Raw genomic sequence first — 576,716 nt, 5'->3', positions numbered from 1 at the left:
CTTTGGGTTACGTAGGAGAATGTACTCCCTTTTAAAAATCTATAAAGTAGAGACTTCCGCCAAGATGGAGGTATAGGTGGATGTGCCGTGCCTTCTCACACAACCAAGTTTAGGGACAACTAAATATTAGCATCAGACAACACAACCAGAACACGGAAAACTGAACTTTTCGGAAGTCCGCTAACAACAAATTCTTCAGCCCGACCGGTAAGGGGCGAAACCGGTGTCTGGTGAGGAGTTGCAAAGGAGGGCTCGGTCGGACCCGGGCGCGGAATCCAGACGCGCGAATCCGGACGCGCAGGTACCAGACGCAGGATTGGACCTGGTGAGCGACCGAGCGACCCACCGGGTGAGCGACTGCGGAGGAGACAGTGGGGAGGCGGTGCAGCGTGTTGACTGCGGTTGCCTGATTGCGCCGAGCGAGGGAGTGGGCGGTTGGACCTGCCGTGGTGGCGATAGAGGGCGCCGCCATTTCCCCGCTCTGACCACGCCCCCACATACAGCGTCACAACCCAGTGACCTGGGAGTCCAAAGGCGCCGCTTCTCACATTTAAAGGGCCAGAACAGACCAAAAATGTCGCAGGAAGACCTCAAAGCCCCAGAGATAAATCTAAGCGACGAAGAAATAGCAAAACTCTCAGACGCACAGTTTAAAACACTGGTCATCAGCTTCCTCACAGATCTGGTTGATTATAGCCACAAATTAGAGAAACATATGAAGGCTAAATTAAGGGAAATGAATGGAATTCCACAGGAAACCCATAGAGATGAAAAGGAAACTGGGACTCAAATCAATGGAGTGGACCAGAAGAAAGCAAATAATGGCCAAACAGAAAAGAGTCAAGGAGCAAGAATTCAAAGAAATGAGGAGAGTCTTAGGAACCTCCAGGACATCTTTAAACGCTCCAATATCCGAATTATAGGGGTACCAGAAGGGGGAAAGACACAACCACCAGTGGAAAAATTATTTGAACAAATAATAAAAGAAAATTTCCCCAATCTGGCAAAGGAAATAGACTTCCAAGAAATCCAAGAAGCTCAGAGAGTACCAAAAAAGTTGGACTCAAGAAGAAACACACCAAGGCATATCATAATTACATTAGCCAAAATTAAAATGAAGGAGAGAATCCTAGAAGCAGCAAGAGCTAAGGGGACAATCACCTACAAAGGAGTCCCCATCAGACTGTCAGCAGATTTCTCAAAAGAGACCTTACAGGCAAGAAGGGGCTGGAAAGAAATATTCCAAGTCATGAAATCTAAAGACCTACAACCAAGATTGCTCTATCCAGCAAAACTTTCATTTAGAATGGAAGGACAGATAAGGTGCTTCTCAGATAAGACCAAATTCAAGGAGTTCATCATCACCAAGCCCTTATTATATGAAATGTTAAAGGGACTTATCTAAGAAAAAGAAGTTAAAGAAACATGAACAGTGAAAGAACAACAAGCTCACAGTTATTAACAACCACACCTAAAACGAAAGCAAACTAAAAGAACAGCTAGATCAGGAGTGGAAATATAGAAATGAAGATCTCAAGGAGGGTTAGCAACAGGGGAGTGGGAGGAGGAGATGGGGGGAGAAGGTACAGAAAATAAGTAGCATAGACAGTAGATAGAAAATAGATGGGGGGGCAAGAATAGCATGGGAAATATAGAACCTAAAGGACTTGAGACACATGGACATAAACTAAAGGGGGGTAATGGTGGGGATGGGGGGGGCAGGGTGGAGGGGAATGAAGGGGGGAATAGAACAACTGTAACAGCATAATCAATTTTAAATAAATAAATAAATAAATAAAAGAAAAAAATCTATAAAGTAGAATTTTGAGGGAGGATGGAGCATTATATTAACTACTTTCTCTCAAGTCTTTTAAAAGAAAAAAATTCCTTGCTATACTTGCCATTTTCCATGAGTCTGAAATTGTTTCAAAATGAAAATTATTTAAAAATATATGAATTAGGCCATAGAGTGGCTCCATTGGTTGAGCATCAGCCCACAAAGCAAAAGGTCGCTGGTTCAATTCCTGGTCAGGGCACATGCCCGTGACATTTCTCTTTCACACCAATGTTTCTCTCCCTCTCTTCTCCCTTCCTTCCCTTCTCTTAAAATAAATAAAATCTTTTTCTAAAAAAAGAGACTGTCAGAGTGGACAAAAAACCAAAACCTAATAATATGTTATCTATAAGAAATACACTTTAAATATGAAGGTATGATAAAGAAAAGTGATGGAGAAGAAAAAAAAAGAACAAGATCTCAAATTAACAACCTAATTTTACAACTTAAATAAGGAACTAGAAAAAGAACCACCAACGCAAGCCTACAGTGAGTTTCCACCTCAAACCCATTAAGATAGCTACTATAAAACATAACATAACATAACAAAACAAAACAGGCCCTGACCGGCGTGGCTGTTGGTGAACACGGTCCCACAAGTCGAAAGGCCACCAGTTTGATTCCCGGTCAGAGCACACGCCTCGGCTGTGGTTTTGGTCCCAAGCTGGGAAGTGTATGAAAGGCAGCTGATCAGTGTTTCTCTTTCACAATGTTTCTCTCCCTCTTTTTCTCCCTGCTTTCCCCTCTCTCTAAAAATAAATAAATAAAATCTTTAAACAAAAACAGAAAATGGGGTTGGAAGGGATGTAATCGGAACCCTTGTGCTCTGCCGGTCGACCACTAAGGTCCTCTCAAAATGTAAAACCCTGATTTTGTTTGAGGAGTCACACGAATATTACGGCAGAGTCCTAGCGCCAAACTTACGCATTTTCCAGAGATTGGTAAAAATAGGAAACTCTGGTAAAGAAGTCTTTCCTATTTCCCCTCACCCCACCCCTTTGGATTCCACCAAAATCAGTGAAATGAAAACAGAAGCCGTAGATTAACTATGATGTGACCAAATCTCTACTTCCTTTGGCGAGCAGGAGTTCACCCTGAAGCGCTCCTGAATACCCTGGGATGAATTTAGGAAATCATAGAGGATGCCCAGTAAGAAATGGCCAGGTGGTGGTTTTAAAATACCACAGACAAGCTTTTCAATGTTTCTTCAAGAAATGACTCCTTGGCTCCAGGAAATAAAATGCTACATAACAAGCACCCAGCGAATGCCTACAGTGCAGCAAGCCCTCCACAGCCTGACCGTAAAGAACCAGAACAAACCGTCACAGATGGACAGAGAGAAATGTATGGAACCCTCTCATGGGCCCTACTCTCTTGACCCACCCAGAAACACAACAAGGATGTTGGCTGGAAGTTGGCACTGGATTCGATTGCTTGGGTTAGAGTTTCCCAGAGGTCAGGGGTTGAGCAGGAATAGGCTCCTCCCCTGTGGGTAATGGTGGGGGAGAAGGGCCAGCGCAGAGATCAGACTGGAGTGAGCCTGGCATTTCTGACCAACACAAACGACTGCTGTGGCTACTCTTTTGCAATGGCAGGGACAATGGAGGTGACAGACAGGTGTGTGCCTAGAACGAATGAACAAACCAGCGGCCCGCCAGCTGCCCACCACCAAGCTTATTTGATGGAGGGCTGTAGACAAAGCTTACTCAACAGAGAGAGAGAGAGATACAATGAAAGGGAATGGATGGATCAGCGAATTTACATTCATAAACACAAACAACATGGACTGGGGGGAGATGGGGTGGGGGGAGCAGCAGTGTTCCTGGGTTACAGACGGGGATGGGGGCAGGAGGAGGGCATAAACAGAGAGCAGCAACTTCATCCAAATCCCAGAAGACAAGGGCAGACTTTTGAAAAGGACACAGCTGCTGTGAGCAGGAGGAAACTGCACACACGGGGACTGTAAGGAAGAGATGACAGTGGAACGCATCTGGCTCTTCTCACTGCACCTGAACTTTGGTTTACTTTGGTTTCCCATTCCCCATCTTCTGGGTCAACCCAGCAGATCTTCTTGAAGGTGGACACCCTTCGAATACCTCCAGGTAGTTCTCATACCCACCCTGACTCCCACCCCTTCGTCACTGTGGAACAAATATCACAGAGAGTCCTTTTAATTAGTCACTGTGTTGCAATCACTTCTCACTATTAAATCACTCTGCTGGGAATGAAAATTCCTTCCTGCTCCAGAGTATCTTTTCCTCCTTCTGCCATCTACTGGTAGAAATGGAAATACAGTCTCTCACCTGGCTATTCCTGATTTGCAAACAGGCTGGAGTCTGAAAGTGCATTTGGGTACTACTTACTTATTAGGTGGAAGACATTTTTGGAAAGGAAAAAAATATATATATATGTATATATCATAAAGGATGGTCCAGTCTCTCATTCAATAAGCATGTGTGGAATGGATAACATGAGATTACGTGCACCTAAACACAGTGGATATGCAGACTAGAGGCTTCCAATTTGTACTTATCCCCTATCACCTGTGTACAGGGCAAGCTACCTTAGCCACTCTTCATCTGTGATCCTAGTGACAACAGTGATCGTGATGATGGCTAACATGCATTTGTCACGATGACGAGCCACAGTAAACCACACAACCCTGTGAGGTAGGCACGTTACAATCTGTGGCTCTTCAAATACAGAGACCGAGACGTGAAAAGGTTGAATGACTGGCCCCAGGTCTCCCTGCTAGTAAGGAGCAAATCTGACAGTCTGACTCCATAGTTCGTAAGTGGAAGGATGATACCCACCTTCTGGGATTGTCCAAGAAGTGAGACTCAGTGCAGGTAAAGCTGCTGACACACAGTATGTTTTAGAAATGACAGACACTGAACACTCACTGTGTGCTGGGCCTGCAAGGTCACAAAGGCACGTCCGTGAATAAGCCATGGTCCCTGCCCGCTGGGTGCCGATCGCAATCACAACTGAGTGCATAGGCTGAGTTCCGCTAAGACAGTTCTACAAAGGCGGCAGCATCTGACCTTCCCCTGGATAGTCTTCCTACTACCTGGCATGGTGGCTAGGACACAGCCGACACTGGACGGGAGGAAAGGAACAGAATTTAATGACCAAATAAAACTAAGTTCAAGACACTGAGTCAGACAGGATACATGCTCTTAATGTCCAGATTAGCAAATGAGAAAAATCGAGGTTCAGTAACCCACAAGATTATACCACAAGAGTGAACAGGTCTCAAATAACACTTGCCCTACACTTCCTGGTGTTCCCCCACCCCTCTGGTTTCTTCCAGCCCCTAGATGGCGCCCAGAGGTTAATGAAGGGCAGTAGGTTTCTGCTGGAATCAGGTGGATGGATGGCTATGAGCAGAAAAACACTTCACTCTGAGCCGACATCAGGGCCCGCATCACAGAGACTACATGGTCTCCAATGAGCCCCCTTTCTTCTGTCTCTCTTCCACTTGGCGCAAATCAGCTCTCTACTCTAGGTGAGACTGTTCAATGCTATTTTCTGGAGTTCAAGTTTCTAGTTATTTTTAGCTGGAGTTTTACTACATACCTGGGCCAGGTGAGGCAGGAAAAGGAATGTGGGTGTGGGTAACCCTTGAATCTCCAGTGCCAGGGTCTGAGTCTCTTATCATTCCAGCCAAAGAGGGGTGACTCACACCCTGGCCCTCTATCGTCCTAAGGCTACATTTCACCTTAAGAACTATGTGGATTAAAACTTCTTATACATTCCATAGCTCTGTATCCAAGCCTCTGGAACATACTTTCTTGATGATATTTTGTTACCTGCTTTTACTTGGATGCCTTCGTTTTCTGTAACCAATACCACACCCTGTGGTTCTTTCTGGTCCCATTTCCCAGGCCTTTGAAGGACCTGGGGAAAAGAGTATCTTGATTTAGATTATCTGATTTAGACTTTGGTTTTCTGTTTTTGTTTTTTTTTTACATATCTGCAGGTGAGAAGCTACCTGGAAAACACTCTGGACGTAAGCTGTCTACAGAGTCAGCCAAGTTCTTAGATATCTCTTGCATTGTTTAGGGACTGAGAAAGAATCATGATTTGGTGAGTCTCGGCCCCTTCTGGCAACTACTACCATCCCCTCCGAGTGCCCTTAAATTCAAGAGGGACTGGCATTTGGGACCCGCTGTGAGCCTGGAAGAGCCTGTCCAACCGAAACCCCAGGGCTGGGACCCTAGCTCTCCGTCGTAAGGCCGGGTGTTCTCATCTCACTTGAGCCCTGTACGGAAGAGGCAGAACCAGGCCAGCTGGAATCACAAAGCCATGACACAATGAATACTACATAACGTGGCTTTATGATTCAGATGGGGAACAGATCAATTTTTTTCTGGACCAGCATTACGTGACTATTCAGATACACCCTTTATTAAGTCTTAAAAGGTAAGGCGTGGGTTTTTTGCAATTGGGAGAGGGGGAGAGGTCAATTGTTTGAAGCTGCTTCTTAACAGAACAAAGGCCAGAGAACTTCTTCCCCATTCCTAAACTAGTCATTTGTAGGTTCCTTGACTGCAAGACAATTTACTTTTCATTTAAAACAAAGTCATTTTAGCCCTGGCTGGTGTTCAGTGGATTGAGTGCCAGCCTGTGAATCAAAGGTTCACTGGTTCGATTCCCAGTCAGGGCACAGGTCTGGGTTGCAGGCCAGGTCCCCAGTAGGGGGCACTCAAGAGGGAACCACACATTGATGTTTCTGTCCCTCCCTTCCCCTCTGTCTAAAAATAAATAAATAAAACAAAGTCATTTTAAACTCCTATACTTCTACCCATCCCACCATTTGGTCTGGAGACCTATTTCCTGTCTCCACTTTCTTTCTAATTAACTGTACCACTTCTATTTCACAATGCAAGCTTAAACCCTAAAGAACATAATTCAGAGAGCATTTGTAATGGGTCGAATAGTGTACCCCCAAGTTCATGTTTACCCGGAACCCCAGATTCTGTGAGCTTCTTTGGAAACAGGGCCTTTGCAGGTAGGTGCACAGCTGGTCCTTCAACACAGAAGCTAGTGGTGCGACACCCCCTCCACCGCCCCGTGCAGCTGAAAATCTGCATATAACTTTTGACTCCCCCCAAAATTAACTGGAGCTGTCCCTTGGTATTTAAGATGGATTGACTCCAGAACCCACTGAGGATACCAACACCAGCACTCTCAAATCCCTTACATAAAATGGTGTAGAACAAGGCATGTAGTTGGCCTTCCACACCGACAGATTCCCAACCATGGAATCCAGGGATAAGGAGTTATTGAACAAAATCTGAGTATATACATGTACCTGTGGTGTTCAAGGGTCAACTGTCATTGGTTAAGATGAGGTCCTACTGGGTTAGTGTGTGCCCCAAACCCAGTGACTGGTCTCCTTACGAGGCCAGGTGAAGACACACACACGAAGAGTGTTATGTGAAGACAGAGGCAGAGACTGGACTTGTGCTGCCAGAAGCCAAGGTGCACCAACCAGTGCCAGCAACTACCATAGTAGGAAGAGGAAAGGATTCTTCTGTTGAGGTTTCAGAAGCATGGCCCTGCCATACTTCGATCTCAGACTTTTAGCCTCCATGACAATGAGGCAATGTATTTTGGTGTCTTAAGGCACCCGGTTTGTGGTGCTTTGTTACAGCAGCCCCAGGAAACTCATACACACCTCAGTAAGGGTTTCAGCAGCAAGACTCAGCAACCTTCTTACAAGAGACCATGGCGCTGAACAATGACACAAACCCACGGCCGTGTCCTTACTTACTAATGCATCATACTTGTTTGTGACTCCTGCTCTTCACAATGACATTTTTATTTGTTACATTTGGGACTCTAACTTACGGTCTGGACCACTGCTATGCCTGAAGGCACACCATCCACATTTTTTTCTTCCCTTAGTGTCCCATTTTCCCATCCTAGCAAAGCACAATTAAGTATATATTGGGTTGGCCAAAAAGTCCATATGGCTTTTCCTGTAAAGCAAAAGACACATCATTCATTTTCACCAACAACTTTATTGATTTCGATATTTTGAGTATATCAGCTGACTCCCATGTGGTATAACATCAATTGTTCTCAATTAATGTCTCAATTTGATGGCCATCAACTTCAACAAATGTGCCCAACCATAAAGAATTGTCCAGCAAGAAATCTCCAGCACGAAACTTCGCAAACTTCTTTTGACACGTTCAGTCACAGCACCTTCTCCATTCACTGCACAACTCTTTTTTGCATTTCAGTTGTGCTTTTACCTTCCTTGAAATAATAAAGCATAACATGCCAAAAATGTCGCCTATTTCCCTTCGTGTTCAATATTAAAATGGCTACACAAAAATTCACCAACTTTGATAAGTTTTATTTATTTATTTTTGACCAAGAGAAAAAGTTTAATGAATAAAAAGCAAAAAAATAAAAAGAAAAGCAAACTAGTGGAAAGAATAGAACTATCACTGAGTCCCTGGATAATTTGGCCCAGTGTCAAAACTGGACAAAAAAATATTTATATTATTTAAATCTCTGTAATACTTTAATTAAGAAAACAGAAAAAGAAAGATGAAAGAAAGTGTGAAAGGAAGTGGAAGGAAGGAGATAAGTTTTTTTAAATGCACGCTGATATGACAGCTGTCACAATGCAATCTAACAAAATTGTTTCGAATGAAGTTAAAGGCAACTAAGGGCTGCTAGCCATCTCACAGAAAAAAAAAACAAACTTTTTGGCCACCCCAACATTTTAGAAATAACAGCTAAGCTTTAGTGGTAGTGCATATACGAGGTCTGTGGACCTCGGTGGTCCACAGACCCTTGGTAGAGACCCCTGTCTGTTGAAAAGTTCAGACTCCTTCAGGAGAATTCCAATCTCTCCTCCTTACCCACCACCCGTACCCCAATTTCAGCTTGCTTCTGCCATCACGCGCTGAGCTGAAGCAGCAACCGTCAATCTGCTTTTATCCACTGGCTGAGAGAGAAAGGGTCACCATTATCCTAAGCCATCCTGGAGATTCCCATCTGGAAAATACATTTAATGGAGAACTAGCCTCCAGTGGTAGCCACAATTCGTAACACACAGTCCCAAATACAGTCCCACCCACCTGTCTGCCTCTTCCTTTCCTTCCACCCTTTTTCTCCTTTCCTTTTTCATTGCCTCCTGAATCCTCTAACTTGGCCTTCACATAAACGCACCACGAGCAGCAATGAAATTTGAGGCAAACTTAACAAAATAAGCCATGAGTTAGATTCCAATTAACTTTACATGTTTCATCCACAGGCACCATCTTAGGATATATTTGTGGTAGAAAGCACCCTACTACCTGTATTTACAAAAAACCTTCCTGTAATCAACAGTTCACATCTGGCCACCATGGAGAATTTCACTTACATCTACTTTTCACTTCTCACCACTTTGACTCCAAGAAACACAATTTTGACCCATTCACTTTCATTTAGATGAATATGGAAGGTTTCTCTCCTGCCAAAACTTATTCTTGATCTGAAGCTATTGGAATTGCTTCATCCTGGTTCTGCCACTCAACACTCCCTTCTAATAAAAATGCTACATTCGACAAAACTGATCAGGCACCTTCTATGTATAAAAGCCCTCAGAGCACGACAGTGCACGACTGGAAGCACAAAGACATTTCTGATCTCCCCCGCCCCACCCACTCCCTACAGTGCCAATGTCTACTTCCTCCCAGCAGCCAATGCCCCAGCTTTTTACATCTCCTGAATTAAACTAACCAATAGATGAGGCCAAAAGAAAAGAAAGAGTGTCCAATGGCCACCAATAAAAAGTGCATGAAATTGGGCTTGGAATTCCCCTATAATAATGGTGTTTCCTGATTTTAATTGCGTCACCTGGGGATAAGAATCTATATAAAAAATCAGTCTTCCCAACCACCTGCTTAATCCAAGAGGCCAAGGAAGTGAATCTATTTAGGGATCTAAGGAATGCTTCTCTTACTTATGGACTTTGCTCCACCCGCAAGAAAAACATAACCAACCTCCTTTTAGCTGGAATTTCTTTCAAAGCTATCCATCATCTTGTTCCTTTGTTGACTGACTTTCAAAGTCATAAATAATGTTTAAATTAAGGACAACCAATGAATCTGGCATGTATCCACCACTGTTAGTTTCCTACCCATGAGCAAGATCTTATTTAAATACATTAAGTCCTTCAACCTATAAATGTCTTCAATAAGTTTGAATATTTTAAAAGTAATATTTAAATTTATTATTTCACATTATGTCTAACAAAGCATAAGCTGAAACTGCTTACATATCACCATTTCATAAACGTAAGAGCTTCTTTACAATTACAGGTCAAGCACTTCATCAACTTGGTCCGTGACTTGAAGCTGAAGAAAGCAAAAGGTCTGTGTGAAGTGACAGGACAACACGTCCTCCTCATGTCACAAGAACCAGAGCTGAAAAACAGGAACGACCCGCCATCGGCACTGTGAACGACGTCCGGCGGTACCAGCACTCCAGCGCGTAGAAAGGGGAGTAACTACTGAATCGGCTGGCAGATTCTGGACATAATTCGGACAGATTTCAGTCTGAAGAACTCTGCTGGAGGCTTCTTTCTTTTCTTCAGCCCCCTTTTTACAAAATGGAGCAGAAATCAAGTCTTGGTGAAAGAGGTTAACGGCCTTTCCGTTTCTTCATTTTGCCTCCGGCCACCTTGTTCCGGACACCAACGGCGCCCTCCCTGTCATCGTTGTCCCCCGCATCCTCCCGCGTACGTTTCTTCTTTTCTCCATGCTCCCTTAACTCCTGCGAGAAAGCAGAAGGATGGCACTGACAATGAATTACTCTCACTGATGGTTAACACTTCCTGCTCTCCCTCCCTAAAACCTCACATTAGCGAGGGCTAAGACCAAAATCCCAATGCACAAAAATGTTAACCTTACTAGTATCAAACATAAAAAAGTTAAAACCATAAGATATTATTTTCACATGGCAGACTAGCAAAAATTTAAGAGAATAGTAATACCTAGTATTGGTCAAAATGTGAGGACATTCACATCTACTTTCGCTGGTGGAGTGAACTACTATAGCTTTTCTACAGGGCGACACGGCATTCGAGGTCAATTCAAACGTTAACTGGACAGTTCTTAGCCCAACAGTTCTACTTCTACGAACTATCCGAAGGAAACAGACAAGTGTGCAAAGCTGTACATGCTACGGTGTTCAACCTAGTGCTAGCTAAAATGCAAAAAAAATTAGAGAAAACATAAATACACATCAATGTAAATCATGTTACATATCAGTAACAGAATTCCTTGTAGCCATGAAGAAATGATCACATGGATCTATATTTGTTGAGATCAAAAAATGTTAATCATATGTGATTAGATAAAGTCTAATTATGGCTAAAGAAAGAAAAATAGTCAAAGGTTACCAATGGTTCTCTGAAGGGGATAGCTTATGTTTCATTTACTCCTGGGAGCAGGTAACGCTAGCAAGGCTTCTCCTTTAGGATCTTCTCATCTCCACTACTACTGTTATTGTTAGTAACTGTGCCGTTTATATTAGTGTATCTGGTGCTCATAAAACCATGTGAGGTGTTCAATGTAAGTATAGTGCCCTAAATCGGGCTAGGAACTGCTCGGTAAGGAACTGCTTTTGAGAACTCAGACACACTGTCCAAGCTCACAGCTAGGCCTTCTGATCATAAGTCCACACGTGAAATATGAACAGTGGCTGAGAACATGGTCACTGTGTCGGACTGAGTCTGAACCGATTCGACCACTTGGTTGTATGGTCTAATGATGGACCGACTATCGCTAAGCTTTAGCATGCTCATCTTAAATTTGGAATAAAATATTATCCAGCTCCTGCAGTTTCTTATGAGGACTAACACAATACAGTATCTAGCAGAGTAACATTCAGTTGCAAAGAAGTTGGTAAAAAGTAAGTTGCATACCATTCGGGCAAATCTTTGGGCTTCAGTCACACGTTCTGTCAGCATCATAACCTCGTCATCCTGTGTTGGAAAGACAGGAAGTTTCTTCCCAATCAGGTGCTCTATGCGCTGGAAGAGCTCCACGTCATACCTGAGGAAGGGAAATTGGCATGCTTTGGGGGAATGACCATGCAAATGTCGGCCCATTCCAAAACTGTACGATACATGATACCATGCGACAGTGTTCAAGCCATACTGAATCTAATGTTCCTAAAAGCAACCTTCTGTGCACAGCACACTAGAAAACCACCCAACGGCCTTTACTCCCAGAAAAGCACTGGGTATGTAAAATCTGTTCCCCTAAAAATAGTATCAGAAATAGTTATTCCAATTCTATGAGTTGAGGGAAAGGTACTGCTCTTTGGCTCTAGCAGTTAAAGAAATAAAAGGGCTTTGTTTTTTCCCTTCTGGGTGTCAAACACTATACTAGACCTTGTCCAAGTACATCTCCAATCTTCACTAACATTTGCCGCAGTGAGTTCTTTGTTGTGGGGCTGTCCTCTGTACTGTGGGGTGCTCAGCAGTGTTCCTGGCCTCCACCCACAGGAGGCACAGTGACAAAGTCATGATTTCAGGCTTTTCCAAAGGTAGGTGTTACCATCTCCATTTTACAATGAAGAAAATAGGATTAAGGGAGGTTAAGTAACTACTGTAGTAACTGGTGGAGGGAGGTTCCCAGTCAGTCTACTCCGAAGTTCTGCTCTTTGCTCTACACCGCTTTGCCCCTAAAGCCATTCACTTACTGGGTGACAAACGTAATAGCCTTTCCAGAGCGCCCAGCTCGAGCTGTTCGACCTACTCGATGGATGTAATCCTGAAACAAAAAGGGTAAATTTGAGTCACGTGAACTATAAATAACACCAATTAGCTGCCCTCCACACATGGCCCAACTGGGGATCAAATCCACAACCTTTCAGCGTACAGGACGATGCTCTAACCAAATGAGCCACACCGGCCAGGGCTTTTCCTTTCTTTTACGGTACATCTACAAGGCATATCCACCTGGTCCCAAAGCATATTAACATGGCGTGGGAAAAAACAGCATTAGATCTAGAGGCAGAGCTAGGTCACCGCTCTGGTTTTACCACCTACCAGCCATACAACTATCTGCAAGTCACATAATCTCTCTGAACCTTGGTTTCTTATCTACAAAACAGGACAGGAAGGCATTCCCAAACTCACAGTTACTGTGAGAATCAAATGAAGCAGACAGCACCTTGTATACAGCAGTTAAATATACGGCCAAGAGAGGCCAGCTGTTCTCAGCCAGGGGCGATTTTGCCTTCCCCGGGGGGTATTTGGAAAAGTCTGAAAACATATTTGTTTGTCACAATGTCACCTGCGGTTGGAGGCCAGGAATGCTGCTAAGCTTCCTACAATACAAGGGCCAGCCCCACAACAAGGAACTCACTAGCCCCAGATGTGAACAGTGCCAAGGCTGAGAAACCCTAAGAACCACAAGCTGTCACTTGTAAAGAAACGAGACTGACGGAGCTCAGCACGTGTTGCATCTGCTCTCTGACCGTGAGCATCTAACCCTCTCTTTAGCTGCCTTCATTCACATGTATTGACATCCTATCTGCGGGTGTACGCAAAATGGTGAGTGAACAAACCAGGAGGGTTCCCAGTTTCTGATACTTAACTAATCATAGACAAAAAAAAAAAAAGATATTGTAACTAAGGAAAAACAGAAAACATTTCCTTGAGAAATAGACTCTGGATACAATGGAATAATACTCAGCCATTAAAAAAAAAGAATTAAATCTTGTCATTAGTGATAACATGAATGGATCCTGAGGGCATTATGCTAAGTGAAATAAGTCAAAGAAAAACAAATACCGTATGACCTTAACCTATATGCCAAATCTAAAACAAAAACCAAAAAACTGAGCTCAGGCTGCCAGAGGTCAGGGTTGGGGGTGGGGGAGTGAGACAGGTGAAGGTGGTGTAAAAGGTACAAATTTCTAGTCATAAAATTAAAAAGCCATCAGAATATAATATACAGCATGATGACCATCATTATTAATACTGCATTGTATATTTGAAAGTTGCTAAGAGAGTAGATCTTGTAAGTTCTTATTGCACACCCAGAAAATCTGTTATTATATGTGGTTACGGATGTTAACTTGACTTACCATAGTGATCATTTTATACAAATGATCAAATCTTACAAATACATACATACCAATACCAATATCTTATGATGTACAGCTTAAACTAATATACTGTTATATGTGAATTATACCTCAACTGAAAAAGAAAATATACTTTGGCACTAGAAAGTCAGATCAGCGACAGGACTTACCTTGGAATGAGTAGGGATGTCAAAGTTGACCACTACATCCACATGAGGTATGTCCAAACCTCGGCTTGCAACATCAGTGGCTAGAAGAATGGAACGAGCCTTTGCCTTAAACTTATTGAGGGATCCAAGACGCTTGCTCTGAAATGATGAAAAAAAAAAATGAAAATAATTTAAGGACTCTTGGAATCTAAGACATACCACCTAGACATGCTAATACAAGAGACAGAAACTTTTTAAACTATACTTCCCCTTAAGTCCAGATTGGATTCACAAGTCAAAAGGAAACACAGAAGCAACAAAAAAATATTTAAGAATAAGGCTAGAAAATACTAACATGCAATAAGAATTTTTTAACATGATGGGTAATTGGAAAATAATCTATTAAAAATCCTTAGAGACCAGAGAATCACTGTTACAACTAAAAAGATCAACTCAATAGCTTCCATTCCAGACAACCACCTAGGAATACTCTAATCAAGCTTCCCACTATCCTGAGAGGAGGAAGTAAACATCCAGAACACTTCAAAGCCCATGATTAAACAATTACTAGAAAATGCATTAATGTCATGTGTTGCTGTTGTACAAATCTATCACTATACGGTTTATCTTTCTTATGCCACCAGTTCACTGATGACACCAAGGAATCTTTACCTGACTCATCTGTCCGTGGAGGGGGATGGCAGTAAATCCAAGATTTCGGAGTAGCAAGGCTGTTCTCTGAGTATTGTTACAGGTGCTGCAGAATATCATAAAGGAGTTTCCAGCCAATTCATTTAGAATATAAACCAGGTAGGTATCCTAAGTTACAAACCCAAAACAATATATATGTAATTGAACCTGGAAGAAAAGGTTGGAGCCCTAAGCAAACACTGAGGTAAATGACATAAAGGACTAAGTTTACAGCTGCTGCTCAATTGTGCAGACTCCCAGCTGCCAGCTTTGCACTCCTCAACCAGCATTATCACCTCTGTGAGCCAGGCACCTCACATACAGCCTGGAGCTGAGCACCAAGAGACCTGCACTCAGCAACCAGAAGTCCTCACATTAAGGTCCAGCACAAGGGTCCCTCAACTATAAAAAAGCCACATAATAAGCACATAAAACAAAAACTACCTCAAGGATGGGGTTGGGAAGGAATTATATCACGACTTCATTACTGTGGTTTATTTAGTATGTTGTGAATTCCTGGAATGTTTGGCTCTACCAGAGATAAACACATCATAGCATACTCTCTAAAGCAAACAGAAAGGACTCCAATCTTCGGCACAGCTCTTAGCTAATCAAGAGCTGATACATTTTCAGATACTTTAGTGAGGAAAGAGAGGGAGAGGCAGAAATGACCAAAGTAAACACTTTACCTTGAATTTAGAGGGAATAAAAATATAATATTGCTGTAACTTCTCAACTGTCTGGTATTTAGAGGAAACAGCACATTTCACAGGATTTTTCAGTGCTGCTCGCTGAAGTTTTTGCACCTAGAGAAAAAAAAACCTGGAATAGTACAGATTCCCACAGGCTCTTTCTATTTTTACTATTACGATTGCTGTTTTCATTTATCAATTCTTTAAGAAAGAAATAAGAAGTCCTAGAAACTGCACCTTCTTGGTCATGGTAGCAGAGAAGAGAAATGTTTTCCGATCTCGGGGAATCACTTTGAGAATCTTGTCGACCTAAGGCCAAAAGGAAAGGCTATCAATTAACATTTCAAGTGGACACCTGCAATCACTCCTTCCTCGTGAAGGAGACAGAGACTAGAGCAGCAAACTGAATACAGCACTGCGGGGGGGGGGGGGGGGGGGGGGGCCTCAAAAATTCAGTTCAGTCCAGCAACCATTTATGAAATATTTACTATTTGACACCATGCCAGAAGCTATCAAAAAATGTGATTCAGAGAAAATGAACAATTTAAATTAGTAGATTAGAACTGATCTAAGAGAAAAGTCAAGAATGGGTATTAATCAACCAAATAAACTATGATGAGATCATCAAAAGACAACAACAGATAGTTCAAGGTACATGGAAGAGGCCTAAATCCAATGAAATGGAAGATAACACCTGGTTTTGATATATTCCTCATCTCTGAAATCAGTCAGACTACATTCTAAAGAAGAGGCTAAGACACTAAGGACGGGAGAACACCAAGAATGAACAAGGCAGCAGAGATGTTTAAATCAGCTGATGACGATGCAGCACTCCACACACAACAGCGAGAAATGAACCGAATTTTGAAACAGGGAATGTGAAATGCTCTAAGAGGAAACAAACTGAGAGCTCACCTCTGTCTCAAAATCCATATTCAATATTCTGTCTGCTTCATCCATGACCAAGTATTTGAGAGCTCTTAAGTTGAAACCTTTTGTATTTTCCAAGTGGTCAATCAGTCGACCAGGAGTTGCTGCCAAGAAAGGTTGAGGAGAAAGATCATGGTCAAGAACAAAGACAACAAAAAAGGAAGAAAGTTACCAAGTCCCTCCTCTTCCCCACAATTTCAGAAATTAAAAAACTAAAGAGGATCACAAAAATCTGTTCTTCAGCCCTAACCAGTGTGGCTCAGTGGGTTAGGTGTCATCCTGCAAAGCAAAAAGTTCACCAGTTCAATTCATGGTCAGGGCACATGCCCAGGTCATGGATTCAGTCCCCAGTTGGGGCATGTGCAGAAGATAACCAACCGATGGATGTTTCTCTTCCTTTCTTTCTCCCTCCCTTCCCCTCTCTCTAAAAATAAATAAAATCTTTTTTAAAAAAAAATCTGTTCTTCAAAGACTTTCCGATGGAGTAGGCAGTTAGACATGAAGAGAGCAGCAATGTACAGAATGTCACCAGGGCAGAAAGTCCCGGGTACCTAGCAAGGGGCAAAACTAGAGAAACAACTATTACAGGCTAGGACCTTGTCCCCAGGGTGACCCTTCCTCCCCTAGCATGTTACCGGTCATGCAGTTTAGACCCCTGGAGGTCTAAAGGGGCTGGAGAATAGCCTCATCTGCCTCCCATACAAACACAGGCAACGACAACCAGACAAGCCCCAATAGGTCAGCTTACAGAAGAAGTGGTTAGACCCCCCTGGTTAAAAGGAGCCCTTTCCGACAGTCTGGGTCAGCTCGATTATTCCTTTCGAGTGTACTTCTGCTTGACTTGCTACATAAACTTACTCCTATGCTAGAGTTCTTGGCTCTGAATTCTTTCTTAGCCAAACTCAAAAACCCAGGTCCACATTCGCCACTAACATTTCCACACAAGTAAGTTGCACCCAACACTGGTAGATTTTCTCTAATTCATCACTGCCAATGCCTTTCACCTTTGGCAATTACTCACCTATTATTATATGTGGTTTTTTTGCCAGGGCCAGAGATTGGGACATTGAATCAATTCCACCTACAATCACAGCTACAGGGGGAAAAAAAAAAGACCATAGAAAAGAGATACTTCATATTTTCCATAGTTCACTGATCATCTCTTAAAGCCAATGCTATATTTCAACTTAAATTTGTTCTTCCCTTAAATTTACAACTTTCCCCAAAGCTAAAATACCAAATCGGCTTTTTGGTTAATAAACTTATGTTAATTATACCTCCTTCCATTCTCCTTTTACACTCACTCTCAACTAGTGAAGAAACCCTAAGACCCTTTTCCTCTTAGACACTTACCACTCTGCACTCCAATAGAAGACCCCAAGGCTTCAAACTGCTCAGAAATCTGAAAGGCCAGCTCTCGGGTGGGAGTGAGAACTAAAGCAAATAAACGCTGGGGCGTCTCCAGCAGCGCATTCAGTATGGGCAAAGCAAAGGCCCCTGTTTTTCCAGAGCCAGTTTCTGCCAGCCCAATGATATCACGACCTAGGAAAGAAAAAAAGAAAGAAAATATCTAACAGCAAAGAAATTGACTGCATGCTTCCACATTTTATGCAATGACACAACGCTGAGCACAACGCAGACGCTGAATAAGTATTTGAGGAACTGGGGGCAGAGGAAGACTGAACAGTCAGAAAACATGCTCTCTATTCTAGACAAGCTCAAAATCCAGAGATGAGACACACAAGTACATAATAATGTGATTAGGGCTTTAACGAGCCCCTTCAAAACACAGTGAGAACACTACACAAGGCATAACTTACTAACCCAAGGAGTCAGGAAAGGCTGAAAGAGGTGATGGATAAATTAAACCTAAACATAAGCACAGAAGGAAAGGAAGGACATCCTCAGATGATGTATGACGAGAGGATGAAAGCTTTAGAACAGCAGTCCCCAACCATTTTGGCACGAGGGACTGGCTTCACAGAAGACAATTTTTCCTCCAAACAGGGCAGGAGACGGAGGGGAAGAGCCAGGAGCTGAGCTCAGGCAGTGAGCGAAGCTTCACTGGCTCACCTGCCACTCACCTCCTGCGGTGTGGCCCAGTTCCTGACAGGCCACAGAGCAGTACCGGTCCTCAGCCTTGGGGTTGGGGACCCTCACTTTATAAGACACAGTACTCTCAGGGAGAGTGAAATGTGTAGTGTTGCTGGAACACGGAAGTCTTAGGGGAAAGGGCAGAAGAATGAGGCTAGAAAGGAAACTCATAAGCCACGTTAAAGAGTTTTGATGTCTTCTTATAAGTAAGAAGACCTGAGGAATTCAAAGCAGGGAGTATATCATGACTAATGTTTTTCGTTAGGAAGACAGAGCAGGCCTACTGGCACAGAGAGGCAACAAGGAGCCTAACAGGTCACTTCTGACGTAAACATGTCACAAGTAATTCCTTAAGAACAGGTCCCCGTGGGAAGCCCTCAGCTGATAAAGATTTGGAAATTACCTCCCAAGCCAAAACCCCTAGAACACTGCTCAACGGGAATGCTTCCCACTGAGCGATGATCTCCACAGATGTTCTGTATCAAATTCTAGCACGGCGGTAATTAGCCACGTGCCTCTAGCCTAGGTACTTAATCCTGTCGGCCTCCATCTCACCAATAAAATAATCATTCCTACCTTTCAAGATTGTTATAAGGTTTAAGAACAATGAATGTACTCAGGACTCAGTAACTACAGAAACTGACACCCTCATTAGTACTCAAATTAAAATTTTAAAGTTAATCTTGTAGGAGAAAAGAAAAAAACTTTGTTAGGCTATTTAAATCATCTGCTTCATCAGAATCTGTACGTTCAAATGAAGCCTTTATAAACTAGTCATTAAAGTGAGACAAGATCAACAATGGAAATAAACACATTTTCCATGGTGATCATGTCAATCACATTACTCAGTGCCCAGTAATCTTTCATTAACTCCTATTTTCTCTGCATTAAATGCAAACTTTTGACTGAAAATGTTAGAATTCTTACCACCACCTAATTCTGATTCCGAATCTTCCCACCTGAGTCATAGGAAGAGAAAGTCGGAATGTACCAACCCTCCTTTCTGTTATTTGAAAGCGACGCCGGCACTGCTGACAGCTGAGGCTTCTTCCCTATAATGGCCTTAGCACCGCCCTTATCCTCCTAGCTTCCCTAAACAAGTCGGAAGTGTTCGCTATCTCCTCCTTGAAACACCCTCCCTGACCTGATGTGGTGAAACTGTACTCGGGACTTTCAGCCCTCCGCCAAGCCTCCGTCTCTCCTCTCTACCATCTCTTGGCCTCATCCGGCAACCTCACCCATTTTTGGTTTCAGCTACAACCTCTTCGGACATGATGTCTACATCCAGTTCTAGCCTCTTAATCAAGCTCCAATCCCCATATTCCAACTGTGCATTAGTCAACTCAATCTCTTTGATACCTAAAATTATTTCCAACTGAATTCACTTTTCCTGAAATTATTTCTCCTCTTGTGTTTGCTTTTTATATAAGTGGTATAACGATAGTATGTCCTAAACACATAGGCTAGAAACCTTGTAATAATCTGAGATTTCCCCACACCTTGCCTTCCACTTCAACAAACTAGTTGTAAAATTATAATGATTTTTTCATCATTTCCTCTTTTTCATCCTCACTACCATTACCCTACCCATTATTTATTCCTAAACATATTGCAATGGCCTCCTAACTGATACCCCAGCCTCCGGCCTCTTGTCTCTAACATATCCAAGAATACAACTCCAAGGATTTCATTCTTCTGCTAAAAAATAATCTCCAAAGCAGCTCCACTGACTATGAAACAAAGACCAAATTCCTTAGCCCAGCACTCAAGTCCTTCAGGATCTGGCCCCAGTCACCCTACTAATCTTTCCCAGCACTCTCTGTTAAGTGCTTGCAGGCCTCCACACATGCCCACATTCTCCAGTCATCTTGGCTTTTTTTCATGCTCTCTCCCCTGTGGCTAGAAAAGTCCTCCCCTCCCATTACCTCTCAATGTCTAAATCCTATTCGGTCTTCGAGGTTCAACTCAAATGTCTTTCTAAACTCTCCAGCCAAAAAAATTAAACAAATGTTCTCTAATCCATTTCAATTACAAGTAATCTATTCTACTCCCTCAGTGCACTTTGAAATAACTTTCTTATGTCCCTGTTAACTTTGTAATAAATTTGTAAGTGTCTCCTGAAGAAGGCAGAATCTTAACTCTTGGTGCTTTATATTTGTATCACATACTTAGTAACTATTTATGGAATGAGCAAATGGAATTTCACAGAATAAGTCTAATTCTTTTTCTGCACAACAGCACTTCAAAGCATTAAAGCCAATTATCATACCTCTCCCCCTAACTAAATTAGTCTCCTCCAGACCACATGCACTCAGTTCCTTGAACTATCTGTGGCTATGCTTGATACTGTACCACATTCATGGCCACTCAGCTGGTCCCTGAACAATGATCCCCAGAACTGAGCATAGTATTCTAGGTGTGTTCTAAACAGCACAAAGCACTATTCTCCCTCCAGAGCTAGTTCAGTTCTTAACCTGGTACTTGTGAGAGAGGAAGTCAGGATACTGTGTAACTTTTATGTGTAGATATATTCATACATTTGTTTCTAGGGAGAAACTCTTTAATTTTTATTTGATTCTCAAAGGGATAGGAAACCCCCAAAATGTCACCCTTCTCCTACGGCAATGCACCTAAGGTTACATTCAACCTTCTCTGAGGGTCTCAATGACTTTCTGTTAACACTTCTTGGTCTCTTTTACCACCCACCCTAATCCTGTCAAGTTCAGCTTTGGGAATTTTCCCCTCTACTCCTATCAAAGTCATTCTGTTGGTTTCAGTCCCACTAGTCATCAGCCACTCTTCTGCAAATCTGATAAGCATGTTTAATTAATGGCAGGAGCTCTCAACACCTCTCTATATAACACAGATACCTGGCACCCTTATGTAAATCTGCCCTTATTTTTCATAATTTCTAACAAGTTTCTCGTTAATACATTTAAATCCAGTGCTTCCTTAAAGTCAGCATCTGCTGCAAACACTAAATCCCCTTTCAGAAAGTAAGCTCAGTAAAACCGGAGAACTTTTTGAAAACCCGATAAGCCACCTACTTTTATCTTTAGTGACCATAGTTTTATTTCACTTCCAGTATGCAAGCAATAGTTCTCAAAAGTGGTAAACATTTGAGTAGAACTCCATACTAAATCTATGCCAGGCCGTATGTTTAATTTCAACCTACCTTGTAATGCCAAAGGAATAGCTTCAATCTGGATTTTGGTGGGCTTTGTCCATCCCAACTGGTCACAAGCCTCGCACAACACATCTGTCACACCCTTCGAATTCAGAAGAACACACTTTAGCAAAGAACACACAGCCACCCCCCTCCTAATTAGAAGACTCTCAGAGCCACCTTGCTGCTGACACGTGCATGCATCCCTTACACTTTGACTCAAATGGCACCTATTGTTTGCCTGCTCGGTCGGCATCTTCATGAGTGTTATGAGACAGTAGCTGAAGACTTAACACTTTCTATTCACCAAGGACAAAGCCAAGTTCTGTACACATATTTCATTTAATCCTCATGAGTCTACGAGGTATTGCCCCAATTTACAGATGTGGAAAGTGAGGCGCAGAGAGCTAACAACTTGCCTCTGGTGGGAGACTGGGTCAGAATTCAAACTTGGCTCATCCTATTCCAAAGCCCAAGATATTACAGAATAAGTAAATGGAATAAGCCGATACGCCGCGTGTACAACCTCCCAGTCGGATACAAACATGGAGAGCTAGGCCCAGCTTTTATATACCACCAGCAGAGATCCAAGGTCTCTGCCTGCGCCTGGCGCCAGCAGTACAAACAGAAAGCAGTGTCATCCACCCTCACCAGGTCTTTAAATGTTTTAGCTTCTTCCTCCTCCAACCCCGGCTGGGGCGCTTCTGCTGAAGAACTGTGCTCCTCGGGCGCCGCCATGTTGTTCGACGGTTCCGGAAGTGGGTCGGTGACGCGCGGGACGCTGGTCAATGTAGTTGCAGTTCTCCCTAAATGGCGTGTTCTGAGCGCCCCCTTGCGGGATTGCCGGGCTTGGCAACAGCCGACCAGGAGGTGGGGCTTTGCGGAAATGCTGAAAAAGTTAGGAATGGATGTAAGCGTGTGACTTGTGGAATTGAGCCGAAGGCAGGGGGGACTGATGACCAGAGCCTCTGATGTGCCCTTTGGGTCCCTTTTAAAAAGCTTTCTCTATCCATTATGTTCCACTTTTTTTAACCACAAAGTTTTAAACAGGTTAATATCACAGAAGTATTTATTATCATTTCATTCCTTTATTCAGCTATTTGTTGAGTGCCTACTATGTGCTAGAGCTATGTTAGATGCTTAGCGACAGGGACGGCGACCCCTACCCGCGTGGAAAAGACAGTAAGTAAATAAGTGATCATAGATCCTTTCAAATTATGAAGAGTACTATGATTTAACAAATAGAAATAAAAATGATAGTGGAACTTAGGGAAGGCGGATTTGGGTCATTACTACAAGATTGGGGAAGGCCTCTCCAATATTTGAGCTGAGACCTCACTGATCAGCAGAACGAAGTCCCTTCAAGAGCCCAGGGGACCATTATTTCAGGCGGAGGGAACAGTAAATACAAAGACTCTAAGGGAGTATAGCTGGTGAGGCTGTTCTGAAATCTATCATCGCTGAGGCAAATTAAGTATATTGCATGCTCCGTGCCCAGCATGCAGGTTCTCACACAGTGCCAGGGTGTTCTGGAGGTGGACAGTGGAAGAAATCTGGTGTCTGTTACCGGGAGAGCAGACAGTGAAAACGTATACGTGGTGTGAGCGAACATGCCCATAACAATATGGCTGTATCTCAAGAACCTGTGTTGAGTGAGAAAAGTATAAAATATATTATATACATTTAAAATATATATTCACAAAAAAAGAAAAAGAAGCCCTGGCTGGTGTAGCTAAGTGGATTGAGCGTGGGCCTGTGAACCACATGATGGTGATTCGATTCCCAATCAGGGCACATGCCTAGGTTGCAGGCCAGTTCCCAGCAGGGGACTCATGAGAGGCAACCATACACCGATATTTCTCTCCTTCTCTCCTTCCCTTCCTCTGTAAAGATAAATAAATAAAATATTAAAAAAAGAAAAAGAAAACATATGTCCACAAGATACCACCTTCTTCTGGAACACATACAAACAGAAAAATACACTCTAGACATTTTAGAATTATTGCCTGTGGAAGGAGAGGAATGGAGATGAAACTGGGAACTGGGGGTTGAAGATGATACATATGCAAAGCAAGAGAGGAGACTTGTGATGATAATGATAATGCGCCTTGACCAGAGAACTATCAACGCAACTGGACTCAACTCAGTGTGCCTGAGGACCTTCCCAGCACCAGCGTGAAAAAAGCCTCTGGTTTAGGAATCAAGTGGTGTCCTCAACAACGGGGCCGGGTAGGGTGAGGTCGGAGAGGCGGACTCAGGCCAGACCCTGCGGTTTTCTCTTGCACAGTCACACTCAGAATTCCTCTGCCACGCAGATTTTTTTTCTATAAAAACAGAAAAGCAGCTGAAGTGTTGATTTTGCTTCCCTGAGACTCACTGTCTGATTTCATGTAGGAGAGAAGAATGGGAAATGGGAAGTGCTGAGAGAAAGTGAAAGGCTGCCTGGGGAGTGAGGGAAGCGGAGCTGAGGCCCGAGAAGGGGACCCAGGTGACATCAGCTGGAAAGGCTATAAAACGGTCTAAAGTTACCCACATTTTGTCTAAAATGTGTTACAGGAAAGAAAGAAAGAAAATCACACGCAGATTTCCGCAAATCTGGTGCTGCTCCAAAAGGATTTAACTCACCCAACTGCTATTACACTATAAAACTCTGTCCGTGTTAGCCAAGCGAAAATCTTTTCTGCTTGTTCTTGGATAATTCAGCTACAGCTATATTGAGCACTTCCTCTGGTGCTAGTGTCCCTGAGGAGTGTGATGACGAAGGCAGCAGCGTCACTCTATGCCTTGGTCCAGGGCACCGGCAAGGGTAGGACCTCAACCAACAACAGGCAGGTGGGCGACGGGGTTCACGTCAGACCAACAGGGGACTGCAGGTGGGTTCCAAAGAGGGAAGCCTGCATCAGCTGAGAGGAGGGCCTGCTTTTGACTATTCCTACCAGGTTTGGAGTCATTGGGACATTTACATTCTGGTCGTAAAAATACTAGAGGTTCCATTCTAGTAACGGACACGTGTCATATCCTGTGCTTCCAGAACAATGAGGAAGGTTACACAGGAAATCCTAGTGAACTACAAATGACGGCGGGGGTGGGGCGGGAAGCTTGAAACAACGTACAGGCTTCAGAGTGAAAGGTTAAAGGGACCGACCCCACCAGACTCTGAAAGTGTCTCTGCTTTCATGGGCCCCTTCCAACACACACATAAAAATTACACTTTATGGCTGCATCAGGAAAAAGACAAATATATTAATATTATAAATTAGCCCTGGCTGGTGTGGCTCAGTGGATTGAGCACTGGCCTGAGAAACAAAAGGTCGCCGGTTCAATTCCAGGTCAGGGTACGTGCCTGGGGTGTAGGCCAGGTCCCCAGGGGGGGTGTGTGAGAGGCAACTGATTGGTGTTTCTCTAATACATCAATGCTTCTCTACCTCCTTTTCTCCATCCCTTTCTCTCTCTTTCTCCTTTTCCCTCTCTCTAAAAATAAATATAATCTTTAAAAATACATATTAATATTATCAATTAGACTTTTTTTACTTAAAAGTTTGTTTTTGCTATTGGTTTTGAAAGACATTAAAACCACTTTGGTGGGCCTGTGAAAGTATGGTGAGTGCTAAACGCCGTCACTGGCCTGCCTGGTGGGATTAGGGAAGAGCACGAGGACCGTGGTGGAGTCTTCAGTGGGTCAGGAACGCTGGGCAGTGTGGGGTGCGAGCATCCTAGAACGGTGGTGGCTCCTGGACCAAAACTCGGAACAAGTGTGCTGCTGCGGAGGGATCACACAGGAATCAGTTATTCATCAGCTTCTGCTCAAAATCCTCCTAGAAACGGAATATCCTCTAGCCTGGGAGAAAGTTCACTTATAACAAAGTGTTCTATATTCATCAAGAGGGAGTGAATGCAAACTTTATCACTCACAAAATTATCTTGAACCATTATTTACCATTAGCTATGAATTATAATGTGTTATGAATATGTATGTTCTAGTGAAGAAAAGACATTGAAGAGTGCATGGAGGTGAGAGGTCAGGTTCAACATGTCAAATGACCTTTTCTCTCTGCTTCCGTTTTTCCCCAGTAAAGGTCCTGCAAAGAGTTTGCGTTCGTGGCGTGCAGTGGTCTGATCTTTCTCTCCAGGTCACGCAGGACCACGAGGCCTGCAGTTTCACACCCTCCCGCTGGGGGCCTGATTTCCCACTCTCCCTCTGCTTTGCACCTTCCTCCCCCTGCCTCCACCCTTGGTCCTTTTCTTCCTGACTCTGCTTTTTTTTTTGTAACGTCCCTAGACTACATCATTGTTGTTGTTGTTTTTATTAAAACCACAGAAGTTCACCTTAGTTCATCTTAGCCCTTCATAATATCACCCATCACAATACACTGTTAAAATAGCACAAACACCGTAGAAACTCAGCCCCTTCTGGGTGTGTACTCAAATTCAGAGTCCGGTTTTAGGCAAGGTTGCATTCCATGTGACTGGAATATGAGAAAATCCATGTTTGTGTACATGAATCAAAAACTGGAGTGTAGCATGAATTTGAGCAGAAAGAACCTGGAGTCGGGGAAACCAGCTCGATGGTCGTCTCAGAGGTCAGGGGGACCAATGCTTGCATGGGATATGGCAGCAGTGGAAGGGATCACGGTGCTTGGGAGAGACATTCACCCGGAAGGACAGACCTTGGCGAAGCTCTGTCAGAGAGGAAAGGCAGGGAGTGTTTGGAGATTTCAAGGGTGGTGAAACCAGGCCAGTTTTACAGATGAGGAGGTGTGTACAGCTGAGCTTCGGTTGTGCTCGGAAGCAATGCCAATACACCCGTGGGAGTGAAGAGTGCTTGTTCATTTGTTCATTCAGGCAATGCTCATGGAGCAGGTCCGACGGCAGAAGCTGGAGAGACGCCACGGGAAGGCCAAATGACAACTGAGATATTGCTTCTGTCCTTAAAAGCCTTGGGGGAGGCACAAACATCCGTAATAAAAGGCAGGGGGTGATAAGTTTGCATAAGAGACTCGAGCAGATTGCTGTTACATATCCAGATGAGAGCAAGCCCCCGTCTGGCTGAAATGAAAGTGGAGCACGCCAGTGGGGGGACTGGGGTGGAGGGAATACAGCCAGGACTTTCCTCTTTGTACTTGTTCCCTGCAACCTGCTTTCCTCAGTCAATGACCTTCACCTTTGCTTTCATCTCATCGAATACTCAACAAATTCAAATTCACCTAAGAGAATCCTTTCAGCACTGATTTCATGCACACCAGCCTCCAGCCCTGGACTGGTGAAAGCCAAGGGATGGACGTGAGGGGCTCACAGAGGGACTGCGCGCACAGGAGGGAGGAGGGAAAGCAGCCTGGGCCTGAGACTCGGGGACCGCCTGAAGGTCACCAATGGAGGAGAAAGAAAAGCTACAAAGAGAGGCCTATCAGAAGGGCCAATGTCACAGACCTCAGGAGAGCAAAGTGTTTTCAGAACCGGGTAGTCAACCATGTCAAATGCTACCGAGAAGTTAGAAAGAATGAAAGTCCAGCAATGCACAGTGTTCACTGTGCAGAAGGTTGGGGACCAGTGTTGAAAGCAAATCACCCACAGACACAGCATTGCTATTCTGAAGCTTTATGATACCTAAAGTCTTATTCCTACTCACACCTGCTTCCCCACCCACAAGTCCCCTGCAGTTCTAGGCCGTGGCTATCATGCTGAAATTGAGCACGCACTCCTAACAGGAAGAAAACCGACCGGCAGGTTCAGTGACAGTTTCAATGGAATGACCCCAAAGTTTCATTTTCAGAGGTTTTTATACAAGATCTGGACTGGCCTGCCGAACCAGTCATTCCTTCCTTTCTATGTGTGCCGTCTGTGGATGCCTTCCGCCCCAGCGCAGCAGCCAGCAGTTAGCAAAAAGTTGTTATTAATCACGTCCTCTCCTTGCAGGTGTTTCGTTCCCAAGAATCTTGGCGTGTTCAGAGCCTCTGAGGCAGTGTTACAAAATATCTGTGTACAGGCTTTTATGACCAAAGCTGAAGCCTGATCCTTTTCACATTGCTCCCACATTGCTTTTTTTTTTTCCCCAAATACTAGCCATTTGCAAAATGATATTTTAATTTCTTAGTGCTTCACCTATTGCCATAAAATTCCCTGCCTAGATTTCCAGATTGTTAGTGCCATGGATCTGTCTAGAAGCCTGTCTGCATTGCTCACAAGTGAGAGTAGGTAGCACAAGGTGAACACTCAATAAATGTTTTCTGGATGAAGAAATGAATCTGTCAGTTCATTATTAATGTTGCCACTATCATGAGCTATTAGTTTATCTTAGGAAAAAAGTTACTCTGAGAAGAGCTAAGAGAATAACGCCAAAGTCAGCCTGCCAGGATTCAAGTTCTGGGGCTGCTGTGTCCCCTCTCTGTTCTCTCACTTTCTTTATCTAACAATATGGGGTAACGACAGTCTCCTCCTCGTAAGATTTTTGTAAATGTGATAATACATGTCAAATTGTACTTAGAACAGTACCTAGTCAGTTTTCAATAAATGTTACCAATTATTACCATTAAATATCCACATTTATTTTCTATATTTATTACTTAAATGTCATTTTATTTTAGCACCGAGGAAAGTATTGTTCTTCAAGGGCATTTTGACGGTGCAATTTCAGCAACAAGGGGCGGGCTGAACAAATGTCTACATGTCGACCAGGGAGCCTAGAAATAGACATGTTTAGCCTAAAAGAAAGGTTTTAGACACCGCCCCTCCTCCCTAATTCCATCTACACAAAAAACTTCTTCCAATGACAACGATTTGGGTAAATTAGGCAACTGTATCCACACAAACCCCAGAACAAGCCTTGCTATGACTTCCGTGTGGTTGGGAGGCAGAGGCCTGGGCTGTGACTGGTTGTTAAAGTTCGGGGCAAGTCAGTTCGCAGGCCTGCCTGCACTCCCGCCCCTGGGGTTACATTGGAAATATGAGATGGTATTAAACATCATTCTCTGCAGATGTAGCTTCCTATAGACGAGCTTTCCCTGTCCTTTCGAGACCACATTGGAGCGTCCCTAAAGTTTCTTTCTGGTCCCTAGAAGGGTCTTGCTCCATCAGCACAATTTCCCCTCCCCTAACAACTCTACGGTTGCTGAGGGGTCATTTCCAGATGTTTTCTTTGTTTTATTCCAGACCACAGCAGGATTTACCCGAGTTTGCCAGGAGCAAAAATTTAACATCCACACCTCCTGTCAATTCAACAAGGAAAGATTTATTGCAATTAACTAAAAGAGCACTTGTTATGACAGGAATGCAGATGCTACAGCAAAAACAGGATTCCCGCTTGTGGCTGGCCTTTGCAAACACAGTCAGGGTCTTGCCAACACGGCTTTTTTTTTCTTGGTTGCACACTCACTAATGGTGCAACATCGGACCCAGGGATACTTCCAAGGTGGGGAGACTAGAGCCTGCCACTCTGGGAGATCATCTCCAGGGCAGTAGCTCTTAACCGAATGTAGCAACCACTACAGGCTCTTTGTTTGGATCCCTGGACACCCTACCCTGTGTCTACCTTCCTTTTCTTCCTTACAAACAGAAGTCTAGGTATATTGAGATTAGCCAATTCTCAGTTAAAAATTACTGCATTTCCCAGCCTATCTTACAGTCAAGGTCCGTGACTTGCATGGTGAAGTCTCCATTGTGGGATAATTTTGCCTCCTAATACAGATGCTACCCCTTGCCCTCCCTTTCTGCCTCTCTCCTGGTTTTCTGAAGACTAATTTAGCTAATCCTGAATTTCCTTTTGATTACTTCCCAGGTGGTAATTACATTCAATGATTTTGAAAGTGCCGGAAGTCTGATTTCTAGATTATGAGCGTATTCCTGTACATGAGTTGGTTACTTTTTAAAAACTGATTTACAGTTTGATACTGAATATTCTAAGTGAATTAATTATTAAATACCTGCTCTTGTCCAACGTTATCAATTCATACACAGGCAAACTTGAGATTAGGTGATTAATTACAGAGATCAAAAAGTTTGCCCTGACCGGTGTGGCTCAGTCAGTTGGGTGTTGTCCCACAAAGCGAAAGGTCCTCAGGGCACACGCCTGGGTTGTGGGTCCGGTCCCTGGTCAGGGTGTGTAAGAGAGGCAACCCTTTCTCACAATGACACTTCTCTCCTCTTTCTCCCTCATTTCCCCTCTCTCTAAAAGTAAATAAATAAAATCTTTTTCTAAAATGTTTGAGGCGTAGGCAATTCATTTCAATAAAGAGAAAACTAATTTTGCTGCAGTGAAAAAAACCATGCAACCCAAAGATTTCTGCATTTAACTACACCCCATTTGTCTCTGCATAGTGTCTTTATCCCAATTTCTCCATTCCCTCTTCCTGTTCACACCAAGGTATTGAATGCAAACTATTATCAAGTTGACTGTTGGACATATCTGGTCAAGAGTGGCTTCTACACCACTGTTCTCTTTTTTCTTTCCATACACACTCGTGACTTTGACATTTACCATGTTGGAAATGACAGGTGCCTGACAGTAAATGCACCAAAGCAGTTAGAATCAGAATGTTTGCTAAGAATTTTTTTTTACTAGAGCAGAATGCATTTTTATTGAGTCTCCTTTATTGGGAAACAAAATGACTGTAAAACCTAGAAACTACAAGAAGCACTTAAATCTTTAGTATAAACATATTTATTTTTCAAAATTGGGACCATTTTCCGAAGTACACTTCTGACCTAAATACCCTTCTCCCTTCTTCCCTTTACAACATACCATTTCAATCTGTTCATAGAATGTAGGCCTTAAGGAAAAGCCTTATTCACGTTTCCACAAAATAAATAAATAAATATTTGTCTCTAGGATTCATTGAACTGAACTTGACTAAATCCTGATAGAAGCTCCAATCTTTATAACAGACGTGTGGAGGACGGGTGGCCTTTCATTATCAACGAATTTCTGTTAACACAGCTAAGCAGCTTATTAAATTATTCCAATGCATTTATTGAGCTCCTGTTATGTGCACATCGTTGTTCCAAAGTAGACACTCTTCCTTAGATGTAAAGTGGGCCACTGAAAACTTCAGGAGGGCCAGGACTTGGACAGATTCCCGATACCCCAACGACAGGAAGTGTTCACTGCTGCTGCCGAAAGTGCCCAGTTCATTGCTAGGGAACAGCTCAGGCATTGGGAGAATAGAATTCAAACTTAAGCATTAATAGAAGATGGAGTTAGGGAGTGGTTGTACCTTTGAGACAGAACACAAATGACAATGTGAAGTACATTCTGGCAACCTAAAATGCTAGCGTCTATGCAAGATAGTCTAGGAAATGACACCAGTTGAAAAGAAACCAGGACCAAACTGAAAATAAACCTGGATACAGATCGATTGAAATTTATAGAACAAATTAACATGCAGAACCACTAACCAACTCCCCCCAACACTAAAATTATACTTCCTCAGGCATTCTGCCATCATTGGGAAGCCTGGGAGAAAATGGAATAAATTAAAAGTATATTAAATAATTAAGAAATACAGCTACGTATTGTGTGTGTGGTCCCAAAGACTTTTCAACATGCTTTTCAACACTGAAGTTGTAGAAATGGAAATTATAGAAAGTATATTTTTTCAGAAGAAGCTTACAGATTTCTCACAGCTCCCTACATAAAAATACGACACATCACCGCCATTGCACAAGCTATTCTGTCTCCCCTAAGACATAACTTCACAGGACATCAGGCTTCCAAGGTCTAAGTGCTTCCTTCCCATGCCTTTAATTTTTTTCCTGAAAAGTAGTTCAGAACCCTGAGCTCAGTAGGTTCTCTTTTCAGATCAAGTGTTATCTGCTGGCAAAGTACCTTCAGGTTAAATATGCCCGCACCACTTGTATATTCTGCAAGTCAAGCCCCCATTGGTAAGCTTACACTGAGCTCCGGTCTCTCTATTCACAACTTCTCACATTTCCTTCAGGTGGGAAGGAGGGAGACTTATCCATGGAGAGCTCATGGCCAGCCTCAGAAAGTCAAACTCAACCTCTTCTCCTGAAAAGAGCCTCAGTCGTCTCCCATTCAGGCACTTGCTATTCCTATTATCTTCTAAGTGTGATGATTAAATAAAATTAGAAGCAAATAATGAACAGTAATTAAATTAAAAAACTTAAAATAAATTAAAAAATACATGGTCTGGCAGTTTTCAGAGAAGGCAATCAAGGTCGATTTCCAATAAATTCACATTCCTTTCTGTACCAGTTTCTACAATGAGTGGACAACACTGCCCTCTATAGGGCTTGTGTTACATCCCTTAGTTAACATGGTGGGAAGCTGCCCCAGGTGCCTTGGCCAGTGCCCACACATTCTTTATTTCTGGGGCACAGTCCTTCCTTGACCTTCAGTGAATGATTCTGAAGACTATGGGGCCCCTAGAGAGAGGCCATAAGACTCTGTGAAAGCTCATCGAGGGGATCAGAAATTAACATCTGTTGCAGTGGTTTTCCTTCAAATCTTAGCAGGCATCAGCATCCCCCTGCGGGCTTGTTTAAATACAGGTTGCTGGGCCCCACCTCCAGAGTTTCTGATTCTGTAAGTCAGAGGTTGGATTCAAGAATCTGCCTTTCTAACCAGTTCCCTAGTGCTGCCGATGCTGCCAGACCAGGGGCTGCTCTTTGTGAGCCAGACATTTTGCTAGGCACTAGGCACTTTATCTCATTTAAGACTCAAAACAGAGTAAGGTTTTAGCATCTCTCTTTTACCCACCAGGAAGCCAAGAGTCAGAGAGACTAATTGGCCAAAGTCACACAGTAGTGACAGTCTGTAATAAACCCAGGACTGTCTAACTCAAAGCCATTGCTCTCGTCTCTACACTACGATGTCAGTAAATAAGGCTATAGTCACTTCATCTTCCTTGGCCTCAGTTTCTTCCTGCGAGAAGCAGTACTTAGATGAATGGTTGGTTTCCCCTCTCAGAGCCTGGATACGAAGCCACCCAGGAAGGTCCACTCCAGCCTCAGGCTGGATCTGTGAATGGATAGCTGAAGAGGGGTGGGGGGCAGGAGGGCATGTCAGAGGGCAGGGCCTCTCTTGGGCCCTGAACCCTCCTATACTGTTCAGAGATGGTCACTTTACTGGATTCTGGAGGTCTTTGTACTCAGAAACTCCGAAAGACAGATTTTAAAGCTTATGTTTCCTCCCACAGGCTTTCTGAGGAGGACCTCCAAGCCCAGTAAGGCTTGGAGAGGACCCAGAGGGTGATTAAGTCTGCTCCCTCTGCATCCTCAGCTCAAACCTCCAGGGCAGGCCCAGGGTCCACCCAACAATTGAAACTGGAGTGCCCAGTGACAGGAAGACTGAGCAGTTGTGTAGAGAAGAAATGGTTTTCAGGTCACATATTCTACTAGGATCAGGCAAGTAAACAGTTTCTAGCACTTATCCTTAGCAGGATGTCACAGTGATGGGAAAAGAAGGGCTGTGAGAACCCTCCGCTTCAAGAACAGTTTTTCTCATCCTTTGCACTCAGCTCCTAACACAGCTTAGTGTTTTCCTGAGGGAGCTACATATCTGGAGCATCCCACAGGAATGGTTTCTGGCCTCGGTCATTAGGAGAAAGGATGTTCTCAGGAAAACAGCGCTGAGGGCTGGTCAGCAGAGATCATGAGGTCGTGGCCACGTCTGGACTTCGTGCAGAGCTGGACTCTCGACTCCAGCTGCTCATCGAGTTCGTCCAGAGCCCCCGTGCAGGACTCCAGGCTCTCCGCCAGTTTCTGAATCTTGGCCTTCAGCACGGCCTGGCTAACTTTGGTGGCCCCCTCGGCCCTCCTGGGGATGAGGAAGCCGCGCGAGCCGAAGAAAACGATGAAGTAGACGGAGTTGTACAGGGCCATGCACGCGTTCCTCCCGCTCTGCAGCAGCTGGCGGTCCCCGCGGCCCTGCCAGCGGCAGAAGAACTCGAGGCAGCTCAGGATCTCGCGCATCTGGTCCTGGCAGGTGGCCGCGATCTCCTGCACCCTCCGCACCTCCCGGGAGTTGCAGAAGATCAGGGAGAGGTCGGACGTGATGGTGACGGCCCCGCCGGCGGTGGCCACCCCCAGCCCCACGGCCGACGCCAGGAGCGAGACCCCCAGGGTGACCGGGCTGAGCGAGAGCCCCACGATGGCGGCCACGGCGCCCGCGGCGCTCAGCGAGCTGCCCGCCACGCTGGCCGCCAGGGAGCGTCGGCGGAGGCGCTGGAGGCGCCGGGCCACCTCGCGCAGGCGCAGCAGCTGGCCGTGCAGGCGGCCGCGGCGGTCCATCAGCAGCCCCTGGAACCGCCGCAGCGCTTCGGCGCCCTGCGGCTCCCAGCCAGTCGGCCCTTCCATGTCCTGCGGGCACAGAGACATGCAGTTATTCCGGGGTTTGCGTGACTGACAGCCGCTCCCAGTCGCGGTTCCCGCAGGCAAATGGACATTCGGCAAAAGTTAAACACAGCAGCTTCTGCCACGCGAGGGGAAACGGGTCATTTTCCAATGAGTCATGTACGGAGTTCTCAAAGATCAGTTCTGTGATCTGGGACAGGACACACAAATTCTCAGAACCTTGAATCCGCATATGCTTTCTCTCCCAGGGAGCGCTAAGGATGGACTTTATTAACTATTCGTTATATAAGATGTAAATTCAGTGAGGCCAGAAGGAGGCTTCTAACACCTGCAATACTCAGGTCTCTGCTCCGTTTGGAAGATAATACTTTATAAGCGGGAGGTTGTACCTGTATACAAAATCCCTTTGTTCTATGACTTGGATCCTAAGAGTCTTGTAATACAGCCCCCTCCCCCCGTGAGTGAAAAAGGCAAGTCACCAAAAACTCAAAAATCATACTGTCTATCCAATGTAAGAAACGAATCTTTCTAAGTTAGATGCTTGCCTCCAGCAGTTCTTCTGCTTATTCCAGACTCTTGTCTTAGAGCGAAAACCACGTTTGAAAACCAGAATGAAGCCTAAGATATGGTTTCCACTGTTTATTCTAACTAGAGGTCATCAGTTCTCCCTCTTTGATGGGTACTTAATTAAAATTAAATTAAATTAATACCACTATATCTTTTTATTATAAAAGCTTCCTTTTCAAAATGAATAATGATGGAATTAAGATAAAGTCACACCAATGTTTTGTTTAACAACTCACTGAGGGCAAACCTTGTACCAAGTTGAATTAAAGCCAACTGCACATGACTGCAATCAAACAGAACTATACAGCCTGGGGTGAAAGCGTATCCTTCCTAGTTGCCAGAAATTCCCACCTTCATATCCACTGTGCTCATCATTATCAAGAACTCCTTAAAAGTGGCAAATAAGCCATAGAAATAGAGCATTTCAATCCTGTGAGATATCAGGGCAGAAATCATCATTCCCATCAGAACGATGAGGAAATTGACAGACAACTTTTAGATGCAGCCAATTCTTCACAGAGCCAAGTCTAGAATCTTGGTCTCCTGACTCCTCCTAAGTCTTAATTTTGCTTGCATGCCTCCATAATTCCACCCACCAGTGCTAAGTTTACAAGTAAGGACATCTCTTAGCAAACTGAGGAAAAGTCATTCAAAATATATAATGGACCAAGGATATAATCCCAGTGTTACAAGTCCAATGGCAAGTTTTCAGACTGCATCCCTCTAGGCTCCCCACTTACCATCCACCTCTGGCTACCTCCAGGAAAGAAAAATCTGAGGCCGTTTCTGGATGAGCATGCTTTATAGTTCCAGGGAACCAATGACTGCCCTGGGAAAGCCTTGTCTCATTCGGAGAATTTGCCCTTTCCTGTCCCGGCCCCTGCTGCCTTCATCCAGAAGGATGTGACATGGTGGAAAATGACCTTCCAGGCGCACAGCACATCCCGTATTTAGGAAATGAACATTGTGTGTTCGCTCTCACCCAAACGCAGGAAAAGAACAGCAGGCTGTTCCCCCAACTTGAAACAAGTGTTGTCATTCTCCCAGGAGGGTATACCCTGCCTTTCCTCTCCTGAGAATAGCCAGTGACGTTATCTGGGAAGACATCACACACATCCCAGGCCGACCAATTTTAGTGTTTCTTGTGAGGCAGCAATTATGAAATCGTTTTTTTTTTTAAAGAAAAGGGGAGGGGGAACTCATGTTTGATATAACCACTTATAGCCCACTCTTGTATTTGAAAAAGCATTGTGAATCTGTGAGTAGTTGAAACTCGTGATCCAATCAGCATGAAGCCTTAAAAAAAAAGCTACAAGGCCACACCCACAGGAAGTGCTGCGTGCAGTTTGGGGCTTCTCCAGCTGTGGAGAAGATACTGGAGGTCTCAGAAAGGGCACACTGCAGGCCAAGTGCGTCAGAAAAGTCTGTGGGGTCAGGCTGCAGAAGGAGCTAATTATATACTCTCAACAGCAGCAGGGATTCCACTTCCCGGATTTTCATTTGAAGTAGCGATTGTAGTCCGTGCAATAGTTAAATGAATGGATTCTATCCCCAGGTTAATGAAGCACAGCTTGAAGGGCAGTTGTATGAGTAACTCAGGAGGGAAAAAGCAAGTATAGCATCTATGGGTGCTTTCAGCCCTGACCACAGGGCCCCCAGTGCATCATCTTTCTCCTAACCCTCACCTTGGAATAAGAAAGGCCAAATTTGCTTCTCCGTTAAATAATTATCGTCTCAACTCTCTGGTTCACCTGGAAAGCCTTAACAGCCATATCTTTCTGGAACAAAATTAAATTTTTTTACCTTTACAACTATAGTTTGTATTTATCAACACAACACCATTTGCTACTACTCACAACCACAGTCCTTTTGAACTTGATTTTTCTAAATGTGGTCCATTGCCAAGTATTCTGGAGCTCCTCAAAGGATAAATATAACCTTCATCAAGATACCTTCAGTACACACCTGTACTATTGAGATAAGAGGTGGGAAAATATGTTCCCATAGACATTAACACTCTAAATGGAATGTAAGGGTGAACTGAGAGCAGGGATGCAATGGGCAAAAAGACACAGGACTCTGACTCTTCAATTCTCATATGCTCCTCCAACTTCCCTGGGCATTTGTGTGTGTGTGTGTGTGTGTGTGTGTGTGCGCACACGTGTTGGGTTTAGATGAACACAGTTAAATCTGTATTCCATGGAGGAGGAGTTATGATGGGATACACAGAGAGTCTTCATGTTCAGAGCATCAGTGGTCATAGCACAGAGCTAGTGCAGGAGGATGGACTGTATGTGCACCGACTTCAGCCCACATCGTGAGGAATTTGTTTCCTCTGTGTTGTAAACCCATTGCTCCATCTCCGCATCTCCATGCAGCAAACAGAATCCAGTCATTTGACGATGTGAGTTAGCTGAAGGTTTACTGCCTGCAAAAATCAGGTACTTGCCATTTTTCACAAGAACAGACACTTGAATTGTAACCTTTTCACTCTGCACTTACTTTCAGACATTTAAGCACTATAAGAAATTTAAGGAATAATGGTCATTTAATCAAAAGGTTTATGTGGGCAGTCACCTTGCCAAAAAAAAAACCAAACCTGTGGACTGCATCCTCAAATTTCTTTTTCTTTTAGGCTGAATTTATTGGGTGACATGTTAATAAAATTATATAGGTTTCAAGTATACAGGTCTACAGTGCATCGTCTGTGTATTGTATTGTATGTTTACCACCCCATCAAACTTCTTTTTAAATTGTTTTGGGGCCCTTAATAACACATCACCCCAGAGAGTCTACATTGAAAAAGGTGGTTGACTCTCAGATTATCCTTCAGGTCTATGAAATCCATGATGTACCTAATTTATATCTATAACGATACTAGCTGGAATTCTGAATCCTGGACCCCTAGGAAATACCTTGCAAGAAAGGAGAGAGGAAGAAAGATTTTTAAGCACAGGAATCCCCAAACGTCGTTCCTGGGGAGTCTAAATCAGGAGTTCTGGAGCGGCATCTGGGCAGGCGTACAGGACTCTGACCTGCAGACAGGGTTGTGAAGCTCTGCTCTAGAAGGTGTGGATCTTCTGACCACTAGCCACATGGCAACAAAAACATGGCTAGTAGAGAGCAGTTTATTAGTTAGGTGTTTATACAGTTAGGCTATTAACAACACATTTGCTTTGGGTCCCTTGTTAAAACTATCACATTTTTAAGATAAAGTGATCATTATAATCAGGGCCTCCCAGAGATCTAGAGAAGCCTAGGCCATGTCTATTTGTTGAGGCTGTGGGTAAATTTTCAAAAATAATAAAGAAATTATGAAACAAGATATAAAAATTGTGGTTTATTTTTTAATTACAATGTAATATATCTGGCAAAGTCAATATTTCACAATTCACAAGACGATCACAGGATTTATAAAATATGAATGCCAATAGCTTTAGATTTGTGCTAATGTGACATAGCTTTAGACTTACATAATGATGACCTTTCTATTTTAATTTTTATCAGTATATCTCAGTGACTATATATAAGACCCCTTTTGGAGACAACATCAAAAGTATAAAATCGAGACAATTTGTGAATGTGAGGTTTAGGGCAAAGATCTTTCAGATTTACCTTTGCAATAGGTCCTAATATGTACAGTCAACTCAAGTAAAAATAATTTAAAAATAGCACACATCCGCCTGAGGATTCTGCCCATAGTTTCTGTAAACTTCATGCGATTGTAAATGCTCTTGCACACTGTTAAGCTCTCAAAATTGCTCATTGAATAAAACTAAAGAAAGGTATGTTGTTCTCTTAAAGAAATGTCATTATTTTTGTAATAATTCAATGAGAATTTAGCATGAAATTATCTCTTGGAATATACACCAAGGAGGTTGAGTGAGAGCCCGTAATCTGCAGAGGACCCCCAGGTTGTCTATGTGGCAGGACATCTCAGCTAGGATTGTCATGAGCTCATGGCCTGTGCAGAAAAAAAAGACCCAGTGAACACTAAACTGCAGCTGCTTTCTTCTCTTCGAATCAGCCTATGATCTTTGTTAATGTACACACATATCCTTAACCACTAGTGTTTAAACACTGCTCTGTGTTCTTTTTCCCACTTAACGGTCCTGCAGATACATACTTCTTTGTGTTGACATAGTCCTCACCTCTTGTCATTATTAACAGCTATGTAATAATCCCATTGTTTGTTTAGTCACTTCCCTATTGGACACTTGGATTGCTTCCAGTTTTTTATAGCTATTATAACTACAGTTGCCATGGGAACATCTATGGGAACTTCTCCTCTTTGGGTTATTTCTTTAGGGAATACAAACAGGAAGAATACCAGGTGAAGGAGAACAAACATTTTCACGGTTTTTGTTCCACGTTGCTATATTGCTTTCGGAAGAACCGCTTTGTAATGCCATTAGCTTTGTAAGAATCCAAGCTGCAGGCTATGGGACTGCTCACAGTATCCTCATATTAACGGTTAATCTATTTGGTTTATTTTAGTTCCATGAGCATGTGTTGAATACCTACTGTGTGCCAGACTTCATGCTTTATTCTGAGGACACAAAGATGAGTAAGACACCATCCCTGTCCTCCAGGTGATGGCAATGCATTGGAGGGACTGATACCGGACAAATCGTTTCAGCTCAATGTGGAAAGTGTCAGAGGTGTGTGCACTAAAGAAGCTCAGGGCAAGTGCATGCCAGTGAAGTACTAGTAGAAAGACTTTCTGAAAGCACTGACATTGAGCTGAACCTGGAGAATCAAACAGAAATTACTTGGACAAAAATTAGGAGAGAGGGGAAGACAGGCTAAGGGGACAAAATGAAAAAAGGCATGGTGAAGTGTTCAGGATGTATCAGGTAATTTAGTGTTGCTGGCCATAAAGTGGGAAGCTGGGAGTGGCCAGGAATGAGGCTGGAGGAATATGTAGGAGGCAGGTCATCGTGGCGCTCAAATGCCATGTAGGGAAGAGGGAACCATCTGTGGCCTTAGACAAGATTAGGTTTGACATCACTGACAGTTGTGTGAAGGATGGATTTCAAGAGCGCACAGCTCAAAGCCAAATGAATTAGTAGGCTAAAGAAGCAAGTGAACATATCATAGGTTTGAACAGTGTTGGTGGAAGAATGCACTGGATAAAGTAAAATATACATATAAAGTTATATATATATATATATATATACACACATATATATGTGGCAAAATTGGCAAATTTTGGCAAATCCTATTTAAAGCTTCTGCTCAGACATGGTACTCATCAATTTCATTCTATTGGTCAGTCAAGCCACATGGCCAAGCCAATATCGATGGGATAAAGAAGTATACACCTTCCATAGTGAGAGGGAAGAAGTAGAAATGCAAACAGTCAGACCACCTACCAGTGCTTTCTTGTAAAGGAGATAGTCCAAGATTAACTGTAACTTTCCCAACTACCTCATGGACTCTCTTTCCCCACAGTTATTTCTTGGGAACTGCAATCTCCATAGGGATGTAGCAAGACTTCACTCTGGCTACTATAAGCAAACTATTGCTATGAGTCTGGGGAAACATGTTTGAGAAACATGTTTGAGAAGGGAGCAAGGAGCTCTGGAGAATGAAAGCTAGAAAGACAGCATCTGTTTTGTAGTTGGAAGAACTGGTTGGGATGGCACTGACCAGCCGCTGTTCTTTTGTGTCCTTGCAAGAGTTTAAGAATCAAAGTTCTAACCAGTGGGTTGGCTGAGTTTAGGACAAGCACACATCTCCTGGCTGTACTGGGTAGCAAGAGGAAGGGTGAATAACTTTCAGCTTCCAAATGAAAGATGGAAACAGAACTTAACCCTCCCACAACACTACATAGTCAGGGAGAAGAAATTTCACACTAGGAAATTAAGGTGGGGATAGTATATTATGGAGAGGAAAATTGATGCTTAGGGGAGAAAAAGAAAAAGAAAATATCCCCAATAAACTTTAAAATCTAATTTGACCCACCTGGAGTTTAGTATAGTGCATGGTGGTAGTTAAGCTAATTCTTCTTTAGATTGATCACTTTCATAAAATATGCTTTTTTAAGATGTGTGATTGCTGCCTTTGTCCTATCGACTTATTATTATCATTTACATCTACTTCTAGAAGCTCTATTTTATTTCACTGATCAATTTATCTGTTTTTATTCCGTATAATATAACTTTGAAAATCACTGCTTCATTATAGGATTTTTATTTTCAAAGGGTGAATCTATCATCATTGCCCTTTCCTGGGAAATAAATCATAATCTTATTTGCTTATTCTTTTGGACCAAGATGCTGCTGGGAACTCCTCAATTGCCCCAGTCTTCTTAATGTGATTAACAGAAGCCAATTTCAGTTTGTTTCACTTCCTCCTCCACAGGTGTGCACACCTGCACAGAACACCTGGCATCGTGTGGGTGAAACACATCATATCATTAATAGAGAAACGCTGCCCCATGGACCCTGTTACATCTTCTTTACCACATGCTTCTTCCTCTGGCGCCAAGAGCCTGCGGCTAGGTCCACACCCCTCCACTAGCCATAAAGATTCTGTAATCTACCAGGACACCAGGAAACTATTACCTTTGTCTCTCCCTTTCCCAGGCTTTAGTCATTCTCTCCCAAGTTCTCAGACATACAGAACACTCGCTGCAACCTAGATGATAACATCTGCTTGTTTTGTGTGTATGGGGCCATAATAAATCTTAAGCTCTCCCTCAACTTTTACACAACTTGGATAGTTTCATTTTTTAGTGTGTCTTTTATAGGCAAGAGAATATTGAATATTGGTTCTCTTGTATTTTAACTTTGCTTAATGTCCATTTTTAACAGACGAATTCAGTCATTTCACATTAAACAGTATAGTGAAGCAAGAATGTATCTTTTAACACCCTGAAAGGTGATTGTTATTGTTCTAATTATTTGCTTCTTTTTAAAATGTTTCTTCAGTGGGTTTTCAACTCGATTTGGTTTTAAATTAGGGGAGAGAATAACTCCTGTAATCCACTTTTTTCTCTAACTATTTAGCACTTTAAAATATTTCTGCCTCTGCTTTTTTAAAAAAGATTTTATTTATTTATCTTTAGAGGGAAAGGGAAGGAGAGAGGGACAGAAATATCAATGTATGGTTACCTCCTGTGCGCGCCCCCCCACCCCCCACTGGGAACTGGCCTGCAACCCAGGCATGTACCCTGACTGGGAATGGAACTGCGATCATTTGGTTTGCAAGCCCACACTCAATCCACTGAGCTACGCCAGCCAGGGCTGCCTCTGCTCTTTATGTTAAAAAAAAGTTTAATTAAACTTTGAAGAAGTGGGAAAGGAGAGTCTGTAAGGTAGACCTCTGTGCGCAGGATGAGAGCATGGGGCCGAGTCCTGATTCTGTGGTTCCTGCGTGACTTTGGGCCCATCACTTAACCTCCCTAAACCTCAATGGCCTGTACAGGGTTTTCTGGATTAAAGTATTAAATAAACATGGAATCCTTTTGAAACCTATAAAATGTGGTACAAATATAACTTATTAGGACCCTTTTATAAGCCAGTGACTATTTGCGATTTCTGACTATCTGTAGCCTTGTAAAATAGTTTCACATTGCCCTGGCTGGTGTGGCTCAGTGGACTGAAGGTGGCCTGCAAACCAAAGGGTCACCGGTTTGACTCCCAATCCGGGCACCTGCCTGGGTTGCAGGCCGGGTCCCTGACCGGGGGCTGTGGGAGGCATCTCTGCACATTAGTGTTTCTCTCCCTCTCTTTCTCCCTCCCTTCCCCTCTCTCTAAAAAGAAATAAACAATATCTTTAAAAATAAGAAAAATAGTTAACATTTGTATTTTCCTATTCTGATAGTGTATTATTTGATTTACTAGCTGATTTTATATCAGTGCGTACCATTGCCTCTCTGTGGCTCCCTCAGAAATATTTTTTACTTTCAACTTGGAGCAGTTCAAAAGTTTTTTTTTATTTTATCAATTTATAATGTTCTCTGCCCTTTTTCCTTTTTCCTTTTATTGTTAACACTATTACAGATGTCCCCCATTTCCCTCCCCCTTGTAGTCCCCTCCCCCCAACTGCCTGATTTTCAGCTGTAGAAAGTAACTTGGAAGCATACGCCCTACCTGGATCTAACAATGCCTCTTTAACTCTGTCCAGAGGATTCCAGGATCTGTGTCAGCACCACATTGCATGATCCCGCTCCACTGATGGTAGCCAATTGGACCAGAGGTAGACATCTGAACCAAACTTGGCCAATCAGATTCTTCTTTCTGAGATTTTTAAAATGTATTTATTTATTGGTTTGTTTGTTTTTAGAAAGAGGCAAAGAAAGGGAGAAAGAGAGGGAGAGAAGCATCAATGTGTTATTGCCACTGCCCTGGCCTGATTCCCCTACTGGGGACCTGGCCCTGAGTAGGAATCAAACTAGCAGCCCTTTGGTTTGCAGGCCACATTCAATGGCTGGAGCCACACCAGCTAGGGCAGATTCTTCCTTCTGAGATTTTGAAATATGGACCCAGAGAGAGCTGAGTTAGTCTTCTCAGTGGCTGGAACTCAAACATGGAACTAACAATCTGTAGACTTATAATTTGCTATAATACTGAAGTTTATAGTTAGCTATATGTTCTTACATAATGTTTATGATTATACATTTTGCCCATTGGGTGCCCCAAAGAGCAGAGAAAGTTTGTTTGCTAAGAAAAATAAAGAGAAAAGGATTTGAGAAGCAAAAAGAGTCTTAATTTTTGTATCTTGCCATCCTTCTATTCTAAAACACCCTTATTTCGTAACCCCCTTTTTATTCCTTGAGAGATCTTGATTTGACTTCTTATCTTTGCAACAAAGAGCCCTAACCAACACTGCAGTATATCAGATTTGCTCTGTGCCTCTAATCTTCAAAGAATTAGCACAGATATTTGGATGCGTTTATCCAGACCCTTAAATGAACCAACTGTTTAATAACCATTTAGGGGTCCCTCCTACCTTTGTCTTCACCTTAGGGGTAACAGTGCTTTCTTTCATGACAATTTTTCTAACACCAAAATGGATACTCCTTGTGTAAAACAAATTTATACAATATAAAAATGTAGAGTTAAAAATGAAAGTTTTCTCTCTCTGTTTTCACCCTCTAGAAGTAATACTCAGGTTTATGTTGTACTTTGGTATATGTTCTTACATAATGTTCATGATTATACAAATATGTGGTTGTGACTTTCTTTTCCAAAGATAGCATTTTGTTGCATATACAGCATCTAGCAGAAGTGAGGCCTGCTTGAGTGTGGTTGGTAGGGTAATAACATGGATGTAATAATTTATAGTTTTAGTTTGAACATTTCACCTAAAGTGTCATATGGTGTTCTTGAGTGTGATACTGTCATGTTACAGAATTACATGCTTATGATTTTGTAATAAAAGATCTTGTAATAAAAAGGGGGCGTTATTTGTGCCAGACCCTGTATTGCTATGCAACTTATCCATGTAAAAATATAATATAAACATTGTGATTCCTTATCCCCATAGATCATTTCTGCCCTTTCTCCCTGGCCTGCTCCGTGCCCCAGCAGGCTGCTTCTGATGGGGTTCAGCCACTGGGAGGAGCTCAGAGCAGAAGAGAAAAGAAGTCAGAGTATTCCTCCCCTGCTTTCCCACATTTCGGCTCTGTCTTTTGCAATAGTTCTACCCTCTTTGGCTATTGGTCCCCTGAGTGGCCCTGACGGTGTGGTTCTGGATTTCACACATGTCCTCTCCCTTGTGCCCTCAGCTTAGGAGTGGTAATAATTTCCCTCTGTTGCTGATCTGTAGGTACCTCCCCATCTCTTCTTTGTTGACTTGACACTGATCAACCTCTCGTAAGGAAACTTTTCCTTAAAATCTCTTCACTCAAAACATTTGGAATGAGTGCTTTTTCGTGCCAGGATGCTCTCTTATGCAGACATTGTTCCAAGGTGACACTTGTAGCTGTCACTCAATGGATAAACAATATATTTATCCATTATTTTATTGATGGACATTTATCATAATTCTACTGAACTGTGTATTACAACAGTGGTGTAGTGAACATCCTTGTTTGTGGTTATGTGTATGTGTGTGTATACTTTCGGTGAGTTTTTTCATAGAAGAGGGTCCTAATATTGGAATTGGTGGAACAAAAGGCATATATATTTTGAATTTGATTAATATTTTTTCCTCCCTCCTGGGCAGAGTCAACAATTTCCTTTCCCTGGAATATACTTGTATCTAACAAGCAACAAACAAGCTATACCTATGATAAATAAGAAAGGCTCTAGTAAAACATTCATGTTACACCATTAATTCAAAAGAAATCATGAAGTTTTTTAACCTAAAAATAAAGTCTTTATAAAAGAGCTTCTGAATCCTGCAACTATTCAGACAATGTAATCCTTCAATCAGCTTTACTGCAAAGAAAGAGAACAATTTCTGACTGTTTGAACTAATCCAACCAGGAAAAGTTCCAATAGTCTGTAAGTGTATTAGATTAAGCACATGATTAAGAATAAAATCCAAAGAATATTTTGATGGTCTGTTTCAGAGTACATTCACATAACACACAACTTCTCTTTAGGGTTCAGATACTAAGGTGTTTGCTACCACATTCTAGGTTTAAGTTTATAAGGTTTAAAAAACAAAAACAAACTAAGCGAACAACTGTAACAGGAACAGAATCACAGAAATGGAGATCACATAGAGGGTTATCAGCAGGGAGGGGAAGGGGGAAGAATGGGGGAAAAGGTACAGGGAATAAGAAGCATAAATGGTAGGTACAAAATAGACAGGGGAAGATTAAGAATAGTACAGGAAATAGAGAAGCCAAAGAACGTATATGTACAACCCATGGACATGAACCAAGGTGGGGGAATGCGGATGGGAGGGGGTGCAGGGCGGAGAGGAATAAAGGGGGGAAATGGGACAACTGTGATAGCATAATCAATAAAATACATATTTTAAAGTTTAAGGTTTAACTTAAGCCTTAAACTTAAAGATAAGGTTTAATATCACAAAAGCAGGGAAAGGTTCAAAGAGGAAAGAGAGAGATGTTCATTGAACGCTGAATGTAATAAATTTCCATCAGTAGGTAAATGGTTCAACTTTAGTATATCCATACTATAGAATCCTATAGTGTAGTCTTAAAATGAACTTCTTTGATTGTGAGTGAAGTCAAGCACTTTTCATATGCTTACAGTAGGTTTTTTTTGGGGGGGGGTACTTCTTTTCTGCCCATATCCTCCTATGAAGATTACTTTCTCATATCTTTTGCCCATATTTCTATTGTGTTGCCTTTTATCCTATCCACATATTGAAGGTTTACTATGATATGAATACCAATTCTTGTTATATATGTAGCATATTTCCTTCAATTCAGTTTGCTTTAATTTTACTCATGCTGTTTTGTAGTCCTAACATCATGTAGTCAAATTATCAATCAATATGGCTTTTTGCCTTTGTGTCTTCTAATGATGATGATAATAATAATAATAATAATAATAGACTCTTCTAGGTTCTTAATACCATTGCAATTAATATTTATGAAAGGTAAGAAGTAGACATTTAATATCTTCTTCCAAATGGAAGGCCACTGATCCCAACATCTTTCCCAAAAGACAAACCTGCTGGGCTTTCATTGACTGTGTTCACGCCCACCTCTAAACTAGTCACTGTGGACAGGGTGACTGGATATACTGATTGGCTCAAGTCAATCAAGGCGGCAACTGGAGCTGAAGACAGAGTTAGCCCCTCTCAACACATTTTAATAACACTGAATGAATCAGGAGTGACAGCCAAAATAAATTGAAAGTATTCGTAGTAGAAAGTACAACTAATTCTGGCTCATTGCATTTACCATTTCAAGAAGCTCTACCCATGGGTACTACCTCCTCTCTCAGGGAAAGCATTTGAGGGAGGCGATGCCTTCTTGCAAAGTTTAGAAATGCACAATGGCAACATCCTCAGTCATCGGACCTCGTCTGAGGGGCTGTTCTTTCCCCACCACATACCCAAGACCATTTCATCCCCACATCCCCTTAGAACTTCTGGTGCCCGCACTGCAGTGCTGCAAAGGTGAGCTCAGGCTAGCAACAGAGCTCTCACAGTCCCCGGGGAGCGTTTTCTCCCCTGAGCTGCAACAGATTTTCCACTGCCTCTTCCTTAGGCCAGAGAAAACCAACACCTGGGGGAGATTTCTCCACCATATTTAAATACCCAGTTTCTAGCAGCCGTAAGGACAAACAGAGGGAATGATTCTTGAGCCATCTGAATGCAAACTTGGTCCATCCTCCCTGCCTTCTTTTGCCCTTGAAGATAGTTCAAAATAACACAAAAGAGGAATTAAACTTCGGGTTGTCTGCTTACATTACCACCCGGACCTTGCACTACTACATTGAAAACTAATCTCTCACTAATGCTCTGTGGTCCGGAGAGAACTGAGCTGCCCCACAGTTTAAAAGCAGCAAATATTTTTGCACTCCTTTAATATCTGAAAGGACGGCATATGAAAAGACTGTTTCTTTCTCCCCGTAATAGAATCCTTGCCTCAGCTCTAACTATTTATTAAGTCCTCTTCGGCCTGCTGGCCCCTGCTAAGGCCCTCACATGGCCCCTGTGCCCACGCCAAGCCCCCCTTGCAGCCTCTGAGTGGCTTTTCCAAGGACTTTCCCCCCAGGCCACAGCTTTAAGAGCCAAGTGTGCCACCATAAAAACCTACCTGGCCCAATATAAGCCTTTAGGAAGTGCCAAGATCAAAATGTCCTGCACACAGAACAAGACCCGAGGGCCAAGGCCAGTCCCTTGCCACACCAGAAGCCTCAGTCACTCCATGTGTATTCATTGCTTCTCCCTAGCTGTGCTCCTTATTTCTTACATATCAATTTTCTGGCCAAATACATCAAATGTTTGAACGTCGAAGGGGCACCCAATAAATAGCACCCTTCCTCCTTTTCCTTTTCCGAGTCCAAAACAAATTAAGAAATAAGCTAAAGGAATGGAAGAGGGAGGCCAGATTATGAATGAATTCCTGATAAACCTGGGTTGCCAAATGCAGCTTAATAAGAGAGTCAGACGAGTTTCCCAACACTGAGCTGCAGAATAAGATGCCACAGTCCCGGTCCAAAGTCAGCTGGGTGGGAGAGGCAGTCTGCCCACAGAGCAGACCTCGTGCTGGCTGGATTCCAAAGAGGAAAGGGAACAGGAATGAGCTGAGCATGCCCACATTATTGTCCCCAAATTTGCCAATTGAATCATGCCCTCCTCAGCTCAGAGTTAAGAAAGGGCAGAGAAAAACCTAGTATTACACGAACGCAATCCCCTTTGCCTGAAAGGTCAGTATTTGTTTAAATTTTTATTAGTAAAATATATGTATTACTTGGGCAGTTACACAACTTGGTTTTTGTGAAACTAAGATGGTAGAAGCAGCTGTTCGGTGAGGCTGGGGCGCTTGTTTATCATTTGGGAGTCTAAAGATAAGACTTCTCAAACATGAGCATTAGTGCATGATTTCCCACGCTTTTAAATAGTTTTCCATATGTCTTTATGAGTTCACTTAAGTTCATGCCTTTATTAGCCATGCATTTAAAAGCACGATTCACAATTGGAAGCAAGGTTTAAATAAAAGTTTTTCTCAATCACAGAGACAAACGTTTGCAGACTTCCCAGATTCCTTCCATTGTTCCCTCTGCTCTTTCTTTCTGTCAGTGCCTCACCCACACCACGTCCCACCTCCAGACTTGAATGAAAGGGCCACACCACAGGGGGTGAAAGTAATTTCCTGGGTGATCACCAAGGGGCCAGATGACACTGCCTGGGAGTTCAGGGGATTTAGCTCTGTGTAGGGTAAACCTTGGCCAAGGGAAAGGAGATGGGAAGGAGCAGGTAGACAAAAGCCCTCTTCCTTCTTTCTTGAGCTGTTCTGGGGTATAGCTTCTTCCTGCAACCTTTCTGAAGAACTTCTCTGAGTACTGAGCAAACACGCCTGCTGAAAGATCTGCTATAGAAGAGACCACTTTGGAGCCTGCCTTCCCTTTCCCTTGTTATTACCGCCGGAACCATTTGGGCTGGGGTCATCGTACTCTCACCTGAAGGCGCCCACCTGGGCAGTGAACGCATCCAATGTCCCACAAACCTGACACTCATTGTTTCTGTAGGAAGCCCAAGAGAGAATTCTGTTGACACGCTATAGGAAACCTTCTTTTAAATATTATTTGACTTTCTCTTTCCTCAAAGGTTCTACAGCTTATAGCTCACCCATCTTCACTTCCTCTTTTTTTCAATCTTCTTATAAAATTTCCTTCCAAGTATCGCCCTCACCCTGTAGTGGGTAGAGCAATTTGGTCTCCTCTCGGCATTTTAATTCTCTGCACTGCCAATACCCTGCTTAATTCAACAAAGGTCCCCTGGTGAGCCGAGTACACAAAGCATTCATTCTTCCCTGTAGGCAAAAGGGAGGTACTGCCAGGACAGCGTTCTAATACATTTCCCCTGTGTCGCACAGGCATAAAACAAAATCAAGCAGACAAGCAGCAGAGGGAAGAAAAAGCTATGTCAGGGGGAAGCAAATATGGGATCTAGAAAGGCACAGTTTGCCAGGATATTTGGTGAAGGGAAAGCAGATGAGGAATGTGGTCTCGAGGGAGGGGCAGACACAACCTCAAACTGGGTTCAAATGAGGCCAAATCCCTGCGCAAGAGGAGACCAGGAGCTGCGGAAGGGTTTTCAGGAACAGTGGGCGTGGGCAACAGGAACGCAGTTTAATACTCAGTAAATATTACACTCAATAAACACCCCTGCACGTTTACTGCCAGAAACAGAACTGATCGCTCTGGCAATGACAGATTTTGAAAGTGGACAAACAGACCGCCTGCCTGCAGACCAGGGCTGAGGACCCAGGAAACCAAGAAGTTCCCTATTCCTAACACCATACTTTCCCCTCATGCTTAAGAATAATACCTTCAACTGATGTATTAGTTTTCTATTGCTGCTGTGTAACAAATTACCACAAACTTAGTGGTTTGAAACAATAAACGTAATATCCTGCAGTACTGTGGGCTGGAAGTCCCGCATGGGTCTGGCTGGACTGACAGTGGGGTGTTGGCAGGGCTGGTTCTTTCTGGAGGCTCTAGGGGAAAATCCCCCTCCTGGCCTTGTCCAGCTCCTAGAGGCCCTCTCCTCTCCTTGGCTCGTGGCCCCTTCCTTCCTCCGTCTTCACAGCCAGCAGGTCCAGTCCTCTCATCACTTCACTCTGACCTCTCCCACTTTTTAGGACCCTTGTGATTACCTTGAATCCACTGGGATAATCCAAAAATAGTCTCCCTATCTGAAGGCCAGCACATTAGCAAACTTAAATTCCATTGGCAACCTGAACTCCTTTTCGCCATGTAACATAACCTAGTCATGGCCTCAGGGGATTAGGGAGTGTGTATGCTTGAGGAGGCTGTACTCTGCGTGCCACACGGTGATGTGTTACAGAGGAAAAACAAAGCAGGGATTGGGGGAGGGAGTGACCATTCTTCCCTTGTCCTGTCTCCCTCTGTCCACAGTTGGAAAGGTTCTCTGTTTTTTGCTTTTAAGGATTCATTCTATTAGCTTGGGCCCACCTGGATAAACCAAAATATCCTCTCCCCCTCAAGGTTCAATAGTCACATATGTAATTCTCTTTTGCCATGTAAAGTAACAAATTAATACCTACAGGCATCGGTAGTTAGGATGTAGACATCTAGGAGGAGCCATTATTCTGCATGCTGAATCTTACCTGTGGTGGAATTTTCTAGACATCTAAGCTTGTCAGTGACTGAAATGGCCAGCTGGTGCTCTGTCAAAAGCCCTCACAGAGAATTCCACTTGTAGATGTCACTGTTCCAATTCAGTCAGAAAGCAGAAGTTGAGGTTTTTCACTGTTAGCTCCCTAGACTGGAAAAATGTGGGCACCTTTTTTTCTCTTCTCTTGACTGGGAAGTGAAGCAGCAGTACAGTAAGACTCAAAAGGGTGACATCTGCCCAGATAATTCCTTCTGTGTAATCAACACATTTCTCCCAAATCCCTGGCGACCACTGACTTTGCTCTCCATCCCTTCACTTCTGCCTTTCTGAGAACGCCACAGGTTTGTAGTCTTTGGGGCTTCTTTGACCAAAGTGCACTTGAGATTCACTCAAGGGTTGGGTATATCAATAGTTTTTCCCTTTAAAGTTTTGAGTAATATTCCATCATATGGATATACCCCAGTTTGTCATTCAGTTGCTGATGGGCATTTGGATTGCCAGTATTTGGTGATTATGAATAACACTGAAATAAACTTTCATGTGCATTCCATGTGGATTTAATTTTTCGTTTATCTTGGGTAAACATCTAGGATTACCGGGTCACATGATAAGGGCATGTTTATCTTTCAAATTGCCAAATCCTTTTCCAAAGTGGGGGTACCATTTTGCATTCCTACCAGCAATGTATGAGGAATTCCAGTTATTCTTGATCTTTGTCAATAGCATTTAATATTGTCAGTTTTATGTTTTGTTTTAGTTTGGTTTGATTTGGGTTGGGTTTTTAGGCATTCTAACAGGTCTGTGGCCTGGCTGGTGTGGCTCATTGGATTGAGCACCAGCCTGGGAACCAAAGGATCACCGATTTGACTCCTAGTCAGGGCAATGCCTGGACTGTGGGCCAGGTCCCCAAAGAGGGACATGTGAGAGGCAACTACACATCGATGTTTCTCTCCCTCTCTTTGTCCCTTCCTTCTCCTCTCTCTAAAAATAAATAAATACAATCTTTTAAAAAAATAATAGGCATGTGGTATCTCACTGGTTTGAATTTGCAAATCCCTAATTATTAATGATGTTAAACATATATTTTTGTGCTTATGTGCCACACATACAAGATCTTTGCGGAGAAATTCCAACCATTGTTAATATAATGAGAACAGTTTTCACGACATGGATGCAACCTGGCAGCCAAGAAGAGTGGACTGGAATACACACATGTGAGTGAGCATGTGTACTGTGTGGCCATTGCATTCAAAATGGCTGAGCCAGTAGAGCAACAAATCTGCACCAATATTTGCATGAAGCTTTAACAATCTTTTTCCTCCATGGAAACTATTCAAATGGTTCAGAAGACCACAGCCATGGGCAACTGGTGACTGGCAGCTTCATCACAACAATGCTCCCACTCATGGATCACATCTGGTGCAGAGCTTCTTGGCAAAACATCAAATCACCCAGGTGACTCAGACCCCTACAGCCCAGATTTGGTGCCCTGTGACTTCTGGCTTTTCCCCAAACTAAAATCACCTTTGAAAGGGAAGGAATTTCACCATTGATGAGATTCAGGAAATACAATGGGGCAGCTGATGGCAATTGGGAGAACCGTGTGAGGTCCCAAGCTGCCTACTTTGAAGGGGACTGAGGCATCATTGTCCTATGTATGATGTTTCTTGTATCTGGTATCTTCTCTAGTAAATGTCTCGACTTTTCATACTACATGGCTGGATACTTCTGGACAGACCTTGTATATTTTCTTTCATGAAGTATCTGTTCAAAATTTTTTGCTCATTGGGTTATTTTCTTACTAATAAGTTTTGAAAGTTCTTGTAAATTCTGCATATAAATCCTTTGTCAGATATATGGTTTGAAAACATTTACCCTAGTCTGTGGCTTGTTTTTTATTCTCTTAACAGCAAAATTTTAGATTTTTGATGAAGTACAATTTATGATTTTTTCTTTCATGGATGTAATGCTTTTCACTGTCCTAAGAGCTCCCTCACTCAAGGCCACAAAGATTTTTCCTATGTTTTCTTCTAGAAGTTTTATAGTTTTCCATTTCACACTTAGTTCTATTATCCATTTTGAGGTGATCTTTGCACAAGATGAAAGGTATAGGTTATGGTTCTTTTTCTTCTTTCACCAATTTTTTTTTTGCACAAGGTTGTTATTCCAACACCACTTATTAAAAGGACTCTCTCCTTCCTACATTGAATTGGTTTTGCACTTTTGTCAAAAAAAAATTGATTGATAATACATAAGTGGATCTATTTCTGGACTCTGTATTCTGTTCCATTGATCTTTGCATCTGTCCTCTCAATAACCACTACTCTCTTGATTACAGTAGCTTTGGTGAATTGAAACATCTATATCTTTAATCCAAAAATCTCAATCACTCAAGCTGGGCGGTGTTGCACAAGTTACATGACCTCTCTGGACCTCAGCTTCACGTAGCACCCATGTGAAAGAATGGTTTACAAGGATTGAGCAGACAGACACGGAGAGTGCTGGTAAAAACTGCTTGTTTTGTTTGTCCAGACTCTTTCTCCTTTCCAGAATCAGCACCTCTCTCTTTGGGGGAACAGCTCTTCTGACTCTTTTCAAGCGCGTGGTCCTATTGTAGTCGCCAGTGATACTGCCAAGTCCCCACCTTCTCTGCCCACAGGGGAAGGTCAAGTGACAAAGCCAGGAACCAAGCATAGCTAATTAGACTTTCTCCCTTGGGTCCTATGGAAGAGTGAATTACTGGCCCACATTTTTTCTCCTCCCTCTATTCATGCCCTTTACCATGTACCTTTGCAGATTTTTCTCACTCAAGAATAAGTCTATTTCCCTGAATTTTCACTTTGGAGTTGGCCATGTGACTTGCTTTGCCAAACAGAATAAAGCAAAAGTGACAGCGCACTTGTTCTGTCTAGAACTTCAGGGGCAGAGGGTGGTTCTTGCCCCTGCTGGTAGGTAAGAAGTGTTTCCCTTGAACGAAGATGGAGTTGGGGTAACCATCACTCTGGGTGATCTGAATTACTGAATTGACACTGTGAAAGAGGATTTATATCATGTAAGAGTGTGTGAGCAAGCAAGAGGGGTACCGGGACTGAGACTCAACCAGAGCCAAGGGAGGCCACTCCCACTCACTAGACCTTAGGGAGCCATGTGACACCACAAAGAACTGCATTTTTATTATTCCACAGCCCCCACACTTCAGATATGCATGTGAAAACTGTTACGTCTTCACTCCCTCTTGTCCCTATTCTATCTAACTTCAATATTGTTCAATGGCTTTCTCTTGGTGTATTTGCTTGGTACATTTTTGTTCCCTTTCTCTTCTTTTTAAAATTGTTCTTTTAATCCAAGTAATACATCTTCTGACTCTTAGTATTAAAATGCTGAGAACCAAAACAACATTCCTTTGCCCTTTTCACCCAATATTTTTTATTAAATGTAGTGAGGTGACATTGGCTTCAGGTGGACAATTCTATAACACACCATCCGTATATTGTACTGTGTGCTCACCACCCCAAGTCTCCATCCATCACCACTTACCCCCTCATACCCTCTCCTATCTCCCCCTACCACACCTTCTCTCTGGTAATCACCATGCTGTGGTCTGTGTTGATGACGTTTTTGGTTTTTTTCCCCTTAATCCCTTCACCTTTTTGACGCAGCCCCACAACACCCCTCCCCTGTGACAAGTGTCAGTCTATCAATGAGTCTGTTTCTATTAGTTAGTTTATTTTGTTTCACATATGAGTGGATTCCACATGACTAAAATCATATGGTATCCATCCAATATTATTCCAAGTCTCCCAAGAAACATCCACCACAATGGAACTGGACATAGAAGAAATTCATTAGAGAAAATGACAGCACAGAAAATGAGGAGAGGCTGGGAAAACCGTCAGATCACGATGCAGGTCTGCCTCTGAGTGAAAGAAGGAAGGAAGACAGGGTGAAAGTGTCTTAGACTGCGGTGCAGTTCTAAAGAAAATTCGGCAAGGCCACTGGGGAGTCCTCAAGTCAAAGTCCCCTGCAATGCATCACCAAGTTTGAGTTTTGGGTCAAGGCCACACTCCCCACGTCTGCTCCTTGCCAATGACTGAGTGCAGCGGTAACACCAAGGTGAGACTCCTCCGGCTGCTCTTTCCACGTGACTCACTCCACCATGGCTTTTCCTGACATAGACCTCCTATTTCTTGCATTTTCCTCCTGTGCATCCTTTTGAACCTGTAGTAAAATGGTCCAGGGACTGCTTTCCCTTATGGGGAGGGCTCTGTTCTAGGCAGTCAATAGGAAACAGACTGAGGTACAGGAGAAAAAAGAATGAGGTGATTCTTAGGCTTTTTTGCCTAGACCCTCGTCTAGGAATTGGTGTGACTCAAAATTCAACATTATTTACCAGAACAGGAAATTCAAATGATATACACGGTCTGTCCAGAAGGTATCCAGCTATGTACTATGAAAAATAGAGACATTTACTGAAGAAGATACACAATACAAGAAACATTGTACGCAGGACAACGATGCCTCAGTAAGCACCTTACGACCTCAAACAGTTCTCCCAATCACCATCACCTGCCCTGTTGTATTTTCCTGAATCTCATCGGCAATCTGAAATCTCTTTCCTTTCTATGGTAATTTTCGTTTTGGGAACAGCCAGGAGTCACAGGGCACCAAATCTGGGCTGTTAAGGGGGCTGAGTCACCTGGGTGATCTGATGTTTCATCAAAAAGCCCTGCACTAGACATGATGCATGAGCAGGTGCATTGTCGTGGTGAGGCTGCCAATCACCAGTTGCCCATAGTTCTGGTCTTCTGAATCATTCAAATAGTTTCCACAGAGGAATGTTCAGGCTTCACACAAATATTGATGCAGATTCATTGCTCTACTGGCTCAGTCATTTTGAATGTGACAGTCACACAGTACACAGGCTCACTCAACATTGTATACTGCTCCCACTGACCAGAACAATGAGCTGTTGTCCTTGTTCACACATGTGCGTTCCAGTCCACTCTCCTTGGCTGCCAGGTTACATCAACGTCTTGTAAACCATTCTCATTATATTAACAGTGGCTGGACTTTTTCCGGACAGACCTCGTACACAGAGCACAGTCTCTGCATACTTACCATTCAAGTGGCAGTAGACAACTGGTAGGGGATTCAAGGCTTCAGAGTGTAACTCCTCTCTGTCTCCAGGCAGAGAGTGACTCACGAGAGCCTTACTGATCCTTCCAAATTCCACACTGTAAAGTGGAGGAGAAATAACTTTGGCCCACAAAAAGCAGATTTCAGCATATGGTTACCAGAGCCATAGAGCAAACTCAGGAGTCCATCAGTAGAATGTCTAATTCTGTGAACCATGCATCCAGGCACTAGTAACACCAAACTCTACACCGTATTTCCCAATCATGTGCCTCCTGCATTCCCAGATTCTGTTCAGCCACATGGGAGGCCCACCTTCTACTCATTATTTGTTGGTTTGGGGCTGGGCAAATTCCCATTTATACTTCAAAACTTAAAATCACATCTCCCCAGCAAAGCCTTCCCAGAGTAGTCCCTTCCCATGTATACTCACAGAAGGTTGTTCAAAACTATTTCATCGTACTGTGAGCTCTCTCTTTCTCTTGAACACACACACACACACACACACACACACACACACTGCTAAGCTTCCCAAGGGCAGAAAAAATGTTTTCATCCCTGAAACTTAGCATACAGTAGATGCTTGATATGCTTTTATTGGAAGGAAGGAAAAAAGAAAAATGACTAATACAAAACTCCTTTCCAGATAGATATTTGCCTGAATTGTCTGCAAATGGGCATCCTCCAAGCTACATTAGACAATTCTCCCTCACACCATGTATGAGAGCCACAGTTCACAGTTACTTTAGCTATTTTAATGACTCGGCCAGAGGCCACAGAATTATGCCACGGATTGTGCCAAGCACTAATGCAGTTATGCCGTATACGCGTGGCCTGGTTCTCATTTGATTAATGAAGATATCCTGCTCAGGAAGGAGGCACTGGTCCTAGGAAGAAGGTCCAACACACCAGCCCCCAAGAAAACATACTTATTATTCCCAGCATGCGTCATGTTACATCAGATTATTAAGCAGTGTTACAATGCACCCTTGGCTTTGAATCATTGTGTTCCCCAAGTGAAGACTAATACATAGTCCGTGTTCACTTCATACACAACAACCAAGGAAAACAAATACAGTGCTCCTGCTGCTAAAATGGAATATAAACACATTCCGTTTTACATGAACACCCTATGTAAATTGAGGGAGAGCGGGGAGTGATGGGAATGGATGCTGAGAAATATCAGTGAACAGATAGGGAAAGAATGTATTTTGAAAAGTTTCTGTGCATGGATGAATCAGCATCTTCCAATTAGGCATAATACGGACTTGCACTCCTATTAATCACACCTAACACTGTGTAGCACTTCCATTAGCCACTATTTTCATACACTACAATAATATATTTATAAAGCACTTTCAGATACATTATTTCAGCTGCTCATGACAAAAACCTGAAGGAGGTTATTAGTTTTCTTCATAAACTTATAGATAAAGCGTCCTACACAAAAATAATGACCCAGCCTACAAGTTTGTTCTGGCCCAGCTGACGGAGACACTGGCATTGTCCCATTAAGGAAGATGGCCTTCGATTTCAAGGAGTCAGATCCACCTTCATCCCACGCCCACTCCCACCCCCAGTTATGGTTGTGTTCCCACCCAAAAAGCAACTGGCCTCTCTGGGGCCTAAATGATGGCTGCAAAAAAGACCTAGGACTCAACTGTTCTTTACAGAATTATCTCCAAAACAGCAAAACCGATCACTGAGAACACTCCCCTGGGGGCTCCTTAACTGCACAAAAGAGTCTCATTTTTAATGAGACTGCTCACTAAATAAACAGATTAGCAGACAGCACTTGGCTCTTCTCTACCTACAACCTTGCCCAAAGTAAGCTAGGCGCACCCTCCCAGGCAAATAACATAGGAGGTAGGGAACCAACACCAATTTAGCAAATACGAAGCTTTTGAGCAGGCCTTCTCAACCTAACTTCCTTGCAAGAAGGTGGCCTTTGAAAAACACCTTCATTTACATGGAGCCAAAAGCAAAAGGAGGTCCAGAGGCAAGCTCATATTTTTTAAGAATTCCTTCCTTGGGCCTTCCAAGATTCTTTTAACACAAAATGTCGTCCATCCCTTAAGAAGGTGTTCTCTAACCTTAAAATGTTATTTGTAGTCTGCCACAAAAAAGTCTGCAAATTGTAACCAAGTAGCATCCACTGTTTGTCTGCTTCCCAAAGCAACTTTGCAAGTGATGCTATCTTTTTGCATCTTGCCTGAGGAGAGACTGAGGTACAGAGAAGTAGAGAGACTTTCCTGGACTCATTCCAAAGTTAGCAGGGGCTTTTTTGTTGTTGTTGTTCTTGATGAAACAATTATTAAAGATTTTGGGGTATCACTTTCCCATAAATGGCAAGATATTGCTGGCCAGAAATATTTAATCACTATACGGTCTTCCAATCTGGCAGAAGGTGAAAGAACGATTTTGGATCAAGTGTCAAAATGAGCCAGTTGGCCTTGTTCTCATTGAGATTACTTACAGGAATAACAGGACAGCCTCTAAGCCTGGCTGAGAGTCAGCAGAACCTAAATTTGAGCCCTGGTTCAGCCTTGTAATGTGACCTTGAGCGATGGTTCTGAGACTCAGTTTTCTCATCAATGCAGCAGCTTCTCAGAGTTTTCATCAGGATTGAAAGAAATAACGAAGAAAGATAAGTGGCTTAGCACACATTGAGTGCTCCATAAATCCTGGTTATTGTTGTTATTTACTTAACTTCAGAGAGAACAGATGCTTATCAGACTAGTGGGTTGTTTGTTTTGTTTCCTATGTGCAACAGACACTTCGAGAAGATATAAATCAAAACCCTAATATTTTGAATCATCTTTTTATATTTCTTCCCAGTATAAACAAGGGACAATGAGTCATATGTGACTATTGAAATGGAGTTGATAGAAAAAGTATGGAAGTTTGCAACAGGCATCCAGATTATAAGATAACCTGCCGTCATTTGTCTCCTCCTGTATTTTTACCAAATGAGGAGAAGTGGAAGAGACATAATTCACGGACGAGAATTTTCAGGTCGCCCTGTGCACATCTGCCCTTCCCTGTGCAGGGGGAGAGAGGCTGAAGGCCACTGCCTTCAGAGACCCTGAACTTTGTAGTTATGCTAAGTTTTCCAACTACCTGTTTGAGCCAAATTTGGAAGGAACTTTGAAACTGCCAACCCATTTTTTAGGAAACGGAGTGGGATATGGAGTTAGCACATCTAGTTCGGAGGAAAGCTGTGTTATACTATCACGTTTTCACAATCCATGTAAATAATAATTAAACGTCTTATAATCTAAAAGGTGTGAAATTACCTCCCAACATCAAGAAGAAAAAGTCACTAGGAAGAGACAGCTAATACTCAATGTGATCACATGAAGTTTAGTGTAAACTAATAAAACAGCTTTTCCCCTTTAAAAAAATGTTTAGCATATGAAATTATTTTTACCCTGCAAGTTACTCCAAGGTACATTTTAAAAATATTATTTTCAGTTGCTATTCAGTAAAGGATACATTTCAAATGTATCTTGATTAGACAGTCACATGTAACAGAAGTTCCTTTCCTTGAAAATGTCTGCAGGAATTCACAACACATAATAACTTTGTTTTGCTGCTGTAACACTGATACTCTTTTCCTATTCCAGCTTTTGCCTGCTTCTTTTTAAGATACAAAAAGTATCCATCTTCTCAATCTCACTAGCTTTCAGGCCACCTGACAATAGCAGAATGCAAATTATTCAATAACTACATATTTAAATAACCACTGGAGAATAGGAGCTTAGCAGAGGTGTCCTGGGAAAAAAACCCAAATCAATGACCCTGTACAAGATGTGTATTCTCCTCATTGAAAGTCTCCCAGCACTATCAGTCCCCACCTGCCAAGCCAACTTTATCTCTTTGTATGTCCGGAACACCCCTGCACCCCCTCCAAATCTGTTTCTTGCAGACCTACCAATTAGAATCAGAGCCTCACTCAAAAATCCTCAAGGACTTCCATATCAGTTAAGATTTGCATTTGGCAGCTAGTAACAGAGCCCAGAAATAATAGTGGCTTGAACAAGATAAACGTTTATTTTTCTTTTCTGTAAAAGAATTCTGCAGATAAGCAACGCAGAGCTGGTGTGGCATCGCCTATGGTTCCTGTATCTTTCTGCTCCACAATGCGCCTTCTATTCTCAGGAACAAAGGATGCCTCCTCGAGTTGCATCCATCTCACCCACCTTCCAGACAGCTAGAAGGGGACACACAGGCCGATGTCAAACTTCTTTGCAAATGCTTCCAGCATCCTTCCAGAGCACTCCGCAAATAACTGCCATACCCACGAAAGAATCATTCTGAAGTAGGGAGATTTATCACTTACAAAACTTTACTAAATTTTAACTGTATGCCCAGGGTCTCGTGAGAAACTAGGGTATAATATGAAACTCTTAAAAGGACAACCTGTTTTAGAATATCTATATAACTGGCTTGCCACAGTGCCTAAAATCCCCAGAGTTAGAAATTTAGTCTTTTGGGTTAAGAAACTACTGTTTCCAGTAAAAGGCACTGTATTATGCTGAGAGATCAGGGAGAGTTCATTAAAGATAAGGCAACTTCTAACATATGCAAATGTGAGGCTTACACAAAAATAATACTATGGGCAGCATAGAAATGTCCAGATTAATAGGCATTTCAGAGGATAGAAGTCTGTGAACATCTTTTGGTAAATATGTGAGTCAGGTGACTTTTTAGTGCCCCAACAAGGCCCAAACAGAACCAGTAAGTTTAGGAGAGGAAGGAAAAGCAGCCTAGACTGGTGAGTGAAGCTGCCTGGTAGCTGCGCTAATGGGCCCGGCTTGCCTGTGTGCAGCAGGTTGGGGTGGGGGGCTTAGAAACGGAGTGACAGGCAATCTGAGAAGAGGAGCAGAAAGTGTAAGTAAAACCATGTGTTGCACAATGCAGGCCAAGGACAACGTGGGTGTCATACAGGAAGTGCCACATCAAGAATCCGGGAGCTCTGGGTTCCAGTGCTACCTCTGCTGCCCTCTAGGTGGGTGACCTTGGGCAATGACCACAACTCTGGGCCTCCGTTTTCTTAAAGGAGAGGTTGGTGATGCAAGGGCCCAGTACAGCATGAAAATGATCACCACTAATACTCACAGCTTCTGCTTTAGCCAATCCAGAAGAGGTCATTGGAAGGAGGAGAATGAGTATTTAAGGTATAAAGTGGTTAGACTTGGGAAGACAAGAGGTGGGAGCCATTCTTGGAAACAACCAGCCAAACCAAAGAGGCCTCTCTGCCGCTCTGTTCCAGAGGGCAGGGGTGTTACTTCAGAAGCGAATTTAGCACTTATCCTAGTGATCTTGGGGAAGGCCTCTTCTCACGGATAGGAGTTGCGGCATATCCCAGAGTAAAAAAAAATAATGAAGTAGCAAACATACACATAACTATGATTTTATGCAGGCTTTGTTCAAAGCTTTTCACATATATTAAATATTTTCTAGAGAAAGATGTTCTTAAGATTGTGAATTGGGAAGCAAAGCAAGAAACAGAATACAGGTACATAAAGTACTTGGCCTATGGCCTGCACCTAGTAGGCACTCATCATCATCATTAGCAAACAAGACCTCGAGGAAACCTTCCCTTCCTCCTACTGCAGAGCTGCCCCCTACACTCTCAAGTGTTGGCTCTCCCATTCACATTCACCCGATCTCCGTCATTTCGTGCACCCGCATTCCCACGGCTGAACAAAGCCATCAGAAGATATGAATGGGGTTTGTGGCTCCTCTCAGGTATGTGGCCCCAACCTCGAGTCCCAAGCCTGGCTATTCAGTTGGGGATAAACTAGAGATAAGGGGGTAAGTTTCCTCCTTCTCACTTTCCATCAGCAGCACTCTCATCTTGAGTGAAGGTTTGTTTTATTTGGTTTTACTGGTGGAGGGCAGGAGGGGAGGTAAAGGGCAGAAGCGAGAAAGGAAGCAAAGAAGATACAATTCAGGAGTTATTTCAGGTCTGGGTTTGGCTCAGGCCGACAGTTTAAGCTGTCATTGTTCAGAAATAGAAAAGGCGAAGGCTTTTCCTAAAGGCAGAAACAACTGTGGCTGGGGCTTGGAACTATAGGTCTCTTAAATTACCTGAAAGAACCTGAGTTGACAGCTGAGGAAATGAAGGGTGAGCAGTCAATGTGCTATCATCTACCTGTAAAAACTTGAAGAACAGCTCCTTGTCCAGTGACGACCGACTCTAGGTCTTATACCCTTTAGCCAGCAGAGGGCACTCTTTTACTAATCTTCAATTAAAAAAAAAAGTCCCTGTGGTTGTTCATTTTTATTATCCCTCTTTTGAAGTCTCTTTCCAAAATCAAGTAAATAGTTAATCCTTTGAGTTGCTCAATTAAAAAAAAATGAAGACTAAAATGCTGAGCTATTTGAAGAAAATGATTCTGTTCTCACCCCTAAGCTGTACACCTGCTGAAAAGATTCACACCAATTGTACTGGCAAAGGGCAAAACATGGACTGGCTCCTAACACAACATAAACAAGAGACCGCAAGCTAAACGGACGGACAGCGGGTGGAGCAGAAGTGGCGAGACTGGCTCACTCGGCTGTGGGTTCAGCAGACCCACACTCAGCCACTGGGCTTCTGTTGGTCCTTCCCAAAAAGCCTGAAATGTATCCGTTGTGACCAGTATCTGTTCTGATGGTCCAAGAACATCATGTCTCCTTCATTTACTGAAAATCCACATGCCCAACAGAACTTTTTAATATTTTTTTATATTGTGTATGTTCGTGGAGAAATGTAAAGGTGCAAGCCTAAACTTTCTTTCCTATGGGAATGGTCCCAATACAAAACTAAGGGTGTTGCCTAGAATAAAAGAAGGTAATAAGCAAGTTTAATTAAAGCTGCTCAAGTCACTCTCTTCAATTATCCAATGGCTTCCCACTGCTCTTGAACTAAAGTTCAAAATTCCTAATGTGGCTTCAAAGGCCCATCACCATCTGGACCTTCTTACCAAACCGATTCACACCACTGGTTCCTGCTGCCCTGGTTCGCGCCATCCCAGTCATAAGCACCTTCTCTGACTTCTTCAAAGTCCTTCCTGACCTAGGGCCTTGGACATGCTCTGCCTGGACTACTATTATTCCCCTCCTGCCTTCAACCGGCTAACCCCTGCTCAGCCTCCATGTCTCAGCTGGAAGGTCATTTTTTTAGGAATGACCTGCTAGCTTCCATCTCTAGACAAGGCCCCCTATTTCAAACTCGTATAACATCCGGCAGGGCGACCACTACAACACAAGAGACTTTCAGAAAACTGCAGAAGGCATTGCATGGGGGGTGGATTTTTAAAGGTTCATTTCTTTTGGGTAAACATGGGCTGGCCTAGGGAAAGATTTTGATTCCAGACCATGCTGACTCCCTCCGCTGGGTACCTTTGTAGGATCATAAGGCAGAAAACCTGAGCTTCCTTCATAGCACATATGAGGTCTGTCCAGAACGTGTTCGGCCATATACTATGAGAAACAGAGACATTTAATGAAGATACAAGAAACATTGTACATAGAACAATGACACCTCAGTCCCCTCCAAAGTGGATACCTTAGGACTTCACACAGTTCTCCCAATCACCATTAGCTGCCTCGTCATATTTTCATGAATCTCATCTATGGTCTGAAATCTCTTCCCTTTCAAAGGTGATTTTAGTTTTGGGAAAAGCCAGAAGTCACAGGGTGCCAAATCTGGGCTGAGCTGCCTGGGTGATTTGACGTTTCACCAAAGAACTGCATCAGATGTGATGCATGAGCGAGTGCATTGTCCTGATGAAGCTGCCAATCACCAGTTGCCCATAGCTGTGGTCTTTTGAATCATCTGAATAGTTTCCATGGAGGAATGTTTAAGTTTAATGCAAAATTTGATGCAGATTCATTGCTCTACCGCCTCAGTCATCTTGAATGCGACGACCACCCAGTACACATGCTCACTCAACAGCGTCTACCACCCTAACTCGAGCAGTCCAGTCCACTCTCCTTGGCTGCCAGGTTACACTGATGTTGTGCAAACGGTTCTCATCACATTAACAATGGCTGGACTTTTTTCTGGACAGACCTGCCACATATCCTTCAAAACACTCATTTAAATTCCATTAAATAATTGCAGCTGTGATTTTTCTGTCCATCTCCTCAAACAGCCTGTAGCTCCAAGAGGGCAGGGCTCTTGTTAGTCACATTGAAGAAACAGAGTCTGGCCCTTAGGAGGGTCTCCACGAGTATGCATGCAACAATGAAGCAGAGATTGTTACCACCAAGCAACCACTACGTTATACTTGCCCATGCTTTTTTCCAGCAAGACAATAAAAGTTCACTCTTCAGCCTACACTACTATACTATCTATAATCTTTCTTTGACTCTTGTGAATATGCAGTCTGCAGCCAAAAATCAGTAATCCAGCTCCCCTGGAAAGAAACCTGATCCACAGGGATGGACTGCGTGATCCTGACTAGGAAATGAATTATAGAATTGTAAGCCAAAAGGGACCTATAAATCGTCTTGTTTAACATCCCCACTTTCCAGGAAATAGAGGATTAGAATCTTCTCACTCGTAAATCGAAGACTGGATGCAGTGCTCACCCATTCTTGGTATTCTGAGGTTCTCAGATCTGACCCAGGTCCGTCCCTTGGCGAGTGACAGCTCAAGTCTGGTCTGCTAACCTGAAATTTAACACGCTCTCCCCGGCACTATGTCCTAAGTAACAAAACTGCAGGCAGAGAGTTGAGCTGTTGAATTCCAAGCAGAATCCTGGTGTGCCAAATGCCAAAGATCAAGGAGTGTGAGGTCTGGGATAATGTTACCACCACGATCCCATGTGGCAAAAAGATGGAATAGGCTCGATTCTCCATGGTTTGTTAAGATAGCCCTGAGTTAATGGGGTGATATTTATACCTTACTTATGTGCTCTGGAAGCCAAGCCGTATACCCAAACGCATATACTCCTCATAATTCACATAGGGATTTAACAATATTTGGAACAAAATACAGAAAAATGGGAGGAAAGTGAATTAGGGAAATGCCTAGTTCTGTTTTAACATCTGAGAAGAAAGACTGCATGAGACAGAGACACAAAAAGGAACTTATTCTCCATTCAAGCATTTCGAGGATAATTATTTTTAAACCTGAAATATCTTTATGGTTTTTTTCATGTTAAGATCCATCATTAAAATATACAACCAATACTTAAATGAACAAAATGAAAGTCTCTTCATAATTCTACTCTCAGGAATTGAAACCAGGTAACCTCCCAGGCCAGTTCTATGGAGAGAAATGTGAATTGTCTTTAATTTTTTAAAAATGGGTTTGTTTTTTTTTTACAAAAATGGAGTCATACTATAAATATTGTTCTGTGCCTGGTTTAATATCATGGACAACTTTTTATATTAGTACATATGAAGCTCCCTAGGTATTCTGATAGTTGCAATCTGTGTCCTTCTTGGATATACTACAATTGCTTCAAATAATCAATTCTTTGATCTTGTAACTAAGGGGATGTTGCTGGGTTGTTTACTTTTTTCTTTCTTTAAATCCTCACCCAAAGATATGTTTATTGATTTTTAATTTTTTTTAGAGAGAGAAAGGAAGGTGGGAGAGCGAGAAAGAGAGAGAGAAACATTAATATGAGAGAAACATCAATTGGTTGCCTCCTATCTCCCATATTCGCCCCACCCGGGGATCGAACTCACACCCTAGGTACGTGCCCTGACCTGGAATTGAACCTTCAATCTTTTGGTGCATGGTACGAGACTTCAATCAACTGAACCACCCAGCCAGGGCTTTTTTGTTTCTTTTTAAAATCTAATATGTAACTTCACAATTATCATGCTGGTATATGTATCTTCAGTCTCATATCTAACCATTTCCCAATTTGTGAGAAAAAAAGTAAAAAAAAAAAAAAAAGTAAATTTGTAGAAAAGGAACTACTGAATCAAAGACTAAACCCACAATATAGAATGTACAATGTATCATGTATGTGTAGATCTAATCTAACACCACCATTTACTCCATCATAGACTCTCCCTCTACTTATTTGACATTTCATATTAATCATAGAATAAATTCCACTTGAAGCTTTTAAGAGAATAGAGAACTTGAAGGGAAAGCCAGAATAAGGTCATGATTTTGGAGAATCAGACTATCGGTCAATATTCAGGCATTTAAAAACAGAACGGACAAGATGTGTGGAGAAAGCTCATTGCTTGCTTTCAGAGGCTGATTCGGGAGATTTCTAAGAGCAAAGTAAAGTGATGCCAGTAAGACAAAGATTAAACAGTTTGGGGAAGGGAGATTTGACCCTGAACTTGAAAGGTGGTCATGGCTTCCACATATGCAAACTCCTTGCTTCTCCGGTCACCAATGAAGCTGGGGAAAAAATCACTCAGCCTTGGATAGAAGGGAGGGAAGCAAAGGTTAAACTATCAGGAAAGGATAATGATCACCTTTGCATGAGTGGTGCTGACTGTAACTCTATTTCCTTAAATTTATGTATTCTGTGTATAATTTATATCCCAGCAGTCTCAAACTACAACTGAACATAATTCCACATGTGAGAAGCCTTTTGAATGTCCTTTTCTGAAAACTGTGTTCATAGCCCTTGTTACTTTTCTATTGTTTTGCTTGCTTTTTCTCTTTAATTTGTAGACTCTATTTATCAGGGAAATTAGCCTTTTGATAAATGGGTTGCAAACATTTTCCACAATTTCCCATTATCTGTATGGGTGTGAGCATTACTGATTTAGTAACACAAACAAATCTATACCAGGTCCTTTCTGACATAATTAGGGATGACCCTAAACTAAACCAAATGCCTTAATTTTTTTTAAGACTTTATTTATTTATCTTTAGAGGGGAAGGGGGGAAGGAGAGAGGGAGAGAAACCTCAATGTATGGTTGCCTTTCGTGCATCCCCTGCTGGGAACTGGCCTGCAGGGAACCAGCCTGCAACCCAGGCATGTGCCCTGACTGGGAATCGAACCACGATTGTCTGGTTCGCAGGCCCACGCTCAATCCACTGAGCTACACCAGCCAGGGTTACAAATGCCTTAATTTTTTAAGCGTTTTTGAAAATTGTAGTGAACTGTCATAAAATTTACCATTCTGACCATTTTTTTGCAATACATTAATTCTGTTCATTAAATGCCCAATAAAAATCGTTTGTTCTCCTTGAGGATAATTAAAAGCAGCATTTAAACATGAGGAAACTGTCCTGGCCAGGTAGTTCAGGGGCAGGAGGGCATTGTCCCAATATGCCAAGGTTGCCTGTTTGATCTCTGGCCAGGGTATGAGAATCAACCAATGAAAGCATAAATAAGTGGAACAACAAACTAATGTTTTTCTTTCTCTCTCTCAAATCAATAAATATAAAAAAATATTTTAAAAAATGAGAAAACATATTTACAAGGTTAATATTATGTTGGTTGTGGTTACCTGAGAATCCAAAATACAAACTGGATGTCTCTGTTAATTATACTGTTTGTAAATATATCATGGTTATTCATTATACAGAGGTGGACAAAAGATATACAGTTGTAACACGAATAAAAAACACGATCATCAATAAATAATCAAAGATGAAAACAGTGCTTCGTGTACTCACAACTGTAAGCCTACTTTTGCCTACCGCTGTACAGCAGGTCCTTTGCTAAGTACTGCACATACATCATCTCACCGAATAGTTTTAATAACCCCATGAAAGAACTGTAAACATCCTCTTTACACAGCCAAAGAAAGAGAAACTCTAAAAGGTGAAGTACCTTGCAACGCAGCAAGTCCCACAAGCACCAAGTTAGGTCACCTGGACTCAAATCCAAGCCGCGGGACTCCAGAGCCAAACCACTGTAGCGTGTCTGTCTCCTGGAGGATGGGACTCAGAATCCTTTGCGAGATTCTTGTAGCTAGAATGTGGGTGAACTTTAAGATGTTTCCAGTGGCTATGTATTTATTTACTTACTATTGTAGTTACACATAATGTAAAATTTACCGTTGGAAACATTGTAACTAGAGAGTTCAGCGGTACTAAGTATGCTCACATGACCCTGCGTCACTGTCTTCTCACTCTATGGCAGACTGGGTATGCGACACGGTTCTATTTTTACGTTATTGAACTTATATTCTATTTTATGGGTTCTATGTTTTGTGTCATACTTAGATCTCCCCCACTCTGAGATTATACTTTTTAAAATCCTCTGAGGTTTCTTCTGGTATGTCTATGGCTTCTTCTTTTTTTTTTTTTTACACTTTACTCATAAATCCTTCAGGAATTTATCCTGGTATAAATGTGAGATAGAAACTTAGATCTAGACATCAAAAGAGAGATCATGATTAACAGATTTAAAGTCATTCAACTTTTGGTGACAGCTGAAACCGAAGAGAAGGTATGGTGGCATTCAGCAGAGTTTGGACCTTGAGGGATTTGCTGGAACCAAGGGCAAGGTTGAAAGACAAAGAACCTGCGAATCTAGAAAAGGCATTAGTGTGGCAGGAGGAAAACCGAGATGGAGCAGTGCCTCGGACACCCAGGAAGTAAGGTAAGTGTCGTTATGCAGGAAAGGGGGAGAGAAGCCCTGCCCCCAAACAAAGCTTAGTAACCATTCTCATTTTTTTCACTAAGCATCAGGTTGAAACCAGCAGTTTCTGCTTCATCTTGGTGTTTTTTTCTTCCTTTTTTCTGTGTTATTACTACAATAGGAACCATAGAACATAAACTGTGAGAGCTCATGTCACTTTGAGAACAGTAGTTTGGTCAAGTACAACAGTGGAAGAGCATCTTGCGCTGTAACCCTGAAACGTTTCAATCCCTGGAGGCAACTCAGAAATGGGAAGCATTTTAGGGGCCCAAATGGACTGAGGGGCTGGGTTTTCAAAAGGCTGGCTTTATTCACTCTGTATTCTCACTTGTCCTGGCTTCTAGGAGCTTTCTGTTGCCAGGGCCTGCAGATGAGAACTAGCAGGAGAGCACATATTTGCCTAAGGCCCAAGTTTTTGAAACTATCTTAATTCTCACACAATCCCGCTAGAGACAAAACCTCCCTGAACAAAAAACTTCTGTTTTCATCCACATTCCCCCAGAAGATCCTAATCCTAGAATGCTACAGTAAATAAACATTTATCAAGAACATGTAAAAAAAGATGAGAGATAAAGGTTTCACTTTATTTTTTTAATGCCAATAGGAATTATATTTGCATCTAGACAAATTCATTTTAAATTCATACAAGGAAGAAAGGCAAGCAAAAGAAGCCAGAAAAATTCTGAAAAAGGGACCAGTCGGGGTGTGCAGGGTTAGTGCTACCAGCAATTAAAACATATTCTAAATTCACAGTAATTAAAATAATTTGGTCCCGAGTGCTGAAACTGATAGGACAGTGGAATAAAATAGGACAATCAGAACTTATCGGAATTTAGTGTAAAGGTATAAATTTAATGTTAAAGGTATACATTTACTTGCCATCTTTATCATGTTGAGCATTCCCATCCAAGAACATGACACACCTTTCGCTTTGTTCACGTCTTCTGTTAGAGATACAGTCTCAGAATGAGAACTCGGCTCCATCTCTCCACGGCCTTCCTGTCTGCTGAAGAGTGGTAGTGAGGGTTACCTGTGGAAGTTTTGTTTGGGGTCTACATTTTTTCCCAGAGTCATTCCTAACATACTAAACTTCCTAGTCTCTCTGTTTACAAAATGTGGAAAGTGGTGATCAAGCCTAACTTAATCAGACAGGTATTAGGTGTTGGCAGAATTACTTTGAAAGGTTCTAGTGTCTAAGATACGGCCTTGATTTAACTTAGGATGTTAGGATGGCAGCTGGACGTTACCACCTACTCAGCACTATTAGCCACCAGTCTCAAAGATGGAGCTTCAAGTCACCATGGGTGTCGGTCTTGAATAACAATGTCCAACAGAAAGAGAACGTAAGTCACATCTGTGAACTACAGTCTAGTAACCACTCTAAAAAAAGTAAAAAGAAACAGATGCAATTAAGTATTTTTAAACTAATATTTCAAAAGTATGCTCATTTCAACATCTAATCAGTATAGCGTTATTAATGAAGATATTTAACATGTTTTTAGACTAATCCTTGGGAACCTGGTATAAATTTCACATGGCACATCTCAGTTTGGACTTGCCACATTCAAGTGCTCAATAGCCACACATGGTTTTGGCTATTGGGCAGTACAACTCTAGAAAACAGTCATGAGCAAGGAAAATTGTTTAATTTAGTAGAAGTCCAGAAACTCCAAGGTTGGAAATATAGTATCTCAAGGGTCTGGAACAGACTTTAAAAATCAAAAGTCCTAATATCCATTTGATTGTTCGATCTTTTCTGTAGTAGATTGTTCAATCTACTACATCCTTATCAAGGGATCACCCAGACTAGTCCTTGACTAGAACTTTCAGGCATGACGAGCTCACTGCTTCCTGAAGCTGGCCAGTCCATTTGGGGACAATCTTAACGCAAAAAATTCCTTACTAAGAGCACAAGCAGGTTGGCTTGTGGCGGTCTGAGACGCTTAGTTGGGTTGTGCTAACCTTGAAGTGTTAGTTGGTTGGGCTAGGAAATATTGGGGGAATTAGAAACTTAAAAGTGGATGGGAAACTGAACAGTTTGGATAGGAACTGTGAGACGAAAGGCTGAGACTGGACATCTGGTTCAAATGCTCCGCTACACTGCAACAAGAGAAACAGGACGCCCCCTCCACACACACACACACACAACTCTGTAGATATGGTAACTTCGCTAATCTGGAGATAAATGGATTTGGAAAATAATTTAAAACATGACAAACTTAAAAAAGTTCATAAAGTAACACCTAATTGGTTTACAATTAGTGAAGGACATCACATGTACTAGACCTGTGTTATAAATAACATTTTTCCCTAAATCTTAAAGTACTTTATCAAAGGAATTTTCAGATGCAGAAGTCAAAGACACTTTCAGTCATTCTCTCTCTCGATTTTGTTTTAACCTTTTCTTCACACAAAAACACTCTGGAAATCAGAGACAGAAAACTTGTTTTAAAAAATTCAGTAAAAACGACACTGACTGCCTGAGTTATGATGAATTCTGACGGAGTGGCTCCTGTATTCCCCACCCCCCACCCCCCGTATTTGCATTTCTTCTGTTTCTTTCTTTCCTTCTTTTCCCCCGAGGTAGTGAGGTGCTCTTTTCCGGGACCCCTTCGCCCTCCCGCCTGCCCCAGGTCTACCTTTCCAAGGCAGGGGAAGGTGCATCCTCGCCTGAGCTCCTCCCGGCGCCTCCCTACCACCTCTGCCCAGCGGCCGGCGAAACGGCGCAGCCTGGACATCCATTAACGTTTATACTACATCTCTGGTTTCGCCAAAGCGTCCCCTGGTTGTTGACCATGGCCCCTCACTCCCCAGCCGCCTACACACTGGGAAACGCACTTGGGGGTAAAATTTTGGAACAGAAGCTCCGCCCACCCTCTTCCCTCCCACCTCCACAAAACCACTCAGTACCCCACTTCGGTCCGCCGAAGCGGGTCTCGTCACACGGTCTGGGGGTACCGTACTTTTCTGGAAAAAAAAAAAACAAGCATCCAAAAAAAATTCAAACTACACTCTTCGGCCAATGGGGAGGAAGCGGGCGGTGGGCGGAGGAAGCGCGCGGCGGGCGGGGCCGCGGGAGCAGTTACCGCCGGGGATTTGTAAAAAACGCGGCGGGCGCCGGGTTTGGGGCTTTTTTTTTTTTCCTCCAAAACCAGTTCAAGCGCGAGTCCCCGCCTTTAGCTGCAGCCGCTCGGATCCACCTTAAATCTTCAGTGGACTCAGCGCAGGGGTCAGTGGGCGCAGCCAATGCCAATCAAGTTTACAACCACCAGCACGAGAGGGGAAAAAAAAAAACGAGAGGAAAAAAACAATCTTCAAGTTCTCTAGTCCACACACACGCACAGTCACACGGGCGCACGCACACACTTACACAAGCACACAAAAGGAAGGAGGGGGGGGGGCAGGCGGGCGCGCGCGCGCGCGGGGGAGAGGAAATGTTTGCAAAACGCTGGCTGGAGGTTCGGTGCCCGTGGCTGGAGCGCTCGGGAAAAGCGCGCGGGAAGCGCGGCCCGGCCCGAACGCCATGATGGTGGCCGCGGTTTGGAGCCCATTTTCTGGCGGGGGAGCTGCACTGATGCAATCCCCCGGCCCCGGGCCTGGCTCCGTGCCTCCTCCCTGCTTTTTCTTCACGTTCCTGTCGAGGCGCCTCGACGTTTCGTGCCCAACACGCAGAGATTTCTTTTACTTTCCGATTCCTGCCTACTCTCTGCCCACGCGAGACCGGCCTGGTACGCGGTGGGGGAGACAGAGAGAGACGAATTTACGTGTTAACACTACACTTTCGGTTCTGCGGGGTCTGAGGTTGACCCCACCCCCCACCCCCACGCGAGCCCAGATCCCTGAGGTTCTTCCCCCCAGGGCAGTAGTTCTAGCACAACCCTGGTTCTTCCTCCCACCCCCACCTCCTCTTCGCTCCCAGGATTTTTACCTTCAATTTGCCCGGGAGGAAAGGGAGAAGGATTAGGGTGTGGCTCAGGTGAAAGAGATGGTAACTTATTTTTTTAAAAAATTAGTACTCTGGGAAACATCGGGAGATTCTAGACGAACTTTTAAAACACTCTTTTCAACGTAAAAAACTTAGGAAGAACAAGTGTCGACGCTAAGAATGATGAAATGGCGAAGACAGCGTTCCACGGCTGCCGGGAAAGGTCGCTCCGCGCGGCCGGGCGGTGGACGCACGGTGGCCACAAAGGCCGCCCCCGCCCTGCTCCCTTTTTGTTGATTTCCAGGGTCCCCTCCGTCCCCCAATCGTAACCCCTGGACCCACATTTTCCTAGTGCCTCCCTGGCTCACCCCCGCAATGGGCAGCTCGGGATGCGATTGGGGGGACCTCGCAAAGCGGGGAGAGGCGGGAAGCAACCCCCGCGAGCCGCAGTGGCGCTCGGCCCTGCTGCGCACCACTGAGGCCCTCCTTCCCTCCGGCGAGCCGGGAAGCCTTTCGAAATGCGCGGGGCTGCGGGTCATTGGAGCCCGGGGTGGGGTGGGAGCGGGCTGCTGCCCCGGAGGATCCACAAATTCTGAAACGTTCTCCGTTTCGCTCGTGTCCCCCCACCGCTCTGGAGTTGGCAGGGCACTGATGGGGAGCGTCTGTTTGTGGAGAGGAATGAGGGACTTTCGCTTCCTTCTTAGCCCAGAGGAGAGATGATGAGGGAGGCAAGTTTTTGAGAAACCGCCCAGCTCCGCTGAGCTAGCGGAGGCGCAGCCGACCCCCGCGGCCTGCGGGCACCCCGGCCGCGGGTACTGCGCGCAGCCACCCGGGCAGTGCGGGACCTAGGGAGCTGCAAGTTTCAAACCTGGAGCCAGACTTGGTCTTTCTGTCCCCGAGTGCCAGCCAGCCCGACACCGCAACTGCTGCAGCGGGCGAACGCGAGGCTGAAGTGTAGTTTGGAGAGACGGCGGCGCAGTGGCCAGGGTAGCCGGGCAGGGCGTGGCTGGCGCCGGTGGCCGAGTCCCCTCAGAGAGACGCTCGCAGCTGGCGACGCAGCCCTGGACCCCGGAGAGGACGCCCGGAAACGCGGGGACAAATTTGGAGACTTGACACAGAAGTGTAATGGATCCACTCGGCGACTTGGGGACAGCGTTCTTGTGAACGTGCCTAGCGCAGCGAGCATCCACTGCTTCCTGGCCCAGCACTCCTAAAACGCAATCTCTAAAAATTCACATTAAAGATACCCCTTTAGGAAAGAAAAAACGGGGTACAGGCAACAATTAAGGGGATTTTTTTCCTGTTGGAGGCACTTTTTAAACTACCCTTTTTGCTCAGAGAAACTTTAATTTCATTATTTCCTAACTCTCCCTGCACTCCTTCCTCCCCGTCCTGTTCTTTTTGCTTTCTCAATGTCTTCCTGAAAAACACTCTATGCGTCTTTTGAACAGAATCACAAAAACACCTTTCAGTCTCTAATTAAAATAATACCTGTTTGGAAAATGCAGCCTAGCCAGCAAAGGACCTACTTTTTACCTCTCCCCGGCAGTTGGAGAGAGTCAACCTTACTTTTTTTTTTAAAAAAGTCCACAACTTCGGGTCAAAAATTAGCTGAAAATACCTTGTTTAGAGCTCTTTTGGGGTGCAAGAATTTGAGGGAAACAGTTTAACTCAAATTCAGATCTTTGCGATTTAACCATTTTCAGTTTCCTAGAAAAAATATTTTACGTTTATGCATTAACCACACTTTTGAATGTGAAATTGCATGCATTATTTTAGTGACTTTCAAATCTTATTTTTCCCTTTACTTAACTAAAAAAATCTTTCTGCTATGTGAATATGGGGGCCCAACAACCCTTACTTTATGATTAGATTAACTAGTTTTTGGTTGTGCAAATTATTATTAACAGGAAATTGGGAAATTTAGGAATGTGTGATGACTAGTTTAATACCTGTTTTATCTAAATTAGTGTGGCATGCATATCAATTTCTTAAAAATCTATATATATTTTGCACGAGGTGTAGATGAAATGGTGTGAACAACTGCTCTAATTCTTCACACTCTGCATGTGTAAATAGAGAATTTAGAAAGTCACCAATGTTACTTTCATTTTCAATCCTGCAAATGTGTGATCAGTGTACACTTATGTAAGAATTTTTGGTTCTGACACACATTCATATCCTAGAAGACAAGAATATTTAACTAATGGAGATCTGACAAATCTTATTTATATGAAAATGTGGCTTTTCCACTTTATACTTCTAAAGCTTTGTCCACCCACACAGAACTAAGTGGAAAACAGTGACTGCTACATTAAGACCCACAGAAACATCTGAGTTGTGGGCCTGAATCATCTCAATTATTTACCACTTCACAGCCGATTTGTGTAAATATGACTAAAATGCCAGGTTGAATACCTCAAGTTTAGTAAAAGCACATTACATACAGTTCAACTCAATGAATAGCTATGGAAGTTTTCTTTATTGATTGTTTGATATGTAACAATAATTGGCATCCTTTTCACACATTACCAAAAATTATACTTGGCTCAGTATGCAACCTTTTAAGCACAGCCATATTATTTAAAGAAGGGGGAAAATCTACTCTACCCAATACAGCATTTACAAATGCACAAAACATGCCACTTTGGCTTGTATATTGTCTAGATTAAAAAAAAAATCTCTTTTTAACATAAATAAGTTAGTATAATTTTCAGTGTCTTTACAGAGTTATGTACACAGGTACACTTCAAATGGTTTTGTTGAATACACAGGCAATGTAAAAATACTGTTTAAAGATGTAGTATCCATTTCACTTATACCATACTGTCCTTTTTATACACATTTTCCTTTTAAAACACTGCTTTCCTTTGGGCAAATTAACAAATAGAGAATTTTTAAATTTAAAATTATTTCATTATTTTTTACGTGAAGTTACATACGGATCTTTTGGACTGTGTCTATACAGCCCAAAGCAAAAAGAAAATCGGAAATTTCCTCAATAAATCTAATAAAAATTAGATGGTCAATTCTGAGCATTCAGAACTCCCCCCATTTTTTTGCCCAGAATTATCTGCAGTGATAACCTCACTGATGAATAATTAACTGGTAAATTCCGATTTTAAGGGGGCCTAGAGGGGAGCAGTGAGAACGGTTTGTTGTTGTTTAAAGAAGAAAAAGCTATTTGTTGCTACATAATGGAATTATCAGAGCTCCCAAATGAGAAATAGCTTCCTGTAAAAATAAATAGGGATTATTTGTAGCCAGTGTTAAAATTTGAATGGTTTTTAAAATAAAGTATCAGTTTTCACTGAAAGGGACATTACATCTTTAAAGAAAACAATTCAAACCCTTTCCCTAAACTGCTTTCTCTTTATACAAGTCAAATATTTTTCTCCTTGCTCTAAATGGAGGCAAACTCTTCACATCCCCATGCCAATTCCTTAGCCCCACCCTCCCTTCCCGTCCCCAAAGTTTATGTGCTACATAAAAGGTAAAAACTATATACACAGGTAGTACAATGAAGCAAATAAGGAAAAACCTAATTGCCCAATGCTACATCCAATGCTTTTAGAGGCAGATCATTTAAGAACGCCTAAAATTTTAGTGTTATTGTGTTGTTCCTTTTCAGTGCTTATACAAGACGTCCAGCGATATGGAGTCAGTGATATGTATTTAAAATTTTTAATTCATATTTTCCTTGCTTCATCAAGCAGTGGGGTATCTGATACACAAGGAAACACATTCTCAATTCTGCAAGAGAAACAGAGGAAAGAATTAGGAGAAATGCACTAGAATATTACTGGTTAAAGTACAGTAATTATTTTGTCACTGTCTTAGTTGGGAAATACCTGAGTGATGGAAAAGAAAGTAGGTACTAAAGGCTGATGACAACAGTCATCTCTATCCAATGTTCCCTTCACTGGATTTTTACACTTCTCTGTGTTGTATACTTTCATCTACAGCACTGGGTCTCAACAGTGGGCAACCTTGTACCCCAGGGGACATTTGGCAATATTTAGAGACATTTTTGCTTAGCATACTAGGGGAAGGAGGTGCTAGTGGCATCTGTGGGAGAGGCCAAGGATGCTGCCAAACATACCATGCACAGGACAACCTCTCACAACAAAGAATTATTTGGCCCAAAATGTCAGTAGTGTAGAAGTTGAGAAATCCTGGTCTAGAGAATCAGGGTCAAAGATGGTGAGAAAGAACAGACAGGAAAATTAAGAAACTGATATCACTTAAGAGCAGCAAAGTTTTCTAAATTTGAAATACAATGTAGAATATAACTTATGGTTCTCCAAAAAGAAAATTCTGCTGACACTTTTTTTTTTCAAAATATTCTAGTTTATTAGTCATAAGAAGAATCTACACATGAATGCTTCTGCACAGGGCTTTACTACTATTTCTAGTATTCGGTGAACTGGTAATATTTACTAACAAATGCCTCTCTCACTGTCAGAATAAGACCAGGTCAACTGAGGAGTTAGGCCACAAGTCACAAACTAAAAATAGCTGCAGATGGTAAGGTTGTGTCAGAACAATTCTTCACTCAATTCTCCCACTTCATACACAGCTGTAATACAGAGGTGCTACACTGCTGCTTTGTATAAGGTCTAAAGAAGATCAGATGTACGTGAAGAAGTCACAGACGTGACGTTATGATGTAAAAATACAACACACTTGAATCCCACCTTAATCCTTGTGTTCCTTATTTTTTAATTTTATAAGTAAGAGTTTTAAAAGTTAGTATCACTTTAGTATCACTATCTATGGAGATGTCTTTACATTGTAGGCTGTGAGCCTGTAGAAAGGCGGGGGGGGGGGGGGGGTCACGGCCTTGTTCGGGGTAGAACTTACCCTGGCCAAGCCCTGATGTCTACTATCCATTTCCCCCACAAATATACAAGTCACCCTGTTGTAGCACGATTAGCATACACATGCTGACCTGTTTCTGGATTGCTGACTCTAGCAGTTAGTTTAACTTCTGCTTTGCGACTTCAGTGTTATTAGAACTTCTGAGGAACCTTAGGGTTTTGTTTGGTTGGTTGGTTTTTTGAGCTTTCTATTTTGTTGTTGTTGTTTTTTTAATATGCAGCTTCCTTCTCTGTCCCCCAAAGTTATCAGAAAACAAGGAAAATGAGAGTTTATGAAAATGAAAAAGATAAAGGAACACATCTCTTTTTGCATTTCTAACCATTTGATTAACAAAATACAAGCTAATTGCACCTAAAGTTTCCCACAAAATTTGAATGTAACCATTTATTTGCCATTTTTCCATGTATGGTCCAGAATATGCTGACTCAACTTGAACCTCTGGGAAATGAATTCTCATGAAGTGGGTCTGGGGCATACGCGGCGGTAGTGTTCAGAGGAGGAAAGAACCTATTGTTCCCAACATGTTTTGGTGGGACTCACAGGGAACTGACCTTCCTACCCACAGGGCCCTCCCTGGTTGGTTACACGTACTTGCCTGGGACACTTGCTCTAGTCATTTCATGTTCCAAGGGAAAATGACCTCAGGACATGGAAACTCTGAAGAAATACAGCACACTCACAGTGATTCCCAGCCTCCCCCTACTCTTCCTTTTTTGACTTCACAAAATATACACAAAAACCCACAAGCTGTAACCTGCCAGCAACCGCTAAGATCGGGTATCTTGGGGTCTGAAAGCTCACGAGTTCCTGCGGCCCAATTTGGGTGCCAGTTATTTGCTCCTGGTCATCAACCCACCGAGCAATTTACGTTTGACGTCTTCGGAGGCCCGGTTTCTTGGGCGTCTGCTCCACTGAACCCGCGTTCGGGGAACCGTCTGAAACATTCTCTTCTGTTCTGTTGGTTCTTTTGTTTTGAGAAGAGGCATCTAAGGACAAGAGGGCATTTTTAAAAAGAACACACACAAGCAATCTTTATTAGAAAAAACAATGGCTGGGAGCAGTTGGCTCAATAGTCAGGGGATGAAAAACCCACCACGTCCACCCACATTGGACCCGTCATTCCCAGTGGCCTTTAAGGTCACAAAATGAGGTTGTTTTCACATAACAAACGCTGTTTGCTACGCCCCAAAGCGCTCTCTCCAAAGCGTAGAGGGAGGCTGCTGATAAACATCCCGACGTTGTCACATACCTACCCCCGGCTAGACAGAAGGATCTGCTACGTTTTCGGTTAGTAAAATTATCAGATAATACAATCTCGGGCTTCCGACTTACAAATCATACACAGACAAGCGGTCAGGTAGCACTCACAACCTAGATTACGAAAGTTCACTCCCAAGAAGCTGTATCAGGATACGCTGGAAAGAAAGCTGATGGGTTAAGCCCTGCAAGCAGGCAAGGCGGTGCCCCAGACAAACAAACATTTTATGGTTTTCAGAGCGTCATTACCGTCTGTGGCAGGTCGCTTCCTTATCCCAGTGCACGGCTCCTCTAAGCCCGTCTGGCTGTCCGATGCATCAGTTTTTTGGTCTACCAAGTGTGTGTCCTCTGAATTTGCCTGAGATCCGATTAGAGGCCCCTCCTGGCGGTTCCCGCGGACATCCTGGCTCTCCTGCGCGGGCACCTTGCAGGCGCCTTTGGGTGGCCGCGGGGGTCTGTAGTAGAACTCGGGCAAGCTGCCCTTTTCCACCTCTTGCCATTCGTATTTGCCCTCTAGGGGCCTGTGATTCTGAAAATCAAAATTCCACTTGCGCTGGCTTGCCTCTTCCATGTCTCGGCAGTGCTTCTCCAAGTCCCGGGTTAACTCTTCGTGATTCACCGGGCCGAACAGGTTTCGGCAGGCGGAGGGCTTGGGGTACTCCGCCTGCCTGGCGTCCATCCGCTCCAAGCTCGGGCTCCCGTTAGACACTTGTACGTTTGACATCTTCCTCCCAGGTCTTTACGACCGCCTCTCGCGCGCTCTCAGAAAACAAAACCGAACAAAACAAAACGCCCCGACCCAGCCCGAACTCCACTTATAAAGCCTGCGACTGCCCTGGGAGCCAAGAGAAACAAACCCCAACAAGTTCCTGGCGCGTCAGGAGCGCGCTAGGTCTGGGGAGGGGGTGAGGGCCAAGCAGCCCCAAGTCTCCGCGGATCAAGTGTACCAGCGAGCGGGAGGGCGGGGAGGGGAGGGGAGAGGCGAGAGGCGGGGGTGGCAAAGGCGGTCCAAGTCCAGGCTGGTGCGAGCCCGCGCGTCCCGAGAGCCGAGCGGCTCTCCAAACCTTTCCGGCGTCAGAGTCCCGGAGGGGCGAAAAAGTGGGGAGAGGGGAAGGGAAGAAAAACACCCCGAAAAGACGAGCCCCCTTTTCTTAGTTGCCCAATATGGCGGTGGAAGGGAGGCTGACGAAGAAGAAAATGATTGACACTGCAAGTCTATTTAAACAGAGGTGGAGATCCATTGGTCGCGGCGCCGGGAGCCGCCCCGCCGAGGCTGGCGAGCGCGGCCTTAAGGTGGCCCCGGCGCGATCCCGCCGTCTCCCCGCCTCCCCGGGCGCGCCGACTCCGTGAGCGCCGCCGGGAGACTGGCTGGTCGCGTGATTGCTGTAGGTGCACTGCTGCCAACAAACCTGCTCCGGCTGGCCTCGGAGAAATTAAAAATAAGACAAACAAAATAGCCAAACGGCTGGAAAGGTGGGGAGGGGCCGGGGCGGCGGAGCCTTGGGTTCTGCTCCCGGAGCGGCGCTGACGGGCGCGTGGCCTTCCCGGAGCCTCACTCTCCCGCTCCTCCTGGGAAAACGGAGGGGCTGGACCAGATGACCTCGACGGTTGCTGCCAGCGCGTTGCGCGCCTCGGTGGCGGTCTCGTTTTCCCCGCACTGCGGGCAGCTGCGGAGCGGAGGCAGGCGTTGGGGGCTCTCAACCCCTAGCCCAACTTACAGCGCTGCGGGGGAGACAGGGAAATACAAGCTTGTGCGCCTGGGAGCCCCCCCTGCCTGAGTGCCTTAGCCGGGGTGTGCAGTGGTTAGCTCACCCTTAACCTAGAAGTCTGTTTTTCTAGGGGAGACAGTGGGTTTAGGGAATACGCCGAGGCGAACGTCTTTCTACAAATTAGTCTGGGGTAGGGGCAGCATTTATAATCATCTGAGTCCAAGCACTGCCTCAATAAAAATAAGATTTCAAGATGAAAAACTCGACTGGTCTCCCAAGTCCTTAATAAACTTTGTAGCTGTCTCAGACACATTTAGTTTTCAAAGGTGAGGTTACATCCCTGGCCCAGGTTCTTGCTGCCCAAGTACGGTTAAGGCAATGGACAGGAGCTGCGTGTGGGAACTCGTTTCCTCTTGGTATTTTTCAGTGCTTTCCCGGCTTGTAGCAGTATCCTCCACTGAAGTCCCACTGCTAACTACGACAGCTCCATCCTCCACCTTCCTCTCCAGATTCACCTCTCCCAACCACAACATTCAGGTGCGAGTGAATGCTTTTAGAGGGCAGTGGTTGACTGGTGAAAATAGTCTCAAAGTGCAGATTATGAAGTGATTTATAAAACCACCACAACTATGTCTTCATAACTGATTGTTCAGGCATTTCTCTGCTCCCCTTGGCGACCTGAAATTTACCTATGAATATCGTCCTCAGCACCGTGGTAGGAGTTAAAAAACAGTTTGGGTAAGGCTGTTACATTTCAAGTCTCCGGTGGGTCTTCAACTGCCTCACCCCACCCCACCCCCAGTATATATAATAATCTTGGCCTGGGCCAAGTTATTCCATTGTCCTGGAAACTAATCTCCTGCAATTCAATAGTCCACAGCAGCAATGCATCTTGCTACAGATGTTTGATTTTTCACTTCTCTTTACCACATACTGTTTGTCAACTCTGTGTGCCTGCTTCACCTGGTACACACTACAAGGTCCGAGTTAGGAGAGACCTCGGGCACCCTGTGGTTCATCTTTGTCTTGTTACCACGGAGGAAACAGACCTAGAGGATCCGTGTCCAGGGACACAGATCCAGCCTGCAGCAGAGCCGGGATTAGGCACAGGTCTCCTCTTTCAGGCTGGTTTCATTTTGTTTTTTTCCTACCTAAGGACCCCAGCTGCTTCGCGTTTTAGTCAGGATTCACCTGTGCTGTAACCTGCAGGTCCTTCTCTCCTACATGTGATTCAAAATGGCTCCTTCTCATGTCCTGGGCTGCCTGCAGATATTTCTGTGATGTGGCCTGGGTTCCCTGATACTTAAATGCAGCTGTCACTGGTCTTTGGGATCACTACCCACTAGTTCAAAACACAGGTTCCAAAAGAACAGGGGTGATGGCCAGGGTGCAGTGAGGGAGGCAGTGCCCAATCCTTGTTTGAAAGTCAGGGCTTCCTACCTGATGGAACATACTTCACCTGGAATCAGAGCAGGTGGTCTCATCTTTATTTTTCTACATTTAATGCCTCCCCTTAATTTATTAGATTGGAGAAGAGTGGGGAGGGACAGGACAGTTGGGGTAGGCCTAAGTAGCGTAATTTATACCCTACCCCTGAAATTAGATCATTGTGTCAAGATTTTAAAACAATTGCTAGACTACACATGAATTCTATGTTATACATAAGCATATAGTCACATGCATTAATACACAAACTTTTATGTAAATGGAATACTCCAGAGTATTACACCTAACCACAGAGTTTCATTTTCTTTGTGGACTGGATATACTATCTCGATATACTATCCAAAAATAGAACAGTAATACTTCTGTCCACTTTACACGCTGAATCTTTCTCCGGTTAATATGAAGGAGCACCATTTTGTTGTTTGGTTAATTTTGAAAAGAAATCGAGTCCCAGTTACGCCACCTTAGGGCATCTGGCTGCCAGCAGAAAAGCTGTCTGTGCTTACATCGACCTTGCTATGATCTAAAGTGTTTTATCTACAGACAAGGCACCGGAGAGCTCTACGGCAAATAAAGAGAAGGCAGACATCTGCTGTAGTAGCGGCGAAGCGTGAAAAAAGAAAAAAATGCTATGGGTCCTGGAGCGAAGAAGGAAGGAAGGTGGAGATCAGAGCGCCATCCTCCTGCGGAGAGTAGGTAACTGCAAGCGAGCAAGGTGGTGAGAAACATTTCAGATAAACAGCGCAAAGGCGGAGCCTGCGTAGAAGACAGAAAGTGCCCCTCTGCACTATTCTACGATGGATTCTGCTTCTCCCAGACCCGAGATCTAGTAGTGGATGATGTTTTTGTCATTTTTACTCCGGTAGGACCCTAGTAAGAGCTGAAATGTTACAAAAGCCACCCCAAATCTGTGTCCTTCACAAGCTGAGGAGAGAGGCAAGGACCAAAATAACTTAAAAGAAAAACACCTGTGTGGTAGACCGTGTCCAAAAGCGGTAGGGCCAGCGGTCTCCCAGCTGCAGCCCTCTCAGCCGGAGCTGTGGCGGTCCGGAAGCCTTGCCCAGGGGCCCCGCCCACCACAGGTACACAACTTTAATCCTTTCTCAAGGATGCTTATATGTGGGAGCTTTCACTCAGTTTCACTATTCTCCTAAGCCGACATATTTTTTTAGAATTTGGAAATTTCAGGCATCTGTTGCTGACCCTTTTCATTCAGTTTAACAAATATTTGTTGAACACCTCTATTTAATTATTCTTACTCTCTTTCAACAAATATTTACTGGTTGACTTCAATATGGCAGGCATTACCCTAGGCTCTGGGGACACAAGTAAACAAACCGAGTTAAACAAGGATGAAGCTTACATTCTAGTAGGCAGACAGAAACACACTAAATGAGGAAAGTACATGTTATGTAAGGAGGTGATGTGTGCTATGGAGAAACAATAAGCAGGGGAGAGGGAAAGAAAATGTTGCAAGGGTCCCAATGTGTATAAAGTGATTGGGGAAGGCCTCGTTGAGAAAGTGGCTTTGGAGAGAAGCCCTGAGGAGTTGAGAAAGCAAGCCATGCAGATATCTGGGGAAAGCGTGCCCCAATAAAGCCAACAGCAGATGCAAACGCTTTGAGGTGGGATCTTGTCTTTGAGGAAAAGCAAGGAGCAACAGAAGAGTGATCACATAAAACCATGTAGGCCTGTGCTGGGTGTCTGTCATTGACTGAGTGATATGGGAAGCCATGGAGCATTAGGAGATCTTACGCATTGGAATAATATGGTCTCACCATGTGTAAAGTATGCATTCCCCAAGGCTTTATTGCCAGCAGCTTGAGTGAAAGGATGACTAAGTCACAGTCCCTGTCTTTAGAGTGTATGTAGCCTAGATGAAGAGATCATTGTGCACACACAAACTGCAGAGGTAGAACACAATTCATGGAACATGGTACAACGATGGAGTACAAAGGAGGGGGAAAGAGGAAGACTTCATGAAGGAGGTCAGGTTTTTGAAGTTAGGTTTTGAGGAGTGAGAAAAATGTCAGGAAGATTATAAGGATGTATTGGTAGGGGTGGTCATTGTGGGATGGGCTCAGACAGAGGCAGGCCAAAGCTGGCATGCTCAAAAAAATCCTGTTTTATTCATAAGCAGTGGAAACTCGTGTTTCTTTGGTGGCAAGAATAACATGATTGCCGTCCAGATTTGTCTCCTGAACAAAGAGCAAGCTTGGGCCCTGAGGGACAGTCTCTTGGGACATAGCTAAATGAAAAACTAGTAAACAGCGCCATTATGGTGTTAATCGAAAGGGAGCTGAAAGTTGGGCAAAGTATTGGTGTTAGGCAAGAAGGTAGAAGCACTGGCCAAGAGACCACGAGATGGTTTGGAACAAAAAGTAGGAGGCAGTCCGGAGTGTCCCCTGAGCTACAAAGACATAGCTGCAGATGCTTTACATGTGGTGTTTGCAGTCTTGGCGGTGAGTGCAGAGAGGTGTGAAGGTGCTCCAGCTGCCTTGGACAGATCTTTGTGTTCAGAAGTGGCACCTGACACCATATGTGATCCCCATAGGACCACATTTGTGAGACAAATGCTATTATCCTCTCAGGCATAGGAAGCCCTGGGAGAGAGAAGGCCGAGTGTTCCAAAGCCACGAAAGAGAGTAGAAGTGACACTAGGATGCGCATGCCTGCTCTTCTGAAGCTGAGTCCCTAGTGCTGATCCTGGAGGATGCAATGACTTTGTGGGTTTGCAAGTGATTTGGAGGCTTCAATGGCAAAATTCACCTACTATTCATAAAGGGGATGTTCAGGGGAAAGTGAGATTCAAAATCATGGAAGAAAAACATCATCTTTGGAGGAAACTGGATTCAACAACAGTTTAAAATGGATCTTTCTACTGGAGTCAGACCTTTAAAAAATGCATTCGGCATTTTCACTTGGAGATAAGTCTTCATTTTCTAGTAAAATGTAGTGAGCAAATGCAGGTTTACCCGTATTGCTGGTTTCATAGGAAATACATAATAGGAAGTAAATAGCAAAACCTGGATTCATGACCATACACATGATTTAATTTCCACAATTAAAACATAAATGGACAGTTCCTGCGACTAAAATTTAGAATGTGAAATAATAAACATCTTTACCACCAAATTCATAATTTTAAACTACATCGTAAATGTAGTTTAAAGCACATTGAAAAAGCATGAAGGAGAAAAACTCCATCAGTTCTGATCTCACTCTTCAGTTTACACAAACTTACCCCTAAAAAAATACTGGAAACTGCCCATTTTCTGCTTCTAACTACTCTCTGAATAATAGTTCACATTGAATATTTGTTAATTCTTTCATTCATTAAATTTTTAATGAGCCCTTACCAGATGCCAAACTCTCTGGGGACACAGCAGAAAACAAAGATAGCCAAAGTCCCTGCTTTCATGGACTAGAGCTTACATTCAAGTGTGGAAAGCACACAATACACAAATAAATAAGCATAGTATGTCGTGTTGTTCTAAGTGCCAAAAAGGAAAACTAGCTGAGTGCACACAGAGTAATGAAGACAGATGCTATATGAACAGAAAAGGACTCTCTGATAAAGGACGTTTGAGTAGAGACCTGAATGAAATGAGGGCATGGACCATGTAATTTTCTGTGGTCCAGAAATAGAATGCCATTTTTTTTAACCATAAGAAGCACTTAGGTTTTAGAGGAGAAAAATAAGGGAAAAATTTTTGAAGCAAAAAATGTGGTAAAATATTTAATAACATAAGTAACACAATATTTCACCAATGTGAATGTAAACAGAACTCAACAGCAGCATTAACAACCATTATTCCTCCCAAATTTTGGGGGTTGGTAGGGGGGGCGTCTTATAGTCTGAAAATATGGTAAGTAGGGACTGAGAGATAGGAGATGAAATCAGAGTGAAGTAAGGCCCCAATCATGTGCATGTTATAAGCCACGGTAAAGACTTTGAATTTTATTCTGATCAAGGTAAGCCATCTTTGAGCAGAGTTTTTATCTGAGTTTTGCTAACTCTGATCACTTTGACTACTGAATGGAAAGTACTTCAAAGAGGCAAGAGTAGTAGGGACACCAGTTAGCAGACCACTGAAGTAATCCAAAAAGAGGTACTGCTGGCTCAAACCAGGGTGGTAGCAGTTCAGCTAGAAAGAAGGGTAGCATTGATAGATGAGTGTTTAAGGATACAGCCAAAAGGGTTGATTGGAAATGGAGTGTGTGTATGAGAGAGAGGAGTCTATCATGACTCCAAGGCTTGTTGGCCTACACCACTGAAGAAAGGTATGGCTATTTATTAAAATGGGATTGACAGGGAGATGTACAAATTTTGCTTTGAATGCATTAAGTTTGAGATATCCGTGGACATCTAGAAGGAGATGTTGAGGGAACAGTTGTACACATGAGTCTGGAATTCAGGGGAGAGAAGTTTGTGTTGGAGATACAAACTTGGAAACTTTCAGCATTTAGAGGATACTAATGCCATGGGACTGGGTAAGATCACCCAGGGGATGAGGCAGAGAAGTGAAGAGGCCTGAGCAGTAAGCCTTAGGGCACTATCACTTGTAGAAATAAAGAAGGTGGGAAGTATCTAGGCTAAGGAGACCGGAAAGGAGCCACTAATGGAATGGAGGAGAGCTGAGAGAGGTGGGTGACTGAGAAACCAAGTAAAATAAAAGTGCTTCAGGGAGGAGAGAGATCAGATGGTTTAAATGTTGCTGATAGGGTTAAGTAAGATGAAGACTGAGAAGTAAGCATTGGATTTGGCCACGGAGGTCGCTGATGATCTTGGTAAGAGTAGAGTGGAGGATATAAAAGGCCGACTGGGATGGACTAAAAAAGAGAGTTGTGTACATGCATGCTGTGTACCACAAGAATAAAATGTGCACACATAACTACTAGTCTAAACAGAAAGTATCTAGGTTCTAATATAGGAAACCAGTCTGGAAGCAGGCCAGGGGTGAGGTCTGGGCATTAGCTAGCTGATGGGGAAGTGAGCACATTGAAAAGGTAACTACCTTCTCTACTTGTTTCATTGTGTGTTTTCATATTGCTTCCTTAAGTATCTTTTCTTAACATTGTATTATATTTCATTCCTAATTTTATTAAACATAAATTTATACAATTGAATGATTGTATATACACAATAAATTTAAACTATTTATTAAATTTGTCTTAAAAATAAATTTCTAAAAATTGTCAAGAAATCTATTTGAAAGGAATCACTTGGAAAATGCACTGAGAATTGGCACAGAACTAGCTTTGCTTGTGAGTCTCAAATTTCCACTGGCTCATGTTCTGCTTTGAAAAATCACTGTACAACAGCATCTCTATTCCTGCCTTAATAGACTGTGTAAACCTTTATTATAAATCCCTGCATATTAAGAGGACAACAAGTTACATTTCCACTTATTTTTGACAAAAAGCCTTTCCTTATACTTTCATAAAGGTATTCTTCTCCAAACCTCAATAATCTGCTTAGGGTCTTCTGATATCAACGGGCCAATTATGTCTCCAGTGTCAATTGCAATTTACAGTTTTTTCCTTTTTCCTTAATTTGGGGTTATAATTCTGATCTGAGTGTTCCAGAATAGTTTTCCTTCTCTTCCTTTACTAAAGAAATAGAGACATCCAGAATATTTAGGCCCTCTGTGGCCACATGAGGATGGAAGATGGAATTCCCCCCAAAGAGCGTTGGTGAGACAGGAACGTAATTGTCCTGCTGCACTGTTTAAACAGCACAGGAGGGCAGCACAAGGCCGGAACTGTCAGCCCTAATCCTGCAATATTTCAAACTACAGCCATATTTATAATCTACTTTTATAAATGTATAGACAGTTTTAATCCCCACCAAATCTGAATTCCAAATTTGCATAGATCCTATCTAGTAAACATTTCAGATCATTTTCATACATCACTCACATAATAATCTGATTCTAACATTTATTTTATCATAGCAGAGTGTTTTAATGACTATCTCTGTACAGTCAAGGAACGTGAGGAAGGATAAATAGAGATAAAAGTTGACTTGTCTATTGCCACTCACAGTAGGTGAAAATTCAAGATAACAACCTAAATCAGGTCATAATCTACTAAACCTAGCTCTTTCAGAAATATACACTCCCACCAATGCATACACTGCCTCCATGACATATTTGCCTTGACTTCAGATATAAATCTATATAGTCTTTTAACATGTTTTTGTATTTTCCAATGAGGCCAATTTTAATTCTCTAAACAAAACTAATTCAAAATAGGCAGTGACCAATAGATATTGGCAAATACACACATTCCAGTGAAGATCAAAGAGATAGCCACTACTTCATTCTGTTGGGTTGGCCAGAAAATTCATTTGGTTTTTTCTGTAAGAGGGCTCTAGTAGTGCTTAGTTGTCTTTAACTTCATTTGAAACAACTTTGTTAGATTGTAGCGTGACAGCCCTCATCACGGAGCATTTAAAAAAACATCAAAATTGATAAATTTTCGTGTAGCCATTTTGGTATTGAAGATGGAAGAAAATATGCAACATTTTTGTCATATTATACTTTATTGTTTCAAGAAAGGTAAAAAACGCAATTGAAACACACAATAAAGGGTTTGTGCAATGTATAGAGAAGGTGCTGTGACTGATCGAATATGTCAAAAGTGGTTCCCAAAGTTTCATGCTGGAGATTCCTCACTGGACTGTGCTCCATGGTCAGGTAGACCAGCTGAAGTTAAGTGTGATCAAATCGATACATTAACTGAGAACAATGAACATTATACCACTCGGGAGATAGCTGACATACTAAAAATATCCAATTCAATAAAGTTATTGGTGAAATGGGAAACATGTTTTTTTATTTTTATGGGGAAAATACCCAAGTGGACTTTTTGGCCCACCCAATATTAGGCATCCTAGATATAACAGTCATGGAACCCAGTAAGTCTACAGCCCCTTTCAAGAGAAAGTGCCCCACCCCCTTACCACACCACAAGCTCTTGACCAGGAGCTGTGATTTCTGAGGGGCCTGGTACAGAAAACTCTGCCCAAAAGAAACAAGATGGTTATTAGACGATCCAATCTTACATTCTCAAGAATTAGAACTGGGAAGTATAGTAAGAACCAGAGGGTCACAGTGAAAGAGAATACACTGTGCAGAGAAAAGACATGTAGGGACCAGCAGAGTCACTGTGTGCTGGAATGGTAGGCAATGGACTTCCAGGCAAAGGTGTCTAGAACTCCCATCATGCCAAATGAACTTTTGATTCCTATTTACATGTGACTGGTTCAAGACCTTGTAGTTTGGCTTTCCATGGTCTAAGGACTTGGCAGTATGGCTAAGATTCCTGTCACACATGTGAACACACATATACACACATTTCACATCTAACTAAATTTTACTATCATATTTAACATAAAAAAATCCAGAGGCTGTTTTTTTTAGATGAAGGTTCTCTGTAAATGATGCAGCAAGCATCCAGGGCCTTCGAAATCTGGCCCTAACTCACACATCTATACATTTTCTCTACTTAATGTCATACTCCCTAAACATCTCACCTTCTGATACAAATCAAAGTCTTCACATTCATCATTTAAACCCTGACAAATAGAATCCAATAAAATTGCCAAATTGTTAACATCTTTGTTTTTAATCTAAGGCAGTGGCGTCAAACTCATTTTCACCAGGGGCCACATCAGCCTCGCAGCTGCCTTCAAAAGAGCTGAAATAATGTTAGGACTGTATAATTATAACTACTCCTTAACTATTAAGGAGTTGAAATTACATTTTGCCCTTTGAAGGTAACAGCAGGGCTGATGCTGCCCCTGATGAAAATGAGTTTGACACCCCACCCCTACTCTAAGGGAAACATTCAGGTTTAGCCAAATCCACCTGTTATTTAAGGTTCCTTTTGAACACATTTAAATGCATCATTAGAAAATTTTCCATAAAGATACTTTTTTAAAAATCACCTTGTCTGCCTTGTTTTCGAATGCATCCAGTCATATTTCTAAGTTTCAACCTCTCTTCATTCTGAAACTGTCTTTGAAGGGAACTTAAAACCATTTTTTTAAATTTGCTTGTTGGTTTGTGCTTTTTCTGGCTATTGCTTCTAGAGTCATCTCTCTTTTTAGTTTCAAAATTTGCATGGTTGCTTTTTTTTTTTTAACCTGGCTCCAAGAACCAGTCATAAACAGGCAGGTACTGCTCGAGGTTGGCTTCAGGTTTAGGCTTACTTGCATCTTTACCATGTGAGTCTGTGTTTAACCTAAGGCCCTAAATACGGCCTCCGCTTTTGGGTTTACTGTTGCTGCTTAACACTTCTTAGTCATGGTTAGAGTGGTACCATCCACTCCGTCAAGTTCGTTAGCTCTTGTAGGACAGGTCTGACATGGCAACAATTACTGCGAGTTCAGTGTTTTCACAACCGTTCCTGTTTCCACTGGTTTCAGACTTACACGGAAACCGTCCTGTTCTTTACCTCTCATCGGGGTCCTGGACGAAAACTTGATTTTCAATACAAGTTACACGTCAAGACAGCAAATGCTGGGGGCTCCGAGCGCCCGACCATCCTCCGGAGCCAGTAAACAAACTCCTGCGCAGGCGCACTGGCAGCCAGAGGTTAAACTACTTGGCTCGTAGCCAAGTGGGTTTTTAGTAAAGTGCAAAAACAAAATTTTGCACCCTAAGGTGATAACCCGGTTAGCTTTAAAAATATAGTTCTGGCTTTTGTCTCTGAAGAACTTACAAGGCCCCGAGGGGGCTCGCAAAGAAGCCCTTCGAAGAATTCCTCCGCCCCAAGGACTGCCGCTATAGCGGGGCGGCTGGTTGCTCTAACCTCTTTTGTTTTCGCTGCCGACTCTAGATCTTTATTTAACTGCAGCACTAATTCATCCGGGCTCTACTTAAAAACAAAACAAAACTAACAAAACGAGTCTCACAAACAACATTCCCACCCTCCGGGTTCCCCAAACATCGCGATATCTGCCTGCGCGGAACGCGGAGCGCCACGCCCCCGCGCCGCCCCGCCCCCCGGGGACCTGAGTACGTTTGCGCCTGCGCTGGGCTAATCGTTTTAGCGCGAAAAATTTCAAAAGGTTATGCTTGGTTATAGCCAACCAAATTTGGCCCTTGAAGAAGGTCGGTCACGTTGGTCTGATGGATGCAAGTGCACAGCACTACATCCTCCGAGATTTTGCAGTCGCGACTTGTCGTCCCTTCTTCCCGTTTGTATATATTCGGCTATGAACACAGCCAATCAAGCAAGGAAGGAGTGGGCAGAGCCGATCAAAGGTTTAAAATCGGGGTAATGAGTTCTATGTGTGGAAAGATAACTGGAAGCGACAAAGGAATAAGTGTGAGGGGTCAAGAATTTTTTACTTGACTTTATTATTTTACTGGAGGCCAAGAGAGGATGTGAGTATGAACTAAGGTAATGCAGTGGAAAGGAGATGGGAAATTTTCAGAGGTAAACTAAGGCAGTAACTATACAGCACAACCAAGAAATGAAACCAAGAAAATAAAACTGTTAGCCATGGAGGAATTTTCCTTAAACTGTGTAAACCTGTGCATGTTTATAAACAGGAAGGCAGTCTGTGATGTGTAAAGTGAAAACTGGGAAATCCATAAGTGTGGAACAAAGGGCATTCTAGAAGCTGTAGTCCTGGGCGAACTCAGTGGTTGGGATTAGGAAGAACAGTTACAGACTCGGAAATTTGGGAACCATTTTGAGAGAACTGATTAATCTGACCTTGGGACACCTGCACAATGCGTTGGATTTTGTTCTACAACATCTTACAGGTACCACCCAACACCTGAAGTGTTCCCTCCCAATGAGGCCCTTGGTCTCTACCACCTTCCACAAACCCCATACCTCAGCCAGAATGTAATGTGGAGTGTAATGTAATGTTAATGAAATGACGTGGTTGAACTTTAGCTACCAAGTTACTTAGCTATACCACTGGCACATTACAAAAGTACATACTTCTAGCCTCTAGCTAGAAGGTCACTAGCTAGAAGAGTCCATCTTGGTATTGGCAGCAGTCTTAGGCAGCTTAGCCAGTATATTTTGATTCTTTGTGTACTGTCTGGAGTACAAGGCAGAGGATGCTAATGGAGTACGTAATTTTACTAGACCAGCAAAAGAATGGCTTTTAAGTAAGCAATACAACCACGGAATTTAAGCTAGCCGATTCAGAATGGAAGTATTATACTTCAGTGAAGACCCAGACATGATAGTCCCCTATCAAGAAGTTCTCCACGGAGCACTTCGCTTCATTTTGACAGCCTAAAGTACAGCCTAGCATCTGGGCTATATGTGTGGAGTTCATGAGAAAATGCTGCAGGAAAAATCCATGGATTCAATAGGATAGGATTTCAGGAGTGAAGCCTGGGTTTCTTGTTTTAGGGTGTGGGATCATCCAGTTTAAGAGGCATGACATCTCAGTATGGTATCACAGAAACTGTGCAGAGTTGGGAATTAGACCTGGGGTTTGACTCTTAAGATCTTCCAATCACTCTGTGTGACCTCTCTGAAGTCTTAGTTTCTTTGTATAAGGATAACAGTGCCTACCTCACAGGAGAAAGTGAGGTACTATTAAAAAGGCAACACGAGTTAGTTGCATAGAAGTTGGTATGTAGTATATGATCAACAAATGAGATGGCATTTATGTATGCCATCTACACATCAAATCGGATGCTCTATGTAGCATAGGTCCATCTCTGTTTAGAGGGGCTTAAGACAGGTTGTCTGCCTTGACTACATGTTAGAATCACCTGGAGAACTTTTAAGAAGTCTAATGCCCAGGCTTCATCCTAGACCAATTAAAAAATAATTTCTGGGAGTGGAGCCCAGGGATCAGTATTTTTTAAAGCTCTTCATTTTGCTACTAAGGTTGAGAACCACTGCTTTAAGAGTTCCCTTTAAGAAGAAGGAGGAAAGAATTAGACCTGTGGTATGAGACCACCTGACCTGGACAGCTGTATATTTGAAAAATTTCTGAATGAACAAAGGCTAAGGTTTGAGATGGGCAGATAAGTGGCACATAGTGAGCTATATTCAGAAGATAGACCACTATAGGAGACCTTCCAGTCAGGATGGTATAGGCAGACATGACTCACCTCTTCACAAAACCACATCAAAATTGCAACTAAAATATAGAACAACAGTCACTCAGAACCATCAGAAATTGAGTTGAATGGAAGTCTGACAATTATAAAATTAAAGAAACCTCACCCATCCAGACTGATGGGAGGGGCACAGGCTGGAACAGGCTGGTCCCACACCCACTGTGTGGTGGATAAAAATTCAGGGGGTTATCTCAGTATTAAAGAGACCCAGTCCCACACCAGTCTCCCCAGCCCAGGATTCCAGTGCCAGGAAGTTAAGCTTCCATAACTTCTGTCTGCAAAATCCAGCAGGGATTGAGTTGGTAGAAGAAACTTCTGGAGCCCCAAGTAGTTCCTCTTAAAGAACCTACACCTGGACTCACCTATTGAGACTCACTCCCTCTGAGCTCTGGCACTAGGGTAGGAGCCTAAAAGGTACCAGTGGCATACAGGGAGAAACGAAAGTGTCTGGCATCAAGGTGAAAAGGACATTGTCCCTTTTCTGAGCCCTCCCCCCACAGAGCCACTGAGCTGGCAAGCTGGTGCCATCTCCAAGATTCCATCAACCTGGATAACACTATTTGACCCATCTTAGAGATACCCAGAGACTCTATCCCACCCAATTTATGGGCCCACCCAAACTGCTTTTCCATATGAATGGCTGGTCTTGGCTCTTGCTACACAACTACTTAAGTCTTCTCAAATAAGCAACAGCTGGCCTCAGCGAGGCCCAGGCCCAGCACTAGCAGCAGCCAGCCTAGATTCACAGCTTGACTTCACTGGGAATCTAACCAAGCCCAGCACAAGTAGCAGCCATCTCAGATTGCTTTACAGCTCAGGCAGGGTGGCCCGGGAAGGACACAGGTTGGGGCTGACCCTGGTCTGCACCATCCAGGAAACTCCTGGGCAAGTGTACCCAGTGGACAGAGACCATGTCAAAACACCACCACCTTGATTCTGCACAGCTGATCCTCCACAGATGGTGGAGGTTGGTGGTAAGTAGTCACAGCCAATTCTTGCAACTAACTGATTTGAGTAAATCCCTCCCATTGGTCTGCCAATAGCAATCAAAGCCAACTACAAGAGAAGAGTGTACTCATCCCACACAAAGGGCACACCTTGAGTACCCAGTTAGGGTAATAGGGGAGGTTGTGCCAGTGAACCCTACAGGACTCCTATTACATTAGGCCACACTATGAATATGTGGAGTCAAAGCAGCTCTATTTAATACACTGAAACAAACACGGGGAGGCTTCCAAAATGAGGGGACCAAGAAACATGGCCCAAATGAAAGACCAGATCAATACTCCTGAAAAAGAGGTAAACAAAATGGAAATAAGCAATCTATCAGATGCAGAGTTCAAAACATTGGTTATAAGGATGCTCAAGGAACTTAGTGAGAACTTCAATGAAATGAAGGAGATCCAGTCAGAAATGAAGGATACACTAATTGAAATAAAGAACAATTTATAGGGAAACAACAGTAGAGTGGATGAAGCTGAGAATCAAATCAATGATTTGGAACATAATGAAGTAAAAAAACAACCAATCAGAACAACAAGAAGACAAACAAATTAAAAAAAATAAGGTTAGTATAAGCAGCCTCTGGGGCAACTTCAGGAGGTCAAATATTCGCACCCCTTCAGGGGTGCCAGAAGGAGACAAGATAGAGCAAGATATTGGAAGTCTAGTTGAAAAAATAATGAAAGGAAACTTCCCTAATTTGGTAAAGAAAATAGACATGCAAGTCCAGGAAGCACAGAGAATCCCAAACAAGATGGATGCAAAGAGGCCCACTCCAAGACACATCTTAATTAGAATGCTAAAGGTTAAAGATGAAGAGAGAATGTTAAAAGCATCACGGGAAAAGAAGTCAGTTACCTACAGGGGAGTTCCCCTAAGACTGTCAGTTGATTTCTCAAAAGAAACTTTTCAGTCTAGAAGGGATTGGCAAGAAATGTTCAAAGTCATGAAAGCAGGGACATACAGCCAAGATTGCTTTACCCAGCAAAGCTATCATTTAGAATCAAAGGGCAGATAAAGAGATTCCCAGACAAGAAAAACACTAAAGGATTCATCACCACCAGACCATTATTATATAAAATGTTAAGGGGCTTACTTAAGTAAAGAAGATGAAAACTATGAACAATAAAATGGCAAAGAATATAAATCTATCAACAATTGAATCTAAGAAACAGACTAAGCAAATAAGAAGAACAGACACAGAATCATGGATATGGAGAGCCTCATGATGGTTGCCAAATGGGAGGGGGGCATAAGGGTGTGGGTGAGGAAGTGAGGGGATTAAGAAGTACCAATAGGTAGTTACAGAATAGTCATGGGGATATAAAGTGCAGTACAGGAAATGGAATAGCCAAAGAACTTATATGCATGACCTAGGGACATGGACATTGGCCTGAGGGAGTGGGAAGTGCTGGGTGGAGGGGGGCAAAAGGGGAAAGTTGGGATGATTGTAAAAGCATATTCTATAAAGTGTAAGCTTAAAAAAAGAAGGTAGACCAATATAATATGTGGTGAGTACCACATTTGGGAAAAGTCAGTGACAAAGTCATTAACATAGGTCCTGGGAATATATAGGATGTTCTGTAGAAATGAAAGATTTGAACCTCTCATGCTGATGATGCTTCGATCTAGCACAGGCAGCACTGATGATGATACTTTTATTGCTTTAGCATGTGGTGAATGTTGGTCTCTCGGCAGACCTAAAGGCAGTGGAGGGGTGGGATGAACTTTTACAACCTGCTATGCTCCATTGGTTGGGGAGAAGCATCAAGGCATCATTGAAGTGTATGCATGTGGATGTTCTTCTCCAGTGGGATGGTGCACATGGAAAAGCATGTACAGGAGGCCATTGATGATGAAGCCTTTTCTCAACCAATCAGGGTTGAGGTAGGTGCTCTAACTACCCAGAGGTGTTTTGGTACTAGCAGGTGAGAAAGGTGAGGTTCAAGTCTGTTTTCGTAGACTTCTAGTGAAAAATCCTTTGGAATAGAAGGGATGGTATAGAATTTGAGCTTCTAAGGACAAGCTTTCTGGTAGGTCAGCTCTGGTTTCCAGGAATATAAGTAATTCAGAAGTTAAAACAACTTCAGTGATTGAATGTCAAGACCCAAATGAGGCAGCAATGGCCAGGAAATCTGCCACACAGGGTAACCTGTCTCTAATTAGGTTTCTTTTCTTGAGAAGCACATTAGTTTGTTTAGGAAGTGAATTGGTGAAATGGCTAAACATTGTCTCCTGGGAGAGAAGACAGGAATTTAGAGACTATGCAGAAGTCAATAATTAGAAGTTATGAAATGGGTGAATAGCAGAAATGTGGAGTGGATTTGGGTAAAAGGATAGGAGACTCGGGCGAGGAAGGAAAATGCTGAGAGTTAGAAACAGAAAAACCCCAAGTGGTGACGCTTTAGTAAAGCTGTGATAAAAGCATGTTAAAATAGGAGTGCTGCCTGAGGTCCTATAACAAGAACTATCAGAGGCAGAACACCCTTACTTAACACACTACAGAAATGTACCCAGAAAAAGTAGGTTTCTTATTTTTTCTAGAGCTTCACCTATGCACTAGTTATCTTTTACTGCATAACAAAATATCCTGAAACTTAATCACTTCAAACAATAATAAAAGTTATCTCCTGATTTCTGTTGGTCAAGAATTTGGGAGCAGCTTGGCCGGGCAGTTCTGGTACTGTAGTCAGTCACTAGACTAGGGCTGAATGATCTGCTGTCAAGGTCACACTGCTTTATGTGAGGCATAAAATTTCAGGTTATCCCACTATTAGTGAGGTTAAATTTGGTTAGTTGGTTAATACCCCACCCAGACTCACCATTGAAAAAGCACACATTTCCCCTTGCAATATGTAAATAATCTATAAACAACCTGTTCCTGACAACTTGGGAGCTGATGATTTGAATACCTTTATAGTCTGCCTAAATCAGTTATTTCACTGGGGTTGGCAAAAAATGGCATTCTAGTTATTCTATTCTGCATTTATTAGCTGACATACTCCTGTAAAGGAGAGCTTTCTTCTAAAGAAATGATTTTAATGAATCTTTCAGTGAACAATTGGGCAATGGTTTTCTAGTTTTGTTTAAAGCAATTGGAAAGATCCTGACTTTTTAAAGTATTTGTTACCTGTTCTGGAGCTGTTCACCAATATCTTAATAGCATCTCCAATATTTTCAGTTGTTTCTTTGCTTGGTTCCTGGATTCTTAAACCCAGGCAATGCACCATTGTAGGATTTGAGGTTATGGTAGATGAGAGGTTCAGCATTTTGTGGCAGAACAGAAGAAAAAGTACTAGATGGGAATCAAGAAGCAGCACAAACACCTGGACTGCACCAGTTCTGGCAAAGATCAGTTTTGCAAAGCATGCTTGTGGAAGGTGAGGATTGAGAAATTAGTTCCCATAAAACTTGTCTGCATGCTCTGGGACCCCTTGGAAACTTTTTGCCTGCCCAGTTGTTGGGAACTGCCCTGTCTAGTTGTAGAAGCTATAACCTTCCCCTAAGGCTGAGTGAGCAACCTTTGGACCAAATGCCACTAAGGAGACAAAGCTTATCTCCTTGGCAGGAGTGCTGCTTCTGCTCCTTTTACTTCATTTATAACTGGCCCCCAAATGCTTGATCGGTTAGCCAATGATGGGTAAGATTCCCCAAGTAGGGAATGACCTAAGACAGGCACTATCACAGTGAGGCCCCAGGGAAGGACTTGGGGAGGGGCTATAGCAAAGGTGGGTAATGGACCCTCACACTTCAGCTTTTTACATAGCCTGAGTCCTCATTCTGTCTTGGAGAAGTCTCCTAATCTCTTGGCTGCCTTACTTCCGCTGCCCGCCTTAAGCCTGAAACAATACAGGTGGTGGCTGCAGCCCTGTGCTGCAAAGGGTGGGTTCCCTAGGGCGCGATCAGGCCTAAGAAAGAATATGTAAAATCCTGTGAAACCTGCTTAGTTTAGAATGCTCTCAATTAAATGATAAAGGTTCAAGCCAGAAGTGAGTTTGTTCCTCAAAGTTTTATGACCCTTTAGCTATCTGACCCTGACTCAAAATAGGCCCTCGGAATTCTTTGTTTGATCCTTACTTCCTGATAATGATTAATAAGCTTTACCTGTATTTATGTGCAAAACAAACCCAATAAAAGCCCATTGAGGAAAAGGCTCTTGGCCCTTCTCCTTTGAGAGATCCTCCACCTTTCCTCTCCAAGCAGGTCATGTCTTGGTACACTTATTCTCATCCAGGGTGGCCAGGGGGGCCATGCAGGCAGAGCCCCCCCCAACCCCCCAGTCTCAGGACCTGCTCTGCAGGGCCAAACACTCTGAACAACCTTTGGTTGATGACAAGGGAAGGCATAAATAAGGCAATTTCAAGAATGGCTTTCAAAACAGTAGCCTGGATTTGAGGCTTTATTGTCTTCATGTACACTCCTGTTTTGAATTTCAGAAGCTGGATGCTCCTTCTTTCCATTCCTTTGTAAGTTTTCAGTGGAGCCATACTTCCTATCCCTAAGGCAAATTTATTCAGTAGGCAGAGGAATAAAAATTACTCAAATCATTTTCAAAATATTTCTGTAGCTACCCAAGTATTGTAGGGTTTTATGGGTTTGAATGGAAGACAATTGGTCTCTTTATCTTCTTCCAAATGGCTAGGGATAAGTTTTGTGATTAGAAACAATATTTCTTAACAGAATCAGTATTTATATAGCATGCTTTGTAGCAGTTATTAATACTATTCTGATTCCTTGTAAAATTATGTTATTAATCCATGATGTACACATGCAATCATTCTAAAAGGAATGGATAATTCAGACTTCTTTTTGTTCTGAAATAATTTAAAGCAATCTTTTCTATTTCTTCTGTCAAAGGACCATAGAAATGAATCATATCACATTAAATTGACAAGTTATTTTAGCCTAGTCCATGATTCATGATGCTGAACAGTATAGTATGGTGTGCCTATTCTGGAGTCAAGATTAGTTTCAAATCCTACCTCTCACACAAACTAGCTGTGCAGGTTGGGGCATATTACTTATCCTCTCTATGCCTTAGTTTCCTCATGTGTAAAACAAGTATGTTAATAATAGCACTTGCCTTGTTATTTGATAGGAGGATTAAGTTACATCATGTGCTAAATACATGGCACATGATAAATGTGAGCTGTTTTGTCTTTGTTGTTGTTATTGACTAAGGAAAGATTGTATCTAAGTCACCTGCCCTTCTGGATTTCTGACAGTTTCTTCAAACACACGTCAGCCTTCCTGATAAAAGAATTTTCTGAAAGTGGCAAATATTAGAATTAATGGAGTTGAATTTCTCTGTGAGTTAGAAAAACTAGAAACTTTTCCTAGTTAGAAAGACTAGAATTAACCTGACTCTTCCCCTAAAATAGAAGGAGTAAGTATGTCTTAAGCTGTGAGTGTTGAGCCAGAAAGGAACTTCAGTTTCTTGAGAACATGTTCCAGCTCCCTTGTGCTACCTCCTCTCTTATAGTTTGCACTTCTGCACATTGCGAATCAAGAATTTCTTTCTCCAAACATAAATATTTAAAATTGCCATAGTTAGGGTTCTGAGTTAAAAATAATTATTTATATACCAGCCTTATAAGACAAATAGATACCTGGTTTAAATTTCTGATTTGGGATAGTCCAAATGTTATCCAAGGAATTAACCTTATTAATCAGATTTATTTTTACTGAAAATAATTTAGCAACTCGCATTAAATAATATTTTTCCATTCTATAAAATTGTAAAACATTTAAAAATTGTTCCTAATGTCACTATCAGGTGTGGAGGTAAAGCATTTCCCAGTGAAGTCTGTAGGACTTTGATAAATGGCTTCACAAAAGTCAGAAGTCCCAGCCTGAGCAGAAATCCATTTCTCGTGTTCCTCCCAACCCTCGGTGACAAAGTCCATGGTCATTCTATGAAGCCAGCATTTTCATTCGGTTGCACCTAAGCAGACTTTTAAGGAAAGAAGCTGTGGAGGATGGAGGGAGTTACCATTTGCGTTGTCCATACTAATTCCCAGAACCCTTTCAAGGTTTAGGGTCGGCAACAATTCAGTAAGGAAAGGGCCCGTTAAGTCAATTTGGCTCTGAAAATGCTAATTGAAAGTCCTCCTCAGCAATTCAGCCTTTTTCCCTTTGCCTTTCTGTAGCCAGCTGGGTCCCATGGTGACCGGTTCTGAAAGAAATCCTCCCCTTCAGCAGTTACCTAGCACCATGGCAACCGAGATGTCAGCAAAGCAGGATAGACCCCAGAACAAAACAGCTCCTACCCAGCTCCCTCCCTGCCATTCTATTTCCACCCTGCTGAAGCCTGGGGATGGGGCTACAACATGCAGACAGACACCTAGAAATCCTGTGTGTTCCCGTGGTTCTTCACTTGAACATACATGTATGGGCATATGGTAAATTATGTCATGAGAAACACAGAGCATATTCTTCCAAAACATACAACACATTTAAGGAGTGGGGATGGGTGATGGGATGAGGACAGGGAGGTAGACATGGGATGGCCTTTGGGTTTAGTGACACGTAAAAATTACATTTCTATTTATAGTGTAACAAACAATAAATTGATAGATGGGGAAATTGGGCCCCTAAGAATATGGCTGGCCTGATTTCTATTTAGACAAAAGAGCTCAGGGAAATATTTTTATTTACCTGAGAGTTAAATGGACCAGGGGGAAAAATGGCTTTAGTGAATACTGAAGTGGGTGTAATGCTGTCCGTGGTGCTGAATGCTCCCGCTGTCCCAGATGTGCCCGGGGGCTCCGGAGGCTGGTTAGGGAACACCTTGCCATGTTAGTGGTACTGATGGTGACAAAGAGAGAGGCTGGGGACAGAGTGTCATTTCTCTCCCTATGAAGCAACTCTGAGTGCCCAGGGTAGAACAGCCAGATGAAAAATAAAACAACAGATAAAGTGTAGAAGGCTGGAGGTTTCAGTAGTTGAATCTTCCCTTTTCATACGGAGATTTTTGGTTAGAGCCAATCAGATCGAAGATTTCTGCTGCTTTGCTCCTGAAAGGAAAAGTGGGGGAAGGGAGAGAGAAAATGGCCACATTCTCCCCTTGAGCCACATGATCCATTTCCCATGTGACACATTCCAGAGCCTTGGAAAAGAGAAGGGAGGGGCACCAAGAGAGTGGGGCTGGGGGTGGGAAGATGGTTTAACAGTCTACCCTGCACAGCGTCATTTCGTCTCCCTACCAGGAAGCGGGCTGTGAGCCAAGGACGAGGCAGAAGACAGGTATGAATGTGTTCCCAAGATTTCCTGGTGGTTTGGGGCATCCTCCAAACTCCCATGCAAGGTCTGTTCCTGACCAAGAAGATCCAAGGAGACCGGCTCTAAAATCAAGACCTGATGGAGGTATGTGCTAGTAGTGATCCTGCAGTGTTGTAGCTGAAATTTGGCTTAGAGGACAAAATACCATCTCTTTTTCCAGGCAATTTGGAGATTTTTGTCCTGGTTTATTTGCTGGCTAGGGGCTTTAGATTTGTTATAGGTCCAGAAAAGATGCCTAGGTAGTTCTTCAAAATGAACAATTCACCAGAGTAAGTGTCTGTTGAAGAAAAATTAGATAGAAATTCTGTATGGTGATAATTAATAAAACAAAGAATTGATGAAAAAATTTTTTTTCCTTGAATCCTGGAAAGAGGAAAAAATAGTTCTGAAACCAACTAGAATTCATTGCCACTTCCACAAAATCCTGTTTCATTCCTCTTCAGCTGCTTATTCTGTGCTCCTGTTCTCAGAGGTTATTGGCGGTGGCTTAGGGAGCCTGGGTGGGCAGGCGTGCTGTGTGTTTGTGCTGTGCAGTCGTCTTCCTTCGGATGTTCCTGCTACCAGGAGTGCCTGGGACTGTTTCCAGCGCTGGTGCTGGGCAGCAGACTGCCACGGGATTTCAGATCTTATAGAATCGCTCCCCAAAGGGCCCCTAGCAAGTTCTCAAAGGACTCATCCAAAGTTACAGACTAAAATAATCCGCCATGCCCTCAAATCTCGGGATCTTTGACCATTTCTACCCAGCAGAGAGATGGAAGGTAGCCAATTTATATTTTTTGTCTTTATGTAACAACACTTCCAAAGTTCTTGCTCTACAGGGTCTGGCAGAAGTAAGGCCTGCTTGAGTGTGGTTGGTAGGGTAATAATATGGCTGTAATCATTTATAGTTTTAATTTGAGCATTTCACCTAAAATGTCATGTGGTGTGCTTGAGTATGGTATTGATATGTTATAGAATTGCATGCTTATGATTTTGTCATAAAAGATTTTGTAATAAAAAAGGGGCATTATCTGTGCCAGACCCTGTATGTAAAGCATCAGTGTAAGCACAAGTAATCAGTCATTTAATTCTTATAATAACCCCCTGAAGGAGGCGTAATTAGTGCCCACATTTTGGTGATGAAGGAACTAAGGCACAGAGAGGTTAGGGAACTCTCCCAAGGTCACACAGATAGTAAATACTAGAAACAGGATTTGGACCCAAGAAACTTGATCCCAGACTTCATGATCTTAACCACCGAACTATACTGCTTCTCTGCTTGTGTTATTTTAAATGATGTCAGCAGTTGATTTGGTTACAAATGTTGATCAGCTGATGCTACTAGAAAATTGAGTCAGCTTGCCTGGCTAAAACAGAACCCCAGTGACATCTATATTTCATCTTGAATTTTCCCAATAGTCACATTCTGTACCCCCAAATAACCTATGAAGTAATAGCCTGTTCTTCTCCCCTTGTGCTGTATAGATATCTAGTAGTAAAACACTGTGTTGCTATGGTGAACAAATCATGTCTAAAGGAAAAAAAGAAATCTAGAATTACATCATGGTTAGGTTTGTTTGTTTGTTTGTTTATTTATTTATTTATTTATTTAATTGAACCTAGAAATCCTTCCAGCATTAGAACCTAGTAACAAGACCAGTCTAAGCATGTTCTCTTTACAAGCACTTACCTGGTTTTCAAAATAAAATAGATTAGAAACTTATAAATTTTTAAATATAAACTATGATATCAAACTGCCTAGATTTGGTGCTTTAAAATAATATTATCATACTTTAAAACAAGGGAATAGATCTCTTTGCAAATTATTTTAGGTTTTTAAGGGAGAAAGAGGAAAGTGTTTTTTATAACTTCTGGGAATTTCTGAGACGTAAGGATTTTCTTCCTTTGGTCTGTGTGGTTTCTTTCCCTCCTGGCGGTAGACAATGCAAGATGACTGATCTCATTCTTATATGCTGTGGGAAAACTAAGAATTTACTAGGTCAAAGATACGAAGAGGAAGATTAGGGATAGAAAGCTAAAATTTGTGAAATTCTTCACAAAATAAGGTGCTTCCCTTCAGCGAAGGGTTTCATCGAAGAACACTTTGAAGAGTAATTTTGCCCCTTGCAGTCTTGAACTTTAGTTAGTCCTTCAGATGAAGCCTTTCATCTCTGCTGAAGTCTACATTTCCCTGGGACAAGTAACACTTGCACACGAATACAGTCATGTGAAGGGAGCTGCTGGTGTCCTCCCGTCTTTGGATTGCTAGCACTTAGCACCAGGCCTGGTCTATGTAAGCTCTCATATATACTGGCAAATGAAGACTGGGAAGACTCAAGACTGACAGCATTGTGCTGGAGCCAGTTTGGGGGCCCATGCCTGTTTTGTTTTGCATGTGTTTGTAGGGAGGATAGTGAGGAGATAAATGTGCAGTAGAAGAAAACTTGGCATCAGTCAAAATTATGCCTAAAACTTAGGTATGCTAGTCAGACTGACCCTAGAACAATGGGAAGAGCTCACAATGGCAAGATGTAGCAATCAGTTCTTTCCCAGGGACTATCAGTACCCCTGGCATTCTATTTGTATTTAGAATAAAGTTCTTTTGATGTTTTATTATATTTTTTAAATTAAATTCATTGTAGTAACATTGGTCAATCAGATTTTATAGGTTTCAATTGTACATTACTATGACACATGGTCTGTATATTGCCTTGTGTGCCCGCCACTCAAAGTCAGATCACCTTCCATCACCAGCCATTTGGCCCCCTTCACCTTCTACTGCTCCCCAGTACCCCTGCCCTCTGGAAACCACCACACTGTCATCTGTGTCTGTGTCTTCTAAGATTTTTATTTACATCCAGATGGAGGCACCACTATCGGTCTCATTTTGCTCTGATGTTTTGCCTGGAACCATTTCCCAACACTGAAACAGTTAACTTCAAGTTGAAAGTTAATGTCTTGAGAAGGTCCGTTTCTTCCCTGGACCTCCCTGTCCTAATCAGCTGTGGACCCCAGCACCCAGAACATTGCACCAGGAACTCACAGAACTGCAGGATTCCTCCCGGGAGATCTCCGGGATCTTCAGTGTCAGAGTGGGTTGGAGCCGGGCGGCCTTTCCCAACCCGTTTGCAGTTAGGACCTGAATCAAAAGATCGTCTCCCAGCACTTGAAAGGTCATTTAGGATTTGAATTCAAGCTAAGAGGCTAATTAGCATTAAAATAATTACCCCTCTTGATAATGTACACAAATATAACTTTTTCCTATTATTTCTCTATCTAAGTTGCTAAGGAGAGGAAGAGTGGGGTTGTGAATAAGGTGTGCATCCTTGAATTCTATTCCCTCATCCTACCTCCAGTGTTTGTTACCTGCAGAGTGAGCTGTGCAAAAGCAACAGCCCTGCTGGGGCACCAGTGCTGCATGCCCACCACACTGAGGCAGGACTTCCCAGGTAAACAGGTAGGCTAGTGCACACAAGAGGTGTCCATCTGGAAGGCAAGCTGGGCTTCATACTTATCTCCTGAAATCTAAAAGGTGGCCTCTACTCCACCAGCTGAACAAGATAGGAGAGAGAAAGTGGAGAGGCTTTCCCCGGAGAGGGGGGTTTTGCCCAAGGAAGCTTTCAACTTGGAGTCTAGGAGTGAGAGAGGAAAGCAGAAAAGGGACAATGTACATGCGTGAAGGATACAAGAAAGTCATGCCTCTGCCCTGCCTTTCGGTCACAGTGACCTGCCCACTGCTAGTAAACCCTGCTGAATGAGTCGTGCCCTGCCAACATAATTAGCAAATCCTTCCTAGGGTGTGTGCGCAAGGAGGAAGGGCCAGAGTGGGTGCAGTTTCTCCTCTATGAACCAAAGCAAAAGATGAGATGTGAGGAGAGGTGGCGGATCCAAAAAGATAGTTTAAAAAGCAAAGAGGAATTACCACCATGAGTGTATTTCCCTGTCTGTGGATTACTTTTCCTTGGCTAAATTTTTAAAGCATTCATCTCCTGGAGCCTTTCATTCAGCAGACCTTCCTAGACTCTGGTGTCTGTCGTGTATAGTCCTGATGGAAGCCTTATGATATGCATTATTAGCCCTAATTTCTGATCAGGAAACTGAAGCTCAGATGATTAACTAGTCTAAAAATATATGGCATAAAAAAAAATATATATATATATACGCATTAACCGTGTGAAGGGTATGCAAATATACATTTAATCATAGTTTCAGTGATATATATGTGTGTATGTATATGTGCATAATTTGTCCATAAAAATATACATTAATGCAAATTCAAGTCTAACTTTTGCTCCATCAAGTTGAAGGTTGCTTTCTTGGAAAATCCTGATTGCAGACAATGATGCATATCAAAATTTGCCCGGAGCGTGGATATGAATTTGATGTGAGACAAATGTAAATGATTCTGAAAAATAAGAGTTCTTAGTAAGTCCCCAGTCAGTGCTTAGACTTGGTTCTTAATGAGTCTTTCACCTTCTTTTCAAATAGCTTTAAGTCCCATTTCTTTTACAGCTCTTCGCTTTGAGCATAGGATGTCTGCTCTCCGCTGCCCTGCCTCTTTCCTATTTAAGTCTCACTACGAGAGGTGTTGATACTGAAACCAGGAAATGAAACTGAACATTTACCTCCAAAGCAACTGTTTGCCTCTCCTTTAACTCAGTGAGCACACAGCAGGTATTCAAAAAATGTTTGTTGTAGTGAGTTAAATTGAGCATGGTCACGTAAAAATTTCTTGGCCAGATTGTTTTGTTCAGAATTCAAAAGACCCCCACACTGGGAAGAGAGGTATGGAGAACTGTTAGAGGACAGTCGGGGTTCTAGTAAGTGTTTCTTCCCTGTGGAAATGTAGGTGGTGGATAGGAGGAAAGCAAATGCAGGGGGCAAGTCTTTGACCAGACCACTTCTTACAAGGAATCTTCAATAAGGGGTTGTTGGCACACCCAGGATAATTATTGAGGAGCGGTTGGCTGCCCTCTAGGTAAAGTTTGGCCCCTAGGAATTTTTGGAGATACATCCTACTCTTCTTGGATGTCAAAGGCTCACAGTGCTGGCCTCCAGCAGCCCCCAACAACCCTCCTCTCTTTCCATCAAAATGCACTCTCAGCATGAGCTCTTGGCTAGGTGAAGGTGGTAGGTTATAAATTAAATGAATGTGTGTTGTTCATCCCAGTGTCTGCCTATCAGCTTTAGTTCCTAGAGTTAAAATGACCTTAGAAATCATCCAGACCAACTCATTCATATTGTAGACATGGAAACAGAGATTCAGAGAGATTGATTTACTTAAGGTCCTTACACTGATGATTTAAAAAAAAAGAAAAAAGAAAAAGAGCCGGGTCCCTTGACTTGCTCTTTTTTTAAATTTTAAATATATTTTATTAATTATGCCATTACAGTTGTTCTATTTCCCCCTTTCATTCCCCTCCACCCTGCACACTCCCTCCCCCACCACCCACCCCTTTAGTTTATGACCATGTGTCTCAAGTTCTTTAGATTCTATATTTCCCATACTATTCTTGCCCTCCCCCCTATCTATTTTCTACCTACCATCTATGCTACTTATTTTCTGTACCTTCTCCCCTTTTTTCCTTCTCCCACTCCACTGTTGCTAACCCTCCATGTGATCTTCATTTCTATGGTTCTGTTCCTGATGTAGCTGTCCTCTTAGTTTGCTTTTGTTTTAGGTGTGGTTCTTAATAACTGTGAGTTTGCTGTTCTTTCACTGTTCATCTTTTTTATCTTCTTTTTCTCAGGTAAGTCCCTTTAACATTTCATATAATAAGGGCTTGTTGATGATGAACTTCTTGAATTTGATCTTATCTGAGAAGCACTTTATCTGCCCTTCCATTCTAAATGAAAGCTTTGCTGGATAGAGCAATCTTGGATGTAGGTCTTTGGATTTCATGTCTTGAAATATTTCTTTCCAGCCCCTTCTTGCCTGTAAGGTCTCTTTTGAGAAATCAGCTGACAGTCTGATGGGAACTCTTCTGTAGGTGACTGTCCTCTTATCTCTTGCTGCTTCTAGGATTCTCTCCTTCATTTTAACCTTGGCTAATGTAATGATGATGTGCCTTGGTGTGTTCTTTCTTGGGTCCAGCTTCTTTGGGACTCTCTGAGCTTCCTGGATTTCCTGGAAGTCTATTTCCTTTGCCAGATTGGGGAAGTTCTCCTTTATTATTTGTTCAAATAAGTTTTCCACTTGTGGCTGTTCCTCTTCCCCTTCTGGTACCCCTATAATTCAGATGTTGGAACATTTAAAGATGTCCTGAAGGTTCCTAAGCCTCTCCTCAGTTTTTTTAATTCTTGTTCCTTCATCCTTTTCTGTTTGGTCATTTTTTTCCTCCTTCTGGTCCACTCCTTTGATTTGAGTCCCAGTTTCCTTTCCATTACTATTGGTTTCCTGTGCATTTCCCTTAGTTTCAATTAGTTTAGCCTCCATTTGTTCCTCTAATTTGTGACTAAAATCAACCAGTTCTGTGAGCATGCTGATCACCAGTGTTTTGAACTGTGCATCTGAAAGTTTGGCTATTTATTCATCACTTAGATTTATTGGCTCTGGGGCTCTGAGTTGTTCTTGAGCCATGTTTTGCTCTGTTTGTGCCTGTTATGTATGAGGAACAGTGCCTTATTTGTTCACCAGGGCAGGGTTACCCAGGTTGCTGGTTTGTGATGCTGTATGTGGGGGCAGGGTCAGAGAGGGACAATGGCGGTTCCCTCTGCCGCTTCCTGCCACTGGGCCCTGCGTGGTCACTCTTGCTGCTAGCTCCTTCACCGGTTCATCTGCACACTAATGTTTGACTGCGATCAGCTCTCAGTGGGTCCACCCGCTTCTCCACACCTGGGATCCACCCACGGCTGCTGGCGCACCTGGGTCGTGTGCCCAGGTCAGTCCAGTGGATCTTTCCTGCCCAACCCCGCTCTGCTGCTGGCTCTGTCCCTCTTACCGGTTTGGCTGAAGGGTTCGTTGTTGTCAGACTTCCGTGTAGTTCAATTTTCTGTGGTTTGGCTGTGTTTTTGTTGCTAAAACTTTGTTATTTTTAAGCTTAGTTGTGGGAGAAGGCGCAGTGCTTCCACCTACGCTTCCATCTTTGGCGGAAGTCCTCTGACTTGCTCTTTATTGCTTATAAACGCAGGTTTCTTGGCCCCCAGTTCAACACTTAAGATGAAGTAGAAAGCACCGTACTCTTTAAGCCATTCAGGATTTTTAATATTCTAGATGCTGGTGGGGTAGTGGAAAGTGGTATATAGGATGGCTGGTAGAAATTTTAATCTTCGTACTCAATTATATAAGAAATGGTATATTGGATTAGTTTCTATTGCTGCTATAACAGACTATCACAAAGTTAGTGGCTTAAGATAATGTTTATTATGTCACAGTTCTGCAGGTCTGAAGTCAGATTGTCCTTGGCTGGTTTCTTTGCCTAGTCTCGCAGGCTGACATCGAGGAGTTGGCAGGTCTGTGTTGCTTTGCAGAGGCTCCAGGGGTGGCTGCCCTCCCAAGCTCATTGGATGGTTGGCAGAAGGCAGCACCTTGTGTTAGTAACATTCAGGGCACATTTCCTTGATGGCCATCAGTTGGGGACCACCCATCACTCCTACAGGCTTCTCTGGTTCTTGCGTGTGGGCCTTACAAGGGAGAGCCAGCAACAGCCTGTCAGTTCCTTCTCACGCTTGGAATCTGCCTCTGACTTTTTCTGCTCATTTGACTGCTACCAACCAGAGAAAAGAGTTCATTAGTTTGGGCCCATCTGGATAATCTAAGATCAGCTTCCCATTTTAATTTCCATAACCTTAATTATATTTGCCCTTTTGCTGTATAATATAACTAATTATATCCCTGACAGGTTCCAGGGATAAGGGTGTGGACAGCTTTCGGGGCCCATTCTGCCTACTACACACATTCTTTCCTTAAATAATGGCAAGGCTCCTAAATAACAGTCAATAATATTGTAATGACTGAGTGTGGCGCCAAGTGGGCACCAGGCTTATGGGGGGGGGGGTCACTTCGTAGGGTAAAAAACCTCTAATCATTATGTTATACACATGAAACTAGTATGCTATTATATGTCAATGATCATGGAAAACTAAATTAAAAAAAGAAAAGATAAACTGCCAAGAAAAAAGGAAGGGGATAAGCCTTCATCCTGTCAGGCTAGTGGGAGACTCAGTAACAAACATGGCTGGGCTTCTCCTCCTCTTCCCAGGTCCTGGGGTTCTTCTACAGAGCAAAGTATGAGCATCGGTCCCTCTAACCGTGGATCCCCTCTGATTATAGCAGACACATAATTATGGTCTCATCTGGTGTGGGTCCTTGAGGGCTGGTGGATCTGCTGCTTTGGTACCATCCCTGGGGTTGTGGCCTCTTCCCAGCTGGGCAACACTATGCCTTGGGCCCACCTCCCCAGCCTCACTTCTGCATTACCACCTGCCACTTATCTGGAGCCTAGTGAGGAAATGAGGCAAACGTCCCAGAACTACCTTAAAAAATAGCTTTATTGAGTTATTATGTGCATACCATAGAAATACAGGTCACCATGTGTGGGATATTGCATGGCATTTACATATGCAAAAAATTTATTTATTTGAAATTCACATTTAACTGAGCAACCTACATTTTATCTGGCGATCTTATCTGGATGGCACATTGTGAGAATATGTCTTACCCTCTCGTTTTCCTGTCCTGCACCCCTACAGTCATGTGGTGGCTACCTGAGCCTCATGTAGCTCTATAAAGCTCTTAGCTCACTGTCCACACCAGGGCCATAGCTCAGGGCCAGAAGGTAAGACACCAGCCACTCAGAAAGCTTCAAAAGAGCCTATATGACCTCTTTAGCCATTTAGCATAAATTCAGGGATGTGTTTGTAAGTACAGGGCACCAGGATACATTGTCCAGTAAACCCTGTACTCCTGGAAGTGGTGGGCTGGGAAATGTTTAATGCCTCTACAGGAAGGAAAACCTGATTTGTAGTGTTTGTCAGTTTCTGTGGTGTAAATATCCATACCTTGCCTGATTGATGATACCAATGTGATGTCATTGAACTTGGGGTTGGGAAGAAATGTGCACAACTGTCTGTAGGGAGCCTGTGCAAGGCAGCCCTAGCCCACCAGTGCTCCAGGTGGTTCTCATTTTAATATATATGCGAATCAAGCCTATGTAACAACGAAATGCTTAAGAGAAAATATCTTACCACTATGGTATTTTTCTATAGTAAAACTATTAAAATTTTAAAAAGCACAGATACCTACTTGGGGTAATACCATTGATAAAACTATTTCCTCACTTCAATTCAGACTGAAGCATAGTTATGCTTTCATTCTGCATTTAAAGGCAACCATTAATCATCTTCCGTAATGAATTTTTAAAACCCTCATATTTTTTATTCTGAAGAGAGGCTGTATTTCCAGACCAGCATAGCTGCTGCACTTTTAATGCTAAGCCTCTATCCAATATGTGGTGGTGGTGATTTTTCCCCAAATGTTCACTATTTCACATATTCCTGAGCTAACATGTTGAACAGATGTATCTGTGGGTTAAGAGTCTGTGGGGGAATAACTTTGTGTTCCTACGTTTGGTTGGAGTCAAGAAAGACCTGTCTATGTATAGCTAATTCCACCTTCTGAATTCAGATGCAGCCCTTGTGGCCACTCTGGGAGAGAAGCCCCAGTGGTGGTGAGGAGCGTGGGCGTAGTTGGAGTGAGGCGGCCCTGGGGGGACCGCTTTCCGACTGCATGTCCTTTGGGAAGAGCTTCAGCTTCTACACTTGTAAAAAAGGCTAGTAATATTTCCTACCTCCAAGGGCGACACATATAAAATATCTGACATAAGAAGCACAAAATACGTATCAATTCTCAGTAGTACTGATGTTATAACTACTGTTGTCATTGTAATTAATCTTACTGCTCATTAGTAAACAGCCTTATGCATCTGTGTAGGTCCAACAGATGCTTCCCATTCTGCAGAAAATATCTGTGTTTTTCCCCAACCAAACCATGTAAAAACTCAATATTATACAAATTCTAGTTTGACATTAAATTTTTGAACAAATCTCAGAAATAAAAATGGTCTTTCGACATTGTGAGAGTGTCTGTAAATTTTTACAATTTTAAGGGGGTGGAGGGAATCATTCGTTAGGGTCTTTTGAGTTTGAAAGAAACCTAACCAGCAGTTGATGAGCTTGGCCAGGAACAGCCGCAGGCAGCACTGCCAGTGAGCAGTTGGCCCCTGGGCCCCTTGGTTCTCATTGCAGCCTCATTAGTTCACAGTCATCCATCCGTTCACCCGCCCATCCAAATGTGATCTTCAAAAAGCTCAAATCATGACTCTCACACAAATAGAGCATGAACATGCCAAAGATTTATGAACTTGTTACCGGAGGAATTGATGAGATAATAAGGTTGATTCCAACAGCATTCGAAGAAACAGGTGATTTATAGGGCTTTGTGCTTTTTTTTTTAAGAATGTCAGCATAAGATTGCTAGAGAGTCACAAAACTGGATAATGTTTTACAGGACAACAAAGTCTGTAACCTCAAGTTATTTTTCCTGCTAGACAGAAATCTGCATGTTACCATGGAACTTCACAACGTCTAGACCCTAGGCATATAGTGAATAGCAGAATCGGGCACAGACACATTCTCCCAGAGAATTACTTCTTGGAGCACCCCATCTAACAATGTCCTGGCGTGGCTTAAAAAAGATCTGTTCTCCTTATTTTCAAGCATTATATCATTTTTATTAACACATCTATCCATTTCTTTGTTCAATAAACCTTTATTAATATCTGTATGCTCCAGGAATTTACGGATAAAGACATAATCTCTGTCCTCAAGGAATTTGTGACATAATGGGGAAGACAAACATTCAAATGAAATTTGCAGCTAAGATGCTAGTCATGTCACTACAGAGGCCCACCCACTCCCTAGTGCTGTGCCATGTCAACCTACTCACCATTTTCCCCGGTTTTATATTAGAAAACACCTCTTAGAGCCCGACAGATGAATTGTTCCTCTCTTGGATACTATATAGAGACACATTTTTACCCAGTGGAGTGTGCCATGTGGTAGTATCAGAACTGGCCGGGAAGAGATAGGTTGAGCAGAAAGGGGGTAAAGAAGTCTTTCCTGTTGCTCCTAAAATTACTGCATATGAATGAGTTGGAAATAATTACTAATTAAGCAGTCCTTGTATTTCCCAAACACTCCCTTGAAGATGTATTTATTTCCAAATTAATGGAGCGGGGAAACCTTTCTGAAATTTGACTTTTGGACACTAGAATTTAGATATTACATGGCAGATGATTTTTTCCAGGAGAGCGGGGTCAAGGATCTGTCTGAGGACACCTGATCTACCTCCCCTCGCCCTTAAATAAGAGTTCTGTTTTGTGTGGCAGTTGACCTGGGTGACTTTAATTTCACTGGCTCTGCTCGTGTGTTTCCCTGTCTCCATGGTCACTGATGTGTCAGCCGAGGGAGGATACACAGTGATGCTCTGTGTGCTTGTAACTCCATGCAGAGCCACCTAGAGTAGGACTCCTGTACTTCAGTTCTCCATCCTTGGGGATTCGACTGAGTAAAATATTTACTAAGCAATTATTAATGTAAAGAACTTCAAGGGAGGCTATGGAGCATGGGAAGAGATAACCCCCTCCTTCCAGGAGCCATGGTGTGGTGGGGAAAACGGAGACATGGGAGTACTTCTCAAGCAGTGATGCTTAATCCTGGGTGCACAGTGGGGTCACCTGAGGGACTTTGAAAGGTCCGGTGCCCAGGCGGCACTTCAGACCAATTCCGTCGGAGTCCTGGGGCAGGACCCAGGCGTCAATATTTTTGTAAAGCTCTCTGGGAAAGTCCAGTGTGTTGCCGAGCTAGAGAACCGTGGGTCTAAAGCAAAAGAAGTGAAAACGCTGCGGTGAAGGACCGGCAGAGCACTGCGTGAACAAGGATACCACAGCCATTCTGGATATGCTAATACTGCTATCTGCTGTCGGACCACACGGCAGCCCACGGATGAGGGAAATGTAGCCTCTCACCGTAGCCATGGAAGAACTTTAGGTCAGTTGGATTGTAGCGCATGTGTTAACTGTCTACTGGGGAGGTACGGTCCGCAGGAAACTGTTTCCAAAGGGGGAAAAGGGCCCAGAAAAGATCAACGCATTAAGAGGACCTCCAAATTCACTCCACGTGAGCATGCGGTCTCTCTCTCTCTCTTTCTCTTTCTCTCTTTCCCTTGGAGTTTTCTTTCCTTATTTCTTACTCGTCTTTCTTCCTGAAAAAGGCCCATTCCTTCTCAGAGACTCCACTTCAAAACCTCACCTCCTTCATGAAACCTGTTCTTTTCTTCTTCCTCTCCCAAGCAAAACTGGGGTCCTATTTTTCTCTGGCTCTTAGGTCCTCATCTGGTTCTAGCAGTTAATTATAATTATTATAGGATTTAGTTATAATATGGCGGACAGTTTATTTACACATCTACCCGTTCGTGGGCCTTATCTTTGTCTCTTTAGTACCCAGCACAGTTTCTTGGTTTATTGACTGAGTAAAGAGAGGTGTAGCAACTTTAGGTCGAGTCGGAAAGTCATGCCATCGTCAGGGGAGACCTAGACTCAGGTACACCCCAGGCTGCCTTGTTCCATTTCTGAGCGTCAGGCTCCTTTGCTTCCAGATGGTGGGGCTGGAGAAATCGGCAGACAGGCTCACTGGTGTGAAGCCGCTGGAGGGAATATGGAAGAAGGCTCACGGAATTGGAACTGTAGGGTGAGCAAGTTCCTTCTCTCACAGCAGAGCTTGGCCTTAAGAGAACAAAAGGCAGTTCACAGGGTTTCAAGTGAGTGAATTACTGACTGTGGAAAAGTGCCCCTGCCACTGACTCCGGTTTCGTTTGGGCTGCAGGATCCCCGGGGCAGTTCGGAACGGTTCTTTCTGTCTGAAAAAAATTGCTCGTCTGTTTTATTTCTAAACTTTAAATATTTTTTAAAAATCGTGTTGCTTCTCTTTTTGGCATCTTATATGTTTTACCTAGGAAGGTGGAAAACTATTTCCATTTTACAAGAATAAGGGTCATGCATTCTAGATTTTCTAGGACAGTGCTAATATTAGAGTTTATGTCCTGTTTTTAAACTGCGTGTCCTGATTTTTGAATACGGAAAGTATGGTTGCTATTCTTACAGCTGGCTGTCAACTGGCCAGCCATGCTGAGAGGTCTTTTCGTAGCAAAATGTCTGATTACCTTACATTGCCCCTTTGAGAAATGAAGTAGGGCTGCCTCTTGGACCAAAAAAAAAGTATCACAGAGCTGGCATTTGGTACACATCGCTCCGAGCTCCAGACTTCTGCTGAATGTGGTTTCTTGGTGAAGACACTATATAGTAACCCTCCTCTCCCTACCCCAGATTAGTGCAAAAACCTTTCAAGGAAAAACAGGTCGTTAAGGACTGTTTTTTAATCCTACTTTTAAAACTCAGAAATGTTTCTTTGTGAGGCGGTCACAGGAGCCCAACGTGAGGGGCACTGGGCCCTTGGAGATCCCGTTGCTGGAACTGCACGTCCCCGCCCTCAGCCTCGTGCCGCGGGCCAGATGGAATTGCTCCGGTTGTTATGGATTCAATGGCTCTTTTGCTTAATAGATTCAGACCAACTTAAACAGTAATAATCCCACTGCGATCCAAGTCACCTCAATTTTAATCGAATGGTCCACAATTAAGTAATCTTTTCACCTGTTAAAAAGTGTAATTTTTCCCTCACTAAACAGTACAAAAAGGTAAATGATAAACTTTATAATATTCTTTTATATCTAAGGATCATAAGCTCTTAAAAAAGTGGCTGAGTAACTGTTATATTAGGTCACTTTTAATAATCTGAATGCATAAGGTTTCTAGTAACCTGGTTACATTCTTTAGAAGACATTTTGTATGTTCTTCAGTCAGTACGTCATTTTATGAAACAATGACTAGAGAATAGCATTAACAAATGTCATTGATTGGCAACAAGGTTTAGTACATGAGTCGCATGATCTTTTGCAAAAAGCAAGCTATTAGGAGCTACTTCTGGTTCACACAGAGGTGTTATTTACAGTTGCTCTGTGTGCTTCCATAATGCTTCTGTAATGGAAATTCTGCAATAAGAAAACGGAGGGTCCTTTCTAGGAGCCTGCCAGTCTGTATTCACAGGTTTCTGTCAGCTATTTCCATAGCTGACATCTGAGTGTTTGCCTCAGCCCGAGTTTTCCTCTCTTGTGGCTTCATCACTTTAGTGTTAAAACATTCAGGAACTTCTCACTCACCCAGAATTTCAACAGCTATTCAGTTGGGGGTAACACTCTTCTTGTGAGCTCTCTAACTCTCTGCTGTCCCCAGTGAGTGGAGGGAAAAGGACACATTTAGGAGTGGGGCTTGGTATGAGTTCTACCACATTTGACCAAGGGTCAAGAGGGTGAGGCCACAGGGAGCTATGCTGGGATCTGCTAAACAACTCCTGCAATGAGACAGAAATAGAGCCAGAGTTTTTTCTGGATAATAGTCATGTTTTCCTGCCGGGACACGAGGCCTACTCATTGACAAATGACAACCAATCTGAGTGTCAAATAAGATGGGAAATCGATCTCTATGACACCCTTTTAACAGGAGGCTTCATTCTTCTTTTCTTATCCAGGACTAAGAGGGAAAAAATGAATATGGTGTTTGCTCACAGAATGGATAACAGCAAGCCACCTTTGGTTACTCCGACACTTCTGGTGGTGCCCTTCCAAAACCACAGCCGCCCTGAAACAGCCGCACCTCCACCAAGCCATGACCTGCCGGAATTATATGAGGAGCAGGGCTGGATGAGCAACAAGACAGACCTGCAGTATGGACTGAGACCTGGGGAAGTGGCCACAGCCAGCATTTTCTTTGGGGCCCTGTGGTTGTTGTCTGTCTTTGGCAATTCCCTGGTTTGCTTGGTCATCCACAGGAGTAGGAGGACTCAGTCCACCACCAACTACTTTGTGGTCTCCCTGGCGTGTGCTGATCTTCTCATCAGCGTGGCCAGCTCACCTTTTGTCCTGCTGCAGTTCGCCACCGGCAGGTGGACACTGGGTAGCGCCATGTGCAAGGTCGTGCGGTACTTTCAGTATCTCACCCCTGGCGTGCAGATCTATGTTCTCCTCTCCATCTGCATCGACCGGTTCTATACCATCGTCTATCCTCTGAGCTTCAAGGTGTCCAGAGAAAAAGCCAAGAAAATGATTGCAGCGTCGTGGATCTTCGATGCAGCCTTCATGGCTCCTGTGTTCTTTTTCTACGGGTCCAGCTGGGACAACCATTGTAACTATTTTCTCCCTTCCTCTTGGGAAGGGACAGCCTATACTGTCATCCATTTCTTGGTGGGCTTTGTGATTCCATCTGTCCTCATAATCTTATTTTACCAGAAGGTCATAAAGTATATTTGGAGAATAGGCACTGATGGCCGAACTGTGAGGAGGACAATGAATATTGTCCCAAGGACAAAAGTGAAAACTATCAAGATGTTCCTCATTTTAAACCTATTGTTTTTGCTCTCCTGGCTGCCTTTTCATGTAGCTCAGCTGTGGCACCCCCATGAACAGGACTACAAGAAAAGTTCCCTTGTGTTCACAGCGATCACATGGATATCCTTTAGTTCTTCAGCCTCTAAACCTACTCTGTATTCGATTTATAATGCCAGTTTTAGGAGAGGAATGAAGGAGACTTTTTGCATGTCCTCAATGAAATGTTACCGGAGCAATGCCTATACTATAACAACCAGTTCACGGATGGCCAAAAAAAACTATGTTGGCATTTCAGAAATCCCTCCCACGGCCAAAACTATCACCAAAGACTCAATCTATGATTCATTTGACAGAGAAGCCAAGGAAAAAAAGGTGGCTTGGCCCATTAACTCAAACCCACCAAACACTTTTGTTTAATATCTCAGAATTCTTTCAGTTATTGTTATGCACTAGAAATTAAAAGTCTTTAACTATAAAAACAGAAGCTACTTATGTATTTTTTAATCAACTTTCTGAGGGAAATGTTTGCTTTTGTAAAATGCATTCATTTATCAATTATAGTTTTTATGGTTTTAACTTCAGTTACTTTTCATTTTAGAGGAAGCATTCGTATTGAGCTCCTTTTACTGTATTAGTTACAGACACAGAAAAGAGAATTCCTACTTTTTATTTACCATTAGGTTCAAAAAGCATAAACCATACACAGTCTGAGTGACGAGCCGAGCGAGTTGTGTTGTCTCCGTTTTCTCCTCCCTCCTGAAACGCTGTGACAGTGGGCTTCTGTTTTAAATGGAGTCCCCTCTGTCACACATTTCAGAGCCTTGTATTTCTTATACTAAGGAACAGGAGGAAGTGTTAGTATTGTACATATTTTTATATTACCTTCTTCTAAGTAATCGCTGTCCAGAGAGCATTCCATAGACAGGACTGAAAATACACTGGAATTGCTGGACAGCGTATTCTGTGGTTGAATTTTAATCAGGGCTTGTAGGGAAAGAAAACGCGCAATGTTGGAGAGAATGAGGAGATTACCCCAGGCTCCTTACAGGGTTCCCGGTGGTGTGCACCATGAGTCTGGATTCATGTGTCTCCCACAGGGGCGCTCAAGAAAGGTGATGGTTTGGGGGTGCACTTCGGAGTAGAGGCAGTTCTCCTATCTGGCTCCAGGTTCCCATAGACTCAGAGGAAGGGACAGGGATGCATCCTTTGAGGTGGAATTTGAATTTCTCCTTTGCTTCTAACCTTCAGTGAACGCATTATGATAATCAGCCTGCCCATCCTGCTCAGATGTACTTCCCTGCGGGCCTTCCATCAGAGGTTTACACTGGATGCCTGGAGCCGACTCCCTGGGTCACAGCTCTGGCTCGAGAAGAACAATATTACCTATCGAGCATTCGGGGGGCGCGGAGCGAGGAGTCACTTGCCAGATAAAATGAGCAGTTTGTCTCCTGGTGGGCACAATCCTTCCCTTTACCTCTCCAGCATTGTTGCTACCCACTCAAATTCACTATGTCAAAGAAACATAATCAAGATCTGTTGGAGTTACTGGACTACAATCAGTTTTGAGGCTCCACCCCTCTGTAAGAACCGCATGTAAAGGAAGCAAAGAATTAGAAATTTTTAGAGTAGAAGGGATGTTGGGAGACCCTAGCACAATCTCCTTACTGTTTAGAAGAGGAAATTAAGACCAAGAAAGGTCAAATTAAGGGTAAACTAAAATGCCTTCTACTGCCATTCCAACATCGTTTCACCCATCTCCTTGCCACGGCATGATTCATTTATTGAAGAGAAAACCCTCACTGTGTGTGGAAGAAAACAAAGAGCATACACAATTCCCCACTGTTTGGTTAACTCGCTAATTCACCTGGAACAGAGACGACTTCACGGTGCTGTAATTAGTGGAAATGCAAACCAACTGTCAAATCGTTCTGCAGAATGACCACTTGATGGCACTGTGGCTAGTAGGCAGAGCCTACCTCCTCTTCACGATGCTCGTCACGTTGGCGATTTCAGAGAAATCCTGTCTCATAGCAACAAGACAGTGGAAATTGCTGAGCACCCAGAAGCAGCTGTAGATTAACTAATCAATCAGTGTATTCAAACACACAAAGCATCTAAACATTGGAGGAAATTCCAAAATAATTAATACCTTTTACAGACGTGAAATTGCTAGTCAAAATATTATTTTAAACCCATTTTACAAAGGATATCATTTTCCAAAAAACCCTCAGACCACCAAGCTGGCGGTAGCTTTGCCCACACTTAGAAGGATCTCTCTCTTTTCTGCTCCTGTTATCATTCGACTGAGAATTCATGAATCTTTTCATAGCACAGTAATGGAGGCTTTCCCCTAAAAGTAAATGTTCCTATGCTCCTGGCAAGTAGGCATTTAAATTTATTTTATGTCCATTTCATTTCCTCAGACTCTTTAATTTTTTGAGCCCCTACTTGGGGCCATTCTGAACTTTTTGCTCAACTGAGCACTTCTGTTCAAACGCTCTGTGTCTTTCTCAAAAAAAAATCTCTTTAAAAGTATGTATTGCTTTAAAAACTCTCTTATCAGCCCTATACAATTAGGGTTCACCTATAATTTGTGGAATGTGTGATTTTAGTTCTGGGGAAAACAACGCTGAACAAATCTAGCTTAGTTCTGCTGGGCTCTGCAGTGAGCCCAGCAGAACTAAAACGTGTGTATCTGGTTTTAAGGTGATGAGGCCGGTCTGGAAGCCTGAAAACACAGTCTGGTTTTCAGCACGTAGACAGCCCATAAAGCAGTTTCAGCTGTTTGCTCACCAAAGCTAGGGCTGGGACATTAAACCTCCTTGCAGGGATTTCAAATGGGTCTTCTCTATTCTGTACTCTACTGTATCATCCAAAAGAACAATCTATTTAGGAAGACTGTGTTCTGCCTTGGCTGGGTGGCCCCACTGGTTGGAGCGTCGTCCCCATACACCAAAATGTTGTGGGTTCGACCCCTGGTCAGGGAGTGTGTGGAAGGCAGCCGATCCATATTTCTCTCTCGTGTTGATTTTCCCCCCTTTTTCTCCTTTCCTCTCTCCAAAAGCAATAAAAAATATCTTCAGGTGAGGATTAAAACAAATTTTAAAAGATTATTTTCTGTTAGATATGACCACGGCACAGATTTCTTGACGGCGTAAAAGGAGATGTGAGGGTCGTGTGGCCGAGGGGGTGGGCAGCACAGTGGTCGAAGAGGACAGATTGTACTCTGCTCCTCAGGCCAGATTCATTCAACTTCTGGGCTGTCTGATGGATGCTTTAAAAATTAGCACAAAATTCCAGCGACATACGCGGCCAGTAAAGTTTTTCTTTGTCCCAAATAGCATGATGGTCACTTTTAAGGGCTCTGGAACCAACTCAGGTGTTGAAGTTTAGGGTCTGCCTACCAACTGCTTAACCCAGCAAAGGGCTCTCAGACCCCAGCTTCTTCATTTCTAAAATAGGGAAAGTAACAGTGTCCACCTGTACTAGGGTTCGCCAGCCAAACAGTTGATAGACAGATGATAGTATTTTAAGAAATTGGCTCTTGCTATTGAGGAAGTTGGTTAGCTTGAAATCTGTAGGGCATGCCAGCAGGAGTGAGTTTGCCTTCTTTGAGAAACCCCATTTTTGCTCCTAATGCCTTTGATGAATTGGATAAGGGCCACTCATATTATCAAAAATAATCTTTTTATTAAAGTCAGCTGATTGTAGATGCTAACCATATATATAAAATAGCTTGATAGCAACACCTGTATTAGTGTTTGATTAAATGACTAGGTACTGTAGCCTAGCTGACTGTAAGACCAACCATCACACTACTTCACAGGACTGCTGTAGTAATAAAATGAGCCCAAACCCATATAAGTCATTGAGTGCATTAGCAAATACCTGCGAAGCCCTCAATAACAGGTATCTATTGTTATTGGTCATTGCTGACCCAATGAACTTTTCTATCTTCCAAATTACTCAGCACCTACTGCCATGTGCTAACTATAGTAGAAACAGGTTTTGACGACCACTCTCAAATGTGTCGTTGTTTTCCTTCTTTAGCTCACACTCTCGCTCCTTTTTTTTTTTTTTTAGTTCTGCTAAGAATTGGCAGACGCAAGGTAGAAGGAACAATTAGCAGCAGGAACTTGAATGGAAGGGATGGAGGTGGTAGAGCAACTTCTACTCACCATTCACCTCAAAGGGAATTTTGCCCCTTGAAATATTTATTAAAAAGGAATGGTCTAAAATCCGGATACACAAAATACTTGAGAATTTAGACTTTTATCATCACTTTTCTGTTGGAATCCCCACTTATGCAATAGAAAGAACTGATGGGGAAAACCAGTGTTGACTGTTAATTTAACTATTCATTTTGGTAGACTATAAAAACCAGTGATGTGGGACTTAAGTTGTTCTTGGTTATAATAAATTAGAGGCACCTATGTAGTTAAAACATGCAACAGTTGTGTATTTCCGTTAAACCGTAAGTGAGCTATACCAACTAGAAACAAATCTAAGTGAATTTTTAACAACTGAAGTCAAGTTGTTAAAAAAAAACTATTTGGTAATTGGAGTGGAAGGGGACAGAAACACAATGAAAACTCAAAGACTCAAACCATGAACACAAATATCGTAAGGAACTTTTTACATGTGTTTTGAAGAAATATTTAAACTAAGAATGGTTTATGGCTTTTTAAAAAAATGAAAGACATAGAGGTATGCTGTTTGAAGACTTTCTGAATCATCCAAATAGTTTCTACGGAGGACTATTCAAGGTTCATGCAAAATCTGATGCAGATTCGTTGGTCTACTCTTAATCATTTTTAATGCAATGGTCACACAGTACACATGCTCACTCAACAGTGTCTACTGTCCCCAGTTCCTAGTACAGTGAAGTCGTCATTGTTCATGCATGAGCATTCCAGGCCACTCTCCTTGGCCGCCTGGACACATGGACGTTGTGCAAACTGTTCTTGCTGTATTAACAAAGGCTCAACTTTTTCCAGACAGACCACGTCTTCTTTATCGAGTCATCCATTGATGGAAACTTGGGTTGTTTCCATATCTTGGCTATTGTAAATAATGCTGCAAATGAACATAGGGGTACATACGTATAGTCGAAGGCTCTTTCTAGCAATACAGTAATCTCCCCTCACCGGTGTTTTCACCTTCTGAGGTTTCGGTTCGGTTAGCCTCGGTCAAACACAACCTGAAAACATCAAATGGAAAACTGCAGAAATAAACAATCCGTACATTTTCAATTGCCTGCCAGTCTGAGTAGCTTGATGATTTCCATGTCACTGCTCCATCCCACCTGTTAGTCACTTAGTGAGTTGTCCCTTTATCAGCATTGCCACGCTGTGTACACTCCCAGTCTGTCCGTTATTTTAGCATCCATCCAAATTATCAGATAGACGCTTGCAGTATCACAGTACTTGTGTTCAAGCAATCCTTTTACTTAATATCGACCTCAAAGTGCAAGAGCAGTGATGGTGTCGATTCACATATGCCAAAGGGAAGCTGTTAAGTGCCTCCACTAAGTGGAAGATGAAAGTTCTGAACTCGATAAGGCAAGAAAATGTCCAAATGCTGAGTAAAAAACAAATCCATCCATGCAATTGTGAGAAAGGAAAAAAATATCATGCTAGGTTTGCTGTCCCACCTCATCAAAAGTTATGGCCATGGTGCGTGGTAAGTGCTTAGTGAAGATGGAAAAAGCATTTATTTGTGGGTGGAGGGTATGAACAGAAGAGGTATGCTGATTGACAGCAACGTGCTGGACCGGAAATCATGGAGCCTATACAAAGACTTCATTCAACAAGCAATCCCTGAAACAAGTGACCACATTCACATGTTTTATCACAGTGTACTGTTGTAATTGTTCTATTTTATCACTAGATACTGTTTTTAATCTTACTGTGCCTAATTTATAACTTAAAATGTATCATAAGTATCTCTGCATAGGAATAAACAGATTAGATAGGGTTCAGCACTATCATGATTTCAGACATCCACTGGGGGTCTGGGTAACCCTCTCTGATAAGGGGGGACTACTGTACAACTGCAGTAATGAAAGGACTTGGGTATTAGTCATCAACCTTAAACATGAGGTAACAAGGTCTTTAGCTAGCCCAAATGAGTTTACGAGGGAATGGCAGAGGAATTTCGATCTGGGAGAAGTAAATTAGAGCAAAGCACAGGCAAGCCGGAGGAGACGAGGGGATTCCAGCCAGCTTTTACTAGGTTTAGGAGGAAATTGGGAAGGGCTGTGGTAGTTCTTTATTGGTTACAAGTGGTGGGCAGCTTGTTGCCAGGTCAGAAGGAACTTTCTTCACAGGGGGCTCTGCAGCTGCAGCGAGGGGTGTGCTCACGCCGCTGCTCCCTACACGCCTTCCCAGCCCCGTCTTGACCTAGGTTTCCTCTGTTTGTTTGCACATGGTGCACAGACAGACAGATCAATGACAAAAATGGAGCCCACCAATGGTTTTAAATACACTTAGAACTTTAACCTGTGATTAAGGTTGCATTTTAAGCCAGTGAAGAAAAAAAAGCTGTATTTTAAAAACTGCTGTTGGGACAACTGGCTGGCCTTTTGGAAAGAATTGATTCTTCCATTAAAACAAAAAAGCCCAACTCTTTCATTTGACAAAATTCTGGATGAGCAAAGATTTAAACATTCTAGAAAGAAACTTTGAAATGCTAAAAGAAAATATGGTAAGTTAAATATATCAGCGTGGGGCTCTGACTGGTGTGGCTCAGTTGTCCAGGTGTCGTCTTACACAGGGAAAGGTCGCCACACCTATCAGAGTCAGGGCACAGGCCTGGGTTGCAGGTTTCGTCCCAGCCCAGGCACCACGAGAGGTAACCGCTCGATGTTTCTCTCTCTCTCATCCTCTCTCCCTTCTCCTCTCTCTAAAAACAAATAAATTTTTAAAAATAAACCAAAAAATAGGAGGTCTGTCTGAAAAAAGCCCAGCCGTTGTTAATATAATGAGAACAGTTTGCATGACATCCATATAACCTGGCAGCCAAGGAGAGTGGACTAGAATGCTCATGTGTGAATAATGCGGACTTCACTGTACTAGTCAGCGGGGGTGGTAGATGCCATTGAGTGGAATGTGTACTGTGTGGCCATCCACTCAAAATGACTGAGTGAATGAGCAACGAATCTGCATCAGATTTTATGTTAAGCTTCAACAGTCTTCCACGGATACTATTCGGACGACTCAGAAGGCCACAGCTACGGGCAACTGGTGGTTGATTGGCAGCTTCATCACAACAACATGCCCACTCATGCATCACACTTGGTGAAGAGCTTTTTGGCCAAACATCAGATCACTCAGGTGACTCAAGCCCCCTCATAGCCCTGTGATTTCTGGCTTTCCCCCTGACTGAGAGAACTGTGTGGGATCCCAAGGTGCCTACTTTGTAGGGGACTGAGGTGTCATTGTCCTATGTGCAATGTTTCCTGTATCATGTATCCTCTTCAATAAATATCTCTACTTTTCACATTACATAGCTGGATACCTTCTGGACAGACCTTGTATAGCATCCTAGGGGTAGACACGGTATAGCTACAAAGACTTTGGAAATATGATACCTACAACAGTACATATTTAAATTCCAGCTCATTAAATAAATGCTTATTTTTAGTGATTTAAAGTCTAACAATAGTGAAACCACTGTTAGAATCCATTCACATAGGAAGGCACATGTGGATATTTTAATGTATTTCTTCACTATGTAAGAAGCAGTTTCTCCTAACTCCAATTACTCTATGAAAGTTATCCACCGCTTTCTTTATAGATGAGGAAACAAGGTAAAAGGTTAAAATGATTCAAGGTGATTCAGAAAGTGGATCCAAGACCAGTTTTCTGCCTAAATCTCATACTCTTTGTAGTACTACATTCTTATACTTATTTCAGTAATGTGAAACAGACAATCTGAGATATCTCTGGTGAAGATATTTTATTTTTCATAAAAATATAATTGTACAATGCTCTTCAGAGAAAGAAAAAACCTTTCAATGCCCCCAAATACCATGTGGTTTAACAGTAATTTTCCACTCCCTTAAAACTAAATATATTAATTGATAATAAGCAACTGATTTCTTGGGAAAGGTAGCGTTTATATTTCCCTTTATTTTAACTAAAGGCAAGTCCAATTAGGCCTATACTTTTGTAATAAGCCAAATTAAATCTATTATAATTCAAAAATAATAAAAGAAAATGCTACATGGTAAAGCTGATAAATACTGCCAATTAGCTGGTAAACGGTGATATGAATTTGCTGCAATAAGATAGATTCAGACTGGAATACAACAGAAAGATTTTAGATAAAATAGAAAAAAATTTAAGAACTTCAACCATATCCTAAAACTTGACCTGGTCAAACTTATTCCGTATCATGTTCAGTTGCTCTAATATATGGCAGGTCTGTGCTACATTAATGACGGATTATGACTGGGCTAAATACACAGAGTTTCCCCTTGCCTTCCTCTCTTTAGGTTAAGAAGAAAACATTACTGTCACTCAGAGAGCAAGGAGAGCAGCACTGACCCAGGGAGACTGAGCTCACTGACTCTCACCCTCGGCCTGCCAGGACAGGTAAGTGAGAGATGCTGGGATTTCAGTACGCTGCTCCTGAACTGAAATGGGGAAAGAAACTGGCTGTTTTCATCAGTGACATTTATGGACATGCTTCAAGTGGCCAAAGCGTGCAGTGAGCACAACACTCAAAGCAATCACATTCCTTTTTAAAACCGAGGCGCTTTCTCTTGGTTTCGATCTACTGCAAAAACCAAATAGATAGGTTTTGAGCAGAGAACAAAGTCACTGCTCTTGTAAAGATGCTGGAGGTGGAGGATATAGCTCAGATAAATAACCCTGTAATTTAAAATTATAAAAAGAGAAGAAATACTTCAAGCACAATGGAGACATTACATTGAAGAGCCACATTCATTTTGGAATGTTTGCTTTGACAACAACTCTTCTGGGGAATTCAAAAGGTACTGAACATAGTAACATACAATACATCTTGGGCTGTTTTGCAAAATAAAAAATATACATTTGAGTAGACCAGAAGGCAAAACAGACCCATTACAATCTGAATGCTACATTTAAAAAGCTGAAATTCTAAAGGCCTAAATATTAACAATCCTTTATCTGTATTTGTTATCCTAAAAAGACATTAAATACTCTTATTCCCCCATCCACCAAAACACAGAGAGACCCAACAGTCTGGGCTAGTGGTACATCAGTAGTCATGCAGGACTGGACTAGAGATCCGCGTTTGCAACCTAAGCACGGGAGGCACTTCATTCAAATGCACAGCCTAAGAGAAAGGCTTGGGGAAGTACCTTGTAATCTGAAACTACGAGGCCCATCTCATGTTGCACCTCACGGACAATGTATCCTATGATGCCTCCTCAAACGCTACCATTTCATAGCAGAACATACTTTGTTTGGAAGTCGAATATTTGCTTCATGAGAGCCAAGGACCACTATAATTTAGCAGCAATAGGGAACATATCTCCTGATTTAACTATGGGAAAGAAAAGAGGGGGGTCTCAAAGGGGAAATCAAAAGGCTCCTGGGGTCTATTTTAGTGTTTCATACTATGAGCTGGATTCCTCAACCATCATGCCATCGGGAGGCCAGGAAGACAGTAAATGCAGCTGCAGCGAGAACTGGAAAAGACTACTCTGCCCTCTGCACCTCCCCGCTGTGGTGCTGTGCATAACTGTAGCTCCAGTGTTTCACTCCAGAGTGGAGGCATCGCCGGGGATGAACCAGACACACACCTACAGTGTGTTTCTTTCTGGCTCAGAACACATTCATAAGGAAACGTGGGTTAGGGAAGAAACTAAGTGTTCTGGTTACAGCTATAGCCATTAGATCTACCAGCAATTTGTTCATTTTAATCCAGGTCTCCTGAGGCAGAAACTCAATCTCAGCAGCTAAAGTTACTCTATTTTCTTCAGAAAAATTTTCCTAGTTGACTGCCCAAGGAAATGTGTGTGAAAACTCAATCCTGTCCTCCCCACATACACATATAGACATAGGATAGAAACACACAGACATACACACTTTAGGTTGTCAAGATGATGTACACTGCTGAAATGCCTAAATGATTATTTCTTGCTTAAAAATAAAATTTGACTGATAATTCTCCAAACATGAACTGGGCTGTAGCCAATTTTTATAAAGTACAGTTTGAGAGGACAGCAATAAAAATTCCAAATAGAGGCTGTCTTGAGGGCTTTCATGATAGATACTGTTAACATGTACATTATTTAAACAGGCATGTCATTATGGATTATAAAAATAGAAATGTATCTATTTGTTAATATATATTCACAGCTTATGCTGGAATGGCTCACAGGAGAAATCATGGTTCATGTAGAAAACAGACATTACTCAAGTAAATATAAAGAAAGAAGATTAGGTCCATAAAGGCCAAGAACTTAGTCAGTAATCAGCCCATTTGGTTTCTCTTTGTAGGGCAATCAAACACATGACAGGACATGACACCTAAACACACATACACATACAATTACATGGAAAGAATATAAATTAACCAATAAAGCAAGGTGGAGTTAAGGTGCAAAAATACAATCTTTACCCATTTTTCTCTAAGCCTGTGTTTTCAAGCATTGCAACATATTAAATGCCATGGGTGGCGATACCAACCAGGACAGGTCTTGAATGTTTGTAAATTTTCTAAGTGTTAAAAGTTAAAGCAAAATCCTTTGAGATCTATGATCATACATTTGGTAGAAATTGCAGATTTACAGAGATGACTATGGAGCAGTAGGTAGTAAATGGAACCAAGTAGTATAATCTTGTCCATTCATCCTTCATAGGAATCAGGATATTGACTTCAATTGCTGACTTATCATTTTATATGATCTTCACCCTAAAAAATAAATCAAAGTTACCAATGTAAGAATGTTTTTAAGATCAATGAAATCTAGTTACTGTGTTTTCAAATGCAGCTGACTGGTCCGGGTAAATCCCTCCCATTGATCTACCAACAGCAACCAACACTCAAAAATGAGAGGAGGGTGTACTCAGCCTACATTAAGGGCACAACCCAAGTACCCAGCTTCGGTGTTAGGGGAGACTATGCCACTGGACCCTACAAGATACCTACTACATTAGGCCACACTACCAATACAGGGAGTTATAGCAGCTCTACCTAATACACAGAAACAAACACAGGGAGGCTGCCAAAATGAAGAGACAAAGAAACATGGCTCAAATGAAAGAACAGAGCAAAACTCCAGAGAAAGAACTAAACAAAATGGAGATAAGCAATCTATCAGATGCAGAGTTCAAAACACTGGTTATAAGAATGCTCAAGGGAATTAGTGAGGACCTCAACAGGATAAAACAGATCCAGGGATACACTAATTGAAACAAAAAACAATTTATAGGGAAACAACAGCAGAGTGAATGAAGCCAAGAATCAAACCAATGACTTGGAACATAATAAAGCGAAAAATAACCAATCAGAACAACAAGACAAATGAATCCAAAAAAGTGAGGATAGTGTAAGCAGCCTCTGGAACAACTTCAAGTGTTCCAACATTCACATCATAGGGGTACCAAAAGGAAGAGAGAAAGATCAAGACACTGGAAATCTGTTTGAAAAAAAAAAAAAACAGTGAAAGAAAACTTCCTTAATTTGGTGAAGGAAATATACATACAAGTCCAGGAAGCAGAGAAAGTCCCAAACAAGATGGATGCAAAGAGGTCCACTCTAAGACACACCATAATTAAAATGCCAGAGGTTAAAGATGAAGAGAGAATCTTAAAAGCAGAAAGAGAAAAGTAGTTATCTACAGGGGAGCTCCCATAAGACTTTCAGCTGATTTCTCAAAAGAATCTTTGCGGGCTAGAAGGGATTGGCAAGAAATATTCAAAGCCATGAAAGCAGGGACCTACAGCCAAGACTGCTCTACCCAGCAAAGATATCGTTTAGAATCAAAGGACACATAAAAAGCTCCCCAGACAAGGAAAAAACAAAAGAAATTCATCATCACCAAACCATTACTATATGAAATGTTAGAGGGACTTATTTAAGAGAAAGAAGATCAAAACTATGAACAGTAAAATGGAAAAGAATACAAATCTATCAACAATTGAATCTGAAAAACAAACTAAGCAAACAAGAACAGAGAAAGAATCATGGATACGAAGAGCTTTTTTATGGTTGCCAGATGGGAGGGATGTATTTGGGAATGGGTGAAGAAGTGGAGGGATTAAGAAGTACAAATAGGTAGTTACAGGGACATAAAGTACAGTATAGGAAATGGAGTGGCCAAAACACTTATTTGTATGACACATGGACATGAGCAATGATGTGGGGATTGCCTGAGGAAGTGGGTTTGCTTGGTGGAACAGGGCAAAGGGGGAAAAGATCAGGATAACTGTAATAGCATAATCAATAAAATATAAATAAAAAATAAAGTTTGGTATCTACAGGAAGGCTATTTTAAAATACAGACTGAAAAAAAGACTGCGCTGATTTGCCTTTTTTCTCTAGTTCAATTTAGATTAAGCAAATGTTATCTCATCCTTTAATTTTATAATTTTTTTAAAAGATAAAAATTTATAACATTTCCTTATAACCATTTCAAGTGCTCCCAAATTAATCACAATGATGAAGAAATCAATGACATGACAACTTCATTCTACAATCTGTAGTCTCCTTAACAAATGGTGTTGGGACAACTGGATATTCACATGCAAAAGAATTTGGACTTCTACCTCATATCATATAGAAAAATCAACTCAAAATGGATCAGTGACCTGAATGTAAGAGTTAAAACTAAGATCTATTAGAAAAAAAATAAGGGTAAATAAATCTTCATGACCCTGTGTTTGGCAATGGGCTGTTCGATGTGACATGTAAGGCATGAATAACAACAACAAAAAATAGATAGCCCTGGCCAGGTGGCTCAGCCAGTTGGAGTGTCATCTCACACACTGAAGGGTTGAGGATTCAATTCTTGGTCAAGGCACATACCTAGGTTGCAGGTTTGATCCCTGGTCGGGGCACATGCAGGAGGCAACTGATCGATATTTCTGTCAATGTTTCTCTTTCACATCTATGTTTTCTCTGTCTCTCTCACTTACTTGCTCTCTAAAATCAATAATCATATTGATTTAATCCTCAGATGAGTATTAAAAGAGAAAGACAGGAAAATAGATAAACTGGACTTCCTTAAAATTAAAATCTCTTGTTCACCAAAGGATACTATCAAGAAACAGAGCCCTGGCTGGTGTGGCTCTGTGGATTGAGCATTGGCCTGCCGACTGAAAGAAACAGAAAGGGCAACCTACAGAATGGGAGAAATATCTGAAAGTCATATATTTGATAAAGGTCTAGAATCCTGATATATAAAGTACTCACACAACTCAACCACAAAATGAAAAATAACTCAGTTAAAACATGGGCAAGAGATTTAAGAGAGACATTTCTTCACAGAAGATATACACATGACAAACAAGCACATATATGAAAAGATGCTCAACATCATCAGTCATTAGGGAAATGCAAATGAAAACCATAACCAGCCCTGGCCAGATAGCTAAGTTCGTTAGAACATCATCCTGATAAAACAAAGGATGTTCACTCTCTAGTCAGGGCACATACAAGAATCAACCAATGAATGCATAAATAAGTGGAACAACAAATTGATGTTTCTCTTTCTCTCTCACTAAAGATCGATTAATTTTTTTTAAGTTTTTTTTTTTGGTGCTCCAGATAATGTGGCTCAGTGGATTGAGTACCTGCCTGGGAATCAAAGGGTCACCGGTTCAATTCCCAGTCAGGGTACATGTCTGGGTTGCAGGCCAGGTCCCCAGTGGGGGAGCGCAAGAAAGGCAACCACACACTGATGTTTCTCTCCCTTTCTTCCTCCCTCCCTTCTCCTCTGTACCTTTCCAATTTTTTTTTTTGTTTAAAAAAGCACGACCAGATACCATTTCGTCATCTACTAGGAAACCTACAGTCTTTAAAAACAGAAAATAAAAAGTGTTGACGAGATGTAGAGAAAAGGGAAGCTTCATATTTGCTGGTGGGAGTGTAAACTATTTCAGCCACTGTGGAAAACGGTTTGTGGTTTCCATAAAAGTTAAATATAGAATTACCAGATGACCCAGCAATTTCACTTCTAGGTATATACCCCAAAGAACTGAAACAGTTACTCTAACACACACTTGTACATGCATGTTCATAGCAGCACTGTTCACAACAGCCAATAGGCAGAAACAAAAATCCATCAATGGATGAATGGATAAACAAGTTGTGGTTCGATACACAATGGAATATTATGCAGCCACAAAATGGAATAAAGTACTAATACATGCTACAATGTAGATAAACCTTGAAAATATTATGCTAAGTGAAAGAAACCAGACACAAAAAGTCACACACTGTATGACCCATTCATGTGGAATACCCACGTTAGGAAAGCCATAGAGACACAAAGCAGATTCATAGGGCTGGAGGGAGGGGATAATAGCGAATGACTGCTTAATGAGTTTGGGGTTTTCTTTTGAGATAAAGGTGGTGACTTACAACATTTTAAATATAGGAAATGTCTCTGAATTGTTACTTTAAAATGGTTAATTTTATGTTATGTAGATTTCACCTTAATAAGAAAATTCTTCACAGTGATAGGCTATACAAGATGGATACAAGAGATTGTATACAATCTCTATACAAGACAGAGCCTGGGCTAGGTGAGGACCTTGCACAGCTTACCTCCCCTTCTGCTATTTCTTTGTCTATTAAAAAAAAGTGTAATTCCTGAACACAATTATTGGAGGAAATACTTAAATATTTAAGTGAAAATACTTTGTAAATTAGAAATAAAAATGCAAATAAAAGGTATTATTATTAATAATAACTAGACTGGTACACTTCCATTTATGGACTTGGACAACTTAATTAACAAATCTTCCATAAATTTATCAATTGCTCTTCACAGACCTCATATACAATGCATTTCAATATTTAGAATCTAACCATTTCACTTAGTATACTACAAACAGCATTGCCATTTTATTTATTGAAAGATATGCAGAGGGAGAAAAAGTCGCCCAGAAGAAAGTGGTGAGTAGCAACCCTACTTTAAGACACTCCTGTCTTGAACTGTGCACGCACTGTACTCACAGGAATTGCTGTTAGCGTCTGTTCTCCCAGCTTTCGTGTGCCTGTTTAAGTTCTGCTGAGATTTGCTCTGCTCTTCTCCAGTGAGTAGGGCCTTTATTTCAGAAGGGATTTTTCCTTGGTCCATTGCCATACACCACTGCTTGTACTGAAATATTTAAAATATATTTAAGTAATATTTTACTAGGCTGAGTTCAGAAACCACTGGCAGAAATGCTAGATATAAGAACTCCCATGCCCAGAGGTCAAATTGGCAGCTGGAAATCCCACCCTCCATTGTCTTCCCTATTGCTGACCCGGGACGGGGATGAGGCCTGCCTATTCCACAGGAGGGTGAAAACTGCTAGTCAATCTGATGCACTGCAGTATCGCTCAGATTAAAAAGGTCCCTCTGGTCGTAGGAATGTCTTTCCGTAGTGTGTCACTAACTAGAATTCATCTCTTTTGGCTAATGCTCACATTATTATTTCTATTCCTAAAATAAATATTTTTATAATTTCTTTTTCTCTTTCATTCATTCATTAAATATCTACTTTCTACCTGAGTGTGTACTATGGACTCTGGGGGTATACAAAGATTAATCAGTTGAAAGATTATGTCCTCAACTGCAGAAGGTGGAAATAATTTATATTGGGTTGGCCAAAAAGTTTGCTTGTTTTTTTTCCCATAAGATGGCTCTAGTAGTGCTTAGTTATCTTTAACTTCATTTAAAACAATTTTGTTAGATTGTATTGTAACAGATGTCGTATCAGTGTGCATTTAAAAAAAACTTATCAAAATTGGTGAATTTTTGTGTAGCCATTTAATATTGAAGATGGAAGATAACACACATTATTGGCATATTATGCGTTATTATTTCAAGAAAGATAAAAATGCTACTGACAGGCAAAAAAGCATTCGTACAGTGTTTATGGAGAAGCTGCTGTGACTGACTGAACACGTCAAAAGTGGTTTGTGAAGTTTCGTGCTGGAGAGTCCTCACTTGATGCTCCACGGTCAGGCAGACCAGGTGAAGCTGACAGGGATCAAACTGAGAACAATCAGTGCTATACCACGCGGGAAATAGCTTACATACGCAAACTATCCAAATCAATAAAGTTTTTGGTGAAAATGAAAAATCTGCCTTTCGGTTTACAGAAAAAGCTAAACAGACTTTTTTGCCAACCCAATTACATAAGTAAAATTTAATATACTAAAAAAAAATCTACTGAATAGTGTATTTCTGAACTCTCTTTATGCCCCAACCTTATTTTCTTACCTTCTAAAAAGCGGTGGTAGCCTGTTCTAGCTTTGTCATGATCATAGTATTATCTCTCTCTTCTCCAACCTGTCACCTCTTCCCCAAGCTCACAGTAATGGGACTTTAATTCTCTTTTACCTGTTCTGTTTTACATTTCTACAATCACTACCCAAAATCTGAATGAAGAGCCCTGGCTGGTGTGGCTCAGTGGATTGAGCACAGGCCTTTGAAACAAAGGGTTGCTGGTTCGATTCCCAGTCAGGGCACATGCCTGGGTTGTGTACTAGGTCCCCAGTAGGGAGCATATGAGAAGTAACCCCACACTGACACTTCTCTCCCTCTCTTTCTCCTTCCCTTCCCCTCTCTCTAAAAGTAAATAAATAAAATCTTAAAAAAAACCCAAATCTGAATGAATAAATGAAAGCATGAAAGCATGAAATAAATAAATGTTTAAACACAAACGATACCATAATACTCATATTGTTATATTGGTATTTCCACTTAGCAATATATTATGTTTTCCTACATCAATAAATATATAGGTGCTCTGTGATTTTTACTGGGTGCAAAGTGGTCCAATTTGGGTTATTTTCCATTTTTCTATGATAAACAACCCCTCAGTGAAATAGTCATGTACATTCCACTCCCACCAGCAGTCTGTGAAAAGGCCTATTTGCCCATATACTGGCTGACCAATTGGCCGATGAATATTCTTTCCCATGTTTGTCAACTGGATAGGTGAAAACTGGTTCCTCCACGTTTTAACGTACGTCTCTTGGACTGGGAAGCGGAGGTTGATTTTTTCATGCATTTATTGATAGACTTTCTTACCATTTCCAGTTCCTCTCTGAGGGCACATATGGCTCTTTCCCGACTGGACACCAATTCTTCCAAGTACTGATACCTCAGTTTCTTCCTGGCCCGGCATTCTCTTGCACTCTGCCGGCTCCTCTCGAGTTTTGCCTTCAAGTCAATTTTGGCGGGCTTTCGGCCACGTTTGCCGGGCTTCTTCACTTTACCTCCAACCACCTTCAGCAAGAGAGAGAAGACAAACTTTATTTTTCTCTTAGTTCCGTGTCTACAAAGGTGACTGTGGCTGCTTATTAGCAAGGAACACATTTACAAATAATAAATTAATAAGGCCTGTGGTACTCGAAACGCACAATCCCATCAAATGCCTCATGAGGCTTTGCTTCATAACTTTTTCTGGTACTTCTGATACCATGATTGTGAGAGAAGAAATAATGTAAGCTTTCATTATTTTTTCAATAATAAAAGTTAAATAGTTTAACAGTAAACTTTATAAACCATATGTAGCTGGATAACAAAAAACTAAATGATTACCAAATTTTTATTGACTGTGAAAATAATAAGTTAAAAAAATCAATATTCAAAATTGTAAGTTCAGTATGATCTCAACATTATAAAACAACACAAAGAAGAAAGGATGTTAACAGAAGTTCAATGAGGATTTCTCTGATAGATGTGACTATATGTATCTTCTTTCCACCTGTATTTATGATTTTTAAATTTTTATAACTAGAAAAATATAAAGTTTATATGTAAAATTATGTATACATAAAAACAAATATGTATCCTAAGCAATATGGCTATAAATTCCCTCTTCAAGTTTGTTGAGCTCAAAGAAACACATAAGAAGTCCCTGAAATTTTCAGGATAACTCTCTCCGGCCTTTAGAAGCCTATAATTATAACCCTAGACTGTCTCAGGAGATTCCCACCTGTTATTCATTTACCTGCACAGGCACAATGTTTTGGTGACTGGCAAAGTAATTTAATCTTCTTCACTGTTTAGCTTTGGAACCTCCCCAAGTTCTTATACAATATATAACTATAACATACAGCTGATGAATTTTTTTACATACATGAAACAGAACTTACATATCAAATAAGTTTTCTTCAAAGCAGTCACTGTTAAGGTGATACATTTATTTCAGTGAACAAGCACTTTTGGAAAGTGATTCAGGAGCCAATTTCTTACAAGCCGCAATACAATATGCCTCTAGAGCTACATTATTTTAGAGCAATACATATTTCTTTAAATTTCCAAACAACTGGAATATTCACTTGGTTTATCTGATGAGCTTCTGAATGATGTTCAGTTCTTTCTGAAAACTACCCTCAGAGAATAAAAATGTCAGTGTACTGAAAGGAACATTGCTTTGGCTTTAAAGGATGTTCTAAAAGAGAAACACGGGCATATCATTCGAGTAAGTGCAGAAACCTTTCCAGGTAACAAACCTGGAAGGTTTGTTATTCACAAAGGATCAATATTCACTTGGCTAGAAAAACACTCATTTGTTGGTTTTGTTTGAAATCACTATTAATATCACGTACTGACAATGCCCAGTAGTACCCTGTAAAGATCAGATCGTTACTAAGTATAATGGCTGGGTGAAGAAAACCACACTTAAATGTGGATCAGCCACATTTACCAGACCCCGTACCATACCATGATGGCCAACCACCACACCTAGCACTTTACAGGATGGCTCTGAAATGAAATTGAATACTCCAAGGGAAAAAAAGTCTTTCCTTTCCACCACCATCTTAAAAGCTGGCTGATTCAGTACTACTCCTAAATTAGTTTCAACCTTTCAAAACTGGTCTTTTAAAGCTTTTCTATTCTGCATCATTCCAATATAATAATGTACATCTCAGGAAATTTTCCTTCCATATCAGTATTTGACTAGCTATTCCAGGATGGCTAATTAATCCAAATAGTACTATGGGCTAAATTTTAAATTATGTTTACATCACATCAATTGCATAATTTTAATGTTTTGAAATCACCCTACATTAAAACAAAGTATATTTGCTTTGCTACAGTTTTTAAAAAGCAAATATATTTACAGCATAAATTCATGTCTATAGTGAAATAAATGGTAATCACATCTATTCTTTACATAGTAAAATGAGTCATCACACAACACTATAATCCAACACCTCATAGGTTGCTGTTTTTAATTAATACAGAAGTGGCTGCTTTTGAAAAGCACAATCATAAAAATCAAACAAAAGTTATAATCCTTTGTTTAGTTTACATGACAGCAAAATATTTAAATTGGAACTGTTTTATTCCCTTTTCACTAGAAAGGCATATACATGAACCCAGGGCTCCTATACTTTATGCCATCTCCTGTAACATCACATGTAAAGCCATGTAGTCACCACGTCTCGAGCTTAACTTTTCCTCGGGAAGTTCTGGCTTTCGGTCCCAGCTAACATCTGATTAGCCCACCAGTTTTCAAGGGTCAAGCACATCACAGGGTTATCATGCACTTTAAGTAAAATAAGGTGTGACAGAACTTTGTAAAAAAAGAAAAGGATTATACAAATGTAGAACCATACTAGTTGCTAACTACAGTGGTTAACTGAACTTTATATATTCCGTAAGCCATAAAGATTGGGATGGATAGGGGAAGTTCATTCGAAACTAGGAACCAGAAACTAAAACTGAAACCAACCGCACAAATTCCTTAAATATCTCTGGGCCAAAACTCATTCTTCCCTATGTTTCATAAAATTTCACAAACTCAATGATAACTACATCATCCCCTTGCTCTTTCCTACCTCCTCTGAGAGAAAGCTTTTTTTCTCATCTGTATTTTTTATGATTTTTAAATGGTTTCTAATTTATGTTTTGAAAAAGGCTGGGAATTAAAATGAAACCACTGGATTCAGCCGAGAGAGTTCCCGATCATTCTAAATGGAACCCTTATAGAGAAAGACAATAACCTGCAAAGGCCTGAGTGCAGGGAGCACAGGCTTCCCGGTGAACAGGTTTCCCCTCTGCAGGAGGAGGCATGACTGCAGTTGCGTGCTCTCCAGGGGCTTATTAGAATGAGGAAGCCTCCAGTGTCCAGGTTAAATACTATCCTGAAGGCTCTTGGACCATTTTATTCTAGCTTTTTAGGTACAAAGAACAACAATTTAAATTCCGAGCTAAATCAAGTCGTGCAGGGGGAACAAAGCCCTGAGTTAGGCCCTCTACACATGGTCTCATATTATTTCACACCACCTTAGGGGAAGTGAACTCTATTTTCCTCATCTTTTTCAGGCAAATGGGGAAAATTAACTCCTTTATTCAACAATCATTTACTGAACACCCACTATGCCCCAAACATTGTAAAACTCTGGGAATGTTAATACAGGACAGGGTCCTTGCTTTCAATGTCTTTAGACTCGTGAAGCACAGCAGACATGAAAGAAACAATAACATTATAAAGGGCAGGATAACTGTACATACAGGAGTGCTGGTGGTGGACACACACACACACACACACACACACACACACATAGGCACAGTGATCGCTTTATTTTATAGATGACAACATTTCAGTCCCGAGATTCTCAGTGTCAGAGAAGGGTCTGGATCCAAGTCCCCTATCTACACTGTAGCAACTTGTCACCAGGTAACTCACTCTCACCAAGCATGACTATTCCCCTCCAGGTTCTTAGGTAACGCTCATTCACTTGAACCTACGTATAATTCCCTGAAAAGGCTCTACCTACAACTGACGGGTGTTTTACGTGCACTGCTATATCAATGCTACATAGCCACTCATTTAATACAACTCACTGCGGCATTAGGCACCTAATGGAAGGCAACGATGGGGTTAAGTAACAACCTTTTTCATTTTACGTTTCCTTAAAATTTTCATCCACTGTTAGACTCTCTACTCCCACCCACTGCAGTCATACCAATTTATTCCTTTATAGAATCTCTGGTTTAGGTCTTCCTCTCTAGTCCTACTACCTACATTAGTCAGGGTCCTACTCACAGATTATTACAGTAAGTTCCCAGTGGGTCTCCCTACCATATCCCCTTTTCTACCCCCACTTCCCTAGTGAGCCTATCTTGCAAAGAGGTGCCAAAGTGAACCTTTCCTTTCAGCTTCTTTTTACTGTATTTGTACTTCAGGTTATCTTTCTCCACTGTAAAAAAGTAATTCCTGGTCATTACAGAAAGGATAAACTTCAATGGCCCTTTGGCCGAGTCACTCTCCAGCTCAAGGAAAGAGCTTTGTGGCTCAGCACTGCTTCCTACGTCACCATAACCAGTGTATTAATAGTTTCCTGTGGCTGCTGCAACAATGACCACAAGGTGGCTTACAACAACAGACATCTAGGAGGACAGAAGCTGGCACACAGCTGCTCTCCCTCTGGAGGCCTCGGGGAGGTTCCATCCTTCATCTTTTCCAGGTTCTGGGGCTGTCAGCATTCCTTAATTTGTGGCCACATTAATCCAATCTCTGCCTCTGTGGTCACGCTGCCTACACATCTGTCTGTCGAATCTCCCTCTGCCTCACTCTCACGAGGACACTTGTCATTGGACTTAGGGCCCACTCAGATAATCCAGGATAAATTCTTCCTCTCAAAACCCTTCACTTAATCACAGCACTTTGCCATACAAAGCAATGGTCACAGGTTCCAGGGGTCAGGACATGGATACAGGTTCTTAGGGGCCACCAGTCTGCCCGCAACATCCAGGTTCCCTCCCACCCAGCCCCTCTTCTCTTCCATCACTCCCAACAGGCAGCCTCCGTATCGAGTTAGGTCACCCAGGGACCCCGTCCTGTGCAGTCCTGCCTGTTTCTCAGCATTTCTTTAAATGTTCCTTCACATGCCTCCACCACTCAAAGGGCAGATATTATGCCTCCTTCGGTTAGGGTCAGCTCTAGCCCTCTTTCTTTGAAGCCATGCTGTGCCCTTTATTGCTTTTTTCCAGATTTTTGTAACATACAGTTAATACCATACTGGGTCTATATGTCCTATTTTTTTTCCAGTGGCCTCACAGATTTAGTTTCTAGCTCTTCCAGTGGTGAGAGTTCCTCAGACACAGAAGCTATGTTTTCTGCTCCTTCTGCAACCCTCACTGTATCCAGCCCAGGACCAGGCATTTATTAAAAGACTGATCATGAGGACTTCCGCCAAGATGGAGGTGTAGGTGGAAGAACTGTACCTTCTCGCACAACTAAGTTTAAAAACAACAAAGTTTTAGCAACAAAAACGCAGCCAAACCACAGAAAAATTGAACTACACGGAAGTCTGACAACAACGAACCCTTCAGCCAAACCGGTAAGAGGGGCAGAGCCAGCAGCAGAGCGGGGTCGGGCAGGAAAGATCCGCCAGACCTACCCGGGCACACGATCCAGGTGCGCCAGCAGCCATGGGCAGATCCCAGGTGTGGAGAAGCGGGCAGACCCACTGAGGGCAAAAGGCGTTGGACCCACTGAGGGCACAAGGCAGTGGACCCGCTGAAGGCTGATCGAGGTCACACATTCTCACGCAGATAAACCAGTGAAGGAGTGAGCAGTGAGATGGACTGAGAAGGTCCCACAGGCAAGAAGCGGCAGAGGGAACCGCCATTGCCCCTCTCTGACCCCGCCCCCACATACAGCATCAGAAACCAGTAACCTGGGTAACCCCGCCCTGGTGAACATTTGAGGCTCCGCTCCTCGTATGTAACAGGCACGAACAGAGCAAAACATGGCTCAAGAACAACACAGAGCCCCAGAGCCAATAAATCTAAGTGATGAAGAAATAGCCAAACTTTCAGATGCACAGTTCAAAACACTGGTGATCAGCATGCTCACAGAACTGGTTGATTTAAGTCACAAATTAGAGGAACACATGAAGGCTAAACTAATTGAAATGAATGGTAATGCACAGGAAACCAATAGTGATGAAGAAGAAACTGGGACTCAAATCAAGGGAGTGAACCAGAAGGAAGAAAATAATGGCCAAACAGGAAAATATGAAGAAACAAGAATTCAACAAAATGAGGAGAGGCTTAGGAACCTTCAGGACATCTTTAAACGCTCCAACATTCGAATTATAGGGGTACCAGAAGGGGAAGAGGAACAGTCACGAGTGGAAACCTTATTTGAACAAATAATAAAAGAGAACTTCCCCAATCTGGCAAAGGAAATAGACTTCCAGGAAATCCAGGAAACTCAGAGAGTCCCAAAGAAGTTGGATCCAAGAAGGAACACACCAAGGCACACCATCATTACATTAGCCAAGATTAAAATGAAGAAGAGAATCCTAGAAGCAGCAAGAGATAAGGGGATAGTCACCTACAAAGGAGTTCCCATCAGACTGTCAGCTGATTTCTCAAAAGAGACCATACAGGCAAGAAGGAGCTGGAAAAAAGTATTCCAAGTCATGAAAGACAAGGACCTACATTCAAGATTGCTCTAAATGAAAGTAAAGCTTTCATTTCGAATGGAAGGGCAGATAAAGTGCTTCTAAGATAAGATCAAATTCAAGGAATTCATCATCAGCAAGCCCTTATATGAAATGTTAAAGGGACTATCTAAGAAAAAAGATAAAATAGATGAACAGTGGAAGGACAGCAAACTCACAGTTATTAAGAACCACACCTAAAACAAAAGCAAACTAGAAGGACAGCTAGATCAGGAGTGAACCATAGAAATGAAGATCACGTGGAGGATTAGCAACAGGGGAGTGGGAGAAGGAGAAGGGGGGAGAAGGTACAGAAAATAAGTAGCATAGATGGTAGGTAGAAAATAGATGGGGGAGGGCAAGAATAGTAGGGGAAATATAGAATCTAAAGAACTTGAGATACGTGGTCATAAACTAAAGGGGGAGGGAATGGTGGGGGAGGGGGGTGCAGGGTGGAGGGGAATGAAGGGGGGAAATAGAACAACTGTAATGGCATAATTAATAAAATATATTAAAAAAACAAAGAACAAAAAAGACTGATCATTAAATCAATAAATACAAAGAAAATTAGCAATATTTTAAAACTGACTTGTTGATATCACTACCAACAACTTACAGAAATATGTTTTAAAAAGTCTCCCTATAAGGGATACAAAATCTGAAAAACCAATTAAGGACTCTTACTATGTTACCACTCTTTTTGTACTTATTTACATCCTAATGCTCTAATTCTTAAGACAACTCCTACAAGTTTCAATTTGCTAAGTATAAGAGAATTAGCACATTTACATGAAGGGGTAGCATCGACCCAGCTAAAAAGGAAAAGAGCAGGAAGGCTTGTTTCACTTTTCTTTTAAAAACATAAAGTGGAAAGTTATCTCCAGTTGACTAAAGAAAAATAAGGTAGATATGTGTGCAGCCCAGGCACTGCTCTTTACCACTTGAAAGAATCAAAACAAGTAGCCGCAGTTTCATTTGGTGTCAGGGCTCCCATAACTTCCTTCCCAGCTGTGGGTTAGACTTATTCTCCTAGTTATCAGATCTTCAGAAAGAGACAAAGTCTAACCATATCTTCCTGCAGCCAACCTTTCTGCCAGCTTTTCTGGTCAACAGGAGAAACAAGATGAAGTAGGCAGCTCTGAAGTGAGAGCTGACTTCTGCCTCTCCCGGTCCCTATGCCTCTCCCCCTCCTAGATGTTACTGTTGGAAACTAAGTGTAACACCACCTGTACGTGTGGCATTGCCTGAAACTCGTAAGAACTGTGTTAAGAGTGAGTGGTCTATACTTCAACTGTCTTTGCCTCCCTTCCCGTCTTTCTCAACTGCTACATTTTGGCTTCTGCCCTACCACTCCGCTGAAACTTTTCTTGCTAGGTTCAAAACTATTCTATTTTCCAAGTCCAATGGATACTTTTTCACTACTTACTTTACTTGATTTTTTTATAGCATTTCATATTATAGACTGAGTCCCCTCTTTAAAATTCTCTTCTCCCGTAGATGGCATAACAGCCTGTTTTGCTGGTTCTTCTGTATCACTAATCTTTCTTTTTCAGTTTATTTTGCTGAGTCCTATTCCTCAGCCTCTTCTGATCATCTCAGGGTTTTCCAGGATTCTGTCTCTTTAGCTACCTTCTGTCCACCTTCTTCACCCTTGAAGGATTTATGCATGCTGCATTAACCACAGCCTCCATCATAACAGGCTCTGAAATGGCCTTTGGTTCAGATCTTTCTTCTGAGCAAGCTAGCCAAGCTAGTGAGGAGTCAGAAAGGAGTAGCATTTACTGAGAATCCATTATGTACTAAAAGTTATTTTGATACAGAATCACATCTATAGTACATTTAATTTTCACAATAACTTTGGTTTTATTAACACACTCAATTTATAGGTGAAGAAATTCAGTTCTAAAGAGATGAAATAATGTCCAAAATCATAATAGCTTGAAAGGGGTAGAAATGAGATCTGAACTCTGGTTATATGCCCAAATCAATGTTCTTTCCTAACTAGACCATCTACCTCTAGCCTTAACCCAGTTCCTTCATCTTTACCCTCCTTAATCCATTCTCCATATAGCTATGAGTATTTCTGTATGAAAATACAAATCTGATGTTGTTGCCTCTGCTTTAAGATCCCTAAATGGCTCCCCAATATCTATGGCCTTCATTTCCAAACTTCACTCAACTGGGGAGCCTATTAAAATTAAAATTCCGAGGCCCCATTCCCAAAGAGTCTGATTCAGCAGGTGTCTTCTTTATTTCACACATTGAAAAATGCCAACCCAAATTTCTTAGCTAAACTTGCCAGGCCCTGATAACCTTTCAATCCATACCTCTGCCCACACTTGTGCCTTAGGCTCTAGCTCAGGAGTTAGCCAACTAGAGCCCTGCTGGCAAGCCAAAACCAGCCTGTTGCTTGTTCTGGTAAATAAAGTTTTATTGAAATGCAGCCACACCCACTTATTATATTCTCACTGTGGTTGCTTTTGCTCTACCATGGCACAGTTGAGTAACTACAACAGAGATCACATGGTCAATGAATACTTACTACCTGGACTTTGGCAGAAAATTTGCCAATTCCTGCTCTAGCTGGTACCAAAATACGTATTTTCCAATGCACTATGCTTTAGTACAGGTTATTCCCTCTTCCCCATTTTCTGGGGGACTCCTATTCTTCCTTATACAGATTCATTCCTACGGTGTGAACCCATGTCTGACATACCCAGACAGTTAGGTATCCATTCTAGTGCCCCTCAAACCACTTTGCCTCTATTGTCCTCATTTCTTACCTTGCTATACTGTACTATTTTTCTATGTGTCTGCCTAGCCCACTGAAATGTAAGCGCCTGAGAATACTTATAAAATCTTATTGATCTTTGTATCTCTACTATGTAGCACAATGCCTGGTACATATTAGGTGTCCAACAAATGTGTGATGACTGAATAAACTTTTCTGCAAACAAAGAGCAAAATATTATTTAAACTTGAATTTTAATTGGTTCATGTAGTATTAAAACTTGCACCTTTGGGTTAAACTATCTGTAAAGGCACCCAAGTTAAAATGAGCATGTAACCTAGATAGGAAAGGAAGGCACATTAAAACATTAACATCTACTGACAGACATTTATTTACTAGATGAGTTGGATCTCAGGCACTAGTCTTGTGGAAAGTAGGGATAAAGCAGGACGGAAAAAGCAGACAGCGTCTGGGCTTTGTGGTACCACCAAAGGCGGCAGCTCCACCTGCAGCGAAGGATGGCTAAGGGGCCAATAGGAGCAACGTTAGGGGCCAAAGGACAGCTCTGGGAAAGTCAAACAGATTTTTTTGGCCAACTTAAAATTTTTGTGAGGACCAGCACTACTCAGAACAAGTGAATAGAAGATAAGAACTGGCTGTCTTACCTAGCGAAGGTATAAGAAACCTCATTTTCAGATAACCAGGTAACGTATGGGTGGAAAGGAAGTATAGAACAGCTGCCCATATTAACATATAGTGACCAGCAGCTGGTCTCTCATCAGTCCCTCGGCTGGAACTTGATGGCCTGTCAGACTGGGCAATAACATATGGTGGTCTTTTACCAGCTCAGAGTCTGCAGCAGGAACACATCCATTCTAGGATATTTCAATTTATTTATTCAATAAACATGAAGGTCAAATATAAAATGAGAACCTCTGTCTATGATCGAAGCCTCTGAAAAATAACACTTCACAATTTTCTTTGTAACTGAATGCAGCAGGTCAGGGAGAAAAGGCTTTCATAAGAACAAGCACTTTTTCCTAGAGGTGGACATGTAGGTAAGCTCAGGAAACTGACTTTCTCACATAACCTAATGGTTTGGGGCCCAGCGTAAGTTCATTTCACATCCCATCCCACTTCCCCTGTCCCATTTGGGGGCACAGGTAGGAGCACAGGGAAGTAGTGTAGAAATAAACAGAATCACAAATATTATGCAATAGTATACACTTAAGAATTACTAAAATGTGCATGTCGGGTACCTCCTACAATGTGCAAAGGACCGAGGAAGTCACTGCTAGGAATATAATAATAATAACATTTCTGAGTGCCTACTATGTGTTAGAATCTGTACTTGATGCAGTATCTCCAGTCCTCAACAAAGCCTGTGAAGAAGATACTAACCTCTTAACAAATAGGATGGAAGGCCAGAAAGTTAAATAATTTAGCCAAGATTTGTTCCTTCCCAAGTAAGCCAGTGGAGATCTATTCAGTATTTGAACCCTGCTACTTAGCCCTTTCCCAAGAACGCACTTTTAGATATCCAATGTAGTTCTTGCTCCCCACCCCCTGCCCCCAAATGCTATTATTTGTATGCTCTGGCTAGTTGGCTCAAAGAAGCACAAAGATTAATAAAGCCCCAAATACTTTGTCCATAGCATCAGGGCTTTCTCTGTAACATCATTTTGTTCCAATTCAATTCAGTCACTATTAACAATTTAGTACTCTATGCTGTATCAGGCACAATCCTACACATTTAGGAGGCAAAGCTACATTCACATTCAAATCTGTCCTGCTCTTACTCTAGGAAGCTAGATGGCAGAATGCAGAGAGCCTTTGGCAAACTCATTCATTGCCACTGATGAAAACAATTCAGGATACAGAATCTTTATAAAGGGTGGTCCTTACATTATCATCATCATCTATTTTTCAACCGGCTCCTTCAAATACTCCTTCTCCTCTATCATTGCTGCTCCTGCTCACTTCCTGCTCTTCCTGCTGCCCTGGCCTTGCTGTCCCTGTCACTTTGTCATCCTTGGTGCTCTCACCAGTACAGCTGCTGTACTTCCAAGCCCCAACCCTCACCTTCCTTTATACAGGGGAAACTGGGACCCAAGACTCCATCACCCATAGATAATGTGGGGGAGAAGTATGTTTGTGTGTAGGTACGTGTGTAGGTATGTATGTACTACAACAGGGGTGTCAAACTCATTTTCACCAGGGGCCACATCAGCCCTGCAGGTGCCTTCAAAGGGCCAAATGTAATTTCAACTCCTTAACAGTTAAGGAGTAGTGACATTTATACAGTCCTAAAATTATTTCAGCCCTTTGAAGGCAACTGCAAGGCTGATGTGGCCCTGGGTGAAAATGAGTTCGCCACCCCTGTACTAGAATGACAGTACAATTTTGCTGGACTCTAACAACGGAGCACAGAAAAAGGCAGGACTGGGAGCTGCCAAAGCCTTACCTAAGGGCTGTTTCTCACTACCTGGCTGCTGAAAGCAATCCAGTCCTGCTGTGCCTGGCATTTAGATGTAACTCACCCAAAACTATGACAGGCGGACAAGGTGAAAGTAGTGTATTCACAGAGGCACTACTCACCCACAGACAACTAGACTTTATTTTCCACAATTATTAAAGATTTAAGAAACTGGTGGTTTCTAAAATCTTTCCTAAAACAAAGAATCAATGAAAAATGAAACTGAATTTATTTTGCATACCTGAGGACCCTATAGGAAGTAAGTTATGAACAATCTACCCCCCAAATTTAACTTCACCCTGTTAGGCAAAGCAATAAAATTTTATGCCCCCCCAATACAGTTTGCTAGTTTTAGAAATAACTTCTATGTGATTTTATAGGTAAGTAAAATAACCCCCAAATTTATGTCTTAGTCTTGGACTTACTTGAGATTATTGAAGAGTTTCTGAAAGTTATTAAGTATTTCAAAGATGTGAAAAAGGAAACAACTGAAAATAATGTAGAATATTCTGAGTCTCAAATTAAGAAAATGAAAAAAAAAACTATGTTATTTTGGCATTCTTAAACAGCCACAACATTATTTTCTGGATAAGATATAGTATGCAGATTTAATTTCAAAATGAACACTGAGAGGTCAAGCTAGCAAAGACTTTTTCAAAGTTACTTTCTGATTTTTCTGGAAAATTTTCAGGACTCCCCATTTCTGTCTTAGAAATACCACTTCCTACCCAGAGGGCTTTGCTACTTCACAAGCACTGTTTCTCTGGTGCGCAATTCCAAGAGCCTGTGTGAGGCTTTCCCTCCTATCGCTCCTCTCAGAGTCTTCTGCGGGGCCGGGAAGAGGAGACAATGCAGAATGACACAGGCAGTAGGGAGAAGCTGTAAATCTTCTCAACCACTCTGATGATGGGCAAAACAAAAACTTAAGGGCAGCAAAGTGGGACTGGTTATCTGGAGGGGAAAAGGGCACCCAAACAAATAAACAAACAAACAATAAAGCTATCTCCAGCAGCATGCCGAAGACTGTGGAAAGTAAAACCTCTAGAGAGCCTTGAGAAGGAGCAATTTCCACTTCAAAAGTTGGCAAATGCTTAAAGTCTGATGATCAATAAACTGACCGTCATTATCTTCACGAAGTAAAGCTAAACACTCATGTGGCTAGACATAAAGACAGAAATAGGTTGTACCAAGGAATTAAACAATGAACATTGCCTGCTACTTTATAATCACAGGGATAAGTGATTTAGATAAAGGGGGTGGTGATGGATCATTAAGGTAGATTAACAAGAAAGAATTCACTATTTTTCTTAGGGAAGTCTTTCCAGAGGAGGTTAGATTCCAGACTCTGGACGAATAGCAACAGGAGCTTAGCAGAGTGTTCCAACCAACCACAGGAAAATAGTTCAGAGGGGGAGTGAACTGATTATATGAATGGGGCATTGAGTAAGGGAACAGGAGAGAAGAAAGGGGAACAGTCAAGGAAAATAGGGCTGGTTCACGATGTCCTAGTTAAGGTCACCAAACTACAGAAAGGCTGGGAGGGGCGGGGGGAGGGCAAAAAGAAAAAGCAAAGTAATTTCTTCACTTATCTTGATACGCAAGTCAAGAACTAGGGTTTGCACTTCCTGGAAAAGCTGACACACAGGCTTGCCTTGGGAGTGAAAATTTCCCAGGGGAGAGGGCCCTTCTTGGAACAACGCAGCCCTGTGTTCTCCCTGCATTCCTGGCTAGGTGCCCTGGGGTAATAAGTGAAGACGCGGGGATGTCTAAGGCAGGTGTTTCCTGGGTGTCCGCGTGGACCACAGTGCTGAGGTTCAGTGGCGGGACCAGCACTTAGCGACAAGCAGGCGGCGGCAGCAGCTGCGCGTGCAAACCACAGGACTTACCTTACTGTCATCCATCTCCGCAGACAGGCCAGCCCGGCCGGGCGCTCCCTCCCCCAGCCCTCCCCGGCTCCGCCGGCCTGGCCCGGCCCGGCCCCCGCCCCGGGGGAAGAAGGGGATATGGTTCTGACTGCCTCTTCCTCTCGCCTAACAGTTCGCTTCCCTGATGCCACAGTCACGGGGACGAGGGACCAGTTCAGGAATGGCAGAGCGGACCCTGGAGGTGGCCCAAAACACCTCCCTTCCGCGCCACCGCCCCCTCCTCCCCCTCCATGACAGTCCGGGTGTGTTTACAGATGCCGAGGAGAGGAGCGGGGAGGGGAGGGTGGGCGGGACTGCTGCGCGCGGAATGGCCCCTCCGGCTTTCGTAGCACCGCTGTCTTCTGGGGATTGTAGTCTACATTACCGTAGTCTGTACGGGGCTGACCAGAAAGAAAACTACAATGCCCACAGAGCCTCAGCCCAGCGTCTGTTTTCCTCCAGTTCCGACTGTTACGGAGGCGGGACTAGGTGGGAAGACTAGACTATTCTTCCACTAGTTCGTTACCTTGGAGGTTTTGGCCAGTGGGTTCCAGTGCTTGGACCTGGGGAGGTGGGAGTTTGGGGCCCCGCGGAGGCAACCCTGAGGTGGGGGGCCTTGGGAGCAGGCCTTCTTCCAGGACACCGCGGATACCCTGAAAAGGTGCAGCTGCTTTGGGGAAACGAATTGGCGATTCCTCTCGATATTAGATACAGAGTTAGACCATATGGCCAATATTTCCACGAGAATATGTCCACATGGAAAACTTTCACAAGACGGTTCTGACCTAGAAGCTTTGTTCATAATAGAAACAACCCAAATGTCCATGGATATCACATGAATGAATAGGCCAATTGAGGTATATTATTAGGACTATTATTAGACCATAAAAAGGAAGGAAATACTGATACATGTTACAGTGTGGATGGATAAGCCTGGAAAACATGCTAAATGAAAAGCCAGACAGGAAAGGCACATATTGTAATATGTAATAATACGTGATAATATTACATAATATGTAGTACGTCCAGAAGAGGTAAATTTTTTAAAAGAAGTTGATGAGTGGTTTGCAGGGCAAGGGTTGGGGAACAACAGGGAGGGGAGCTGGGAATGGGGAGTGATTGTTAATGGGTGTACTAGGTTTCGTTTTGAGGTGATGCAGTGTTCTCACATTGATTTGGTGTTGGCTGCACAGCTCTGTGAATATACTAAAACCCATTTAATTGTACATCATAAATGAATAAATGTTATGATATGTGAATTATGTCTCAAAGAAGCTGTTAAAAAATAACTGAGTGTTCCCTGGGCTGATGTGGTTTAGTGGATTGAGCACTGGCCTGCAAACCAGAGAGTGGTCAGTTCAATTCCCAGTCAGGGCACAGGTCTGGGTTGTGAGCCGGGGTCTCCACTGGGTGAGAGAGACATACACTGATGATGTCTGTCTCCCTCTCCTTCTGCCTTCCTTCCCCTCTTTAAAAACAAGTCAATAAAAATCTTTGAAAAAATAACAGTGTCTTTGTGTCATCCTGATTTAATCAAGTTAGTGTGCTTGTTGTTTCAGCCTGTCAGGCCACTGAGAACTTGGTTGTGTGCCGTTTAACGTTATTCTGGGGAGCCCTGTGACACCTTTCGACACTTCCAAAATTCAGGTGAGGTAGAGTTCCCAGATTCAGCAATAAATGCACAGGACACATGCAATATTTGAGGCACATTTTTATTTTTAAAAAGTATTCATTTGTTATCTGAAAATGAAAAAATTAACTGGGTGTCTTCTATTTTCATCTGGCAACTCTATACTGAGGAGTATATAGACAAGTTGAATCATTTCTGTCTGATCTATTTAACCCTTCAGAGCACAGGTGGCAAACACAAGGCCCACGGGCCGAATCCGGCCCTCCACCTTGTTTCTACCTGGTGCCAGTGCCGAGCTCTCGCTTAACTGTTAAGGAGTAGTTTCATTTACACAGTCCTAAAATTACATTCGGCCTTTTGAAGGCAACTGCGAGGCTGATGTGGCCTCTGGTGAAAATGAGTTTGACACCCCTGCTTCATAGGCACTATAAAGAACATCACTTTTTCCAAGTAAAATGGAGCTTAGGACTTCTGGTCAAGATGGTAGCATAGGCAGACATGGCCCACCTCTTCGCACAACCACATCAAAATTACAAGTAAAATATAGAACAACCATCATTCAGACATACCAGAAATCAAGGTGAATGGAAGTCTGACAACTATGAAAATGAAGAAACCACATCCATGCAGACTGGTAGGAGGGGTGCAGACGCAGAACGGGTTGGCCCCATATCCACATGGATAAAAATTTGGGAGAGATGTCTCTGGAGTGAGGACTTCCAGACCCACACTAGGCCCCCTATTCCAGGATTCCAGTGCCAGGAAGATAAGTCCCCAGAATTTCTGGATACAAAAACAAGCTGGTATTGAGTTTGAGGAGGCTGCTGGAGTCCTAAGCAGTTCCTCTTGGAGAACCCACACACTGACTCACTCAGACTCACTCCCTCTGAACTCCAGCACCAGGGTGGCAGCTTGAAGGGCACCAGCGGTATACGGCAGGAGTGTCTCATTTTCACCAGGGGCCACATCAGCCTCACCATTGCCTTAAAAAAGCCGAATGTAATTTCAACTCCTTAACAGTAAGGAGTAGTTACATTTATACAGTCCTAAAATTATTTCAGCCCTTTGAAGGGAACCACAAAGCTGATGTGGCCCTGGGTGAAAATGAGTTTGACACTTCTGGTAAATAGGAAGAGGCTGAAGTATCTGGCATCAAGGTGAGCAGAGTACATTATCCCTATGCTGAGCCTTCTCCCCAAAGAGCCAGTAGGCTGGTGCTGTATCTGAGACTCCCATTCTTCTGGCTAACACTGTATGGCCCACTTTGGAGATCCCCAGAAGGTTTACCCCATCCAATTTACAAGCCCACCCAGTTACTTTTCCATAAGAATGGCTGGTCTTGTCTCCTAAATCCTATCCAATAAGCAACAGCTGTCTTCAATGAGCTCTAGCAGCAGCCAGATTAGATTCACAGCTTGGCTTCACCTGGGAATCTCCAAACCCAGCACAAGTAGCAGCCATCTCAGATTGCTCTAAAGCTCAGGCAGGGTGCCCCAGGCAGAACAGATTGGGGCTGACCTTGGTCTGAATCACCCAGGAAACCCCTTGGCAAGTGCATCCAGTGAACAGCTACAGACCACATCAGAGCACCACCACCCTACCCTCCATGGCTGATCCTCCATGGAGGGCAGAGATTGGAGGTCAGTGGTAACAGCCAGTCCTTGCAGCTGACTGGCCTGGATAAATCTCTCCCATTGACCTGCCAACAGCAGCCAAGTCTCAAGTACAAAAGGAGGTTGTACTCAGCCCACACAAAGGACACACCTTGAGTACCCAGCTTGGGTGATAGGGGAGGCTGTGTCACTGGACCCTACAGGACACCTACTACATTAAGCCACTCTATCAAGACATGGAGTCAAAGCAGCTCTACCTAATACACAGAAACAAACACAGGGAGGCTGCCAAAATGAGGAGCCAAAGAAACATGGCCCAAATGTAAGAACAGAGCAAAACTCCAGAAAAAGAGCTAAAGCTGCTAAACTAAATGGAGATAAGCAATCTATCAGATGCAGGGTTTGAAACACTTTATAAGGATGCTCAAGGAACTTAGTGAGGACCTCAGCAGCATAAAAAAGACCCAGTCAGAAATGAAGGATACACTAATTTAAGTAAAGAGCAATTTGCAGGGAAACAACAGTAGAATGGATGAAGCTGAGAATCAAATAAATGACTTGGAACATAAGGAACCAAAAACAACCAATCACAAAAACAAGAAAAAAGAATAAAAACAATGAGGATAGTACAAACAGCCTCTGAAACAACTTTAAGAGACCCAACATTTGCTTCATAGGGGTGCCAGAACGAGAAGAGAAAGAGCAAGAAGTTGGAAATCTATCTGGAAAAATATCGCAAGAAAACTTCTCTAATTCGGTGAAGAAAATAGACATGCAACTCTGGGAAGCACAGAGAGTCCCAGTTATGATAAATGCAAAGAGACCCACACCAAGACACATTATTACTAAAAGGCCAAAGTTTAAAGATAAAGAGAGGCTCTTAAAAGCCAGAGAAAAGAAGTTAGTTACCAGAAGGTTGCCAGATGGGAGGGGGAAAGAGGAGAATGTGTGAAGAGGTGAGGGGATTAAAAAGTACAAATAGGTAGTTACAGAATAGCCATGGGGACATAAAATATAGTATAGGAAATGGAGTGGCCAAAGAACTTAAACACATGACCTGTGCACATGAACAACGATGGAGGGATTGCCTGAGGGAGTAGGGGTGCTGGATGGAGGGGAACCAAGGGGGGAAAATCAGGACAACTATAATAGTGTAATCAATACAATTAAAAAATAAAATGCAGCTTAAGCAAGTAACAAGGTTAGTAATGGGTGGCATGCTGGGGCTGTGGCTGGGGGGGGGGGGGATGTTGGGCCCAGCCAGGTGTGCACCCTTAACTGCATACCTGCCTGTCTGAGAGTTGCCTAGCCACTTCCTCTCTGAGGATCAAGGAAGCAAAAGTCTATGCTAATGCAGGCTCTCTTCTGCTTCCCCACCTAATAACCCTTTTGCTCAACACCTGCAAGAGTCCCCTTCTGCCTCCTCCTACCCTCCTCATCCTATGCCCCGCCTGCCCTCGGTTTGCCTCCTCAGGGACGACCTTGCTGCTGCTAAGCCCTGTCCTTCAGGGTGGAACTGTTTTTCCCCAGAGTTAGTTCTCTGCCAGTCTTTCTCCATCCCAACTGACCAAAGTGCACCCGGCCCTTCTGTAGGGGTGCTTATCCACACTGCCCTGCCATGGATGGCCATGCTTGGCTGTGTGTGAGCACCTCACTGACCCAATTAACAGCTACTCTGGAAGGAGAACTAAGATTGTTTGAACATGTAGTGGAAATTTAAAATCTTGTAGGGAAAGTATGTATACCAGCTTCAGGAGAGTGGTCTTCTCTTGGGAGGGAGGGGACCAGGAGAGAAAGGGTCTTGGGTGGTTTGGCTGTGTATTTAACTTTTAAAGAGATGGAGCAAATATGTTAAATCTGGTGGTGGAATGCATATGCATGTTATATTGTTCTCCGTATTTCTGTGCATTTTTAAAAAACCCTTACCTGAGGATATGTTTTTACTGATTTTAGAGAGAGAGAAGAAACAGCAAAGTGGGAGAGAAACATGGATTGGTTGCCTCCGATACACTCCTGGCCAGGGATCAAACCTGCAACCTAGGTATGTACCCTGACCAGGAATCAAACCCGCAACCTTTTGGTGTATGGGAGGACACTCCAATCAACTTAGCCACCCAGCCAGGGCTGAATTTCTGTACATTTGAAATATAACACAATTAAAATAGGAATTAAATTTTTAAAAACTATAAACACTTTAGAAAGTGGAAATACTTTATTTAAAAATTTTTAATTTATAAAAATAAACCTTGTCTTGACTAGTGGGGCTCAGTTGGTTGGGGGTCATCCTGCAAAGTGAAAGGTCACCAGTTCTATTCCTAGTCAGGGCACATGCCCGGCTGGGGTGCACAGGAGAGTCAACCCACCAATGTTTCTCTTTCACATCAATGTCTCCCTCCCTCTCTTTCTCCCTTCTTTCCCCTCTCTCTGAAAATAAATAATAAAATCTTTGAAAATAATAAAACTTAATCACATCATGAAATAAGACTTTGTAAGTGGAAGAAAATCTTATTCAAGAAGTTTTGTGTAGCTTTATGTTCGACATTTGCAGAGAAATACCCAGAATTGGTAACATTAGTGAGGAAAAATAAGAGGGAGTATTAGCTTCTATAAATATAAACACTCAAGGACTTTATAATCCAGGAAGGAGAAACTCACACATATGGAAGACTATGAGCAATCACTAAACAAGGCATCTGATTAAAAATAAAACAGATCAAGTTTAATAGCTATATGCTAACTTGTCCAGAGTGGGTAGGGAGAGCCAAGCATCAGACTAATTCCTAGAAAAGGAAAAGTGAACACAGCAAATGTATTCTCTCTCTCTCTCACTCTCTCAAGAGTGGGAGGAAGTTTAGAAGGAAAATATGCTCTCCAGACCTTGGGCTACTTTATATCCATGGTTTTTAATTTCTTTTTCCTATATCGCCTTCTCAAAAAGAACTTCCAAGGCCTGCAATTCTTTTTAACAATGCCTTTAATTTTCTCCTCCCTGCCAAACTTCTCTTCCTAACGTACACACATACACTCCCAGACAACCCACAAAGAGGCACTGTTGGTCTGTGATGCATCAAGTCTCTGCGGCTGTGGTGGAGTTTCTTGTAGTGAATTCCTAAGCAGCATGGCACACGCCCACGCCCACTACGCCTGCATGCCTTCCCGGCCCTCATCCCTCTCTCTCCTGTTCTCCCCACCACTAGGCTCAAAGAGCACAGGTGTCTAAACAGAGCCAAGATGATCATGTTACTCCCAGGGCCACATAGGTCTGCTTGGCACATGTCCCTTGGGGAACATCAGAGAAAAAGGAAGCTCGTTAAAATACCTTGTTAGGCTCCAGCTGGTTTTCCATTAAGTTTGACACATCAGAGTCTAAGAATTTAAAAATTTTCTAGCTCTTTCCAAACTTTCATTGGAAGTGAAAATTGCTTAATTCAATCCTGGCTTGGAGATGTTTGCTAGACCCATCTCCAATCTAGAAATTGAAATAATTAAAAACAATGCCCACCAAGAAAGAAACACCTTTGGGAAATCTCCCATGGTAACTTTTGACCCACGGTAACATAGTCCACCCATATGGGGGAGAAGGTATCCTGGGGTCATCCCAGAAGTGACCAGCTGTCACTTCTCTATCCCTGCTTGTCTTTTCAAAGAGTTGATCATTTGTGGCTGAGTAATAAAATTTTTAAAGCAGCATGGTTATACAGTGAATTTGTGGATAGTTCAAGTTTTGACAAAGAGACTGAGAAAGAAAAAGAGGAAAACTATTCAAAGAAAAAAACAAACCTCTGATTGAAGAGAGGTAGGGGGTGGCATGAGATTAAGTGAGGAGGGTAAGGGAACAAAAATTAAGCGTCTTGTAGAAACCGCAAACAAGGGGAACAGTACCATATTCTACATTCAGGAATGCCGTGGCTACGTTGATATGTAAATCTGGCACTCAAACAACAGAGTATTATTGCTGCTGATATGGTAATCTTGAGAGGTACAGAGAAAAAGTGGGCGGGTCATGTGAAATTCGTGAAATGCTTGAGGTGAGCTCACTGCTGAAGTATTAGTCACATCTTGCTGCATATGTTTCATTCGAAGTTTATTGTAGAGATAAGTGTTCCTCTGTACTTTCTGTCCCCGAGAAGTTGAGTTTATTTTCAGGAGGCTATAGAATATTTTGTCTCAAAAGTTTATTTCTGTTCTACAAGGCATTTTGGGAAATGCCTCCCCTTCTCTGGCCTACTCTGACAAATATGCCTACATTTGCATATAGCACAGTACCTATTTACTCTGCATTGGCTAGAAAGTTCCGAGGCAAGGGCCTGAAGGAACACTTTCAGCCTGAGCACATAGCTCAACCTCCAGCTTGTCAGCAGGAGCAAAATAAATAAATAATTCCAAGAAGGACTGAAACAGTCTGTTGACAAGGAACAAGAGACCCCATCAGCATAAAAATAAGGAAGAGAAAATGAAGGTCAAGGAACCAAAACCTTCCATGTTCAAACTTTGCCCAACTCCTCCCTTTCACCAATGTACTGAAACCTTCTCCTCAAACTCAATAGCTTTTCTTAGTATGTCCTATCATTTCTACTTAAAATACTGCTGTTATTCCTAAGCCATATCTGTATATATACATACCTCACCCAGTATAAAAGAATAAAGTGTGCCCTTATTTGAGGTAATCATAGGAAATTTATTTATTTGACCTATAAGCAACTGCCTAAAACTGAACTAACTACCCTTTTTTAGAGATGGCTTGCCAAGCACCATTGTTAGTCATTTACACATTAGTATGAATATGCTTTTTTCCCACCACTTACTTGCTACCTAAAGATTAGTTTAATACACGGTTTAGGTGTGGAAGAGAAGAAAATTCTATGGTTTTGAAGGATTTGGGTAGACATGATTGCTGTGGTGGAACTCGATCATTTAAAGAGCAGCAAGTGGACACTGGATACCTGTAGTGTTACGACGAGGGAGATAGGAGACAGATGAAGAACCAACAAGTGAGCAGGTACCTTCTTTCACCATCCTCCTGAGGGTTTACCCAACAGAAACACATTAGACAAGTACACCTTATTCTGTTGACTCAGACCTGAAGAAGTTCTGAGTTACAATGGCACATGTCATAGAGTAAGTTAAACAAACAAACGAAAAACAGCCCACATTGTTGATCAGAAAACTTTTTATAAAAGCAGCTTTCTTCCATCAAAGTTCACTTTTGAGGTTGTTCCCAGTGTAAGATCTGGTAAACCCAGAGTCATTTGCTGAATGAGAATGTGCCGGAGCTCCTCTTCTGGAGCTCGTATTTTTAAGGAGCATAAGACTCTGGAATCCTAGGCTGCTCAGGAAGGAGTGTGGTTTTTGTACCTGGAGACTCTGGGAAAGCAGCAGAGGAACCATTTCTTATTTGTGAATTACCTTAACAGCTTCAAATTTTGCTTTAATCTTCTCAGTTTCTAAGGGAACAAATGCAACCTAAAATTTACTATTGGTACCTTACCGATGTACTTATGACCCTAAAGATATATTCAAATCACAAGTAAGATTTATGAGAATTTAAGTGTTAATATTTTCTGCCTCCAGTTAAATGCTATCTATTGCTAGATGCAAATACCTTTGACTCTTTCTTTCTGGCAGTACTTTTTAATATTATGGATATTCTGTTTGGTATATGTATCTATATTTATTTTTTACTCAATTATAGATATTTAGATAGATATTTAGATTAAAATGTATTTTAAAGAATATTTTCAAGCCCTTTGACTTTAAAGACTTCCTGCAACTATATAAGAAGACTTCCATCCCAGGATATATCTTTAAACTTTTTTGCTTATACACAGAATTGTTTCCAAAAACATTTAGGTCTGAAGCTGGTTAATGTCAGTCTTCATTGATCAATATAATGTTACCTGAGTGGTACAGCCCCTATTATTCTGTGTGATAAAATACGATAATAGTAGCAATACCACTTGACAGTAAAATGTTTGCATGAGCATTAGCTCATAGGAATTAAGGTATTGATTGCTACATGGTCGCTGACCAATTGTGCTAACAGTACAGGGTGGGGCAAAAGTAGTTTTACAGTTGTTCATATGGAAAATAATACAGTGATTAATAGATAGTAATATAAGAATAAATTCTGTGTTTCACATCACAGCTGTTAACTTCCTTTTGCCCCACCCTGAATTTCTGTCACCGACAAGCAGTCTCTGGTGGAACAGCTTGGTTGTTCTAGCTAACATTATCCTTAAAAGTTAGCAGGAAAAAGTTCTTTATCTTCAGTAATGCTGCCTTGCTAGTTCTGCTGAGCAGCCATCTCTGTCTCTGCCATTCATAAATGAGTCCAAATCATTGCTCGCTTTGGGAAATAGTCCTAAAAATGTATATTTAAGTCTATCTCAAATGGGTTTAAAAGGACACCCTTTGATTCCTATTTTGTAAACAAATCAGTGTTGATTCTGCCGCCACTGTTTATGATTGTTATAGATTCACGAAAAGCTACTTCTCAGCACTTTCCTATCCAGTTCAAGAAGAAATGTATTGTTTTAAAAAATCTCTCCGCACACGCGACCCCTGTGAAGTCTGAGTGGACTTGGCTGAGCAGTTTCTGACACTGACAACTCTCTCTGCAGCGGCAGCCACCAGAACTGCCTTGGTAACACCTCCTATCGTGTGCGGATGTGTGTGGAAGAATACTTCTTGTTTTGCCTTTTAACTGGAGTAAAATAATTATTCTGGCCCTGGCTGGTGTGGCTCAATTGGAGTGTTGTCCCATACACCAAAAGGTCACAGGTTTGATTCCCGGTCTGGGCACATGCCTAGGTTTTGAGTTTGGTCCCTGGTTGGGGTGTGTGCAAAAGGCAACTAATTGATGTTTCTCTGTTACATTGATGCTTCTGTCCCTTTCTCCCTCCCTCCCTCCCTTTCCCTCTGTCTAAAATCATTGAGCATGTCCTTGGGTGCAGATAAAATAAAATAAAAATAAAATAAAATAAAATAAAATAAAATAATTGTTTCCATTTCTGTTCTGGACTTGGTGCTGCCACACATTTTCTGGGACCTTCTACTAAAATTAATGGGGCACGTAACCACAGCGACCTATAGGAAATGTATATAGGCATGTACATATTTTTCATGCAAATACTAAGCATTTTGTTCCCTTCATTTTTTTCTCTTTAAGTTAGATCAGCCACCTTGTTTCCCCTCCAAGATGGTATTATCAGAACTGAGAGTTGATACAACTAACTAGTTTCTTATAGGACTCATTTTATAACGATCATAAGAATGTAAACGTCTTTTAAGAGTTTGGTGCTACAGCCTCTCCTGACTCTCCCACTGCCCTCACCACGAGGAGATTCAAAACACAAAAGTAGCAACACCCTGCTTCAACTTTTATCAGGACTACATATTGCTCATTAAACATTTCACAGATTGACTTTACATTTTAGTCTCTGGCCTCTAGATATTTTTCTGAGGCAGAGTATTCAACAGCAAGTCACTTTATCTTAAATAACACTGCCTTGCTCAAATAAGCTTCCTGAGCGGTATCTGTTCCAGTCCAAGAAGGCTGGACTAACGCACATGCTGGTTAGGGCTCGTGCAAGGAATGCTGATCTCTCGCTGGAGTGTTTGGCGCCTTGGTCATCAGCCTGGACTCTTACCTGCTCCTTCCTCCACACTTCACCCTTTCCCTTTTTTCATGGGATTCTTGTGTTGTGTTCTACTGTTTTTGTTGTTTTGTATTTTCGGACAGCAGGTCCTAGGAGGGGGGTCATTCTTTCCCTAATCCTGTAAGATTTTCTCCAATTTGTTTTCTCTCGGAAAGCTTCAGGCCATCTGGTGAGTTTCCCTTAGATAGATAGCCTTTCGCACTCAGCATGGAACTTATCTGTTGATCTGCTCTGTTGCGGCTGCTGCAGGTGAGGTCCAAATACGTGCTTGCTCCCCTCCTGCCCAGTTACAGCTTTCAGGGGGAAAGATGGTGCCTCCTCTCCACGGTAACCCCCATCCTCCTGACAGCCCCCTCCCCTCCGCCCACACACTGTTGGATCCCTGAGTGAGGTAAGTGGTACCAGCTACACTTGCCCAGTTTCCTGCCCTCCAGTTGTGCTTTCCCTCATTCAGGCTTGGAAAGAGCTACTTCTGCAATTTCTCCAGGTGCCAGCAGGCAGATCAGTCCTCAGCAAATTGAAGTGCTAAGGTACCCAGCACAGCTGTTCGCTTGCTTCCACAGGTGCTATTGCTAATTTTGGAGGGGACAGTTTGTTGTGGGGAGAGGAGTGCCAGAATCAGACCCCCTTCAGCATTCTTCAAGGGGGCTGCCTTCCCAGATTTTTCTCTGTAGCGTTTCCAGCAAACAGGTGGACACGCCAGTGGTAGTGGATTCCTGGATATTTTTACCCAACATCCTAGAAACAAAGTGACAATGTTATTGGACATGTCATACAACCAGGCATATGAGTAATGTCTTCATTAATCAATTTGCCAAAAAAAACAGGTTGCTACCTAAGCTTGTTTGGAGAGATGTTAGCTATGTGAAGGAAGAAAAACTCAGCCATCTGCTTAAAAAAGTACACTGTCAAGATTAAAATGACATCTACTTGGTGACTTGGTGTGTTTTTAAGTTAACCTTTCCCTATGCAAGATGGCACCAACTGTACAGTGGACACTCAAGTAGCTGTTACAGGAACCTCCCTGTAATGCCTTTCGTAGTGGACTGAGATAAGATAGAATCCAAGAGACAGTCAAGTTTGACCAGATTTGTCACTCTGTTAAGAAATGTCACACTACAAAGAAAACCTGCTGTTGCAGTGTGCTTGATTCATTGTCTTTAAATCCATCCATTCATTTAAGAGATGGATTGAGTGCTTATTCTCACCAGGTATCGTGCTGTACACTAGGCACACGAAGATTAAAGAGACAGGGTCTCTGCCCTCAAGGAGCTTACACTCTAATGGAGGATCATTTGCATACTCCTCTGAGTACTTAAACAAATGACTGCAGGATAGCATATTACATGGGATAATAAAGGTACACATATCAATAAAATACAGAGAGGATCTGGGGGGAAATCTTTCCTGGAGAGCTGATTTCTGAGCCAGGTCACAAAGGATGAGTACACATTTTTCAAGCAGGCAAGGAAAAAAAAACATTTACAAAGGCATACCAACATGAAATAACAATGGAGGATGGCAAATAATTTGGTTTGGATTCATGTAGGCACCTCAGGAGGTGGGAAGAATGGTGTCAAGAGCTAGGGCCAAAGAAGTTGACAGGAGACAGATGATAAAGCACACTGAATGTCGGTCAAGCTTAAGAGTGGGGACTTAACTTGAAGGTGCATGGGAGCCACTGAGAGTTTAAACAGGAGAATGACAATCAAATCTGGGGGGAGCTTGGCTCTTTCACATGCAGTTGGCAGCTCCTCAGTATCTCTTATTTTATAATGTCACATTACATTATATTGTGCCAGCCTTACAGTATGTGCTATATGATGCTGTGGTATATGGAATTTAATATTGCTGTATAAGGCCCAACATATATTAAGCTCTGAAAATCTGATGAGTAAACAAAGACTCTGACATAAGTTTCTCACGTTGGGTCAGATAGTGGTGGCAATGACAGGACCCTAGGACAAGTCTCATGACTTTCTTTTTCTCTAGACTCTTTCTGTGACTCACTAGCAACTAGTGACAACGGAGCTGTTGGGATGTTTTCACAGGTATGCATTTCAGCTATATGACGATGCCCAATATATATCTCAGAAACTATCTTAACCACTCCATCACCAAAAATTTTCATTTAATCTATTGTAATATCTCTGGGAAAGGATATTAAGTTTTAAAATGGTAGAAAAAAACATGGAATTCACTCAAGAGAAGTCTTTGATTCTCACTTTTGCTGAACTATGTCTACTTGCAAGGTGAGCGATGAACTGGAATGAATAAATACTTGTATTGTGTTTGATCCTCGGTCAGGAGCCTGCAGATGTGGAGGGCCAACTATATGCAGTGTTCTGTGTTACTTTGTATAGAGGACCTAAGCATCCATGGACTTGGTGTCCATGGGGGGTCCCTGGAACCAATATCCACCCCCAAGGCAGATACTGAGGGACAACTAAGTTTTGGGGGAGTCAAAAGTTATACGTATATTTTTGACTGTGCTCTAAACTCTCGAATTGTCCAAGGGTCAACTGTAATTCTATTTATTAATCTTTTCTCTATGACTTCTGGATTTTATGACATACTTAGAAAAACTCTTCTCCATGTCAAGATTATCACAAAAATTCATTGCTTTTTTCTACTACTTTATGATTTTATAACCACTTATCTCAACACCATTTATGGAATATCTTTCCTACTGATTTGGAAGGCTCCTTTCATCTAAACTTATTTTGTTTGTACTTGGGCCCATTTCTGGACTGCCTACCTTTCTCCACGATCTGCCTATCTATTTCAGCACTATACCAACTATTTTAATTAGTGTAGCTTTGGAATATATTTAAAAACATAATGGATTTAGATTTTTATCATACCATGAAAATACTCCTAATGACATTACAATAATGGATATGTGTCATTTTACCTTTGTCCAAACTCATAGAAGGTACATAACCAAGACTGAACCCTGAAGTAAAATACGGACATTGGGTGATTATGAATGTCAATGTCAGTTCATCCTTGGTACAAAAATATACCAATTCTGGGGAGTGAGGCTGACCATGAGGGAGGCTGTGCATATGGAGGGGTGTGGGGATACATGAGAAATCTTTGTGCTGCCCTGTCAATTTTCTTGTAAATCTAAAACTGCTCCAGAAAAAAAAAAGTTAAAAAAATAAAATTTAAATTAAAAAAATCCAATGGAACTAATTTTCATTCATCATGCTATTCTCCTATTTGTATGTCCAAATGATCTTTGTTCAAGTGCCAATCAAAATGTCATTATATGCTCTGTTGTACAGAGTAACAATGGTTAGTAAGATAATTTAAGAATTCTTAATAACCAGTATAATTTTTATTGTTTTCATTTCCAATATTGTGGTATAAACAAGATTGATTCATATCTATTTTTCATATAAACTTTTGGCTGAACACTGCTTGACAAGGCCCCAGTGTTTACTCAGTCTCTGGAATGAACCCTCTGAAATGCACAAAAATAGTCAGAGCCTACTGAAAACTGGAAACACCAGACCTGTTGAGAAAGAACGCTCATGTCCATCATGCTTCTCTTCCCATAAAGGCAATAAACCTAGGGGCTCCGAACCAGAACACACTGTCTTTTTCTCCTTACCAGGTATCTCCCATCTACGTATTTAGTTAGAGATGCAACTGTTCAGTCCTGGGGAAAGAGAGATTTACCAAAAAGTACTAAAAAAATTTGGAATCTTAGTAACTGCAGTCGCTGTGGCCAAATGCTAACTGCTACGTGGTTTACCATAGGCTACATCCTCCTTGTACCCAGGCCTTCCCCTTCTTGAAGTTCACAGGCATTCTGAAGGTCTCTTGAAACATCTGTGAGTTTCAAGAGGTAGGGGGTTCAGAAATGAAAAGTTAGAAAGTTCAGAAATTACAACCAAAGAGAAATAATCAATGGTTTGTTGGTAAGCTCTGTCCTCCCTCATCCTCAACACCCCCAAGATCTGAAAGTTCAAAGCTAGACATGACCTTTCCAGGACCTGCTAAGGGAATTTCTCAGTTAGGCTCCCAACTTCTGACTCCATTCATCTTGAGGTTTCAGATGGGCACTATTTTAACTACCATGTGCAGAAAAGCCGGGGAAACAGGAACCGATAGACTCAAAATAAGAAGTGGCTTTGACTGGTGTACGTGACCCTGAGCACAGTCCCAAGCCAGTTGCCTTGTGAAGTCATCAGCTCTTCCTTTGAAGACTTTCTGCCTGGGTGCCTAGGATAGATTTCCCGAATGGGGCCAGAGCTTGGCTGAAATAATCTTTCAATCAGAGTGTGTGTGAGTCATGGAAAGCTTCCCCAGGAAGGTGGCAGTGAAGCCAATCTAGAACGAGGGTCAAATACACAAAAGGGAGAGGAGAATAGAAAACAGCGTTTCAACTAGAGGGAAGAGTATAAACAAAGATGTGGAAATGTGATATGTCATAGCAGGAGCCACAGATAATTCAGTGCTGTATTTTTGGAATATTAAATGCCAGGTAAGGAGTAATAGGGATAATGTTGGAGAAGCAGGGAGTGGCTGGGTCCCTGGGGAGTTCTGATATAACATGATTAGAAGGCTTGATTTTATCTTACAAATGTCTGAAGGGTTAATGACATATAAATAGTCCCGTATATAAATATTATAATGATGACCTCAGCAAAAAGAATATGAGGCAATTTTGAAATTAACCTAATTAAGGAAAGCTGGTGAGATTCTTGTCATTTATGTGCTAGAGGATCATCATACCTACTCTAAGATTGACAAAGAGAAGTCTCCACTTAGCTTCTTACCCTGGGTTAGGACATTGCTGGATTTATATATTTATTTATTTTATTTTATTAAATTTATTGGGGTGACATTAGTTAATAAAATTATATAGGCCTCAGGTGTGTGTACAATTTCATAACACATCATCTGTATATTGTACTGTGTGCTCACCACCCCAAGTCTCCATCCCCCCTTTTATCCCCTCTTTACCCTCTCTTACTTCCCCCGGCCCCCTTTTTTTCTGGTAATCACCATACTGTTGCGGGTATCTATGAGCTTTTGTATTTTTTTCTTAATTTTTTCACATTTTTTCACCCAGCTCCCTACCCACCTCCCTTCTGACAGCTGTCAGTCTGTTCTCTGTATCTATGAGTCTGTTTCTGTTTTGTTTGTTAGTTTATTTTGTTCATTAGATTCCACATATAAGTGAAATCGTATAGTATTTGTCTCTCTTTGACTGGCTTATTCCACTTAGCATAATACTCTCCAGGTGTTGCAAAAGGTAAGCCTTCCTTCTTTATTCTTTTTTTTTTTTTTTTTTTTATGACCAAGTAGTGTTCCATTGGGTAAATGTACCACAACTAATCCACTCTTCTACTTATGGGCACTTGGGCTGCTTCCAAATCTTGGCTATTATAAATAAAATTGCAATGAACATAGGGGTGCATATATTCTTTTGAATTACTGTTTCAGGTTTCTTTGGACATACTCATAGCTGGATTTATCTATTGGAAAGATCATACTGGCAGTGTTGCAGGAAATTGCTTTAAGGGTATTGAAACTGGAAGTAGGAAAAGACGTTAAAAGCATTATTGGAATTGTGTAGGTGAGCAATGATAGAGGCTTGAACAAGGGCCTACTTGAAAGTAGAGACAAGTGTTGAAGAGAAAAATATCAGCAGATGTGTCTGAAGAGATAGTGCGGCACAGTGTAGCAGCAATGGAAAAGTACCTCTCAGAGAAGATCCCACTGATTGGTAACCCTTGCTTCCGTGCTCTGAAATCCATCAATACTTCTTGCTAAGGTTATGCTTTCTTCAGGCTGCTTCATGAGTGAATGTGGGAAGGATATTAAGGTGGGTCCATTCTGGGAAATGTGGGACTTCCGTGATGGGCAAACTTAGTTCAAAGATGTTTCATCAGTTTTGCTGAACTTCCTTAGAATTGCATTACAGTCTAAGATTCTTCCATTAACTTCCTAACTTCCTTCTTTCCTTCCTTCCTTGATTCATTAGGGTCTGATAGCTCTCCCAGAGAACTTGAACTAAACTTATGGTGGGTAAGATTTTGGGTTTTGAAGTCATAATAACTGAGTGTGAATCTGGCCCCACAATTCCTAGATTTATAAATTCAAGTAAGTAACTTAATCTCTTAAAAGTGCCAGTCTTCTTATTTGTGAAATCATGATAATTCTTGTGAGGATTAAATTAGTGAGGCTTATAAAGTTCATAGCACAGTGTCTGGCACATAGAAGATGCTTGATAAGTATTAGCCATTCTTATTATTAGATATGGAGAATGAAGGAGAGGAAGAAGTCAGGGGTAACACCTAGGTTTCTGGCTATTTAAAATACAGGGGTGGGCAAAAGTAGGTTTACATTTGTTCTTTTGGGAAAAGATGTGAAGGTTATGATTATGACAATAGTTTTATTAACTCAAAAGAATGTCACAATTCAACTGTAAACCTGCTTTTGCTCACCCCCGTATGTAAGTAAAGTCATCATAAACTTTTTAAAAATTTAAGTCAAGTTGGTATACAATCATAAATTGGTTAAATTCATTTCCAGGGTACAATAGAATGGTCCAATATTTTTATACCTTATAATGTGATCACCCTGCTAATTCTAGAATCATCTGTCACTATGTAAACTTATCATGATATTATTAACTATATTCCCTTTCTCCTTTTCAAGCATCCTCTACCCACTCCTAGTAACCATCCCTTTGGTCTATGTTTCTATGGTTTGTTTTGTTTGTTTATTTTGTTTTGTTAGATTCCACATGTAAATGAAAACTCATGGTATTTGTCTTTCTCTGCTTGACTTACTTCACTTAGCATAATATCATCTAGATCCATCAATGTTGATGCAAATAGCAAGATCTCATTCTTAAAGGAATGATATATTCCCATTTGTGTGTATGTGTATATAGATAGATAGATAGATAGATAGATAGATAGATAGATAGATATGGATATAGATATAGATATCTCACACCTTCTTTATCCATTCATCTATTGATGGACACCTGGGTTGCTTCCATATCTTTGCTATCGTAAATGATGCTGCAGTGAACATAGGGGTGCATAAATCTCTTCAAATTAGTGTTTTCATTTTCTTTGGATAAATACTTAAAGATTAACTATTAAATGCTACATCAACATGGACATAAAAAAGACTGCTCACCTCTGGGGTTTAGAGGTTTGGTCTTTCTTTCACTGCATTTGCCCAGGCATCCAAGTTCCCAGGAGGAGGTGAACTGTGAGACTATTCTTTCGCCCTGTGAAGGAAAAGCCCATTCTAGAGCTCCTTCATGTAACAAGGGAGAAATGTTACCCACCTTCCTTGAGGATCTGAAAAGCTAAGTGGGGAAATTCCACATTAAGTACTTTTTTTATAGAGTTTTATTTAGAACAATTTAACTATTAAATATGAGATAGCAAGCACACTGCAAAGCGCATAGTAGCGAATGATCTTCCTCTCTCTGAAACACACTAAAAAGCTTAACACAGATGGAGTTAAAACTAACAAAATGGAATGAAAGGGAAAATGTAAACTCCTAAACAACATTTTAGGAAATGAATGGTTTAAACCTGGTAAGGGGAAAGTCTGGCTGAGCAGTGGTTTATACGAAAAATACCACGGGTTTTAGGGTAACCGCCAGCTCCTTGGAGCCAACAGTGTCATTTTGGCTTGTAGAGAAATGTGTATAATCTTTGGCTGCATAGTATTGTAGAAGTATAATACCCTAATAATGGGAAACTTCAGTTTTCTCATCTGCAAAATTAGGGGCTGGATTAGATGATTTCTAAGTCTCATACAGCTCTCTGATTTTCTAAGTGCATGACCTGATGACTTTAAAGTTCTAAACCTGAATTGCTACCTATTCAGGAAATGACCATAGAAAAGATAAAAAGGCTTGATGAAAACAGATTATCCATTTTAATCTGGTTGACTTTATAGCTTGACTGATCTCCAGAGGGGGGCGGGGAGAGCTTTCTCTGTGCCAAAGTGACCCACAGATGCCTCCCAAAACAAGTGTGGCAATGGGACAAACTTGCGTACGTCTATTTTGCACCATGTCAAGCTTTGCACAAAACAATTTTTCTTGAGGTGGCAGGCTTGAACAACCAGTTTTTCCCGAAGTCTGCCTGATACATGTTTATGGTGAGCTGCTCTGTCATTCCTCAGTCTCGCCATAGCCTTGAAAGGCCCCTCCCAAGTCAACTGGCTGCCTGTTGACATTGGTAATCAAGGATTTCAGAGGCAGAAATCAAGGTCAGTGTGGGCAATGACAGGAAAGGACTAGAGAGCCCTGGAATACAGGGCCCCCTTACTAGGCTATGCTGTATGTGAGTTGAGGGAGGGCCTAGATCCAAATTTTAGCCACAGTGTAATAGGCAGTCTGTGATGGTTTTGTGGGTAACCAGTGAGTTCCTCCCTCCATCAGTGCTGCTACCATTCTCTTCTGGACTCCTGAACTGGCATTTTCAGCATTTTAAATATCTTTTGAGAAAAAGGCACCAAAGAGCCCAATCATGGGGAATGCAAAGCTTTAATAAAAATAGAATTCCAAGTATTTCCACTGGAATCTCTTTGTCTAGCTTAAAGAGATTTAAAGAATGGATCAGAAAGCCTGCATTTTCTTTGTGTTCTGCAATTAACCAGGTGTATGCCCTCAGGCAAGCCGCTCAACAAACCTGGGCCCCATTTCTTCACTTGTAAAATGAGGAGGAACCCTATCTCGCTACTTCCTAGAGTATCAAAGTGCCTTTAGGCTGCCCTGGGTTATGGAGGACCCCTGACTTAGGAACAGGTTATATACTAAGCAGGAAAGAAACCATAGACTTAGAGGTGATCTCTGTGAAGTCAGTTAGAAGAAGGACCCTAGAACCTGGAAGGCACAGTTCTGAAGGGCAATAAACAAGAACTGAAATCACAGGACTCCCCGGTTCCCGCCCCAGGTAAGTCCCTCCCAGGTACTGGCTGAGTTGCTCTGTGTCTCACTTTCTTAACTAGGTCAGGCAGAAGAGGTCACAGAGGGTGGGGCTATGACCAATGGATACCATTCTCAATGTTCTGGGAAAAGGACAGAGGTGGCAAAAAGGCCAGAAGAGGAGTTTCCACTGTACATTAGCCTCGATTGACTATCTCATTCTCTCTCCAGATTGGAAGGGGCATGGGAGCCACGTAGCTTCAGCATCCCTGGCCTCTTAAATACTCATCACCTCAGCAGCACAGTCACTGACTGGGACAAAGAAATCAAGATCTGGAACCAAACGAGGTAAGTTCAGGTGTTGCTAAATTAGATGTGCTTTTGGAGATTTTTCTGGGATCCATCTACATTTATGTTTTCAGGGGAGAGGCCGTCTTCTTTTTTTTTTTACTGTGGTATAATATACATAACAGGAATTGTGCCACTGTAACTATTTTTAAATACACAATTCAGTGGAGAAGCCTCTTGAGTTTTTAGTTCTCTCCCTATGCTGTTGTTTTCATAGATTGTGTGCTCCCTGCTAATAAAGTTTTTGATTATTCTGCAGGGTCAGACTGCAGGGTCTCATCAGTTAAACTCCCAAAATACCAGAAACAGGACAGGAAATTATTCAGTGCTCACTTCTCCTTGGTACAGGGTGAGATCGTATTTGCTGCTATGTCCCTTTATTTTTATCTCTGCCTTGGCCCTAACCACTTGTTCAGACCTGTGGCTTGCCCTTGGGCCTGCTTTCTTTTATTATACTGCATTTTTGTTCTCTGACTCCTGTCTTACTCTGAGAATCAAAAACCTTTTTCTTGGGATCAGGTTTGTCTTGACCCACAGTGATCCTGCATAGCTTATTTGTCAGATGTTACTGACAGCTTCTGCTTTCTGCCTGAGCTCTGATCCCACATCCCAGACTGCATACTGGTCATTTCCTCCAGAATGTGCCAGTAATTGTTCTTCAAGCATATTGTGACAAGTACAAAAACAACCTTCATTTTTTGCTACAAGCAGATGCTCTTATTACCTCTGAGTCTCTGTCAATAGTTCATTAAGTCATTTCTACAGGAGCCAAAGTTCCCTTTGATTTAATCTCCTTTCATTGCCTTTAGCTGCTTAGTCCCTAAGAACAATCAGATTTTCTTTCAAACAGTGACCATTGTTTCCATCCTTTCCCCCACCCCCCACCAAGCCCATTTCTAGGTCCTCGCCACTTCTGACACAGTCTGCTGCTGTGTCCACTCTTTCTCTGACCCGAATGGCTGAGGTCAGACCTAGCCTACCTTCCTTAATCAAGTCATGTCTGTTCAAAACTTTGAAGTTCTTCCCTATACCTATCATGTAGGCTTCTCGCCCTAATCAGGCTGTTAAAGCTTCCCCTAACTTGATCCCATTATAGAAAATTCTTCTGCCAGGCATCTATGCTCTAATGGGAAGTTTAATGGACGTGGAATTAGTGGACCTCCTTTCAGATCCTAGCTTTGTACTCAGCAGAACCACCTTGGGTCATTCAATGACTCTTGGAGTCTTAGATCTCCATTTGCAAAATGAGGATAATATGTATATCATAGAGGATTTTATGAGGACTTAATAAAATAAGTATGTGTGGAGGCAGGTTAGTATTGTGCTCAGAACCCGAATTTGAGCTGACTACCTTGGTTCAAATCCAGACTTTTTTACTCTGTAATTATGTGACCTAGAGCAAGTTCCTTAACCTCTCTGGGCTTCATGCTTTTCATGGGTAAAATAGAGATAAAACAGTGCATACCTCTTAGGTCTGTACATATATTGAGGTAATATATCCAATGAGATAATATAGGTAAAGTGCTTAATACGTGCCTGGCACATTATAAGCTGTAATAGATGTAAGCTATTACTGTTATTATGTGCAAGAGACCTGTTGCTTGACACTTAAATAGCACTTAAAAAATGTTTGTTAACTTTGTTGATGAAAAATGTTTGTTAACTTTGTTAACTTTGTTGATGATTTCACCTTATCCATATGATCTCACTTCCCACTAATTCTTGCTATGCGCATTCTTATGCCACCCTTCCTCCAGGCAGGTTGACCACCTCCACTTTCTATTAAAATATCTTCCGCTTTCCTTGTCTTAGGTTGTGGTATTTCTCCTTTCTAGATTGTCACAATTTCTCTTCCCTGCCTCTCCAAATTCTTCCCATTCTTTAAGGCCTATCTTAAACCCCACCTCCAGGAAACTTTTCTCATTACTTATTTTTTAAAATCCTCACCTGAGGACATGTTTTTTAATTTTTAGATAAAGAGGAAGGGAGGGAAGGAGAGAAAGAGGGAAGGAGGGAGAGAGAGAGGGAAGGAAAGAGAAACATCCATGTGTGGGAGAAACAAAGATTGGCTACCTCCCATTCATGCCCTGACTGGGGATGGAACCCACAACCTTTTGGTTCACAGGACAATGCTCCAAGCCGGCGCAGCCAGGGCTCCCTCATTACTTCTGAAACTTACTGATTTCTCGCTTTTCTGAACCAGTTACCCTTGATTCAGCATCTCGTACACTCAGGTACTGTTTCCGATATATTCATTTATCTTCAACTGGTTTGAAAGATATTCCTCAGTCTAGCATTGTTTCAGAATACACAGTAAACACAGTGAATGTTTAATCTACTGGACTATTTTATCAACTCTGATGATCTCTTGGGATCAGATGCCCAGATTATATTTAGGGTGGAATTTGGAGAAAAGGAAACACACTTTGTTGTGTGAGGGTGAAGGCGGATCCAGAATTCTGAAACATTTTTTCTGAACTAGAGTCTCTTATCAGTAGAGTGGCCCCTGAAGGTGAGCAGATGAGGGAGGTGGAGGAGTATGAAGTTACATGGAACAAGGTCCATGTAACATGCTACATGGAACAAGGTCCTATAGCCTCTTGCCAAAGTATTGGAGAAATGCTTAAGGATGGGGTCTCTGCACTTGAAGGGCTAGAGGCAGACCATAGCTGACACAGACAGAAAAGTGTCCCCATTCAAATGTTCTTGCTATGACAAGCTTTGCCTTTAACTAGTTTCTCAAGCTTCTCACACCATTACACAACGTTTGCCCTATTGAGAAACTGGTTTTGCATGAAACTTCCCATGGCTTGAAGCAAGTATCCATGACGGTGTTTGCATACCATTGGGGTTTTACCCCTCCCAGGTGTGCCAATAAAGATGAAGTGGCATTGAGATGACGTGATATGAAGGACATCACTGCAGCCTCCAAAACTGAAAAGGCTGGAACTATGTGAAAGTTCATACCAGGATTTCACAATCACAGTGAAGGCCAAGAAAGACTAGTCCAGATGCAAGGTAAAGAACGTGTCTTTGCCCCAGTTCTCACGAAGCCTCCTTTGAGAAATGCAGCCTACGTTGATCTCCCGTCGCTGAGCTCCTGTAGTACACATTGTCTAGACTACACAGTTCAGTCCCTCATTTTACGTGGTCTTCTAAAAATTCTCTACATGTTAGTTGTGTTCCTCTAGCTAGTCACAAGCTCCTGAGAACACAGACTATCTCTTATACTCCTTTGCTGTGTCCTGCGGAGCTTCTCAATACAGTTTAACTCAGTGTTTGGTACAGTAAGATTCTCAACAATAAGTGTTGATGATATGTTTTTAGACACAGGAATTCATAAAAGGTGGCTCCACAACGAGAAACAGAAGATTTGTTTCTCCTTTAAAGTTGTGGGCCATGGGAGTCCATTTATGGTGCTGTCAGCAGCACCAGCCTCCTTTCATCCGTCGGGGAGTCGAGACAGTACAGGTGGGACACAGGGTCCTGGTGGCTTCCCACTTAGGAGAGAGCGATGTTCTGCCCTTGACCCTTGAGAACCCTTCCCGGTTCCCCTTCTGCCTCACCACAGAGCCATGCGTGCAGTAAGAGCTGTGAGGAGTATCGGAGGTTGTGGAACTCTACGCCTTTATTTTGTAGACGAGGAAACCCCGGGTCCAGGAAGGAGCAGCTGAGGGCGGTGGAGGAAGGACACGGGCTCTGGAGTCAGCACTGAACTCTAATCCCAGTGCTGCCACTTTTCGGTTGTGTCATTTGGGGGAGTCTCTTCGTGCCTTGGAGCCGTAATTTCCTCATCTTTAAAGTGGGGTAATGCCTGCCTACAGGGAGGTAGTAAGAATTAAGTGAGATAATGGTATGGAAATACAGTGCTCGGTACTTAAGAGCTGCCCCATACCTGTTGCCGCTCTCTCCTTTCCTTCTCCTGAGCATCCTGCCCAAAGTTATTAAAAAAAATTAAGTGCCAGCCTCTCTTGTTTGCCAAGCTAGATATTCTTTCAATCACACACTAAAGCTAGCCTTTCTACCCACTACAAAATTAGGATTGACCTTTTAAAAAATTTTAAATTAACTTCACTGGGGATTTGGACCAATTTGTTTGGAGCACATTCATATGTATCAAGAAAAAGAAGTTAAGAGGCAGAAATACTAAATTTCAGAGTGAAATTCAAAGGTATGGAGGTTTTCCCTATTTCCAACCACACTAATATGAACTCCCGGTGATCCTAAAATAGTATGGATGGCCTTTTACCCCTTAAAAAAATCCTGTCTCTGATATATTTACAGGCTTTGCCTTTCAACCTGATATTTTTCACCTGTTTTTCTTAAACATACTCTTGTGTCCATTAATCATCAGTTGGAACTAAACAGTGCTGTAGAGGTTCCGTTAAAGAAATAAGAAAAATGCATTGATAATGATCACTGTGGACTTGCAGAGTGGATGAGTCTCAGAAATGAAATGGACATTCATATCATTTGTAAGAATTAATGCTTGGTGATAAAACTTTCTTTCCCATGCTAGAGAAGATTTACTGGGATTGTTATTTCTTTTTCAATTTTTAGCTAGTTAATATTCATTGCATTTGGCTGCAGATATGTTTTTAACTGTGGAGCAGAGCCAGAAGTAGACCAGAAGAACAATTTCATGATGAAATACCCCCTCATTGTGACTGTTACAATGATCAAATTATGACAGACAGTTTGTCATTTAATGAAAAGGGTAGGTCTTACAAGGAAGAGAAGCAAAGCAGGAGCAAACCTCCCTGAAGTTTTCTTTGTGGAAGGTGTGTTAGGCAGAATAATTCTCCCTCAAAGCCCTGGTCCTAAACCTCAGGACCGTGACTGTCAGGCTACAGGGCAAAGGGGATTAAAAGTGCAAAGGGAATTAAAGTTGCTAAAGATCAGACTTTCACAAAGGGGGATTATTCTGGATTATCCAGGTGGGCTCAATATCATTTCAAGGGTCCATTACACGGGGGGGGGGGGGTCAGAGGGAGAACCAGAGAGAGCGTTAATGATATGAGAAGAACTATATCCACTGTTGCTAGCTTTGAAGATGGAAGAAGGGGCCATGAGCCAAGGACTGTGGCAGCCTCTGAAAGCTGGAAAGGGCCAGAAAATTGATTTTGTTCCCCCTAGAGCATCTAGAGGAGAACAGAGCCCGGCTGACACCTTGACTTTAGCCCAGCAATACCCATTTTAGATGTCTGAATTCCAGAACTATAAGATAATAAATTTGTGGCCTTGGCCAAAATAGCTCAGTTGATTAGAGCATCGTCCTGATACACCAAGGTTGTGAATTCAATCCCCAGTCAGGGCACACACACACAAAAGATAATACAGTTGTGTTGTTTTTTGTAATTTATGTACAGCAGCAATAGAAAACCAATACAAAGGGTTTCTCCAAACAAAGGCTGACAGACCATTTTGCCAAAAAGATGCTGCCTGGCATTCTGGGATTTCACCAAATCATGGGAAAACTTTAAAGTTCCCAAAGGAACTGAGACATAAAGAGAGGGTAAAGATCAATGTCAAGGGGGCAGAGTGATCAGCAATTAATAGAGAGTGCTTCTCATGTTTGGCTCCATACAGGATGGAGAAGAAATATAAATATAACTCATAACATCAAGGAGAGACAGGATTAACAGCTCTGTTTGGTATTTGTATCATATCTTTAATTTCACAAAGGATTTAACTTAAATAGTCTCATTTAATTCTCCCTTCAACCCTATGAGGTGGTAATTTTTACTATACTATTTTGTAAACAAGAAAACTGAAGCTTAGGTAGTTAATTTTCCTAAAATCAGACAATAGTAAGAAAAGCTGTGATTCAAACAGATCTGGTTCCAAAACATAGGTGCTTCAGTACCTTGATATCTGTTCCGTATATAGAGCCATTCAGGAAGGAAGTCAACACATGTAGAAACTGCTAATTAGTTAAGAGTAATTTCTATTAACAAATGGAGGTTGTGGGGAGAGGTGTATACTTTATGGTGGATATCCGCTCTCCACATGTCTGCTTCTCATGAATATGAGTCTTCCTAGAATGTACCTATCATCAAAAGCATCACTGGCCCAATGGTGTCTTCTTGGTGAATGTTTTTAATTCACTATCTGTCATAAACCTAAATTTGACATACAAAGTCTGTCTGGAAAAAGTCCAGCCATTATTGGTATAGTGAGAAAGGTTTGTGTGACATTGGTGTAACCTGGCAGCCAAGGTGATTGGCCTGAAATGCACATGTGTGAACAATGACAACTTCACTGTACTAGTCAGTGGGGGAGGTAGAAGCCATTGAGTGAGTGATCATGTGTACTGTGTGGCCATTGCATTCAAAAGCAGTGAATCTGCATCAGATTTTGCGTGAAGCTTGAACATTCTTCTGTGGAAACTATTTGGATGATTCAGAAGGCTTTCGGGATGATGCAATGAGTGCAGCACAAATGCTTCAAAGATGGTCGAGCATCTGTTGAATGTGGTCCACGTTCGGGAAGGCCTGCCACAAGCAGAGCACCTGAGAATGTTGGACATGTGTGGGCTGAAATCAACAAAGACTGGTGACTGACTGGGAGAACTAGAAGCTGATCTGGGGAGTCCAAAAACTACTGTGTCTGAGATTCTGATGCAGGATCTTGGCATGAAACGTGTCATGGCAAAATTTGTTCTGTGGCTTCTGCTACCAGAGTAGAAGGAACATTGTGCTGCAGTTGCTAATGACTTGATTCAAACTGCTACTAACAAACAAGATTTCCTCAAGAAGGTCATAACCAGAGATGAATTGTGGGTCTATGGCTGTGGTCTGGAAATGAAAGCCCAGTCATCCCAATGGAAGTCGTCTGGTTCTCCATGACCAAAGGCAGCACAGCAAAGTCACAGCAAGATCAAGACCACGTTAACTGTGTTTTTTTTTGATTGGGACGCTGTTGTCCATCACAAGTATGCCCCTCCAGGCCAAACAATCAATAAGTACTACCTCAATGTTCTTCATCAATTGAGAAATTCAATATGACAAAAATGGTAGAAGCTATGGGCAAGTGGTGATGGGCACCTTTATCACAACAATGTACCCTCTCATGCATCACATCTTCTGCAGAGTTTTTTGGTGAAACATCAAATCATCCAGGTAACTCAGCACCCCCACAGCCCAGATTTGGTGCCCTGCAACACCTTTGAAAGGCAAGAGATTTCAGATTGTTAGCGAGATTCAGGAAAATGAAGTGAGGCAGCTGGTGGCTATTCCAATAAAGGATTTTGCAGAGTATTTTGAACAATGGAAGAGATGCTGGGAGAACTCTGTGAGGTCCCAAGGTGTCTACTTTGAATGGGACTGAGGCGTCATTGTCCTATGTGTTTTGTATCTTCTTCACTAGAGGTCTCTATTTTTCATATTACATGGCTGGGCTATATACCTTCTGGACATCTCATATAACTAAAATAGAGGTCACCCCTACCTCCCTCACCTGAGTCAGACCTCTACCCTGTTTCCAATTTCTTTTAAGAATTTTGTTACTAATTAAGTCATTTAGACTCAACTGCTATAAAAACAATAACAGCTAATACTGAGCATGCATTCCGGTTATTGTGCTAAGCATTTAGATTTCATACATTTAATCCTCTCAACAACCCTATGAGGAAGGTACAATTAATAACCACATTTTATAGATGAGGAAATTGAGGCTTATATAAATGGCTGAAGGTGACACCTTAGCATCATCTTTCATTGCTCTTCTTCACCCTCCGTAGATCATGAATCACCAAGTCTTCTCAATTTCCCCTCTGTGCATATTTGTTGCTTTCTTTCCATGTCCATTACCACTGTACCAGTCTTGCCCCTCCTCCCTTTTTAACACTCACCCAAGGACATGCTTATTGATTTTAAATAGAGGGAGAGGGAGAAAGAGAGGTAGAGAAACACTGATCAATTTCCTTTTGTATGTGCCCCAAATGGGCATCGAACCGGCAACCTAGGCATGTGCCCTAACTGGGAATCGAACCCACTGCCTTTTGGTTTACGGGAGGATGCTGCAAACAACTGAGCCAGAACAGCCAGGACTTGGCCCTTCTTGACTTACGCCTGAATTGTTGCCACTGCCCAACATAGTCTATCTTTTTCCATGATCCCCTTTCTTAGACCTTTCTCATACCTGTATGCTTTGGTCAGACTAAGCCACCTAAAGTCCCACTTTTATCCTATCTATTTCTAAGTTCAAACCTTTAAACTAGAGAAAGTACACCCAAATGTCCCCAGAGGTTTATCCTTGGACATTGTGATGGTGTGATGGTAGTAATATATTTATTTTAATTAAATAATTTCATTATGTTAAAGGGGAAATATGTTACAACTATAGGTTGACATTACAGAACTAGATACATAATAAAGATAAGCACACACTGTACTGTATAAATGTATAGCTCAGACTTCATTGTTCCAGAGTTGGGGAGCTCTCACTGGTCATCTGACTGTCCCTAATATGCAATTCTCTTTTTTAGAGGCAAACCTTTGCATAAAAATTTATGTAAATGTGCTTAGTGTTTCCTATGTCTTTGTAAACTTCATTATTAGTATTAAAATAAGTGTACATGATAAAAAATGAATCAAAATACCACCAAAAGATTTAGCAATAAAAAATTTTCTCTCTCTCCCAAGGGTAACCATTGATTAAGGTGATTTATATTTTCTTATTTACACTTTACACTTTTCTGTAATTTAAGACTTTTAGCAATGCACATGTATTGCTTTATAATAGCAAATAAGACCAATAAAGAATAATTTTAAAAAGAAACCAAATTTTCCACCATTCCCTGCTACTTATAATATAAAAGCTGAATTCTTTGGCTGAGGCCATATGTAATCTGGCCTCAAACTGCTTTCCGGGCTTATTATATACTATTCAACACAAATGTTCTGCTTCAGTTAAACTATTGTAAACACTATTTCCCTGCTGTGTCTCTAACTGTGTGTTTTCTCTTCCTGGAATGAGCTTCCCCATTCTCTTTTAATATCCCAATTCGATCTATTGTTGAAGATCTAAGTCAGTTCTACTTACTGCCTTCCTCAAAAAGGAAGGAATCGGTATATAGCAAGTATGTACAGCGTGGGCTCTGTACTACATTTGGTGCTTTACTTGTTATTCATTTGAACCTCCAAACAGCTCTGGATGGCTTGTATTAATTACTTTCATTTTACAGATGAGGAAACTAAGTGTCCCTCCCGTCACAGAGGCAGTATGCAGCGGGGCTGGAGGGTGGAGCTGGCTAACTGTCCCGCCTCTGCTCAGTGAGCTGTCATTTTTTCCAACTTTTGTAGCACACATCTGAGTAAGCGGGACCAATGATCACTGAAGTGCATTCTAAGATTGCTTATACTGTTATTTTGAATGCCTTGTATTTTGTATTTTTGTTACTTTGAATGACTTATACTTTGTATTTTTGTTTACCTTAACAAAACTGCCTGTGGGAGAAAACTAGTATGTGAGTTCTAACTTGCTATTTCCTAGCTCTGTGTCTAGCTCTGGGCTAACTCTTTAACCTTTCTTAGCCTCAACTTCCTCCACTGTAAAGTAGGAAAGATAATAATAATACCTAACTCTTAGGTTGTGAGAGTTAAAAACTCAACATATACTTTGTACAAAGGATCTAATTGTTGTGTGTTTGACTGAACGTGGCAATATTAGTTTATTTTCAAATTCCATTTAATTTCTAGTTTCTTTATAGGGTTTAAGATATTCCTAAAACTCGGTGACCTAAAGAAGATCAGCTTTTTATCTTCAACGCATTAAAAAAACCGACTTTAGGGTGGGGCAGGGGAGAGTGACGGGGGGGAAATGGGGACAATTGTAGTTGAACAAAAATAAAAACAAAAAAGACGCTCCACAAAAACCAACAAACTGATTTTACACGAAATGAAAAAGTACTTTTGTGTTACGTGATCAGAATATCCTGTCTTGCTGTTTAATCAACACTGAACAAGAGGTTCAACTGAGTAACTTGTTAAAGACTGTTCCTAAAGGTAAATGCTCACTAAATTTATAAACCAGAATGTTGTTAGCGAATGTTGTCATTGCTAGTCCTGAAAGCCACCGAGAACTTTTAAAGCTGAGCATATCGAGTACCTATATGTACTTTGAAAATGAAAAAAAAAAACCTACTTAAAAATCCCCAACCTTCAAAAATAGACATCATTTTTTTTTTCATATTCTTTATATCAGAGAAAAAAAGAAACCACTGTGTCCATTCCAATTATTTTCTTTTAGGATCAGAGGGAAAAAAGCGCAAAATTCGCAAATCCATTTTAGCCATTTATTTGTTTTCAGCCTTTTGAAAGATGAATATACACACCTGATATTAGAAATGATCATTCTTTTATCCTTAATATTTTATTTCACAGTTATTAAAAAGCTTGTCAAAATAACCTGGACAAAACCCCCAAATGTGTGTTCTACACGATATGGAAAATAAAGTTTGGGCTGTAGATATCAAAAGTCCATCTACAACTTTACTGAATTTGTGAGTGAGAAATTCTCATTTCTCAGGGTACTTCTCTAATACCTGTTTGTTATGAATTGTTCGATTAAAACAAAACAAGCTGGTCATCAGGGCAGTGGGATCTCGTGGGGTTTAAAGGTCCCACACCTGTCTGTAGCTAGGTATTACCCTTTTTTCTCCTCTTAACAGTCCAGTTTCTTGAAAGAGTAGTTTCTATTCTACTGCTGGTCTTTTTTTTCCCCTTCCTTCTTATTCCCTTTTCAACTCACCGAAATCCTGCAGAGGCGAGATTGTTTTCAGTTAAACCACTCTCTCCACAGTTACTACGGCTGAATCAAATAAAGTCTTTTCAGACCTGTCTAGTGGGACTTCTCTAAGCATTAGCTCGCTGGAAATATACTCTTTCCTGCTGAAACTCTCTTTTCTTGGCTTCTGTAACAGCCCTGTACAGCACTGCTTTCTTTCTGCTTTTCTAGTTTCTCTTTCTCAGCCTCCCTATCAGCTTTTTATGGATTGCCTCTTCCTGAAACATCAGGATTCCCTTGGTTCCCAACAGCTTTTTTCTCTTACTCTCCCTACATGATCTCATCCACTGGCCATGGCTGCAATTAAATATGACAAATGGATCCCAAATCTTTATTTCCTGCCCAGACATGGCCTGTGAGCTTCGGACCCATAGATGCAGCAGTCTACTCCTCCAGGGGCTCCATAGGCACCTTGAAGTCAATGTGCTTAAAATCCAACTTTCCACCTTTCCAACTGCCATAGTAAGCAGCACTATTATCTACGCATTTGCTCAAGCCAGAACCCTAGGAGTCATCTCTTGATGCTGCCTTCCCCTTGACAGTTCAGACCAAAGTGGTCACCAGGATTCTTTTGATTCTAGTTTTTAACCCCTCTTGAATCTGTCTTCTATTTATATTTAATTCTCTAATTTATACAAGTGTCTTTTACCTTGCTTTATGTCCTTCCCACCAACCCATCCTTTATATAGCAAAATGCAGATCTGATCCTGTCATTTTTCCTGCTTAAAATCTTTCCTTGGCTCCACCATTGCTTACCTTGAGTAAGGCCTGACCCCTTTGGCACGGCTCACAAGGCCTCTGTGATCTTGATTCTGCCTGGGTGTGTAGTACAGGCCACTCAGATCCCAGCTCTTTCATTCCACTGTGCACCCTGGAGCATGTTAACTGTAAAATGGAGGATTAAATGATGTAATTTTCAATAAATGTTAGCTAATATTTTAAACTATGATTAATATCTTTATTTATATGTCTTTGGGAAATAGTACTATTATTTCCTTAAAATAAATTCTTAAAGTGGAATTGCTGGGTATACATTTTTGAAGACTTTTGAAAACATATTGCCAAATTGCCCTGCAGAAAAGATATACCAATTTATACTGTCACCAATGGTATTAAGAAGGCCCAATTCTTCACACCGTTGACCCAATGCTGGGATTAACCATTAAAAAAAAATCTTTGCCAAACTGATAAGTGAAAAATCACCTAGTGTTTATAACTTTTGTGTCTATTTACATATTTGCCACAGAAAGATCAGATATACACTGAAAACAGAGAGTGTATTGCTGTGTACCCTATCTTGGTTCTACGCCTCAATTTGACATTGAGGTTTGGCATCTCTGCCCAAGATGGATTCTATGTCTTTGAACTCCATTACGTCTCTCTTTCCTTCCATTTCTCTAGGAATAAGCACGCCTCTATTTGAATAGAATCACTGAAACACTTAATTCCTATTTGACTTTTAAGCACTATATTTGGTCCAGTTTCTTCAAAGCCTTTAGATGAGGAGCACAGGGGAGATTTGGGAGACATGTTTCTAATCCCAGTTTAGTCGTTACCTAGCTGTGCATCCTTGGGCAAGCCACTTAATCTCTCTGGACCTTCACTTTCTCTTACGTAAAGTGAGTGGGATGGTACCAGGTAATGTCTTAGGTATCTTCTAGTTCTTACATTACAGAGGTAAAATTTTTCTTCCAGGAAGTTCCTTTGGAGGCCAAAGGAACTTCCTCTTACTCTGCTGTAAATACGTACTGCTCTCTTGCAACACAGTGTCACCTCTTTGAGGCAGAACTTGCCTCTTTCCAGAACTATGATTCATTTGTATGGTGCCATGAGCCCTAGGACAATAGCAGCAACTACCACCCAAAACGCACAGCCAAGACTTAAGTGGAAAGTAGGTCACAGTTATTTTGTGGATAACAAAACCCTTTGAAAAATCTGTTGAAACCTAGGGACTTGCTCACAGAAACATACACATAAGTACGTAGGCATAAAACTTTAGGGAGTCCCTAGACCCTCTGAAGCCTATTACATATTACCTACAGATCCATGAATCCTCGGCTAAAAACATTTGATTTGGGGATATTAAAGGGAACCCTGGAGGTAAACCAAATCACCAAAAATGTTTCCTTCCTATTGGAAAAGGGTGTTGCTAAATGAAACAAATATTTATAGAATATTATCAAAACTTTTAAAACCCAAAATAATCATGCTTACATGCTTAAGTCTTTTATAATAGAATGCAAACTCCTTACCATGCATTACGAGGTTCTACACCATGGTTCCTGCCCACCCTTGTTTTATACTTTTGAGCTCCACTGGCTCTCTCTTGCCCTGGGAACACACCAACTTTCTCCAAGTCAGTCTTTCTACTGGAGAGTCTCCCGGTGATTTGTTTCCTCTGCCCAGAGGACTTCCCTCGTTGCTATCCTTCAGGCCTCTGTTCAAATGTCCCCTCCTCATGAACTTGTTCCCCAACCACCTTTGTACCTACCCTCATCATTTGCTAGGCACAACGCCAGTTTTTCCCCTGCATAGTCAATCTTGTCACAGTCCTGGTCATAGTTTATTTGTTTTGTTTATTTGCTCTCTGTCTTCTCTCCCTAGAAGAACGTTAGTTTCATGAGGGAAGGTGCTTTGCCTCTCTTATTTATATCTGCATTCCCAGAAAGAGAGGCACGGTGCCTGCACATACTGGGCCTAGGCACTTGATTACCAATTGTTAAATGAATGCTTAAATTTCAGCCAGGGATGGATTAAAACCTTAAGAAGGTCTCAGCACAAAAGATTATGTGTTCCTCCTCCATTTAATTCTAATAAAATTTTCTGTGCCCCGCCCCCATATTTAACTCTAATGAAAAACAATACTAAATTAACCATACAGTTACATGTACTGAAGTGAAAATAGCTTATTTGTAGATTAATGATCTGATTTAAGGCCTTGGAGCCCCTGTTTTGCTGGTGCTCTAAGTGGAATGCATTTTGTCTGCCTTCGGAGAACCTAGCACTCACTTGTCCCTTTAAACAGGCTGGAAGTTTTAGGTTAAGCAAGTTTGTGCCTTGCAGCAATTTTAATAGTAATTGTGTTTATCTCTAGATCAATTTGGGAAGAATTGACATTATTTATTATATTGCTTCTTCCAATCCATGAATGTAGTATGTTTCTTTAGTAATTTAGGTCTTCTTTAATTTCTTTCATCGGCGATTTATAATTTTCAGCATATAGATTCCATACATGGCTCGTTAGATTTATACCTAAATATTTAATAGTCTTTGGAACCATTGTAAACAGTACTGTGTTTTTAATTTGTTTCTACATGTTTGTTGTTAGCATATGTAGCTCTTTTAGTAGAACAAGGGGAAATGCACTGTTTAGTGAGTTAAACTTGTTCACTGTTAACTTGGGGACTAGTAACAATCTATCCTGATACTCAAGTACCTCCATAATATGCCTCTAAATCCCTTAAATTTAATCTTATTCTTAATCACTCCACACAAATCTCTACTACTGTTAGAAGGTCCACTCATCCCTTCATCTGAATACACCTTATTCACTCCATCTCGAGTCTCTGCTCTGCCATTTTCCCCCAGAACAGTCCTTCCACTGAGCCATTTCCCCCAAGTTAAAACTTAACTATACTTCAAGGATGAGGTCAAAGCATTCTTTGGCAGAGGCCTTCCCTGACAAACCGTACGTTGCTCCTTTACTCAGATTCTTTTAACCAATACTGTATGCCACTCAATCATTCATTTAGTTTTGAATTAGTTTTAATCTCTATCTTGTTTTCCTAATTAGATGATATACATTAGAAAGGCTCCCATGATGGCTATCATAGAACCACAATACTTAAAAGGCACTCCAACTTAATTGTTGTAGAGATGTAGAAAGGGGAGAGGTTTCGAGATGTGTCACAGGACGGGTGCTGAAGGTGCAGCATGTACAGGGTATTCCACTAATTCTGAGTCTTCCCCCCAGGCAAGCTCCATGCTCTCCACCACTAGGACAAGGATTCTCTCTCATTTCCTTCCTTCCCCCAAATCCCAGACCCTCCGACTAAGTAGATTCGAAACGCAGATCTTTCCAACTACCCCTTCAAAACTTCTAAAACTAGCGGGTCTATGGTTAGATTTTAAGAAGTTTTTCTAGAGCTCAGATAGCCCATGGAAGTTGCAGTAACATTTCCTGGCCACCAGAGGACAGGGAGCAGCGGGAAAGATTGCTTCCCCTTAGCAGGAGCTTTAGAGGTCAAAGGCAGAAGTAGAACGTGGGCTCTCCACCTATAGCTTTCAGGCTTTTTTTATTATTTATTTATTTTTTTAAAGTAATGGGCTCCTTTTCCTCCTCTAGAAGATGGGCCAGAAGTTCCCAAGGGCTTACCCCAATACTAACCTTAAATGATTATCAATCATAATGCACTTTAGTTGCAAGACTTAAAGGCAGAAAAGTATGGAGATGTTTTATCTTCCTCACCCAGACCAAACCTGCTTTTCGGTTCTTGAGCCAATTAAAAAAAAGTCCTTTAGGGAGGGCCCAAATAGACATTCCACACCAAAGATGCCGTTGGGGGCCAATGTCCCAAATGTAGTACATTGCAAATGGAATATTTTAGGAGCTAGATTATTCCTACACATAAATTCTGGCTCGAGCAGTCCATTTGCAGTGTGCTTTTCCGTCATTAATCACATCTTTGTTATGTGATATCCACGTGAGTACTTCTTAGTAGAAGCAGCTTCATGCTCAAATGCTCAAAGAACACTGGAATAAAGCCCCGATTGTCCTATTCAGTGATTCCAAGTCCTGGTTTGTCACCACCTCAGGTCTCTAGTTCTTCAAAGTGTGTAATGTGTCTCAAAACAAAGGCATTGTAATTAATCCACATAAAAAATGCACAAAGTGCATAGAGTTAAATCGCAGGGTCTGGCACCTCTCAAAAGACAGAGAACCTCTAGTCTCATTTAAAGATGATTTTGTACTGCCTGATGCAGTAAACGTTTTTACAGAATTGTTAACTACTCATATTCATTACATTTGTAAATATAAATAAGCATAAGAAAATATAGGCCAAGTATAATAATAAATGTTAAGCACATTTATGTGGAGGCTTTCAACGACAAACAACAGATAGCTGAATGCCTGAAAACACCAGTGTAATTTTTCTTAAAATACCTGTAACTTCTCTTTCCTAACAGATGGTAGTGCCTTGCATTTTGGATTCGTCAGACTTTTTTAAAGTGACTGTAATTCTCTCAAATCATTGTTTGCGTTTCTTCAAGCTGGTGAGGCTGCTGGAAACAGCTCAAGAAGGAGGAAAAGGCTCTGGGTCTCGATGCGGGTCAAACCCTTCAGTACCTGTTGGGGCGCAGCCTGCAGGCGCGCAGCCGGGGCGAGGACCCTGCGGAGAGGGGTAGGGGGCCGGTAGCTCGGGGGCGGAAGGAGGCCGCGCGGCCGCCTCCTCCGGCAGCCCCGGCTCCTCCCAGCGGCGCCAGCGAAACCTGCCTCCGAGTCGCGGAACTGGGGAACGGAACGTGACCCGACCCCTCCCCGCGTGGCCGGAATGGGGCGAGGAGCAGCGCTGCGGGCTCAGGGCTGGGCGGGAGGGTGTGCGGCCCCGCCCGGCGCCCACCGCCCTGCCCTCGCCTGTCTCCTCCTTTCCCCCCGGGCTCCGCTGAGTTCATTCACTGGGATTGGTTTCAAGTGACGCCATCTCTTTATTTTTAAACCAATGACCTCATCCGCGCTTGAAGTTTCCTGACCAGCGACTCTTTCTCTTTTCCCCCCAACCCCCCACTCCACCCCCCCTTTCCCCCTTTTTCTGTGTATCACTGTTGGGGGGGGGCTTTAGTCAGTTTTTAAAGGATTATTATCACCCCTCCCTCCCCCTTTCACGTTCTCCACGCGGCCCCCCCACCTTCGCCTCCCCAACTTTTTCATCCCTTTCAACATTGTTTTTTCAAGGCTGACTGGGGGTGGGGGGAGTGAAGAAAATTTGCAAACGTCTCCTTTCTTCCTAAGCCTCCCGCCCCCGCCCACCCCTCAGAGAAGAAGATAATATAGTGAAAAGAAGACAAGAAGAGCGGACGGGACGGACGCGAGCGGGAGCGCAGCCGCCCTCCCGGCTCTGCAGCGGCGCCTCGAAAGTCCGAGAGAGGCGAGGGGGGACCGAGGGGTGACGCCGTGACAGCCTTCATTTCCCCCACAGGGAGTCGGGAGGTCAGCGGGCCCCAAAAGTAAGTGGCCTCGGACCGGCAGCGCGGACTGTGCGGGCGGGAGGGTGCGGGGCTCGGGTCGCCCGCCCGCGCCGGTAGCATGGACGCTCCGCGGCTCGTCTCCGCGCCGGGCGCCGGGCGCCGCGCTCTCGCCCCGCCGCCTCTGCCTTCCCGGGCGTCCGGGCCACCTTTTGGAAAGGTTGGGCGGGGGCGACCGCGGCTCGTTGCCACACGAACGTTTGAAGCGGGGGTGTAGGCCTGGCTGGGGACCGGGCCGAGCGGTAAGGGGGCCGGCGGCCCGGTGCGAGGACTCGGTCCGTGCGGGCCGGCGGCCGGGTCCCGCAGCAAGAAGCAACCACTGCGGGTAGCTGCGGCGCTTGCACGGGCGAAGCCGCTCGGTTCCAGGCGCGTCTGTTACACAACACGCCTGCCAAAGGGGGCCCCGGCCTGACTGTTCCTATTATCCCAAATTCGCCTTTGGTGTAAGCAGCGAGGCCACCTAGGTGGTGACGGCGTTCCTTTCCTAAACCGAACTAACCTAGCGGCGACTCAGTTTTTCATACTCGGGGTCCGAGTCATGATCCTGGGGGACCTGGTGCCCCGCTGACTTCTTTATTCACACTAGTCATAAAACGTGAGAAAAAATAATAAGAAAAGAGCCTTGGGTAGACAACCGAGGATCTGTTTATCATGTGTGGTTTTATGTAATAAAACACCAGGAAGAAAAATATTTAGGTAAAACTGGAGTTTACTTCCTAAAACACACGCGCACATATCGGTAATTAAGGAGAAAATATAAGTGGATCTTAAAATGAATGGATACTGCAAAATTCTAAACAGGATTATTAAACGTTGGCCGCAAAGATCCTGAAGTCCTGGGTGTCTGAAATTGTTCGCAGAAAGCACACCTCTGACCAGCCTGTGATGGATAAAGTGGGGAGGAAAAACCTGTTGCATAATCTCATTTGCCGTGGGATTTGCAGTGCCGTCCCCCTTGAATGAAGGGGAAGTGCGTTAAGATGCAGGGTTTTAAAAACTCTCTCAAGTTTTTATTTACCCAGTGCCCTGGCTGCCACTTCTGCTTTAAAAGACTGTAAGTAAACTCTCTGCTCTTACAAGTGAACCAAACTTATCAAACCTGTTTAGAAAATGAACAGGTATGTTTCTTTTCTTTCTTTTGAGAGAGAGAGAGAGAGAGAGAGAGAGTGTGTGTGTGTGTATGTGTGAAAAATTTACCATGCACGGAAGACCTTTATGTCTACAATTTGGGAAACTGAAGGCTGTCAAAAAAATACCTCTTTCTGCCACTCATTTAATGGGGCTGATTGAGAGTGTACCTAGGTAACAACTGTTTCCTCAAAGGATTTGTACTCTTGTGAACTTCATCGAGAAAAGAGATTTCTAAAGAAGAAAAGAATTCTTACCAGTTGAGTTGCGTTTTAATAATTTACTTTTCCTCAAGAATCGTGTGTATTGGTGGGCACACAGTTTGGGAGACCACAATTAATTAATTAATTGGGACTTCTGGAGTTCTCTGTTTGGTGAAGGCAGCAGCCTGGAGAAGTAAATTGAAAAACTAAGAACTTACTGGTCTATGTAGGTATTTCAGTCAAAATGTTACTAGGCACAGTGAAGAAAATTTAAGAAGAAAAAAATAAAGTTGTGGAATTTATTGAGTATTGTGGACTGTGTGAAAGATTGCTGTTAAAAATGCTTGGGGTGGTTAATATTTAACATCTTATGTAAAAATTTGGGCTAAAATACACCGGCTCAAAAGTTGATTTTTAGGTAAAATAATTTATACCTACCAAGGATCTACATGGAAGAAAAATTTTAAATGAGTTCGTTCTTAATTCTGCTGGTAATATGGTGACAAGTGTATGGAAAAAAAGTTGTTTCAGGCACTATAAATCTACATTCAGATGTAAGATAGCTGAGTACCTGTAAAGTAAGGAAAAATAGTCCAGTAAAATTGAGGATTAGGGGTCTCTTTGGCCGAAAGCTTAATGGCAGTAACTGAAAATGGGGGCAAAAGAGAAGATCCTGTTAACCCAGTCCTTTTTCTTATACATTTCAAAGTTATTTGTAGAAGCGAAGCAGAGATGAGATCTGAGGTGGATGCAGAGTCTAGGCCGGGATCCTAAGGGCTAGGGTTGGTGTGTGAGTTTGTTTGATGCTATTTTCTGTAAATGTCTGCATTCATAATTAAATTCCATAGAGCTCTTGGTCTGTGGGATTATGTATTGATGAAGCTGACTTACATAGCTGTCCAGTATTCATATTTTTCAACCAGTCATAATATCCTACTCAATACAATTTGATGGAATTACCAGTGTAATTTATCCTAGAGACCCAGCTTTTCCTGGAATATCTTTAAAAAAGTGGAGTTTTCTATACTGCGTTGTTTGGACTAAAAACTTCCCTAGACGTTTAATGTTTTTAGAAATGCTTTGTATTCAAGAAAATAGTACTTTAAATTGAAGAAGTAAATTAATATAGGAAGTCTGATTTGGATCAGAATCCCAAGAAAAGGGAGAAAATATGTCAGGGGAAACAGAAACCAGATTTTATGACAGATTGAACAAACTAGTTAAAAGGGCTTCATAGAAAAAAATCACAGTTGATGCTTGATGGGCTTTTTAAAAAATTAACTACATCAAAGTTGAAAACCAAAACAAGTTATCTACCATCATAAAAGAAAATGTTGCTAACGTTGGCTTAAGTAAAAACAAAATTAAATTAAATCTTGTTCAAAGCCACAATATGATATAGTCCAAAGCCAGATGTCATTTTCTTCTTGATTTTCTTGTGTTGTAGGTAATTTGATATTTTTGTACATTTCATTAGCCCAGATGATCATGGGTTGGCTATGTGAAGAGACGAGGTTCATAAAAGGTTGCTGGGTTTAGAGAAGCAGGCTCAGGCCTTATGAAGATGCCATTCTTGTACGTAGACTAAGAAAGGGAGTTTAAAATGTAATCAAATAAATGATTGAACTGGATGAAATAGGAGTGGCTCAAAAAGAAGTATATAAGGCAGACTACCAAAGACAGGTACAAAGAAATAATGAAAGCTTGCCAGGGGTATGGTCAGTAGAGAAGGAAATGGGATACATCTTGGCATAAAAGGAAAAAGGCATAAAGGGAAAAAATACCCTCCTATCCCTCAGCAACAAGAAGAAGGTAATGAAACTTCACCTCTTTCTTGATTGAGGTTAGATAGATACAACCAAAAACTCACAAGACTCTTTTATTACACAAAAATTTTAATCTTGGGGGAGGTACGATGGACACATTATGAGCATAAGTTACAATTGTTTTAGCACGTAAAACTTGAAATTGCCAAAGACATTTAAAATAGAGGGGGACCCACTATAATTTCAGTTGAGTAATTGGAAAGGAAGGGATAAGTTATAAAAAGTTGAAACAGTTAATTTATTTCTAAATTGATAAATATAAATTAATCAACCCAGAATACTTACTAATGAGTATTTTTTAGTAAAGACTCAAATACTGAAGTGGATACCAAAAGTTGGAGATCTGGGTCCATGCCTTTAATAAGGACAGGATTGTTAGTGTTTTAAGGGAAGTATGTATATATGCAAAGATAAAACAGTTATCAGACAGCAGGGAAGTGCCAAATTCCTGGTATAAAGGAGAATGAGATTGGAGGATTAGGTGAGGTAATCTTCATAGGGATAATGGAATTTGACCTTGGCTTTAAAGTGTTGTCAACATGTGTATGGAGGAAAGGAAGCAGGGAAGGTCAAAGAAGGAGGCCATTTAGCCATCTCTTCATTCAGCAGATTTATTTGGAGTCTGTATTATGTGCCAGGTGCTGTTCTGGGAACTGGGCATAGAGTGGAGAATAACAAATTCTTTACCTTTATGGAGCTTACATTCTAGTGGGAGAAGATAGAAGAACAATAACCAAGTAAACATTATGTGGAAAATATGATGTCAAGTGGTGATGTTTTGTGAAGGTAATAATGAGCAAGGTCAGGAAATTATAAAAGGCTAGTTATAGTCCCACTTATTTTGTGACAAACCTATTTTGCCTATGATATACTGATAAACAGTGTTAATGATATAACTTAATATTTATTTGCAGTTGAAACCAATTTGAAAAGAAGTGTACACATTAACTTCATCTTTAACCAATTTTTTAAAAAAGAAACCTACAAAATGTTTTTTAAACTGAAGTATGTAAGCTTTGAGTTTTTAACTCATTAACAATTTATCGACTTTTTTTTTGCCGCCATTTGCTAAACTCGTTTTTGCAGTGAGGTTAATATCATTGTTTACAGTTTACTTAGGGTTGTGATGTATCAGGCTTTGTACTTAGATTCTCCATTAGGAACAACGTCCCAGTAGTTCTGTACAGTAAAGCTAAATTCCAAGAACAGTTCGTTTTGATGGGCCTTGCGTGATTGCACAGGAAACAAAGGTTGTACAGGCATTATATATGTAAGCTACTTGGCTTTATTACCAGATGGGTAAAATAGGTTAAAGGGTCTCTGGGTCTTGTCCACATGGTATAGGAATAAACAAGTAAATTTGGACTGTGTTGTGTTCCATGTATTTAGTTACATCCCCTTGAAGATTTGTAGGGGATTTAGTGGTCTCACTGGAAATACTGTCTTAAACTTGGTATTTTTACTCTTTTATAAGTAGTGGAAACCGGGAGCAAAGGGCCAGTTCTGAAATGGGGAAGTCTGGATTCTTCCTGCAGGTATATCTGACTGCAGGGTTTTGTTGTTGAGATGATGTCCTTTACAGTGTCAGCTAAAAATTTCTTGATGACTGTTTCTTGTTTTTGAACATATTTATAAAGTACTTCTCAAGCATTCTTGAAGAAATATGTTCCCTTCTTTTCTCCATTCTTCCTGCAGTTTTAAAGATAAAAAATTATAGGTGAAGTTGAGATAAAGGATTTATATAAGTAAGTGTATCACTTTGGAAATTTTTTCTATATGCAATCTAACCAGTCTTCATTGACAGTTCATTCTGATGCACTTACATAAACCTATGGAAAAGAAAATTTTTAGAGGGAGTAGGAAATACTTCAGCATTCCCTTGATTTTCTTCTCAACTTAATACTCCGTTTAGAGAAGTATTGTAGATATGAATGCTGGGGTCTGTGGTATGTGTGTGATAGAAGCTAATGTGACATGTACTCTTCAGAAATATTTGAGAAGGATAGTAAAGCTCAGATTTGTTTCAGTGTCTGAATGAGAAGTGGGGCAAACTGTGATTTTCAAGAAAAAGATGCACTATACATTGTAATGGTATATGGCAAGGTAATTAATATTAAAAATATTCATTCTCCCCTTTGAAATTAATGTGGAAAGACATAGATAGAGAAGTATATGCTACTTATTATTTGTATTGTATAAATTAAAAAGCCCAGACAACTCATTTTGGGATAGTACCTGGTAGAGTTGGTTTTTGATGAATGTTTACTGAACAAATTGAATTAATTTTCACAGTTGTTACTTTCGATTGTGGTTCTAGTATATGTCTAGCTTAAAGCACTGGTTTTTGAGGTTTGGGTTGAAATCTGAAGCATGTTGATTGCCTGACAGCCTTAGGCACGTACCTGACTTGTTTGAGCAGTATGCTCACTCTGAAACCTGGACCCTGACCTCCAGATTGCCCGACCCTGTGGCTGACCTGACCTCATTTTTTTTTGTAACAGCAGGTGGTTGTTTTGTATCAACTTCTCTTTCTGAGCAGCTGAGCTGTGTCCTCTTCTTGTTACTTCTCAGAATACTGAAGTGTCACAAATCTGGCTTATTTTGTAGTGGGTTGCTTTTTTGTTTTTATTTGTTGTTTGGTTGAGGGGGGGAGAAGCATACTCCTCAGGAAGATAGTTTGTTGTTTTGTTTTTTTTAAAGATTTTAATTTATTTATTTTTAGAGAGGAAAAGGGAGGGAGAAAGAGAGAAACATCAATGTGTGGTTGCCTCTTATGCGCCCCCTACTGGGGACCTGTCCCACAACCTGGGCATGTGCCTTGACTGGGAATTGAACCTGTGACCCTTTGTTTTGTGTAGGCTGGTGCTCAGTCCACTGAGCCACACCAGCCAGGGCAGGAAGATAGTTCTTGATTTTGTTTTGTAAGCTGCTAATGACATATTAAGCATGGTATTATTCTTCCTAGCTTTTAATAGAAATATTGTTTTCCTTGAAAACGAACTGGTAAGAATCATGTTTTGATGGTACAAACTAACTGACTTCTTTGGGGGAGACAGTCAGGAAATTAGAACATGGAGTATGTATTGGGTGATATTTAAGAATTATAACCATACATTTTTTAATCTATATTATTTGATATTGTGAGAATGTTAAAAAATTCTCATATGTTAAAGGCCCATATGGAAGTATTTGTAGGTAAAATGAGTGGTCAAGATGGAGGCATGGGTAGACACAGTTAGCCTCCTTGTGCAACCATAGAGACTTACAACCAGATCTCAAAACTAATTACAGCCAGAACCATCAGAAAATTGAGCTGTATGAAGTCCAACAACCCAGGATTCAAAGACACATTCATCCGGATGGGTAGGAGGGGTGCAGTCAGGGAGACAAGCAGAGAAGATGTGGTGTGGGGTGGAAAGGTCATGGTGGTAGGGGCGGCAGCAGACCAGTCAGGAGGGATACCTTAGGAGTGAGTGATCCCAGCCCCAGGCCAGACTGCACAGCCCAGGGCTCTAGTACAGGGAACATAGATCCCCACTACCTCTGGCTGTAAAAACCAGTGGGGGTTGGGGCGGTGGAAGAAACTGTCAGATTTTTGCTGCTTAAAGGGACAGCATGGTTGTATAACATGCATAAACCCACCCACTTGGGTATTCAACACTAGGGCAGCAGGTGGAAAGGTACCAGTTGCACATGGGAAGGGGATGAAGTGACTGGAAATGGAGCAAGTGATGAGCTAACCTGAGCTAACCGACAGAAGCGAGGGGGCAGTATTGTCCCCTTTCTGAGCCTTCCCCACACAGCCACAAAGCAGTGAAGCAGTTGGCAATCCCCTAAGGCTTTGCCCCACACAATTTATAGGTGTCTTTCCTACATAGGCCATGGTATTAAGACGGAGTAAAAGCAGCTCTACCTAATGCACAGAAAAAAACACAGAGAGGCTGCCAAATTGAGGACACAAAGAAATATGGCCCAAGTGAAAGAACAGACTAAAACCCCAGAAAAAGAACTGAGCAAAATGGACATAGCCAACCTATTAGATGCAGAGTTAAAAACACTAATTATCAGGATGCTCAGAGAACTTGAGTATAGCACCCCCCCAAAAAAAAGGGAAGAAATGAAGGTTACACTAAGTAAAAGCATAATCTACAGGAAACCAACAGAGATGGGAAGGAAGCCAGGATTCTAACCAACAATTTGGAACATAAGGAAGAAATAAACATTTAACCAGAACAAAAAGGAGAAACAAGAATTCAGGAAAACGAGGCTAGGCTTAGGAACGTCTGGGTTATCTCCAAATGTGCCACCATCCAAATCATAGGGATGCCAGAAGGAGAACAGGAAGAGCAAGAAATTGAAAACTTACTTGAAAAAAGAACAAAAAAACTTTTCCATCTTTGTGAAGACATACAAGTCCAGGAAGCACAGAGAGTCCCAAACAAGTTGGACCCAAAGAGGACCACACCAAGACACATCATAATAAAAATGCCAAATGTTAAAGATAAAGAATCTTTTTTTAAAAAGTTTGTTTAGTTTTAGAGAGGAAGGGAGTGAGAAAGGGAGAGGAACATTGATGTGCAAGAGATACATCAATTGGTTGCCTCTTGCATGTCCCCAACCTGGCTCACAACCCAGGCATGTGCCCTCACTGGGGATTGAACCTGTGACCCCACTGGTTTGCAGGCCAGCACTCAGTCCACTGAGCCATACCAGCCAGGGCAAAGAGAATCTTAAAAGCCACAAGAGAAAAGCAGAGTTACCTACAAAGTAGTTCCCATAGGACTGACTACCAGTGGATTTCTAAAACTGCAGGCAAGAAGGGACTGGCAGATAAATATTCAAAGTGATGAAAAACAAGGACCTACAACCTAGGTTACTCTACCCAACAAAGCTATCATTTAGAATGGAAGGGCAGATAAAGTGCTTTCCAGACAAGGTAAAGCTAAAGAAAGGAGTTCATCACCACCAAGCCATTATTACAGGAAATGTTAAAGGGGCTTATTTAAGAAAAAGATCAAAACCATGAACATTAAAAAGGCAACAAATTCACAACTATCAACAACTGAGTCTTTAAAAACAGACCAACTAAACAATGAGAACAGGAACAGAATCATAGTCATGGAGATCATTTGGAGGGATATCAGCTGGGAGGGGAAAGGGGAAAATGGGGAAATGGTGCAGGCATTAAGAAGCATAATTGGTAGGAATAAAATAGACAGGGAAGTTAAGAATAGCATAGGAAATGGAAAAGCCAAAGAAGTTACATGCATGACCCATGGACATGACCTAAGGGGGGAATTGCTGGAGTGAAGGGGGTACTGGACAAAGGGGGAACAACTGTAATAGCATAATCAATAAAATATTTAAAAAATGAAGTCATGACTAATACTTATTTTAAATGTTATAGGGCAAGCACAAACAAGAAATAAAACAGTATTGGCAAATTTTCTATTACTAAAGCTGGATAATAGGTACATCAGAGTTTGTTACCGTTTTCTGTACTTTACGTATATAACTTGGAAATAGTCATAATTAGTTACATGGTATAGTTAAACCATGCATTACCAATTATAACTTTAAGCGAAGAAATCTAATACAGTAACCTTATGTGAATGGATGTTTGAGGTAATTGGCTAATGACAAATCTTCACTTTGCATTTTTTCGTAAGTTCTGCTTTTAGTAATAAATTTTTAAGAAGGGAGAATTTTGTAAAAATATCATCATTAGAAATGTTTAAAACTCTCTGAGACCTCGTAATAATATACCTGTAGTTGATAAATTGCTTTTTCATATTTTGTCTTTTATTCTCAGAACAAGAATTGAGTTTCCCATTTTGCGGCTGAGGTAACTAAAGCCTTAGAGAGATTAAGTGATTTATCCAAATCTCAGAGCCAGTAAGAAGTGGTGCTGGAACGAATCTGAGATCTTCTGATTCACTTTCAGGTACCCATTTTCTTATACATACACAACTATAAGTGCTTTTTTTTTTAACCTGCAGTTTTCAAAATTTTGGTGCTTTTAAAAATTATTGAAGACCCTGAAGATGTTTTGAATATGTGGACTATGTCTGTCAACATGGAGTACGTTAGAAATTAAAACTGAGGAATGTTTAAACTCTTCATTCATTTAACAATAAATCCATTAAAGGTTAATGTATATAACATACTTTTATGAAAACTGTTTCGAAACAAAAAAATACAGTGAGAAGTATGGTGGCGTTGGTTTACATTTTGCTATTGTCTTTAATATATTGCTTAATAGAAGACAGATGGATTTTCAGTACTGCTTTTATATTCAGTCTGTTGTGATATGTTGTTTATTTGAAGTGTATAAAGAAAATCCAGCTGTACTCAGTTACATAGATGGAGTATTTCACTATCTTCTCACATAATTGTGAATATTCTTTATTACATCAAAACTGAAAAAGTGGTAGAGTCTTAAAGGTTAGTTGCACTGTTAACTTCGAAACCATATCAATGAATTTTTTGTGCTCTGTAAGATTAAAAATCTATTGGTTCATTTTGCACTTTGAATGGATCTTTGTGTATATGATTTTATCACATCATACACTTGTCATTTGAAAAATGGTTTACTGAGTTTGCAGACTTTTCAGATGTTGACATATGTGCTTATACAAATTACATGAATGAATATGACCATTAATCTCATCAAAAAAGTCCTTAAGAATTGGAAAGTAGTCAAGATTTTAGTATTGAGTTCAAGTTTTCCATAATTCTATTTTTTCTTAAAAGCTCAAATTTTATCATTGATAACAGATATTGCCAATTTTTCCTTAAAGTATCAGGCTCACTTTATTCATTTTAGAGAAAATGTTTGCCAAATACCTGAATCTGAATAAACTATAAATTGTCTGTCAGTCCATTCTCTTAAGCAGAAAAGGTACATTATGAAGAAAACGTGTAATTTAGCTCACAACTCAATTTCATGCATGGTTTCCATAAGGCAGCTATTGCTTTAGTTATGTAGCAGGACAGATTTTTGTGTGTGCTTCCCATTTCAGAATGTTAAAAAGAAGAAGTTCTCAGGAGTGAGATTTAATAAAATTGATAACTTTTATTTTATCAAAAACATGGAAAGTGAGACTGGCTTTTTAAAAATAATTGATAGACAGTGAGGAATATAGTTATTAGTGGTATAGTTTTGTGCCCCAAATTTATGCTAAAGCACTAGCACTTTGTTTATTGCCTTTGTACCATCAGAGCAGATATCAACGTGGTTGTTTCAGGATAAAGCATGGGATTCAAAAAGTTATTTAATACTCTGAGTAATTCAGCAGCACTTGTATTTGTTGCCAAGCATTCACATAAAAGACGACCTTTTTTGATAATTAGTTGGCATGGCTACTTGGATAAAAACAAAACTCTGAGTCCATCCCCATCCATGGATTTGTCCACTTATAGAGCAAAAGTACTATCCTTGAGGTGAGATATTAACGTATGGTTAATGTTAGCAGTAAAATATTTAATTTGATGAGATGGTGCGTCATTGGTAAGTGGCATTGCTGTGGTTTCTTCTGACTTTCCATCCAGCAGACATTCAGAAGTGTCAAGCCCACAAGGCTTTATTAGTTCCTCGGCCTTAGTGTGCACTGCTTCAAGAGCCATCTGATAAGTTACCCAGTGTGATGCTTCTGTGGCTTTTTTTTCTAATTTGAAAACAACGTTTTGCTTTTAAAGAGCTTATCATATCAGTGTTTACAACATTCGGTTTCTTTATCTTTCAATGCATTCATTTGATGATAGTGAGAATGAAGATTATAGCAGATATAACCAAGATTGCTATGCTAGGAAATAGAAGTAATAAGAACACACTGAATTAATTTCTTTCAAAAATTCATACTTAAAACTTAAATTTGCTACTTTAGAAAATTCAAAGAACAGAAGAATATACAAGCATAGGTTTCATTAGCTGCCAGAGTGATACGTTATTATCATACACCATGTGTCCTTTGGATTCACTGTTGTACACTCATGAGAGAATGAGTGTGAAAAAGGCAGATAACCTCTTTGTATGACTAAAAATATTTTTGACATGGTGAATCCACTAGAAGGGCCTTGGGGACCTCCAGCCAGCAGTCTCTGGATCGTACTTTGAAAATGATGATATAGACTGGTACGGTGTCCTAATAGATTTTTAGAGCAGTCTCACATCAACACCTGTATCAGTAAAGTATTGTTTCCATTTTAACTGATTAATGTGTGAGGAAGATGGGAATATGCTAGTGTGTGGGTGGAGCTGGGTGACCTAGAGACCATAACTGGTAGAAGGTCATATATCATCAGTGAATGGTAGGATAAAGGGTAGACAGAGGGGAGGAGTCGGCAAAAGCACTTTATTATACCTTAAAAAGTGAACTTTTGCTTTCCTTGTGTTTTTCTTTTTAAACTAAAAAAGCACTGAGTCCACCTATGTGTACAAAATACAGTGTTCCTAAATGTCAGGATCATTCAGCCAGTTTTTTTCTCGAACGCCAATAGGAGAGATTTGCTGATGTACTTGAGAGGAGAATGGATGCTCGTGGTGGTTGTTTGTCCCTTCCAAGTAGGGAGGCTGTTGGTCTTTTCCTTTGTGGAAGCTGAGGGATGACAAGACACATGAGGTTGGAAAGAAGACATTGTGGAAGAGGGGGAAATGGGAGTAGACATTGGTGATGATGGGAACAGCTCCAGGTGGAGTGGGCTGTGGATGGAGAGGAAGACGTGAGTGACCCGGGCTCCCCTACGCTCTGGGCACAGCAAGAATGGGGTTCAGGGCAGTGCAGAGATGGGTGGAACAGGAGTCACAGAGATGAGCGTTATTTGAAATATTTCCATCAAAATGTGGTTGAAGTCACTATTTAAATTATGGTACTGGATGGTCTGACTTTTAATATCTTACCAATATTTGAATTCTGTTGTTATAACCACTGGGAAAGAACAACAGTGCCATGAGTTAGTTTGTGGACCTGGTAAATCGCTAAGCTTCGGTTATAAGCATCAATATAACAAAATAATTGACTGAGCCAGGAGTGGGGCTATAAATTTAAGATGAAATTTTGACACTTTATTTTGTTACTAACACACAGTTATGATTAAAGGAGTCAGAAGAGTTTAGTTAAAAAAGATTTATCATTTATCAGTTTGTTATTTATGTGGTACTTAATTCCAAAAAGGATTTGAGATAGCAGAAGCAATAATCAAAATCAGTAACCAAAACCAAACATGATCTAAATTATGTTTTTTCCCTACTGTTTTCTCTACTGATGACATTTATGCTGATAGGGTCATGTAGTTGAGGTATTGTAACTATAAAGTAATCAAACGGGTCTCTGTCAGCTATGCAGGAGAAATGTAATCCTGACACTCTTTAGTTCCATATAGTGTAAACAGTATATGTGTGTAATGGGAGTGAGATTGGGCAGGAAAAATCATAGCATGCCACAGAAAAAATTTTTTTTTTTTTGAAATTCAGGACTGCTTTCAATTGCAGTTGACAGGAAGCTACCAGCAGAGGCTTAAACCATGAGCTGTTTGCTTATGCAGTTCAGAGCACTTTAGAGGTGGTCTCACGGTTGCTCCAGCTGCTCATTCATATCGCCAGGACCTCTCCCATCATTGACTCTGCTTTTGTGTGTTCACTCATTGCCTCAGCTTTAGGTACCACATCCCTTTTCAAGGCAAGGAGGAGGCAGGAGACTGATCAAGCGAACCTTCCTCCTGTGCTTGCCTAACAGAGAACAAACCCTTTCTCAAAAGCATCCATTCGGTTTTCTCTTCAGTATCATTTACTTGAACTGTTTCACAAGACCTCCCCCACTCACAGTGGAGACTCGGGAAGTGGTGGATGGCTAAGGGAACGGGGTTTCCATGGTTGGTGTAATGGGCATCATGTGTCATTTCCTGGGCTTACGTTGCTTGTTACCCAGGAAAAACTGGAATTTCATTAGCAAGTTAGAGGGGAAGAAATGTCTGTTGGGTAGCTGGATAACTGTGTGCCTGTCACAAATATGCAGTAAGGGAAGCACAAAAGATACTAAGTAATTTGTTACCTTTTAAAAAAATCTGGAGACTGTTTTAAGTGTTCCCCACAAACAAGGCCAATCCATTTTCTTTCTTATTTTGGTGGAAGATTATGCAGACTTGTATCCCAATTAGTTGTAGAGCTAATAATTTAGAGACAATAAGGTCTCAGTTTTCTCAACTGTGAAATAAGAATATTGTATTAGGTAATCTCTGAGGTGACTCTCAGTTCTAAACTTTTAACCTTGTTTTTTCCTTGTCTTTTGACTATTTTACATTTTATTATCTTTTGTATCAAAAAGGTGACAGAATTAGAGAGAGGCTATGAAAGTGTATGGTGTTTTTAGGTATGTTTTTAATTTTAATTTTATTTATTTATTTTTCATTTCATGTGCCCCAGGCATGAAACAGCTGTGCCACCAACGCAGGCACCAAGCTAGGGTGAATTAAGCACTTGTTTTCGGTCATCTTGGTAGCTAGGTATTATCAATAAAGACCTTGGTGGTATAGAACAGCGATTTCCAATTAGTGTGCTACAATAATTTTTAAAACATGCAATACCCAACTATTTGGTCAGGGGCACTGACCACTCTTTTTCCTTAGATTGTCAAATAAAAAAAAATGACAATGGCCAACATAACAATAGTTGTCCAGTGTGAACAAATAAAAATTATACCTATTTTTTGTCATATTTTTTGCTGCAGAATTTTAGTCATTAGTTTGTGTGTGTGCCATGAGATGGAAAAGGTTGAAAATCACTGGTATAGAAGGTTGAAGCCAGAAATAGATTTTGGCTTTGTGGCAGTTACTCATATTCTGCCCCAAATTTTCATTCAAAATAGAAAACCCGTTGCATTTTATTTTGATAGGGGATCATATACATATATGTATATAATCGAAATACCCTTAGTATTATACAGTGTTCTGAGGAAATGCCCCCTGTTCCGACAGAGGAGGCATTTTAAGCACTGTTGTTAAAAACTTGGCAGAACATCCCCTTTTGGCCTTTGTTCTTATTTGTTAATAGTGTTCGCGCTGTGTATTTGCCTTAGATAACGTTAAAGGACAACTAAAGGAAAACGATTGGCTTCGTGCACTGTAGCAACTAAACTTCACTTGAATGAGGCAGAACCTTTGATATTTCAGGTGCCTGAAAACAGGAATCTACTCGTGTTGCGGGGACAGTAACGATCTGGCTCCTCACGTAGAGTCCTGTCAAGATTGTATGAGTTTAGGTACATAGTGAATTGAAACTCATATTCCCATTTTAACAAGTTACAAAACAATTATGCTACTTACAAAAGAGGTTGTAAAAACATTGACCTAAAAAGGGTTAACCTTCTGTTTACCAAAAATCTTATAGAAGGATCCAACTGTATTTCATTTGTGGTTTGTCAGCATTGGGAGATCCTGGAGATAAACATTATTAACTATGGCACTTGGGAGCCAGAAAGCATCTCCAGTTTGGAGTGTATTTTTAAGAATAAAATGCGTGTATGTGTATGTGTTTAACAGCTTCTTTAAACAGCTTGAGGGCAAGTGTCTAATTTTATTACCTAAGAATATCCAAGTAACAGAAACTCCTTCTACTAAAACCCCTTTAAGTGTGTAACTAAAACAATTGTTTTCATTTTTCATTACGTGAATGACTAAGAACCTTGTTAATGTAAATATTCAGGAAGCTTGATTTTATAGCTTCTTGATTTTATAGCTAACAATAAAAATTATGTACAGCGGAAAGCCCCTTCTTATCTTGTCTGTAGTCCAAACTGAAAGACAGATTCAAGTGTTTTTTTCTGGCCAATGAATGACCTGTGACACAGGATCGTAGATGCTGCCAGTGGCTATCTCGTTATAGAATGTAATTGATGTGATAGAACTTTAGAGAAATGTAGTATTGGGATGGGGGAATTTCCAAGTGCCAAGTGTTGGGTAGTAAGGGAACTGTTTGCTAGGAAAAAGTCATTTTATACAAATTTTAAGTAAAAGTTATCGTGAAATCAGTAGAGGTTTTTGTTAAAGAAATGATCTTAATTCAATTTCTTAAAATAAGCACTTTGGTTTCTGTGTCTAGCTAGTAAGCTTTTTTTCTGAACCAGAGATTCATTCTTGCCCCCAGTGGTCATCAGCGTGTCATTGTAATCAGCATGAACTAATATTTACTGAGTGACTTCTAAGAGTGAGGTGTTAGAAGGGATGCAAAGAAGTAAAGCATGCCACCTTGGTCATCGAGGAGTTTATTGTTGCCATCATTTCTGTATTGGTTGGAGCAAGTTACCATGAAACTCTCCTTATTCTTTGCCCTCAGGGTTCTTCAGCCGGGGGCCCAGCATACCATTCCCCACTCTTGCAGGCTGAGAGAGAAAGTCGCAGTCAGAAACAGAGGTCCGTCCACCCAAAGTCCTCTCCTGGCCATTTTATCTCTCTCCTACGACCGCAGACTTGCACTGCTTACTTGCTGCTTCTGCCTGGTAGTTTGGGAGAAGGAAGACCATGTCCTCCAGTAGCTCTTGGCTCTTTTTAGAGTATGAAAGGCTGGGAGGGACATAGCAGGAAAAAGTAACAGACCAATGCCATTTTCTTTCTTTTAAAAAAATTTTTTTATTATTGTGGTAAAAACAAACTTTACCATTTTAATCATTTTTAAGTGTACAGTTCAGTAATGTTAGCTATATTCATGTTGTTGTGAAACAGCTTTTCTGAACTTTCATCTTACAAATCTGAAGCTCCAGATGCGTTACAAAACAAATCCCCTTTTCTCCCTCTCTCCCCAGCCCCTGTTAACCACCGTTCTACATTTTTCCTATGAATTTGACTGTTTCAGCCACCTTATGTAAGTGGGGTCATGTAAGTGTCTTTTTGTGATCTATTTACTTAGTATGGTGTTCTCAAGGTTCATCCATGTTGTGTCATGTGACAGGAATTTTTAAGGTGAATAATTGATCACATTATGATCACATTTTGTTTATTCATCTGTCAGTAGACATTTGGGTTGCTTTTGGCTGTTGTGGATAATGCTGCTATGGACATGGATGTACATATATCTCTTAGAGACCCTGCTTCCAGTTCTTCTGGGTACACATTCAGAAGTGAAATAACTGGATCGTATGGTAGTTCTACTTTTAATTTTTGAGGAACCGCCATACTGTTTTGCATAGCAGTTATACCATTTTGTAACCCCACCAAAAGAGCACAAAGGTTCCAGTTTTCCCACATCATTCCCAACATTTGTCATTTTCTAAGTTGTGTTTTATTTGTTTGCTTTTAATACTAGCCATTCTAACAGGTATGAGGTGATATGTTATTGTGGTTTTGATTTGCATTTCTCTGATGATTAGTGACGCTGAGCATCTTTTTATTATTTGGTTAATTATTTGTATATCATCTTTGGAGAAATGTCTGCTTAAGTCCTTTGCCCATTTTTTAATCAGGTTATTTGAGTTTTCTTTTTTATTGAGTTGTAAGATGCCACTTTCTTTTAAAAATATGAATAGCACCTTGGAACTAGTCGCCGATTGGGTGTGATGTGGGGCAGGGATGAAAACCAGAGTGAGAGGCTGTGCTAACTGCAGCGCAGCCTCTCCCATCTCTGCATTTGCAGTGCAGCTTCCTTAGTGGAGAACTTTGTACTCCAAAGAGGATAACATGGCCGTGGGGCAGTTACACAACGGAATACTACTCGGCCATAAAAAAGAAAATTTTGCCCTTTGTGACAGCATGGATGGACCTGGGGAACAGTATGCTAAATGAAATAAAATATGATCTCACTCATGTGGAATCCACTGAACAAACTGAGCTAACAAGCAAAATAGAGGCAGACTCAGAGAGCGGGAGGACAACTCTGGGTGGGGGAGTCAGCGGGTGGAGGGGTTGAGCAAAAAGGGAAAAAGACGCATGGACATGGACAACAGTGTGTTGGTTCCTGGGGGAAGGGCGGTATATGGGGGTTAGTGGTAATGGAAAAAATACAGTAACAATAAATTTAAAAACATTGAAAAAAAAACAGGATTGCAGGCTTCAGATTCATTCTCCTCTTCCTCATTAGCTGTAAAATCAGGGGTGGACAAGACGATAACCGAGGTATCTTCCAGATCAAAAATTCTGAGTTTTGAGAGTATTATCTTTTACTAACAGTCTTCTAGCATCTAAAATTTCTTTGGAACTTTGGTGATATCTGTCCTCTAGACTGAGAAATCTTTGTATGGCTAGTATAAAGCACTCCACCAAAGCTCTTGGACCTTTGGTTTTCTGACTTTTTAATCTTACCCATTTTTTTCTTGGTATTGCTTCAGATCCTGGGCTGAAATGTTAATTTTTTAACTGTTGCCTTACACAGTCTTTCTGTGGGCATGCCATGGAGAGGTGGAGCTTGCACTCTGCCCTGGCGATTTAACAACAGTTGTTTTTTTTTTTTAAACCTTCTTCCAGTCATGAGGAAATAGAAGCCAAAGTTCATTGGACATTGTATTTATTGTTTTAAATACGTAGAGCAAACAGAACAACCAATTCAAATTCAGTGTGTTTTTATCCCTATAAAATCAGCTATATTTTTGTTTTAAATGCCAGCTTTAAAGAAACATTTCCCTGAAACAGACACACAGATAAAAAGAACAAACTGATGGCTGCCAGATGGGAGGGGGATTGGTGGGGGGGCTGGGTGAAAAAGGTGAAGGGGGTAAAAAGTACAAATTGGTAGTTACAAATTAGTCACCGGTATGGAAAGTGCAGCATAGGGAATATATTATAGTAAATAGTATTGTAATAACTATGTATGGTGCCAGCTGGGTACTAGACTTATTGGGGGATGTCACTTCATAAATTGTGTGTCTAATCACTCTGCTGTCTACCTGACACTACCATAAAATAATACTGACTGTCAGCTGTAGTTGACAAAAAAATATTACCGAACTCATCTGTCTATTCCTTGTCCGTGACTTTCATAGTGGCACTTATCACAGCAATTAAAGGAAAGAACTATGATTGTAGTGGTTGAGGTGGAAGGGTACTGTGGACTCTGCTGTGATACGCTTAGAATTACCATTAGGTTCCATTAGGTTGATATGTTAATTTCCTTTGCATCTTACAGATTCTGTCTGATAGGTAACCAATCTTTAGAAAACTTAGCTTAGTTATATGGAATTGAATGTTATTGCCATATGGTGCTATAATTAAAATGCTCTAATGCTAACGGTACTCTATGAGGTAATAAGGTAAACAAGCCAAATATGGTAAACCAAATAGGAATGGATGAGGAATATGCATGATGACTCAGTAAATGAGTTATTGGGAATTTCTGCAAGAGAACCCAATGTATCTAGTCTAGTATTGTCCTTGTGCTTGACTGTGGCATCTACATTGCTTTCTAGCCTGTTGCTAGCATTGGAAGATTACCAAATACTAAATACTTTTGCCAAAATACTAAATATAGCTGGGTGTGTGAACGGGGAGGTCATGCAGGGGACTAAGGCAACTTTAGATAGCTATATTGTGGGAAGCTCCATAATGTTCAGGGCCACCCTAGGTCATTCTTAGCTTAGATTATACAGTCAAGTCAAGGATTGAAATGCTTTTGGTAACGTTATGATGATTTCATTGCAAAAGATTATCTAGGCCCTGAGGGGGCTTCTCATCACCATCCCTCTGATCATAGGTTTGTAATTTAATTGTGAAAAAAATACAACCGCCAGAACATTGGTAAAATGAAAAGGTAAAACTTAACATATGGTTGATTATAACCACAGGCCAGAATTCATTAATGTCATTGTTCTCTATTGGGTGTTAAGATTCCCTGCCATATGAAAGCATTTTAGAAGTATATAATATATAAAACAATCAGATGTTTTAATTATTTATCCTGTTGTTTATGTTGCATGGGAAATACCCCATTTCAGTAACATAATTTCATTTGTGGTTTCTAAAAGTATGTAATGTTACTGTTATTACAACATCAATCATCATTTATAGTAGAAGTTCTTTTTCCTTTGGATGCTTCAGAATCCATACATTGACCTTTAGAGTGTACGTGAGGCTCTAGGATTGTGCCTTGGTCACCATATCTCTGATGTGCTTTGTACTTCGTGGGGAAAGATCTGTTAGGAATTATGACTGAAGTGATCACAGAATTCTGGCTAGATGGTATCTTTTAGGATATCATTAGACTTCATTTGTCCATGTACCATCTTCTCTATTATTAGAGTAACTTAAGATTTGCCCATAATTTATACAATAATAAGCTTTTCTAATTAAATAGGGCATATATGTATAAAAATATTTTGATAGTATTCAAAAACCAGTTAATGTAATTCACTGTAAAAACAACTGTGAGAAAGTAGAAAAAAACATCTGACTATCTCACTGGATTCAGACAAAGCAGTTCTTAAAATCTAGTATCTGTTTATGACAAATAACTCCTAACAAACAAAATTAGGGACTTCCCAAATCTGATACCAAGATCTCGTGAGGATGCAGAGCAAATGGAACTGTCGTATGTTGTTGTGGGAATGCACAATGGCGTAACTACTTTCAAAAACTGTTTGGTAGTCTCATAAATATAAACGTACACTTTTACCACATGACTCATCAGTCCTCCTCCTCCTAGGTATTTACTTAAGAATAATGGAAACTTATGTTCACACAGAAACCTGTCCTCAGATGTTTATGCAGCTTTACATATACTCACCAACAACTAGAAAGAACTCAAATGTCCCACAGTGGTGAATGAATGTACAGACTGGTACATCTGCACAAACTGTTGATGCGTGCAGCAATGTGGATGGGTCCTGAAACATTATGTTGAGTGAAAGAAGCCGCTCTCAAAAGGCTGTGCACTGTATGATTCAGTTTAAGTCATATTCTGGAAAGGCACACTACGGGTATCGAAAACAGGTCCGCACTTGCCAGGCTTTGAGGATGGGGTGGGGGTGTTGATTACAAAGGAGTGGCATGAGAGAATTTTTTGGCGTTATTGAGAACTTTACACCAAAAAACATGCATTTACACCAAGAAGCTTTATATAAGTTAAAAGTAATACTTTTTAAAAAGTAAGTTCAGTAATATTGCTACCAGGTCAATATAAAATATTGATACCAGGTCAATATAAAAAAATCTGTATTTCTGTATAGTAGTAATAACCAGAAAATGAAATTTTAAGATGACATAATGGCATCAAAAAATACCAGTACCTAAGAAACAACCTAATGAAAGATTTCCAAAATCATTACACGGAGCTGAATCCAAAATTTATATGGAAATACAAATGGTAAGAATATCTAAGGTAATAATATTGAAGAAAAACAGACTTGCAGGATTTGCACAGTTGGACATGCAATACAGAATAAACAGATTGATGGAATTGAATAGAGCCTAGAAATAGACCCATAAATATACAGTTACAAAAGTTAATAAATCTAAGTATATGTATTGGTGTGTGTGTATGTACATACACACACAATCTATGATTTCTTAATCATAGATTAAGAAATCTATGGCATTCATTATACAGCAGTGTGGAAAGAAAAATCTTTTTAAAAATCTTTATTGTATTTAGTCCCTTTATAGTCCTCTCTCCCCAGCAATCACCACACTGTTGATCCTAGGTCAGTTGCCTATCCATATTTTTAAAAAACTTAATTTTGACCCTGCCTCTTAGCATACATACACACACACAAAATTTCAGGTGAATTGTAGATTTAAATATAGAAGGTTTAAAAAAGCTTTTAGAGTCTTTCAGCGTGTCAGATCAAATAAAACCATGTGAACTACCACTGCGCATGGACCAGAAAAGCTAGCATTTTAAAACAAATGCAATTAAAACTTGAAAAGATCAAGTGTTGCAAGGTTGTAGAGCAACTAGAAGTCTAAATACTGATGGCGGAATTGTAAATTGATACTTTGGAAAACGGGTAGTACGGTATTATGTTAAAGCTCTAATACTCCTCATGCCTCTGACCCAGCAGATACACCTCTAGGTGTGTGCCCAACAGAAAGGTGTACTTACAGTCACCAAATGATGTGTATAAGAATGTTCCCAGAACAATTCACAACAACTCCAGACTGGAGACAACCACTAAGACAACCCAAAGGGTCCCTTAGTAGGAGAATGGATAAATACATTGTCTGTCGTATTTTCAATGACATACTATATAGTAGTGAACTGTGGCTAATCACAACTCCATGGGCTCAAATATTATGTTGAGCAAAAGAGTTCAGGCACAGAAGAATTTTAAAAAACAGGGCAAACTAATCTGCGGTGCAAAGTCCTTTAGGGAGGAAGGGAGATTAGTTGATGGGATGGTACATGAGGCTGACGTCTGGAGTCTTCTGTTTCCTCATATGCTGGTACTTCCATGAATATGTTAAATTTGTAAAAGTTCTTTAGACTGTATAGTCATGCTGTTTATGCCTTTTGGTATATATGTTGTCATCGAATTTTTAAAAGTTAGTTAAAAGAAATATTTAGAGTTAACCATAGGCGTGATTGGCATCCAAGATTGTATTAGTTTCTTTTTTCATTAGAAAGTTCATAGTATCAATGTTGTAAGAAAGAAAACTACTTGTATCTACAAATACAAGTAACTAGCTCCATAAATAAATATAGGGAACAGGCTTAAGTTCTTTCCTAAGTAAATCAAGACGTTCCTAGGCTTCTTGAATTTTTTATTGCTTTGTTGCTAGTGGTAAACTCATTCTTCCTGTATCCTGGTTTCATTTTTTTTCCTTCACAAAAGAACTATTTTTGGAAACCATTCTATATCAGTGCATATGGACAGAATCTTTCTTTTTAGACAGTCATGTGGAATAATACTACATTGATAAGACATTTAGTTTATCATTCATTGACATTGAGATTGTTTCTGTTTCTGACTTTACAGTTAAAATGTTTCAGTGAATAATATTTCACATGTAATATACCTGGGCAAGTTTTTTTTTTTTTTTTTTTAATCAATGTATGGTTGCCTCTTGTGCATCCCCTCCTGGGAACTGGCCTGCAACCCAGGCATGTGCCATGACTGGGAACCAAACTGCGGTTGTTTGGTTCGCAGGCCCGCGCTCAATCCACTGAGCCACACCAGCCAGGGCTTGGGCAAGTATTTATATAGAACAAAAGATTGGAAGTCGAATATTTATTTATTTATTAAGTTGGAATGAGAAATCACTATCTTTATTGTCCTCATTCGAAATAACATTCTTTTATTTCATTTTCAAATAACATTAGAAGTTACATGAGACCAATCATTGGTTAGGACTTTCCTATTTTATTTAGCTTTGATTTATATCAGCACTTTTCAGCTTGGCAGCTGTTTCCATTGATGGCCTTCTCCTGGTACCTCCAGGGGACTGATACCTGGGTCCCAGCCCCAGAAATTTCTGATTGAATGAGTCTTTTTTTTTTAAATTTATTTTTAGAGAGAGGGAGGGAGGGAGAAAAAGAGGGAGAGAAACATCAGTGTGTGGTTGCCTTTTATGGGCCCCCTATTGGGGACCCAGCTACAACACAGGCATGTGCCCTGACTGGGAATAGAACTGGCGACCCTTTGGTTTGCCAGCTGGTACTCAATCCACTGAGCCACACCAGCCAGGGCTGATTCATTGAGTTTTATGTGTGGCCAAATTTTTAGATTTTATTAAAATTTTTTTTGTCTAGAAATAAAATTTTAAAATTTTTTTATTTAATAGAAATAATTTTAAAATCACAGAAAAAAATATCATTGTCTACTGTTAACGGTTGCTTCTTTTTCTTTATCACTTTCTCTCATTACATGGTGTGTTTTTCCATTTGAGACTAAGTGGAACACATGAGGCCCTCTATCCCCAAGCACTTCAGTGAGTCTACGAAGAACAGGGACATTGCTGCCCACAGTAGAGCTGTCATTGGTTTAATACCACTGTCCAGTCCACCCCTTGTATTCTCATCTTCGCAGCGGATCCAACAAGAATCTTTGTAGCACTTTCCTCTCTAGTACAGGATCCAGTTTGAGGATCAAATGCTGCATTTACTTGTCATGTATCTTTTTAGTTTTCTTTATGTTGCTAGTTCCTTGGCTTTTCTTTGTTTTTTTTTTGAATAACAACTTTTTGGGATACAACTTAAATACATAAAATTTTGTGAATTGAGATATAATTCACAATTATTTTAAAGTATACTGATCTGTGGTCTTTAGTATATTTACAGAACTGTGCAATTATCACCACTGTCTAAATCCAGAACGTTTCCGTCATTTCCAGAGCAAACCCTATGTACATTAGCTGTCACTCCTCAGCCGTCCTTGCTGTTCCCCACAGCCTCTGGCAACCACTGATCTACTTTCCGTGTATATAGATTTGCCTGTCCTGGGTATTTCACACATATGAATTCATATGGTACGTGGCCTTTTGTGTGTGTCTTCTTTTACTTAGCATAATGTTCTCAAAGTTTAGGGATGTCGTAGTAGGTGTCGATATTCATTCCTTTTTATGGCAGAATAATATTTCATTTTGTGAATGTATACCACATTTTGCATATCCATTCATCAGTGGATAGCCTTTTTGGCCATCATAAACAATGCTCCTAAGAACATTCTTGTTCAGGCTTCTGTGTGTCCATGTTTTCAGTTCTCTCATATCTAAAATCCAAGCTCACTGTGTCTCCCTGCAGCCCTCTGCAGAACTTTCTTGTCCATTGTTTCCTCCAGGATTTGTAGTGGATCGTTAGTTGTCAGAGGAACCGTTGGCAGATGTGGATTGGACCAGGCAGGTACGTCACTCTGAAGTTGTCTGTAGACCAAGGAGCTTGAGGACCATGGGTCAAGAACATAACTTCTCTGTAACAATTATTATGGATTGTCCATCTCCTAATAGTTCATGCTTTTTGTCTACCTTACTGGGCCTTCCAGTGAAATGGACTAATTTTACTAAGGGTCCTTCTCTTGTTTTTCCTGCTTAGCTTTGGTGGACGTTGCTGTTGAGCAGAAATAATGTCAGTGTTGTCTTGTCAGATAACTGTCTTATGTTTGTGTTTGTGTTGGGGGAGAGGACTGTGTGTACCTGCATCTGAAGGAAGATGAACTGTCTTCTCCACCCTTCTTTCCCTCTGCTAAATCAGTGCCACCGTGAGAATCAGCAACCTACCTGTCTCCTGAAGATGAATCTGTTTCCTGGCAGGAAGCTCCCAGCTGTCAGGGAACAGCTGAAAAAAGGTTGCCTTCAGAATCTGCAGAAGAGTTTGTTGGCTAGAGATGTCCTCACTTCACACTTCTCTTGGCCCGAGGTTGTTTGTGAATACAAAGAGATTGTGTAGCAGCACCCTAAGGAGTTGGGGTAGCAGGGCACTCCGAAGAAATAAACGTTGCTGAGATCTCTCACTTCTTTCTTGTTGACTTCCGGACATCACCACTAGAAATTCTTTCCCTTTCTTACTCTTGGGTCACTTATATACTGGGCCTTGTAGGTATGTGTGCGCAAGTTTTATTTCTATGATATTATCTTAAATTGTGTCCTGCAAAGGTGTCTGAGCAAAAAGGGTTGCACAACAAAATAGATGTTCAAAAACTGTTGTGTAAGTGAGTGAGCCACAAGTTAGACCCTCTATTCCAGGGAGACCATCCAATGAGCATTTTCTAGTTGTGTTTCTCTTGTTGTATGTCAATCAGGTACATTATTGAATAAAAACCGACTCTGGTTGAATGCCACATTTTTTTAAAAGTAATTGCAGGTACAACCTTGAGAAGGATGAGGAGGATGTCCTTTATTTAATGTAATATAGAATGTTTGGCTGGAGGCCCAAGTCTTGGTTTCCGTCAGCAGCTTATTAAATGCAGTTTTACAGGACTGGATTAGAGGGAGGGATTAGAAAAGAGTGCCAGCTGGTAGTAACGGGGAATTCCTGCGTGGAGATGTTTAACTTGCATTCGTACACAGGTGAATGCTGAGCTCTGTCTTGTCTCCTGCTGACCTTTAGAAATCCTTTCTTAACACCTTAAAAATAACGGAGAAAGGTTAGAAACTGGATTGCTTCAACCCTAATAAATTCTTTTATCCAGCAGGAATGAGGCTCTAAGCCTCATCCTTGTGCTCTTTTGGTGGTTGTCGTAAGCAAATTGTTGTGCTCCTTCATTGTTATTGGAGTTAAAGAATTTGTGACATTGGGAATTAGAACTGTTACCTGACCATGTATTCAGAACCCCAGACTTCCAGCAGGTTTTATAAAACCTACACCTCAAAATATGGGTCAGATGAATTACAGTATTGTGTGTGTCACCAAATTTCTCCTTTCCTTCTTCCTCTTTGCCTTCCAAGTGGCCTGTGCTTTGTGACCCTTTCCTTGGGAGGAGGTAAACAATCCATCTCTGCCTGTTTGTGTAAAAAGACTGATGCCTGGGCCCCGCTCCCCAGAGAGTCTGACTTACCGGGTTGAGGTACCTCAGAGTAGTTATGGGTTCCCCAGGTGATTTTAACGTGTAGTCCGAGGTTCAGCACTGCTGCATTAGCCAGCGACGTCTCCTCCATTACTTCTGGATCGAGTTTTTCTCTGTTTAGCAAATGTTGTAATTCACAAAGTACTATCCTTCTGCACACTATTCTCACAGCAAACAAGCTTCCACTTCCCAGGTTCCTTATTCTTCGTGAGTGTTTTGTGAGAGCTCGTTCTCTCAGCGTTTTGTTCTCTCCTTCATACACTTGTCTGTCACTTCATGTCAGGCTGGCGTTTGGTGAGACCACCTCTCTTCACAGCCACTCACCTCGAGTGCTTAAAAGGGTGTGTGTTTTCTCACTTTTTGAAATCTCTTGCTTTCTGTGCCTTTTACAAGCCTATTAAAATTTGCAGAATATTTGGTAAGCCCTATAGGGTTGTGGAAAGCACTGTTCTGCAGAAGCTCTAGTTTCTGTTCTACCATTGATGAATTGTGTAACTGGGCCAATACCTAACATTTTGTAAAAGGGTTATTATTAACCTACCAGAAGGCATGCATTAGATTAAATGGAAATCCTGTTTCAGTGATAGATTTCAATTTTTCTCTGGCTGGCCTCCCATTCCTCTCATTATTGGTAATAACCAATGTCATTATTTTCAGTTCAAACACAGCTTTTGCACCTTTATGTCCTCCCTGTGAAAGAGACTGAAAAATCAACAGATCGTGAGGACTGATCGATGATAAACACTGAAAAAAACAAATATGTCTTTCACACTTGCCTGATCCTAAGAACCTCCTGGGACATTTGTTAAAAATGCAGATTCACAGTCTACACTCCAGACCCCAAGTGAGGCTCCAGGGGAGGGGCCTGGGTAATCATTTTTAAAAAAATTTATGTATTTATTTATTTTTAGAGAGAGGGTAAGGGAAGGAGAAAGAGTGGGAGAGAAACATCAGTGTGTGGTTGCCTCTCATGTGTCCCCTACTGGGGACCTGGCCTGCAACCCAGGCATGTGCCCTGACTGGGAATTGAACCGGTGACCCTTTGCTTCACAGGCCTGTGCTCAATCCACTGAGCTACACCAGCCAGGGTGTCATTTAAAAAATCTTTATAATTAAAGTATATTTTTAAAAAATTTAAATTAAATTAAAAATATGGCTGCAAAAAATGTTTTTTTCAGCAGAAGGAAGTTTGCATTGAATGTTACTCTGTGTCTGAAATAACCCAGACCAGATGGAGTGACTTATTGCCTAATTACTTTGAGGCTTGTTACTCAAATGTCACTTCTTGATGGGATTTTGACTGGTTATCTTATTGAACATTATAAATGCCCCTCCCCTACGTACATCGGTCTATTGCTGCCTTATCTTTATTCTTTACATGTTCGTTTCATTTGAATCTTTTAAAATGAGAATATATTCAGAAATTACTTTACTGAAAATACTAAGATACAAAATTGGGACATTAAATGCCATGCTAAAATCAAAGTAAAAAGAATAGAATAGGGAAGAAATTTAATTCGGACTGACGTTGGTTGGTTGTGCTGTGTAAGTCTCAGTCCCATGATACACCATCTGTACCTGCAACGTGTGCTCATCACTCACAGTCCGGCTCCTTTGGCCGCTGTGTATTTGATCTCCTTTTCCTTCTTCATCTCCCCTCATCCCCCTGACACTCTGGTAGCCATCATACTATTTTCTGTGCCTGCAAATTTGTTTTGTTCATTTGTTGCTTTCTGTTACACATCCCACATGTGAGTGAAATTACACGATTCTTGTCCTTTTCTGTCTGACTTATTTCTCTTGGCAGGATATTGTCAAGATCCATCCATGTTGTCACAGATGGCAGTATTTCATCTTTCTCATGGCTGAGTAGTATTTCATTGTATCACATTCGTTCCTCAGAATTTTTAAATGATTCTTGTGATTAGATGGAAGTGGGAAGCTGCTCATAGGACACTGATTGTAGTAGGTTTTCAGTAAATGAACATATGCCTATTCCACTAACTCATTTAACTTTTCTTCCTGGAGTTTTACAGATTAGCTATGGTGTAAAACCCCAGAATTCAGAAGAAAAAACGCTATTTGCAAGAGCAAAAAACTGAACATTTACTGCATTCCACGTAGAGGGCCTTTTAGTCTCTGATACTTAGGGCTGTGTGGAATGTAATGTGCTGATAGCAAATGTTAATGTGTTTTTTTTTAACCTATTTGCGAATCTCTGCAGTGGAATAAAACAGTAGAGCTTTGTAAACATTATTTTGGGGGTCTATGCCATGGGCTACATTTTAGATGGGACACTGAAATGAGATATTTTGGTATTTAAATCATTGAGTTTCTTAATAGACAATGCTCTGTCCTTGCTTTATACTGAATTTCACATGTAGCAAGCTTATTGTATTTGTAATGATTTAGTTTTAAATTTTAATTTGAAATATGGTTTTTGATACTGAAGGTTACATTTGGAAAAGGAACATTGCCTTGTGCCAACCCATATATACTTATATTGCTTTGTATGGGATACATATATAATGCCTTGGAGCCTGGCTGTCATGGGGATATGTAATTACATTTTTAAAATCTCTTTAATTTTTTCATGCTTGTAAGTCACTGTTGAATGAATCCTGTGATTCTATACTAAAACTTACTTTTAAGGTTGATGATCATACAAAATATTTTTTTACTTAGCTCATGCAGAGAATAGGACTCAGTATTTCGACTTCCAAATCTTTTCTTTCTTCCTCCGAATGACATGAGCATGACTTGAGTTGTGACTGATTAAAACTATGTATATTTATTTTTTGTTGCAAGTGTTTTATGTATATAATGGAAAATTTGGAAATTACTGAGGACTATGAGAAAGTCTCCCATAATGCCAACATTCAGGTCCATCTGTTTACATTCTACTTTCTTTAACTTTGGCCTTTTCATATGCCTAATTCTTCTGGTTTTATAAACAGTGACCTGACTAGTACAACTTGAACCTGTACATACTGCTTATTTTGCTTGATACTGGTCCATTTGAAGCAGGGACAGAATAGAGTGCTGAGATATTTTCAGATGCTTTATAGTGGAATAGTGTAATGATGTAGTTGAAATAGCCATTTCATGGGCACATTCAGGCAGGAAGTCAGTTATTTAGTAAGGGTATATTCTGTGCCAGGAACACTGCCTTGGATTTTGACCATCACCAGTCTCTTGGGTCTTTCTTTTCCTGTCTGATTTTGTCGTCACCATTCTAGGCAGAGCCGTCCTTGGAATACTAAAGCTGTGTGCTTGTAACTAGTCAGTTTCCTTCCATTTTTCCTCATTTCAGTCAGTCGATAGTTATGAGTGAAGCTCTTGCAGTGATTTTCAGTGTTTTGTTCAGAAAGCTCACAGTGGCTCGGGCGGCTTTAGGCCTTCAGGAAACCTCACTGGAGTCTTCTGTTTCTCGCTGATAGAATCTGTGCTCCAGCCAGGAAAATCCGCACAGCCGTCCTTCTACCTTCGCTCATGCGCTTTCCTTGTCTGGAATTTTGTTCCCTCTTCCCCGTGGCAGCTCACGTCCGTTTTCCTTCAGACTCTAGGACGCCTTCCTCTTTGCTGTACATCTGCTAGCATATTATCTCTTTATATTTCTCCAAAGGTCATTTTCAGCTACTTAATATTAGGGATCTGCTGTCTATTCTGTGTTTACCCATAGGGCCCTGTATTGGTTTAAAAACCTGTGTTGATTTAACTTAAACCAATATAGGCACTGGCATTTTTCAGGGTGGGAAACAGAGGCTGTGATAGGAAGGTGTTCACTGCTGCATGTGGCTTGCCCAGACCTGACTGACATGACACTGGAATTTGTAGAGGGAGCAAAATGTGATACCATCCAAAGTGACAGAATAACCTCTAAAAAAGGAAAAAAAAAAACCCCAAACAAATAACAAATAGAAACACCATTTTCACAAACTCATTGTAGAGCAAGTGTTTTGTGGGCAATCTCATTATTTTGGACTAGGGTATTTATTTTATTCTGTGGGTTGTAAGCCATTACTATTTATTTTGCTATTCAAATTGTGTGGGATGCTCTTTGTAAAAAACATAGCCAATAGAGTTCCTGGGATAAGGGGCCCATAATTATTTAGTGTTCCACTCTGCCTTTTTTATTTCTCTTTGAAGATCCTCTGGATGGGGTTTTACTTAAAGGGGAAGAGAACGGATGGCTCACCCCAGGTTGAGGGGTGGGGCAGGCCAGGCAGGGAAGCTCCTGGCCAGGGTGTCAGTCCGACTCTGGGTGGAAGACAGCTTTGTCCACACGTGCAGAGATTCCTTTCTGCTTTAAGAACCTGGGTAGTAGGTGGATTGAGCACGGGCCTGTAAATCAAAAGATAGTGGTTTGATTTCCAGTCAGGGCACATGCCTAGGTTGCATGCCAGTTCCCAGCAGGGGCCACTTCCCAGCAGGGGATGCACCAGAAGCAACCATACATTGATATTTCTCTCCTTCTCTCCTTCCTTTCCCTTCTAAAGATATATAAATAAAAAAAAATTTTTTTAAAGTTCTCCTTTAAAAAAAAGAAATCAGATCTTGTTAGTTTTCTTATATCTAGTGTGAAAACATTGATAATTTGTGTTGTGCTCTGAGAGTTTAGATAGGGGGTTAACCTTTAGTATGTAGATCCTCAGGGCATTTGAAGGCTACTGAACATGTGAGATACTGAGTGAATCATATCTACTCAGTATGGCCGTGCATAAATAAGAAACTAAAAAATTTTTACCTCTCTCCAAAATAAGTTTTTATTTTACCCCAACAAGTAATCAGAAGATTTTAAAGGTTGATAAAACACCTGAATCCATGAATGACTATCTTCAAAACCATCCAGGGCAGTTAGGATTACTCATTATAATATCAAGACATTAGAGCCTCAGCAGCATCCCCCCCCCCCAAAGGAAAAAACAAACAAACAAAATAGATTAAGGATGAGGGCTTAACTGTACAAAGGAGGCTTCCCTCTAATCATGAAGAGAGAAATGAAGATGATACAATGGGAGGGGGAGAGGGAATCAGCAAAGCCTCTAAGAACATACAAGGGCCCAGAAACTGCAGTTACATGATGTGATGGAGCCAAATTGGAGGGAAAAGGCAGGAGGTGAGAAGGACAAAGTGGGAAAGTGTTGGATGAGGACAGAGAACCTTCTGGCTCCCTGCATTGTGCTGCTGTGCGGACCCTGGTCTGCGTGCTGCCCTGTGTGCTGTGATCCTCCTGCCCAGGTCCTGGCCTTGTCATTTGCTTTGCCCTGTGGTGCGGCTTCCTGATACCATTAACTGCACGCTCCCTCTCCCTCCTCTCTCCCCGCCACCATCAGGGCCCCTGAAGGAGGGACAGATGCAGCAACTTAAATTAGCACAGCCTAGGAACCTACAGTGAGCAGGGATGATGCAGCCCCCTGCCCTCCCTCCCCTTCTTTCTCCCTTACCTGGGAGAGTAACTGGTTCCGGGAGGCTCCTCCAGAGAAGTGGAAGTTCTCGCCTCAGAGCTAACCTTGGAAATCCATTGCAAGAGAAATGATCTGGCATGGTGGCCATGCCGTGAGTGGAGCCATTGCCCAGGAGTCACCCATTTTAATTTGTGTGCTGTAGGGTATCAACTTTTAACTCCTTAATGTGACTGCTTAATGATCAAGTCAGCCCTGCTACTCAGACCCTGGCAGGACACCCTTACTGAGTCAGACCCCAGGTGCACCAACAGTGTTGTCATGTTCTTGGTGAAATAATCCTTAGATGTTAAGTGATTGCAGGATTCCTCCTTCTGCAGGTGAAAAAAAAAAAAAAAGACTTAGGGCTCTCAAGTGACTCTCAATTGGACATATTAGCATCTTTGAAGAAGAGCTGAAATTAGGAACAAAGTCTCCTGACTCTTGGTCCAGTGTTTTTGTTTTTTTTAAACAGTGCACCATACAACCTCACTATTTCTAAGTTCCTGGGATTAGTTTTGGTGTCAAGGGGCAAAGCAACTGAGCAGGCCCAGGATGGCGGTGCAAAGCTCGTGGTGGGGTTTTCGTGACTGTAGGGTTTTGTAGCTCCTGCTTTGACTGTTAGTGGAGCTGAGCAAGGGGCCTGCTGCTACCCTTGGGCCTGGCTGGTGTCCCATTTTTGAGGCCCCAGAGTTATTTTTAGCCTCAGGGCCTTGGAAGCAGGTGTGGTCCAGGCTTGAAGGCCACGCCTGGAATGTGTTCAACTCTTGTTGTGCACGTCTGTTTGGGAGCTGAGAATAGTGATGAGGCCGCTGTATACAGGACTTTGTCAAAAGAATCTGTGCTCTCGCAGCAAGAGGAAGGAGAGGCACACTGTTTCATTTGCAGTCTTTAAGTAGATTGACTTTGGAAACTTGATCAGAAGAAATACATTTTAAGAGTGTTAGGGAATATATTAATTTTGAAAAGAAAACTAGCCATAAATCCTTTGTATATAGAAGAAACTCAGTATTATGAGTCGTACCCCACTGACCTCTTTTAAAAGCCCAGGTATATAAGTCACAAGTGTGTGATTTAAAATTTCATTTTTCGTGTCCTGCCGCTCCAAACATTATTGTTATGGAAAGTAATTCTTTCAAGGCCTTTTGTGAAGCAGAAATTCAGCTTTTGCCCCGAGGGTAAACATAAATTTTCCTCTGTGGTATTTATTTGTTCATTTTCTTACCTCACCCAGACCCACACCTCTGTCGTCGGCAGTGGTCGGGAGGGTGCAAGCCGGACTGCCGCGGACACTAGGGCCTGGTGCCAGGGGTGCGTTGTGCCCGGTTCCTGATTTTTTCACTTTCCAAGATTGTGGAAAACATATAACAGTATTATTAATTACCCAAGCAGAACTATTGCATGTGTTCGAGGTCCTACTTTACCTACTGTTCTGTAACCCGATTTTATTTGCTCAGTATATCGTGACCATCTTTCATTGTCAAAAACTGTACTTTTGCACCATCCTTGTAAAATGTTGCATGATACTGTGTTGCAGGATTTTTCATAATTTATAACTTACTTATCCATTTCCCTTCTTTTGCTCATGCTCTTCCCTTTTCCAATATTTTTAATGTGCGTTTTAACTGAAAGGTGAGACAGTTCCTTATAAGTCACTTTGAAAGTATTCTTGTAAGCCATTTTGACATTACCTGCAGAAGAATGTAGTTTGGTATTCTAGTTTTGCTTTATTTTAGTATTAGGAGATTTAAAGTAGGAAAAATTGTGGAATATTTTTGTAAAACTTGGGCTCAGGTGGAGGTGATGGGAGTTTGGTGTTGATGCTTTTTATTGTTTCTCTTGCTTGTTCCTAGAGCTTTCTGATCTTTTTTAGAAGAATTAAATTACAGCCCCTCTTCCCATTAGACTGTGTTCTAAATTGTCCAGATGTTTACCCTGGTTGTAATATCTTTAATAATTTAGCTCTTTGTCAGGAAACGTACACCTTATCTTTCATGCAGTGGAATTTTGTTTTGGGGGTGGGGCAGGATAAAGGTTATGAACTCACAGTAGTGTTAACCAGCTGCTGGAGTACAGCGATCTAACTTAGCAAGTCCTCATAATACTTGATACGCCTTCTGACGAGGAGAGCTCCTCGAAAGCATTTTTCATTATTTTAATGGAATGATCCTTTACTTCCTTGTTGCATAGATCTGTTCAAGTATTTATCTTGTTTAACATGTCTTTGATATTTTCCTATATTCTGCACTATAAAAGATTCTCTTATTAGGTACAAAATGTTCATGGAGTTGGAAGAATTGTATTAAATTAACAATAATTTAATCTTTCCTATTACAGAATTTCCTTTCATTTCTTTGGCAAATGATGCACTAATACAGGAATCACAGTTTCTCTCTTTGAAGTTTTATGGAAGAAATAGTACTAAACTTTCTTATATATGTACTATAAAAGTTTAAGTACCTGGAAATGCTTTATAGATATAGCCATAGTTCTGAAGAAAAACTGAACACCTGCCACATCTTTTATGGCCATGTGCCCAATTCAGCATTACCTTGGCCAATGCACACATTGGCCTCAAGCCTTTGACAGACACAGAGAGAGCTGCAGTCTCCCAGGTATCCGCGTAGCTCACTCTCCCTCCCCCATGGTCTTGACTTAACCAGTAGAGTAAGGCCTTCTCCGACTATTCTGTTTAAAATTTTAACTGCCTATCCCAGCTCCTTCCCTGCTTTACTTTTTCTCCGTAGTACTTACCATCTGTCATAACAGTGTTTTGCTTTGTTGTTGCTTTTTAGTATGTGTCTCCCCCATCACTAAATTAAGAACCAGGACAGGAATTTTTGCCCATTTCAGTTTTGCAGCATTCCCTGCTGCAGTGCCTGACCCTTATTGGATGCCTAGGAAATATTAGTTGGCTGAAGTTATTATAGTAGGCCCGGCAGATGCTGAACAAAACCAGGATGCACAAATTAGTCCCCATTTGACCTGTCTTCGGTTTGTTCTGAATCTCTCCTCTTAAGTCTCTAGACCATGTTGATTTTAATACCCTTTCAAAACATTTTCTCCATAACTCTCAGATTAAGCCACCCCCCTCCCCCCGCCACATTTTCTCTTGCCCAGCGACTTCACCCAGGACCTTCCATTCCCACTCCCTCAGGACCTCTACCCCATCTCTGTGCCCCTCTTCTACTAGGGAGAGTCCTTAGTTCTCAGGCAGGATGCCAGGAGGAAGCATTCAATGGAGAGGGGTACATGGCAGAGCCTTAGGGGTGGCGAGGACTGTGTCTAGGGTAGATACACGGTTTGGTGGAAGGAAAAGGAAAGCTGAGGTGGATCAGGGATGGAGACACTGGTGCAAACAGGCGTGCACGAACAGGAGGCAGTGCTAAAGAGGAAAGATAGAGGCTCCACCTGAGCCCATCAGTCCCACGAGTACCCTGCTGTCCCTTAACAGAAACTTCGTGAAGACTTCTCCCAAACCTGGACTCTGTCTGGGCTGGCTTGTGTTTGCAGCAAAGGCATTATATTCAGTCTTTGAAGGATGGCAGCTCTTCCAGCCTTTATCTGTGGATCCTCGAGATGTATGTAAACAACCTGAGCCTCTGATAGGAGTGAGTTCTTTCAACGTGCCATTAAATAGTGAGAGGTGGCTGGATTTTATGGTGCTAACAAGTGTTGTTTCTACGTCTAGTACTGTCTAGACAGTTGTGCTTCAAGCACGCAGTCCCATTATTGCCACCGCTTATCAGAATATGTGTCCTTTAGTTTGGACTAAGAAAATATAATCAAGACATTAATAAGCAACTAAAAAACATATGAAGCTCATATAGCCTTCTTGCTGTTGTTTTTTTGTTTTATTTGTTTTTTGTTTGGTGTTAAATATATTTTACCAAATACCAGACATCAGGATTTCCGTCAGGGCTAGCCCACAGCATATGAGGCACAGTTGCTGTAGTCAGTGTAGAGCGATTATGGTCCACAGGCAAGGTGTTCTGCTTGCTTCCAGACATCATAACCTGCTCTTCCCCTTGTGATTTGTTCAGTTTTTCTGTTATTGAAAGTCTGTGCTTAAGGCTCTACTGAAAGGCTATTTGGTGTATCTTGTTGCTTGTTTCTTCAGTTTTATTGAAGGAAAAAAAATTTAAGACTAGCCTGTAGTTTAATAAAAGTAAACTTCTCACCTGATTATATCCTTTCCATAAATTCTCTGAGAATTTGAACTTGAGCTCAAGCCCAACCAAATAAGGCTCAGTTGTTCTTGCTGAATAGGCTTTTTAAGTACCCCATTACTGTAGGATCCTTTTCCTTCTGAGAATTTCATTGGAAAAAGGAAGTTTTTAAAATGGAAATGTGCCTCTCTGAGGGGTAATCCCTGCCTTCTCATGGATCCCACTTTTCAGACCAGTGGGCGTGTTCATGACCTTTGCCTCTGACCCTGACCCTGCCTGCCATGGGCCTTGATGTGGGAGGGGACATGCTGGGGCAGCAGTGCCTGGCCTTGACAGAAAAGAACCCACGGGCGGATGTGGAAACAGTGAGAGAAAGGTTCTCACCTTTTTTTTTTTTGATATGCCTAGCGTCAGTATATGCCTGACTTAGAAGCCAGGATTGTGTCTGATAAGTTGAACAGACTAATGCCTCATCTGAGAAGGGGAGAGAGATGCTTAATAGAATCATTTAAAAAGGACCATAATCTTTAAAAAATTTTCTGGTTGGGCACCATCTTTAAAAGCTACAAGTACTGAAGAAAATCAAAAGAAAACATTTTTGTCTTAGCTAATTACTCTGATGGCAAGTGTTGGTTTTTATACAGTTAGACTTTATATTGTTAATAAAACAGACTCCACAAGTTTACTTTATCATTAAAATAATCTTGACTTAAAGTTCTCTGACATAACTAATTCAGTAGTATATTTTATTTCATTGATAGTCTGTTTTTTAAATTATCATCCCCCAGGGACATGCTTATTGATTTTAGAGAAAAGGGAAGGGAAGGAGAGAGAGAGGGAGAGGGAAGAAATACTGATATGAGAGAGAAACATTGATCGGTGGCTTCTCTCATGTGCCCCACTTGGGGACCAAACCTGCAACCCAGGCATGTGCCCAGACTGGGACTTGAACCCACAACCTTTCAGGTGACGACTGGAATACACTGAGCCACACCAGCCAGGGCTTCATTGATATTCTTTACAAAGTTGGGTGCAGAGTGAATTTCAATAAATAAAACTCTACTGATTTCCATTATAAAGTCATAGATACATTTCTATAGGTAACCAAATGGAATTTAACACAGGAAATAAATGACAGAAAACCTTTAAATTTTGTATATTAAAAGGGGAAGGTTCTTATACAACTCATGTTAATATTAAATGTTGTAAAATATAAAACATAAATTGCTTGCTGAAATGCAAGCTGTATCTAAATTGGCGTTTCTTTAGGGGATTCGCCCATCGCGTTCCCTGGCTTATATAGTCATTTTGTTGTACTAACATGTTGTCCCAGCCTATCTAAACCTTCATAGATAATAAAGTCTTTAAAAACCTTTATTTCTGGAAGTGGGATACTTTGCAAGTATTTGTTTAGTGGCCTTGGTTAAGGTTACTGGTGTTCAGTTTGATAAATACTAGTTTATTGACTTTTTTTATTTTAGAGAAGTAGAAAGCTTTATTGTGTGTATAGGAAAGGGTTATTTGCCATAGTGGTCTTCTGAAAGGAGACAACAGCAAAAGTGCCCCTCACGTAATCGAGTTTGGAAAAGTTGGACGTTGGGCATAAAGGCGTGATTGGAGGGCCCCGTTTGGCCTTGGGACAAGGTAGAGGGGTGTAACTTAATCTTCATTTCACTTCCACTCCTTTGCTTCAATTACATTTTCATAATAGGGTCACTTTTACCAGACCTTTGCTTGGTCAAGGAAAGGGTCTTTCTGTATATGGAACTACTAACTCTGTTTCTCTGGGCAGGATTGACCACTTTCTGCCCAGTAAGATGGTTTTCCCTAACCAGTCTTTGGTGTCGTGGTTTGTGCTCATGAGACTTGGCTAAAGGGAAGCAAAGATGAGAACTTCTAATTCAACTCTTGCATGTTTGCTGTCATCTCCCTCCCTTTGTCCATTGATCTGCTAACCCAGATAACTGCTTTGTCCCATCCGGATTTTATCATTGCCAGGAGCCAATCGGACTCGGAGACTCAGTGCCATTGTTGGAGTCAGCTTGCTCCTGTTCTCGGGTTTCCACTTTCTGTGCCACCCAGGCACTCTCATGGACAAGTCACGTCATTCTATCTCAGTTCAGTTTCATTATGGGACGGGCACTTAGGGAAAACAGGGTCACCCGGTAGGAGGAGCCCTGGCTGGGGAATCTGACAATCTGAGTACAGGACCTTGCGTTGCTGTGAACTGTGTCACTGAGCAGTCAGGACTTGATTCAGTGCTATGGCCTTGGCAGGTGCTTTGCAAGGGTATTAGTTGATTGGCTAGGACAAATTCTGTGCTCTAGTTTCTTCATTTGAAAAGCAGCGATGACTTTTGTATCTCATTGCCATTAAGCTGTACTAAAAATAAATACATTAATGTAATGAAGACAAGAAATGGACTGATAATGTAGTCTCTCTGGAGCTGATCTGTGATGGGTCAGGGTGGATGCGATGATTTCTCAGGTGCCTTCTCACTCTGTGTGCCTGGCTCTGTATAAGGGGCACAGCTTGGTGGAAGGTGGACTGTAGGAGGATGGAATTGCTTCTGTTTTCACCTGCCCAGTGGTGTCCTTTAGATTCCAGATGCAAGGCAGCTCTGTTCACTCTTCCAGCTTTTCTCTGTATAATGTATAGTTGCTTTTTCACATACTCACGTTAGAAAACTTAGATAATTTTGTCTTCAAAACAGAGTTTGTGAGGAGACAAGGCCATCAATATATCCACATTTTCCAGATGAGGAAACTGTGGTTTGGAGATATTATGTAATTTGTCCAGCATTACATAACGTGTAAATGCAAGGCCACTTCTCTTTATGTCCTGCTACCTTTTCTCTGTGCTTCACTTTCTAATTTCTAAGTCTAAACTTAAGCAGGGGCTCAGTGATGTTTGGGGGCTCTACAGTTCTGGTCCGAAATCACTTAATCAAATACTTATTCAGTATTTTAAACTGTTTTTGGAACAAGGAGGATTACATTTATCACAGTGTCAATTGAGTGTCTTAGGTGCAAATCACTGTGGAGGTGGGAACTGTAATACAAAACCTCTGCCATCAAGTACATTATCCTCTAGAAGTTGAGTGCCCATATGTTTAGTTTTATGTAGCAGAGAATTTCACATAAGCAGAGACGGACCAGGGGAGATAGGAATTTGAGAATGTTGAAGGTCAGGGTGAGGTCCAAGCTATGGGCACAGAACTCCAACTAGTATTAAGAAATGGTTGATGATAGGAGTTTGGTAAGAACAGGAAGCACTAGGTTTAGTCTGAAGGGCTCTCTCTGTGTAGGTTGCAGTCCTAGAGTCAGTCCTACGTTAAGGTATGAGATTTTCTAAGTGATTCTCTTAAGACTGAGGCACAAGAAAGTGAGGGGTGAGTCCATGGAGAGTCAGGGAACTCTGGGGGGGGCGTGGCCATTTGGGGGACTGGCTAGGGTTATAGCTGAACTACTTTGGGTGGAGCTGGGTACCTCACAGGTTAGCTCAGCAGTTGGTATGACAAGAATATTACTCATGTTTCTGCCTCTCTTCTTCTCCCTGAGGTCATTTTAAAGGGATGTGTGCTGTTTGCGCCATGGAGTGTGTGTGTGTGTGTGCACGGCACACTCTCATAACTGTTATCTTAATTCTCAAGCCATCAGAAAAGGGTTTTTGTTGTTCTGAAAATAGGATATTGCTGCCCTGGTCCTAGGCTGTTCTTTGTGTTATTTGCAAGAAATAAGCAAAGAAAATGGAGGGTACCCATTTGGAATAATAACACTTCAGGCAGCTTTATATAGCTCTTTTAATTTCATGCTATAACTCATTTAGTTCTGGGTCCATGGTGATTATAATTTGTGAATATATCTTGTTTTGTTTTCTTTGTGTTTTTATATTTTTGAGGTAAAACTGAATTATCATTAGCATGCTTTTCTGAAGCCATACCCAATTGTCCTTTTTGTTTGTTTGTTCAAATGAAACAGTGCATCAAGTATGGAATTAGATTAATGGAGTAAATATTATGAATCATACACTCTCTCTAATCCGGCGCGCTTTCTTTTTTTGACCCCATGTTTTGTTTTCTGTCTGTCTTTCTCTCTTCGTGTAGGCTTTTCAGTCCAGTGTCAAGCTGTTGCAGCGGGGGAGCAAAGGTAAAGAATGATGTAATGCACTGGCTGCCCCAAAGCATCTTTTGTTGTGGAATGGTTATTCCAGTCATCTCTTTATGAATCAACTGTGAGGGGCTGCTTTGTGGAAGGAGTCCTTTGCGAGAGCACATCAACGGGAAAGAGAAAGAGACATTCACTTGGAGGGCTCTTGCTGAAAATGGGTTTAACTCTCCTTTTGCCAGTCACCACCAGCCTGACCTCATGCATTGCTAGTACAATGGAGTGGCTGAGCCTTTGAGCACACCACCATTACATCATCGTGGCAAATTAAAGAAGGAGGTGGGAAAAGAGGACTTATTGTTGTCATGGCCCATGAGATGATTGGGACTCAAATTGTTACTGAGAGGTTGGTGGCTCTGCTGGAAAGTGGAACGGAAAAAGTGCTGCTAATTGATAGCCGGCCATTTGTGGAATACAATACATCCCACATTTTGGAAGCCATTAATATCAACTGCTCCAAGCTTATGAAGCGAAGGTTGCAACAGGACAAAGTGTTAATTACAGAACTCATCCAGCATTCAGCTAAACATAAGGTAAGTGCTTTCTATTTTCCTTTTTACGATAATGAGTATGCTGAATGGGGAATAATTTCAAACGAAGCCTCCTTTTTAAGGGATGAAAATAATTCGAGGAAGTTTGGTTTTTTAAACTTTGGTACCTTATGATACCTCAAAAGAATTATTCACCATATTGTCACCTTTAAGACTACATGTAGACCATACAAAGAGGCCAACTTGTTTTAATTTGGTTGGGTGCTATTTTTCCATTAATGGCTTGCTAAAATTGTTTTATAAATTTAAACACTAATATAAAGTTATTGTTAATAATTATATTAATCTTATCGGTTGCTATGTATCAATATACAGTACCATATGTATTGATAATATATTAATATATTGGTTTGTATAATCTACAAATTTATTGAAAGGAAATCATTCTTTTCAATTGCCTTGGGAAGACAATAGAAATAATTATATTAGAAAGTGCTTTTGATTTGTGGGAAAGTAAGGTGACATTGGTTAAGACTTAAGGATGTTATCTTCAAGGGCGTATTTCTAGGGTACCAAAATGTCATCTTTGTGATAGGTAAGGCTCGTATTTATTTTCTTCAGGAATAAAAATGAGTTTATGTTTTAATTTTATTAAACAACTGATTTCTTCATTGCTATAGAGAAACCATGTTTTAAATGTGTCTTTATTTATTTCAAGGATTGTTAGGTTTATTTTGCTTACTGTTTTGTTTTTATGCTTTACCCTTTTATAGTACTGAGGACTTAAACCCAAGTAGTTGGGAGCACATTTACTCAGAAGTAGCATCAAGTTGCCTTTTAAAAGTTGATTTTTTGCAAGTATTTAAAAACCATGTATATGCTAGGTTTATTCAGTAAGTTTATGTTATTTTAATAGAAAACAGGAAGTACTTAATTTGCTTCAGCACCAGTAGTTTATGGGATTGTTTTTCTCAACTTTCTTCCTAATAGCTCTACATTTGCATTTTAGGTCGACATTGATTGCAGTCAGAAGGTGGTAGTTTACGATCAAAGCTCCCAGGATGTGGCCTCTTTGTCTTCAGACTGTTTTCTCACTGTACTTCTGGGTAAACTGGAGAAGAGCTTCAGCTCCGTTCACCTGCTTGCAGGTGAGGCTGTGGTAGCAATGAAATGGCTTGGAATCTCATTGAACTTTGTGAATAAGCAGTATTTCACAATGAGCTCAAAGTTCAATAGATCATCACAACTTTGGGATTATTGTGTACAGTGATTTGTTTATTGCTGTAAACTACTCTGTTGAATACTGTCATCCTTCCACAGTGGCCAGTGGATTTTTGAACTAGTTCTAATGCCTCTTCACTTGGTGTTTATTAGGTAGAAGTGCCACATACATGGATCTGTGTGCCTGTACTAATAGCTGAAAGCCAAATGTTCTGTCCAGGGATTTTCCATTCACCTGTGATCTAAGAACACCAGGTGCTCTACCTCTCATCTCCTGCTCTGGTATTAGCTGTTACTCCCTGCCAGTGTAACCTCTTATTAAACATTTAGAGTTCATGCATACTGCAGCAATCAGATCATGATTCTTAGGCATTGTGAACAATGAGGAAGGGAGAGAATATGTGTAGACTATATCTTTTGATAATTAAGGGGAATATTTTAAAACTCATTTACTTGTTTTGTTTTTACAACTGAAAGTCTCTTGTAAATGCTCAGCAACCAGATGATTTTATAAAGTACATGGGAAGACTACATATTTCATATCTGCCCTAAAGGAAGGCCGTGTGGGAGTTCTCTCTCATTGAATTCCAAAGCCGAATGTTCATCACTTGCTTCCCCTGTTTTGCAAACATTACTGAAGCCCTTTCACTTACACCGGCTCACAGAGCTGAGAATACAGTTTGACAGTGCACAGTAACCTTTCACACAAAGCTGCTGTGTCTGGCAGATTCTACCAGTGATAGACAAGAAAGTGCTTTTAAAAATGTGATCTAAGAGGAACAAAATATTGATACTATCATTTTCACACCTTTATTCTCATTATAAGGAGAGTGTTGTGAACTGGATGTTATTGGCAATTTGGTATTACAAGTATAGGCATTTCAGTTTTAAGAGAGTAAGGTTCATCAGTTGCTGGTGTGTGAACACTGTTAAACTCTGTGCAGGTATAGATAAGAGTTCCATGTCTCCAGGTCTTTCTCATCAGCCTTTGCTTCAGTTCCCAAAGAACAAAGATAGTTTCTTGTGTCCTTCAGATCATCTATTGCCACACCTTTCATTTATGCTCTGATTTTCTGCCTGACCTCTCTATTAGTATCCTTAAGTGAAGCCAGTTTTTCTCAGAATGTGGTTTTCAGAATTTTGTAACTGAGAATCATAGTACTAGGTTTTGGCTTTTGTTGATAGGCACATTCTTTTACTGGGAGCACTACTGCGTTAAATGTGACAACTGTTTGTCGAGTTCCACCAAACTAGGTTGGTGAGTTTAGGAACTCATTTCATGTTTCTCGTAGCCACAGTTGGGAGCTTTGCCTTGGAATCCTGTTAATGGGACCAGAGTTTTTCCCAAAGACAGTACACCAAGATGTGCTGCCCAGCAAAGTGATTATCCCACCTCCCCACCTTGCTCTTGTTTGAGACAGTTTTCCTTTTGGGGTCTCTGACTTGGCCTTTGGCCAGGTGAACACTCCCATGGAGGAATGAGCTCATGCTGAATTTCTAGCTCAAGTGTTCTGGTTACTTATATACCCGTTTTCCCCTTTACCAAAGAGCACACCTTTGTTACCTGGGAAGGTTCTTAGCAGTCATGTGTAGCTTTGGGCAGGGCATTTATTAGGCAAGGAAGAAAAAGCACTCAGTCTGATCAGCTAGGTCAACCCTAGGGACATATGGAAGTGCACACAAAGTCAGAACTCCCCGATATCTTCACACCGTGCGGGAAAGGTCTCCTGGGCCTGAACGCAAATCCCGGGAAAGAACCACAGGGAGTGTATGGGTAGCTCCACCTCATCATCCACACTCTACAATCCTGCATTTCTTTCATTTAGGAGGTGGCTTTAGGGACGGGGACTGAAGTGCCTTGAGAGTTTCTGAGAAGCCAGATCTCTTACCACACCTAAGAGAGGGTTCTGGGTGGTTAAAAGTCTCCCCAATGATCCAGAAGGTCCTGGCCAATTGGCATTTCCCTTTACTACTGTGTCTGTTCCAGAGTAGACAGAGGTGGGGTGAGTGGAAGAGAATGCTTGGAAAGGTACAGCTGTCAGCTCTTGGCTCCTGTGTTTTTTCTTTTTTCTTTAATATCAAGGTTCTGCTGGTCGGAGGATGTTCCAGGAGTATAAGAAAGAAGGACACCTCCACAAGTGTTTCTTAAATATTTGCTTGGTGAGGGTTGGGGGAGTAATCGTAGGAAAGCACACTTGCTTCTCACTGGTGCTACAGGAAACTAAAAGGTCACTGGAGATGGTTTTCACCACAAAATACCCCTATTGTTTTCAGCAGTTAGAGATGCTTGTCAGCCTCATTTGGATATGGTAATAGAGAGACAAAGTGGTTTCTTACAGTTAATTTCTCCATCAGTTTAGAACTTCCAGCCACCCTGAGATTATTCAAGAAGAGACCCTCGGATATGTCAGGTGTTTTTATGGTCATTAGATGGGGAAGTGAAGCACTGGGGCCTGAAGTCCACTCAGTTTCTCAGGGCTCCCTGACCCAGAGAACAGTGACTTTGGAGAAGAGGAGCAAGAGGACCTCCCCAGGTAACTGATAGGAGGATGTCATAATGAGCTCTTTCCCTCAAACATGAGGAGACCCAAACTTACCTGTAGGACATAGTTCTAAGGGCACAGAAAATGAATGCTTACTTGAAGAGTAGGAGGATTGGGTTAAGGGAAGTTGTACTGGAATGCAGTGGGCTTAATTCATTAATATGGACCAGGTCCTGCTTGGGGGATGGGGGTAGCCTTTAATAGGTGATTATCAGTGAGACTGGATTCCCAGGCCTTCTAATCTTGAAACTTAGAACCTGGTTCTGCAATGGACTCTGTGTAGAGGCCACATGTGTGACCCTTCTCAGCCAAGACCTTGATCCCTGCCTGAGCAGCTCTCCCTTCTTCTGAGCCCAGTCAATATTCTAAACAGAATGATTAATTTGATAGTCATATACTAGCCTAAGCTTTTCATTTTTTATCTTAAAATCTTATTTAAAATTATGTTGTCATTTATCTTATTTATTTGTTAGCTTAACTCCCCACTGGGCTCTCTGCTTCAGTTGAGGACAGTGTCTTGTTCATCTTTGTACTCTGTACAATGCCTAGCACCTTTTAAGTTTTTAGTAAGTATTTGATATGTAAATCAGCTTGCATGTAAGTTTATACCATTTATATTTCATATTCATTTTATTTAGAATATAGGCTGGGATGGGAGTAAAAGGCAGAAAACTGTACTTGAACAATTAAAATTAAAAATAAATAACTGACTATATTAAACAGTAATGAAACTAATCTGAAAGTGGAGCAAAAATGAGATTGTTTTGAAATAAACAATTTCCAAAGTCTTTTTATTCAGACAGAGCAAGCATATAGCTGTTTTGGGAGAAGAATCTAATATGAAAATATTTCCATCTGTAGGTAGATTTAAACATGATTTTAAGATGTAATAAAAATACTCCTGTAATTAAACTGTGCTAATTTGTGTGATCCTTTTTTTTAAAGATTTTATTTATTTGTTTTTAGAGAAAGAGAGAGAAATATCAGTGTGTTGTTGCCCTGTCCTAGGGACCTGGCCCCACAACTCAGGCATATACCCTGAGTGGGGATTGAACGAGCAACCCTTTGGTTCTCAGGCCAGCACTCAATGCACTGACCCACATCAGCCAGGGCAAGGGTGATCCTTAAATACTGAACTTTAATAAGAGCTAACAGCTCTAGAAACCTAGCTCCACTCATAGGAGAATACAAGTTTTTGAATCCATTGAATTGAGAGCAGTATAAGTAATTTATATACCTATTAACATGTAAACCAATTATTCTGTTTAGCCACAGGTCTCCTAATACTAAACCAAACCAATCCATAGCATTGTTTTACTCCATGAGGATTAAAGGGTCTATTTATTAATAGCACTCTCATGTTAGCAAAAAATAATGAATTCTTGTATCTTTGGAAAGTTTTCCATTATCATTGATGGAAAGGTAATGGCAAAACCATTTTTCCACTTTCAAAAAAATTCAAAGTCAGTTATTAAATAAGCACATACATGTAGTTACAGACATATATCCTCGCACAATTGTCTTTAAAAATAAGACTTAATCCCTGGCTGGTGTGGCTCAGTGGACTGACTGCTGTCCTGCAAACCAAAGGCTCATGGGTTCAATTCCTGGTCAGGGCACATGCCTGGGTTGTGGGCCAGGTCCCCAGTAGGGGGTGCATGAGAGGCAACCACACATTGATGTTTCTCTCCCTCTTTTCTCCCTCCCTTCTCCTCTCTCTAAAAATAAATAAATAAAAATTTAAAATAAGACTTGAGAATTTGAATCAATAGAATGACAGAATGGTGTGACATAAACATTTGTTCCACAAAAATGACTGTAACCGAGGATTCTGTTGTGAGGGTCATTTATTCATTTAACTTCCAAAAATTTTTATTGATTTGAGAGGGAAGGAGAAACCTCAGTTTGTAGTTCCACTTATTTATGCATACATTGGTTGCTTCTTGTATGTGCCCTGACCAGTACTGAACTTGCATCCTTGGTGGGTCAGGACAATGCTCTAACTAACTGAACTACCCAGCCAGGGCTATAGTCTTTTTAAAAAAAGAAACTGTTATTGTTAGAAAACACAATAGTTGTCAGCATTGGTACTGATACCTCTTTTGGTCTTGTTAACCTTCAGAAAACTTGTTCTCTGAAAAATCATTTTGTTTTTTGGTCTTTACTTATTTATTGCATATCATTTTATTGTACTTGCCTTTATTATATTTCTAAGGGTGCCAGATTGAAAGTAAGAAATAGGAAAAAAAAGATGACTGAATTTGCCAACAGAAAAGTGATTAAATGGGTTAATTTAGTAAAAATAAAGATCAACCTACAGCTGAAAAATTTTATTCTATTCTCTTTCCTTACTGTCGTAGCTCTGAATAAAAACAAAAGGGACCCACAACTCTTGCTATTTTTAAAATTCTACAGCACTCATTTTTTTTCTTTTGATTTAACCTTTATTGTATTTTTTTTCCATTACCATTCAGTCCCCCTTATCCCCTCTCCCCCCAGCAGTCACCACACTGTTGTCTGGGTCCATGAGTTCTCTTTCCTTTTTGCTCCATCCCTCCATCCACCGCACCCCAACCCCCCAGCTGTCGTCTGCTTTCCTTCTACAGCACTCATTTCTGTCCTGTGCTGAAGCACAGGACAACCCTACAGCAAAAAAAACCCATAAATGAGTCACAGACCTCAGCCCTTTCATTTACAAATGAGGAAAATGACAGAGCCCTTGAGTGACTCTCCCGAGCCCTCCCTGTCCTCACTGTGTGCCCAAGGCCCATCTTTGCAATAATTCCAGAGGCTTCTGGAGCTTCATCAGGAGGCAGGACTCGGAGTCAAGGGTGCCCATTTCAGACCAGGCTTATCCTGAAAGGCTCTTTTTGTGGTGATCCTCTCTCAACCTCTGTGGATTTTGTCATATTCTTACTTCACATTTTATGGAATGAGCAATGTATAAAAATATCTTGTATATTACAAATGTTAAAGCATTAAGTTATTTTATCCAGAGGGGGCTGCCAAATAACAGTCTGAATACTCTGTTTTATGCTGAAGTACAGCTTTGAATAAGGATAGAAGATACCATTTCTTAAGCACTTGCCATTAGGTGCAGTGTTGGGTACAGTGATAAGGGCTTTAATGAACATTTAGTCTCTGAACACACTGTGGTCCTAGATTAATGTTCACTGCAGTCACAGGGCCAAATGCACATTTCTTTGCTTTGAGTTAGATTTGCTGGGGTAGTCAGAGCTAGGATTGACTCTTTACACATTTTTCAATTGAATGGGGATCTGGATTTGGTCAGTAGTACTGTGTAATAAATGTGTGGCTTTGGTTTAATGGAATCAATTACTATTCTTCCTAATGGAAGTGCTGTAAAGCCTGCTTTCCTTGGTTATAGATTTTGCTGTATGTGCTGTTATTATCAGTTCTGTTATCTAGTGTGGCTTTTCTTCTGTCCCTTCATCTACAGAAGGGGCAATCTTCAGTCATTCCATTTCAGGTCCTCTCGGTAAAAGAGAGTGAATATTAATGGATTTCAGTAAAAGTACTAGTTATTCAGGAATTGGCTCTTCTCATGTTTAAAGAGCCCCAGTCACTGAAACCCACTCAAAACAGACTAAAAACAGGTGCTGCTTTGCCTACTGGTTGCCGTGTATTCTGCTGGCTCTGTTCCAAGCTTCCGTTTGCGTGAGGTTATTCAAATTGGATCATCTTTTCTCCAATTGCTACTTGCCAGTGTGTGGTAAGACAGTTTGTGTCATTTCCCAGCTACCAGTGCCTGACATAATGCCTGAGGCTGTGTCCTTTTAAAAAATGGTCTGCAGAGCAGACTAAAGATAGTTCCTCAGTTCCTCATCCTGATATTTTGCACAAGGCAAACAAAAACACCCTGGATGACAGTGGTGACATCAGTCTTCCCTTGCCCCTGTCGTGTCATGTGTGTGCTCTGGAGAAATGCCAAGTCTAGACTTTTTCTTTCAGTTAGCCTCTCAGGGTTTGATGGGCACTCTCACGGTTGGGCTCGGGGCTGGGCTCTGGGGGTGGGATACTAGAAAAGCAAAAGGCTTGCAGATGCAACCTGGAAGCATGTGATTCCATGCTAAACTGCGTGCTGTAGCGATAAGGGACACCTCAGTGTAGTCTGCAGAAGTTGGGGAACGTTTGATTGCAGCAGTGAAATTTTAATTGAACCTTGAAAGAAGAGTGAGATTTGGGTGGGGCAGTCCGAGAGGAGAAGTATGATTAAAAATGTCAGGAATGGACATAGATTTTAGGGGGCAGCAAGAGACTAGAGTGGATTTTTTTGTGATGGGCGGAGATGGGAATTGAGAGGAAATGAAATAAAGTGATGCAAGCTCTTTAAACCAGAAGAACAGATTTGCGCTTCGTTGTGGTGGGCATTGTGGGTCATTGGGGTTTTGACTGCAGCGCCTCTCCCCTGTCAACCACTGTTTCTTTCTTCCGACCTCTGCTCTTCTCCTGCTACCAGCTGAGTCCAGCCAACATCGTCCCTCCCTCGGATTGCTCCAGGAGCCTTCTCACGTCTCTGTCTTGCCACCTTTCAATCCGTTACTCACACTGTAGCCAAACTTATATACATATATTTTAGATTTTATTTATTTCTAGAGAGAGAGGGAGAGGCACAGCAATGTGTGGTTACCTCTCTTGTGCCCCTAACTGGGGACCTGGCCCACAACCCAGGCATGTGCCCTAGACTGGGAATCGAACTGGTGACCCTTCGGTTCATGGGCCAGCACTCAACCACTGAGCCACACTAGCCAGGGCTTATTTTTTATTTTTAATGTAATGCTGATTATGTCACTCTCCAGTTTAATATACATCAGTGCGCTTAGGATAAATTCAAAAATTCTTAACTGACTCACAAGGCCCTGTAGTGGCTGGCTCCCACTAAAGTCCATCTAATACTACTTTAAGCTCTCAGTTTTTTGTTTGTTATTCCAGCTCCTTCCGCCTTCTCTCGGGCTCCAAGCTAGCGGTGTCAATCTGTCTGGGCCTCTGCCCCACTTGCCTAGGTGTCACCTGCTGGATTCATTGAGGATGTCAAGCCTTCCCTAGTTCCCAGGCAAAGTTGGTTTCCACTAATGTACACACTCCTTTGGCTCCCTATCATAATTAATTAATTACTCATCTAATTATTTGGTTAACGTGTATGCCACTAAACTGTCAATTCCAGAGAGGACTTCTGTCTTGCTTGGTCACCTTGGTCCCCATCACCTAGCACTGAGTCCAGATCACTGTAGGTGCTCATTAAAGTCTCTTTGAACTTACATGTGAATCCCTATGAACAGGTATCAGTCAGCTTCCTCACTGATCTAGGAGGTCATCGGGGAAGTATGCAGTTGGGCCAAAGAGGAGGACTGTTGATGGAGTGGAATACACCAGAGAGGTCCTCTGGGAGGGCCTGCTGCAGGGTAGGTTAGAAAGCTTTGAGCTTCACATAGAAAGGCCTGAGAGATGAGTTCTATAGTGATTCAGGGACAATTCACAAGTTAGTCAAATTTGATTCTTAAGAGTCATTCTCTAGAGACCAGACTCTTACTCCTTTTTCCTCTTGACTCATAGCATTCTCTCCTGATTGATAATCTCATTCCTTTGTGCCCTTTGATGCTCACTGTCGACACATCCAGCAACCACTCCCTCCTCATCTGGGTTGATCGTAATTGGTCTCCCCAGTTTGTTCAGGGATGTGCTCCTGATTCCCTGAGCCATGGGGGTATTACTGGACTCTAGACTTGGGGGCATCAGAGGAAATTCCTCTCCTCCACTGCTCACGTAATGGTCCTGGGATAAGGCAGAAGCACACTGAGAATGGAGGTAGAAGAATGTTTTTCTTGCCCTGTGCTGCCTCTCACCCAGAGAGTCTTCTAGGCCGTTGTTTTCTAGGAATAGGAAGCATGGTCTGGGCCCCGACCTGTGCCAGCTTAGCTTTCGGCTGTGAGTGGAATCGGGAAATCCCTTTGAACACCAAAAATGTACAAGACTTATGCCCATCAACAGCTCTTCATTATAACAAGGAAAGATTCAATAAACACATATTAAATGTTAATTATGTGCTGAGCACTGTGCTCAATGCTGACGCGATTACAAATAAGGGAGTGTGAGGCATAATTCTTATCCACGAGGAATTGACAATATATTATAGCTGCAGAAATAAGAGGTCACAAAACACACAAGGATAATTCATGATCCCAGGTCAGTGGTAAACACCTACTGCCAGATGATTGCTATAAATTTTATAGAAGTTCTGAGTTGGCAAGGCCATATCTAGATACACTGGTCAGGTATGATTTTCTTTTCTTTTTTTAAAATGCAACAGAATAGAATTGAAACTACCAGAGAGCATCTCACATAGTAAGGGAAGATGTATCATGAAACTTGTTTCAGTGGTTATTGTATATAGGTGTTCAGAATGCTTTAACAAAAAAAAATTTATTGATCATAGTAAAAAAAATGGAACATAGTTCTGTAGAAGGGATGTGCCTTATACTTGCCTATGGTTTGGAAAGAAATATAAAATGAATTAGAAGGACTGAATTGCCAGAGGCAAGGGAAAATTAAGTTGGGTCATAGATTGGGAATAGATTTTGAAGGGTCTTGAATGCCTAAGAATTTGGTTTTCATTCTATTTGGGAGCAGAAAATACACCAAAACTTTATTTTTGGATTCTTAATCGGGCCACAGAGTGGAAACAAGTTGGATAAGGACAAGTGGCTCAGAGAGAGCTGTTACTGAACTTGTCTGTGAATGAGGTGCAGAGATCGAGGACTAGGGTGGTGGCAGGAAACTGGACAGGCAGGGACGGGCAGAAGAGACCGGGAGAGGGGGGTGGACCTGCGCGGGATGTGGAGTGAGAGAGAGGGAGACAGGGCTTTGGGTTCATTTTAAAGTGTCAATTAAGTTTTTGGTATGAAATTGACCAAAGGAGATTGAAAATGTTAGATTGGAATTTGGGACATGAAGCTCAAAAATACAGACTTGGGAAAATTTAGTTTTCAGGTGAAAATGAGCAAATGTGATCTTAATAACCGCCCCCTTCCAGGGTGAGGCCTTCTGATTCCTCCTCAGGAAGTCCCACCGCACTCTTCACGGGGCTGTTGCCTTCAGGTCTTTAAAGACGCCACAGGAACAGTCAGTGAACTTGGCTGTCGTACTTGATGATTTTATTCTGCCAAGTGGTAGATTCTGGCTGTATTTCTGTCTCTTTGATTGGTTATTTTGGTTGTATTTTTCAGACCAGTCTTTGAGGGAATTTGTTAAGAGTCCTGCCTGGCTGGTTTGTGTCTGTTTAAAGAGGAGGAATTTTCTGGGCATAGTATTGCCAATTTGCAATATCAGTAGAATAGTAAAAATATCACTCCATTTTCCTGAGCACTCTTTACTAAATGACACTTCTAGATTTTGCCAATTGTTCTAAATAATCTTATCTTGAGTAATAACATCTAGACATTGCAAATCACAAGAAATTGTAAGTGGCATTATTTTAGTATTTAGTGATTGTTTTATGATAGTACTTTGAACAGTTTAATTCATTTATGCTGTATGTGAAACTGTTGATTAAAAAATTAGATTAAATAGAATTTCCAGTTCCCCATCTGTGCCAGGTGATAGAGTTGTGTAGAGTGAACTTTTGGGGGGTGTTATTTAATGGGACATGATTTAGGAGACAGAGCTACTTACTAGACTTCCTGGAGGGTCTTCACAGAAATGCTTGTCTGTTCACTTTCCTCTCGAGTGGATGGAGTGGGTGGAATAAGAGGTTAAAGTAATGCTCTGTATCATTTGGGACTTTTCTCTGATTCAGTGCTGCTCAGCAGAGAATTGAGTAGATAGAACATGGATGGAGTGATGTAGTGTCATTGAGAAAAACACGCCATGCTCTCTACCCTTCTAGACCTGATCTGTCAAACCTGTGTGGCGTGGCTTACCCAGACCAACCCGTATGCATTAAGATAGTACAGTTACATGTTTTTGTTTGCTTTCTTTGGGGGGGGATACAAAATTACGTTTCCTTTATTTTCATTTTCATCTTATTTAACCAGTTTTAACTCTCTATGTGTACAGTCTGTTGACCCTAGAAGAATTGTAACCATATTTTTGTCTGTTTTTAAGTAGGGAGAGAACAAAGTTGCCTGAATCAGTCACTTCAGACTAAAGCAGAAAACAGTGGCTTTTAATGACAATTAAAACACTATTGTGAGATACACATTTCAGCATTTTATTTTTTAACATTTGGGTGGTTTCTTTTGTGTCTCAGCAGTAAAGCAGCAGATTTTTATCTTCAGGAAGGCAAGAACTACACTTCTCTCTGCAGGTGCAGGTTTACATGCACTTAAATCCTCCACATACATTTTAGAATAAATACATGAATGGGTTATATTTATGTCACAAAAAGGGAGTCTTTGTCTTATAAAAGGATTAAATGGCAGAGCTATATTTAAAAATTATGAAACCATAAATTATGTGTAAATTAATATACAGAAATTAAGCTTTTACGTGACATATACTGCCCTTTCTGTGTAGAGCCGTGGAGCCATCCACAGAGGGGTAGGGAGCCGGCTGTCGTTCTTCCCACTTTGGGCAGCTCTGCAGACCCGTTTGAACGGAAGGAAGCTTAAGTGGAGGAGTTGTGTTTCTCCTTGCAGGGAACCATCTAGAGTAATGGAGTCAACATTTGTCTCTAGTTTCATAAAAAGAATAGAGGTCCATTTGTAGAATTTGAGACTTAAATGTTTAACATCAGTAAGCTATAGTAAAGGGCTACTTTTGTTTGTTATGTAAATTTTCATTTTAAGAAACACTGTGATTTATAACTAATTGCAAGGGTCAGAGGGAAAGTGACTGATTGGAATTGTTTAATACAATTGTGATATGTATTTTATTTTACGTGGCAGGTTTTTTTCCCTCTAAAAACTGAATGCTGCTCACATTGGCTTTTACAGAAAACGGTGCCTGTGTTTGGGGTTGGGAAGGAGGTGCACTGAAGGGAAGGACTTTCTTTGGCTGAGTTAGAATAAAGTGATATGCAAATGATGACTGCTTTTAAGCTGTATGAAATGTTTTCTCTATCCAAAGTAATACATACGTTTTTGTTTGCAAACACACATGCTAATAGTTGGATTTGTGGAAGACTAACACATAGGAATATGAACTTTAACGCTGCAGTTTGTCCGCCTGTCCACCCAAATCTGTGGAAGCCGAATGCACGTGCACATCTCCCTTGTCTTCCAGGGCCCCACCCCCATTCCTCTACAGGCCGGGGTGTCTGCACGAGGGTCTGCCTTCCTCTTAAGAACAGATCCTTCTGGCATAATGGGCAGTGGTGGCCACAGCCATTCCTAGATTCAGGTCTATTTTGTACAGGGTAGCACATGCGGGCTGTATGTCTTTTTGTTTTCTACATTCCCAGAGGGTGAACAGCGTCAAATCGAGGGATAGAAGGGACTTGGCAAGATTGGATGGTGAATAAAGTCCTTGAACAACTTTTTAAAAAATATTTTAAAACTTTCTCAAGAAGCTTATCGGTTTCTCAGTGCCTCTTTTCACGCTCAGCAAAGGCAGGTGATGAACTGATGTTGTGTCTTCTGTGGCACAGTCTAATGTGGGGGCGTGTGGGGTGGCCTGGAGCTGTGACGGTGGGGAGGGTAAGATGCCTCTTTATTTTGGGTCAGCCATTTGTAAGGAAAAGTTTACTTAAATGAATTGTGCTTTTCTTCTCTTTAGATTTAATTTGTAAGAGGAGAGGGACATTTTAGACATATTTCAAAGCTGAGTTGCTGATGAGACCACAGATAGTTTTTCAAGGGTTTGGGGAAATCAGGCAGTGTCTCATCTGTTGTTAATTAATGAAATGAAACTGGGGTCACTAGAGTACAACAATGAATGAAAGGTCAGTGAATGGAAAAAACTGTCAGTGAAAGAGGATGTCAGCAGAGTGGAACATTGTCATAGATAAAGATCAGGGAAAATGTGCCCTTCAGCTGAGGTAGTGGCTTAAAAATTTTTTGAATTGTTTTGAGGGGTGGGGGAGTAGAGGTTGATTGTGTTGCTCTGCTTATTTAGGCATTCACTGGTTGCTTCCCGTATTTACCTGCAGCTTTGGTATATCCCACACACTTTAACCAACTGGGCTAACCTTACGATACTCACGTACATATGCCTGGGGCCCTGATGTAGCGTTTTCTGTGGGCGACAAGGAGGTATGGTTTAAGACATTTTAAGCCAGACTGAACACCAAGTAAATGCTCTGAGTTCAATGAAATCTGCTAAATATTTAAGGCTGTTCCAGTTTGTGCTGGAGGTTCATTGAAAAAAATTGTGAAAAAGAGGTTTCTTTCTGTTTTATAATGTGTTTTACAATGTTATTGCTGTTTTGTTTGCCTTTTGGGTTTTGTTTGGGGGTTGAATATGTGTTTCTTCTTTCGTTTATTTCTGTTCTCTGCCTTAGAATTTTCTAGAAGCCACACTCACTTTTGAGGTCCACTGAAGTTAAAGTGCCTTAGAATCACTGTACTAATTAATGATGGAGCTGGACCTGGAACAGCCTAGGCAGGCTGACTCACAGTTTATGGTGGTTGCAGAATCATATCCCCTCTGAAAGTGGTTCTGAGGGTGGCCTGAGAGCCATCAAGACATAGCTTCAGCCTCACTGCCAACATGCAAACTGATTTGAACAAACTGGTGACTGTGTTTCACGTAATCCATGTGAAGGGCATTTAAAGAGGCTCTTGTGTCTGGGGTCCTGTCAGACCACCTTCCCCTTTTTTCCTCTGTCATTGAAGCTTTTGAACCATATGGCTTTGGGGAAGCAAGTCTCTTCCATAGGTTTGGGGGAGGCCCATGGCCGTTTTTAGACTGGTACTGAGACCTGACAGGTCACCACCACTGGTGAGGGGAGGACTCTGTGGGAATCAGCAGGGCAGTCCCACATCCTAGAGCAGGGGTGTCAGACTCATTCTCACTGGGGGCCACATCAGCCTCGAGGTTGCCTTCAAGGGGCCGAATGTAATTTTAGGACTGTGTAAATGAAACTACTCTTTAACAGTTAAGTGAGAGCTCGGCGCTGCTGTGGGTAGAAACAAGGTGCTGGGCCAGATTCAGCCCAAGGGCCTTGTGTTTACCACCTGTGTCCTAGAGAGAGTTGAGCCCATAGTATCTGGAGAAGGGGTGTAGCTCCACAGTTGAGGGGACAGTCTCGAGCCAGGCTTCAGAGGCTCATATCCCAGCCCTGCCAGTTAGTGCCCCCTGTCTTTCTGAACCTCTACTTTTTAAATCTGTACTCTGGGGATAATAGCACCTACCTCATAGGGTAGTTGTAAAGATGAATAAATACTTGTAAAGTGCTAAGAGCAATGCTTGTCACGCAGTAAATGTCCAATAATTCTGATTGCTTACATTATTTGTAAGTATGATTACTTACACATTTAAAATGGAATTTAAGCACTTTCCTTGGATGGTCTTATTTCTCTTTTCTCTGAGAACATTTATTGGAATATTTGTTTTGTTGAATGTAAGTGAGAAACCATACCATGAACTGTTGTAGAGCCAGAATAGGAAAAAAAAAAGTATGGAACAGTTTTTCAGAGAAACATCAGAACACAGAAGTTAATAGAAGTTAAAATTTAAACTCATACAGTAAAATTATAATCAAAATAGTGCCTGACAGTTATGTTGTTGGGTAGGTGCAAGGTAGGCAAAGAATGATGAGATGCTTTAACATTTGTTGCAAGAACTACTTTGGTAGGATAACTGTACTATGCAATTAGAGAGGCTGAAAGAGAATAGAACAACAATAAAAACAAAATTATGAATCCTGAACAGTGATACTCACGTACATTATGCCAGTGTTGGCTGACCCCTTTTTGAGAGTGTCTGCAGGTTGTACTTGCAGGTATAGTAATTCTGATTGACTTTTTTCAGTCGGTGCAGTGGCCCTATAATAGCATTTCCTATGTGTGAGTTCCATTAACTTTTTGTACATTTAGGAGGGATGAGTTAGGGGGATTCCATAATCAAAGAAGTTTGGGAAACTATATGAGTTCAATGAAATTAAACAAGTTTCTTTGGAGATACTTTTTGGAGCCTTTATTATGCTAATGCGTGCTGTGACACTCCCAGAAACATGTGATATGCCGTATTTCTCTTACTTCTTGGACCAATATCTCGTCAGTCAACTTCCTGCAGGGCCCCAGTGCTCTGGAGCACATTGGGGAAATGTAACCTTAGCAGGATTGCTTCCCCGTCGCCCGCCACTTTGTGTCTCTGGTGAATCTTAACACAGTGAAGTTAAAACAACTGGGTGTAGATAAAGGTTGGAGGAAGGCCTCACAGGTGAGGCTGCGTCCTGAATGTATGATCACTGCATTGAAGTAACCGTTACTGATGCCTGTTAGAGTGCTTACTGTGTGCCAAGCACAGAGCACTCAGATGTATTCACTAATTTCATGCTTTTGGCCAGTCAGTGAGGTAGCCATGACCATTGTCCCTATTTGTAGATGAGGAGACTAATAACCAGAGGGCTTAAATAACTTGCCCAACTCAGTCAACCAGAACATGAACTTGGGTTTAGGAGCCTACTGTTCTTCCTCTCTCTGCTGCTCAGCCTTGGGGCTCGAGTGTGGCTTGTATGCTGTGGTGTGTGTGGGGGGGCGGGGTGGTGGGGTGGGCGGGGTGTTCCTGGATGAGTGGAGAGCATGACAGTGTGAAGTCATAGTTTTGTGTAGCTGAATATCTTGGTTGGAAAGGGTTTCATGAAAGTGCGCAGGTACAGATCCTGAGGCTTACCTGTCACACGAAGGACTTTGGGATTTCTGTAATGGCACCACCACCCACTCCTCCCGTCAGGTCACCTCAGCAACTTTAGTGAGCAGACTGCCTCTGTGTAAGCAGTGCAGACACTGAGGGAAGGCGAGGATGCACACACTTCTACATCTTGTAGGGGCCTTGCTATCACTGACTTTCTGCCATCCTAGCTGGCTGCGTTGTGGCACCTACACAGGGTGCCACGGGGCAGTAGACACAGGAGTCTAGCAGCTTACGCTTGAGTCGAACATAATCCAGGGGACAGTGTGGCACTCTCTCCCTCTCCCCACACTTCTGCAGTTTTTGAGGGCATATTTTGTGTGCCTTCTGGAAGGGGACTGAACGCTAATAGAATGTAAGTCAAGGAGATGGCTTTATGGATTCATAAATACTTAATGAGGTTTTAAGGTCTTTAAGGCTTGATTAAAGAGGTAAAAGTGGGGCTGCCCTCCCTGCCTTCTAATAAGACTTAACCTGTTAGTTGCTTTTTGATTAAATAGTATTAAAATATATAAGTATTTTCTATGATCCAAATATCTTTGGTTCCTGAGTTTGAACTTCGCAAGTAGTGAGGGTTTGGATAGTAAGACATTTATCTGACAATTTATCAGAATCTATTTGGTTGCTGGGTTTGGATTTAGATAGCAAGGAATATTTAGATTGGAAACCCAGTGAAGACCTTATACGTTCTCCTTTTTTTCCACCTCAGAGGAACTGAGAGTGCCTCTATGCTGGATAGAGTTCTCCTTGTTAAGAAAGGGCAAGGCTGTGACTTAATTAAGGTCATTGAGCAAGTCATTGTAAGAACAGGACTAGAAAAAAGGAAGTCATCCGAGCCCAGGAATCTTGCAACAAAGCTTCGTGTCCCCTGACCAGTTAGGGTCTGTCGTACAGTGTTCTGCAAAGTGAACAGGAGACCCAGGAGTCCGTAGTGACTAGGGGGACCATGACTAACTGCCTGCCTGGGTATCCAGGATTTGACATAGACAAGATTTGTAAGTAGAGCTGAGTATGTTTCTGATACCTTTGCCATGAAAAACCTCTACAGTAGGAAGATTTAAACTTAATTCTGGGCATGATTTTTAACTTAACATTCTATTTTGAAGAAATGTTGTCTGACCCTAGTTCACATTTTTTATATCCACATTTGCTTCTGCAAATAATTGTCTTGCTTGGTTACTTCCTCCTTACCTTAAATCCTCTTTACATTCCACAACAAGTACTCACGGGTGGGGGCGTGCGGAGCAGACGTTGCAGGACATGTGCAGGAGTGAGGAGGAGAAGAGTCATCTTGGATCGGCGCCCTCCAGGCCTGAGAGTCCCTGCTGTGGCCCCCCAAGCCAAGACTCGGCGCTGGGTCGGGTGTCAGATATGGCAGCGTTGATGGGATTTCATTTTTCTTTTTTCTTTTAAAATGTACTTGCTTATGAATTGCATTCATGTACTGCTGTAGTTACAAATTATGAAAATGATAAAATGTAAGATTTGAAATGGGAAAGGGTAGTATAAAAATAAGTATGGTTTATTTTCATTTATGGTTTATCAATAAACATGGTTTATTTTATTTTATTAAAGCCGATGTACAGCAGTATATCAGTTTCAGGTGTACACCCCAGTGAGTAGACATTAAGTGGCCACCCCCTTAAACCTCGCACCCATCCGACACTATACATAGTCACTAGAATGTTACTGACTATATTCCCTATGCTGTACTTCGCATCCCCACGGTGACTTTTCTTTTTAAACAGTGTTATTGGAGTAGTTCACAGAGGCTGATGTGTGCCTCTGTGCCTGGCCTCACTTTGCCCTGTCCGTCCGCAGGTGGGTTCGCCGAGTTCTCCCGTTGTTTCCCTGGCCTCTGTGAAGGAAAGTCCACCCTCGTTCCGACGTGCATTTCTCAGCCTTGCTTACCTGTTGCCAACGTTGGGCCAACTCGAATTCTTCCCAATCTTTATCTTGGCTGCCAGCGAGATGTCCTCAACAAGGTGGGTACTTTGAAAATGTCTTTCATTGCAGGGCTTATTGTTAGCAGCTGGAGAAATAGCAGTCGCCCATCCGCTGTCATCTCAAACACACCTGGCTCCCAGGAAGGATGTGCGCCATCCTCAGGGTGACTCCCCAGTGAGCACTCGCACTGTCTTGGGGACCGCTGTTTTGTTTGGTCCTCCTGATGGCTACAGGAAACCTAAACTGTCGTCATAGTTGCTTCCTCCTCATAGGTCCAAGAGACCTGGCATAGGATAGGATTTTTCAGAAGTTTGGCCTTACTTTCATAGTGTATTCATTGCTCTGTTTTAATAATTGGGCACACTCAGGGAGGCTCATACTTCCCAGCCTCACATTAATAAATGCATTTGTTTACAGCAGCACACTAGAAAGGGACTCGGGCTGGGCCTGGATTGAGGACGGACTTCGTGCTGATTGCTGGCTGGAGGGGAGGGGCGGCGGTAAAAAGACGGTGAGGACAGGGATGAGTGTGCACTGCAGGCCCCAGTGTCGGAGGCTCACTGGAGCGGTCTGGTTGAGAAAGAAGAGTGAACAGCATGGATCCCGGCTGGAAGGGACGTGGGCTGTGCTGAACAAGGTGTGCACAGCAGAGGAGCCCTGGTTGTCGAGGCTGCTGTTGTGTGCAGTGGTACCGGCAGGACAACAGTAGTAGAACTGGAATCTGCCTCCTCCCACAGCTCACATCCTCTTACCCAGTCTGCTAGAAAACAATGCTCTCAGTGCCCAGAAAGGTGGTTTTTCTTTAAAACCTCTAATTTATATCACCTTTAGTTGAAAAAGCAATCAAAGATATTAATTCAGCTGTTGGTGATTTACAGATGCTGCTTTCCTAGATGAAGGCAGCACCTTAACATTTTCTCCTTGAAGAACTGAAAGAATTGCGCTGGCTGTAAAAGAAGCTTCCCCACTGGCTTGTTCCCGCAAGGGGAAAGCCAGGCTTTTGGGGGGGTGTCGGGGGTGTGTGAAGAATACTCTATCACTGAGAAGCAGTGAGGCATTTGGTTATTTTTTCTTTTTTGTTCTCAAAATTCCTGCCTTGATGCTGTTGTTAATATATCAGCTCTTACCTTGAGAGCTGCTTGCTTGAAATGTGATAGCTTAAGCTTATACAGCGGAGCCTTTCTGGTGAGGTCACCTTTGAGCATGTGATGATTATTAGTTCTCTTTTAGAGATAAGCACACTATGTCACAGAAAGCAAAATTGATTTCTAAAAGTCACATGCCTCCCTCGGGCAAAGCTGGAGATACTTTATTTAATCCTCAGATTAGAAAATAAGCTAAAATTCCTAGCTAGGGATCCTGTGCACAGTTACCCCAGTAAAACTTAACCAGCCAGCTAGGATGCAAGTTCACAAATATTGTTACAGCTCATTTTGGTTACTTTTAACATTAAATTAAATGGCACATTGATTTTGCTGCATATCTTTTGCAAATGTGTCAGTTAACAACCTTATGAGTACCCTCAAGGTGAGAGTGGTTAAACCTGAACCTGGAGTTGAGGGAGACCATTTACCAAAGTGGGCACATACATAGATACATTGGGAAGAAGAGGTTGTAGGGGGAGTATGAGTTTGTGGAAGTTTGTGGGTGAAAAAGCTTGGGCAAAGAGTTAGTCTTTAAAAAAAAATAGCCCTGGTTGGTGTGGCTTAGTGCGGCTTAGTGCATCAAGTGCCAGCCTGTGAACTAGGACATTACCAGTTCGATTCCCAGTCAGGCCACATGCTTGGGTTGCGGGCCAGGTCCCCAGTTGGGGGCATTTGAAAGGCGACCACACATTGATGTTTCTCTCCCTCCCTTCCCTGCCTCTCTAAAAATAAATAATTAAATAAAATCTTAAAAAAAAAAGTGACACCAAAATATGTTAACAGAAATGTCCTTGGGAGGATCATAATATTTGCCATTTAAAATGCTAGGCTTTATATCAGTGCATTTAGCCCTCATAATAGCATTAGGAGATAGGTTGGCCCTGAGTTAAGTCACTTACCCAAGACTTTATGGCTAGGAAGTCATTGGCTTCAAAACTGGTCGGTGATAGAGATCAGACTCAAAACCAGGCTATTCTGGCTTTAAGTCCTATGCTTATATGAGACCAGAAGCACCCGTCTTCTGGAAAGAGGAGCTGTCTAGAATAAGCTGTTTGTGAAGGACTAACAAATTTTAACAGTCTGTTGAATCACAACTGAGATTTTCGTTCCCTGCTTTTTCCATATCATTTTTCTTTTAAGATTTTATTTATTTTCCAAGAGAGGGGAGGAGAAGGAGAAAGAGAGGGAGAGAAACATTGATCAGTTGCCTCTTGTGCGTCCCAACCAGGGACCTGGCCCACAGCCCAGGCATGTGCCCTGTTCGGGGATCGAACCTACCACCCTTCAATTGGCAGGCTAACGCTTAATCCACCAAGCCACACCAGCTAGGGCTCCATATCATACTTTATACCAGCACTGTCCGAGAGAAATATAATGCAAGCCACATGGATGACTTCAGATTTTCCAGGAGCCTTCTTTTTTTAATAATTTGTTTTAGTTGTTGTTCAAGTACAGTTTTCTGTCTTTTACTCCCATCCCAGCCCATCCCCCCAATGCTCCCCACCTCCCTCCCATTTTCACCCCCTTAGTTTTTGTCCATGTGTCCTTTATACTTGTTCCTCTAAATCTCTCCCCTTTTCCCCTGAAATTCCCTCCCCTCTCCCCTGTGGTCACTGTCAGCCTGTTCTCTATTTCAGTGTCTTTGGTTATATTTTGCTTGCTTGTTTAAGTAAAAGGAAACATGAAATTAATTTTAATAACATTTTATGCATCACAACATATTTATAATACTATTTTAACATGTAATCAACATAAGAATTATTGAATTATTTTACATTTTTTGTTCCACGTCTTTGAAACCTGGTGTATATTTGATAGTTACTACACATCTCAGTGTGGATGAGCCACATCTCAGGTGCTCAGCAGCCACGTGTGGCTTGTGGCTGTCACCCTGGACAGTGCAGGGCAGTACTCTCCATGTGTATTAGTTTTTAGTTTTGTTTCTGAGTCATAGCGGTGTGTAAAAGGCTGTGAGAAGTCACTGATAGCAAAAAGAATACTTTTGTTTTCTGTTTCTCTGACAACTGTGCATTTGTTTCTCAGTCCGCTCTTTGACCCTCTAGCCTCTGTACTCGAGGTGGAACAGGAGCAGCTTATTCCGCTGAAGGTGGTTTGCTGGTGCCCAGTTCACATCTGAACTGAGTGGGGTTTGAGCAAGGATCTCTAGTTACTATGTCAAAGACAAAAGTTCTCCATCGGTTTTCTCCCTTCTCACTTAACATTTCAAATGGGGACTTTTGTTTCAAGTGTGTGACGGAATTACCCATTTCGAGTGGTGACCGAGCCAGAACTGAGTCTGGTGAGCCACTGCAGCCTCCTTGCCAAGGGAGTTCTGCAGACCCCTGTCCCCTTTGTGAACAGCGTGCTGCCAGCACGCTGCGCGTAGCTCCCGCAGTCCTTGAGCGTGTAGAATTGGCATTGTGTGCTGCCTGACCGGTCTGCCTGCCACAGGGACCACTGCTTCTTTTTCTGTCGTTTTCTTGTAAGAGTTAGGTAGCGGCCTAGACACAGTATATGCTACTTTCAGGGTGTCCGTGTGGCGTAGGAAGTCAAAGGTCCTCAGAGTTATTGGTAAAAATACAGCATTTATTCAGTGTCTACTATGTGTAGAACACCACACCGTGTACAGGTTGATTAGACCAGACGTGCCCACTGACCAGCAGTTTACCAGATGGGGTGATTGGCGGTCTAACTCCTGACACTGAGGCAGCATGGCGTAGTGACCAGGGGCCTCAGTGGGCAGCGTTGCATCCCAGGGCTCCACCTTACCAGCCACATCACTTTAGCCAAGTTACCACATCTTGGTTTCTTCACCTGCAAACTGTAATGATGCCCGCCTCTCAGTGTCCATGTGAGGTTCAGAGGAAATGACATATGCCAAGCACCAAGCCCAGTGCCTGGTTTCTAGGGATACTCATTACTGGCGTCACAAGGTGGATTGTACCAGAATGTAGGGTAAGTGGTACGGGCATAACATTGAGTGTGGTTGGTTGTGGAAGGCCAGGTGGAGGAAGTAGGAGTTACTTTTGAAAGCAAAAGGAGTGGCAAATGCAAAATTATTGATTGAATTGACTTAAAAAAAATGACAATTCCATTATCTAGAGTTACAGTGCCTGTGGTAATTTTATAAGATCTCTCTTTCCAGCATAGCTGGACTTGGGAGGCTTGACCAAATACTGCAGTTTTATCAGGGCTGTATATTAATCTGTATTCTGTGTATTACTCCACAGTCTATATCAACAGGTCATAGACTCCATATTTAAAAATTAGTTCAACTACAGGGGAAAGTGTATTTTATGGTTTAGGAGAAACTTTTAATGGGAAAACAGTGCATGAAAATCATCATAATAAAATTAAGACTTATTTTTGATTCACAAATATTATTTTTAAAAGTTTTCTTAATTGTATATTGAAACCAGAGTCCATTTTTTAACAGAGTTAGGGGATAATCTCTTGTACCTTTTTACCACATGAAGCCTTTTTTATGTCCAGCTTTGCTACGTTCAGTGTCATTTCCCTGCTTAGGGCCAGTCAGGAGAAGGGACCGTTGGAATTAGTGAAAAATATACATTATAACAGCTGTGTTGAGTATAATTCATATACCATGTGATTTCTAAGCTTTCTTATTGAAATAGAACTGGCACATAACATTGTATATCACCTGTGTTACAGGTGAGGAGGCTAAACCTGAGGGAGGTTAGGTAATTTTCAGTTGTGTACGTTTTACACAATATAGTGAAACAAGTGAATGAATAACATGAATATCTTCATAATTTAGCAAGAAGTCATTGACACCCATCTATGAATAAAAACAAAACATAGGTAGACCCATTCTTCATAATTGTAGTGCCGATGCAGTTCCATGGTCAGAAACATCGACGGAGATGCACGCTCAGCCACTTATGTGCACGTGGGGATGATCAGATGAGTGAACAGTTATGTGAAACTTCAGCAGGAGCCATGGCTGACTTCAGAGCCGCTCGCCACCTCTGCCCTGACGCATCCTGGGCAGGCGAGCCCCCGTCTCAGGCTGCACTGGGCTCCTGGCCGCACTGGGCTCCTGGGCGCACTGGGCTCCTGGGCTCACTGGGCTCCTGGGCTGCACTGGGCTCCTGGCTGCACTGGGCTCCTGGGCTGCACTGGGCTCCTGGGCTGCACTGGGCTCCTGGCTGCACTGGGCTCCTGGGCTGCACTGGGCTCCTGGCTGCACTGGGCTCCTGGGCTGCACTGGGCTCCTGGCTGCACTGGGCTCCTGGGCTGCACTGGGCTCCTGGGCACACTGGGCTCCTGGGCTGCACTGGGCTCCTGGCTGCACTGGGCTCCTGGGCTCACTGGGCTCCTGGCTGCACTGGGCTCCTGGCTGCGGCACGTCTCCCGCCACCACTGCCAGAGGGAGTCGTGTGTGTTCAGCCTGTGTAGGCCAGTGTACTTGTTTTTACGGTCATGTACGTTAATGAAAATATTACCTACACCAGTGAAATATGAATGAGGGAAGAGAGTTGTTTTTCTGTGACCTAAGTGAAATGTTGTCAAAAGATTCAGGAAAGACACATTGCATTACATTTTTTTCTGTCTAACCGAGGTAGGAAGAAGGCAACTGTAAAATATTTAGGGGACAGCTATGATCCAGAAAGATTCTGTTCTGATATTATTTTACAAGTTCTTGACCAATAAAGAAATGGAAACGTAAGTGGTAGATGCATTTGGTTGTGATTTGCCTATGAACTCCAGTCAGCAAACCTGTGAAAACAAAAGCCAGGTTCCCTCCAGCATCAGAAGTTAGCAGATTAATGCACATGTTTTGTTTTGAGTTTAAATGTTTCAGGTACATATACGTCATTTTCTCCTTTAACTGACTTTTCCAGAGACATTGTAATTACAAATCCAGATGAGAGAGTACTTATTTATGGTATTTAATTCAGTAGCCAAATCATATTTAAATTTTATACGGTGACATTTTAGAATTTTTGTTTGCTTTCTTGTTTTTAAAATTGACTGTGTTTTATTAAGTCCCATTTTATTACAAAAAGAATTTTCAAGTACCACCTGGATACATTGATTTAATAAATAGATTTTTTTTAAAGTAAAATTTTTATAAATCAAGTAAAATTATTCCATTTCTTTCTCATTTTGTTTCAGTTATTTTATTATCACTCCATTTCAACACTTTAACATCTCTTTCCCTTCCCCCTTTGCCATTTACATAAAATAAAGCTACTATTTAAATGCATCTTTTGTAGTACCTTGCTTTACAAGTGAAGAATACTTTTGAGATACAAACAGTGTTACAAGCTTAGGTTGTTGATGTTTCCTAAATCAGGTCAGGCCTGCCCCTTTCCACGCTTTGCTGCCTGTGCAGTACCACAGTGCAGTGTGGCGGTGGCAGCAGTCAGTGTGAGGTCAGTGTGAGGCCGGGGCACGTGCGCTCGGTAACCTGTCCCCAGCCTGCCACAGCTGTTCTCCGTGTAAACGTGGCAGAAAGACCAGCTCTGTGGTGCCTGCTGCCTGCAGGGGAGGCGACAGTTGTGGGCGGGACTCAGATAAATCTCCTTAGATAGCCACCTGGTGTTGAGTCACTCCTGCCTGACCCTGTACTTACAGGGGAGATAGGGTAGGTAGCAGGTAATCTCAGCATTGAAAAGCAGACGTGACCTTTGCTGCAAGCACAGAGTTTAAAAGCTGTAGTAGTAAACACCATTAAGGTTTTCATTGCCTGATTATTTAGTCTCACAGAGACCTCCAAGGCCATCAGAGGTCTTGGGCACAGCTACGGGTCGGTCACTGTCAGAAGCTCCCCAAAGGCTATTATTTCTTGACATTGCTGTCTCACAGTGGAGATGGGGTTGCATCTTATATATAATAAAGGCTATTTATTGTGCCAAATGTGGTAAATGAAGGGATTAGAGAATTGGCAAATTTTAGGAGAGGGAAAAAGGAAGAAAATTACTGGCTTTCAAGTCTTTGGAAGAGATTTATAGAGGAGGTAGCATTACAAGAAAAGGAAGAAGTGACCAGAGTTGCTTTAAGAAAATTATTTCAGGCTTAGAACACTTCCTGAGAGGCAGCAGTGGATGACCAAATGCAGCGGGTCGTAGAGGCTTGCCTGGGAGATGGTAGACGGGCCACGTATTGCATGCAGCTATGTATCTGGTGCTGAAGGTAGAAAAACAAGCAAGAATCAGTCCAAGATCTCATACTTCACTGCTTAATAGTGCAGACAAGAATTATTTGCTAATTATAGTATGCTACATGCTTTGCTAATAGTGTGAACAGAGTGCTTTGGAGGGACAGAGAATGCGATGGTTAATTATGAGCAGCGGGGAAAGTTCACAGTGAGGTTAATTTAAACAGAGCAGGAAGAGCAGGAAGAGGAACCGGGCCTGCTAAGCACAGGGGCAGCGAGAGCAGCGGCTCAGAGGGCGGGTGTCCATGTGACACTGAGGGAGTCGGAGGTTGTGGACACGATGGAATCCAGAGTGTGCACAAAGCACTGAGCCCTGTTAATTAGCCCTGTTAACTGTGCTCATATGCTATTAGTCATTTCAATTACTCTTTCCCTCCACAGGAGCTGATGCAACAGAACGGGATCGGCTACGTGTTAAACGCCAGCAATACCTGCCCGAAGCCGGACTTCATCCCTGAGTCTCACTTCCTGCGAGTGCCTGTGAACGACAGCTTCTGTGAGAAAATCTTGCCGTGGCTGGACAGATCTGTTGATTTCATTGGTAAGCAGCTCACGTGATGATAGGAGTCCTCTGGTGTAGACGTGCCCTCTCCCTCCATCCCTCTCCTTTTCTTTGGAGAAGGAAGCCTCTTTCAGAGATACCAGAAGTCTGAGACAACACACGATGCTGCTCATCTCATCTAGTAGCCAGGGCGACATGTGTGCGCCACTCGTGGCCCAGGGCACTGGCCGTGTGACGTTCGAGCTGACTGAACACGGCCCAGGTTCAGCCTGACAGGATCTGTGGTCGGGTGTCTGCAAGTGTTCGAAAATCAGACTTTCAGGGTTGCATATCTCACCCACTTTTTCAAGTCCTGTAAAATACTTTGGAAGCTTGGGTGGCTTTCCTGAAACTGTTTTGCCTTGCTGCTGTGTTTTTCCCAGAGACATGTCAAATCCTGTTACATTCAGAGTCTTTGTGTCACAAAATTTCTAAGCCTTAGTCCATGTGCCAGTAATTTCAAGTAGTGGATCTAATAAAATTTTCTCTCTCTCTCTCTCTCTCTCACACACACACACACACACACACACACACACACACGGTTGCTCATTTCTTTGGCGTTAGTTGTGACACGATCTGACTGCTGCCGTGACCTCAGTCCTGGAGCCGCTCCCCCCGGTGGCCCGACTCCCAGCTTCAGGTGCTGTTGTGCCATGTCAGTGCCGCAGGGTCCGGTCCGCTGCAGTCAGGTGGGGATGTGCGTTTGCGGGGTGGTCTCAGCAGGAGTGGAGAACGGAGGAGAAACCGTGCTGGCTCTTGAGTGGCATAACAGGGTTGACTCTCGGTGTTCCACGGGAGGAGTTTTTGTGTCCCCCCCACAAGGCACATGAATTTGAGCACTATGTAATTAAATACTCTGAGTTGGTTAACTGTAATTTTTTAAAAAAGAACTTGATCCTTTTAAAAAGTAGAATTATGTAAATTAAGCCTCTCACTATATGTACTTTAATCTGCGAGGGAAATTTTTTAGTTTTTTAAAGATTTCATTTATTTATTTTTTAGAGAGGGAAAGGGAGGGAGAGAAACATCACTGTGTGGGTGCCTCTCACACACCCCCAATTGGGGGCCTGGCCCACTACCTGGGCATGTGCTCTGACCAGCGACCCTTTGGCGCTCAGTCAGCTGACCCACACCAGTCAGGGCTGGGAGGGAAATTATTTGAGATAATGTTTTTAGAACTTTAGGTATTTCTGAAATAGTTCTCTTTTTTTAAGGTTCCAGATTGCCAAGAGTTTTCATCTTTAAAAAAAAATTCTTTATTGATTTTAGAGAGAAAATCAATAGAAGAGAAGGGGGGGAGAAACATCAATTTGTTGTTCCACTTATTTATGATGCATTTATCGCTTGCTTTGTGCATGTGCCCTGACAGAGATCGAACCACAGCCTTGGAGTTCTGGGACAATGCTCTGACCCACAGAACTCTTTGGCCAGGGCCAAAGAGTTTTCATCTTTAATTAGGATGCACTTGTGAAACATCTTAAGATAAACAGCTTAGCTATTTCACATTTAAATAATCACAAACAAAACTCCTAAAATTAACCCCCCATTGTACTTCTAGGAAGTACTCAACATATCATTTAGTTTATGCCTCTTTAAAAGATAAGTTATGGTTAATGCGCTCATTGCCTATGGCATTGATCCAGAGACATTTGGTTCTGATCTCAGCTCAAAAGTGCAATTTCAGAATCTAGTTAAGAGAACCTGATTACATTCCTGACAATGTCTGAATTTATGGAGCATTAATTGAAGAGAGAGTGTGAATAACTTTGCCCTTATTTTCTTCTTTCATGGGAGATACTGGAGTCATCCTGCCACTTTTAATTCATCCAAAAGGAACTTCACTGTGTTCCAAGTTGGTTAAATACACACATACAAACATATAATGTAATTCATTTGTAGTATCTGAAAATATTTTCACTTGCTTGACACTGTGTACTAGGGCCACCATTCTCATCCCATCAAGTAATTCAAAGAGAATTCTCCAGCCCAATTTAGGAATCAGGCCATTGTTCACTGTGGCTGCTAGGTGGGGCGTTTTGAAGCCAGGGTCCGTCATGACAGAATATATAATTAGGAGACATACCTTTGTACCAGGAGTAATAACTTATAGACTCATAGGGTTTTCTTATTATTTAAGTTTCAGGGCTTCGTGGGAGGGCTCAGGTTTTTGTGGAGCTGGCCTTTATTTGTAGTTAATGGAGGCAACACTGCGTGTGGTCTGCCTGTCCATGCTGGGGGGCACTCGTGGGGCACCCCCAGGCCTGGCTGGCTGCTTATACTGCCTTTGGCTCCCTCCTCACTTGGTGCCGCCCCACCTCAGCCACACAAACTCATGACTTTGCACGGAGGTAAATAGCATGTACTTTGGAGCCAGACTATTTCAGTCCTGCCTTCAAGTGATTTTGGGTAAGTTACTTAAAACTTCTGTGTTCCTCAGTTTCCTGAGCTGGAAGCTGAAGATAATGTATCTACCTCATAGAGATATTGTGAGGATTAAAATAGATAGTGTATGTAAAATACCTTGCAAAGTGCCTGGCTAATAAGTAGTAGCTACTTTAAAAATTATTAGGAGCCCTTTTTCCTAGAGCTGTGCTCCGGGACCTCCACACTGCCACCTCCTTAGTAGCCTTTGAAACGTGGTGTCCTCCCTGGTTCTCCCTTACCCTTCATATCTGTCATTTTCTCAGCCTTTGTTAACCTCGATTTCACCCCTGAATTGCTGTGGTCGTCACCGGCTTTTCTAAGATTGCCGGTCTCCACCCTCAGTGCTTTCTGGTTCCTCGTTGAGGAAAGTGTGGAGGCTCCTGAACTGCCCGGGAGTCCTTAGCTGACAAACCCAGACCCTCCGGCACCTGCTGCCCTCCTGCAAAACCCCTCTCTGGTCACTTCCTGCGCAGCTTGTGAGCACCAGCCCCTGCAGACTGTTTCAGGGAAGTGTGTCCCCATGGGGCTTTCTTGCACACATTTCCCTCCTCCCCACCAGGTCTGTGTATATTACTTCCTATGCTTTAAGACTCAGTTTAGCACTCACTTCTGCCAAGAAATATGCTGTAATGAACCCCACTCTGGTATAATCACTTTTTTAAAAATATGTCATCAAAAGAGTTGTAATTGTAAAAACAGTGTGATGTGCAAAAATTTGTAAAACAAAAAAATGAAACCTTAACATCCTAACAAATCTGTTATTTTGATTTTTAATTTTTTTCCAACCTTTTTCAAATTTTTAAAAATAAAGACTGCTTTTTAAATGTGTATCAGTCAGCCAGCCAATATTTACCATGTGACCAGTGTTAAGTCCTTTGCAGGGAATTTTAGAAGCAAGGCCCTTCTAGATCCTTGTAATCTAGTTTTGAGATAATTATTTGAAATAATGAGAGAATATTGTCAACATTAAAAAATGTTGACAGCTCACTTCCAATGAGAATTTAAAGCAGCGTACAGTAAGAGATTGAGATCAGAAGATACACATATTCACAGACATACACATTAAAATAGAAGAAAAGGGCAGGAACCAAGTAATATGGGGTATAGTGAAGTCTGAATTACAGTTTCCTGTTGAAAAGCTTAGCTTTGAGCTTCTTAGCAGCCAAGGTGAAGGGGAAATACTAGGAGTGGTGTAGGCTAAATAACCACTGTACAGCTGAGAGAGGGAAGAGAACTGTGTAGGCCCAGGAAGTGAGAACATGGCTTTATGTAAAATGTTATATAGTACCTGCTAGTTTCAGTGTTGCTCTGTATTCATTTGTTTTACTGTGTTTGATTTCCCTATTTAAAGGGAAGCTGCTTGATTGTTCACATACTATTCAAAAGCCTTGTAGTGTTTTGTACATAATGAATAATCATATACATTAGAAATGTGTAATACTTATAACAGAGGTGGTAAGATTGGAGTAGCCTTGAGCTATTTATCTGCCAGGGCCCATTCTTTGGATATTTGTTAGTTACAAGAAGTTTAAGACAAGGTTGATACATGTAGGATTTACGTTTGGTAGTGTCCACTAAAGCAGGAAGGAAAAGGGAAGAATTGAGCTCGGGGGCAGCAGCTCACAGCAAGCACACGTGTAGTCGTTTAGAATTGAGGCCGTCATAGTACTGGTGCAGCGTTAGCTGCCTCCAGGTGGTGTGGGATCATTTCACCCACTCGCAAGAGAAGGCTGCTGAAACTCCTCAGCAGTGAGAGACGACAGTGCTGTTTGCTGAATGGCCTGGGTTCTTGGCTCTGACAGTTGTCCGCGAGTCATTCTGCTGCATTATGGGTGTGAAGATCATGTAATCAGACAGTAACTCCTGGATCTCAAGGAAAGGGTAACAATTCCCTTGGTCCTCACTAAAGTGACTTACTAAACCTGATTTATAGTATTTTTTTTTCTTAAATTCAGCAAATAAAGTTAAGCCAGTTTGTGACATATAGAAAAGTCTCCTGGTGAAAAGTAGGGATACTACAGGTTCTACTAGTCAGCAGTTTAAAAGTAGCTTGACCTGGCGTCTTTTTGTGTTGTGACATGATACCACTGTGATTAAGTCTGTCTGCCTCCCTGCTATTTAAACAGTAATGCATGTCACATGTTTGAAATGAAAAATATTTTGAAAAACTTAGTATCTCATATCAAATTATGTTGTATACCTGTGTCAGTTATATCTAAAAACTGAGGAAAATGCAATATCTCTTAACTAGAAAAAAGTCGAAGTGACAGTCAACATGAGTAAACAAGATACTAGCTAAATCTTAAGATTTTGGATGTTACTTTCTTCATATTTTTCTGTACTTCTGAATTTTTCTGTACTAAACGAGTAGAATCATGTAATCATAATGTAGGATTTATACTCCGGGAAAGTTATTAAAATAACATAATGCAAAAATACATGATGAGCAGTACTGAATGACAGTCAGCCTGAATATGGGGCCGATTGCTTATTGACGTGGTTGGACCTTCACTGTCTTACATGTAAAAGGTGGGGAGATTATCTTCTCCTTCCTCCTTAGAGAATATCGAAAGGGAATACCTGTAAATAGATGAGGCTTTTGAGTTGTCAGATGAAAGACACTGACCCTTCTTGAATCTGACTCATACAGAAAAAGCAAAAGCCTCCAACGGATGTGTCCTGGTGCACTGCTTGGCGGGGATCTCTCGCTCCGCCACCATCGCCATTGCCTACATCATGAAGCGGATGGACATGTCCTTAGACGAAGCTTACAGGTGAGGACAGGAGCGTGTCCTGTGTGGCTGCCTCTCCACAGGCCCTGAAACATGGCACGGTGTGTGTCGGGGGGGTAACCAAATTAAAGCTGCTCATGATTATTCTGGTTACACTCTTTACAGGGGACTGGGTTTTTAAATGTCTTTCCAAAGATTGTAGAAGGATGCATTTTTATAATTTAGCATGAATTCTCCTCTGACACGTGTCTCCTCAGCTACTTTGTATGCTTCAGGAATAGCAAATCCAAACAGATCTCTGTCCTGTTGTATGAATTTATATATTTTCCTAATCAGGAATATATCATTTATTCTAATTAAACATGAGGAAAAAAGCTCCAGGTGGACTACTCATAGAATTTCTACTCTGCTACAAACTTCGTCATTTTCACTGTAAGGAAGAAACCTAATACATGCAGATATTGCCAAACTAATAATTGCCAGACCTCATTCACTGGGTAAAATCTCCTACTTCTGGAGTTGTCCAGATTTTGCAGTGTGTGATTTTAACTGGGTTCTCTGCCCCGCCCCTGCTTTTCTCAGAATGGAGGGCAGGCAGGTGACAGGAGCCTGCCAAAGCAAGGACCAGGTTTTCTTTCATAACTGGAGTCTGAGTCCTCTGCATGTCTCAGTGGAGAGAGGTGGTGAGTCTCCATGTGATTAGGAGTTAGTAAATAGAGATGCATGAAGCCGGCCTGTTTAGGGACTTTTTCCTTTCAAATTGGGAAAAACAGAAATGAGCTGCCCGAACAGCTTCCATTTGAGGAGGCAGGTGGAGGAGCTGGGCCCTCCCTCCGTCTGCATTAGCCCGTCATCCTTCAGGCTCCTCTCCCCGCATTCCTCCCTCGCCACGCAGAAGCCAGGAGAAAAGGTGCCCTGATGTCACGGACAAAGTCTTATTATGAGGACTTCACGTTCATACTTGGTACAGTTGAGCCAGCCATTTCTAGCTTTGTTAATTTGCTTTAGGTTACTCGATATCCAAGGAGATTATTTATTTTTCTCTTTCCTTATTCAAATGTAAATTTTCAGTGTAGTTTCACTCCTGCATCTTATCTTCTGAAGCGAAACCATGAGGGCCAGGGGTCGAAAGAGTGTATCTGTTATCTCTTAAGTGTCTTTATTTCTGCAGTGAAATGTAACAGCTATTTATTGCTAGTGTTAATTGGTGAATCTTCTGTAACACGATGTTGACAAAAACAGACCTTAGACCTGGTTTTGAATCCCGGTGCCATCACTTGGTAACTGTGTGATTTGGGGCAAATTACTTAAGGACTTCGGTCCCTGTGTGATGGGGATAGTTATACTGACCTGACACAGAGTGGTTTTGAGGACTGAAAGAGATAATACTCTCAACTTGATTTAAAGCATTAGCATAGTTCTGGGCATGGCACAGACAGACCACTGTAGCTGTCGTGTGGAGAATGAAGAGAAGGCACTCAGAAATACGTGCTTTGATGCTCTGGCCATCTTTTTGGGTCATTAATTTAAAATGTGAAGTGTCTTGAGGAAGGCGCTTTGGGGACTGTGAGAAGGCATGATATTGGGAAACCAAAGGGGAAAAGGAGCTGTTACACTGCACTTGTTTCTGATGGTGGCACCGAGGGTGGGGTGGGCGGGGGGCTGGTGGTGAGGAAAGGACCGTTTCAGCCATTGCATTGCAAGCTTTGGGTCCTTGAAAATACGGAAACTAAAACTAGAGCTTTTGGGGACCTGGCACCACCCCTGCTTTCTGGCATGTTCAGGGACACGTCATAAAGCTCCTCCCAATGCAGAAGCTCTTCTGTTCTCTACCTTGAGGTGTCTCCCTAACTAAAACAATTACCTTTCAAAGGTATTTGGGAGGATATGTCTAATAATTCCCTATCTCATTTATTCACTTAATATTCTTAAAGAGTAGTTGTAAAATTCAAGGGTTTTTTTTTTTTATTTCCTCTCTTCATAGATTTGTGAAAGAAAAGAGACCTACCATATCTCCAAACTTCAACTTTCTGGGCCAACTCCTGGACTATGAGAAGAAAATTAAGAACCAGACCGGAGCATCAGGGCCAAAGAGCAAACTCAAGCTGCTGCACCTGGAGAAGCCGCATGAACCTGTCCCTGCAGCCTCAGAGGGTGGACAGAGAAGTGAGATGTCCCTCAGTCCACCCTGTGCCAACTCTGCTACCTCAGAGGCAGCAGGGCAAAGGCCTGTGCATCCTGCCAGTGTGCCCAGCGCACAGCCATCCCCGTTAGAGGACAGCCCGCTGGTACAGGCACTCAGTGGGCTCCACCTGTCCTCAGACAAGCTGGAAGACAGCAGTAAGCTCAAGCGCTCCTTCTCTCTGGATATCAAGTCAGTTTCGTACTCAGCCAGTATGGCAGCATCCTTGCATGGTTTCTCCTCGTCGGAAGATACTCTGGACTACTACAAACCTTCCACGACTCTGGATGGACCCAACAAGCTATGCCAGTTCTCTCCAGTCGAGGAAGTGTCGGAGCAGACTCCAGAAACCAGCCCAGATAAGGAGGAAGCCAACATCCCTAAGAAGCCGCAGACTTCCAGGCCTTCCGACAGCCAGAGCAAGCGATTACATTCAGTGAGAACCAGCAGTAGTGGTGCCACCCAAAGGTCCTTTTTGTCTCCTCTGCATCGAAGTGGGAGTGTGGAGGACAACTACCATACCAACTTCCTTTTTGGCCTTTCTACCAGCCAGCAACACCTCGCGAAGTCTGCTGCTGGACTGGGCCTCAAGGGCTGGCACTCAGATATCTTGGCTCCTCAGACCTCCACCCCTTCCTTGACCAATAGCTGGTATTTTGCCACGGAGTCCTCTCACTTCTACTCTGCCTCCGCCATCTACGGAGGCAGCGCCAGTTACTCTGCCTACAGCTGCAGCCAGCTGCCCACGTGCAGTGACCAAGTCTATTCCGTGCGCAGGCGGCAAAAGCCGAGTGACAGAGCCGACTCCCGGCGGAGCTGGCACGAAGAGAGCCCCTTTGAAAAGCAGTTTAAACGCAGAAGCTGCCAGATGGAATTTGGTGAGGGCATCTTGTCAGACAACAGGTCGCGGGAAGAACTGGGGAAAGTGGGCAGCCAGTCTAGCTTCTCAGGCAGCATGGAAATCATTGAGGTCTCCTGAGAAGAAACACACTTGGGACTCTATTGACAGTTTTTTTCCTTGTTCACACACACACAAAAATTCCCTGTAAATCTGAAATATATATATGTACATACATATATATTTTTGGAAAATGGAGCTATGGTGTAAAAGCAAAAGATGGATCAACGCAGTTGTTCTCAACATCTGCATTTGAGAGACCAGCTAATATTTCTCTCAAGGCAAGCGGAAGGGCAGATGCTAGAGTTCCCGCAGACAGATAAAACAGTTCCATGCAGTGAATTGCACATCCTCTTGTTCTTACTGAGTCAAGTTTTATTCGGTGTTGGAGGACAAAGTCCCCTCCGTGTTCATGTTGTGCTACAGAAATCTCCAGTACTAGTCTTCGTCCCTTCCTTCCATAGTGCACCTTAGTGCTGAGACTGAGCCAGCCTGTGGGTCGGGTGGGTAGACCCTACTAGGGACAGAACCTAATGGTAAACCCAAGAGGAATGATCCCATCCAAAGCTGATGCACAGATCCAAGATCACCGGACAGCTGAGTGATTCGAGCATCATTCTCCTGTTCAGACCATTAGGGGCCTTGCCAAGATCTACTTTAGAGCCAACCCAGTACCTCAGACAGAAAGTTGGGGCTTTCACCACTACCACGTCTGGGAGCCCGTTTTCTCGGCATTGTGAATAGGTTGGTAGCTAGTCACCCTTTTCAGACCAATTCAAACTGTCTGTGCACAAATTTCCAGTTGGGCCTGGATGGAGGTGGGATTTTCCTTCCTTCTCAGCTTCGTGGAGAAAAAGAAGGGAGACCATCTAGGATTCAATGTAACAGCCAGGAATCTAGCAGCTAGTGATTTAAGCTAAGGTTGGGAGGCTAAACAAGTCAGAGAATTCTTCAAAATGGGATTGGTAATCCTGTAAATGAAGATTAACTTGCTTTAAAGCCAGATGTGAGTTTATCTGGGTGGTTAGCAGAGCAGCAGCACCTTCAAATTCTCAGCCAGAGCAGATGTTTTCCATTTGTTTCATTGCAGATATGTTTTTGTGAAAACAATAAAGTAGACTTTTAAGGGAAGCTTCCAAGAGGGAGAAAGATTAAAGAAGTTTGTAAAATTGCTGAGAAGAAGCAGGAAACTTATTTCTCAATGGTTATTTTCCCCTTAGCATGTGATAAGGGTGATATTTCTATAATTCCCTTAGACTTTTCAATTTGCTAAAATCAGGCTGAGAGAGGCTTTAGTGAGCTAGGAAGGTGAGGAGAAGGTGGCTGAATTTTGTTTCATCAAGAAGAGTGGGAAACCACAGCCAAGTCTTCTCAGAAAGTTACCTCCGTATGTGTTCAGTGGGAGGGCCACACTATACTGAGGGGGGAACGAGGTGGTCTGTCAGTCCTAGACCTACTATCACTGCGGGGTCAGTCCTGGCAGCTAAAAGTAGACAGAACAAGTACACAAGTGACAGTACAAATCTGCTTTTAAAGTCCTGGCTTGGGTTGTCACCTACAGTATGGTTCTCCTTTGAAGCCTTAATTCACGTCAGCAGCATTTTCTATTGGGGGTGAGGTGTTACCATTGTTCTTTACTGTAAGTGTAGCTAGTTGCTGACTCGTATCTCAGGTTTTTCTATGTTTGAGGAATGGACAGTCTTTTGACAAGGATGTGACTTAATGTTTCCTATGGTGACTGCTAAAACCAGCATAGAATGACATGACTTGATCGTAACAACGTGACTGGTGATGCACAGGTGATGTGCTATGTGATGTGGGCTTAAGCTGAAGGCAGAAAGAGTGAACTGCACAGGGAGTGCATTGTTACCATGTTGAAAAGGTTCTGTTAAGTCATCTGAGTTTGTTTTTCTTCATACTTTTAAATTGTGGATGTAATCAGACCTTCTCAAGGTTTTACACAGTAACTTTTGATGTGTTAAGTGTACACACACAAATGTGTAACAGCTCACTGCTTTCAGAGTTTGGTCACAGCTGCTGAACATTTTTAAGAAATGAAAGCAATAGCTCCAATGTTAAGTGTGTTTCTGGAGGGTTAGGGGACTTGGTTTAGATGAGATATCTGGGCAGAGATTTGCCCGCCATCATTTAGAATTTCTCTTGGCCATCGTCCCCTTCCTTCTTGTGACTGTGATGTAGTCGTACACTACAACCTGTAGTCCTTGATTGTTAATGTCAGATAATCAGTTCTTGGAATCAGGACTCCCATGCTGAAGGGCAGCCTGCCAGGTGCGCGCCGGAGCACGCGGGCGTCTGCGGGCGGCGAGGCGGCCGCCTCTCCTCCGCGTGCGAACCCAGGGGAAGCCCTGGAGTCTACTGGGATGATACAGAATGGTGATTTTAAAGGGCAGACCTAGACTTCTGTGTGAGAAATGCTGGGGAATGGTTTAGGACACTTGTAAAGTTAGGTGGAAAGACTGTATAAATGTTTAATATGAATATAGTGTTCTTTTGGAGTAAGGCAAGCTGTTGAATGGTTAAATTGTGCGTTTCTCATGTTGATGTGTCATGTGTGTTCATACGATGAAATAAAATCAAAACTGGTACCTGTTTATACTTAAATCGAGAAAGGACCTCTCTTTGCAGCTATAAACTTGGTGGGAACAGCAATGTCCAAGTGGTTAAAGGAGCAGTGGTAGAGCCTGTCCTGCTGATGGGTCAGAGAGGTCTTGGCTCACAATGAAATGGTGGGGCCATCAGGCATATCACATGCTCTCACTCGCACAAAGCAGTGGGTCATGAGGGATCGTGCCAGCCCTCATTCTTTCACGCCTGCACCAAATGTACACCACAGTGGAAAAACCCGAGGCACTTGGTAAGTATTTGCAGACTGATCGCATCCAGAATAAGCACAGCGTAGGGAAAATAAAAACAAACAGGTGCACATCTGCGGTGCACTGTGATGTATGTACGTGGTGTTACACTTCTGGTAAGGAAAAACGAATAGTACTGAAGGTCTGGTCTCCGTTCTTACCATGTACATCCTAATGACTAGTCTGCTTGTAAGCGACACTGGGCATGATGACTTGAGACTAAAAGCTTAGTCTCATCAGTTTGTTAGTGAGGAGTTATGCACTGAAGGAATAAAGCATTTACCTTCAGTGCAAGCAGATGGAATGACGACGATAAGAATCACAGGTGAAATCATTTGAGTTGGTTGTGCAAGGTTTTGGGGTGAAAGTCATATTTAAGAAAATTTAAAAGTAAGAAGGATTGGGCTGGGTGAGTAAAGACTAGGAGACCTGCCTTGGCAAGGACCTTGCAGAAAGATGGAGGTGTGACCAGAATAGAAGGCGTGGGGAATAAACCCTGCCTCAAGACGGGAGGTGGCAGGAGGGAACAGGTGTTTCGGGGGAGACTCAGACGAGGTGCAGGTGTTGGGAAGGCCTGAAGGTCACCTCCCCAGATCTGTTTTAAAGGCAGGCAGATTTAGGGGGTTAGTAGGCTAGTGCTGAAAGGACTAGTTAGGGTCTGACGACTAAAATGTAAACCAAGGGTCAGGCTAAGGGGAAATAAGGTATAAATATGAAGAGTAGGCTGTGCATGGTGGGACTAGTTGACAAAACCGTTCCTTAAAACCTTTCCTGTCATTTTAAGGACTCCTGTTGGGTTTTGTTTTTCTGACACGTAAGTAGGAATGTTTTAGGTCTAGTAAACAAAATTTGTCTAGATGATTCTAACAGTCTATAAATGGAAGAGGGAAGTAAGTTATTTCTAACATTCTGTGGGGCCCTTTCATCTTTGTACAGCATAATTATACTGCTTATATCTTGAAAGTGTTGCAAAATCAACTGGAAAATTATAGCACCTTCTTGGAAGATGTTTACATGTCATTCATATTGCTGCAGTTTATGTGCATAGACATCAAACTGCGTTGCTGTAAAAACAGACGTTTCATTCCTTTGGTTCCAGAGTCAGTTTGCAATGCTAGGCCACAGGAAATGGAGACTGTCACCTAGTAGAAGAGTTAGTGCAGCCACGGCCTGAATGAAAACTCGTTTCACAAAGCTCTGCGGGAGATTGTGGCTCACTACATAATAAAAGTAGCGGCAATCCTTAATGCCATCAGGCCTCACGGTGACACAACGCAGACCAAGTTCCTAAGAGTAGCAGGGCGTGCACACACTCCTGCATACCACATGAGACACAGGTTACACCAGGAGCCAATTAGATTTAGTTGCTAAAAAGTCTTGATTTTTTCATCTGAAACATGAATAATTTATCTGGTTACCCTTCCCTTTTGTAACCCTGACAGCGAATGCCTTGTATGTGTGCAAGAAGTACAATGTTACTTGTAAATGAGTGAACAATGACATCTCAGGGGCACTATGGAGCTCTTAACCAAGGGATGAAAGTCATTCTCAAATGATTGAGAAAAATCTTACACCTAAAAAGTCTACAAGAAGAAGATATTTTACTTCACTCTACAATCTTTAGTGTCCACATTTAAGGTAACTTCCTACTGAATACTGTATATCTGGGTTTAGCTGAGGTATAAAAACAAGTTGGGAACGGAAGAATTTCAACCTAGAATTTAATAGTGTTTGCTCACACCCTCACTGTCTGAAGATTCCTGGTTTTGCTTTGGGACTTGCTTGGGGTAACACCAAAGCTCAGTAAATTCTACAAACCAGCACAGAATCAGTGGCCGAAGTCAGTCCCCCAGGGCTATTACTGGCGTGTGTAACCTTGGAAGTAGCATGGTTGTAATACTGATAACGTACCATTTTCATGTATTAGAGGAAGAAGCACAGAAATAGAGAATGACAAAACAAAAATCCCACCTCATTTCCTGAGTGCAGTCCTCAAAACTCATTTCATTAAATATGCACTCTGGCAGAGAATATAATTAAGTTACTAATGGTGAGAAAACTTTGAGGGACACCAAGACACGAAATCTGTATTAAGGTACTCATGGAGTCTACATTATCACATGCTCTTAACCCCACACATCATTTTTGGGAAGTTTACATACACATAATGCAAAGAGTGAAGGTCAGCTTCTGCAGACCTACTGCAGCTAGTCAAACAAGGAGTCTGCATTATAGGGGCCTGTTTGATGGTGTTCAGAAATACAGATGAATAAGCTGACAAGCAAAACAGGTTCGTAAAAGAAGGGAGCCACAGGACACCAGGTTTGTGATTACCGAAAAGGAGGAAAGCAGCTCTCCCTTAGAAACTCAGAATTCAGAGTCACTATGCCAAGAAGCTGGACAGAGCGGAGCCAGTACAACTGAAGCCTGCAAGCAACAAGATAGAACCAGCATCTGTCTCACCAGAACCCACGCAGGCCTCCTCTAAGCCTTCGTCCCTGCTGCAGATGCCGTGAAGGAGAAGCTGGCCCAGGGTTTGGAAGAGCAGCAGACAGAGTACTCTGGGAGCTGGAGAAGCTGTGGGTCCAGCTGCTTCCCACAAGATCCATGAAATGGGCATGAGATGCAACATGGCCTGACCGATAGCAACTCTCAGTAAGCACGGTCATCGCATTACTTCCACTAACAAATCTCCTGCCCATTTGTCTTGTGGCCAAACTTAGCCAGAAATAAACAGGGATGGGAATTTTGGGAAACAGTGCAAGTCAGCCAAGTGAATGACACGGCAAAACCACCACACACCATAAATTAATTAACCATAATTCTTTAAAAAATATTGAATTTACCTTTTTCCGCTGTTCCCCAGTCATAAGTAGCCTACCTCATTAGGACTCAAATCTCAGTGAAGGCCATGTTTTGTCTAATTCATTTTATTGTACATTGTGAAGCGCAGTGATGGGACTGGCACCTGAGCCCTGAGCTCTATAAACAGCCCTGTAGAAAACCAGCCCTTCCTTCTATGAAAGCTACAAGCATGTCCTTGTGTGCAGAGCTGGGTCTGTATTCTCCAGGAACTTGAGAACAGACCATGATGGTAATGGCTTTAAAATGCCACTTACTGTCAGTCTAGGGGAAAGGGAGATGAGTATTCTTTGTATGACTTTTTTTAACTTTTCTGCCAGTTTAAAGATTTAAAAAAATGAAGAAAGCAGTGAGAGTAGGTGGGATCTAGTATAGCCATGTTAGATAGTAAACTATATTATGAAAACATTAAAACAATACCAAGACAAATAGACAACATGAAACAGTATGCAAAGAAAGATCGATGGACTGGAAGGCAGTCCAGAACCAGGTCTCTACTGTGCGGAAGTGTAACACTTGAAAGAAGGGGCACCGCACGTCAATGGAGGGAAGACACGCTATCCGATCAGTGTTGCTGTCTTCTCCTCCGTGGCATCGCCCAAATAACCCGAGCTATTTAATAGGTTTCTAGTTACAGAGCATCTTTCTTGATTTGAACTCTCTAATGGATTGCTCTAGAAATGGTTTATGGCCCCATTAAAACCCTGACCATCACCAAGAAGACAGAAGATTCCCAAATTGTTTTTATGAAGTCAGCATCATCCTAATCCCATAACCAGATAAAGATATAACAAAGAAAGGAAACTTCAGGCCAATATCGCTGATGAAGATAGATGCTAAAATCCTCAACAAAATATTGGCAAACTGCATCCAGCAATACGTTAAAAAGATCATACAGCATGATCAAGTGGGATTCATCCCAAGGATGCAAGGATGATACAATATTCACAAATCAATAAATGTAATATATCACATAAAACAAAAGAAAAATCACATGACCATAGTAGCAACAGATGCCGAAAAAGCATTTGATAAGGTACAATACCCACTTATGATAAAAAAAAAAAAACACTCAGCAAAATGGGAATAGAGGGAGCATTCCTCAACATAATAAAGGCCATATATGACAGACCTACATCCAACACTATACTCAAGGGTAAAAACTTAGAGCTTTCCCACTAAAATCAGGAACAAGACAAGAATGCCTGCTTTCAGCACTCCTATTCAACATAGTATTGGAAGTTCTAGCCACTGCAATCAGACAAGAAAAAGAAATAAAAGGCATCCAAACTGGAAAGGAGGAAGCAAAACTGTTGTTTGCAGATGACATGATAGTGTACATAGAAAATCCTATAGACTCCACCAAAAGACTACTCAAGCTAATAAGTGAATTTGGCAAAAACAATGGGATACAAAGTCAATATTCAGAAATCAAAGGCATTTTTGTATACCAACAATGAAACATCAGAAACAAATCAGAAAAAAATTCCCATTTGATACAGCAAGTATAAAATAAAATACTTAGGAATAAACCTAACTAAGGATGTAAAAAACCTGTACTCAGAAAACTACACAACGCTAAAGAAAGAAATCAAGGAAGACACAAACAAATGGAAGCATGTACCATGCTCATGGATTGGAAGAATTAACATAATTAAAATGTCCATACTACCCAAAGCAATTTACAGATTCAATGCAATCCCTATTAAAGTACCAATGACATATTTCACAGATATGGAACAAACATTTCAGAAATTTATATTGAACCATAAATGACCCCGAATAGCTGCAGCAATTTTGAGACAGAAAAACAAAGTAGGAGGGATCACAATCCCTGATATTAAACTATCACAGAGCCACTGTAATTAAAATAGCCTGGTCCTGGCATAAGAACAGACACACAGACCAATGGAACAGAACAGAGAGCCCAGAAATAAACCCAAGTCTCTATTTGACAAAGGGGGGTCAATATTTGACAAAGGGGGAAGAAGCATAAAATGTAGTAAAAACAGCCTTTTTAACAAATGGTGTTGGGAGATATGGACAGCTACATGCAAAAAAAATGAAACTCAACCACCAACTTACACCATACACAAAAATAAATTCAAGGTGGATAAAGGACTTAGATATAAGCTGTGATGCCATAAAAGTCCTAGAGGAAAACATAAGCAGGAAAATCTCAGACACTTCATGCAACAATATCTTCACTGATATGTCCCCTAAGGCAAGGGACATAAAGGAAAGAATAAACAAATGGGACTTCATCAAATTAAAAAACTTCTGCATGGCTAAAGAAAACAGCATTAAAATGAAAAGAGAACCACCTATATGGGAAATCATATTTGCCAATGATACTGCGGACAAGGGTTTGATCTCTAAAATATATAAAGAACTCACATGACTCCAGGAAGACAAACCACCCAATTAAAAAATGGGCAAAAGATTTGAACAGACACTTCTCCAAGGAGGACACACAGAGGACCGAGAGACATATGAAAAGATGCTCAGCATCACTAGCCATCAGAGAGATGCAAATTAAAACCACTATGAGATACCACTTTGCACTGGTGAGAATGGCCATGATAAACAAATCAACAAACACCACATGCTGGTGAAGTTGTGAAGAAAAGGGAATCCTAGTGTACTGTTGGGAATGCAGACTGGTACAGCCACAGTGGAAAACAGTATGGAATTTTCTCAGAAAACTAAAAATGGAACTCCTTTTGACCCAGCAATTCCACTGCTGGGATTATATCCTAAGAACCCTGAAACACCCGTCCAAAAGAACCTATGCACCCCGATGTTCATAGCAGCACAATTTACTATAGCCAAGTGCTGGAAACAACCTAGGTGCCCATCAGTAAATGAGTGAATTAAAGAGCTCTGGTACATTTACATGATGGAACACCATGCAGCAGAAAGAAAGAAGGAGCTCCTACCCTTTGTGAAAGCATGGATGGGACAAAAAAAGCAAGCAAAATATAACCAAGGACATTGAAATTAAGAACAATCTAACGATAGCCAGAAAGGAGGTGGGAGGGGATAATGGGAGGAAGGGTTTTCAGGAAAAACTATAAAGGACACATGGACAAAACCAAGGGGAGGCGGTGAAAGCAAGAGAGGGAGGTGGGTTTGGCTGGGGTTGGGAGGGAGTGGTAAGGGGTAAAAGCAGACAACTGTAATTGAACAATAAAACAATTTAAAAAATAGCCGTGGCTGGTGTAGCTCAGTGGATTAAGCTTGAGCTGTGAACCAAAGGGACTCCGGTTTGATTCCCAGTCAGGGCACAAGCCTGGGTTGCAGGCCAGGTTCCCAGTGGGGGCCATGTGAGAGGCAACCACACACTGATGTTTTTCTCCCTCTCTTTCTCCTTCTCTTCCCCTCTGTCTAAAAATAAATAAATAAAGTCTTAAAAAAAAACAAAAAAAACTAAAACTAAAACCCTGACCATCAAAACGCATTACAAAGACAAACTTTTCACCAGCCTGGCCCAACAGAGTTTAAAGGTGTAGCTCCCACTCCCAGCACATTGCTTCCAATCCCCCACAGCCCCGCAGACCACTTTACCTCCTCAGGCTTCTGTCCCCGCCCCACCTTACTCATGGGAAAGAGGCCCCAGTGCCCGGGAGGGCAGAAGTGGTAGCTGAGGGCTGCCCTTGGAGAACGGTAGATGGTACCCGGCCTCTTTCTGGGGCTCTGCTTTCTTCCAGCTTTGCCTTTCCGGGTCAGAGGGCATGAACAAGCTTTGCTTTTTTTTTTTTTTTTTTTTGGTCCTTAGAAAACCCTGGAAGCTGTTGTTGTTTTCATATGTCTGAATTTTTTTAAGTTGTTTTTTTCCATTTAGCTTGAAATGTCCATGTTCTGTCACTGCTAATGTAGTTCAGAATATAGTTCATCCTGAACTGTATCCATTCCGGACTACATCATAATCCACTATCTTTGTCCGCGTACTGTTTCAGGGTGTTTTCTTCTGTTCTATATTTTATTCTGGGTTCTAAGAACCTCGCAAGATAGTATCTGATTAAAATCCAAGATTTTTAAAATTTAAAAATCCAAGAAGCAGATAAAGTTTACCTGAGATATGCTAAGTTAAGGGAGATCATCTTAAATCTTATGAATATTCTCATGGCTGTTTCTGACATTGCGAACACACCTCTGAGGTTTGGAAGAGCAAAGGGAGCATGGGGAGACCTGCACGACACCCTGGCCTGGCCCCGGGCTCCCCTTCAGCCCCCGCTCTCAGTCTCGGTTTCCCTGCCTGGATCTGGTCCTACATTCCATTGCTTTGCTTCTTCAGTCTTTTTTTTCCATTAAGACATTTATGATGTGCAAAGTACTGCATGAAGTACTTTTGTGGTTACTCAAATCGCTTCATTTCCTAAACTCCCATAGAATTTCAGCAGCATTTTGAGTTTATTGTCTTCAGAGAAGCAGGGCAGGCACTCTGCAGCCACTTGTGTCCCCAGCATCTCAGACGGGCTCCGTAAGCACCTGCTGAGCAAGTGCTCTCAGGTGCCCTGTCAAGGCCTGGCCATACCACAGGTTTGCCAGGCCTGGAAGACGAATGCCGGCTAGACCTTGTTACGAAAACTGGAGTCCAGCCAGGGCTGATGTAATAAAAGGAAACCTACACTATAGCCCAAGGAAACTAGTTATCAGTGGGGAAGATGAACCGCTGAGGGTGTGCAGAGGGAGTCACCAGTTTGTGATGATGACACATGAGGGACGCCACAACCTGACACACCACAGGAACACCCGTGTTTCACCAGCGTGGGACAAGGGTGCCTCAGACCAGGTCTGCTAGGGTGGCAACAGGGCAGGAACAGTAACAACACACAGACCTGGGTTAAATTACCTCTTTATGTGCAGAGCCCGTAACCCAGTGAGCCTCGTGAGTAAAATTTCATGGAGGCATCAAGGACACAGAGCTTCTTAGAATACTTCTCCCCTTCTCTCTATATTTCCACTCCACACACCAGACTAGATAATATACACTCTCAATTACAAAATAAAAATAACTCCCAATGCAGAGTTCTTAAAGAATTCCTAATGAAACTGTTCCAAATTCCATAACACCGAGGATGGGTTGGGTTCATTTCTCAAAGGGAACTGCATCGAGGAAAGGGGGCAGAAGGTCAGAGTCAGGTTTCTGGGCCAGGGGAGCTGCTTCACCTCTCCTTCAGCCAGTTTCAAGCCCTGGCCACATGGTATGACTTTGGTTCCAAACGTCCTCAGGGTATCAGTGGTGCCGGGCTCTGTTCTCACAGGCTACCTGCCCGGTGGGAAGGGAGAAGCGCCTCTACAGCTTGAGCTCTCGGTCCGGCTTCATGCTGAAGGGCTCCAGCCGCTCGGCCTCCGGCAGCATGCTGTTGAGCCTCTCCATCAGGGGCACGGTCTGGTCGATGCCCATCTGTATGCGGCGGAGGATGGCGGACATCTCATTGACTTTCTGGATCTGCTCCGCGTATTTGGCATATCTTTTCTGGCGCTCTTGCATGAAGCTAAAGAGAGTTTCTACAGAAAGATCTATCTGCAGAAGGAAAAGAAGTGAAGTGCATTAATGTAGTTCAAACAGGTCCTTTCAAAAGTGTCAGGTGATCAGCATGCCTGGCACGAGAGACAGAGTCCCACACTTGACGTCAGGTGGGCGCTCACAGGCTTCAGGGGAAGCGCTGGGGGATTAAAACACCCTCCATGAACAAACCGTTACTCAGAACCATCTTTAGAGGGAGACGAAGAGACGACTGTCTCTGGCTCTGTTTGGAAGTGGGAGCCACTTACTCCTTGGGGAGACCCTGAGATTTCTATCTCGACCTCTCCATGTGGAAGATTCCTGAGCCTGGAAACCAGATGAACCCGGGTTTGAACCTGGCTCTGCCACGCGGGCTGACAATAATTATGCTTTGTATCTCAGGCCTCCATCTGCAAAACAAGGGCCAAATTCCAGAGTCGCACGGTTGCTGAGGGGATGAAATAACATGCAAACAGTTCTAGCATGGCCCTTGGTGCGACACAGAGAGGCTTTAAGATGTGTTCTTCGTGCCTCCCGCTCTTCCCCGAATGGCTGCTGGTGGGCGAAACTGCAGGAAAGGAGTGGCTCTCCCCGCAAGGCCCAAAATGCCAACCAAGGCTCAAGTCCGTACCCTGTGAGGCGACCTGTGAGAACCGCTCCACCGGGCCCCTCTCCCGGTTAGATAAACGGTAGGCTCTGGGCTCCCCTTCTGGGACCTCTTGCTTCCCTTGGTGAAGTTCTTTGCGACCTTCCATCTGCATAAAATAGCGGGAGGGAATCTCCGGCATGCTGGATGCCTGCACCCCCTCCTCTGAGCAGACCCCACATCCACTCCCTCCCCTTTCCTTCCCCAGTCAGGAAAGAAACGGTCAAACCACCAAGACTCACTCTGCCATCCCGAAGTTCAAATGCCACCCTGCCCTCCTCTCATCTATTCCAGAAGCACGCCCCTTCCCCACCCAGAATCATGCAAGGTGCTGGCACTCAGTCCTGTTACCACAGAGCCTCTGAAAATGGTGTGATCAAAACAAAAACAGAACATGTAAGAGACCAAAGCTAACCCCAAGAAAAAAGAACCAGTTCTATTTTTATATGGTGTCTGCGTGGAGAGGAATGGTGAGCAGGCAGGTGTTAGAACTTAGTGCGTGATTTCTGGGTTGGTTCTTCTCTTCCTTCTCTTGTTTTTAAATGACTCAGGGACATAAAGCAAGTGGGAGAGGGGGTGCAGATAGGGAAAGAAACATCTGAATGGGAAACCCCAAATAATGGGGAAACAGTTGATACCTTCAGAGGGTTTTCTGCAACCTGTTCAGTCACTCAGCACTTTGGAGGTGGTGAGCCAGTAAATGATCAGGTTCCTGACAGCGGAGTGCCAGGTTGTTTTAGGATGGCGATTCACTCCAGCACCTAGAAATACTCCACCTTCTGAGACACAGTGGGAGATGTGGGAGCCAGTGGGAATCCTCATAAAAACCAGCGGGGCTCATTGAACACCTGCTCCAGAATGCAGCACCTTCTCGGGTTATCACGGTTCACTTGGCAGGGCATGCCCATCCTCCAAACCCCCAACTCTAACAGACTAGACATGTACTTGAGGAGTTTATCTGAAACGGCCTCTAGGGCTCTGATTTAGCCCATCTGATGCCCTTGGCTATCCACCCATTCCCCCTAATTCATACTTGATCAGACAGTTTTTACAACCCTGTAGGCAAGGTGTTTGTCCAAATGGCATTCACTTCCCTACATATTTCCACACCCAGCTGGGTCCCATGGGTAATGTAGCCAAGAGCTTTGTTCAAAGCCACATCGTATTTCATGCTTATGGGAGAATACATCATTCAAGCATGCTGTTCATACATGCTTATAGTATGTTTTCCAAGAGTCAATTCCATAACAATCCACACAAAAAAAAACAAACCAACCCACAGAGGAGGCTGAGTGACCTTCAAGGTCTCAGAGAACAGAAACAAGAGGGACCTCCTCAGTCTAGCATCTTCCTTTCACATGCATTTCCTGAGCAAGAGAGCGTACCATCAGTGATACATGAGATTTTAGCCAGAATGGGGCTTGGCACTAAAGAACGTCAAAGTGTGTGATGGAAAAGTCATTGCCTCTTAAGCCTCTTCCCACTTTTTCTGAATGCTATAAGAATGTCTCAATTTGGTGCAAGTTAAGACTTTAATACCTGGAGAAGTATATAATAAAATTGGTGATACCTATTTCTCATTGCTCTCTTGAGGCAAGACTGTTCCCTAATCCCTGTCTTTGTCTGTGGCAATGAGACACAGTTCAGACTTACTCTCGCACATCTGATGTGACTTTAGGCAATAAAGTCAGTATCTAATGAAGTTCTGGATCTTACCATTTTGACAATTTGGGACTTATCCTTATTCACCTTTCCTATTTCTATTTTTAGCATAAGGATTCTAGAAACATGAATATAATATACATAGTCAACAGACATTTATTGAGTACTACAGGGTGCACCATGCAAAGTCCTAGGTATATAGATGCTAAGAACCAAAACTATTCACACCCACACAGCTTAGTGTGCATTAATATGACTTTTCTTTTCCACTCCTTTGTTAACGTAATTCTACTATTCCAGAAAACTCAGGCCCAGAAAGAGAAATGTTGCAAATAACTTTGTTTCAGGAAATTCCAGAAGCACCATTTAAATGTTAGAAAGAAAAAAAGGTGGAGGTTTTCCAATACAGAGAATGACTATTCTCCACAACTCCTGCCCTGAAACCCTTGCTTTGCTGTGGCCACATGACTGAGTTCCAGTCAGTGGGCTGCATTACATACGTGGGAGTCTCTAGCTCAGGCTGTTAGCGGGCACACACTCTTTGTATCTCTTCCGCCTTGTCTTGGCCCCTTCTTCACTCTGCTGTTGCTGGGACGTGGATGCCACCCCCTCAGACCACAAGAATAACTAAGGTCACATCATCGGTTAGGCAGAAAAGTCCACCAGAGAAGTCTGAGTCCATGGGGGCTTCTGTGGCTGAGAGCAGTGCTGGGCATGGGGCAGAAGAATGCATTCCCACTCTGTGGAGGCCACTGTGATTTCGGGTCTCTGTAACACCAGCTGCATTTAATCTTTTACTGACACAAATGAATTTGACAAAGTCCCTGTCTTGAAGAAACCAAATATTTACTCTCAAACTCATATTTCTAACTGTACCCTGTATATTCTATGTTGTTTTTCATGTCAGTACATTTTGAAGGACAGGTAGAAAAGGAGGTGAGATTATTTGGGGGGTACCTGCGGGCTTTACTAACACATTAGATTTCTGCAGAGCATGCTCAAAGCTGTCCCAACATCCTGCATGAGTGGTACAGCCTATTTGCCCTCATGGTCAAGCCACTACCAGATATCGATCCAAAATATTAGCACATCAAATCCAGCAATGTACAAAAGAGTAATATGTCCTAACCAAGTGAGGTTTATCTCAAGGATGCATGCTTCTGCAGCATCTAAAAATCAAAATGATTTGCCATTTCAACAAAATGCAGGTTAAAAAATCATATAATCAATTCAATAAATGCAGAAAAGCATTTCAACAAATTATGAATAATTTCAGCAAACTAGAAGCAGAACAACAGTCCCCCATCTTATAAAGGGCATCTATGAAAAACCTACAGCTAACACCAGTTAGTGGTGAGAGGTACTTTGCTCCCTAAGATCAGGACAAGGCAAGGATGTTCACTCTCATCACTTCTGCTTAATATGGTATAGAGGTCCCAGCCAGCACAATATATCAACAGATGGAAATGAAAAGCACAGGAATTGGAGAGGAATGAATAAAAGGGGCTTTATCTACAGATGGCATGATAGTACAGGATCCAGCAGAAGTAAGACCTGCTTGAATGTGGTTGGTAGGGTAACAATATGGCTGTAATAATTTATAGTTTTAATTTGAACATTTCACCTAAATGTCATATGGTGTGCTTGAGTGTGATATTGTTATATCACAGAATTGCATGCTTACGATTTTTATAATAAAAGATTTTGCAATGAAAGGGGGTATCGTTGGTGCTGGACCTTGTATATTTACAAACTCTTAAGGAATCTACCAAAAATGAATAAAACTAACACAGGGGTTTTGCAAGGTTGCAAGATGCATGGTCAGTATGCAAAAATCAATTTTACTTCTACATACTTGCAATAAACAACTAAACAATGGAATGAAAAATACTATTTAGAATGCATTAGCAACATGAAATTGGGAAAAATTCAACACACTATGTACAAAATATACTAATATTACCTGTATACTAATGTTATAAAACCCTGCTATGAAAAATTAAAGAACTTAAAAACTGGAGAAATATACCATGTTCACAAATTGGATGATTCATTACCATTAAGATGTCAATTCTTGCCAAATTGATTGATTCATTTGCATTGTGAATCAAAATTCTAGAAGGCAATTTTGGTAGGTATTTGATAAGCTGATTCTAAACACATACGCTGGCCAAAAGAATTTTGAAAAAGAGCATAGTGTGTACATTTATAGTATTTGATTTCAAGACTTACTACAAAGCTGCAGAAATCAGAATAGTGTAGTATCGGCACAGAGGCAGACATATATCAATAGATCAATGAAACTGAACAGTGTAGAAATACAGTTAAACATATTTAGTTAATTAATTTTTTAAAGCAAAGATTTCAAGGTAATTTGATGGAGAAAAGGAAGTTTTTCAACTATTATTGCTAAAATGAAGAGATACCTACACAGGAAAAAATAAATCTAGGCCCCTATACCTCACTCCATGAACAAAAATTAACATGAAGTAGATTGCAGACCTAAACATAGAAGCTAAGACTTCTAGAAGAAAACACTGAACAAAAACCTTTGTTACCAGATTTCTGGCCAAGATGGAGGCATAGGTAGACACACTGTGCCTCCTTGCACAACCAAAAGAAGGACAACAACAATTCAAAAACAAAAACAACCAGAACTAACAGAAAACTGAACTGTATGGAAGTCAAAAACCAAGGAGTTAAAGAAGAAACTTTCATCCAGACCGGTAGGAGGGGTGCAGGCAGGCGGCTGGCAGAGAGGACCCGCGGCAAGGTGGCGGCTGGAGGGCCCCATGAGGCGGCGGACGGTGGAGCAGGGTGCGCAAGGCTGCAGTTGGCCTGCAAGGCGGCAGCAGGTGGACCCAGCCAGGTGGTGGATTGCAGACTGGGCAGTCCCACGTGTGCATGCAGATAAACTGGGAGAAACAACTAGGGAGTGAAACAGACCGCGCAACCCAGAGCCCCAGCACAGGGAAATAAAGCCTCAAACCACTGACAGAAAACACCTGTGGGGGTTGAGGTGCAGGGAGAAACTCCCAGACTCACAGGTGAGTTTGTTGGAGAAACCCACAGGGTCCTAGGACATACACAAGCCCATCTACCCAGGAATCAGCACCAGAAGGGCACAACTTGCTTGTGGGAAGTGGGGGAAGTGACCAAAATCCAACAGAAAGTGGAGCAAGTGCCACTGTTCCCTCTTGGACCCCTGCCCCACAAACAGCATCACAACCCAGCAACTGGGTTGCCCGGCCCTGGTGAACACCTAAGGCTCCGCCCCTCAATGTAACAGGTGCAGCAAGACAAAAAAAAAAAAAGGTCCAAATGAAAGAAGAAAGCTCCAGAAAAAAATACAACTAAGTGACCAAGAGATAGCTAACCTATCAGATGCACAGTTCAAAACACTGGTAATCAGGATGCTCACAGGATTGGTTGAAAACACAACCATCTAACACAAATTAGATGAAAACTTACATGTATGACCCAAATGGACATGAACTAAAGGGGGGGAATGTGGGTGGGAGGGGGCATGCAGGGTGGAGGGGAATGAAGGGGGAAAATGGGACAACTATAATAGCATAATCAATAAAATATATTTAAGTAATTAAAAAATAAATCTGGGGAAAAAAACCAACAAAAAATCTTTGCTACTTAGGGTGGGCAAGGATTTCTTAAGACAGGTGCAAAAAGCACTAATGATAAAAGAAAAAAAATCATTAAGCTGAGTTTCATCAAAACTTAAAACTTCTCTTTGAAAGGCACCCTTAAGAAAATGATAGGACAAACCACAGACTAAGAGAAAATATTCATTATGTGTGTGTGTATATGTGTATATCACACACATACGCATAATAGACATACCCAGAATATATAAAGAACTCTTATAATGCAATATTAAGAAAACATCCAAATCTGGGATCCTTCCAGAACTGCCCTGGCATCTCTATCATAAAAACGTTAATTGAATATCTAAGGGGAAAAAAATCATCTCTTAAGATCTTTAAGGAGAATCGAGATCCCTTCTAGGAAGGTGAGCCTCCAACTGATCAGTTAAAGATCAACCAAGTTTATTTTTTTTTAAAAGTAGGGGAGGGGCCAATGAAGAGCCACTGGAGATGAGTGAAGATCACGGGGACAAGGCCTGCAGGGGACCCTGGGGAGTGGGAGCTGGCCCCTCTCGGACAAAGGACCCAAGGAGGTATGAGTGGAACTCGTCTGAAGATTGTATCCGAGGGCACTGTTAAGCAGACTGGACTACAAGTCAGGAAAAGAAGGGTAGGTGGATGTTAGGTAACCAGTCAGTTGTCTGAAGAAAACACCCTTGTTGAAGGCCTGACACAGTGTGGAAAGAAGACAATTCTGGTCAGTTCTCACACCACTTTGAGGATCACAGAGGCTTCCAGCTCATGACCAACAGCACCCTGAGTCCAGTCCTTTGTCTCTGGATACTCACTGCTGTCGAATGAGAAGCAGCTGTCGACACGACACCCACACCCACACCGAGGCTACACACCTAACCTCAGCGGGGGCCTGTTTTGTGGAAACTTCCATCCTGCCTGAGCTGGAGTGGCAGAAAAAGGATTCTGTTTCAAACTCATTGGCTTAAATACTCAATAGTTCAGCCCTGGCCAGGTGGCTCAGTTGATTGGAAGATCATCCCGTCAAAAGGATGAGGGTTCAATCCCTGGTCAGGGCACATACCTAGGTTGCAGGTTTGATCCTCAGTCAGGGTGCGTATGGGAGGCAACCAATCAATATTTCTCTCTCACATCAATGTCTCTCTCTCTTTCCCCCCAACCCCCGGTCCCTTCCTATCTCTCTGAAATCAATAAAAGCATATCCTCAGGTGAGGATTAAAAAATATATTTAATAGTTCACATTCTGAGCTGCAGCCAGAGCTTTTACCTCAGGTGTAAAATGACCATCCAGATGCTTCAAATATTTAGATATTTGGAGGCACTGCCAAGTTCAAGTTGAGTGACTCAGAGTCACTTTGAATGGAATGGGCTTCTCAGGAGAGGAGTGGGCCTCTATAGAAGCAACAAAATAAAGAATAAATGTGAGGCTGAGTAACCAACCATTCTAGCTTTATGACCAAGTACTGTATGTATAGTTTGCAGATGAAGACACTACTGTCAAACAGAACTGGGGCAAAATCTTGGTTCTGCATATGATTGATTATCTGTGACCTTGAACCAGTTACTTAACCTCTTTGAACCTCAGCTTCTTCACCCTTCAATTGGGGCTAATAGTTGTACCTGCCTCACAGGGTTGGTGTGAGGAGTGATAACACATACAAAACACCTAAAGAGCCCCCAGAATAATATAAATTATAAAATTAACATAACTGAAACAGAAACTACATCTAGAAACCTCTTCTACATGAAGAATGGAAAAGCAAGGTAAGAAACGTAATAAATAAGAGCAGGAAAACAGGGGCAGCATACTGAGGTGTCCAAGGAGGCACCGTCCACCTCTGCTGCTCAGGCAGGGCGCTCACGGCTGTGACTCATCTCTGCTGCGCTGACTTCACGGCTTTCACAATCACTCAGGTGGCAATTTACCATTGTGTGTTTTTTGCTGACATGTTTTATTTTCGTTCTAAATTTCTGTTACTGAAAATCTTACAACAGAGTCGTATTACTCATCCCAAAGTTTCCCGAGAGAAACAGTTCATACTACGTAATAACTGAAATCATTATTTGCCCACAAGTCCTTCCCTGTGTTTTCAGTCTGTAGGTTCAGCCATGAGAATGAGTAACTGTCACCACTGTTTGGTGTTACATAACACGGTAAAATACAAATACAAGGGTGCTGACGTGTATTTCTTTTTCAAAAAATGTTTTGAAAGCAGACAGGAGAGCTTTAATATAAGTATCTTCTCCAACAAGAGCACAAAGCTTAACATTTTTTGTAACATAAAGTTTCCTGATAAAATAAGTTTTGATGCTGATGTGGGACGGGTTGGTCATCCTTTGGAAGATGGCTACATGCTTGATATGCTTTCCTTTTCAAAGAAAAGGTAATCTTTCTAAAGTAGTGATACATATTACAAAGGCCTATCGTTTTAAGTTAGAAAAGATGCATGACCCAACAATAAGAGCCTCATCTAGATACTGTACATCTTCTAAAGTCTAAAACCTTAAGTGAAGATATGTCCAAGATGGCCAAAAACAAGTTTAATAAATTTTTCATGGGTCAAAAGACAAGTGAGCAGGTAAACTGTGTTCCACAGTTAACAGAATTCAAGTCAACATGATCGGTAGGCTGTTGCTTTTCCTATCCACCCCAAGTTACTTAGGTTTACAAGAGATGTCAAAAACAAGGCAGACTGCTTGCAAGGGTGTCCAACCTGTGGCCTGCAGGCCGCATGCAGCCCGGGACGACTGTGAGTGCAGCCCAACACAAAATTACTTAAAATATTATGAGATTTGTGTGTGTGATTACACATCACAGTATAGTTAATGTGTAGCCCAAGATAACTCTTCTTCTTCCAGTGTGGCCCAGAGATGACAACAGGTTGGACACCCCTGATTAAGGACTTAATGGAGATTACATATCTGACCGTCTTCTCGAATTCTGAATGCAGCCCGGCTCTGCCCCTCCTGTGAACGGCCATCCTCTGTGCTCCAAAAAGGTAATGACTAGTAATACACAAGTCTGCTCTTTCATGGCAAGTTTTTCTGGTTAGAGGGGCTAAAAGAAAAGAATGGCAATTCACCCTGTGTTGCAGCTATCCAAATAATGAATTCTGAGTTCAGCGTCAATCTGTAGGGACCTGGCCATGACTCCAATGTCTATTTGAAGGTGGACGTTTTACTGATTTTTAGCAATGCTGGCTCACCCCCACCCCAAGTTCTTGACATGGCTATAATTCATTACCATAAAAAGAGAGAAGGCTTGAATTTAAATCCCACTATTTGCATGACAAGTCACAAACTAAGTCAGTCTCAGCTTCCACAGCAGTGCTATAAAGGTTACAAATGAGAGGATGGATGTATACAAGAGTGATCTAAAAATAGAGCTACAAAACTGAAAGTTTGTATTATTATAACAAATTCCACTGAATGGTCAAATATGCTTGGAGACTGGTTTTTCATAATACTAAAATACAATTAAGAAATTCTCAGATTCTATGATCCCATTCAAAGGAAAATGCTTCAATACTTTACATAAAGCTTCTCCCTTTCACATGTTCTGAATCTCAGAGCTACCAATTCTCCCGATTAGAGAGCAGTTAGTATAACTATATAAATCAGTACTCTCCAAAGGGCAAAATCTGGTGTTGGAAATATAGCTCATTTCTCCAAAGAACATCTACAAATGGCCAGTAAGTAGATGAAAAGATGTTCATCCTCATTAGCCTTTAGGGAATGGAAAATCTTAACCACAGAGAGATGCTCCTTTACACGGACTAGGATGGCCAAAATAAAAAGACAGATAATAACAAGTGTTAGTGAGGATGTGGAGTAGTTAGAACCCTCACGCACTTTTACTGAGGATGTAAAATTGTACAGTGCTTTGGGAAACAGTTTGGCAGTTTCTCCACAAGCTAAACATAGAGTTTCCATATGACCCAGCAATTTCACTCCTAAGTAAACACTCATGAGAACTGAAACATATATTCACACAAAAACTTGTATGGAAATGTTCATGGTAACATTGTTCATACTAGCTCCAAAGTGGAAACCCAAATAGCCATCAACTGATGAATGGATAAACAAAATGTGGTGGATTCATACAATGGAATATTATTCAACCATAATAAGGAATACAATACTGACACAAGCTGCAAGGAGAATGAGCCTTGATAATATCAGGCTAAGTGAAAGAAGCCAGATGCAAAAGGCCACGCAATTTTATTTATATGAAATTATCAGAATAGGCGATCCATAGACATAGATTAGTCTCTGTAGATTAATGGTTGCCTAGGCACAGGAGAACAAGAGATGGGGAGTGGCTGCTACGTCAGGCTTTCTTCTGGGGGTGATGAAAATGTTCTGGATTAGACGGTGCTGTTGGCTGCACGGCTGTGTGACTAGACTAAGAACCACTGAACTGTGCACTACTATAAAAGGGGAAAAGGTACCTCCAAATAGAGTTCTTAGCACTCTCCTGGAACTGTCTTTGCTTGTTCTTAAACTGACTCCATAACGGCCACATTTTTAATCTCACTTCTGATCAGAGACACCTTCTTAAGGTGTCTCTTCTACTTGAAGAACTTGGTGCTTGGGCTCAGTTGCTCTGGCTTTTATCCATCAGGTACCTCCTGATTTTGTCTTTGATTCATTAGCTGCTTCTGCTTCAGAAAGGAGAATGCCTCTTGCTACCAGTCCTAAGTTTGGCGTGTTCTAGCCCACCCTCCTGCCTTTCACTTGACCTCTCTTGGGGATTCAGACACATTATAAGAGGCAGGACATGCTAGGCTGCAACGCAGACATTTCCGGATCAGCTATGCATGTTCACCACCAATATTTATTTTCTTTAATAGCAAAAATAACAAATTACCGGACACAGCATATACATTTATAAAAACAAAAACCCGGAGGAGACCGAAGGGATAAACTTGAGTGATGTGTGTACACTGTGTCCTCTGACACCGACTCGTTTCGAGCACCACCGTCTTGGACTCCACCAACGGGGCTGAGACTGCGGAAGTTTAGGTGGCGGGGTCCTAGGAGAACGTTCGGTCCTCCCCTCACAGTACCAGACCGCCCCAGAGTGGCCAGAGCCAGGCTGGGCTCCACATCTCCTGAGACCAAGGGCTACCGCACGATGTTACTGTCAACTGTCCGAAGCAATTAAGTCGGCCTGTGACACTTCCTCTTCCATAGTGAGCTCTACCTTGTCAGATGAGTTATAACTGAGTGAAAACTGTGGTCTAAAACAAAGTTTTTCAATGCACTATTTCTAGCCACAAGGAAGATGAAAATCTACTGTTAATTAATGTCAAAATCAAATGACAAGGTCAAAACAAACCCACATCTTCAAGTCCACTAGGAACAGAACCCGTTCAGGTGGACCTAGAGCTGTAACTAGAAGCGTATCAGTCAAAACTGTGTGCACTTTTTGCTTCCTTCTGGAATTACACAAGCCTTCTCCAGCCCCTTATGAAGTCTGCCATTTCCTGTTGCTCAACTGTGGAACAATGGGCAGACTGTCGCCGTGTTTTCATCAATTACACCACAGGCTGAATGGCACGGATTACCACATAGTGGACATTCTGAAGTGACCCTGTTTCCTTTCTTCAAACAATGTATCTAAATGTGTCAGTAAAGGAACAAATTTTATTTGGTTCTTCAGAAGAACTGAGAGATATCAGGACTTCAGCAGTGTGAACTGCATCACGGTATTCCAATGATTATTTCATGACTTGCCCACCCTCCCTTTATGCCTTCTTATCCTCGGCAGTTATGTCTAGGTGAGAAGGTGGGAAAGAAATCTTAACCCCTTCAAGCAGTTTCCAAAGCTAAATATGTTCATCAGGCAGATTACCACCTTCCTCTCCATCCCCCCAGAACAGGGCTAGAGTGACCTTGAAAGGCAGCAAAGAGGGAAAAGAAAAAGGTCAAGGTAAACAGAGGAGCGTGCCCTGGACTCTGTGAAGACATTACTGTTTGGGGCACACTGACAAGATCTTTTGCCACCTTGAGAAGTCCGTGTCTGCTTTCTCTCTAATTAAAGGCCTCCTTCCTCTGCACTCTCTCCAGAATTGGGCTGGGGAGTCACGAGGCAACTCGTACAAGTCCACTCTGGCTTCCCTGACTGTGGCTCTCTCGGTCCACCTTCATCACCACCACCGTCCTCAGAGACCCTGGCAAGAGGGCCCTTTCACCAAAAAAGTCATGGATGGGGAATGTAGAAAAGTTAGCCTCAAACCAGGTGGAGCTGGCATTTGAAAGATGTAAATGTGGGTGTTTCAGGGTTATTTTTTTAAATGTTGATTGATTTTAAAAAGAGAGGGGAAAGAAGAGACAGAGAGATAGATGTGGAAACATCAATTCATTGTTCTACTTAGTTATGCATTCATTGGCGGCTTCTTGTATATGTTTGCCCTGACTGGGGATCGATCCCACAACCTTGGCTTGTTGGGATGACACTCTAACCAACTGAGCTACCTGGCTGGGGCTTCAGGATTATTTAAGGATTACTTTTGAAATACAAAAATATATTGTGCAACTATGAAGGAAATATTATAAAGGGATACGGGTCAGGGAAAGTTAGCATTAGGTACAAACACAGAGAGAGACTGGGAAGTAAAAAAACCTTGCATTAAGGATTTAAGAGAATGAAACAAGAACTGCAGAAGGTGTCTGGAGTCCCAAATCTGGGTTTTAGATCTGGGTTTGAGTCCCAGCTCCAGTATTTCACAACTGTCACCTTGAATGGTTTACCTTTCAGGTCTCTGAACTTGTAAAGAATGACAGCTGCGTCATTATTGATACTACTACTCCTTCCTTCAGAGAGGCATCGTGGACGCCATGCTGGTAGGTGGAGGGGGTGGGCGATGAACAAAACCTGAGCCACATCAGTAACCTGGATGCCCCTTCCCAGTGTCCAGGGTGAAAGGGAAATACAAGTAAGTTTGTATGACCTAAGTGACACATTCAATAGTTTAAAACCTGAGCTTAGGTGATTATTAAACACTATAAAACTGGGTTAATTGTGTGCTCTATAATTGCCTTATTTAGGCACCCAAACCACCCATGAACACAACCCCTCAGAGGAGAGAACAGGCCTTGCAGGTGGTGTGGAGACAGGTATTTTACAGCTCAAATCCTCTAATTCGGCGGTGCCCAGCCTTTTTGGCACCAGGGACTGGTTTCGTGGAAGACAGTATTTCCACTGATGGGAGCTGGGGTGGGAGGGAGACAGGAGGCGGAGCTCAGGTGGTAATGTGATGGTGTCCACAGACGTGGAGGACGAGGTTGGGGGTCCCTGCTCTAACTTAAGGCTAAAAAGCAGACAGGAGACCCCCACCATTAGGAGGAGGTGATGATGATGAGGAGGACAACGATGACAACAACAACGATACTAAGAGACTATCTGGGTGTATCTCAGTTGCCTCCGGAGTCTGTGTTCCTAAACAGTGCACAGGACAACCTCTCCTGACACGTGAGAGCCTGTTCTCAAGCATCCAGAGGCTCACAGCATCACCCACACAGAGAGCAGAAGTGACGCTCATCTTTACTACGCGACTTTATCCAGGTAACACTTCCTGAGCACCAGGGGAGAAATGAGGCAGGAGACCCCCTGTAACCAAGCAGAACCACAAATGTGTTGTGTACGTGCTGCTGGCGCGTACTGATGGGAGTACAGGATTCACCAGGCAGCGAGGGGATCAGATTCTAGCAGGAGGGAGCACAGTACAGTGCAGCAGGAGTGGGGAGCAGGCAGCTGTCCGAACTTAGTGGATTTTGGAGAAGACAACCATGATTATTACAAGATGGAAAGGCAAGTGAGTGGCTGGTTATAGAGACTCTGCTCTTAGAAAGGGTGAAAGAGAGAGTAGTGAGGTACCTTAGGCTATAGGAAGACATCACTGCTGAATCTATGCTGTAATTGTGCTGCAAAAACTTCTGCAGATTAACATCACCTTCTCCTTGGTCTTGCTGCATTTGTCATAAATGGCCTTTACTCCCTAAAACAACCTTACAGTCCTACAGAGTGCTTGCCTGTTCATTATCCCACTCGTTCTGAGTGCGCGCTGGCTACCCCCTTAACTTTCTGCATGAGCCATCCCTAGTGATGGCTCGATACGACCTCAGACAGGCGATCCATTCTCCACTCATGTGCAGAATGAGCAGAATGGGCGCGGAGGAGTACACCTGAAGTGTTATAACAGTAAAGTACAGCCTGTCAGGATGGGCGGGAAAAAGTTCACTTTTGCCTTGAGCCCACGGAACTCATCCTTGAGAAATCCCTTGGGAATTCTTGGAACCTAAAAGAATTAGAGGTTGTTTTTTTTTTTTTTTTTAAGAGTATCAATCTGAAAGTGTCTTCCCAACTAACAAGAGAGACAGCAAATAAGTCCCCAGTCCAAAATATCCAGTTAAGCATGGCAATGACTAGCTTGTTAATAATGCGTAGACTCTTGGGTACTGTGATAGTTATCGGTCCAAATAGTGGATACATTTTGGGTACAGACAGACTTGAGCGAGAGTCTCTGGGCTTGCTCTGTACCAGCACTCATCAGGAGGTCTTCGGATTCGAAGTTCCTTTCTAGCAGAGCCTTCCTGGCCCGCCCTACCTAAGCTTTCCACCCCACTGACATTTCAAGCCCCCTTTCTTGCTTTATATTTTTATTCTTAGCACTTGTATTACATGCTATATATTATACTTCTTTGCCTTGTGTATCGCCTGTTTCGCCAGCGGAATGGAAGGTCTACAGGAAAGGATTCTGTTTTGCCCAGTGACCCATCCTCAGCACCTAGAACAGAGCCCAGCACATGACTGAATGGGTTCATAAAGGAGACAGACACGCAAAGGCGCATGCGCACAAAGTCCTGAAAGCCCACTGTTATCTCGGTGAGTCAAACTTCACAGTGCTGCATCCTGGTTTTCTCTCTTAGTGTTAAGAGCTTAACGGTTTTCCTAACATCACTTGGTTTTCATTGACGAGAGGATGTAAAAGAAGTGAAATTTCCCGTGGAACCTAGCACCACCTAGTCTTCATCTCAAAGTTGGGCTATACATGCATTTTAGGAATGTAAGTTCAAGGACAACACAGATGCTCAGAATGTAGCTCCAATTTTAGCATGACCCTGGGCACACATGTAGACAACATTTCCCAGCCTCCTTTGTAGTTGGCCACATGATGGAGTTCTAGCTAAAGTGATGTACAATACTTACCCGTTTGGCCCCTAAGAACTCCCATCTGAGCTATTTCACTCTCTTTCCCCTTCCGACAACTGATTCTATCAGCAACGTGGTCCTTGGGTATGCCAGAACCACAGATGCAAGGGGCCCGAGCCCCTGAACTTAACAGAGGAGAGTCACCTACTGACCAGAAACATCCACCTCAAGAAGGAGCAGGAAATGCCCCTGAGTCATGTTTGAGCCATCACACCCATCTGAGTCTGCCTGCAGGTGCAGTCTAGCCCACCCCACCTGGTGCGGGTCTCATAGCCTTTATTTTCTCCGATAGAACAAGAAAGCTTATACTACAATAATGGAAGAATATACTAAATTGTTCATTTAACAAGCACTTGTTAAACATTACTGTGTGCCAGGCATTGTTCTCAGGATCGCAGCAACGCTCAAACTTGTTAAATTCCCTTGTTTTTCTTCCCTCAAAGAGATAGAGGACAGGATCCCAGCCCTACTTCCGGTTCTATAACCCATGTGCCCTTAAAACTGCTTATTAGCTGGCTTACAGATACCAGTCACTCTGCCACTCCTCACAAGACAGGCAGCTGCACAGAGCTTCTTACACAGAGCATTGCAACAGACTGGAAATGAGCTGCGGAAAGGCGAGGGACAGGGGCTCTAGTACCTGGCACATGCCACAGGCCAGTACTAGGAAAGCTGGCAGCGCCCGCTGTCTAGGGGCATGTCTAGGGCAGACAGATGTGGGGGCTGCGGGGATAAGGCTGCTGTTCACACATACTCACATGTCAGTGTACAGAATCTGAATGGAGTTAAATCTCAGAGTAGTCGAATAACTGGGCTTTGCTCCTGCCTCGCCAAAAAACACAAGCCTACATTTCCAAAAGGCAAGTAATGAACTGGATTGGGCCCTCTTCCAGGCTTTCTGCCTCTTGGCAGGGCAGCGCTGGTGTGAAGGAAGTGTGGGGCCAGGTCGGAGGAAGTGGTGCACGGCCGCCCTGACAGCCAGACAAACCAGAATAAGCCCAGTCCCCCATCTCTGTTTCCTGCCACCCGAGGGACCAGTTGTACTTCTTACCAAAAAGAAAGGTTGCCCAAAGGACAAGAAGGGGGGCGGGGGAGGACACTATAATTATATTGTAAACTCTTAACCCAAAATTTACACCACAGTCACTTGTAAGATAGAAAGAAAACACAAAACTTTCTTGAAATGCCTTGCCCTCATTGTTTCAGTAAAAAAAGAAGCCCAACATCTCAACGTTCTTGTGGCAATTTGTAGTCTTAAATAAACACTCCCACTCCATTTTATAACTTGAAGTCAAACAAGCAGCAACCAATGGCAGGGTATGTTTAAAGGAAGCAACAGGAATCTAACAATGTCATCATTTAAAGGAGATTCACAGTTCAAGGTAGGAGGCAAAGGGGAACAGCCTTCCGACCAATGGTTCACAAGAACCAGGCTGTGAACTGAAGGAGATCGGAATGAGAGCTTATGGCAGTTCAGACACTGATTCTCTGTGCAACACTGTGAGCAACAGATTTAACCTTGACCAAGCTCTCCCCCAGGCTCGTGGGAGGAAACATGGTACAGGAAGTCAGGTCAAAATCTTGGAAATTGGCTCCAGCTAGGTCTTAAATATTACAGTACCATCGACAGAGAGAATCCCTGCCTAGCTCTGCAAGCAGGCCCCTGAACGGTAGCGCACACCTAAAACACCAGATGAATGCCTACTGCGTGAGAAGGAGTAACTAAAAATCAAATGAAAGACTCCAAAGTTGACATAAGTAGTATGGAAAAGCAGAAGAGAGGACTGGAATCAGGAAGACTCATCTAATGCCTTAATCATTATCTAAGAAAAGCGTTGGTTGGGCAAGTCCCAAATAAACCCTGAGGACCTTGGTTTCTTTATTTTCGTAATGAAACAACTAAATTAGAGAAACTTTAGGGTCTCTTTATAATCCTATGTGATCACATGGTTCTTTAAGGATTGCCACTCTTTTTCACCTGTTCATCTAAACCTCCCCCCCTTCAATGCTTCACAATAGTTTATGCTAAAATAGCCTGGCTTATGCCCTAGCAGGGTGGGGGCTTGGTCGGAGTGTCCTCCAGTACACCAAAAAGGTAGTGAGTTTGATTCCTGACCAGGGCACATACCTAGGGTGCAGGTTCGATTCCTAGTCAGGGCGTGTACGAGAGGCCCCCAATCAATGTTTCCCTCTCATATCTCTGCCTCTCTCTCTCTCTGTCTCTCTCTCTCTCAAATCAATGAACACACCCTTGGATGAGGAGAATATATATATATATATATATATCAGCCTCCTTGTCAGTGCACCTAAGAATGAAAACACCAAGACTCCTGGAATCATATCATGAATTTAGTTTCAAGGCCTTTAAGTAAATACATAATAACTATAACAAAATAAACCTAGTGGCTGTATCTTAGTTAAGAGGTATTCTAATTTATTTACACATTAATAGCAACTGGAATGAGGCAGAAATGTGATCTAGGTCAGTGGCAAGGACCGCTCCGAATGTCTCACCTGTGCCTCCCCGGGACCACGTATTTGCCACTGCCCTTCTTCCCTCCACCCTCCTCGCCCCTGTGAATGTGGGAAAGGCACCCACATTCAGAGGACACATGTCTCTTTACCTTTCATTTAACCTAAATTTCAATGACAGGTGTGACCTAAAACTGAAAGTGTCTGTCAACTCAAATCCTTAAGTAGAAATGATGAGATAATCACAGAAAATCCCAGAAACGGTAAGTACATAACTACAGCCTAGAAGCTGAGAATGAATCATTTGCTATCATCCTGTCTCACATTTCTCATGAACCTTACTGAGATGAACACTATTCTCATTCCCACTTAACAGAAGAGGTAAATGAAACTTAGAAGAATTAAGTAGCTTGGCCAAGGTCACACAGTGAGTTGGGTGGGAGCCAGGACTTGAACCCAGGCAAGGAGGCTTTGCGGTGTGCACTCAGAACGGCTTGCTGAGTCACCCACAAACACAAGGTGGAAGCACTCCTGCTCGACTGAGCCCTAGTGAGTCCCGGTGCTCGCAACTGTACCGCTCTGCAGTGGTCGGCGCCGCCAATGACCTCCCCTCTTCTTCCAAGAGACGAGGCTCCCCGGGTGGGAGCGGCCTGTGCCGGGCACCCTCTTTTCATAACTTACCCACGCCCTTCGTTTTCTTTCAAAACGAACAGCCCCTCTTTCGTTCCCTCAGGAATCTTGCTCTGCGAATCCCCTCTCGGTCTTTCATCTTTCACCTCTTCTGTCTCTTCCCCTTGATCTGTAAACACGCTCAAGTATACCACCTTCGGAAAATAAAAATAAATACAAACGAACCCTCCGTCTATCTGCACCCACTCTTAATTCCATAACTAAGGCCCCTCTCTCACTCTGTGACCCTGGACAAATGACTTTCTCCAACAGACTTCAGTTTTTGTACCTAGATAACGACAGCGCTGCACCGGGAGGTCTCCAAGTGCCCCTGACGCCAACGTTCTGCAGTTCTCAGTGCAGAGGAGACTGCTCTGACCAGGTCTGGTTTCTCTGCTGCCCCTCGAAGTCCCACAGTTAATTTCCTTCTAGGACTGCCAAGCTGCTCCCCCAGCTGACAATGCTCTCCTCCTTCTCTCCGTTCATTTCCCAAATCCTGGTTTTCCTTTAAGACCTAGCTTAACTCTCACCTGCTCCAGGACAGCCTGATGTTTAAACTCTTAGAGAACTTCAATTACAGGCCATAACTGAGCACTTTCCATCAACAGTGCCTTATCTTTCACATTACTGTCCTGTGTGGCTTTGTTCCCTCACCTACACGACTCTTGGCAAGCAGGGACTTAGTCACATTTCTCCGTAACCCCTAAAGGACCTCACACCCAGTGGGTCTGCAACAGGGGACTCAGGAGTGTGAGCTGGCTGACTGAGGGGTCGTGATGCTGCAGCCATTGCGGAATCTGGTGGTCAGCATGTATCATAGGCCCACCTGATTGCAAAGGAAGACCACCTCTGACTTCCACTTCTGTCTCATACATACACTTCTAAAACGTGAACTGGTTATTCAAAAGTAGGATCCAAATTTAGCAACAGGAAAGCTTAGCCAACTCCTTGATGTTTCTTTTATTTGAATCACACACGGTCACAGTCATGTTTCCCTTTGACCCAAACGTAAGTGATCGCAAGCGCCGTAACTTTATAGGCCTCTGGGTGATCCGGGTTCTGCACTTCCACTAACACGTATTCGCCATGGTTATTAGGTTCCCTTACTTTTCAATACATACAGCATTATATTACTTCCTCACTCTGGCAACCAAACTTCAAGGAAACATCTGGAATAATAGTAGAGTTGGTGTTTGATTAGAGCTACATCCTCAGCTTCATTCATTTGGAAATGACTAATTTCAACCTTTGGGTTTGAACTGAGCACAGAGGGAGGTATGCTTCAGGAGTTTGCTAGCACTTTCCCACAGAGACAAGAAGTCGCCAATGCAAACCCTGAGACAGCGCTCACCTCCTCTGCCCTAGGAGAACGATGGAGGGGTCCCTCCATACTGTGAGTGCTGTTCAGGGGTTTCCAACAATCCTGGGTTAACTACTGATGACTCAAGGTGAATCCCTAAGTTTCTCAAACAGAATTTTTTAACTCAGCTTAATTGTTTTAAATGAATGCTCCAGAACACTCGTTCTCAACATTGGTCACAGAGTCAGGGCACTTTCATCAATACCAATGTTCAGCTTCCTTCCTTCCCCCACCATCCCTTCAAAGATTTCAGTCTAACTGGTTCAGAGTGACACCCATACCTTAGTATTTTCTTAAATGCAGCTCAGCTGTACTGAGTAAATTAAGATACTATTGTTAAATATTTTAGCTATGATAACAGCATTGTGGCTGTGTTTTTGAAATTGAGTTCTTCATTGGTGGAAAAACTGGTGAAATTCCAATAAGGTCTTGGTTTACATAATAGTACTGTACCAGCGTTAATTTCCTGGTTTTGATCATGGTCCGTGTGCTTCTGTAAGATGCTCACTTTCGAGGAAGCTGTGTGAGGGATATACAGGAACTCTCTGAATTATTTATGGGATTTTTCTCTAAGTCTGAAATTGATTCAGATTAAAAAGCTTTTTTTAAAGAGTCTTTTAAAGATACATGCTCAAATATTTATGAATGAAATTATAAGCTTGCTTGAGATTTACTGCCAAACAGACCGGCTGAGGAAGTGACGGGGAGTGAGCGGGGTATGGATGAAACAGGAGGGCGGACACGTTCACGCCTGCAGCAGGCGCGCTGAGCACATGGCGGCTCACAGTTACTTGTCTACTTCAGCGTGCGTGTAAAGTTTTCCATCATATATATGGGAGGAAAAAAGTTCCCAGGTGATTCTGACACATACTCAGGGCCAAGAAACACTGCTCTGAGTCTTGAAAATGTATAATGAGAAGCTCTGTCTTTACTACCAGCTAAAACACTTTATCCAGCTCTTTAAAAATGAGCTGGTCAATCTTTCTGTAGCACTACACTCTCCTAAACTACAAAACGACAAACATAGATTAGAGGACCTTTCAAAAAGAAGACAAGAAGCATTAAGAAGCTGATTTTTTCTAAAATCGTCTCTCTAAAAGTTAATGTCATGGTTAATTTCTAGCATAACAGTCAAAATGGTAAAGCTTTTCTTACGTGTATAAGAGCGTTTTACAAAGAAGTTTCTTAAAAAATGATAATTCTATAAGATGTTACCTTATACAGGAGTTCTGAGATCAAAAAGTTGGAAAAGTGCTGGTTTTCTTTACTGTAAGATTCCTATGAACTTTTAAAAAATAAGATAATATGCATTGCGACTTTCCAAGGTTGTGATGGATTATGCAAAAGGCTTGAGCTTCCTTACATGGACTAGTTTTGTAGACCTTATATTGGCAAACAGTGCTGTAGATTAGTGGTTTCCCAATCCCATGTGAGGTAGGACAGCATTTGGTAAACTTACTAAAACAATGGTTCGCAAAACGCAACCTAGACGAGTGCTGGGACAGGGGACTCAGTATTAAAACAAACAAAAACCCAAGGGAGTCTAATGCTTTGTCATGTTTGGGACTCACAGCTATGTAGATATTAATGTAGTAACCTTGTTCAGACCATTTGAAAGGCCAGAGCATTGCCAAACAGTATGAAAGGTCATACTGAACCGTCTTCCAAATAAGAGACTTGCGTGCGAGAACACGTGCATACATGTGCATACATGTGCAGCATTTGATGGAAGATACGTGCTATTATGCGGGAGGGGGTGGCAAATTTAAATCTAGCAATGTACTGGTGACTACTTTGTAATTTCAAGGACGTTCTATGTCCATTACTAATAAATCATGAATTTGCAGCGATTTTCAACCTTTTGCTTGTGTGTTGGTTCATGTCTATCTTCTCGGGCCTGAGCCAATGAACAGAACTATTTTGTTAAGTAAGTCCTGCAGGCGCCACTCACATAAGCAGTCTCTCCAAGACAGACCTCCTGACCTTCTGTTTATATAAATCCCTTCTTGAGTGAAAACTTTGGAAAATGTATTTACTTACACCTTGGTGCTCCCAGAGCTGTTTCATGTAGTGGCCCAGTCGATATATTTCAGCTTAAAAGAAGTACCTACTTATTGTTATTAATAACTACTCAACATCCTACCACACTCTTTAGTTTACTAAGTACTTTCACATAAATTGTCTTGTATCTTTCCTTACAAAACCTTGTGGGCTAAATAGGGGCAGTTATTTCCACCCAGCCAATAAGAATCACTGAGCTTTCCTATGCTAACACAATGAAAAAAAATGCAGTGTTTAGGGAGATGTCATGACTCCTGCTCTCAAAGAACCGATACCCTATTTGATAATAAAATATAAATTATATATAGGAACCAGCTGAAGTTGTTTTGAAGCTATAATGCTAGCTAGAGCAAATTAGTATGGCAGGACTTCGCACATACTAATTAGAGCTAACACTTGAAATAAGTTAGTCGGAGAAAGACAAATACCATATAATTTCATTTACCTGTGGAATCTAATGAACAAAATAAATAAACAAAAAAAATAGAAACAGATTCATATACAGAGAACAGACTGATGGTTGCCAGAGGGAAGGGGAGTTGGGGGACCAGGTGAAAAGGGTGAAGGGATTAAGAAGTACAGATTGGTAACTGTAAAGTACAGCGTAGGCAATATAGTTAATAATATTGTAATGACTATGTATGGGCCAGGTGGGTACTGGAAATAATGGGGAGAACACTTTGTAAAGTATATGACTGGCTAACACTGTTGTACACTTAAAACTGATTCAAAATAATATGGAATATAAACTGTTATTTTTTCTTTTTTTAAAATATTTTTAATTTAATTATTGTTCAAGTAGTTTTCTGTCTTTTACTCCCATCCCAGCCCACCCTCCCCAGTGCTCCCCACCTCCCTCCCATTTCCACCCCCCTTAGTTTTTGTCCATGTGTCCTTTATACTTGTTCCTATGAATCCTTCTCCCAAATATAAACTGTTATTGAAAAGTAAAATTTAAAGAAAAAAAGCTAACACTTAACTGAGTAGTTTAATCTTCACTCAACCCTTGAGGTAGGTACTAACTACCATTTAGCCCATTTTTCAAATGAGGAAACTGAGACCAAGAGAAGTTAAGGAACTTGCCCAAGCAATAAGTGGTGAAGCAAGATTCAAACTCCAGATTTGTCCAGCTCCATGGACTACTCTTTTTCATCATCATATTTTGCTATTAGGAAAGAATCCCCCAGGACTTTCAGCCAAGATGGAGGCATAGGTAGATACACTTTGCCTCTTCCCACAACCAAAAGAAGGACAACAAGAAATTAAAAAATTTTAAAACAACCAAAACTGCCAGGAAACAGAACTGTATGGAAGTCTGACAACCAAGAGTTAAAAAAGAAACATTCATTCAGACTGGTAGGCGGGGTGGAGTCAGGCGGCCTGGCTTATTTAAAATTTATGTGAAAAAATAAGGAAGGAAAACTTCCTCAATCTGGTGAAGGAAATAGACTTCCAAGAAGTCCAGGAAGCTCAGAGTGTCCCAAAGAATTTGGACCCAAGGAACATATCAAGGCACATCATAACTACATTACACAAGATTAAAGATAAGGGGAGAATCTTAAAAACAGCAAGAGAAAAAGAGACAGTTACCTACAAAGGAGTTCCCATAAAACTATCAGCCCATTTCTCAAAAGGAACCTTACAGGCAAGAAGGGGCTGGAAAGAATTATTCAAAGTCATGAAAGGCAAGGACCTACACCCAAGATTACTCTATCCATCAAAGCTATCATTTAGAATGGAAGGACAGATAAAGTGCTTCCCAGATAAGGTCAAGTTAAAAGAGTTCATCACCAAGCCCTTATTATATGAAATGTTAAAGGGACTTATTAAGAAATAGAAGATAAGCAAAAATATGAACAGCAAAATGACAACAAACTCACAACTATCAACAACTGAACCTAAAAAACAAAACAAAACAAAACTAAGCAAACAACTAGAACAGGAACAGAATCACAGAAATGGAGATCACATGGAGGGTTATCAGCAGGGAGGGGAAGGGGAGAGAATGTGGAAGAAGGTACACAGAATGAGAAACATAAATAGTAGGTACAAAAAGTCAGGGGGAGGTTAAGAATAGTATAGGAAATGGAGAAGCCAAAGAACTTACATGTATGACCCATGGATATGAACTAAGAGGGTGAGAATTCTGGTGGGAAGTGGGGTACAGGGTGGAAGGGAATAAGAGGAAAAAAATGGGGTAACTGTAATAGCATAATCAATGAAATATACTGTTAAAAATAAAAAAAAGAATCCCCCAAAGCAATGAGGCCCAATGTCAAAACTTAGGTAGAAGACAAGTACTTCCCTTAAAGCTCTGCTGACTGGTAGAAGAGAACTCAGGAGTCACAGGGAATCACAAAAATAGGTCAACAATGTTATTTTCCCACAACACTTACCTCTTTGATTCGTTTAACCAGAGCGTTCTGATCAAAAGCAACGGCCTCTGCACACTGATGGAGGTGGTCCTGATAACGGAGACAGAGCTGCAGCACCTGCTGAGAATCCAGTTTCTCCAGTTTGGTATTGGTTGGGGAAGTCTGGCCACTCAACAGCCCTTCAAAGCAGAAAGAAAGAATGAAATCAAATGCAATGGAAATTACTGTTACTAAACCTAAGAATAAAGTAGCTTAATAACAAGTTTACTATAGACTAGGTAAGAGACCTAAATTTAATCTTGCATCTTTTGTTCTCTGCTGATGACAATCATAGCAGCTACAATTTATGGAGCATCTATTATGTGCCAAGCACTGGCGAAGTGCTTCCAGTGCATTATTATATACCATAAAAAGGCATTACTAGCCCCAATTTACAGAGGAATCCATGACACAGAGAGGTTAAGTAACTGCCCTAAAGTCACATAGCCAATAAGTGGTTTCTCCAAGATAGAGTTCCTGACCTTGTGACACTACTTCAAAGTATCAGGAATATAAATCCCTTCTTGATTGAAAACTTTGGAATATGTATTTACTTAATTCCTTTTACTAATCAAAATGGCTATCTGAGAAACTGAGAAAAAGAGATAAAATTTATAAAGAAACTGTTAGGAGAAGATGCAAAAATAAAGAAAAATTAAAAAGTGAACAGAATGTCAGCTGACACACCATAAACCTCATTCTTCACATTTTCTTCTAACAAAAGTTGAGTCACATAACTATTAAATTCCTTTACATTTGCATAAGGACATTATATTTTCAAAGCCTTCCATGTAGAATTTTCTTACTTTTCTTTAAGGAATATAGAACAGGATAATTATTAGGATTTACAGAAAAAGAAATGAATTAAAGAGGTTAATGTGACCCCATGGTCACACAGCCAAGTGCTGACTAAGCCCAACTTTTGGCCAAGTCCATTCTGTTAAGCCAAAGTTTCACGCACTTCTTAGTGTTACAACCCTTTACCTTCCCCCAAATCACCAAGGACCTCAAAGAGCTTTGGTTTATGTAGTTAATACCAATATTCACATATTTAGAAATTAAACTGAGGAAATCCTTAAATACTGATTAAATCTTTTAAAAATAATAATCCCATTAAATATTAGCAATGAACATATTTTAAAGAAAAGAATTATATTTTCCAAAACAAAAAAGTTAGAAGAGTGGTACTTGTTTACATTTTTCTAAGTCTTTTTCATGTCTGGCTCAATAGAAAACAGCTGGAGTCTCATATCCGCTTCTGCATTTAATATGTTGTTTTTTTACATCATGTAACCTCTGGAAAACTTTATTGTACACTTGTAAGAGAATGAGCGTAATTAGCAAGTGTCTCGGGATTACTGTGAAAACGATTCTGACCTGAGAGAATCCCGGGCAGCGTCCTGGGGACCTCGGGGATTCCCCCCACTGCACTCTGAGACACACTATGCTAGAGCACTCTACCTCACACCAGAGCCAGTGATTCGAGCAAGGTACACCAAAATAAACATGACAGTGGTCACATGCTGGGCATGATCAGGGGGACCCAGCCACGCCAGAAGTCGTCTTGGGAACCCTTCCCTATTCCTTCCTGCTCACAACCACTGATGTCCAGCCTTCACTGGTTCTGAGGTATTGGAGCCCACACCAGGGTTCTTTGGCCCCAGACAGGCTGTGCCATGAGCTACCCAGTGGGTGATCCGGACAATGCTCGGAGTGCCAGTCCCTGCTCTCGGATCCTCCTCTGCCCGACAGAGCAGAACGCAGGGCCGGGCAAGCCCCTGCCTCACTCTACTGCCAGCACTCCACTGCCAGCACTCGGTCCCTCAGCTGCCCCACTGCCCATCCCAGCACAAAGAGCCCCGGTCCTCCAGGCAACCTGCCTCCACACAGCAGCTTTTGGTGAGGCTGGAGTTTGCAGAAATGGGAATTTATTTTTTTAATGGAAATTTTTATTGAGATCCTATGTACAGGATCTTGTGTATCTCTTTACTCAGTTTCCCCCAAAGGTAACATCTTGTAAAACTACAATAGAGTATCAAAACCAGAATACTGACATCAATACAATCCACAGATCTTATTCAGATGTCCCCATTTTATTGTACTTACACTCATTTGTGTGTGTGCACATGCGTGCACTACTGTATTAATTCTATTCGGTTTTGCACATGTGCAGGGTCACATGTTCACCACCACCATCGGATCCCGAGCCACCCCACCACACAATAATTTCCTGTGTTGCTTCTTCTAACCGCATCCGCCTCTCTCATCCTTGCTAGGGGAGCATCCTTAATCCCTAGCAAACAGTCATCTGTTCACCATTTCTAAAACTTTGTCATTTGAAAAATGTTTTTTAAATGGAATAATACAAAACCCTTACTCTTCCTTCTAAAAAAAATTGGGGGCGGATGGATTTCAAGAAAGCTGACAGTCTAGAAGGCACACTCAGGTGTTCAAGTTAAGTTGCCCACCCAACTTCAAAGTAAAAAAAAAAAAATCACACTTGAAATCACCCTTATAAATTACAATATTGCCCTCTTAATCACCCGAAAACAAAGCCCAGGCCTATGGATCTATCATCAGAATATGCTTCTCTGGCTCACAGGAATCTGCCACAAATCCTGCTCTAGATCATGGAATAATGCAGAGAAAAAGTGATAGGCCGGTTTTTCTACTCTTGAAGTTACAAAGTTGTGGCAACTGAGGCAAATTCTAGAAGCAATGAATACAAAGTACTCCCATCTCTCTCAAGTGTCAAGAACCCATTTCCCTCATTTTGATGAATGAACCACCCCTATATCTTCTGATAAAAGGAGGAAAGAGAACAGAATGGATTGAGAGATGGTAAATTTTGTCATTTTAAGGAGACCACAAACCACCAGATTTCGGAACCATTTGTATTCTGAACACACGTTAAGGATTTTTACCAATCTGCTCTCTCGCCCCCACCCACCACTTCCTGTGCCAGGCACCCAGCCAGCTTCACTCGTTCACATTACCTTCTGGACAAACCTCTGGGGGCCGCTAGGTTCACCCCTCTGTTTTCATTCTCACTTACCAATTCTAATAATAACCTGAACCCTTAGGTAATAGAGAATGAACCATATATCACCTTGAAATTGTTTTTGTATAATTTTATAAACATTCTTTATAACTAAAATTTTGTCTTATTTTACTTTTTATTATATACATTTCAAACACATACAAAAGTAGGAAAAATATACATACCCAAATATTCACCATGTAGATTCAATAAGTAAGACTTTATCGTATCTATTTCATCTTTTTCCCTATATTTTTTCTTTTCCTGAGCCCATTAAACATTACAGAGATCATGATCTTGCCTCCTCATATGCTATTCTTCCACATATTTTTGGTCAGTCTCCCGTGTTAAGTAAAAGTGTCTAAATCATGTCTTCCTTGCTGTGCTAGGGAACAGAGCCATTACCCTCAGCTTTCTCATTCTTCTTTACCTTAAAACAGTGATGTACAAAAAGTAGATGTTTATTGAGTTAAAAACCTGGCCTAATAGATTCCATATATTTGGGTTTGCAAATGGTAAAAATGGGAGACATTTCCTAAGACCCTACTGAAACCACTTTGTTTATATAGGAATGGAGAGTGGGCTCAGGGAAGGGAAGGACCAAGACTGAGTATTACACAGATCAAACAAATTGCCATCTGTACCTGCCTCTCTGTGTAAAGTGTGGAGTGGAAAAATAATCAGGGTCCAAGATTTGGAAAGTATTTTGCTGAGCAATCTTTTTCTTTCTGAAATGTCAGATAGGGGGAAATGTTTTTCTGAAATATAGTAAAGAGCCACATGGGTATTAACCTGGGTTATAACCAAGTGTAATTCCTTGACTTTTAGAGGCTTAGTCACTTACAGGACTAGAAATAATTATTATGAGTAGTGTGACTTCTATTTGAGAAACAGTAAAACAAGCTCCATTTCCTACCACAGAATCCAGAAAGCAGAAGCTATGTAACTTTGCAAAAGTTACCATGGAGGTACAATTAAGCAACAACAGATTATGAGAGAAGAAATTCCCTCTAAAACTAATAAGGGACTTTTGACTCAATTGGTTATGGTATATTTCAAATACAAAAAAAAAAAAAAAAGGACAGAACCCATGTGTATTCTTTACTTAAATAAACTCTAGTTCTCACAGGCACTCTCCCCGCTTATCTTAAAGAAAACGGAAAAGTCTAAAAACATCTGCCCAACTTGAACAGGACCTTATGATGTATGTTAATGCTCAATTACTCCGGGGCATGAAGAAAAAGGGCACCCTCCACGACTGGTGCCCTTAGGAACTTTTATGTCCATTCGGTCATGACAGAGGAGCACCAGTCTCACCCAGGAGAAAGGGCCGCTCAGAACGGCTGTCATCGTTTTGGTCACACTTTGTGGAAGAAGCAGCTGCAAGTACAGACAAGCCCAACACAAAATGCCAATCCACCATAATGTTCAATGTGATAGAAACAATGCTCCTCCTAACAGTCTGTTAGCACCTCTCTTCGAACAGTCTCCAAAAACCGCCAGAAGGCCTAAAATTAACTGTCTCATGGAGGTAGTGCTACAGACTGGATGTTTGTGTTCCCCTCCAAAGTTGTGTGTTGAAACCTGATCCCCGATGGGATGGGATGGAGTTGGGGCTTTTGGAAGTGGTTAGGTGATGAGGGTGGAGCCCTCATGAATGGAATTAGTACTATTATAAAAGAGACCCCAGAGCACTCACGTGCCCCTCCTAGCATATGAGGACACAGCAAAAAGTAGGCTGTCTGAATCAGGAAGCAAGCCTTCACCAGATACGGAATCAGCCACCACCTTGATCATGAACTTCCCAGCCTCCAGAACCATAAGACACAAATTCCTATTGTATGCAAGGCACCCAGTCCATGGTTATTTTGGTATAGCTGCTTGAACAGAGTAAGACAAAGAGAATGGGAAAAGCTGAATTCAGTCCCATTACTTCTTACCTGTGTGAATTTGGAGAGTGACAACTCATGTTTCATGAACTGGAAGACAATACTGTGAAAATGTCAATGCTACCCAAAGTGATCTACAGTTTCTCTGTAACCCTGTCAAAATTCTAATGACACATTTTTTTACAGAAATAGAAAAACTCATTCTAAAATTCATATGGAATCTCAAAGGATGCCAAACAACCAAGACAATCTTTAAAAAGAACAAAGCTGGAAGACTCACACTTACCTGATTTTGAAACTTACTGCAAAGCTCCAATAACCAATTAGTGTGGTACTGGCATAAAGAGAGACATACAGGTCAATGGAATAAAACACATAGCTCAGAAATAAATCCTCACATATAGGATCAAATTATTTCCTACAAGGGACCATGCAAAGGCAGAAAGGACAGTCTTTCCAAAAAAATTGCGCTAAGAAAACTGGATATCCACATGCAAAAGAATGAAGCTGAACTCATCTAACATACAAAAATTAACTCAAATGGGCCAAAGACCTAAAACCATAAATCTCTTAGAAGAAAACATAGCGCAAAACTTTCACATCATTGGGTTTGGCAATGATTTTTTAGCTATGACACCAAACATACCAGCAATGAAAGGAAAAATTGGCAAATTAGACCTCATGAAAACCTAAAGTTTACACATCAAAAGGCACTATCAACAGGATAAAAAAGGCAACCCACACGATAGCAGAAAATATTTGCAAGGGCAATGTATCTGGCAAGGGATAAATATTCAGACTAATATACAAAGAAATCCTAAAATGCAATGTAAAAAAAGAAAAACCACCACCAACCCGATTCAAAAATGATCAAAACACTTGAATAGACAGTTCTCCAGAGAAAATATAAAATGGCCAATAAACACAGGAAAAAGATGCTCAACATCACTAATCGTTAAGGGAGATAGAATTCAAAATGTGCTGGTGAGGATGTGGAGAAAAGGGAGCCCTAGTGCACTGCTGGTGGGAATGCAGACTGGTACAGCCACTGTGGAAACAGTGTGGAATTGCCTCAAAAAACTAAAAATGGAACTGCCTTTTCACCCAGCAATTCTATTGCTGGGAATATACCCTAGGAATTTCAAAACACCAATTCAAAAGAACTTAATGCACCCCAATGTTCATAGCAGTGTAATTTACAATAACCAAATGCTGGAAACAGCCTAAGTGCCCATCAGTAGATGAATGGATTAAAAAACTGTGGTACGTTTACACAATGGAATAATATGCAGCAGAAATAAAAAAAAAAGGAATTCCTACCTTTTGAGACAGTATGGATGGAACTTGAGACTATTGTGCTAAGTGAAACAAACCAGTTAGTGAAAGACAAATACCATATGATCTCACTTATAAGTGAAACCTAATGAACAAAATAAACTAACAAGCAAAACAGAACCAGATACATGGAAACATGGAACAGACTGACAGCTACCAGAGAAAAGGGAGTAGAGGGGAAATGGTGGAAAGAAGAAGGGATTAGTCAAAGAACATGTATGAATGACCCACGGACGTGGACAACAGTGTGGGGGTTGACTGTGGGAGCGGGGGGTGGGCTGGGCAGAGGAGGGCAAAGGGGGACAAATTGGGACAACTGTAATAGCACTAGCAACTTAGAAGCTACTGTTCACCAAACCCAGGTGTTCTCCACTTGCTAAAACATGAATACCCCCAAACCAGAGCTTTCCCGATGAAGTAAGGGAGGTTGTTTGGAGCACCAAAGGATCCTTCCCTTTTAAAAGAGTCTGCTTTAAAGAAGTGAAAGTGCTCTTTCTCTTTTAAAACCTGACACTTAACACATGATCCGCTTACAGTAGTTTGAAGTACAGAAATACAGACTTTGCAAGGCACACCACGACTGACTATACAAGAGGGGAGGGCGTCATCACAGAGTCAACAGCAATCACATTGGGGAGGTTTTTTTTATTTTTTTTTCTTTTAGTTTTCAGAAAGATGAACCACAGAATTACTTTAATTGAAAACAAATGAAGTACTAAGAAAAGATGCAACAAAAAAGAAATCTGAAATAGTAATGCCAGGACTTTCTTGCTCAAAGGGATTGCCCTTCTTATTCTCCTGGCTTCCTTGATGGATCACACACCCTACACTCTGATGGATAATGGAAAACACAGGATCGTTAACACTGAAAGAAAATACCTCGATCAGATGAGAGTTCTCACTTATTAGGAGCTTAAAATGCTGAGGAAATGCTATTCATATATAATAGCTAATTCCTGAGAACAAGATTAATTTTAGATTTTAAAAAACCCTGATTTTTCTACACGTGATGTCTACTAATAAGGAAAACAATCTCAGTTTCTACTTGGACTATATATAATCAACAGGAGGTAGAAAATACTTCTTCCTTACAGGAAGAGTTAAGACCCAAAAAGCTGGCAATACATTATTTACAATTGCCAAGATATGGAAGCAGCCCAAGTGTCCATCAATAAATGAGTGGATAAAACAACTATAGGACATTTATACAATGAAATTCTACTCCACTATAAAAAAGATGAAAACTTTACCCTTTGCAACAGTATGGATGGACCTGGAGAACATTATGCTGAGTAAAATAAGCCAATCAGAGAAAGACAAACACCATATGATTTCATTCCTATGTGGAATCTAACAACAAACTGAACTAACATGCAAAAGAGAGGCAGACTCACAGATGGAGAGTAGATGACAGCTCGTGGAGTGGGGGCGGTTGGGGGTGGAGGAACCGAGCAAAAAGGAAAAGGACTCATGGGCACGGACAACAGCGTGGTGACTGCTGGGAGGAGGGAGGTATAAGGGGACTGAATGGTCATGGGAAAAATATAATAAAGACTATGTATTCCTTTAAAAGGTGGCAATAAAGCCAAGTGCCATATATGAAAGCCTGTTTGCCCATTATACTGAGAAGATGAAGAACCTCTTTTCCCCACCTGCCCTGTAGCTAGAAGTGCACAAGCACATGACAGAAGTTCCAAACCATACACCCACCCCAGAGCCTGCACAGGGAGCAGTGTTACAAAATAGGGACCTTCCACAATGTACACTCTGCTGACAGCACTTTCTAGAAAAACAATGTTTCTGAGGCAAGAGAAGCTGAATCACTTGCAAAGTCCAGGCACCACTGCCAGTTAACACTGTACTGCAAGGTGTGTCAAGTGCTTGCTGGTGGCAGCAGCAGTCACCTCAGTGGGTTGGTTCTGTGGCATGATTTTGGCCATTATGTTTGAGCAGGTAGCCCAAACCCAACTCTAGAGCTCTTGTGGAGATTCTGTACGCTATCTATCATCCTTTCAATAACACAGCCTCAATTTCTCTACCAGTAAAAGAGGGGTGATACTATATACCTTAAGGGTGGCTAAGATAATTAAATGAAATAATATATAGGTGGGGCAAAAGTAGGTTTAGAGTTGTATGTGAAACATTTATTCTTTATTGTTTATTAATTATTTTCCATGCAAACAACTATAAACCTACTTTTGCCCTACTCTATATGTTAAAGACCCTTGTAAACAAAAAGCTACATATTATTATAATTTTCTAAAATTTAACTATTGTCAGTCACTATATAAACTCATGTTGCACTATATAAACTCACTATATATACTCATTTTACATTTCGAGTAAGAAAAACAATAGCTAGCATTAATAATGGCACTCTCTCAGCCCAGCACTGCGCAAAGCATGTTACATATTTTATCTTGTGACTTAAGAGGCATTTCATAATCTCCTATACTGAGTAAGGAAAGCAATATGGTAGTAATAATAATTATGACAACAAATCACAGTGATGGAGATGAATGCTGGAATTCACAGAAAAAAATGCTATAATAACTTTTGGTGACAAAAATATTACTGTAATTGACAATTTAAGGGAGATAACACAGTAGCCAAAACATGATAGCTTTGGAGTTGCCAATTCTTAAAATTCTAGTGTCTATAATCTGACAGCTTACTTGAAGAATTAATTTAAAATACCACTTTACTCTTAATTTATGCTTAAGATTGTGTTGCTTCTTTCAGATTTGGTTTGGAATCTAAATGTTTTCATTTATAATTAAATCTGACTCTTCATGGGCTGTATCTCTGGAGCACACTTGGTTAACAGTTCATTTGTGGATTTACCAGAGCATCATTTTTGTGTATGTTACCTGATAAGGTCCTTGAGGGAAAAAGATCACATATTTTTGTCTCTGGAAGACTCAAGCCACAAAAGTGCCTTATAAACATATACAAAGTAGTTCTCCCTAGATGTTCATAGATGCTATTCAGACACAGAGGAGTGCTTGTGTTTGAATGAGTTCTACAAACACACAATTGGTGCCTGCTTGGCCTTGGCTAAAGACCCCTAATTTCTGAGGGCTCAAGTGCCCAGTTACTCCATTCCATTTCCTGCAAGCAAAGATCTGATTTAAATTTATTTCTCACCAGAGCAAGAGACACATTCTCTTCATATCTCTCCAAAGAAATGAACTCATTCCTGCCTCTAAAGTAAACTTACGTCACCCATATGTGAAGATATGGGCTCTTCTTGTGCAAGTACTGCATGAGCCCTTGTCTATAAATCACTTGACTGCAGTCTTTTGAAAAGTCAGCACAGGCAATGATGTGAAACTACAAGATAAAAGTGATACCAAAGGTCAACAAAACCAAGGATTAAACTTTGTTCCTTTTCCCTAGTAACTACATAAAAATACATACACCATATATTCCATCATCACTCAGTGAAAATTTGATTGGTCCAGAGTAATTAAATCATATATTCAACAAATTCACTCCTCAGTTCCTTGACCCTTGGTCTCAAGTTCACTGAGATAACATATCAGAACTTCAATGTGACCATAAACACACAGATTCCTGTCGCAGGGCTCACAGAACTGGCTTCCACCTTCCAAGTCCCTCACACATGTGAGTCACTGCCTTCGTTGTAGAAGATAACCAGCTTATAAAAATTCAAACTTTTCCCACTATCCCTAAAGCACACAGCTGTGAAAACATCCTCCTTTATGAAACACATCAATTGATAATATTCAGAAAAATATTATGTAATTATTTGTTACTCTTTTCTCATTCTGCGCATTAGTTTCCCCAGAAACAGGAAGGAGCACCATTGGGAACGAGGGAGAGATGGGCAATCACAGGAAGGAAATCCTTGGTGCTCCAACCAAGGGAGAGGAGCTCGGATTTAAGAGAAGCAAGCAGAAGCAATATACTTCCCATATGACACACACACACACCGCCAATGTGATGCACTAACCGAGTAACGCAGCGATTTTCACCTGGTGCGCCACAAGAATCTTTAAAACATACAATACCTGACTGTTCAGTCAGGGGCACTGACCTCTTTTCCCTTATGTTGTCAAATAAACAAATGGCAACAGCCAACACAACCACAGATGTCTGGTGAGAATGCCATGTCTTGAACCATAAATATACAGATCATGTAACAGAGTTGCACACAACTCTTATTGGTCACATCGCATAATGAGGTTGCATCTGATTGGTTAATTCTTGGTACCAGAAATCCTTAGATACAAGTACAGACACCTGATTTTTTTTAAAAAGTCACTTTGGCCCTGGCTGGTGTGGCTCAGTGGACTGAGTGTAGGCCTGCGATCCAAAAGGTTGCTGGTTTGATTCCTAGTCAGGGCACATGCCTGGGTTGCAGACCAGGTCCCCAGTTCGGGGCATGTGAGAGGCAACTGATGTTTCTCTCACACATCAATCTTTCTCTCCCTCGCTTTCTCCCTCCCTTCCTGTCTCTCTAAAAATAAATAAATGAACAAACAAAATCTTTCTTAAAAAGTCACTTTGGAGCAAAAAGGGTATGTTAATAATAGTTAATGTTATTATTAACTATGTAAATGGTTAATAATAATAACTATTATTATTTTTGTAAATCAATCAAAACTATACCTAATTTTTGTCGGATCTGCAAAAAATATATTTTTTGGTGTGCTGCAAAATTTTACTAATCAGTTAATGTGTGTCATGAGATGAAAAGGTTGAAAATTGTTGGTGTAATCCAAAGACATGAACATCTTTAGAACAGAAATACATTTGATTTTATGACACTAACGTAAGTAACTTATGGAGACAGACTTGCAAACTGGTTAGTATACAGATTTTAGATTAGACCTGGTTTAAATGCTGGCTCTGCCTTTAAAAGCTGTGTGGCAGGAAAGGTCTTTAATCCTCTCCAAACCTCAGCATCCTCATCTGCTAAATGAGAAAAATGCCTACCCTGAGAAGTCACACAGGGATTAATAGAGGTAATATAACACCTTTGTGTAAAAAAGAAGGGTGGGGGGAGGAGGAGGAAAAGTAGAAGAAGAAAAGAAAAAGACAGGAAAAAAGAAAGAAGCATAAAGGTGGTTGTTATCAGGTATTACTAGTGGGAAAGTGGGACTGTGTACACCAAAACCACCGCTTACATGCAACTTCTAAAAATATAGTAATAAAGTAAGCAGTACGTAAAAGCACTCTGGAACTTTTCTGTCCACCAAGTATAAAACTGGGTGGAAAGTTTTTCTATCTGACCCATTTTCACACGAATAATGTTTAGTATAAAGACAAGATAAAGCTAAATTATACCTTGGAGGGAAACAAAAACTAAAAAGGAGGTAAAATATACATTTGTTTTCATGTTACTTATAGTTGAAACTAGCAGATAATTATATAAAGGTGAAATATTTCCAGGATTATTTTTAGGGAACCTTTCATTAAAAATACAAACAATAAGACTCACAGACATGGCCCTGGCTGGTGTAGCTCAGTGGATTGAGCACGGGCCTGTGAACCAAACAAACATGGTTCGATTCCCAGTCAGGGCACATGCCTGGGTTGCAGGCTAGTTCCCAGCAGGGGATGCACGAGAGGCAACCACACATTGATATTTCTCTCCCTCTCTCCTTCCCTTGCCCTCTAAAGATAAATAAATAAAATCTTAAAAAAAAAAAGACTCACAGACAGGACAGCAGTGTGGTGACTGCTGGGGGGAAGGGGTCTAAGTGGACTAAACGGTCATGGAAAAAATACAATAAAAATTAAATTTTTTAAAAAGTGAAAGTTATAGAAAAATCAAAGGGACTTACTAATCGAAGCTGTCCAATAAAGGAACAGATTGCCCTCGATGACAAGGAGCTGCTTGGGATCAGATACTCTGCAAGCCAAGGCTGGAAGTCTACTCACTCTGATGAGACACTACAAAACACTCAATTCAGGGACCTGCGACTCGTAGGCTGTATGATAAACTCTGACAGTCCCTTCCAGTTTTAAGTTTCTACGCTCTCTGAAACCACAATGCACAACCGACTCTCTGGCATCAATGTTATAGGGGAGAGTTTACCTCTGACTTGTCCCTACTAAAAGAAGGGTCTCCAAATTCAGTTAAGAGACAGATTTCTCACTCAATTCCAAAACTGAGAAGCTGAGTTAATAGATCTCATGACCTTCAAAATCTTATTGTTTTCCTCTCTCCTGACTGCTTTTTTCCTCCCTAGATGCCTTTTTTATAATCTTTTCAATCGAATTCCATAAATATTTACTGACCTCTTCTAGAAATCTATCCAAAAGAAACAAACTGAAACTAAAAAAAAAATACTTATATACCAAGATTGTTTACTCCAGCATTATTTTAATACCCAGGATGTCCTCCAGGGGGAGAATGACTATATAACTATCCAACTATAATACACTTACACAAAGAAATGTTTTGTAGCTATTAAAAATGGTGTTTTCAAACAATATCCAATGATACAGGAAATGCCTTAATACAATATTAAGTAAAATATTATGTAAGAGACATATTCCTCATGGTTTGAAATCCAAAATATACATATTTCATGTACGTGCTTAACTTAGAAGTAAATACATAGCAAAATGTTAACAGTGGCTATGTCTAGGTGGTGAGATTTTAACGTTCTTTTTTAAAACTCTGCTTTCCAGAGTTCTGCTTCTAGGGACACTCACAGCTCTCAGCACCCAGCCCAGCTGCTTTCAAAATGTCTACTGTTCACAAAATTCTGAGCAAGCTCAGCTTGGAGGGTGATCATTCCACACCTGCAAATGCGTACAGCTCGGTTAAAGCCTATACCAACTTTGATGCCAACCAGGATGCTCTGAACATTGAAACAGCCATCAAGACCAAAGGAGTGGATGAGGTCACCATCGTCAACATTCTGACCAACCGCAGCAATGAGCAGAGACAGGATATTGCCTTTGCCTACCAGAGAAGGACCAAGAAGGGACTTCCATCCATGCTAAAGTCAGCCTTGTCGGGCTACCCAGAGACAGTGATTTTGGGCCTATTGAAAACACCTGCTCAGTATGATGCTTCTGAGCTGAAGGCCTCCATGAAGGGGCTGGGGACTGATGAGGACTCTCTCACTGAGATTATCTGCTCAAGGACCAACCAGGGGCTGTAAGAAATTAACAGAGTCTACAAGGAAATGTACAATACTGACCTGGAGGACATTATTTCCGACACATCTGGTGACTTCCGTAAGCTGATGGTTGCCCTCGCCAAGGGTAGAAGAGCAGAGGACGGCTCTGTCATTGATTATGAACTGACTGACCAGGATGCCCAGGATACCTATGACGCTGGAGTGAAGAGGAAAGGAACTGACGTTCCCAAGTGGATCAGCATCATGACCGAGTAGAGCGTGTGGCACCTTCAGAAAGTATTTGAAAGGTACAAGAGCTACAGCCTTTATGATAATGTTGGAAAGCATCAAGAAAGAAGTCAAGGGAGACCTGGAAAATGCTTTCCTGAACCTGGTCCAGTGCATCCAGAACAAGCCCCTATATTTTGCTGACCGACTGTATGACTCCATGAAGGGCAAGGGGACATGCGACAAGGTCTTGATGAGAATCATGATCTCCTGCAGCGAGGTAGACATGTTGAAAATCAGGCCTGAATTCGAAAAGTATGGCAAGTCCCATAGTACCTTACATCCAGCAAGACACCACAGGTGACTACCAGAAAGCGCTGCTATACCTGTGTGGTGGGGACAACTGAGGCCCGAGACAGCTCGAGCATCCAGGAGTGGTTCTCCCATGCTTCCAGCTAACAATTCTAGAAAATCTGCTGGCTACTAATAGCCCCCATGCTCATCCCCGTGAGGGTGATGTTAGCATTGCTCCTGCCCCACCTCATTTCAGTTGCCCAAGCATTGCCTGGCTTTCCCAGCTAGTCTCTCTTTTTAGCCAAAGAAATGAACATTCCCAGGAGCTGGAAGTTAAATCTATGATGTGAAACACTTTGCCTCTTGTGTACTGTGTCGTAAACAGATGAATAAACTGAATTTTTACTAAAAAAAAACAAAAACAAACAAGTCTGCTTTCCAAATTATCTAAAAACAATCATAGAGTCACTATTTCATAAAAAAAGAAACATTGTTTTAAAAAATAAATATGAGCAAACAATGCTAGGCTATAGAAATCTTGGATTTGTAACTCAAAATGAAACCAATTCCTTTAAAAAGAGAAACCTTGGTGTAAAAAATATATCAGTTTGCATCTGATTCTACATTTGAGATAGTTGCTAAGCACAGTACTGACTTTAAATTAATCAGTGAACAAGGAACAGCTGGGACAATATCCAGTTTTATTGAGGATACAGAACAACAGGAACTCATATACAGCTAGTAAGAACATAAACCAGCACGATCACTCCAAAGAGCAATTTGACTGTCTCCAGTAAAACTGAAGATACATGTGCCTTATCAGACAGCAATTTATTCCTAATGACATACCCTAGAGAAAAGTCTCATACATGTGCACAAGAAGACGTGTATAACGATGCCCACTGCACACTGTTTAAGAGTGACAAATTTAAAACGATTCAACATTAACTGTAAAATATTAACTCAATGGAATACTATACAACAGTGAAAATGAGGTATATAGAGACATGAATAAATTTCAAAACTATAAGCCAAAAAAGAAAGTTAGAGAAATATATGAAACATGGATACAGCAGAATGCAATTTATATAAAGTCAAACATATAAAAGAATATTAGACATTGTTTAGAGATACAAGAATAGGTAGTAAAGCCATGAAAAATATTCATGGCCATGAAAAACCTCAGTATTTGAAATGTTTTTCTTCTAGGGTCAGAAGGAAAAAAAATCTGAAGCAAATATGGCAAAATATTGAAATTTGACAAAATTGGTAGATTAAGATTCAGGTGTTTGCTATTTTTGCAAAATGCTCAGATATTCCAAATGAAAAGAGAAATTTTAGGTGGCAGCTGGCAAGCTCTGTGGAGGGCAAGGCTCTATCCACAGCAGTAATTCTTAAGTTCTTTTGAGTCTGAGACCCCTCTGCAAACCTCAGGGAAGCTATGGTCTCGCTTCCCACAGAATTTATTACGCCACCATCACTCCACCCTCAGTCACCTTAGGAGACACTCAGGAAAACTTAAACTCTCTCTTCGCTATGTGCTTGACCAAGGTAATTTCTACTGATGCTAAGCTGTAGCAGAAGGAGCCCATTAGGGAAGGAGCAATGTCCTGGCTGCTCAGAAAGATCGCCTGTGACAAAAACAAGACTCACACTGAAGACAGATTGCCAGAGTGTTTGACAACCAGTGAGAAGACCAAGATAAAAACCCAGTGACACACATGTAACTGAATTAAAAGAAATGTTCTTATACTTAGTTAACTAAGCCTTGGTGTAAAACCAAGGTGTAAGTTAAGCTGTGACTAATAATGAAGATGAGACAGATTTGTGTTGCTATTTCTTAAAACTTCCCTCTATTTTCACATCTTATTTAATAACATTGAATTTGGCTAATTCTTATGCTAATAATTCTTATGCTAATGTTCATGCTTAGCTTTTCTAATAAAGCACTGTATCATTTTCAGAAAGTCCAAATGAACATAAAAAAAGACACTTTTAGTTAGTGACTCAGTTAACAAAATCTAAAGAAAATGGCCATTGAGACTAAGAAGCCACAATGAAAGCAACAGCTGACGCTACATTAAAATTGCTGGCCACAGATCTAGGAGAGAGTCTTTTGAAGGCAAGGCTTAAATATCAAAACTACAAAAGCACAGTAAATACTGTAAGTCAACATTTTTTAGTATATTTTATTGATTATGCTGTTACAGTTGTCCCATTTCTCCCACTTTATTTGCCCTGCGCACCCCCTCCCACCCACATTCCCCCTCTTTGGTTCATGTCCATGGGTCATACGTGTAAGTTCTTTGGCTTCCATATTTTCCATACTATTCTTAACCTCCCCCTGTCTATTTTCTACTTACCATTTGTGCTACTTATTCTCTGTACCTTTTCCCCCTCTCTGCCCCTCCCACTCCCCTATTGATAACTCTCCATTTGATCTCCATTTCTGTGGTTTTGTTCTTGGTCTAGTTGTTTGCTTAGGTTGCTTTTGTTTTTGTTTTGGGTGTGATTGTAAATAACTGTGAGTTTTCTGTCATTTTACTGTTCATATTTTTTATCTTCTTTTTCTTAGATAAATCCCTTTAACATTTCATATAATAAGGGCTTGGTGATGATGAACTCCTTTAACTTGACCTTATCTGAGAAGCACTTTACCTGCCCTTTCATTCTAAATGAAAGCTTTGCTGGATAGAGCAATCTTGGATGTAGGTCCTTGCCTTTCATGACTTGGAATACTTCTTTCCAGCTCCTTCTTGTCTGCAAGGTCTCTTTTGAGAAATCAGCTGACAGTCTGATGGGAACTCCTTTGTAGGCAACTGTCTTCTTTTTTCTTGCTGTTTCTAGGATTCTCTCCTTATTTTTAATCTTGGGTAATGTAATTATAATGTGCCTTGATGTGTTCCTCCTTGAGTCCAATTTCTTTGGGACTCTCTGAGCTTCCTGGACTTCCTGGAAGTCTATTTCCTTTGCCAGATTGGGGGAGTTCTCCTTCATTATTTTTTCAAATAAGTTTTCAATTTGTTGCTCTTCCTCTTCTCCTTCTAGCACCCCTATGATTCAGATGTTGGAAAGTTTAAAGATGTCCTGGAGGTTTCTAAGCCTCTCCTCATAATTTCTGAATTCTTGTTTCTTCATTCTTTTCTGGCTGAATGTTTCTTTCTTCCTTCTGGTCCACACTGTTGATTAGAGTCCCAGTTTCCTGGAACTAGTGGTTCCCTATACATTTTCCTTTATTTCACTTAGCATTGCCTTCATTTTTTCATCTAATTTGTGACCAAATTCAACCAATCCTGTGAGCATCCTGATTACCAGTGCTTTGAACTGTGCATCTGATAGGTTGGCTATCTCTTCATCACTTAGTTGTATTTTTTTTCTGGAGCTTTGATCTCTTCTTTCATTTGTGCCACTTTTTTTCTCTCTGCCTCTGGGTGTCTAATATATTTGAGAGGTGGAGCCTTAGGTGTTCACCCAGGTGGGGCAACCCACATTGCTGGGTTGTGGGGGAGGGGTCAGAGAGGGAACAATTGCACCTGCTCCACTCTCTGCCAGATTTCAGTCACTTTCCAGGCTACCCACAAGAAAGTGGGCCCTTCTGGTGCTGATTCCTAGGGGGGGCTGGCTTGTATATGTTCTAGGACCCTGTGGTCTCTCCAACAAACTTTCCTGTGAGGCTGGGAGTTTCTCCTGCTGCCTCGACCCCCACAGGTGTTTTCAGGCAGTGGTTTGAGGCTTTATTTCCCCACTGGAACTCTGGGTTGTGCGGTCTGTCTTGCTCCCCAGTTGTTTCTCCCAGTTTACCTGCACATGAATGTAGGACTGCCTGTTCCACCAGCTGCCGCCTTGTCAGGTCCTCCTGCTGGTGCCTTGCTAGCCAGCTGCAGCCTTGTGGGTCCCCCACTCCACAATCCACTGCTTCGCTGGGTCCGTCAGCTGCCACCTTGCTCCCCCACCCCCTCCTCCACTTCCACTTTACTTCGAGTCCTCTCTGCCTGGCTCCCTGTCTCCACCCCTCCTACCAGTCTGGATGGATGTTTCTTCTTTAATTCCTTGGTTGTCAGACTTCCATACAGTTCGATATTCTGTCAGTCCCGGTTGCTTTTTGTTTTTAAATCATTTTTGTCCTTCTTTTGGTTGTGCGAAGAGGCACAGTGTGTCTACCTACACCTCCATCTTGGACAGAAGTAATTCAAGATTCTACGTGAAGGTCTTTAACTGATTTGATTATCTCTGACAAGTTTTCCCCTGGAAAGTTCTAGTGCATCTGTAATGCACTGAATTGCCCCAGAACTAGTAATATTGTGAGCTTAACAATGCTATGTAAAATCTCCAATTTCTTTTTTATTGCATTTATCACTTCCATGCCTGCCATCTTCATATACCAACCCAAATCTTGTCTTCACACATGCCTCTGCCCCCATACCACTCCATCCTGCTATCCACCCCCATCTCATCTCCTAACCCTGCCTCTCCTCCTGGGGCTTATACTTGCTGCCTCTGGAGAAGAAGGAACCACCAGCAGACCTGGAGACCTGGGGAAACACCAGCAGGCTAGTTAAGAAGCCACTTCCGCCTCACCCTTTTCTTTGCTGGCAACGTCCTTCCCTGCCATCCAGCTTTCCAAACTGCTTTTCCCAATAGTGGATTTCTTAAAAATGAAATCTCTTCTGAATGAAAGCTATAAATGCATAATTTCCTAAGCCTTCCCAGACCTTATGAAAAAAAAGCAGTAAAGAAAACTGTGCTGCTTATTAATGCTGAAAAGCACATGCTGGTTTTAGGTCTGCCCCGTTTGGGGGGCGGATTTGGAAGAATGGGGCCTCCCCGCTGTCAGAAACTGGAGGCACTAGTGATATTTAGTGGAAAGGGATGCTAACCATCCTCCGACACACAGGGCAGTCCCATACAATGAAAACTGGTCTGCCCCAACCCACTCCAACACTCTTGTTATGTAACACTGGACCACAGACATGCACTGAGCCAGATAACTCCCCCTAATTTCAATAACTAACTGGCTAACCTCCACATCTCCTGGCTTTTAGGAATATGTAAAACTGGCCGTCGGGTTGCCCACATTCCCAATGCTGCACAAAGTTCTTGGGGGCAGGGGGACCAGGTGGTGGCACACCGCTCGCACCTTCTGGAGTTGGGAAATCCTAACCTAAAACGACTATGTTTTGAGTGTGGTGTCACCGTGTTTTAGAGACTTCGCTCCTACTTGATACAGCACTCGACTGAGCCAAAACAGCTACAGGGGCCATTCTTCCCTCACAATGTGTCAAGGTGGTTACATAACCCTCCACCGGGATCAGTGCACAGGGCCTGGGAGGGAGTGTAGGAGGGGCCCAGTAAACATCTCTCCCCTTCATCACTTCATGTGCCAACTCAGAGTCCTCCTAACAAAACAAACATGGCTTTTATATCATAGTAATTCTCTTGTAGCAAGCAACTCATTCTAACATTCCTTCTGCTTATTTTCTTAATAATTCTTTACCCTTTGTCTGCAATTCCTCTTCCCCGCCATGTTGTACTATTTGTGTGGGGAAAAAAATCGAGTTGCTTCTTGCCAAGTGTGACATCAACTCATTCTTATTTAGTGATGTCCAGCAAGAACTTGCTCTCCCAAAACGTTTGCTAGTTTTGAAGCAACAAGATTATGAACTGCATTTTGTTTTCCCCACCTTGCTTTTGATGGATTAGTGTACCTTCTGAAACAAATGATGTAACACCTCATTTCTAGGACCCAAAGGCACTACCGATGTCTGTATAAAAGATCTTTTCAAACAGCTTCTGGAAGACAAAGTATTGCCTCTGTTACTAAAAGGGAACAGATAACATGATAACGAGTTAACTTGATAATTAAAGCTCCCTGAAAAAGATACCTCTCAGTAACAAGAAAGAGCTCTCAATATTAAAGAAAATGTAAGCCCGAAATTCTATTCTAGGTGAAGAACTTTTGTTACTTGGGAAGAAAAAAGGAAGAAGAAATATGAGTGAACTTTAAAAGAGTTAACCAGACATATTACACTACCGCATGCTTAACATCTCTTTGGCAAAGTGCTACTTTACTTTATGAATAATTTTGGAGAGCCAACAATTTTATTCTACCTATAAAATAAGCTAAAATTCAGGTTAGCTTCTTGGAAAAACTGGTGCTGGTGTTCTTACTATGTGTCCAACTATGATGGAACGACTGAGCTATGGCAGGTACTAATCCTTCTCCCTGAAGTGTTCTGTGAAACCCTTTCCATTCCACTACTCTTTTAATCAAAAGGCGCAGTTGGAAACAGTACTATTCCCTAGTGCTCCTTCCTTCAGGGGAGAGTGCCAACAACCACACTTCTTATCAGAATGCATTAGTTACAACAAGAACAACAGAAAATATGATCGCAAAGCTATAAAATGAAAATAGTAAAAAAAGGATGGTATGTAAAAACATAAAAGATTGCATCTAATGACTTTTAAACTTATTTGATTCAATATTTAAATAGCTACTAATTACTATGATTTTCAAATCAAACAGTATAAAATTCACTGAAAAGCTTGTTGGTCATGTCCCAGAGCCTATATTCAATTAAGACAAATATATATTCTTATTTTTATCTCTTTGCTACCTAAAGATAACCTACTGCTTTTCCAACCTAATATATTTTAGAAAATTTTCCATATCAGTACACCTCCTCTCATTTTTTATTATCTGCATAGCAGTATCCTACTGAACGGCTGTATCTCTGTTTAAAAAAATTGGGTTGTTTCCAACCTTTTACTTTTCCAAATGTTGTTGCAAAGAATTAATGGTGTATATAAATATACATACATGGGTGGACAAAAAGTAGGTTTACAGTTGTAATACAGATAAATAATACAATAACTAAGCAATAATAATACAAAAAAGCCTGTGTTTCACATACTCACGACTGTAGACCTACTTTTGCCCACCCCTAGAATGCATCAGGTGGGCCAGGTGTGGGTCGGTCCTGGGCATGAGGGCCAACCAATGCTGTCACTGTTCCAGTATTTGCTGACCAGGACGGCACTGAGGAACCCAATCCACACAGAAGATCTTCTGTGACAACTAAGATTTTACTGGTTCATTTTCTATAACGTCAAGGCACTTTGCAGTTGCCAGTGCTACCTGAGAGGCTCAGTTTAGATACAAAGCACCCAGATATCCTTTCAGAGGTGTTGCTTACAGCTCAGGAGTCTTAAAGGAGACAGCTAGTTCTGTGTGAGGGCTTCCAAAGTCCTTAGAGATGCGAGGCTTAAAAACTAGGAGAGGAAAAAGAAAACGTATACATTTCAGGGGGACTGCAGCTACAGAACAAAAGCAAGTGCAAAAAGCCTGTTGAAAAAAATAAGAAAATCATAGGTTTGTACTTCTGTGTGTGTGTGTGTGTGTGTGTGTGTGTGTGTGTGTGTGTGAAGTCAGCCTGAAAAAGACAAAAGAAAAGGCCTAGAAAGTTATAATTAGAGAAAATTGCTCAGGTGACTTCATCCCACCCACATGCTTTTGATTTTCAAACAGTATGATGAGTGCTTTTTAAGTTAGTGTTCCGGAAAGGCTGCAGCTGTTCTGCACAGATTTTACATGCTCAGTTAAGAATATTATTTTATCAACATAAAGGTTAATGGCTTCTAAATGAGGGTAGCAGTTTCCAACATAGTAAATTCATACTGGTATTTGCTGTTTAAAGATACAGACCCAGAAGGATAAATTGGTCCTTGGCATGAATGGTGAAATAATAATACAAAGATTCATACTTCCTTTCAATTCCCACCCAAGATTTTTAGCTGGCCCTTTATAAAATACCACATCTGTGTTTAAGCACATCAGCACAACGGTATTTGCCATGACTGTAATATTGCATTCAACAGATCCACCGCAAATCAAGTCAGGAAGACAGCAAAGTTCAAAAGACACCTGTCCCTCCCATTCCTTACACTCCCCACCCCACCCCATCCCAGCACTCCTGCTGGTCCTCGGTGACCAGAAGGGTGCCGTAATGGTGCAGCACTGAAATGACTCCTACCAGCTGCGGGTTTGCAAGGCCATCTAAAAAAATTAATCGCCCCTTTCCAATTCTGCTATTATTCTGCTCCATGAGCAGGAAACCCTATAGCTTCTTCCATTTCCTTTATTTCTTACACCCAGTCTGTGAAGTCCTGTTATCTCTTCCTTGAAGGTGTCTCTTAAAATTTGCTCTTCCTTCCACCACCCTCACCTCAGGCCAGACTTTCACCAGCTCATCAAGCTCTACAAGACTTGTAGAAAACTACAAGTCTCCTAACCGGTGTGCCCATATCAGGCCACTGTCCTACCAGTAATCCAAAAACCACAGCTATCAATGTGTTCATACCTTGCTCCCTATTGCAACAAATATAAAACTATATTGCTTCTTACACCAGCACCTCCAAACTCCCTTCCCTGGCTTTCAAGAGCATCCATGATTTGGCCACCATTTAGCTTTCTTACCTTACTCATTACTCCTCCCCAAGATGCACCTTTCTCTTTGGTCAAGCAGGTATCTCACTGTTTCCACCCCACTTCCCCCCCCAACAGGGGCATACTAAGGCCCACTTTGCTCCTCACCCAAGATATCCCACCAAAATCCTGCTTGTTCTTTTAGGCTTTGCACAATTAATATTCCTCTATATAGTTGTTTTCTATGTCCATGGTCCACCTCTTCCAGTGTGATGAAAAGAATTTGGTCTTTACAATTTGACAGGCCTGAGTTTAAATCTCTGTGAGTGCTGAGCAAGTTGTCTAATCTCTGTCATTCTCACAGCTCAGCATTCTTACTTACATATAATGAGAGTGATCTTAACACCTTCTTCGCAGGATTGTTCTGAAGATTTTAAAAGATTCTGCACAAAGAGCAACTGGTGCAGCACTTGGCATATGGTAAACAGGCACTCAACAAGTGGTTAACTTTATAACATCATATAATAGTACATGAGCACTATGCTTCTAAAATCCTAGGCTTTAAATATACTATGATGCTTTGTTTTTTCTACTAGGTTGTAAAACTCAAGAGCAAAAATAGTGTCCCATCTAGTTGCATCTTACTTATTTAATAATTTCCACTCACTGGACAGCCAAGAAACAGGGAAAAACAAATAAAATGGCCTACAAGCCACCCAAATAGTTTATTATAAATTCCATGCATTAATGCCAACGTATTTTAGTAACAGGAAGCTCTTCATTCTGCCCCCAAAGGCCTACTGATTTTTATTTTGGTTTCCAAGCCTACAGTAACAAATTACAAGGTGATTGTAACTTGCTATCAGGAAGGAAGACAAAAGAATAACTGTACAAAGTAGACACACACAGCTGATCTGTACGAAATTGTAAATGAAATCGAGTCTAGCAACCAAACCTTCTATGCTAATTGGAGTATGAGCAAGTATAGTTTTAGAGATAAAGTAGCTTGTAGCCCTAATGTTACATAATACAGAGAGAAACATATAAAATTGTAACAATGATGGTCTAAGTCCAACGATCATAACTGTTAAGGTTAGGAGGAGTTTCTGTACAATTCCAGCAATTATATTTTGAGTCCCCAATATATACCAAATACATACTACATATAACCCCTGGGGCTCACATAAATTAACCCTCTCACTAACTCTCTGAGGTAGGTACTAGTATCCTTATTTTATTTATTTTAAAGATAATTATTTCATTGTTGTTCAAGTACAGTTGTCTACATTTATCCCCCTCCACTCCTCCCACCCCAGCCATCCCCACCTCCCTCCCCTGCTTCCATTCCCCCTTGGTTTTGTCCATGTGTCCTATATAGTTGTTCCTGGAAACCCTTCCCCCCTTCTCCCTACCATCCCCTCCCACTGCCCCTCTGGTTACTGTCAGACTATTCTTATTTTCACAGCTTTTCTTGTATTTCACTTGCTTGTTTGTTTTGTTGATTAGGTTTCAGTTAAAGGTGAGATCATATGGTATTTGTCTTTCACCACCTGGCTTATTTCACTTAGCATAATGCTCTCCAGTTCCATCCATGCTGTTGTGAAGGGTAGGAGCTCCTTCTTTCTTTCTGCTGTGTAGTATTCCATTGTGTAAATGTACCATAGTTTTTTGATCCATTCATTTACTGATTGGCACCCAGGTTGCTGCCAGCACTGGGCTATTGTAAATCGTGCTGCTACGAACGCTGGGGTAAGGATGACATGCAAATTAGTATCCTCATTTTACAGAGGAGGAAAATGGTGCTCAGAATGGTTAAGTGACTAGCCCAAGATCAAATGGCCAATCTGTGACATTTTTCATCCCTGAACTAACTCCAAACTTCGTGCTTCCTCCCCCATTATGCCACACTGTCCCTCCACATGCTTATGAATTGCAAGAATTGGCTCTAAGTACGGAAGAGGATCCTTCCCATTCTGCTTAAACATATCTAGTAATGGAGAGTTCATTACTTTGCAAGACAGCATAGTGGTTATGAACATAGGCTTTTGAGACCACTCAGATATAGGTTAGGAACAGCTGGTGGGCCCTGGCTGGTGCGGCTCAGTGGATTAAGCACCAGCCTACAAAGTGAGGTCACCAGTTCAATTCCTATCAGGGCACATACCTGAGTTGCAGGGCAGGTCCCCAACTGGGGGCATGCAGAGGACACAGATTGATGTTTCTCTCTGTACATGGGTGTTTTTCTCCCTTTCTTTCTCCCTCCCTTTCTGTCTCTCTAAAAATGCATAAGTAAAATCTTTAAAAAGAAAACAGCTGTTCAGCTACTTCCTAGCTGCACAACACTGAACAAATTAATTTCTCTGAACAACAGTTTCCTTATCTATAGAACAGAACTAAAAAGTACCCATATGACAAGGTTGCTGTGTAGATCAAATGTGAGAAAAGTGCTTGGCTCATTGCCTGACACATTGTAATTGCTCAATAATTACCATTAAAATGATTATTACCTAAATTTCTTTATATCAAAGTAAAGTCCACCTCCCAGTAACCTCTCCCCAGAGACCTCAGTTCTGACCATCAGACTTCACAAAAGTAGATGTAACCCTATATCTATTCAGCAGCCATCTATCTGCATTAAAACACAGATGTGTTCCCCCCCAGCCATCTCTTCTCCAATGTCGAAACTCTTATCTACTCCAAGATTTCGTTACATGAGGTTTCCAGACAACGACCTTCTGGTTAGGCAATTCAGCATATACCCTAGTTTATAAATACCTCCTTAAGCATGACACCCAGCACACTCTCTCAGGCAGAGAGTGACCAGTGCCAGGTGCTGTGCCTGAGACTGCTCTTCCACTCTCTGATTGTGGTAGCAATAAAAGCTCCCAGTGAATTGCTGTTGAGCCAATTTTCTCATATTCTGTCCTTATGCAACTGATTGTTTTTAATCTAAATGTAGGACTTGACATTTATTGCTTTTAAATGTCAACGTGGTCCCAGGCCATTTCAAATCTACTGAGATCATTTTGGATACCAGATATGTCATCCATCATGTCAGAATTCCTTCTAACATTTCACCATCTGCAAAATGATTAATATGCCTCTACTTCCTTATTTAAAGGCAACCAACAAATCCTTAATGAGTATCAAGTATGTCTAGGGTCCTTTGGTAGGACCTAAGTCAACTGACAATGTTGAATAAGACAGACATCTAGGTCAGAACCCTATAGCATCTTACTTGTGATCTGTGGGATTATCTAAGAAATTTTAGTTTGTAAAAGACAAGACTTATGTAGACACAAGATAGTGCATATATATTTTAAAAGGAAGCAGGCTCTGTAGGTACGAAGAGTTGGAACCAATGGATGGAATGTTACAGGAACGCACATTTTGGAATCATCTTCTCTCTTTCAACTGTCCCCCTCTCCCTCTATCGCTCCCTGTTTTAATGGGGGTACTTTTTCTTTGTCTAAGCTTCTGCACCTCTTCAGTTCTCCACAATTCATTAAAGATGGCAGTTCAGTAACTTCATTGGCAAGTTCTTTCAGCTCCCTGGACTGGAGGGGTGACGATGGAGTGGAGGGATAGAGATGGGGTGAGAAGACAAGCACCAGAAAAGAATATATTTTGACCAGCTAATTGCACTTACAATATGCTCTATCTAGGATTTTAACTACTTCTTTGTTCTATCACTAACAGTGAATGATCTTTCCTCTTGACAGAAAATAGGAAAGCAAAGTAAGTGTAAATAGTTCTGCTCTGCCACACATTAGCATCCCCTCAGTTGGCACAAGAGGCTGACTACATCCACTCATTGCTACCTTTGCTCTAACATAACTTTTTATATTTCTGGGTATTCTTTATGCCTCATACCTCAGAAGCCTCTGTTTATCCTGTTTTCATATTTCCTGACCCTATTCAAGTCCATATCACTCTTTTTATATCTTTATGCCTTTTATATATTTGTTTCTTTCTACTTTTAGGACAGAACCTTTAAAAATTAGAGCATCTGGAATGTTCTCTGCCCAGCCACAGTGATCACTTCAAATATATTACCCTTTCCTTTTTCGTCATGATAATTGTGTAAAGGTGTATCATATCAATGAAGAGAAAGTAAAAAAGATGATGAAGGAGATGGTTTGAGGCAAACTTACATTCTCGTGGGTGAACTACTAGAAAGTAAGCTCCACGAGAGCAAAGATTTAATATTTTGCTAGAGGCTCACCTACTAGGACAGTGCCTAGAGCTCACAGTAGCCACTTAAATATCTTTTAAACAAACGGATAATCAAACTTGTAAAGGATGGCCCTGGCTGATGTGGCTCAGATGGTTAGAATGTCCTCCCAGAAACGGAAAGGTTGCAGGTTTGATTCCTGGTCAGGACACATCCCTAGATGGCCGGTTCAGTCCCTGGTCGGAGCAGGTATGAGGGGCACTCCATTGATGTTTCTCTCTCACATCAATGTTTTTCTCCCTCCCTTCCCCTCTCTCTAAAATCAGTAAGCATGTCCTGGGGTGAGGATTTAAAAAAATCTTAAAGGATGGTAAGATTTTAGCAGGCTTCAGTAGAGAAGACAGCTTTCAGATAGAAGAGCGTAAGTGAAGGCATGGAGGTGGTAAAGCAAGGGAAGCAGTCCGCTTTGGCCTGGAGTGGGACATGCTCAGGCAGTGGGAGATGCGGATACAAATACTTGAGATCTCCACGTCAAGCTGAAGAACTCAGACCTGAATGTGACAGGCAGTATGGAGCAACCAAACATTCTGATCAGTAATTACATATTTCAGCCAGCCTTAAGAAAGATTCTAGCAGAGGTCTGTACAAAATTAATTAGAATTATCACTGTTCATTAGAAATGTATTTATTTGTTTGGGCCTGGTGGGAGCGGGGCAACTCAGGCTAGGGATAGCTAATCCCTCTCCACATACTTTCTATTTGAATCCAGATCATTTGCCTCAACACCCTGTGTCCTGTCCCCGTGTTGGAAAGAGTAAGAGTCCATAAGTGTTACCAAAGCAAAAGCAGGGATAAAACAAAGCCAAAATAAAGAGGCCCCAGAACTGCAGCTTCTTGCCAGAATTCATGCAAGTCGGAGGAGGACTGGCTTCAACTTGCTAAAAGAATGGTTTAGTTGTCTAATCAAAAGGAGTTAAGCTCATATCTGGGAACATTGTTTTTCATTTCCATCTAGCACTTTTAACATGTGGGGCTGCCTTGATATTGTTTCAATCTTTTTTAGTATATTCCCAGGAAATGGAAAGAACAGCAGGAAGATAAAGCCCATCTGGCCACAGTGTTAATGTCAGCCTTCCTCTGGTCCGTGGACCAGACTTCCAAATGACTTACCTTTTCTTATATGTGCCCCTTATGAGTCTGGTTTCCTTTCCATAATAATTCATGCCTCGTCCCATTTTCCTTATTGCATTACTATGGAACATTCCCTGATACAGGGTTTTAATAATATGCTTATCTACTACCACTCAATGTCCAACTCCAAAGAAAACAGTGAATGTCATGATGAAATTACTTCTTTACTTATGGATTATTTCTTTTGCTTTTGGATATTAACTACCCTTGGCTACCAGTTCCTCTTTGTTGATTTTGTGTCGTCTAAATTAGCAGCAGCCATGACGCTGCTGCCCTATTTAGGTTTGGAGCAGGTCTTAAAATAGAGTTTTTATTCTCCTTTGAATGGTGTGATTTTTATCTCTCTGGTCATGGCCACCATATGTTTGGGAAGTGTGTTCCACAATGTGGTTTCTATCTCAGAAAAAAATGCCTCAACATTTTAAATAAGTATGGTAGGAATAATAAATATATGTAGTGGTAATACATAGGACACCATAATAGACACTGTATTAATGATATATATAAAATAAAACATGGTGCTAATAAAAACATACAAAAAGGACTCTCAGTAAGTCTAACATTATTGAATATTACTTCTCACTAATTACATGTAAGATGGCAATCTCCTTATCCCAAAAAATACTAAATAGAAATCAGAAATTTAAAAATATTCCTAACACATAGCAAGAGTTCTGTATCAGTTAACTGTGATATGGCAGGAGCTCTCCTCTGGCTCTCTGACCTGGGTTTGTGCTGTTGAACATTTTTTAGTGACCTCATCAGAGGTCACTCATAGTAGATTAATCACGGGGGTTCACAAAAAAACTCAACAAGCTAAAAACACATGCCACACCTGACAGTGAATTGCAGATGATTTTAAGGTCTTGCACTGAAGGTCCAAACACTACCTGTAGAAATACAGACTGTAGGAGAAGTGACTGAACAGCTGCACACGTGAAAAAGACTTTAGGGTTTTAGGCGATTCTGTTTTGGCAGCCACAATTGCATGTGACTGCCAAAAAAGCTACTCCACACTTGGACTGTATTAAGAGAAATACAGCGTGCAGAGCAAAGCAGAAGGTCCCGCTCATACCTGGAATACTTTGCTCGCTGCTAGGGGTCATACTTTCAAAGGGCCAAAGTGGAGTATGTTTTAGACCAGAAGGCTGAATGACACAAAATCATGTTATACACGGGACTGCAACTGTTAGCTCACAGAGGAGACAGCTCTATAGTTATTAATGAGCACCCATTACTTTTATGATCAGAATAAAGGACATTTCCATTTTGGAGGAAAAAAAACAATTAAATAATGCCCTGTGCTGAAGAGGATATTATGAATCTGATATGTTCAGATACTGCTGGTTTTGCTATAAATTGGTTTATTATATCTTTTGGAAAACAATTTTGCTGTGTATTGTTAAAGCCACAAAACTGGTTTCATAGACAAACTGGTAGATTCATAAAATGGAATACTGATTGGCAATAAAAAAAACAAGCTCCTCATACAAGCATATGGGTGGATCTCAAACACATTATTCTAAGTGAAAGAAGCCAGACTCAAAAGGCTTCATATGTAGCCTTCGTTTAAATGACATTCATTTAAATGATATTCTAAAAAAGGCAATACTGTAGGGAGAGAAAACAGACCAGTGGTAGTCAGAGGTTGAGGTGAGGAGTGAAACTGACTATAGAGGGACATCGGATGACTCTTTGAAAATGATGGATCTGTTCATATCCTGATTGTCGGATCGTTAAACAACTGTATAGATAACATCAATGGTAACAGAACTGTATGTCAAAAAGGATAAATTTTACTTTACTTAAATTGTATCTTAATTTCTTTTACAGGAAAAGGAGAAGAAAAATCTTTAAGACATCCAGAGAAAAGAGATACACTGCATACAGAGCAAGAAAGATAAGATTTTTTAAAAAGTTACAGATAAATTATTTTCCAGAACTATGAAACCTAGAAGAATTCATTACCAACAGATCCATACTACAAGAAATGTCAAGGAAGTTCTTCAGGCAAAAGGAATATGATATCAAATAGAAACTTGGATCTATATAAAAAATGACTGAAATGAAGGTAAATATAAAATACCTTTTTACAATTTTAATAGCTCTAAATAATTGATTGTTTAAAGCAGGGGTCAACAAAGTATGGCTCAAGGGTCAGATTTTACCCATTTCCTGTTTTTGTAAGTAAAGTTATATTGAAACACAGTAACACCCATTCTTTTATGTATTGTATATGACTGCTTTCACGCTACAACGACAAAAACCGAGTAGCTGAGACAAAGACCAGATGGCCCGCGATGCCTAAAATACATACTCTCAGGCCCTTTACAGAAAAAAGTTTGCCGCCCCTGATCTGCAGCAAAAATAGCAATGTATTGTGGGTTTGCAGCATATGTAAAAGAAAAATGTATAACAACAATAGCACAAAATATGATAAGGAAATTGGAGTATAAAAACCTTCCTGTGATAAAAATTCTACACTAATAAGTGAGGTGGTGATTAATCAAAGATACATACTATAAACCCTAGGGCAACCACACAAAAATATTTTATGACTTAAATAATAAGCCGATAGTGAAGATAAAAATTAGATCATAAGAAGAATTGATTAGTGTAAAGCAGACAGAAAAAAAACAGGAAAACGGAATAAAGAACACGTGGAACATATAGAAAACGGCAAATTGGGAGAGTTTAATCCAACTACATTGAAATTACATTAATATAAGATGGCTAAAGATGTTTAAAAGACAGAGAATTCAACATGAATTTTAAAAAAGCAATACTCAACTACAGGGTAATGCAAAAGTAGGTTTACAGCTGTTCATATGGAAAATAATGCAACAATTAATGAGTAACAATACAAAAATAAACTCTGTGTTTCACATACTTACAACTGTAAGCCTACTTTTGCACCACTCTGTATGTGCCGGCTACAAGGAACTCACTTTAAATACAAACACATGGCTACATTAAAAGCAACTGGATGGGACAGGTATGATTTCTTCCTATAGCCAAGTGAGGCAATAAACAAATCCTCTCTGCAAAAAGCAACTATGAAACTGGACAAAATTCATAAAAACAACCCATCTGAAGCTTGAAAAACCAACTAAAGGCATACAATATTCTGAGACACATTTATGCCTAAAAAACACATGAAGCTGAATAAGAACAGTGGAAAGCTGTGGCATTCTGACAGCTGAAGCAGATACTGTGTCAGAGTGGGGGCAGGTTACAAGGATAATAAGGTTTTTCTGCTGCAGTAGGAAGAGGCTCACTTCATTTGGAGCGGGGCGTAGCTCCGTGCTCAGTGGTGGAGTCGGTGGAATTGACTGCCTCGGAGAGGGCAAGTGGAAGGGCCAGATGGTCTCCTAGCACAAGGCTGTGGTCGTGGCTGGGGCGAGTTTATTCCTGGCTCAGGCTGCATACTGTTACAGCAAAATCTGAGAGGCTCCAACAGGTCACACACTCCTGGTGGACACGGACTGCGTGCTTGCCAAGAGAAGAGGTGAAAGGGCCCCGTGGAATGTAAAAGGTGAGAACGACTTGAAAACACCCTAAACTTTGAATGTTTACCCTTACCCTCACTTAGGTAAACTACTGACCCTCACACAGATCCACGGACAGATGACAAAAACCTTACTTACAACATCAAGGTGGTTCAGCATAACCTCTATTCAACCACTGGCTGACTAGTAAGTCATGTAGATATAGGGGCAATTCCCACGGGAAAAGACTGAAAATAAAAACCAGTTTAAAAAAGTGAGCAGAGACACTGATGGCCACAAATCACAGCGAAGTGAGAATTCACAGGTATAATAAGCATGTTACCAAACAAGGAAACAATAAGCAAATGAAAAGAGCAACAACAGGATACATTAATTACAGGGTGGTGACTGTTTCACAATGCATATTTATATCAAATCATCAAATTATATAATTTAAATATGTCCCATTTTCAATTGTCAAATATTCTTCAATTAAAGAAAATAAAATAAACAAAAGTCTTGGCGAGATCAGACTCCATAGCTCCTATATTATCTAAAATGCCCAGTTCTCAACAAAAAATTAAGAGACATACAAATAGACAGGGAAGTGTAATTCATACTCAAGGAAAAAAGCAACCAACAGAAACTCCCTAAGTATCCCAGCTGAATATAGCAGACGAAAATTTCAAAGCATTTATTACATATAAATATTACATATAAATGTACAGAACTAGAGAAGGTCATAATAAAAAAATAAAAAATAAAAGTATGGCAACAATGAATGCCCCAATAGAGATTTCCCATGGCAAGAAATAAATCCTGGAGTTGAAAACTACAATAACTACAATAAAAAAATTCACCAGAGCAATGCAACAGCATTTTTTAATTTAATTTTTTAAAACCTACTTTAGTTTTGAGGTGGCAGAAGAAAGATTTGGTGAACCCGAAAACAGAAATTATCCAATCTTAATAACAGACAAAGACTGAAGAAAAATGCACAGACCTTCAGATACAGGGCAACATCAAGCATATAACACATACATGATGGAAATCCCACAGGAGAGAAGAGAAAAGCGTACCAACTCTGATGAAAAACATTAATCAACACATTCAAGAAACTCAAGAAACTCCAAATAAAAGAGATCAACACCAAGACACATAACAAAATCTGTAAGCCAGAGTCCAAGAGAAAAAGCTTGAAAACAGCATGAGAAAAGTGACTTATCTGAAACAATAGAGACTGGAATAGTTGAATGATATACAGAAAAGTTATGGGAAAAATAACTTTTGTCAACCAAGAATTCCACATTCAGCAAATTTATCCTTCAAAAATGAAAATAAGAGATATTTCCAGATGAACAAAAACTGAGTAAATTTATTGCTAGTAGACCTGTATGACAAGAAACACTGAAATACGTCCCTTTAGGTTAAAAGAAAGTGACACCAGTTGGTGACTCAAAGCCACAAGAAGTGATAAGAAACACCAAAAATAGTAAATATTTGAGTTAACACAGAATATTGAATGTGTTTTTAATCATTTTTTCTCTTAATGTACTTGAAAGATATAAACATTTCTAAAGCAATAACTATGACACTGTATTTTTAGGTTTATAATATATGTAAATATATTTTTAATATGAGACAGACTATAGAGTCAATGACACAAATGGGTTTAAAGTAAAAGAACAAGTGTGTGTGTGTATATATATATGTATGTATATACACATACATAACACAGAGAATTACAAGATAGCAGCTATATTATTAACAGGTAAAAAAGACTAAGGCAAAGAGTTTTATTAGCCACAGAGCATTTCATAATGATAAAAAGTGACTATATTAGGAAGATATAATAATTATAAATGTATACATACCTAATACTTAAATTTCAAAAAAAATGAAGAAAAAACTCACAGAATTGAAAGTAGCATGAGACAATTCAACAATAACAGATGAACGATTATTCATCTCACTTTCAATAATTGACAAAACTAAACAGAAAATCAGTAAGGATATAAAAAGTGTTTTGAATGAAATGAAAATGAAAACATATAAAAATTTTTCAAATATTTTATTTATTTTTTAGAGAGAAGGGAAGAGAAGGAGAGAAATATCAACGTGTGGATGCCTTTCATGCACCCCTTCTGGGGACCTGGCCTGCAACCCAGCCATGTGCCCTGACTGGGAATCGAACTGGCAACCCATTGGTTTGCAGGCTGACACTTAATTCATTGAACCACACCAGCCAGGGCCACATATCAAAATTTAAGAGATGCAGCTAAAGCAGTGCTTAAAGGAAATATTAGAGCTTTTAAATGTCTATTTCAGAAAAAAAGAAAGCTGTCTAATCATTAAACTAAACTTACACCTCAAGAAACTAGAAAGAGAAGTACAAATGAAACCTAAATCACGCAGAAGAAAGGAAAATAATAACAACAGAGCAGAAAGCAAGGAAACAGAAAACAGAGAAAGAACAGAGAAAACCAGTGACACCCAAAGCTGGTTTATAAAACAGATGGACGAAACTGACAAATCAGTAGCCAGATTGACCAAATAAATAAATAAACAAATAAATACAAATGATCAAAATTAGGAATAGAAGAGAGACATATTTGACATTACAGAAATTTACAGGATTAAAATATTATGAAAATTTTTATGCCAACAAATTAGATTAATGAAACAAACAAATCCCTAGAAAGACAAAAATTATCAGACAGACTCAAGAAGAAATAGAAAATTTTAATAGACTTATACCAAGTAAAAAATTCAGACCCAGTGACTTCACTGTGACTTATGTCAAATATTGTAGAAGGAATAAATACCAATTCTTCACAAACTCTTTCAGAAAACAGAGGAGGAAAGACTTCTGAGTTCACATTATGAATCCAGGACTGCGCTCACACCAAAGGCACGGCAAGAAAAACCAAACCCAGCCTGCACACCGCCCCCTCATCCACCACAGGCCACAGTGGTCTAAATGTCCAGATACGCACATGCCGACTTTCCTTTCGTTGTAAACATTTAAAGTACAGGGGTATATGTATATTAAAGTGTGTTTTATTGAGAATTTAAAAAATTTCCAAGGTTATAAGTATATATAAAATTCACACACTGATTTTGAACTGAATCATACCTAATATCTCTACAAAGGCAAGACGTCCCCCTACTATTATTTGGGCCTGTAAGGTAATCTAAGTAAAGATACTGAAATATATGGGGAAAGACCAAAGTCAGAACTCTGTAGAAAGCATTTTTAAAAAATTGAAATGCATGGTGTGAGTTGATAGTAAAGCCCTGGGAATTCCGTCTCATTAGACTACTGTGCATGTCCTTACAAGGGGGTGGGAAGTATTAAATAACTCTGCAGAGCCAATGTTCAAGTGGTCTAAAAAGCCAGGACACTGAAGAAATTTATCTCCTAGCAACAATATGTATAGAGATGGACTCCAGGGTCCTCAGAAGTTCTACTTCCCTGCCTTCATGGGAATTCTCTCACCTTAAGCCATCCTAGTGAATGTCTATCCTAAAATACCTACAAGGTATGAGACTCTCCTAAAGCCTTTCTCACAGCATCTGACCTCTCAGAAAAATAGTCCCAACAGAGAACTGCGATCTTTTCTGATTATATTATGTTATGTTCCCTTTATCAGCTTCCCCTAATATTAATATAGTATATACAATTATCAAGTAAACCAGTACATTAACATTAGGACAATACAATCAACTAAACGACATGTCTTATTCGAATCACCATTTTTACCACTAATACCCCTCTCCATTCCAGGAGCCAGCTCTGGACCCCGCACTCATGTCTCCTTTGCTCCAATCTGACAGTTCTTCAGTCATTCTTGTCTCTCATGACTTGGACTCTTATGAAGAACAGTGGTCAATTATTTTGTAGAATGTCCCTAATATGTTTTTTTCTGTTTTAATAATATTATTATCAAAAAGAATCAGTTATTAAGGATTCACTAAAATTTCAGGCACTATGCTAAATAGAACTGTTTTTAATAGACTTTAGAGAAGCAGCATTTTAAAATCAAAGGGTAATGATCTTTAACTCACCCTTCTTCAGGCCCTAATGTTTTGTAAACAATGAAGCATTACCAAACATATTATTATTATTATTCATCCACCCTGATGTTTTTTAATGTCTCCTCCTCCCTAAAAAATACTAAGTCCAAGCATAAACCCTAAATTCAGGGCCCTTGACCTTACCTTTCTGAATATTTACGGACCATAATTTCCTACCCTTAAACCCTGGCCCATTCCTTTCTTCACTTGCACCTGACCTCCCTTTTCATCTCTAAATACCTTTTCTTGAGGACACCTCTGATCCCTGACCCTACCTCCCAAGAGCTACTAATCCTCTGAAACACCACAGAATTTAATGACTGCAGCACTCATGTGGTACTCAGATACTACCCGAGCTGTGGACATATGCTTTTTGCAGATTCTTGTCTCCCAAAGGAGACCGTCATGGCCTACCTTTCCCCTCTACGACATCTAGTATAATACCCCAATGCTTAAGAACATACTGAATACCTACCAAGTGTCAAACTTTGTGCTAGGCTCTGGGAAACTAGAGATGATTATGATACAGTCCCAACTGCCGAGAAATGTTTGGTGTAAAATTGTTTTGAGTATAGTGGTAGCCTGGAAATAGTTTTCTCTTCAAAAAATTAAGGTCACTGAAAGTTTCCTATGGCAGTAACTTTTCCCTTTTCTGTTCTGATAAACATTAAAATACCTAATTATAGATTACTAATGTGTCACAGAGTATGTATATTTTCCAAATAGCTTGTGCTAGAAGCTGTACCTGGTTTTATGAAAAATCCAGATACCACAGAGTAAACTTTAATTAGCCAAGGCCTTTGCAAATATTGCCACAGGTCGTAGCAGTTGCAACCAGTTTACCAATTGTTTTTGTCTAGTGACATCTAGTGGCAAAAGTGTTAAACACAGTGCTGTGATAAAACGGCATTAAAAGGAGGCCATCTTATGAAAAAAGGCAAAATATGCATGAATTATGATACTTATTAGCATTAAAGAATGTTTCAATGTCTCTTTGGCCTATATTACTGTTAACTCTCTCCGTGGGATTTATCATTTGTTTCCTTATCTTCTAGCTGGTATATATTAACCTTGATAATGACATAAGATTTATTGAAATACAAGATACTAGTATTTTATATGCTATAAAATACTATATGTTAAAGAACAGCCTTCAATTAAAAAAAACTGAATGGAGAACACAGCTATCCCCAACTGTGATCTGCCTGCTCCAACGATCTTGCAACTCAAAACTGCATTGATGTTTAAATATATTTGCTTACTGACACATTCATGTTGAGAAACTTATTGAAAAACTTGTTTGGAAACTTTTGTTAATGATTTTAATCAGCTCAATAAGGAAAATTATCTATTTTTAATTTCCTTATTATCTATTCAAACTCATTCTTTACAATATCACCCTGCATTTCATTGGATTTCTGAGAAATTGAATTTTGATAGAAAAATATTTAAACATTATGAAAACCTGTTTAAAAGATTCTTCCTCAAATAACGAATGGTCAATGAGTCCAAAATTTAATGTACAGTCATTCAATGTGAATCCATTTTGATAATGAAGTTCATCCAAAAATAGTAAAAACCTAATAGCATACTGGAAATACTCTTTTGATAACCAGATTTTAAAATATCTCAGTCACTTAGTTAAACGATCTAACAGCTCTGTGATCTCAAGTAGGAAACCAAGTTCTAGCTCAATTTCTTCCAAAGCGTGATCCATGGGCCCATTCCAGAATCACCTAGAATGGCTAGTTAACATGCACATGCCTTAAACCTCAACCTACTGCACAGATTCTCTCTCTGAGTTTCAGGCTCTATAATCAGCATTTTTTAAAAAAGTTCCTCTAGGTAGTTTCTTACGCATAATAAAGTTTTGAAAAGATACTACCAAGACCACGAATATAAATTTTTCTAAGTTGTTCTGGTTCTTTCTAGTCATTCTTTCCTGCCTTTCTTTGAATAAGTTGTCCCATCCTTTAAGTCCTCCAAAGGGTTACACTTTATAGCAGTTACATGTTGAGTTACAATTTGTTAACAAAAACACAGCTTCCCTCACTGGACTGTGAGTTCCTTGTGAGACAGAATAATGCTTTTTGTTTTGGTATCTCTAAGTCTCACGGTATCCGACAAACAGCTGAAGTGAATATGAGTGAACGAATACATGAAACACCATGGTTCTAAAAAGAGCACATGACTTCCACTCATGCCCAGTTCCAAATACTGCACACTTGGCACCAACCTAATCTGTCCAATAGCCAGTCAAAATTTGGGGGTAGGGTACAATATTTTTTCTTAATGCTAGGAATACCTTTAAAGCTCTTCTTTCCTAAACATTTTAGTCTCAAATGCCAGTACTGGTGTTCAAAAACAGAATTTTTATGTGTGGTTTTTGGAAAAGTAGAAAACAGCCTTAGAATATTTCTAGGCTGTCATTTAGCAGAAACTACTAACAAACTAGAGCCATAAAAGGAAATATATACGTCTATCTTTATTGTCATATTACAGGAGTAATTGGCTAGCTCAGACAGGAAATGACACTGCTTAGAAAGATACATCCTTGCCCCAACTGGGTAGTTCAGTTGGTTAGAGAGTCATCCAAATTCACCAAGGTTGTGGGTTCGATTTCCAGCTGGGGCACATACAGGAAGCAACCAACAAGTGCATGAACAGGTGGAGCAACAAATCTCCATCTGTCTCTGTCTCCCTCTACCCTCCTCCCCCTTTCTCTCTAAAATCAGTTTTAATTAAAAAAAACAAAACTATATCCTTGGGTACTAGCTAAAGTAAACCATGTATATTTTGTTTAAAATCATAATATAACACAAACTAAAAGTTTAAAGAAACAAAAAAGCATGAGTAATTGGTTATAAATGACCTGACAATTAATTGTTCCAGTAAGTTAATGTTTAATATGGCTTGAAATTAAAATCAGAGTTTAACCTGCATACTTACTGGTACCTAGACTAAGAAATGAAAATCAAAACAGTATATCACAGGTATAATTTTGGTCAAGAATTCTTCTGGCACCTTTTAATCAAGTGTTTTTATTTGTGTGGAGGACTCTTTAAACCATGACTACCCTCCCTGACCCTGTCTTCTCCAGGTGCCTACCTCCTATTCTCTCAAAGCTCAGCTCAAATGTCACTTCCGCTGTGAAACCTGCCCCGAACTGCCAGGTCAAATGAACGATTCTCTCTCCCATGCATGTGTAGTCTTTTGGGCACATGGTGAGTATTACTCAGACTATCTTATTATGAGTTATTAGCCTGTAGGAATCACTCACAAAACCATAAGCTACGAATATGTCTTACATTCTTGGTATCTCCATTGTCTGGCACACTACCAGGCTCTTGACAGATTTTTACCAAAATACTGCAGAAATGAATGATCAATTCAGTGATCAAGGTTGTTGGCATGAGGCTCTCAAGTAAAATGGGAAAAGTGGTAATAAACAGAAAAATATGGATTGAAAAGCATTTTTAGAGGATTTCTGATTCTGTTCATGAAAGATTAACTGCTATAATGCCTTCTGGTCATGAAGAGCTAGAAAACCAGACAAAATACACAAAACACTCTTTTCATATATTGTATAACAGGCAATGCAGGACTTTGATTCCTGAGAGAGGGAAAATAAGTGAGCTCCACCATCTCTCCAGACCAGAGAGGGATACCCATCAAGAACCCAGCAGCCTTGGTTGGAAGGCTTGAGAGAGTGCGGAGTTTGGAGAGACTGAGAATTTACACAACAGAATATGAGAGAGGAGGGAGCTCCAAAGAGATCTGCACAGGACACCCTCGAATCCCTGGCTATACACTAAGCTGCACATTTATGAAGTGAGATTCCATAAGGTTAGAGAAGAACTCCAGGAAAGCAGTAAGCCAAACAATTCCTGAAATTCACACAGAGCTAAGAGCAGTGCATGTTCCCACCAGCTAGTGGGGGAAGACCTCAGAATACATGGGGCAGCAGTGGGGCACTCAGAAGGGTAGTGCCTTAGCAGTGAAGCTTAGTTAAACTGGACAAAAGGCTGCCCCATGAGCCCTACAAAAAGCTTAAAAGCAAGCCGAGAAAGGGCCAAATTGGTTGGAAGTGATGACCTTATTATACCAGAACAAAGTCTAATACTCTTTAAAGGAATAAACAAAATCCAGCACCCTAAAACATGAAATATGCCATATTTAGCATACAATAAAAAATTTCCAGCCCCGGCCAGGTTGTTCAGTTGGCTGGGCATCGTCCCATACACCAAAATGATGCAGGTTTGAGCCCCAGTCAGGGCACATGCCTAGGCTGCAGGTTCAGGAGGCGACTGATCAATGTTTCTCTTTCACATCTCTGTCTCTCTCTCCCCACCCTTTTCTTCTCGCTCTCAAATCAATAAATATATCCTTGGGTGAGGATTAGGAAAAAAAATTCAGGCATGCAAAGAAGCAGGAAAACATGAGTTGTAACAAGGAGAAAGTTCATTCAGGAAAAAACAGACCCAGAAATGATGGACTAGCACATAAGAAAATTAAACATTATTATAAATATACTCTACATGTTCCAAAAGCAGAGGAAATATAAGCACAATAAGCAGAGAAATGAAAACTTTTTTAAAAGTGGGGTCAGGAAGGGACATTTAGGATAAAAAATACTGTTATCTGAAATTAAGAACACATTGGATTGGATCAAGAACAGTATAGATACAACAGAAATAAAGATCACTGTACCTGGAAACATAGTAGTAAAAATTATCCAAAGTAAGGACAGAAAAAAAAAGTTTTGTTTTGTTTTTAAATTAAAAGGTAAATCACCTGTGAGAAAATATCAAGTAGCCTAACATAGAAATTAAAGTCCCACAAAAAAGGAGAGGTGAAGACAGAAAAATATTGGAAGAAATAATGGCCACACTATTGAATAAAAACTATAAACCTATAAATCAAAGAACATATGGAGCACTTAGTGGGAACTCAGCACTTACATATACACTCCAGTATATATAAGTAAATATAGAAATAAATACAGGTGCGTGCGTGCGTGTGTGCGTGCGTGCGTGCGTGCGTGCGTGTGTGTTTCCTTCCTAAATGCAACGAGAGGGCCTGGATGTGGTTTTACTACCACTATCTACCGAAAGAACTGGGGCTCCTAGAGAAGTGCCTGATTCTAGGGTGGAGGCCAGGAAAGGACAAGGCAAGTATGGAATATTATTAATATATTGTACCAGAAAATAAAAGCATGTTCAAAGAATAATGAGAATGTCAAAAGAACATAGGAAGCTAGACTGATGGTGCTCTGACTAGCTAAATTTAGAGCATTTTGAGAATAAAAATACATAATGACTGTAAGAGATCATAACTCACTGAATAAACTAGGAATGCACTGTTCCACATTGGCTTAAATAAGCAAATAAGTGGGGAGCAGACAAGGCCCTCCTTACAGTAAAATCCAAGCAACCATCACTGTATAATTAATGCAAGCAATAAACACCAACAGATATTATAACCAGCAGAAGAGCTGTGTTGAAAATGAGATTTCAAAGGCTCACAATATCTCCTCAAACAGTTGGTAATACAAAAAACCCCAAAAATGTAGCATGAAAAATGGGCAAAAACTGACATTTTCAGAGAAATAAAAACAAAAAGATGTTTCCAGCTGACATGCACATGCAAGAAATGATATAAGAAATTCTTCAGATTAAAAATAAATGATATAAAACAAAAATTTGAATCTATAGGAAGGGATTAAGAATTCCAGAAATGGTAACCATGAGGGTAAACATAATACTCAATATGGGCTTTTTGCAGTTTTTTTTCTCAATTTCTTTAAAAGCTTCATGATTGTTTAAAAGAGATACATTTATGTTATGGGATTTCTAACACACGGAGATGCATTACTGATGACAACTACAGCACAGAGAAGTGGGGTGAACAGACTACTGAAAGGTTCTTGTATCGTATGTGAAGTGGTACAATATTAACGCTATATGCACTATTATATACCAAGGACCTGCTATTGTAATTCCTAGAGCAATCACTTAAAAAATAATGCAAAGGTGTACAACCAAGAAACCTAATAGAATTAAAACAAATTACTAAAAAATACTCAATTGATCAAAAAAAGTCAGGAAAGAAGTATGAGAGAAAACAAAAGCAGCCAATACCATATCGAAAATGAAGAGCGAGATGGTAGACCTACATCCAGCCACAACAATTTATACCCCAATTAAAAGGCAGACTGTTGACCTAGTTACCAAAGCAAAACCCAATTACACAATGTCTACAAGAGGTACATTTTAAATATAAAGACACGAATAGGTTAAAAATAAATAAAATAATTGAAAAAGATACATACTATGCAAACAGTTAAGTGTAAGAAAGTTGGAATGATTATATTAATATAAGACAAAACAGACTTCAAGATAGGGGATAATACCACAGATAAAAGGAATTTCATAATGATAAAAGGGTCAATATAATAATCATTAATGGGTATGTGCCTAATTACAAACTTCCAACACACAGACAAAATAAAAGGAATAGACAAATTCACAAACGCAGCTTGAAATTTTAATACCTCTTTCCATAAGTGATAGAATTAAAAATATAGAAGATCTAAAACAATACCATCAACCACACCTTGACTTATAACACTATACCCCAAAACACATTCTTTTCAACTTGCACCTGAATGTGTCATGTTCCCCTAATAAAAATAAGGTTCTGTAAATGTCTGTTAAATAAACAAACAATACATAGGTGGACAACAGTACACGCTGAAATGAAAGTAACACTTGGCTACTGACTACCTCATAGTTGAATCAATGGACAAGAAATTGAAACTGATGCTATAGACTTAGAATCATCCAAGCCAGTGATTTTCAACCCTTTTGATCTCACGGCACATAAAAACTAATTACTAAATTTCTGTAACACATCAAAAAATAGATTTTTTGCTGATCTGACAAAAAATAGGTATAATTTTGAATCATTCATACCAGACAGCTATTGTTATGCTGGCTGTTTTAGTTTTTTTTTAACAATCTAAGGGAAAAGAGGTCCGCGACCATGACTAAAGTCAGGTACTGCATACTTTTAAAATTCTTAAGGCACCCCAGTGTGCTGTGGCACGCTGGTTGAAAATTGCTGAATTAGATGTCTGTATTTCACAATACTTAAAGCACTAACCTAGATGCTAGAGACAAGGAATGTACAGAGGCAAAGTCCCAGGAAGTGAAGGAAAAAGTTAAATAAAGAAGCGTTAAGTTTCAGAGAAAGGCAGTACCTTCTCTGAGATGTGCCCCAAAGAAACAAAAATGGATGCAGGCACAGAGATTTACTGGAGTGAGGAAAAGGGTGAGGCTGCGCTCGCAAATGGCTTCACCTCCTCAATTGATTTAAAGGACCATTCGCTTGGGGCTTCCCACTCTTCTGAGTAAGGCTCACTTTGCTGGTTAGCATCCTTGTTTTAAACAAGGTTGACTGAAGAGCTGTTACACATACAAATCAGTCTACAACAAGGTAATCAGGAATAAGTTATCAACTTTTCAAATATGGCATTGAGGGGAAAATATACTTTCAGGATCAACCTGGGCTTAGAGCCACCTTCATAAACGGCTCTGCTCTGATTAAGATCCATTCTCTTGTCCCCTTTTGACACCCCATTTTCCAATGCAGAGGTGAGGTCTGACAGCTGGAAAAGACAGGTGTCTGACAAGTGCGAAGATTCTCTACCTTCATATTAATTGTCTGGCTAATAGCTAACTGGGTGAGAAAGATGTGGAGAAACCCAAAATATATTATGTTCTTCACAGCCAAATGCAAAACCCCCAAGAAAGCTACTTCGTATCATTGAAGCAACTACTGGACACATCTGACCTTCCCTGTTGAAGGACAGTCTCTTCTTTAGGCAGCAAGACAATCTTATGTTGTATCCGGGGTCAACAACAGAAATGACTGGTCAGCTGCAAAGAATGTCTGTCATATGTGTATCTGTGCATGCGTGTCTGTATGCACGCATATATTCATCACCAAGAGGAAATGGAATCATTATTTATGTAATTTATATATATACACACATATATAACACAACACTGCATTTATCTGTGAACATTTCATTTCTACAGAACAACACAGAATAATGGGATTCATTAAAAAATGAGTGGTTAAATTTTAAGTAAGAAATCTATAGATTTCTTACTTAATAATAGATTATTTAATATAGATTGTTAATATAGATTACTTACTTAATATAGATTGTTTAATTCCTGGGAATCTGATTTGCATCACATCTACATTTTGACTTTGTGTTCTATTGCGATCATTTATTGTTCCTTTCTAATTTTTTTATTTTAATTTTCTACTAAATGCTTTGCATTTTAAAATAAACTAGGTAATTTGGACACTGCTATTAAAAACAGAAATTCTTTTGACTTCAAAAAAAAGACGAGCAGATATTTGGCATTAGCATGGGGCATAAATTATACTCTGGTACACTCACCCAAAAAGGGTTAAAGCCAAAGAAAGAATCTGCTCGCTTATTAAAAATGCAAACATTACCTCAGTCATACAAATGGCCCCACACTTGCCTGCCCACGGCCTCTGCAGATCACCCACCAACGTAGCATTACATCATATGACATTATGGAACAATAGTGAACTCTGTGTAATACTGGAATATATTGTTTTGGAAGAATAAACTGTCATTAACTTGAATAAAAGCTTTCTGAAATCAAACCTGGGGGGTAGAGCCCTCACTGTGTGGCCCTTTTACTACTTCAAGAAACAGCCTTATCCTGAGAGCAGCAAAGAGGGAAAAAAGAGATTAGCGTATAAAGGCAGCAGTGATGAGTGGCCCCAGCAGGCATCCAGCAGGGCTTCAAATTACCAGGCGACGCAGGAGGCCCAGCCTCACACCCATCACTCTATTTCCTATTACAGCCTAGCGACTTGAACACTGGGCTTTGCCAGAATTGGAAACTGAGTCTTACTTATTCTATGTACAAAATTGTTAAACACTTGATGTCCCGATGCCATCAGAAGATGAGCTATCACTTACAGCTATGTGATTTTAGGCACTGAATTTAAGCTCTGAGCCCCAATGTTTTGACCTATAAAATGGAAAGAATAATAGCTACTGTGCAGAGGTATGGGGGGAGGGAATTAGCCTCCCTATCACAATTATGATTATCACAATTATACTTATTATTTCCACCCAATTGTCCCCTTTGCCTATCTTTTCTAATCACTGTCCAAGATGTTTCTACTTCACAGTGAAACACAAGCATCATCTTAAACGCTCACTTGCTTTGTTTGTTTTCTGTGGTCTGGCCATTGTCACATGTTGCTATTTTCATGCCACTCTATCAAATGATTTCTCTCTCTTTCCAAATCCTAGATCATCTCTTAATTGCAACCTAATACTCACTAGCTTTCCTCTCTCTTGTACCTATTCTCCATATTCTCCACAACCAAAATTCAAAGAGGTGGGAAAAAAAAACCCAGGGCAACATAGCTAGTTAGTGGTTAAGTACCAATTAAAAACTGGGTATCAATGCAACCAAGTCCAGTTGCACCACATTAACTTCACCACATTAATTATTCACTTTCCAAGTTCCCAGTGATCATTTTAAATGTGAGGGTAACTCCCCCTAACACTAAGCCTTTTCCCAGATGTTTCCCTACTGGTCAACTTATTATCATAAAAAAATGAATTATTTCAAATGCTTAAAAAAAGAAACACAATCTCAGAAAATTATTAAATATACCTCAATGTTCTAGGGGGGTTGTTTGTTTGTTGTTGTTTTAGTATTTCCCTAAAGTAGGGACAAAAATTGGTCACATAAGGCTACACCTGGGAGTAGAAGACTTTGGGAGGAGAAAGGATGCACTAACAGGAAACAGAGCCAGGAAAATTCTGACTGTGAGCAGTACTTCACTCAATTCCAAAAGGGATGGAGTAGAGAATACCAGTGTCCGCCTCTAAGTTTCTAAAGATAAAGGCTATATCTTTTAATACTATTGTACGAGGATATGTGAAGATGGAAATTTCATTAATGTTGGCTTCTTTGGAGAATCACATTGGCCCTCAGAATCATGAAAACTAATAAGACGATGGGTAACAGGATGTAATGTGCTGTTTTATGTGAGAGCCAGAAGAGTTTACCAAAGTCTAACTCTAAGGACTGTGGGGAACAGACTAAAAGCTTGTATTGCCTCATCTGTAAAGCAGATGAAGTGCTAGGAAGAATGGGTTGATATATGGATCATCTATAAAGTACCATTTATTTTTGTATTTTTGGTTTTTTAAGTATAGTGTGGAATACTGTAACTTTTTTAAAATATATTTTATTGATCATGCCATTAATCAATAACATCAATTACTTTTTAATTACTTACTTATTAAAGTAACGAAATAAACTATGCAGCAGGTCAATGATGAATAAGTACAACAGAGAAAAACTGGCAGGGAAAAGGGCTGCAGTTCTAAACAGGGCAGTCATGGAAGGCTTTACAGAGAAGATGTCATTTAAGCAAAGGCCTGAAGGAGGTGAGTAAAGCACACAGGTATCCAGGGAGAGTAGTGGGGCTATGCAAACCTTTCCAGCAAAACCAGAGAGTCAAATGCAAGCCCTTACCTTTCAAAAGTGGTTGGAAGGTTGGAATCTCTTGCAATTTGATGACATCAGGATCATTGCTGACGTTCCGTGAGGCCTGGGAGCCCTGAGCTACAACCACGATGTCATCCATCTTGGCTCTATGCTTAGCTGGAGAAGGAGTCACTGAAAATAAAATTATTTTATTTAGTCACCTCTGTCTCACCAAAGCTGTTCCACTATAGTCAATAAACAGAATACTTTTATAGAACAACCAAAATCCTAACTGGATTTATCCTGCAGTGGGGTCGTAAGTAAGGGACATGAATCAGGGAGGACCTCTATTTTCTACAGTAGTTAAAAAAACTCAAACATTACAGGAATATGTATGAAATTATTTTGCAATTTAAAATATTTTACTATCCAACACACAAAAGAACAGCAGATTGTGTTTTTTAATTTTTAATTATTTGATCTGCCCTGGCTGGTGTGTCTCAGTGGACTGAGCTTGCGCTGCAAACCAAAGGATCACTGGTTCAATTCCCAGTCAGGGCATATGCCTGGGTTGTGGGCCAGGTCCCCAGTGGGGGCCATGTAAGAGGCAACCACACATTGATATTTCTCTCTTTCTCCCTCCTTTCCCCTCTCTCAAAATAAATAAAATCTTTTAAAAATTTTAAATAAATTCTTTGATCTTCTTTATGACTGCCTCTATTTTACCAATGAAGAAATAAGGGTACAAAATTTGGCTGTGATATGTCCAAGATCAACAGCACTAGACACAGGTTAGGAAAGGAACTGGAGGTCTACAGATTGTTGGTATACATGACCCATCCCTGGGACACAGCAGTTGCAAAGCTGTCTAGCCACCCATCGCAGCAAACCAAGTATGTTTAACAGGTCCTACTTATGGAGGAAAATAAAAACCAAAACCTGACATTCAACCCTAGATAATAGGTGTATTTCTCAGCTACCAGCCACCTCACCCTTAAAGTTACAGGCATTAGTTCAGAAGGTAAAAGAATAATCAGTAGGTCTCTACTAGGCTGAAACAAAACTTAAAAACTTGGAGGATTGCTAGAGAGGTGATCAATTTCAGATGTCAGGAAAATGTAATCTTCTTGGTAGGCAGTGATTCAAACCACCAAGGACTTCTTAATCTAAGACATCCTCCACTCCCCACATATCTTCCTGCTTGGGGCCAGACCACACCTTTAAAGTACTTTACGTTCTATAAGGTAGTATTAGCAAGCTCATCAGTCAGATTCTCAAAGGTTGGTGCAGGGATGCCACAGAACTGCTCTGCCTCCTAGAGGCTAGAGTCTCTCATGGCATGGCATTCACTCTTCCAGAATCTCTGCTTTTATTGCTCTTTAAAAAACGTCTCTTGGCACTTTACCTAAAGCACCCAAGAGGTAAAAGGTTGTACACCTGCTACACGTCCCTTCTGAAAAGGAACCTCTAAGGCCCATTTTTAAGAAGGAACCTGTTCTTAGAGGTCCTGTCTACGATCCATCAACTGTGAGAACGAAGTGTCACTGTCAGTTTGAGTATCGAAGCCAATAATCAATCAGGTCATCTTTTAAACAGGATGTGGCTGAGAGAAACAGCTGTTTTGAAAATAAATAATGGGTATGGGCACCTATGCTGGCTTAGCTTGCGAGCACAGGCACTTACATCCATCAAGGGATTCGAGGTTAGGACTTTTTTTTTAAGGGGGAAAAAAAGCATGGTGAAGGTTTTCTGTGCGTCCAAGTCCGCAGGTCCCAGACCCACTAGGCTGAGAGGCAGCATGCTATGCAAGCTGACATGACTGCCTGGAGGAGGGTGGAAGTTGGGACACCGACCTGAGGAGTTCAGATCGTTGGGTCGGCTCTCGGCCTCGGAGCTCTGCTCACTGCCCATGGTGCCGGCAGCGATGGCAGCCGAAGAACGGTGGGACGGCGGTCACCGTTCAGGCGGCGGGGCGAAGGGACAGGGACCAGGACCAGATCGCTACTAGTCAGGGCGCAGCAGCGAGGCCGCAGTGTGCGGCAAGTGCGCTCAGCCCACGTAGGGGGGCAGGCAATGGGGAATGGAGAGCCTCTATTTGGGGAACGGATGCGCAAGGCGGAGAGGTACGGCTGCACGCCGTTCGCCTGCGTTCCTTAAAGGAATCCCAAGGAGAGAGAAGCCAACACCACCAGGTTTCGGCCGCGCCCTCCGCTCTCCAAGGGCTACCAGTACCCTTCCAGCACACGCTCAAGCTCCACCGGCTGCCCAATTCCCGGACGTGGATTGGCTGTGCTGGCTGCGCGCGCCGTCAGTTCCGGGTTAGAGGGCCTCCGCCCCTTGTCGTAGCCCGGCTGGGAGATTTGCGCAGGAAACTAGGGCGACGCCCACTTAAAGGGCCCAACTGCTTGAAAACCAGACACGCCCCAGAGTGAGCTCCTTCCTGTTGTACTGATTCGTCACCTTTGAGCATCATACACATTAGGCACTGCTTCCCTATCTTTAGAACTTTACAAGACAGATTTTTTTAAACTTTGTTTTACAGATAAAGAGAGGTTTTAGGTAGAGTTAGGATCGGAATCCACAATTGTCTGGATGCAAAGGCAGTAGACAACCATACAAAAAATACTAAATGATGAAAGAAGGAACTGGAAATGAGACACAAATGGTGTTTGTGCATCTTCAAAGGAAAGTGGATGCCACTACAGTCACTTTCTGGAAACCTTGACAATGATCAGGAAGCTGCCACTGACATTTTTCATGCTTCCCTTTAGATGAACATTTCACTCTAAAAGGGATATTACTGTCCATCAACTGAGGAATTGATAAACGTATCATCCCGTTCTCTAATGATTTGCAAGGTTTTTGGCTGAAACACAACTGATAGATAGCCTTATGAAGGTTACTTTGTATAAGAAAAATTACTTTTCTAGCTCCTTTTAAAATTCTCTCTTTGTCTTTGATTTTAAACAGTTTTATTGTAATTTGTTTTGCTGAAGAATGTTTTGCATTGAAATTTTGAGGTGATGTGTTAGCTTTATAAACTCAGATATTCAAACCTCTCCCCAGAAGTTAGGGAAGTTCTCAGCCATTATTTCTTTAAGTGAGATTTCTACCCCAACTCCTTCTCTTTTTTTTCTGGGACTCCAATGGCGCCTACCTTGTTTCTCTTAATGGTGTCCCATATGTTCCATAGGCTTTTTTTTTTAATTTTTTAATTGATTATGCTGTTACAGTTGTTCTATTCCCCCTTTCATTCCCCTCCACCCTACCCCCCCATCCCCACCATTACTCCCCCCCTTTAGTTTATGACCATGTGTCTCAAGTCCTTTAGATTCTATATTTCCCATGCTATTCTTGCCCCCCCATCTATTTTCTATCTACTGTCTATGCTACTTGTTTTCTGTACCTTCTCCCCCCTTCTCCTCCTCCTACTCCCCTCCTTGCTAACCCTCCTTGTGATCTTCATTTCTATGGTTCTCTTCCTGATCTAGCTGTCCTTTTAGTTTGCTTTCGTTTTAGGTGTGGTTCTTGATAACTGTGAGTTTGTTGTCCTTTCACTGTTCATGTTTCTTTAACTTCTTTTTTCTTGGATAAGTCCCTTTAACATTTCATATAATAAGGGCTTGGTGATGATGAACTCCTTGAATTTGATCTTATCTGAGAAGCACCTTATCTGTCCTTCCATTCTAAATGAAATTTTTGCTGGATAGAGCAATCTTGGTTGTAGGTCTTTGGATTTCATGACTTGGAATACCTCTTTCCAGCCCCTTCTTGCCTGTAAGGTCTCTTTTGAGAAATCCGCTGACAGTCTGATGGGGACTCCTTTGTAGGTGACTGTCCCCTTAGCTCTTGCTGCTTCTAGGATTCTCTCCTTCATTTTAATTTTGGCTAATGTAATTATGATGTGCCTTGGTGTGTTCCTTCTTGGGTCCACCTTCTTTGGTACTCTCTGAGCTTCCTGGATTTCCTGGAAGTCTATTTCCTTTGCCAGATTGGGGAAATTCTCCTTTATTATTGGTTCAAATAAGTTTTCCACTGGTGGCTGTGCCTTTCCCCCTTCTGGTACCCCTATAATTCGGATGTTGGAGCGTTTAAAGATGTCCTGGAGGTTCCTAAGACTCTCCTCATTTCTTTGAATTCTTGCTTCTTGACTGTTTTCTGTTTGGCCATTATTTGCTTTCTTCTGGTCCACTCCATTGGTTTGAGTCCCAGTTTCCTTTTCATTGCTATTGGTGTCCTGTGCAATTCCATTCATTTCAATTAGTTTCGCCTTCATATGTTTCTCTAATTTGTGGCTATAATCAACCAGTTCCGTGAAGATCCTGATGACCAGTGTTTTAAACTGTGCGTCTGAGAGTTTTGCTATTTCTTCTTCGCTTAGATCTATGGGCTGTGGGGCTTTGAGATCTTCTTGCGACATTTTTGGTCTGTCTCCTGACCCTTTAAGTGTGAGGAGCGGCACCTTGGACTTCCAGGTCGCTGGGTTGTGACGCTGTATGTGGGGGTGTGGTCAGAGTGGGGAAATGGCGACCCCCTCTGCTGTTTGTCACAGCTGGGTGAGGAGCAGTGCCTTAGACGGTTCACCTGGGCTGGGCCACTCAGAGTCGCTGGGTTATGACGCTGTATGTGGAGGTGGGGTCAGAGCAGGGAAATGGCGACACCCTCCCTGCCGCTTGCCACAGGGACCCGCCCGGCCCCAGTCCAACCGCCCACTCCCTCGCCTGTCCGCCCGAGCACAAATGCGAGACCACAGTCAACACGCAGCATCGCTCCCCCACTGTCTCCCCCGTGGTCACTCGCCTGGTCGCTTGCTTGGTCGCTCACTAGGTCCCACCCTGTGCCTGGATTCTGCGCGTCTGGATTCGGCGCCTGAGTCCGTCTGACCGAGTTTTCCTGTGCAACCCCGCTTCACCAGCCGCTGGTTTCACCCCTTACTGGTCAGGCTGAAGAATTTGTTGTTAACTGACTTCCGAAAAGTTCAATTTTCCGTGCTCTTGCTGTGTTTTGTGTTGCTAATATTTAGTTGTCTCTAAACTTGGTTGTGTGAGAAGGCACGGCACATCCACCTATACCTCCATCTTGGCGGAAGTCATCCATAGGCTTTTTAAAATTTCTTCTCATTCTTTTTTCTCTTTGTTCCTCTGATTGCATAATTTCCATTGATCTGTCTTCTGCACTAATTTTAGCTCACTGATATTCTTTTTCTGCTTAGTTAAGTCTGCTGTTGAAGCCCTCTGTTGAATTCTTTAGTTCAATGTATTCAGCTTCAAAATTAATTTTGACTTTTTAATGCTTTTTATCTCTGTTGAACTTTTCATCTTCTTCTTGTATTGGTTTATTGATGTCGTTAAATTACTTCTCTGTGTTTGTTACCAGGGGCAAGCCTGGACCTTCTGCCGCCCCTTCTCAACAAGCCAAGCTAAGGCACCTGTGACAAGCTGCACGAAAGAGGGAGCACCCTCTGAGGGTGGGGCAGGGACCCTGGAAGCTCGGCTGATCATAGCATCTTGGTGGTGCAATGCCTGGCCCCCAGGCAGCAGGAACCCTGGAGGACACCAAGAGTGGCAGGATGCCACCTTCCACAGTGGGAGCTGTGGTTGGTCCCGGCCACAGTGGAGCATTCTCTCAGATTAGTGGAGCTTCCTGGGAGAGGCCTGGAGGTCAGGGAAGCCAGGCAGCCTCAGGACCCAGCAGAGTAAGGGAGTCTCTCCCCACTGGCAGAATGGTGGCAGAATGGCAGCAGAGGTTCTTTTGAAAAGATTTTATTTATTTATTTTAGAGAGAGGTGAAGGGAGTGGGAAAGAGTGGGAGAGATACATCAATGTGTGAGAGTAACATCAATCAGTTGCCTCTTGAATGTATTCCCCAACTGGGGACCTGGCCCACAACCAAGGCATGTTCTCTGACTGGGAACTGAACTGGCAACCCTTCACTTTACAGGAGGATGCTCAACCAGCTGAGCCACCCTAGTCAGGGGAGAGGAAAGTTCTTACACTCAATGTGATGAAAGCTGAAAATGTGAATGGACAGGGCCCAAGTGCCCACAGGAAGCTGGAAAGATGAATAGATAGGGCCACTAGCAGGCCAAAAGCTAGAAAGATAACAGGATAGGGGAAAGCCCTTGCCCTCAGCCTTCTGTATCAGATTGAGGGTGGGAGCAGGGAAAGGCAGGCATATGGCCATAGAAACCAGAGTGGCGGCAAGAGGAGGTTCTGGACCCTTTTTTCTGGGGAGAGGAGAGATTATTAGTTGGAAGGTGGACCCACCAAAAGTGTGTGAAAGTTTGGGAAGTTGATTCTCTTTCTGAGAAAGCACCTGGCCCAGTCCACACCCAAAATGGATACAGCCCCAGGGGAACAAAGAAACTCTCTTTCTTGCTCCTTGCTTGCTGCTTAGGTCCAGCTCTGCTCTCTGACTCATTGCTCATGCTTGGTACCTGCTCTCTCTTGTTTGTCCCCACTTAGCAGTCACATGGCCCATAGCATCCAGGAGGGAGTCAGGAGGGAATCTATTTCTCCCTCTTTCTTTCTCTCTCCCTGACCTGGTTAAGCATTTGCCGGTGTGTTTGGGCGCGCTCCACTTAGGAGCACGTGCCTTTTCAGCCCTAGCAGTTGCGTAGCCATGGCTGTACGGGGTCCACACACAGCCTCCAGGAGGGAGCCCGAAGCTGGACAGCAGCTGAGAACAAGGTAAGCCACCTGGACGATTGCTTAGTAGCTGCCTAGGGCTCCACAGAATGGTACTTTAAAATGGGGCAGTGATTCTGGGTCATTCCTTTTGTTCTGGTCTTGCTGAGGATGGCTGGATTTTATCTGGGTTTGCAGAGGAGATGAGCTTTGAGAGAGGGCGTCCCTCATTCTCCAAGATGGCACATCATCTGAACAAAACCTTTTCCTTTTGCATCAGCATCCGCCTCACATGTTAGGCTTTTGTGGTGACAGGCATCCAAACCCCCATTTTTCTTTGTTCAGTAATGTGCGCTCTTGTAGCTCTCTGAGCATCTCTGAAACATTTGTTTTGAATTCTTTTTCAGGCAATTCCTAGAACTCCATTTCTTTGGGGCTGGTTACTGGAAGTGCACTGAATTCCATTAGTGTAAACATATTTCCCCGATTCTTCGTGATCCCTGTAGCCTTGAGTACGTGTCTGCACATTTGGGAGAAGACTGCTTCATCTCCAGACTTTGTGGACTGACTTCAGTAGGGGAAAATTTTCACCTGCAAGCGGAGGCACACTGGAGCATGTCCTGCCCCCGGTGGTACAGGGCAGCAAGTGCAGGGACATGTGGGGACTCAGGGCACAAGAGGGCATGATGTCTTTTTGACTCAGGCCACGGGAGTCCACAGAATCAACTACTCTGTGAGCCTTGGCAAGCACTATGGGATATTTTCAGTGGCTGGAATGCCTATTGGAGTCTTACGTGGCACCTGCAGCTTCAGTTGCAGGGGCCAGCAGTAGGTGCCTATGAAGAACGAGGGGCAGGTTGCAGACACACGGTAGTGGAAGGGACCAGGGAACACAGCAAGTTCTAGTGCCAACTACATGCTCACTGGCAGTTGTAAGGTCTCTAGTTGTTAATGTGCACTGCCATGGCTGCTGGGTCTTGCCAAGGACAAAGGAGACAGGGGTCTCTCCAGAGATATGCAGGTGCACAGTTGGAGGGGCTAGCTCAGGTGAGTGCAGAGGTACAGGCCAGTGATAGAGGACAAAGCCAGATCCAGGCCCACAAGCAGCTGTGTGTATGTGTGTGTGGAGAGGGGGAGGAGTGGTTATTGGTAGAGTTTCTTGTGGCTGCACAGTCCCCTGAGGTGTAGACACTACAGTGGAGATTGCTGGCAGATACACAAATGCACTGCCGGCGGGGCTGGCCGAAAGTGTGTGCACAGCAGTGGAGGTCAACTGCGGGGGTCTAGGCTGGCATCTTGCACTCATGCAGCCACAGAAGCCTGTACTGGTTGCCAGTGTGGTTCTGGGTATTGGAGCAGGGGAGAAAGCAGGGAAGGAATCGGGCATCAGTCAGCAGCAAATAGAAAATACCTGTGGGGTAAAAGTTGGGAAATCTGCGGGGCCTTTTGGCCCTTTTCTAGCCATTGGTTTTTTCAGTAATGCAGTTTGCTGGGTTTGCCTGCAGAGCAGGTCACCAGGTACCTCAATCATTCCTGTCATGTGGCTGCTATTGTAGCCCTTGATTTTCTTCTGTATTCCTAGCCATGTCTATGTCTCAGCTTTGCCAGTCGGAGTGAGGTGCCCCGAAAGGCTGGTGCCTCACCCAACTCTTCTGTCTCAACGAGGGGAACTCTCTCTGGCTGGGAAGTTCCCTCTTGGCATTAAGCAATGCTGGCTTGGGAAGTGGGATGATACAGACAAAACGAAGTTGTCTTCCTTCTCTTCTCATGCTGTTATTCTCAGGGTTTTTTGTTCTGCTGTGTTGCTCAAGTTTCTTAAGTGTACTCCAGAGCTCTCCCAGAACTGTTTTTGTTCATGAATAGCTTTGTAATTGTCGATCTTTGTGGGGGGACAGAGGCTGAGGACTCCTATGTCACCGTTTGATAAATGGATAAATAAAATGTGTTATATCCATATAATAAAGTGTTATTTGCCTCCCCCCAAAGAAATGAAATATTAATACATGCTACAATATGGATAAACCTTGAAAACATGCAATGTGAAAAAAGCCCATCACAAAAGACTACATATCGTAGATTCCATTTACGCTCATGTAAATACCCACAAGAGGCACATACAGACAGAAACAGGTGAGCGGTTACCTGAGGCTGAAGAGGAAGAGGGTGGAGGAGAAATGGGGAATGATGATTTATGAGTGTACTTGATCACACAGTTAATAAGTGATAAAACCAGGAATGAATTTTTTTTTTAGATTTTCTTTTTTAGAGAGAGAGGAAGGCAAGGAGAAAGAGAAAGAGAGAAACATCTTTGTGCGAGAGGAACATAGATCTGTTGCTTCTCAAAAGCCCCAACTGGGCCTGCAACCCAGGCATGTGCCCTGACTGGGAATCAAACCAGTGACTTTTGGGTTCACAGGCTGGCACTCAACCTACTAAGTCACCCAGCTGGGGCAGGAGTCAAGTGTTCTAAAACTCACAGTGTCTCTAATCCACTCCTGACTAGCTTTTCCTTTTATGTCTTTCTGTTGCCTAGCAATCCATCCGTGCTGTCCCCAAGCCAGAAATCTGCTTACCCTAACCCCACATCCACCAGGCACAAGTCTAGAACCTCTTGTCTTTATTTCTCTTCCATCTCTATGCCCTCTTCAGGGTCCTCTCATTTCCTCCATTTCTTAGAAAACAGGAGGACTCTGGTCTTACCTCCTTCAACCCATCTACATGTGGCTGGCAGAGAGAACTTTCTAGAATATTAATTAGGTCTTTGGATCTGTCATGGCCCTACTAAAAGCCTTCAACAACTCACCAGGTCTTCAGAGTACAGGTTGAAATTTAGCATATGAGAACCTTCACACTCTGACCCCAGCCGCTCTGTTCCTCTACGCACACCGGCAACCCTGTGCCAGCCTGCAGGATGGAGTTCCCTGAATCTTCAATAGTCATGCTATTTTGTCTGTCTGGAATATTCAGCCTCATTTCTCCATCTAGCTAACTGAACTTCATCTTTCAAGATGCTGAAACCTGCTGAAAATGAATATCTTTCAACCTGCTGAAAATGAATATCCACACTAAACCTGCACTAGGTGTTTACAGCAGCTTTATTCATAGTTGCCAAAACTTGGAAGCGAACAAAATGGCCTTTGGTAGATGGATATATAAACCACAGTGGACTATTATCCAGTAAGAAAAAGAAATAAGCTATCAAACCATGAAGACACATGGAGAAAACTGCATGTTATTAAGTGAAAGAAGCTAATCTCAAAAGGCTAAATACTGATCCAACCACATGACATCCTGGAAAAGGTAAAACCGTAGAGACAACAAAATGATCAGTGATTGCCAGGTTTGGGGGAGGGTGGGGAGGGATAAATAGGCTGAGACAAAAGATTTTTAGAGCATCGAAAATACTCTGTATCATACTATGATGGTGGATACATGTCATTACTCCTTGTCCAAACCTGTAGAACGTACACCACCAAACGAGCAGAAGATAAAATATGGACTGTAAATACGTACAGTTGTAACCAACGTGCCTCTCCAGTGGGAGTGTTGATAATGGGAAAGTCTATGTATGTGTGGGGGCTGAGGGTGTGTGGGAAACTCCGTACTTTACCTACAATTTCCTTGTGAACTTAAAACTACTGTAAAAATTTTGTCTTTAAAAAAGTGGTTGAACTTATGCACACCTCCCAGAAGTGCACATTAGATGCCCCTCTCCTGAGCTTCCTTAGTTAACATCTTCTATCATGACCTTGACTTACGTGTGTCTCCCCTACTGCTCTGTACACATCTTGAAGGTAGATTCTGTGTCCTGTTGGTCTTTAATTTCTCCTACAGGAGCTTTAACACATGTTTTCTGGATAAAACACTTTTTAAAAAAATGTACCTCCACAGAAATGGGACTCAGCCTCAGGGGAAGAGAATTGGTAATCTCTCCAGTCACTGAATACCATTTCTAATTTAAACACCTCATTCATGTTAATACAAAAGTTCTTTAGTCATTGTTTCCATCATTAATCATTATTTTAATTATGTTCAGTGTCATAACTGAATACATAATATCACTTCAATGACACAAGTTCATTGTATCAAAACACTGAGTCTGAAGTTTCCACGTGAGAGAAAGGTCACTTAGTGCTTAGTATGGATATTCCTCATAGGGAGATTCAAAGACTGTGACCTCTCTATACGTTGGACCCTCAAGTGTATCACCTGGCAGAGATAAAATGTACTATGTACATCAGTCTCTTGTTGCATCAGGAAAAGCACTCCAGTGGAAAATCACTGTGGAATTTCCTTGTCTTTGATAACTCTTTAAAGCCAAATTTTTGCAATATTATTGTACTTCAAGAGTAGGTCATCCTCTGTGTACAGCTAGTTAAGAGTTAGTTTTACACAATGGGCCATTATTCATGGGCAGTCTGTCGACATATGTTTTGTGTAGCTATTGGTAAAAGCTAGGAAACAGCAGTTTCCTTTATCAGGGCTGGAATAATCATCTACAACTGCAAAGTGCTCCAGGTTTGAAAGCTCTTTCGCACCAGCCCAAAGGGAGATATTGTCAAAGGTAAGACCTCTTGGCACCTTAAGTGTCAACAGTTTAATAATGTTGCGTTTGTTTGCATGTATGTGTATAGGGGTGGGGTGGAGTGAGCATTGATTGAGAACACACTTCCTAGTAGTTCTTTTCCACTCATTCAGTCAACAAATACATTTTAGTTAAATATTTACTGAGTACCTCTTATGTACCAGTCACTATGCTAACTGTTAGGGATGCAATTTTAATAACTATAACAGATACCATTGTTTTTAAAATCATTATGCTTATAAACAATAAATCCTGCAGCGTCCAAATGTCTTCTGCGAGGCCTGACTTGCACATAATATTTAACTCAAGAATTGCCAACTCTTAGGATAAGTTAAATAGAAAAATAGATGCAGAAGTTGAACTCTTATCAGGAGAAGGATATTTAATTTTATCATTTAGCATAGTGTGAATCTTGCCTTTTTATATTAAACATTTTTCATTTGGAAAAAGAAATGCCAACTCTAATTGAGGACCCGTCAAGCCTCCAACCATCTAAATACGTTCTCATTACTGTGCCCCAGATAGCATGCACTGTAAATTCTTGAATGCGGAGAAACTGCTCTCAGTGACTGCCTCTGGGGATGGGAACTAGTCTAGGACTCGGGTGAGAGCCAGACTTTTCACTGTGTGTACATTTTGGTCGTGTGTCTTTCCTCCTGTGTACATACTTGGGCATTCTCTGGCCCTGGGAAACGAGAAGGCACGGCTGCAGACCCCCGGCACCCACGAGGGTCTCGCCCACGCCCCCTCACCGCGCCCTTGGCTCGTGGGTGAGTGAGGGCAGGGCTGTGTGGGCCCAGGGCTCTCTGCCCTTCTCGCGCGGCCCCCAGGAGCTGCAGCCACTGCGGGGAGAGGTTCGCTTCCCTCGCCGGTGCCCAGTGGACCGTGCTCCTGGTTGCTGGGAAACAGCTCCGGGTTGCAGGGCAGGAATGTGCCCTCCTCCCCCACCTCCACACCCCCGCAAACTTTCAGTTGCTGCGACGGAAGCAGGAACTTGCGAACCACAAGCCAGCTGGCCCGGAGGCAGCTGCGGAGCATCCCCTGCCGCTCCACTGAGAGCCTGGCGCTGAGTCGCCGCTGCTGTCCCCGAGGGCGCCCTCGCACGGGTTGGGCCTCAGGGGCACCGGGTCCCCTCGGCGCCAGGTAAAGGCATCCCGGCACTCCCCTCCCGACCCACCCCAGGTAGCGTCGCCCTCCTTCCTTGTCTGGGGCGAGGCTGCGCCCGGGTCCTGGAGCAGCGGAGCACCGGGCTCGGGCGCAGGAGGGCTGGCCCGGTCTCTGGGGCCCGCGGTGTCCCGCAGGGCGCTCCAGGTCCAGGCAGGCCCGGGGCACCTGCCGTAAACGACACCGGCTCCGCGTCGTCATCAGCACCGGCAGGAGAATAGTTTAGTGACCGACATGTATTTCCTCGAAGGAAGGGAAATGTTCCCAATTTTTTCCTTTTAGGATTTGGGCCCTGTATTCTTGCTCGAAGCTACTAATTGTCTAATACTCTCTGCACGGGGTGTGTGTGTGTGTTTTGATTAGATTATTCCGTGAGTTAAGTGACTTCCAATATTTGATTTAGTTAAGTACACGTATGTTTGACGACGGTAAGCCGGGTAAACAGGCATCAAAGCCCAGGCGCTTCCGCTCGCTCCCACCTGCATCCTTTTCCCTCCATCTTTCAGCAAGACTTTAGACCTTTAAGGCTTAAATGCCTAAATAATAAGGGCTTGGGAGTTAATTTACCTAATTACTGAGTGTCTTTTTTATTTTTTTTAAGATTTTATTTATTTATCTTTAGATGGGAAGGGAAGGAGGGAGGAAGGGAAATATCAATGTATGGTGGCTTCTTGTGCGTCCCCTGCTAGGAACTGGCCTGCAACCCAGGCATGTGCCCTGACTGGGAATCTGTCGGTGGTTGTTTGGCTCGCAGGCCCACGCCCAGTCCACTGGGCTACACCAGCCAGGTTGCTGAGTGTTTTTAATGAGATGAACTCTTCAGTGCTGCTCTTCCTCCAGGAGCTGTAAAGACATTGCACACTGGGAGCCATTCGGAGTAAAGCACTGGCCTGGATTTCCTCTTTTGTTCTTGTTTTGTTTTCCTTAGGGCTAGAACAACTTACAAAATGTGGCCGCATAGAAAGTTAACTCCCGCCGGGATTCGTAACCTGGGGAGGCCATGGGTAGATTTCAGAAAGTCTGTGAACGTCGAGGGAAAATTTTATTATTTTGCTGATTTCTAACTGAAAGGTAGCATTTCCTTTAAGAGGCAGGTAGGCAAAAGCCATCGTAGGGCTAAAGGTAGCTGTTTTGCCACCAGTAGAAAGTACTGGTATTGTTATATCAAATTACTTATTGCACTTATCTCCAAGTATCATTTACATTCAGCACTATTTTGAAATTATGGCAGTTATTGAACATGCCACCACTGGTTATTTAATAGATTAGGAAGCACGTATAATACACAGCTGTTTTTATTTTAACTAAAAAATGGGGATAATAATGGGACCTGTCTCCTTAGGATTCTTGTAAGGGTTAAACGACATGTGTAAAGTGCTTAATATTGCGACTGGCATGTGAGAAATAGAAATGTTGTTTATCATCCTATTGTTTGAAAAGTTGGACGTGACAGTTAGCAAGGTAGCTGTTAGACTCCTGCTCTATTGCCATATGCAGGTTACTTTGGTTTCTGGGTTTTTAAGCTGTTTTGTTGTTTTTTGCTTACTACAGTCTGTTTATGTTGGAGTTCACTCTTTGCATTGTACAGTTTTGTGGGTTTTGACAAACAGAAGGATCTGTACCTATCATATAGAACAGTATCATATAGAATAGTTTCACTGCCTGAAAGATCACCTGTGCTCCAGGGATTTTTTTTTAGTGTCAGTGTAGTTTTGCTTTCTCCAGAATGTAATCTATTTGGAATTGTACCTTTTCAGACTGAATCTTTCACTCAGCAACAGACAATGAAGTTTTCTCTATGTCTTCCTGTGGCTTGATAGTTTATTTCTTTTTATTGCTGAATAACATTCCTTTGTATGGACGTGCCACAGTTTCTTCATCCATTCGTCAATGGAGGACATCTGTGTGGCTTCCAGTTTGACAATTATCAATGAAGTTACTGTAAATATTTATATGCTGGTTGTTGTTTTTTGCCCACTTTTAATTGGGTTGTTTGTTTTCTTATTGCTAAATTTTAAGAGTTATTTGCTATATTTTGGCTACCAGCTCCTCACCAGATATGTGTTTTGCAAATATTTTATCCCAGTCTGTGGGTTATCTTTTTGTTCTGTTAACAGTGCCTTGCACAGAGGAGTTTTTAATTTTAATGAAATCCAACTTATCAGGTTTTTTTTCTTTTGTGGAGTGTGCTTTTAGTATTGTGTATAAAAAGTCACTGCCTATTTTAAGTTCACAAAGATATTCTCCTATGTTTTTATCTAGGCGTTTGACAGTTTTGCATTTTTACATTTAGATTTACAATCTATTCTGAGTTAATTTTTGTGAAAGGTGAAAGATTTTATTTATTTATTTTTCATGGATATGTCCCGTAATCCCAGCACCGGTTTTGAGAAGACCATTCTTTCTCCATCGCCAGAGATCAGTTGACTGTATTTGTGTGAGTCTGTGGCTGGGCTCCCTTCTGTTCCATTGGCCTATTGGTTTATTCTTTTACCAGTACCACCACTGTCTTGATTATTGAAGTTGGGTGGTGTCAGTTCTCCAGCTTGATTCTTCAGTGTTGTGTTGGCGCTTCCAGGCCTTTTTTGCACTTCCATGTAAACTACAGAATCGGTTTGTTGAGACCCACAAAATAACTTGCTGGGATTTTGACTGGGATTGTGTTGAATCCACAGATCAAGCAGGGAAGAACTGACAGGTTAACAATATCGATGAACATGGAATGGCTCTCCAATTATTTAGATTGTCTTTGATTTCTTTCATCAGAGATTTATAGGCTTAGTTAACAAACTACTTTGATAATTATTTTCAATATAATTGGTTCCTGTGTAATCATTTATATTTCATTTTATGCATTTTAAAATATGTCTCTCAGAAGAGATCCTAATCCTCACCTGGCTACCAAAGGGTTCATTAACCCTCCCAACACTCCCCCCCAAAAAAACCCTAAAGAAGCAATAATTGTGCTCTAGGCTATCATTCAGTGAATAATTGCATTCTGGAAATGTGGGGTGAGTGGGTGAGGATACTTTATGGTATTGCATTGACAGGTTAACATTTATTTATATTATTTCTGAAAGAACCAGCTTACGAGTGGAGTTGGCATTATACATAGTGTGACTTTGGTGTTTTTAGGAATGTCAGAAAGAACACCTGCCCCTAAACTTCTCTTCAGCTGAGCCATAATATCCCCCTGCTGACTGCCTAATGCCTGGAATTAGATCGTTAGGGTTACTTGCCTCCGGTTTAACACTTAAAGAAAAGAGGTAACAAGAAAAGCAGCCTCCTTTTCCTCATCTATAAAACGAGGAAAATAATAACTTTTTTGCCGAGCTGGTATCAGGATCAAATAGGACAATATAGGTATATTTCTTAGAACATTGCCTGCCACCCAGTAGGTGATTAAAAACTCTAACTGTTAACTATGAGAAAGAAAATATGCCCAAACCTATGATCACTGCTTCATCGGTGACTGGAGATTGCGTGTCCTCTGGTTAGGAGGGGCAAGAAGAGGGAGGATTCTAGAACTCAGAGGCAGGGCTCCTGTTCTACCTCTTTCTTCACAGACGGACACTTGTCAGCTTTTAAGCAGTAACAGCGTAGCACAGATGTTTGCTAATGCTTTGCCAAGTTTTTAACAAAAGCTTGTCTCAAATCTATTAAAGGTGAAATGAATATAAATATTATAAATACTTGTTTATTTCTGCCCTATACATTGTGAGTCATGTACATTGACTTGAAGGATGTGAAATGTCTCTTTTCTAGATTTGCTAAAAGAAATAGAACTCATTGATGTTTTTTTTGTTTTGTTTTGGTTCTAGAGAGAAATTCAGTCATCTGTGCAATCTTCTTGAAGCAAACTAAGACCAGACAGAGGCTTCTCCTTGACCTTTGAAGACTAAAACTATACTGAAATCTAAAATGTTGTCTGGAGGAGAACGGACCTTGACCTACACTTCTGTGACCATTTGTCTCCTGACAGTGAGGCTGTCCGCCAGTCATGACTGTCCTGCCTGGAGCCTGGGAGACGTGGTCATTGACATCCAGTCCTCTCTTACGAGGGGAATCAGAGGCAATGAGCCCATACATACGCTAACTCAAGAAGACTGCATTGATTCTTGCTGTTCAACAAAAAACATATCAGGTAAGGAATAGCCCCTTGACTCCCCCCCCCCCTTATTCCCCATGTTTTGTGACATAAGAGGCTGGTTGACATGGCTCAGTAGTTTATACTAGTGATTCCCAATGGGGTAGAAAGGTGGGTGACAAACTCACACAGGAAGTGTTCCACCTGTATACCCTCCCCTCTCCTAAGCTTAGTCAAAGTTCCTGATGAGTGTGTGTGTGTATCACTCAGCTGTGTGGGTGTAAAAAAGTTGAGAACCATTGGTGCTGGGTTCTAAAAGGCATCTAGAATATTGAAACAAAAATGCTCTTTAAATGCCATTGTTGTGGAGTACTGCAATACAATGTGATATTACAGAGCACATTTAAACAAAGAAAGGGAATTGAGACTAAAAAAAATGCCTAAATCATCCCATAGGAAAATCAGCATTTGATTTTTAAGTGGAAACACAAAATTTTTATTTTGTCTCCCTTCCCTGGAGCCAGTGATATACGGTGAGTCAGGAAGGAACTGGCCACTGATTGAAGCTTCTAGGACACTTCTAGGTGTGGGAAGTCATATAGTGTGACCCACTCATATGACACAGAAGGAATCTATGGCCACAGGTTTAAACCATACCTCTGCATATTTCAGGCTCCAACCCTATTACCTGAAAAGAGAAGTGCATATCTGCCTGAAACAGTGGTTGTTTTTCAGTTGTGTATGGACCTGCCCCAATTCCCTAAATGCAAAACAAACAAACAAACAAACAAACACCCTAAATTTATTGAGCACTAATGCATCGCTGGGATAGGACAAGAAGATGGATAAGGCCTTGCCCTCAGAGCCTAGAAGAGCTAGTGAATGCTGGATTAGTGATTCTTACTTGACTTATTAGCCAACAAAATCTTGTTTTCTCTTAGATCTCCCTCTTTTTTTCTGTAGTGGTTGTGGTATCAAAAGGGAGGGAGGGAGGGAGGGAGGGAGGGAGGAAGGGAGGAAGGGAGGAAGGGAGATTTGGTCTTTGTCCCTGGTTCCTGGCACAGAGCTCCTAAAACCCTTGGAATTTCCTGAGCATAGGAACTCTTTTGTTGTGAGACTGCTCCAGACTAAGGTAAAAGCCAATTCTACGCCATGGTAATTAGAATAATTTCTATTGGACATAAGAGAAAGAGAAGCTAGAAATGAAAGTTAAGAGTGAAAAGTGAAGGAGGAAGGAAAACAGAAAACCAAAAATGATAAGCAAGAGGAGAAATATTAAGAAAGAACCAAAAGAAGAGTGGCAGTGACAAAAATGAGAAGTAGACCCGGCACTCCCCACACTACTCAGATTCTTTGTGGAAGGAGGCCTGTTAGGTAGGATGCTGACTTTACTGACGCTGCCTAAGAAAGCCACGGCTTCATGGCTGTGTGAGATGCCTTCAGGATGCAAGGCATATATGGACTCATTAGGTCTGATCCGTTTCTTAAGGCCCAACTCAACTGAGAGGTGTGTAAAGAAAGATTGCAAAGTCAGTACATTTTGGTGGATATTTTAGCAAACAGAAAGCTTATTTCTAAAGAACTAAATGTACCATTAAAATTGGTTTTGCCAAAATTACCTTAATTCGGGTTTTTAAACCTAACGTCTTTAAACATGGCTTCAGTGGACTAAACTGAGAAAAAGGAAATGATTCAGCTGTCAGCAAGCAAGTGAAGAAAAGTGTTTATGTTGGACACCAGAATAAATGAGGTTCTTCCTGCCTGCCGTACTCCCTAGAAAATCCTGTTTCAAAATAATGTTTGTGAAACCTTTCATTGCAGGGGACAAAGCGTGTAACTTGATGATCTTCGACACTCGAAAAACAGCTAGACTGCCCAACTGCTACCTGTTTTTCTGTCCCAGTGAGGAGGCCTGTCCAGTGAAACCAGCGGAGGGGCTTAGGAGTTACAGGATAATTAGAGGTAATAAGAACATTGCTCATTTTCTTTTGTGATTGGAATTACTTAAGGATAGGGTTCATGTGAAAGATTTTCTACAGAGGAGTCTAAGTAAAATTGCCAAAAGGGGTCACACATGGGGAGGCACACTAGAAAAATCTCATGATTTAAAATTTAGTTTTTAGCTCTGGCTCGTGTGGCTTAGTGGGTTGAGTGGAGTGAAGCAAAAGGTCACCAGTTCAGTTCCCAGTCAGGACACACGCCTGGGTTTTTGGGCCAGGTCCCCAGTAGGGGGCACTCGAGAGGGCATTGATGTTTCTCTCCCTTTTTCCCCTCTCTTCCCCTCTCCCTAAAGAATAAATAAAATCTTTAAAAAAAGAATTAAAATTTAACTTTTAAACCAAACTACTTTCCAGTGAAAGACCTCTGAACTATAGTTTTTGTTTTGCTTTGTTTTTGTTTTTATCTTCCTAAGATAAAAGGTGCCCAGACTTTTCATGAACACATTTTGAAACACCTGTTTAGAACAATATCAGCAGCAACAGTGTCAACTGGAGTAAAGGTACAGGTCTCCTGTTTTGAAAGAACTAAGACCTATGCAAATATATAGAATTCTAGTATATTTATCATTAGGTTAGAATTATTTTATAATCATGTTATCTGAAATCAAACTTAGTGGACTTTGTTGTGTAGCCCTGGAGAGAAGTTCAAAAACATTAGTTGAGCATCTACCATGTGCCAAATTCCGTGCAAAGCAGTGGAAATACAATCTGCATGCATATGGAACTTACATATTTGTTCAGAATACAGAAAGTGAAATAAGATCATTATTTGGATATATCTTGGGGGAGAATTTGGTTAATTTTTCAGATGAAATGCTTTCAGTATCAAATTTTCCTTGAAAGTTTTTGTCATTCTATCCTGGATAATTAATATCATTGTCTTTATTCAATAAACAAGTATTATTTTGTATCTTCTATGTGCCAAGCACTTTTTCACACCCTAGGAATACAAGGATGCAACACTAAATGTACTACAACAAGGCTCTGACTTCTGAAACGTATGTTTTGGGAGAAACAGAGACAAGAAATAAAGATTCGAGAACAAAATGCAATGCAGATGACTGAGCTAAGACAATGTGCTAGATAATCCCCGAGTGATAATCTCTGGGGTAGGGGATCGGAGGAAGCACCTGTGAAGAAGTGACCCCTAAACTGAGATCTGAGTGGATCTGAGATGTGAGATCACAGGAAGGCCTTCCCAGCAGAGGAAGTAGCCTGTTTGCATGTCCCAGCTGGCTGACTCACAGTGAACCATGCATGTACTTAATGATATGCCAGATGTAAGAAAGGTAGATCACAAAAAGTTTTATGAGTCAGGGCAGAGTGGGACAGGGCAGAGTTTTGGAGTTTTGTTTTTCACTATATTTTTATTTTTTTAATTATTTTATTGTTGTTCAAGTACAGTTGTCTGCATTTACCCCACCACCACTACCCCTCCACCCCAGCCATCCCCACCTCCCTCCCCTGATTCCACTCCACCTTGGTTTTTGTCCATGTGTCCTTTATAGTTGTTCCCGAAAACCCTACCCCCTTCCCCCCCATTCTCCACTCCCACCTCCCCTCTGGTTACTGTCAGATTGTTCTTAATTTCAAAGTCTCTGGTTGTATTTTGCTTGCTGGCTGGCTTATTTGAAGTGTGTAATGGGAAGCCATTGGAAGTTTTTAAGGAGGCAAGGAATGTGATGTTTTAAAGGTGATTTCTCAAAGCCCACTGTGGCTGCTCTTGACAGTGGCAAGAGGGGAGGTGGGAAGACAGGCTAGGAGGTGGGGCTGAGATCAACGTGAATCGCGGTGGACCAGGGAGGTGGGAGAGGAGATGGAGAGAAGAAACATAGGGGCTGCTTCAGAGGTGGAGCTCCCAGGACTTGCTGCTGGCATGGGTGTGGGGAACGCGGACGAGAGAAGCACTGGAGCCAAGTCCTCATTTTTGTCTTGAGTGTCTACCTGGCTGGTGGTACCACCTGCTGAGCTGAGGAACATCCGAGGAGGAGTGGCTCTAAGGCTGGGAGGGAAAGTGCAGCCCAGGGCACCTGCTCGGGGTTTACCGGGGCGCTGACTCTGCTTGGTCCCTTGGGTGGAACCGTGTCTGAGTTTTGTTCCTGGAGCAGGAAAACCAGATGTACGACACATTCCCTTAAACAGATTACTTGTAAATTCTTCCTAAATAGTGGTATGAACCCAACTATGAAGAGACTGACACACAGGACACAAAGTTTCAGTTTTGCAAGATGAAAAAAAGCTCTGGAGATGGGGATGGTTTCCCAGTGGTGTGAATACACCCAGTCCCACTGAACTGTGCACTTAAAAAGGGTTAATGTGGTAGAATATATGTGTGTTTTACTACAATTCTTAAACGTAACAGTTTTTAAAGGACTATGACACAACAGATCAGGCCTCTGAGAGCACTCAAGACCTTACGTTGCATGGACGGTGTCTTGTCCCCCTCCTCCCCTTTCGGGGCTTCAGTGACCGGGGTGGCTGCCCCTGGTCTGTGTGACTCCTTCGCTTCTGCCTGTCTGTGTACAGTCTTGGCCAAAAACACAAGGTACCTGCAGTGTGGTGTGGATATGGCTTCTCGCTGTTCCTCCTCGATCACCTGGAACATGGCAGAGCCTGTCAGACACCCAGAGGTGCTGTCCAGCAGGAACTGGATTTGCCAGTCGGAGTTTCCAGAGCGGCCAGGACACGGATCGGAGCACCTGCTCTTCTCCTTCAGGAGCTCCCATCACACGGAAGTGGGGCCATCACCTTCCACCTCTATTATCCCTTCACACGACCTCTGCTTCATCCTGTCCTTTCTTCCCCGTGTCTGTCATCTGCTTTATAATTCAGGTCCAGTGTGTTAGCCCTGGCCAACGTGGCTCATTGGTGGACATGTCGTCCGTGGGCCGAAGGGTCATGGGTTTAATTCCCAGTCATATACCTAGGGTGTGGGTTTGGTTCCCGGCTGGCGCGCGTACCAGAGGCAACCAATCGATGTTTCTCTCCCTTTCTCTCCCTCTCCCTTCCCCTGTCTCTGAAATCAATGGGTTCTTGGGTGAGGATGGAAAAAAAAAGCAGAATATTTTTAAAAAAGAGATCATTTTAATCTAGTAATGCTAGTTCCATAAAATCTACACTAAATAAACAATATTGAAACATGAAAGGTTTTTATTATATAATTAGTCAAAAAATCTATAAGCAACATAAATGTCCAATTGCCAAAGCATGGTTGGGTATAAAATATGATGAATCTACAGGAGGGAATATGATGCAAACACTAAAAAATAAGTTGCAGGTGTAGAAATAAGCAAGTTCACCTAAATATCTGGTGAAAAACATTCTGTTGTTTTTCAATTACATGAAAAAAATGTTTTAACTTAAAGGTATATACACATGTTAATAGTGGCTGGGACATGACAGAAATTATCGTTGAATTTGTTCTCATTTTTATTATACCTTGGTAATGTGGTTGCTTTTATAATGCATGTATAAAAAGGAGTATGCAGTAAAGATTTTCTCCGGTGGAAATGTGCACTTGGCACGTGCACAAACCTTTTTAGGGTTAGTGTAAAGGTAGAATGAAGTAGGACTAGAATCCAACAGTTCCGCTGGTAGCCACCAGGGGGTGTCATCAGCCCAGAGCAGGTTGATTAATAACTGCGTGCAAAGTGGCTGGACCTAGGGAGCAGGGGACTATTTCTATCTACAGTATGTTTACAAGGTGTGTGTATAATTAATTCTACTTCTGCGTCTACCCATGTTGATAGATTGAGATTACCCATAAAACTAAATTATCTGCCTCCTGTTTGCCGTGAAATTAAATACCTGTTTGGTGATGTGTTTCCGGATGAACTCTTGTTTCACTGACTAATATTTACAGACTGTAAGTTTGAAAGATGGCAGTATATTCTGTTCATTCTATAAAACCACTTAGCATGGATGGCATCATTTAATTTTTTTTTTTTTTCAGTTTGTAGGATATCATGTCTACCAAAGACCAGAACACGGGAATTCCGAAGTAGAATACTTTGGGAGCCCGTGTCCTCAACTGGTTTTCAAGTAATAGTCAGTCCCTAAATTTTTTACTTAGTGAAGTCACTGAAAAATGAAACTCAAAAGAGGGGCTGAGAGCACAGCCACAGGGCTGTTTCCCAGCCCCCGGGGCTCACCTCTCGGTGACCGAGAGAAAGCACCACGCCCCAAAGGCAAACTTCAGCGGGTGAGGTCCGGGCAGCAGGTGCGCAGGCTCTCTGCGCGGTTCTAGGACCGCTGCCAGCAGATGAATGTTTCTGGGAATGGGACTAGCCCTTTCTTTGCTTTATTTATGAGCTTGCATTCTTGAGAAAGAAACAGCTGTTTTGCTCATTCTTGTCAGTGGCCTTATTTAAGTTCTGAGTTCATACATATCACAGAGCATGTACTTTAAATGGCCTTTCTTTAACTTTAAAACGAAATATGTTGAGTCCTGCTCTTTTTTAAGGTATCTGATCCCACCTAAAAACAGTGCTCTTTAGGTCCTGGTGATGCCGTCTACGAATATGGTGTCACCTGCAGCAGAAACTCTTTTCTTCAGTGTTGGTGGAGGAAGGGGCATCCCAGGCACCCAAATCCTGTTTTATAGTAAAGAACAATGTCCTGGAGCAGGCGTTTGCAGACTTTTTTGGTCAAGGGCCAAATAACAAGCATCGTACGCTTTTCAGGCCAGTGTTCGAGGTTTCGTGGGTCAGGTACAATCCGTCGTACTTCATCACCTCTGTCCTGGTATTACGAAAGCAGTGAGAGCCAATATGTAAACAAGTGAGCATGGCTCCGCGCCAGTATAACTTTATGGACCCGGAAATTTGAATTTTGTGTCATTTTTGTGTGTCACAAAATACTATTCTTTTTATTTTATGTATATATTTTAAATGTTTACTTATCGCCCAGTCCTCTTCCATGAGTTCCTCTTCTCCTCTGTCTCCTCGCTCTAGAAACAAACCGCAGCATCTGGTGGTGAGACACCGCCATCAGGTCCGACTTAGCGATTTGTGTTTTTACATTTTGCCCAAGTTTCAATGAAATGTCAAGTGTCAACAGTGTGGGCACTTATTGAACAAACTGATACATTTGTCTTTTTTGTAAAAATATTTTATTTATTTATTTTTAGAGAGAGGGGAAGGGAAGGAGAAAGAGTGGGAGAGAAACATCACTGTGTGGTTGACTCTCACATGACCCCTACTGGGGACCTGGCCCACAACCCAGGCATGTGCCCTGACTGGGAATCGAACTGCGATACTCCGGTTCACAGGCCCATGCTCAATCCACTGAGCTACACCAGCCAGGGCAACATTTGTCTTTTTTAACCTACCTTATCAACTTGTCTCCCTTTCGTTTTCTTTACATTTTCAGATTTTCCTTCATCAGGCAGAGCTGATGGGCCAAGCTCAGCAGTCAGTCCCACACCCCCTCGTCTCCCAGGTTATTCAAAGCCCATGGATACCTTATGGAGAGATGCATTTTCTCGGAAGTCTGGAGCTTCAGATCGCTTGGAGAAGCTGTTCACGACTGATCCTGTGAGCACACGGTTCCCCGTTTATAAAGAAAACGCCCATTCTCAGAGCTCACAGTTATTCTCAGAACAAAGAACAGCCCATCTGCTGCCTGAAAATGTGACAACAGTCCCCACTGCAGAGGCCGTTGCTTCTCCACACAGCCTCCCTGCTGCGCCAGAGCCCGCGGTTCTTTTCCCCACCAGAGCTCCTGCCATACCGCCCGTGACTCCCCAACTGCAGGTGGCCACCACAGCTCCGCCTGCGGGGACCCTCGATTCTCAGCCTCCCACAGTCTCTTCTACACTTTTGACACGTGCTGTGGTTACCCCCCAAGCTAACGTGACTGTAACAGCCGTGCCAACTACCATCTTTCAGGTACCTACAGACTCGCAAGGCCTAGCAGAAACCGTGCCCTTTAGAGAGATGTCCAACCTAACTTGGACGGCAGAGGCAGCCCATAGCTCTGCTACAGGTCTTTCGCCCAATGTGGATTCTTCTACAAGCAAAACGGCTTCCCAGGAAAATGGGAAGACCAGTGCGGGCGGCTCCTCCCGGCACAGTTTCCCAGAAAGTCAGCACGACCTCCCATTTGAAAAGTGGCTCCTCGTCGGGGCCCTGCTCTTTGGTGTTCTGTTCCTCACGATAGGCCTCGTCCTCCTGGGGAGAATATTCTTGGAATCCCTGCGCAGGAAGCGTTACTCCAGACTTGATTACTTGATCAATGGGATCTATGTTGACATGTAAGGACAAAGCTAGATGTCTCTTAATTTATGTGGTTCCTTGTAGTCCACACATACTGAGTTTCTGCTGACTTGCTGATTTTAGGGTTTTTGAAGTACTCAAGGCAGGCAAATGCCCCTACCACTTGTTTTTGCTTTTTTTTCTTAAGGGGAAAGAAAACAAATTGGGTAATTTGTATGATATATCTCTAAAATACTAGCTGAGAGCAAAGCTCTACCTAAAATAATAAAGTACGATTGCCATATAAATTTGAAAAGTGACTGGCATTTTGCAAAAAAGAAAATGTTAGAAATTTTAGGCTCCAATTTGTTTATATTTCTAGTTCCAGAGAAAGTCAACTATTTATGATATTAATTCTAATGGATTTTACTTTCCTTTTTATATATATTCCAATAAAATTTATTCCAGATATACTTTCTTCTAATTAAATATTTGAATAAATCTTTTGCTACTAAGTAATGTTCTTGTAAGTTGTATGCCCATCTGGATACCTTTCCATTCTACCAGCAAAATGATTAAATGATGAAAATATGTGTTCTAAGTTAGGATGACAACCCCCTCCCCCCTTATCGTCAGTGAGCAAAGAGGTTACTTTGGGAGAATTCTAGCAGAGTATTAGCCTACATGGAGACAATGATAAGTCAGTTCTGATAAATGGCCAAATCTGTTGGGTTGGCCAAAGAGTTCATTTAGGTTTTTCCATACAATGGCTCTAGTAGTGCTTAGTTATCTTTGATTTCATTCAGAACAACTTTATTTGATTGTATCGTGACAACTGTCATAGCAGGGTGCATTTAAAAAGATCTTATCCAAATTTATGCATTTTTGTGCAGCCATTTTAATATTGGAGATGGAATTAAATGGATAACACTTTTAGTGTATTATGCTGCATTATTTCAAGAAAGGTAAAAACTCAATTGAAACACCCAAAAAAGATTTGTGCAGTGTGTGGAGAAGGTGCTGTGACTGATCAAACACATCGAAAGTGGTTTGCAACGTTTCTTGGTACCATTGACATTTTGGCCAAATAATTCTTTGCTGCGGGTCTGTCTTATACACTGGAAGATGTTTAGCAACATCCCTGACCTCCACCCACAAGAAGCCAACAGGAGGAGACAACCAACATACTAAAAATATCCAAATCAATAAAGTTATTGGTGAAAATGAAAAATATGTCTTTTATTTCATGAAATAAACTAAACATACTTTTTGGCCAATCTAATCCTTTTCAATCTAGTTAAATTTATAATAATAATAATAATGATAATAAAAGCATTTCCTAAAATTTACTGAGTTTAAATATAATCATATTACTCATAAATCCTTGTCTAAACCTGACCAACACGCATCCTTGGCTTTACCTGGAATAACATTAGAAATAATAGAGCGCACTTAAAGTTATCATTCAATGATTAGTGTGTTGTAGCTTTTATTGATTAGTTATTGAAATGCCTGAGAAATGCTTTTAATATATAAAGTTTGCCAGACAAGTTACAGTGGGTAACTAAGAAGCCAGATCACCGCATAGGTCAGTTTGACACCTCACCTCTCTGAACTTCCAGTTGCTTATCTGCAAAACGAGAGGTTGGGTCCCTTCCTGGTGATTTTATGGAATTCAGGTGAGAGCTTTATATAGTGAACACTAGAGGGCAGTATATGGCTATTAAGTACAGCAAGGAAGGCAAATGAAGGAAATCACAAAAACAGGCTTTTTTCCTCTTTCCTCCTCACATCTTCCTTCCCATCTCCTCTCCGGGAACCCCCACCCCCTTCCCCCAGGTTTATACTAAGCTCATTAGGAGAAAAGCTGGTCTATTGAAAACATTACTTTTCATATATTTTCCAACTTAACAGCTTGACACAAATCTCCAAGGGGTTTACATAAGCTTTAAGTCGATGAGTAAATAAAACCTTGAATCAATTTAATTTAACAAGCATTTATTGAATAGCCACCTGTATCCCAGAATCAGATTAGTAACTAAGTGCCTCAGGACTGTAAAATTTCTCCCCTCTTTGTTAACGGAATTGAGTCGTAGAAATAAGGCTTTCTGTGGGTGTTTATAAAAGCTTTCTCCTGGTTCTCCCGGAGCTCTCTGTCCGCCTTGCTGCTACGTGCAGTCTTTCTGGAGGTGGAAACTTGATGGGGAGCCCAGACCAGAGGCCCTAGCAGGAGTCCAGATGAGAGATGCTGTGGGCCCAGACTCTGGCAGTGACTGTGGGGAGGGATGTAGATTGCAGGGGAAATGCTGGATGTAAGGAAGACCTGCTTCTAAGAAGCAGGGTAGCTCTTCTCACGCTGCCCTCTCTGCTTATTATCCCTGCCATCATAGGTGAGACTGTGGCCAGGGGAAATCAGAGACAAGGAAGCCTGCATTTGCTTTCTTTTAAAGAGCAATAACAGCGATTAGCCTAGCCAACCTTGTAGACAAGGGGCTCTGAATTACGACCTCTTCCTTTGGTTTGCAGGGAGGGAAGGCAACCGCCTAGTACAAGTGAGAAGACCACAAGGGTTCCCCTACTCAAAAAATTCTCTCTCCGTTTTTCACCAAGATACTCACCTGGATTAAAAGACTGTTCTTAAAACAGAGAGTGGCCACGAAGAATAAGAGCCCATGGCTCATTCCCTCTCGATGAACACTGCTGCCTTCTTGCTTCTCAATCATCTCTGGCCTGAGCGAGGCATCCTTAGAAGTCTCTGGTTGCCAGATCATGGTGGGCACTGCAGGTTATCCCCACAACAGCCGCCCCCAGTCTCACTGTCGCCTTCCTTGTTTAGGTTGGAAGTGTCAGATTCTTTCTCCGCCCCTCTCACAGTTAGGGGTGGGCCTGTGACCCATTTCTAGCTGAAAGGAAATCTACTGAGGGCTTCTAGGAAAGATTCTCCTCCTTGATAAGTGAGGGTCACACAAGTAAGAAAGCCCTTTTTGCCCCCAACCCCTTATTTGCTGCTTGGAATGAGGGTCACGTAGGTAGAGGGACTTGGAGTCGCTGCATGTAGCTTATCTGCCACCATCAGGGGAGAAATTACTAGTGAGCCAAGCATGGCAAGGCAGGATACGGAAAAAGTCTGGGCCTTGATGCCTGGGTTAGGCAATATCACCAAACCAGGAACTGCCCAATTCCAATCATGTTCTGTGCTAATAAATCTAATTTATTTTGTAGCACTTTTGGTTAAGTATTCTACTACTTATTGATAATGATAACAAACACCTACAGAGAACTCGTAGTATGTGCCAGGCACACTTTTACATACACAAACTTATTCCTACAATAATCTCCTGAGGAATTTTTATACTTGTTTTGCAGATGAGTAACCCGAGGCACAGAGAGGTTTAAATGACTTGCTTGAGGTCACTTGCCCAGATAATCTGTCTTCAGAGCTCCCATTCTTTGCATTCTTATGATGAATGATACACAGGATGGCAAAAAAAAAAAAAAAAAAAAAGGTTTGTCGTAGATCAGACATATTCGAGATGACAGCTTTTCAATTTTGTTGAACTAAAGGATATCTTGAGCCAAAATCATGGAATTTAAGAGCTCAGTGTTCTCATTCTGGGATCAGCTTCCTGTCTCTTTCAGCTGCTGACATTCTGTCTTCTTGCTTGGTCACTGACCACCTGGGCCAAAGTTAATGGCCACTCATTAGCGGGAGGCACACCAAAGTGAAGGACCCATCTTGACCCTGGCTTCTCACCCTCAGTTACTAGTACTCCAGCCCCTAGGCTCCCCGTACTGAGCAACTTTGAAGTCATACTCTATTTCTTTCTCTCCCTCAGCCTCTACCTCCAGGGTTTACCAAATATTATTTATTCACTTTCAAGAATGCTTCTCAAAATCAACCCCTCTCATGGCCACCTCCTGTTTAGTCTTCCTAAACCATTCCTCCGGACTCCCAAGTTACACTCTCCCTCCACGAGACCCCCAGTGATATCAGAAGCACAACACATACAATCTGTCCTGCACGACACCTCTGTGCCCCCCATTACCTGCATGGATGGTTACCCACTGAATGCTGCACAACAAGACTCCCACGCTACAGCCCCAACCTCCCTGGCCTCCCCTCTACCTTCCCACCCGCAAAACCTGGGCTGCAGCTCCACACCCCTATTCTGTTCTCAAACGTGCTGGGGGCCTTCACGGGCCACGCTATTCCCTCTGCTTGTAAATGCCCTTTCCCTTGTTCACCTGGCCAATTTCCACTCACCTTTCAAGACTCAGCTCAAACATCACCTCCAGCACTGTCTTCCCCGAGTCCCCGGGAGAGGTATAATTCCTCCCGGATTTCTGGCAGGGTTCTTGATTTGCACCATTAGCAAGGCAGTTCCACGGTGTCTTCTAACATATCAGTTTATTCGTAGACTGTGATCTGTTAGAGAGCAATATTTCGCTGATTCTCCATACTTAATAGTGTGCCTGGCACATAGCAGACACTCCATAAATGATCATGAGTGAATTTTAAAACCTCTTTGTTGAAGTTCATTCCTGTCAGCAAAGAGCAGTAATGTGATCGGCTATCCATGCAACAGCTTCTATATCATGAAGAGAAAAATCCAGCTAAGACCCCCATGTATATGCATTTTTAAGAGAATGGGATGCAATCCAAGTGCACAGCAATGAACTATATACACTTAACTAAGACCATGTGCTGAAGACCCAGTAGATAAGTATTTTGATTTTGTTTGTTTCTCTCCTTCAAGTTGAAGCAGAGCAAATTGCTTAGCCTGTAGAGAGAGTGAGCTGACAGAATGTTTTTGCTTATGTTCTTCTATTTTGGGTTAATTTTTAAGATAACTTTTGGAGCACTCTTACAGCCAAAGTAAGACTCAGATTCTAAGTTGTCTGTCCCCAAATTGATGTTGGTTAGCAAAAGAGTCAAAAAATGAAACCCAGAGCGGCAGCCTTCTGATTCAATATTCTTTGTCCTACAGTGCGCTCCCAAGAGCACAGATGTGTCTCTGTGGAAATCATGTACCCGGTAACACACACATCCAGATACGGGATGCAAGGGCAAGTCTGATGTTCAATCTCACTGTATATAACGTAATATGTAACGTCTTTAGTAATCATTTGTTTTCCATCTTTTTTAAAGGGGAAACATGTATTTACATTTAACTAGTAGGAAATGAGGACCTAACACTTACTAAAGCCTAAATTTTGTTTTAGCAATTCTATGCAAATACTGTCCTTATATGCAACTTCACACTGTCTTCACCTTTTTATTTGGGTAATTCGTCTTCCTGGCGATGTCGAAAGTGCCTGGAACAACCGCAGTTCGCCTGACATTTCCTTTGATTTGCTCGTGTCCCTTACTGTTTGCCTCTCGTGGCTACAGTGTAGGAGAGACAAGGAAACCACAACCCAGAGAACCGAAGGACTTGCCCAACCTTGTCCCGGACTCTCCATCCTTGCTTTCTCTGCCGTGACAGCTCCCGCCGGCCCTTGCATTGAATGGGAGAGCAGTAGGTATTGTTAGTTTTAACATCTTCTAGACATTGAAGCTCTGAGGTCTTTGGCCTTTCTTTCATGGGATGAAAGGAAGCCCAAATGCAGCCAGACAAGAGTTATAAAAGGTAGGAGGGGTGGGCCCTTCACAGGTCTGGCTCATGCCTCCCTCCATTTCTCTCGTTCTTCTCCCTTTTCTTCTCACCACCGCCCTCGGCCCCTCAGGCCCTGAGACCTGTGTGGGCCTCCAGCCCCTGCCCTCCAGGGGCTCGGCTCCCATGGGAATGCGGGACTCAGAAACTGGGCACACCCTGCTTTGATCTCCTCAGAGACCTGGCTTGTCCTCACAGTCGCTGAAGGCCACTCCCTCGCACTATCGCACTATCGGAGGAAAACGGAAAACTTCACCAACGATCACAGGCCCTGCCACATTTGCAGGCCCTTTCTGCAGGCATTTGCCTAATGAGCTCTCAAAATCCCAAACAACAAAATCCGAAAGGATGCTATAGAAGAAATAGAATTTGGAGCTGATGCATAAATTGATAAATGGGCAAGTGAGGGTAAGTAGGTGAATGAGAGGGGACTGGACAGTGGAAATATGGGCCAGTAAATGGATGTTATTGTTGAATATTGAATGAATCTGTACATGGGGCTAAATTTACCAGCTTTAGCTGGTGTCCCCTAATGAACCACAAGGGAGCCCCTCTGCACCTGGCTCAGGTACAGAGGCACACAGGCCAGATGCTGCTGTCACCCAGCCTTCTTCTCAGGCGCCCCAAGGTAGAGACGAACCAGCGCAACTGTAGTTTTGCAGACAGCGAGGCGCTTTGAAGAGTCACTCTGTCCCACCTGGCCCTGCCCTGCAGACATTCTCACACTCCAGTTGGGCTCTGCTCCTCTCCCTTTCCCTTCCCATCTCTTCCAGTCAACATCACTGGCCATCTTAGTCTCGGCTTCTTATCTTTTAAAAAAAGGAAAGGGCGTGCATTTGGAGGACTTTGTCCAGCGTGGGCACTGGTGACATTTGTCCTCCCCCGCCCCACCCAGCCACACAAACAGAACATACCTCTGGCTGGACTTTTGACCTCCCCTCCTCCCCTCTGCGGTGGAGAGGAAAAGGGCACAGCCTTGAGAAAAACAAGTATCAAGGGTGGATGGTGTGTGCTGAACTTTAGAATGTTAAATTACGGTGAAAAATATTTTGGAATAGAAACCATCCTCAAAATTGTGCTACATAGTGAAGTTAATGGAGCCCATATGTCGTCTCCTAAAACTTAGAAAAACAAACTAAAAACAATACTTTAGTGCCTGCCAGACTGAAATGGGATCGACTTCTTAATATTCACTCAACCCAGAGTAAAACGCTTTAAAATGGAAACGGTTCCAAAGTGCAGCCGCGCTCAGCGGGTAAACAGCAGACCTCGAACACAGGGGGCCTTGTGTTCTGATCCCAGCTCTGGGCAAATCGCTTAATCTCCTACTCAATTTTCTCAGCTCTAAAATGGGGATGCCGGTATTTCACAAGGTGTTTACAAGGCATACTAAAATGATTGTAAATCACTTTACAAATGTTCAGTAACTGATGCCTTTTTCATAACTTGGCTCTATCACATCCTTCATTATTCACTCAGTGGTGTGGAAATAAACGGAGACAAGCCAAGGGAGCACAGAGGCCGTTTATTCAGAGCTTGCTTTAGTAAGGGAGTCAGCCACCATCACTTGCACTTGGCAGAGACTCAAGCCAAGTGGAGTGCGGAAGCTTTACAGTGAAAAAAACAGTTGGGGGGAGCAACGCCCTGATTGGAGGTCGCTGGCGTGGGGCTACCTAGAAGCTGGCATCTTATGTGGTTGGTTTGGGGAGCGTATTTGGCTTTCTCAGGTCAGTCAGTCCTGGACAGAAAGGGGATGGAGATCTTGAGTGGGAAGCAAAATGGTTAGACTCCTTCAGCTGATTGTGGCAGAGGCTGCGGGCCAGAATTCTGTTTCCATGTATGAGTTGGCTGTTGCCTGTCTGGGTATTCAGTCTCTCACTGAAAAATAAAAGTTGGGGGGGGTGGGGATCTTGCCTAAAGTAAGCCTAGGGAGTAAGCTGCACTTTTTATAGCTTTGAATCACTTTAGAAGCAGCAAATTTAGAAGATAGACTGCTGAACCAACAACTTCTACTTTCCACAATCAATGGGCTGACCACTGGACTAGCCATCGGCACACACCCGAGCCCGCTCCCCACCTCCACCCCCCTTCAGTGCCCTCAGGAAGAGGCTGAGAATTCCTGTTTGTCTAGCTTAACTCGACCTTTGTTTCTGAGGATAAGTAGCTCAGTGTTTGTCGAAGGACTCTGTAAAGCAGGTATTTTAGAAGGATTTTGGAAGTATGAGAAGGGAGACGCTGGCATAAGCCTTGAACCCTCAACTAGTGAACTGGAGTTCTGAAAAGGTTCTGAGCGTCCTGCGGGGAGACTGTGGGGAGACCTGACTCTCCCTCAGACTCCCCTGCTTTCCCACCTGTGCCTCCATTAAGGTCGCCTTGTTTCCACACCTCCGCTCCTCCATCTTCCATCTCAGTGAAAGGGACCAGTAGAAACGACAATTTCTGTAGGCCCCTGCAGGAAAGGTGCATACTCCGGTTCTCCCTCTCCTCTCCCTAATCCACCCGTGTATTTGAAAATAAGATGCTTCTTATTGTTATTTTTGAATGAAGACGTATTTTTAAATTTCTCATATTAATTTCTAATATAGTAACTATTGATAGCTATACTGATATAAACAAACCTAAGCATGTGTCCATATATGGATGGATAAAGACAAAGAAGAAAAAGTGCTCTTTCTCTCTCTCTCTTTCTCTCTCTCTCACGAACTATTGTATAGCCAGAAAGAAATCCTGCCATTTTGAAGCTCAGGGATGAAGCTGGAGGGCATTATGCTAAGTAAAATAAGCCAGATAAAGACAAATACTGTATGGTATCAATTACATGTTGAAACTGGGGGGAAAAAGGTCAGACTCATAGGAAGATAGTAGAGCAGTGGCTGCTAGGAGCTGGGGGAGGGGTGGAAGGAAAGTGGGGAGATGATGGTCAGAGGGTGTAAACTTCCAGGGGTGCGATGGGTGAGTTCTGAGAGTCTAATGCACAGCACAGTGGTTGTAGTTGATACCACTGTATATGTGAAATGTGCTAGCATTCTCACACAAAAGTAACTATGGGGGGATGGTGTGTTCATTAGCTTGATTGTGGTAATCACCTCACAATGTACATATGTGTAGATCAAATCATCATGCCATACATTGTGAATATTGTAAGATTTTATTTTTTGGTTACACCTCAATAAAGCTAGAACAAGGAGAATTGTAATGATATAGGGAATAATATAGCAGGATAATATTAAATAAAATATGAGAACATATTAGGTATAATCCAAATTTTGTATGTATATGCATGTTTATGTGTGTGTAATGGCTTAAAGAAAATTTACCAAATACGCCAAACTGTTCACTGCCATTATCCTTACCTGTGTTGTTGGAATTTGGGGTTATTGTTTCTTTATATATGTTTGTATTTTACCTGTTACTTATAAAAAACCCTCAATGTTTTTATAGTTAGAAAAACAAGTTATTTTTTAAAACACATACCACTACATTATATTGTTTACACAGAAGCTTCCTGCTCCCCCAAAAGGACAAGGATCAACAATTTACATTTTTTTTGAGAAGGAGCATTTGCTACAGCACAGGTAAGTACAAAAATGTGTGTAATCACTGCTTAAATATCCAGTCATGAATCTGTAGTCTGAAAAGTCCTCTGTTTCACAAACACAGAGCCCAGACTACCCCGAGGTGAGGCCAGAAATCAGGCACGCCCGGGGGCGTAGGCAGAGGACGCCGGCCTGGACGTTGGTGCGCAGCTAAGGACATGAGCCTCGGTGAATACACCAAGACCGAAAGGTAGGGCTAAGGGGAAAAGGCAGATGGACTTTCACTTTTATAAATTAAATCACCGAAGATTCTGAGGGTCAGCTCCAGGGGGAGCGGGGAGGCAATTGGCAGGTGACGGACCAGGCCAAAGGGGCCCTTGGCAATGGAGATTCAGGAGGAGGGCTTCAGGCCAACCCCCAGCTCTAGAATTGTGGATGATCTGAGGCAGTAAGGAGCCACAGCATACTACAGTCCGTCAGTTCAAGGGGTCACGGGTGTTACACACACACACACACACACACACACACACACACACACACACACACAAAGTGGGAAAGCCTGGTTTCAGCGACACACCTGCAAGACCTAGTCCAGACATATTCAGTTCAGCCAAGTGGCTTGGTGCTAGCTTTTACCTCACAGGGTTATGGTGGGTCTTCAATAGAATGTGGCAGGTGAAATATTCAGCACAGAGTCTACATAGTAGAAATAAATCAAAGTCACCATTTAGTATTATTGTTACTGCTTTTTCTACTCTCATGAAATAGGAAATTGGGTGTATGTAGGTCAGAATCAATGTTCCCCAGGGACGTTTGGCCCACTAGACCAACTTTAGAAATTCTTCTGTAAAGACCTGGACACACCCGTTTCCTCCGGACCTGCAGGGACCTGGGGCAAGGGCAACTCGTAGTGACACACTGGTCGTTTGATCTCGGGGCAAGTCTTTCTCACCTGGAGCAGCAACGCCTTCTTTGCAACACAGCTGTGTACGCAGCCTGTAAAAATGAGGCTTTATTGCTTTTACCGGTTTGTCTCTGTTGGAGGAAGAAGCCAAAGCAGAGGTCACCCTCTTCTCCTAAGCTTTAAATCATAACATTGACCAACATCACACACTTTCTGATCAAGAAACAATTACACATATAGATTATAAATCATTTCTTAACCCATTGGCTATATGTTACATAACACATGTGAAAGTTACAGAGGCATTTTAAACGTTTACATTCAAATTTATGACATGAGGAGGTATTACCTTAACAAGAAAAAAAAGTGGGAATTTTTCTCCCAACCTCTATGCCCTGTACTCAAAGCTAAAAAAAAAAAATGCCCATACCTTTTGCTGCTATCTGTATTGGGTCCCGCATCCCAGCCTTGTTTACTTACAGGTTCAAGCTCAACTCCACCCAGGTCCTGAACTAAAGTAAATCTTAGGCAGCTAGTAATGGCTGTTTAGGCTCAGAGTCTGAACTTTAAGCCCTGCACAAAATTATACCAAGTATAGCCATTTTTTTTCACTTTTTCCCATGCCGGGCATCCCTCCTGCCTTTTCTTGTGATAGTTTCCTATTTTTTGGTGGGCATGGGGGATTAGCAGGGGCGAACAATATACTCAGTGGAACCCTCACAGTGAGTGTTTCCCTCACATGGGGTGGGCACTGTTTCTGAATCAGAAGTCTTATCACAATCCAGATATATGTAAGCAGCAGTTGGACTGACCATTCCTTGAGATTCCGGTTTAGTTGGAGCTAGGGCATCAGTATTTAAAAAATATATTTACCCCTTATTTTCTTTTTCAAAAATTGGATGTATTGGGGTAATGTTGGTTAATTATATTATACAAATTTCAGGTGCATAGCTTTATACTTTTCGAAGTTCCCCAGGTGGTCCCAGTCTGCAGACAGGGCTGTGACCTGATGGGGAGGGGCAGGGCAAGCCAGCCCGAGAGAGCCTGTCTCTCACCAACTCAAGAGACTCTTTCCCCCTGCACTCTCTCCAGCTTTCTAGTCCTTGAACTGCCATCTGGTTGATCCATGTTACAGAGTGGGTATTTGTGCTGTAAAGTTAGTAGAGAATTAAGATTTTTAGGTTGAAAAATATCCACCCAAGTTGGTGAACGCTTTGTGCCATTTTTATTATTCTCAGGCCCAACTGCAGGGCTTGTGTTATCCTGAACAGACTCTACAGTTTCCGAGCAGGATGCAGTTGTGTTAACAGAAAGGTGATTCTGCCAGTCTTGTGGGATGGAGCCTAGTGAGGAGAAGCAGCTGAGGCAGTTTGGAGGCTACTTCTAGGGGGTAGTGGGCATATTCTTGTGGGACTTCCCTAAGTGGGAAGAGGCACGTGGCCCGAGATGAAAATGAGCCTTGTACTTCTGTGAAAGTACATACCCTTCTAATTTTTGTGCTCTTGGATGCCAGAATTCTGATTCTGATACTCACGTAGGACACATGGGCTCCAAGTATTAGATATACCTATATCTCGAAGTCATATTTTTAAAATTACTTAAATCAAGACTTTACAGATAACAAAGAAATGGGTTTGTGTGCAAGGACCACGTCCACTGACCAGGATGCAAAGCGTGGGCGACCCTCACAGAGGTCTGAGTACAACAAACTATCACGTGATACTTTCTGTGGAACATCCGTCACTATTTCTCTGGCAGCAGCAGCAGCAGCTGGAAATTACTGCTTAACCACTTCATGCTCACTGATGCATGGGCTACTAAGCACAGTGCTCACAGTGTTTAATTCCAAGTCCTGGAGTTAGCCTTCCACCTGCTTTCCAGGTCAGCGACAAAGACACCTGTTGTAAACCCAGTCTGTGTACATAATAGCCAATGATCTCTCGCCAAGCTACAATGTTTATTGGTGAAAGCTGAAGGTACTACTGTGACGGTTTTCCTCATTTCGCTCATCCATTTAACAAGCCATGATGGAGCACCTTCTGTGTCAGATGTTGTATTAGGAACAGGGGATTCAAAGGCAATTTATGCGCAAACCGTGCGTGAATTACAACAAACCATGCCACAGGGGACCCTAGAAGTATGAACAAAGCAGTGTGGAGAAACAAAGTTTTTTAAAGAAATTTAAGCTTTTTTTCTAATGGGGAAAATCAGGTTTGCATTGGGTCTTCAAGAGTAGAAGGGCTTTTCCCTAAAAGAAGAGTGGGGGGGAGGGTGCTCCAGGGGAAAGAATAGGACGTACAAAAGCGTATGAGTGAAAAAGCATGGCGATTTCGAGAAGAGTGGGAAACGCAGAGTCACTAGAGCAACAGGTTCATGGGAATGGGCTTGTGCACAAGATAGCAAGGTAGTTCTTGGTGAAGGGCTTTTTGGAAGCCTTGCTTGAGAGTTTAGATTTTACCCTATGAGCACACAGAATAGAGTCATTATTCCCAAGCATGCCATATTTTTGTTTCAGGGGAAAATCTACCAGCCGGGTGAGAAATAGACTAGAACAGGGAGGCAGAAAACGTACCTTCAAGGTTCTTTCTAGAGCAGTGGTGCTCCATCAGCGGAGATTTTTGCCCCTGAGGGTGTCCGGAGCAATATAGTGTGTAGAGATCAAGGATGCTGTTGACATCCTAAAATGTGCAGGACACCCTCCCTCAACCTCAAGAAAGAATTATCCAGTCCCAAATGACAAAGGGTCGGCCCTCCATATCTGGAGGTTCTACACACCCCCAAATTATGTTCTTGCCGACATGTACTGTGTAGCTAGGCCTATGATAGTCATGTCTGTTCTGAACATGCACATACTTTTTTCTTGTCATCATTCCCCCCCAAATATAACAGCTATCTACATAGCATTTACATCGTAGTAGGCGTCACGAGTAATATAGAGAGGATATAAATTACACGGGAGGGTGTGTGTAGGCTGTATGTGAATACTGTGTCACTTTATTTTGTGGCCCTGAGCATCTGCACATTTTCGAGTCCATCTGCATTTGAATACTTCTAGGAGGTCCTGTTACCAATACCCGGTGGACGCCGAGGGACGACTACAGTGCCGATGCCATGAGACCCTGTTCTAGGGCTTAGAGGACGGTTTCTGCCCTTGGTTGCTGCCGTTGTCTTCTTTTCTTGGAGGAAAAGCACCTTGATTTTTATTCAGATGTTCACGTTCCTCTCTAAAACCCAGGTGCTTCTGGGGAAGCTGACCCCACCCCCATCAGCTGGAGGTGCCCCTCCCCCACCATCGGATTAAACCAATCAGCTCATCCCATTCCCCTAGGGCATTAATTTGGGTTGAGGCCAGGTTATGGTAATAAAGAAACTCCCAAAATAGTGCTTTCGATAAGATGGAAATTCACCTCCGATTCTCACGAAAGTCAGTGCTCAGAGACCAAGGGCCAGCTGGGTAATTCTGTTCTACCCCCCATTAAGGAACACACATTGCTTTCCTGTTATTGCTCCGCCATCTCTTGAGTTCCCGGCACAGTGTCTGCATTCCAGCCTGCAGGAACTGCAGAGGGAGTTCGCTGCTAGCTCCTCGGCCTGGACGCAGCCGATCCAGAAGTCACACGCATCACTTTTCCCTCCCGTCCCACTGGCCTGCACTCAGTCACACGGTCCTCACCAGCCGAAAGAGAAACTGGTGAGTGGCCCTGTTCTCAGCTAAACCTGGGGGAAAGCGGTGGTTCCGGACCTACAAGGAAAAGGACGGTGTGGACAAGCTGAGGAATAATTAGCATCTCTGCCGCACCAAGATTGATTCAGGGTTTGATCCAGGACCATGATTTAATATAGGCCTGTGAGACAGGAAAAATAAATTTTAAAAGGTACTTTCTGGAAACTTCTGGGAAAGAAGCTAGTAAAATTCAAATAAACCTAAAAATAGCTGACAGTGCCCTGATATTTTCCCTTAACCCTATTAGAATTTTCCCCCAAAGTGCATTTTCACTTTCCACAACGCCCTATTTCCATCCGTGGAAATCACCACCGCGGTCTTCCAATCATCACGAGTTAAATATTTGACATTCTCTTTCCTTCCTTCGCCTTTGCAGCCCCTATAACTAATCATACATGAAGTCCGTGCTACCCTTTCCGAGGTACCTCCTTTTCTTCTTCTTCCCGTTGCCCGTCCGCCTTACCACTGTCGTTCCGATGGCCTACCACACCCTACCAAACCCGGTCTCTGCCTACGCCTCGGAGCGCTTTCTATCACCCTTCTGTCCTCAGCTCACACTGGCCTGGAACTCGAACAGGCCAAACCTGCTGCTCTCAGCGTTTGCACTCGCGGTTCCCTGGGCCTGGAGTACTAGTGCCCCAGATACCTGAACACTTTACGCTTCCTCCTGTGCTGAATGCTACCTCCCCAAAAGGACCTTATGCAAACACTCCACCTAAATTTTAAATATTGTCCACCATCACTCTCTGTCTCCCTCACCTCCCTTCCCCCCACCTTCATAGCAGTTATCACTACACTAGCCTTGTCCTGTTTGCCTCAGATCTTTCCAAAATAGAGAATGCAGTTGAAGGCTCCTTTTCCCATTTTTCCCAATATCATTCCATTTTCCTCCTTTACCGGAGGAACTACTGTCAGAGTTTTCATCTCTCTGACTTTGCCCATTCTATTCATGTTTCTATACTTGCACCGCATACAGATATGAGTAAGCAACAATTGCTTTTCCTGCTCTTTTTAAGTATTTTTGTACAGTTATCTATGATACTGCATGTATCCCTCTACAACACATGTTTATATCAATTTATATCCAGTTCAATATAGTTTAATGGCTATTCTATCTTCTAAAAATTAATATACTTCCACTTTTTAACCCCTTATTGATGATCATTCAGGTTCCCCCTAATTGACACTGCGAGACTGTATCTGCGCTTGTGCTTTTGCGCACATGTGAAAAAATTTCTCTAGGGTGTAAACCCAGAAGTAGACATGTGAGTCATGTGATCTGTGAGATGTTTTCCACTGGCCCCTCAGATCCAGTCTCTCCTCCACTCTGCTCTGGAGGAAGCTAGCCTTTATGCCTGTGGGCTGCATCAATGAATTTCCTTGCCCTCTGGCTTCTGTTGGATGAAGCCAGTGAGAGGAAAGAGGTGGGAGTGGAGGAGAGTGAGATCTGGGCATTTATGTTCTTGGCTCTCATCCTGCTGGGTCTCCCGCGTTGGCTGGTTGGCTGCATTCCTCTCTCTCACTGAGGCTGCTGCTTCGTGGGTTCTGTGGATCTAGTGACCACTCCTTTTTTATTCTTTTAGGGATAGGAAGAAAGTTTCCCCAGCTCCCCAGCGATTGCTACCCTTGTTGCTTTTCTAAGTTTCCATGAACCCTACCCGTGTTTCTGTAAATAGCCCTGTCATTAAACGGTCCTCAGTGGCACAGGGTGAGAGCACATTCTGTTTCTTGGAAGATGCTGACCAGTGCCTACGATATGTACATTTTCAACTTCACTCCATGCTCATCCATCAAGCCTTCCAATTTTGATTTCTCCCAGAGGGCTTGTTGATGAAATCTTAGATATTTTGCAATGCTACTCAAATAAAACTTCCGGACTTTTTTCAGCATCTGCAATCTCTGCTCCAGTCAGATTGGCCAATTCCCTGGTCCCTGGACATGCTTTTGATCTTGGGTCTTCCTTGAATAGAATGTCATTCTCCCCTCCACGCCCCCCCTTTACATATTGTGATCATCTGAGCCCTTCCACCTCTCTCCCTCTCCCAACTTCCTCTGAGGGAATCTTCCTTGTTCCAGGAAATCAGTCTGCGGAGGGAGCTGCTGACTGTGAACTCCTAGCACTGACTCTCTCCTGCACTCAGTTGGCACTCTGCTTCTCAGAAATCTTTTGTGTGAGCATTTTCCACTATTAATGGGTTTTCCTATGTGCATGTCTGTAATGTCTTCGATGACGCTACACATCTCTTAAAACTAACTGATTTTGAGCTCTATTTTTTACTATTTACCCCTATTATATAAGTGCTGTGTACAAGAGGCTCTCAGTATTTTGATGAATCAATAATTGAATTTCCTGCTTTAATATCTATAACCAAGAATGGTAATAACATGTGCTTTGATGACTTGACGTCCTCTCTGCAGCTGCAAATAGGTGTAATTTTTCTTTTTCATGCCATGCAATTCATTCCTATGTCAGATGTACCCTGCTAAATGGCCTGTGTGTCTGAAATCCGAGAAGTATACATTTTGGTAGTGAATGAATTAATGCCTATGAGTTTCCTGTGGATATAAATCTGCATCAAAATAAAAATATATTCTCATTAGGGAAACTTTTCTTAGCAGTGAAAACAACAATGATGATACCCAACTGAGTTAGTTAATAGGGAGCAAGGGCCCTCCACTCTCCTCCCACTCCCGTGTGAAAATCTGAGGCTTCTTTATCAACTTTGAAGTATCTGTTAACATCTGCAGACATCCTAAGGGAAATTGGCACTAAATAAATAGATCCATGCTATTTTTAACTCCACTGTGGGGAAAATCAAGATGGAATTAGGTTTCTATATGAAAACAAGCAGAGAAATGTTTTTTTAGGAGTCAACCTAAACAAAAAGGAAAGAAATGAATCCCCTCAGCTCCTTCACGGCTGCCCCAGTGCAACGGCAGCAACAATCGCCTATGTCTGTCTGACACATACGAGGGGTACAAAGGATCCTGGGTGTGGGGGCCCTCGAAGTAGTTTTCTCCTGAACATTGAGCTCTAAGCTTTAAAAAAATGAATTTGTGAGAAGCACTTCAACTGCATTTGTAAGCAGACACTCATAGTGGTGTGCAAGTGTTAGAGGTGTGTTTTTAGTCAGGATGTAGTAGACTGCAAGGAACAGAGTGCCTGGCTAAACAGTGGAGATCCTTGGTGCTCACAGTGCGGTCCTTGGGTCGACAGCACAGACATTGCTTGGGAGTTTGATAAATGGAGCATTGAGGCTCCACCCCAGAACATACACTTGAATGAGACCCCCAGGTGACTCATATGCCCATTAAAGTTTTAGAAACACTAGTTTGGACTACATTGGGGATTATTAGTTCACAGAACAAAAAGTGTGAAGGCAGAGAATTCTGAAGCTGGTTCATACTGCTGCAAAACAAAGTTGTTGATTAACTAGGTGTTTTCCAACTTTTTTTTTCCTGATGCTTTTACATCTTCAACGGGTTGGCTTCTGGTCTCAGATGTAGCCCTTTATTGTAACAAGATCATTGCCACAGCTCCACACATCACATTCTCATGTAAACTGGATCCAAAGCAGGGAAAGGACTCTCCTTGTGCTTCCTTTTATTCTAAAGGAGAAGGATAATTCCCGGAACCTCCCGAGCAAAACTCTCCTTTTGTCTCTTTGGCCAGATAGAACCATAGATGTGTCTTTAAACAAAAGGATTACAACATCACACCTCATCAGCAGTTTCAGTTACGTGATCAACCTTTGTCTGAAAATATTAAATGGAAAATTCTAAAAATAAACAATTCATAGGTTTTAAAGTGGGTGCTATTCTGTGTGACATGATGAAATCTCACCCCATCCCTCTGTTCTGCCTTGGACGCGAATCACCGGTTTGTCCAAAAGTATCTATGCTGTGTACGCTCCCCACCCGTTAAGTTGCTTAGCAGCCTGCCCAGTTCTCAGACTGCTTGTCGCCATATCGTAGTGCTGATGTTCAAATAGTCCTTATTTCACCTAATAATGGCCCCATGGCTCAAGAGTAGTAAAGCTGGCAATTAAGATATGCCAAAGACACCTGGCTGGTGTGGCTCAGTGGATTGAGCATGGGCCTGTGAAGCAAGGGATCACCATTCTATTCCCAGTCTGGGCACGTGCCTGGGTTGCAGGCCAGTTCCCGGCAGGGGACGCACGAGAGGCAACCATACATTGATGTTTATCTCCCTCTCTCCTTCCCTTCCCCTCTAAAGATAAATAAAGAAAATCTTAAAAAAAAAAAAGATATGCCAAAGACAATTCAAGAAGTGCTTCCTTTAAGTGCAACTTTTCATGTTAATAAGGCAACTTATCATCAGACATCATCACAAGAAGAGTGAGTAAAGTACAAGAAGACACTTTGCATATGAGAAAGACCATATTCATGTAACTTTTGTCACAGCATATTATTATAATTGTCCTATTCCATTATTATTTTTGTTACTCTCTTACTGTGCCTATTTTATAAATTAAACTTTATCATAGGTATGTATGTATCATAGGGAAAAAAGCAGTTGAAGCTGGGTTTGGTAGCACCTGTGGTTTCTTTCAGGCATCCACTGGGGGTCTCGGAATGTATGTCCCCCTGCCCCCAGTGCAGAGGGGGGACTGTTGTAATATGTTTGATTAAGTCAATCATGATTCACCTGGAAATAGGAAGAGGCTTACCTAACCCGGATGCCTGAACCAAAATGGGGTTCTATTAGCAAAATGTATTAATCTCAGCTGGGTAAGTACTATTCAAGAATATTATAAAGGAAAAGTGGCTTTAGTGAGGAGAAGCAAAATGAGTTAGTGAAGGAATAGGGACATATGGATATGCTCTGAACACAGAGCTTTTTCTTATAAATATTGAGAGTAGATGGTCGACCCTTTCGAATCTGTGTCACACAGTCAGTGTGACAAACAACAACTGGATCTGGTGATCACACGGTTACAAATAATCTCTACAGACAGAAAGTGGTAGACGAGGGTAGGTTCCAGGACGGCAAAAATGGAGGTGAGGAAATGAAGGTCGTCACTATGAAAAAGTTTAGAAGTTTGCAAGCAGAAAGAGACATATAGAGTGATGGCTAAGGAAGAGTTCTATTGAGGAAAGGTGTTTGGGGGACTAAATGATGATGGGAAAAGACAATAAAAATAAACAAATAAAATGTTAATGATATAACCTGGCTAAAAAAATTAAAAAAGGAAAGGTGTTTTTGTCCTCCTCCCCTTCCCTGTGGCACAGGTCTGAGAATGTCAAGAGGAAAACACATCAGTGACAGAATGAGGGATGTTGTCAGCAGGGAGAGAGGTAAGTTTTGGATCACGGGGGAACTTGCGTGTCTCGGTAAAGGGCTGGCAAGCTCATCTGTTGGGGAGAAAAGTGTGGAATGGGTATTAGGGTGGTGGTCCTCACAGTGTTGTCCCTAAGACCAGAAGCACCTGTTGGGAACTTGGTACATAAACAAGCTTTTGGGCCCCACCTCACACACCTACTGAATCAGGCCCTGCAGGTAATTCTGATGCACGTTCAAGTTTGAGATACACCATGCCAGGGAATTGTTTATATAGTACCTACACGAATGCGTGTCTCTGCAGTTAAACTGTTTGAGTTTTTCCTGTCAGAAAATGTTTCCTACTTTGTTCTTTATTGCTCACTCCAGCCCAGTACACCTGTGGGCTCAGGTAGACTCACGCTCCGAGGCACTTCTGGCTCCGAGGAGGGTGTCTAGAACTCTAGGCAGACTAGGAGGTCTTTCGTGTATCATCTTTGTTTCTATTCTGGCTGGCCTGGTTACCTACACTTCTTTTTTTCCGGCCCAGGCTCTTCTTGAAGTCATAGAAAAAGTTCCATTAATTGCTAAACTGTGAACGTCCGCACCTTGGCAGGGAGGCGTCTGTGACCTCACCTCTGCCCACTTCTCGAGCCTCCTACCGAGCTGCCCTGCGGGCACCTCCTCTCAGACAAGGACTCTGTGGGAAGGAGTGGAGAAAAATTCTTACAGAATTCTAGCTCACAGGACTTTATTACCTAAGTACTATATGCCAGGAATTCTACTCGGGACTAGGATAGAAAGGTGGTTTACAAAACAGTTTAGCATATTCTGGAAGAGACAGCCAAAGAAACAAATGACTTGAATACAGTGAAGTTAGAGGCCGTGACAAAAGTTTTTCTAGGGTGATGTGGAAACATGAAGAAGGAACATTTAGGTCGGGGAAAGTCTCCTGGAGAAATCAGAACCCGTGCTTCAGAACGTAGTCCTGGAAGTAGCTGTCAGGAAAAGGTGCGGTGTGTACTTGTGACAAAAGGAACAATTTAATCCAAAACAGGGAGCTGAAGCAGGACACAAGTGCTGGGCCTCAGAGGGACTCAGAAGACCATGTAGCGGGTGGCAGATTGGGCAGCTGGAGAGGGAGATAGAGAGTGACCAACTGTCTGGCTTTCACCCCCGAACCATCCCAGTTTTAGCATCAAAAGTCCCCTGTCTCTCAGTCTGGTTACACTAAGACAGAAGGTCAAGCGTTCCATGAAAAGAAGTACACACTCCCTGACTGGTGTGGCTCAGTGGACCGACTGCCAGCCTGAGAACCAGAGGGTCTCCGGTTAGAACCCCAGGCAGGGCACATGCCACTGTGGACCAGGTCCCTAGTAGGGGGCTCTTGAGAGGCAACCATACACTGATGTTTCTCTCCTTCTCTTTCTCCCTCTCTTCCCCTCTCTCTAAAAATAAAAAGAAATGCAATCTTAAAAAAAAGAAGTATACATGTCCATCAGTATGTAAGACGCTTACTAAAAGCAATGGAATATATAATAGTCCTTCCTCATCCACAGGGAATACGTTCCAAGACCCCCAGCGAATGCCTGAAATCACAGTTGGTACCAAACCCTAAATATATTGTTTTTTTTCTATACATACATACATACCTCTGGCAAAGTTTAATTTATAAATTAGGCACAGCAGGAATTAACAAGAATAACTGGTAATAAATAGAACAATTAGAACAATATATTGTAATAAAAGTTTTGTGAATATAGTCTGTCTCTCTCAAAATATCCAGTTCTGTCTTCATCCTTCTCCTTGTGATGATGGGAGATGATACAATGCCTGTGTTATGAGGCCAAGTTAGCTGAATGGGACATTGTTAAGTGAAATAAGGGTTACTTAAACACAAACACTGTGATACTATGACCGTTGACCTGATAATCAAGACCACTACTAAGTGACTAATTAGCAGGGAGTACACAGAGTGCCGATTTGCTGGACAAGGGATGAGGCACATCCTAGGTGGGAAAGAGCAGAATAGCGTGAAATGTCATCACATGACTCTGAAATGTATGACATTTAAAACTTATGACTTGTTTATTTCTGGAATTTTTCATCTAATGTTTTCAGACCACAATTGACCACAGGTGACTGAAGTCACAGATTAGGGGGGAACACTGTATTTGGGAAAGTCTTCCGGGGCTGCATTAGCAAGTATAGGTGCTGACCCTTCACGAGCGAAGGGAAAGCTGACTCAAGTCTCCTGGCTTTTGCTGTCCCACACAAGTGGGAAAATTAAAACACATATGAAGAAACATTGTTCAAGAGAGAGGTAGGAAAGGCAAGAAGCCAAGGAGGGAGGGTAAGACTTGAAGTGTGGAGTTCTGTATTCATTGTTTCCACTTACACATTCTCTGTAAACTCTAGCTTCCACATCTGTGAAATGGGATAATACCTACCTCCTTGGTGTGTTTTGATGATCAAACGACAGGGTGCATGTGAAAAAGCTTGGTAAGCTATAAAGCATTATATGAGTATTACTAATAGGACCACTGTCACCCTCAAAATGCACGCAACCACATCAATCTGGAGAGTGTAATTTTGGTAGGAGTTGCATCACATTGCTTCCTGCTTTTCACCAGCACCGTCATCATTAACAGCTCCGGTGTGTCAGCTGGCTGCAGTGTGGTTGAGAGTTGCTGGGAGAATTGCTAGGGGAGAGGCAGTCTGGAGTTGTCTTCTTCTTCCCCCACACCATAAACATTTAAATGTGGGATTAAAATGAAATGAAAAAGTGGGATTGAAATGAAAAAAAAAGGGCAGTTGGGGACAGAAAGGAATGGAAGAGATTCACTCTCAAGTTCCAAATACCATTCTAAAGGTTGATACCAAGTCAGAACATACCCCGCGAATGGTCTTTTAACAATTCTCTTTTGCCTGTGGGACAACGCTCACACTTCTTGATCTGGTCCCTACTTACCTCTCCAGGTTCCCTTTAGCCTTTACACCACAGACTGCATTCCGGCCAAACACACTGCTAGCCATAAAGGAATCCGTCCTGCTCTCTGCTTGCCTGCCCTGTCCCCTTCCATGACTCTCCTCCTCACACTTCCAATATGGGTTCAGATGCTTCCTTCAAAGTGAGCTCTGTGTGGTCCTCCCCAAAGTCAGGCATCAGCGAGCCCATAGCGCCTTGGAAACATTCTGGGTGCAGAGAGAATATGGAAAGCTATGTAGCAGATGAGAGCATTGGGTTTTCAGACACACTGGGGCTTTTGCACTTAGATCAGCCACTTATTTGTTTTTTAAATAAATAATCTGCCTCCGCCCCTTATTCCACCATTGAGAAACACTAATCTAGGGAATCTGCCTGAATCTTTTCAGACAAAGTAACTTTTGGTAGGACTGATTTTTTTTTCCTTTTATCTCCGAGGGAAAATTTTGGTTCACATGCCTCTAAACTGAATAGATTCTGCCAGTGGTGTAGGAAACAGAATTTCTCCTTCCCTGGGGCGTGTTTCTCTCTGCCCTCTCAGCAATGGCAAGGGGCTCTGGGAGGAAGGGGTCAGTCAGTTCACTTTTCAGCCACAATTTCCTTTCAATACTATTTCATATTAGTTTCAGATGTACAGCACAGTGGTTAGATAATCATATACTTGACACAGTCATCCCCTTAAAATTTTAGTGCCCACCTGGAACCATGCGTAGTTATTACAATATTGTTGACCATGCTCCCTATGCTGGACTCTTACGTAACCGCCAATTAGTACTTCTTCATCTCTACCTTTTCCACCCAGCCTCCCACCCACCCCCCCTTCCCCACAGCAACGAGTCTGTTCTCTTTATCTATAAGTCTGTTTCTATTTTTTTGTTCAGCTATTTTGTTCTTTAGAGTCCACCTAGGAATGAAATCATATGGTATTTGTCTTTCTCTGCATGACTTAGTTCATTTAGCATAATACCCTCCAGGTCCATCCATGATGTCACAAGTGGTAAGATTTCTTTTTTAATCCCTTTCCTCCTTTAGGCAAGGCATCAGAGGGGCAGTGGAGTGGACTGTGAAGAGCGTAGATACTGGAGCCGAACAGCCGGGCCGTGAGACCTGGGACTGATAAGTGCCCCAGTATCCACATGTGTAAGGTTGGATGATAGTCCTCACCTCACAGGATCGTCATGAGGATAAAGTGACTTAATACTCCAGGTTTGAAAGCACTACAAACAGTACCTGACACATACTAGTTACTGCTTGTTATTAATCTCACAGTTTCTTTTTTTGTGAAATGGTAATAATGCTCACTGGAGAGAGAGCTGGTAGGAGAATTACTCAAGATAAGCAGGAGGTGCTTGGCTTAGAGAAGATCCATAATAAATCTTTTACCTACTCTTTTAGCTCTTGCCCTTTGTATCATAATTCTTTGTTTAAAGGTATCTCAGCCCTGGCTGGCATAGCTCAGTGGATTGAGTGCGGGCCTGCGAACCAGAGTATCTCAGTTCGATTCCCAGTCAGGGCACATGCCTGGGTTGCAGGCCAGTTCCCATCAGGGGACGGACAGGAGGCAACCATACATTGATAATTCTCTCTCTCTCTCTCCTTCCCTTCCCCTCTAAAGATAAATAAATAAATAAAATCTTTAAAAAATACTAAAAAAAAAAGGTATCTCCACCATGAAAAACTCTTAGCTTCTCTGGGGAAGAATGGATTCATCCATCTTTGCATCCTTAGTAGTCCATGGGAAAACTTAACACGGCCTTCATTTTCTCTCAGTGAAATCCTAAAAGGCCACAAAATAGGAATTTAATCCCTAAAAATTTGCCTCTCTATAACGTGTATCAAAGCCATAGTTCATTATTATTTTTTAATTTCATGTTTTGTGTTTGTGCTTCTTCACGCATATATTTTTCCTACCTATTTCTCTCTTCTCTGTTTTCATCTTGGGCAGAGTTTCTTAATCCTGACACTAACAATTCTTTGTTGTGGGGATGGTCATGGGATTGTAGGATGTTTAGCCACATCCCTGGCCCCTACCCGTGAGAAGCCAGTAGCATCTCCTACCCCTAGTTTTAACAACCGAAGATGTCCCTAGACACCACCTAAAGTCTGGGAGGGGGGACCACATCTGCCCTCCCCTCCTTTATTCCACTGTTGAGAAACACTGATCTGCCTAAATCTTTTCACACACAGTAAATTTTGGTAGGACTGATTTTTTTTTGTTTTATCTTGAGGCAAAAATTTGGTTCACCTGCCTCCAAACCGAGTAGATTTTGCCAATGGTGAAGGAAAAGAAATTTCTTCTCTCCTGAAGCAGTGTTTCTCTCTGCGCTCTCAGCAATGGCAAGGGGCTCTGGGAGGAGGTGATTAGCAGGACCACGTTTTATGTACCTGAACATATGCCTCCAAAACAGCAGTTGCATATTTCTTTCGTTCTATTCTGTGGGGAAACAGAGACTGCAGTACTTTACAACTCAGATTAAGGCGAAAACTCACATCAAGCTGTCTGATTTTCTGGGAGTGAGAAGTGGGAGAGGGTCGTTATTATGGCATTAGCTGCAAACTAATTTTTCAACGTCAGAAAAACTTTACAGCATGAAAGAAAAATGTATATGTTGAAGAGAAATATAAATGCTGACACACATTGTTCCTATCAATCCTGAGTCTGAGACATAATTCACAATGCTGCTTTACTAATAGTACAATTTTAAACCTACTTAAGCTGGGAAATTTGTTATCAGGTGACTCATACACGTGGGGAAATCCAGTTCCTTTGTGCCAGAGATGAAATAAAATGATTAGGTATTTAAACGCTGAGATTCCACTTAGTCTGGTGAATGACCTGCAGTCATCTTGGATGGGGAGGAAAGAAAGAGGGTAGTTGCTCTTCAAGTTAAAAAAAACGTTAAAAGGTTTTTTGGATTCAATTAATAAAACCTTATATTTATAACACATTTGTGTTTAAATAGCATAAGGACTTTCATTTCTTTTTTATTTTGAAACATTCGAAAAAAATTTAAAAAGTGAAGCACAGGAAGTACCAAGAACTTTTCGTTCTTAACTATTTGAAAGGAAGTACAGACCTGACGTTTCGCCACTCCCAGATGACTGTTAGTGTTGTTTCTTACAAAACAAGGGCTCTCTCCTGTCTGATCATAAGGAAAAGCAGAGAGTTAACACTGATACACGACTGCTATCCAGTCAGTCCTCAGACTCCACTCAAGTTCTGCCGATTGTGTCGATCAAATGTTTTACAGCAACCGGTCCAGTTAGACTCATACGCGACATTGAGTTGCTCTGCCTCCCTGGTCTCCCGAAGCCTGGAACAACACCTTGACTTTCATGACTTTGATGCTTTTGAAGCAGACAGGTTATTTTCCCAGTAGTCTCTTAATTGGGGGGGTCTACTGGCATCTCCTTGTGGTTAGGTTAAGGCTACACGACTTTGGTAACAAGAATATAATAGGAGTGATGCACTTTCTCCTCATTATATTCTGTCAGGTGGCTCAGGATTTCCATTTGTCTCGTTACTAATGATATTCCCTTTGATTCCTTGGTTAAGGTGGTACCTGCCATGCATAGCCTCTGGGAACACACTCTTTTTCCTCCCAAACCACGTTAACATCCCATTCCTCGTCCAACTTTTGATGTACTCATGTACTTATTCATGTGTGTTTACACTCATAATGTTGTATTTTATTCAATGGGTTATTGTATTTTGCTCTCATTTTTTATTTTGATGCTCAAATTGTTTCTGATTTGGCCAGTGGAAGTCCCTTTAAGCTGGCTTCTATGACATAGTCCCGTCAGTGACATAGTCCCTTCTTTTGACATAGTCCCATCATTTCTTGAGTCCTTCCTTGTTCTCTGTCACAAGTTGTTCCAGACATACATTCCCTACCCCAGCTGTGGCACCAGCCATTTCTCTCAGGAGCCCTAGTTTCTCTCAAACGAAATCCTATTTAGAAGCCAACGTCTCAGACACCAGCTGTGCTCACTGCTATTAGAATGCCACCCCTGCTGTGTAGCTACAAAAATGTGTCACTTGGATCTCTTGCTACAAGGAGCCTTATTGACTGACAGTACCAACGATGGTCCCTGTACCCACCACCCTCTGCACAGAGGCTATGCTTTCCAAGGGTTACTCCCAGTCAGTGGGAGGGGCACAGTAGGGGGACTAAAGACGGTGCATTCTGGCAAGACATAGAATTCTTCAATGGTAACTCTGGCTGGGGAACTCCCCATCTACCCAGTAAGTCTGTTCTTGGAACTGTGTTGTCCAAGACCTTTCCTACTCCAACCCTTCCTTCCTTGTCTCCTTCCACAAATGGCTGACTACGTCTCAGTCTGAAGGATCTCTTTCCACTTCTCATTACCTGTCACTGTATAGCAGTTACCCCTGCAATGTAGTGGCTTAAAACAAAATAAATATGCATTCTCTCACAGTTTCTGTGGGGCAGGAATTCGGGAACAGATTAGCGGGTCTGGAATCTGTTACGATGCTGCTGTCAAGATATTGGGCCCAGCACAGTCATCTGATGGCTGGACTTGATCTTGGAGGATCTGCCTCCAAGATGATTCACTTGGCTGTTGGCAGGACATCTGTCCTCCCCACAGGGACCACTCCATAGAGCTACTTGAGTGTTCTTGATACATGGCAGATGATTTCTCCCTACAGAAAGTTCTCCAAGAGAAGTCAGAAGCCACTGTGTTTTTTATTGTCCAAACTTAAAGTCAGGCTCTGTCCTTGTAGCAATGGGCCAACTCTATTCAGTATGAGGGGATTTCATAGGGGTGCGACTACCATGAGGTGAGAATTCTTGGGGGCTATTACCTTGAAGCCTATCACATTCTCCCAATAAATTTCTTGCACACCTAATAGGACCTTGTTAAATCACTGCCCCGGGTCCTCCTGGGGCCTCTGGAAGCAGCCCGTGAAAGTGGGAGTGGGAGGAAGGGAGCTGAAACTTCCATGGCCTTCGATGGGCACACTTGTTCCCCTCTCACCCAGAAGCAGCTGCCGTCCTCCTCCCCCATCCAAGGCCAGTCCATCCTGCTGAGCCCCAGATCTGCTGGACGGTCTCCGATGCACTTTCCTTTCCTCATTCATTGTCATGTCATTCACTTCGGCTTATAAATCCGATCATGTTCCTTTCAAACTTAACATAATCAATCAACCCTAATCACATCAACCCCCAATTCCTCCACCTTCAGATTCCTTTCCAGCCACCCAATTGCTCTCTTGCCTTCAACAATAAAATTTCTGGGAAAACCACCGTTTTCCCTTCCTGTTTTCCATTAATCTCTCAATCCACTGCATTCTTGTTTGGGTTCTTATAACTCTGCTGAAATTGCTTTGTCTAAAATTACCAATGACTATTTTGTTTACTACCATTTTATTGGCAGTTAAAAAACCCCTAGTCATTTAAATAAAAAAAAATAGTCCTCACAGTATCTCAAATAATTAAGTGTCTAAAGTAGGCTTAAGTTTCCTTCCACTTCCCGTAAGTACACTCCTGAGTGTTTGTCCACTTTTAACAATTTCGTGTTTGGCATTCATACTTTTTGCTTTGTCCATCCAAATCCCAAACAGATGTGTACAACTACATAGGATTTCTCTCTTTCTCTCTTCTTAGTTCCCCTTTTCTCTCCCTTCATTTCTTTTTTCTTCCAAATAAAAATTCCATCATACCGTACATATACATATTATTCTCTAACTTGCTCTTCAGTTAACAATATATCGAATCTATACTTTCAGACCAATGCATATAAATCTATATGATTATTTTAACAGCTGTATAGTATTCCACGATAAGGAACTATTCTGTGTTGAAGTGTGTTTAGGTTCCTTTGATTAGGTTGGACCACATAAGACTCGTATCTGTAGGTTTTTGTGTGTGTGTGTGTGTGTGTGTGTTTATTTTCTAGTGCAAACAATATTAATAAATATCTGGGTACACATACCTCTACAGAATTTTGTTTTTGTGGATAAGAAGATGTGGGACTTTTGTTTAAAAAGTGTGTTTATTCTACTCACTGGAAGTAGGTGGCTCTCCTAAAATACTGGTGTAATGTATGGTCCCAGCAATGACCTTTAGGAAAATTATGCCACAGTGGCCCTTTTTCCAGGGCTTCTCCTAGAGGACTTCTCCCCAGTTCCTTGTATTTGTCATCATTGACCACACCTTCTCTCGTGGCACCACTTTACACCTGTTTTCCCCTGTCTCTTCTCTTCTCATCTTCTGTTTGTGCCTAGATATTTGTGTACCACCTGGTTCTGCCCTAGCTTACTTCTCTAGCCACACTACATGCTCTGTTCTCCTATTAGGTAAGTTCAAGGTTTCAACAACAGTCTCTACCTACTCTCAACCTACCAGTGAGGTAGCGCAAAGGTCACTTCACCTGAGTTAGAATAGGATTTCCCTTCCTGAAGACATCACACTGTCATTGTCCAGAAAAGTGTGGTAATTACTATTCAATCACTGTTCAATATTCTACAATATGTGCCCTGGATTGTGTCCCCTGGTATACAAGCTCCACAATCCTCATTGATAGCTGTATTTACCATTTTTCTCCTGATTTCAAACTTCTATATCAGACTGTCCAGTGAACATCTCTAGATGGGTGTTTTATAGATGCTGCCAATATAAAAACCCTTCTTGAAATACTTATGCATTTTTCGTAGTAAATGAGACTTCCATTCACTGGGGTGCACAATTCAGAAACTAGAAAATGCATTCTAGATTTCTCTCTCTCTCTCCCTCCATCCTTCCCTCTCTCTGTCAATTCACACCCAATAGGTTACTAAGTCCTGCTGTTTTGATTTCATATTCCTGAAATCCATTATTTCTTTTTAGTCCCCAGTGCTGCTGTCCTGACCGTTCTTTTTGTAGACAAAAAATAACTTCCCACCAGTCTTCTTATTTTCTGCCTTGCCTCCCTTCTATTATCCACACTGCTGCCAGAGAATTTATCTAACATGCAAATCAGGGAGAAAAACCTTTAATGTCCACATTGTTAAGAGGCTAAAATCTAAACTTTTTAGCATTACTTTAATAAGAAGTTCTTTATTATCCAATGCTACTGACATGCCTTGACTCATTTTCTGACATTCTCTAAGAGCAACTTATGCTTCAGCTATATGGGTCTACTTTCCCATCCCAGGTGCTGAGAGCTCTCTAATAATTCAGTGCCTTTGCACAAGGCATCCTTCTGCTTGGAACGCCTTGCCTTGTTAGCCTGAAAAACACTTATATGTGAAGCCTCAGCTCTAGGGTTATTTTCCCTTCTGTAAAATTTTCAGGCAGACTTAAAGGCTTCTGCACTTGAGTTCCTTATTAATGTGGTACACTCTTGCACTATAGCTATGTTAACATTTAAATTATTTGTTATATTAATTAATGCTTCCAAACTAGGTCGTAAGCTCCTTGAGGGTAGGGACTATGATTAATTTCCCATTTGCATCCTTAGCACTTTACTGTAGTTTGCTTTGTATAATGTGCACCCACATTTTTGGCCTAAATTTTCAGGAAAAAAATCTTTTGTTTTAGTTTTTTTAATTCAATTTTTTTGTCTATTTATATTTAGAAATGAAACCAATTATCAAATTCCAAGGTATTATTTTGCATAGTTATTGTTATTTTCTAGAGTTACACTTTTAGTGCATAAGCATAAATAAAATAATTAAAGACATTTATATAGATACAGAATTAGTACTACTGTTGCACTAATGTATAATGCACATCCTTATTTTGCCCTAAAAATTTTGGGTCAAAAAGTGCACATTTACATGACAAAATATGGTAACATAGTGACTGGTATTGACTATTTAATAGGTGCTTGAATAAATGCAAAAACAAATTAGCTGAGTAGTGAGAAGAATAGTGTCCAGACTAAGACTTAAGCTTAAACTATAGATTTGTACTTAAGTAATTTTAAAAAACTGTAAAAGAGTATATTTACCCTTTCAACATTCTAATGCTTGTTTTAGTGCATTTACTTTCAGTCTTTGCTCAAATATTTGAGATTTATATATTTTATATGTCCATGTATATGAGATATTTTTATATGACAATATATGAGATATGATGTGTTGATACACGTATATACTTATATTTTACATAGCGGTAATTAGAATGTACATGCACTTTTACCTGCTTTTAACTTTAGCTAACTTTAAACATTTTCTAACACTGTTGCATCGTCTTACAAAACATCATTTTTCAGCATTATATTTCATTCCGTTACTTAGATGATAGCCTAAAGAAATTTATGCCATACTCAGTTTTCTATTATAAACAGAAACAGATTCAGGTTTTGTGAAATTGATACAATTTTGAGGGATGTTTTTTAAAAAATACAAAATTAATCTTACTTTTGCAAATAGGACCACGTGACCAGAATGTTAGGGTCCTTCCCTGGGCTTTAGAAGGGGCTTGGCAAAGTGAGAAGTCCTAAAGAGTAAGTTTCATTGGCTTCACTATCATCTACGTGTAGCTTCAATGATAAATAATTCTGCAGTAAACATTTTGAACATGCAATTTTTCTCTTTTTGATTATTTCCCAAGATTCCAAGTTACTATGACACCATTCACCTTAAAGGAGTTGAGAAAGAAAGGAAATGATTATATGTTGAACAGTTTATATATATTATTTAATTTAATACCTCTTACAAACCTGAAGGAGGCATTATCCCTGTTTTACAGAGGAGAAAATTGAGGTGTGGTGCATTTAAATGTCACACCTAAAGTCGCACATCTAGTTACTGGTAGGGTTTGGATCCTCACCCGTGTCTCATTCCAGAGCTCATGCCTTTGTCATGACATCATGATGTCTACACAACCTCATTAGTTTTACAGTAATACAACCCCTGCTATTGCTGAAGGACATGGTTCTCATTTATGTGTTTTGAGGAGGCCAGAATACAAAGTCTGCAGAGTACTGACATAGTTTTTCTAAGAAGGTAATTTAAATCAACAGTGGCTAGACTTTCATAAGTGAATTTAGGAGAAAGTGATTTAGCTCTCTCTGCCTTCCTACCTTACGGACACGCATTGCTCTGGTTCAGCATACATTTCTTGGAAGCAGGCCTGTGAAGTCAGAAGTGGAATTGGGTTTGGGTCCTGCTGTTCAGTAGTTGAGTGGCCTTGGACAAGTCATTGAACTCCTCAGGTTCTCACTTTCCTCCTTTATGCAATGAGGATAGTAACAAGCTGTGTTATCCCAGGGTAATTTTAAGTGTCAAATATGACAATGTGTGGGTAAGCACTTGGTGAAATGTCACTGAGATACCAGTAACATTCCTGGAGCAGCTCCACTTCTTCGCCTGCGTGCCCCCAGGTGAGGGCGTGTGACAGCTGGGCAGAATGGAACTGATGGCTCCATTATAGTTAACTCTTGGAGAGCCCTCATAGTCTGCGGCAGCCACGTAATTTTCAGGGACTGTGTCGATACTCTTGAATGCCTAGTACAGTGCAAAGCAAGTCTGAGATTCTGGGGAATTCTTTCCTCCTCAAGCTGAGAACTAATCATCAAAATATGCAAACATTCATTATAAATGCAACTTGTAAAATTCCAGATACAGTCCTGTCCAATTGTCCCTTTGCTCTGTCTTAGGTGCTGACGCATTTATCTTGCAATTTTATCTGCCAGGTTAGAAATCTTTAGTTCTGGCCTGACTTAATTCTGGAGCCAGTCTGTAGTTCTGGGAAGCCAGGAGAAAATACAGATCTTAGTTTGAATTCTTGTTTGAACATCCTTCACGAGATCCACGTTTAAATCTGGTGTAAGTACTACTGCCTTTTATTTTCCTTAAAAAACAAACCGCTAAAACCTGGGTACTCAATCCTGAAGATTGAGCTCACCACCCTGAGCCACGATCCGCGCGGCTCCCCGATCGTGGACCTGAACCTCAGCCGCCCCTAACCTGCCGGCCCCCAAAACCCCTGGCCCAGGTGGCAACCGGCTTGGACTGCAAACTCCACCTGACTCGGCCAGCGGCAGCCGCACAAAGAGCAGAGCAGGCGGCTGCCCGGCGGAGCCGCAGAAAGTAGTCCCGACCACGCCGGCTCCAATGTTGTTCGACGTCTTTTCACGCCCTCCGCAGGGCGGACCGAAGCCGCTGGCCCAGGAAAGAATCCCATTGGAATGCGTCGCTAGGTGGCCTTTCTCTTCCAACTCCTTTCTGCTCGCGGGGCAGACACCCCGGGGTCTCCAAGCAGAGACCTTGCGTGCGACCCCCACTTCTTTTCATAACTGCAAAGGAGGCGGCGCCGAGGAAGGGGGTTCGGAAGCGCGCAGGAAGACCTTGGCGAAGATCAGTAGTGGCGGCGGCGGGAGGACCGTATCCCTGCGCCGCTGCGTGAGAGGAAGAGGCTGAATGAGGAACTGCGCGGGGGAAGCGGGTCGCCGGGGGAGGAGGCGGCGGGATGGAAGCAGACGCTGGCGTCGCGCGAGCCCCGGCCAGGGCGGCGCGGTAGAGAGGGCGGCGGCGCGCGCGGAGCCTTGACGTGCGCCTTTCTTTCTTCTCTCTCTGGCAAGCTGGGAAGCATGAGCGTGCAGACCTGCTGCTGCGGCGGCCGCCCCGGCTCCTTGCCTCCCCGTTTTCTGGCCGCCCCTCGCCGGTGAGAGAAGAGAACGCGAGAAGGGAAGATGGGGGCCGTCCTGAGGAGCCTCCTGGCCTGCAGTTTCTGCGTGCTTCTGAGAGGTAGGAAGAGTGGAGGGGACGGGAAAGTTGGTGGGGTTTTGGGGGGGAGGTGGCCTTGTTTTGTGTGTGTCTGGGGGGGAGGGGAGGGAGGGAGAAAAAGGGGAATAGGAGCAAGGAGAGGCCTGGTCGTGGGGAAGGAGAGAGAAGGGGCCGGGAGAAGGGGCCGGGCGCCCTGCCTGGCCACAATGCAGACCCCTGCCTAGGTTTCCGGACCGTATCTGGGCAGATAGTAGCCTCAGTCCGGTTGCTGGGCTCAGTGAACCCCTGCAGCACCATGCTGTCGGAATGACTGTGTGTCTCTTTCTGTCTGGAGTCGTCAGGGAGAAGGATCTTTGTATGTATTTGGGCTTTTAGAATATTCGAGCCCAAGATGCTTTCACGTTGGTCTCCCTCGAAGCCCCCACTTTTCTGTGTCTTTCACGTGAACTTTTAGAGCCCTCTTACTATTTTTCCAGGCCGTGCTACAACTAATAATTGGCTTCTGTGGGGGATATAATAATCCTGGGAGAGAACACAGTTGGAAAGTGACTCCGAGGTTGTAGGTCGAGCAATTCAGCACTGGGAATCTTCTGAACTTCAGCCCATAATAAAATGGAAACGTTGACCTTTCCCTATTTTGGGAGCATGCAAGTGTACAGTTGGCATCCTGGTGTGAAAAGGAGCCTGTCTTTGGGACCTACGTTATCATTTGCTGCGCTCCCCAGGGGACTGCTTGGCACTTGGGTAAATAACCTAGGCTATTCTAGATGATTTGCTCTAAGAATCTCATGCGGTTGCTGGTCCTGTGGTTTTTTGAATCGTCCTACAAAGCTGTCACTTACGCTGTGACTTCTGTTTTGTGACAGTTCACTAAGATTTGACCGGCCCGCAGGATTTCAATACCTTCTCTCAAACTTAGCCGTTCGTGTTGAAACGGCGATGAGTCTGAGGCTCTTGAGCCAGCAGAGGAATTGAAGTCCTGATTGATGCGATGGCCTGTAGCCTTGGTTTTGTTAAGATTCTCGCTTGTATTCATGGTCAGTTCTTTTCAGGCATGGGACCTCTTGAGTCAGTGGAGATTTTTAGTTATTAATTTAACAAGCTGAACTTTTGGTAAGCCTCCAAAACTTAACTGAAGTGCAGAACACAATAGTAACTAACGATCTTAAGATATAAATGAGCCAGGTGTGCCATTCCTGTGTGTGCATACTAATTTTGTATGAACACAAGTGACCTTTTTCTTTTTCTTTTTTTTTGAGGGAGAATTTTTTTCTTTACTCTTCTGTAGGATTATTATGTTTCCATGTTATATCTACTTATACTTAATAATGAGGACTCATTAAGCATATTCCAAACTGTTTCCACATGTAAACCCCAGAAAGATAATGCTCATTTAATTTTCTTGGCAGAGGATTTAATGAGGTGTTATGTACTTGAGAGGTTTAATAAGTGTATGTTTTGTATAGTATACTCCCTATTGAAAGGGGGTTTTGCCATAGCTGTGAGAAACAATTATATTTGACATCACATGTGTGGATATTTTAAGACAAAGTTACTAATGTTGACAAATATGGGAGTCTGCTGGGAGGTTAAAGTCTTGAGGAAATCTAAATCTATAACCCAGGATGCTTCTGGTTGCCTAGCTGTATTTCTTGAAGGGGGAGCATGTGATGTAAATGGCATTAATTTATTTTAACATCAAGTTTGGCCTAGAATTGGGTTTGTTCATTACCAGAGTTAAGATAAGTTGCACTTCAATTAATATTTTTGAAGTGTGGTAGTATTGTAACAAGACCTAATAGTTAATGGTTTAAATGGCCTCATTTCCACTAAGTGGAGTTTTCATTTTAAATGTAGCATAATAATGGTCTTTGAATTTAACAGCACTTGACTGTGAATACATATTATTTGAACTAAAACTGCCTTTTGATGTGGAAGATTTTTATTCATAATTTGGATTCTTTTCATTCTTCGAAAATGTCATCTTCTGTTATAATAGTGATATTAGTTAACCTGAGGCTCCAAGGAGAAAAATGTAATTGATTTGTTGAATTAAGGACATTTTTCTGCCCTGACCAGTGTGGCTTGGTTGGGCGTTGTCCCTCAAAGTGAAAGGTCACCCGGTTAGATTCCATGTCAGGACACCTGCAGGGGTTACGGATTTGGTCTGTAGTTGGGGTAAGTACTAGAGGCACCTACCTGATTGATCTTTTTCTCTCACATCTGTCTCTCTCTCACAGTGATGTTTCTCTCCCTTCTCTGTCTAAAAATAAATAAAGTCTTTAAAAAAGACGTTTTTCTTTATAGAAGAGTCAGAGCTTTAACATTTGGAAAATGGGATGAGGAGAGATTTTGGGAGAACCTTTGTCCTGTAGCTCTGTTACATCAATAGCTGAAAGTTGGGAAATAATACTGTCATCATCTAGACTGCATTTCCATCCCTGTCACTGGAGGTGTAATGGAAAGAATTAGAGATTTTAATACTAAAATTTTGGATTTAAACTCCACCTTTCACTACTTAATAACTTTGTGTTTCTAGTCTAGTCAGTCAGTTTCTCTGGGCCTCAGTGTCTTTACCTGCAAAATGTAGGTAGTAATATTGCTCTAATTTGCCATTTTATTGGGCATATTAAATGAAGTAATGAGTATGAAGTAATAGTGGGGATTGAAACCCACCTCACCATTCTTTTTACATAGTTTCTGTTAACTGCTGACTCCAGTATGTGGCTTGTAGATAAACAACATGTTTATATAAGAATCCTAGGAACTAACTTAAAAGGATACAGACTCCAATCTTCAGGCATCCCACCGCCGGAGATTTGCTGACCTTCAGCTGTGGAGCCAGGATGACTAACCCAGGATGATGCACACCAGACCATCACTTGCCTTGTTGGAATGAAGTGCTCGTCTGCACGAAGAGAACTTTTCACCCCCCTCCCTCGATCTCTTTGTTCTGTTATTCTGTCCCTCCTCATAAAAACTTCTGCCTGCACTGAGATGTTAAGATGGGCTTTGAGACAAGAGTCCCCCATCTTCCCAGAAGATGAGCTTTAGGACATGAGTCCCCCATCTTCTAGGTTGTCGGCACCTGAAAGTAAACCACTTTTCTTTACATCAGCATCTGCCTCTCATGTATTGGCTTTTGAAGAGGCAGGACAGACCTGCTTTTGGTTACAAAGTGACCTGCCAATGTCCTTTTTTTGTTGTAATTTTTTGATTGTGGACATGTTCACAAATGCTGGGGATTTGAGATTTAATTTGTGTAAGAGTCATGAATTCTTAAAGGTAGAAAAGATCTTGATCATTTTGGTTAACTGCTTTATTTGCAAGTGGGGAAACTTGGATTCAGAGAGATTATAATTTGAGCAATAACCTAATGCTAATTAATGGTAGAGCGGGGATTTATTTTTCATTCTTTCAGCAAATACAGGGTGGGGCAAAAGTAGGTTTACAGTTGTGAGTATGCAAAGCAGAATTTATTCTTGTTTTATTATTTATTAATTATTGTATTTCCATACAACCATAAACCTACTTTTACCTCATTCTGAATGTATGGAATACCTACTATACACTAGGGCTCTGGTATATTTGTGAGCAAAATAGACATGGTTGCTGCTCTGATGGACCTCATAATCTAAGTTGTCATTTTTTACCATTCTCTTAATTCCATCCAGGTACTGATTAGAAAAGATTATATCTCTGATTGTCTAGAGGAAATATTTCTATAAGAATATATGTTTTGGAATATTCTGTGTGTGTGTAATCTGTAAATACCATGTCCCAGCTTACTTTGAGGAAACTCTGTTTTATAAAAATTCTTTGCTACTTATTTTGGTGGGGTGGTGGTAAATATGTCAGGACAAGACACTATTGTTTCCCAAGTTATATTTTTATGGAACTGACCCTTGTAAAAAATTTTAAAAATAATACCAGGACCTTGGCTGGTGTAGCTCAGCGAATTGAGCACAGGCTGTGAACCAAAGCGTTGCAGATTCGATTCCCAGTCAGGGCACATGCCTGGATTGCAGGCCAGGTCCCCAGTGGGGGCCATGTGAGAGGCAACCACACATTGATATTTTTCTCCCTCTCTCCCTCCCTTCCCATCTCTAAAAAGAAAAAAAAATAAAGCCTTTATAAATAATAATAGCAGATATGATATAGTCTTGGGGAGGTAGAATAAATTTTGGAGTGGGAATCAAAAGAATTAGATTCTCATTTTAAGTTTGCTATTAGTTAGCTGTTCGACCTTGGATAAATCACTTAATCTCTGTACACCTTATCTTTATTAGGGTAATGGAACTTTCTTTTGGAGATTCGTAATTTATATTTACACATTAAGGACTCAGACATCCCCAGGCAGAAAGACCAATTTAATAACTTTGTTAAACCCACTATTTCTCAAACTTGACAATGACTTTTTTTTCATATTCTTTTAATATTCTGCTGACCCTTTGTTCCAAGCAACACACTTGAAGGGAACCTTGACTAGATAACTCTTCAGGCATTGAGTTGATTTGTGTGAATTGATACTTGACTACAGTTACATATACAGTAGTTGAATATGGTATTTTCATTGTTACTTAACCTAAGGTTTGTGCATCTGGCTAGAGAATAATTTGAGTGATTTTGAAATTTAATGTTTCAGGCCTAACAGTGATTTCCCCTGGTTCAGGTTTTTTTTTTGTTTTTTTTTGCTTTAATTGGAGGTTTTTCTATTTGCTCAACTGAAATACTATTTTTATATAGTTATATATGCTTTGGTTATCAGAAATGACGGTCTTTTTTTGACTACCAAAAAAGATTCTATTGAAAGGTATATAAATGGAAAATATTTATATGAACTTATAATTTGAACATATTGGAAAAATAGCACAGGTTATAGTTTCGTTTAGGCCACAGGTAACTATGAGAAAATCTATTTCCATCATAGAAATTTTATTGCAAACTTATATTCAGAGAAGATTATAAAGGGGGACACTGTGTTAGAAAGGTATGGGCTTTGTTGACAAACAAACCAAGTTCAAATCTTCTACTACTTCATGTAACCTTGGACAAGTTACTTAGTTTTAGTTTCCTGTGCTGTTAGGTGGGAATACCTTACAAGATGACTGTGGGAACTGATGAAGTATTTGTAAATGGATAGTACAGTGCACAGTCAAGAGTAGACTTTGGATAATTGGTTGCTATTCATAATATGGCTAAATGAAAAGAAATATTAATGCTCAGGAAAACATTTAAGTGCCAGGCACTGTTTTAGGCAGTCAGTAATTTTAGGTCAGTGGTTTTTTAACCTTTTTGACTCTTCTGATATTTTCTATTTTGTTTTATATAAACAAGATGACCACTATCTACTAAATTCATTTTATGTTCTAAAGGATTGTTAACTTCAACACTGTTTTAGGTGATTATTTTAAATAAGCTAGAGGATAAACAGTTCATTTGTGATACTTATTTACTTGTTTGAGTTAAGTGTAGGCAAAATAATTTTATCAAAACATTGTCTAATTGAGAAACTTTATTATTGTATTGTTTATAATAATTAAAATTATTCAGTTGATGCACTTTTCCCTGTAGGATGGGTAAAGGTTAAACTGAGTTCCTGTATTGCATGTTTCACCATTTGTGTATCTTCTGTGAAATGAGTCCATCTTAATGAAGGGAACACTTCTCTATGTGAGTAATTTTGACATTTAGTCAAATACATGGGCTGGGCAACCTAAGTTTAGGATACTTATCCTTGAAATTATTTATTTTAAATACAATTTATCATTAATGCAAGGAAAACAGTGTTACCTGATAATAGGATACACTTTGTTTCTCAAGTTTGTGTTAGCCTTACAAAAGGTGCAAGACATTCAGATGTGGGACTGGGAAATACTAAAATGTGCCTGAGTTCTGTGTGGTGAAAATTGCTGGTGCTCAGTACTGTGATCCTGGTAGCTCTGATATGACTTGCTCTTTTTTCTTTCTGTTATATTTTGCTTGGAAAGGCCAGGAGATTGGGGATGTGAAATAAAATCATATGTTCTGGCAAAAAAAAAAGTGAATTTTTAAGTTATTCATTGTCAGTAGGCCTAAAGTTATTGATCCGATTCTTGGTTTTTTGTTTTTTTTTTTTTTTAATTTTATTTATTTATCTTTAGAGGGGAAGGGAAGGAGAGAGCGAGAGAAACATCCATGTATGGTTGCCTTTCATGCGTCCCCTGCTGGGAATTGGCCTGCAGGGAACTGGCCTGCAACCCAGGAATGTGCCCTGACTGGGAATCGAACCGCGATTGTCTGGTTCGCAGGCCCGCGCTCAATCCACTGAGCTACACCAGCCAGGGCTCCGATTCTTGGTTTTAAAAAATGCAGAGGTAAATGTGGTCAACAATAGTCCTATTTTTTGAGAAAGTAGTCACCCAAATATTGGAAAACTGGACCTTTGTCAAGTAATGTATGTTTGATCAGGAGACCATTTTCTCTGATGGCCTTGGTTAGTCATCACTATCACTTCTGGACCAAAACCTTGTCAAATAAAGGATTTCGGGGTAATAATCTTCCTCCTTCTTGGCCAGCTGTATTGGAGGTGTGATTATGTGTGTCTATGTATCAACTGTATCTGGCAAGTCTGAGAAAGCTGACAGCTGAACTCCTTAAGGTGAACTCTTAGCTACATATTATATGGTATTTCTTTGTAACAGTTTCTTGATTTATGCCAGTGGAGACAACAGCCCTTTGTTAGGTAAAAAGTGTTTTAAGAATAGATTTTTTTTTTCCTTCATACACCATGATGTACCAGAGCTTTGCACATATTAGGTATTTAAATTTTTATATTTAAAGCACTATAAAAAGATGTGAATTTTCATGATATTTATACAAAATTAAGTTATAAATTTGTAAATACTATAAAGTGCCTTTTTAAGCACAAATTAGGAAAAACTAATACTAATCAGAAATAAATCATGTTTATAACAAAAGTTGAATTTGAAATGTGGATTATGTAACATTTTCTGGTGTTAGGATATTATTATGCATTGGTGATATAATAATGTGCTCAAGTACATTTCTAACCCAGTTTAAAAATATATATATAATTCACATACCATAAAGTTTGTATTAAAGTGTCCAGTTCTTTGGTTTTAGTATATTCACGAGGCTACACAACCATCACCACTGTCTAATTCCAGAACATTTTCATCACCTCCAAAAGAGACTCAGTGCCCCTTAGCAGTCACTTCCCATTTTCCCTTGCCCCCGATCTCTGGTAACCACTAACCTACATTCTGTCTCTATGGATTTGCCTATTCTGAACATTTCATATAAATGGAATCATACCATATGTGGCCCTTTGTATCTGGCTACTTTCACTTTGCATAATGTTTTCAAGGTTCATCCATGTTATAGCATGTATCAATACTTTATTCACTTTTATGGCTGAATAATATTCCATTGTGTGGGTATATGAAGTACTTTTGAATGAGTGTGTGTTTGATCATTGAAATTATTGAAACTTTTATCTTGAGAAATTATTTTTAAATCTGTTTTTGAAGTTATAAAAATAAACTTAAAAATGTTCCTGTTTTTCTGCTGGAGAAGCACTCAGTAGTTCACCAGCGTGTCATTCCCGTGTATTATGAATAGTCCTGTCCCAGTTAAACCTTTTTACCAAATTCATACCTAGGACAGAAGGTATATTAGAAATTACCTGGCCCAACTTACTCATTTTATAAATTCGAAAGATTAATGGCTAGTGACTAACCTAAGGCCAGATTGCTGGTCTGGACAGTAATTTTATATGCAGTGCTTTCTCAGTGTACCTAATTTTATGTGGGTCTTACTGTAATTTTGAAAATGATACCGCTTTTTTCTTTTTGTTTTTCTCCTCACTGGAGGATATTTTATTTTCATTGCTTTGGGGAGGGAGGAGAGAAACATCACTTGATTGCCTTCTTGTACTTGTCCCTGCTGGGGTTGGAATCCACAACCTGAGTGTGTGACCTTTTAGTTACAGCACCATGCTCCAACCAAGCCACACTTGTAAGGGTGATGCCAGTCACTTTTGACAGAGGAAAATAAATGTTAGTGTAATTTTGGAATTTGCAGATAGGTGGCTTGTCACAGCACTGTTAAATAAAAACATATCTGGATTTTGGTAAGGAGAGGCTTTTATTCAAAAGGATTATTACAGTAGGGAAAATGCTCTGACCGCCAGATCCAGGCATCTCAAAATCAAACACAAAAAGACTTCTTTTATAGAAAAGGGTAAGCGGGGCTAGTAGGAGTTTTGTAGAAGAGTGCACCAAGTTGGTAGGGGTGAACAGATGGCATGTCAGGGTACGGAACTGGAATCTTTTATTTTCTGTGGTCAGCTGATGTTTGGAATGAACTGTTACAGGAATAAGTTCTATATGTACCAGCTTAAACTTACAGCAAGCCAAAGTTTAGGGGATAGTGGGGGAAGAGAAAAGCCTGACTACAGTTTGGTCAGGCCAAGTCAGTGGATAAGGAGTGGGCAATTGTGAGCACTAGGTCAGTCTCCCTGTTGTTTAAAACAAAAATTGTTTAAAGATTTTTGTTATTATTAGGGATATATTGCTGCTATAACAAAAGTACTGTAGACTGGGTGGCTTATAAGTAATAGAAATTTATTTCTTACATCTGGAGGCAGGAAGTCCAAGATCAGGGTGCCAGAATGGCCAGGTTCTAGTGAGGACCCACTTCTGTGTTGAGCTCTCTGTATCCTTACAATGTGGAGAGCAGAGAGGATGATCTCAAAAAGGGTACTAATCCTATTCATGAGGACTCCACCCTCTTGACTTGATCTAATCCTAATTACCTACCAAAGATCCCACCTCCTAATACTATCACGTGAGGGGTAGGATTTCAACATACCAGTTTGACAGGGTGTGGGCAAAAACATTCAGACCACAATGGAATTAAATATAACTTCACAATTGCAAAGTTGGTCTCATTAGATCTGGCCTAGTTGTTTATGTAGAGGTAGGTCTTTAACGTTTGCTTTGCTGAAAGTTTTTACAAGGAATCTTGGATTGGACTTTTAAAAGGCTATTGAAGCCAGGAAGTGAAGCTAAGAATTCACCATCAGGTTTCACTTGCAATACTTACTGATTTGGGTGAATTCTTTATGTTCCCCAAATATCTTAGGGTTCTTGGGCCTGCCCAGAAGTGACCTTGCTTGTTTCACCTGTAAGGCTGGGAACTGTGTAAGCTGGGTACCAGTCCAGTTTTCCCATTCGGACTGTAAGTAAGCATTGGCTTTGTAAAGTCAACCGTAGCTCCTTAAAAGGGTCTGGTTATATTTGATTAAATGAGCACCACTTTCAAATATGGCCTTCCAGTCAAACTTTGGTTGTATAACCAGTGTTCCCAACTAGGAGGACAGACTCTTACTGAACCTGTGCAAATAACTGTATTGCCATGAAAATATAAATACTCAAGAATCTTTGAATTATGGAGGAGTCAGGCACGGAGAAAAAGATAAGTGTTTTATTTCTGTTCACAGAAGCATATTTTGCTTAAATTGTTAATAAGTTATAGATAGCTTAAGAAAAAGAGATAGGAGTTCCTTATATCAAAAACAACAACAACAAAAAACAAAAACCCAGGACATTAAAGCATCAGCAATATTTTAAACAAAACTCAGAATTATCCTTCATCAGTTTATTCAGTCCTGTGTAATTAATTTTGTTTTGCTACATGTTGGGTTATCAATCTTATGAGTCCATCGGTTTTTCCTCTACCTTTTTTAAAATCCTGAGTCCACTGGTATAGCCTCAAAAACATTTCAGTGATGCCATCAGAAGCTTGTACACAAGAATACCTGGTATAGTGATTTTCAGCGGTCCTTTTTTTGTTGACCTGTAGCTCATATGTAAGTCCTTTTAAGAATAAACCAAAAAACTGCCTGTAGATGATGGAAGACTTAACATGGTGATGATTAACTTATTAGTGATAATTAAAAAATTGAAAGATCTGTTGGGAGATTTGTATACAAAATTAACAGTTGACAAGGAAGTTTGGTTTTTGTGACATACAATCTAAAATCAAATCAATCAAAGCAGTTTTAGATAAAATATAGTGGTTAACCTTGTTTTAAAGAAGAGTAAGTCTGAAATTAGCCCTAAACATTTCTGTAATAAAATTTCTTAAAGTAAGTTATGTGAATCCCCAGTTGAGAACCATTAGTTATCTAAAATATACTGTATTCAAATTAAAGAGTCAATTGTGACCATGTTAACATAAAAATATCATTGAAGTTATAAAAAGCATAACAAATTATGACTTGCGATACTATACTGAGGTCTAATATTAGGCAGAGCAGCACTGGAACTCTTGAAAATTGGAAACATATCATGGATAGTGAGAGTATTGATCCTGAATTTCTTGGAACTACATACAGTTTCTGAAATAATCATGTTAACATTTTACTCATACAAATTTAACCTAGGGGAGCATAACATCTCTTCTGATTTGACAGTGCTTCCCATGTAAATCTTAAGATTGATCAAATAAACCTAACTAGTTTTAACACTTCTCTTTTTTACTAAGTGAAAGAATAAATCTTTGTGAACCTCAAGGGACCCTTGGGATTTTTCAGAGACAATTGTAGGTGCAAAAGACATTATTTTGGATTTGATTTTGAAAAGACAGAATGTCACAAGTCAAGAGGTTTGAAAACTTGATTAAATATTATTATAGGCTGGTGAGAAAAAAAAGCACATGGCTGCTTATATAACCAAACTGTCAGAAATCTTTTTTTAAAGTTTACATAGGGAGGAACATGATGGTAAAGAACCTTACCTCTTTCAAAGGATATGAGAAGACTTTGTTTATTTAAGTACAGTCATGCTCTGCTTCACAGTGGGGATGTGTTTTGAGAAATGCATCATTAGGAGATTATGCCATTGTGTCAACATCGTAGAGTGCACTTACACAAACCTAGATGGTATAGCCTGCTACACACCTAAGCTAAATGGTACAGTCCAGGGACTTTCAACCTGTGTGCCGCGAGAATTTTTTAAAAATACGTTACCTGACTATGTAGTCAGGGGCACTGACCTCTTTTTCCTTAGATTGTCAAATAAAAAAAATGACAGCAGCCAACACAAATAGCCGTCTGATATGAATGAATCAAAATTATACCTAATTTTTGTCAGATCAGTAAAAATTTTATTTTTGGTGTGTTGTGGAATTTTAGTAATTAGTTTATGTGTGCCCTGTTATGAAAAATGTTGAAAGTTGCTGGTATAGCCTGTTGCTCCTAGTCTATAAGGCTATGCAGCATGTTGTTATTCAAAATAATGTGAGATTAAATCAATCACGAGAGGAAATGATGCAATCAAGATGTGGTAAACATGTATGAGGTTGCTGCTTCTATAACTCAGCATCCTGTTTTGTAGCCAAGTTTTTAAAAATAAGTGGATAAGTCCAGTCTAAAATAATAAAAAGTATAGTATAGTAAAAATGTAAGCCATTAACAGTCATTTATTATCGTTATGTAGTATTATGTGCTGTACGTGATTGTATGTGCTATACTCTTATATGACTAGCAGGCTGTAGATACGTTTACACTAGCATCACTACAAACATGTAATGCATTGTAGCATGATGTTATGATGGCCATGATGTCACTAGGTGATAGAAATTATTCAGCTCCATTATATATATATTTTTAAATCCTCACCTGAAAACATACTGATTTTAGAGAGAGGGGAAGGGAGAAGAGAGAGGGAGAGAAACATCTGCGGGAGAGAGAACATGGGTTGGTTGCCTCTTCTACGCACCTCGATGAGGGACTGAGTCCACAACCTAGGCACGTGCCCTTCCTGGGAATCCAACTTGCTTTTGCTTTATGGGACTGCGCTCCAACCAGCTGAACCATACTGGCCAGGGTTTAATTTAGCTCCATTATAATCTTATGGGATATCTGTCATAGACAGTTTGTTGACTGTTGTTGACTTATTAAGACACGATAAAGTCAACAGCAAGTACAGGGAATTCTGATAACCTATTTTATCTTATAAGGAGATTACTTAGAAGGCAAAGAAAAATCTTTTATAACCTTTTTTAAGAGCAGACCAATAACCCAAGAAAATTTTGTCATTTTAATAGAAAACTAAGTTTTAGTTTTACATCAGCGTAATATTTGATACGTGCTTTTTGAAAATCTTACAAATAAGCTTATCAAATTTTAGCTGGCTGTTACCACAACAAACAAAATTCCTTTTTCATGGACTCTTTCTTTATAGCTTTTTATATCTGTTAAAGTTTTGTCCTACATTTCCCTCTTCTCACTCTGGAGGAATTAGTCATTTTACTTTAGGACTGGGTTTTTTTTTTTTTTTTTAATTAACACATCCTACATACTTTGCATACAGGTTCTTTTCTGTAATTATTTCTTCTAGGAGTCTCATTAACATATAAAATTAGAACTTACAATTACAGTATCTACTGTTTTGCAGAGAAAACTATGAGGTGGATAGTTGTGAAATGTCATACGCCAATATACTGACCAAGCATATGAATATACATCTTACAACTTTTTATAGCCATATAGTTTCTCGTAGTGCATCTTGTCAATGTTGGAGAAGTGAGTATGTTCATTAATAGACTCAACTATATCTAGCTTTGGTACCATAAAAACAAGAAGCAAAAAACTGTATATAAAATTGGAGTGCTTATGTGTCAGTGTTCTGTCTTACTTTGAAATGACCTAGGTAATTAATGACTATCCCTGAATTAATTTAGCATAAGTGTGAGTTGTTAAGTTAGTCAAAGATTTTTGGGAACAGTTTCTAAGTTTGCTTATAACTGTTGAAATAAAGCTTGTCAGAATTATGCCAAATACAAATTATGCTATTTATTATATCAGTAAACCTATAAATGTTTAAGAAGAGCATATTCAAGTAGAATAAAAATATATACTTGTGTTATACTTAATGCTGATAACTCAAAAGACATAGCTGTTTTTATTAAACTAGTCTCATTTGCCAAAGGTTTACTTAAGCGTATGTTGGATTCTTATTCGGTTAGTTTCTATAAAAATACTTTTGAAAGTAGAAGTAGTTTAATTTCCTTAATTTTTGGAAATCCTAGTGTCACAGGTGGGCAGAGGTAACCAGGTTCTTGGTGATCGGGGCAAAGAATTGAACCGAACACCCAGAGTTTACAGCAGAGAACATGGGAGCAGGCCAACTCCAAACAGAGACTGACCTCATGGGCTGGAGGGATTCTATTCTCTTAGGGCAGATCGTTCCTGGCTAGTTTTGGCAGGCTTTTACTGAGCATGTACAAGTAGTTGTATTATTTTAAAGCTACTGCGCATGTAGTCTCCCGTGATTTTCCCTGACTGGCCACCAGAGAAGGGGTCGCACAATGTTACTGAATGGATGCCCCCTTTTCCTGGGGTCCTTCTGTCTAGGTTCACTTTGCCTACCACCAGGGAATTACAGCTCTCCATGTTAGAGATTGGTGAAAAGGAAAGGAATTATTTATTCAGGTTATACAGACTTAAAAGTAATGACTTAGTGTCTTCATTAAAATTCCAAAGTCCCTTAAAACACCCACAGACATACATAGTCCTTTCTTCCCCCCTTTGCCCGGTCTGGGGTACCGTATCTCAGGAAAAGAAATAGAAGTCCCGGGCTCAGTTAGCCCCTGATTCTCCCCAGTAATCTGCTTGGCTGGCAGGCCTCCCTTAGTTCCCAGCACCATCGACTGTGTCACTGGGATCTCCAGTTCTTAATCCAAAACCACATGGCACCACCTCATGGCCCACCAGCCAGGAGTCCTTTCACCCCTTTCATTCCTGCAGCATCTCCCTTGCAGTCTTCCAAACTGCTAAGAAAGAGCTCTGTGTCGCTGCTACGTCTTGCTTTCTGGCTTCCTAAGCTGCGTGGTAAAGGGAGACCCAAAGCTGCATGGTTCTTCCTGGCATGGCTGCCGCATGTAGGTTTAAATCCCAGTGCCAGTGTTCCTCTGCAGCCCCATTTCTGACTCTTCCCACAGTGAACTACACCTGCCAGCATTCCTGTATTTTCTGGGCTGCCATAGTAAGCCCAGGCAGGAGTGGCCCCATGGTATGGAGCCAAACATCTCCAAGATCTGGCTCTGTAGCTAGCCAGGGGGAGTTGCCTTCTAGTTACATCCTGGATGGAAGTCACTCCCGTCTCCCTGGCTCAGAGCATGGCCACAGCTATGTAACATACCTATGAAACTAGTTAAAGGCTATAGATACGTTAAATGACTGTTCTAGAGATTATCTGCAGAACTGTTGCTATGCAAAACAATTCTCAATGGCTCTGCTCCATGTGTCCCATTCCTTAGTTCAGACGTGTGGGGGTGAGGACATCCCATATTTTTAATATTCCCTGGACACTCTGAGTTCTGGACCTCATTACAAATCTTCCTTTTTGGGCCCCCCTGGCTGCACCCTCTTACACTAGGAATACTGTCCAGAGATAGGAAAATATTTTATATACATAACATGAAAATATACAAATAGACAAAAGTAGAGAGCTTACAGCTTCAGTTTGAAATTTACAGCTCACTTTTTAACTTTTTTTCCTTTTTTCCCCCCATCATAATTGTGTTTCCTGCCCAGTCAGTTAGTGCTGAAGTATACCCAACAAAGTTTGTGGAAGAGACCTTTGAGATTATCTTTTCCCTGATGGGTAGTCTTATGGAGGGTGTGAACTAAATTTTCAGTTAGGGAACAAAGAGAGACCAAGGACTGTCTGGGTGTGTCTAAAGCTCATTTGAGTAGAGAAAAGATTTTAGCCTGTTTCCAATTCCTTTTTTTTCCATTTTCTTAAATTCAGGTCCCTGAGCTCTTAATGAGTCCCTAGTGGGGAAAAGGGAGTCTTAAAGCTCAAATGACTACAGGAAGGTGAAGGGTTAAATAGGAAGGGAAAGGTCTGACTGGTCGATGTAGGGATGGTGGAGGCTGGGTATTAAAAGAGGATGGAAGAAGGATTCGAGGGAGCCGAAGGGAGGGTCCAGGGTGGTAAAAGGCAGGAAGGAAGAGCACAGTGATGGGAAAGGAGAGGTTTTCCCTAAAACAGTTTTGGCCAAGTTTCCCAAGGAGGATACTGAAGTTCTAAATTGTCTTTAGAAAAATTTTGCCAGTTTTAAAGATACTGAACCTGAAGTAGTTCTGTAAAGGCGAAGTGGCAGTCAGTGGAAGAAGAAGAGGAATGGTACCCACTAAAGTGAGAGCTGTCTGTGAGATTAGATATTTAAGTCAGAGATAAGAATTTAAAGGGTCTGGGCAAGAGGACTGTTCCCCACTGAGGAATCAAGGGAAAAGAGAAGAGGCCTCATAGAAGAGCTGAAAATATTCTCACTTTAGTCAGGGTGTGATTCTCTACTCAGCCAAAAAAATTTTTCTTTGCTTGAAAATACCAAAGTAACTCCTTACCATGTTGCTGTAGACAAGATGGAGCACTGTTTTATGAGTTGAACTCAAGGAATGGTCCCTCCCGGACAGGAAAGGAGTTTAATTGACTCACAAAGTGACATTATTGAGGTGGGGATGGTGCAGATCCATAAGTGAAGCCCAATCCCCATCCAAGTCAGTCACCATAGAGATTTTAAAAATAAATCCTTACTTAGGGAGAGGTTTTATTCGAAAAGACTACTGTATTAGGGAGAATGCTCTGGCCACGGGATATGCAGGCATTTCAAAATCAAACACAAAAAAGGCTTTTCCTTTATAGTAGAAGTGAATAGTGTCTGCAGGGTCTTTGTGGGGGATCGTGACAGGCAGGTGAGGGTTAGCAGATGACAGGACAAGGGCCGTATGATAGATACCTTTTTCTATGGTCAGGTAATACTCAGAATGAGTCCGTAAGAGGGGATTAAGAGTTCTTCATTGGTTTAAGCTGAGAGCTAGCCATAGTTTAGGAGTCTGTGGGGAAGAGAGAAGCCTGACTAACTTTGGTCAGACCAATTCAGTGGGTAAGTAATGGGCATTTCTGAGCACTTGGCCCGTACTTAATGTATAATCCTTTTGGGTTTTTGACAAATAATAATTTTAGACCAGGTTCTGGGAAATTTCATTTTAATATTAGTTAGTGTTCACTGTATTACTTTTCAGTGAACTGCTTGAGAGATTGGAGATAAAATTAGTTATAAGAGGTAGCTTCTGTTCATTCCCAAGGGTGTAGATCCTTGGGAAATACACTTTTAAAAATGCTAATATCAGAAACGTGGTAAAGAACCTAAGGGCTCAAAGGAGGAAAGCTTAGGCAATTGGAAAGATTCATGGAATAGGTAAGATTTGATCCTGGCCTTGAAGGACTTGCTTGCTAGAATAATGAGAGAAAAGTATGGAGTGGGCAGGAAAATGAATACACTGTGGCAGTAGAATAGGATGTGTTCAGAACCAGTTTGTATGATGCAGAGACTGGAATAGGTAAGGTAGAGTCATGGGTACAGTCACGGAAGGTATTGGTGGAGGCTTTTTATTTTAGGCAAAGAACATCAGAAAGCTTTTTGAGTTGGATAGAGTTGAAGTACTGGAAGTAGAAAAGGGAAGGAAGTATGTTGAGATCACTTTAGGGTAAATTAGGTATAAGGTCATGAAGGTCTACAGTAGGATAGTGGTTCTAAAAATGGAAAGAAGAGGCAGATTTAAGGACCTGTTAAAGAAGAATCAACATGACAGTAATTAGCAGACAAAGACTGCTCTAAGGCAGACTAATGATAATGAGATTAGGAAAAGTGTGGTATCATTGACCCTTGAGGGATTTTTTGGGGGGAAGGTATGGGGTGAAGGTAGTGAATTTTAAATTAATGTCAGGAAGAGATGGCCAATAAGGAGTTACAGGTACAGAACTGAAGGTTAGACAGGAGATGATAATTTGAAAATTACCTGAATAGAGTTGCTTGTTGATTTGGTAAATTTTAATAATTTTCTATATTCTCTTATTTGGGTAACAACAGGGAATCTTGGGGGTATTTATATTTGGGAAGTGGAAGATTTGAAACTAAAAGGCAGACAAAGCATGACCAGTAAAACAAGAATGGTAGTATACGCTACATAAGTAAGGATACAACATACCCATATTGAATGCTGCAGAAAGGTCAGAAATTGGGTTTGGCCACTGGATTTGGTTATGAAGACTTGGAGAAAGCAGAGATAGTTGAGTGATGGATAGGAAGTTAGACTAAGGTTAATAGCTAATGGATGGTGGTATGAACTGTATACCAATAGGTAATTTTTGTGGTTAGGAGAAATAAAACTGTGCTACTAGTGATAGCAAGGTTAGGGTTATCAAAACAAAGTTGTTTTTGTTTTTAAAGATTTTATTTACTTTTTAGGCAGGGAGGGAGAAAGAAAGGGAGAGAAACATCAATGTGTGGTTGCCTTTCACGCAGCTCCCTCTGGGGACCTGGTCCTCAACCCAGGCATGTGCCCTGACTGGGAATCAACAGGGGACCCTTTGGTTTGCAGGCTGGTACTCAATCCACTGAGCCACACCAGCCAGGGCAAAACAAAGTTTTTTGATAGCAGGTACCTGACAGGAGCCATCAAAGATACAAGACAGAAAACAATTGATAGAGTAGAGGTAGGGAGGCTGAACCAAAAGTATTGCATTAACCTTAGAAAGGAGGAAAGACAACTTGTCATTTGAGACTTGAGGACAAGTTAAGGGGGGATTGGTGGGATACAGAAAGATTTTTGAGAAGTTTATGTAATAAAGATGTTTAGGATGTAAGACATTTACCTTGCTTCCTGCTTTACTGACTATGTTGAGATGATCTGAGGATGAATAATTCAAAGCATAAAAATTGTCTTTAGGAATGCAGAAAAAAATTTAGAAAGGCTACTAGTGAAAGTTTGTTAGGAAGTTAATAAAGGAAAATAAAGATTCCTACATACCCATGTAGGTTGCACTAAAGAGCTGTTTGGGTTGTTTGGGTGTTAAGAAGTCAGAACTAACTTCTTTGGATGGAAGATACTGAGTGCTTATGTGCTATAACTAGGGGCTAGTGTGTGTGGGTCCCGTGTATTTCTTTAGTAGATTAAAACAGTGTTGCTGGAGGGAAGAGATGGGTGGAGGTGGAAGTGGGTATAAGGGGGATAAATGGCAATGGAAAAATACAATAAAAAATAAACTATTACAAAACAGTATTGTATATCAAATTATACCCTTTAGCTATCTCGTTAATATATTAATGAATAGATATTGGTGACATCATTGCGGAAAGTATTCAAGTTGCAGAATAGTAGTTAGGGTTGCCCTTTTTTTTTAAAATAAAGATTTTATTTATTTGTTTTTAGAGAGTGGAGAAGGGAGAGAGAGAGGGGGAGAGAAAACACATGTGCCCTCACCGGGGAATCGAACTGGTGACCTTTCGATTTTCTGGATGGCACCCAACCAACTGAGCCGTACGGTCAGGGTTGTGATTGCCTTTTAATATGTGTAGATTTACATAGAGTCTTTTAGAAATCCTTAATTATAACCAGTAGTGCTAACTTAAACAGGAACACTTTTTCTCTTGTACAATGAGTGAGACCGTAAATGACCAGACAGTTTCTTTGCATTTTGTACACAAGGTGTTCAGTAGAAATGTTCACATTTGACTTAAAAGTCATAAAAGACATTTAACTATTACTTAATGCTGAATTGGCATGCAGTTTTCCAAGAATCGTGCCATAAAGAAAGGTGCCCAATAAATATTACCGCTCTTGGATTTTAAGTTGTAAGTGCACTGGGGTTATTTCTTAGCCCCGCGCAGCATTTAGCATTCCGCCCTTAACTGGAAGGGACCCTTTTTCTGATTATTATAATTGGCCCATGTTATGATGCGTATTGTAAGATAATGCAGTGGACACTGTAGGGACTGATAAATCAGTGTGATGTATGAAAGCCTGAAATGAATTAAAAGTGAAATCTGTGAGGGAAATTTATTAATTTGCAAATAGCAGCAGTAAATGTGCAGAATAAGCAGCAAGGACTCATTGTCACTTTTTAAAAAGCTATCTACTCATTAGTTTTTGACTAAGAAAGTTGGATTTAAGCTTAGAAGGGAAGTTCATATTTGTTGTACTTACAGATGAAAATATTGGGACTTCATAACACCATTTGGCAGACAGAGTCTGTAGATTGGCTTAAACAGCACTTTTTCTTAGGCACTTCAAGTTTTTGAAATTAGTTTCTTTTTAAAATTTTAATCTTGATTTTTTCCATTACCATTTAGTCCCCGTACACCTGCCTCCCCTCAGCAATCACCAGATTGTTGTCCATGTGTCCTTTTTCCTTTGAAATGTCTTAAAAAAAGAGGGAGTGGTTGCTTTTAAATGATACTTGGTCTTGGCTTTGGATGACACATTTTAAACCTTTAGCAAGTAATTGTGAGAAAAGATCATGTTAATTATTGCATCATAACTGGCCATATTTTCGCTGCCTCTTCGTGTTCTTCACCTCAGCCTGTGCTGTATGACCACTTGTCTATTTAAATTTTAATGAATTAAGATTAAATGAAAAAAAATTAAGTATCTTAGTCACACTAGCCACATTTTAAGTGCCCTATAGCCTCATGTGGCCAGTGGCTCCTGCATTGCATACTGAAGAGAACCTTTCCATCATCACAGAAAGTTCTGTTGTATGGTGGTGCTCTAGATCTTTAATTACTTTTGATACCAGGAGAGTAAATGTCTAAAACCTGGAACAGATACTTAAAAAAGAACCAAAACCATAAAATTTGTACTACTTCAGTCATAATAGTAGCTTCAGCTTTCTCAAAGTTAAATATTATTTAGGATAAGATTTATATTTAGTTTTGGTATTAGGTCTTACTCAAAGGTCATTCTAATAATAATAAAAGAGAATAGCCCCGGCTGGTGTAGCTCAGTGGATTGAGTGCGGACAAAGGGTTGCCAGTTTGATTCCCAGTCAGGGCACCTGCCTGGGTTGTGGGAGGTCCCTGGTAAGAGGCGCGTGAGAGGCAAGCACACACTGATGTTTCTCTCCCTCTCTTCTCCCTCCCTTTCCCTCTCTCTAAAAATAAATAAAATCTTTTAAAAATAATAATATAAAAGGGAATAAAATAGTTATATTAAGACCTATCTCTGCCAGACTATTTAATAGTTTTATTGAGATATAATTGCTATAAAATAAATTGCATGTGTAAAGTGTAAAATTTAATAAGTTCTGACATATGAATACATCTCTGGAACCATCATCATAGTCAATATAATTGTAGCCATCTGCAAAAGTTTCCTTATATCCCTTTATAGTCCTTGTCTCCCATTCTTTTTCACCTTCCCTCCTGTTTCCAAACAACCACTGATCTGCTTTTCATCACAATAATTTGAATTTTCTAAAATTTTATATAGATGGAGTCATGCAATGTGTATTCATATTTTGTCTGATTTCTTTCACTGTACATAATTATTTTGTTATTCACCCATATTAGTTGTACAAATAGTTTTACTTTTTATTATATGAATATATCATAATTTATTCATCCATTAGTTTGTTAATGATATTTAGGTTGATTCCAGTTTGGGTTATTGGGTTTGGGTTAAGATGAAAGGCAAACGATGTTTCTCACATTGATGGTTTCCTCCCTCTCTTTCTCCTTTCCTTCCCCTCTCTCTAAAAATATATAAATAAAATATTAAAAAAAAAGACCACATCTTAAAAAAAAAATTAAGAAGAAACTGCCAAACTGTTTTCTAAGGTGGCTGTACCATTTCACATTGTCCTAGTAGAGTGTGAGCATTCCTGTAACTCCATATTCTTGCCCATTTTCGGTATGGCCAGACTTTTTAATTTCATCCGACAGACCATTTTAACGAGAAAAGACTGTCCTGGTAGAATTAATATTCTCTCTGGCAACTTTCTGTATTTAAAATGCTGCAAATATTTCCTTTGTGAAAAGATTTTAAGGCCATCTTCTATGGATTTATTTACTCTTTTTTTGATAGTATTTATTTCCTGATTCTGATTTGAACTCATTTATGAGAACCAATACATTTCCTTTCATTTACTTACATATTTTTCTTTTTTTATTCTAGCGGCCCCTTTGTTGCTTTATGCAAACAGACGGGACTTACGATTGGTTGATGCTACAAATGGCAAAGAGAATGCTACGATTGTAGTTGGGGGCTTGGAGGATGCAGCTGCGGTGGACTTTGTGTTTGGTCATGGCTTGATATACTGGAGTGATGTCAGCGAAGAAGCCATTAAACGAACAGAGTTTAACAAAACTGAGAGTGTACAGAATGTTGTCGTTTCTGGATTATTGTCTCCTGATGGGCTGGCATGTGATTGGCTTGGAGAAAAATTGTACTGGACAGATTCTGAAACTAATCGGATTGAAGTTTCTAATCTAGATGGATCTTTACGAAAAGTTTTATTTTGGCAAGAGTTGGATCAACCTAGAGCTATTGCCTTAGATCCTTCCAGTGGGTAAGTTTTGTGTAATGTACAAAGGGTATTGCATCTCCTCCTGATTTCTCTCCTCTAGAGTAGTCCCCTCTCATCCCCAAGAAAAAAACAAAGAGCAAAAACCAAATTTTATATTCTTTGGGCTTTTTTGTCAAGTAGACTTGAATGTGGGAATTTATATTGTGTTCTTAGGGTGTTTCTGTAAATAGTTTTATGTTTCTAATACCACTTATGTTATAGCCATATTTATAGTTCTTGGTTTTTCTTCTCTGTTATTTTTTGTAACTGTGAGAGGATAATTAGAAACAGGAGAAGGAATGAAGGCTGAATGAGAGTAGTATTTGATAGCTCTATTTGATTATAGAAAATAACCTGCATCTTACAACTTTTGTTTTATATATGTAGTCATTTTGTGATACTAGTGTCTTTTATATTAAACTGTGAAGTATTTAATGTCAGTATTCAATGAAAAATAAAAATAAAATTGTTAAATAATTTGTTTCTAGATAGATAAACATGTATTTGCTATAAAGGTTTATTTTCACATGAGAAGGGAAACTTAAAGCCATAAATCCCCTTAGAAAATTGGAACTGTGTCCTCACATGCCTCTTTATTACTGTGCTTCAATCCTGCTGTATACAGTTCCTTGATATTTCTGTGTTGAATACATTGTCATACCAGACTCTGTCTTAGCTAGGTATAGATGACTATCTCAACAGGAACCTGAAATTAGTTACTAATAATTGATACAAATCTAAAGATAAATAACTTGTAAATAACTTTTAATATTTTGTTTTCTTTGACTTTCAAGTATGTTGCTTTAAAACTTACTTATAAAAGGGAATGTATTATTATGTAATAAAATAGAACTTGGGGAAAATGAAAGACAGGTTTATATTTGTTCCTTTGTCTTGATACCAGGCCTTATTTGGTGACAGAGATTAAAGAAGATGCTACATTGTAGGGAAATGAAAATACTTGCTTGACTCTAAGAGAAAACATGAGCAGTAGTCTAGTGAAACTTTAGGATGAGTTTTGAAAAACACAAATATGTATGGTTTATATAACAAAAATTATTATATTTTTTAGAGGGACATTAAGATATCTGCTAAAGTTAAATGGTCACTTGATAATGCATCAGGAAATATTATAGTGGCTCTTGTGGTAGGTAAAAGAATTGAATGTCCCAAGGAGAAGGTCACAGTTGTTGGATATGCAGTGATTTGTCCTGACAATTTGGTTGTTGAGAACTTGCAAGACATTTTTCAGAAATGTAATCTGTGTTCTGCCAACAAAGTTTGTAAGTCTTGGGTAATGTTGAAATGTTTCTGGGGTTGCTGCTTTGTAGAATGCACAGGGTTTTGGTGATCATTAGGGAGTAATATTTTGATGAAAAGGTAAATAGTTCTTTTTGACAAATTCAATTTTACAGTAAGGGCGATGATGGAAATTCACCCGAGTATCTATTATTAAATGGTTAGTATGTTTAGAGCTCTGCCTTTTGTACTTTTGTTGGAGAGAGAGGTGGTATCTCTAAGGATTTGCTATCTAAGAACATAAAACTTAGGAGAGAGATAACTTTTCCTTCTTCAAAATATGTTTATTTGCATTATGTAGTATGTGTATGTAGAGGGGAGAGTGGTAGTGGTAAAGGAATTAGAGGAGGCGCCAGAGCTGATAAGGAAGACGGTGGATAAAATGACTGCATTTCCACAACTCTGGAGCAGCATTTGATGATTTCTGTATGTGCTAATGATTATGTGACAGTTCCTCTCTAAATTCAGAGGAATTTATAGGCAACTCTTGGCTATTCATGGTTTAGTAGTTTAATTAGTAAATGAATCATTATCACTTAGTAGTAAAGCTAATGAGCTTTACTTCAGGAATGCTGGTCTGATAAGTGTCTTAGAAGGTTTGCCATTTGATTAAAAAGCACATTAGAGTTTCTGCGGCTTTATCCATGATACTTCCCAGAATTGAAGGCAGGAATTCATGGAAGACTCAACTGGTGAAGGAACTAGAAGAATCAACAATAATGTGCTTCGAAGGTAGAAAGTAGTATTATTTAAGCTTCTAAGGGATGTTCAATGAAGAATAACTGTATTTTTGATGTTTATGGTTAGTGTTGCATTTGTGTGTGTAAATTTACCCCCTCTGAACAGTCCTCCTAATTAAAAAAAATTTTTTTGGGGGGGAGGGGTGGTTTTGTGTCATATGGCTATTTTTAAAATTATGCAAGTGGAAAAAAACAATGCAGCCAAATGGTATACATTTGATAATTACCATGATAGGATGTATTTAAAATTCTATTTTAAACTCACACATTTAAGTACATATTCTGTCAGTCCGTCTTTCATGTTGATCTTAGATTTGTGTTAAGGGTTGTGATTTTAACAGAAAAGTAATTTTATATTGAGTACATCACTTATCAAACAGAAGAAATGATATCCACATTTATTTTTTGGGAAAAGTGTAGTTTTCTTTCCAGAGAAAGTACATGAAAACAGTGCTGAGGAAAAATGTAGGCTTTATTAGAGTTCCAGGATCCTGGGTTATGAGGTTCAGAAGAGCTGACTGAGCTTGCTCTCAGATCAGCTTATGTAAAAGGAAAGCTATTGAATGACTAGTATTGTTTGAGCCCTGGGAACTAGTGCAGACATCTGTGTGCTTTCGGATGTATGGAGTTCTTTGTATAATCAGTCCATTTAGCCTAGACTGAAGGATGATTTTTATTTCCTTCTCTAAGTTTGGCCTCTATTAGTCTGAGTTTTTTTTTTTTCTTTTCAGTGACTGGCAGTGTACAGTTCAGAATAAGGAACAGGAAAATGTGTATAGCAGTTGTTCCAGAAATTAACAACTAAAGTTACAGAAAGCAGTATCCTTACTTTATTCCTGACTGCTCCTGATAATGGAGTTCCTTAATCTGTTCCATAATGACTGTACTAATCTTAGTGATGTTGAGGATCTGCTGTTTGGAATACAAATAAAGCAGTCCTAAGGTTTTGAATTTTTTAAAAGGATTTGTTCATATTCTAAGTCATTTTGGATATTTTTTAAAGAGTTAAACTTTAATGATTCAGTCAGAAGTGAATTCCTACTGAACAGCTTTGGATAATATACAGGTGACTCTTGAAAAACACAGGGGTTAGGGACTCCAACCCCCTGTGCAGTCAAATATACACACAGAATTTTTGACTCCTCCCATAACTTAACTACTGATAGCCTGCTGTTTACGGGAAGCCTTACTGATAATGAAAACAATCATTTAACATGTTTGTTTGTTATTTAATCTTACAATAAAGTAAGCTAGAGAAAAGAAAGTGTTATTGAGAAAATCATACGTGATAAAAAATATATTTACAGTTATTGAAAAATTTCCTTGTGTAAGTGGACCTGTGCAGTTCAAACCTGTATTATTCAAGGGTCAGCTGTATGTTTTAAAAATACATTTTTATTATTGTATTAACAACACTAGCACTTCTCCTTTAAAACCCTTGCAGACTTAACTTAATGGAAAAAGAGTGGTTTGTAATGTCCCTATCAATTTTACACATACAATTGTCATATCTTGAGTATGTTTAAAAGTATTTTCTATACTGGTATATCCCAGATGACAGCAATAGTTCCTGCCACATAGTAGGTGTTCAGTAAATATTTTTCGAGTGACTGGACTTTATATTTTCTTTTATAATCCTGTTCGTTTTCATTGTTAGGGGAGAAAGCTTTCTCTAAGTCAGTGTAAATTTTAGCATGGGCGCTTATGAATTCTAAATCTATATGGTTTTGATTACAGTAGTTTATTTAAAACATAATTAAAAGTTTTTTTTAACAGAAGTTATTAACATTATATTTTATAAAAATATACTTGTTGGAGCTTGTTTTATGTCACACCTTGTTCTGTTCTGAAAGATGTCTTGGTAGTTTGGGAACCCTACTTTCTATCCATAAAATCTAGAGCTGGTTGGGAATGTTACACAACTTCTAGCTAAATGCTGTTACTTTTGGGTGAGGAAACCAAAGCCTTTGGCCAAGATAAGATAAGAGAAAGCCAGATTCTTAGTTGAGATTTTCTAAGTCTATGTGTGGTTGGTGGGTGTTGTTCGTTAAAAGTATCTTGCTGAAGCTATGTTTTATTGTTGTTTTGTTTTACAAATGAATTATTCTTAAAAATGCAACATGGTAGCTTTATTTCAAGGAGACTATTATAAATTCTGTTTTTTAATTTTATTCACTGTATCAGTTTCTTATTTTGCCATTACTTTTTGCTGCCTTCTGCTTGAAGCATATTCTTTAATATTTCTTTGAGCAAAGTTCTGCTAACAATAAACCTTTGGTTTTATCTGAAAATGTATTTATTTTGCCCTCATTTTTGAAATGATAATTGATTGTAGAATTATAGGTGAGACTTATTTTTACTAAGTCCTTTGAAGGTATTATGACTTTGTCACTTTAATAAATCTGTTTTCTAATTATTGTTGCCTCGTAAAGTATTTTTTTCCTGGTTGTTTAAAAGCGTCCCTTAACTTTTGATATATTTCAAAATATACCTCTGTGTCTAGAAGTGGTTATATTTTAATTTACCCTGCTTATAATTCATGTTTCTAGAAGTTAATTCTTATTGTTAATTGTTAATTCTAGAAAATTATTATCCATTATTTCTTACTTTTCCTTCATTTTTTTAAGTCTCCTTTGGAACCCTTGTTGAATGTATGATGGATTGTCTTGATTTTCTGCTCCATACCTCTTAATCTTGCTTTTATAGCATCCATCTCTTTATCTCTCTAAATTACTTTCTGGTTAATTTTTGTATTTGCCTTCCATATAACTAATTCTTTCTTTAGTTGTGCCTAATTTTATAATTTATAATGAATTAATTGAGTTTTAAGATGATTGGCTATATTTTGCTTTTGTGGAAATTCTTTAGTCTCCTCATTAGACAGACTTACGAGAAAATGTCAACCTGTGTAAAAGTATAATGTGTCAATAATTGTAGACTTAAAAAGAGTTTCCAAAAATAGTACACAATTCTTGTATAATCTTCACCACATTTCCCATAATATTCATATTTTATATAACCATAGAACAGTTATCTAGATCAGGACATTAATGTGATACAATACTATTAACTAATCTGTAGACTATATTTGAATTTTTCCAGTTTTCCCACTAGAGTCCATTTTCTGGTGTAGAATCTCATATTTCATTTTGTTGTTATTTCCTTAGTCTTGTCTAATCTGAGATATTTTTGCAGTTTTTGTCTTCATAACCTTGACCTTCTGAAAATTACTGGCCATTTTGTAGAATGTCTTCCAGTTTGGATTTGTCTGATGTTTTCTTATGATGAGATTAAGGTTATGCATTTTTGTCAAGAATAGCAGACAAGTGATGTTTTGCTCTTCTCAGGGCATATTAGGTACGTGATGTGGAAACTGGTGATGTTATATTTGATCACTTGCTTATGGTGGTGTTTGTCAGGGTTTTTTTTTAAACAACATTTACTATTTTTTCCTTGTAATAAACATTCATGTCTATGCAATTATTCTGTTTCTCATCATGCTTTTATCCATTAACATTAGCATTCTTTGATAGTTTTTGCCTGTAACAGATATTACTGTGGTGCTTGCCAAATGGTGATTTTTCTAGTTCCATTCTTCCCTCCTGTATACATTATTAGTTAGAATCTGCCTTAAGGAGGGGCTGTCCTATCTCTCCCACTTAATTTATTTATTCAGTTAATTATATTAGTGTATACTCATGGGCACTTATGTTATTCTATAGGTTATAATCCATTATTATTTCTTGCTTATATTGTCCCAGATTTAGTCATTGGGAGCACCTTTTGACTTGTTCCTGTGTCTTTTTGACAATCCCTCATCATGTTTTAAGCACTTTTTTACTATCTGGAAGCACAAAATGTTCCAGATTTATCTTGTCCTTTTATTGCCTCACCCTTGGAATCAAATGCTATTTAGAAACTAAGATCTGAGCATTTTATAACAACAAAATTTATTGCTCACAGTTCTGGAGGCTGGGAAGCCTAAGATCAAGGTGCCAGCATGGTCCCCTTCTGGTGAGGGCCTTTCTGGTTCTTAGTTGGTGCCTGCTTGCTGTGTTCTCACCTCATGAAGGCCTGGGGACCTCTCTGGAGCTTCTTTTTTAAAGAAAAAACCCACTAATCCCACTAATTTCACCTCCCAAAGGCTCCACATCCTATTTGAGGAGACACATTCAGACCATAGCAATATATAAATCTCATAAAAAGACTAACCAGTGGTTCTAGGTGTTTTGTAAAAAAGAAGGTTTTCTAGTTATCTTATTACCAAATTATTAGATATAGAAAATCTAACTTTCTTGTTTAAATGTTGCCTTTTCTTATTGGGGATATATGTGCATGATAGTAGGGTATTATTCATACTTACAAATCTGTGTATTTATAACTTCCTTAAATTATAGGATTGTATAAATGAGGATTGTGAAGTGATTTATGATCTGGTTTAGATTTGGTTCACTTAGTTTTTATGACTCAATTCTGAATGTCTTAATTAGCCACCTTTGTGTATAATTACATCTTGTAAAGGGTGAACATTTATCCCCTCAGTTTATAGAAATGGAATATTTCTGAATGTTTTGATTAGGGTAAATTGGATTAAGATTTAGTATATATATTAGTGTGAATATTTTAGAAAATTTATTATTTTAACCTTACCTATTTGTAGATACTACATAGCTTTGATTGTAATAAATTTGCATAAAATGACTAGTATCTAATCTGTTAGTTGAGATACAGTATTTTTACTTTCCTGTCATTAAAAATTTTGATGTCTTGAAAACTTAAAAAATTGTGTATTATTGATTATGCTATTAGAGTTGTTCCGACCTTTCCCCATTTGTCCCCTTCCAGCCAGCACCCCTCACTCCTTCAGGCCATCCCCCCACTCCACCGTTCATGTCAGTGGGTCTTGTGTATAAACTCTTTGGCTGCTCCATTTGCTATACTGTACTTTACATCCCCATGACTATTCTGTGACTACCAATTTGGACTTAATCACTTCACCTCTTCACCCATTCTCCCCCACCTCCCTCCCCACTGGCAACCATCAAAACATTCTCCATATTCATGATTCTGTCTCTGTTGTTCTTGTTTGCTTAGTTTGTTTTTTAGATTCAACTGTTGATATGTGTGTATTTTTTACCATTTTATTATTCACAGCTTTGATCTTTTTATTAAATAAGTCCCTTTAACATCTCATATAAAGGTTGGGTGATGCTGAACTCCTTTAGTTTTTTTCTTGTCTGGGAAGCTCTTTATCTGCTCTTTGTAGTAGATGATAGCTTTGCTGGGTACAGCAGTTGTGGCTGTAGGTCCCTGCTTTTCATGACTTTGAATATTTCTTGCCAGTTCTTTCTAGCCTACAAAGTTCCTGTTGAGAAATCATAACCTTTGGCATTTTAATTATGATGTGTCTTGGAGTGGGCCTCTTTGTATTCATCTTGTTTGGGACTCTCTGTCCTTCCTGGACTTGCATGTCTATTTCCTTCACCAAATTAGGGACGTTTTCTTTCACTATTTTATCAAATAGCTTTCTTATTTCTTGCTTTTTCTGTTTTCCTTCTGGTACCCCATATGATGCTAATGTTGGACCTCTTAAAGTTGTCCCAGAGGCTGCTTATACAGTCCTTATTTTGGAGGATTCTTTTTTCTTGTTGTTCCAAGTGGTTGATTTTTGGTTCCTTATGTTCCCAATCATTGATTTGATTCTTGGCTGCATCCACTGTACTGTTGTTTCCCTGTAAATTGTTCTTTATTTCAGTTGTTGTATTCTTTGTTTCTGACTGTATCTTTTTTATGCCTTTAAGATCCTAAGTTCTTTGAGCATTCTCATAACCAATGTTTTGAACTCAGCATCTTATAGATTGCTTATCTTCATTTCATTTAGATCTTTTCTGCAGTTTTGATCTGTTCTTTCATTTGGGCCATGTTTCTTTGTCTCATCATTGTAGCAGACTCCCTGTATTTGTTTCTATGTATTAGGTGGAGCTGCTATGACTTCCTTCTTGATAGTGTGGCCTAATGTAGTAGATGTTCTGTAGGGTCCAGTGGCACAGTCTCCTCTATCACCCAAGTTGAGTACTTGAGGTGCACCCTCTGGGTGGGCTGAGTACACCCTCCTCTTGTAGTTGAGCCTTTATTGCTGTTGGCATTTACCTAGTCCAGTTAGTTAGTTGCAAGGACTGGCTATGACCACTGACCACCAACCTTCACCCTCCTTGGATGATCCAGCTATGCAGGTGCAGGGTGGTGGTGCTCTGACATGGTCTGTATCTGTCCACTGGGTATGCTGGCCCTGGGGTTTCCTGGGTGGTGCAGACCAATGTCATCCCCAACCTATGTCCTGCCCAGTGCCACCCTGCCTGAGCTATAAAGCAATCCGAGATGGCTGCTACTTGTGCTGGGCTTGGAGATTCCCAGGCAAAGCCAAGCTGTGAATCTAGGCTGGCTTCTGCTAGTGCTGGGCCTGGGCTCACTGAGGCTAGTTGTTGCTTGTTTGATAGGATTTAGGAAATTATGAGCCAAGACCAGCCATTCATATGGAAAAGCACCTTGGGTGGGTTGGTCAGTTGGGTGGGGCAGAATCTCTGGGGATCTCCAGAGGGAGGGGGTCACACAATGTCAGCCAGGTTGGTGGAGTCTCAGGTATGGCCCTAGCTTGCTGGCTCTGTGGTGGGAAGGTTTAGAAAAGAGGCAGTGGTCTCTGCTCACCTTGATACCAGACACTTCACTTTCTCCCTACATTCCACTGGTGCCTTTCAAGCTGCCACGTAGGTACTGGGACTCAGAGGGAGTGAGTGTGAGTAGGTGAGTCCATATGTGGGTTAAGAGGACCTGCTTGGGGCTCTAGCACTTTCTTCCACTGACTCAATTCCTCCTGGTTTTTGCAGCCAGAAGTTGTGGGGACTTCACAATAGAACTGTAGGCTGGGGGACCTGGTGTGGGTCTGAGATTCCTCGCTCCCAACATATCCCTCCTGAAATTTTATCTGCCACACGTGAGTGTGGGACCAGCCTGTTCTGTATCTGTGTTCCTCCCACCAGTCTGGATGGGTATGGTTTTTTAATTCCATACTTGTCAGACTTCCATGCAACTTGATTTCTGATGGTTTTGAGTGATGATTGTTCTACATTTTAGTTGTAAAATTGATGTGGTTGTGCTGAGAGGGGAGCCATGTCTGCCTATGCCACCATCTTGCCACCATCTTGACCGGAAGTTGACGTCTTGAAAACTTAATGTTTTCTTTAATTCCTAATTAAAATGTAGCCTATTGTCTACTCTTCGCTTCATTAAAAATTTATTTTCCAGAAGGCTTTGCAAATGGATATCAGGCCAGATACAGCAGTAAAATTATATGTATGAAAATTAGTGAACAGCATACAACAATCTGGTACTAGTTTTCATGATTTTTTATGAAGAGCAGATGTTCATACTATTGCATAGTGGAGCTATAACCACATATATGTAATTCTTCGGTATCAAGCAAATATGTTTATCTTCTCTTAATTCAAAGTCAAAATAGAACTCATTGAAGCCAAAGTAAACCAGGGGCCAAATAGATTACATAATTGGAGAGTTAGTAATAATTGTTGTGAAGAGATTTCTTCTGTATGAATCTGTAGCCTGGCTTTTGAGACACCATGGGAGTTATTTTTCAAACACTTGCATTTCCTAAAGGATACTAAAAGTGGCCTTTAAATCTGATGCTAATTGAAAAAAACAAAAACCTTTGCAGGATATATTATACAAATGAGTAATTTTCAGTAACAGAAGTTGCTAAGCTAGGTTAACTTCCTAAACAAAACAACTGAATTAAACCAAATTTACTCCTTACTTAATATGTATGCCTCCATTATTATTGTTATTATTATTATTATTAAGAGTACAAAATAAAATGATATAGTTAAAGAGTTTATCTTAGTCTAATTTTTAGGTAGCTAGGTTACAAGGAGATATTCAAGGTTCGTCATTTCAGTAATAGAAAATGTTTATGTCATATTCTAGCAGAGGATTCAGAGAATTTTATTTCTCCAGAATTTCCTTTTTCTCTGCATGTTGAAGTCTCTATTCTGTTAGCAGTCTGATGTTTTCTATTCTGCTTACTGATTTTTTAAACAGATTTTATTTAGGGGGGGAGAAATAAAGGAATAGAACCATTGCTGAAAGAGAGAAACATTGATTGATGATTATTTCTCATAAGCATCCCTAATGGGGACCAAACCCACAACCCAGGCCTGTGTTCTCACCAGGAATCTGACTCATGACTTTTTGCTTAGCAGGATGCCCAACCAACAGAGCCACACTGGTCAGGGCTCTGCTAACTGATTTTAAAATAAAGTTTATCTCTTTCTCTTATTGGCTAGTGCCCACAACCCCTTTAATGTTTAATTCTTTCTTAAAAGTAGTTGCCCCTAAATATTACTCCTTGTTAAATCTGAAATCTTTGTTATTCAAGTTTTTTTTTTTAAAGCAGGTGCCCTTTACTATATATCAGCCTGTTTTCTTCAGATCCTCTTATGCAGTTTGACAGTTACAGTCTACAATTGCTGTGTCTGATATATATTTTGGTGATGGACATGGCCTTTCCTCACCTCTCCAGTGCAGATATAACTCTTGATGATTTATTTGACACTCATTGAGGCCATAATGCTTTCTTTTGGCAGCTCTCTTTAGTTGTGTAAATATTCTGGGAATTTTGAAGTCACAGAATAATTTTGAAAAATGACAAAAACTTCTAATGGGTTCAACTTAATATTATATATAATCAATTGATGTGAAAAACTGATTTGGAAGTTTTCTAGTTCACATAATCTCTTTCTAATACATATATATAGTGTCAACCTTTAACATTTTTTTAGTACCTAGAGGAGTGGAGTCTGTTCCATTTATAGAGATATTATTGTATATTTGCACCATGTCTGGATTGCATATATTTGAGGATAGAACATAGTAGTCTTGTCTTGCACTGCACTTGTATTAAGGAATATGCATTGGTATTCATATAACATTGTTAACATGCTGTAATTTTGTCTCCTCATGTGGCCCAGATTATCTCCTCAGATAATAATAACCCAAGGTAGGAAGGAAGTCCTCTGTCTCCACCATGGATACAGAGGATACATTGTCAGATTTTGGAGGACAAATCCCAGTGGATGTTTTCTTTCCTCTCTGCAGGGTTTTTCTTCTCCCCTCATCTTGAATAATGAGTTTGGGTTTGCAAAATGGAATTTCCATTCAGATCAGCTGCCATACTTCTCCAACATCACTTCTCTTCTTTTGGATGAGCTTCAGTGCTGTATCCCTGAATACCGTGAATGCTTCTCTCCTGGCCATTCATGGCATTTTCCTTCACTCTGGAGAGGGACAAAGTCTTATAAAGCAGATTCTGAGTGTGCAGCCTAGGGAAAATACACCGTGACGGCTGGCACAGAGCTCCCTTCTGCTCTCGGGGTATTGCATTGACTGAGGTACCCAAATTGTATTTTAGGAATATCATTTATCTTTCATATTCCTTTCTTTGGAATAAGAACATGATGTAGCTGTCTTTGGAGAGATGTGTGAAATGAGGATTTTGGCACCGATATTACTGAACACTAAAAAGGAATGGTTGGAGTGTTGTACTGCAACCAGAGGGTTCAGTTTCCAGTCAGGGCACATACCTGGGTTCTAGGTTAATCCCTGGTCTGGCATATGGGAGGCAAACCAGTCAATGCTTCTCTCTCTCCCTGTCTCTCTAAAAGCAATGAAAAGAAAGTACATCTTCTGGTGGGGATTAAAATTAAAAAGTTGTGTATGATATATTGGGTAAAAGGAACTGTGTAGGCTCTGGTAAAATAGTTTTTCTTGAGGTCATGCCTTATTAAGGAGAATGAAATGTTGTGTCTGATGTAATTCAAAATGGTTACTGTTTGCTCTTCCTGCTAGAAGCATGAGGGGATTTCTTTGATCTTCATTTTGAGGACCTGGTAGATTAACTGGAGGTAAAACTCACAAAAGTGTGAGGGCCCACTCATGACTAGATCCCTCTGGAGTTTTTAGCATTTAGATTTGTCTATACACCAAGCCTCCACCAACTTGTCAATTACAGCTCAGGTTTTCCTACCTTGGTGCTGGTTCCTATGGAAGTTTCTGCCTGTTGGTTTCTGTTCTGGTAAATTGTGATTCTCTGTATTTGCCTGTCTATCTCTCTGGTTTGCTCTGTGACCTTCTCCGAGGAATCCAAGAATAATTGTTGATTTTCTAGTTCAGGTTTTTGCTTGTTGTAAGGATGGAGTGATGGCTTCTAAGCTTCCTACCTGCTGAACTGGAAGTCAGAAGTCAGGGCTTTGCTTCTTTGAGTTCAGAATCTGAATACATGAAGAGTGGGTAAAGTATAATATGATATTTGTTAACTAGAAGGATTTCACATAGTGTGTGTGTGTGTGTGTACGTGTGTGCATGTGTGCGTGTGTAGTCAAGAATCTTAATTTTGATAGATGAGTTCCTGGCATATTCAGAGGTTTATAATCTGGGTTGAAGCTGGCATCCAGAGAATAGAATCTCTGTGCTCCTATGTCTCATTTATATCCCCAATCTTAGTCATGTTCCCTGAACTGTTGGTATTGGATCTAATAATACCGTTATTTATATCAATAAACTACAGTAAAAAGATCCTGTTTAGACTGATTTTGTTTAAAAATCCTTACAGCGAGACTAGCTAAGTGAATTTATATTATCTTAGTTTATGTAAGGGAAGGCTGAAGTAGAAGTGAAAGCAGTAATATAAATTCATAACTGTCTTTTAAAGCTTCTGTTAGTTTATTAATGATAGAAGTATAAGTGAAACTCTTAGAACTTGGTTGTAAAAAAGATATGAAATCTGTCTTCTTACATAACCCTGCAACATTTTAACTTTGAAGCCTAATGATGAGAAGATAGCTGTTAATCTAAAAGCAAAGTTTACAGAAATGAGTCTCCTTAGAGATTGTGAAAAAAGTGATCTACATGGAGATAAGCCTACAAACATGTAGACTGTGTTCAGAGTCCAGAATAAATAAAAAATGCCCCTGTTGTATTACAAAATCTTTGATTACAAAATCATAAGCATGTAATTCTGTAACATAACAGTATCACACTCAAGCCACACTATATTACATTTTAGGTGAAATGTTCAAATCGCTGTCCCTCTTGTGAGACATTTCTGTGCCCTATCAATCACACTCAAGCAAGCCTTATGTCTGCCAGACCCTGTATTCTGTTCTATAGAATTGAAGGAGACTTTGGAAATATATATTTGCCTGATGAATGAGTGGTAAAATTGTTTGTAAGATGTTTTGTATAGAGAAGGTATGAGGCATTTTTTTAAACAAAAGCTGTGTACACTTGTCAGAATCAGTCAGTGTAACTTTACAGCAGAAAGTGAAACTTAATGTATGCCAATTTAAAAAAATCAGGAGATTGGAGTACCCCAAATTGGAATGCAGACTGCAACAGACAGAGAAATTTAATTCTAATAGAAATGAATGAACAATCTCACTGAAAAGAGCAGGAAATGAAAGGTGTTGACTTGAGTAACTTTGGAAATGCAGACTAAAGGAGGAAGAACCGCACATACTCAGTATACTCTTATTTGATAGTGTTGCTTCCCAAAAGGTTTAGTTAACAATTCTGAGTCTGGACTAGAATAGAGAAAGTAGATGATAGGTGGTGGGAACCAGGTTTCTCACTATTGTAGGAAGTTACAGTTAAGCAGCTTGTTTCAGGCTAGAATGATTCATGTGATAGTGGCTAAGAGTTGGAGTCATCATTGTGAACATATGTTTAATGTAGTATAGATAACAGTATACATTTTAAATGAGTTTAATTCGTTAACCTCAAAGCAATAAAAAATAAACATTTCAGTCCTGGAATGTTAATACACAGTTTTTCTTTTATAATTATGGTAGGGGTAGTAGAAACTATATTGTAGTTATATTTTCAGCATTTGCTTTAGGAAGTATTGTAGAATCTGTAGATCTCACGGAGTGGGGGAGAGTCCTAAGTCCAAACTTGTGTATTACCAATCCTGTTGTTTAATGAAATTTGATATGAGGGATATTTGTATTGATACAAACGAATACAAATCCCTTGATCATAGAATAATGATTCTATTTTGTAGTATTTGTAATTTTATTGACATTATTGTTAAATATATGCTCCATCCTGCCTCTTTCCCAAGGGGAATCCTAGCAACAGAATTCCAGCATAGCTACTAGTTCTAGCTGATTTTCGGTTCAACACTCCATTTGTGGCAGAACTTATAGAATGACCACTTCCAAGTCATTGTGGGAGGCTGAGATTAATAAATGTGCTTGTAAACTTTTGGGAGAATTCAGATCTATATTTTTCTTTTGATGCAATAATTAGGGAAATATCCTTAAAAACCTTGGAGCACCTTTGTAACTTATTATGCTTAGTGAATTGCATAAATGCTTACCACATTCTCTGGGAGAATGATTTAAAGTATTTTATCATGATGTTGGACTGTATCAGCTATAATTTTGGTTTCAGCAAATAGTCACAGTATAATTGAAATTTAATTGATGGTTTTTCGGAGTTGATCTAGGACCATTTTGCCAAGCGTGTTATGGATTTATCTTAGAAATACTGTTTAGGGTTTTCTAGAGTAGTGTATATTACTATTATATGTATTTTCTGATGTTACAAGATACATCTGTAAGAAAATATAATGCTTCGGTCTTATTCCCTTGTTAAAATGCAGAGTCTGATTTAGTAGTTCTAGGGTGGGACCTGAGATTTTGCTGAGGTTGTTGGTCCAGGGACTACATTTTGAGTAGTAAGCTTAAAAGCAAGGGGCAAATGTTTTCTCTAAAGGCCCAGACAGTAAGTATTTCAGTCTTTGTGGGCACATACAGTGTCTGTTACATGTTACTTTTTTCTTTTTCTTTTCTTACAACCCCTTAAAAATGTAAAAACTATTCTTAGCTCATGGAGCCATACACAAACAAAGCATAAGTCAGACTTGACCTGCTGGCCATAGTTTCCGTATTCCTGGTAGAGAAAGGGTGCACGCATTTAGTTGTTGTTAGAAACACAATTCTAGAATTGGTGTTTGTCATGACTTTTCAGCACTTCAGGTGATCATATCGGTATTTTTTTTACCTGTTAATGAGGTAAAATATTGCTGATGGTTTAGAAGTGTTTTGTTATTATTTACAAAAATTTGTTTTTCTTATGTAAATTTTGGTGTGATTTTATATACAGTCAAATTTCTCCCTTTTAGTGTGTAATATTAATGAATTTTGACAAATTCTGGGCCTTAGTTGAAATGGTGAGGACAGATTTTAATCAGTAATATGTTACTGTGACATGGAAAAGAGCCCAGCATGAATAGAACTCGCCTTTGATTTGTCAGTGCTTTAAAAGGAGAACGAGAGAATGCGGTGGGGGGTGGTGGTGAGCAGAGGTTCAGTGGAGTCAGGGGAGTGTAAATTGCAGAAAGCTGGAGCGGGAGATTGGTTCATGTAAAACTGTCCGGGTTGGTTAACTGGCATTTATCGAAAGCTCCCACCCTCCTGTGGAAACTGGCAGACAGGACCCTGTCTTCAGGTGTCCCTGGAACAAACAGTAAATTCTTTTGGCAGCTTTGAGTTTTCTCAGGCAGGCACTTTCAGAAGGGCTCAGGTCATCCTTTGGATGAAGCCATGAACTGTTAGAAACTCTTGTCAGTGTTTTGTCCACATCTTTATAGGCCAAGATTGAGGCCTAGTTGAGAAAGGACTCAGGGGATGCTGGCTAGAGTTTAGTCAGAGAGAGTCTTTGTCGGCATCATCACTGCAGTAGAGATAGAGGACTGTTCATCTATCCACAAATTTCTTTGTGCTCCTTTGTATTTACTTTCTTGCCTGTATTTACATTTCCAGCTCCTGGCAATTGCTGATTTGTTTTCTGTTCCTATAGTTTGCCTTTTCTGGAATGCAAATAAATTGAATAATACAGTGTGTAGCCTTTTGAGACTGGCTTCCTTAAAAACATTTTTAAAAGTTTTATTTATTTATTTTTAGAGAGAGGGTAAGGGAGGGAGAAAGAGTGGGAGAGAAACATCTGTTGGTAGCTTCTCGTATGCACCCTGAATGGGGATGAACCCACAAACTGACAGTCCTTCACCTCTCGGGATGATGCCCAACCAACTGAGCTACGGCTGAGCTACAAAAGCCAGCTACAACTGGCTTTTTTGATGCAGCATAGTACATTTCAGATTCATCTATGTTGTGCATATCAGTAGTTTGTTTTTTTGTTGTTGTTCTGGCTGAGTGATATTCCATTGTATGAATGTATTACCATTTGTTTATCCATTACTTAGTTCAAGGATACTTGAGTTCTTTCCGGTTTTGGTGAGTACAAATAAACCTACTATAAACTCCAGTACAGATTTTTGTGTGAACATAAATTTTCATTATTCTTGGGTAAATAACCCAGAAGTCAGATTGCTGGGTTCTGTGGTAACTCTAATTAACTTTATAAGAAACTGAAAATTTCACAAAGTGGCTATACCAGTTTTCATTCCTATTAGCAATAAGAGAGTTCTAGTTGCTGTGCATCCTCACTGGTATTTGGTATTGTCATCTTCCTTACGCCATTCTTATGTTTATGTAGTGGTACCTCATTGTGGTTTTCATTGTATTTCTCTAATGACTAAAGATGGTGAGCATCTTTGTGATTAATGTTATTTGTATATCTTCTTTGTTGAAAAATGTCATTTTTTGGCCAAGTTTTATACTGTTTTCATTATTGTTGAGTTTTGAAAGTTGTTGATTTAGTCTGGATACAAGTCCTTTATTAGATGTATGTTTGATAAATCTTTTCTCCTAGTCTGTGGTCTGTCATTGTACTCTCTTAACATCTTCCAAAGAGCAGACATATTTTGATTTATCAGTTGTTTTTCTTTTAGGGATTGTGCTTTTGGCTTTTAGTGTCAAATCTTAGAAATCTTTGCCTAATCTAAGGTTGCAAAGATTTTTCTCCTGGGTTTCTTTTCTAGAAGTTTTAGTTTTATATTCACTTCTATGACTCATTTTGAGTTAATTTTTGTGTAAAGTGTGTGATATAATTGAGGTTCATTTTGGTGTATGGAGGTACAATTGTTCCCGCACCAAATGTCCTCTGTTGAATTGTTTTTGTATCTTTATTGAAATCCAGTTGACAGTATGTATATATGTGGGTCTATTTCTGTACTCTCTGGTCTCTTCTTTTGATCCTGTTGTTTATAGTTTTGTTAATAACATCTGTCCTGATTACTGTAGTACAGATAATAAGTCTTGAAAGCAGTTAGTATGAGCTCTCCAAGATTGTTTTTCATTTTCAAAATTGTTTCGACAACTGTTGTCTTTGATTTATCAAATGAATGTTAGTGTCAGCTTGTCAGTTTCTAACTAAATCTTGCTGGGTTTTGATTAGGATTATGAATTCTAATCATTAATTCTGGGAGAATTTATATACTACCCATATTGAGCCTTTCCATCCATTAAGATGGTGTATAACGCTTCATTTATTTAGGTCTTTGATTTCTTTCATTAGTGTTTTGTAGTTGTTTGGCATATAGGTCCTGCACATGTGTTGTCACATTTATACCCAAATATTTTATGTTTTATCATTCTGTTGTAAATGATACTGCTTAAAAATTTTAATTTTCATTGTTACTTTTGTGTAGAATATAATTGATTTTTTGTATCAGCCTTACATCCTGAGATCTTAATCAACTCATGTATTGGTTCTAGTAACTTTTTGTAGATGTTTTTGGGTTTCATACATAAATAACCATGTCTCTATATAGAGACAGATTTTATTTATTTGTTTTATAATCCATGTGCTTTTTTACCTTGCCTCCTCTTTTTTTCCCCTCTTTTTTCACTGGCTATCACATCCACTAGGATGTTAAATTGGAATGGTGAGAATAGACATCATTGCCTTACACTCCAAGTAGCATTCAGTCATCCATCATCATTTATGGTGTTAGCTGCAAGTGCTTTTGTAGATGTACATTGTTAAGGTAAGGAAGTTCTCTTCTATTCTAGTTTGCTGAGAGTGTTTATTATGAATTGATGGTGAAGGTTTTCAAATGCCTTCCAGGATGTGTTGAAATGATACATGATTTTTCTTCTTTAGTATGTTGTTGCTATGGTGAATGTCATTGATTTTCTAACATTGAACCAACCTTGCATTCCTGGATTAACCCTACTTAGTCATGTTGTAGTAACCTTTTTATATATTGTTGGATTTCATTTGCTGAAATTCTGTGAAGGGTTTTAGCATTTGTGTTCATGAAAGATACTGGTTTGTAGGGGTTTTTTTCCCTCTTGAAATGTCATTTTGAGATTTTGGAATCAAAGTAATGCTTTATAGAATGCACTGGGTATTTATTGTTCTTTCCTATTCTATTTTTGGGAAGAATTTGTGTGGAATTGGTATTATTTAGTCTATAAATATTTGGTGGAATTTACCAGTTTAGCCAGTTAGACCTTAAGTTTTTAATATTATGAGGTTTTAATTATGAATTTAATTTCTTTGATAGGTATAGAACTTCTCATATTATCTTTTCATGTGTCTTTGTGAAATTTTGAAGAATAAAGTTGTAACTTCCTGGTGCTGGTTGTTTTTTTTGTTTTTGTTCTTTAAGTTTTAAATAACTTTTCTGGTTTTTTTCCCCTCTGTGGTTACCTTGAAGTATAATCTTTTGACCTGTATGACCCCAGTGCAAAATTGAAGGTAACTTTATTTTTGCCTTTTGGCCCTTGACAGCATCCAGGTAGCTCTAAAATTAGTACCATTATTAGAAGAATGGAGATCTATTTTACTTTGATTCTTGGAGTCTCAGGCAGAAACTGAGTCAGTAATTTTGACAGTCTTCATGACAACTCCCCCCCCCACACATACACACATGCAAAGAGGCTTGGTTTTGGGGTGAGTCTGTCTACTGTAAGATTTCATACTTCTTTCAGCTACTGATAGTATGTTGATTTGAAAAGGAGAGTAAAAAGTGATGGCTTTTTTTTTTTAAGGCATGTTCAAATACCATTACCATTTCTTCTTGGTGAAAACTCAGACTTATTCATTGCTTTTTTTTTTTTTTTAAGATTTTATTTGTTTATCTTTAGAGGGGAAGGGAAGGAGAGAGGGAGAGAAATACCAATGTAGGGTTGCCTCTCATACATCCCCTGCTGGGAACTGGCCTGCAACCCAGGCATGTGCTCTGACTGAGAATCAAACCGTGATCCTTTTATTCGCAGGCCCATGTTCAGTCCACTGAGCTACACCAGCCAGGGCTATCCATTGCTTTTTGAGAAATACAGTTTTGTTAAAGGCATGACAGTTTTTAAAATATTGATCTCTTAATTGACTGTACCTAGTTAAAAGAAAAAAAAAGCCATGATTATTTAAAAAATAGTTTTGTGATTTCTTTCACAATTAATTTGGCATAACCAAGGGGAGATGAAAGTCGATCAGTGTCAAAGTAACACAGTGTCAAAGTGACTGCAGTTGACCCTTGAACACTGCAGGGGTTAGGGGTGTTGACTCCCCATGCAGTTCAAAATCTGCATATAACTTTTGACTCCCCCAAAGACTTAAGTACTGAAAGCCTGCTGTTGACTGGAAGCCTTACCGATAATATTAACAGTTGATTAACACATATTTTATATGTTCTATGTGTTATATACTACTTTATTCTTAAAGTATGCTAGAGAAAAAATGTTATTAAGAAAATCATAAGGGAAATACTCTTATGGTACTATACTGTATTTATCAATACTATAGGTTTATTTGTTTATAAGGTGAATTATCTGTCAGTACCTACATCTTACATGATAAAAAACACTGTAGGTATTATATGTATTGCTAACATCACATAAAAAAGGAAAAGATAATGTGAAAAAGATATTCATATTTATGGTACACTTTTTTGTGATTCATAATGAAGCAGCAATATGATTGCTCTATGGTAGCCTATTGTAACTGATACGATTGGTTCACAGTAGCATAGCATATACAGTAATGCATGAATCGTCATAAAATTTTTATGGCATATAGTATTTTTTTACTTTTTAATTATGTTGTATTGATTATGTTATTACCGTTGTCTTGTTTTTTTCCTCCTATTTATCCCCCTCTACCCTGCTCTCCTCTCCAGCATCCCCCTGCCCTTAGTTCATGTCCATGGGTCCTACATAGAAGTTCTTTGGCTTCTTTTTTTCCTATACTATTCTTAACCTACCCTGTCTCTTTTGTACCTACCAATTATGCTTCTCATTCCCTGTACCTTTTTCCCAGCCTCCCCTGTCCTTCCCCCCTCCCTCCCGGCTGATAACCCTCCATGTGATCTCCATTGTTGTGATTCTGTATTTGTTCTAGTTGTTTGCTTAGTTTGTTTTCGTTTTTTAGGTTTATTTGTTGGTTTTATGAGTTTGTTGTCACTTCATTGTCCATAGTGAATTTTAAAAGCAGCAAGAGGAAAGGAGAGAGTTACCTACAAAGGAGTGCCCATAAGACTATCAGCTGATTTCTCAAAAGAGACCTTACAGGCAAAAAGGGACTGGAAAGAAGTATTCCAAGTCATGAAATCCAAAGACCTACATCCAAGATTGCTCTGTCCAGCAAAGCTATTATTTAGAATGGAAGGGCAGATAAAGTACCTCCCAGATAAGGTCAAGTTAAAGGAGTTCATCATCACCAGGCCCTGTATTAAAGGACACATTATTAGTTTGATATGAAATATCATTCACCTATGCCTGTGTAAGCATTGGCTATCCACTTTAATACACATCTTATACATGGTGGTTCTAGACAACAAATACTTAGCCAATGATGATGGTGACAACACAGAATGTCTTGTATAGTTCTTGCCATATAGTTATTGGATTTTCACATGAATACACATTTATATCAACAAATAACTTTATTAACTATACAGCATGACGATTATTTACTACTCCTACGTGGAAGTGAATTATAAAAGTCTCATCCTTGTCCTCTTCACAATGCATAGGCTTAGGAGATGGAGGAAGAAGAGGGGTTGGTATTGCAGGTGGAAGAGGTAGAAGGAAGGACAGAAGAGACTCTCACACTTGGTGTAACCTTATGGAAATACTTAATGATTTCTGCCTGACTTTTGCTTTCTCATTACTCTAAAAATGTTCTTGTATGGTTCCAGTCCTTCTGCCATTTACTTTAGTGTCAGTGCCCATATTATACAAGTGTCCTTGTCAGAAAAGAAGACACAAGAAGCCATCTTTTAAAAAAAAGAAGAAAGAAAGAAAAGGAAACCTGAGTAATCAGAATCTTCTGCTAGATTGTCTAGTCTCAGTTTGTTTTCCAGCACTGCTTCTGTGTGTTGTTCTTAGTCTGGCACTGGTTGGAAGCACGCATCTTCATCAGGTCTACTTCTGTTACCTCCTCTGGTGTTTGTTAGCTCTTGAATTTCTCCAAAGTTCGTATCTTGAAACCCTTCACCCTCCATCTTTTATTTCCTTTGCCGCATCCACAATTTCTTTCATGATTTCCTTGGTTGACTCTGTTGTGAATCTTGTGAAGTCATGCACAACCTCTGGACACAGTTTTCTCCAGCAGGAGTTCATTGTTTCAGGCTTGATGCCTTTCACAGCTTTTTCTGTCATAACAATGGCATCTTGACCCAGGTAATTCTTTCAGACTTGAATGGTATTCTATCTGGGTTCTCTTCCATAGCATTGGCAATCCTTTTCATACAGTACTTTGTATGATGAGTCCTAAAGGTCCTTAAGAAGTAGAGGTTGAATTAGAGATGTGTTTGTGGTTGGTTAAGTAGAACACTTTGATGCCTTTGGTGAACTCACAGCATTCTAGGTGGCCAGGGACATTGTCCAGTATCCAAAGAACTTTAAAAGAACTTTGTCCCTGACTTCAGGGACAAAGCACTGATGGAACCAGTGCAGTAAAATAGTTTCCATTGTCCAGGCCTCATGTTGTACATCCAGAAGACTGGCAGCTGGTGTTTACTTTTTTCCTTCCAGGCTTGAGGGTTTGGAGATTCACAGATAAGGGCAGCCCTGATCATAAACCTGACTGCATTTGCACAAAACAGTAGATTTAGGCTATCTCTTCCTGTATTAAATCCTGGTGCTCATTTATCTTCCTTACCAATAAATGTTCTTTGTGGCTTCCCCTCCACCCTTTGACCACCAGAATAGGGTACTTTTGTCTGCATTAAAAACCTGTTCAGGCAGATATCCTTTCTCAATGATTTTCTTAATGGCCTCTGGGAACTTGTCTGCTGCTTCTTGATTGGCAGAAGCTGCTTCTCCTGTTATCTTGACATTTTTAAAGCCAAGCCTCTTTTAAAATTATACAAAAAAATTTATCAACCATCCTTTGCTGGTATTAAATGCTCCGGCTTTAGATCCTCTTGTTTTGCTTTAAGTTGCCATATAATGACTTCACTTTTTCTCCAGTCATTAGAGCCTATAGGCATACCTTTCCTATAGCAGTCCTGCACCCACATAAAAGCTGTACTTTCAATATGAGGTAAAAAGGTATTTCACAAAATGTGTAAGGTTTTCACACCTGATGGCATTCCTGCAGCAACAGCTTCCCAAATGTTTTTTTCTCTCTTTCTTTTTTTAACAACCATTCTTATACTGGATTCATTTATCTCCAGATGTCAGGCAGCCGCAGTTGTAGACCTCAATCGACAGTACACATCAAGCAATTAACAGTTTTTCTTGTAATATCATGACTTTTCTCTGCTTCTTGGGAACACTTCTAGCATCACTGGTGGCATTCTGTATGGGTGTTATTCAGGGTTTACAGTATTGCGCTAAACATGGTGAAAAAATACTCGAGAATTGTAAGTGATCACTTTTTACTGATACACAATTTACTGGAGAGATGAGCTGCTTACTCAGAAATGACTTGGGGTCACATAGGATTTTAAGCAGATACTTAGCATGACACTTCAGTTTACCACAATAGCATCAGGAGGTGGCTACAAAATTATTATAGTAGTACAATAAGTGCTACAGTTAATTTTATGCACTTACGATCTAATACAGCATCTTTACATTTGTTTACATTTCTCTTGACTGTGAATGATACCGTGAAGTCTTTAAGTGTTGTATATGTTTTGATAATTTTAACTTTTTATAATATATTTGTTCATATTTTATGGCAATGAATGATAAAATAGTGCCTATGTGTATTTATGTAGTCATGACATAATACTTAACATTTCCTGAGCTTTTCAGTATTTCTACATATGTAGCTTATGTGTGTTTTTCCTAACATTGTTGCAAATTTTGAAGTAATTTTTCTGTGTTTTTTGAAAAAAAATTTTATATAGGTGAACCTGTTCAGTTCAAACTCATGTTGTTCAAGGGTCAACTGTATAATATTTGTATTGTATACATTTTGATGAAAATTCCTAGGTAATTAATCCCTCTCTTACCGTTTTGGCAACATTCTCTAAACTGCAGACAAAAGGTTTTAAAGGATGCTTATTGTAATGTTCTGTTAGTTCATATCTTATAAGAAAAATAAGACTGTTATGTATGATGTGTTGAATGAATTAACAAATTAAAATCTCAGTTGAGGGTTGCCCCTATTTAAATAATTGAATGTTGAAGTCTTGAAAAGTTGTAGCAGAAATTTGAAAATTCATTTTTATTCTCACAGATCTTTGTATATTTGCTCCTAGTAAAATTTAAGCAGTAATTGTGAACTTTTAAAATTCCATTTGTCAAACTAAGAAATGTTCAAAGAATATGTAGAAGTCTGTTATGTGGGTGGAATTTACTTGGAGCTTTGCTCCCTTACATGGTTTTACATGCCTTAAGGACTGAGTGCCACCTGGGGCTAATTGTCAGTTAATATTTAGGATCAGCTGGTTAATGAGTTAAACACATTAATGCTACTTGTACAAAAACTGAGTGCTGTGGATAAACAGGTGCTTGAGAAAGTCAGATTTCTTTTTACTGGTTCTAAACCCTGTCCGAGTGCATTGGAATACTTTGGGGAGCTTTTAGACAATACCAAGTCCCAGTCTGGACCAACTTAATGAGAATCAATGATGGAAGAACCCAAGTTACTGATATTTTTAATGAGTTTCTCTTGGAGGGGTAAATGTTCAGACCATTCTGTAACTGTTACTGATATGTATAATTCTAGTTTCTGAATATTTAAGAACTGGTTATTTCACAGACATTATGTGGGGGTGATGATTGGGTTTTGAAGTTACAAAGATGTGGATAAAGCAAACAGTTCAGTTGGTTGGTTTTCTTTCACACCTTATTGTTTCATTGTTTTTGGTGACATAAGTATCAGATCTGTCACAAATTGTTCTCTTTATATCAGTTTTCATCAAGATACTGTTCTGGGTAAGTGTACAGATCAGTGGTTCAGGATGTGATTTGCCTGACAGTTTTCTGCCCGTCATTCTAATGAATGTTGACATTGGGCCTTAATGAGAGGAGGGAAGAGACTTGAAACATGCCGATTGTAAGACTGTAGGGGTGGGGTGGGTTCTAAGATATAAGCTGTTGTTGGCAAAGAGTTGAAGTGACTTTGTTTAAACTTTTAAAGTAACACTTGGGGATGCTGTTTGTATCTAAAATGTGTGTCAGTGTTCATAATTTTAAGCAGTAGAAATCCCTTTAATTTAAAAACAAAGTATTTACCCCTTTAATTAAAAAACAAAGTGTTTTTAAAGAATATATTGGGTTACTCATAGAATTTCCTAAATAATAGAAGGACGAAGCTTGGAATCTGTAGCCAGGAGCAGTACTCCAAATCATACCACGGACCTGGGACGGGGAAGGTACCACTGTTAGGTGGTATATTCATCACTGTTTGTATTCTCTGAATGACTTGAGGCAACAGGTACTCCTAAAACTGCTGTCGTGCATTCTTGCAAAACTGGATTATTTAGCCCTTGCCCCCAGCCTCACCAGAATGGGTTGCTTGTGGTCCTTGTTGCTGCTACTGCCACCTTTGTTTCCTTCTATCTCTGCCTCCTCTTCTTGGTTTGTCAAAGAGGAAAACCCAGATCTTACTGTCCTTTTCCCAATTGCAGTGGAGGTTTTGAAGGTAAATACCTGGTGTGTTCAATTTCTTTAGTTTCAGAAACTGGTTCAGCCTTATAAAGTTCTGCCTCTCCATTCATAGGAAGGTAGTTTAGATGCTAGATAGCCATGACATTTTGTGAATGCATGGCCATAGGATTTGTGGGTATCTTTGCCATGATATGAATGTTGTTTGTATTTTTTCTCTTTCTAATGTTGAAAGATCGTATGAGGTGTAATGGTGGGTATAAAAAACCAAGAGAGTTAATAGAAGTACAAATTTGTAACTGGAATGGGTCTTAGGAATAATCTAAACAAATCTAATAAAGTAAACCAATTATAAGAACTAATGTTCCTTAGGTAAATGCCATTTGCTGTGAAATCATCTTTACTCCTGATAATGAAACCAATTTCTACTCCATTAGTCTTCATAGAGAAGCTGCTGTATAATGTAATGAACAGCACCCTTATAATATCCACAGTGACAAATTTCTTTGGCATTTGGCCCTGCAGCATCAGGGCAAAGTGCAGTTCAGTAAAAGTAGGTAAGGCGACCTGGAGAAGTGAACTGAGATTTCTCAAGGACAAGATTCTTCTTAGAAAATAATTTGGAAATTCCTGTAATATATCAGGCAGGTGATTGGTGTCCCTATAGCATATATGGATTCTGAGGCCTCCCTGGCTTGTCACTTTGCTATTTTTTGTGTATTTGTTTATTTAATGACTTGCCTCATTCTTTTGAATGTATTTCTCTTTCAATGTCTACTTTTGAAGTTACTGCTCAACTTTTTTTTTTCACTCTAAACTTTCGGATCATGTAAAAGACAGCAAAAAACAAAACAAAAAAGTAGTCTAGAGACTGCTTCCCCAACAAGGCTCACAAAGAGAAGGCCACAGTTTGGACTTTCAAAAGAAAATGTTTGAAGGAAAATTTTCTCTTCCCGGAAGGCTACTATTTTTTTGTTTAAAAACTTTTGTATGCCTGACTTTCTAGGGTTTGCCCCTGGATCACTATATTTTAGTGGTCTGCTAATGATCGATTACCTAAATGTCTTGGGCCAGTAAGTATTTCATCATTTTTCTTTGAATCTGTTTGTGGTTTGGGTAACTTTTTCAGATTTTAAGAGGTTTAATGTTTGTCCTACATTCAGCCAGACTGATTGTCAAGGGCTCTCTCTGTTGTCTCTTGAGCTGGAGCAGCCTGGTGTGTGCACACAGCCTTCCTGACCAACAGGGATGAGTGTGCACTTCAGAGGGCCTCTTCACTTGTCTCCTACCCAGGATGTCCTTATTAAATTTCCGTCTGGTGTGCCATTCTGTTGCCTTCCTCAACCATTGCTGCTGGGATTGTTTGCCACTGAGAGAGCACTCTTGTTTTTTACTATATTCCTAGGCACAGATTTTTTCGTTAAGTGCTACAAATAAATTCAGCCCCATTTCTCAGGGCCAGTTAGCTGCCATTCTTTATGGCCTGCTGTGGCTGCTTGGGGTAGAATTTCTGTGCCACAAACCCAGCAGTGCTGTGGATGGTGATGCTAGTAACCTCTAGCTGAGATACTGTATTTCTTTGCTGAGATTTGGTAGATTTTCTTGAGTAAGTGCTTCTCATTTTGTTGTATATCCTTTGATCAATTTTCAGAGATGTTAGTTATGTTTGAGAATCTTTTCCTGATGATTTATTTGCTGAGTTCCTTCACAGATTCATTTTGGGAGCCCTGGCCTTTCTATGCTTTTTATAGCCAGCTCCCACCGCTCCAAGCTGCTCATTTCACCTCCAGTTTTAAAAGTCCTCCAGTACCTTTATGTTGCTCTAAGAATAAAAAACAAATTCTGACATGGTCTAAAATTGCCTTCTTACATTAGTTTTATCTTATGTGAATCTAATCATTCTCTTTTCCCTCATTTTGGACGTTATCCAATCATTACCCTTAATTTAGGGAGCACTATACCTTTTATTCTTTATAAATGAGGCTCTGACTTGTATAAATGTTGGAATCTGAGAAATACAGTTTTGAATTTCTGTTCTGCATTTATTAGCTGTGTGGCTTTGAGCAACGTGTTAATTTTTCTGAGTCTTTTCATGTGAAATAAGGTGATGGAGGTAATATTTCATAATTTTGCTGTAAGGCTTACATAAGATAATACATGGAAGGCTGTTAGTTAACACAGCGCCTTATCACTAAAAAATAGATTTTTCCCCACCTGATGTTCTTCTCTCTTCATTTGACTAAATGCCTTATATGAAATATCAGTGTGCATCAGTGGAATCATTCCAGTGTCACCATCCCACCAGTGTTTCGAGTGAAAGTTATACCTGAATTTCAATTGCATTTTTAAACACATTTGTTGAATACCTCATATCTAGTTCATAGCACCTCATTTAACTTTAAAAAATGCTTGTAATTGAAATATAACATATTAAGAGCTTTACCTTTAAATGAAGAAAATAATTTTCCCCCTCTGGAATGAGACTATTAAGATTTCCATTTTTTTTATTTTGTAAAAATTCAAATCTTTAGAAGCAAAAATAGTACAATGAAATTCTGTATACTCTAACCATAGCACAATGATCATATTTAGAAAATTAACTTTAGCACATTTCTATTACATGGGGATTTTGACAGTCTATCAAATTTTGCTAGGTTTCCCAGTAGTATCTTTATAGCATTTTCCCCAGCTGATTAGTCTGGAATCACGTACTTAATGTAGTTGCCGTGTTTCTTTATTTTCCTCTAATCTCCTCCAGTGGAAATTACTCTCTTTGACTTTCAGGACATTGGTATTTTCAAAGTCCAGTTGTTTTTCAGAATGTTCATCATTTTGGTTCTGTTTCTTCGTAAATTTGTTCAGGTTTTGCATTTTTTGGCAGGAACATTGTTTAAGAGATCTACATAAGAGATGGTATGTCCTTCCTGTGCATCACATACATGATGCTTGTTTCTTCACTTACGATGTTAACATAAATGATGTGGTTAAGGTGGTGTCCACCAAGCTTATTTTCTCTAAAGTTACCACTTTTTCCTTTGTCATTAATAATTAATCTATGAGATGACAGATTGAGATAGTGTAAATGTCCTTTTCCCAATAAACTTTGATCTAATATTTTTGCATCCTGTATGATCCTTATTTCAATCACTTATTACCAGGTAGATTATTAAAATTTTGATAATTTCTAGTGTTTTAACTTTAGTGTTCTTGAATTTTATTTCAATACTAGATATAATACTAGATATAATTATGAAATATTGGTACTTTGCTGTTAATCTGCGTATATTATTGGTTTATTTTTATATGATTTTTAGATTCATATACTGGACAGACTGGGGAGAAGTACCAAAGATAGAACGTGCTGGAATGGATGGTTCAAGTCGCTTCATTATAATAAACACTGAAATTTACTGGCCAAATGGACTGACTTTGGATTATGAGGAACGGAAACTTTATTGGGCAGATGCAAAACTTAATTTTATCCACAAATCAAATCTGGATGGGACAAATCGGTAAGATTAACTTTATTGATTTATTTTTAAACTTTAAGTAAACACCACATGTCTTAAGATAGTAATGAAATTATAAAGCCTAATTTTTTAAAGAAGAAATTAGTGTATTTCTTGCTAAGTGTCAAAGGAAAAGAAGAACACACTTTCAATTTGCTTTTAAAAGGTAAATATGTAATTGAACAACAAATAAGTAAAAAAAACTTTTTAAAAGGTAACTGTATTTCTCATTTATATTGGGAGCATTTAGAATTTATGAACTATATTTTCTCTTTCTTTACTTTGAGCTAATTTACTTCTTTAGTGGCTTTCAGCCAGAGATAGGACTTGTACTCTCTCCAAGAGTGTTTGGAGGTGTGTGGGGGGTTTTGTTTAGCACGAGGACTAGGAGTGCTGCTAGCGTTTTACTTTCTCCGAAGCCAGGGATGCTCATTTTCTGTGATGTGTTGCACACCCAAGACAACAAAGAGTCATCCTACTCAGAGTTATCCATAGGGCCTGTAGTTACTGCTTAAGGCAACTTAGTTGGTAAGTCTCTAGATTAGGACAGTGGTTGGCAGACTTTTTCTGAAAAGGGCAAGATAGTAAATATCTTAGGCTTTGTGGGTCATTTACGACCTCTATTGCAACTACTTACCTCTGCTGTGGTGGTGTGAAGGCATTTATAGACAATACATAAGGGAATAGGCATGGCTGTGTTCCAGTAAAACTGTATTTACAGCATGTACAGTGAGCCAGTGGGCTGTAGCTTGCTGATTCCCAGGGTAGGACAAAACCTACTGCATGTATATTACTGTATGTACACTCCAGTATTCAAGGAAGATAGTTATAATACATAAACATGGAACTTCTACTCAGATCATATTCAGATTTTTAAAGACACTATTTATGATATCGTGTTTGAGTGATTATTTGGATTTGTAGTGGTCTTATTCTAAGACTTCGACAGGAACCTAGAGAGCCTTAGGTAGAGTCAAAGAATTTTTCAAAGGGTAAGTATCTGTAAGTTATATAAGTGATGAATTAGGGAGTACTTAAAAGTATTAAAAACCAGAAAGATTTCAAGAGTTTATTAAAATAAAATTTTTGGAGGAATGGAATAGTGTATTTTGGACCTTGTTTCAAAAATGAATGAAATGACTTATACCAAGATGGTTGAAAAATAATTAGAAATAAAATGTCAAAAAAGTAATAAATATATGATGAACATAAAAACATAATTGTTGTGTTTAACTGCAAATTTGATTTTGAGAGGGACACTAGAAATGCAATATGGCCATGCCATAATTTTCTTGACTCCCTTGGGATACCCATGCAAAACCAATGAAACTACATAGCAAATCTAAAAACATACCATAAAATTAGTCTCAGGCATCCAGAAAGACAAGCAAGTAAGTAGGCGGACCATCACAAGACCTCCATAGTGTTACTACCTGTGTAAGAGTAAGGATAGAGAGAGGGAGGGAGGGGGAGAAAGAATGAGAGAGAGAGAATGTATATGAGGTGTTTCATTGAACTTAAATGCAGGAGTCTCCAAAATAGCCTCAGGTATTCACTAGACAATGTGGTGGACTATATTAAGAGCAGCAGCTGAAATGAGAGGGTGGGGGTTGCCCACTCCAGTACCAGGCAAGTACAGTGTGTCCACGGTAAAGACAGAAAAGGGTAGAGCAGTCTAGCTCCAAAGAATTCTTGAAATGACCTGCTGGAGTTCTCTTCCAGAACAGTGTGCCTCACTGAGTAGAACACAATTGAATAGAATGGTATCATCAAAATTGAGAAGAAAAGGGAAAATTAAGGGGAAGGAAAGAGAAGGTTCCGATAAATATGGACAGAAGAACAATTGGGAGATCTTACAAAGGAAGCCACCATAGTATTTAATATTACATGAAAAGAACAGAAGACTGAATTGTAAAGTTAGAAAACTAGCTTGAACGTCATTTTACATAAACATGAAAAACAAGTATCAAGGTAAAATCCCATGTAAGGTTATTATAAAGAACATCTTATCTATAGCAGCATTTTAAGCTAACAGCAACTTAACTTTGAATGCATACTTAAGCTCTACATTTTTACTCTCCCCTCCATGTTAGTGTTTCTGATGTCACAATTTTCATCTTTTTCCTTGTGTATTCATTAACACATTGTAGTTATTTTTACTACTTTGCCTTTAACGTTGTACTTGTTTTTACTACTTTATCTTTTAACATTTGCAAATACTAGATTTGTAAGTGATTTACCCACCACTATTACAACATTAGAGTATTCTGAATTTTACTAATTATTGTGTTATTTATTATTATTAACCTACATTTTGCCCACCCGTGTATCGTATTGTAACTATAGTTGATAACTGCTTTATATAATTCACGTTTCTTAAGAGAGTCAAACTTAAAGTTTTCTCACTGATACCCCTCCTGCCAAAAGCTCTACCAGGGTAGGGTGTCTGACTTTCGGCTCATGGGCCACATACATCCCAGGATGGCTATGAATGAGGCTCAACACAAAATTGTAAATTTACTTAAAATATTATGAGATTTTGTGTGTATGTGACTGCATGTTACAGTGTATTTAATGTGTGGCCCAAGACAACTCTTCTTCTTCTTCTAGTGTAGCCCACTGACACCAAAAGGTTGGATTCCCCTGCTGACCCCTGTGGCTCAGTTGGTTGAAGCATCCTCCTGTAAACTATAAGGTCATGGGTTTGATTTCCAGTCAGAGCACATGCTAAGGTTGCAGGTTCAGTTCCTAGTTGGGACACATACAAATGGCAGCCAGTCATTGTTTCTCTATCACATCAATGTTTTTCCCTCTCTCTTTCTTCCTCCTGTCCCCACTCTCTAAAATCAGTAAGCATGTCCTTGGTGAGGTTTAAAAAAAAACCCGAAAAAGAAAAACGAAAATAAAATTTGTGAAGTGCGATGTTTTTAGTACACGGGGGAGCCCTTTCACAATTTGAATGTATATCTTATCACTATATAAACCTCAGTGTCTTTCAATTTTATTTGTGAATTATACCTCAGTAGAGCTGAAGGAAAAAAAACAATGATGAACAGAATAATGACTTAATAGGAAACTCCCCAGTAAGATATGATCATAAAACAGATCAGACCTCTAGTTTAAAATGCACTATCAGTAATTGACACACCAGTGTTATGTGTCAAAGGCCAACATAAATTAAAATTAGAAAGCTCAGATGAGATGATGGAATCTTGGAAAGTATAAATAAAAGACAAGTCATTTCAAAGAAGACAGCTAAGCCAGCAGGACCACAAAAGTGAATAAACAGAAAAGATCTTTAAAATAGAAGTTGAAAAGGAAGAAAAATTTAAAGACCAAAAAGAATGTGAAAAGATAAAAGGATTTGAGAGTCAGGAATGTGGAAGATAGGCAAACAAATGGCACAGATGAAAGGCTTTTAGGAAGATAACCAAAGCCAGGGAAGGAACAAAGACGGAAAACTGTAATTCACGAAAGGTGGTCTCTGAAAAGAACATTGGAAAACAACACATAGAAAGAGGACACCGTGTGCCTGAGAATATAAGCCAGAGCAAAAAACATCAAGATACATTCTAGTAAAATTAGTCTGTAGAAAAAGAAAATACATCTCAGGACCTCTAACAAATAAGATTAATGACTTCAAAAGGAAATTAGGTTAGTATCAGACTTTCTCACAGCAACACTCCCTATCAGTATTAAATGGAGTTAGTTTTCATAGTACTACAAGTAAGAAAATGTAAGCCAGTTACTTTTATCCAGCAAAACTGACCTTCTCATTATTAAGCAGTAGACAACATTATCAACATATAACAAGTCAAAAAATACTGTTTTCTTGTCAATCCTGAAAACGCACTAGTGACTGAGCTGTAGACAACTAAAGTAGTGAGTGAGATGTCAGAAGTCTTGGTGAAGAGCATTAAAAATATAATTCCTTTAAATTTTTTCTTAAATTATATTTTATTTATTATGCTATTACAGTTTTCCCAACTTTTCTCTCTTTATCCCCCCTCCACTCTGCTCCAACCCTCCAGCATCCCCCTGCCTCAGTTCATGTCTGTGGGTTCTACATGTAAGTTCTTTGAGTTTTCTCTTTCCTATACCATTTCTGACCTCTCCCCATCTATTTAATGCCTACCAAGTATGCTTCTTCACTGTACCTTTTCCCCCCTATTCCTTCCCTCCCCACCGAAATCCCTCCATGTGATGTCCATTTCTCTGATTCTGTTCCTGTTCTACTTGTTTGCTAATTTTTTGCTTTCATTGTTTATCTTTTATTTTTTCATGTTTATTTGTTGATAGTTGTGTTTGTCATTTTACTGTTCATATTTTTGATCTTCCTTTTTCTTAGATAAATCCCTTTAACAATTAGATGATGAACTCCTTTAACTTGATCTTATCTGAGAAGCACTTTGTCTGCCCTTCCATTCTAAATGATAGCTTTGCTGGATAGCGTATTCTTGGATGTAGGTCCTTGTCTTCCTTGACATTGAATACTTCTTTCCAGCCCCTTCTTGCCTGTAATGTTTCTTTTGAGAAATCATCAGATAGTCTTATGGGAACTCCTTTGTAGGTAACTCTCTTCTTTTCTCTTTGCTGCTTTTAAGATTTTCTTATGTTTAATCTTGGGTAATTTAATTATTATGTGTCTCGGTGTGTTCCTCTTTGGGTCCAACTTCTTAGGGATTCTCTGGGTTTCTTGGACTTCCTGAAAGTCTGTTTCCTTCGTCAGATTGGGGAAGTTTTCCTTCATTAATTGTTCAAGTAAGTTGTCAACTTCTTGCTGCTGTTCTTCTCCTTCTGGCACCCCTGTAATTCAGATATTGGAACGTTTCAGGTTGTCCCAGAGATTCCTCAGCCTCTCTTCGTTGTTTTGGATTCTTGTTTTTTCATTCTGTTCCGGTTGGATGTTTATTTCTTCCTTCGAAATGGTTTCTTCAAGTCCTGATTTCCTTCCTGTCACTGTTTGTTCCCTGCATATTTTGATTTATTTCATTTTTGGTGTCTTCCATTTGTTCTTTCATTTTTCGACTGAGTTCCATCAGTTCTGTGAGTATTTTGATTACCAGGGCTTTAAAATTCATCAGATTGGTTGGCTGTCTCCTTCTCTCCTAGCTCTCTTTCTGAGCTTTTGCTCTGTTCTTTTCATTTGGGCCTATTTCAAGGCCCTAATAAGGGGGTGCGGCCTTCCGTATTCACTCAGGCAGAGCAAACTCCTTGCTGTGCTGAGGCACTGCCTTGGTTTCTCTCCGTTTGCTGCCTTAGTGGTCTGATTGTTCTGTGTGACTGTTTCTTTAATTCCGTGATTGTCGGAATTCCATGCAGTTTTATTTTCTGGTCTTTCTGGTTGTTTATTGGTTTTAGATTGGTTGTTTTCTCTTACTGGTTGTACGAGGAAGCGAAGGGTTTCTACCCATACCTCCATGTTGGCCGGAACTGAAAAATATAATTTCTTGTAGTATGAAAACTAATGTATGGTTAAAACTGAGAGTGCATAATACATAATATATGTTTAGATAACAGATAAAGTACCACCATAAAGGGTTAAAGTGAAAACGCAAGAACTACATGCAGAAATTTTGTTAAATTCTATAGTAACTACATTGCTGTATAGCTATTAATTACTATTTGTTCTGAGTTTTTTGAGACTATTTATAATGTTGCATCATTAAGTAAGTGAGTAATTATCAGATATATTAACTCTATTGCCCTTGCCTATGTAGGATTCTTGGTGTGGAGAAAGGAAATATACAGATGTAATACTGCAGAGGTTAAGAGAAACTGATAATTCTCAGTTTATATTGAAAATACTGACATGAACTCATTAGGCATTTTATATTACAAAAATAAATACACATGAATGTATGTTTATACTTTTATACCAAAGAGGCCTAGGGGAGCAAAAGCTGCCAGTTTATAATACTGAAAAAACCATTCCATCTAAAAAGAAACCATACCTTTAAAGTTAAATAGCTGATTCTAAGTCTCTGGGAAGAAATGTATGAGATAAGCTGGAACATTGTCATATCAAACAACAAAAGAAGCTATTATAGACTACTAGGGTCATTTCAGAAAGCCTAGAGCAGGGGTGTCAAACTCATTTTCATTGGGGGCCACATCAACCTTGAGGTTGCCTTCAAAAGGCCCAATGTAATTTTAGGACTTATAAGTGTAAGTACTCTGTAATAGTTAAGCGAGAGCTTGGCGCTGCTGCTGGGTAGAAACAAGATGCTGGGCCAGATAAAACAAGGTGGAGGGCCAGATTCAGCCCATGGACCTTGTGTTTGCCACCTGTGGCCTAGAGAAATAACTTAAGAAGTCTCCTCTCACTGGTCAAAGATTGATAGAAACTCATCAAGTATGTTTAAACCCTTGAATTTATAATATTTTTAAAAGGAAATGGTCACTTTCAGAGGATATATAGGGAACAGGTTCATCACTGTGAACATTGATAACAGAGAAAGACTCAAAACAGTTTATCTACCCTTTTCTGTATGAACCTACAGGTAGCTAACAAATAATAGATATGGAAAAACTATTTCATTTAAATGAAAAGGAAATGATATAGTTAGAATCATCACGAGTCTGATCAGACTTGCCATTTTCAGAAAATTTGCAGGTAAAACTGAGGACAGAGAGACATATTGAAATATACCATGAGTGTACATCAGCAGATCTGGATATAGAAGTCCAGATATCCTAGGTCCTTTAACAGACCAACTGTAAAACGTCATGAGGGAACCTATAGAATAAAAGAGACTGAAAGGGTAGTGGAGGGAGGGATGAATAAGCAGAGTACAGAGGATTTGGGGGCAGTGAAAATACTCTGAGATGCTATAATGATATATATATATGTATATATATATATATGTTCTTAGTCATAATGATGGATATATGTTCTTAGTCATTTGTCTAAATTTATAAAATGTGCAGCACCGAGATTGATACCTAAGGTAATCTATGGACTCTGGGTAATTATGATGGGACAGAATAGGTTCTCTAGTTGTAACAAAAGTACCACTCTAGTGGGGATGTCGATAAGGGTGAAGACTGTACGTGTTTGGGGGCTGGGGATATGTGGGAAATTTCTTTACCTTCTCAATTTTGCTGTGAAATTAAAATTGCTCTTTAAAAAGTCTTAATAAAAGAGAGAGACTTAAAATACACAGCAAATGAAAGAAACAGGTGGCCAAGACTGAACTGTTTTTCTGTGGATGTACAATTGGGTAATAAAACTGTCAAGAAAGGTAAGGGTAATGACTACCATAAAGTCAAAATGATGGTTACTGTTGTGGAGAGGGAGGGCCATGGGCAGGGTCCATGCAGGGCCTTCTGAGGTTTTTGGCAAAATTCTTGCTTGATCTGGGTGAAAGTTACAGTGTTTGCCATAACTCATTAAGTTATGTATTTGTCTTGTTTGATTTTTTCCTGTATTTGCTTTATTTTGTCATAAGAATTTAAAGAGTTACCTATGTTTTTCAGCAGTTAGAGTAAAATGAGTTACCAGCAGACACTATTGGAAAGGTGGAAACTTAAGAGTTCTTTTCAAGAGAAGGCTTTCATCATATTAAATTTAAGAAGAATTTTTCATGTGGAATCATTAGTGCTGTATCGGGTATTATTTGCAAATTTTTTTGTGTGTGTTAATTTCATTTTACTTTTTCATGTTGGTCTTTGTTTAAAGTTGAGGGGCATAATTTAGTAAAGGTAATTCTACAAAGCTACTGTTATTTAAAAAAGTGAATCTTGCCCTTAAAATAAGGATAGATCTTAGAATATCCAGGGAAGGTGTAAGCTCTATATCCCTTAAATGTTCTTTAAACATCACCATTTTAACTTTTGCATTTGGTAAGAGCATGTAGCAGGGCACAGCACCACACTTATTAGGTGTATAGTAGATGGCATTCTTTATTATAGAATAATAATTTGTGCTATTCTTTTTTAACATAGTGCTTTCGATCATTTGTCAGCAAGGAATGAGCTTTTTGGCCACTCTTCCATTGGTAATGGACTTGTCCTTAAACTTCCACACTTTTTGCATTCCTTTTGAGATGAGTACCAGGTGCATTTGTCCAAACGCCATTCAAACAGTTTAAGGATACAAATTGGTCTGGGAAGGGGTAAGCTAATTGATCAGCAGTTGGCCTTACAGAACAATACACATATCTTAGAAATGTTAAATTCTCCAAAGAAACCTAACACAGAAGTTAAAAAGAGTCTTAACATTCAATTCTGGGAAAAGCTGTATAGTTGTTGTTCTGAGTCTTTTTTTCTTCATTGAAAACTCACATGAACAATACAGTTTCCATAATGAACTTCAGAGATTCTTTTCTGCCCCACTTCCTTAGAAAAGAAACAACAGGAATTTATAGTATATACTTGATTATTCTATATTTGTATGTCTTGTTCCAAACAGTCTTTCCTTGAAGCTGTGGAAGATGGTTTTAATGTGTCAGTTGTTTCTGGGCACAGATAATTCAAGGCTCTCCTATGCATCTCCTAACACGGACTCATTATGCCTTCTGAACAGTATCCCTGCATGAAGTACGTTACTTTTAAGGCTCATGTAGTTCGTGAGATAAAACAGAGACTTTTTCTCCGTTTGCAATGGGGAAAAAACTACAATACTTACCTTTTAAGAAAAAAATTACTGATATATTGTTAGGATGGCAGTTCTCCTTAAATTAGTCTATAGATTCAACACAGTCTCAATGAAGATTCCCAAAGGAAGTATTGTGGGCGCATTGAATAAAAAATTAAAATAACTCGATTGATTTTGTAAGATTACAAAAACTTATGACAGCTTCCTACGTGACTGCAAGACATGCCATAAAGTTGGAATAATTAGAGGAACGAGGTGCTAAATCTAAGGATAGAGCTTAGTGGAACAGGACAGAGTTTAGAAATATGGCACATGTATATGACTAATTGATTTTAATGTAAGTATCAAGGCTGTAAAATATGCTCTTTTAACCTGTCTTGACAGACACTGAAGAAAAATAATAAACTTTAAAAACTAGGAGGAATATAAAAGCCCTCTCTGGAAAATTATAATTCCTAATTATGAAAGCCAGGTTTTCACATTCAGGTTATTAAAGAACACCTTTTCAGTGTAATTCAGCAACAATAGGAAATGTGACAGAATGGTGGAGGCAAGTCTAGAAAGATGGGCAGAAACCAGATCATGGAAGGTCTGATATTCTAAGATAAGGCATTTGAATTTCATCATGAAAAGTATTAAGAGTCATTTCAAGTAGTAAATCAACATGGTTGGATTTGTCTTTTAGAAATACCAATTTGGTAGTTGTGCATACAACTACCAAATTTAAAGATTATTTACATGATTGAGTTGTTCAATGATTTAAAGATTATTTTACCTTCTTCCAGTGCATCATCATTGTTCTCAGGAAAAAGTATAAAATCTTTTATTGTGACTTAAAAGGCTCTAATTTCTTTACCTAATTGTAGACATGTTCTGACCACTTTTATTCTTTGAGTACTATGTCCCAACCCTAATGAACCATTTGTGGCTCTCGGAAGGCATCTATAATGATTCCTAGGTTTCTGCTTTAAATGGTTGATTAGATGGAGGTCATTCATTGAGGTAGGAAATTCAGGAAAAGGGGATAGATTCACTTTTCACTCTTTTCCTTTCCTTCCCCTCCCTCCCTCCCTTCTTTCCTTCCTTCCGAGTTTCCGAGTTTAGCTTTGGACATGTTTGCATTTGAGTTGTTTACAGAAAACTATGGTGATAAAGTCTAGAGACCTTTGGCATTATGAGCTTGTAGTTTAGCAGAGCAGTTTCAGAGGAAGATATAGATGTATAGTTATTATCAAGTTTAATGGTTGTTGAAGCCATGCACTATAAATAGGGGTATTTTACATCAGTACTAGAGGCTTAGGAAGACATAAGAACCACATACCAGAAACCTTTCTCCAGGGTTTGAGATGGAGGGACATCCCAATTTCAAGCTGTTGCATCATCACACATCCTTGTTTGCCTGGGTTACAGGAAACCCTCAGACCCAGGCAGGGTGACATGTTGGTCACCTACTGAGTTTCTGAAGAATCTGCTTCTCAAGGAAGCAACCTGAAGAGATTTACCCAACCAAATCAACAACAATAACCACAACTCCAGGTATGATGGCTGGGGGTGAGGGTGATGAGGAGGAGGTGGGATAGGGTGGAAGGTAGGCCTCATCTAGATTCTGTTAGCATCTCTGGGAAATACACCATACACCGAAGGGGACACATATTATGGCAACCATGCTTGACATGATTGAGCATGTTATACAAAGATCAGAGGTATAGTTAAAGCCAACTGTGAATGAGCACAGTGGTGCCAAAGAACAAGCAGGACCACTATAGCAGCGTACTTCTTGGTGCTACCAGAAATGTGCAAAAGAAACACATGAATGTGCTGCTGTTCTTACTGGCGTCAGATCCCCACCCTTCCCTGTGAGTTGACTTTGGAAATAAAGTGAAGCTGTAATACATTGAAGCTGTAATAAAGTGAAGCTGTTCACCTTCCTTCTTCTGGATCTGAAAGCTTGGACCAGGAATTTGCAGGCTGTAAAAGAATTGGTCTCAACTTCCAACAAAGTACAAACCTCCCACTGAAACACAAGATGATAAAAAGAAAACAACAGCATGTGAGAAGTTATTACAATTCAAATGGATGACCTATATTAAGAAATCAGAGCATATATCTTCCTGTAATTCCTTGGAAGGTACAGGAGAAAAAATTTTATCAAAGTTCAGGAGGACACATGTATGAAAGAGTAAGTAGTACAAAAGAATACATTCAAGATCAGTAAAAACAATGATAATAACATGACTGTTCAATTTAAAATACAGTATAAGCACCAACAACCAGATAACAACAAAAACCCCAGTGAAATGGAAAACAACCTTGAAATCATCCCACAATTTGGAGAAGCAGAGATGACAACAGTGGAAGAAAAGAGTTGAGACGTGGACATTGATCCAGAAGTTGCTCCGTGTTGCTGCCGAAGGAAGGCATTCTTAATGTGCACGGAGTCAGATGTATCTTGTACATTGCTCTTTCTTAACAACTTAATTGATATACTTCAGAAGACTAATAGAGATGAATTAGACTAAAGATCCAGAGTGGAAAAGGCATATAATTAAATATTTGTGAAGAATAAAATCAATTAAATAAGGAGTTAAATCTAGTAATTGCTTTTAATAGGCTTTTAAAACTTAATGCAACCATGAGATATTTTGGAATAGATCATAAAAATGAAAGCACATAATATCTAAAATTCCAGGTTTTATCAATAAAAAACAAGAACTGGTGGTGGGATGGTTAGATAAGAAAGAAGGGCAGGCAAGGATAAAAGCATGTTAACTTCTTACCTTACACATGGGGTGTCAGTAAGTACTGCCTTATTCATGACATTGATAATAATCTTAAAATAGGATGTTACATGGTTTTAAAATGTAAAGGTTATTAAAATTTTGATAAGTTTGTATATCCTCTAATCCCTATAGACATAGAAGATATAAATTTAGTCTAATAGGAAAGTACATGAATAAAGGGGAGAGGTAAAGTGTAAGAAAAAAAGAGAAGTTGAAGAAAAGTGTAAGATCAAGCAGCTGTGCTCTTAAATACAAATGTAATAAATCTGAATGTTAAACAATATTTTTTAACCATACTGCCCTGTTGTGAAAGGTTTTTTAAGGTGTAATTTTTTACTTTTATAAACATTGTTGGAATAAAGAGGAGCTTGGGTGACGCTACATCTTTGATTACAGCTTTAGAACCACTAGAACTATGATTTATATATCAAGGTGCATAGAAATTTTAAAGCCAGTCTTTGCTTTATGGAGTGATTTTACTAATTTACACCGCCACACACACATAGCATGTCTGCATAGCTTATCTACCATTTTTAAATATTAAGTTAAATTAAGAAGAGATAACAATCTATTTTGGAATTTTAAAGTATTTTTTACTGTATTAATTGCATTTTTCTTTACTAGTGATAGCACTTTTCATAGTGTATAGTAGATCCTTATTATTTGTGGTAGTTAATTCTATAAAGTTGTTGCATGCACTGAAATGGTGAAAAGCGAGCCATTGCTCTCAGGCAAAACACAGAAATTAGGTTCCTGGTAACTGTGGTCAAAACATTTATATTAACTGATTCTTATATAACCCTTTAATGTATGAGGCCTGTCTAGAGAGTATTCAGCCATGTCATATGGAAAATAGAGACATTTATTGGAGAAGATAAAAGATACAAGAAACAATGTACATAGGACAATGATACCTCAGTCCCCTTCGAAGTAGGCACCTTGGGACCTCATACAGTTCTCTCAGTCCCCATCATCTGCCCTGTTATATTTTTTGAATCTCATCAGCAGTTGGAAATCTCTTCCCTTTTAAAGGTGATGTCAGTTTTTGGAAAAGCCAGAAGTCACAGGGCATCAAATCTGGGCTGTAAGGTGTCTGAGTCACCTGAGTGATTTGATGTTTTGCCAAAAAACTCTGCATGAGATGTGAAACATGAGCGGGCACATTGTTGTGATGAAGCTGCCAATCACCAGTTGCCAATAGCTGAGGCCTTCTGAATCATCTGAATAGTTTCTGTGAAGGAATGTTCAAGCTTAACACAAAATTTGATGTAGATTCGTTCTACTCGCTCAGTCATTTTGAATGGGACAGCCACACAGTACAGATGCTCACTCAGTGGCGTCTACCACCCTACTGACTAGTACAGTGAAATCATTGTTCATGCATGTACATTCCAGTGCCTTAACTATTTTTATTTATTTATTTTTTAACTTTTTTATTGATTATGCCGTTATATTTGTTCTATTCCCCTCCACCCTGCATACCCCTCCCCCACCATTTTCCCCTTTAGTTTATGACCACGTGTCTCAAGTTCTTTAGATTCTGTATTTCCCCTACTATTCTTACCCTCCCCCTATCTATTTTCTATCTACTGTCTATGCTACTTATTTTCTGTACCTTCTCCCCCCTTCTCCTCCTCCCACTCCCCTGTTGCTAACCCTCCATGTGATCTTCATTTCTATGGTTCACTCCTGATCTAGCTGTCCTCTTAGTTTGCTTTTGTTTTAGGTGTGGTTCTTAATAACTGTGAGTTTGCTGTCCTTTCACTGTTCATCTTTTTTATCTTCTTTTTCTTAGGTAAGTCCCTTGAACATTTCATATAATAAGGGCTTGGTGATGATGAACTCCTTGAATTTGATCTTATCTGAGAAGCACTTTATCTGTCCTTCCATTCCAAATGAAAACTTTGCTGGATAGAGCAATCTTGGTTGTAGGTCTTTGGTTTTCATGACTTGGAATACCTCTTTCCAGCCCCTTCTTGCCTGTAAGGTCTCTTTTGAGAAATCCACTGACAGTCTGATGGGAACTCCTTTGTAGGTGACTGTCCCCTCATCTCTTGCTGCTTCTAGGATTCTCTCCTTCATTTTAATTTTGGCTAATGTAATGATGATGTGCCTTGGTGTGTTTCTTCTTGGGTCCAACTTCTTTGGAACTCTCTGAGCTTCCCGGATTTCCTGGAAGTCTATTTCCTCTGCCAGAATGGGGAAGTTCTCTTTTATTATTTGTTCAAATAAGGTTTCCACTCGTGACTCTTCCCCTTCTGGTACCCCTATAATTCGAATGTTGGAACGTTTAAAGATGTCCTGGAGGTTCCTAAGCCTCTCCTCATTTTTTTGAATTCTTGTTTCTTCATTCTTTTCTGTTTGATCATTTTTTCCTTCCTTCTGGTCCACTCCATTGATTTGAGTCCCAATCTCCTTTTCATTACTATTGGTTTCCTTTGCATTACCATTCATTTCAATTAGTTTAGCTTCCATATGTTTCTCTAATTTGTGACTAAAATCAACCAGTTCTGTAAGGATCCTGATAACCAGTGTTTTGAACTGTGCATCTGAAAGTTTGGCTATCTCGTCATTGCTCAGATCGATCGGTTCTGGGGGTCTGAGTTGTTCTAGAGTCATTTTTGGTCTATTTGCGCCATTAAGTAAGCGGAGCGAAGCCTTAATTGTTTACCAGGAGGGGGCGACCCAGGTCGCTGGTTTGTGACGCTGTGTGTGGGGGTGTGGTCAGAGAGGGAGCAATGGCGGTCCCCTCCGCTAGCCCAGTCGGTCCAGTCACACCACTCGCCCCAGGCCTGTTTATCCGATCGGAATTGTGTGAGCCTGCTGCCCTGCGCAGGCTTCCCTCCTCACTGGTTTCTCCGCACGCAGATGCGCGACCCACCGACCGCAGACAGCCCGCTGCGCCTTTTCCCTGTGTGCTCCTGTAGCTAGCCCGTGATCTGCGACTTCGGCTGCTCAGGCAGCACCCGTTCGCGCACTACCCCTTCGGGGATTTTTTCTTGCCAAACTGCTCCGCTGCTGGCTTTGCTCCTCTTACCGGTTTAGCTGAGCATTTAGTTGTCTTTGGACTCTGTATTGTCGATTTTCTGTGTGGCTTGGTTGTGTTTATTGTTGTTAAAAATAGTTGTTCTTAGATTGTTAAAAATAGTTGTTCTTAGATTTGGTTGTGCACAGAGGCAAGGTGGTTCCACTTATATCTCCATCTTGGCGGAAGTCCTGCCTTAACTATTTTTAAAAACAGAAACCATTTGATGTTTGGGAATTGCTTGTATTTTTATATATACCTGTACATATTCTACACATACCTGTAATGGTGAAATACTAGAAAGGTATACTTTGTATTTCCATTTTTTCATATCATTATTCCTTATAATCATGAGAAAATAATTAACTTGGAAAAAAGTGAATACCAGATTTTGCTGAAGTGGTTTCAGTCTGCTTCTGTCTTGCTTTTACTCCAGATGTATTAACTTTGTTTCTGTCTGACCTGCCTATAATTTTCTTGAACACAGTATAGCTCAGCCTTTCTTTACATGAGGCTTAGATGTTTAAGACGTTATTTACATTATTTGAGTCATTTGCCCACTGTAAAATTGGGTCATTCATCTTACTGTTGACTTGTAAGAGTTTTATGTATTGTGGATACAGTTTCTTCATGTGATATGAGTTGGAAATATTTTCTATCACTCGGTAGTTTGTGGTTTCATTTTCTTGTCGGTGTGCTTGGAAGTACAAAAATTTTTGATTTTAATAAAGTTCACTCTGTCAGTTTTTTGTTAAAAGTGCTTTGGATGTCCTGAAAATCTTCCAAAGTTATGAAGATTTATGCTTGTTTTCTTCTAAGAGTTTGGTTGTTTTAACTGTTGTGTTTAATTCTATGATCCATTTTATTCATTTTGTGTATGGTGTCTTCTGCTCTTTTGTTAAATACAGTGGTAAGTTCTCGGTTATTTTTTATGGTGTTGTGAATGAGTTATTTAATTAATTACAATTTTTATATTAAAAAATATTCCACATATAAGTGAGATCATAGAATATTTGTCATTCTCTTTCAGACTTATTTCTTATAATGCCCTTGAGGTTCATCCAAGTTGTTGCAGATGATAGGACATTGTCTTTTTGTGGCTAACTAGTATTCCCATGTGTATATGTACATTACATTTTCATTATCTGTTCATCTCCCCATGGACAGGTGGGTTGTTTCCATGTTTTGGCTATTGTAAATAGTGCTGCAGCGAATGGGGCTGCAGGTGTCCCTTTGACATGGTGACTTTGTTTTGTTGAGATACATACCCAGAAGTGGAGTTGCTGGCATTTTAATTTTTTTGAGGAACCTCCACACTTTTTTCAGTACTGGTTATACTAATTTACATTCTCATCAGTGGTGCACAAGGGTTCTCCTTTCTCTGTATCCTCACCAGCTTTTGTTATTTTTGAATGCCATTCTAATGGGCACAATGTGATATCTCAGTTGTGGTTTTGATTTGCATTTCCCTGGTGATTAGTGATGTTGAGCACCTTTCGTGTGTCTGTTGGCACTTTGAATATATTCTTTGGAAAAATGTCTATTCAGGTACATTGCCCATTTCTTAGTTGGAGTATTTATTTTTGCTATTGAGTTATGTGAGTTTATTGTATATTTTGGATATTAACCCCTTATTAAATATATGATTTGCAAATATTTTCTCTCATTTCATAGATTGCCTTTTCAATTTTTTTGATCATTTTTTTTTGCCATGCAGAAGCTTTTTAGTTTGACGTAGTCCCACTTGTTTACTTTTTATTTGTTGCTTAGGCTTTAGGCGTCACATCCAAAGTCTTTTCCAATTCTCATGTCAAGGAGCTATTACCCCTGTATTTTCCTTTAGGAGTTTTATAGTTCCAGGTCTTACGTTTAAGTATTCAATTCATTTTGAGTTCATTTTTGTAAGTGGTATGAGGTAAGGGTCTAATTTCATTTTTTTTTTTTACCTTTGAATAGCTAATATTCCCAGTACCACTTTATTCAAGAGACTGTCTTTTCTTCCTTCATTTTTGGCTCCCTTGTATAATATTAGTTGACTGTATACATTTTTATGGCTTTCATTGCTAGTATAGGGAAATGTAATTTATTTCTGTGTATTAATTTTGTATTCTGCAAATGTGCTTAATTAATTAGGTCTGGGAGGCTTAAAAATTTTTTTTAGCATTTTCTACATATAGAATCATATCATCTATGAATAATGACAGTTTTACTTCTCCATTTAGAATCTCAATTCCTTCCCTGTCTATCTATCTATCTATCATCTATCTATTCACTTTGTTTTTCTTGTATAAAACTATATGGTGGCCACACTGGATTCCTGATTTGGACACTTGGTGAATATGGTCTCTTTCCAGAGGTTGGGAGTAGTCCTTGCAGCTGACATCAAAGTTGGCCTTGGTGAAGTTTCCTAGAGTGCAACTCCTGGCAGAGGTATAGCAGTCACCGAAACCAGCCACCATCAGCATCTTCTTGGCTACAGAAGGCTGAAATACACCAGCACAGAGTCAGCCACAGGGCCAGTCACCTTGCAGGGGAGGTATGGGGCTTGCCAGTATTATTTCCCCGGTAGCTTCACCATGTGGGTCAGTGGAGAGCTTGGCCAGGGTGATGGCTCCACGGATGGCAGCCATGGGTATTATATCTTGGGATACTTAATACTCAAACAGCCGTGTGAATTGCAATCCCTGATGGTGACATGCCTTGAAACAGATCCACTGGCCCGTGTGTGTCTGTATTTGCACCAGAATAATCTTTAGAATCTCATCCTAGAGGCATTTACCCAGGGGGGAAAATCAATGATCCCAGATTCCTTGATGGTCAGGGAGAAGAGAGAGAGGTGCAAGGAATTGATTTTTATGTCCTTGACAGGTGACCCAGGTTGGTAAGGGGGTTTACTCCTCAGCTTTGCCTTTGCCAGCTCTATGGCTTCTGAAGCTGCTGCCCAGGCCTCCCAGGAAGGCACTGTGGCCTCCCTTTCCGGGGCTTCTGGGCCTCTCCTCAGCACCCACGGCATTCCCCATTTGGTGTTTTCTCGAAGAAGCTGGGTGCCTTCTATTTTTGTTTGATAGACGGACTAGATCTTCTGGTATAGTACTGAGTAGAAACAAGCCAAGGTTTCTGATCTTTGGGTGAAAGCATTAATTTCTTTTCTCATTGAGCATGGGCTTAGCTGTAGCATTCCATAAGAGACCTTTTATTAGGTTGAGGAAGTTCTCTTCTATTACTAGTTCCTCACATTTTTACCATGGCTGAGTTTTGGGTTTTGTCCAATGCTTTTTCTTTATCTATTGAGATGATCGTGTAGTTTTGTTTTTTATTTTATGCACATAAGAATTGAATTAATAGGTTTTCGGTTGTTAAACCAATCTTGTATTGCTGATATAAACCCCACTTGGTATGGATTAAGAGTCCTTTTTAGATGTACTAGATTCAGTTCAATAATATTCCATTGAGGATTTTTATGTCTTTGTTCATGAGAGATACAGGTCTCTAATTCACCTTCCTTGTGAGTTTTCTTTGGTATCAGCAGTGTATTGCTGGTTGAGAAATGTCTGCTGGGAAAATGTGTGATGGGTTGATGCTATTTCTCCTGTCAATACTTGGTAGAAATCATCAGTGAAGTCATCTGGGCATGGAGATATCTTTATAGGAAGATTTTAAATTATTATTTTCTTAATTGTTCTAGGTCTTCGGATTTTTATTTCTTCTTGAGTCAGTTTGGTAATTTGCTTCTAAGATTCATCTAAGTTGTATGTTTTGTTGACATTAAGTTGTTCATGGCATCTCTTTATAGTCCTTTTAATTTCTGTAGGGTCAACAGTGCTATCCCTGTTTTTATTAATAAATTTATTTACAAGTTTCCCAATTTGTGTCTTTTCTCTTTTTTTCTTGGCCTGTCTAGCTAAAGATTTGTCAAGTTTGTGGATCTTCTAGAACCTACATTTAATTTTATTCATTTTTTCTCTGTTTTTCTTTTGTATTTTATAGATTCCTACCCTAATATTTCTGCTTGCTCTGGATTTAGTTTGCTATTCTTTTTCTAGTTTCTTAAGGTCAAAGCTTAGATTATTTTTATGAGAGCTATCTTTTTTATAAAACAGGCATTCAGGGGTAAATTTATGGAATTTTCCCTAAGCAATCCTTTGATGGCATTCCATAAACTTTTTCCTCTTAAACTTTTGTATGTTATATATATTTTTTTAACCTCAAAATATTTTTAAAATGTTCTTGTGATTTCTTCTTTGACTCATTGCTTATTTAGAAAACATTGAGGAAGTATTTAGAATTTAGAAAATTCTCATTTGTGGAACTCCCAAATTTTTTGTGTAGTTAATTTCTCAGTGAATTCCACTGCTATTGGGGAATGTACTTTCTGTAACCTCAGTCTTTTAAATTAATACCTTTTCTGTGACTTAGCATGTCGTCTTTTCTCGAGAAAGTTTTGTGTATAATTCGAAGAATGTGTAGTCTCTTCTTGTTGGATGGAGTCTTCTGTAGATGCTAGGTTAAAGTAGTTAATAATGTTCAAATTTCTAGTTCCTTAATGATTTCTGTCTTCTTGTTCTGTCTTTTAATGAGAATAGGATGTTGAGTTCTTAGATGGTTATTTTTGCATTGTCCATTTCGTTGGTCCTGTTAGAGAGTACTTCATTTGGGGCCCTGATTTTTATTTATTTATTTTTTAATTCTATTATTATTTATTAATTATTATATCATTTTTATTTAATTGTTGTTCAGGTGCAGTTTTCTGTTTTGGGGGGCCCTGACTTTTATTTATTTTTTTTAATTCTATTATTATTTATTAATTATTATATCATTTTTATTTAATTGTTGTTCAGGTGCAGTTTTCTGTTTTGGGGGGCCCTGATTTTTATATGCATATATGTTTATAGTTCTGTTCTCCTGATGATTTGACCCTTTGTCATAAAATATGCTTCTTTTCCTCTAGTAATATTTTTTCCTTAAAGTGTGTTTTGTATTATAGAACTACTCCATCTCTCTTTTGGTTACTTTTGGCTGTACCCTTTTACTTTAGACAAATTCGTATCTTTGAATAAAAAGTGTGTCTCTTATAGACAACATAGTTGAATCTTACTAACCACCTTTATCTTTTATATACAGTTGACTCTTGAACAATTGTGCAAGTTGGGTGTGAACTGTACAAGTCCACTTAATACCTGGATTTTTTCTTTTCAGTAAATATACAATTAGCCATCGGTGTTTCCTGCTTTTGCATCCAAGTGCAGCTCAAAAAGTGTAGTTTTAATCATGGTGGCTGGGAATCTAAAGATGCGGAGGGTTGACTATATGCATTGTTCTGTGCCATTTTTTAAAGGGACTTGAGCATCCGTGGATTTTGGTATCTAGGTTGTCCCAGAATACCAAGGGACAACTGTAGTTAAGTTTTAGAGGACTCAAAAGTTATATGTGCATTTTAAGTGCTCTGGGGTCTGTGTGCCTAATCCCCATGTTGTTCAAGGGTCACCTGTATACATATATTTAGGTGTTTAACCTTTTGCCTTTTGATTGGATAGTTAATCCATTCACATTTAATGTTACTAATGATATGATCAGGTTAACATCTGACATTTTGATATGTTTTTTATATATGTTTTTTTATTCCTCTGGTTCTTCTTTTCTGCCTTTCTTTGTATTGAATATCATTTTCCTTTGTTGATTTTCTTTAAACTGTATTTTTGGGATTAAACAATCTTGAGTGATTATTCTAGGGATTGAAATGTGCATTTTGTCAAAATCTACTTTACAGGAATACTAGATTAATACCTGAAAAGTATAGAAATTTTAACTCTAGTGTACTTTCATTCCTTCTTCCCTCTTTATGCTATCATTGTCCTTTATATTACACTTCTTTTATGACCAGCACAATATTATAATTATTGCTTTATACAATCTTGTGTGTTTTTAAAAGGGTTAAAAAAGGAGAAAACATTAGAGTCTTTTATTAACTTATATATTTGTTGTTTCTGGTACTTCGAGTTTTCATGAAGGTTTGAGCTATTTAGTGTCATTTTTCTTGGTCCAGTATAGTTCTGTTCTCTCCCCTTTCCTTTGTGCTTTGAGTATTTTATTTTTAAAAGAAATCTCTTTTCCTATTTCTTTTTGATCTTTAAAAATTCCTCCTTAGGGGTGTAATGTACAACAGGATGACTAGAGTATACTGCTGTGTAATAATATATAAGAAAGTTAATCCTGAGTTCTCATGATAAAAAGAAAACATTTTTCTTTTCTTTGAATTGTATCTTTATAGGACAATGGCTGTTAGTTGTGGTATTTATTTACAATATATTGGTCTCCATGGTAGAGGTCTATTTTTTAACTCCCGTTATTGTTGACGCATACTACTGACAAACCGAACTTTGATCTTGCCTGCCACTTGGTTTTCAGTGCCCATGACCAACTCCGGCTTGCAGTTACTTGCGTTCCAGGGGAAACCCAAGTGGCAGGCCTGCTTGATAATCCCCATCAGAGAGAAGAAAGGTGAACGCTCTGTACAGCTATCTCCGCTTTAAGGAACAAGTCGCCATTGACTAGACAAACCAGTAAATGACCAAAGAATATGGCAAGAACCTGTGCTAGCCTTTTCAGCTCTGGTTTTTGTTCAGCTCTGTTATATTATTTTATTTAAGAAATGAAATTTTACTGAGCATTCCTAATAAATAATTTGCATACCTAATTTGTATGCATAATGTTGTGTGAGATTCTGGGGAATATAAATAAGCCAGAGTCTGGTATTTACTTCATTGTAAGAAGTTAATTGACTTTAAGAATTTTTTATTGATTTAAGTACTACCACATGAAATTTCACTTCACTTGTAAAATGTTGCCCTTCTATCAGAAATATTAAAATATTAAAAACATATCCTAAAATTGAGTTTATGAAATGTTTATTAAATACCAAACATAATGCTAAATGCTTTTACAGATGGTATTATCATATAATCTTCACAATAAATCGGTGAGTTTAGATTATTATCTTCCCTTTACAGAGGAGGAAAGCAAAGCTTGCAGAAATGAGATAAGTAGTATCAGGAACATTTGAACCTAGCTCTGTTTGATTTCTTATCAATGTATATAAATGTTTTCAATCAGAATATGAAATGAGTATATTTTGTAGGGAGGGAGTTTAGATTGTTTTCCTGTTTGTTTAGTCTCTTATGTTGAGTTCAATAGAGTGAATTTTAATCTTTTACTTAATAACATACAAAGGACATAGGCTTTTTCTCCCCCCAATTTTTCAAAGATCTGATTATGTAATTTACAGTTTAAAAAAATTGTTAAAGAAATGCTGAGTAGTTTTTTTAATTCTTTATTTTTCAGTTGTGTTACTTTTCTTTCTTGGCAGCTTCTCAGAATTCTTTTTATGTCTTACCATAAGTAATTTTGGAAGACTTTAGTGTGGAATATACAGGCCTGGTTAAATTTGGCCTCAAGCTATGATATCACTCATATAAATGTCACGATCACTTTAATGAACTTAATAAAAAGTGGAGGAAACCATTTCAGAAATAGACATTGTGACAATTCTCTTTATGAAATGAGAGAGATGAGTAATTTTTAGGGAAGAGAAAATTAGAAAACTGAGGAGAAAATGGTGGTGATGTGGGCTGGCAGAGTAGGTATGAGGTTCCAAAATAGAAAGTTTGTTTATTAAACTAGTCATGCTAATCTTGTATTCAGTTTTTAAAAATTTGCTTCAAATGTGAAACACCTTAGGGCTAGGACCATTTCATGTGCAATAACAGATGGTAATTCTGCTTGGGTAAAAGTTATTTTATTGCTCTCAATTTATTTAACTGGTAGTCTCCTTCAAGGACCTAAAATTGGGTTGTCTTCCCTAAAATAGGTGATACTCTTTATTTCTCTTCATTTACTTATATTTTTCCTCCCTACCTCCTTCCCTTTTTTCTTCCCCCCTTGGGCAATTTATGAAAATATTACATTTGATATTGTGAAAATGTCAAACAAAGCATTTGTTTTCTTGAATACTATTTTGGCTCAGAACATTTTTTTGTTCATTATTCAAGAGTATTCACTGCCCTAGCGGGTGTGGTTCAGTTGGCTGGAACATTGTCCCATAGACCAAAAGGTTGTGGGTTTGATTCCTGTTCAGAGCACATACCTAGTTGCGTGTTTGATCCCAGGTTGGGGCGTGTACGAGAGGCAACTGATCGATGTTTCTCTCTCACATAGATATCTTTCTCTCTCTCTGTCTCTTTCCCTTTCTCTCTAAAAGGAATGAAAAAGAAATGTCCTAAGGTAAGGATTAAAAAAAATAACATTTACTGATAGTATAACTGTCCATGACACTCTGCAAAGTTCTGTGCCTTTAGTACTAATCAGGCTCTCCACCTTTTCTTTCACATAGTATAGATTGCTTGTGACGTTTCTTTGGTGTGCTTTGCCTCATGAACACATTCTGCCAGTGGCAGGTCTTCCTTTTTCCTACATGACTTGTTGGTGTTAAACCATATAGCAGAAGGCCAGCTGAGATGACCTTTCACTGGAGCTGGACTGGGGTTTGCAGAGAAAGCTCTACCAGAATGCCTTTTTAGCCTCGTGTGTATGATTTTACTGTTTCATTTATCAAAACCATAAGAAATAGTGGAAGAAATGAGCCTAGGTTCTTTGTTCTTCCACATCAAGAAGGGAAAAAAACCCTATTGTTGATATAAAACTACTTCCCAGTGCCAACTGTAAAGTGTAGGATTTTTCTTTTTGCCTGCCTTTCTTTTTCTAACAAGATGAATTATGTGGAAGGATGGAAGATGTGAGTCCAGAGATAGGAGTAGACAGCAGTACTAGTACTTGGGCCTTCTCTCTCTGTTAATTTGTAGTGAACCTGGGAACTGCTACCAATTTGGAGACTACTCTGAAATACTTGGTTTGGGGGATTTAGACACCATGCAAATATATTTGAATTTACTATGTGACTTATTTTTCACAGGTGTATTTGACCATAAGATATGTGTTATTCAGGATTTGTATGTGTTAATGTGGATTACAAAACCATTTAATGGAGAGAGAAAGTTTTGATGACAGAGTAAAATTTAGAAACGTTTGAGTTTTTCTCTTTGTGTTAATAGGCAGGCAGTGGTTAAAGGTTCCCTTCCACATCCTTTTGCCTTGACGTTATTTGAGGACACGCTGTACTGGACTGACTGGAACACACACTCCATTTTGGCTTGCAACAAGTACACTGGCGAGGGTCTGCGTGAAATCCATTCTAACATCTTCTCTCCCATGGATATACATGCCTTCAGCCAACAGAGGCAGCCAAATGGTAAGTGATCTTGATTTTTAAATTCCAAGTTGAAATAGCTTTGTAGAACTGTGATGTCTGGCGTTCTGGAGAGGCAGGAGGAGGGAGGGCATATCCAAAGGTAGCAGGGAGGGATTAAGAAATAGGGAAACCATCAAAATATAATGCAGGTTAAACAACAGCCTAAACCATTTGTAGCTTGATATCTGTAACTAAAGATTACCTCAGCCCCTTGTTTGGATTTAGAGTTTGGAGGTAGAGAAGAAGGAAATAAAATAAGAAATTGAGATAGCTCATACACAAATGTATTTCTTGTTCATATTATGTCTCTCTAATGTGTGTTTGATGTTTCATATGAGTATGTTTGAAAACAAATTTTTCTTGAATGGACCCTTCTGTTAATCTAACTGATTAAGTAACTCAGATTGCTGAATAAAATATCTACTTAGACTTTTCTGTTCACACCCATCCCCATTTTTCTTAGTTTTGCTTTAGTTTTTTGGTCAAGTTTTACAATGACTTACTAACTTACAAAGGGGAATAGAATTAGGTTTAAAGGAATTTGAAAATGTTAAGTGCTTGGCACTTGTGTGTAAATAAATGTTTGGCGTGTGTCTGATTGTATTACATAGCCAGAAATGAAGGGTTTTTGGATTATACATTGCTTTGTATTAGTTTAGGCAACATAATCAAATGTTGCATTTGTTATATTGGAATCTTGTGATTATGAGTACATAAAAATGTTTTTAAATGTATGTGTTACCCTTTTGTAAAAAAAATGTTCAGTCATTTGTATGAATTTTTTATTCTCATGGTTAGCCCTTAGGAAGGAATTTTCCTGATTTCTTTTTGTTTTTACTGGCACTTTTAATCCTTTATGCTTTACTAGTTTGGAATTTGCAATTATCTGTTACTACTTTTTTTTTATCTTTCATATTGTGTTGGTCTATCTTACATTGATTTCTTTCTATGAATATTATTTAAATCCATTTCTTTTAATAGTTTCTACAGATTTGCTAATTAATCTCTGCTCTCAGTTTTCTCTTATTTAATCCATATGCTTATTTTTTCCATGATAATCTTTCTGAAGTATGATTTTTCAACATTGGAATTACTTTTCTTGGCCTCAGTGCCCTGTGCCAGTCTGTTCCCATTCTCTGTGCTCATTCAAATTTAGTTCTTATTAGTCAACAGAAATCTTAATCTCCAGGGAGACTGTTTATCTTATTATTTCTGCCAGGGTATGGCCTCCAAGCCCTTATTCATAGGATTTCACACTCAAATGCCCTGTTACCTATCTTTCCTGTCCTTCAAGGTTTCTGTCACGTCCTCCATCTTCCGCGGAGCTTTTTTTTGTTTTTAAATCCCTAGTGATTTATTTCCCATTTGACTCTATACTTGTTTACACAATCTATTAAGTGCAAGATAGGATTCAGTTTTGTTTTATCGTTTGTTAATTTTGTCATACGGACTAGATTGTAAGCTCTTTGAGGGCAGGGACATCCTGCTTTATTTGTTGTGTATTCCTCTTGGCTTCTGAATGCTAAGTAAATTTTACAGATTAATTCCTTTCCTCGCAGATGGTGTAGTAGTGAAGCACCTGGATGACATTTGTTAATAATTTGGTTTATCACAGTTGTTCATGTTATGGTTGTTAACCTTTGTGTACATAGGGTGAGGAAGATAATCTGTAATCATTGGTATTAATCAGTGTGATTTATATTTGACAGCTACCAATCCATGTGGAATTGATAATGGTGGTTGTTCCCACTTGTGTTTGATGTCTCCAGTCAAGCCTTTTTATCAGTGTGCTTGCCCCACTGGAGTCAAACTCCTGGAGGATGGGAAAACTTGCAAAGATGGTAAGAACATGGTCTTCAAGAAGGAAAAATTTTAAATAGCAATTAGGATTCTTTATGATTTATTTTATTTCTTGGTAACATGCTCTGTAGGTCATAGTGCTTTGGGAGACTTGTTACTTAATCTTAGTGTTCATAATTGGTTGGTTATATATCAGGAGTGTTTTGTGGGTTTGGTCTTCTTGAAAACTATTTTTTAAATTATTTTAGAATTTTTAACATGCTATTTTTGAAAAGAATTAGGTGCTATTTCTTTTCTCTGTCAACTTTCTTAGTCATTTATATTACAATTGAGTCCTATGGGAATGAATATTCTGTAAGGAATATATTTTTAACAGTAGATTTATATAGCATTTGTACATAAAGAACCTTTGTGCAAGGAAAAGATGTTCATTAAACTTTTAACTATAAAGACTATCGTGAGATCAAGAATATTTTCTGAAAAATAATTGAACGGTTTTTAATTGCCTTTTAATGACAGAGAAGTGCTTTCAGAAGAAGAAAAAAAATTTCATATTGTACTGTTTAAAGCAACCTCTCTCTGTACTTGGCAGCTACACCGCCTCTTCTCCTTCCTTTGTTAATTCTCTGTGGCAGCAGTTTTCAGCTGTTATGTCATGGCATACTGGTATGCCATAAGAATTTTAAAATGTGCAATACCTGACTATGTAGTCCGGGACACTGACCTTTTCTCTCTTAGATCATTGAAAAATGACAACAGCCAACACAACAATAGCCATCTGGTGTGAATGAATCAAAATTATGCCTATTTTATCGTCAGATCGGCAAAATATTTTTTCATATGTTGTAGTATTTTAGTAATTAGTTTATGTGTGCCATGAGATGGAAAAGGTTGAAAATCGCTACTCTGAAGAGAGGGTATGTTTGAGAAGTATACTGACCTAGGTAGGCATTTCAGGGGGCTTCTGGTTTGGGAGAACCAGTTCATTCTTTTTCCCCTTAATGAGGATGTTATCCTTTATTCTTACCCTTGTGGATCACCATCTGGCTCTCTAGCCACCAGCAAGACCTGGTAGGAAAATTGTTTTATTTAGCAGTGGCTTCTTTATCTAACTCTGAAAAGCAGAAGCCTTTATTTCAGAGTTGGTTAGAGAGTTCCTGGCAAGGGGGTCAGGAAGTCGGAGAGATGGAATTGAGCTGGTGTACAGGATATTTGTCATGACTTGGCATTGATAAATTATCTTCATAGCTAAAGGTGAAGCTGGCTGACTCTTGTCAGACGGTTTCCATGGCAAACAATAATTTGGTTTCAATTTAAAACAAAAGGTTTTTGTAATGTTCCTTTTTTTGTTTAAAAATATGTAGCCTGGCTTTAAAACAGGGCTTTTTTTGTTTGTTTTCTTAGCAGTCGTGGTCTGTCTACTCTCTCACAGCATGCAAATGCAATTCAGATATATATTTGACATGTAGTAGCCTTAAGTTAACTAGTCTATTTTCATCACCTTGCTCAAATTAACAACTTCACTTTCTGTGACTTCTTTGTTTGCAGAGTTTTGGGCTGGCTCCTTTTGGTAGTTACAGCAGAGGCAGTGAATTTTATGGTTGGTGCGTGCTGTGGCATTTAGGGCTATATTTTCTCCAAGATAGAATTCATTTACAGTTAATTCTAGATGCAGAAAATGGATGTTGAGAACTTTACTCTTCCCAGTTTTTTTCAATTATTTTATCAAAATTCCAGGTTGATAATTGAAGTTTAATGCCAGTATTTTCCTTTGGATTCATTTCTTTAGTTGGAAATCTTTTTTCACTCCTTCAGATGTCAGTTTTCTTGCCATCTTTTATTAGCTTTTATAGTTAGATGACTTTTTGCTAGTTATTTACTTAAACATTGCAAATCAAAACAAAAAAAGATTGAGCTTAATATTCTCAGTCTCAGCTAGGTTTTTATTAAATACTAATTTGAGTTTAAAATATTTCATAAATCTGATTTAAAACTCAGTGAAGTAAAATTTTGAAAGTATTTTCTAATGAAAATAATAATTATTAGCTAATATTTATTGGATACTTTTATGTTCAGTACATTCCTGAGTCCTTGCAGCAACCTTGTGACATATGAAGAAACTAGGCTTAGAGAGATTAGGCGTTTTGCCTAAATTTGTAGCATAGCTACTTGAATCCAGTTCTAGTAGATTCACAACTCTTACTTTTAACCAGTGTTAACATTTACCTGATTTCCCTCTCTCTGCTGCTGCTTTTCCTTCTTCATAGCCTCCTTTGTCCTAATTCTCTGCCAGATAAACTATCTTACAGTAGACATTATCTTTGTCCAAACAGCTTTACTGAGATATAATTTACATACCATAAAATTCAGCCATTTCAAATGTACAAGTCAATGATTTTTAGTAAATTTACAGATTTGTGCAACCATTGCAATCCAATTTAGAACACCCTCATCAATCACAAAAGATCCTTGCCCTATATTTTCTTACCTTTTTAAAAACATACTTCTTAAACACAGGACCTGTATTTTGTCTCCTTTCTCCTTTAACATTCGGCTGCTTAGTGTTTTAATCATTACTTGTTGTTTATTGTGCCATTAAGTAGCTGTTTTATTTTCAGTGGCTATATGGTGAATGAAATGAGAGAGGTAATCAAAACTTGATTTGGGGAGCTGAGGAATTAAAGAGCTTCACCTCACAGTCCAGCTGTTCCTGTTTCACTGCATTACTGTCCATTTTCACCTTAAATAGACTCCAGTATCCTTTTATACTCATTTACTTTTCAATTCCTGAAGAAGTTCTGCATCCTTTTTAGAGTGGCTAAATTTTGTCTGTGGGTTTCAATTCTTTTTTTCTCCCCCATTTATTCCACTTTGTTCTAGGCGCTACTGAATTACTGCTTTTAGCCCGAAGGACAGACTTGAGACGCATTTCTTTGGATACACCAGACTTCACAGACATCGTTTTACAGTTAGAAGATATCCGCCATGCCATTGCTATCGATTACGATCCTGTGGAAGGCTATATCTACTGGACCGATGACGAAGTCAGGGCCATACGCCGCTCCTTCATTGATGGGACTGGCAGTCAGTTTGTGGTCACCGCTCAGATTGCACATCCTGATGGTATTGCTGTTGACTGGGTGGCCCGAAATCTTTATTGGACAGACACTGGCACTGATCGGATAGAAGTGACAAGGCTCAATGGTACCATGAGGAAGATCTTGATTTCAGAGGACTTAGAGGAACCCCGGGCTATTGTGTTAGATCCCATGGTTGGGTAAGAAGCTCCACTGATAGAAAGTTCTGCCTGGCGTGTCTGTTTTCCACAGGTCCCTAAATACACTGACAGAAAACAATATGAATTATGTATGGCTTCCAATAAATAGCTCTTTAATGGCTTTCCATTTTTAGAATATAGTGATTGTAATAGAATCTCAATTTAAAGAATTGCTAGTTCTTTTCCTTGGATTTTTTGAATATTTTTTCATTCTAAATTAAGTCCATGCTTGCTGACTTTGGGAGTTGGCTACAGATTTTGCCGAGGTTGCATCATGACCATGAAAAATGAGGAAAGAAATTGTTTTCAGAACTCTTTTTCTTCCCCTAGAAGACATAATTTCATCTCATTTGCTGTACTTCTAGAATGATATGGTAAAAAAAGATCTTATGTTATATATTTATAAATATACAAATGTATCCATTTTCAAAACTTGTCTGGTCATGTAGCTGGACTTTCAGTCTTTTTTTTTCCCTTTTGTCATAACACCCTGGCCACAGTTGAGGAAAACAAAGATTTCTACAACTCAGCAATGTTATTTGTTAACTATGAGATTCATTCCGAGGGCGAACATAGTGGGAAATCATTACACTTTATTGTGTATCAGTGTCTTAGTGCCACTTAAACTCCCAGGAGCCTGAAGAATCACTTAGCACTACAGGGAGAATTAGTTATTTTGGAAGTCAGTTTGTAATCTGACTGTTAACCTTTTTGTGTCAGAAATGACAAACAAGCAAGAAAAAGAGAGGGTTGTTCACACAAAGGGACACAAAATATTTTGAAGAAATATGACTAAAAATGGAATATCATTATTGGAAGGCATTTTTATTGTCAAATTGAGACAAATATTTAGTCTGAAAATTCCTATAAGCTTACATGCTACTATTAAAAATGTCTTAAACATACTCTTGGTATGTTTAAGCGCTGTGCTTTTATTCCTTTGTATGATATTAATTGATGATACCAGTGTGATATGAGGGGTGGACCTCACCTTTAGGACACTAAAAGCTACAGTTCGTTATCTGTTTTTAGCTCATTTTCTTTATACTTCTATAGGTACATGTATTGGACTGACTGGGGAGAAATCCCAAAAATTGAGCGAGCAGCTCTGGACGGTTCTGACCGAGTAGTGTTGGTTAACACTTCTCTTGGGTGGCCAAATGGTTTAGCCTTGGATTATGATGAAGGCAAAATATACTGGGGAGATGCCAAAACAGACAAAATTGAGGTTTGTTTTTTTTTGCTTTTTAATTTTAAAACCAGTCTTATAATGGTTTTAAATTGATAGTAATTTAATGCAAATATTCTTGCCTTTTGTCTGGGTTCTAGAGGTATCTTTTACAGGAATTTTACTCAATTTTTACTTGAGGATTATAATAATTATATATTTTCTTGTACCTAACCCTAGGATTTCTGACTTATACTTGTAATGAGAAATGGGTATTCATCTCATTTTAGTCTTAAAAGCTTATGTGAATGATTTTCTTCAGTTTGGGTAAAAGCCACTATCTGAATTTCCTAGGGGCATTTTCTGCTCAAATCAGATATTATATAAGATCTATTCTGGAAAAGCTGGTAGTCATGTCAAGAAAACAAAGCCCATGTGTGTATAGCTTTTTTGTTGTTTCTGGTATTGGGGGCAGATGGTGGAATATATAAGTATTGAGGTGGTTACATGCAAACAGGTTTTAAATTGACTAGAGCTGTGCTAGGAGAAAGAGTAATTAACCAGAGTTTGGGAAAATATATTTAACAAATGGTAGAATTAAGTTGTGGCAGTCAGAATAAAATTATGGCGGAAATAACCAGTGGTGAATATTTTATCACAGAGTTTGGTAAGTGGTATATGTCTTTGATATTGAGCATGAAGCTTAAATTTTACAACTTTGAATGAAGCTGTAATATTTAAAACAGAGTTTTGAATACCTTATTCCCGTGGTGGATGCATGACTTTTATATAAGGAATGACTTTGAATGGCTTTTCAAAGCCACAGCAGATACCTCCTAGTACATAGATAATTTGGGATCTAGAGCAATTATTTCACAAAGGTATTCTTAGGAGTTACAAGGACTCTGAGGGAATAATGAATTAAAGTGCCTTCCTTTCAGAATGGAAACTTGGAATAGAAAGAAACCATCAGTATTCCCACCAGGCTCAAATACTGAAAACTGCATCGTGCATTCTTGCAGCTGGTTTCCATTAATAAAAATTGTGCATAGACTTGATTGTATAAATTTTCTCCCTGTTGTTAGTGTTTTACTGCCTCCTCCTCTCCCCTTTAAATCCAAGTTAGTGTTTGAATCTTTAACAGCTGGAGCTCAGTGCTAATGAGACAAAGGTTATGGGTTCACTTTTCAGACAGGCTATTAGCTTCACTTGGGTAGGCTTGAATACAAATTGCCCACCCATTCTCAACCAGTTCACAAATGGGTATTGTTGATCAGCTGTGGGCTATCCATGAATATATAGGTGTTACTTCTCTTATAAAAACAGTTTAAAGCTTATGTGTCCAAGAAGAATGTGCATAAGGGAAGAGAATGTAATTTATGGTAAGCAAGAGTACTTGATTTTTTATTTTGTAGGGCTTTTTAAAATTACATGGTCTAAAAAATGGTCTTAACATTATTTTAGCTTACTGTGACATTGATTAGATTGTAAATAAAATTAGATTGTAAATAAAATGTTTCTTACTTGGAATTTCTCAAGTTTTATTTTTCCCATTTCAGGTCACTTTTATTTTTTTTTAAGATTATATTTATTTTTAGAGAGATGGGGAGGGAGGCAGAAAGAGAGGGAAACATCAATGTGTAGTTGCCTCTCTCGCGCTCCCAACTGGGGATCTGGCCCACAACCCTGGCACGTGCCCTGACTGGTAATCAAACCAGCGACCTTTTGTTTAGCAGGCTGGCACTCTACACTGAGCCACACCAGCCAGGGCATATTTTTTATCTTTTTTAAGAGTTTCTTTATTTATTTTTAGAAAGAGAGGGGAAGGGAGGGAAAAGAGAGGGAGAGAAACACTAACATGAGAAAGAAACATTGGTCTCTTGCCTTTTGTAGGTACCCTGACTGGGGATCCAACCTGCAGACCAGGGCATGTGCCCTGAATGGAAATTGAACTTGTGACCTTTCTCTTTGGGGGATGATGCCCAACCAAGTGAGCCACACTAGTCAGGGCTCAGGTCACTTTTAGCACTTTAGATATAGAACCTTATTCAAAATCGCAAGTAGTTCCAGAGGGATTCATAAAGAGAAGTGAGAATTTATGGAGGGTCTGAGTAATAGTGTTTAAAGAGTAAAAATGAATACATATTATATAACAGTACATAAATAATATTAATTAAACAGGATTTATTTTCTCAGCTGTGAGTCCACTAGATCTTAAAATTAGTATCCATTCTGGTTTGTTCTGTCTTCCTGTGTTGTATGTGTGTATACAGTGGTGTCATTTGCTCCCTCACCTCCTTCTTTGCTTCTTCCCTGAGTGTGCTACCTGCATTTCTAAACCTGCCTTTGAGATTGGTTTCTCTTCCTCCAGGTTTGCTGGGAACACAGCTGCTGACTTCTTTGTTCTCTTTTTGGTAGATTATTTGCAGTTAATGGTACATCCGCTTCCACCAAATTATGCACACATACTTCCCTCTATTTTTTCCCCTGGAGATTCTGATGAAATTTCTGTAATTGAGCATCAGTGCTTTTGTCATTTCGTTTCACAGACACAACTAGAAAATAAAGAGAGCTGGTATTCTTAGTTAGTCCCTTAATTTATGATGATGTGTAAAATAGCTGGTATATGGCAAACTAAGGAAAGAGCACAGCTCTTCAGAGAGAAACTGTTTCCCTTTCTGAGACTAGTAGTGATTATAGGAGCAACTGCCACCACAGGCTTTTTTATTTTGCTTTACTTAGTAGTAGGTAGGTTATAGTGAACTTGAAAACTTCTGGATGGTACAGAAGTTTAAAAATGCTTGTATTTCCAAGAGTATTTGCTAGCCTTTGTTATGTAGCTGCTTATCCTAGGTACTGATCTGACCCTAGTCTAGGTCATATGCTGTCTTCTAGTCCCATCCTTTTAAGAAAGCTTCCTAACTTTTGTCATGTCCAAGAATGAAGGCTGCTTTTTTCCTGGGACTATAAGAAAATATCTAAGTATGGATTTAAATAGCCCTGTTCTTTCCTGGAACACTTAAAGCACAGGTGGCAAACACAAGGCCCACAGGCCGAATCAGGCCCCCCACCTTGTTTTATCTGGCCTGGCACCTTGATTCTACCTGGCAGGTGCCGAGCTCTCGCTTAACTGTTTTAAGAAGTAGTTTCATTTACACAGTCCTAAAATTACATTCAGCCTTTTGAAGGCAACCGTGAGGCTGATGTGGCCCCCAGTGAAAATAAGTTTGACACCCCTGACTTAGAGTTTACTTGGGATCAAACTGCCCTATATGTGTTTATAGTACATTTGGGAAGAAAATACAGTTATTTGGTAAATATATGTAGCAGCGTAAGGCATAGTAAATTCTTGTGTTTTGAGTGGATCTTATGGGAAAAGCTCAGAATGTTCATTTGCTATCTGCCCCCTCAGTGGAGATTCCTTAGTTCTGGTTCAAGGTTTATATCCACCATCTGCAGAGAGGGATGAGACACAAGGTATTGACGTCAGAGTTTTTAAAAGATAGTCATAATATTGACCCATGCTTTTAATGTAAGAATGCTCCTTTGAGGTTATGTCCGATTTCCTTACTTGTCAGCTGATAGTGACCACTTTTCTGTAGGTGTCAGTTAAAAGGTACCTGCTGGTGCTTGTTTCTGTTGCTTCTTCATTATGCTGTTATCATTCAATCACCTTTTATAAACAAGCTTCTGGTTTACTTGTCTGCACTGTACTCCCCCAGCCCCTGCCCCACCTAAGTGTTAACATAGTATTCTGGGGCTTTCTGATAATAAATACTAAAGCATTAGCAGAAAGGATCATTTCTAGTTTTCTGACAGGGGGAGCATCAAATAAGCCTTTATTTCTGCTTTATAAGACCTTGCAGTAGGCAGAAACACATTGTGTCTTAACATTCTCATTTTTCTGGGTCAGGTTTCACTGCCAGAAACATCTGTTGCACTTGAGTGTCTGCAATCGTGCTTACCAACAGCAAAGACCTATCATTGATAATTTATAAGTTTAAAGCATTTTCTTGCCCTTATGTGAAGAATGTACCGTTTGCTTGTAATTTTTCAGGATGCTTTTCTCATTACATTCCAATTTAACTGATTGGCAAAATTAATGCATTTCAAATTACTGGTTTTATTGAAAATAATACTGTTACAACTAAATTTTTTGACAGCTTGTTTTCTCACTATATGCTTTTTATTTCACTTCCCCTCTTTTGTCTTTGAGCTTTTACTGACAAATGCAGCAACACCCAGGAGTTATGTGTAAGAGATTTTTCTTGTCTACCTTAAGGGCATGTAGATTTGTTTTGAATCTCTTTTATTGTAAATTTCCATACTTTAGAGAATACAGTGTCCATAGTAGTTTTGTTCAAATCTGATTATACTTGGCACAACTTTGTTGGGAAACAGAAATGGAGATTATTAGAACCTTGAGTACCAAGAAATTTTGAATAAAGAGGGTATTATTGTGCAGAATCTGTGCTGAAAACTTGGCATTTGGTGAATGTTCTGTTTCATATTCTAAGGCTGAAATTGCAGGGCTACATCTTCCTCTCATGACAACTTCCTCTGTTTTGTCAGTACCCTAATAAGGACATTTGTTTCCCAAGTATTCATATTTCTTTTAAAAGTGATTTCTTTGTCTGGCATCTTCAGCTTGTGTATTGTGAAAGTCTGTTAAAACACACAAGGACCCATTTATGATGATTTTTCTATTGTTTGTTTCTAAGATTACTTGCTTGTTAAGGATTTGCAATAATACAATCGTCTGTTGAGATAAAGCTCATCTGATAAACAGGTACCACCAGGTGCTTTCTTTTGAATCTTTGCTAATTTATAACATTCAGTGTTCCTTAAAATAGATTATATTATACTTTCAGTTTTAGATACTCAGGTTAATGAACTTAAATGCCTGAATCGTTCATTACCCATTCTTACTACTTTACCATACTGTATGTATATACGGATGGATGTAACTACAGGGTCCAACACAAATAATGCCCCTTTTTATTATAAAATCTTTTATTAAAAAAATCATAAGCATGTAATTCTGTAACATAATGTCACACTCAAGCACACCATATGACATTTTAGGTGAAATGTTCAAATTAAAACTATAAATTATTATACCCATGTTATTACCCTACCAACCACACTCAAGCAGGCTTTACTTCTGCTGGACCCAGTTTATACTTTTCCCTGCATCTTCTTGACATATAATAACAGAAGAATGATATTGATAAACTCCCATCGTAAGAGTCCTCAGCTCAACAGAATACCTGGATTTTGGGCCTGTATATTCATTGAGTTATAAACATGGTGCTGCCTTGTTGTGTCATCTTGTATCTCTTGGGGTGTAACTCATGATACTATATTTTTTTAAACTCCTCTTTGAAAGTGTAATTCTAGCAACATTATTTAAGTTATAATCTACAGTAACCAAAGTATATGGTTACTTCATCCAATTATATGCTGTTTTATCATCTACTTGACTTTGGCTCTTAAAAAAACGATTGCATGTATATAATGAGAGAACCATCCTTGATGATAAGTGTAATCATGCTTTCCTGAACTGCCACAACAAACCCCAGAGCCTCACCAATGAAGATGCTTTGCCTCATTTAGGAGTTAGCATGGTTTTATCTATGTAAACTAGAATAATCTGATGCGTGTGGGTACTTAGAAAGCATTTTTGGTGACCAGGTGTGAACTTGCATTTGGATTTTTTTAATGTTATGCTCCTATACTTTTTCTTCTCATGTTTTAGTGTAAAACCATGTGTGCAGGTATTTTTAGTTTCAGTCTGAAATGTTTAAAGCTGTTGTTTGAAGCTTGCCAAACTTGTAAATGTTTTTTATTAATGGAGTCCACGTAAAACATTATTTTTCAGGAGGTTATGTCCCTATAGGTGGGAAACTATTATACTTTTAAAGGGGTCATAGAGATTTCATTTTTGTTGTTTTTAGAAGCTTTGGAAAGGGTAAGCAGTCAGATAATGATAAGGTCCACAGTTTGGGGAATTTGCAACACATTGAGCAGGTTAACAGTGACAGGCATTTTAACTCTTTGTTTCTATTTAAAATTATCACCAGCTATTTATAGATCCTGTGGAATAGTCACTCCTGTAGTTATCTGTAATAAACAAAGGATTCTCTTTCTGTTTTTTTCCATTTTTAAATGTAATTGACAATTTAAAAATTAAGACCTTCTAGTAAATCTTAACTTGAGCATGCAGGCCCTGCCATTTTGTTGTTGTTGTCAAACCCTATTAGATTTGCATTTATTATACCATAATTCAGGGGTTTCTTTTCTTGGATTTGATCTGAAATAATCTCAGAGAAGGATTAGATTTCTTTTTATTGTAGTGAAATTTTCAATAGACTAGTGTTTGTTTAGTATTTCATGTATAATTTTGAGCTTTGAAATCTGCCAAGACTTTGTAAGTAGGAATGAAATTAGAGGCTTTATGCAATTAATAGAGCCCCTATTCCAATTTTTTTTGGTTTTGCTGTTCATTTGCTTTTTATTTTGGGTTAACAAATGACTTGGCTTTTATGTTTGGTAGAGAATTATAATACTGCTTTTGTGTTTTAGTTAACAGTGTTATTCTTCAAATATGTCGAAAACTCTTCTGTGCCACGATAGATTTTATTAGTCTACAGACCAATAAGTAAACAATGTTTTATAGGTTTCCAAAGTGTTGTCTTTGAATAAAAATAAAACTGTTTTCAAATCTTACAAAATTAGCTATGGTTTCCAGATAGCATGATATACTCACACAGACATTTTTTCTTTCTAGCCAGGTTTCTCGTCCTAAAATTCAGCAGTGCTTGGTGCTTTTTGCTTAGTTAGCATCTTTTGTTTGCCCAAAGTCATGGAGCTTTCTATCTAGAAAGAAATGAATGGAATTCAAGTTTCCCAGTTCCTAATACAGTACTTTTTGTGTTGTGCTCCACTGCCTCTTTTTTTATACTTACTCATTTTGAAATAATTTCAGACTTAGAGAAAACTTACAAGAATAATCTTTCACCCAGCTTCATTTTACATACTCATGAAACAGTTATCAGCATCAGGAAATTAACACTGATACCATTTCCATTATGTATTCCTATTATATATATATTAATTGGAATTCTCCTATAAGGAAGAGCTGCCCCATCACCTCTGTTTACTCAATTACCAGTATGGACTTGGGGACAATTATTTTATTCTATAGGTTATATCCATTATTATCATTATATTGTTGAAAAAATTGTCCCAGAATTTTTCTTAAAAGCACCTTCAAGTTGACTCGTGTCATTCTCACATGCTTTCTGCTTTATTTTTTAAAAATTGTGGTAAAAACACATAACATAAAACATACCCCCTTAACCATTTTTAAGTGTACAGTACAATAGTGTTAATTATATGCCCATTGTTGTATAACAAGGTCTCTAGAACTTTCTTCTCTTGTAAAACTAAAACTGTGCCTCTTGAAGAACTCCTTCTCCTCCCTCCCCGCCCCCGAAACTGGCAACTGCCATTTTACTTTCTATTGCTAAGAGTTTGACTACTTTAGATACTTCATATAACTGGAATCATGTAGTAGTTTCTTTCTGACTAGCTTTTTTCACTTAGCATAATGTCCTCATGGTTCATCTATGTTGTAGCATAGGACAGGATTCTCATCTTTTTAAAGGTGAAATAATATTCCACTTTATATACCCTGTTTTCTTTAACTATTTGTCTGTGTGTGAGCATTTAGGTTGGTTCCACCTCCTAGTTATTGTGAATAATATTGTGAACATGGGTGTGCAAATAACTCTTGAGAACCGTTTTTCACTCCTTTTGGAAGTATACCTAGTAATGGGGTTACAGGATCATGGTAGTTCTATTTTTAATTTTTCAAGAAGCCCCTGTCATTTTTAAAGCAGTTTCTGAAACAGCAGTATATTCCAGGTTTATCTTACTTCCTTTGCCTCAGCCTTGGAATCAGCTGTTGCTCCAAGGAGCCATTGTTCTTTTCGTTAAGGAGTAGTATTTAACAACCAGTATGTGGCCATATGGCGTGCTCATTGGTACTGGAGTAATTTACCTTTTAGTACGGAGGTGTTACAATTTTTTTTCCTACTCAGAGGGCAAATAGGATTTATTTTAGCTGTACTTGAAAAGAATGAGAGAAAGCGATGAGTTTTCCCTTGTTAACATGCTCATGTTTTCCCATTAGGTGTTATTGAAGGCTCCAGGACAGTGGGGCCCTGAGAAATGTCTTAAGAAGCAATTCAGTAGAGTTGGCTAATGTGGTATTGCTGTTTATTTGAGTGATGCCTTCTGAAAAATCTGTTATCAATTTTATAGTTTTCCTGAGTAAGTCAGGCTTTAGAAAGCTTTAGTCACAATAGCAGTTCTTAGCTCTATCTGTAAAAAAACATAGTAACTGCAAATGCTTAATATTCTAAGCATGTTCTTGGAAAAAAATTAAACCTAGTGCAACTATGATACTTTCCCTTCATATTAAAAATCACTTGTCCCGACCGAGTCATAATATAGCAGGAACTGAGTTAAAAGGCTTTAGATGCATCACTGTAATTGCCCTTCCTGCTCCCTTACACAAGTGCATGCCTTGTTTCTTTACAAGTGCAGGCATCTCTTTACTTCCCTTACTGGGTTCAAACATTTCTCTTCACTTGTCACTCCAGTGAGATTCTGCGTGACTGAAATGCTATTTGTATGGATATGTATGCTGTTTCTAAGTGCCTTTCTGTGAAATTATATTTTATGTCCTATGAAGTCTATCATCTGTTTATCTCTCTCCTATATTTCCAACTCACTACTTGTTTTGGATGTCTCCTGGAACATTTGAAGAAGAATGGTTCCTTGTGAGCGTAATTTGGTTTCCCTTTTGGAGCCGCATAGCATTCCCACTCCATTCATTTTATGAGGGGTGCCTGGTTGTCCTGTTGTCATCCATTTCTTGAACGTGTCTAGTCAAGTAAAGTTGCATAGCAGCAATTTTGCTTGTAGACTGGCTGTGTTCCAAGCTCTCCTGGGTAATCCTGTCTTGACATTTAATGAACTGATGAAGCTGCTCCAGAAACCGGATGTGATGTTTATAGAAGGTTTGCTCTTACCTCCTCTCTGTGGAGATAATGTTCTGGTTAACCCACATCTGTTTCCTCTTGTAGCCCACATTCTCGGTGTGGTTTGGGGATATTTGAGAATGCCTCGGAATGTTAAATCTGTACCACAGTGTGGTTGAAGCAGCTGAAACCAGTGGAGACTCTGGTTCAGATCTGTAGGAAGATTTTAGAGGTGACGGAAGCCTAATTTCAGTTTAACTAATTAAACCACTCTGAGGTAATACAGTGAAGCACACCCTCAAGAATCGCCAGAAGATTTAAGTGGTGTTGACTCAACTATTACAGTAAAAGGCTAATCAATCTTTTGGAATCGCCTAAAATGGTTCACTTGTTCTGGGTTCAGAATACACAAGCAACCTTTTACCGGGGGTTGTTATTTTAAATGTAAGGGGCTTAAAACCCTATTTACAAACCTAGAAACCTGTCTGAAAGGGTTTGTAGTTGGGTAGGAGACATGTAATAGTGATTTTCTTTGAGCCAGAGCAGCATGTTGTCAATTCACTGTGTTGCTTCTGCCCAGTAGAAAAAGGTTGTATGGTTGGTAGAAGAGAAATATTTAGGGGAGAAGCTAATTTTCTAATAAAGGTGCAAACTCTGCACAAATAATGAAAGAAAGGTTTCAGAGAGTAAGCATTGGACTCACATAAGAAAATACATGGTTCTTCACAAGTAAAGCTGTCACAATCGGATTTTATTTAAGCTGTCGATCCTTTAATCTCTTCAGAGGATTCTTATTATTGCTTTCTACAGAGTAAGGACAAAAATAATAATATTTATTAATAACAGCTCTTCCCCTCTCTTCCTTCTTTCCCAGCCCCTCCTCCCTTGGACTTGCTGTTTATGGACTTTCTTCCATTCATTTTTTTTTTTAATTAGGGAAACTTCACAGATATAGTAAAACAGAGTGAAGATTCTCATGAACCACCCACCTTCAACCATTGTCAGTGCATGGTCAGTCTAGACAGTCTGAGGGGAACCAAGGAGATGACAGATAAGGATTCTCTTATTAATATCATCGTGGTTTTAATACTTTTGTTTTGAGGTGCCTTAAAAGCAATGAATGAGTAAGGCCTTTGCTGTTATAAATCTCAGCTAGTGCTTTGAAATGCAAATTTGCAAAAAAGATATAAAGAGGTGGAGTTTTAGTAATTTCTTCATCGGAAATAGTTTTTGAAGTAATTTTTACCCATATTAGAATTAAGTATAGTATAGCTGAGGAGAAAGGGAAAACCAAATTAAAGACACTTGTTTGTGGGTCTACTAAGCCTGATGGGCCTATGATAACCCTGAAAGTGACAGGTGTAAGAGGGGCAGAGATCTAATCTACACAGGGGTAATTTAATTTCATCGTGAGCAGTATAGTCACCACCATGAAATTCTAATTCTGCGTAGTCATTATGGTAGCCAGTAGCCACATATAGCAATGGAGAAGGTAGAATGTGGGAATTCTGGATTGAGATACTTGAAGTGCAAAATGCATACTAAGGACATAGTATGAAAAAAAGAAAATAAAAATCTCATGAATAATATTAAAATAAAAATATATATTGCCCTGGCTGGTGTGGCGCAGTGGACTGAGTACTAGCCTGTGAACCTAAGGGTCACTGGTTAGATTCTTAAGTCAGAGCACATGACTGGGTTGTGTGTGTCAGATCCCCAGTAGGGGGCGCACAAGAGGTAACCACACATTGATGTTACTCTCCCTCTTTTCTCCTCTTTCTAAAAATAAATAAATAAAATCTTTAAAAATATAGATACTGAAATAAAAATATTTTTTTGCTATATTGGATTTGATATTTGATTTAATAAAATATACCAATTTATTAGGTAAGCTTAATTTTACCTTTTTATTTTAACTTTTTTAATTTGGCTACTGGAAAGTTTAAAATTACACACACACACACAACTCACATTTGTGGCTGGTATTATATTTCTCTTGGACAGCACTGTTCTAGACTCAACCCTGTGGTAAAACCTACAACAGACGAGAATAGGAAGACGAGGCATTAAGGGAAACAATGTACTTACAAAATTACATTAAAAAAATCCTTAGTACATCTTAATTATATTATTTGAAGTAGATGTGATTATATATATATATATATATATATATATATATATGTAGCTTTAGTGTGTGTTTTATTTGCCCCACCCCCCCATCCACTCCCCCCCAAAAAGACTTTTATATTTTGCTCTTGAAGTGAGAGAACAGGAATAGCTGGAAGATCCTAATGCCCTAGTGGGTAAAGCTATAGAATCCTTAGTTGTGGCTGTTAGAGAACCCTGTTTAAGTTCCTGGCCATTGTGCTAGTTTAAAGATATTCTTAAAATCGGCATTACCAGTTTCTTCTTCTTTCAGATGTTGCTAGAAACCTTACTGTGTCCTTTGTTCCTTTTTTTCTTCCCAGAAGCCTTTGCTTGCACTTAGCACAGCATTAACACTGATCCAAACTCTAGTTTTGTCCAGGGACTGAGTTGAAGATCAGCCAAGTGTTTCTGATCTACAATCACTGATGTGTGGTTCTGAAATAGAAAAAAAAAACTCTAGAAACCAAAAATGATTATTGTTAATTCATTTGGTGGTGACCCTTCCCTGAAGCGCTGTGTGAGAGTATTTGTAGTTTTTATTTGTCTCCCTTTGTAGAAAAATGTATACACGGGCAGTGAAGTGCTGTCCTGGCCCGGGTAGAGGTGACAGGCTGTGAGCATTGTGTTAACCTTTCTAAATATATTTTTTAATCTATATTCTGAAATACAGCTGGCCCTGAGACATAGATAAGAGATTTTTGGACTTCTCTTACCATCTCACAGGTAATTCTGTGAGAATTACTATAATTCTGTATTTAAGATACTAATTTTTAGCACAAACTATCTGAACACGGAGACGGAGGTAAATGAGGTCTTTCTGGAAAAACAGCCTTGTTATGTCCTGCTCCTTAAAATGCTTTCAGAAGTTTTTGTTTTCTATAATGCTCCTTACCCTGAAATTTCATACCTGCCTTTGGGTGGTATCTGCCTGGCACTGTCTTCTTTTCTTCTTTAAGTACCTGTTGTATTCTTTCTTTTGCCTCAGGGAGTTTCTTTCAAAGCACCCTTAACTCTGTGTGTGTTAACATGTGCTATTTCTCTTATTGTGAAAAATCCTTTTCTCTTTCTCTTTGTCAAAATTCTCCTAATTCTTCAAGGTGGGTTCGAATTTCTACTATTTCCTGAAGGTTTTCCTGGTAAGGTATAGACCAGAGAAGGGTATAATTTACCTCTAGATCATAATTCTAAGCCAGAAGAGGGCCTGTTATAAATTTCTTACCATTCATCATACGTCTTTCATGGTGATTTGTACTTACTAGGTATGTTTATGTTTGATTTTGGTGGGGAGTGGAAAGAGGGTCTGGCAGAGCAGCAAAAGCATGCCCAGATCAATTGTCAGACTGCTCCTTTTTGTTTATTGTTTTAGTTACTGTACACCTGCGTAGTATAAGCAAACAATAAAAATGGGGGTTTGAAATGAGAATGAGGCCCTGTAGTTTTCCACTAGTTGACAGAGTATAGAAAGATCTGTACTACTTTTATTCTTCAGTTTAACAACGTGCAGTTATTTCGTTTTGTATTTCCACATATTCTTTTATGTTTATGTATTCATTTTTATTTTGAAGAACTGTATTTTATAAATTGATCGATTATAGCTATTTGAGTGTAGCACTTTAATTTTAAAGACTAAAGCATTTCACTAAAATAATTTCAAAGGGCAAGAACCAGCAGCACATCTGATACTATGCTGTATATACAGCAGGGATCTTTAATTTTTAAATCAGTTCTAATTTGCATGTGAGAAGCTGCCAGTGAGTGATAGAGCTTGTATTTGAAATCCAACCCTAATTCTGCCAGAATATTGTTTGCTAATCATGAGATTATTTTTTAGAGGAGAAGAATGAAGAGTAACTGCTAAATAGAAGATGCTTAATTATGTAAACTAAAAGGATCTTTTGGAATTATGCTTTTATTTTTCTTACTGTGATTTGCAGCTTCATTTTTTTGCTCATTATTCAAAGTCATACTTAATCAGCTGTTTTATATTTAAGTTGTTCATTTATCAAAATGAACCAACAAAAATGTTGCAGGACGACATAGCTAAAAAGAAAAGAGTTGATCCTGTAACATTTTTGAAGTAGGAATTTAAATTTTATTTTTACAGAGAAGCTCATTAGTAGGCATCTAATTCAGGATTAGGCATTTAGATTGGCAAATTTTAATAGAAAGGCCAATATTTGGGCATAATAGTCAGGAAAATTAGTATTTATTAAGTATAAAGTAATGTATATTAATTGATTTAAGATAATAATGAAACTAAGAATAAAATTTGATGGTGTTTAAATACCTTAAGCTTGTAAGGAAGTAGTGTTTTAAAGTTTTATAATGTGGAATATTTAACACTTGGTATTTGATGTTCTCTGATAGGATGTTGAACTCCACCTAATAGAGAACATAGGATCACTATTAAGTATGTGGCATTTTAGATGAGGTAGCAGTGTATTTTCTGGGAGAAGGGAATTCTGCAGTAGAAACTGATGAGACCTTAGATTACAACTTTACATATTTTTAATTTTTCTATGCAAGATAATAGCAGAAGCCATAAGCCTTGATGGGCTTTTTGAAGGGTGTCTACAGACAGAGAAGAACTCAAGAAATCTTGAGAAATACCCACCCAGATTTGAAAAAGGAAGAAGGAACCAGTGAAATGGAGAGATAAAAAGCAGTCTTGGCTGTAGAAAAAGAAATAAGATGATGCGCCATGAAACCAAGTGTAGAGTTTGAGTGGGTGGTTAAGATGGTCAAATGTCAAAAAGTGGCGAAAGAGCTCAAGAACTGAGAAAAGCAAGAAACTAGTCATTGCCTGTTTTTAGTAGTGACTTAACCTGAGGCATAGATCAGAAACCATTTGTAGGCAGGTAAGGGAACAAATGATGAAAGGCAGAAGCAGCTGTTAGAGATCACATTCAAAGAATGTGGCGATTAAAACAGAATCATTCAACTTTTAAACAGTGTCTTCATAAAATGGGGGAAATTGTGTTGTGTTAAAGGCAGAAAAAAAGGGCTGTATGGAGAAGGAGAAATTGAAGATGCTGGAAAAGAAGAAAATAGTCTTGGGAGAGAGGTTCTTATAAAGGGCACAGAGGAAGATACTAGAGTCAAGAGATAATCTCCCTATTAGGACAGAGGGAAAAGTATAGAGTTTTCAAAATATGCTCTCTCTACTAAAATGGACATTTCTGGATTATATGTCATAAATGAAGGAAAGATTTTTCACCCTGATCAGTTTTTAGGCAGTAATAGAATGGGACCAGAAATTCTTTCTCAGAGCACAGCCATTAGGAGGGAGCAGGAATATATCCCTTCTCCAAAAAAGTAGGCAATAGAATGCACTTTACGTGGATTTAAAATTTGGGCAGGAATTCCTTTCATTTATTCAAATGGCTGAGCTGTAGGATCTGAGGATAAGAATTGTTAATAGAAATTTTCATTTCCATTCTTAGGAATGTTCCTTGAGTGTCTTAGGAAACCTTCCTCCTTTTACAAATTATTTAACAAATATTTATTGATTCCTTGCCAGGCTCTTTAATAGCTGTGGAAGGCACATCAATGGATGAATTAAGGTTCCTGCTATTCTAGAGCTCACATTTTTTAGATATGTAATCTGTCCTTTTCTCTGCTTAGACCTTTTACTCTTAAACACCAAATTAATTTTAAGATATACCACTAACAGCCCTGACTGGTGTGGCTCAGTTGGTTGGTTGCTGACCCACAAACTGAAAGGTCAAGGGATCGATTTCCCTTCAGGGCACAGGCTTGGGTTGTGGGCCAGGTCCCCAGTTGGGGTATGCGTGAGGCAACCAATTGATGTTTCTCTCTCTCTCTTTCTCCCTCCCTTCCCCTCTCTCTAAAAATAAATAATTAAAATCTTTTTAAAAAGATAAAGCATAAACATCATAAAATATGTCTAGGAATGATCTACAACAAGAAAATATAAATATAAAAAAACATAAGCTTGTGGCTCAAAGAGAACTTACTGACTTTAAACAGTATTTGATGTAGGAGTTTGATTTTAACTATGTTTATAACTTTTTAAAAATAATTTTAAAAGATTTAATTTTTTTATTTTTAAAGAAAGGGGAAGGAAGGAAGAAAGAGATGGAGAAAAACATCAATTTATGGTTGCCTCTTGTGCACCCCCTGCTGGGGACCTGGCCTGCAACTCAAGCTTGTGCTCTGACTGGGAATCCAACCAGCGGCCCTTTGGTTTGCAGGCTGGCACTCAATCCATTGAGCCACACCAGCCAGGGCATATGTTCCTGACTTTTAAAAAATTTATTTAAATGTAGATTTATCCAGTTGGCTTAATAGAAGTTCTCTTGTATCTGATATGAACAGATAAACATTCTATTAAATAAATGTCTCTTTCATCAGATATAAATCAGATATTTATTGATATTTGCAAGTGAAACTACTAAAATATGGCATAGTTTTGCTTGCTCAATTTTTAAGTATTTTGTCTTTTTCTGTGGTTTGGATGTTCTTGAAATATCATTAGATTTTGTAAAACTTTTAGGGAGGATGGATGAAGAACATCTGGTTGTCATTCCATCCAGGCAGTCACAGTGTTGGCTTACATGGAATATTTGTACTAATTGTATGGATAAAAAATTAACACTTGCACATAAGATTGTATTTGATATTTTTTTTGTAAATGGGTTGGGGGCAGATATTGATTACCTGTACATGTTTTTAGTACCAGAATAACATTTCTGAAGGCTAATTTGCCTGGAACAAGGTTACCTTAAATAGTAGAAATGGTCTTAATTAGGCACTTGCAAGTTTGTGCTTTAAAAGATTTACTCCATCTTTTGGAACAGAAGATGCTGCTATAATTACTAGTATCAGAGACACCTTGGTTACTTCTAGGGAAATTGCTAATGTTTATGAGACTGTTCAGAATGAATTGAATAATGTTAATTTCAAGTAAAAACAATGAAATAAAAATATACTAAGCAAAGGAGTCCCCCAAAATACTTCAATTCCTACTCTGTTTACAAGCTGTGTGACCTTATATGAATCTGTTTCCTTAGGTGTAAAAAAGGTAAAACTTTGAGGATAAAATATGTTATAAAACAAATATGCAGTGAAATAATGTATGCGAAGGTGCATTATAATCTGAAAACAAATGTACAAACTTAAGGTGATGATATTGTATATTTAATTTTTACATAGTCATTTAGTAGAAGAGATGTATGCTAAAGCTAATATTGCCAAATTTTTTAGAAGAAAAGGTAATAAGAGATTGGGGAAATAGAGGTAAAATATGAGCTTATATTGACTTTGAAATCATCCTCATTAAATCAGCTTTTTGTCATTTTGTGAAAACATTGTAATAGGGATAAATACTTTTGGATTTTGATGTCACTGGCAAGTTGCATTTGTCATTTTCACATACATTTGAAGAATAAATATACACCTTTTTCTCTTTAAACTTAAACTTGAAGGTTATGAATACCGATGGCACTGGAAGACGAGTGCTAGTGGAAGACAAAATTCCTCACATATTTGGGTTTACTTTGTTGGGTGACTATGTTTACTGGACTGACTGGCAGAGGCGGAGCATTGAAAGAGTGCACAAACGAAGTGCAGAGAGGGAAATCATCATAGATCAGCTCCCTGACCTCATGGGCCTGAAGGCCACAAATGTTCATCGAATCATTGGTAAGTAATTCCAGAATTCTCTTAGAGGTGGAAGCCATGAATGAGAAAAGATGGAGATAGGCAGAATTCTATAAAGCAGCACTGTAAATTGTTGATGTTTTGAGGAAGTATAAAAATTATGTTTATTACTTTTTTATTTTTCAAATCAGAAGTGAATCTTTTAAATGTTGCCTTTCTATTCTGTCCACATGGTCTGAATAGAAGGGAAAACATAGGCACACATACCCCCTTCATCAAAAGAATTCAGTCCTATTGTATGAGTAACATAGTTTATTTTAAAGCTTACTGTGGGTACGAAGGAAAGTAGTTTTCTGTACTTTAATTCATAGTTGATCTGCAAGGGGGTTTTGAACTGCTCCATTTCCAGCCTCGGCCAGTTCACCCCTCTTCAGGCCCTCACTCCTGGAAGGTCACGATAGTGATGCCAGTTTAGTGCAGACACCCAGTTGGCATGGTGTGCTACAGCTCAGAAACTCCTGGTCTCTGGCACTACTTCTCTAGCTCGGTCTACCCAGTAGCTGGGGCTGTAGCTCGCAACACTGCTCCTGGCCTTTTATTCCGTCAGTGCTCTTAGTGCCTGTTTATGGGATTAGAATGGAACCTCTGGGTTTGGGAGCAGATATAATCATAGGTCTCTGTGAACCCAATGCTTAGTAATTCTAAAGTAAAAATGTGTTGATTATGTCAATGTGTGTCCTTCTGTGCCCTTTCATAATTATCTTTTAGGTTCCAACCCCTGTGCTGAGGAAAATGGGGGATGCAGCCATCTTTGCCTCTATAGACCTCAGGGCCTTCGCTGTGCCTGTCCCATTGGCTTCGAACTCATCAGTGACATGAAGACTTGCATTGTCCCAGAGGCTTTCCTTTTGTTTTCTCGAAGAGCAGATATCAGGCGAATTTCTTTGGAAACTAACAATAATAATGTGGCCATTCCGCTCACTGGTGTCAAAGAAGCTTCTGCTTTGGACTTTGATGTGACAGACAACCGAATTTACTGGACTGATATATCACTCAAGGTTGGCAAAGAATTGGAATATTAAAACTGGGGACTAAAAAGGAGAGCTTCTAGATTGCTCAACCAATTGCTCAACCTTCTTCATTGCTTAACAGGCAGCGTTCAACAAAGAACTTAAACTTTTTAAAGGAAATCAAGGGAAAACCCCATTCATTATTTAATTAAGTGCCTTTTAATATAAGATACTGTGCTTGAATGTCTAAATCAGTAAAACATAATCTTCCTCTACTTTGTTCCATTTGAAGGTAACAAATGATGTTTTCTGAAATTAGAGAGTAAGCAGTTGTATATTTCACATAAACGGCTTACAAAGACTTGATTCTTAACTTTTTTTTAAACAAAATTTTGGAGTCTGACCAAGGTAGAAAATGCCAGTTGTGAGTTACAGCACAACTTTATTTTCTTTTTCCTAGAATAAATATTGAAAAGCATATTGAATCAAAAAGGAGTTCTCAGGAAATCTGGAGAATAATGTTTTCTTCTTCCAGATTGTTTTGGGCTTGTTGCACATAACTTGTGTAAACTTTTGTCTAATGTTAAAAAATCGTGGGGTATTGGAGCCAGTGTAGGATTCTAATAATGTTTAGTAAAATCTATTGAGTGAGTAAATGAAGTAAATAAATAAATCTTGGCTTTTACTTTGGCCTTCTACCTTTCCACATCTTGAAAATAAAGATAATCTCTATTTTGCAGGGCTATTTCAAGGACTAAGTGAGAAAATATATGTACACAAAGTACTTAGGATAGTGCTTGACAGGAAGTAGCAGCTGTTATTAATAGTTTGAATAGTTTGAAATTTTAGAGAGTTCAGAGCTACAGTAGGGATGATATGAATATGGTATGCATTTTATATAAGGTATAAATTTGTTGAGATCTCACATTGACACAGTGACATGGCATACTCTCAAGTACCTTCAGAAAGTTGACTACCAGTTAAGAGTCTACAATATTCTTGTCACATCTCTCTCACTTGATTACTAATAAATTTTTAAAAAGAAAGTCATTCCACTGTCTTATCAGAATAAATTTTTGATCCTTAAGAATCTCAAAAATTTCTCCCTGAATTGGCAATAAAAGTTGAGGTCACAGTTGCATTTATTAGTTTGATACCATTTTTTCCCCCTCTGCTCATAAAATATATGAATTGTTTTAAGAAACTATGCCTCTGCCTCTTCTGGGTCCTCCCACCCAACAAAACCTAAACCCAAACATCTTCTCAGTAGTATCTTGTACTTAAGCCATTTAACTTTGTTGTTAATCTTACTTTTGCAGACCATCAGCAGAGCCTTTATGAATGGCAGTGCACTGGAACATGTGGTGGAATTCGGCTTAGATTATCCAGAAGGCATGGCGGTAGACTGGCTTGGGAAGAACTTGTACTGGGCAGACACAGGAACAAATCGAATCGAGGCGTCGAAGTTGGATGGACAGCACCGGCAAGTTCTGGTGTGGAAAGACCTAGACAGTCCCAGAGCTCTTGCGTTGGACCCCGCTGAAGGGTAAATAGCTTTATGTATGCGTTCTTTGCAGCTGCATTGTGCATGGCCTTGTAAGGGTTATATTCTTAATGTCTTAATTTTTATTAGGAATCAGACAACTAAACTATAAATAGGCTTTATTTTAAAGTCATTAGCTAACATTTCACTGATTTAGAATGCATTATTAGCTGAATTTTACTTTTGTCACTAGTACATTGGGTGAAAAAAGATTAGTGAAATGGATTAATAATTAAATATTACTGGTCTTGTTTGTGTACTAAGTAAACAGCTTTTTTAAAGGTATCCTCAGGTCTACATTTGCTTGTACTCTCTCCCAAGTTGTACCAGATTGTAAGCTATTAAAGTAAATCCTGTGAAATAATGTGTGCAAAGAAATAGCTGCACTTAAAAAAGCTCCACTTTATAATACTCATTAATTCAGGAAGACAGCTGTTTTAGTCATTATTATAAGCTTGGAGACACTTTGGTATTAAACAGTTAACTGTTTTTGATAAATAGTAAAGTATTTATTTAAAAAGTGACGTTTTCTGAGAGTAGATGATTTTTCTGCATGATTTAGAAAATTTTATAAAGCTAGCAGCTAAAAGATCTGAAGTCTGAAGAATAATTCCACATTTTTAATGCCTCTTGATGCAAATATTTTTTAATTTTATTTTATTGTATTTTTTATCCCCATTTATCTCCCCTATACTCTCTTCCTCCTCCACCCACCCACCTTCCCCCATAATTATACTGTTGTCCATGTTTATGAGTTCTTTCTCTTTTTTTCTTTTTTGCTTGATCAGTCCACTCCCCAGTTACCCAGAACTGTCAGCCTGCTCTCAATTTATGGGTCTGTCTCTATTTTGCTTGTAGTTGAGTTTGTTCATTAGATTCTATACATGAGTGAAGTCATATGGTATTTGTCTTTCTCTGACTGGTTTATTTCACTTAGCATAATGTTCTCCAGGTCCATGCATGCTGTTGTAAAGGATAAAATTTTCTTTTTTATGGCTAAGTAGTATTCCATTGTGTAAATACACCATAGCTGTTTTATCTGCTGATCTACTGGTGGACACATGGGCTGCTTCCAAACCTGGGCTATTGCAAAACTGCTACAATGAACATGGGGGTGCATATATTCTCGTGATTAATGTTTTGGGTTTCTTTGGATAAATTCCTAGAAGTGGAATCACTGGATCATAAGGCACTTCCATTTTTAATTTCTTTTAAGGTTTAATTTATTTATTTTTAGAGAGATGGGAAGGGGAAAGAGAGGGAGAGAAACATCAATGTGTGGTTGCCTCTCATGCACCCCTTGCTGGGGACCTGGCCTGCAACCCAGGCATGTGCCCTGACTGGGATTTGAACCACACCCTTTGGTTCTCAGGCTCATGCTCAATCCACTGAGCTAACACCAACCAGGACCGTTTTTAACTTTTCAGGAAACTCCATACTGTTTTCCATAGTGGCTACACTGGTCTGCATTCTTACTAACAGTGCACAAGGGTTCCTTCCCCTTTCTCCACATCCTCACCAGTACTTGTTTGATGACTTATTGATGATGACCATTCTGACAGGTGTGCGGTGGTATCTCATTATGGTTTTAATTTGCATTTCTTTGATGATTAGTGACATTGAACATCTTTTGATATGTCTATTGGCCATTTGGATGTCCTCTTTGGAAAAGTGTCTATTCAGGTCTTTTGCTTATCTTTTAAATTGGATTGTTTGTTTCTTCGATGTTGATTTTTATAAGTTTTCTATACATTTTGGATATTAACCCCTTATCAGATGTATTGCCAAGCATGTTCTCCCATTCTGTGAGTTGTCTTTTCATTTTGTTGATGGTTTCCTTGGCTGTGCAAAAACTTTTTAGTTTGATGTCATCCCATTTATTTTTTTTCTCTGCCTGAGGAGATATATCAGGAAAAAATAAAAGCAGAAGTTAACAGTGTAAACATAGAGGCATATTTTACCGTATCTATTATTAAAAGTAGTTTTTCTGAAGTGACTTTAATTCCACAATTAGCTAGTTAGCCACTTAATTCGAAGGCCATACCAAAGCCAGCTCTGTGCTGACATGTTGTGGTTGTATTGTGGTGATCTTTTACTTTGAGCTTCAGTTACCAGACAGATAAATTTAGTAGTTGGGACTAAGGACTCGAGTTTATGTGGCTGCTGGCAACTGTGAAATTTCTCTCACAGTTGTTTCTCTTTGGCTCTTGTGGGTGTGCGCGTGCCTGTCAGCTGACAAGTGCAGATGCAAACAAGGTCCAAGACCAACTTTACTTTTTCAGAAAAGCATTGCTACCCAGTCAGTCATCAGCTGACAGGCTGACGAGTGAATGTCCGTCCTCAGGTATTTGACGAGAGCTGGCATGTGGAGTGCTTTCCTAGGCCTAGTATTAGAGTGTTTTCAAACTAGCTCCTTACTAGTTTTAGTTGAAAGGGCCGCTGGTTAAGGAATAGCAGCATCTGGTTCTGGCTCTATCTTGTAACTGGCTTGAAGACATTAGAAAAATCATTTATTTCTTTTAGTGTTTTGGCCTCCTCATAAATAAAAAGCCTATAGGACTGTAGGGCTTCTCCAAGGGTAAAGTGAAAAACTCGACCAAGTAAAATAAAAACAGAAGAACATTTTAAAGTTTTATAGTGATTACAGGAGTAGCATTCACTGCCCAGATAACACAGTAAAGGGTGTCCTCGCTCTTACACATATAGTCTGTTCCCTGGGACCATGTTGACCAAATATATGAGTATTTTCAAACTTCACTTTTTCACCAGTTAAAGGCTATTAACTTACACTTTTGATGTACTCCTGCTGCTTGATTTTGGGAAGAGTTGATAAGACAAGTCAAAAAGTAAGTTTAAAACATTTAAAAAGACAAATTACTTGTATTCAGAAGTACATAAAGATATTTTGTTCAGAAATGAACCAGATTCAGACACCAGAGCTTCAATCCTTTCCCAGTGTCTTGAATATTAGTTTTATAAAGGCAAGTGTTGCAGTAAGGAGCTCATTGGTTTGTTTCCAGTTCGTAGGTTTTGGATGGAACAGATTCGTTGGAAAAACTAAGGAAAGCTGACTCACTTCCTTTTTAGGATATGAGAAAATATATTTAGTTGAGGGTGCCAAAATAATTGAAAAATTATAGCTCTGATTTTGTTTTACCAATTTCCTTGATTTAATGTATATTTTCTTTAAAGTTATTTAATTAACTATGCCTGAATATGGCCCTTTCTCCCCAATAATAAAAAGTGAAATGTTAAATGTCCATTTTTTAAAATTTAGATTTATGTATTGGACTGAATGGGGTGGAAAACCTAAGATAGACAGAGCTGCCATGGACGGAAGTGAACGTACTACGTTAGTTCCCAATGTGGGGCGTGCAAATGGCCTAACGATTGATTATGCTAAAAGGAGACTCTACTGGACAGACCTGGACACCAACTTAATAGAATCTTCAAATATGCTGGGTAGGTTCTACTTGTTATTTGCAGATAGTAGTATATTGTTTTTTGTATATTGTTCTTTCTATGCAAAAATCAGAAAGATTGCTATTACCATTGGGTAGATTCTATCAATAAAACTTCTCATAAATGTCTAGATTCTACCTCCGTTTGGCATCATATTCTGTTTATTGTTACTAATAGTGGGCTAGGCACTTGGACTCATATCTCTTTATTATGTGGAAATTTCATTAGTGTTGTACTTGTAATGGAATTTATAACTCCCTAGATATTCCTGCAGTGATTTTTTGTATCAGTACAATAAAATATGTGCATTTCCATCTTGTTGTGGAAGCAAGAAGAAAAATTGGACTATAGATTCTTATTGAGAGAAAATAAGACCACGATCAAAAGAGACCATTTGCAGGAGTTTAAACAAACTCAGAGATTTATAGCAAGAATATAAGCTTGAGGCATGGGGTCAGGCTGCAGATGGATTGATTTCACAGGACTGGTCTGGTTTTAGAATTGCTTTTAAATGAATTGTTCAATTTTAAATTGCTCACAAATGTTTGTTTTATATGTTACAATTTGGGGGAGGGGGCAGCAAGACTCATAGTCTCACGTATTTCATCCCTCCGCTTTTCCCCTTCTACTGCCTTTCCGAAAATAGGACTCAACCGTGAAGTTATAGCAGATGACTTGCCTCATCCTTTTGGCTTAACTCAGTACCAAGATTACATCTACTGGACGGACTGGAGCCGACGCAGCATTGAGCGTGCCAACAAAACTAGTGGCCAAAACCGCACCATCATTCAGGGCCATTTGGATTATGTGATGGACATCCTCGTCTTTCACTCCTCTCGGCAGGCTGGGTGGAATGAGTGTGCTTCCAGCAATGGGCACTGCTCCCACCTCTGCTTGGCTGTGCCAGTTGGAGGTTATGTGTGTGGATGCCCCGCCCACTACTCTCTCAATGCTGACAACAGGACTTGCAGTGGTAAGCTGCATGTCCCCAGAGCAAACTAGAATTAGAGGAGAAAGCAGGACTTTGAAAATGTGGCTAATGTTCTTTCTAGAGTGAAACATTGTAGGACCCCTAATTTGGTCCTTTGTTTAATAAAAAAGGGAGGGACTAGAGATGGAAAAATACATGTTTTTGTTACTTTTTACTCGATGATAGCTAGTTGATATTATGGAATATTTGATGTTACAGAAAAATCTTTTCCCCTTCAATATTAAGATTTAGTTCAAAATTTGCATAGCTTCATTGGGAGAGACAGACAGTCCTACATGTGTGCTGTACATAATTCATATTTATTTATTGTAAAGGAAGAAAAGAGCAGTACAACAAAAAGAATCTCCAAAATATAAACACCTTGTCCTTTGAAGCTCATAGAATAGGCTAAATATTAAAAAATGTAAGTGTAAAAAATGTAAAAGGCCAGATAGAAAAGGCATTGAGTAAAGTTAGTTCAATGTGAAACAGTCACAAGTAGATGGGAAACTAGAAAGCACGTGCTGTGAACATGGTGGGTGGTCGCTACTGAATCTCAGTTGCTGTTACCAGATCTTCTTGTGTAGTCTTGAACCCAGATTTTTTGGGGGGGCTACAATATCTCCCGACCTCAGATGTTAATAGGTAGTGCATATTAAACACACACACACACACACACACACACACACACACACACCCCTAACATCAAAGCACAGTGCATAACAAAACATGTTGGCTTAGGGAAACCTAGTTCATGCTCTAAGTATTCATGAAAGCCCATGGCAGTGGATACACAAGAACAAGTTGGTAGATATGATAAAGAAATAGAGAATTAGATCAGAAAAAGTAGATCCGTGGGGGAAAAGTAGAGTATGGTTCACTAGGGTAGAAGATATAAAACTGTACAACATGGGGTGTAATTTTTGAAATTACTTTATTCTGTTCTTGAATATAAGAAATCACATAGGAAAAGATAGGGTTCTTCAGTCATGAAAAGGAACATAAGTTTATAGTTTAATGATTTGGAGTCTTCCATGTTAGTTTGTGTTTTACTAAAGCATGTCACATTAGTTTTTCGAAACCTTAATTTTTCTCATTTGTAAAATGGGAATAATAGTAGTAACTACTTTGTAGGGTTGCTGTGAAAATCAGATGAGGTATAACAGGATTAACTGCTGTGGAGAATGGGTTTGAGGAGGAGGAGAAGTGGTAGAGAAGTCAGTCAGACTAGTGTGGCAGCGTCAGCAGCCTTGGACTTCGTGGTGGCCGTGGGAGTGGTCAAGGTGTATTTCGAAGCCTGAATGAACAGGACTTGTGTGTGGGGAAGAAGAGGAAGAAAGCAACTATGATGTCTAGATTCTTGGTTTGATCAGGTAAGTGAGTAGGCAGTAGATGAGGAAGTATGGAGAGGAAAGATGGTTTTCAGGAAGAAATAAAAATTTAATTTTAGGCAGGTTTGTATTGATATTTCTGTGTGGCATTGCAATATAAATACTAAATAAATTGGCCAGAAGATCCCAGAGCTCAGAGAGAGATGAGGTTGGAGATAGAAATTTTGGAATTGCCAGCATGGTTTTAAAATAGGGGAGTTACTTAGGGAGAAGATGTACGGCTGAGGTCAGCAAATCTTTTCCGTAAAGGGCCAGAGAGTAAGTATTGTATTTAGGTTTTGTAAGTTGTAAAATTTCTCACATGTACTCAACACTGTCTGCTGTGGCATGAATTTAGTCATAGACAATACATTTTTAAAATGTACTGAGTTCTGATAAACTTTACTACTACGGAAACAGGCAGCAGGCCAGATTTAACTTGTGGACCATAATTTGCCAACTCCTTCTTAGAGAAAAGAAGGCATTGGGTGACTTACGGAGCTCTGGCTGAGAAGGGCGAGCTTGCAGTGGATACTGAAAAGTTAGCAGCCAGAGAGGTAAGAGGAAAACCAGCAGAGAATAGGGACACAGAAGACGAAAGATAAGATCGTTTCAAAGAGAATTAACTCTCCTGGATGTTGCTTGAGAGGTTGAGTAAGATGAGGCCTAGAATAGTATCCATCGGATTTTTGGATAAGGTCATTTTTGTAACCCTGAAGAGAATAATGTCAGGGAAGTAATGGTGAAAGACTGAAGTAGGTCAAAAAGTGAATGGAAAGAAGAATGGGAGGTATATGTAGATGTCTTATTCAAGAAGTTCAGTTTTAAATGGAAGGAGGAAATGGGGGCAATAACTGATTGAGGGCAGAGACAAGACGACGGCGGAAAGACCTTTTGAGATCATTGTCATGAGGGCATGTTAGTTGGTCAGTGAAGGCCATGAGAAATCAGCGCTGAGTGTTCCTAATAACTGTGTTAGGCTGCTTTTCCAAGGTACAGCAACAGTGACTCAGGCCTTCTGTTGTGTGCTTTTTTTATTATAATAGTGTTATTTAATATTTGTGCATAGATGTATTAGATTTTAAGGCAGACTACCAGAAAAGTTTAACACAAAGTACTTGTCCTTAAAATGTTTTCTTACATTGTGTAATTTACTGCTTGACCTGTGCTCCAAAAGTTAAATCAGATCATATTTCTATGCTTAAAACCTTACAGTGGCTCCCATTTCACACAGAGTAAACACCTAGTCTTATAATGGCCTACAGGTTCCTACATGACCTGTACCCAGGACTGGAACCCCCCCGCTTTTGCTTCTATAGCTTCAGCTTTTACTGTTCTCTTCCTTGCTCTTCCCAAGACGACCGACCGTACTAGCCCCATTGCAGTTTTCCAGTATTCCCGTTACTCCCACCTGCTTATTTCCTCTGCTTGGAATAATCTTCCTGCAAATATTCGCGCAGATGCACTTCACCTCCAAGTCTTCGTCATCGTGACTTTCCCTGGGAGACCTGGTCTACCCTGTTTAAGATTTGCATATTGCCCTTCTGCCCTGTCTAGCAGTGCCAGTGCTCTTTACTTGTGCTTACTTTTCTTTTAACACTTAACAAAGAACAATATACAAAGAACAATGTTCCTATAACACTTAATACTCTTTAACATACTATATAGTTTATACACTGTATTATTTACATACTATAACTTCTTTATTATGTTTATTTCGTATTGTCTATCTGTTGGAATATAAACTCCACAAAGTAGCATTTTTTTCTTGTTTTTTTCACCAGTATATCTTAGGTACCTCAAGTAGTGCTCAGTAGGTAAAATAGGCATTCAGTAAATCATTGTTAAATAAAAGAATGAAAGAATAGAACAGGATTTGGAAGAATATGTGTCCTCTTCCATTCCACCTTGTAGCCTTGGAAAAATACTTCAACTTTTAAGGCTTCCTTTAAAAATTACTTAACCTTTCTGAGTTTACTCACGTCTAAAGTGGAGATGGGGATTAAATAATATCTTGTATGAAGCGTGACACATTGGAGGTTTTAAATAAATGTTCGTTCGTTTTTTGTCCCAAGTCTCTGAAGCAAGTTTATTTTCTTAATTTCAAAATCAGAACTACATGGCTCTCCTTAGTTATCGTCATGTAATGCTTTTTAAAAATTTTATTTATCTGATCAGTGAATATTTATTGAACATCTGCTCTATACTGGGCATTATTTGAGCCTGTGGAGAACATAGCAGTGAATGAAATGGGCATCAGTCCTTGCTGTCCTGGAGCTTACATTCCACAGGAACAGATAACTAATGGATTAAGTAAACTATATCATGGATTAGATGGAGATCTGTGTTGTGAAGACATAATAAGTGAAAAATGTTGGGAGGAGGATTGCAATGTTAAATAGGGTTATTAGAGAAGTCACTACTAAAAAGTGACATGTCAGGAACTGAAGGAGGGGAGGAAATGAGCTATGTGGATATCGGGGGGGAGACCTAACGAGAAAAAGGGGGCAGCTAATGCAAAGGCCCTAGGGAGGGAACATGTCTGGCATATTAGAGGAACACCTAGGAGGCCAGTGTTGGAACTGAGTGAACAAATAGATTACATCAGAGAGGAAACAGGAAATCAAATTGTGTAATCCCTTGTTCAGTACTGAAGTGGCTGATTTCTATAGCACCTTTGTGCAAACTGGGAAAAGATATTTCCTCTGGACAGAAGCAGCTGCACAAGTACATGGCTTAGGTAATGAAGTATGGATTGTACTTCAGTCTCAACCCGATGCCTATTGGCACAGTAAGACGTGTTGGGCCAGGCCTTGTGGATTTTGCTGTTCTTACACAAGAGCAGTGCCTTTAAGCTACAGGTGAACACTTAAACCTTCAACAGAGAGCTAAGAAGCTCCCTCTGCTTGCACCTCATCCTCCAGCTTCTGCACATGGCTTTTTCATCGCAGGAATATAAAACTCAGACAGCCTGATAGAACTGTTTTTAAAGCACCGTTCCCCAGAAGATAAGGTGGTTAGAGGTTACATAAATTAGGATGCATTTAGGCTTACAAAATTGTATATTCTTTCTTACGTTAAACACTGAATGACTTGTAAATAAGTCAAAACATCAGCTTCTTCTTAGAAACATTAAGTCAACTAATTTTAATTGCTAATGTTACTCATAGATTTCTTGAAACAAACGTTTATTTCAAGCCATGTTTGGCTTTGTCTTAATCCACATTTCTAGAACATCCAGTTGTAGAACCTTATTGAAGGTTAAAACTTGACTTAAAAATAATGTTCAATAAAGCATACTAGGAACCACACACATATATATATATTTGATATTGTTTCCCAGTCAGGAAAAGTTGGTGACTAAAATTTGGGGTCTTCTGAGTTTCGTTGTATGTCTTAGTATAGGTTGTGCTTATGCTGTTGGAAACTTACAATTTCAAGACTTCTCTTTTCTCTTGCTTTACAAGAAAGTACTGCCCCAAAAAACCACTTTTTAAATAATTTTTTTATTGTTGTTCAAGTACAGTTGTTTCCATTTCACCCTCACCAGTCCCTCCCGCCCCACCCATCCCCACCTCCTATCCTTGATCCTATCCTTGATCCTGTCCTACTCACCTTTGGCTTTGCCCATGTGTCCTTTATACATGTTCCTTGACGACCCTCCCCCTTTTCCCTCCCTGGTATCCCCTCCCCACTCCCCTCTGGTTACTGTCAGTTTGTTGTTAAATGGAGTCCTGACCAGTTTGGCTCAGTTAATTGGACATCATCCCATAAAGCGAAGGGTTGCTAGTTTCACCCCCAGTCAGGGCACATGCCCAGGCCGTGGGTTCTGTCCTTGTTTGGGGCATGTGTAGAATGCAGTTGATCAGTGTTTCTCTCTTGCCTCAATGTTTTTCTCCCTCACTTCCCCCTCTCAAAAAATAAGTAAAATTTTTTTTAAAAAAAGGAAGGAAGAAATGGGTGGACTTATGAGCTACTCTCTTGTGACACGTGTTCTTGCTACTTAAGGCACAAGTTCTACTAAAATTGCTAAAAGTTGTTAAATCAATATGTGATGAACTCAAGATAATAGAGAACTCCAGTGGGATCATTGGAATATGTTCTAAATTTTCCAAGCTAAGTGTGGGCTTTTAGCCAGTGAAGAACTTAGAGCAGAATTCAAGTGTTATGAATACCAAATTCCTTTGTGAGTACCAGTGAGTTTCTCCAGGATTCACGGCAGTATGCATTTGGGTGTAAAAGTAAAGTAAAGCAGGGAACCACAAATAATAGAGCCATAAAGAATGGGGCACAGCGGGGAGAGAAGGCGTCAAGCTTCACCATTTATGTTTATTTCCCCGAGAAGGGCAAAATTCTACTGGATTTAGTTGATGGCTGACTCCTAAGAGAATAAAATGTTATGAAATTTTAAGTATTTTTAATGAAGATTTTTAAATGCTGTGAGACTGAAGTTGTTGGTCTCACTGTCAAATGCTCTTATTTCCTGGATGTTTTCCTGCATTAAAGATGCTCAGCAGCAGCCAGAGAGGCCTAGTCCCTAGGAGAGGGTAACGTCGTTTCTGTCGCATTACCCCATTTCATAAATTTAGGGCATCAACTTAGAGTCAGAGCAGAATATATTTTTAGTGAAAATATAAATACAGGTTTTGTTATGAGGATTAGAGATAGTAAGTAAAAGCATTTATTACTAGTTTGGCAGGACGAGAGAGATTTTTACCAGCTCCTTCTCACAGTGAAAACCACATACAGTCAATGCAAAATAAAGCCTATATCTGCAGTCCATCAGGGTTTGTTTGATTTCTATTAATACCAAGTTTATTGCTGTTGCTACTAGTAACAATAAAAGATAGTTACTTTTACTTTATATTTACATAATGCCTTACAATTTGCATTACATTATAATTGACATAATGCCTTATAACTTTTAAAGTAATTTTTCATACATTATAAAATTCTTATAGCAACCCAGTGAGCAAGACAAAGTAGCTAAAACCTTACTTCAGAGTTGCATAAACATCAGTGCAAAGAGGTTCAGTGATTTAGTTAAGATAAAGTGACTAATTAGTGAGGGAGCTGAGACTAAAGCTAGTCTTAATTGCTTTTTTAATCCTTATCTCAGGATATGTTTTACTGATTTTAGAGAGTGGATAGGGAGTGGGGCGGGGGGACAAACACTGATCTGTTGCCTCCTATGCATGCCCTGACCGGAGACTGAACCTGCAGTCTAGGTGTGTGCCCTGACTGGGGAAGGAACTCACAACCATTGGTGTACCAGACGATGCTCCAAACTGCTGAGCCACCTGGCCTGGGCCAGCCTTGAAGTTTCTGCTTTGAACTTTGAAGGCCCAGGCTTCCTCTCACTCACAAGAAAAAGTTGTAGGGGATTATTTACTTCATAAACAGGGAGACTTTTGTATATCTTTGTCAAATGCTTCATTGACATCAAGCCTTCTGCGATACCACTGTACAAAAAAAGAGGCTAGGTAGCTATGTCATTGAGTAAATTCATAACTGGTTTGGTAACCAGAGTGCTGATTTGTGTCACTTTAAAGAAAGTTTCTGGGGATATTATTCCAAAGGGTTTTATGCTCAATCTTAACCTTTTTATTTCTTTAACATGTATGTGTGTTTTGTATGAGATAGAGCTATAGGCTGATCATATCTTTGAGTGATGCAGGACTTAGTCTGTGTTTCAGATTTGCTCTTTTCTTTCTTTAAGCTCCAACTACTTTCCTGCTCTTCAGTCAAAAAAGTGCGATCAACCGCATGGTAATTGATGAACAGCAGAGCCCTGACATCATCCTTCCTATCCACAGCCTTCGGAATGTCCGGGCCATTGACTATGACCCACTGGACAAGCAACTATATTGGATTGATTCACGACAAAACATGATCCGAAAAGCTCAAGAGGATGGCAGCCAGGTAATTCAAGGCTCAGTGCAAAAGCCATGTTTTTCTTCCTAGTAATTGGACTAACCAGTCATCCTATTTTATTTTATTTTATTTTATTTATTTTATTTTATTTAAGTGTTGATTCTCCATGTGCATGTATGTGTGTGAAACTGAAATTCTAGACTGAGCAGCTTTTTCCTCTTCTAATGATCTTTCAGCGTATAATTGTTTGGTAATGCTATTGGAATGAAAATTATATTTAGATACCTGATGCTCATATATTGGTAATGACTTACTCGCTGCCATCCATATCCATTTATACAGTTTTTTTTCCCATTATGGTTTCATTTACATGGAGTGTTGGAAGCTTTGAAATCGAAAAGACCTCAGCTCTGAACTCGGATCTATCACGCATTAGGATTTTTATGAACTTTTTAGCTGAATGGACTGTAGAGCACATAGTAACATTATCATGTTACATGATAAGAGACTCAATAAGTAACGGTTCAATTACTAGTTAAATAACTATTTAAAAAGTTCAGAGGATAATAAACACACAATACAGCCTCAGTAAAATTAAAGACATCTAACAGGGCTGTCCAACCTTTCGGCGTCTCTGGGCTGCACTGGAAGAAGAGTTGTCTTGGGCCACACATTAAATACATTGCGATATGTAATCACAAAAAATTCTCGCAGTGTTTAAAGTAAATTCACGATTTTGTGTTGGGCCACATGTACAGCCATCCTGGGCTGCATGTGGCCCATGGACCGCAGGTTGGACCCTCCCGATAGGGTATGCTATTAATCCAGCCGGATTTTTTTGGTAAATATTTGGTGATTATAGGATGGGAATGAAAACATTATCAACACAACTTACCTATGCTTACATACCAGTCATGGTTTGTATGCTTTCCATACTTCTTTGCTTTCTTTTTATGTCCGAATAGTATAAGACTGGGATTGCTATAAATAATTATTTGTTATCTTTTCACAGTAATAACGTTAGGTTTGATTTTGAACATTTTAAAATTTAGGGAGATGAGATTACTGATTTTTTATATGTCTTTTCTCACACAGAAGAGCAAAGGGATAATGTACTGGATTGGCCAAAAAGGCTGAATGGCTTTTTTTATAACATAAAAGACACATTTTTCATTTTCACCAATAATTTGACACATTTGATCAGTCACAGCACATTCTCTATACACTGCACAAATCTTTTATGTGTGTTTCAGTTGTGTTTTTAGCTTTCTTAAAATAAAGCATAATACGCTGAAAATGTCACTTTTCTTCCATCTTTGATATTAAAATGGCTATACAAAAACTCACCAATTTTGATAAGTTTTTAAAAATGCATCCTGATATGACAGCTGTCACAGTACAATCTATCAAAGTTGTTTTCAATGAAGCTAAAGACAACTAAGTACTACTAGAGCCATCTTATGGGAAAAACCAAAGTGGGCTTTTTGGCCAACCCGATACTTAGGGCTACTGAGGGATCATTGAGTTGTGTAGTCAATAGCGGTATGTTGTGGCCCACATGTTACTCTTTGTGGGCCAAGACCTGTAGAAGGAAATTAGAGCTGTTATTATACAGCTAAGGATGTGGCAAGTAAGTAAGATAGCTTCATTAAGGAATGCATTGCCTCAGAGATGCTGAGTAAATAAAATATCAATTTATTCAGCTAGAACAGGTGAACGAAAGGCTCTGTTTTTGCTTGGCTTTGTAAAAAGAATTTTTTGGGGGGGGTGGATTTGAGGGTTATAGGCAGGCCTGACTGATAGACACGGTTTATAGCCCTAATTGCTGTTGTCTCTAGAGCAGAGTTTGTCAGCTTCAGTACTATTGACATTTTGGGGCTGGATAATTCTTTTTTCTTTTTTAAATCATCACCTGGATAAGGGAAAGGAAGGGGGAGAGAGAGGGAGAAAAATATCAGTGTGAGAGAGAAACATCCATCAGTTGCCTCTCACACACACCTCAACATGAGACCAAAGCTGCAGCCCAGGCATGTGCCCTGACTGGGGATCAAACCCAAGACGGCTTGGTCCACGAGATGATGTTCCAGTCAACCAAACCATGCCAGCCAGAGCTGGGTTGGATAATTCTTTGTTGTGGAGGACTGATCTGAATATCGTTAGCTGTTTAGCAACACCTGTGGCCTGTGATCACTAGATGCCAGTTACACCTCCCATAGTCATGACAATCAAAAATATCTGCAAACATTGTCAGATGCCCCTGTTGAGAACCACTGCTTTAGGGGTATTTGTAGGGTGTGGTCCTAGGCAGGGTTTCCTGTAAGAGAGAGCTGCCCACTCTCACACTCATCTCTAATCAGTGCACTGTCAGATTCTCAGAGCAACTAATGTGGCCTTAGCTCACTCTGCTGCCCCATGCCATAATAACCCAAGGGAACATTTGAAATCCCTGTTAACAAAGAAGCATATTACTTACAAAAAAGTGTCAGTAAGAAATATCCCTTGAGACTTCCTTCTCAGATGAGCGACCATATAAATGTAAGTACTGTAAATGATCGCCTCGGGGCTATCTGGTTTGGAGTCTGATTTTCTATGTGTATGTGTGTCTTTTTCTTTCCCTAGGGCTTTACTGTGGTTGTGAGTTCAGTTCCAAATCAAAACCTAGAAATACAACCCTATGACCTCAGCATTGATATTTATAGCCGCTACATCTACTGGACTTGTGAGGCCACCAATGTCATTAATGTAACAAGATTAGATGGGAGATCAATTGGAGTGGTGCTAAAAGGCGAGCAAGACAGACCTCGAGCCATTGTGGTAAACCCAGAGAAAGGGTATGTTACTGAGGTACCATTCAGATGTCTTGGCATCTCAGACCCTCATCAGCCTTTTTTTTGCATTCCTTTTTGATTTACCCTGCAATAGCCTGTGTTAACAATGAAAAATATCTGCCCCTGTATTATCTTCCTTTCTCTCATTTTACTGCCTAGAATTTTCTTTGTTCCTTTCTATTGCTTTAATTTTCATTTCTACCCATCCTTCTAGGACCATTTGAACTGCAGCATCTTCCTTGAAGTTTTCCTTGATCTCCTCCAGCCCTAGCCAGATGCGATTTTCCCCTCTCCTAAATGCCCAGTCCTCTATTATATCTGTGCCTCTCTAGTCATATCTAGTCCTTTCTAATTGACCTTACCACTTTTATTTTTTAGTCATATATTTCCTACTAGTATTTAGGGTCCTCTATGCCAAGAATTAATATATCTTCTTTCATTTAATACAGATCTTTGTATTTAATAAATTGCATGTATTTGCATCTGAATGAATGATAAACAATTCAGCATGAAAGTAGCTCACTTCAAAAGTTACAGGAAAAAGATGAACTCTAGAACTTAAATATAAAAAACAACTTTTATGACTTATTTTTAGTTATGAAATGGACAATAAGGGAAGGAATTTAAAATTTTGTGTCCAGGTCTCTGGTTACTGCTTATCTATTTCATTTATTTTAATTTATTGTAGTATTTCAAAAATGTAACTGCCTGTGTCTAACACTTTGTTTTATCAATCCTTGAAAGTTAACTCCCTCAGAAATTCTGTGTACCCTTTGTTATTGTTACTGAAAGTAATAGTATCTCATAACCTTTTAAAAAATATTTTAAAACATTTCAAAATCAGATTTTTAAATATTCTACCTGTCTTGGTTTTAATCAATAAGAATCTTCTCATTTCATATGGTTTCTTATTTTGGTAAACTTATTATTTCCTTCTTCCTCGTTAGGTATATGTATTTTACCAATCTTCAGGAAAGGTCTCCGAAAATTGAACGAGCTGCTCTGGATGGAACAGAACGGGAGGTCCTCTTTTTCAGTGGCTTGAGTAAGCCAATTGCTTTAGCCCTCGATAGCAGATTGGGCAAACTCTTTTGGGCTGATTCAGATCTCCGGCGAATTGAAAGCAGTGATCTCTCAGGTACCCCCCAAATATATTTCCTTATTTTTAAAAAATATTTTATTATTTTTAGAAATAGGGGAAGGGAGGGAGAAAGAGAGAGGGAGGGAGAAACATCAATGTATGAGACATACATCAATCTGTTGCCTCTTGCACACCCCTACCTGGGGACCTGGTCTACAACCCAGGCGTGTGCCCTGGTTGGGAATCAAACCAGTGACCCTTTGGTTTGCAGGCCAGTGCTCAGTCAGCTGAGCCACACCAGCCAGGGCCTGCTTCCTTGTTTTGATCTGAAGTATTAAGATGATTCACCAGTAGCATTTGTATTTTTCTTCCATTGTATTATTTTTGTACACATTTCTTGATAGTTTTTTTCACTAAAAATAGTGAACATTACGTAAGTTAGGAAGAACTTTTTTCTTCAGCCATCAATATGATTATTCCCTCTGTTATCTAATAACTTGCCAATACTCATTTGGGCTTGGCTCTGTAAATATATTTCTGACGTATTTCTGCTCCTTTCCTAATTCTTCTGCTCCACTTTATTTCTCATCATCTCTGTCCTGAATTCTAACCTGTGACTAGTTTCATCCCTGTTGATCCCCCAGTCTTAAATGTTTGCACAGTATTCTAGATTAATTTTCCGAAGCATGGTTTGTACTCATGTCACTACTGTACTAAAATAATCTTCAGGGTAGTCTCATAACCTGAAGAAAAAAAGTTTAGCTGTGTAGTTGGTATTCACCTTTCATAAGCTCGTCAGCAAACTCAAATGATTATAACATTCCCAGTATTTTGAGACCAATTCAAATCATTTGTTGGTCTTCAGATGTAGTTTTACTTTAGCATTTCTCTGCAGTCCTCTATCTACAATCATAGTTGCTTCTTCCCACAGTTTCTGATGTCCAAATATTCTGTGTGGTCTCACTAGTGATCGTGAAAATGAACTTAAAAATAATACATTATTTATGTTTCGCAGAGTGGCATAAATATGTTAGAGTTGGTTATACCCAACATTAGCAAGAATAGCAGAAAATAGCATGCTTCCCTGCACTTGGTGGAGTAGAAATTGATAGAACTTTTTGGAGGGCAGTTTACCAATAAATTGCCCTTTTAGCTTGCTGTGTTACAGAAATGTTGACCCAATTGTAGAATGGTATTTTCTAAGTATTATTTTGTAATAGCCTACTACAGAGAACTGTGAGGTCTGTCCAGAAAAAGTCCAGCCATTGTCAATATAATGAGAACAGTTTGTGTGAATTGATGTAACCTGGCAGCCAAGGAGAGTGGACTGGAATGCACACATGTGAACAATGATGACTTCACTGTACTAGTCAGTGGGGGCAGTAGACACTTGTTGAGTGAGCATGTGTACTCTGTGGCCGTCGCATTCAAAATGGCTGAATGAGTAGAACAATGAATCTGCATCAAATTTTGCATTAAAGCTTGAACATTCCTCTGTGGAAATTATTTGGATGATTCAGAAGACTTTCTGGGATGATGCAGTGAATGTAGCACAAGTAAAAGTGTGGCACAAATGCTTCAAAGATAGTCGAAAATCTGTTGAAAGTGATCCACATTCTGGAAGGCCTGCAACAAAACCCCTGAGAATGTTGAACATGTACAGGCTTCTTGCAACAAAGATGGGCACCTGACAGGGAGAGAACTAGAAGCTGATCAGGGGATTCTGAAAACTACTGTGTCCGAGGTTTTGACACAGAATCTTGACACGAAGTATGTTGTGGCGAAGTTCATTCCGCAGCTTCTGCTATCAGAGCAGAAGTAAAAACCTGCTGCATTTGCTAATGACTTGATTCAAAGAACTGCCAATGGCCAGATTTCCTCAAGAAGGTCATAACTGGGGATGAATCGTGAGGCATCACTGTTCTATGTATAGTATTTCCTGTATCTTGTATCCTCTTCAGTAAATGCCTCTTCCATATTATGTGGCTGGGGATGGATACTTTCTGGACAGACCTCGGTACAGTCAATATCGTGTATGGAATAGTACAGTCATTCCAACAAATGAGGGAGGTCTGTGTGCAGTGGCATGGAAAGTTAATTTTTAAAAACTAAGTTGTTTATTAAGATCTAATTTTGTTTAAAATATTTCATAGGTATTGTGTTTATTGGCAAATTGCCCTCCAAAAAATTTATACTATATATACGTGTATGTATACATATATAGAGACATGTATATGTACTCTTAAGAACATGGGTGCACGTTTGTTTATTCCTTGAGAAATGCACAAATATACTTTGAGAAAGGTCTGAAAGGGTAGCATACTAATATGTTAGTAGTATTTATTTTTGTATCATTTGAATTTTTTATGTTTAAATACATTTGTACTTTTTAAGAAACTAAAAAAATACTGTCTTTACAGGTTCAAATGCTTCCATTTCATTTACCTTCTCTGATTTCAGATAGTCATGGACATACTTGCATGTGTGTGCATATTTACTCAGTATGATGTGTTTCTTCCTTTCATCTGATGACCTATATCTTTTATATCACCTTTAATTTGTGTAATTGCTTTTTATATCAATGTTTTAACTGTTTTATTAGTATTAAAGATACTTTCCCCCTTCTCTTTTTTTCTCTGTTTCTCTTCATTTATGATGCTTATTTTGGTTGTAAGAGTAACGTGTTCATTAGAGACAGTTTAGAAAATACAAAAAAGGGAAAATTCATACCATCATTGTTACTTAACACTTTAATGAATTAACTTTTTTTTTCCGTGCATTTTTTTCCACCTTTAATTATGAAATGGTTCCATCATGGAGAAAGCACAGAGTTCCTACCCCTCACCTTTGTCAGATCTTATCGTTCAGCCATATTTGCTTTTGAACATTGCTGCTTCCTCCTCCTCTCTCTTGAAATAAAACATTTGAATTTTGAAGCCCTTGTATATCCCTCCCCAAATTTGTTCTGAATAAAGAATGTCTAGAAATCAGTAATAGAGAAATGAGCAAAGACTATGAATAGTAATTCAGAGAAGAAACATGAAGGACCAATAAATTAACCTCAGTATCAAACAGAGAAATGTAGATTTTATAAATAATGGGATATACTTATAAAACAATTGGATTGATAATAATTTAGAAGTCTAACAATACCACTTCTTATTTTTCTGGTGGGAATTTTAAATTGATGTAATCATTTTGGAGAGCATCTTAGATTTATCTATTCATAATGATTTGATACACACCAGATTATATAGCAGTTCCAGTGCTGTGTTTAGCCCATAGAGACATGTTCTGATACGTGCGTGAGAATATGCACTGCAACACTGCTGGCAGTGGCGAAAAATTGGAAATAGCATTACTAGAATTTTGACTGGGTTTGCTTTGGATTTATACGTCAATTTAGTAGAATTATTTTCTTTGTAATATTAGTCTTCCAAACCATGAACACTGGTTTATCTCTGTTTATTTGGAACTTTAATTTCCCTCAATGTTTATTATTGTTTTCTGTGTAGAGGTCACCCATCTTTTATTAATTTTTTGGTATTTAATGCTTCTGAATGCTAGTGATAAAGAGTATTCTAAGTTTTTAAGACTTTATTTTGTGATTATAGCTGGAACATACAAGTACAGTTCCTCTGTTACCCCATCCATCCCCCACCTTGATATCCTGAACTTGTTCCTATAGTTTCTTTAGGATTTTCTGTGTTACAGAATCATTTGTGTACAAATAATGAATTTTATTTTTTTCCAGTCCTTTTCCTTGTTGCCTTATACTGTCTGGGACCCCCAGAACAGTGGTGATTTTAATAATAATGGAAGCTTTGGGTTTTTTTGTTTGGCTTTACTGCTTGATTTGGGGGGAAGCATTTAATACTTTATGATTTTAAGTATTATGTTTGCTAAGGTTTTTGTGTAGATAACTATTTTTTATCAGATTAAGAGAGTTACCTTCTGTTCCTAGTTTGCTAGACTAAAGCAAACTTGGCATGATACAGTATCCTTTTTATATACATTGATAGATTTGGATTTGCTGTTGTTCATTTAAGATGTTTGTATCCATGTTCATGAGAAAGAATACCCTAGAATTTTCTTTTCTTACAATGTACTTGGAGTTTTGCTGTCAAGGTTGCATTGCCTTATTAAAATGTTCCCCCTTTTTCTGTGTTCTGTGAGAAAGGTTAGTGTAATATTGGCAGGGGTTTTTTTTGTTCTTTATGTAGTCACCAATAATGTATATTTTTATCATAGTATCTTTTTCTGCTTCACATTTTCAGCCTCCCACAGAATCTTTTATACTGGAATGCATTTAATACATGCTTCTGTTTTTATATGCTAGAGCTTTTCGTAAAATTTCATTTGAAAAATGGACTCAGCTTTAAAAATCATTCAAAAACTGCTCTAAGTTCTTTTCTACATTTCTGTGAATTAGAATACAACTGTGTATTGGACTTACTTGCTATTGATTGCACTTGAATTTCTAGTCTGTTGTCTATTTTCTGGTATGTGTATATCTTCTAAGAATGAGTCTGACGTTTTGTAGTAGAGAGTTTATATTTTTCTTTTCAGAACTTTTAGAATCTTAATTTTCATTAAATAATTGTTGAATGTATGACTTGACACATAAATTATTTCTGGTGAATGTTCTTCTTTTCAAGGTGCCAACCGAGTAGTATTAGAGGACTCCAACATCTTGCAGCCTGTGGGACTGACTGTGTTTGAAAATTGGCTGTACTGGATCGATAAGCAGCAACAAATGATTGAAAAAATTGACATGACAGGTCGAGAGGGTAGAACCAAAGTCCAAGCTCGAATTGCTCAGCTCAGTGACATCCATGCAGTAAAGGAGCTGAACCTTCAGGAATATAGTAAGTGCTGATGGTGTACTGCTAATTGTAGGATTTGTATTTACTGTAAGAAATTCAACTAAAAATAAGATATTCTTTTGTATCTTCTTACCACTTTATCCTGAAGACTTTCATGTACTGTTAGGTTTTCCAATTTTTTATCTTCATGCTAAAGTTACCTGGGAGCTTTTTCAAATTACACATCTTTTTCTCATAAAATAGGAGTGGGGTAAAGGAATGGTCATTTTCAAAACTTTGCCCAGGTACAACAAAGGCCCCGCTTGTTATGTCTGTCGTTTCTCTCCTCTTTCTCTTTCAGCCTCTTTAAGAATATTGATATAAGGCATATGTTTCTTCGGTTCCCTGTATACCTCACAATCCAAACAAAAACAAAAGTTATATTCACATAATGGTGAATATAGTTATCGTGGAGTAATGTTATTCTTTAGCAAAAGCAAAACAAACTAAAAATTAGTGTGCAAAAATTGAATACAGTGCATTAATAAGTGCTTGTTTTTTTCCTTCTTGAATAAAGTTTTCCATTCTCAGCTTAGAAAAGTAGCCATAAATATTCTTTTTATCTTATTGAAAACTTGAACTTCTGGCCAAGATGGAGGCATAGGTAGATATACTTTGCCTCCTCACACAACCAAAAGAAGGACAACAAAAAAATAACAAAAACAACCATAACTGCCAGAAAATTAAATTGTATAGAAGTCTGACAACCAAGGAATTAAAGAAGAAAAATTCATCCAGATGGGTGGGAGGTGGGGGGAAAGGGCAGCTGGGGAGAGAGGACTCACAGCAAGGCAGTGGCTGGAGGACCAGGGCAAACCAGACAAGGTGGCAGCTAGCGAAGTGGCCGGATAAAGCAGAAGGAACAACTGGGCAGTGAGAGAGACAGCACAACCCAGGGTTCTAGTGCAGGGGAAATAAAGCCTCAAAACTTCTGACTAAAAAATCCTGTGGGGGTTGAGGCAGTGGTGGGAGGAACTCCCAGCCTCACAGGAGAGTTTTTTGGAGAGACCCACAGGGCCTAAGGCCCGGGAATGTACACAAACCCGCCCACCTGGGAATCAGCACCAGAAGAATCCAATTTGCTTGTGGGTAGCAGGGGAAGTGAGTGAAGCCAGCAGAGAGCTGAGCAAGCAGCACTGTTCCCTCTCAGACCCCTGCCCCACATACAGCACCAGAACACAGTGAAGTGGGTTGCCCCACCCTGGTGAACACTTAAGGCTCCGCTCCTTACTATGTATCAAGCACTTGGAGACCAAAAAAAAAAAGCCCAAATGAATGAACAGATCAAAACTCCAGAAAAAAATACAACTAAGCGAAGAAGAGATAGATAACCTATCCAATGCAGAGTTCAGAACACTGGTAATCAGAATGTTCATAGAATTGGTTGAGTATGGTCACAAAATAGAGGAAGTGAAGGCTATGAAAAGTGAAATAAAGGAAAATGTACAGGGGAACCAACAGTGACAGGAAGGAAGCTGAGACTCAAATTAATGGTTTAGATCAGAAAGAAGAAATAAACATTCAACCAGAACAGAATGAAGAAATAAGAATTTTTTTAAAAAGAGGAGAGGCTTAGGAACCTCCAGGACAACTTTAAATGTTCCGATGTTCAAGTCATAGGGGTGCCAGAAGGAGAAGAGGAAGAGCAAGAGATTGAAAACTTACTTGAAAAAATAATGACGGAGAACTTCCCCAATCTGACAAAGGAAATAGACTTCCAGGAAATCCAGGAAGCTCAGAGTCCCAAAGAAGTTGGATCCAAGGAAGCACACACCAAAGCACATCATAACTGCATTACCCAAGGTTAAAGATAAGGAGAGAATCTTAAAAGCAGCAAGTGAAGAGGAGACAATTACCTACAAAGGAGTTCCCATAAGAAGAAATCAGGACTTCCACCAAGATGGAGGCGTAGGTGGAAACACTTTGCGTCCTTGAACAACCAAACCTAAAAACAACAAAGTTTTAACAACAATAAATGCAACCAAACCACACAGAAAATCGACAATACAGAGTCCGAAAATAATGAACCACTCAGCTAAACCGGTGAGAGGGGTAAAGCCAGCAGCAGAGCGGGTCGGGCAGGGAAGATCCCCCGACCCAGGCGGTGCACAGGCAGCCGAGGGCGCGGATCCCAGGTGCAGGCTAGCTACGGGTGGACACAGGGAAGAGGTGCGGCTGGCTGTCTACGGTCAGTCGAGCATTTGCACACAGATAAACCAGTAAAGAGGCAAGCATTGAGACCGCGCAGCACAGGACGGTGGGCTCGCACATTTGCATTCAGATAAACAGGCAGGGGGCGAGCGGTGAGGCAGACTGGGCGAGTGGAGAGGACCACCATTGCTCCCTCTCTGACTCTGCCCCCAAGTACAGCGTCACAAACCAGCAACCTGGGTGGCTCCACCCTGGTGAACACCTAAGGCTCCGCCCCTCATACGTAACAGGCACAAACAGATAAAAACATGGCTCAAGAAGAACTCAGAACCCCAGAGCCAATAAATCTAAGCAATGAAGAAATAGCCAAACGATCAGATGCACAGTTCAAAACACTGGTGATCAGGATGCTCGCAGAACTGGTTGATTTTAGTCACAAATTAGAGGAACATATGAAGGCTAAACTAATTGAAGTGAATGGTAATGCACAGGAAACCAATAGTAATGAAAAGGAAACTGAGACTCAAATCAAGGGAATGGGCCAGAAGGAAGGAAAAAAAATGACCAAACAGAAAAATATGAAGAAACAAGAATTCAGAATAATGAGGAGAGGCTTTGGAACCTCCAGGACATCTTTAAACACTCCAACATCCAAATTATAGGGGTACCAGAAGGGGAAGAGGAACAATCACAAGTAGAAACCTTATTTGAACAAATAATAAAAGAGAACTTCCCCATTCTGGCAAAGGAAATAGACTTCCAGGAAGCTCAGAGAGTCCCAAAGAAGTTGGACCCAAGAAGAAACACACCAAGGCACATCATCATTACATTAGCCAAGATTAAAATGAAGGAGAGAATCCTAGAAGCAGCAAGAGATAAGGGGACAGTCACCTACAAAGGAGTTCCCATCAGACTGTCAGCTGATTTCTCCAAAGAGACCTTACAGGTAAGAAGGGGCTGGAAGGAAGTATTCCAAGTCATGAAAACCAAAGACCTACAACCAAGATTGCTCTATCCAGCAAAGTTTTCATTTACAATGGAAGGACAGATAAAGTGCTTCTCAGATAAGATCAAATTCAAGGAGTTCATCACCAAGCCCTTATTATATGAAATGTTCAAGGGACTTATCTAAGAAAAAGAAGATAAAAAAGATGAACAGTGAAAGGACAGCAAGCTCACAGTTATGGACAACCACACCTAAAACAAAGACAAACTAAGAGGAAAGCTAGGTCAGGAGTGAACCATAGAAATGAAGATCATGTGGAGGATTAGCAACAGGGGAGTGGGAGGAGGAGAAAGGGGGAGAAGGTACAGAAAATAAGTAGCAGTAGACAGTAGATAGAAAATAGATAGGGGGAGGATAAGAATAGTAGGGGAAATATAGAATCTAAAGAACTTGAGACACATGTTCATGAACTAAGGGGGGGGAATGGTGGGGGAGGGGTGTGCAGAGTGGAGGGGAATGGAGGGGGGCAATAGAACAAATGTAATGACATAATTAATCAAATGAAAAAATATATTAAAAAAAAAAGAAATCAGGCAAGAAGGGGCTGGAAAGAAGTATTCAAAGTCATGAAAGATAAGGACCTACATCCAAGATTGCTCTATCCAGCAAAGCTTTCATTTAGAATGGAAGAGCAGATAAAGTGCTTCTTATATAAGGTCAAGTTAAAGGAGTTCATCATCACCCAGCCCTTACTGTTTGAAATGTTAAAGGGACTTATCTAAGAAATAGAAGATAAAAAACACAAATAGTAAAATGATAGCAAACTCACAGTTATTAACAACTACACCTAAAACAAAAGCAAACAACTAGAACAGGAAATGGGGAAGCCAGAGAATTACATGTACGACCCATGCACATGAACTAAGATGGGGGAATGTTGGTGGGAGGGCGGTGCAGAGCAGAGGGGAACAAGGGGGAGGAACAAAATGGGACTACTGTAATAGTGTAATCAACAATATTTTTTTCTTTTAAAGAAAACCTTTGACAGTGGGCGATCATCTTTGTCCTAGTTCCTTATTAATAGTTGTCTGTAATCAAAAGTACCCTCACCAGTAATACTATAGGTGTTACACAGTTGTACCAGGAATGCTAATGTTAAATGGAGGACTAAAGAGAACTATTAAAACTCTGCAACTTCTCAGCACAACGCTTTCCAATCAAATAGGAATATGAAAGAATAGAGGAGTGAGGTCACCATTGCTTCTTCAAGTGTTTGTTATGTTGCCACTGTTTGGACTTAGAAGCTAAGTTTACAAATATTTAAGAATTTGAGAGTTAGCATTGTTGCCATTCTGTGCTGTGACATGTACAGTAACTCAGCTGAACATGTAATAGATGGAAATAAGGTAATAATGACACCGTACCTAAGTTACATATTCAGTTGATGTAAGATCTCACTTGAGCTTTTCAAAACTTCTGGGTTCAGGGTTATCTTTTTTTTATAATTCAACATTTAAATATAGTTTTATACCTGGAAAAACATGTAAACAATTTAATAACATTAAAGAGAATGAGATTTATGTCTATCAAAAGTGTAATGGCCCATAGGCACATCAGTTGAGGCGGTGGCGGTACTCAGAAGGGGGAGATGGCACTTGACCGAGTGTGGTCCAGTGAAGAATTATGAAAGATAAGAACTTTGCTGTCATTGCTGATTCTGGGTCTGTATTTCGCGTACAACTACTTTATTTTTCTTGTATCTGAATCCGGTATCTTTAGCTCCCTTTGGAGTTGTAGTGGTTTGCCACCCTCTGTTGTCTTCTGTTTGGTTTTAGGGTTGCTGTGTAACCAGAGTAGTAGGAGAGGCATGATTTTGATGATTTGTGCTGAGAACCCTAATGGGGTTAACATTCGTTTTTTATTGAATTTATTGTGGTAACATTGATTAGTGGCATTGTCGTGTTATGTGTTCTCCACCCCAAGTCAGATTTTCTTTAAAGAAGTTTCATGGAATTAAAGGAGCAGAAACACTGCTGTACAGTTCGTGTGTCCTGATATAATGACTGTGTGTGTTTTGGGACCAGGAGCTGACCGCGCAGTCCCATGAGCACACGCTAAAGCAGAACTGATGTGTTAGTGAAGAGAGTCAGAGGATCAGTGGGCGTCTCCCCATTAGACGTTGGTGTTTCGTGATGACAGATGTCCAGTTGCTTTTCACACATGCTAAGTAGAAAAGTCACAGCAATGATTTCATTAAATACAACCTGTGAGACAGAGTTTGAAAAGTTGCCAGACTGTGTATTTATTTAATTTAACCCAAATATGAGGAAGTGAAACATTTGTATCGTTTCAGGTTATCCTTTGCAGTTGACCAAGCAAATAATTTTGATTCTTTCCAAATGGTTGAGTTCCCTGTGAACTTAAGGTTTTTCCTGTATCAGTGAATTCTTTATTAAAATATACTTTTTGAGTAATATCGTCTTATCTTTTAGAAAGATCTGAGTTAAATTCTATAGAAGTATTTTGTTTATTAAATAGAACAATATCTAGGTCTCAGCATTCTGCCTATAAATTAATGAGCTGTGTTATTACCTTGCTTAAAGTAATTCAACATATTTTATATATAAATATGTGCAGACAGTGTTTTGCACTTTTAAATCATTGTCCTCATTTTCTTGAAGGTTGTGTAGGGATGGAGCAAGGAAGCGTATACGTGTGCAAATAAAGTCCAAGGTGATTTACATTTGGTTTTCTTGATAATTCATAAGTGGTAGATTCTAACTAAACTGTCTTCCCGCCCTCCCTTCCTTGCAGGACAGCATCCCTGTGCTCAGGATAATGGTGGCTGTTCACATATTTGTCTTGTAAAAGGAGATGGTACTACAAGGTGCTCTTGCCCTATGCACTTGGTTCTGCTTCAGGATGAGCTATCATGTGGAGGTAAATGTGTTATCATTTTCCTGTGCAGATCATTCAACCTGTTCTGTAACTGAATAGTTAATTCAACTGAAGGGAAGAACTATTCTCTATAGTGGCAGGAATGTTAAAATAATCTGATTTCTAGTTCCCTCTAATGAGAGGGAACTGAGTTTATATATAGGCATTAAACATTATGATTATAAGCTGATGTAAAAAGTGTTTTCTACTATAAAAGATAGGTAAAATACATATTTCTGTGAACAAAGATCGAAAAGGCTTATATATGCAAAAGTTACAAATCATTAAAAAATGGTAGTATAGGAATATTTTATTCTTTTAATTTTCCTACTTTTTAAAAAAGACACTCTGCTCGGACTGCAGGAGATTTGAAGGTCTGTGAGACAGACCGGCTGGGCTGGGGCAATCAGGTGTGTGCGCAGGGAGAGTTAGGCTCTCGTACTTCGAAATAGCAAGTGTCGCCCAACACCGTGAACATATTCAATGTCACGGAGCTGTACGCTTTAAAATGGTTAAATAGAGGGCTTCCCTACATGTGTTTTACACAATTTTTTAAAAAGCAAATGCTTCCATTATCAGGGTCCTGGTGTTAACTGAAATAAGGCAAATCTCAGAAAAATCTCAGACCTCTGTGAAGTAGTAACATAGATAAAATTGAATCAAGGATATCACCTCTTATTTGGAAGTCTTTTAAAAGACCTTTGCATTTTTCTTTGTATTTAGTGATTATTTTTAGTGTATGTATTACATGAGTAGCATGTTTTAACTAATGCGTACGATTGCATTACCCAAAGCAAGACATATACTCTTGTCATTAAAAAAAGTACCCTCGTGTCCATTAGCAGCCGATTCTCATCTTCCAAAAGTAACCACTGTTCTGACTTTTATCCCTGTAGTTTAGCTATGCTTGTTATTGAACTTTATAGAAGAAATCATGACGTATATATTCTTTAATGTCTAGATTCTCTTGCTTAATATAATATTTTTGAGATTCATCTGTAGAGTGGATTATACCAGTTTCTTTCTTTGTTATTTCTTCTCTGATTAGATGAGATGGGTGAATTACAGATTTGATCTATTATGAAGAGTTTTGTACAATACATATTAATTATTAAGTGAGCTCCACTCAGGTGTATTTGTATCTCTGCGTGACACTTATTTTTGTCACTCCCCCCCTTTTGTTTATTGAAGAACCCCCAACATGTTCTCCTCAGCAGTTTACTTGTTTCACGGGAGAAATTGACTGCATCCCTGTGGCTTGGCGATGTGATGGGTTTACTGAATGTGAAGACCACAGCGATGAGCTTAATTGTCCTGTGTGCTCAGAGTCCCAGTTCCAGTGCACCAGTGGGCAGTGTATTGACGGCGTGCTCAGATGCAATGGAGATGCAAATTGCCAGGATAAATCAGATGAAAAGAACTGTGAAGGTATCTAAAAACTTTAAAACCCAGTCATAAAGTCCTTTTTCCCTTAAGTTGTTTGCAGTTCAGAGTGGAGTGTTGCTTTGGCTCAGTGGTAGATTTGGGGTTTTCAAGTACATTTGACCTTATTATGTTAAACATAGTAACATGTTCCAAATTGCTGTTTTAACTCACTTAATATGCATAAGGTTTCTACACATTAATAAGCGTAGCAGAGGAATGAGGCCAAAAGAACTTCAGTATGTAAAAATAGTAGTTTCCAATAAACTTTGAATTGATGAATTTATTTATTTCGATGTAAAATAATTTCATTATTTTCCTCTTCATTAACCTTTATAACATGGTAAACACACACACACACAAACAAACAGATTCTTTGGGATTATTAGTGAATGATGAAATTTAACATAAAGAACAAAATAGGAGCCCTGACTGGCGTGGTTCATTTGGTTGGCTGTTGTCCCACAAAATGAAAGGTTGCTGGTTCAATTCCCAGTCAGGGCACTTGCAAGAGGCAACTAATTGATGTTTCTCACATCAATTTTTTCTTCTCTCTCTCTCCCTCCCTTCCCTTCTCTCTAAAAATAAATAAAATCACTTTTTAAAAGTAACAACATAGGAAATTTCCTGCTGGAATGTCTTTTCCCTCTACCAATGAAAGTTTTCTGAGAATAATTTCTAAGATATATCCAAAAGATATCTAAGATATCTTTTATATCTAAAAGTCTAATTTGTTTTCATTTGCTCCCACAAAGTAATTTTTCAATTCTTGGTAGTATTCAGCTTTACAAAATAATAAAAATAAAATTATTTGCATTTTTCCCCCAGTGCTTTGTTTAATTGATCAGTTCCGCTGTGCCAGTGGTCAGTGCATTGGAAAACATAAGAAATGTGACCACCATGTGGACTGCAGTGATAAATCAGACGAGCTGGATTGTTGTGAGTAGGACTAAACCTGCCTGTGTGTTACTCTGAAGGGGGAATTTTTTTTAAATGTGTTTTTCTTTTCTTTGTCTGTGAGTTTCCCTTGTAATCACTATTTCCTTATTAAGAAACAAATACTAATGTTAAGCTAGTTATCTGTACCAGGGATTTTTTGTTTTGCTTTTAATAATTTCTTAAAAGACAGCAGTTTTCTTATGCAAAAAAATCTTCACAGGAATGTTTAGTAAAGCATCATAAAAGAATAAATATTGTTTTGCCACAGCTAAAGTTGAAAATTCTGAAGCAGTTTACAGGCGTGCCTCGGAGATGCTGTGGGTTCGGTTTCAGACTCCAGACCACCCCATTAAAGCAAGCCCTGCAGTCACCCCAGTCAGACCATTTTTTGGTTTCACAGCGCATAGAAAAGTTATGTTTACACTGTAACGTAGTCTGTTAAGTGTGCAATAGCATTACGTCTTAAAAAGCAATGTACATACCTTAATGAAAAAATAATTTATTGCTAAAAATATGCTAACCATCATCTGAGCCTGTTGGAAAACTGGCACCAATAGACTTGCCTGATGCAGAGTTGCTGTGAACCTTCGAGTTGTAAAAAATACAAAATCTGTGAAGCACAGTGAAGTGAAGCTCACCAAAACGAGATATGCTTATAGATACGTGGAACTCAGTGGTCAGAACTTAAGAATTTCTGAGCATTAGTTCATGTTTAACATCCCCCATTTTTCTGTTGACACCAGTCTCTCAGTGACTGAAAGAGCTTCCTTAACATGCAGCCTGAGGAAATCTGTACCAACTACATGCACAGGCCTAGAGACCCTAGGCCGAATAGCCCAGAGTTTCCTCAAGGGTTCATAACTGTTGACCAATGTTCTAACCTATAATAAATCCCAAATTGATCAACTTAGTTTTGAATGGAAATCAGCATAAGCCACATCTACCCTGTCAAAACCGGTTTAATGAAATATAGAGAGCAGGATGACAGCTAGGTGGGGGAGGCAGGGGGGTGGAGGGATTGAGCAAAAAGGAAAAAGGAGTCATGGACATGATCGTGGGGGTACAGTATATGGGAACTAAATGGTAATGGGAAAAATTCAATTAAAGAAAATAAAGACTTTAAGCTGATATTTTTACAAATTCAAATGGAATACTCACTGAGACTCATAGTCTCGATTCATATTCATGAAACATTACTGGGTACCTGCTACGTGTTGAGCGTGTAGGGTACCTGTACCACTGCTCTCAAAGCTGTCTGTTTTGGGGGTAGTAGTAGGATTAGGGCTTTTAAAGCCAGGCAGAGATGGAATTGCATTCTAGCTCCATCTCTTACCAAGAAATTTGTTCTTACCAGGAAATTTGAACCTTAGTTTCTTCATCTTTGAATTGAAGATAATATTTATTCTGGTGGCTGTGAGAAAAATTAAATGATGTAATATATATAAAACATACAGCTTGACTCATAGGAGATACTGTTGATAAAAGAGAGTGATATCAAATGTGCTGTTTTAGAGATCTTTGCAAGTGGTACAAAGGAGAGAGTGGTCAAATCTTTAGGAATGAAGATGCGGCTCGTCAAGGAAGGTTTTTTAGAGCAGTGGTGCTGAAGATACAGGATGTCGATCAGTGAATAGTGTTCATTACTCAGATAAGTAGAGAGATTGAACCCCTGGCAGAAGAAATATCCTGTTCAAAAGCAGAGTGACACAGGCACCTTTGGGAAACTGCATGTAAATAGGACTGCCTAAGTACATGCTATGTCATGAAGGGTGTCAGCAAGAGAAAACGTATGTAAAGGTGAGATCATAGAGGACTTGGCTTTTCTTCCGAAAATCCTAGATGTAGTAATGGAGAGTCATTGAGCAACTTAAGCAAAGGGTTGGCATTGCAGCGTAATTGTGAAAGCTGTAAAGCAGGTGGGTTGGAGGCGATAAGATCATAGGCAGGCAAAACTGTTAGGCTGGTTGCTTTCAAATCTTTTGACCAAGTCAAGAGGTTACAATGACATGGGTACACGTGTAAATAATGTCATACAACAGTGTTTATCCATATTATGTAGAATGCATTCTGACATTTTCCATTTTTAAATGTTCATTTCAACCCACTAAACTGTTTTCACTGTCTAATAACTTGCAGCCTGTAATTTAAAAATGCTTGGGAGACTATTGTAGGTCAGGCAGAAGGTGATGAGGATCTAAGTCAAGAAGGAGCAGTATGGTAGGTAGATTGATTTATTTTGGAAATAAAATAAAAGGGTTTGGTAACCATTTAGATTTAGTTGATAAGCTGAGGTTGACACACAGCTACCTCACTGAGTGACAGGAGTCATTTCATTAACTAGAATACATAGCAGGGACTGCCAACTCAAGTACCATTCCATGTCTTGGCTGCAGATGTCATGTTTGGCTGATGTAAGGGGCTTTTATTACTTTATTTTTGTTTTTTATTTAATGCAAATACCTTTGCTACAGGCACCTCATTTATTTATGATCTGCTTTACCCCTGGAACTTAGGAAACATGGCAGATAATGGTGACATTGAGTTCAATTTGAATATGTTGCATTAAAGTTGCCCATGAGATGTCCCATGGAAGCTGTTCAGAAAGTTGACCATATGGGTCTGTAGCTCAAGAGAGAGGGTTGGGCCCTTCAGTTATTAATGATAATTCAAGCGGAGGCAGTGGATAAAATCTCCCAGTGAAAGTTAAGTAGGGGAGGAAAGTAGCAGGGGGTAGACAGAACTCTAGGAAGCAACAGTACTTAGAAGTCAGATAGAAGAGAATGAAGCCAGCAAAAGGAAACAGAATAATTAGAGAAGTGAAGCTAAGAAAGTGGTGTCTTGGAAGGATATTGATCAGACATTTTTGAGGAAAACAACAGCCAGCAGTATTTCTATACTTTCTATTGAAAGTATAGAAAGGCCCGTGAGGTGAAAGGTTCATTGAATATGGCAAACAGGAGAATGTTGACCTTTGCCAGACTAATTTCAGTGTCATGGTGAGGATAGAAGCCTGATTTCCGTGAGTCAAGATGTGACCTAGAGACTAAGAATTGGAGTTGTCAGCATCAACTATTCTCTCTCAAATCTTGGCATTAGAATGGAATGCTCAGGGCACTAAAAAGGTCGAGATGGTTGCTCACAGGTCTATGCCTCAGACTATGCCATAGAGGAAATACATAACTGGCAGCCCTTACGTAATTGTGTAACTTTTGTAATACAGTTTTCTCTCATTTCTTTCATTTAATCTACCACAGGGTGAGTTTAGCTGTGCGGATGGGATATTTGAGGTATGACGAAACAGAAGGAAGGGTTTTAAAGGGTCTGCAATTGTGAGCTGTAGTCTGGACTATATTCAGAATGGGAGAATTTTCCTTCTGAGTCAAAGAGTAACGTTCTAAATTGGATGCGCCCTTTTGTTCTTTCTCTCTACCTCTAAAATTCGATGCCCTGCGCTTCTAAAGCCTCAATTCCGTGAAGGCGGATGCCTTGGGCAGGGTCTTCCCTAGTGCTCTCATGCGCTGGCTTTCTTTCTGAGTTCTCAAGTATCGTAGACCTACCTGCTCCTCGCACTCAGGCAGCTGGACTCACCCTGAAGGCAGCAGCATGTTGAGCCTGAGAGCTATTGTTCATCTTCAGCTTCTAATTTCCTTTCACCTTTCAAGCCTAAAATCAGGTTCACAGTTGCTTTTGGTTTCACCGTTCCAGGTAAAACATTTAATGACTTTTCCAAGTTCACCTGTTTGGGCCTTCTAATTTACTCTGAGATTCCAAAATAAGTTTGTTGATTTTAATGATATAAAGAATGAAGTAGGATAGATTTTATATATATATATGTATTTAAAACATTTTAATGGATTTTAATTCTATGGTTCACTTAACATCTTTATTTTTATCATTTATACGATGCTTCCCCAACGTGTTGTCTTATTTCTGTCTTCACTTAAGGGTAGTTCATTTGATTCCTAATGATGACATTTATCCATAATCCATGGGGCATGGTGTACGGGTATGAGGGGGACCCCAAAATCTGGAATTTATTTATAAAAAATTGTGGATTTATTCTTACAGGTTTAAACTTCAGTCACCTTCAAAGTACTTTCTTTGATGCAGTATACCTATCAAGATTTTTTTTCACTGCTCAAAATAGGTTTTGAACTTGTTGGTTTTGATGCCTTTTAGTGCTTCTGCCGTTTTTTTGTTTTACCTCTTCCGCATTGGCAAAACATTTCCCTTTGAGGACTTTTTTCCATCTGGGGAAATTAAAAAAAAGTTGTTCAAGATGAGATTGGGGGAATAGGGAGGTTGCGGCACAGGCGTCAATGTTGTTTTTGGTCAAAAACTGCTAAACAGCACCTTATGGGCAGGTGCACTCATAAATCACCCATCATGAAATGGTCCAGTGTGTTGAAAGAGACTTCAGAAAAATTCACTGAAGCTGGGTGTGGCCTCTCACAACAACGCCAGCTGGTGCACTGATACAGACGGGTTTCCAGAACACTCACCTAGTGGGGGGAGCCTGTATTACAAGCCTCCCCCCTCCATAAGATGATTCCAGTTGTTTTGGATCCCCTCTCCTATCCATAGAAAAGAAAAATGTTTCTAACTTGTCTCCATTAGCTTCCCAGTCTGCTAGCAAGCCCTGTTTCTGATTACTACTTTGAATCTATAGTTGTTTTTCATTGTATAACTGCACTGCATTCTCATTTTAGATCCAACCGAGGAGCCAGCACCACCGCCCACCAATACAGTTGGTTCAGTCATTGGAGTAATTGTCACTATTTTTGTGTCTGGAACCATATACTTTATCTGCCAGAGGATGTTGTGTCCACGCATGAAGGGAGATGGAGAAACCATGACTAATGACTATGTAGTTCATGGACCAGCTTCTGTGCCCCTTGGTTATGTGCCACACCCAAGTTCTTTGTCAGGCTCTCTTCCAGGTAAGTTAACACTGATCCACAGAAAATCAACTCTTGGGTCCTGGCAGAATCCTCAATTTTCCATAATTGAAACCAGGATACTTACTGCCCAGAATACATTTCAAACTAGACCACATTGGGTTTAAAAATTTTTAAGAACAAATGTTCTCTTTTACTTTAAGCACCTTCTCTGTACACAGAACATCTGAGGTATGGGTTGATAGAAACTGCCAAAGGATGTTATAAAGCAAATAACATACACAGCCATTTATATACGCTGCATTTTTGGATGCAGTCTACTAAACATGAATCAGCTAGTCACTTGGTGAAAAGTCTTAACCACAGTTCTTTAGGTTCTCTGTAGGTGACCACAGTACTACTGAGCCCACGAATTAAAGGGGGCCAATAAATAGACTAAGATTTCTTTTCAGCAAACAAAGGTCTGGAAATATCTGGGTGACTTCAGGGAAGGGTGTAATGTCTTATGTTCTCTTACCTTTAGGTGGTGACAGTGGGACTAGGGTGGTTCAGGCCTAGCCAAGTAGCCAGAAGTTCTGCACTTGGGTAAAGCACATTGCTCTAGAGCAGGGGTGGCAAACTCACTTTCACTGGGGCCATATCATCCTTGTGGTTGCCTTTAAAGGGCCGAATGCAATTTCGGTTCCTTAACAGTTAAGGAGTAGTTATAGTTATACATTCCTAACATTATTTTGGCCCTTTGAAGGCAACCGTGAGGCTGATGTGGCCCCTGGTGAAAATGAGTTTGACACCCTTGCTCTAGAGGGTACAGATGTCTTATCAATGCTTTCTGGCACCCTCAGTTTCAGGCAAAAGCCCTCTGAAAATGAGGACTTATTCTGGATGTAACTAAATAAACAGACATGATTTTTAAAATGTTACTGATACTATTCTCTGTCACCACATCTATTGGCAGTTAATGCAATTTAGGAAGTCACTTGGAAAAGAATATAAATTTATCTTTAGCACTGGTGGTTGTGATTACAATATTTACATCCAGTAGCTGAAGAAATAATCTTCCATATATTGTATTTATGCCCTTAAAAATGGGTTTAGTTTTTTGGTTTTTTCTTTTTTTAACCAACTCTATTGTTTAGTCTGCTCTGCTCCACAACCTTTATTCTCCACAGCCCTTTCTTCCTCAGATCTGCTTAGAGATTGAAAACCTCTCATTTTATCTCATTTTGAAGTGCTCTGCTTCCATTCTGGGGTGGGCAGAGGGAGTGGCAGCCGTTCTTGGCCTTGTTCTAGGCCAGCTCTCAATGGAAGTGTTCACTACTAGAGAACATTCATTTCCCTTCTCTGTGAAGTGTTTTCAATAATTATTAGAAAAAGGGCGCACAGAAGTGGAGTTCACATGGAGGGTTAGCAACAGGGGAGTGGGAGGAAGAGGGGAGAAGGTACAGAGAATAAGTAGCATAGACAGGGGGAGAAAATAGATGGGGGAAGGCAAGAGTAGTGTGGGAAATACAGAAGCTAAAGAATTTATGACACATGGCCATGAACTAAAGGGGAGGAATGTGGGTGGAAGGGAGGTGTGCAGGGTGGAGAGGGAGTGAAGGGGGGAAATGGGACAACCGTAATGGCATAATCAATAAAATATACTGTTCTTAAAAAGAAAGAAAAGGGGCATAAATTGTTTAAAAGTCAAACTCTATTGATATTTATAATCTTAATAGTGAATAAAATTATGTCATGCATCTTTATTGATCTTATTCATCTTCAGTATTTGTCTTCCTTCATTTTAGGAATGTCTCGAGGTAAATCAATGATCAGCTCCCTCAGTATCATGGGGGGCAGCAGCGGACCGCCTTATGACCGAGCTCACGTCACAGGAGCCTCATCCAGTAGTTCTTCAAGCACCAAAGGCACTTACTTCCCGGCAGTAAGCAGTCTGTTTTCCTGTTTCTCTGTGAATGCTAAGACCCACAGAAGCTTAGATTGTTGCCTCACTTCAGTGTGGGTACTCAGTGATGGTAATGTAAAAAGTTTTTAAACTTAGTATAGAATTTAGGCATATAAGGTTCAAAGTAGACTTTACCATCACCTTGCTAGCACTTACAAATCTTTCTTTATATTTATTGTATAGTAATCGGCATATGGAAGCACTGGACATTAATTTCTACTTAGTAAAAGTAGAACTACTTAATAGTATGTCCTGAGACATTTAGGACCTTCATTCCATGACTTCCCAAAAGAGGAAACACATGGTACTTCTCCTATGTCAGTAATTTTTCTTTGAACAATTATATTTTTAAAAAATCTAAACCCAGCTATACTGAACTTAAACCAGTGACTTGTAGGTGATAGATTTTCCTCTCATCACCTTTCAGTGTTTAGCAGTGACGAATTTGTGTAGTATGGAGTTGAGAGTCACAATCCCAAAGTCAGTTCTTTGGAAAGAAAGGATTGTGCTAATAGTGTAATGGGAAGGAATATGAACAGAGAGGAAAGAAGAGAAATTGAAAGAAATTCTAAGTCTCTGTGTGGGGTAGACCACTGTTATTTTAATAATTTCATTACTTTCCTTTTAGATTTTGAACCCTCCGCCATCCCCAGCCACAGAGCGATCACATTACACCATGGAATTTGGTTATTCTTCAAACAGTCCTTCCACTCACAGGTCCTACAGGTATTATTACACATCTTCCTCTAATATGAATTGAAGTCTTTATTAGAAGGTCGAAGTATTCTTCTAGTTGTGAGTTTGATGTAGACCCAAGTGCATAGGGAGATGATGGTCACCGAGAGAGAATGGGCAACTTGTCTTGCTAATACTAGTGTTGCCCCTACCACAAATTCTTTTCTTTTGGGGCATTACACATTTTTTACAAGAGAGTCACAAATGCTGGCTTTTAGGACAACAGAGTATAGCCTTCAATGCTTCGACAGTGTTTTAAGAGAATGTTATTCATCAAACTGATTTCAAAATAGGTTACTTGCTTAGGTTGGGTTTGATTGATAGTCTGAAGATAAAGTATTGGGATAAGACTTGGATGGTTCAGAGTTGCAAGAGCTCTAGAACAGCGGGATTTTTAAGAGCACAGAACTTGAGGGAAGCTTGAATTCAGCCCTTGTTTCCATACGTTATAATTGCACAGAATGGATCACGGCTCGCTAAAATAAATGTATTTGTAAGTCAAACGGGGGTGGGGTAGGCCTTTGTGCTGATTTGTAAATGGATAGAGCAGAGTGAGCAGGTTAATAAGCATAAGTACTAGTGTTGCCCCTTACTCTTCCCCCTTATTTGAAAGGCCAGCAGATAGTCAAGAGCTTCATATTCTCCGTCTACACACTTAGTGCCAGTATTTATCGGCACTCCTCAAGTGCCTGTTGTCTTCAGGATAAGGTGTTTCCTAGCATTTCAATCAAATAGCCCTGATGTAACCAGATAGATATATAGAAATCAGGTAGAAATGATTATACCCCCTCATTCAGAATTCTCATTTCAGTTTTTAGATAAGATTATTTGAGATAGGCTAGGCTCTGAATTGATTTTACTGTAAATGTTGCTTTCCCTGCCACGGGTTTGCTTTAAAATGCCAAAATAGAGGGGCAAAAACCTGAAAATTGAAAAAAAAAAAGGAAAGACTTAAAATTTTATTTAAAAATTTTAAATTTCTGTAAATTGAATAAAATATTTGATTAAAATGATCATAACATCAAAAACAATTCTTAGTCATTTCCCACGTCTCAAATTAAGCTCACTTTCTTTCTGCTCAGTGACACTTTTTATCATTTGTTGAGATTTTTGTTTAAAATGGAACTTAAAAGAATTTGTTGATTCTTCTTCCTTCCTTTCCTCCCTGTTTTTTCCCATGAAAAGGGAAGTGTTGGGACTTTTAAATGTTGAGCCAAGAAAGTTTACCAAGGCTTGACACCTGAGTGGACAGAACGATAAGACCTAAAAGATACTATGACATCATGTCCATGTGCGCAGTTAAAAACAAAAACAAAACAAAGCACACACTGTGATAAACCCGCTCAGCAGGTTCTGTGGCTTGGTGTTCGGGCAGCCATTTCTGCTGAGGCGAGTCCTAATGGTACCGAACGGTCTGCGTCCTGGCATGTTAGCTGTGGCACTCTCTATCGCTAGGTGTTTTATGGATTATAACTTCGGCTTTGCACTTGTTCTTGCCCCTCTCACAGTTATTTTGTTGGATGAGACACCATGTGAGATTAACTTCACCGTATTTAAAATATAAAAGTATAAGAAGTTATAAGTAGAAGTAGAAATGATAGAAAAACCTGCACGTTGCCCTGGCCGGTGTGGCTCAGCTGGTGTGGCTCAGCACTGGCCTATGAACTCAAAGGTCACCAGTTCGATTACCGGTCAGGGCACGTGCCTGGGTTGCAGGCCAGGTCCCTGGTAGGGGCGTGCAGAAAGTAACTGATGGATATTTCTCTTCCTCTTCCCCTCCCTTCCTTCCCCTCTCTCTAAAAAATAAATAAAATCTGTTTAAAAAGAAAAATCTGGGTGCTAAATGAGCTCCTACCTTCTCTAATGTGATCCTCTCTTTCCAGTGCCTTTTTCTCTAGTTAGCCATGCTACGAACTTTTCACAGCTATAGATTACTTGAAAAGGTAAGTAAGCAAGTGTAAGAAATAAGTTAGGTCAAATACATAATTAGAGAATTCACTGGTTCTGTGTGGATATTTAGACTGTATTGTTCTGACGTTCAGTTAGAGCTGCTCCTGCGAGAGTCTGCTCATCTCCACACGGAGAGTCAGAACTCTCTGAGACCACAGCAGTTTCCTCTGCTGACCCAGCACCGATGGGGTCGACGCGCTGCCTAGGCTGCCTACAGTGTTTAGTCTGGCTTGCACAGTGCTTTGTTTTTAAATAGAGAAGGAAATCGTCAGGCATCGTTAAATCATTCATCAGGTAAACGGTAGAGCGGTTAAAGAATGTGGAGGGAACGCTGACTGTGGAGTAGTGTGAAGCTGGCAGAAATGAGCGAGGTCCGCTGTGTGTAGACTAAACTGTAACTGACAGATATTCCAGACGTGACCACTAGATATAACTTTAAATAGCTCTTTTTTATTTCATGATACAGTGTAACTTAAAGCTATAAGAGCACATCCACGGTCATCTTTCATTTCCATCCTATCCATTTTTAATTGCCTCTAATCACATTTTATGCACAAATATGAAATGCATGCTGTCTTCCACCTCCAATCTGCCATTGAAAATTGCCTCTTGGATTTAAATTGTAGTAGCTTATTATCTTCCAGATGAAGTTTATATCCAACACCTCTGTATTTTGATAGGGAAAACCACTTTTCAATAAAACTACCTCTTCTTCTCTTGATTTGCTTCCAATACCAGCTACAGGCCATATAGTTACCGGCACTTTGCACCCCCCACCACGCCCTGCAGCACTGATGTTTGTGACAGTGACTATGCCCCCAGCCGGAGAATGACCTCGGTGGCAGCAGTCAAGGGCTACACTAGTGACTTGAACTATGACTCAGAGCCTGTGCCCCCACCGCCCACCCCCCGGAGCCAGTACTTGTCAGCGGAAGAGAACTATGAAAGCTGCCCGCCTTCTCCCTACACCGAGAGGAGCTACTCGCACCACCTGTACCCTCCGCCGCCGTCCCCCTGCACGGACTCCTCCTGAGGAGGGGCCCTCCTCCTCTGACTGCCTCCGACGCAGAAATGCACACACAGATCTGGCTGAGGTCTGGAGGGGGGGGGACACGAGAGAGGGCGAGGCAGGCCGTGTACAGTTACAGATTATAAGTGGGGTAGGGAATACTGGAGATATTTGTACAGAAGAAAAGGATATTTATATATTTTCTTAAAACAGCAGATTTGCTGCTTGTGCCATAAAAATTTGTATAAAAATAAATTTGTACTAAAAGTTTTATTTTTGCAAACTAAATACACAGAGCATGCCTTAAACCCAGTGAAGTGACTGAGTACAAAGGAAATAGGCATAATAAAGGCATCAGTGACCAGGAGTGTCTGGGCTTTATTGATACCAAAAAAAAAAAAGAAGAAGAAGAAGAAAAACTTCAGTCCATCTCAGAGCAGCAAACCATAGATACTTGGAAGTAGCCAAATAGCCTTCATGTTAAGTAACATTCGAGGGCCAACAGGTTTAAGAAATCCTGAAAAAAATAATAAAGGAAGTAATACTAACTTTGGACATAGGGCTTTTTTTCTCCAGGAGTCCAACAATTTCAGTGAGGGAAATAGGTATTTATAAAAATCCGTTCTGGGTACCGCTGTGGTAGGAAAGGTCAGCCACCTGGCGAGGTGCTGCAGGGCCGGCCGTGTGTGCGTCTCTGTCCGCACCTCCTTCAGAGTCCGGTTCCCCGGGCGTCTTTACCTTCCCTGCTCCCCCAGCAGCTTTGTAGGCCAGTTTGCCAAGATACGGTTTATTCAGAGCTTTTTATCTGAAGGTTAATTAAGTGGAATTTTCTAAATTAAGGTTTCATTTTAATATTTATACTAGCTCCATTCCCCTGAAGGCTTAACTCCTCAATTAGACTGATGTTTTCACGTAATGATCAAAGGTTAGACATATTCTTGCTCCTCTTTACTTCTAAGATTGTTTTAATGCTCATTAAACTGTCTTTTTACGACGACACATATAGACAATGTTTAAGAATTACAAATTTAGCTATTATGTTTTTGTTGTAAATTAATCATATATCCTTGCAGTACTTTCAGCATATACATCACAGTATGAAATCATTTTTATATATATTTTCCTACTAAAATATTTTAATGTGTTCTGGTAAGAGACAATCTGTGTAAAAGGAGAATTTTGTTATCATAAGGTTTTCCCTTTATTAACTGTTTGTGACATTTTCATGTTTGTTAGGCCAATTTTTCTCAGAATGATGTCTACATACATACCTCTTCTAATGTGTGATGTGAGTTTAGTATCTTTCTATTACCTAATGTGAATGTTAGACTTTTTCAAATTATCCACAAATTATCCTTATAATCACCTTGTATATATTTGTGTGGCCTCTCTTACCCCAATAACGATTAAGATTTAACAGATTTAACAACACAGGTCAAATGAGAAGGCAAACGGTTAACCTCTCAGCCGGCAGAGCTTGGGTGGAGGGGGTGATGGAAGGCCCTCGGGGCACCTGCCTGGCCGTGCGGGACAGGCCGCTGCATCTCCCGGCCGCAGGGGCTGACCTCTGGCCGCAGGGGCTGACCTCTGGCCGCAGGGGCTGACCTCTGGCCGTAGGGGCTGACCTGCGGAACGACAGTAGCGCTGCTCCTCCACCTTGCCAGAAGTTAGTTTTCTGCTTCTCCTGTGTTTTCAGCATTTCTCTGCTAAAATTGAATGTGTTTTTAAACTAGTGTACTTTTTACCTTAACAGATGTTGGTCAGCTAGTTATTGAATGGTTTTTTAAAAAAAATTCTATCTTGCTGGGGCTTCAATTTCAGGACCCAAGAGAAAACAATGGAAGAAAGGATTCAGAATATCAGCAAGAATGAAATACTTCTTTAAGCAATTAAAAAATACCTGAGTAATAAATGTTTTAGAGAGGAACAAAAGTGGTTTCAGAATAATGCTTAGGTTGTTGAGGACACCTAGTTAAGAATCCGGGACACTTGATTTTGCATATAAATAAATGGTGACCCATCAGTTTCTATCATTTCAGTCAGACAAGCGTTAACTCTTCTGTTGATGGAACCGAGTGCTCACAGCCCGATAGGATGGACACTGCGGTTGTATTCTGCGACACACAGGGGCACTCCGTGCTTAAATGAAGATTGAAAGGTTAGCAATAACTGGGTATTGGTTAGAATTTGACAGTTCTGTATGTTTACATTTTTTAGTGTGCATCTTTATCGGGCAGGCTTCCCGTGCGGGAACTTGCACTATGACGGACTAAGAAGAACTCCGCCTTGTTGTATCTCAGTCCAAGTGCTTGTACTGCGATGGCAATGGCCTCTTCTTGCAAAATGCTAATTTGTGTGCCAATTTGAAATTATTTGAAGGTGGTTCAGTTTAATCTCAGAATCCTCTTTCTGGAGTAGTTGAGATGGATTTTTAATATTTTGGGGAGTACCTTGAAAATGAGAGAATTGTGGGGATTCAGGGAAGATTTATTGGCCCTTAGGTTACATGGACAGTTAAGCTTAAGTCAACTACCTTGTCTTGATTCATTTTCCATTGAGGCGGGGGATGAATGAAATGTCATTAGCTTTCTTAAAGATGTATTTATTTTGAATGTTTTAAAGTATGCCCACTTATTGGTGTGATTAGGATTATCTGAGAAATTAACTTTAGCAAAGCATACATTCTGTGCACTGTGGTAAGCTATTCCACAATGAAGTGGTTTTTTTATGACCCTGAAATTTTCTAACTTGACCTTGGTTCCTTCAAGGTCTTTAGAAGACCAGAGAGCCCTGGTCTTCTAAACAGCAGCTCACCGGTTTTGCTCTGAACCTTTAATACATTTGAGAACAACTGTTCTAATAGGCTGACGTGTATTTGGAAACCTAATATAGGTAGATACATTGGAAGGGGGGTGGTTTGAGCAGTAAAATTTTAGTATATTTGAGGACTGCATTTATTTAAAAACAACTCTGAAGTCAATAATTTATGTAAAGCCAACTCATTTGATATTAGAATATTAAAAATAGCCTCCCTTGGTATTAGGTAGCAGTTAGTTTTGGGGAAAATCTTTGCTTTGTTCTAAAGGTAGATTAATAAAGAAGACTTGAGAACAGTTGGTAGCTCTGGCTTACCTAGCCTGTTAATGAGCTGCGTGTATTTGTGTGACCTGATAGCAGTAATCATGGGAGGCATTATTTACTTTGGGTACCAGAGAGGCTCTCTTGACGCACTGTGCTTCTCCGCAATAAAAGTACTGCTGCTGTTTCCCCATCTAGCCCTGTGCCTGCATTAGGTGCTTGGAAGTGTAGTTTTAAAATTGTTTTGTACCTTGGAGGAGAAAACATGCCACTCCATTAATTTGCTGTAAGAGCCACACATTGTGTACCACTTTACGTGTAACAAAACTCAACACCAGAAATCTCGGGCTTTTCAAATCCCAAATATGCCATGCTCTATTAAGTTACAGTCTGTCTGGAGTGGCGGGGGGCATGTGTGTTGGTCGGACATTTGCAAATGGGACTGCGCACTAGATATAAACATGAACTGAGTCATACAGAAGTAATCGTGTGTTTAAAATGTTCTCAGAATTTTTAAACTCAAGAAATTTAATTTTACTTGGTATTTCTTTCCTTATCCCAAGTCTAAAATGAGCCAAGAGAAATAACAGATGACTTCAGAAAGTGCTGGTAGCCTGTGTGGTTTCTGACTTCTGGGATGGCCTCATTTCATAATAGTCTCAAAATTTAGCTCTTGAAATTCTCAAAGTTTTAGAAGACGTTGGACCTAAAATATATCATTTTACATTTGTATTTTTGAAAGTTCTTAATTATGAATATTGTGAATCTGTGTACTCAGGATATTTCTGGCTTGATTTTGTGTATTCAAAAAATATTCAGGACTCTACAGATAAGAATTATAAACTAAGCAATTTCTTGTACTCAGAAGTGGACTGTAGACCTAACAAAAACTTTGTCCCCCCATCATTACTTAGGGTTTGACTAAAAGTTAACACCAAAGAATTATAGACAACTGCTTTGGCTTAACTGTCCATTCTTTTTTAAATCAGGGTAGAGATGCACATATATGTCTGTGAATATATATGTGAATATTCTTTTAACATGGGTATTAAAAAGAGAGTCTGATAGAATGTAATGTTACGTGAAAAAAGTATCTGGGGTTAGCAGGGAGAAATTTTAGGAGAGTAAAGAGGATCCTGAGAACCTGAAGCTGGACCAGCCTTATTTGCAAGTGAAGGATCTGGTGCTGCTTTCAGATGTTTATCCCTTGTGTTTTTAAATTTCTTCTTAAGCTTTAATCTTCGTTTTGTCTTAAAGTCAGCTGGTGTTTCTTGTTCATGGACTTCGGTACGATGGTGCTTTGCAAGGATGTATTTATATTTTAATGGCCAACATTTGGTCAGCCCTTGTCCACTATTCACTTCCCCCTTTTTGTAAAATAAGTGCTTTAATGTAAACTGTATAAAAATACCTTGTATAAATCCCCCTTTTGATTATTACAGTAAGCTGAGCGGTAACAAATGAAATGTTGATTTTTATAATAAAACAGTGGAAAATAAAAGTGTCATTTCTTTTCAGCAAGAAATGAAAACCAGCTGCTTGTGCTGTGCTGTGATATATGGCTGCTGTGTTTCAGACACAACAAAACCCACCTTTGTTTTTATTTCAAGTAAAACACAACCTGGGAAGAAAGGCTTTTTATTAGGCAGTAATTGAGCTCAAACATCAGGTGGTTAATGGAAGCCAAGTTTTAATATAAAGGTCTTTCCTTAGCAGATGCTTTTGAATCAGTAAGCTTGCCTTGGCTTGGACGTTTGTGTAACCCTGCCCCCCAACAAAAGTCTAGTGCCCACCTGACAACATACACAGTGGTTTGCTTGGTTTAAGGGCAGGTACAAGAATGCGGAAAACAGTGCTAATTGTTTGGGGTCCTTTTCCCCAGGTAGGTTTTCATCTAAGTTTACCCAGTCTTTTTCATTTTAATTCTTTGCCTTGTATATAATTGCACTTAAATGTAGTGATTTCTAAATAAATTTAAATCAAAGGATGAGTTGGTTTAAATGTGGAGTTAAACTTGCTGATGGGGTTCAGGGCACATGAACCCAAAATACAGCACCTCGACATACTAAATAAGCTGAAGGAATTTGAGAAATGGCACGTGCAAGAAGCTCGCTGACGTTCCCCTGAAGTAGGTCATAAACCCTCTCGTGAGAGGTGCGCTCCCTGAACCCAGAGGCCAGAAGCCAGAGGAACACAGGGAACTGGAAGTCCAGGCCTTCCCGAGTCGCCCCCAGTTTCCTACACTTAGCTCAAATTATTGAGTTGGCCAAGAAGTCCATTTAGTTGTTTCTGTAAAGTAAAAGACACGTTTTTCACTTTTACCAATAACTATTGATTTGGATATTTTGAGTGTGTTGGCTATATCCCGAGTGGGATAATGTTACTTCTCAGTCATTGTCTCAGTTTGATCACTGTTAACTTCAGCTGGTCTCGCCCACCATGGAGCATCGTCCATTCCAGTGAGAAATCTCCAGCACAGAAATTCACAAACCACTTTTGACACATTCGCTCAGTCACAGCACCTCCATACACTGCACAAACCTTTTGCATTTCAGTTGCATTTTTACCTTTCTCGAAGTAAAGCATAATATACCAAAGATGTTGCTTATTGTCGTCCATCTTCAGTGTTAAAATGGCTACACAAAAATGTATCAGTTTTTTTTAATGCACACAGATATGATAATCTAACAAAAATTGTTTTGAATGAAGACAAGCACTACTAGAGCCGTCTTAGGAGGGAAGCGGTGAACCTTTTGGCCCAATGTCTGTCCCATCGTACCTTCACTCAACTTTCCACTCCTCACACCTAGCGTAGAAACACTCGGGTTTAACCATTTCTTTGTCTTTCTTTTCTTATGAGGGCTCCCGTGTTGTGTAAAGCTTAAGTATGTTTTCTCTTATTAATCTCTTGTTATAGAGGTCCCAGTGGAGAGCTTAGAAGACACTTTTCTTTGCGTCTACCCCTTAAAATTTTCTTCCTGCGATTTGCATTAGTAAATTCAGCTTTTATCACCATATAAAGCCAATTTCCAATAGAAGGGCTAAAAATACGGGATAGTTTTGCTAACATAAGGCTTGCATTTACTGTGTACCAGCTACAGTGCTAAGTATTCCCTTTTTCCCTCCTCAAAATAGACGATTGATTAATGAGCAGACTTGGAGGGAAATGCCAACTTTGAGCATGAAAAATACAGGGCAAAATTTTGATCAGAGACAGTGGCAGTGGGTGGAGGGGGAAGGACCCTGAGACTTACATCCTAATCTCTGTTCCATTTTCATTAAGTGTCAAGGCATGTCTGAACTCATTCACTGTTGGTGTTGGCCTTTAATAGAGTTTTCTGCACCCTGACTCGTAGGCCAGTTCTATTACCTGCTCCAGAAAGCTACTTGTACATAAAGCATTCTAGGCATTGAGTAGTACTACGAGTCTCCCGAGGATGAAACAGCTATCTAGTATCCTATTCTGTCCAGGTCTTGTTCCAAGCCGCCTTCCCCCTTTGCCCCTTCTCTGGTCTTGCTCTGCATTTTAAAGGAGTTTATACTTCTTAAATGAGACACAGCCCCAAGCAGGCCTATGATACAGCACAAGCTTTATGGCAGACAAAAATGATTATTTTGAGAGATTTTTTTGACTTCTGATCATCCTACCAAAAGCGCCCCCACTGCCATTACCCAATGTCATGTCATGGCCTTGAAGACTCGTGTTTTGCCTGGTAATTAGAGTCCTTTTTCTTGAGGATTCCACGGGAAGGAAGGAAAGGGTTAGGGCCCTCAAGTTCTCTGCAGGGCTTTTGTTTCTTTGGTGCAGATGCCTGTCACGAGAAGGTTTCTAAGTAAACTCGGTTCTGAGCTAGGGCAATTTATACTTTCTATTATGTCAATTTTCATTATTTATGTGTTTAATTTGTCCACTTTATCTATATTGCCAATTTATTGGCAAAAAGTATGCCTCATAAAAAAAAGTGTCTTATGCTTTTAATGTCTTTATTTCTGACATTTGGCGATTTGTGTCTTGGTCAAACTAAAGGTTTATCAGAATTACAGATCTTTCAAAAATGAGCTCTTATTCTCATTAATTTTTCTCTATTGTATGTCCGTATTCTATTTCATTATTTTCTACTCATTTCTTTTACCCATTTAGGTCAAATTTGTTTAGCTGCTTAAGATGGAACCTTGCAGATTTTAGACTTTTCTTTCCTACTATAAGCATGTAAAGCTGTTACATTTTCCTCTAAGCATGTTTATCATTCAGTTCAAAACATTTTCCATTTGTGATTTCTTTTTTGGACCATGTATTACATAAAAATGTGTTTATCTGCTAAGTATATGTGAATTTTTAGACATAATTTTGTTAGACAATTTCGTAATGGTCATAGATATCTATAATTTTAACTTTAAAATTTATTGAGCCTTGTTTTATGTGTTAGACTGTGGCCTAATAGTGAATGTTTTATGGGCATTGAGTCTACTGTGCAGGGGCTGGATGCAGTTTTCTGTAATGTCAGGTTGGGTTAATACTGTTGTTCTAGTTTTCTGTATCTTCACTGACTTTCTGTCTATGACCAGTTACTGAGAGAAGAGTGTTGAAATCAACTAAATTGTAGATTTATCTATTTCACCTTTTTGTTTAATAAATCTGTGCTTCATTTTGAGCTCTGCATATTTTAGGATTATTATTTTTTTAAATAAAGTCCTTTTCATTGATTTTAGAAGGAGAAAGAAACATTGATTTGTCGTTCCATGTATTTATGCGTCCATTGGTTGGTTCTTGTATGTGCCCTGCCTGGGGATCAAACCCACAACTCTGGCATATCGGGACCTACACTGACCCATGGAGCTACCTGGCCAGGGCTATTTTAGGATTATTATATCTTAATAATTCACCCTTTCATCATTATGTAATGTTCCTCTTTGTCTCCATATTCCTTGAACTGAAATCTACTTTGACTGATATTGTACCCATTCCTGCTTTCTTGTTAGTTTTGCATATATTTTCACTTCTTTTAATGTATCTCTATTTCATGTATGGACATAAAACAGTAGAATTGGGTCTTCCTTTTTATTTACTCTGTTCCTGCCTTTTAACTGGAGGGTTTAGTCATTTCCATTTAATGTAGTTATTGATATGAGAGGGTTTATCTTTTGCTATTTTCTTCTTGTGCCAACTGTTCTGTTTCTCTTTGGCCCTTTTTGAATTGATTATCTTTACCAGTCCATTTATTTCCACTGTTGACTCATTCGCTCTGCTGATGTGGTTGGTCACTGCTGTATGATTGACAGTGTGCACTCTGGTCTGCGGTGGTCCGTCCTGAAACAGTGCCCCGCGTGCGCGCGAGAACCCCGCCCGCAGCAGTCTGCTTCCCCACCCGCCCTCGTTGTTTGGGCTTCAGTCAGTGATCCTTTTTAAAAATGTAAAGATGAGGAAAATATGTTTGCTTGCCCATATATTTATTGTTCTTTGGTGCTTTTTGTTCCTTTGTGTAGATCTGATTTTCGGTCTGGTGTAATTCTTCAGACTGAAGAATTTCCTTTGATATATCTTACACTGTTGGTCTGCTCGTGATCAATTTTACTTTTTTTAAAAAATATTTTATTTGTTTTTAGATAGAGGGGGAAGGAGGGAGAAAGAGAGGAAGAGAAACATCAATGTGTGGTTGCCTCTCGTGTGCCCTCTACTGAGGACCTGGCCTGTAACCCAGGCATGTGCCCTGACTGGGAATTGAACCCGTTACCTTTTGGTTCACAGGCCGGCACTCAATCCACTGAGCCACACCAGCCAGGGCATAAATTTTACTTTTGATTGGCTGAAGTGTTTTCATTTTGTTTTTAAAAAACACTAAAACAGCATTATTGAGATACAAATGACATACAATACACTACATGCATTTAAAGCGTAAAGTGATTAATTCTGTGATGTGTACACGTACGAAATAAGACAAGGTACAGAACGGTTCTGTCATCCCAAAACACTCAGACCTCTTTGCATCCCCAGGCAACCAGTGATCTGTTTTCTGTCACAATGAATTCATTTGCATTACTAGAATTTTATAAAAATATATTTATACTGTGTGTGGAGAGGTTTAGATTTCATCCATATTAAAACATATACTAATAGTTTATTCCTTTTTTATGGAATTAAGTATTGAATGTAGAGTATTCCATTGTATGGCTATAGCACAGTTTGTTTATTCATCTATGATGGGTTTTGACAAAGCTACTGCATTTGGTACAAATTTTAGACAAAATTCAATTTTTTGAGTAAATTCCTCAGATTGAAATGATTGGGTTATCTGGTAACTGATGTTTAATTTTTTAAGAGTCTCTCAAAATGTTTTCCATCTTCAAAATCATATTTTTTATCATATTCTTTTTCTTAGATAAGTCCCTTTAACATTTCATATAAGGGCTTGGTGATGATGAACTCCTTTAACTTGACCTTATTTGGGAAGCACTTTATCTGCCCTTCCATTCTAAATGATAGCTTTGGTGGATAGAGTAATCTTGGATGTAGGTCTTTGCTTTTCATGACTTGGAATACTTTTTTCCAGCCCCTTCTTGCCTGCAAAATTTTTTTTTGAGAAATCAGCTGATAGTCTTATGGGGACTCCTTTGTACATAACTGTCTCCTTTCTCTTGCTGCTTGTAAGATTCTCCTCTTACCTTTAACCTTGGGTAATGTTATTCTTGGGTAATGTGCCTTGGTTTATGCTTCCTTGTGTCCAAATTCTTTGGGACTCTCTGAGCTTCCTGGACTTCCTGGAAGTCTATTTTCTTTGCCAGATTGGGGAAGTTCTCTTTAATTACATTTTCAAATAAGTTTCCATTTCTTCCTCTTCCTCTTCTCCTTCTGGTACCCCTATAATTTGGGTGTTGGAACATTTAAAGTTGTCCCAGGGGCTCCTAAGCCTCTCCTCATTTTTTTGAACTCTTGTTTCTTCATTCTGTTCTGGTTAGAATGTTTATTTCTTTCTCCTTGTCCACACCGTTGATCTGAGTCCCAGTTTCCTTCTCATCACTGTTGGTTCCCTGTACATTTTCCTTAATTTCACTTAGCACAACCTTCATTTTTTCATCTAATTTGTGACCATATTCAACCAGTTTTGCAAGCATCCTGGTTACCAATGTTTTGAACTGTGCATCTCATAGGTTGGCTATCTCTTCATCGCTTAGTTGTATTTTTTCCGGAGCTTTGATCTGTTCATTTAGGCCATATTTTCCTTTCTCAGAATGCTTGTTCCATAGTAAGGGGCAGAGCCTTAGATACTCACCAGGGCGGGGCAACCCACTTCCCTGTGTTGTGATGCCGTATGTGGGGGAGGGGTCCTAGAGGGAACAATGCCACTTGCTCAGCTCTCTGCCAGCCTTCAGTCACTCCCTCTGATACCCACAAGCAAATTAGATCCTTCTGGTTTTGATTCCCAGGTGGGTAGGTTTGTGTACATTCTAAGACCCTGTGGGTGTCTCCAACAAAATCTCCCGTGAGGGTGGGAGTTTCTCCCATTGCTGCCTCAACCCCCACAGGTGTTTTCAGTCAGAGGTCTGAGGCTTTATTTTCTCACGCTGGAACTGTTCGTTGTGCTGTCTGTCCTGCTCCCCAGTTGTTCCTCCCAGTTTATCCGCACACAAATGAAGGACTGCCCAGTCCTCATTCCCTGTCTCTCTGGGTCCGCCAGCTGCTGCCTTGCCCACCAGCTGCAACCTGCCCTGGTCCTCCAGCCACCGCCTCACTGCGAGTCCTCTCCATCCAGCTGCCCGTCTTCACCCCTCCTCCCCATGTGGATGAATGTTTCTTCTTCAACTCCTTGGTTGTCGGACTACCATACAGTTTGATTTCCTGTCAGTTCTGGTTGTTTTTTGTTTTAAAATTTGTTGTTTTCCTTCTTTTGGTTGTGCACGGAGGCACAGTGTGTCTACCTACACTTCCATCTTGGCCGGAAGTCAGCAGTATGGAGATTTTAATGATGTTAATTCTTCCAGCCCATGAACACGGCATATGCTTCCATGTATTTGTATCCTCCTTAATTTCTTTCTTCAGTGTCTATAGTTTTCTGAGTACAGGTCTTTTACTTCCTTATTTCAATTTATTCAAGGTTATTTTATTTTTCTTGTTGCTATAGTAAATGGTTTTTTTTTAGTTTTTATTTCTGATATTTTATTGTTCATGTACAAAAATGTCATTGATTTCTGAATATTGACTTTGTATTCTACTATCTTGCCAAATTCACTTATTAGGTTTAGTAGTTTTTTTGGTGGAGACTGTAGCGTTTTCTGCATATACTATTATGTTTCCTGTTATTAATGACAGTTTTACTTCCACCTTTCCAATCTGGATGTGTATTACTTCTTTTTTTTTGTTTGTTTGATTGTGGTGGCTAGAACTTCCAGTACTATGTTGAATAAGAGTGGTGAAAACATACCCTTGTCTTGTTCCTGGTCTTAAGGGGAAAGCTTTTAGTTTTTGCCCACTGAGTATAATGTTGGCCCACTGAGTATACTCTTGTATATGGCTTTTATTATGTTGAGGTATGCTTCCTCTACTCGCACTTTGCTAAGTGTTTTTATCATAAATGGGTGCTGTAACTTATCAAATGCTTTTTCATATTTCAATAGATCTGTGATAATGTGATTTTCATCCTTCATTTTATTTATATAGTTTATTAACTTTCTTGATTTGCGAATATTGAACTATCCTTGTATTCCTGGGATGAATCCCACTTGATCATGGTGTATGATCTTTTCGATGTATTGTTAGAGGCAGTTTGCCATTATTTTGTTGAAGATTTTAGTGTCTATGTTCATCAGCGATATTGGCTTGTAGTTTTATTTCTTTGTTGTGTCTTTATCTGTTTTTGGAGTTAGGATGATCCTGGCCTCCCAAAAAGAGTTTGGGAGTCTTCCCTTTTCTTGGATATTTTGGAATAGTCTGAGAAGGATAGGGGTTATCTTTTTCTTACATATTTTGTAAAATTCTCCTGTGCAATCATCCAGTTCATGGCTTCGAGTGCCAAGAGTTTTCTGATTACTGCTTTGATTGCACCAGCTGTTATGTTTGTTCAGGCTTTCTTGATTCAGTTTTGGAAGATTATATTTTTCTAGAAATTTGTTCATTTCACCCTGGTTTTCAAATTTCTTGGCATATAGTTGTTTGTATAATTTCTTATAATCCTTTGTATTTCTGTGGTATCAGTTGCAATTTCTCCTCTTTCATTTCTGATTTTATTTATTTGGGTCCTCTCTGTTTTTTTCTTGATGAGTTTCGTTAAAGGCTTACCCATAAAGGCTTTTTTAAAGATAAAAGAACCAGCTCCTGGATTTATTGAACCTTTTCATTGTACTTTTAGTCTCTGTAATTTAATTCTACTCTGATCTTGATTCTGTCCTTCTACTTGCTCTAGGCCTTGTGTGTTGTTCTTCCTACAGTTCTTGTAGATGTGGGATTAGGTTGTTTATGTGGGGTATTTCTGTCTTTTTTAGGTAGGCCTGTATTGCTATGAACTTCCCTCTCGGGACTGCCTTCGTTGTGTCCAACAGACTTTGGACTGTTGTGTATTCATTTTCAGGTGTTTTCAGACACTTTTTGATTTCTTCTTTGATGTCATTATTAACCCATTCATTATTTAATAGCATGCTATTCAGTCTCCATGAGTTTGGATGTTTTTTCCTTGAGGTCAATTTCTAGTTTCAAGCCCTGTGGTCTGAGAAAATGCTTGATACGATTTCAATTTTCTTCAATTTGTTGAGGCTTGTTTTGTATAAAGGACTTCATTTAACATTTTTTGTAGTTCAGTTCTGCTAGTGAGGAATTCTTTTAGCCTTTGCATATCTCAAAAGTCTTTATTTCATCTTCATCTTTAAAACATCTTTTTTTGGGGGGTGTATAGAATTCTGTATTGATAATTTTTTTCTCTTGACACTTTAAAGATGACACTCTATTTTAATGTCTTGTGTTGTTACAAGAAAAGTTTGCTATCAATTTTTTTGTTTGTTTCTGAGTATGTAATGTACCTTTTTCTCTGGTTATGCTCTCAAGATTTTTTTTAAATCACTGGTTTTGAGCAATTTATGATATTCCTTACTGTAGTTTTCTATGTTTTTTTATAGTTGACATTCATTGAGTTTCTTGTTACCATGGGCTTATAGTTTTTATCAGACTTGGAAATATTTCACTGCAGTTACACACAGATTGGCCAATAGAAGTTATCCCAAAGTTCACTATTGCTTTGCTTTTTTCTCCCCAGTCTTATTTCTGTTTTATTTTGAATCAATTGCTTTGTCTTCGAATGTACTTATCTGTTCTCCTACATACTGTAGTCTGTTAATTCAGTCCAGTCTGTTTTTCATCTCAGAGTTACAAATTCCTTTAGAAGTTTTAAATCAATTTATAATTTCTATGTGGACTCAAGGGTCAGTCTTTCCTGTGGCTTGCTGAGTGAATGGAGCACAATGATAATAGTTTTAAAGTCCTTGTCTAGTAATTCTATCAGCTGTATCATTTCCAGGGTGGCTTTCCTTGATTCTTTTCCTGGTTTTTCTATTGGTTTCATTTTCCTGCTTCTTTTTATACCTTGTCATTTTTCAGTTGGATGCCAGATATTGTCAGTGTTACCTTGTTGAGTATTGGATACTTTTGTGATCTTGTGAAGATTCATGAGCTTTGCTCTGGAACACAACTCCGTTGTTGATCCTTTGGTTTTTGCTCTTCATCTTTATTGGGCAGAACCAGAACTATGTTTAGTCTCAGGCTAATTTTTTCCCATTTGGGAGGCAAAATTCTTCTGAGTATTTTACCTATAGCAGTGCCAGTTTTGAGGTTTTTCCATCCTGGACGGTGGAGATAGGCACAAGTCCCAACCCTGTGTGTGTTTCAGAACGTGTTCCCTTAATATCTTCAGGTGTTCTTTTTTAAAGCCTTGGATAACATCTTCATGTGCATGTATGGTTCAGTATTCATCTGAACGCTTGAGGGGACCGATCTGCAGATCTCTGAAGCTTTGTGTGCCATTCCTTCTCTCCTTTATTTTCCCTGCAAACTTTAGCTGCCTTGGCCTTCCTGGACTCCCAGGGTCTGTCTTCTGTATTCAGGGAAACTGCTGAGCCCTGCATGGGTTCCCCTCCTTCCAGCACAGCCTGAACACTCTTTACCTGCAGTCTTGTAGGGCAAGCATAGGGCTCGCTTTGTTTCTCATCTCTCAGGACCAGTTCTTCATTACCTGATGCATAACATCTAGAAAAATGTTCTTTCAAACATTTTGCCTGGTTTTTTTTTTCAGTTATTTTAAACAGATTAAATTCAGTTACTGTTATGTTATCTTGGATGGAAGCTGCAGATGATAGTGAAACACTTAAAAAGCTTGTTAAAAACCACACACACCTTGGGCCATACTCCAGTCTCACTGATTTAGGTTACAGCAGAAAGGTTAAGGTATGATTCTGCGATTGTGCCCTGAAAATATGCCAGGCATTAGGTATACAAAGTAAAATTAGGCATTATACTTGTTTACGAAGAGTTTGCAATCCAGTGTGAAAGACTTGTTCTTATGGTACAAATGTATTGAGTATAATGTCCACATACATGGTGCTATGTAGCATCCTTATGAAGAAAAGCATCCAAATGTAGCCCCATGGCTGAGAGAGGGTTTTGCCAAATGATGGCTGAGAGAGGGTTATGAATGGTTTCTTGTGGAAATGGAGTGATTTTGGAAAGATGGGCTAGAGTTGGTTGGATTAGAGGAAACTAGAAAGAGGACCAGCAGGCAGAGACACTGCAAATGGAGAACGTGCTGTTATGAAGCCTCTGGATTACAAGATCACACTTGTAGTACATAACACACTTGGGGACCTGCAAACAGTTTGACATGTTGGATCGCAGTGGGAGAATAGGTGGCCTCCAGTGTCTCCATCTGCAAAAGGAGACCCCTTTAGTCCTCACATTTCTGCTTTCAATGTGGGGAGGGAAGTAAGACAATACTCAGTCCGTTGAGATGGGTTGGGTAGTGAAGCATGTGGTACTAGGTCCATGTTTCTCTTGAAGTTGAAAGTATATCTGAATAACCCATTCATTTATGTGTCCATCAAAGGTTTTTTTGAACACCTATTCTATGTCAGACTGCATGTTGGGTGCTAGAGACCCAGAAATTTGTAAGACCCTGTAATTTGAAAGCATTTTTAAACATTGCTGTATGTCTTAAATACTCACTGTGAAATACCTCATTCTGAACAGTATTGATTTCAGAAAAACAATCAGCGACTGCTTCGAGAGGAGTGCAAACCTTCAGCTCCACTCAGAACAGCACATGCCAGTGGACGTAAGCACACACTGACTTCGCACCCAGACCAAGCACTGTTCTGAGTGCTTTCTATAAATTAACGCACTGGATCCTGACAGGAATTGCAGTATGATTGCTTACTTTAACCACAAGATACTCTTATGATACCTTTTCATACCAACTACTAATCATTACCTCCCACAAAAAAATAACAAAGAAATCCCCAAAGACCTTGAGAGGCAGAGACGAGGTCACTGCAAGTTGAGGGCAGTAGGAGTCACTGTTTTCTGCCAAATGAAAGGTTCTCAGACTGCCAGGGAATCCTAGAGAAGTGAGTCAAGAGGGCAGATGTGGCCATGCTTCCCCGAAGTAGCAGACGTGGCCGTCATCTCCCGTCTCTCTGAACTGTGTCTACTAACATACACAGCAGCGGCTTCCTAAAGGGAGGCTCCAGAGAGCATCAGTAGGCCATCCTACCTGCAGTTTAAAAAATAAATAGTACTAGAAACCAGAGAGTAGGCACACGAGCAATTTATCATTTCGCCCTCAGGAGGTCGGTGAGTATCTGTCACACTTTTCCTACGGTGGCCGACAGAGGCAAGACGATGGTTTCTGATCCGAACCTTTGAGAGGAACAGTCTTTCTAGATCTCCTCACACACTCAGTGGGGGGCCTGAAAAACACGGATGGGAAGGCCATGTGACTGCAGTCTACGAGCTAGACACGACCAAGGCCTCTCCTGGTGCCTCTGGGTTCAGGGGGTGACGGTTTTGACACTGCAGTGCTCCGTCTGCCTTGCACGAGTTTATTTTCTCCTGGAGTCTCTGCTGACAGCGATGTACCCAGGACCACAGTTGGCTGATGAGCATTCCAGATTACACATCTGATGTTTCAGTCAATTTCTTCATGTGATACCCCAAGTACTTTTTCCTAGAGGGGAAAAAGAGAAATTAGATTCTTAAAATTCCAAGTTGGATTCACTGTTGAAGTGAAAACATATGCCTGTTAACTCTGCTCTCTTATCCCAGGCACAACCCGGGGCCCAGAGACTATATTAGGGATGGGGGGAGGGTTTGGAAAGGTGACCAGCATCCTTGGTATGCCTGCAAGGAAAACGCCAGCTCAGGACTTGGGTTACACATCCAGGGCTAACAGGCTAAGTGGGAAAAGGCTTAGATGCTGTATTTAAAATTCAAAAGAATTTTGAATAAGGAAAGGTCGGTGGCTTTCCTCTCCTTTATAAGCCTCTTTTCAGGGTGCTGTAGAATGGGAGTGGCTACAGGAGGTCAGGGCGACTGGGTGAACAGTGAGGAAAAAGGGCCAAAGAGTAAATTAAAATCCCGCGTTAGCTTGTTTAGCATGCCTTATAAACAGAGTGGCTATTCATTTGCTTGGTCGATTCATTATTCTACAAGTATTGGCTGAACCTCTGTGATATATATAGAAGTAGTGGGAGCTATTAGAGATATAAAAAGAGGCATAAAAATGTGCAGTTCTGCCCTTACAGATTTGCAGCTTGGTTGGGAAGATTAGATGTGCTCGTACGGAATACTGAGAAACTGGGGAATGAACCCTGAGCCCCCGGAAAGCCTAGGAATCATTTTCTTCCTTCCGCACCACTGCAAGGGCGTCCCAGAGAGGCCCTGGAATGCCTGCAGCCAATGGGAGTCCCTGGAGGCCTGCCCCCCGGGGAGCGCCACCGTTTTTTTCCCTGTTCGGGAACCCGGCACAGGTCTCAGCCCACAAGTCCTCTGTCCTGCCGTGACTCCTACAGACTCATAGATACAGTTTTAAATCAACATTCTTATTTTTTACAACTCTTTTTCTATCACTTTGGAAAATTAGTCCTTTCTCTTCTTTTTCTCCCTTTCCTAATTTCCAGCTTCACACTCCAAATAAAACTAAATTACAGCCAAGCATTGAAATCAGGATTTTTGATGGCCCAGAAAGCAAGCTAATAAATTTGGAATGGAAACTGCAAGCGATAAAGAACTAGTGCCATCAAATTCTAAAGCCTTTGAAAATTCCCTTTATTATTTCTACTGAAGAGTCCACCTATTTTTCTCTAGTTAGAAACTAGCATACAAATTTTTAAAAAAGAAGTAAATAAAAACATTTGTATTTCCCCCCTTTCTGTTGCCTGACTGGAATTAGAACCACTGTTTTCATAACAGATTTATTGAAATATGCCATAAAATTAATTCTTTAAAGTATATAACTCACTGGCTTCTGGAATGTTTATAATTTGTGCCTCTGTCTGATTTTTAGAACAGTCTCATCACAAAAAGAAACTCCAACTCTTTAGCAGTCACTCCCCAGTCCCTCCCCTGAAAGCCCTGGGAAGCCGCTAATCTGTCTCTGAATCCGCCTGTTCTGCACATTTTATATAAATGAAATCATACAATGGATGGCCTTTTTGTCTGACTGTTTTCACTTAGGATAATGTTTTCGAGGTTCATTTGTCTGTCAATACTTCATTCCTTTTTGCGGCTGAATAATATTCCATTGTATGAATATGCCACATTTGGTTTCTGTAGTCATTATTCACTATTGATGAACATTTGTGTTCTTTCCACTTTGGGGCTTATGAATAATGAATGCCGCTATGAACATTCATGTACAAGTCTTTATGTGAACATTTGTTCCCAATTTTCTTGGGTACATACCAAAGAGTGGAATTGGTAATTCTATGTTGCACATTTTGGGGAACTGCCAAATTGTCTTCCAAAGGGGCTGGACCATTTTAGCATCCAACCAGCAATGTGTGAGGGTTCAAATTTCTCCTGTCCTCACCGACACTCATCTTTTTTTATTTTAGCCGCGCTACTGGGTGTGAAATGGTATCTCGTTGTGGTTTTGATTTGCATTTCCCCGATGTTAAAATGAAGATGCCAGGCAAGCATCTTTGCATGTGCTTGTTGGCCATTTGTACATCTTCTTTGGAGAACTGTCCATTCAAATCCATTGCCCGTTTGAAAAACTGGGTTATTTGTTTTTGAGTTTTAAGAATTCATTACATATTCTAAATATAAGTATACAACTTCCAAATATTTTCCCCATTATATGAGTTGTGTTTTTACTTTTTTGTGATGTCCCCAGAAATAGAAAAGTTTTTAATTTTCATTAATAGTCCAGTTTATTTTTTTCTTTTCTTGCTTGTGCTTTTGGCGTGGAACCACCATTGTTTACAGGACACGTTTGGCATTTCAGTCACATTAATTAACTAAGCGGACGTTTGAGAACTGGCCTGGGAACCCAATTGATACTTATAATCTCTATGGAAAAATATCTTTACAGGACCAACAACGATGGTGACTTCCTGTATGTAGGCACAGTGCAAACAGGAAGTGTTGTGGGAGGGTCAGAGGCTGGGGATGATCATGAGCTGGGTGGTTGGGATAGGCTCTGGGACAGAAGGGGGACTCGAAGGGGTCCTTGCAGGAAGGACAGCTAAAGCTGAAATCTTGCCCAGGAATCTGTCCTCTTAGCATGAGTTGAGGCCACCTACATTTAAAATACTTAACAGCCTTAGTTGTTCAGCCACTGAAGGGCTGTCATACCCAGCGCAGGAAATAGGAAAACATCAGAAGACAGGGTAGCTTAACAGGCCTTCGCTGAAGACCCTGGTGGGCACTCTGGGCCCTGAGGCAAGATCAGCTGTACTGTCTCCCTGGTTGCCGAGAGACGAAGGCTGGCTTGGATGCCCCAGGGTCATGCTGGCCATGTTTCAAAGAGACTTAACCCTGCTGCTGGCCCGGGAACATTCCGGTAGGAAGGGGACTAATGAGGTGGGGCAAAGGCCTATCCTCTGAGATTTAAAGCTCTGGGGCAAAGCATTTGACAAGGCTGACCCTAGGAGGCCATTTGAACATAACAGTTCAAGGACAATCTCAAGGAATGGGGATAAAGGAGGAGGGAAGGGCTGAGGCTGAAACATGGGGGGGAAGATATCCCTTTTGTTTGATAGCAGGTCATTTAAAACAGATGAAAATTTAACTGTTTGCTTTTTAGTTTGTATCAAAACGTCCCTGTCAAAATTCTGGGTCAAAGCCCCAATGACAAAAATGTCATCGTCACCCTGAAGCCCTGCATGAGGATTATCCCCACAGCCTGTAAGCATCTGAGGGTGCGAGGAAGGGTCTGCCTCCCCTGACTCACTGCCCTTTGCCTGCTGCCTGCAGAATTTGTGAACACAGACATTATATCTACCTAAATGTCTCATCTCTCATCATGTCCTCATTTCCAGTCCTGACCATTCCCTGCCCCCTGACACATGTAGCCCATGCACCCTTTGGGAGCTCAGTAAATATTTATTGATGATGAAGATAATCACTAAAAATATGTTCCCATCAGTGGGATATATCTCTTGCCACTCAAGCATCCGAAACCCATGAGAACTGCTTCATGGATGTGTTCCATGGATGTGTTCCCTTTACTAAAAATAAAACGAAACAAAAATAAACCCTCACACGTTCCATCCGATCTACTCTGAGATCGGGGTGATTCGTTTTTTGATAACATGCACTTACCCATCCACCATGCTGCTGGATCCAAGGTGAAAAGTGCTCTTTCAGGTACTTGGTTCCAAAGCCCAGCACCTTGTTCATGGGGTGGTTGTCAATGGCGGTGAGCTTGGCCGTGACGTCTATTGCCAGAGCAACCTTGAAGCCCTGAGCTTTGACCTCTGATTCTCCTCTGGTATCTATACCCCTGAGGAACTGGTCTGTGATGGTCTTGAAAATGGGGTAGGACAGGCCGCCCGGGAAGCTGTTCATCAAGGTCTTGTCCTTCTTCAGCTGCGTACAAGACGATAAGCATTCAGTAGTGCGACTTGGCCCGGTAGGGCAGACTACCTAGCTCGACGGTGGGCCACTAAACACCCAGTGGGAAACTCTGCATTCCGGTCTCAACCATGGCACAATGCGCTGCAGAACCAGACCAGGCACGGGCCCGCCTGTGACTTCACTTCACTGGGGCAAATCAGTGATTGGCCTGAACAGCTCATTCACTCCACATTCATGGAATGTTTCCTGAGCACCTGCAGTGCAGGGCCTATGGATGATTAAGACCCAGGTCCTCACTCAGGGGCGCACAGTCTAGTGACGATGACAATGCAGTGCCAAGGGCTTTGCTCCGGGTCATGTCAGGGGCTGACTCCAGAGCTTGGAAATCACCATGTCGGCTCAACCCCCTGCTCCGCCTCTTCCTTGCTGTGCAATCTGGGGAGAAAATGACCTATCCTCTCACCTCCGGTTGTGTCCTCTCTAATCCAGGATGATGACAGTAACTGTACTACGGGGTGACTGAGCAAAGCACTAGGCACAGTGCCCCACGTGAAGACGTGCTTGTGAAATGTTAGTAATTTTTCCGGGTGCTGTGAGAGCCAGGGCGTCAGGGAGGACGCCCTGAGACGCATGAGTTCACTAAAAAAAAAAAAAAAAGACCCTAATCCACTGATTCCTTTCCATGGCTCCGCTCATCCTGTTCTACCTCCCCCTAGTATCTCTCTGCTCTACCTGCTTTGGACTTCCATATCTTTAACAAAAAAGTCAGTATCGTTTCTGTTTCTTTTGAAAAACTCAGGGCTTGAGTCCTAAGGCAGACATCACCCTCACTTACAGCCATCCTTGCAATGTCTATTAATATGATGGTTGTCACGTGAAAACAGAAATGATGCCTTAGCAGGGACCAAATGTTTATCTGAACATCCTCTAGCTCTGTGCTTGAGGAATGATAAGATGAGCAGGTTTTCAGCAAATATCGTTTATAACAGGCATATCCTGGGGATGAGTCAGAGGCTGCAGAAGGAGTTTGGGGAGCAGTATCCTTTGTCTGAGCCCAGCCCGCCCCCAGCCTGCAGGAGGCACTTGGGCCCATCTGAATTATAAAGCTGAAGCAGGAACGACCAGCGTCCTCCACATCAAGGATGGACTCCTCGTAATCAGCGACTCAGCTGAAGCAGCTAAACTCAAAGCCTCAGGGGGCAGCTGGAAGCCTGGACTCTGCCAAATGGTAAAGAAATGCAACACCAGAAAGGAACATCCCCCACAGAGCATCCGGGCCCTCCCCCTGCCCCTTTCTGGCCCCTGCTGGCTTCGGCGCATCACTTGGGAAGAGGTACAGGTGGGGGATGAGGCTGCGGGTGCAGGCACTGCAGCTGGGGCCGGGCCCTTCTCCCTTGTCACTGTCCCACTCTGGGGGCAGCTCACACCCACAGTGCACAAGTCAGGCTTTTTACGTGCTCCTGCCCGAGTTCTCTACTGGGGAACCACATAAAAGGAAGAACCGCCATGTGCTGTAAATAAATAATGCAAAACACCACCCAAATCATCAAGAGAGTGTAATAGACAAAGTGAGGTTTTTTCCCATGTAGTAATTTGTGGGGTGAGAAAGAAAGCATCTCTCTTCATAACCAGAGGGCTTGCCTTCCTCCCTGACCTACATCAAGTCAGCGCTAAGGGAGGCTGCCGGGAGAGCCAGAAGCTTCAACCCTTAAAGAACCCTAGAGGACATCTCCTGGATCCGTCCCAGCTCAGGTCCCCAACTGCTGCTTTGGTTACTGGCATCTACTTGAACTTCTTCTAGGGACAGGAAGGTCAGCCTTGGCTCTGGAAGGCAGCCACCACGCCTGGAGAGGTCATTCTTAAAATGGGGAGAAATCAGTTGCCCCGCAACTGCTGTTCATTGATGTTAGCTCTGCAGGGACACCAGGGCGTCCTTGGATCATGTACCATGTTCTCCTGTCTGCTTCCTCTGCACCCCTGTCCACCTTAACTTGTGGCCCCGAAGTTCACACCCCACCCCTTCTCTGTAGTCTCAGATCCCTGACTGCGTCTCATTCTGTGCCATGTCTCATGCCTATCAGCACCCTGGCCACCAGCCTGTGACAAAGGCATCTAGACAGCAGCCACAGAGCACGCAGTGACTAGGTGGTCGGTGCTGTCCCCGCTTCTGCAGCCCCCTGGGCCTGACTTCTTCCCCGCTGGATCTTGGCCAAACCAGGAAATGGGTCCCCAGGCCAGCCCCTGATTGACAGACCGTGGAGACCCCTCGGCAGCCTGTGGGTGACAGACAGGGAGGGGTTGTTGTTCAGAAGCCCTTCTGAGTAGAGCGGGGAGCGGCTCAGCAACCCTGTAGCTGCAGGCGCCTGTCACATGTTTCTAATTGGAATGACGGGTCTCAACTTCTAAATGGCAGGAAATCCAATGTTCCAAGTAACACTAACTGGCCTGCCCAGCCAGATTGCTGAGAGAGACTCGAGCGGAGAGCCGTCCAGCCATGGGGGGGGGGGGGGGGTGGATTTCAGACAGGGTTGCAGCCTGGAGCAGCTGCGGGGTGCAGCTCTCCAGGCTGTGGGGCCAGCGCAAGAGTCTGAACTTCCCTGAGGATCAGTTACATGGGGAACTAGACTCAGGATTCTATTCAGCAAATTGTAATTTATTGGTGTCTTTTCTTACAATAACAAAGTTACTTTTTTCGCTTCCAAAAATTCCAAGGAGGCTCCAGAAGGTTTACTTATGTTTTCCAGAGTGATTCATTTTTGAGATGCAGCCAGCATGAAGAATTTTGACTCCAAGTGAAATAAAATTTAGGACTAAGTGGAAATCAGAACTTCGAAAGGGAATACAGGCTGGAGTGCAATCTGGGCTCGTGCACCAGTGCACGGGCACAGAGAGGACCGGGCTGGTTCTAGGAGCACCCTACCTCCATCTCCATCTGATCCCCCGAGTATTTCAGCAGCTCGACGATTCGGGCTATTATCTGGTCTTCTGCATCTGTCGGGAAAATCCCAGTTATGCTTTCTTTCAAGAAAAAAAAAAAATCTTAAATTTCCCCAGTGACAATGCTTAGCTTGGTTAGGGATTGAGGAAGACGAGGGCTTGGTAATTTTTAGCAAGTTAAATCTCATCTCCTCTTTGCCAGTTTTAGGCACAAACCATCACCGATGCCCTCTCCTTTCTGTTCTCCTCGCTCCCAGTTCTCAGGTGAAATTCATCACTCTGTTCACTGTCACGATGTGGCTGGTGAAGACATTAGTTCTACCACAGAGGATCCTGCCTCTGAAGATGTTTAGGGGAAAGTTCTCTCTCTGCTCCTCGGGCTTCTCCTGAAGGGGACGTGTACATCCCCTATTTGATTACATTCCCCCTGGGTGTCAGCTGCTGGCAGGGGAGAGACAGGTTTCGTGGTACCCATCTAAGAGGGGTGTAGTCTCCTGGGCCTGCATTTGGAGAATGAAACTCATTTCTAACCTCACCTTATTTTCCTGCTGCTGTTGTCTTTTCACACTATTTTTCAAATTTGATTTATTTTACTACACCAAAATGTATACTTTGAATGCTGTGTCTTTACAATAATATGGTGGGGTAAAAATAAATAGAATGAATAAGTTCTCCCACCCCAAAGGCTAAAATGCCGGATGGACAGAGAGGTGGTGACGGCTGGTGTCTGGTGCGTTTGTCAGAATGGGGGAGGTGCAGTAATAGATTTTTCTCGTCTCAAATGTGCTAACGATGGCATGTGAGGAGAACGGTCGTTGCTGTAGTGCAGAATCCACAGAGAAAAGCCCGTGACTGAGAGAATGGAATTTGTTACTTATGGCACGATCTGCGAAGTCCTAGAGTCCTCGGCTTGGTTCCAGATAAAAGGGAAAGAGAGGCCAAGAAATTAATCTAGGACGTCAGGTCCCAAGGAGGTCAAGTGAAGGGCAAGGTAAGTGGGAAGTCTGAGATTCAAGTCACCTGGGAGAAGAAAGAATGTGTGTCTCCATCCCCTGAGTGTATTTTTATCTCATGCTGCTGCTTCTCTCAGGGAAAGTTGTAACACTGGCCCAAATTTTCCATGTGCACAGAGGACACGGGCCTTAACTGGAGCTTGGTATTGCTTTACATCACCCAGACACACACGAGACAGCCATAAAGCGAATACGCTTTGTTCTTGGCCAACTAAGAGGTGTCTTCCCCTCCAGCTCCTCACTCTAAGCCCTGCTGATAGACTGCGGCCCCAACGCTACGGCACAGGGTGGACAAACTCACCACCCCACCGCCGAGGCCGGGAGACACCTTTGCCTTGCACTTCGCTGTGCTGCAGACCCAGGCCCCAGCTCTGTCCCTCATCCTCCACTGGAGTGTGGACACCGGCAGCCAGGAGAGAGGGCTGTCATCAGTGAGGGAGTATAGGGCTGAATTTCCCGCTCGGTCCTGCTCCTCTCAACTCTAGAAGTTCTGCAAGTCGGATGGAATCGACAGTCCCAGCTATTGCTACAGTTTTGGTGACAACTGACCCAGCCTAATCACTACTTCTCAGCTCTGCTTTGTGTTCTGCCCCAGACACAGTGTCTGACACCTTCCTGCTTTTCCACAGGAGTCCAAGGCAATGTTATAAATCTCTGGGCTGCTGCTGGATCTGGACCCTCTGCACTCCCATGAGCGAACTGGTCTGTGGCCATTGCTAACACGATCAAATCTAATACTGCATTTCCCCCTGTGGACAAAGTTGATTGCATGCTCTGTACTTCCTCCTCTCCCTCACTAGACTTTTCTTTGGACTTAGCAGTGAGCCTGGCATGTTGCTTCAATCTCCTGGCTCACTCCTCTTGGCTTGGGCTGGCCTCTCAGGCTGAAGGTCGGTGCCTCCAGCATGTTGCTGTCCTGCCCTTGGTCCAGTCGCAGAGCGCTGGGCTGAACCAGTATGAAATGCCTGCACACCTCTCTGTGCCGGGAAAACACGGCCCAACACAAACACTCCGAGGGAAGGTTACCTTTTTTAGCACTTTCGGTCCCAGACTGGAAGGTTAGGGGGGCCTGTGGTCCCAAACTCCTCTTGGACTTGAAGTTTCCTCCCTGGATGTGCTCTTCTGGAGGTGGCCAGGAATAAACAATTTCAGCAACTCGGTTGGCAATGGAAGCGACTTTGGGGTCCACAGCTGAAATAAGACAGAATGGTGCTGAGAGGTTCTCCTTCCCAGAAGAACTTGGCCGAGCTCGTTGGTATGCACAGTTGCCCTAAATGAAAGACCAGCCTCGAGCGAGAGGAAACCGCCTGGGAGCGCGTGTGCAAGGCAGGCCACTCCACAGAAAGTGCTGGCAGTCGCCTGGCAGAGACCGAGATGGGGGAGGGGTACACAGGGAAAGGATCACCACCTTGAAATACTTGTCCTGCACCCTCTTTTTGATGTCTTTGCAAAACTGGGGCCCCCTTCCCCCTTTGCAAGGGAAAAAACACAAACGGGTGTACTTAGTTCTTCACTTGAGGAAATGCTCATTATGCTTTTATTTTTTTTTTTGGACATCCTTTATATTTTGGAAAGCTGGTCTTTATGTACATAGGAGGGCATTCAATAGTTTGTCAAGCCCATGGGGGTTGGTCACTGAGGAAAGATAAATATGCCTGCTCTCTGGTCATATTCATTACTCAAGTCCATTATCAAATAAACACTGAACTCTCCTCTCCTCTCTCTTCTAGGTCTACTGGGAAACATCTAATTAATGCTGATAGGAAGCAAGGACACATACAGTGCAGCCCATGACCTTCAAGAATCTATAATCCGGGAAAAGAGCGTGCCATGTATTTGCACATATAACTAGAGAATAAAGCGTTGGAGACCTGAAGGTTTCAATGACATTGACCTCCTGAATGTCATAGTCCATGAAAGACAAGTCAGCTTTGCCCCTGGTGGGGAAGGAAGTCAGGGGGAGGTGTGGGCAGTTGGTATTGCTCAGTTGTTCAGGAGTGAAATATTGAAATGTTCGCTGTTAAGTCATTACTAAATTCTTAACTTTTAGAAGCTTGCACAGCTTTGTCTGTGATGCTAGATGAAGCAATCCCACCATGGGATGTTTGAGAAACGATATTGTTTAATTCACAGGCTTGAAGTAACAGAGTGGGAGTCTGGCTGGAAGGTCGGAGTGCCTGGGAAGTCCCTGGGCTTTACGAATCAGGATGGGGCAAGGCAACGCCTGCGGCCCAGGAGGAATTGTGTCACAGAAAGAGCAGGCTGACATCCCGTGGAGCTGCCTAGGTGACATCTGACCCTCTCCCCCGGATTCCTCCAGAGCATGAGGGCACTGGGGCTCTCGCTTCGCTGCCTGGGCGTACGCACTGAACGTCCACAAAGACAGATGCTCTGTCTAAAATGCCTTCTTTTTAAAAAAGGCATAATGGCTCCTTTAAAAAGTCATTTTTCATGTTCCATTCACAGGGTTCAAACCCAGATGAGTGAATTAGAGAGTGAAGAATGGACAGTCAAGGACAGGAGGGTCAGTGCATTCCTTCCCATGTTAACAACCAAACCAAATACTCTTTCTGCTTTTCAAGCACCTTATTGCAGCCCAACCAGCCTCCTCTAGAACCCCGGTCACCCACAGCCATTGGCGAGGAAATGGCAAAAGGCTAGATCCCAAAGACAAGGGAAACCTTCCTTAGCAGTGTCCACAGGACACAGGAGAGAGAAAAGCTCATGTCTGCCACCTCTGTAAACGTGTGCAGCCTGTCCGGGATGGTCTGTGCGTGGTTTTCCCACCAGAAGCCACACTGTGCCCCTCTCACACCCAAAGAAGGCAGATGAAGATCCCAAAGGCTGTCCCCCCACCTTCCCTCCTCGTCCCTCCTCCATGTGGCAGGGCAATCACAAGACCCCTGGCAGGTACAGAAGGATGCAGGATGACTTACCTGGGTACAGTATATTGATCTCTGTGAATTGGGGGCATGGAGTTGGGGGTGAAGATGAACTGTGTGGGAGAAAAACCATAAGCAAATACATTTTGACTCAGATGAACTAACTCTAGTTAAGATTCCCGTTTTGAATACCTTAATTTTAAACACTCAGGAAAGAAAAGATTCCATTCTTGTCTGAGTAGGCTCCACCTGATAGGCAAGGGGAATTTGGAGCGGGTGGGGAGAGAACAGTGAGGCTGCCCATTCTTTGGAGCCTATTTTGGGGGGTCATCATGGGGCTAAACTGAGCAAGGTTGGGAAGGTACCACTGAGCCTTTGGCCTGAGGCATTTGTTTTAAAGAGAAGGGGCAGAGAGTTTGGGAGAGACTTCCATGTGGTTGAGAATGCTATTTTCCACTCAGTGTCCATTTTCCTCTTTTTCTATAACAGATTCTTGAAATGTCAGAGGCAGGAACGGATGCAGCTGAAAAACTACATTTCCCAGACTCCTTTGCAGTTAAGAATGGCCAATGAGATGTAACAAGAAGTTGGGTGCAGTTTCAAGAAAGCTTTCTAAAAGGGAGCTGAATTGTTTAGAAAGAAGACACCTGTTTGTCCTTCCTTTGCTTCTTCTTTCTGCAGGAAAGGTAGACATGGTGGCTGGACTCCCAGCAGACACTTTGGAATGGAAGGTCACTTTGAGGTTGGAGGCCACTAGCGAAGGGATGGCAGAATAAGAATCCCTAATGAGTGTCTGGAACTACCGTATCAGACCTGGGCTGCTGAGCTTGGGTCTTCTGCTGTGGGAAAGAAAAAATCACCGCTAGGTTCTCGCAGCCTGCGGAGGCCTGCTGGGAACAGGACTTCCATCATGACAGACAGACCTGTCTGGAGGCTGTGGTCCAAGGCCAGTGTTTGCCGGCTGAGCGCAGGGTCTCCAGAACCAGAGGGAGCACACAGCCCTTCTTCAAATTGAAGGTGCTTGTGCTCCAGATGACAATGGATGCCATCTAGGCGAGAGACGAGCTGCTGTGCACAAAGCAAACAGCAGCACAGCGACTCCCAGCGGCAAAACGAGCAAAACCCGAGCCATCAGGGCAAAGGCGATTTGCGCGCCTGGAAACAGCGGCGCGGCTCACGCCGAATTCCCAAACGACCTTCCTGCCGCGGCCTTCGGACACGGGATGCCGGCAGTGCTGCACCCGTCCAGGATTTAAACTTATGGAAAAGTACATAAACAAAAGTGAATTTGTAAAAACAAAACAACACCACACGTAGTTGCTGAGATTAATCTTAACTGCAACACGTCGCATGTAGTGAGTCACAGCTGTGGAGAAATAAAAGATCCATGCGTGAAAGACCCGGGGTTGGTAGTCACTGAAATGGGTTTTGACGTGCGTTTTTCTACACCATAAGGCCTCTCAGTACTAGACCTTGGCCTGGGGACAGCGCCGCACAGTTCTCAATTAAGCCCAGTGTCTGAGTCCTGGCAATGGCAGCCCAGCTACATTGCGATCTTTAGTTAGAAGAACTCAGGTAACAGCAGCTGCTGAGCTGTGAGTTGCATGTGGCAAACGAGAAACGGAACTCGAGGCTCTCTTGGATCACACCCAACATAAAACCAACAAATGACCCACACAATTAGCTACACAAGAAAGCGAGTGGAAAGAAAAAGGTGAGAAGAGAGGGTAAGTGTATAAAAATGTTTATAGCTAAGCCTACGGAGGAGGTAAGTAACTATGTCTACTTTTTAGAGATATCTATGTATGTATATAGAGATCTTGGAATTTTAGGAAATAAAAAAAGGTCAAATGACGCTGCTGTAGTTTGGAAAGGCAGAATGTTACTTAAGAAAGCCAGAAGATTAAAGTTTGTAAAATCTTCTGTCTCCTGGCAAAGACCGAAGAACAGGCCCGGCAGAAAAGCCTATGTAGATGCCTTCAGACTGTGGTTTGCTCCGGAGCTCAGGGCCACCCACGTCCTGGGGAAGGAGCTCGCTGTAACCCCGGGGGTGGGGCGGAGGAGGGGGGCGAGGACATGCCCGGGGAATCTGACCCTCACTTCTGTTCTCAAACTCTATGTCTGGCAGGAAATGGAAGCCTCCTTGACCACAGTGACTGACCTAAAGCTGTCCTTTTGTGAGCTGATTGTCCAAGTAAGCCAGGCAGGGCAGGAGATTTAAACCTTGAGACATTACCGCCACCTGTTGACTAATTATAGGAAAGTTAAACAGTCCAATCAGCCCAGCAGGAGGGGTGTTTGCTTTTAAATGCCGGGCCTCCAGCAATAGAGGTGATAGAAGAGGCAGCTTATGCCAACGTTTGTGGTTGAAAGGCAGCTCTCTGTGATGAAGTCTTTTATGAAACTATTTTATTCAATAGTGTATTTTGCCCTGCTGAGGGAAATTTTGTCTAAACCCTTCTCGATTGTTTTTTTTTAGGGTGGTTTCGACTTTGAAAGGTATTTTTATATATAGCTACCTGATCTTTTCATCTCTCCCGCGAGGCAGGGAGGATGAGATGCCCGAGCATACAGACAGAAGCACAGGGGCCCAGAGAGGCAGGCTGGCTTCGGCCGAGCCGCGGTCCAGAGCACTTTCCTTCATGCTGGTCTCTGGCACAGAGGTCGAAGAATCTGGACCGCAGCTTGGGCTTATTCATCGACCGTGGAGCCAGAAAACCAGTCCCATCACCTTTCACTGCCATCCTCTTTCTTTCTGCTCAGTCTTGAGAAAAGTAGGGCCATTACTACTGATAGTAGCTTGGGAAACTGAGGCACAATGGATGCCCTGCCTAAGGCCACATTACCAGCCGGGAGGAGAGGAACTACCACGCACACAAAGAAGGGAAAGATTTGGTTACTGGAGGGAAAAGAAGTCCCCCACCACCACCACCAAGCCTACCTTCGGCCTGTAAGCCCTCTTCCACCTTAGAAGACGACCTGGCCCCTTGCTGAACGATGCAGCCCCCCTGAAACTCCGCCTGCCTTCGACTCTTGGCCTGGGTCTCTGTGGTCGAGCTCTGTGAACCTGCCTCTGCCTCTGCCCCTTCGAAGAGTGTTCTCCAAGAGGACTTTTTCTTGGCAAGGTTTATGGGCTTCTCGCTAGATTGGGAACTTCTGCAAGGCCATGACACCTGTGTCCATGACTCGTTTGCTGTCCAACTCCCCAGTACTTTCTGGGACAAACTTCTTGTTCTCAGCAGCTTTGGTGAGGAGACAGCGGCCATGGTCTTGAAGACATGCTGTTTGGCGTAGTGCTCCAGGATCTGGAATTCTATGCTCTTTGTATCGTCCTCCTCCAGGGGGATCTCCTCCAGGTCGCACGCGCTGGGGGTGCACATGGTGAGCCTGCAACAACAAAGGGCATACACGTGTCCTCTACCTGCGGGCCACCTGCTCTTTGTAGGTCAGGAGAGACAGGGGAGACTCAGTGCACATGCATGGAGCACCTTTTCTATTGGTTCTGGGAGGGGAGGGGAGTCGGAAAAGTCAGGCTCCTTTTTGCAAGTTCAGTCTTATAGAGACGAGGAGAGACACATGTGTGTAGTTAACTCCGAAGAGTGAGCTAGGACAGGAGCAGGGGATGCAGGGAGCCGGCAGGGGTGGGGGAAGATGGGCGGGAATAGACAGCTGCAAACAGAGGGTGAGCGAACGCCCCTTGAACAACAGAAAGGGTTTAGGCGGGTGGGTGGATGTTGGGGCTAAGAACAGGACGGGCAGAGGAGAGACTGTGGGTGGATCCGCGGTGTGTGTGAGGAGTGGTGAGAGAACCTTCTGCCGTAAGCACGCCCTTCATAACCGGTTAGCTGGGGCTTGGGAATGTGGAGGGGCAATAAACCAAGTGGTCGTTGGGGCCAGGGTATGGGAATCTCTGAATGTGGGGCTGAAAGGAGCCCAAGACTGTGGAGGGCAGTTAAAGGTCTTCTTGGGAGGGGGCGAGGTGAGGGCCAGCTCAGGAGAGAGAAGTGTCTGGTGCGTGAGGCCCCTCCTGCCTTCTCTTCCTTCTTTATTCACCCTCTACTTTTAGTTTGTATAGATTTGCTCCTATTTCTTGCCATGTTTGGTATTTCGTGTAAGATTTCATCAGAAAAATCATGGTTTTTTGAGTGATAGGATCACAGACATGATTTAGGAAGATGGACACAAGAAAAAAATGACCGGGACAGAGGAAGGGTTTCATCTCATTTTCATATGAACAACCAGACAGATATAATAAACTGATTCTGTTCAATCGCAGCTTTCATGAAATAATCCCTTTTCTGTTAATTCTTTCTTTCTGTTAATAGTCTACTTTGCTTTCTTCTGTTGTATGTTAAAGGGCTACGTTTTCCTTTTTGTTCCATGTGCCCGGATCTACCAACTCTCACTCGATTAAAGTTTCACAGTGGATGTATTGAACAATAGCTTAAGCTCCTCCGACTAACAGTCCCGAGTTCAAGTCCTGGTCATGGCATTGACTGGTTGTGTGACCTGGGCAGGGTGCTTCACCTCTCTGAACCCCAGTTTCCGACAGGTTAGTTGAAAACAACAGGGGTGTGGTGAGGGTACAAGCCAATGCATGAGACGTCCCAATACAGAAACTGGCTCAGAAATGGTGGTTATTACATTTTTCTAGTACGCCTGTCGTCCTGGGCTCTCTGACTCTGTCCTGGAGGTGGTTCTTAATCATATTCTCTTCTTCCCTTACTGGTCCCACTTTAAGACCGTCTTTGGGCACGTAAGCTGGTGTGATAACCAATCAATAGGAGCCCTCCTTTTTCCCCACTGCACCTTCTCATACAAGGTCGGAGGACTAGAGAAATGGGCAGTGACTGCAGACGGGGTTTGGGGCAGTGTGACGTGGTTTGGATAAAGTGGACGGGGTGCCTGGGGGCTCAGGGTCCGGGCTGGCTCAGCGTCTGACTTGCAAAGTCCTTGGGCAGGTCACAAAATCCCCTTGGTCCTGGACGTCCAGTCTCTAACTTTTCTCTCTGACTCTGCTATCAGGAGGGAATGGAATAGCTGTCCTGCAGGCCAGCAGGAAGCTTTCTGTCTCCCTGTGTCCTCTTCTTCTTCGTCTGAAAGAGCCCCACCTGGGATGATATGCGAGCTGTTCGTCTGAGGAACTGCTCCTTGGCCAGGCCCTGGGAGAGCTGGGACTTGGTTTCTGTTTGTAAGCTGCAACTCACATTATCTAACTGGCTGACCGTGTAGGAAGATGACATGACAAACCATGAAAGCCCTTGCACACTATGACGCAGTGACGTGTGTTGGTTCGCACAGAGCAGTGGTTAACATGCCGGTCTCTCGATCCAGATAACCTTGCTCAGTACCTGGGTCTTCTGTTCACTGCTTGTGTGAATTGGGTACATGTCTTAATTTATCTGTGCCTCCATTTTTCCACCAGTGGACTGGGGATAAAAAGTCCTCCTTCATCAAGTTGGGATGTGGATAAAAAGGATTAGCACATACAAAGCACTTCAAATTGTGCATGGTAGATGAGAAATGCTCAACCAAGATTGGCATCATTATTCATTAAAATGATATTATTTTAATAGATTGCCTTTTTGTAAGTAAATTTTAGTATGTTTATAAAAGCAAGCTCATTAAATGCAGCAATTAAGCAAACTAACTAATGACATGCAAATACTAGGTTTAACACCAAATCAACACTCTTCTTATAGTTTCCTCTGCTTCTACATGTGTATTGTGTGTTTATAAATACGTGTATTGCATGTATATAAATATGTCTATTGCAAAATGTAAAGACTGGACGTGGCTGGCTTTCTTAGCACCTAGTGCAATGCCTGACACATGGTAATTTCTCCATAAATATCTGATAAATGAATGAAAAACAATTATAAGGCTGTTGGATAAAATATGGGCCATCCCATCAAATTTCAGGCACCACATAATTTTTAGGATAATTATGTCCCTAAAGACATGATTGATCAGATGCTCCTTGGCTTATGATGGGTTACGTCCAGATAAATCCATGGCAACTTGAAAATATCACTAGTCAAAAGTGCATTGAATGCATCCAACCTGCCGAACATCATAGCTTAGCCTAACTTGTGCACGCTAGGAACACTTACATCGGCCTATAGGTGGGCAAAATCATCTGACACAAAGCCTGTTTTATACTGAAGTGTCCACTAACTCATGTCATTTATCATGCGTATTACTTTTGCATCATGGTAAAGTTGAAAAACCGCAAGTAAACAATCATTAATTTGGGAAACCATCTGTATTTAAAATAAGTATTTGTTATTTATCTGAGATACAAAGCTAACTGGGCATCTTGTATTTTTATGCAAATCTGGCAACCTTATGAGTGAAAGATGTTGCTTAGAACTACTGAGACCTCAGGTAAGCGTGAGCAAAGACAGTGGGCCAAGGGTGAAGACTGAGCAACCTGGGAAAAGCATGAGAATGAGCCCGAGAGGATGAAGCAAGAGCGAGCCGTGTGGTCAGAACTCTGGGCAGTGACTTGGCTGGAAAGCGGCTGAGCCCAGGCAAGAGCCCAGAACTGGAATGTGTCAGGAGAGGATCTATGAGGTTTTTAATTTGAAGCTTCCTTTTGAATTCGGCTGCTCAGGATATGGTAGGCAAGAAGTACATTTGGAGGCTACAGGAACTATGTACTGCGTAGAAGTCAAGCCATAAGACTGCACTTCTGAAGACACCTCTACGTAAGTTAAAAACAAAACAAAACAAAAACCCATACCTTTCTCATGCAGTGTGAGGAGTACTGGAAGGTCACGTGTGTGTGTGTGTTGTGCGTGGCATTGTTGGAGAGACAAAGGGTCCATCTTATTTAAGAAATAAGTTTTGCTAAATGCTGAGTCAGAAGCAACATCAGAAAATGGGGGAAAGCCACTGAGGTCAAGGACTACACAGTCCTTCCATTTGTGACAGAAATTTTTGTTGTGTTATAGGCTAGAGAGGAAGGAAGGAAGCACCGGCCCAAGCGACAGGCCAAGTTAAGGATGAGAAGCAGAGAACAGAGCAGTGCTCAGGCAGCGACCCCCGTGAACGGGGGCACACCTCCGGGGGGTGGGGCGGAGCGGGGTGAGCGCTGTGGCCAGGCCTGGGAAGCACTTGGTTAAAAGAGGGTGCGTGGAGACATAAACGTGCCGGTTAAGACACTTTAAATGCCTTTAACAAGTGCAAATTGTTAAGGAAGAGGTATGTTAAACGAACAGCTAAGTCTTACTTTAAAGCAGCGGTGACTTAGGTTATCACACATTGGATCCTTTCTGCTCTCAGCTACTCCAGTTGAAAGTGAAAGTCCAACTTCTGGGTTTTGGAAACCCACAGCATAAATTTCAACCCAATGTTAATGGAAACAAAGTCCAGGGTGGGGCCCCCTGTGCTCAGAGAGGGGAGGGAAGAGCGAGATCCGCAGAAGACCTGTGAGACTTGTTCTAATTCCATGAATAACTCACTACCCTATATTTACATACTCTCTCCTTATCTATCTAGCAAACTGCACAAACCTACTCCCTAGAACAAGGTTACATAGTTTCTTTTGTTGGCCTCCTTTCCCACCCCAGAGTCCTCAGTGTCTCCCCCTGCAGAGAAGGTGCCCCTGGGTGGACACTGGGTGTACAGCTGGGGAGCCCAAAGCTGCAGGGGACTCGCCTGAACCTCTGCTACTGCCAGACACACTGGGAATGCTTCTAGCTCTGGATTTGTTTGTTGTGGTTAGATTTCACTCCCCTGTGGGAGGTAAAGGATGTGTGAATGGAGGAGGCAGGCTCCCAGGATCAGTGAAGCTACAGGTTAAGCTGGACAGAACTTGGCATCAGCTGGTCCCAGGGGTGAGGGGTGTGGAGGCCCCTAGGGCAACAGGTTCAGCAAAAGAGCTGACTTTCACTGTTCTGGACACAGCTGAGGCCCAAGTGTCACTTACTGGCATAGACACTCATCTGTAAGGAGGGCTCCTAGCCCAGTGAGCTGAACCTGGTCTGGTTGCCTTGAGCCTCCCCTTGAGCACCACCCTGTGCCCTCGATGCCCTTCAGAAACTGTCTGCCTTTCTCCTTCCGTCTCCAAATGTCCAGCCTTTGAGAGTCTTCCTTTCTCCTCCCCTGGGTGTCAAGTGTGAGGATGACATGTTCTCTAATCCTAAGGGTGAAATGAGGCACGTGGTAAAACACCTTAACTTTGTACAATGGAAGCTAAATTGACAGAGCCATAGGTTATATTAATCAAGCAAAAGGACTCAGCTCTGATGGTAGGAGAGAGAGGCCCGTGTGCCAGAGAGGAGGGAGCTTTCTAGAGGGAAGGGAGAGGGATTGCTCATGTTATCTTGGCCTGGATTTCAAGGAAGTCCCTAGGGAGTCTGCCAGGACTAGATTTTGTGCCCAAGTTCCCACAAGCTGCTAGGGACCCAGGGCTCCAGCCCAGGATTCCTGTCCGCAGCCCCATCCCTGTTCTAGGGAGGAGGAAGTCCCCATCTCCAGGGCCACTGAACAGCCGTCCTGCCATCACCTATCTTGTCATACTCTCAATGAGAGAGAAGGGCGTGGTGTTAAACATGATTCAGCCACTTACACAGTCTTAACTGAACTATCCCCAGCCTTCTGTAGCAAAGGAGAAGTGAAAGAGAAAACTAAATATCTTCTTTCTCTTTCCTGGAATCCCAATAGATTCTTAGCTGTCACTTTGCATTCTGAGACTTACATGATAAGAACAGTTTAAAAGACTCAGTAAGCGTCTCCCCTAATTACATTGCCTCATTAGTGAAGCCAGGACTGAAGACCCAACTGTGTCCTTCTGGGAAGGCTGAGAATGAAGACTGGTGCCTCCTGGGGTTACCTGGTCTTGAAGCTGTCAGTGGTTTCTCCTGCTTCCGGCAGGTGGCAGGAAGGGTGTTTCTATATCTGAATCTCTCCCCAGGAAATTTAAGAGGAAACTTTCACCAAGTCTTCTTGGCTTCTCATTTGGGGAGGTTCATGTGGTCCAAGACTTCATCTGGTGCTGCCTCTTCAGCCTGAGGACTAAGGTTGAAGTGAGGCTTGGGGGAGGAGCGTCACTTCCCCTTTAAGCCCTGCCCCCTCCACCCACCTCCCCTCCCGCCCACGTTTCATCCAAGGAGTGGCTGACCTTCACTCCGGTAATTTCATTCTAAAAGGACTTCTGCATCTTTTCTTTTCTAGTTGGCAAACCCTGTTTTTTTTTTCATTTTTCTTTTTACTTTTAATATATTTTATTGATTATGCTGTTCCTGCATAATCTCTGCTCTGCATTCCCTGCCCCCCTTAGTTCATGTCCATGGGTCATACATATAAGTTCTTTGGCTTCTCCTTTTCCTATACTATTCTTGACCTCCATCTGTCTATTTTGTACCTACCATTTATGCTTCTTATTCCCTGTACCTTCCCCTAATGCCCCCATTTTCTCCATTCCTCCCTTCCCCCTTCCTGCTGATTACCCTCCCTGTGATCTCCATTTCTCTGGTTCTGTTCTTATTCTAGTTGTTTGCTTAATATGTTCTTGTTTTTGTTTTTTTGGGTTTAGTTGTTGATAGTTGTGAGTTTGTTATAATTTTACTGTTCATATTTTTATCTTCTTTTTTTTTAGATAAGACTCTTTAACATTTCATATAATAAGGACTTGGTGATGATGAACTCCTTTAACTTGACCTTATCTGAGAAGCACTTTATCTGCCCTTTCATTCTAAATGACAGCTTTGCTGGATAGAATAACCTTGGATGTAGGTCCATGCCTTTCATTACTTTGAATCCTTCTTTCCAGTGCCTTCTTGCCTGTAAGGTTTCTTTTGAGAAATCAGCTGGTAGTCTTATGGGAAGTCCTTTGTACTGTTTCCTTTCTCTAGCTGCTTCTAAGATTCTCTTCTTATCTTTAATCTTGGGTAATACAATTATGATGTGCTTTGGTGTGTGCTTCCTTGGATCCAACTTCTTTGAAAGTCTCTGAGCTTCCTGGATTTCCTGGAAGTCTATTTTCTTTGCCAGATTGGGGAAGTTCTCCTTTATTATGTTTTCAATTTTTTGCTCTTCCTCTTCTCCTTCTGGCACCCCTATGATTTGGATGTTGGAACATTTAAAGTTGTCCTGGAGGTTCCTAAGCCTCTCTTAGTTGTTTTGTTGTTTTGGGGTTTGTTTTTTTTTGAATTCTTATTTCTTGATTCTGTTCTGGTTAAATGTTTTTTCTTCCTTCTGGTCCAAACCATTGATTTGAATCCCGGTTTCCTTCTCGTCACTCTTGGTGCCCTGTACATTTTCCTTTATTTCACTTTTTATAGCCTTCAGTTTTTCCTTTATTTTGCAACCATATTCAATCATTTCTGTGAGCATCTTGATTACCAGTGTTTTGAACTGTGCACCTGATAGGTTGGCTATCTCTTCATCGCTTAGTTGTATTTTTTTCTGGAGCTTTTGATCTGGAGCTTTTCATTTGGGCCATTTTTTTTTTTTTTTTGGTCTCGGAGCACCTGTTCTATAGTAAGGGGTGGCGCCTTAGATGTTCACCAGGGTGGGACAACTCATGTGGCTGCACTGTGACACTGTATGTGGGGGAGGGGTCCAAGAGGGAAGAGTGCTGTTTGCTCAGCTCTCTGACAGCCTTCAGTCACTTCCTCCGATACCCACAAGCAAATTGGATCCTTCTGGTTCTGATTCCCAGGTGGGTGGGTTTGTGTACATTCAAGGACTCTGTGGGTCTCTCCAGTGAACTCTCCTGTGAGGCTGGGAGTTTCTCCCACTGCTGCAACCCCTACAGATTTTTTTCAGATGGAGATTTTGAGGCTTTATTTCCCTGTGCTGGAACCCAGGGCTGCGCCATCTGTCTGGCTCCTCAGTTGTTCTTCCCAGTTTATCTGCTCGCAAATATGGGACCACTGTCTGCCAGACACTACCTTGCTGCACATGTTCTCTGTCCCAGCTGCCCATCTCCACCCCTCCTACCCATGTGAATGTTTCTTTAACTCCTTGGTTGTCGGTCTTCCATACAGTTTGATTTTCTGACAGTTCTGATTGTTTTTTGTTTTCAAATGTGTTGTTGTCCTTCTTTGGGTTGTGCGAGGAGGCACAGTGTGTCTACCTACACCTCCATCTTGGCTCGAAGTCCGAACCCTGGTTTTTTTAGATTGAACTTTTTATTATCAAGGTCACTGCCCTTCAGGACAATTCTATGGGTGTTTTCCTGATAGTTTATTTCATTTTTTTAACTTTCTTTTTAGTTCATCTGTTGAGCAAATGTTTCCTGGCTAACATGTGACAGATCTTGCACAAATGCTTAGTCTGAACTACACTGGAGGCGGGCGTTATTCCCACTTTGTAAATGAGCAAACCAAGGCTCAGAGAGGTAAAGTATCTTGCTAATGGGTCTTTGAGCTGCAATGTAAAACCTTGGTTTCTTTGGCTTCATGCTATATCATGTCACCTCTCCTATGAAAACCAAAGGTCACGTTCAAAGGGAACCACAGGAACATCTTTAAAACTTGAATCCAGCCCTAACCACAGTAAAATTCACAAAAACTCATCTAGAGATCATATGTCATAAATTTAGGGATGGAATTCCCTGTGTGTATGAAAGAAGAAACACTTAAATATGATTTTACACTCTACCCAAACTCTTAACGGAATTAGACATGTATGGCCATGCTCTTGTGATCCTGAAACTGTGCGTGCTGGCCGACTGACCTGCGCAAATGGAGGAAGTGTGGACAGTGAAGTGAGAGAGAAATCATGACTCATTTCATACAAGTGTGGGAAGAACTGATGGTTTAAATACTCGGCAAAGAGACCAGCAATGAGTGGTTGTGGGAAAGTCAGTTCAAAGTGAGTTTTAACCAGCAAACTTGTAGTTATTGCAATAACGTGCACCAGTCTGGTCACCTTAAAGGGTATTAGCAAAAAATTAAGAGTGTTTTTCTTAATTTAAAAATCAGTCTTTTGGGAGAAGATGAGATATAGTCACCTGAAATAATTCAAGGGTCAACGAATGCGCGTAATCAGTACATAAGTCACATAGTACGGACTGGAGTTGCTATTGGAGTTCAGAGGTACGTAACTGAGTGGTCCTGGGCGCAGGTACCATTTAGAATCCCACCAGGCCTTGGCGGGGTGCGGATGAACCCAGGAAGGTGCAGCCAGCACAAGCAGGTAGATTCACCGAGGGCAGAGAATGTCCATTAATCATTTGACTTCTCATCTCGCACACCCAACAAGCTGGCACGTGTTAGAGACAGGACCCAAGACATGTTACGTATTAAAAAGCAAAACCAACCCCACTTTTCTCCTGATTCTAAAACTTATTCATAACAGTGTTGAAAACTCGCAAAACATAAAAGAATATAAAATAAGGACCACTGTAATCCAGTCTATCAGGGATAAATATTGTTAAAATTTTGGTATATTTCTTTTCTTCTGTGACGATACAGTGAACCGCCTTTCAGGCATCTGCCCTTTCCCTTCACGCTACTGAGAAGAAGACCTGCAGCCAGGTGGACAAACTGACCCCTCGTGAGATCCAAATGGACGAGAGGGAGACTTGCCTACCCAAGCCTGACCAATTCAATTCTATATGCCAGAGACTTGGAATTGCGTTATAGAGAATCTAGCCAGCCTCTGCTGTGTATTTCAACTGGAAGGTCATGTTTAGGTTCCATGCAGCAGAGAAGAAAGAGCTGGTGGGCAGAGAAAGAAATGGAGGAATGAGAATTGGAGAGCACGGGTCCTGGGGGCAGGAGAGAGTACTGCCCTGCTTCCTGGGAGCTCCCGCTCGCCACCCGGAGTCCAGGAGTGACCTTGCTTGTTTTTTTTTTTTTTTTTTTTTGCTTAAGCTGATTTGAGTGTTTCTTTCAACTAGATGAATCCCTCAATAAATGCGATGTCCATGGTTTTCTATATTTAAAATGTTATCATAGTTTTGTGACTTGCTTTTTCCAGTTAACATCTATCATAAAGAGATCTCCATACCAACAAATATATTTTGTAAATTGAATTTCTAATGGCTGCATAAGTCCAGTGAATGGAAGCGATTATTCCACCAGGCAACTTTTTTTTTAATGTTTTGTTTGCTTTCAAGTGCTCACTATTACACATAATGTTGCCGAGTACAATTTTGTAACCTTTGCTCATATTTGTATTGTTTCCTGAGGAATTATTCCCAGGAGTTAAATTACTGAGTACAGATTAGTTAAAATTGTTATACTGATTATCAACCTGCCTTAATTTTGGATTCTGGAATTTATTTAAATTATTACTAGGAACATGTCTTGGGAAAATCCTTAAGTGTTTGCATGTATGGATAAAAAGCTCTTCTTCAGGAAAACTTGGGTTTTGTTGTCCATCACTATAAGTGAGTAGCCAAGTAAAACTCAAAAGGCCAGGTGGGCAGATTTTAGAATGGGTGCCACGTTACTTTGGGGATGTGACTCTCATTCTTATACCAATCTCCATGGTGAAACCCGACGAAATGGCATCAGAGATGAAATGAAGCCAGGAAAGGTTGTGACTAGTTCAATGCAACATTTGAGGAAAGGAGCCAAGGAGAACCACAGATTGCTACAGAGTATACCTGGGATGGTTCTGAGGACGCGATCCCAAACATGCCGTTTTGGCATGAAGAATATTTTCAGCTGAAGGCAATTAAGAAGCACACGCAAGAACAACTCTCTTATTTCTGTCTCTCTCAGAAAGGGAAGGAGGATTCTTAACTACTAGAGACAGCCCTAGACTTTTGTTATCCTAGAGCTGACACCAGAGGAATCGGCGCAGCAGACCTTACCGACTCAGCCCGGGCCCGGGACCTGTCTCCTCCGTATGTTTACCTGCCCACCGTTTGTCACCCCTGAAGCCCAAAGCCCTGTCCTTTGTCCTGTCACTTCTCTACAAATTTATTGTTATTCCCCACCCCCAGCTTTACTGAGGTATCACTGACAAATAAAATTGTAATATATTTAA

General features: G+C 40.8%; 10 protein-coding genes and 1 pseudogene across 20 annotated transcripts; 5 read left to right on the top strand and 6 right to left on the bottom strand.

The window, feature by feature from the left end:
- Positions 1-7,843: 7,843 nt before the first annotated feature.
- On the bottom strand, positions 7,844-22,555 carry DDX47 (DEAD-box helicase 47). Its single transcript, XM_037136587.2, has 12 exons — positions 22,318-22,555; positions 21,676-21,769; positions 17,760-17,948; positions 17,428-17,499; positions 16,392-16,510; positions 15,714-15,785; positions 15,474-15,590; positions 14,767-14,913; positions 14,116-14,253; positions 12,554-12,624; positions 11,772-11,901; positions 7,844-10,618 (listed from the first exon to the last, which is right to left on the bottom strand). The coding sequence occupies exons 1-12, from the start codon at positions 22,402-22,404 to the stop codon at positions 10,487-10,489; spliced, it is 1,368 nt and encodes a 455-aa protein (XP_036992482.2). The 5' UTR covers positions 22,405-22,555; the 3' UTR covers positions 7,844-10,486.
- Positions 22,556-27,245: 4,690 nt separating this feature from the next.
- APOLD1 (apolipoprotein L domain containing 1) lies at positions 27,246-35,363 on the bottom strand. Of its 2 annotated transcripts, none has more exons than XM_037136589.2 (2): positions 35,280-35,363; positions 27,246-33,978 (listed from the first exon to the last, which is right to left on the bottom strand). In XM_037136589.2, the coding sequence occupies exons 1-2, from the start codon at positions 35,280-35,282 to the stop codon at positions 33,235-33,237; spliced, it is 747 nt and encodes a 248-aa protein (XP_036992484.2). In that variant the 5' UTR covers positions 35,283-35,363; the 3' UTR covers positions 27,246-33,234. The 2 variants fall into 2 exon arrangements, with proteins under 2 accessions (XP_036992484.2, XP_036992483.2); XM_037136588.2 differs by having other exon boundaries at positions 27,246-34,162; positions 35,280-35,301.
- A 39,007-nt stretch (positions 35,364-74,370) lies between these two features.
- Positions 74,371-79,253, bottom strand: CDKN1B (cyclin dependent kinase inhibitor 1B). The gene is made up of 3 exons (XM_037136627.2): positions 78,299-79,253; positions 77,649-77,778; positions 74,371-75,664 (listed from the first exon to the last, which is right to left on the bottom strand). Exons 1-2 carry the CDS (start codon positions 78,771-78,773, stop codon positions 77,657-77,659), a joined length of 597 nt encoding a protein of 198 aa, XP_036992522.1. The 5' UTR covers positions 78,774-79,253; the 3' UTR covers positions 74,371-75,664; positions 77,649-77,656.
- A 21,380-nt stretch (positions 79,254-100,633) lies between these two features.
- GPR19 (G protein-coupled receptor 19) lies at positions 100,634-116,490 on the top strand. Its single transcript, XM_037136658.2, has 2 exons — positions 100,634-100,682; positions 115,218-116,490. Exon 2 carries the CDS (start codon positions 115,234-115,236, stop codon positions 116,488-116,490), a length of 1,257 nt encoding a protein of 418 aa, XP_036992553.2. The 5' UTR covers positions 100,634-100,682; positions 115,218-115,233.
- A 7,527-nt stretch (positions 116,491-124,017) lies between these two features.
- On the bottom strand, positions 124,018-183,343 carry CREBL2 (cAMP responsive element binding protein like 2). 4 transcript variants are annotated; one of them, XM_053661648.1, is made up of 5 exons: positions 183,114-183,343; positions 178,523-178,651; positions 133,319-133,516; positions 131,251-131,395; positions 124,018-126,981 (listed from the first exon to the last, which is right to left on the bottom strand). In XM_053661648.1, the coding sequence occupies exons 2-5, from the start codon at positions 178,622-178,624 to the stop codon at positions 126,977-126,979; spliced, it is 450 nt and encodes a 149-aa protein (XP_053517623.1). In that variant the 5' UTR covers positions 178,625-178,651; positions 183,114-183,343; the 3' UTR covers positions 124,018-126,976. The 4 variants fall into 4 exon arrangements, with proteins under 4 accessions (XP_053517623.1, XP_053517622.1, XP_053517620.1 ...); XM_053661647.1 differs by lacking the exon at positions 183,114-183,343 and adding an exon at positions 182,931-183,061; XM_053661645.1 differs by lacking the exon at positions 183,114-183,343 and adding an exon at positions 180,019-180,034.
- Positions 166,830-261,081, top strand: DUSP16 (dual specificity phosphatase 16). Of its 6 annotated transcripts, XM_053661643.1 has the most exons (9): positions 183,427-183,991; positions 192,979-193,110; positions 199,495-200,019; positions 223,297-223,890; positions 224,858-224,996; positions 242,244-242,407; positions 250,080-250,239; positions 255,314-255,437; positions 257,380-261,081. In XM_053661643.1, exons 4-9 carry the CDS (start codon positions 223,663-223,665, stop codon positions 258,554-258,556), a joined length of 1,992 nt encoding a protein of 663 aa, XP_053517618.1. In that variant the 5' UTR covers positions 183,427-183,991; positions 192,979-193,110; positions 199,495-200,019; positions 223,297-223,662; the 3' UTR covers positions 258,557-261,081. The 6 variants fall into 6 exon arrangements, with proteins under 6 accessions (XP_053517617.1, XP_053517618.1, XP_036992479.2 ...); XM_053661642.1 differs by lacking the exons at positions 183,427-183,991; positions 199,495-200,019 and adding an exon at positions 166,830-166,978; XM_037136584.2 differs by lacking the exon at positions 199,495-200,019.
- A 7,975-nt stretch (positions 261,082-269,056) lies between these two features.
- Positions 269,057-341,929, bottom strand: BORCS5 (BLOC-1 related complex subunit 5). The gene is made up of 4 exons (XM_037136585.2): positions 341,518-341,929; positions 339,713-339,856; positions 293,841-293,998; positions 269,057-269,740 (listed from the first exon to the last, which is right to left on the bottom strand). Exons 1-4 carry the CDS (start codon positions 341,573-341,575, stop codon positions 269,510-269,512), a joined length of 591 nt encoding a protein of 196 aa, XP_036992480.1. The 5' UTR covers positions 341,576-341,929; the 3' UTR covers positions 269,057-269,509.
- On the top strand, positions 306,815-307,860 carry LOC119042799 (annexin A2-like; annotated as a pseudogene).
- Positions 341,930-351,845: 9,916 nt separating the features above from the next.
- MANSC1 (MANSC domain containing 1) lies at positions 351,846-365,535 on the top strand. The gene is made up of 4 exons (XM_037164812.2): positions 351,846-352,018; positions 355,861-356,183; positions 357,948-358,088; positions 363,497-365,535. The coding sequence occupies exons 2-4, from the start codon at positions 355,961-355,963 to the stop codon at positions 364,381-364,383; spliced, it is 1,251 nt and encodes a 416-aa protein (XP_037020707.2). The 5' UTR covers positions 351,846-352,018; positions 355,861-355,960; the 3' UTR covers positions 364,384-365,535.
- Positions 365,536-396,794: 31,259 nt separating this feature from the next.
- LRP6 (LDL receptor related protein 6) lies at positions 396,795-540,415 on the top strand. Its single transcript, XM_037164802.2, has 23 exons — positions 396,795-397,104; positions 418,115-418,508; positions 446,904-447,101; positions 470,607-470,803; positions 472,513-472,644; positions 475,484-475,880; positions 476,937-477,108; positions 493,694-493,910; positions 494,637-494,926; positions 496,198-496,424; positions 499,699-499,883; positions 500,530-500,856; positions 507,943-508,145; positions 510,717-510,928; positions 511,873-512,063; positions 516,665-516,874; positions 522,783-522,908; positions 524,097-524,333; positions 525,156-525,266; positions 529,976-530,206; positions 531,952-532,088; positions 532,738-532,835; positions 535,533-540,415. The coding sequence occupies exons 1-23, from the start codon at positions 397,050-397,052 to the stop codon at positions 535,825-535,827; spliced, it is 4,842 nt and encodes a 1,613-aa protein (XP_037020697.1). The 5' UTR covers positions 396,795-397,049; the 3' UTR covers positions 535,828-540,415.
- A 10,302-nt stretch (positions 540,416-550,717) lies between these two features.
- BCL2L14 (BCL2 like 14) lies at positions 550,718-571,782 on the bottom strand. 2 transcript variants are annotated; one of them, XM_053662162.1, is made up of 7 exons: positions 571,603-571,782; positions 570,697-570,909; positions 565,705-566,150; positions 560,908-561,072; positions 558,852-558,922; positions 555,677-555,943; positions 550,718-552,077 (listed from the first exon to the last, which is right to left on the bottom strand). In XM_053662162.1, the coding sequence occupies exons 3-7, from the start codon at positions 566,141-566,143 to the stop codon at positions 552,039-552,041; spliced, it is 981 nt and encodes a 326-aa protein (XP_053518137.1). In that variant the 5' UTR covers positions 566,144-566,150; positions 570,697-570,909; positions 571,603-571,782; the 3' UTR covers positions 550,718-552,038. The 2 variants fall into 2 exon arrangements, with proteins under 2 accessions (XP_053518137.1, XP_037020706.2); XM_037164811.2 differs by lacking the exon at positions 570,697-570,909.
- Between the last annotated feature and the right edge of the window lie 4,934 nt (positions 571,783-576,716).

This window comes from Artibeus jamaicensis, unplaced genomic scaffold, assembly GCF_021234435.1.
Source record: "Artibeus jamaicensis isolate MK-2021 breed Jamaican fruit bat unplaced genomic scaffold, CSHL_Jam_final contig_233, whole genome shotgun sequence".
Taxonomy (NCBI): Eukaryota; Metazoa; Chordata; class Mammalia; order Chiroptera; family Phyllostomidae; genus Artibeus; species Artibeus jamaicensis.
Note: the sequence above shows the minus strand (reverse complement) of the source record. Positions and strands in the feature narration are given on the sequence as shown.

Bases quoted from the DNA above. Each gene is read 5' to 3' on its own strand.
- CDKN1B (XM_037136627.2), bottom strand. From the start codon at position 78,773: ATGTCAAACGTACAAGTGTCTAACGGGAGCCCGAGCTTGGAGCGGATG. The intron at 77,779-78,298 runs GTAATGACGCTC...TCTTGTCCTTAG, and splicing joins GAAGCGACCTGCCACAGACG to ATGCCTCTTCTCAAAACAAA.
- LRP6 (XM_037164802.2), top strand. From the start codon at position 397,050: ATGGGGGCCGTCCTGAGGAGCCTCCTGGCCTGCAGTTTCTGCGTGCTT. The intron at 470,804-472,512 runs GTAAGTGATCTT...TATATTTGACAG, and splicing joins CCAACAGAGGCAGCCAAATG to CTACCAATCCATGTGGAATT. The intron at 510,929-511,872 runs GTATGTTACTGA...CTTCCTCGTTAG, and splicing joins GTGGTAAACCCAGAGAAAGG to GTATATGTATTTTACCAATC.
- CREBL2 (XM_053661645.1), bottom strand. The intron at 133,517-178,522 runs GTAAGCAATGGT...CTCTTGCTGAAG, and splicing joins GGGGTCAGGCCTTACTCAAG to GTGGTTGGAGGTAAAGTGAA. The intron at 131,396-133,318 runs GTAAGAAAGTCT...TAAATATTTCAG, and splicing joins TCAGAGAGGAACTGGAAATG to TACAAGCAGTGGTGTATGGC.
- APOLD1 (XM_037136588.2), bottom strand. From the start codon at position 33,996: ATGTCTCTGTGCCCGCAGGACATGGAAGGGCCGACTGGCTGGGAGCCG.
- DDX47 (XM_037136587.2), bottom strand. From the start codon at position 22,404: ATGGCGGCGCCCGAGGAGCACAGTTCTTCAGCAGAAGCGCCCCAGCCG. The intron at 16,511-17,427 runs GTGAGTAATTGC...CTTTCTTGGCAG, and splicing joins AAAACCACATATAATAATAG to CAACTCCTGGTCGACTGATT. The intron at 14,254-14,766 runs GTAAAGATTCCT...TCATCATTTCAG, and splicing joins TCCACGGACAGATGAGTCAG to AGCAAGCGTCTTGGATCCCT.
- BORCS5 (XM_037136585.2), bottom strand. From the start codon at position 341,575: ATGGGCAGTGAGCAGAGCTCCGAGGCCGAGAGCCGACCCAACGATCTG. The intron at 339,857-341,517 runs GTCGGTGTCCCA...TTTTATTTTCAG, and splicing joins CAACGATCTGAACTCCTCAG to TGACTCCTTCTCCAGCTAAG. The intron at 293,999-339,712 runs GTAAGGGCTTGC...TCTGCTTTGAAG, and splicing joins CTTCCAACCACTTTTGAAAG to GGCTGTTGAGTGGCCAGACT.
- DUSP16 (XM_053661642.1), top strand. From the start codon at position 223,663: ATGGCCCATGAGATGATTGGGACTCAAATTGTTACTGAGAGGTTGGTG. The intron at 223,891-224,857 runs GTAAGTGCTTTC...TTTGCATTTTAG, and splicing joins AGCATTCAGCTAAACATAAG to GTCGACATTGATTGCAGTCA. The intron at 250,240-255,313 runs GTAAGCAGCTCA...TGACTCATACAG, and splicing joins CAGATCTGTTGATTTCATTG to AAAAAGCAAAAGCCTCCAAC.
- GPR19 (XM_037136658.2), top strand. From the start codon at position 115,234: ATGAATATGGTGTTTGCTCACAGAATGGATAACAGCAAGCCACCTTTG.
- BCL2L14 (XM_053662162.1), bottom strand. From the start codon at position 566,143: ATGTGCACCCCCAGCGCGTGCGACCTGGAGGAGATCCCCCTGGAGGAG. The intron at 561,073-565,704 runs GTAGGCTTGGTG...GTCTTATTTCAG, and splicing joins AGAGGGCTTACAGGCCGAAG to CTGTGGACCCCAAAGTCGCT. The intron at 552,078-555,676 runs GTAAGTGCATGT...TTTCCCCTCTAG, and splicing joins TCCAGCAGCATGGTGGATGG to GAAAAAGTACTTGGGGTATC.
- MANSC1 (XM_037164812.2), top strand. From the start codon at position 355,961: ATGTTGTCTGGAGGAGAACGGACCTTGACCTACACTTCTGTGACCATT. The intron at 356,184-357,947 runs GTAAGGAATAGC...CTTTCATTGCAG, and splicing joins TTCAACAAAAAACATATCAG to GGGACAAAGCGTGTAACTTG. The intron at 358,089-363,496 runs GTAATAAGAACA...TTACATTTTCAG, and splicing joins GAGTTACAGGATAATTAGAG to ATTTTCCTTCATCAGGCAGA.